The sequence below is a fragment of the Manduca sexta genome, chromosome 19 (genome assembly GCF_014839805.1).
Source record: "Manduca sexta isolate Smith_Timp_Sample1 chromosome 19, JHU_Msex_v1.0, whole genome shotgun sequence".
Taxonomy (NCBI): Eukaryota; Metazoa; Arthropoda; class Insecta; order Lepidoptera; family Sphingidae; genus Manduca; species Manduca sexta.
The window spans coordinates 1,662,895-2,179,272 of record NC_051133.1 but is presented as its reverse complement, the minus strand read 5'-3'; the positions used below and the strand labels follow the sequence as shown (position 1 = coordinate 2,179,272).

At 35.6% G+C, this 516,378-nt stretch overlaps 10 protein-coding genes, 2 long non-coding RNA genes and 2 other non-coding genes across 16 annotated transcripts; 8 read left to right on the top strand and 6 right to left on the bottom strand.

Annotated features, from left to right (window-relative positions):
- Positions 1–8,569: 8,569 nt before the first annotated feature.
- LOC119189793 lies at positions 8,570–9,659 on the bottom strand. The gene is made up of 2 exons (XR_005112618.1): positions 9,384–9,659; positions 8,570–8,945 (listed from the first exon to the last, which is right to left on the bottom strand). It is a non-coding gene; the product is annotated as an uncharacterized LOC119189793 (long non-coding RNA).
- Positions 9,660–10,984: 1,325 nt separating this feature from the next.
- On the top strand, positions 10,985–17,201 carry LOC115440946. The gene is made up of 3 exons (XR_003938414.2): positions 10,985–11,147; positions 15,738–16,009; positions 16,496–17,201. It is a non-coding gene; the product is annotated as an uncharacterized LOC115440946 (long non-coding RNA).
- Positions 17,202–42,478: 25,277 nt separating this feature from the next.
- Positions 42,479–59,616, bottom strand: LOC115441320 (aminoacylase-1). Its single transcript, XM_030166066.2, has 9 exons — positions 59,499–59,616; positions 56,488–56,657; positions 52,131–52,299; positions 50,487–50,633; positions 49,831–49,901; positions 46,627–46,743; positions 45,579–45,674; positions 43,214–43,347; positions 42,479–42,883 (listed from the first exon to the last, which is right to left on the bottom strand). The coding sequence occupies exons 1-9, from the start codon at positions 59,584–59,586 to the stop codon at positions 42,676–42,678; spliced, it is 1,200 nt and encodes a 399-aa protein (XP_030021926.2). The 5' UTR covers positions 59,587–59,616; the 3' UTR covers positions 42,479–42,675.
- Positions 59,617–63,169: 3,553 nt separating this feature from the next.
- Trnal-cag lies at positions 63,170–63,253 on the top strand. The gene has a single exon. It is a non-coding gene; the product is annotated as a tRNA-Leu (tRNA).
- Positions 63,254–65,275: 2,022 nt separating this feature from the next.
- On the bottom strand, positions 65,276–65,359 carry Trnal-cag. Its single transcript has one exon. It is a non-coding gene; the product is annotated as a tRNA-Leu (tRNA).
- Positions 65,360–74,836: 9,477 nt separating this feature from the next.
- LOC115440855 lies at positions 74,837–129,497 on the top strand. 2 transcript variants are annotated; one of them, XM_037440330.1, is made up of 5 exons: positions 74,837–75,049; positions 122,030–122,360; positions 123,589–123,815; positions 124,259–124,771; positions 125,084–129,497. In XM_037440330.1, exons 2-5 carry the CDS (start codon positions 122,150–122,152, stop codon positions 125,354–125,356), a joined length of 1,224 nt encoding a protein of 407 aa, XP_037296227.1. In that variant the 5' UTR covers positions 74,837–75,049; positions 122,030–122,149; the 3' UTR covers positions 125,357–129,497. The 2 variants fall into 2 exon arrangements, with proteins under 2 accessions (XP_037296227.1, XP_030021215.1); XM_030165355.2 differs by lacking the exon at positions 74,837–75,049 and having other exon boundaries at positions 121,691–122,360.
- Positions 129,498–130,163: 666 nt separating this feature from the next.
- On the bottom strand, positions 130,164–132,430 carry LOC119189772 (cytochrome c oxidase assembly factor 5-like). Its single transcript, XM_037440331.1, has 3 exons — positions 132,213–132,430; positions 130,611–130,706; positions 130,164–130,305 (listed from the first exon to the last, which is right to left on the bottom strand). The coding sequence occupies exons 1-3, from the start codon at positions 132,318–132,320 to the stop codon at positions 130,264–130,266; spliced, it is 246 nt and encodes an 81-aa protein (XP_037296228.1). The 5' UTR covers positions 132,321–132,430; the 3' UTR covers positions 130,164–130,263.
- Positions 132,431–132,681: 251 nt separating this feature from the next.
- LOC115440445 (probable cysteine--tRNA ligase, mitochondrial) lies at positions 132,682–134,778 on the top strand. Its single transcript, XM_030164750.2, has one exon. It carries the CDS (start codon positions 132,768–132,770, stop codon positions 134,304–134,306), a length of 1,539 nt encoding a protein of 512 aa, XP_030020610.2. The 5' UTR covers positions 132,682–132,767; the 3' UTR covers positions 134,307–134,778.
- LOC119189771 (transmembrane protein 39A-like) lies at positions 134,775–140,483 on the bottom strand. Its single transcript, XM_037440329.1, is given in 9 exon segments — positions 134,775–135,828; positions 136,206–136,345; positions 136,859–137,024; positions 137,518–137,740; positions 137,995–138,093; positions 138,753–138,892; positions 139,165–139,440; positions 140,049–140,108; positions 140,110–140,483. Coding segments are annotated over 9 exon segments (1,536 nt in total). The 5' UTR covers positions 140,293–140,483; the 3' UTR covers positions 134,775–135,579.
- Positions 140,484–140,778: 295 nt separating this feature from the next.
- Positions 140,779–143,533, top strand: LOC115440458 (membrane-bound transcription factor site-2 protease). The gene is made up of 2 exons (XM_030164777.2): positions 140,779–140,976; positions 141,048–143,533. Exons 1-2 carry the CDS (start codon positions 140,902–140,904, stop codon positions 142,458–142,460), a joined length of 1,488 nt encoding a protein of 495 aa, XP_030020637.2. The 5' UTR covers positions 140,779–140,901; the 3' UTR covers positions 142,461–143,533.
- A 5,329-nt stretch (positions 143,534–148,862) lies between these two features.
- LOC115441293 (sine oculis-binding protein homolog) lies at positions 148,863–185,305 on the top strand. The gene is made up of 4 exons (XM_030166028.2): positions 148,863–149,101; positions 178,856–178,988; positions 183,359–183,537; positions 183,810–185,305. Exons 1-4 carry the CDS (start codon positions 149,030–149,032, stop codon positions 185,082–185,084), a joined length of 1,659 nt encoding a protein of 552 aa, XP_030021888.2. The 5' UTR covers positions 148,863–149,029; the 3' UTR covers positions 185,085–185,305.
- Positions 185,306–185,973: 668 nt separating this feature from the next.
- Positions 185,974–188,560, bottom strand: LOC115440988 (guanine nucleotide-binding protein subunit beta-like protein 1). Its single transcript, XM_030165542.2, has 2 exons — positions 188,260–188,560; positions 185,974–187,123 (listed from the first exon to the last, which is right to left on the bottom strand). The coding sequence occupies exons 1-2, from the start codon at positions 188,407–188,409 to the stop codon at positions 186,305–186,307; spliced, it is 969 nt and encodes a 322-aa protein (XP_030021402.1). The 5' UTR covers positions 188,410–188,560; the 3' UTR covers positions 185,974–186,304.
- Positions 188,561–189,682: 1,122 nt separating this feature from the next.
- LOC115440710 (exostosin-2) lies at positions 189,683–232,484 on the top strand. The gene is made up of 7 exons (XM_037440365.1): positions 189,683–190,361; positions 192,406–193,165; positions 198,528–198,711; positions 210,481–210,640; positions 218,848–218,968; positions 225,303–225,461; positions 226,428–232,484. Exons 1-7 carry the CDS (start codon positions 189,829–189,831, stop codon positions 226,647–226,649), a joined length of 2,139 nt encoding a protein of 712 aa, XP_037296262.1. The 5' UTR covers positions 189,683–189,828; the 3' UTR covers positions 226,650–232,484.
- Positions 232,485–248,449: 15,965 nt separating this feature from the next.
- Positions 248,450–511,138, top strand: LOC115441278 (serum response factor homolog). 2 transcript variants are annotated; one of them, XM_030166017.2, is made up of 7 exons: positions 248,450–249,002; positions 285,541–285,783; positions 343,763–343,798; positions 507,267–507,394; positions 508,690–508,937; positions 509,227–509,392; positions 509,835–511,138. In XM_030166017.2, the coding sequence occupies exons 1-6, from the start codon at positions 248,598–248,600 to the stop codon at positions 509,376–509,378; spliced, it is 1,212 nt and encodes a 403-aa protein (XP_030021877.2). In that variant the 5' UTR covers positions 248,450–248,597; the 3' UTR covers positions 509,379–509,392; positions 509,835–511,138. The 2 variants fall into 2 exon arrangements, with proteins under 2 accessions (XP_030021877.2, XP_030021887.2); XM_030166027.2 differs by lacking the exon at positions 343,763–343,798.
- The last annotated feature ends 5,240 nt before the right edge of the window (positions 511,139–516,378 follow it).

The window sequence follows — 516,378 nt, the reverse complement described above, 5'->3', positions numbered from 1 at the left end:
AGTCTGGAATTTGTGCCCGATATGGCGATAGGCTCGCCCCCTATCACTTCATGGGACGGAACATACTTGGCGAAAAGTGGGTGCCCTAGTTGCGCCTCTGCATACCCCTTCGGGGATGAATGCTTGATGTTATGTATGTATGTAGAAGTAATAATTATAAACATGGATGTAGGAGGTAACAGAAAATATTATGAAATTCATTTAATGGACATGATAATATGTTCATTTAGATTTTATACCAAAACTCTTTGTTAATGTTATATGTGTTACATTATAGTGTATGAATATGAAGCAATTTGACTAAATTAAAAGTAAATGGCGTTTTTGGGAAGTACTAGAAAACACTCAACATTATTTGGACTAATTTTCCTGTTTCCCACCGTATACTTTATAAAATGACATCTACATAAACAACGAAAATAATTCTATAGGTAAGATCCTTAATTGGTAAGTCCCCTGGTGCCGTATATTTCAAAAGAATATTTGTAATGGCATCAAGTGATTACCTGTTTAAAATTTAAATGGAACTCATTTTAATATTCTACGCAAAGAACCAGTCCTTTGCTTACACTGAAGATTAAAAAAATATTATGAAATAACTTATAATGCAATATGTAGGAAATGTAAAATTTTTAATCATATTTTCTTTTATTCTTGCGTTTCAGCCAAAATTTTATGACATTGATGGATTTCAATTCTTTTTTATCTTTTTTGTATATTAATTAATGTGATAAGCCTAAGATGTTTTTATTAAATAGATACGTTGTCTGGGCTCAATACTGGCAAGACGAAAGTAAGGTAATTGCCCGACTTAACAGCCAATGAGCGTGCCGTACTAACGTTGTTACGTTACTGTCGATGTATACTTATATATCCTTTTCTAACGAATGTGTGTTGCATCTTTTTATTCCTTCTTCGAGCCAATTTGTAATTATATGTACAGGTACGTGAATATAGCAAATAGTGCGCCGTTTTTATGTGCCATTTTGTTAGTGTATGACGTGTCTATTTGTAAAACGTCATTGTGATAAGCACATTTTCTGTCCTCTTGTTAATGCTGCCCCTATGACCCCCTGGAACCGGCTCACGTGCGCAGAAGCTGGCCATTGCAAGTTTTATTCGGTATGACGACATAAAATTGGTAGGGACCCGACCGAGAACCCATTAGATGACATCTGGGTCGGAAGGCCGGTGAGTCTAACATAACCATTCTTCCGCTCCCCAGGTTCAAAAATAGGATCTAAAACATGAATTTTTACTGAAAAATAAAAACACCTGCCAATGAACAGTAGAATTGCTAACCAGAAATGTAAATTGTCAAAGACTACATGCTTGATGTTTGGTATTGTCACTGGTCATTCTAAGACGTAATTTTGTATACAGGAGACTTTTTTAAGTATTACATGTACACAGATATCCATCTTACATCACGAAGCACAACCGTATGGTTTAGTTAGCAATGGCGGCAGCTTCGACCCCAAGTCCAACATATGCTGCAGCCAATGAGGTCAGGGAGGCGTTTAACAGCGATTTTCTGTAAAAACTACTCAACCTATATTTTATCATCGGCATTTCGGTTAGAAAGCGAACCTTTTGCCGAATTATTTTGATGTCCTGACACAAGAAATTTCTGACTGTAATTTGGAAGTTAATGGATTCAGTCATTCAAAATACGGACTTCGATCAGTTGACAAGCTGATTCGATATCTATACTATGGCAATAAAAATAAATTTATTCATGTTTATATTTTTTTCTTTATGTAGGCAGTTCGCGCTGACGTACACTTAACAAATAAAATTGTATACAGTTTATAATTCAGAGAACATTGAACGAGATTGTGACTAATACTTTTTTTGAGGATGTGGAGACGGTTCTTTCCGATACAAGATATTTTTTTTATTGCTGTGAATGACGAGACGAGGTTATTGTTCGCCTGATGGTAAGCGATACGACCGCCCATAAACAGTAGAAACACCATCCAGTACCTTGAAATACAAAGTATTTTTTGGTATTCTACTGCGCTCGCCATCCTGAGACATGAGATGTTAAGTCTTATTATATCCAGTACTTGCACTGGCTAGAATGTCCTTCAAACCGGAACACAACAGTGACTACACATTGCTGCTTAGTGGCAGAAATAGACATTGCGGTCTATTTAATAATATCAGCTATATATAAAACTGTTGTATTGCTAGGCACTTCTCCGCCCACTAAAGAGAATCTTTCACTTTATTGGTCTAATATGGGTTTCTATATTTCGTGATTAATACTAAATACTTAATAAATGACAATTATCAGTTTACCCCTTTCATTTCAAGGTCTGGATAAAAGGTCGTCTACTGAGGGAACGTTACTTACATCTTTGTCTCTTTCTTTGAAATTTTACAACCGTATCATAATACATAGTATTTTGTTTGCAGGATTTTTCTCAGCATCAACAGTGTTGCTGCTAGAATTTTTGTATATTCGAAGAAAACGACGCATGGAAGAGGTTGTCATCAAGCCTTATATCAATTAATCACATTATAATAAAGTTGATAAGCAAAATGGATCCACAATATATTATGTATGCTGGAAACGTTATTTGCCTTGGAGTAGTCTTGCTTCTTTACAGAACTGGTTATTATACTATACTTCCAACTTATATTTGTGTTCGTTTTGTCAACTTCGTTATAACAATGTGGTAAACCAGTATAAGGTTTTGTAAAGTGACTTTGATGTCAATATGTAGCCTTGTTTATATCACGCTGTAAAATTTAAAATTGAGTAAAATTGAAAAAGCACTAATAAGATTATAAATTAAAATATAATTATCAGAAAAATGTTTATTTATTTTACCTAATAACATCGAATCTATATTGTTTTCTAGTTTATGTAGTCAAACAAAAAATATTCCTTCCTTTTATCTCAATTCACCCTGATCTTAAACTCCAGAGAGGTTCTTAAAAATGCATCGTCAAAAACAAAGATTCCAGTTTCTACAAACGACGAGAAGTCATTCAAAGCTTTGTTCCTTTGGGACAGCAAGTTTATGGCCTGAGGATAGCGTGAATATTGTAAGATGGCATTGCGCCTACACGGAGAAAAAAATTGAAGTCCCTCGTAGAATTTTTAATGATTTCAAGGCTTTAGAAATATTGAATTGCCGAATGTTAAAAAAGGCACATACAAAAGTAAGAGAAAACAAAGCGTTTGTAAGTTTTAACTACAGAAATAAAGTTGTGTGTCAAATTATTTTACACTATACTTGTTTCTAAGACACCAGTAGCTATTCGTGTAGTGGTACTTTAATTATTTTACACCTTAACTATATATAGCCGTACTGTTTATAGATTTCCATATGAGTTCATCATTTAGAGAAACGCATCTACATTGACAATGTTAAAAAAGTAAATAGGGGGAAAGGGTGCTGCATCTCTGTGTTATATGTTCAGATATGTGATATACAGGTGTGTACTTTTCATATGGGTTAATATTTATGTTTGATATTCCAGAGTTTGTTGGGTTAATTGAATTTAGCAGAAATCCTTTACGTAACACGTATCCGTAGATTCATGATGGATCCATCTTTGGACTTAGCCATAAACCTGTAGCACGGGACTTGTATAAATTATCGAGGAACAGTTTCCAGGATTACGTCAACTAATCTATTCGGAATACATTATGTACCAAGCTAACACGGACTAGTATGGAAATGCGGATCAAACTACGAGTTGCAAACGTGATAGACCTCACGGTACGAGTGACATTATAATTTTAAAAACAAAAGAATTAATATTTTATTATAATTTTGTTTACAGAAACGGCAAACCCCGGGTCAGTTTCGTTTTTATTACTTTAAATTTTTTCCTTATAATATTAATTGTAAAATGGAAAATACATCGTCGTTATCTTGGCTTCCCGTTTGTATAGGGGTCGTGGTAAACACTTACAATCATGTGATAACTGATATTATAAACTAAGTTTTGCTCGCGACTCCATCTGCGTGAAAAAGTTTTCCTGGGATAAATTTTACAAGCTATTGGCTTGTGTTACTATAATAAAGAGCCTCCATATTAGTTATTCCATAATATCTTTAATGTACATACATTGGCCTGTTACAATTTTATTATATACTAGCTTTTGCCCGCGGCTCCGCCCGCGTTATAAAGTTTTTCAGGCTAAAGTTTTCCGTTATAAAAGTAGTAGTTTCCCGGGAGCCTATGTTCTTCCCAGGGTCTCAAACTGTCTCCATACCAAATTTCATCTTAATACGTTGGGTAGTTTTTGAGTTTAACACGTTCAGACAGACAGATGCAGCGGGGGACTTTTGTTTTATAGTATATTTTTAGAACTTTTAAGTGGAACGATCCCGTCATACATCATTGTTGCATAACTTTAACCGTTTACGCAGCGCAGGCAACGGAAGCTCTCAAAACTAATAATTTTCCCCATTTTTGCAACATGTTTCATTACTGCTCCGCTCCTATTGGTCATAGCGTGATGATAAATAGCTTATAGCGGTCCACAAATAAAGGGCTATCCAACACAAAAAGATTTTTTCAGTTCAAACCGGTAATTCCTGAGATTAGCCATTACTGCTCCGCTCCTATTAGTCATAGCGTGATGATATATAGCTTATAGCGGTCCACAAATAAAGGGCTATCCAACACAAAACGAATTTTTTTGTTGAAACCGGTAGTTCCTGAGATTAGCCATTACTGCTCCGCTCCTATTGGTCATAGCGTGATGATATATGACTTTGAGCACTCCACAAATAAAGGACTATACAACACAAAAATAGTTTTTCAGTTTGGACCGGTAGTTCCTGAGATTAGCCATTACTGCTCCGCTCCTATTGGGTATAGCGTGATGATATATAGCTTATAGCACTCCACGAACAAAGAGCTATCCAACGCAAAAATATTTTTTCAGTTTGGACCGGTAGTTCCTGAGATTAGCCATTACTGCTCCGCTCCTATTGGGTATAGCGTGATGATATATAGCCTATAGCACTCCACAAACAAAGAGCTATCCAACGCAAAAAGAATTTTTCAGTTTGGACCGGTAGTTCCTGAGATTAGCTATTACTGCTCCGCTCCTATTGGGTATAGCGTAATGATATATAGCCTATAGCACTCCACGAACAAAGGGCTATCCAACGCAAAAAGAATTTTTCAGTTTGGACCGGTAGTTCCTGAGATTAGCCATTACTGCTCCGCTCATATTGGGTATAGCGTGATGATATATAGCCTATAGCACTCCACGAACAAAGGGCTATCCAACGCAATAATTTTTCGGTTTAGACTGGTAGTTCCTGAGATTAGCGCGTTCAAACAAACAAACAAACTCTTCAGCTTTATATAATAGTATAGATGTAAGATATGGCAATGTTTGTACTTATTTTCACGAAAGAACTATTTTCTGGACTAATTAATAGACAACATTTATCCTGGTAATTTGCTCCTGTGGGAAACAATTTGAATTTTTTAATCTGATTTTTAAATAGATGACATCGGCTTCGTGTAGGTAACATTATGGAGTGCTACAGGATTTAGGGATTTTGCAGCTGGAAAGGCGCGGGTGAAGCTGCGACCAACACCTACTTGAATATAAATTCTAATTCCTGCGATGAATGACAGGGGCGGCCAGGGGACAAGGGGGGCGACCTCACAAACTTGAGATTAAGCTTCTATTGACTCCCCCACATGTTCTAAAAATAAAATTGGTTCCTCTAAAAAATACAAAGCTCATGTAACATTTCAATGGGCTAATTGTTTTTAGCTTAAGGTTCCATTTTTTTCCTTCGAGTAACTATGCTCAAGTGTTTAATGAGTAAAAAAGCAACAACCATAACTACAGACGCATGTTATAACATTAGTACATCAATCTTTTAGCTTTTGCTTTAGCCGAAGTTTCAGCGTTGTTACGTTTCCTTTTCTTGCCTAGAAATAGCTTCACTTCCCATTGTGTCTGAAACATAATAATATAATAATAATTTATAGTAACTACTAAAATTATTGTCAATCATTAAAGAAAAAATTTTACTTACTAAAGTACTAAGATGTGGCAATCACTGTATACACGTGACTATTTTTTCTACGCACAGCAAAGTCCAACTGGAGTCTCGCCGGAGCGACGAGCGATACGTCCTCTCTCTAGAAAGCCTCAAGGCGGACTAATTTGAAACGATTTGCGCGTTGCGTTTTATAGTGGTATTTAAAATATTTATAGAAAAATAACAGAACTAATTTTGTAGAATTTTTAAATTGTATGTTTTTAAGGAGATGTTCTTCTATTATAGTAATCCAATATTATATTCAATTAAGTCAGATATAGTGATAAAAAAAAAACATTTAAATGACCAACATTTCTGAAATTTTCGAATTCTTTTGAATTTTTATTTCTCATGAATTAAACATAAAAAAGATATTTTTTTCTCTACTAACTTTTTTTTTTCAGGATCTTTTAGTTAGATAAAAATAACATATTGTTATGTTCCTTAGTGGTTTAAGATATTTTGAGCTTCGAAATAGACGTTCGAAGCGCAAATTTGAAAACCTCTGTTCAGTAATCATTAAACAATTTACAAATACTCAATAAATCTAAAAATTTTCTCTACTAACTTTTTAGACAACAAAATTTTCTATAATAATTACTAATTCATATGTTTTTAAAATAATGTTTTGATGGATATTATCTCCTTCGAAAAGTGCTGTTTTTGAGACATATGGCGCGCGGCTGCGTAAACGCTCTTAATTGAAACTGTAGGAGGTGCCTTATTAACGCAGTTCTGCATACATTGAAATTGTATTATTGAAATGTTTTTAATTAGCTGAAACGTATTTAGGAAGGAAGATGTAACATTATGTTAATGTATCAGTAATAAAGACTTAAAGATATCACTGTCGTCGCCATTTCCTTTACGCCGCCATTGTTAATTTTGGTGCGTCATTTTCGATGTAATGGCTTTGTTTACAGTCATACATTGTTTAATATGCTGTTTTTTCATCCGTATAATTAATTAAAAAGTATTTTAAATTTTAAAGGATCGATAAAATACAACTAATAGTTTATATAATTTTAACAACACTATGATAAAAGGTTTGTGATGTTATTAGGAACAACAATTGGCTTTGGCTTTTGCTCCTAGATTAGTCAGAACTGAATCTATAACCATTGCTTCTAGTTTATTTAGTTTAGTTTTGAAATGAAACTTGTTTACGGATTTTACCATGGCTTTGAAACGTCCGGAGAAATATAAAATTAAAAATCGCTATAGAGATCAGTATATCTGTTTGTTGTCAGTCTTTCAATGAATTTCGGTGTCTTTTGGAATACACATAGATTAGGGCATCAGGATCCGGTGAAATACCGGATCCTGATAGCCTGTTGGGCCAGATAACGTACAACTTTTGGTTTTACAAGTAATGAACTGGAATATCTGGCAAAGAGTGTCTAGTAACCTAACACATTAATTTGTCAGATAGAGTTATTTGATATAAAGTTATTTCGAACTTTATCTGAAGCTGGTGAAATTGGTCTTAAGTGCTGGAAACATATTGTAGATAGTTTAGTGATATCTGCCGTGTATTAACACCGAAAATTCCAAATGAAACGTGGATGCGTTGGCAGCAGTCAAGGAAAATAATTATGATTAGGGAAGAGAAAACATGAATGCTTATTGTCGTGGTTAAGCCAATTCATTCATGTTATAACAACATGGTTTTAGAAATATGTATAAACGATCATGCAGTCCCGTACGACGTCTGCGTGATAGATTCTGTTAGAAACGAAATGGATGTAAACATATTTGTGTATCACGCTCGAGTTGTAAGGACACGCGTGATTTTAGAGGGCAACGAATTGCAAACATGTTGCTTGGTGAAACAGATGGTATGCAATCGACGTTTGATACTTAACATTTTAAGAGACGAAGAATCTTTCCAATAGTTTTTTACTCATTTTCTGTGACTAAGGGGATTATTTTATGGTAGAGAATACGGATGGCTATAAGCATTTTAATTGATTTTTTTGAAGCAACGGTAGACAACAACATAGAATGAATGACTAGGATTTCATTTTATGAAGTTCAACTTTGGTTTATCTGGATCATTAAGTACATTATTTTGACGAATAGCGTTTGCATATCCTATACAATAATTCTGTACGTTAGTAAAGTGCTTTTTGATTATATCAATCGTTACAAAACACATGCCAATTTTGAAAAGTGAGACATCTATATCACTATGATCCTATTTATTAATATCTGTTTTAATTATATATAATGGATCTGTATACTTTTATAATATAGTTTGTATTAGCGGAAATAAAACATTTCCTTATTTCAGATTTTCGAATACAACAGCATTTTCGTCTCAAGAATTTCAATTTTTGTTGTCTATTTCTCAGAATAAGTAGGTAATCGTATCACCAAATCGTTTGTTCTTAAAAAAATGATCTTTATGACGTAAGCGTTTATGTAAATTTCGATGGCTCCTACAAAATATAACTTACTAAACGGAACTCCAAATGAAATTTAAACCAGCATAGGTTAGACGTTTTGAAGAAAGTATATAATTAATCGAACCCGATAATTTAATAAGGCTTTATTTTGATAGGTATTACATAATATAGCAGTCTTGTATCTTTTATCATTTTTGAAGCCTGTTTTGTTTGTTCTTGATACCTATTGTGACTTGCACAAATAAGTAAAGTTGAACGAGCAAAATATGTCGCTTTTAAGATATAGCGTCCATGCAATAAACTAGATATACAGAAACGTTAAACAACATAGTAAGTTATAGAACTCTGGATACATATATCTGCTTATAAAACATAACTATCACTTAGAATCCAGGTTTTACCTCACATATAAGACCTTGAATAATGCATATTATATAATCTTCATATGACATTCATGTATGCAGGTTGCTGGGCACGCCCGCGAAGGTAATATAGCCATCTAGATAATCATAGGACATTAGTATGCATTATAAATTGCATTCAATAGTAATATATTAGACCTAAGGAATATTAATCGCGACACGTGTAAGATTTAACTAGAATCAGAATAATAAGAATACTGTAGCCCGAGTCCCAAAGCAGATTTTTGTTGCTTTTTCGTTTTTGTCAATACAAGAAATCAGTTCTACATTTTCACACAACATTACGCTAGCTTTTCTATTTTGGTTGACAGGCTATACACAAGTATTATTATCTTATGCTTTGACGGGGTCAAGTATAGATGACATTCAAATGTGTTTTAATGAATTTAAAATCACAAAATAGCTGTTTTAAATATTTGTTCGAGATTTTTATAAACAACTTTGTTATTGTAACCTTTAAAATCAGTCTCAACGCAAATTACTCGTATTTCGTAATATTATGTGTTATATCATACCTGACATTGCAATTGTGATGCACTTTATGTTTAAGATTTTTTTTCTGTCTCGGTGACGTTTAGCTGTCCAGTCGTGCTCGCGGCACGGTTCGCGTTTTTCTGTTTAGTATCAGTCAGTCTGAATTTTGAGCCCAATTTGGCGATAGGCTCGCCCCTTATCATATCATGGGATGGATAGGCGAAAAGTAGGTGCCCTGGTTGCACTTCTGCGAACTCCCTCGGGGATACAGGCGTGATTGTGTGTTTTTTCCTGGCCTAAGTGATTAGGTTATTACATAAAAATATCAAAACACGTCGGCTTCGGCATAATTTTACGCATTTTGTAGAATTTGGTTGTTTATCCAGACGGTCGCCTAAATGACGTCATTGCCCTCTACAATACTAGGCAGTAGTGTGACCGAAAAGAACTTATTTGCTGCATTTGATGCGATGAGCAAACTGGATGATGTTTAAACCTACCTGTTCAGTTCTTTAGGTTATCTATGACGCCATAATTGTATTGAAATTATGGGTGTTTAGAGCATCAATGTTCACCTACCATTATTGCCTTGTATTAGTAATATCCGTCCCATCGGTCTTTTTCATTTTTATTTACATCAATAAGTATTTTAATTTAATAAAAAATTATTTTATTCATATAATATGAATTTGTTACGATGTATCTAATCTACGAATAAGCATTTTTGAAGATTGAAAAATAAGCCTTTAACCTTTACTTCGTTATTGTGATTAGCATGATAAAATATTATAATCTTCTGTATTCATTTTGAGAAGGAAGTTGGAACCCTACAGGGTCCGCACGTAGGCAGGTAGAATGTGGTGGACTATACTATAGATATAGTGGTCAACCTAAGTAATGCTATGCACTCAGCTTTTCTTGTGCAGTTTCTGGATATTGTTGATCTTGCTGCAAATTCGCATATGAGTACTTAAGAGAGGTGTGAATATTTCCTATAGATCAACAAAGAAATAATTTAACGTTGATAAATAATTGTGTGCCAAAGCTAAAGGTTTAGAAAAAGAAACATTACAAGCAAATTTTACATATAAGTACCGTTAATTATCATTTCGTATCCCTAGTATTAATATGCTAATAAATATATGTGTAAAACCGACAAAAATTTGGCAGATATTGTTCCGAATAAAGGGCAATACCGGAGGAGTAGATAACTGATAAACTAAACCACAAAATCTGCCGATAAAAATGATATCTTTTTATAGGTAAAGGCCAATATAGTCGTATACAGCTATGATTCCGATGAGACTTTCTGGATGCTTAATGATCATACAAACTACACCGTATGTTGTAGGCATCGTAAAGTAGAACAGGTCAACCCTAGTTATGATTTTCTTTTGATTATAAACCTATATAACAAAAAATAATCATACATTTCCCACGTGCTCGATGCACGAAACGTGAAAGGTCGTTGACGTGAGACGAATCACATTCACTGATGCTTAGACGTAACACTTCGAAATCCGTAAACTGGTCCACATTGTCTATCGGAAAAATCCACAAACAGATAATACACGCGACATCGTGTATCTACGTAAATGAATACCGTCAGAGAACCGGTGCGCCGACCTGCTACATAAATACTTGCAGGTTGGATCAAGCTCCAGTCGTTTTCCGTCCTTACGCCAATCGGCAGCGAAATTCTTCATTTTTCGAAGTGAAAATTTATTAAATCAAAATAATAATTTGTAGGTGTCAATGACAAAATCGAAGAGAAAATTCGCGATCACCGACAAATTTCTACCAAGGTCAGTGCTTTCATTATGATGGATCGTTTTGTGATTACGTGCTTTTCACCATGCCACCTGCCGTGTCATTCCTCATATTAGATTTTGTAACAAATTCCTAATGTTAATAACCTCAAGCTACTTTTAAGGTATTAGCATATCATTAGTTTCACAACACATGTCATTCTGGTGGTCCTGTCTTGCTTAGAATTTTGTGATTAGTTCCATTATGTTGATTATCTCTTTTTTGGTTATTGTATACTAGCTCTTCATTTATAACATTTGTTATATATAGTGTATAATCAACTAACTTTCTTCTAACCATTAATGCAACAAATGCATTTAGTGTTCCCAGTTTAGTAACGTGTCAATCGATATTTTAATCTATGCATGTTAATTTACGTCTCGGTTTAAACAATAATTTAAAATAACACACGCAACTAAAATATCTTCAACATTTCATTGTGTTTAAGTGTTTGTGAAATAACTTTTTAACACTCTCTGAGTTTGAACCAAATTGTTTACTAACAAAGTTTGAAGCACTTTTACTAATTGTTCCTTAATGTAACGCTCAAACGCAGTTTGGATACAATTAGTTCAATGGATTTTAGTTAATATTAAAGGAAACAGAATAATAATCAATTATGACCATTCTTGATATGTTTGTGTGTTTAAATGTGTCATTTTCGAATTATAATTACCTAATATCGTTTCCTATATTGGACAATCTAAAAATTATGCTGATTACTTAAGCCTTTTAATTTTATACATTTATAGGGTCGTATTTTGCAATTTAATATGTAGAGTGAACATTAGCAGTAGATCGTCTCAAAAAGATATCAAACCATGGTGTCGACTGGCCAGGGGTCTTTCGTCAGAAGACAAAATTTGAACTCTACTTCACTTAGTATAAGGTGCAGTGGAGTTGCTGCCGTGCACGTATTAAGAAACATACCTACTTATAAACAGTTACTGCCTAGTATATGGGCTGTGGAACCGGTTTTCTGGTATATGATGCAACTTGATCATGGTTGGGTCCTAATGTTTTATAAGTTAAAGTTATTTTAATACTTTTTACGATATCAATATAGATATCTCAGGGATTTTCTTTGGTTGTTTAACAAAAGAAGCCTAAATAGATGGATGAATTCAGTGCAGTTGAAATATATTATTCACGGTACTTCATGTCGCAATTGATTTGCCGGCCCAATGTAGATGTACCAATTGTCAATTATAGGTTACAAGTTTCAATAAGTTATTATTTTTGATAACTTCCCTACTGTGATGTTTGATTATTGGAATTGCACAGGGCATATCCAAATTAGCAGAAATATTAGATATAATTTTTTTGTTTTCATTAGTATTCATGAGTAGGTATTTATTAACTTTTAGCGTTTAGTTGGCCATGACCAAGTTAATGTTAAGTATAATAATTATTATTATGATATCATAAAAGTAATTAAACATGTATTAGAGAAATATAAGCGATAAGCTGCCTGTGTTATACGGCCAGGGTAAAATGACCCTACTTCAGAGAGAGTGTCAATTAACGAGAGATGATCTCTCGCCGGTCGACACAATTTTGCCGGCCTAAGCACGCACTTACGGGTGCCACTAGGACACCTAGTTCACGGTGGTAGTTAGCCAGATTGATATAAATATCTTACTTAATAAAGAAGAAGTGAAAAGAAATTTATGAATATGAGTCTATTGTAATTTATACTTTATTATCTGCCGTCAGTCGACATTGTATTGGAACCCACTCCACTCACAATGAGATGCTGTGGGGTCATATTGCTGTGCAAAAAAAAATCGTCCAAGAAATTATTGATAAATGTTTATAAGCGATCATTAAACTAACAAAGACTTTTGAAAGATAAATTTTATGACCCATTAATATTCGATAATGGTAACCTAGTAACACAATTTCGGTGATCATTTCCGGTTATAAATTCCAGTTTTGAATCAATGAGGGCTTAGTTTTATGTTTACTAGATGTCTTTTGAAATATGTTGATTGGACCATATAACAATATCTGTGATATCAAATTTTATAAAAATGCCCACAGCTTAAGAAATGTCTGAAGTTTTAATATCTAACATATCGTGGTTCTCTTGTAGCAGCAAGAACATCTAGTAGCCTTAATTTAAAAGGGGTTTTATCAATCAACCTATCACCTTCTACTGCTAAAGATGGTGATAGGCCTCTCTAATTGAGCTTCAACCATCTTCTACCTGCCACCGCTAAAGGAGGTTTTATGTTGGCAAAAGATTTAGAGCAACTGTTTTGAATTGCGCACGTATGTTTTCTTACAAATACACCGATAAAATGCTTTTTAATAAATAACTTGAAAATGCAAACTTTAGGTATAATGTAATCATCAGAAAACAACATCAACATATTATTTTTAAGATACAGATTCAAAATATTCGAATATAACAACTAGTTTAGAAAAACGTGATTACCGTCCACCAAAACATCATTTAGATCATAAAAGTTTAGGTAGATGGAGACACGAGACTTGGATAGAGTAACGTGATGGGATTACGGTCTTTCAACAAAGCAGTGGGACTCTGTCATGAAATAATAGTAAAAAAATAGATCATATAACCTTAGCAGTAAGAACACACCACGTTCTACAGCTTCCGTTCTCAATTCCCTATTTTGAAGATCAAGCAGATTTATCAGTTTAGCCTCAGGTCAGTATTGTATAACGAATTGTGGTAATGTCTTATATAAAACGCATTTCTGACAATTTTTCAATACTCTTTTTAACCAATCTGGTCCTGAGACGAAAGGCATCATCTTATAACCAAACATAAATCGATATTTCCAGTTATTACTTATCTTTATAGGTAAAATAAATTATGGTTATTTTACATTAATACCAGATGACGCACTTCTCTGACCCATACTTATATTATTATTCAAACGACAACGATTTTATTAAAAGAAATAAGTTCACATGATAAAAGTTATAGACCAATACCTCAAGTGTATTTCTTTCGCTTGTTCTAGTTTTCTTAATTTGTATACGTTTTCTCTCTAGTTACATAATGTATGCTTACGCTGTATTAGTCGTGGTAAATGATTATATGTTACTGTTAAATAAAAACTAAGAATGACACTATCGTCTTGGTATTTTATCAGTTACTGCAATTAAGAGAAAAAGAAATCAACTTTCCGGTCACTCCGGTGAGCGAGAATCCTTAGTATTCCGACTGATTCACGTAAGACCGGTTTTTGTTTGTATCGGTCCGTATGCTAAGCAGGTATCACGCAGCCAAGGAGTGATCGGCTCAACGGGGCTGGTATAACGTGTTCTCTACTATGTTTCGCTTGCGACTTTGTATTAAATATAGAGGGAAATTTGAATATCTATATGCATTAATGATGAATTTAGAAGTATAGAATGATTGTACAACGCAAGAATTCTGAGTCAAGAATATTTGGAAATGAATTTGACGTGAGTATTTTATTTACTACAAGCACAAGTATTTCATGTGTCAGTAGGGAAACCAAATATATTTAACTGCTAAATTAAATCTAAGTAATCGTGTTTCTTAAATTTAATTAGTATCTTGATCTGTAGATATTCTAGTTGTTTCATAACACAACAATTCTGTCACAAGATACAGTTGCTTTATCTTCAAATTCATTCTTTGTTTTTTCCTTTAGGTTGAAGTGATTTACATGTATCACTTTAAATTGTTTACCTAACAACCTTCGCCTTTAAACGAATAACCCGAATCAAGTCCTTGATCACCTTGTGGATCTCGTAAACAACAAACTCAATATCCTGAGATGTTGCATCATCTTTACTAGCCGGCAAAACAACTAAGATTACCATATTATGCAGATCGTCGTAAAATGCATTTGTAATGATCGAGACAGTTGCATTTGCACGAACCAGCTCCGTGATACGATTAACATTGTGTTTCTTATATTATGTGTAGTTTCAAGTTTCTATTGAATATGATTACTTCTATAATTTTCATACTTTAATTAGTTGCTAGTAAGAGTTATCGTAAATGTTCAGATTATTAAAAATCTTGAATTTCAATGTATTTAACTGGTGATCTAATCGTAATCATATTTGTATCGTATATTATTTGTAATATTTTAAACAAAACTTTATGCAACAACATATTATTATCATTTAAGACCATCATGATTTATGTGTAAATTATGCTAGACAAAAATAATATTGTGGATTCTGTTGTAAGGAGGGAAGATTTAATATTCAATAGGATGTACAGAAAACAAAATATAACAAAATAAGTTAAATATTTAATATGAATGATGAATTGAATATTATATAACAAAGACGGAAGATACGAGAAAGAGGTTTATAACGCAATACAAATATAAATTTCTAATTGAATTTTTTATAGCTTAGAGAACCATAGTATTGGCTAAGGCTATAATAGTAAACATACCCATGTTCGAATAAGTTAATATTTTGATCGCCTTGTTTACCAAATTCTAATGATTTTCACTAAGTACTAATCAAGAATCTATTTAGATGTCTGGAGTCCAGATTGCCACATTTTTTTATACTTTGATACCCGTGGGACCACAAATCTTATCGCGGATGTTTCTTATTTCCAGGCTCGCAAAGAACCTGTGCACCAGAAAAGGTAGTCGTCGGGCGAACACCGGCAACCGTCTGGAACACGCAGTACTTACCCATATCCAGCACGTGCCGTAGATTCTCTGCCTTCCAAACCCTTCTCATCATCGACCATCTCCTTCTAACCGGCGTCAGCTAACTACGTGTGAAAGAGATAGATGCTTGCAGTCATGGCCCGCGGAGACGAGTGCAAAACTGCCAGCAAGGCCAACTACGCGTGCAAGTCGTTCGACGTGTCTGCTCCTATGAAGTGAGTTTTCATCGAGAATTGGTAGTAGTGATTGTAGATTTTAAAGTGTAATTTTGATTGGCTATCTGACATCGTTACATTAAGTTATTATTTAAAATGTAGACTTTGTCACCGTTATGAAATGATAAGGCATCACGCAGATGAAGTAAATCTGCTGCATTAGATGCACGACACAAATAAAATAATGAAATTAAGTGCTAAAACAAACAGCTACACTGATTCATACTTAGTTGATTAGTATATAGTTGCTCAAGTATGGCTAGAGATGGTGTTTCTGGATTTAATATCCAAGTCGGACGACGAATTGTGTGTGAATTTCTAACACAATTTTTAAAATGATAAAAGCGTTTTATGCTGACTACACGTTGAAGTGAAAAAATGAAATATTAATAAATCTCAGAAAAAGAGTCAAATCTAAATTATATGATACTAAAAATTTTACATAGCAATAATTTTGTGTTTATTCAAAACACATTTTATTTTCAGGAAGCCTACATCGATTCCAGCATCGTATCAAGCCCCGAAGAAACAGGAGCAAAAGAAAGACTACGGAGCCTGGGGTCCTATTTACAAGGACAAGAAAACTTTCACCGAGATGCACTTCTGCTGAACGAACCACCGAGCCGGTCCATCATCATTGCTTATCATCGTCACGTCACAGATCACCGAAAATGTCATCAGTTTTTATATATAAAGTCCCTTAAAGTAACAAAGATTGTCATATTGATAAATCAATTAAACATAGTCAGAAAATGTCTTGTATCTGATTTATCGCCTCCGGGACTTCATGTATCGAAATTATTGTAAGCTACGACCAAAAATATTGTATTATACTGACAAATAAAAATGTCGTCAAAATTGCCAATGTGTTTGTGACGGACAGCTTTGTTTCTTAGGTGTAGGGTATCTTTTGTCGCGCACTAACTTTACCATGTATTCACATTAACCAATATTAAATTTCATCATCATTCGCATAAAAGGTTTTTTGTTGCGTGTCCTGAGAAATGTTTTTGTCTTCCAAATTTTATTTAAATAACTGGATGACCAAGACGGTTCCCTCGTACCAAATATTGTTTTGCGAAAAAAGATCGGCCATTTTGTTTTCTGTTTGCGACACTTCATTTTATGTTCTGTTTTATTTGACCTATTTGTATTCTCGAGCTTGTTTATTACTAAACATAAATATACCAAATATCTTAATTTAATGCGATTTAATTGAAATAAAACTATATGTATTAAGAATATGTTCAATTTATTACTTTTGTCTGATTAAAATAAAGTGTCGCATAGATGTTTCGGTGAAATTTTGAAAGTGAAATATAAATTAAAAATTGAGCTAATTAGCGAAAAAAATGATTCTTTAATATACCTTTTCCAAATTTATTAAAATAATTGAGTATCATGGAAACTAAAAGTAATCTAGTTCAGAACAATAATAAATTTTGAACTTTGTAAAAACTAAATTTTCGTACACTTTTTCATATTTCTGACTGCGCAACCGATTTACAAAATAAACTGATTATAAAGAAAAGTGCATTCAAGTTAAAATACTTACGATAAAACTCCGACAGATGCGATGGTCAGTCGCATTAACGATGCCGACGGGGTTGTAATGAAAACTTTTCATTGTTCTCAAGATTAAAGTTGCGCAATATCCTTACTACGCGTTTTCGACTTGAATAATTTAGGTATCGATGATAAATATTAAAATATAGGATTCTGAACATAACGAGGTAAGGCATTGAAATAGATGAATCCTATATTTCTTTCTAAGATAAGATAAAACTTGGCATACAGACCTACTTCTGAATTACCAGGTTATACCTCCAGTAGTAATGAATACGCCTTTAATTGCGGAAAATGTTCATTAAACAAATTCAATAGATGACATCTCATTCCAATAATACGATAATCTTTGCAGTTCCTGTTTCCACGCTCGGGTACTTTCCTTTGAAAGCGACCGTTACAACGATAGGCTTCCTGTAGATGGCTATTTCAACGACCGCAAAGCTAATGGCTTACTTGTTGGCATCTATGTGGTAGGGACTAGGTTTCATTTACTTAAATTTCGGTATACGAATGTTTAAGAAATCTGCTGTGGTAAAATATAGATGCATTAAGAAGATTATAGTTTTCCTATTTTAGTAAGTTTGGGTAAGTATTGCTTTCTTTATTCCTGCAGTCTAAAATCCTTCGACATCCGGCAGAACCTCGTTTGACTGTAAAATTGGATATGAAAGTATTAAAACCTATTCACTGGACCAATGCTTTGAATTGGTGGAAGGTTAAAAACTCTACCATGAGGAGAAACGGTAAGATAGATAGAAGTAGGTAAGAGGAAATGAGAAAGATTTTCACTTAAACAATAATCAGAACCCAAATAAACATTTGTGAATCACACCATTTTATGTCAATGGAGAAATCCACGGAATATTATGATCCCACAACAAAAGTCATTAAATAACCTGCAGTTATTAATATTAATTCTCTCATATGTAAAATAATAATCGTTAGGAAGTCATTCATGTTGTAAGCGGAGTGCTTATGAAGAATGAATTTACGCAAATTCCACGTATTATGCTATTCCGAGTACATTTTCAAATTACTCTGTATTCAAGTCAAAATTCCGCATAATATTTACAAAAAACCGGATGAATGACTGGTCTAGCGAACTTGTAGGTCTTATGCTTAATTGTGGTTTAACGTATCGTAATTTACGGCTGTTAACTTATAAAGAAACTGTTGTTGACGTCTTCACGGGTTTTGAAAGAATTTTTTTGTTTATTCAAGAACAAATACCAGAAATGGAGATTTTTTGTTCCCTCTCGTGATACCTATTTCGGCCGAACTCATAGCCAGGTATTACTAGATGAGTTGGATTCCAATTGGGTTTGTTAACGCATATGCTTAGATAGTACTAGTGTAAAACAAATTGGCAATGCTCGACATCTATGAAGTGTTTAGCATAACTAAAAAAATTGCAAAACGTGTGGATATTTTTCAGCGGAGTGATTTTCTAGCTTTTCAATGATTAGAAGTTGTTATATTTTAATTGCTTTGTCGCGTGGATTGGAGTAAATTCAACGGTTTGTTGTAAGTGTTGGTAAATTCTTATTTTTAATCAGAACGATTATGACCGCGCTACACAGGATAGTAAGTATAGACTTCTAAATGTAATCTTAACCTATAAGAGTTGTTAGCCGGCCTAAGTCAGCCCGCTTTACTTTCAAAGCTGCTTCTAATGCATCGACGAATGTTACCGTGAGGTTTTAGTCGGTACGCCGCTATGCATAGCATGCTGGTGATCCCAACATACCCGCCTTGGTTTCTTGAAATGACGCGGGATTTTAAAGTAATTTCCCCGCAAAAAAATCCGTTTTACTATGGCTTACTTGAAGTACGTCGGCGGCTCCCAGAACTTACTGTTAGGGCCTACTATGGAGGTTTGTGACCACGAGTACTGCAAGAACACATTGTAGTCTATAGAGACAGGTATACCTACATGAGTATTTTTGGGCAGTATTAAGTATATATTTTGTTATACCTGTTCAAGATTAGTGACACGGTCCAATGTTAGCTCGGACGATGCTATACTACCGAATTATTTTGGGTTCTAAAATCAGTGAAACCAACATAACTGTTCCAAATTCCAATCACCCCCGTGATGGTAGCGATAACGCGTTTTTCTCTGCGAAGAAATAGAATTTAGTTAAGTATAACCAGAGTCAAGAGTTGCCAGTTTTTGAAGTCGGAAATACAGAGTGAGCCCATTTAGTTGGTTATTTTGAAAACTTGAAAGGAACTCACGAGACGTGGAAGTAAAAACGCGGGTCTGATTTGAAAAAAATATTTTTACAACTTTAATTTTTGTTGTATAAGTCTCTTGATTTGTAATCAAATTGGGTTCTAACAAACCTGCAAACGGGACGTTCCGGTCACGCTGACCGATCCCGGCGCATAGTGCAGCGGTCCCGTGAATCCCGCGGGCTCGGACACGTGCTATCGACCGTAGTGCGGGACCGAGCTGCGGGAACCTCTGGCACGCGGATGTGCGCGCGCATTCGCGTTGCCGCGATTACTCGAAATTAATGTTATGTCCTCCGCGGTTGTAATGAGAAATATTATGGTCTTGGAGGCGTTTTAGGTGCAAAAATTGTTTTCTTGTAAAATTGATTTTATAATCATTTTATTGTAGACTTTAAATAAGTTCCACGATAAAATCATAGCTTGAGGAAAATAAGGAATGTTCAGAACAAATAAAACAAAAAAAAAACAATTTATTTGTAACAATTTCGCTTATGACCACAGAATCGTCTAATAAAAATCCGTTCAAGAATTTGAGAATCATAAATCAACTGTATTTCAAGCTCCAACAACATTGCGTGAAGTTATCAACGTGATTATAAAGTTGTGCGGCATTTAGGCGCTAAATTGAATCGGTGGTAAGTCGCAAGCGGCGCGGCGGCCGGCGGACTAGTGCCGGCGAGCACGTGCGGTGCGGCATTCGTGGCGTGCGTCGCGGCGGACCGCGGCAGACGTCGCATGGCCGAGCGCGGCAGGCATCGCGTCGCGCCCATCCCGGCGCCAACCAAGCGACAATACGCGTATGTGCCGTGCCCGCGCTCCGAGGAAGTCGGCACGGAGTTGGCTCTGCAGCTCCTCAGGAGCCACAGCCACGACGAGCCGGAGACCCCGCAGAAATCGCCGCCCGGTGAGTCATTGCTTGCTGTCAACTTTTTGGCGCGAAAAACTTTTGCAGTTTCTTAAATTACATTTTGTATGTGTATTTGACAGATTATGAACGTTATTAATGTATGTTTTAAGAAAACCCACGCTGTTACAAGAAAATTGTGGATCTCCGTTATAATTTATGCAGTCATGTTTATGTTTTAATACGATGTTGATGTTACTGTAGACAAAATAAAAACTATTTAGAAATAAACGGGATATTATGAAATTATTACGTCCCAGAGACGTTACCAGCGTTTCGTGAGCGTAAACATTTAACGCTATCGGGCTTTAAAATCGAAACAAATTTTGGAGGATTTGATAACATCGGATATTAAACGAATATAAAAGCAGTTAATTTAAGTTGTTTACTTTGGGCTAATATTATAAACTAATTAGATTCTATCTAAACATGATAATACTGACGTTTAATATAACTCCTATGATTTTGTAAATTTTGTTAAATTCGCATTTGCTTAACTTCCACACGGAGAATTTCGCGTTTTGTTTATTACAAAACTAAATGATTACCTATAAAAACGAATTATATATATATTTTAAATTTTCACTGAAACCCATTAATTTATTACATTACTGTTCAAATTTACACAGCGTCTAACACAGAATAATATTAATCGACCGCTCGCGTCATACAAACATTAATACCCAAAGTAATTTGTGTAATTTGAACAAATGAAACAGTTTCAACCAGCATAACAAATAGACACAGTTTCGAAGTGTCATTTGTTCTATATTTATTTTACTGACTTAATTACAAGTCTATTTCTGAATGAATGGATGCAGTCATTGATAAAGCGATGACGTTCGGAACGCTGTACCTGATATTAGACAGCACATAATATACTTGCAGCACACTTGGCACTCAGATGTGTTTCCTACATGCAAATGTGACAGGAGTATGTACTACGTATATCGGTGTTTGGAGATGCTAAATCGATGTGTACAGTGCATGGGCTTTGTTTGATGTTGCATTTGTCGATACGAGAGTTTGTTAAAACTTTGATATGATTTATTATTAGGTATACAGATAACCAGAACGAAGGAATGTATAGTAGAATATAATTATTTGTATAATATATTTACATTTTACGGGACCTAAATCAGCCAGAACATGGCTCAGACACAGCTTTAACGTCATTTATTTTATGCAATTGGACCCAAAATTAAAACGGTCAAGTCAATTTTCTCATGTTTGTAGGTGCTTGAGAAAATATGTCGGGACCTATTTGTACTTAATAAATATAACATCTAAACAATGCGAATAAACTTCATTGAAAGCCATTTTATTCACAATAAGTCCGTCGTATCAACCGTTTAAGTCAACATAAAGCCGGCTATTTAGCAACAAAGCCGAGAAGACTATACGTCCGCATTGCGCCTGGAGCTGGCCGGGACCTCACACATCCACCCGACGCTGCTTCCTTTGTTATGAAAACTGTAACAGCCGTCACTGAATGTTTAATCACTCAAGAGCTGTAAACACTGGATCCTTCCCTAAGCACTGTAACGACCACTCCAAATTAAACTCTATGTTGAAACATTATATATCAATGTTGCGAAAGTTGAGATTGTGAAAAGTAGGACGAGATTTTAGCAATAAATTAGGTAATAAATAAGGGTTTGCGCTTCGTCGGATCTTATACAATATTTTGCGATATTTATGTTTATAAGTTTTTGAAATGTCTTCGTAATGTAGGATGTTTCGAAATATAGGTAAGTAATTAACGGTATTGCAATGTTTATAGTTGAATTATCAGAAATTAAACAGTCAAATATATTACATATTAATATTACCAAACACTAATAACAATTTAAAATGATTTGCATTGTGATTACAAGATAATTTATAATAAATGAAATATGAATATTATATATAGGTATAATATTATGCTTCTTTATACTTAGAAGTTTCAGTTTCTGAATAGATGATCTTTAAAACAAAATTCTGAAAAAGGCAATTCTACACTTAATACTAATACGAAAAAAATAAACCAATATCGAATGGGAAGCAAAGTTAAAGTAATAAAAAAATATCCTCTAACCGAAAGCGGGCACAAACATCGTTTTATTTGCACGAAATTGCGGTTCGAAGGAAAACAACTAACGGAAACCCGGTATGTAGTTGAATAGAATGTAACTGTGCGCGGGCGCGATATGAGCGCCATCTATCATCGAGGACAAACAATTACCCGTTACCGGTATATAGGAATACCGCCCGCATTATTGTGTTATTAAAAAAATATTGGCCAGTTTAAAAATTTATAAAGAAGTAATATATTGAGATTTTCTAACTTTAAATTTTGTTATGAGGGTTATAACGTGTATGTTTTACAAAATAACGTGTTGTTATTTTAATCATCCTACTGAAATGAATTTCTGAGATTCATAGTTTTTTAAGTATTTGTAATTAAAATTCTTCGGGCACTTATTGATAAAAATTTTGATTAACGTTTCATAAATTTGAAGGTTGACAATTTACGCAATAGTTTGTAGGCTAGTACGTGCTGTGAATATTTGAATTCGTTTAATAACAATATTAATCCAGATTGAATAATAAAGGTTGCCCCTGTCCCCATTTAAATATGACCGCGTGACCGAATAATGTTATTGCCTTTGTTTTGGGGTGAAAAAAAAAATTTGCTCTCAAATGTCTGCGGAGTTTAACGAATATCTGCATGACACCGAATATAAACAGCGACATGTCCCACTAATGAATTGTTAGATATAACCATGCTGTGGGTTTCATGTTTTTGTAATGCGTTTTTTTGTTTGGATTCTGCAATATGTTACCACTCGCCGCGGAGAAGTGAGGTTCTTACTTATTGCTTTATGATGGATTGTCTGGTATAACACTTCTTGGAAATATTTATAGCATGTGTGTTATTAAATTGTTGATAGTCGTATGTTTTATTTATCTTAAATCATCGATATATCTGTACTACGTGCTAGATTTGGCGTTCCGAACATTCATTGTGTTCAACTGAATTCAACTGCAATCCATTCAAACTGACTTTACTATGGTCAATATTGACAGCTTGTGTTTGTTTATGGAGTGGCGCTGATGATATAAGAACTCGAGTTCAAGATTAACCAAGGATTTGAATAAAAAATATTAGTGAAATAAGTAAAATTATTTGTTGTTCAAGTGAATAAATAGGTTTTGGTTGCCATTTTAGTTCAGTTTTTAAACAAATAGTTTATATGTACGTTCGTGTCTATAGAATATACGTCAATGTTTTAATTTTTTTCCGCGTATGTGGTTGACTGGGTACTACTTACCGTTATTTATTTTATCGCCGCGAGGATTTTGTGTTCTGGTTTGTTAAAACATTATAGTCGGTGTGATCTGCAGGGAACGAACGTAGTGCAGACCTTTGTTATTGTCCGGGCGCCTTTTACTTTTATGAAGGGGTGTTTTACCATTAATCAAGTGGTTTGCTCATCCTATCATTCAAGTATATAAAAAATGGCCAAGTATTTACGTCGTTTAAGTTTTATTTTCATTTATTCAAGTATTTTTCAAAATAAATGTACACAACGAAATAGATTTTACGAAATTTTGTTACGTAATATTCTGTCTCATCAGTCTCTTTTTTTGTCTTGGTATATTATCAAATAATATACAGAATTAATGAATTGAACATTTCTCAAAAACTATTTCGTTACGCATTTATAAGAAATACTCATTTATCGAATTCATGTTGATACGTTTACATGTCACTACCAATAGATCGTCAAATAAGCGGCTAAATTGATTGTTATAAGTAACAGTCGCGGCCGCATCACTGCAGGGCAGCGGAACAGCGTCGGAAATTGCTTGTGTACACTCAGGAGTATCGCGGCGGTTTGTTTGACTTTAATGTTGTCACTTTCATTTGCTTTTTGTACCAATACTAGCTTTTTTCGCGCTTAGCTCTCGTGATGGAGTTTTTCGGGATAAAAGTACCGCTATGTATTTTCCCTAAAGTAGCCTATAACCTTTCCAGGTTCTAAACTATCTCCATACCAAATTTCATAAAAATCCGTTCAGTAGATATTGAGAAAAATGATAACACATAGACAGAAGAAGAGACTTTAATTTATAACATGTATAGATAATGAACGATTGTTATTTTTTTTAAATATGCAGTTCCACATTATTTTTAAATAATTTATTATTATAAGGTTGAATTGTCAATCTTAAGATAACTTTTAGGTAATGTGAACATTAACTTTGCAATCAATCGTTAGTCATGTTTCACCAAATTTGCTCTTTGAAATCTAAATAAACTCATAAATTGTAATTAAAATCTAGCCCTGAAATAAAGTGTGGCCTTACAATAAAGTACATTTCATTATGGATCGTAATTTGTAACAGCGGCTGAGGTTCTCTTCTGTTCATTGTCGCAGCTCTGCAAGGGGCCGCGACCTCTATTCACACGAGGCATTTTTGCTTCCTCAGACACATTTTAATTTATGCAAAGACGGGTTTGATTTTCAAAATGAGATAAAAATTACGTGTTGGCTTGGATAAAGGTAAAACTTGTAACTATCGTACAATATGTATTCATTAAATTAATACATAACTATTGTATTCATTTATTTATCCACTAAGTAACTTTAAAGCGGCTTTTTACATTAGATTTGTTTCTCGACGTTGCGAGCAGTGGCAGCCCTAAAGGACGCGATGCCCCAACCGAAACCAAAAACAAAAATGACGCGAAGCCCCGGACAAAGCAAAATTAGTTCCTCAGTTTTACCAGTTTCGACGGTAAGATCGTTAAAAATGGTCCTGTAAGGCACCAGGGAGGCACTTGTAAGCGCGTGGCCCCGGGCGGTTGCTTGGTTCGCCTCCCCCAAAGGCCGCATCTGGTTGCGAGGACTTTGCAGCCTTCATCGCGACGGGGCGGACTAACGTGGTTGTCGTCCAAAAAGTCTATGACAGTATCTTCATATATTTTACAATTATACAAAATAAAATGCTGATGACGATCTACACAGAATGAATTTACAGTTCTTTAGCTATCCAACTGTTTAGTTTTTATACTTATTTCTTTAAATGCTTTTGCAAATTGCTCTTTTTTGTTGTTATGGGTACAATGAGCCCAGTGTCACCGATTATTGAACGTGAAAAAAGCGCGCATTACAAGGGTTAAGGCGATACCTCAAGGTCCATTTTCATACATTTTGTTTCACCTTTAATCTGGGTAACTAAACAAGTATTGGCAAGTAAAGAATTTAAATTCACGTCTAGTTAGTGATTAGTTCTCGTAGTTGAAAGAAAAACGTAAAAATAATTAATAATCATGGATATTTCGGCCTTTAAAATTTAATATGACGAAATTTTAAAGGCAGAAATATCCATAATAGATTTTCTTTTTTTAAAAGTTTTATTTATTCTAGGGATTTCATTTATCCTTTTTTCAAAGCCGTTTTATATGACCTATGTCATAATCTTCATTCGGGATAATTTACATAATATCAGCCCTGTATATACTGTCCCATTGCTGAGCACTGGCCTCGCCACGCTGGCCTAGGCCTAGGATGTGTGAAGTCTACCTGATTGGTAGACTTCACACATCCTGTGATTGGTAGACTTCACACATCCTCAAAATTCTTATAGAGAACTTCTCAGGTATGTGGGTTTCCTCATATTATGATAAATCACAAAGAATACACATATAAGTTCAGAAAAGTTAGAAGTGCGCGCCTTTGGGTTTAGAACCTGCGGGTTTAAAACATTCGTCTCTCCCAACATGGTTGTCGATATTTCCTTAAAAAAATACTTCTTACTTTCATTAATCAAAAAAATAACATAAAATTTAAACCCCTTAAAAACTCAAGGTACTAGTTTTTTATCAGAAGTACTACAAAATTCATACACAACATAAAATATTTACAGATCACATATTTTTTGCGGAATTAGTGTCTGCCTCGTTGCGAGAATCGAATCCTCGGGCCCACATTTCACAACTACCTACCATTACAGTACGATGACTAACAGTTAAGTCTTTTTGTTGAAACAGCAGTGTTACACAGGAAACTCCCAAAAAGGTCGCTCCAGTTGCAGGTGACGTGACTGATTTACGCTCAGCTTTAGAAGATATATCGTGCCACGAAGCGATAATAGAAACACGATCTAAAAGTTTGATTAAATGGATAAAAGGGAATATATTTATGTTTCTCTCTTAATTTTGTACCTCGAAAACTGTTTAAAGTTCTTCAAATTAATCTGTACGATAAATACAAGTTAAAAATATGGTAAATTGGTTAATATTAAATACTAAGCTATTAATATAGTCCAGATAAGTTTGAATGAGTTATAAATTAAGCTAAAAAATCTTTATTTTTTACTCCATAAAACACGAAATTATTTGTCTTAAACTACTATTTTCATTTCTATTACATTCGATGCTGGCCTTAAGATAATTTTATTTTTTCAAAACACCCCGAAACAACGCTCGTTGCCATTTGCAATACATGCCAATGTCGATCCTGGCTTATTAAAATACCAGATTGTAGTGATATGTGACTAGAATAGGTTCTAACTAGAATAAAAAGTAACGTTATATTTGTTCATAATAGAACGGTTCGGTTGCTTGTTTCATCGCAACGTATTGTAGTGTTAGAGTCTATACTGTACTAAAATAATATACTGTTATTTATAGAAGTGCTCCGCGTAAGTTGAAAGTCTAAGGTGTCTAACACTGAAGTCCTGGCCCGAATGCAAAAGAGCACAAAGCTACTTAAAACTACGAAACAGCGTAAAGTTTCGCACTTAGGTCATATCCTGAGAAAATATGATAGGTGCTGCATTTGCTGAGAACAATCACAATGGGGAAAATAATTGGAAAAAGAGGTGTATGAATGAGGAGAAAGTCGTTGCAACGCAGTATACGGGATAAGACTAGGAATAAAAACGGTTTAGAGCTATTCTGACAAGGAGAGATTTAAGGAACTGATTGCTAACCATCAGTAATGGTGAGGCACCTGAGGAAGAAGAAGATTAATAGAAGTAGTCTTTAATAAAAAATTTATACCTAACCACCGAGGTCTTAACATAAGTCATCGACATCCCATTTCTCTCCTTCTTTTGTACGTATAGATTTTTTTTATACTAGCATACTTATACGTCTACACCACATTATGGGAAGTGCGATATTTTTAGCTGTTCTAAATTTTTAAAAGTTAAAATTTATTTTTTCTTTATTCAAATGTTAAGTATATTTTTAGCGTACTTACGTGGCAAACAAGCAAATGGCAACTTTCATGGAAATTGAAGTTCAGACTTTACAGAAGATAGTCGTCTGGGAATTCAAATCCCATTTAGAAATCTCAGCTAATTTGAAGTTGTATAAGAAAAGTGCCATCCAATCCGCTCAACACTGGCAATCCAATTATTATTATATTGAGCATAAAGTTAAACTTCCCAGTGTAGGCTAGTTCTCAAGTGCTGAAATGTCATTTAACAGTTTGATCCCTGAGCTGTTTTCTTTGGCACGGGGAATTCGAAATATTAAGACAATTATCTACTGGAAATATATTATTTTAAAATTGTGGGTTAATGAAGGTCTAGTGCATGGCTTATTCAAAACACTGGCTGTGTATCTGGCATTGCAAAGTCCATGGGCGTCAGATGCCGTTTACCATCAGGCAAACCGGTGGCCCGTTGGTCTACTAAGGCAATAATTAAAAAAATGTATTAGAAGTTTGATTCTCAGATAATCTAATTATGAGAAATCCACTGTTTCATCATTATAATAGCGAAAATCACAGAAACTACATCGCGTTTCAAGTAATGTCATATTTTTCTTTTATGTCCCGGTGAGAAGCCGCAAAACAGGTCAAACTAGCTCTATTGTCGGAATGTATCCCGAAACAGAACAATGCTACGAAATTAGTAACTATAGAGTACAATTTAATTTTATTTGACATACATGATTTGTGGAATGGACTGCCGAGACGAATGTCCGCAGGTTCAAATCCCAAGGGCACAAACCTCTGACTTTTCTAAAAAAATATGTGTGTATTCTTTGTGAATTATCGCTTACTTTAACGGCGAAGGAAAATATCGTAATGCATACCTGAGAAATTCTCTATTAGGAATTTTCGAGGGTGTGTGAAGTCTACCAACCTGCACTAGGCCAGCGTGGTGGACTAAAGCCTATATTCCCTCTCAGTAGTAGAGGAGGCCCGTGCCCAACAGCGGGACAGTATATAATACAGGCCTGATATTATTACCATTAATTTTAATGGATCACATGCAGTATTCAATAAAATGTAATTGTGAACGTATGACGTAACAAATAATAATTAAAATACTAAAATAATTATTAAAGACAGACTTAAAGTACTTTTACCTACAATGTGGATATATTTATAAATAAAATAGCGTATAAAGTTTCAGTTTACACATAGAATTATAATTATTATGAAAAACATGATGTGAAAGTACAAAAATTTAACCTAAGTTAGTTTTCAAATTAAGAACGTATTATTTTTACTTTTATAAACAAAAAATAGCATATATTTCAAGAACATGAACCTGCGCTGTCGTAATTAACTTGTTATACTCGTAATTGGTCGAAAAACAAGACTCTAGTTCTTTCATGTCGAAGGGCAATGCGGAGTGAAGCAATATTTTCCCACCGGGCGCGACTGGAATAAAAACATGTGCAACTTGACCTTCTCGAGCAATATGTCGCGAACACAACGCGAAGCAACCTTTGCAAATGTGCATTTCTTTTTCAAGATTTTTATAGGATTAGGTTTCAGAACGCCTCTTTTTGGAACATCGCGAAGAAACCTTTGCCAATGTTCATTTCTTTTTAAGCATTTAAAGAGATGAGGTTTCAGAACGCACCTTTTGAAGCTTTTATACTTTATTTTTTTCTGACCGGTAGTAATATTTTTGGTGAGTGATAACAGACTCGCCGCACAGAAAATAAGGCAAAAATTATTTTATTTACTGAAATAGTTGAAAGATGTTTAATTAAAAAAGTGTGTGTTTTATATAAATACTGTCCTCATACACACATCACGCATCTATCTCCGAAGGGGTATGTAGAGGCGCAACCAAGGTACACATTTTTCGTCAAGTTTTTTCCGTCCCATATCAGGCACAATTTGCAGACTCCGGGCTGATATTCAGTAGAAAACCCCAAATATCACTGCCCAACCCAGGATTCGAACCCAGGACCTCAGAGCGCTGCCGCACAGCGCATGCAGTATAACTACGCCACCGAGGCAGTCTTCTGTGCTCATCTAGGATTAATATAGACACCCAACGTAAAATACTGAAAAAGACTTAAGTGCGTAATTCTAGTTGAAGATAGTGTTCATGATCGTTCAATATCAACTATATGAGGGAAGATTTAACTTCACACGTTGTTAATATCTTACTCAAACTAACTCAAGCACTACACACCTGTATCTATTGTAATAACGGATTGTAATAAATGTTCTTATACATGATCGTATAAAATGAGTACTCTTGTACATTTATCGGTTTCGTAGGGGTTTTCTTGGGCCTAAAATGATTTATATCTCCACAGGGTCCTTCGACGTTTGCCCTCCTTGTTTATTACCTGTTTTGCATTGAAAACGATGGAATTCGTTTTGATGGGACGTAGGCTTTCATTGAGGGTCTCTAATATTGCTTGGAGTTTATAGCTGTATGTAGGTTAATACATGAATAGGCTTTTATGAATTATCGAGTATAAAAGTAGCATGTACCGTTGCGTAGTGGAAGACGGCTTTGCAAGTGATACGATTTTTTTAAAAGCGTATCGCAAATTTATTACAATAAAGGTGAATATTAATAATTACAGAAACGCTGGATTAATTATTTATTTATATTTATTCAAAGATTATTATAAATCAATAAAAATATTACAGCGGTTCATGGTGGTCACTGCACTAGACTCCAGGCCCGTATCGCAGTAAATTATTAAGTTAGAATGAAAGTTTCATGATTTTAGGTTGAACTTTAGTTATATTTTTTTTTTATTGTTCTGAATTAGTTTAGCACGTGGTTTGATCCGCGTGAGAGTTTTTCCGGGATACAATGTACCCTATGTCCTTCTTACAGTATCAAACTATCTCCATATCAAAATTGTTGAGTTGTTATCGTGATTAGACGCGGCCAGGGACTTTGTTTTATAATGTGTACAGAAGTTACATCAATCGATACCCTAATTGGGGAGAAAATAATAAATTAAATCTTTCAATATCTTATATGTAATCCACAAATTAGGCTCTAAAAGCAAACAATCAACAGTTTACCTTAAAAAGTAACGCAAAAGAAAATAACAAAACCTTAAAAAGACGATAAATCCTACGTCTCTTGCTCTCAGAAGACATAAAACACGTTTTTTAAACGTTGTCTAGCTAACTAGATTAAAGTAATAAAAAGTGCAATGCCGGAACGCGACCCAATAACTTCTTACTTAATAAACTCTCATCGGAATTGTCTATGGCAAAAACTTGGCCGTAATGCTTTCGTTACGGTGTAACTTTGATAACATGCGATCAAAATCTCGCGCAGTCGATAATATAGTTTTGGATTTTAGGTGTTTAACACAAACTACATGAATAAAAATACTTTTTATATCAATTTTTGTATCTTGAAAAGGGGCAAAATTGTTTTAACCTCTTTTTGTGTGAGAGTTGTTATAAATTAATGTAAAGAATAACTTTGTGTCTAATTCATTTTTAATTTAATAATAATTTATTAGTTTTACTAAGTTATTTCATAATCTGCATTATTTAAAAGCGCATTGCATATCGGTATTTTTTTTATAGCGAACTAGTGTCACGAATAAACTAAATTATACAGTCATTAAAGATATAATTGTTAAGAAATTTAGTTTCTCATCGGATCTGAAGTATAAATACTTACTAAAATTAAAATGTTTTTTATTACCCTTTACTATACTGAATACTGTATTAAATGAAATGTGTTTAGGAGTAGCATCTGTTCCTAAATAGAGATTTGCTATGAAAGAGCTTTTAGGTTCCATATTGCGTGCGTTACATTATTCGGGCGTAGTAAATTTATAGCGAATGTTAAATTTAAGTCAGGAGGACACGTTGTGACATTTGTGTCTACACGAAAACTGTTCGCAATCCAATTGATCTATCAATGTGTAAAATTGTGTAAATCGCGTATAAAATATTTCTTCTTGTTGTAATGTGAAAGACACACACACAACATCACGCATTTATCTCCGAAGGGGTATTCAGAGGCACGATCAGGTCTTCCACTCTTCGCCAAGTCTGTTCCGTCCCATGATGTGATAGGGGGCGAGCCTATCACAAAATCCAGACTCCGGGATGATACTGAGCAGAAAATCCCAAATATCACTTTGCTCGACCCGGGATTCGAACCCAGGACCTCAGAGCGCTGTCGTACCGCGCATGCAGTACAACTACGCCACCGAGGGAGTCATGTAAAAGAATAAAGTTCAGTGACGTGAATATTGGTAAAAATTTAATACCTCAGTAGCGCTGCTCGGTGGTGTAGTTGTATTATGGTATAATACAACTACACGCGATTTTGACGTTTTTTCGGCTGATTAGAACGTGATCCAGTATGAATGTTTGCATTATTGTGAAATTAACTCATGATACTGCATATTTCATGTAGTTATTAAGTCGATTATTGATCTGTTTCATTTTTTTACTATAGTTATATATTGTTATTATTAACATAATTAGTGTAATTGGTTTATCCGTTCTAATTGAAATAAATAAATAAATAAATAAGTGCAGTGCTAAGGTTCAATCCCCGAGTCTGGTAAAGAGATATTGGGTTTTTAAACTCAGTATCCGCCGAGACTGGAATTTGAGCCTGATATGGCGATAAACTCGGCTCACATCAGGAGACGGAATCATCGATAAACAATATGTTCGAAGGAATACACACGATGGAAAGTGGGTGGGTGGTTCTCCCCTTTCGAGGATAAAAGATGTATGTGTTAACATTTTAGAATTTTGATTATAATTAAGAATATTCGACAGACTATATAGTCCAGTCTCTGCCGTGCGCGTATATAAAAAAAGACCAACGGTGTCAGAATAGCCTTTTTCAAAGCTTGTGCATTTATGCTGTAATTTTCCCTCCTATTAAAGGTCATAAAGAAATATTATGCAGTTGCAGTTTTAGCCGCAAAATAAGAGACTATATTCCCTTTTGCTGCTATATGGAACCTTCCTCAAACCGTCTTTACAAGAGTAGGTACGAATTTAATTTATTTTAAAATCACAAAAAAATGTACTACACAGTTAAGGTTTGTGGAATTGTTGGGATGCTCTATAGATAAAAACACAGAAACTGCTATAAAGATTTGAATGAAATATAGCATACTAATAGACCATGGCCTGAAAGAATACAGTCACTTAATTACCAAGGTCTTTAAAACAAGCAGCGTCGCGAGCCACACCCAAAAGACAAAAAAATAAATTTATAATGGATTTTAATCCGAGCAAGAGATTTAAGGGGAGCGCATTCATTAGCAATATATTAAAAATATATTTCAGTGAAGAAGAGTCCATATAACACGATTCCTTCAGGCTTCTCTTTCGTAATTTATATAAAATCTAGTGATTATAAGAATAATTTGTAGTACCTATAATATGTTGCTTCGGGCTCTCTTTCGGAAAATTTTACTCTTAGCCACTGCTATCTTTATTCACTTCCGTATCATATCGTATTATATTTTATTTACATCCCGCTTCTCTGTTGAACTAACGAAGCACTCTGTTCAGAGTCGAGGCTTATCACCCTTGAACTGCCTTCCACATTTATTTCGGAGTGCTTGTGCTCGTCACCGCTCGGTGATGTCGTGAAAGCTATATACCTAATATAATTAAGTTGCACAAAAAATTGCTTTCATTCTTTCATAACAGATTTTCTTACGTAAATACTGCGGGACAAGGTTCTTTCAAATATATCGGATAGCCATCATTTTAAATATATGGGATAGCGATTTTTGTAAAATTAAGTTCACTTTTTTAATGGATGTTTTATAGAGCTTGAAACTGGTTAGAAGATTTTAATAATTACATATTTCAGTAAATTTTATTCTTTGTTTAGCTTTGAATATCTTGCGGTTGGTGATGATGGTAGTCTGCTCGTTAGCAGGCGTATTTACTTACCATCAGGTGACCCACTTGCTTAAACGCACAAGTTTATCAAAATCACCTTTCGATCACTACTTTTAGTTTAAAACACTACACTATTCTATTTCTCCTTAAACGCAGGTGTGCAAAGGAGTGTTCAATTCTATTTGATGGAAGTTCCGAGTTTCTTAGATGTATTTTGTATAAAGAGTCAAGACGCAGAAGCTTTAGGGCGTAAAGTTTATAGTAGGTCAAATATTTGGTTTATTTTCTGAAATTATTGGTGGAATATAGATGTTTGGAATCATACTATTTCTTAATAGTATTAGTAGGATATTTTTTGGATTTCTACAGACATCAGCTGTATTCATTTGCCGTGCCAGAAGATATAAAAAAATAACCTTTAATCTGTATAGCATAAGAATAGAAAAAAATGAGTGTATACCAAATCTACCTTTAATGTATGATGTATCGCCCCAACATCATGGCTGCAGTAAATTCTATAATTCTTGAATATCCGCTCCGACATCACGGAATCGGACTCGGTAATCACGGTTATTAATGAGAGCACTAGTAACACCTCTGCCTATCTCTTGAAATACGTGAACAAGTCAATGGGCAGTAGTATAAATTCATTTTACAGTAAAATTTGGCATGATTTATTTTCAAATCGCTATCTTCAATGAAATAGGCCGTATCGCACGGTACGCTGATCAACTCGAATTTAGATTTGAGAGATGGTTCCGTTTTGGGCCGTCATTCGTCAACATCCATTCGGATTTGACTGCAATGAAAATTAATTGATCCACAATCTATCCGCAATACATTGAGATATAATATAAATACTCGAAGTGATAGCGCATCTACTATAGAAATAAGAAGGGATACAATATTAATCTACCCAAATTTCAGCTACGGCGACGAATTTCAAAGGAGAAAAACCAGGTGCGGAGTAAATGTTTGAGTGCAGAGGTGTGTGCGCAATACATAAGTGCACTCTGTTATTTTTGGCTCGACCCGGGCGGGATTTGAACCTAGGACCTCAACGCGGTAGTCGGACTCGTAGCATATACGTATTACAACTACGCCACCAAGGCAGTCATCAGCCACCGTATACAATGTGTAAAACCTGCTATAGCAGCCGATGTATGTTGCGGTACTAAATTTACAAGTGGCTATTTTATTTTTAAACTTCACAGATAATGGCTATTGGTGATGCTAGGTCTTTTACCTTTAATAGGTAGTTTAAATTTCTGGGCTGCTAAAAATATGAAATTGTTAATCAGAACACGTAGTTTGAAAGGGAGCGGGTGGGGTAAAATTAAACAATGCTCAGGAACACCGTAAAACGAGAATATGCGAATCGTTGTAACGTCGCAGGTGTAAGACAGCTAATGTAGCTAGTTTTGCAGCAGGAATAGGTCAGTTTGATAAAGTTTATTCTTCACCTTTGAAAGAAATTGGAAGTAAAATTCTTGTTCGTTCGGAAGTAAGGTTCTTGTGTTTTGTGCAACAATATTCTTGAAGGCCGAAACTTTAGATGATATAGGAAATATTTTGACGGTATTTGTTACTGGACTGTACTGTAATATATATACCTGACATCAATCGTGTTTATTTTAATGGAACAAAACCCACGGCTAAGATCAGATAAGAATTAAGATCGTAAAACACAAAAATGTCACGACGATAAGATTATCTTTAGTTTAAACTACAAAAGCAGTCCTGCCGTTTCTTTTTGCTCCACCCCATCTAATCTCCGACCAATAAAACGTGTGCAGTGAAACAAAAAAGATGAATTTTACTTTAACACTGATCGGGGCTTTTATTTCGTTTTATGGATTTTATCATACTATCTATTTCCTTAATTAGCTATTTCACTCACTACTTTTACATCGTATTTCATTGTAATTAAGCATATTACTTTAATCGGAGTTTCTTAAATAACAATATGCCACACAACAATAATTCACGCGGTATTAAACCAGCGTCGGAAGAGGCCTCGGATATTAAGTGCGAGTAACAGATGCGTTGTAATGCGGTGCCGATGCGGGTGCTGGTTATACAGAGACACGCGCGTTTAATATTTACTGCTGGCTCGTCCACTTTATTGCTTCTAGCTTCGATAAAAAACTTCGTGAATTTTGACGGCAACTGTTTTTTGAAAGCTGGTTTAGTTTGTAGCCAATGTAGGATGTCTGACTGTGTTGGGTTCATGTGCTTCCTAGAGAAAGTTTTGTAAGGTAATTGCACTCAGTCAGAGCTAGATGGGTCATTTGAAGTCAATGAACGACTGCAGTTTAGAAACTTAATTTAAACGTCTTTACTGGGTAAGAACAAGTTTAGAGACTGAAATCTCAGATTCCTCCTATGTTCTATTTATTGGTAAAGTAAAAATTTTTTATAATTGTAAAATGAAGGTAAATATTGTAACTGACTTTTCGGATGACCAACACCTCAGTCCGCCTCGTGACCAAGAAGGCTGTAAAGTCTCCAAAACGTCTGGAGAAAATTAATAATAATAATAATAATATCAGCCCTGTATTATATACTTGCCCACTGCTGAGCACGGGCCTCCTCTACTACTGAGAGGGATTAGGCCTTAGTCCACCACGCTGGCCTAGTGCGGATTGGTAGACTTCACACACCTTCGAAAATCCAATAGAGAACTTCTCGGATGTGCAGGTTTCCTCACGATGTTTTCCTTCACCGTTAAAGCGAACGATAAATTCACAAAGAATACACACATGATTTTTTTAGAAAAGTCAGAGGTGTGTGCCCTTGGGATTTGAACCTGCGGACATTCGTCTTGGCAGACCGTTCCACACCCAACTAGGCTATCGCCGCTAGGCTGGAGAAAATTATAATAAGTATATTAAAAAACTGTGATAAAATCAGTAAAAATAGTTTTATTTTAACAGGTAGATCTTACTTTGTTTTCCGATTAATTGCTGCCGAAAATGCTGCCGAATATTTGGTATAACATGTGGTAGTGGATATTTTTCTATAATCTAACATAGCTTTTAGTAGGTACCAATTTAACAAGAACCAATAAAAGTTATAGAAACTTGTAAAATAAACTATAATAATAAAAAGGGAAATAAACTTTGCTTTCGTGAAACAATTCATTTGAGATGCTGTATTACTTCGTCTTGATATTATTAGTTTTGTATTGAGGCATTGTTTCTATTTTAGAAGGCATCTGTTAATTCATTGAGCCATCGTTCGTGATTGTCTCAGTAAATTCTAGTGAAAGATGTATATCTTGTTCTACAAATACAATGGCTTTATAAGGAAAATGGTTTGAAACTAAATTATAACATTGTTGTGCTTTCTCCTGCGTCAACAAACGAAGAGTAAAGAGCAAGCGTTCAGTCGCCCAAGGAAATCAGACGCTCTGTCTTTGTATCCTTTGTACGTACAACATATTAGAAACGCTTTGAATTATTTTCAATAAAACTATTTTCATTCCATTTTTAAATTGAAATATTCCGTATAATTCTTTGGGTGCTGGGTGAACAAATATAGCTTCAATACTGAGGCTTAAAAAAATTGTGTGTGATCTTCTAAGACAAATGTTTGTATTTGTTAATATTTGCTCTACGTCATCTTAGGGTGCATGATACGAGTCGGTGCATAGTATTATTTTTAGATAATATAGTTGTTTAGACTGCCTCGGTGGCATAGTTGTATCGTGTACGCAGTGCGATTATTGCTATGTCGTGGTGTCGAATCCCGGTTTGGGCAAAATTACATTGGGTTTTTCTGCTCTGTATCAATTCGAAGTCTAGAAATTGTGCCCAATACAGCGATAGGCTTGCCCCCTCTCACATTATGGGACGGAATACACGAAGCAAAAGTGGGTGTCCTCCTTCCACTATGCCTTCGATAACGGTGTGATGAGTGTGTTTTACTTGTATTATAAATTTCATTTAAATTGTTCGTTAATATTTTAACAACGAACATAATGCCACCGTCTTATTGGTTTACACAAATTTCAAATACAGAACGAAACTATAGCAGATATTAAATTAAATTTTTGTGGTATCACTGAAATACCCAATTTACGCCAATGCAGAGATATGAAAACCTTTGACTTGTTTCAAATATCAGCTGTGGCAAAAGTCGGAGTGGAGTTGAAAAGGCGAAATAACATCGATTGGGCAGATATTTTATTCAATGCCTCATTTATTGAATGTCATTTGGAAATGTCGTTTTCTAGATGGTTACAGGAATGAAATGGTTTTTCTTTTTTCGTTTTTGTTATTTATGTAGATACGTGTTTATCAAAAAACTATAAGTTGTGTACTTTATGAATAAAAGGAAGTATTAGATTTTGGCCATAGACCTTTGGCTATTTGAGGCCTTCATAATTTATAGTTTTTGTTGTCAAGTCATTAAATATGCAATATAAGAAGGTTCATCTGACTGTTACTTTGTGATCAGTTCCGCGTTTGAACAGCAACAGAAACGAAGTAATTGAAAAAGAAAGAATGGAGAATGGTTAGTTCTTGGTTTTGGCGATCTCCCAACATAAAGCACGTGGTTAAATAAGAGTAACATCATTATTAGAATTTAAGGCTCATATATGACGCTCCACTGCGCTCGGTAACTTGAAGTAGTTTGTGAAATCTCATAAGGTGTAACTACACTATTTAAAAGTCCTTCAAATAAAAAGACATCATCGCTTATACGCTGCTGTGTACCAGTAGAAATGTTTAAAGCAGTAGGGTATAGAAGAACACTTCTACATACGAAAGTATTCAAATAATACGTGCTCCTAAACATAACCGGACAATTTACAAAAAAATCTTAAAAACTTGTAACAATCTTCCAGTTGTTCCCAGGCGTTAAATGTTTGTATGAAAAATGATTTAGCGCCGGTGGTCCGTAAATTCCTTTAGATTTACAGCCTCGGTCCGTCCTAATAGCCTTCCCACCGCAAGGTCGTGAGGAATTGTTTAGATTAGTGCCCTCAACCTTTATAGATTACTGTAGTCCATCCTGCTGCTTTAATGTCTTGATTAATCTGTGGTGTGGTTTTTAATTTGTTATGTTTGTTAGTCTTTTCCTTTTCGTTGTGGAAGTTGCTGTTGCTGTTTATTGAAATTGATAATAGTCGCGATTATCTTGAATGTGTTGTATTTACAACTTTAGTATTTAACTTGTAGATTTTAATATATCCATTTGTATATTATCTCGACATACGTTTTTTTTCTAATACAAGGAAGTTAAAGTGTGAAGAATGTTCTATTTTACATAAAACTGCAACATATATTCTTGGGAACAAACAGCAGTCCTTTCAAAAACCACAAATGAACAAACAAGGAAAAACAAGCTCAAAAGAGAATGATAAGAATTTAATTGACACCACGATTGATTCTAATGAATATTTGAAGGGCATATCGTACTTCCGCGCCAGGCACGAGCCGCGCGGGAGGGACTGATTCATTAAATATACAAATTCACTGAACAAACTTTCTTTGTTTGCGCATTGCGCAAATAAGTGCAGAGCCCGCATTAGGCCTTATTAACAATTTAACCGAATGCGTCAGACATTGAGATGAGCTTCTATCGGGATTATTGGGGTCTCGGAGAAAATAATTTGGGTTTTAATCAACTGTAGTGTGGGGTAAATTCTGGTAATCCTGTTTTATTTGAGAATAATCTTCTATGCTTATCTATGTTTTTTTTATTTATTAAAATTAATTAATGTAAGTAGTATTTCTTTTTGTAATATCAAATAACGTTATGAGATATATACTGATAAGGTATTAACTAGACTGATACTGAAGCTTTTTTCTTAATATTAATTTATAAGGAAATATTGGTGAGCGCCACTAATGTCTAAAATAAATATCAAAGACTGAACTACAAATTGTGGCTGTGCGCTTTGTCTGTTTTTCTGCGATATGAAACCTCATTTAGCACCAAGTAATTTCACTGTTAGTCAAACTGGAACTTGATTAGCAGCAAAAATATGGGAACCTAACTAGGATCCTCCTATATTAAATGAGGCTTAAAAAAGGGTTCACCTCCCGGTAGGTAACGGCTTGGCTGTGCCTCTGGCATTGCTTCAGTCCATGGGCGCTGGTTGCTACTTACCATCAGGCGGACGGGTTACTCGTTTGCATACTAAAGCAATAAAAAAATGTCGATCAAGTTTCATAAAGTGCCAATCTACCCAATGTAGTGAAGCTATAAACTTCTCTTAATTTGCCGAAGTTGCCCATTAACATGGTGCTGTAAGTTTGCTATATAATTTGGCGTGACCTGTTGCATCCCACAGTTCAACTTTTCACATACATCTACTATATTTCCGAGATAAGCAACTGGTGCCTTAGGGTTTGGCAATGCTATGTGAATTAGCAATAAAATCTTGTACATTCTTTGTTCATGGGGACAATTTTCGTATTTTTTTTTGTTGATTAAAAGAATGAGTGGAATTATATAATTTATTTTAGGATATATTTAATGCACTCCGAATTATTTCTTTTAGAGGATTTAGTGCCCTATTAAAATAAAGATATATCTATCGAGATATGTTTACATTATATTATGTATCTTATATATTTTAACCGAAGTCATAAAGTTGATTGATAGCAATCAGCTTTCAATGGTATCTTACACTGATTTCCATTTCGATTTACAATAGCACACCAAAATAATAGTTGAGCGAAGAAAATATAGCTAGCTTAGATCGCAGTGGATTTGCATTCACAAATATTTGCTCAGAGTCGGTATGCTGTTTATCTAAGGTCTTTGTGGTTTCTGCTATCTAGAAGATCGGGAATATTTATGTATGGAATATCTATTTTGTTTCTAAATTGAACTATTATGCTTATAAAAGGGATCTATTGAATCTTAATTTCGTATTTGACAACATAATATATCTTATTTATTTTTATTATGTCCTGAGCTGTGTCTTCAATATGAATAAAGATGAAAGAAAACAACAGATTCGTTTAAATCTATACTTATAATAAATCTGTAGAGAGGTCAATTCTGTACATGAAATATATTTCCAAAATAACTATCAGGGGGTGATTAGGGATCGATACTGATGCCAAAAATGCAATTAGTAAAATTTTTGTCTGTCTGTCTGTCTGTCTGTCTGTCTGTCTGTCTGTATAACCGTTATAGAAACAAAAACTACTCGACGGATTTTAACGAAACTTGGTACAATTATTTTTCATACTCCTGTGCTGGTTATAGTATACTTTTCATCACGCTACAATTAATAGGAGCAGAGCAGTGAAGGGAAATGTTGGGAAAACGGGAGAAGTTACTCCATTTTTAAGCTCACTTCGCGTGTGCAACCTTAATGGTTAAAGCTACATAGAAATCATGTATGACGGAAATGTTCTCCTTAAAATTATGTAAAAATATCCCACGACAGCATATGTCTATCTTTTATGGTTGACTCACATTGACACGTGTAACTCCCGATAGCTTAGCAGTTCGAAGCTTTCTGATTATATTTGTTTACTAATCTTAGGAACTATCGGTCAAAACTGAATAATTCTGTTTGCGTTGGATAGCCCTTTATTTGTGGGGTGCTATAGGCTGTATATCATCACGCTATGACCAATAGGAGCGGAGCAGTAATGAAACATGTTACAAATACAGGGACAATTTATTAGTTTTGAGTGCTTCCGTTGCGTGCGCTGCGTAAACAGTTAAAGTTATGCAACAATGATGTATGACGGGATTATTCCTCTTAAAAAGTTCTAAAAAAATATATTATAAAACAAAATCCCCGCTGCATCCGTTTGCCTGAACGTCTTAAACTCAAAAACTACCCAACGTATTAAGATAAAATTTGGTATGGAGACAGTTTGAAACCCTGGGAAGAACATAGGCTCCCGGGAAACTACTACTTTTATAATGGAAAACTTTAGCCTGAAAAACTTTATAACGCGGGCGGAGCCGCGAGCAAAAGCTAGTCTTTAATAAAAGAACACAGGTCTGTAAGCAGAATTACTTCAACGAGGTAGAAATTACGTTCAAATAACGTGGCTGAGCTTAAAAAATAAGATTAATTAATACAAGTGTGTCATTAAATTGGGTTAGATTACGGGTGTAATTAAGGTTACGAGTTGGTCTGTAATTATAAATTTCAGGTCACGAAGCGTGGGTAACGTTTGGTTTCCAATTAGACTAAACACGGGTTATAGATGATCGCATTTTTTATTTTGCTTTGTATCTAGTATTTAAGCGTCTGCCTTCCTATTTAATATTCATGCTATTGAATTTAACAATTGACTTCAATATACTCTATGATGAGATACCAGATTGTTAAAGTTACGAATTCTTGCTCCAGTTGTATTATTTATTTATTTATTTTAGGTTCTCCAGCAGATTATATACTCTATTTACACAGGAGTAGTATAATAAAGGTCATATTCTGATGCATTACCAACTTAAAGGAGTACACAGCGTTCAATTATTAGGACTATAAATATGGTTATTTTGTAGCAGAAGGTTGAAAACGAGCAGAAGGGTCTTCTGACGGTAGATAGTCGCTATCAGCCATAACTGCCTATCAGAAGAGTGGATGCGTTGACGATTTTAAAGAAGGAATTGGAAAGTGGGAAGCAATCATTCAAATAAAGTGAATTTTAAATATAAGAATATATAGTTTATTAAAAAAAATAGGTTATCTAGATTGTGAAAAAATTGAGTATTCAGGTGGAAAGGTAAAATTATAAATACACAAACGCTGTTGATATTTGAAACAGTATATAAAACTAGTTAGACAAAATATTTAGGCTTTGACTTATAGACATATTTTATAGTCCGAATTTGCTATTTATTTAGCCAACATTAGCTACAGCGGGTATGAGGGATTCGTAGATGGTGATGCCGCGTAGGAAAGTCTCGATGCTGAGATGTTCGTCGTGCTCATGCAGACCAGGCGTCGTGTTAGACATGGGGGAGAAGCCCAGCGCTGGAATGCCGATGAAGCGAAGGTATCTGCTATCGGTCCCACCAGGGAACACTTGGGGTTTCAAGGATATATGCCTGTTGGAGGTGAATGTGGTTTTATCATGTGCTGTATTAAGTTTATATTTCAATGTAACGGGAGAGGTGGATGTTATTTTTAGCATAATATTAGTAGAAGACATACTTTGGTACAGTGATGAAACGAGTAAAGATAATTCTTACATTTGATATAAAATGCTTGCAATGGCAAATCGTTTTTAGTTCTAAGTATCTAGTGCACTAGCCACTAAACTTTTACTTCTATATGCCATATTATTACAACCAATCGATTTAAGTACTTCTCCACGTTGTTACAACGGAAGTATGAATGTTCAAAGTTGATGACTGTGATTGTACAGAAGTACTTACAGATTATCAGCGGCATTTTTAAAAGCGATCCAGAAAGGATTAGAGTCATCCAGTTTAGTAGACGGAGTGTAAGGATCTTTCTGACTAAAGGAATACGTGACTCCAGCACCGGCTTCCGTGCACCAACGCGCGATCTGAATATTGAAGTTATAATACAATATGTTAGAGATACTAATAGTTACCTACACAAGGTGTTAAATTCGCAATAGTGACCTACGTAAGTGTGTTGCATGACGGAATTAGTCTGTTAATAATATAATGTATTCAGTTATATGAAACTCTCCTCTCACATGTGGAATATTAAAAAAAACTATATTGAGCCCTCAAAATTGGAAGACTATGGCTATAGCAACGTACAAGTCACCCCATTTAAACATGTTCCAGATATAATGTGGCATATATTTACGAATAGCCACATGCATTTCTGAAATTTTTTGAAAATTCTTTCCCGTGCAAAATTTGATATAAAATTTGATACGAAGTGCCCGACCTAGAAATCAAACCCGAGACCTTCCAGAAATAGCCCAAACGTCACCTCAAGATTAAGGAAACGAGACACTTAAAAGATATTTTCTAACAGGTGTAAATATTTAGTACATGATATCTCTCATCCTCTGAGCTTATCTATCTTCCTTTACCGTCAACAGACTTTAGATTGTAAACTATCTATTTGATTGCCCTCTCTCGGAGAAGTGGCAGGCAATATACATGCGATTAAAACTTAAGGCCATCGTTAGTCTTGCAAAGTTCCAGTGTTCATAATGTTACCGCTTAGTTGAAGATTTGTCTGAGATAGCGACGCTGCTCCACACGACGGAAACATTTTGTTCAAATTTTGTACATTTAGTGTCTTGTGTAATTTCTTAAATGGAGTTGACATTAGAATTTCAACAGTAAAAAATTTGCTTGAATTTCCTTTTCCATATTAAATGTGTGGAGGTTAATAAAGATGTTTCGATATTATTTTTTGTTTCAAGTAGCATCTTCTGCTTCTAACCACGCCTATGGCCGATCAGTATAAATTGTTGATATTTGCTAAAATACGTCACAGACAGATATCCTGTAGATCTATATGCTTTTAATCACGATTTCATTTAGCGGCAAGCAAAAGCTAATTTTATAATGGGAATAAAATTCAGACTATATTATTGAAAAGGCGAAACTATAATAAGCAATATGAATTTAAATCAATCATTAATAATTTAATTGGAAGAAAAGAGATTTACCATTTAAAGAAACCGCGTTTAAAATACTTTAAAAAGATAATAAAGTAAAAGAAAGCTACAGAAAAATATGCATAAAAGCATAAAACTCTTCTTTTAAAATTATTCAACTAAGTTTCCGCAAAGTGTTGCAGAATGAACTCCCAACGGGCACCAACTAGTTTGTTTTGTAATTTTCTAGTTTCGCATTGTATTTTTCAGTGTTGGCAACATTGCTGAGCATTTAAATAATTGTTATGGAATTTACTTATTAATTGTGTACAAGTTTTGTTAAAGTACTGTAAGAAGATTATGTCCATTCCGATAGGGACCTACTAATCTTAAATTAATTATGAAGAATTAAACGGGAACTGTAATTTTTTTTTGTAATTTTAGTCCATACATACCGTAGTGATTTATATCTGGGGTTAAAGTAATAAATTAGGGGCATTATAGAACTGTTCTCGTTATCTTTGTTCCAGTTTAATATAATTAGGTAAGTTTCAGACAAAATTGTAGTTACTTATCTAGAAATTCTTTTTAGGTAGAATAATAATATCAAATAAGAAAAAACTTCAAGATACGAAATATTACTTGTTAAGTTCTACGTGGTATTACAAAACTTCTCGTTACGAAATATTATTAGTTCTACATGGTATTGCCAACAATAATAATATTATTTTCTTTATATTTAGGTTAACGGCTTAGTTTAAAATTACTGTCTTGTTCTTGCATCATTATGGGACATAGATAGTAGTAAATGTAGCCTTCTGGGAATACAGGAACTGCTTAGCATTAGCGTATACAAGGACTTAATAATATTTTTTTAAATCAATGATTAAACTTATCAATGTTTTGTCTTTTTATTCGTAAATTATAAGAGAGCGTCAAAACAACGTATTTATCTCTCTTTAGAGAGTACTATATTCTTTGGTATTTATTTACAGATGTTTTGTCATGCAACTGGAGTGAGCCCGCAAATATTTTGTTATATGTTATATTATATACTTAATTTATGTTGTAAATACGTATAGTATATAGTTGTATGTTTATGACTAGCCAGTTCGAATTGGGTATATCCTGTAATATCTTTGTGTTGAATAAAGAATAAATTAATATTTTATTAACTATGTTAGTAAGGGATTATAGTACAATAAACATACCATTTGTTCGAAGGCTTCCAAGTCTACGTTAAGTGCAAGTCGTAGATCAAAACTAGCGCTCATACTCTGTGGGATGACATTGTTCTGGATGCCGCCCTGCAAAATAATTGCAGTTTGTTACAAGCAATTAATTAAAAATACTGTCGTGAAACTCGAGTTATGTTATATTATTATAAATAAAATATATATCAAGCAATAAGTTATTCGTACTGTTTACTATTGAGTTATGATGCTTTGTTGTGTTCCAGAAATTCTGTTTTGAAATGGTATTTAGAATCTTTTTCCATTTGACTTTTTAGTCTTTTATCCACATACATTGTTACCCAAAAGGTTTTATTCTTTATTTATAAAAAACATATAGTTTTCTATCGTTTGTAAGTTACAACAAAATGTTAAGAGAAAATTAATTTAATCCATATTTTTAAAACAATATAAAATTAAATGTAATTTTAAAATACTTTGTAATACATCCAGCATCTCGATGTCGCTCGTTACTTACAAATCCTATCTCAAAACTTCACGTAGAGAAATAGCCTATATTTCCGTGCAAAATATTCAAATATTCTCACTGTTTTCTCGTATTCTTGTGGATAGACAGGCGGAGCCGCAGCAAGCGTCGGAAAGTCAATGTAAAATATTTTTGTTACGTTCATACTCCGAGCGACTAGTTCATATTACATGCATTCGTGACGGCGTGAGAATTGTACAATTCGACGCTTACCTACTTCCAATTTAAATATGTCTAATTTCCCTTTTTTTAAATACATATGCTTTGTTAATTATCACTTTAACGGTGAAGGAAAACATCGTGTAGAAACCTGCATACCTAAGAATTACTTTATAGGAATTTCGAAGGTGTGTGAAGTCTACCAATCTGCTTTAAGCCAGCGTGGTAGACTAAGGCTTAATCCCTCTCAGTAGTAGAGGAGGCCCGTGCCCAGCAGTAAGACAGTAAATACAGGACTGATATAATAAATAAATATGCGTCTAATTTAATCATTATGCACTGCCAGGATAAGATACTGTTTCCTTTGCTACTGTTACTTACAGATACCATGGTGAAGTTGATGCTGGTGACATCACCGATCGCCAAATCTGGGTTTTCGGCTAGTTTCTTCTTAGATTCTGCTCGCAAATCCATAAATTTGTCAATCATGTAACGTAACTGCAGACAAAGATTGTCTTTAAAATTACAACATTTTGTTTCCATGGCCGTGATTATTATAGTTTTATATTCCCTTAACTATGCAACTTATAATATTAAGGATCAAAACTCAACAAATGATCGTAGTAAATGTAGACAAGAAGGTATAGTTGAAAATCTATGAAAGAAAGGCATTCTAATTGTGATGCCAAGGAAAAGGGAAAAGCGTATGATCAGTTATGAAGTGAAAAAATATTGATAAAAAAAAATTACAAATTTCAATCCATAATAATAGTAAAGTAAATCAAATAATTTTAAAATTCTTGAAGTGGGAAGTAAACATGTTTTTGCCAAACTCATCTTCAGATAAAATATGTGTTTGCGTGAACTCGAAAGTGCAACTGAGCTAATTAATTTCGCTTCTTACGGTCAATACAAATACAGTTCAATTTTTAACTTGAAAAGTGATGCAATAGTTGGAGTATCGCAGTACAAAATCAAAATAAAATAAAATTGACAAGCACCAAAAATATTCCTGCTACACATCGATTGCTACCCGATACTTTTGCTATCTCTCACGTTATTGCCAATAACAGTTTCGTTTCAAATACGATAGTTGTGAAATGCCTCGACGGGCTTCTCATAAAGAACATTAAGTACCTACAATTGAACCGTCTTTTTTCAATATACGAATACTTTTTTAATCTATCGCAAAATTAGACCAATCAGCACAACTTTGTTTGACGTGCTCACACATGCTTTATTTTGATTGGTTTATTTTCAAGATCAGATCGAACATTGAGTGCAGAAACTAAATATAATGAGTTTGAAAGAAATAGCAATGTTTCGAAATTAATTTCGAAGTCCAATATTTTTAGCAGTCAATCAAAAGTTGGAATCAAAAGTTGAGCCTCTCAGCGGTGTAAAATAGTTTCACGCAAGTAACATCTATTTGTATAGGACATCACAAAATCTTCAATTCAAACAGGTTGATATAATTGTGACTAGCGAGAGATAATCATTTCCCTTAATCGATACTCTTGAAGGCATTCCACTTCCTTTACCATACTCAAGTGCATCAGTGTTTGTTTGTCATACTTGGATATAAAACTTCGGCAATAAAGTGAAAAAGATCCCTTAGTCAGTCAGATTAAATATGCTTTTCATTTAGCTACATTGTGGTAATAAATACGATGTTTCGTTGAAACATAGCGCTTCTCGTGGCATTTTTCTAGATTTATTTGTTACAATTCTGCTTTTGCCGCTTTTTACCTAAATTAATTTGGACTCCTTTCTAGGGATTACATTCCTTTCTGGATAAAATAAATAGCTGTAATATTAATTGTACGCATTTAATAGTAGGTTTAAGACTGATTCGAACGAACAGCGAATCTATTTATTAACTTTGATTCCAAGACATTTCTCCATTAATCGAAATCACTTATATATTTATTATCATTTTCTGGCGAAGAACGTTGTAGGAAGTGCATAAGTAAGTATTATCTGTAAGAATTTCGAAGCTATGAAAACTGTAACACCCATGAGCCACGAGAAGTCGCGTGGTTTCAATGCATTGGGCACGGAAGTATCCCTTATAAATTACGTATATTATATAAAGTTTAAATTCCCCAGGCAGGATCTTATTCGTTCTACTATGCTGTTATACAATCAATAAGCAAACCTATTGATAAATTTACCAAACATGCAAGTTACCGCGATGTTTGTTTAAAGTTTAGAATGATAAGTTCGCCACAAACATGACCATTTCACCGGAACATTATTGAGATCCTCTTGATTAAATAATTACAGTGCACAGGCTATTGGCACCCCGCCAATGTGACGTTGTTGCGGGCGATAAATTAACACCGCCACGGGCACTAACAATGTTAGGTAACTAGATAGTATCGGATTCTAATACGTCAGTAATTAGGATATGAATTAGTCATGCTAGATTTATACCTACTAAGTATAATGTGATTATTGATATTGTTATACACGTATACGTGCGTAAGCTATAGGTAGTAAGTACATATGTACAGCTGCGTTGAGACGCTGCGGCAATAATTCAGTGTGCTAATTTGGTGTGTAGTTGTTTGGTGGTAGGATATATTTTATATCCGCCCGGATAGCGATCACCGTTCATAAAGTGTTAAAACCCGCCACAGTAGCAGTTACAAGTTGCTTATATTGTAAAAATAACATTCAATTTGATACCATTTGTCTTCAAAAAAACTTATAGATAATATTTGAATTAAGTATATATCACAACATAAACATACAAACCGAAACAAGACATACCTACTAAATAATATAGAACAGTATCTAATTTGATATCAGTAAAAGAAACTCATGTTATTAATCGATCCAGAATAAAAAAGCAAATCCCACGTCACTGCAATGAATCAGTACTTTTTCAGTAATTGCTAAGCTACCACGGCGGCAAGGGAAACGATTTTTCCTCCTACCTATTCTTATTTACCATTTAAAGACATTATAACCGTTTTCTTACACATTTCTTTGCGATGAAAACTTAGATAATATTCCTTTGTTTACTTTTATATAGTTAAGTACTTTGTGTAAATGTAGAAACCACTTATTTTTTAAATAATTTCTTATGTTTACATGAATGTTAGACATTAAAATAATACTATTTTACGGATTTTATCGCGGTTTTTTATATTATAATTTTCTTCCGACGCTTCGAAGACTTTCCAGTCTTCGTGGTCGCGAGGTGGACTTATTTTAGTGTTGAGTTGTTACTGCATTTTGTTCTTTGATGGTCATTAGGAGTCTCCTTGAGGTAGACACAGGGGATGATTAAGGCATTCGATATAAATACGATTTAGCCTTTAGTATTGAGTGACTTAAATTCTTCTATGAATATTGGAAAGCTACTAAATTCAACAGGAACCTAAAAATTTTGCGTAATGTTTAGTCAAATATGTTTAGCGTCCTTTATCATTAAAACAAAACTAATTATATTTTGATTTCAAATTGCCGAATTTTTGAATACGCAATTTACTAGACTTGTAGCTCGAATAAGCTACATTAAAACTCCATTAAAAACAGTTTATCCTTCATTCTAATATAAATACCTAAGATACGTACCTTTTCGCCACAATTGTCCGGGAGTAGGAGCGATCCATGACCGGACTTGCCGGGACAAAAAATGTTCACATCTGCAAAGCATTCAAATCGGGGCACTATTAGTAAAGGTGTAGTGTTTATTTTTCAGTTACGTATAAAAATATATCAAGATTCATTGATATCATAATACCTACGTCTAGTTTCAGCAGTTATTTGGTTAAATGTAGCATTTTGGTCTCATTCACATTGTCTTTATGAAGAGTAATTACAACACCTCGCAGTGGCGAAGGCTGAAGTTTTCCTAAAGGGAACTTGACATAACATATAGGTACTAATATGCATAAATGCGGTCTGTAAATCGTTGTAATGATAATTAGATATTACATAAATTACGAAAGGGAAGCCGGCAGGAACCGGGTTATATAGTCCCTTCACTGGCACCTTGCAATATAACTTCAGACTTGCAAATTCTGTTAAAAAACCTGGTAGTTTAATTAAAATAAAAGTATTTTTCGGATTTTATCGCCAGAAGGCTGCCAAAAGACTGCAAAGTCTTCGAAACGTCGGGAAAAATTATAATATCAAAACCGCAATAAAATCCAAAACATAGTTTAATTTTAATATCTAACATTCGCGTAAACATAAGAAATCTGGTAGGTTAATGCTAATAGTCTTACGCCAAATAGTCCTCTCTCCATAGAAGACGAGGTAATCATCGGAGGCGCAAGCGATGCCCTCATCCAAGGCGAAACCAACGTTCAGATTTTTGAAAGCTTCAGTCTTCACGAACTCTTCCATGCCCAAGAGGCCGCCGATCTCTTCATCTGTTGAGTTGATACTTAATTTAATACATTTGATTTGGTTTAGGTCTTGGTGATCTTGTATGTTTATAATAATAGTATTGAAAGTACGTTTAGTATTTTAGTGTGAAAGAAACGTTTCAATAAATTTGTTTACATTGTGAATGGACCGACTTTGTATTTGCTTTTACTCGGTCGTGTTCAATATGTTCAATATTTCTATTGTTCTATATATTGGATTAATGCTTTTGATTTGTAAACTGTTGATTTTCCTAATAATATAAAAAATAAACTTTATTTTACGCTTCGTATGGTCACGCTCAGCTGGTGTTTTGCTCATTCACTTGCTAAATTGCCGTCGCTTAATCTTTTTTAACCATCTCGTAAGTTAGGTTTGTCAAAATATACAAAACAAATGAAATCAAACTTCATATCATATATGTTTAGAATGCATATGTCCATACCTTATTAATATTTGCAACAATATTCAACATTAAACAGCACGACTGAAAATGGCACGTAATTACTGTCCATTTACGATTCAAATTGAACTGCCTGGTTCAAGACAAATAAATCTGCAGGAGGTAAGCCATCAACCCCTCGAGGCACACTCGTCAGCATGCCGGAAAGTTTCAAGAGGTTTGGCTCAATTCCAAAAGAGCAAGAACTTGTGTTCCATTATCATCTAAATTGAAGAAAATATATCGTATTTAGAGATGGCTTATAGTAGTTAATCTATAGGGATGTAGTTTTTTGCATTAGTATCTTCTATAGGTATATAAACTTTTAAAAACAAAGTGCAGGTACAGAATTATTCGAAGATTTTCGTTTCCATATTACCTACATCCGATACAAATATTTGTATCATGTAAATATAAACTCGGATTTTAACTTTAGGTACTTCTTTCTGCTCTGCCTATTTGAGACGTTATTGAATTAGCCGTGACAGCGAAACAATCAAGGTCTTTAGCGATTACTTTGTACAACTCAATCGATTGCTCAAAGAAAACGTTTGCCATTTATAAAATCAATATAATTATAATTGAGTAAGCTATTGACTCAGTGGCACGTGGATGTAGGATTATAGATTGTATAATGTCAATGTCACAGAATACTGGAACGATGACTATAATTTTTTTTATATTATGTTCCGGGCTTGCTACGGTTTGGGAAATGCAAAGATTAAGATTATGCCTAACTGTTTAATGTCTTTGGAGAAGTGGTATGTATTTTATTTGTATATATTTTGAGTATGGCTTGTATAAATAATGTTTAATAAAATAACTTTTATTTTCATTTTCCCAGAATTTATGAAACTTTAAAAAATAACCACGTTCTCTAAATAGTGTTTTATTATGGCTGCCCATTCACTCGCCAGTGAGTACCAGTGGCAGAGATAACACGTTTTGCCCGTGAAAAGGAGTGATTAAACTAACCCATGTTGGCCATTTGAAAACCTACCCGGCATTTTCAAATTCAACCCATCAAATTATCCTGTCAAGATTTATGGATCATTCTTACCCGGAACAAAAGACAAATGGATAGTTCTCTTCAGCTTGATGCCTTTACTCTTCAGTCTCCTCACGGCTTCGATGTACTGGATCGCGACTGACTTCATGTCCTGGACTCCGCGCCCGTAGATAGCGCCGTCTTGTATCTCCGCTGCGAATGGAGGATGAGTCCAGCTTGCCTGCAATTTGTTAATATGTCATCTCATCTTTAGAACATTTTTTTTTAACATTAGTTTAAAGTTATTTATAGGCCGTTGAAGCATTACGTAAGCAGAATTTTAATATTTTTATCTAATAAAAGCCTCTATCTTGCACACAAAAGATTTGAACATCATTTAATTAATCTTTGACATTGGTGGTGGAAAAAGATTCAGAGCAATTAATGTTCCAAAAAGGATTTTCAGTATAGTGGCTACTCATGTACTCACCGAGTTTATAATTGCATTGGTTGCAATAAATAAATTGAATATTTATATTTCTTAACATATATGGAAAATAAATATGTAAAAATACTATATAACTGATCGCAATCGATACGCAATCGTGATAACATTGAATTCATTCTTACCACACTTTAGAGTATTATCTAACAAAGCGCAGCATATTTGGCATAATTACGCGCAGATTTGGCATAATTAAAATTAATATAGAAAGTGCAGAAAAATAAAATGAATACATTACTTCGATGTTATTTAATTCGATGATCGAATTTAAACCACCAGACGACCACCAACGAGTACCTATAAGTATATCTAGATAATGTTTGTTCACTACTATTAAGGTGGGAATAAATTTTAAAGAAATTTGAGAGCTATCTCATAGACATTAATCGACCGCACGGACGTTTTCTCACGACCGCGTCCAAAGGCTCGCTGGAGATAAGCGGCCTTGCTTGGGTTCATAAATATTTTTCATACTTTTATCTCTTCCTTCATGATTTTTTGCACACTGCAGGGTAATGATTAATTATGACTAAAATCCTTGTATGCTTACGGTCTTATTTCTTATATTAGATCCCTTATAGTATTCAATTGCCATGCGATTTGCCAGTCCATCCAACATTTCTTTAAAAATTGGCGAAAAATCTTCGAAACTACTTACGAAGTCAAGTCTTTCTTGGCAACGAGATTCGCTGGTGTTGGTTCAATACCATCGTAAAAACTGTTCGAGATGTTTAATCTATAAATTCCTAATATTATAAGTATTGTGTATTTTCTGTTTATAGGTGGAGCTATTTCGTTTATATTTAGTGCATGAATGGATCGGTTCGACCGAGGCAGTGCCACAGTCTTTTTACTGTAATGTCAACAAAACCATAGACATTCAAAAAAATAACGTTGTAAACTTACAATTCCTTACATTGGCGGTAAAGATTATTTATCACTAGCTTTTGCCCGCGGCTCCGCCCGCGTTATAAAGTTTTTCAGGCTAAAGTTTTCCGTTATAAAAGTCACGCTATATATTTTCCCGGAAGCCTGTGTACTTCCCAGGGTCTCAAACTGTCTCCATACCAAATTTTATCCTAATACGTTGGGTAGTTTTTGAGTTTAACACGTTCAGGCAGACAAATTCAGCGGGGGACTTTGTTTTATAATAAATTTTTGTATAACTTTTTAAGAGGACCAATCCCGTTATACATCATTGTTGCATAACTTTAACCGTTTACGCAGCGCACGCAACAGAAGCTCTCAAAAATAATATATTTTCCCCGTTTTTGCAACATGTTGAAACTGTTACTGAACCGCTCTTATTGGGTATAACGTGATGATATACAGCACTCCACAAACAAAGGACTATCCAACACAAAAATAATTTTTCAGTTCGAACCGGTAGTTCCTGAGATTAGCCATTACTGCTCCGCTCCTATTGGGTATAGCGTGATGATATATAACCTATAGCACTCCACGAACAAAGGATTATCCAACACAAAAAGACTTTTTCAGTTCGAACCGGTAGTTCCTGAGATTAGAGCGTTCAAACAAACAAACTCTTCAGCTTTATATAATAGTATAGATGTCGCAGTAGTCAAAGTTGCGTTAATGATGAGATGTGTATTCGTCTGCCAAGTTTGAATTTCCCGCCCTCTATATTCGCCGCCCGGGGCACGGGCCCTGGCTTGTCGCCCCCTAGATCCGGGGCTGACTGAGAGTGTTATAAACGTAAGAGTAGACAAATATAATGAGAAAGCTTCGAACTGCTATGCTATCGGGAGCTACACGTGTTATTGTGAGTCAACCATAAAAGATAGACATATGCTGTCGTGGGATATTTTTTATATAATTTTAAGGCGAACATTTCCGTCATACATAATTTCTGTGTAGCTTTAACCATTAAGGTTGCACACGCGGCGGAAGGTTAAAAAATGGAGTAACTTCTCCCGTTTTCCCAACATTTCCCTTCACTGCTCTGCTCCTATTAATCGTAGCGCGATGAAAAGTATACTATAACCAGCACAGGAGTATGACAAATAATTGTACCAAGTTTCGTTAAAATCCGTCGAGTAGTTTTTGTTTCTATAACGGTTATACAGACAGACAGACAGACAGACAAAAATTTTACTAATTGCATTTTTGGCATCAGTATCGATCCCTAATCACCCCCCTGATAGTTATTTTGGAAATATATTTCATGTACAGAATTGACCTCTCTACAGATTTATTATAAGTATAGATAGATAGATTAGTTATTACAAGTCTTCGTAATGCTATCTTTTGCTCTGAAAATATTGGTAATATTGTTAACTTATAATTCAACATGAAATCCCGAATCACTCTGTATACATAAGCTTCCTTTTCCACACCTATTTGTAGAACTAATTAGAGAGTTTTCACCTGGTGGCGGATGTTGTCGTTTTTTAATTCTGGTTAAATAAAGTTAGAGGGACGACATTTTGCAGCCAATGTACGAACATTTTCATTAAACCACTTTGATACCCCAGGCTGTAGCGGTGCGAGGATAAATAACGTAAAGCATTATATTATTAAACTAGTTTTTGCTTACGGCTACGTCCGCGTGGAAGAGCTTTTCCCTTATAAAATGTACCTTATATTTTAAGTTAGACCTCTAGATAAACATCGGTGAAAACTGTATTCAATTCTATGCAGTAATTTTGGCTTCTGTTGCTCTAATAAATACTCCCAATATTAGTTTTTCTTCTATATCTATAATTTACAGACATCGGCCTGTTATAATTTTATTATATGTAAAGATGTATAATGCATACGTACGTACGCATAGATGTGCAGTTTGGAGTCGTTTAAAAGCTAAGACAATGAAATGAACAGTTTCTTAAAGCGCGCATCATTTATTTTTTAGGCCACATTTTTATCGTTTTTTATTTATGAATGTTATGGGCATTAAAACGGTTTAAATGGCTCCAATTAACTCTTAATTCCAAGTTTAACTAAATCGCTTAAGAATACTGCCTCGGTGGCGTAGTTGTATTGCATGCCCGGTACAATAGCGCTCTGAGGTCCTGGGTTCGAATCCCGGGTCGGGCAAAGTGATATTTGGGTTTTTCTGCTCAGTATCAGCCCGGAGTCTGGAATTTGTGCCCGATATGGCGATAGGCTCGCCCCCTATCACATCATGGGACGGAACATACTTGGCGAAAAGTGGGTGCCCTAGTTGCGCCTCTGCATACCCCTTCGGGGATAAATGCGTGATGTTATGTATGTATGTATGCTTAAGAATAAACATATACTTAGTTCTATCATGCACGGGGGATATCAACTTCATACAGTCTGAAACTAAAGCAAGACTTCTAAGATTGGAGTCGCGGGACTAGCAATTTGCATACGTCCCAGAAAATGATGCGAACTGCCGTTGTTACTCAATGCACCAAACATAACATCTTAATTACCGGTTAAGTTATATTATTTTATTTATTATTTCTCATCAATTACTTTGCTTCACACTTGCCAAATTAGACCAGCTTGGCGAACTGGTCTCCTCGAGACGACTGACCCCCATGTGTGTTTGTTGTCGGTTTTATTTGATTTCAAGCCATATTTTGTCCTGTGCTTAAATATATACTTGTTTAGTTCAGAATAGATTCAATTTGGCCCATATATATATTTTTATTTTTAAACGGGCATGGCAAAGTGTTTCCACTACACCTGATGGTAAGTGGAGTGGGGTTATATAGAACGTCGACTGACGAGAGATGATTACCCCTCGGCAGTCGATACAATTATGTAGGCCTGATGAAGCCGGATAAACACAGGCTGATCCCGGAACGCGAAACATAATTTTAAGAAAGTCAGAGGTGTGTGCCGTTTGTATTTGAACTTGCGGACGTTCGTCTCGGCAGTCCGTTTTACACGCGACTAAGCTATCGCCGCTAGTTACTGACGTTATAAACATACCTCAAACACTGGAACGACGTCCATGTGAGAATTTAACATGACGCTGGGCAGCGAGGGTTGCTCTCCAGTCCAGGTCATCACCAGGATCGGCTTCTTGGGCACACATTCAAATACCTGCACCGGGAGGTCCAGACTCTTGGCTTGGTTCTTGAGGTATTCAATACATTCATCTGAAAGAGAAATTTTATTTAATATTTGTTCGGCAGCAGGAAATAATTTTGTGTTTTTGAGCTTTAGAAAATTACAAATAAAATAATTATTTACAGTTATTATTACTTGAAATAAAACACACAGAATATTTATAATTAAGTTGATATTTAAAATCGGCACAACTTGGGCAGAATTAAAATTATTTTCACGTTTTATCCCTTACGTATAATACCGAAAACAAAATTGTTTTCTGTACAACATAAAAAACACTTAGTCCATTGAAAAGTTACATTTGGGGTTGCGTTTTTTAGAGGACGCAATTTTATTTTTTTGAAGTGTAGGGGGGGTCAGTGTAAAGCTAAAACCAAGTTTGTGGGGTCGCCACCCTTGTCCCATGGCCGCCATCTTGAAAATAGGGGTTGAAATGGTTTTACGATGCATCTCTTAAACTATTTATCTGACAAAAAATGTATAAACATTTTTTGTTGCAAATTAAATTCTCTACAACATTGGTCTAGTAACTTTTGTCGCAGAACTATAAATAAAAAATTTATAAGCGATAATGTTAAGAAATTAAATGTTAAGCAATGTCCATTGCAACGTCATCAGAACGTGTGTTTATAAGGTTCATAATACTTTTTGTACTCTCATTAATACCCAAATACCCAAGGGACCATTAGGGAACAAAAGAACATCTGCCTGCTATTATTATTATTATTTCTAACCTCTTATTGTAAGAATAGCTGATAATATTGTGTTGAAGTTGTCGTTCAACTTATATCTTTTAGATGTACTGTGCTTTAAAGACTTTTAAAAGTCAAAATGCTAATAAAAAAAAAGTAGTTTTCACTCAAGTTAAAATCGTGTCTAAAATCATTCGAAATCGTCTTCACAATTAAAAACAGAATAAAATACATCCGCACGTACAGAAATATGTAGCACAACTAAAAGATATAAGTTGAACGACAAATTCAACACAATATTATCAGCTATTCTTACAATAAGAGGTTAGAAATAATAATAATAATAGCAGGCAGATGTTCTTTTGTTCCCTAATGGTCCCTTGGGTATTTGGGTATTAATAAGAGTACAAAAAAAAGTATTATGAACCTTATAAACACACGTTCTGATGACGTTGCAATGGACATTGCTTAACATTGAATTTCTTAACATTTTCGCTTATAACTTTTTATTTATAGTTCTGCGACAAAAGTTACTAGACCAAAGTTGTAGAGAATTTAATTTGCAACAAAAATGTTTATACATTTTTTGTCAGATAAATAGTTTAAGAGATGCATCGTAAAACCATTTCAACCCCTATTTTCAAGATGGCGTGCGTGGGACAAGGGTGGCGACCCCACAAACTTGGTTTTAGCTTTACACTGACCCCCCCTACACTTCAAAAAAATAAAATTGCGTCCTCTAAAAAACGCAAGGTAAGGCCTAAAAAATGTAACATTTCAATGGACTAACTCCCGACATGGAAATAATTTCACGCAGATACTCTGTCTATGGGAGTTAATTTACAATTCTGTTTTACATCTGTAATTATTAAAGAGAAGATTTGTCCATAATTTTATCATTTTGAACAAGCTTGTTTAGTCTATTGATTTTTGGTTTTCTCGTTAAAGTAAAAACGAGTTAATTAATGATAGTAATAATATCAGCCCTGTATTATATACTGTCCCACTGTTGGGCACGGGCCTTCTCAACTACTGAGAGAGATTAGACCTTAGTCCACCACGCTGGCTTAGTGCGGATTGGTAGACTTCACACACCCTCGAAATTCCGATAGAGTATGTCTCAGGTATGCATGTTTCCTCACGATGTTTTCTTCACCGTTAAAACAAGCGATACACACAAAGAATACACACATATTTTTTTTAGAAAAATCAGAGGTGGATGCCGATGTGGATGCGTGCCCTTGGGATTTGAACCTGTGGACATTCGTCTCGGCAGTCCGTTCCACAACCAACTAGGCTATAGCCGCTTTAATTAATGATAATGAAATCATAAATATTATCTTCACACAACCATAATATACAGTCTCATTAAAATTAATGCTAATCCTTTCAATCGGCTGCCGAATTAGAGTCCCAAGTGTTATTGCGGAAAACCGATGTTTCTAAGCCTTGAGACATAAACGCGCATGTTCCGAACTGTGGCGAGACAGTGAGCTTGCAAAACCAAACATTATGAATATTATTTATATGAATTCGATCACATAGGCTCATTGGAGTTTCGGTGCCGTGGTACTAAAACTTACGTGAACAAGTTCATGTGTTCATACATTCAAAGCAAAAAAAAAAATCCAATATTGCACACGTAATAGAAGATATTTTGACAATCAATCAACGCTCATTGACTTCATGGGTTGAAGTTTGGAGTTAGGAAATGCTTTTGCTGAACACTGAACTTCTACGTCTAAGCCGTGGAATTGTTATGTACCTTCTACGTTAAGCAGGAAATACAATGTGGAATAAGTTTTAAAATATGTTATGCCTAATGATTTCTTATGTTTCCCCAAATGTTAGACATTGAAATAAAACTATCTCACTTATTTTATCGTGTTTTTTTATATTATAATTTTCTCCCGACGTTTCGAAAACTGCAGCCTTTACAGTCATGGGCGGACTGAAGTATTAGTCCTCCGAAAAGTGAAAGTTACAATATCTACGCAATTTTACAATTATAATTTTTAAAAATGTTTGCTGTTGACGATCCTATCAACGCAAAATAAACTCACAGTGTCTGAGAATAGTCAATAGTAGAAAAAAATACTTTATTCAAATATGTAATGCCTTTCATCGCGTTAAGTTTCCATTCTGAACCCATAATGTGACTTTATACAACGATGTTACCGTAATTAACGTTGGGATGTACGCTACGGATCCTCAGGTAATTTCGCAAATTGTCCACGGCGGGGTCGCTCGCTTGATCACCGGACATTTTGCAAAAATAACGTTCACTGCAACACAATGCTCTAACTACCTACCCGTAGAGTTTCAATTTATATTGAGTAATAACCGCAACGTTCCGTGGGAATTGGGGAGGTTGGGGCAGAATATATAATGGTAATAATTAATTGGAATTAGATTGTATAAATTACCAGGTAATAATTGAATGAGTTCGCAATAATTGATTTTATTTAATTCTCTTCGTTTTGTTGTATATTATTATTTATACTTAACAATGACAGGGTTACACTTTAAAACGATTATGAAAATATGCAAGTATATATTTTACTTTAGCTACTATGTAATATAAAAATAATGTCAGCGATATATTTAATTTTGTAATGTTTTTACCTTTCAAAACCACATAAACTCATATAATATTTGGTATAAATTGCGCAAAATAAATCAAAAAAGCATAACCTCATAATTACATTTCCAAGGACCTTTGAGTCTCATAACAGTTAATGTACATCAACAGCAATCTAGGTCCCAGGTTGCGAATTTGCGTGTGCCTATAAAACTCTCACACGGACATAAAAAGTTATTTTATCTGTTGTAAGAAGCCAAGTGAGTTATTTTTGCAATGTTTATATTCTTGTAAACAACTTTTTACTTGACTATATATGTCTATTTATGGGTAGGTTAATGCATTTTATGTTTGTATTCAACTTAACTATATGAGTTAATTTTATTCATATTTTTTTTTAGGATCTAGAGTTCGGTTCTCAGGTCAAGCAATTTACGTTCATTTTTATAAATTCGGAAAAATGCACGTGTAATTTTTTTTTACATTTTATAGTAATAGTCTGTTAAGATGTTGAGTAAAACACGTATATGTAAGGATTACTTTTCCCCAAACATATGGGGATACTAAATTAACCTAACTTTATTTAAAAAAAGAGGATACAATACACATAAAAATGTTGTCTCAAAATATGTTTTCAGTAACATTGGAACAGTAAAGTAAAAAGACGGAATTGTGCCTAAAGCCTAGTAATAGTATTTATCTAGACACACGAGTAGAGCGTGGCGTGGCTTTTGCTGCTTCGGTTGCCAAAATTTTAACAAATGTATGACCACTACGCTTCATCCGCGGGTTCATCTACATTCTGGATTTTAGCGTTAAAAGAATTTTGCTCACGTACGTGCATATTTTATATTCATAAAGGGAGTAAATGATGTAGACCATCCTGGGAAATTGAATTTTGAGCTTAATCTTGCTAGAGAAAAAAATAAATTCTAGATGATATTAATGTGGTAGGGAAAGAAATGAGACGTTTCATTAGGAAGAAGTAGATTTTCAAATACATATTACTTTATAGGTATTGATTGGATGAACCTGTTTCATAACTCGAATCACTAAGTAAGCGCATTAATAACGATTTGAACCATATGTCATTAGAAATCAATTGCATACAAAGGTACTCCAATCTCGAGACCGTGGAAGTTATTATAATTTTTTTTATTGCTTTGAATGATGAGACGAACTTGCCGTTTGCCGATGGTGAACGATACGACCGCAAAGTAGACACACCATCCAACACCTTGATTTACAAAGTATTGTTTGGTATTCCACTGCGCTCGTCATCCTGAGACGTGAGATGTTAAGTCTTATTATATCCAGTAGTTACACTAGCTACAACGTAAAAGTATAAGATAAGACGAAAAATCTGGAATGGTTAGATCCGAAAGACGTTTCAACTGGAAACATGTTAGAGACAAATGTATCTTAAAAACGTAAAATGTGTGAAATATAAAAGAATGCAGAAAAATAATGATTTTTAAAAGACTGTCGCACTTATCGTATACTTTGATCTCGTGCCAAGTTTTCTCGCTCAGTCTTTTCCACCTCTCGCAGAATATAGAGATTCTCCCACACCTTTATACACATAAACCATAATGAATAACCGAGATGAAACTTGATGGTTCATTAATTAAATAAAATAAAAAAGCCCGCCTCAATTAATATTTTAATTACAGTTATATAAAAAATAACACAAAACGTATCATATTATACCGTAATAGAAAAAAAATCACGTCCTCTTCTGACGCAGTGTTTGACACCTTTAAACACATATTTAAAATAAATAGAAACAAGTTATAGGTATTTGTTTATATTTTCATAAAAGGTTCAGTTAGGTCACAAGTTATTATTGAATTTAAAACGTATTTCACCCTAATCTATTTCTGGTGTCATGTGTTTAAAGGCGATTGTTGACATACGTTTAAAATATAATTTTATTTTTAAATTAACTTTTGCAAGCTTCGCCGGCGGATGTAATTATAAATCAATATTTAAAAAAGTATTAATTATTACTTATTTAGATTATGTATTTATTAATGTCGGATTATTATAAATCTAGGCAAGCCTGTGCCATAATTATATTGGTAAATATACAAGTGTGTTTAATTTATTGGAGCTTGGTTAATTATCTTCGATATTTAAAACATACTATTTCGCATGTTACAAAATAATAATCACACTATCTTATCTATATATATAAAAATTAATTGCTGTTCGTTAGTCTCGCTAAAACTCGAGAACGGCTGAACGGATTTATCTTATCTTGGTCTTGAATTATTCGTGGAGGTCTAGGAAGGTTTAAAAGGTGAGAAAAATTCGAATAATTGCCGGGAAAATCCTCAAAACAGCATTTTTCTATTTCCCATACAAACGTTTTCTAACTAATACGTAGAGTCAATTTGAGATTTATTGCTATGTTGTATAAAGTTCACTGTTGTTTAAGCAATGTAGGTGTGTTCCTAACATCAAAGCAGTGTGCGTTGGAGCACAGAATATAATAATGTAATGTCGCGTTCTGAAACTCAACAAAAGTGATATCGCGGACCCGACTAAATTGAACAGTCACAAAATTTAATATATCATTAGTTATTTGGTTGGCTTCACGATATTATTTCTTTTGTTTTACTTTAAAATGCATGTTTTCGTTATGGACAATTTTGAGCTACTTTTGCATATCTATACTTATAATAAATCTGTAGAGAGGTCAATTCTGTACATGAAATATATTTCCAAAATAACTGGGGGTGATTAGGGATCGATGCTGATGCCAAAATGCAATAAGTAAAATTTTTGTCTGTCTGTCTGTATAACCGTTATAGAAACAAAAACTACTCGACGGATTTTAACTTAACTTGGTACAATTATTTTTCATACTCCTGAGCTGGTTATAGTATACTTTTCATCACGCTACAATTAATAGGAGCATAGCAGTGATGGAAAATGTTGGGAAAACGGGAGAAGTTACTCCATTTTTTAAGTTTCCGTCATTTCGTGTGCAACCTTAATGGTTAAAAGTTCCTTCGATTTCACCAGGATCCCATCATCAGACCCTGACCGGACAATCGGACCACCTGCATACCACCATAAATTAAAAAAACATCCCGACAAATTGAGCACCTTCTCCATTTTTGAAACCCGAAATCCACGCGGGCGAAGCTGCGGGCGGAAGCTAGTTTATAATAAATTGTACGTTGAAATGTAAAATGAATGTCATAATATTCATTAAAGTAAATTCAATGATCCATATCTATTTTTCGTACACTTTGTGTAAGTCAGGATGGCCGAGCGGTCTAAGGCGCTGCGTTCAGGTCGCAGTCCACTTCTGTGGGCGTGGGTTCGAATCCCACTTCTGACAATACTTTTTTAAATGTTATTATCTTTTTAATGCTTTCGTTTGACCTTTATAACTCTACTATTGTAGATAAGTGATGGAATTACAATGTCATGTATGCTGATAATTATAATTGACATAATATCATTGTGTATTCATTTTGTGAGGTAGAAGACAATGATATGTAAAAGGTTGGGAATTTTTGTGATTCGCAAGCTTTCGATTTTTTATTTCTTTTCCGTCTTAGCCACTATTTATTTACTTGTATTTTGGTAATCGAGTTAAATCGGTCATATTATAGTCAATATTTAACAGACATTTATGAAAGTTCACAGTTTTAATTATATATTTTTTAATACTTTTACGAATAAATAAGGTGAATGTTTTGGTTGGAATTCCACCTGCCTTGTCACGGGTACAGCGTGCTTGTTATTAAAAATAGCACATGAATCGCCTCAAGATATACCAAACCTACCGTGTTCGCGTAGTTGTGGCCTTTTGATTTTTTATTCATTGATCACGCGGCCCCTCCCTACTCTTTCACACCGTTTCGTTAACCGCAATATATCGGCACACAGTATATAATAGGAAGCCGAGACCGCAAGTTGATATAATTATCTGTGGATGTAGTAAAAGTTATCTTAGAAAATATAGAGGGCATCTGATAAGAATGTTGACATAAAATGAAGCTGAACTTTAATTGTGTTTTTATAGTAACGTCAGGGCATTTTCACATGTATTTGCCCACAATAGGAATAGGCAGAGATGTAACTAGTGTATCTTTATAACATCAATATCTATACTATGTTTTTATATGTACAGTGGGTGCAACACACGTTTTCGAGATTATTGCAGAATTAATTTGGATTAGTTTTACCGGCATGCTGTTTTGGGTAAATGGTTTTAAAAAAATAAAAACAAAGTGACTGGAAACCTAAGCTATATACTTATTACTAGGATATGTCATTCCCATGTATTTTAGTTGCCTATTAACGTGAATAATTGTAGAATGGTGTCATGGCTACAGCCTCAGAACCTCAAAAACAAATTATAAATTGTGATGTAATATTTCTTACATGCGCTATATGTTTCACCGTTTCAAAGGTATGCAAAATATTATATACGTACCTACTTACCATTAGAGTAGGTTCTTTCTAAAGTTATTTTTAAAGTTGTTGTTCTTTATCTAATCTATCTATCTAATATAATTAGTCTATCATGCGATCTAAAGTCTGCATACAAGTATGAAAAATTATCTTGGTTATAAGAAACTACGCTAAACCAATTTACCTTAGTTCTTGTTTATAACTAACATTAGGCTAAAGGCTGGTAAAAAAATATTAAAGATCGTCGGATAATACGTATAACACAGCACTTTTTAATTGAAAACAGAACCATTATTTCCCGCTTCACTCTTTTCGTAAAATACTTATATTGTGTATTTTTATAGTAAAAGTGGAATGATGTTTCCATAAAGCAAGCAATCTTAGTCGCTACTAAATACAAAGTGCGTTGACATTTTTTAGTAATTGGCAAATTCAGAGTGATGATGTTGATTTTATATTACCACGAATATTTTTAGAAAAAAAACATTGAAGTATATAAATATCTATATATATCGAGGGAAATGAATATATTGTGCCTCTTGAATCTCTAAAACAAATTCAATCTTACTTATATACAATAAGAGGTGGTTAAGAATTGCTTAAATAGCTGTCAAAAACATCACCGGTTTCCTAGTTTAAATCTTATTAAGAGGCAAGATGGCGGGTTTTGACTCACAGCTGGGGCCTTATTCTCTATCCCGCACGTTATTTTGACAGTGCGTAACAAGCACGTAACACAACGCGTCATGTTAAGGACTATAGAAATTTGGCTTACAGAATACCATTCCACACACATTTCTCGAAGATAACATGACACGGCCGCGTTACGCGTTTACACTATCATACAGAATAAGGGCCCTGGTCGAGTAAATTTATGTTTAACTAAGCTCAGCTTTGGGAATTTTTTATAAGTAAGACTGTATATGTGTAAAAGATAATATGTCAGAAGTGGGATTCGAACCCACGCCCACAGAAGTGGACTGCGACCTGAACGCAGCGCCTTAGATCGCTCGGCCATCCTGACATCCGCAGGAGCGTCAAATATAAACTATACCAATTGGTAGACAAGATTTTAGGGTTAAATTTACTCGTACTTTACACTGACTCAATCAGTTTATTTAATAACCCCTTGTTATTTATTATACCATCATATAAATGTCTTATCATTATTCATAGTTTTATTTATCTAATTAGATGTAACAGTGGGTTTGTTTTTTATAAGTTAGTGTGACCGAAGAAAGCTCGGTTCCTAACAAGGCCCATCTTCCATGTATATAGTGATACGTCGCAATTTAATCAAAGAATTTTCATTATATTTACCCATGACACGATTTTATGAATATTTTGAAATTGAATGGGCTTTCAAGGGTTTCGTTACCTTACAGTAATTTAATTTGAATTTTCAATGTATATCAGCAAAGTCTCGTGCCTGCTTAGTGGTAGTCACGCAACACTCTATTGTATACTTGGTGATATTCCGCACTCATCATTCCTGTGGTAGCGTCGAGAATCAAAGTGCAGTTGTTTCTTTGTTTGCCTATTATAATTATGCTTTAAATATTATTGAATAGAAATTTAATTTTCAGTCACAGTAAAACCCTTAAAATAGTGACATCTCTCGGTATACTTCGGCACTACTTTTTATTCCTCATAATAATATCTAGACAAGTACCCTAGTAACAAGTAATTTATAAACTAAATACAAAAAGTATTATTTTCTCAATACATAGTAATAATTTAAAAATCAGAGCACGTTCGTGACCCTTGGGTTTTCGGCGAGCCAGCACGCGAGTTCAACTGTTAAACACTCGTAAATATAATGTTTAACAAAGTCTCGCTCATTGAATTATTACGGTCGCGTTAATGTTTTATTTATATTTTGTTAACCTTTTCTCACAGGGTTTGTTTTAAAAAATAAAGAAGCACGAATGTATTGTAATTCACACAATCATTAATAAAATTTCCTCGATACAGTCTTGCCTTCTGAAGAAATTGAAGGAAATAGTTCGTAGATACATTGTGATTAGCAAACACATTGTTCTACTGTTTTAAGGTTTAATTTTCTTTGTATGTCATGTTTTATGTGGTATGCCGTAATAAACTTATTTTTTAATCCGTTTTTTTTTCTAGAGGTATATGGACCAGGCATATTTCTAGAGAATAGAATTATTTTCGATTAGGATGGGTAAATGATGACGATACACTGTAATTTATATTGAAGTATAATCAACTTTCTAATTAATGGTCCAAAAATGAGTAAACCGCGTTGCAATTAGCAGCAGCTTTAGAGCTATACACAGGAGCGCGCATGAAATTCAGTCAAAGTAACGGTATTGTTTGATATGGCTATTTCCTAAATGAGGAATATACTAATTTAATATCACAATAAATACTGATTATTATAATATAATGAATAATTATGAGAACTTCGTAGTTCGCTATCGTGACTAACAGAATTGTGTAGACTTTAAAGTTCCATTGTTAGTAATAGTAATATAGTATGAAATATTTTTAAAATACCTCTGCGAATGTCTGTGACTAGGAGCTTATACACTTAACAAAACCGACGCACATCACGCATTCATCCCCGACGGGGAAGGTAGATTGGACAACAAAGGCCACCCGCTTGTTCCCAAGTGTATTCCGTCCATGAAATGACAGAGGGCGCGCCTATCGCCATATCCGGCACAAATTACCGACTCCGCGCTAATGGTGAACAAAAAACAATAATATCACTCTCCCCGAGACGGAATTTGAACCTGGGATCACAGCCGGTATCGTACTTCGCACGCAATACAACTCCGCAACCAAGGTAGTAAGTTTAAAATAGTTAAAACAATCATATACAATACAAATAATATATAACTTCATGTAGTCGCTTGACCTACATATTTCAATTTGTTTGTCTGTCTAGTAATGTTACAAGCAACTAGCAAGTGGCCAATAAGGCCAACAACCACGTCAACACCTGTGGAAGACAAGGAAACTAATCCAATGATCTAATACTCATAAAATGGTTTGACAGAGCACCTGTTCTAACTGCCAAGCCGTGAAACGATTTATGTGCTGAGCTCAGTTCCAGCGATCTAGTTTAAGAACTAAGATTAGAGTTAGATAATGAACGTTCCGCAAGATTTACCGTGCAATTTCAACAAGGGTGCCGAGTATTATTAATAGATGGCGCTGTTTGGCAGGTAAATAAATGTTTGCAGTATGTAAAGACTTGATTTGACTGTGATTTTATATTTTACAAGTGTTTTTCTGCTAGTGGAACGGTTTCACGGTTAGTAAGAGCATACGAAAGTGTAATTTAGTATTCTGTGTTTACGATTTTTTAAGTTTTACATATTTTATCTCTATTAGTATAATTTTAAGAGTCTAAAAGTTTCCATTAAGGTTATAGCTTAAGGTCCATTTTTCATACATTTTGTTTCACCTTTAACCTGGGTAACTAAACAAGTATTGACAAGTAACTAGACGTGAATTTAAATTCTTTACTTGTCAATACTTGTTTAGTTACCCAGATTAAAGGTGAAACAAAATGTATGAAAAATAGACCTTAAGCTATAACCTTAAGCTTTTTTATAGAGGCAGAAGCAAGATCAGTTCTATATTTAGTACTAGCACCACCTAACGGAAAGCAACGGCAACAACCACACGTACGTACCAACGGAAGTTAGAAATATCAAATAGAGCTTTCAGACCTACATTGGTATATTTGCGTGAATTTGCGATAGGTGACGCTGTACATATTTATATCTTTTTGTAGAAGTTTTGTTAAAGCTTTACATTGTTGTACTTTATAACAGATGGCATTAAAATGTCTTTCATAATATTTTTTTTAGTTATTACGAGAAATACTTGATAAGTACGTAAACTACACAAAAAAAAATCCTGGTGGTAGGATATATTTTGTCTACCCGGATAGCTACTACCGTACACATGGTGCTTAAACCGGTCATAGTGGCCCACGTGTGACGAGTCCCTGGATCAGCCTGTGTGTATCCAGTTCAAACAGGCCGGCATAATTATGTCGATTGTCTAGGAATAATCATCCCTTGTCAGTCGACATTCTATTGGTCTCTAGTCTCTACACACAATCAGGTGCAGTAGGGTTACTACCGTGAGCGTATAAAAAAATAAAATTAAAAAAAAAAATATTTTATTTAAATGAAGTATTAAGTATATTTGTATTTTTTTAATGACAATACTGACCGCGAAGTCTTTTGGACATAATTGTCAAACTTTTCATAGGTAATAAAACGTTAATGGCATTGTGAAAATAGTTTTATTAAGCTGTAAAACACTGAATGTGGGGTTTGACCCTTTTATTCAGATGTTTCATAATATTTTTTAAATTTATTCTCCTTCGTGTTGTGTAATATTTATAATTAAATGTCATATATTCCGGTGTGTTCGTAGTTCGTGTCCTATAATATCATGGGGCGGATAAAAGCTCCGCGAAATGTGAGAGTGTTTTGAGATTCTATCTAACCCTTCGGAAGTGAAAACGTCAACAAGTTATTTGTAAATAAAATATTTTTAACTCCAGGACTGATTTATCCAAGTTTCGTGTGTATCTATCTATTGCTCACTAACCGTTAATATCTATACATGATAGCTTTTTATTCGATCGCCAATACAGACCAATCAGAGTAAAGTATTATTTGACATGTTCACAAATTACTTACTTTTATTGGTTCATTCTCTGGTTCGGATCAAAGATAAAAAGTAGGATCGTTTATTTAAAACAGCCCTTAGCTCTAACAGACACATAATATATTGATTTTACTTTCACATTTAGAAATATGTGTTAAAATTGATTGCTTTTATGGAAATTGTTCATGCTAATGTATCCAAAAGTTATCCTTTCACCGAACTTCAACCAAATCTGTTTACAGTACGACGTGATTGAGTGACAAGTATTCTAACTTCTGTAATGAGAGTTTGCTTCCGATTTGTAATGGAAATTATGTCCTCTGAGATAACGAATTAATTCTACACAAAATTTAAGTAAATATATTCATAATTCACTAGGTTTTAGGTATATCTTGTACGTGAGAGACCGTCTGTGTAAGTATCGTTCTTCAGAATCAATATAACCAATTACATACACGTGTACGATTTTAATTGAAAATATCGATGTGTAGTAGAAGTATAATGTATTTTTCTCTTACATTTTCAGTTGCTATCAATTAAAAATTCTTCAGAAACTTGTTTGTCAAAACCATGATTTTCTTAAACTACTTGATATCATTAACCTATGACGTTTAAATATAACAAAAATATAGTGATATTTTTCGCAATTTCGAGGCCATTTACGTTATGTGTGCGGAAGAAGAAATATTAGACCAACAAAATATTGTGTAATGTTCCTAAGTGCGTGGTATGCGTGTAGCACGTACGAGGCGGTAATTTATTTAAAGCATTTTTAGAAGCCACTTTGCTTACCTGTGTGATATGTATATATTCTATGCCTTATTCACTCCACGAGGGATGAAATTTTTGACACTTATTCAATTTGACTTCGTAAAGAATATTCGGAGAAGGAATATCTAAATATCGAATACTAAATAGGTACAATGTGTTGTCTATTTCTTGTGCCAAGCAGAAATTTGCCTTCGCATGTTCTGTTGCGTTCCTAGTATCTGATGTTCGGATCTTTATATTTTTTTACTATCGAGTGGTTTTGGAAACAAAGGTGTTAGTCCGCTCAATCCGTCGATAAGTCATTTACAACCGTTTTCAATAAACGATCTCAATCTCAATCTTCAATCCAATTCCGAGATTGAACCAATCAAAATAACTCATTTGTAAGCTTGTCACAAAATACTTTGTTCTAATTGGCTCATTTTGAGATCGAAAAAAGCGATTGAGATCATTATTAGAAAATGGCGTATAATGAATTGAGTTGTTGTATATGCCATGCATACACAACGTATGTACAAGTAATATGTGCGTGTTATGCCATTACCAAATATTTTTATATTATCCACACACACTCATCACGCATTTATCCCCGACGGGGTATGCAGAGGCGCAACCAGGGCACCAACTTTTCGCCAAGTGTGTTCCGTCCCATGGTGTGATAGGGGTCGATCCTATCGCCATATCGGGCACATTCCAGACTCCGGGCTGATACTGAGTAGAAAAACCCAAATATAACTTAGCCCGACCTGGGATTCGAACCCAGGACCTCAGAGCGCTGTCGTACCGCGCATGCAGTCCAACTACGCCACCGAGGCATTTTATATTATCCGTTTTTCTTTAATCCATAAATGTAATGCAAAGGCAGTAATCCCAGTCCTATAGGTTATTTTAAAATCCATCATGATATTGGCGGCTGGTCTGAATAGGTATAACCAGCCCTTTTTGGTCCGTCTTAATAAACTAAAGCCGCGGATCCTTTCGTAATGTAATGTCATATCGTGATCTTACTATTCGTCTACACAGTACACGCTCTAGGTTAGTCTTTCCTAAAGTAAGCGATAACGCCCTCTTTTGGTCGCTGAAGGGTTTCAGAGGGGTGGCAAGGGTCTAGTGGAATTTGGGGCGACGAAGTAATAGTATTATTCGAAATAATAACCTAATGTGTTAGTTACGTGTCAGAAAAAGGATGAAACTCCTATGCAGGAGAGACTATCGCACCCTCATAACTACGACGGACTAGGTATATTTGACTAATATTGTAAATGTGAAAGTTTGATAATGTTTGGATGTTTGATAGAAGTAAACGTAGAAACAGGTGAACGCATTTAGATGAGATTCGGGACACAGATAGATCATGTCCTTGATTAACGCATAGACTACTTATCATCACGGTAGTTTGTCACCATGAGGAATAATTTTTTAATCAAATTTTTAAGTATATGGCGCAATTATTTTACAGGTGCCGCTATCATCAGTGTTTTAAGAAGCAGCAAAAGCTTTACACGCTGGAATAGCCCTGATAAGCTTAGTTTAATATAAAGTAATTTGGGGGGTACTAAAAAAAATCTCAAAGTAGGAATAGATGAATTACCTTTCCGGTAGGTTACCGCTTGGCTGGGTCTCGGGCATTGCAAAGTTTATGGGCGGCGGATGCTGCTTACCATTGGACCGCTTACTTGTTTGCTTACCAAGGCAATAAAAAAAGTTTGAGAACCTATGGTCTAGCAGTCTTGTTCGTACGAGTATTAGGGAATCTGTCCATAAGCGGAATGCGTAAATGGAACGAACATATTTTTGGGTAGGAGAAGGTAGCCAAAGCCTTTTGGTGTAGTGTTAATATTTGGGGTTCTTATACTGAGAAGGTTTTGACCTTAGTCTGCCACGATAGCCTAATGCGGGTCGGCAGACTTCACATATCTTAAATTCTTGAGGAGAATTTTCTAATAGTAAATATATTTTATTTAATCATCGTTTTTTCTGCATCAATGTGATTGATATGTTCAGAGTATTCCATATTATATGTTTTTGAGAGATGTTTTGTTTCTCGACAGCCAAAATTATGTCGTATGGTACAGAAATTGGCTGATCCCAAAATGGATAGTTTCCAAGCCAATGTAGTGGATTCTTTACCACATATGCGGAGGCCGCTATCCACCCCCCCCCCGGTATATCCCCATCAGAAATATTAATTTATTTCTGAAATAACCACGACCATATTTTATACTCACCAGTTCCAACCGCAGTAACAATTTATACTCTAGTTTATGTATCGATAAACATAAAATACTCGTAAAATATGAGCACACGTCTATTTGTGGTGACGCTTTTAACTAAAATATCTAGAAACATTGAATGATAGTACAGTCACTCAAAACATTCAAAATTTGAAATCGGAAAAATATTTTGCTCTCGCAACACTTTTTTCTTGACAATAAAGGGGTTACTGTACTTAACATAAAGAAAAATTGTTTCCATGAAACAAAACATGTATAGAAGATTTGTAGTTTTGAATTCGTTCAATTACTTATGTGGCTGACTGTACATAACGACGTATCGTATCGTTATATCGACACGGCCCGACTTTGACTCCGTTCGTTCCAATATAACATCGGATAAATATTAATTATTTAGTCTGACTACACTTTTTGGTTAAAAGGAGGTTAATCAACAATTCTTCGATATAAGTCCACGTACACTGACGGTAGGATTTATTTTATATCCGCCCGTGTAGTGACCACCGCAAACAAAACAACAACAACCGGGTGTTAAAACCCGCCATAGTGGCTCACGTAAGTGTGTCGCGTTTCGGGATTAACCTGGGTTTTTCGGTTCCAACAGGGCGGCATAATTGTGTCGACTGTCGAGGGATAATCATCTCTCGTCAGTCGACATTCTATTGCATTCCATTTACTATCAAGTGCAAAGGGATCACTTTGCCGCGCTGGTAAAAAAAAAACTGTTCCTCGATTCGTCGGATGTGGTAAACTAAGCCGGTCCATATTTTGATAAGATTAAATAATGAGGTTCCGTGCATTAGCTAATCTGCTTAATGGTGTGAATCTCGGACTTGACTTAGCAAGCAGGGAGCGGTTATTCTCACATGTTAAGAAATGGTCATTGAACTACGAGAGTCATTTTTTCAGTGACTGGTTAAAGATGAAATTTTCCGAAGGGAACAACATATTATAGGTATTTTATATATTTATTCTCAGTGTCATATTACCGTGATGAACCTACATAGATTATCTCAGCACTACCCTAAGGTTGACTGGTAGAGAATGCCTATGGCATGAAGTCTGCCTGTATACATTTGTATATTAAGTGCAATAAATAAATATTGATACTAATATGTAAAAATGCGGTCTGCAAGCGTTCTAATATTAATTAGATTCTTTATAAAAGGAAGCCGGTAGAATTTTATTATATGGGAGCCTTCCCCCACTGATATCTATATATAATCTAGTAGGTGAGAATAGGCAAGCGTGTTATCAGGACTTCATTTTGTCATCATTTACTGACTTGGTGGCGTAGTTTCTTTGCGTGGAATGATACCGTTTTAGGGTCGGATAATGATATAGGGTTTTTCTGCTCAGCATCATTCTGGTCTATAATTCGTGCTTGATACGGTAGGCTCGCTGTGTATGACAAAAGGGGGTAACCTTGTTACACCTTTGTCTACACCTTTGGGGATAGATGCGTGATGTGTTTGTTTTTAATTGGCTACCTGTTAGAAATTCGAGTTCTAACGATTGTAACATCTCACAGATTTATTTATTAATGTTTAAGTTATAAATGTACATCATATGTTATTTTAAGCTTAGACTAGTATCAACATGTTTGTCTATTTGCGAAATAATTATACCACACCGCACATGTGAATCCGTTTGATTGCTAAAAACAGGTCACGCCCTCGACCAAGCCTTTTCAGGAAAACGCTACGAATAATTCAATCATAAACATATTTCAACATAAACGTAATTATATAGGTTGCATGACATCAGCCTTAATAATTTAAAACATAAAGATTGTCCAATTATTTAGTTCTAAACAGGTTTGCACCTTTTCGTATCTTTAACAAAAGGTTTTAGTTTAATGTAAAGGCTAATTTAACAAAAAATCTGTGATTACAGTACTCAGAGAGTAAGTTAAGTTTACGGCGTATAAGCCATTTTAAATTTTTATTTCTTCAAAAGGTCAGTAAAAAGAGCGATGACACTTTTACAATTCGGCATGTATGCCGGTTTGATATTACAATATATCGTAATATGGTAAGTAATAAAGTTACTTTGAGGGAATAGTACCGCCTTACTTTAAGTTACTACTTATCTCATATCGCCAAAATTTCGCAAAAATGTTTACTGCGAATAGATTTGCATGAAATTGGTGCAAAGAGCGGCAAAGGTAGATCGTTAGTTGGGTAACATATCCCTTTTGTCCTGGACAAATTTATAATTTTTCTTGGTGCTATAAAAACTATATTACATGGACGAAACCATGAGCAAACGCTAGTGATTTATAATAAGAAAGAACAGATTTCAATTACGCGAACGGAATTCCGGAAGGAATGTCTTTAAGTAGATCAAAATAATAATTTGTTGTGATGGAAGGAGTATTAAAATTTCTCGTGAATATTGTAATATTAATATGTTAAAAAATTCCAAGAATTTTGTTTATTATTAGAAACATGTAACACCCTCGTATTAAGTACATCCAGTAGGCACTAATATTAATGTTTTTATAGACTGTTGATAAATAAGTATTTATATTTGCCCTTGAATAAAGCAGACAAAGTAGAAATTGTTACCTGGACAATGTTGGGCGACTAGGTTATTACCTTTTAACGATCACAAACAATAACCATAGACACATAAAACACTTACGTCTGACATGTTTATTGACCGTAAAAACTGCATATACAGCTTAAAGATTAATCACAGTTTAGCAAAATTCATCACCGATTCAAGTTAAACCCTGACCCCATTGCTACGATGCTTATCAAGATCGAAATCATCGATATCAGCCCAGTGACCAAGAAGTATATTCGCCGACCGCGCGGCAAAACTCCCTAGTCTTCAGTTGGTATGACGACCGCGCGCCGGTAACACTGTCGCGCGTGTCATCCCCAACAACACGACAATTTAAAAAATATGAATTAAACACTGGCCGAATGGAAACCAAAAAATGACATTGACGCATTCAGTGTTCTAAATTTGAAAGTTTACGCGCCAATCGAGATGCATTCGACGGAGCGCGAGTCCGCGGGATTGCGACGCGTTTGTTGACAGTTCGAAATTCAAATAACATTTAAATAGTTTTTAGTGTTTGTGTATTTCAGTGTTTTGTGTGCTCAATTTTTGTATTAAGTGTGGTAAGATAAATAGGACGAAGTGATTGGTTGTTTTTAACTATCCTGCATATATGTTGCGGTATGTTACTCTTCCAAAGTTTATTTGATAAAACACGCACGACGAACAATGTCACAGCGTATCGACCTATTTTAATTACTGTCCGTGACTTTGAAACTGAAAAATTCTATTAGGAGACTTCAAGGTTCCCATGTTATTTTTCAACGTAAAAACAAATTATTCTAGTTATAAAATAACACATTATAGTTTCTAAAACACTAGTATTTTTGATTAACGTTATATTGAATTAGGTACAGGTTTTTAACAAGATTTTGAAATAATTACCGCTATGCCTAATCTATCAACGACAATTTCTTAGAGTTTTTTCCTATACTATACAATTCTTATTCAAAGAAGTTATACTTGTTCAACCAGAATGAGTAGTAATCTATATTATTAACAAGTAGTTTATAACAACTTACTAAATATATTATATACATCTGTATTGACCAAAATAGATTATTTACACCGGTATTAACTAGATAAATGAATAGAAATAAAAATTTACTGTTTAATAACAAATTGAATCCTCTTTGGATCTTTTGCTCTTGCCGTTTGAAATTCCGATCGACAATTATAATAACGAAATAAATTGTGAAGCTCTTAGGCTAAAACAAAGAGCATTTCTAATAATACAGAAAGGTATTTTTATACGATCTGTAACGCAAATTAATTGAATATACAATCCGAATATAATTTCGCGTCAAATCGTAGTTACCATTTCTATATTTCAGGAGTTTATTTAAAAAAATATCTATCTATAAATTGTATAAAAAATATATTAGCTCTTTAAACAAGAAATAAACAGTACTTAATTCTTATTTAATCTGAGACACCATTTTGAAATTGTGCTTTTCCGTTTCATGTGTCAGATGTAATCCTCTGAAATATATTCTAGAATATCTTATGTGGTATTAAATCCCCTGGTCATCGTTTGATTTATATGTACGTCCAATATAAGCCGCACACCCACCCTTATTAATACTGTCTGGCCATAGTCTGCCGAGCCGACCAAATCTGGGCTAAAATAAATAAATAAATAAATAGTAATATCGTAACAGATCATAATGTATTTTCATTTTGACTGAACTAGGGTACGTATCGATACATCACAAAGAATGAAAACAATTAACCAAAATTTTACTAATATTAGTAATGGCTTTAAACATTTGGATGTTTAAAGCCATTACTAATATTAAAATTTAAAGCCATTCCTAATATCCAAATATTACCCTCCTGAACATTATATTTCTCTTAAAATTTACACGAAACGTAAATTGAAGATATATCTCTAGAATTTTGTTATACGTAAGGGTTTTATTGAAAATAACTTTTCATAATATATAGGTCTAACAAACATCTTACATTATATACGATACGGTTTTTTAAAAAATATAATAACAAGTGAACAATATATTATCCATACATATATAAAACCATATTGAACCAAAATCTATTAAATACTTTTTGATGTGCTTCATAGAGAGTGCGATCTGTAAAGAAAAGTAGAAAAGTAGAGTACAGGAGTTGTTGCGGCATAACAATTTACTCTCTTATTAATCTGGTCACGATTGTAATATCCTGTGTAATGTGCGTAGAATACGCGGCGGTGACTGCGGTGATGTAGCTAAATTTGAAAATAATAGTTTATAAACTGCTACAGGACGGATGATAAATAATAAGTTTTTTCCTACTCCCATTTCAATATAAATATATATTATAGGTATTAATAGCGATATAAACATTTTTTAACCCGAGTACGGCAATCACAGCAGTGAACAACGAACCTGATGGCAAACAGAGATGTGCTAATATAACGTTCAAAAACAGACCTTGTTGTTTTTATATATAATTTCCTCCGACTTTTCGAAGACTTTACTCTCTTCATTGTCACGGGGCGGACTGCATGAAGGCTGCAAAGTCCGACACGTAAGGAGAAAATTATAATATGAAAAACAGCGAAAAATGTTTCATTTCGATGTCTCACAATCGCGTAAACATAAGAAATCATTACAGATATATCTTTTTGCTCAACCGCTATCATTCTAGCATTACCAGGAATGCTTCCGTAATCTCTACTGACAAAATATTTATCGCAAGAAAACAAATTATAGACCGAAGTGTGGTTTTGTGTCCGATACTCTCCTCTCTCCATCTGGTATAAAAGGTGTGAGTATATGTGCGTGGAAATAAACTATAGGCAAAATAATGTCTTAACCTATATTTGCATTTTTTGCCCTTTTTCTCAAACGCTTCTTTGAGTCCAATACGTATAACTTGGGCAAGTTCTCCTCGTAAACTATTTGACTTTACTAACTTGTCCTTTATTTCATTGCTCCGATACCGAATCCTTAAATTCAATATCAATAGATATGTACGCAAAATTATTTTCGTAATACTAAGTAGTAGTATTAATAAACTTAATTATTAATTTTACGTTTGTGAATAAATATGTAAGCCGAAATAAACAATAAAATATATTAAATGCAACATAAAAATTTGAAGCGATATCGTTTATTGTATCTTACTCAGATTAATAAAATAAAATGTGTTTTCATTTGCATCTAATTAGAGTACAACATTTATGTATTTGAAATAAAAGAAAAAGCAATCTAAATCAACACGCGCTATAAAAAGTAAAACAACGTATTTAAAAATATATATTAACAAAAATAAAGACGTTTTTATCGCAGTTTTCTACAATCTGATGAAAGGCAGATGCGTTCTTAAAGTTTCCAGACTTTTTATTAGTTTCGAGATACCTATCTTTGTGAAAAGTTTGATTTTGCCGTAGGTAATGTATTTATTTGCATGTTTTCCAATTTAACTGAATATTAATTTATTTTTAACAAATATTTTCAATATAAATCCTTTGCCATCCATACCCAGGAACTGAAAGATTCATACTTAAATAAAATTATTAATTATAATAAAAACTTTTGCAAAATTATAGCGTGTGATGATTAAGATTGTTTTTTCTTGATTGGGAGTCCCAAGCGACTCGTCTCACACAGTACATGATAAAACATAGGAGAGAAATAAAAGCCTGTTACCACGTTCGACCACAAATTTCAGACTCCGGGCTGCTACTGAGTAGAAAAACAAAAAATCACTGTATCCCACCCGAGGATCGAACCCGAGACTTTAGTACTATGGTCGTACAACAACCTCAACGTCAATTGAAGCAGTCAAGCATACTGCTTTTAACTAAAAATAATTCCCTTTACATAATATTACCTTTTTACTGCCTATTAAAAGCGATCTAAATATACAATTGTAAATATGAGCCATATTTTATCAACGTACTGTCTATATTTCTGTACTAGCGGACATTAATAAGTATACTTTCTACACTCTGTACTAGTAGACATTAATTGATCGGAAGAAGCGTAAGTCAGACAAGTGGCTAATCAGATGGCGGTCTCGCAATTGCTCAGTTGTAGAACTATTTGTCTAACATTTGGTCTCGAAGGGAATAACTTAAAGCACGGGAAACTTTGTTTTGAACCGCGTTTATTCGCGTTTAGCAATATCATATTTATATATGAATACAATGTATTCCCTGTTGTCAGATTTGACCACAGTATGAATCAACTTGCTCAGGTGTTTTTTCCTCGTAGAAAATCATCATGAATGTGTACTGCTTTTGCATTTGAAATCTATCTCTAAAATAATCTTTTTCCTTTGAAGTCAATGAATTGAATTTATGTTGATGAACAAAAGAGTTAATCTTTTACTAAATATACGTTAATAACATAAAAATCCATGCCATTCAGAATATTTATTTATATGTATATAAATATATCAACAGAATAGCTCACTTGAGTTTATCGATCAAAAGGAAAACGAATTCATTTAGAGTTAAAACCCTCAAACCGCCAATTGACATTTACAAATACAGTAGCTTTATTTATAACCAAATTACAAACTGAGATCACAATGTCGTATCTGAATATTCTTGGAGGCATGATTATTTACGTCGTCGGGAAGTACAAACGATTTTCCCGACCGATTTACGTAAATAATTTGGAAACAAACGGCCAGTGACAACTGCTTGGCCGCCAACGTGTTTTCACCTCGATGATATTGCGTGGGCTGACGTACCCAGCTACATTTAATTTTATTGTTTTCTCAAAAAGATTTTCGCATGTCGGCCATACATCAAAATGGAGTGGCACAGTTTTTACGAGTGTTTATTTTCAGTCAATTGTTTAGAATCTTTTTGATATATCTAGATTTTAATATGTAAAGTTTTGCCTTCCACCAAACTTTTCTCAAGTTTGTCTTGGGAGTTTTCGATAAAACTACGAAATTTGGGGTTATTCAAATTTCCCTAGCCTCCTAATTTTTTATTTGAGTATTCGTTTTTTTGCACCTGATGGTAAGTGGAGCGGGGTCCAATAGAATATCGACTGACGAGAGATGATTCTCCTCGACGGTCGAAACAATTATGACGGCCTGTATGGAACCAGATGTACATAAGCTTATCCCGAAACGCGACACATGTACATGAGCCACTATGTTTAGTAGTAAAACTATCTCTTTCACCAAAATATCCGGAGTTTACTAGTCGTTCATAGCTTAAGTAATGGTAGAGTCCAATGGTAGAATAGCTCTACCTACTAGTCACTAGAGCTACAAAATGGTCTAAACTAAAGCTACGCCATTATATAAAACGGGTATGTTGGCCAGTCTTACATGCATCAGCACTACTTAAGGATTGATTGGATTTGTTCGCTCAGTGGAGAGATAATCTACATACGACTCTCTCTTCCCGGAATCATGCAAAACGCCCGGAGGATAGGCGATAAACTTCATTACGCCAACAAGCAGCATACGTACTTTGTTCTGTTACAGATTTTAGAAAATATTTTGTATTTTACGAAGCTAGGTTTACGTCACAATTTATGTGAGTCTGGAAACAGTTTTGTTCAAAATCTAACGTTCATAAAGAAGATAAACGGTTATCTCTCTCTCTGGGTGTTTGGACTGATTTTGTAGCACTGACCAAATGTAAATACATCTTGAAAACAGTTGAGTGTAGACGAAAATATTGCAACGTCTCCCACTTAACAATAAATCTTAAAACTATAACAGAGTATAAACGTCTGCTCAAAATCTATTTTTTTTTTAAATACCCCCTTGAAAGGCTAGCCAAGAGTTTCACGTCGGCGAAACTATGAGCAGAAGATAGTAGACAACTTGACATATTGTGAAAAATATATTTGCAATTGAACGACAAGACACAGCTTCGAAAAGCCACAAATAAATAAAATTATTCATGCGTGTTATAAAATGTTCACGCTTCAATAACCATCGGATATTTCAGACTAAACATTCCTCTAGTTACAGGAAAAACGATTACGATTAAAACATCCATCATCAGATGTTAATAGTATACTATTTACTCAAAATGACAATTTTATAATAAACAAATCATTCTATTTTATTTCTTCTAGCCACCACCACATTATATTTGGTTAAAAAAAATCTAATACGTAGTTTCATAATTAATACTAAGCGTTTTTTCGTAAACAATACCAACCCAAACAGCATTTATTCACCACTTAAGTCTAACATAAAGGGAAATATGTCAGAAAACAATGAACACTGACCTTCAGCTTTTTATATTTTAATGAAGTGATGACTAGGCAGTGGCCACAGGGAATAGCGAACATCCCTCGCCCTTAAATCGTTTGACGTAACATTTGATCTAGATTCTATTGTTACTAATGGCAGGTCTATGAACATGAATATTATTCATGGATATGAAAGCAGATAGTAGAAATTATTCTTATAACCTTTATCGTTTATTTGGTTTTGGTTTAAAGTTATGTATATTTGGAGTAGATGTACTGATGGTAAAATGTGTGTATCCGTCCAGATAGTGACCTCCATACACAAGGTATAAAACCCTTGATAAGTTTATTATTACACATTTTTGGAGTTAGTTATAATGTAATAACTTTGGTTGTCCCAATTATAAATAAGTAGTTGCCCACGCATGTTGCGTTCCAAGATCAACTTTTGTACATCTGGTTTCAAATAAGCCAACAAAATTTTGTCGACTGGCGAGGGTTTCCTACGTCAGGCGACGCTCTACTCTGTCCACTCCGCTTACTATGAGGTGCACTGAAATCACTTCGCTGTACCCGTATACGATTTAATCACCTTCAAAAACCAAAAAATAATTATATAACAGGTATATACTGGTTACTAATTTTGGAGTCTAGTATAATTAAAAAAGGTTAGGTAAACTAGTTACATAAATTAACAAATATATGAAGAAAATGTTTCATTCTAATTACTCACCGACTTCAAAATTGGTAATTAGTATATACCTGCTATGTTAAATTAATCTTTAGTCTTTAGTAGTATTTCAAGGCGGTAATTTTTTGTTAAAAGCTTTTTATTTTGTTTTTTGTTTTTGCAGTTACTTTCGGAAAGCGACTTGTCTAAATGAGCCAGTATAGTTTCTTACCATAACTTTTCTGGTCTATATATTCTGAAAATAAAATAGCAAATCCTACTATTCAAATATTATTAATAGCTAATAAACGGTACCAAGTTTTCGTGGTGTCATCGACTCTTTTATGGCTGGGATACTTCGGGAAGGTTATTCGAAAATACTTTAATCGACTAATTAATCCTAAATAAATTTTGGAATATATCCAAAGCATATAATGATGATAAAAAGACAAAGTATATTCAAAGTGAAATCGATAATTATCATGCCATTTTTTTTTATCTGTGCATTTTAAATTATAGTTAATACTGGGGCCTTATTTTCTATGGCAATGTAAACTCTTAACATGGTCATGTTACGTTATCTTCGTGAAGTTAGCGGGAAATGCTATTCTGTATGCCAATTTCAATTGTCAAACGCAATGAGGTGCATTCAGTACATATCCTTGTTGTTTCCATAAAATATCCGACACCCACCTGGCCTATATAATAATATCATTAAAATTCTATACAAATAGTAGACTGCTGTCTTCGAGAGCACTTGAATACTCAGCAAAACGATATATACCCTACGGGCTGACGGAAAACTGTGACGTCACACAAGTACAGTAAATCAACATCACGAAATCACTATATTAATAACTCGTACATAGACGCATGACATATTTCGATGTACAGAATTTCAAAGGAAACTACAAAGCAAACTATTAATTAAATAGTTGTGAACATTAATAAGTGTTTGGAGAATATTAATGTATTGTTTATTAATAGTACAGAGTTATGCATAATATTGAGAGTAACAAACTGAGCTAAGTTCATCAAATTATACTTTGAAAAGCGTCAATTTTTCGGTAACAGTGGTTTTTTAGTCATTACTGAGATGTAAAATCATAAGGTACCTACTAAGATTATTTTATGTCGAACTTTATGAAGTGTCAATAGACTGAATTTGTGAGATTATTTAAAAAAATGTCCAAGACTATATTCGACGTCAAAAAATAATTCTCATAACTCTCGTATTTCAATCGCAGTTTTTGTCACGTGGTTTTCATAAAAAACAATCAAATATCGGCCAGATTCCTACTAATTTCAGCATATCATAATGACGCCTTAACATTATGGATATTGCCGTTTCGGAGTCGGTAACAAATCCATTATGAGAACGGGGATTTTCGCAGAATTATAATGCTCTTGGGATTAGTAATTGAAGGCAATTTGTGTTTAAAAACCGTGCCCAATGATATCACGTAGGTACTAAAAATAACGCGGAAGGCAAAGTAAAGCATTTCCTGCCGAAAACGAACTGGTGAACTATATAGCACTATTGTGTTCAGGTTTTAAGGACACTTTAACTCGTAGGCATTATTATATGAAACATTAAAATATTAAATACTATTTAGATTCCGTAAATCTTTGAAACCAATTCAAAAAGCAATCTCCACCAAGGAAGAATAGCAAAGAAACTCCAGTGTTGCTCTTTTCAAAATGCGTTCAAAGGTATAAAGTCAAGTGCACAATAAAAAATTTACTTTATGTACTGTCTGTTGTCCTTGTGAATTTGGTGTTCATAAAAAACACTAACAGCTATTATTCATTGGCTCACTTCTACACCCAGCTCCAAACGCAGGCGCTCGTCTAAGTCCAATCGATTGACGGTTCCGATTTGACAGATTGACAGATACCCTCTCTACTGGCGTACGTGAGACAATGTGTAGTATCTATTAAATAGATTCAAACACTACACTTCATTTTGTGGAACTCAAAGGAAATATGTTTTTAATTTAAAGTCAATGTTTGTAGCTTAAATAGTAATTTACTAATAAATCTACTCCAACGCGAGTTAATAGGCAATCGATTTTGCGAAACAGAAGCAACGTATTTATAGTCGGTAGTTAATTTGAGATAAGCTTTAAATAACCTTTTTTTCGTATCGCACTATTTTTTTTATAGTATTTACATTCTTTACAGTACAGTATTACATTCTTTATTATGTATTAGTACATTAATTGACTTTTGGTATTATTTATTTAGAGTGAAGAGCGAGGTGCAATGCAACACAATGTGTTGTAACTAAAAAATTGGTTAGTGTTGCCTCGCTTTGTCATTCATTTTTTATAAAACACCTGTAATATTTTCATACTGGCCATCAATTAGAGAGGATTTTCTGAATCAAAGAAGATCCGTGCCTAGATTTTAAAGAAGCTATTCTAAAGCAGAATATGGGACAAAACGTATTACAATTGCCATTATGCATGATACTAAATACAGGGAACGCTATCAAATCTTTTGAGCGGAAACTGCTGCTGTGCACATTTCCGCATGGTTTCCGCGACGCGATTATATGGAAAGGCATGGTCTAGGCACGGATTTCGGGAGCTTAATTTTGAGACCGAGGTACCAAGTATTGTATGTAAAATGTAAGTACGAAAATGTTAATTTACTTTGAGTGAAAATATTTTGGTTTATTGAAGTAGCAGCAGGGGAGGTAAATTTGGACATATGCATGGTTCGATTCCCAGGTTGGTATATTAACTCAAAATCATTGTTACTTGGGAATTTCCGGCATTGCAAATTAAGCTTGCAGTCCGTAATGAAACAGAAATTTCGGTGAACTTTCTTCACAATTGCAGGTTTACCCTTCAGGGATACAAGCGTGAGCTTATTGTACAAAATATCTCTTGCTTTATTTTATACGTCTTATAGAAAATGTGCAATATTTTTAAGATACTTATCAGTTGAAGAACCTTCATAATTTCAGATAGAAAGTATTATATAATAAAATTTAATACATTGGGGTAAGATCTACTTTATGATTTTGGAGTAGATTTTTAGAAAGAATTCTCCGTAATCCTCTGAAATTTTCAATGAATCGTATCTTTGTAAATGTTTAACTAAATTTAAGAATATAAACGGTCTATTAGGTCTTTTAATAAAATTTCTCAATATTATATCAAATATTATGAACACAGCTTAACTATTTTTTTGTGATCTTTGTGTATTTTAGAAATACTTTAAAAAAATTACGTAGTGCGATACGAAAAAAAAAATATTTAGAGTTTATCTCGAATTAACTGCCGAGCTTTTTAAATATGTTGCGACCGTTTCGCAAAATCGATTACCAATTAATTCACAAAGAATACACACATAATAATTTTAGAAAAGTCAGAGGTGTGTGCCCTTGGGATTTGAATCTGCGGACATTCGTTTTGGCAGTCCCTTCCACAACCAACTAGGCTATCGCCGCTTAGTTTTAAGATTTATAATGATTTTGTGTAATTTGGTCATAACATAGCGATAAATATCAGGTAAGTCGGAAAAAAAAATATCCCGGATAACTCTTTACGCGGGCGAAGCTGCGAGCAAAAGCTTGTATATTATAACTCTCTTTGACTACAAATTTCATATTATGTTGTAAAGACTGTAAACCTTTGACTTTAATTTACCTCAAACGGCTGCAAAATGTCTGCGAAAATTCAATATACGAATCCCCAAAGGATTTCAACATTTGTAAAGCAGAATAGTCACTTCATTTGTGGAAGGAACCATCGATCGTTCTGCGGTTTCCACTAATTGACATTTTAACCGCACCGGCTCGTTCAAGAAAGGTTTGTAACCAACGCGGTTAGAACTTACAAATCAAACTTACACCGAAATGTTGCCGGGACTACTAATTCTATTAACTTTTGTGTGAGCTCAGTTACTTACTGGCACAGATAGTATTTGGATGAAAAAAAAAATAACTATTTTATCGGCAAGCAAGGCAATAAAAAGTTGATTTTTTTACGTAAAAATACAATCTTTATACTTTTCAAATTCTGTCTTATATTGCTCAGCACAATACGCTGTGCAGTTACAAAAACGAATACTTTACGTGTTTATTCAGAATCGATTATAATTAAAGTCCGAAACTATTAAAATAAACCAACATTAAAATTATTATTTAACAACAATCAATGGCGGTTCCCTGAGTGGCAGCCTTATGGAGAGGCGAACTGGGCAACCACCAGTGCCTTACGCTTACAGGGGCCTCACGCGGTATTATGGAGGACATTTTTAGTATTTTATGTACAAAACTGTTAAAATTGGAAAGCTTTTTTCCACTCCACCAGAGCCTTGCGTCATGTTTTTTTCCTCCGCACAAAGTGTCCTATTGGTTTCTTTTTTGCGTTTACCACCGCGTCGGTTTCGGCCGCCGCTGCCAACCTTCACTATCACACTTCATTTCATATTTATTGATTCGCATAGATAGTCTATAAAATGGGACTATTAAAACTTGAAATAAAACTATAACTAGCTACAGTCATAAATTCTAATATTAGTCGTGTATTAAATTGGTCTACGGGTAGCAAAGTGAGGAGTTAGATCTTACCGAGCAGACTTAATGCATGTAGGATTTTACATATCTTCGGGATTCTTGAAAATAACTGAATGCTCAAAATGCAATATTTTCCTTCATAAACGGTGGTGTTGATAGATTTGAAATATCTGCCAAATTCCTTTGCAGAATTCAAGTACGCTTCCGCGACATGTTCCCTCACGACAACTTCACTCATCGTTTAAACGAACTATAATTAAATATACATGTAACTATCTTCGAAGTCACAAGCCCTGGGGTAAACCACTCCTCCTTTATCATATTACATTTCAGCCATAAAGTGTCTTGGCGTAGAATTTAAATTCGCTAGATGCTATCAAAGAGATCAGATTTAATGTGTGCGTGTTGCTCCGCCATTTAAGTAATGCGGCCCTTACGTTAACCTCATATTCAATACTTGAAAGTCTAGCTTCGCGTTTTATTTAACGTAAATAAATTCAAAACGCATTAGTATAAAATTTAAATGAGGATATATTTTAAGTGTTTTATGCTGAGATTGCAAAGGAAATACCTTATAATGATGTATATATTAAGTACCGTGCAACCCAAATGAGATACCTAGTTTATGTAGTTTAATTGTTATTCTTCAATTTAAATGAAAATATAATATAAATAAATAATAATCAATAGTAACAAATATAGTAGTCAATGGTGTACATACTGATTAGATTTTTTTTGTCCAATTGCCAAATTTAACAGCTCGTTATTCAATTTTGCATCAAGTCTGATGCAACAAGTTGACTTCTACGTTACCCCTAAAATACGATAAGCTTTAAATACTTAAAAAGTATTCGACCGTGGTATATATTTTATAAAGCATAATAGTAATTTTACTTTGTACGTATATAAGTTTCCAATAGGTAAATCAGTAGGAACTGTATTATTGTTATTAATTGAGCTATTTGCTAATGTTGACTGACTGAGGCACTGACTGGTTTTTCTATGTAAATAGTGGCCGCTATCCACTCGAAACTAGGGTGCCCTCACACCAGCTGATTGGAATATGTATTTATAGAATGTTAACATTCAGCAGGTGATCTGGGCCTATAAATACAATGTTTTGAATAAAGCCGCATGACTCGTATCGTGGAACTAAAAACTCACTCGAAGCTGGTGTATCCACAATCTAAAAATGCATTCATGTTGAATACGAATTCGTTTTACCTGGATTTCTGTGTCGGATATAAAAATAATAAAAGTTGAGTGCAAAATTGGTATACAAAAAATTTGTTGGGATGCCAATATATAGTTTTGACTAGCAATAGGCAACTAGGTAAAGTTAACCTAGTTCTCACATAGAATACACAGCTCAGAACAGTGTAGGCCAAACCAGGATTTATGCTGTAAGACATAGCCGTGATATCATAATAGTAAGCGGCGATAGCTAAGTTGATTGTGGAACTGACTGCCGAGACGAATGTCTGCAGGTTCAAAACCCATTGACACACACCGTTGGCGTCTGTAAAACCATGTGTGTATTCTTTGTGAATTATGCTAGCTTTAATTGTCACGGAAAACATCGTGAGGAAATCTGCATACCTTAGAAGTCTTCTATAAGAATTTTGAGGATATGTAAAGTCAATCCGCTCTAGGCCAGCGTGGTGGATTAAGGCCTAAGCCCTTGCACTAGTAGAGGAGGCCTGTACCAAACAGAGGGCGGTATTTAATACAAGGCTGATATTATTTATATACATAACCGTGATGTATACAACTCATTACAACTATATACTACAAACTGAACTCACGATTAGGCTAATGACCAAGTCTAATCCGACTAGCAAAGACGTCTAAAAGTCAACAAACGTTGGTCCTTTTTGACTTTAGTCGAGTTAAGCCTGAATGTCCTTCATTGGTATTGTTTACGTGATTTATGTTCAGTCATTTTAATGTAACCTACAAAACTTTATGATAATCATTATATTATCATAGATGATAATCTGTCAGCGCTTTTTTCCGTTTGCTATTCTACCTCTATGTGGATTGGCACTACACATTATTTCACACATATCGCAAGAATATTTGCCTTAATTCTTATTGCTATATCTAATAATAAAGCCTCAACATGTCTTTATCCAAGAACTATATTCTAAAGGTGTTACTCGCGTGTCAAACATACATTATAAGCCAATAGGTACACGCCTCTATTCCAATTAATGTCTGAGCCTTGGTGCACTACAAGTCAACGGTCACATGTGATCGTAATCTGGACCTTGGAGATGGATTGGGGCTATTGTTATGTTCAATAGGTCACTGCTAGCCCATGAAAACAATAAGATTGCTGATAACTGTGACGTGAATGCTATGTTACGTCACTCAGAACTGATCTGGGCCATTGATGTCTTGTATTGGGTTGAGAAAATTGGGTTTTTAGAATTTCACCAAATTTTCAGATTCAGTTACGGTGTAGTACTATATTGCGTTAGACAGACCTATCACCATGGGACTGTTATACCGTTGACAAATAATGAGTTAATTTGACTATCCAGCTTCTTCATACAGCGATGGTGGTGTCGTTTATTATTCTTATATCTTTATGTTGTAACTCAATCCTTATTAGTCAATATAAGCTCGCAACTCTTCAACCAGATAAAATTAACTATCAAGGTCTTGAACTAGAAATGCACACAAACTTTTAGCTCCAAGTCGACATAAAATATTCAGATAGTTGAAAATACATCAAAGCAGAAGTTAGCTACCGAATGACATACAAGAAGCCGAGCCTTTTAAGTAATTTCCAGTTGAGAATCGGTCCACATTTACAGAGAAGATAAACATTACTTACGTAGCATTAAAGAGTAATGAATGCACATACTTTATATCGGTCATATTAGTCAATTGTCGCATATATAGGATGTGAATCGTGAGGCTTATGTTGGATTTTCTGGTAAGGGATAATATATTTTTGTGGATTTGACGATCCGAAAAAATGAGTTATCAGAATTTAGTGTCTGACATAACGATGAGTACGCCCTCTATCACAGTATGTGACGGATTAGTTTTTACATAATATGTGAGTCCGCCTGATAGCACCGCAATATCTATTTCTGCCGCCAAGCAGCAATAAGTAGTCACTGTTGTGTTTCGTTTTGAAGGACATTGTAGCCAGTGTAACTACTGGACATAATAGGACTTAACATCTCAGATCTCAGGATGGGCAGCACAGTGGAATACCAAACAATACTTTGTAATTCAAAGTGTTGGATGGAATTTCTACTATTTATGAGCGGTCGTATCGCTTACCATCAGGCGAACGGCAAGCTCATCTCGTCATTCAAAGCAATAAAAAAAATGTACCTAGGCGCGCTTGGCATGCTGTTTGCTCACGCCTATTGCCATGGGCAGCAAATTGAGTCCGTCTGAGGCAGCAAGAACCTACGCTACACATCTACATATTCGTAGGCTTAATTAAGAATATGTAAAATATGATTTTATAATACAAAGTTATCAACGATAGCTATAACTAAGTTTACTACGTCTAGCAAGAATGACCTTTCACGTCAATGAAATAAATCATAAACTCCAATAAACTCGATAAAAAGTTGTCTACAGACGAAAATTTACATAGAAACAATTTAGTTTAGGCACTTACATAATATAATCCGTGTGTTACTTTTCTCTGCTTTACCGAAAAAAAAAACTTAAGACGATGTAATAAGAAGTATCACAAAATTACAAGTTTTGAAAACAAATAATATTTCAATGCAACTTTTAGAAATCTAATAGTAAATTCTACGGCTAGAAATTGTGTCGTAGCGTAGAATTACTGCAAAAAGCACAACTAAGTGCGGCTCCAGCAGAAAATGGTAAATTTCCCATCGGGGGATTCTAAAGCCATCCCTAATACGGCAAAGAGGAACATCGAGGAGTTCTGATATGCCTCTATAAAGCGTATTTAGAGTTAAGTCAACGCTTCTCAATCTTTGTCCGACAAATTTTAAGTTTGTTTTTAAAACCCTGTGACTAATAACCGTCTGATTTATACACGTAATCTCATTTTATCTGCAAAAGAAAAGTGCTCAAAAAACTTATGTTTACACGACTACGTGACCTGAACTGTAAATAATGGCGATTTCATTTTATATCTCATTTTACACAAGCAATTGTTCGCGTTGTAAAATGATCCAAACTAAACCAGATCATTATTTCTTTATTGTTGGGACAAATTAAAAACTACGCTCCCGCTCAAGTTGGGAATTTAATAGTTTAGTTGATACGTGACTTGAAGATGGAAGAAATGTAACTTCTACAACTGGAACACATTTCAGAAAATGTATTTCTTGAACTCATATGAGTGGCGACAAGCGTTGAGTTAGTAATCTTGAAACTGCAATTATCTTCTTAATAAATAACATAATAGTTTGAGGTCAGTACAAGTTCAATAAACAATTTCTATTATATCAGTGTTAAATGAAGAAAATATCGGGAGGCAACCTGCATGCCTGAAAAATTCTCCATAGGAATTTTCGAGGGTGTGTGAAGTCTACCAATCCGCACTAGGCCAGCGTGGTGGACTAAGGCCTTATCCCTCTCAGTAGTAAAGGAAGCCCGTGCTCAATAGTGGGACAGTATTTAAGGGCTGATATTATTATTATTTTATTATCAGTGTTAAATGTTTTCATAGCAATACACATAAAAACTGCAACTGACCTCCAATAACTAAAAAAAAGTATAAACTCATTCATGTATCAAAATGAAAATCGAACAAAAGACGCTGGGTCAGGATTTATTATTTATGTAGATTAAAACATCGAAATGCCAGAGCCCCGAAGATACTTCTGTATTAATTTACAACGGTCCATAATACGATCTCGACTTAATATAAGGCCCGGTGGAATTTTAATCGTTGCGTCGAAGTAATTTGGTTTTATTTAGGTATTTGCCAGTTCCTAAGTATACAGTAAATGAGAACTTGAAGATTTTGTCAGTTCAGTGATCTAGTGACATAGTAAAGTTGTAAAATCGGTATATGCGTATTCTCTATATCGTTTGCTTGTTTTGAAAATCGCATGCATAAGTTTTATTAATTAAATGAATTGACAAATATCAATGACAAATATATTTCGATTTTTGTCAAAATAATCACTATCGTATAATATTCGCGAATTGTTTAGGTATCATCCTAATTAAAAATCAAACACACATCACACATTTATCCCCGAAGGGGTATGCAGAGGTGCAATCAGGGCACCCACTTTTCGCGAAGTGTGTTCCACTTTCGCCCCATGATCTGATAGGGGGCGAGTCTTTCGCCATATCAGGAGCAAATCCTATCCTAACTAAATATAAGCAAATGAATATTTCATCCTTTTCAATCATAAACTTAATTGGATTCTTGAGATATAGCTATAGATGTAGGTATAGGAAGTAATCATTGTTGGGAGTCAATCACTTTCTACTTCCCTTGTACACAGTCACGGCATGCTTTAGTTTTCGTAATTCTTTTATTGGGGTAAATTAACCTTTTCTTTCTAATATAAATCATATAGCTGTATTGTATTCATGTACAGTCAGCCACAAAAGTAGCTGAACAAATTCAAAATTTTAATCGCTTTTAAGATTTTGCGTCCGTGTGAACGTTCGTCTTTTCTACAATCAAACAACTTTAAAGGATTAACTTTATTTTAGATAACGAAAAAAGTTTATTTCCATTGAAGTTAATGTGTAGACGCGTTTTGAAATTTTAATTTATTCAGCTACTTTTGTGGCGTTGAGTTGAGATTAATGGGAATATAAAATTTAAAGTCTAAGTACTTACTCTGAAGAGCGCAGTGCAGTGCCAAGCAGCGTTACTGTTTATGAGCGCTCGAGACGCTTACCACCACGAAAGCGACATTATTATCTCGTTGTTTACTTGTTTAAAAATAAAAGTAGAAATAACGTGTTAATATGAGATACAAAAAGAACTGAAATTGTTAAAAGTTTGCTGATATCGAATTCAATTCACCAGTGATTAGAATTTCACCCAAATTATTTATTGGTAAAATTAATTAATTGTATCTAAACAGTATAGTTTTAATTAAAACTTTCACTACGTTGTAAATTACATTTTAATTTCAAAACATTACGGTATATTTTCTCTTTTTTTTTCAATCTAAAAACAATTAGCATTGTTGATGTCGGCCGTGTTGCGTGCAAACGTAATTTATCAAAACTCAGTTCTCATTTATACCCGACAGCCGTACAATGTAACTTTTGCTTAGCGTTTTTCTAGTTCGTATTATTTTAATTCTTCACGGGATCAGGTGAAACTTCAGATTAATATTAAAGAATCATCATTTTACAATATTAAAACCTTGAATTACAATGTCACAAGGTGAGGCTCAGAGCTCAAAGTTTTACAAGAGCGTGACCTTTCCACTAAACTCGCCTGGGGATCAGGAAAAATCACATATTTTTGAAATTAATATGAAGAATTCTCGATTTGTGTCCAACGTACTTTTTTCATCGTATAAGCAAGCGACTATTATTTGTTAATATACCTACATTGTACACTATAAATTCCGAATTGTCAGAGGTGCGTGACTTGATATATAAAATGAGACTTGGGTTTTGGCTGTTTCTTGTACTACTGCTATGCTATACGAGTTTAAATTTTAAAGAACTAGCGACCCCGCCAGACTTTGTCCTGCCATAAAAAGGAAGATCAAATCCTAGAACACAAGTACAGGGCCATCTACCTGGTCAAATTGTGTATCTAAACTATTCAGAGACCTACCCGAAAATACATAAAAATTCATCAAAATCGGCCCAACGGTCTAGGTGTACAGCGACATACACACGTACACAAGAATTATATATAATACGTTGAACCATCAAACGAGCGAAATTAAAATAGTCCTTAAGTTTTCTGAAATTTTCAATCATCTAAGAATTTGTATTAATTTTTCTTTCTGTAAGAAATTTTATATAATATTTTGTAAGTATTAGAAAACTTAACAAAAAGAAGACTGAAATCGGTTAAGTTGTTCTCAAGTACCGTGACCAAAGGAAATAGAGCTTTATTTTTGTATTTATAAAGCTCTATTTCCCGTAAATTAATCACCGTTGTATAATATTCGGATTATTTTTAACAGGTATCATCCCAACTAAACATTAGCAAAAGTTTCATGTCCCAGTTTTATTTCGCGTAAACTATAAACCCGTTTTAAATAGACTACTGAACTAGGTCTCATTCGACGACACTGCTTGTTGTTTACTAGCGACCGGCAAGGACATTCCGTCGCCGACAAATCTTGAAAACAAAGATATTTGCATAAACACAAGCTGGCTAATAGAACTGCGTTTCTTGTAGGGCTGCCAATATTTACTCAAACCAAATGAGGGCTTTTATGTATCTTTATTCAAGGAGTTTCTTCACGGAGTATATTTATTTATTTATCAAATTTACTAAAAATTCTATTTTCCATATGAACTAAGACAAATAACTCTTAGGTGGTAACATACTAATAATATTAAATTGAGGTCATAAGACAAAATCGGTCGGTCCCTACCCTAGGTACAGCCTGTATCGTAGGCGACTGATTTACATACCACGTTACACATTATAATAAAATAAAGTGCGAAACATCAATGCAAGGTTTTATAAATTTGGGTCTGAGTGTGTGAGTGTATAATATATACATTTGCTGTTTGTATGATCAATTGGTTCTTTAGAGTTAGACAAGAACTCTGTATTTCAGAACATTAGGCACTGTATGCCAAAGCCAAAACTTTCAAATGAATAAAGAGTAAAAATGTACAATATTTCTTTTCGTGTCGTAGAAGGCAACCTTACTTGGCAGTGTGCGTAAACTGACACTCTAATACATTTGTATTATCTTTTTTATATTTCTGTTCGCAAGTTTCCATGTATGTCAGGATTGCGTAGAATATATCATGCATTATGTATGTTATATGTATAGTTACGTATGTACTTACGTCAATGTGGTGTTGGCACAATATCTATGTTAAACGTCCAGACAACTCAATTTACCATTTAATGTTCTCTCTGTTCTATTGGTACGTTAGTCGACTATTGTATTCCTGCAAAAGATTTGTAATTATGTAGGTATCCGATTAACCCGAGAGCAAACCAATATTTGGGATAAATACAAGTTGACGAAAATTGGATGTTCTAGTTATTTCATTGTCTACCTCTTCGGGATTAAAGTCCCTTCGTCCCTTCATGATTGGTGGTGATTTTAATTGCTTCCCTAAGGCCGATACTGTATTTTTTTTTCTGATGGGTGTTTATGGATATTGGATAGTGAAGATGACTTAACAACAAATGATCCACTCAATTCATACAATCTCAGACACGCCCTTTTTCCCCGAATGGGTAGGCAGAGGTGCAACTGGTGCCTCTACTTTACAGCGTGTTCTCTCTCTCATGTTGTGATAGGGACGACACTCTCGCCATATCAGGCACAAATTTCAGACTCCAGACTGATACAGAGTAGAAAAACCCAATATTACTTTGCCCGACCTGTGTAACGAACCCGAGACCACTGTAGTCGAAACGGAATACAACTACGCCACCAAGGCCGTCAACTCATACAATCATGACAAATTCTCATCGCAGTTGCTCACTACTTCCATTGCGGCTAACTGTTCAAATTTTAATCAGTATTATGGCAGTTATTGTATACACGCTATGCACAAATACCTTAAAATAAATACTTAAAATATACTGATTGTTGTGCTGGCCTTTATAAAAATATTGCGTTCTTACTCGTTTGCCTACTTTCACCTATAAAAGGTGTTGCGTAATGTATAAGATTAGAAAAGTTATTTAAATATTGTAATTAAAGTTGAGGCTAATTTAAAATAAAATATTACATTGATAATATTCTATCGGCGTATAAAATTAATATTCATTTTATATACAGGCCGGCATAATTGTGTCACTGACGACAGGTTCTCACTTTTCTTGTTTGACGACAATACAACTGGATCCTACCTCACTTACGATCAGGTCAAGCGCAGTGAATTTACCATGCCCGCGTTAAAAAAAACTTTTATGTAAGTTTGCAGACAGGTTTTATATCTAAGCTAATACCTAGTCTTGCCATAAATATTGTAATAAAGAAAAAAGAAAATTGTTAACTGCAAATAACATTTATTACTTTTACAGTGTGTCAGTTTAATACATAAATATAAAACAATTAAAAATATAAAAGCTTATTCGAAGTGGTCTCCATTGGCTGCAATACAGTCCTTTAAACGATGAGGCCAGTTATCAATAGAAGCACGCACTCTTTCCATGGGAAAATTCTTCACTGCCAATCGTATAGATTGTTTTAGGGACTCCAAATTATCATGGCGTTTAGAGCAAGCTGTACTCTCTAAAACTGACCACAAATCATAATCCAGCGGATTAAGATCGGGACTAGACGACGGCCAGTCTTCAGCTCTGATGAAGTCCGAAACGTTCGATTCCAACCAAGACTGCGTGGACCGAGCTTTATGACCCGGCGCCGAGTCTTGCTGGAAGGACCATACTTGGTTATTGAACATGGTGATGTTAAGGGGCTTAACTACCTTCTCAAGAATGGTATCTTGATACACTTGTGCCGATGTTTTGATACCTTTTCACAAAAATATGGCTCAGTCACTCCTTCATAGCTAACACCCCACCAAACCATCACTGAAGTCGGATAATGTCCACGTTGCACTCTGTCGACTAATTGGGAAGCTTCCTTAGAGCTTTGAGCATAAATACGGTCATTTTGTTTGTTAAAATGTTGCTCAATTGTAAAAATTTTCTCATCCGTAAACAAAATTTTTCTGTGACCTCCCTTTGCGTACCGCTTCAGTAGTTGTTTCGTTTTTACCACCCTATTCTTCTTTAAATTATCAGTTAAGAAATGGCCAGTGCGTCTCTTATAGGCTGCAAGTCCTAAGTCATCTTTTAAAATACGCGACATGGTTCTAGGTGCTATCTTCATTTCCCGAGATAAAATCTTTTGCTTTCGGACAGGATTTCTTCGAATTCTTTCCCTTACTGCTTTGACCACCTTTTTCGTACGAACACTACGTGGACGGCCAGATCTTTTCTGTCACAAACAGAGGAGGTCTCATTGTACCTATTAATAGCCCGGTACACAAACATTTTACTAATACCAAGTGTATGGAGAGTTTTAAAAATTGCATTTGGCTCCATACCTACTTTGTGTAATGCTATCACAGCGATTCGGTTCTCTTTATCACCCCACACCATTTTAATATCGCAAAATATTTTACAATGTATTGGCGCCAAAATGAGAAAACACAATGAACAATCGTATAAAAATGACAGATTCGAAATTCAAATGTAATATTTTTTTATAATTAAGTGTAACAGTATTTATGGCCAGACTAAGTATATATCAAGTCATATTTAATGTTAAAATCTCTTATAGAAAGCGAGAATTTACGAAAAATAATCCCGAGATTACTACATGGAAACGGCTAAAATGTTACCAGTATTGCCCACTCAAACGAAATAAAACGCCTTTAAGCCTTTATAGCTTAGCGTCATTGCCCCAGTTCAATAGTTCTAACAACGTCTACTGGCACCTTTGAGGTCTGTAAATCAAATTAAACCTTATTCTGGCAAGACTGCCAAGATCACTCGCCAAGTATTCCGGTAAACCAAGGAGATATTAGATTCTAATAGCGATTCGAATAACTACAATATCAATTTGTGTGGCAGAACTTTAGTTGCTTTAATTTAAATTTGAAATCTTGATCTCCAAAATATGATTAAAAATATTACAACTGTCTCACAAGAACTATTACTACCAGTCCTTTAAACACCGCCCCACTGCTGGACAGCGGCCTCTACTACTGAGAGGATTAAGCCTTTAGGTAGTCCACAACGCTAGCCCAGTGCGCGTGGGCTGACTTTACATGCGGAGATTTCGTCAGAATGTTTTCCTTCTCCGATAAAAAACAACCACCACAACTGTCTCACAAAGACGACGTAAAATTTGCTTTTCCTGTCAGTATAGTGAAATATAAGCTGAATAATTCATTACATGTTTAGTAACTAGATAATTTCATCCACGAACACGCGCCCCACTCCTTTAAGTTTTCGTTTACAGTGTGCGTGAAGAGCATGAGTCCACACACACTACGATGAATAGCGATCAATCCCCATACCTCGCGACACCCCTCTTCAAAAAGTGGTGGGGCGCGCTTTTGTGGAGGAAATAACACATATATTCGTAACGTAAAAGGCGTCTTTATGGAACCGATTTTAGTTTACAATATACTGTATTTGGCGAAGATCAAACGAAGACCTTGACAAGTTAAACCTTTGTGCTAAACATTCTTGTTACACATCACATCGTGAATGATCAAACGGAACGTATTTAGGTATTTTGGTAGTCTGTAAATAAAACCTTTTGGGTAACAAGCGGAGGTCACTATTGCGTAATATTGATTAGTCTGGGTGGCGAATGCCAAGAATTACTTTACTGTATTTTATACGTTGAATTGAGAATTAAATTTGACATTTAAGGAAACGGCAACTGGGTTTAATTTAATTTAAATTACATATTGTTATGTTATATACGATTCGAAAAGGTGGAGGTGTTGGGTTTCATACCAATATGACATCATCTGTAGTAGTTTCTTGGTTCAGTGTTTTATCGGAAGCATTAATAGATAACTAGGCCATTGTATCACAAAGAAACCTATGTGAAGTAGTAGCTTTGATAAAGTTAACGAAATTCAATATCGTATAACATAATTATATAAGGTAAGGATTGTTATAATGTGTTATATAATGCCTAGTGGCTGTTAGTTGATTATTTAATCAAATAAAATAAGAGTACCATCTCAACCCTCATTTCTTTCCATAAAGGTCGTCAAACTAAACTGTCCCGCCGCAAATTTTTCAGTCTCTCTCTTACCATCAGATGATCATTTACAAACCTTATAAAAACACGTTCCTAAATTAACATAACCTTGATGTATAGTTTACCTCAATAAAAATTCAAATGTAGGTAATAGTGATATTGTTTAACCACGCGTTTCTAATGACTAATGAGCTTTGGACGCCCTTCGACCTTCACCTTACCAGACTTGCCTTGATAAGGAGCAGGCACTCCGCCAAGAGATCAGTAACGTAATGGGAACTTGTTTATCTTTCTTTCAGAATGTACAAGGCCATAACATAAGGATCCATCAGTTGACTTTAATCTATAAGTACATGTAATATACAGTAGAACACGGTTCTTTTGAACATTGAAAGAAAATGAGAAAAAAGAAAGGGAATGACTGAAGAAGGTTAATGGAATATTTATTTATATACTATTTATACACACTACATGTTTCAAATAATTTTATTTATAAGAGAAAATAAAGAAACCGTATCAATTTTTATAAAGTCAAAATCATTGAGTATTCTATGTCTGTTGTTAAAACTCTGTTGAGTAACATTTAGCAAAAATGTATGGACTTAATTATTTATTTTTTAGTACAGGAATAATTCATAACTATTATACATGTATTGATATCAAATATAACATAATATATGTAAGTAGTTAAACGAAAGTTCCAATATATGTTAAAACAACAGATATTTTAAAATGGGTCGGACAATTGTTCCCGTGAGATCGTTAACGACACTCATTGTTCTAGTTTAAAGCCCGCGAAATTGTTTTTGTTATTTTAATAAATAACTATTGACATGTTTAATCAGTGGTTTACATTTCTCTGTTTAAAATACTACTTCTGTTTATGTGTTATTTAAGTTATAATGACCTGTAAAACATAAATAAATTTATCTTAATTTCAATACGAGGAATTCAATACATCACCCTTATTAAAAACTTGGTTAAAGAGAAAAGCTAATAACAAGTAATGTGCGACATTGTCATTCCGACCTTTTGAAGTTTTGAGTGAAATTAGAGAAATCTGGGTGAAAGTTGACATGGTCACCTAGTTTTCACATCTAAGTAAACAATTATCTTGCTAGCTGTCCGCTTGGAAGTCTTAGTCCTGCGGGAACATAAATCAATTAAGCACATTATAGCATCAAAAAGATATAACTATCCAAAAAAATTCGTAAATTCAAGAACAATTACACAAATGCATTATAATAGGTACTTAGTTTAAATGGAAAATATTATAGAATTCTAGAGTTGAGTGATATGAAAATCTCATTTCGCTCTCAGAACTCATTCTGCCATCTCAGCTTAAACTGCTCCAGTAAATATTCTTAAGATGTTGAACAATATGGCCAAGTTATGGTTATTGGAACGTTATATCATTGCATTAAAACATTTTAGACACAAGATACGTAGGTTCGTATAAACGATGTCCAATTTGAAAAAAAAAATACTAATATTTCCCAATATGACCATACAGGGTCATTTTGATATTGCGTTACTTAATGAAACAACATAGTAATCGTATCGAAAATAACACTTTACAATAACTTATTCGAACCGTAAATGTAAAAAAAAGTGTCAATTTCGAACAAAATCATAATCAATAAATAATAATTTTAATTTTACACGCCCTAAGGCCACAACTACTACAGGATAAAAGTCCCGCCTTGTATTTCCCTGAGATAATCGAAGAATCGAACTATATCTTTCATTATCTGTTTTCGTGATTCTTCAATTTTATGTTTAATATCTATTAGTCCACGGAGCTGAATAATAAGCCATGTTAGCTTACATGTAATAATATTAGAAATATCTATAAACGTAGGAGGTGCAATATAAAGTCTATCTTTAATTATATCTTTGATTTGTTCCAATAATAAATACTCACACAGAAAATTCCAAAAACGCTAGTTTGCAAATATACTACAAGGATCTAACAGCCAATTTCGATAATAAATGGTCTATTTCTAATAGAGCAAGCGATTATCTCTAGTTAAATATACAACAAGGCAAGTATAACTTTTCACACGTACAATCTGTCGCGGCGTAACTGGCGTACGTCCAAAGACCGCTGGACATTAAATAATATATCCGCCTCATTGGAAATGTGTACAGGCTCGGCTGTCCTGAGTTCGAAACTCCTGCAATCACAATTTGTGTTTTTTTTATTCAAAATAACGAACATAGATTCGGTTTGATAACTGTTCGCCAGCAAACTAACGACTTAAGCGTTGCACCGATACCTACTTACATCTTAGAAAACACAAAACACCATATCCTGTTGATAAAACATATCCTTCTTTATTTTTACTTTTGTATACAAATAAATTATCATTGCTTTGAAGAATGCCGAAGACGGGAGGGCTTAGAAACTGCTCCGCGTCGACTCCGTCTAAACGTTTACAAAGAGACAAGACCTTCATCGATGAAAATACTATGCAGAAAAAAGAAGATTTATTTATTTAATAAAGTCCTGCAACAGCATACATATCCTTAAGTCTAGAAAACTTTGTATGTAAACAATTGGCTAATATGCATGGTAGTTACAGGCATACTGAATATTTGCAAAATAATTATCATAATAAGCATATTTATGAGTATGTATATAAAAACGAATGGAAATTACATTAGGCAACAGTGACGAAGGGTGGAATTTTACGGAAGAGAACCTGACACAAGTTATATGTACTAATAATATATATAAATGCGACTTGCAAATCGTTCTAATGATATTTAGATTTTACATCAATTACGAAAGGGAAGCCGGCAAGAATCGGCTTATATGGACCCTTCGCCACTGTTAGGCAAACATTTTTGAAAAAAAAAATGTATATGAAAGAAGTCCTCAACCAAGTTGGGCGTCCTGCATCAATCGTTGCTTACTAAATAGACCAACCTACATTCCTCCACTTACTCGATGTAATCTGTTATCGCTGGACTCAACAAGCTAATAGTGTCCCCGTGATGGATTGTGCTCGTAAATAAGGCGTGTCTAGATTTATTGTGGTTATTTGAGGAAAATTGGCTTCTGTTTAAAAGAAAATAGGGGCGGATGGAAAGGTTATTTATGTGTACATTGATGTTTGAAATTTAATGACATTTGTAGTGCCTACGGTGCCCATAACACAAGTTAATTCTTATCATGGGCAGGGGGGTTACTAATTGCTTTGTCCTGTTCTGTATGTCAATGTGGTCTTTATAGTGCATTACTTTACATGTATTTTGTTTTTGCGGAAATAAACTTATTATTATAGTATTATTATCTCTTTTTTCTACTTATAATGTAATATCTACTTACCAATACTTTGGTAAGTAGATATTTTGCTTTTTTATTTGGCTTTGTTACTTCATTAATATCATCTTTGTGATCTAAAAAAATAAAAATGCTTTATTCATCGCGTAGGCGAACATAGTTGCACTTATAAGTCAAGGTACATAAAATAAATGAAACAATATAAAGTCAACAAAAAGGCCAGGTCGGGCTGGCAGGAAAGAAGGAATAAAAAATAAAAAATTTACTTAGCATACGCTTATCCATGTGTTCAAAATAATAACAAGAAAGCCAGACAAGTTACGTACAAAATACGTCTTTTAGCTTTTTAAGTACATATTTATCAGATTTTTGATGTGCTATAAAACATTTCTTCTTTCCAAATTTCATGATTCTAGATCATTGGACGGTACCCTATAAGTTTTGATCTTATGAAATCGCAAAATATGCGACAAAAACTGCCACAACTTGTGATCGCGTTGACTTAAAAATAAGAAAGAGTTTTATAAAAAGCAGACATTGGAAAATGACGAAACACTTGGGTATGTTTTAAGCAATTTGAACTTTGCAATATGTTCCTCCCTCACTTGAAAGAAACATTACATATTATCGCCTTATGTTTTCTAAAAATAAAGATAGTCTTCCTCTTTGATGCAAATTTTAGCTCGTGTGGTTATTTTGTATCTAGCGTTGAGTCTTTGAACAAAGAAAAATACGTATTTTAATACTATCACGGTTTTACATAAATTTTGTATTAAAATTATTTTACAAAATATACTTTGAGTATAAATGAATGAAGCGGCGATAGCCTAGTTGGGTGTGGAACGGACTGCCAAGACGAATGTCCGCAGGTTCAAATCGCAAGGGCACATACCATTGACTTTTCTAAAATCATGTGTGTATTCTTTGTGAATTTATCGTTCGCTTTAACGGTGAAGGAAACCATCGTGAGGAAACCTGCACATCTGAGAAGTTCTCTATAGGAATTTCGAAGGTGTGTGAAGTCTAATCCGCACTAGGCCAGCGTGGTGGACTAAGGCCTAATCCCTCTCAGTAGTAGAGGAGGCCCGTGCTCAGCAGTGGGCAAGTATATAATACAGGGCTGATATTATTATTATTATTATTATAAATGAATATATATAAAAATGAATACATCATATAGTAAACCTATACCTAATAATATAATGGTGCATTTGTATACGCCGTTTCTCGTACGATAAAAAATAGTCAATCAAGTATAATAAACCCAACTCGTGGGTTTTGATTGAACGCGTTGATATTAGTATTTGGTCGTAATTGTATTGTTGTACAGCGACGCCATAGAATCCGACGCTGCATGCAATTGACATTATCATTTGCACGCGATCACTTCATACATAAATTTATGATTTTCGATTATGACGTATAGATGACCATGCCATATTAATAGTGACAAACGCATTTAATTGTCTTTTTGATGTACATACTCTAAAACTGCACGAGAAATACGCGAAAATTTCAAAATAGTAATCAACCTCCTGGGTTTGATTTAGTAATTTATTGACAAAATTTTGAGGCTTCATACATAATAAATAGACATTTTTGGTATTAATCACTCATGTAATACCATGTTAATTTTTTCCGTAACAAATACTAATATACTTCAATGTATATGTCATTTCCAAAGATTTACAATAAATTACGTGACAATCAATGCTATAAAATATTCATACAAAACACTTACAGTGAATTGACGGAGGGGCTACCGTCAGATCGATACGCTGGCAACATTTCCCGGTATCCGGTCGATAATTATGGCACGTTGTTAATTCCATTGTAGAGATATAAGTCTGTAGAATTACAGCTTTATTATCTGACTAATAGAGGGTATATTTGTTGTATGAATGTTTTACCGCGACGTTCCTTATATAAATATTTTTGAGTCAGGGAAGCAACAGTGATTAATTTTAGAATCTTTAGTGGTTAAACCCCAGTTATTTAATATTATTTAATTGATTTTGCTGTTTATTATTACAGATTTCCTTTTAATTTTTGTGTTTTCCTGTAAATATTTAAATGTAATGATTGAAGAAATCAACTCCAACCTATCTTATAGGGGTTTTAACAAATGTTTTGGAGTGAACGTATTGTCAGAAGCATTTTTACGAAAATTATCTACATAATCAGCAGTGACGAAGGGTCCATATAACTCGATTCCTGCCGGCTTCCCTTTTTATAATATTAAAGCAAACTATTAAAATAAAATATGTTATTAATGACAAACAAAAAGAAATTATAGCATAGAGGACTAAACTTACTTCGGTCAGCTTATCTTTTCAAAATTTCACTCTTCGCTACTGATATCCAGATGGATATAAATAACACATCTGAACAGGCCGTTATGTATATTGTTTTAATAACAGATCATAATATAATATAAAAACTTTTATATGCAAATTGTTCTAGTAATGTAAAGCTCTCAAATTAATACAAACTAGAACAAATGATGTTAAAATAATATACAACGAGCAATATTATTAACGAGTCTGAGTATTTGAAATGTAATACTTTTGTAATTTCTTTGAGTTAAATTAAAACTAATTACGCTGTATGTATTACTATGAATTTAAAATTTATTACAAAGTATATTACTAATTATTTTGAAAGCTTAGGTGAAGATAATTTTCATTTTTTTTGCAACAAGCAAAATTTTATTTTAACTGTAACGTGTGTCCGTCTGTGGTATCATAGTTCCCAAACGGGTGAAGTGATTTTGATTTTAGCATAATGTGTTGTAGTTTGCGCCACATCACATTGCATGCATCTTCTATATTGAAGGAGCCCGTCACATTTTTAATTGTAACAATGCTATAACATTGTTTTTATTATATGTCGTGTATCCTTCGTTGGTGGTCCTTAAATAAATAAATAAATCACAACATTATGCTAAGTGGTCACTTGCCAGTCAACGCCACGATGTAATTTTTTTAAATATTTGTTATTGCTGTTCATTATGTTTGTTTATGGTGCTTCTGTGATTAATAAATCGTTGTTCTTTCTTGCAACGTTTGTTACCGCCTGTTAAAATCTTAGATCATCTAGAAAGGACGCGTCACGTTATTACCTCGATTAAATTCTGACAATATTAGTTCAAGTAGTATATGGAAGCTGCAACTAACATACCGTTTTGTATCGTTTGGAATTCACACATAAATAAACCTTATACATATGGCTGTTTTACTACGCACACTACTATTGTATTTATAAATGTGTGCATATGCGTATGACCTTATACTTTTGCAGAAACGAAAGATAATACAAGGCACTTTTGTATATTGTCAATCCTTATTTTAAAAAAAGGGTGATAATATATATTTACTTATACTTTAAATACAGAGAAGTATATAGGAAGACTTAATGCCAGAGGCATAATAATAAATGTTACTAACCATCACACTCACTCTGTCCATAAAATGATCTTCAAAATGACTCTACCTTTCAAAAAGTTTATATATCTCAATTTTGGTATGTAACTAAATAATTTACACAGCCATTTCGGTTTAACTTGAAAACAATAGTAACACACAGTTAATAATAAGCCAAGACAGTTTATGTGATTTATTGCATTTGTGATCCCATAAAAACATTTAATACTGCTGGGAGCCTCACCCGTCACATCTAATCTCTTGGATGAAATAGTGCCGGCTGTGTGCAGGTATAACCTATCTGCGAAATATAATTTATATATTACTTATACAATTACTACTAATATTTATAACTTAATATGTTACAGATTCTTTAATTGAATTATGTGGTGCACTGCAGTGCCTAAATGAAATGCATTATAAATTTTAATAATTAATTGAAGCCATATTTATTGTAGCTACAAATATAAATAATAATACCAGCTCAGTATTATATACTGTCCCACTGTTGGACACCGGCCTCCTCTACTACTGAATGCGGTTAGGACTTAGTCTGCCACGCTGGCTTAGTGCGGATTGGCAAACTTCACATACCCTTTTCAAAATTCTTTATATAAGAATTTTGAAATATGTGATTACTTTATATTTAATTTACCCTTAAATATTACTCTATAGCCAATTCAAAAAGAGAGTCCCGTTTAAGAACAGACAGCAAGCTCTCAATAGGGTATTAATTTAATTAAAATAGACAGTAATTTTACAACATCAATAATTTGATTTAGAGTACCTAATATAATGTCCATTAAAAATAACTCCTCTAGTTTGCTCTACATAATTACACAAATATTTAAACCAGGTTAAACACATCTGGTTAAAGACGGACGCGACGTACATTTATTGTGTATGAAAATATCGTTACACACATTTGGCACCCCGGCTGTGAAAGTGTGAATATCAGAGTGTCATCGCAGTCACTAACCAGGCGGATAATTAGAAGTAGCTGGCATTTACACTCGTTTATAGGGTTCAAAATTCTAAAGATGCCAAATGAACTCTGTTACTAGGCCGTCTGTCCATTTGACCTTTAAAGGGCTCTATCTTTCGAACCGTGAAAGCCGTTGGAAGATTCGCAGAATATATTATGGTGAATATTTGAACAAATAATAAAATTAATATTCCAATTGTTTGTTATGTTTCTTCGAATTGCATTTAAATGTTTTTAATACTGCAGTTTATACGCTTGCTTTTTTAAGAATAAATTTGTTACAAATATTACTAAAAGACGCGTACTGATCAAATTTATTATGACACTATTCTGAAATAAAATTAAAGATTAATTATTTAAAATCTAGATGAAGGTTCTCGCATACAGGATCAACTTCTATTTTTATAAATCACGGCTAAGAACGATTCAAAAATATATGTTATCTATTCTTCCTTTCGATATAAACAATACTTTACGAATACCTATATATTTATTTATTCTAATATTCTTTGGTTTTTCTTCTTCAACTAAGTACTCCTCGTAATTACTCTGATATAAGTTATGATGAAGCAAAATAGCTTTATATACAATTTCTAGCACAAGATGTTGTTCTAACATGTACCAAAAAATTGTCTAAAACAAAGTATATTGCACGTAACTATAGGGAGGTAATTTCATGTGATTTCAACGCCATCTAACGAAAAAAAATCGCGACGGAGAGGGCTGAGGTTTAAAATTAATATTCTCTAATACACAGAAAGCTAATTAGAATAACATATTCCATTAGTTATTTCTCGCCAACAGTTTCTATTACCGAAGTTATTGAAATACGTTCACAGCGTCATCGCGCGTCCGTTGGACCAACTCCAACTCGTAAACTAACAACCAACAATACTTTTGTTAGGAAAATGTGATGTTCGGAATATAGGTATATATTCAGTTAATGAAGAATAATGTAGGTATACTCATGTTTAAAAGGGTAAGTAGGCCATATGCTTCTTTGAGATATCCGATCTCTGAAAATGTAAATAGATATTATATATACATTTTTATAATTTTTCTTTGCGATATGAAGAGATTCTTTTATTTTGTACACAACACTATTATATCATAAATAAATAAACGGCTTGTATGTAAAGTTTCTGTTTAAAAAACGCAAATAATCTTCAACCTGTTCGGAAATCGAACTTAGGTTCAGGTTTACATTTTATTTACGTTCTGGCTACACTATTAGAGCTATTGACAGTATAATGTAGTTAATAGAACGTTAATTATATGTGCGCCGCACTCTGACAGCTACAAATTACTTCGTCAAACAGCCGTAGCCGAATAACTTTGGTGTTCTAACTACACGCTGAAACATAATGTAATAACAAAATAATTATCACAAATATTTAGATATATACATATACGATTCACGTCCGGGTTGGGTAAAAAGTGATTTTTTAAGTTTTGTGATCAGTAGCAGCGTAGATTCATAGCAGGTGAAATGTGGATGACAAGTGTGACTCCTGCACTAACATAAACTTTATATCATGATTACTAGAAATAAAAACCGTATTGAAATGTTCATAACAACCTACTCAAATTAATCAAAAGAACACTTGTTTGTTGAGTACCAAGACGTAAGGGAAAACAATAAAAAACCATTACGTAATATACCTAGAGGTTGACCCGCTGCGAAAAACAATTTATGTTTCCACATTTGTTTGACTTTATTGTTTTTCTTGATTAATTATTATTGTTTCTGTATTATGTTGTAAATATTTCATATAGTAATGTAGGCATGTATACTGGTATTGTAGCATCGTGTAGGTTGCCGCCAATGTAGAGGAAAGAAGAAGAGAAACATAATGATTGAGTTCTATGGAAGGAGATGATCTCCGGTCAAGCAGATGTTGCGCCTGACCAGAGCCCCACACATCACATTGTGTTCACCATGTAATTATGGCATGGTATATAATGAGACACGAGATGATTTTTAGTCTGATTTATTCTATGTACAAATAGTGCTTATATACTAATGTGGTACGCGACGCACGTAACATGATTTATCTAAGTACGTGAAATTAGGGGCGACGTTACCGCTACTTTATTCAAATATGGACAGATCAAGGAGAATAAAGTAACCTTTTTTTCTTAGATTACTATATTATTACCTAGTGACTACCAGTTGTAATTAGCCGGTTTTTTGAAATAATATGCATGAATCGCCTCAGATTTGCCACTGATATGTCATGTACCTCTACGTGAAGGATATATGGAGGGGAAAGTCGAATTTTAGGTCACGGTCGATTAATGGCTTAGTAAAGGGTGAAAATGTCTTCTTTGTTACTTCAGTATCGGTGTTAGGGATATAGTTTAATTTTACCTCTAGGGTTTCTCTGGCTTTGAGTTTTCGTATATTTAAAAATGATTGTAAGGAAATTCATTTCCAAATAAAACGAATGTTTTTAGTTCATTATTGTTCATTTTAGTTTCGTGGCGTGCAATAATATTTAATTTCCAACTTTTACACCGTGATTATATTTTTTAAATTTTGTTTTATATTTCTTTTTATAAAACTATGTAAGTGCGGATTTACCAAAAGTTTTTAAAGCCATGCAAAAGATGAAATAAAGAAAGGAAGGTGTCACAATATTTTTTTTAATTTATTACCAAATATTTTTTTACGAATAAGTACAATTTGTTGGAGTGAGTTTCATAAATTCATCTAGCTTCATAGCTAGTTATCAATGCTTGTTACTCATCCTTATATCTGATAGTAGTAGCCGAGTGAACGTATCACTGGGTTTGCCCATTATGTCTAGGATTAAACACAAAGCGAAACAAGGTTGTTTGCAACTGGGACAAGGATATCTAAAATGTTGAACCTTGGCTTAAATTGTTGCTGGGTAAGATAAATAAATGGCGCTCCACAGCTATGTTTAGTCAAGTAATTATAAATATTTAGTTGCGAATTTTAGAAACTGCGTTCTGGAAAAATAAACCTTTCTTTCTTCTATAAAAATATTATATTAAATAAACACGTTACGCCTTTATTTCTAAATGGGTACATAGGTGCAAACAGGGCATATACTTATCACCCTTTGTAAAAAAAATATTAGTTTGCAATTAACAAAATGACTGCTCCAGTATGGTAATCGGTGACGAATCATTTGTAAAATTAAAGATCATAGGTTCAATCTCGACACTGAGACGAACGATTTGCAAATATTTGTTCAAAGTCTGAGTATAGTGAGGCCTAACATCCATTAAGTGAAATTAAACAAAAAATAAAATAGGATCACAAAAAGTTTTTAAGAAATTACGAGAAATAGTCACGTTACATTTTATGCCAACCTGTTCGGGTCATCCTTTCACTGGTACAAATTGAGGGCGACCTTTCAAGTCTCTTCTTAGAATATTGTAAGGAAACTCATCAGCAGCCTGTTTGGGTCCAGTGCTAGGGTTAGGGTAGTTAAACTAGCTCTAACTAAGCTCGGTTGGCTTTATACCAATTCTAGTTAGAGTTAAATGTGCTCTGGTTATATATTTATTACTTTAAATTTGTAATCAAAGTATTTCGTGTAAATACACAATCAACATATTGTTTTATAATTTAATAGCATATTTAAAACCCTTTAGGAACCTGCTGTCGGTTTTAAATTTGTCTTTCGCCTCTGTTCTGAAATCTGTAACTCTACATAATACTACTCTCTATACATACTACTCTACATACTACATACTACTACATACACTTTAATAACTTTTTACTCTACTCTACATACTACTACATACGCTTCAATAACTTTTAGAAGCACAGTAAAGCTATTTGTCTGTAAGTGTCCGAAGGCTGTGTAAGCGTCGGTCGCCGTCCTTATCTGCTTCCGCAAGATTAGTGTAGCGACAAACGGCACGCGGCCGGAAGTCCGACTAAGGACTAAGCTTGTTGTCAATAAGCTTGGCGATTTTTTTTCTAACCGTGGTATGAATGAAAACAATGTGTGTAATATTCAGTTCATATGTTTTCGTACCTTTTGATGTTTTTATATATCCAATAGAAATAAATTGGTGACGATGGTAAGCATTACAACAGCCTAAACAGTAGTTACAGACCCCCCCCCCGCCGCCGCGCTTCCCAACTTTAAACTACAAAACGTTGTATGGCACTGCACTGTTATTTTTACCCTACGAATTGCAGTCTCATAATGACATTTTCAATATTAAAAGCAGAACACAATTGCTTGTATCCTGCTGTTCAATAAGAGACTGATATGTCGCTTAATATATATTTAAATAACGCCCTCATTACATTTAATGAGTCATTGTAATTTATTAATAAAACTCCGAAAGTCCATAATTACATAAATTTGTCAAACACGCGGCCAAGTATAACAACGTTAGATACAAACGGCGATAACTGATGGAAATAAGGTCGTGGAACTCAACTTTACGGTCAGTAGGGCTTCCACCAAGGTCGCTCCGGGTTAGGGTTGCAAACCTTGCGAATTTTATAACATTATACGAATTTATATTTATCAAAGTCGTGTCATTCCAAATTTAAAAAAAATATCATTGAATCACGAATTGTTTTCGAAGTACACACACAAATTCGCGACTTATATCCCCGAAAGGATAGGCAGAGGCGCAACTACTGCATACACTTTTCGCTGTGGGTATTCCGTCCCATGATGCGATAGGGGGCGAGCTTATCGCCATTTCAGGCACAAATTCCAGACTCCGGGCTGATACTGAGTAGAAAATCTCAATATCATTGCCAACCCCGGCGATGGAACCCGAGCCCTCAGTCGGTCATGCCGTATTATAACTACACACTGAAACAGTGATATACTATATTTAAAAGAATAAGGAATTGTAAATGGCCATAATATTTTTAATTCTATTTATTTAGTAACAAAATCACGTATTTTTGTTACTTTAACTGAACACAATTCCAGTTTTTTAGAATATGATATAACAACATTAGCCCCACCCCCAAAAGGCGTTGGAGGTTACCCAGTCAAGGCTGTACACGATGCTATTCAAAATTGAGTGTACAATACACTCATAACTTTTATTATAATGGAAATAAAGTTTATAATCCAATACGATCCAATTATATATACTAAAACTTTTATCAAAATTTAATACGCATAACGTATTGATATAAAATATCATTAGTAGATCACTTTTATACGTAATAAAATTAAAGATAAATTAATGGTATTATTTATAAGCGTTCTTTTTATTAACTCTAATAAAATAAATCTTACGTGAAAAAACTCATTTTAATAAATCGAGCTTAAGGCGAAAATTCTGATACAACCCGATCTCAAGTCACCCCTGTAACCTTTTGTACGATAAAGTTCATTACAATTCCACAGCTTCCCTACGAACGATTTCGTAGCAAAGTAGAGCCTACGGTGCGTAACAGGCTACGCGTGTACGTGCTACGAATGTGCTATGTACGACGTAGTTTAAATGGAGTAGTTTTTCTATTGAGCTTTAAAGGCATTTTTGTCTGTATAATAAATATTTTATACTTTTTACTTTTATAACCTTAAACGTAGTTCTTTCGGTTATGTGAATCCGTAATCCAAGACGAGTAGTAATCGACTAGCGTACAAATATTAAAGCCACCTATTACAGTGGTATATAATTGCCAGGTATGAGGTGCCTTGTTACGCACTTTCCAATTTTAAGTTTTGGATAGCGTTACTGCTATTTATGGATATCGAACACGTGGCGATAACAGTTTGTCTATAATTAACGGATTGTAATATGAAAAGGTAGAACCAGGAAAAATATGATAATGATATTCTTTTTGTATTTTTATATACCATAGATCTTCACAATATTTTTTTACAATCAAACTAGTCTAGTAAGTAAAAAAAAATATGTTTGTCCTTTAAATTTATTATAAATACATAATAATATTTTGATGCAAACGTCGATGAGTCGAGGGACCTCTAAAGAGGTATTTTCATCCCCTCAGCCTGACGTTCGGCCCCCCAACAGTTAGGTTTTATAATTAGTGTGTTAACATTAATTATAATGACCATCACTGGTTAATTACTATACTTTAATATGTACTTTTATTAATATACAACACATAATTGGACAACACCGTTAAATAAAGGAAATTCATAATAATTTGGAAACAAACTCATATCTCGTTATAATTAATGGCCACCGCACATGCTAACCGAATATTAATGTGTCCAACGAATAAGGGCGTAACAGGCACTTCGCAACGTATTTAGTCACTACTTTCTATCAAGTAGAAAAGCGCTTGTGTTTCGGAATGAAGGACATTGCAGCCAGTGTAATTATTGGGCATTATGAGAATTAACATCTGTCTGAAATTAGCTAGTTTCAGTACCATTCAAAGCTTTGTTTTGCATGCATTTTGTAATGAAAAGCGTAAGTGACCGATGTTTACGTTTAGAAGTTTATTTTCTGATAATTCGTCTAAATTCTATACCAGGTTTAAGAATGTGCTATATACGTTAATATTATTTAGACTCGCAAGTAATTAAACAAAAGAGTCTATACACACACGCATGTCCAATATGCATTTTGCTACATTGCTTCATAACTGCGTGAGAATGAATTAATTGACGTTGTCCAACCCACGGGTCTAACCTAATCAATTCAACACTATCACAGCACACAATGAGACGTCGACATACGGTAATAGGGTTTGTTGGATGACATACACCTGTCAATAGACAATAACGTCGCACTGTGTGTTGACGTAAGCGACAACTAGCGACATCTACCGATCATGTTCCCACGACACAGCCTGGCGAGACGCCAACGTGCTGCCGATACGCCCTCCCGGCGCGATGTAATTGTGTTATCTATTGAGATTTAATTTTTATTTACTATATCAAGCCAACGGCAATTTCTACTTCCAATTTAGCTTCATGGTGAAGTACACCCAGTATTTAACGCCAAAGTGAATTGAAAACGTATTGCGTTTAAAAATGAATGAATTTAATTAAAATGCGCCGACGGCGTACATTTATTAATTATAAAAATGCAGAAAGTATTTTGCTCTCGGCGGAACGGAATGGGTTTTGAAACGCGTGCACCAGTTGTGTACACTTGTGTGCGTTAAATGTTTTCGTGTAGTTTTTTAAGTTTCAATCTTTTAGCAACATTTTCATGTAGAGCTTCCGGATCTAAATAGAGCTTAATTTTTTTAATAATGAAAATACAACCGCTAAACAACGACTATTAATTTTTACCACAATATAATTTCCTTACAACATTTCTAAAGCAGTATTGTCGAAACGAGATTCGAAGCTCGACGGAATGTGAATGCATTTGTAAAACTTGTTTGCCCCTTCGCGTATGATGCCTTAAGCTTATCGATGATCATCGACGATCACAACAAATATTTTTTACCAGAAACAAACATATTACATATTATGCACTTTAGACAACAAAATACTGAACTATCTAATAATCGGGACTTTATCTCTTAAAAAACTCTCTAATAGCTATTATTTTAGCTGTTATCGTTATTTTTTTAACTAAGACTAATAATAATTCTCGTTTGAAAAAAACCGCCATTTCACAAAAATGAGATATTTTCATGAAGGATAAATTTTCTTAGCAAGTACTAATCTCCAAGTATGAGAATCATCAGATCGTGAAAAAGCTTAAAATGCTGACGCTACACGACCTTGCTTCTAAGCATAATCGTCGTTTTTTAGGGAGAGATGTAGATTTTAATCTTGTTAGGATATTATCTACATGTAACGCTCTACAACACAATTTAAAAATAAAAATTAAGAATCGTATTAACAGCTTTAAAACTGTCCTAAGTTTTTAGACTATTTAAAAACGTCATTAGGTATTTTTATGCATAATTAATTATTTTGTGATTGTAGAAGAATGTTTCTTTGAAAATAGCATTAAATAAAATGATGACTACCTATAGAAATACTCTTGAACATTACATATACACATTGCAAAACATTTTTAAATAATAAAGATATATTAAGCCGCCGCGACAAAATCTGGATGAACGAAATCCAATTTCCTTTGCGTTTTATTTACCAAACAGGAAGCTCAATGTTCCTATGACATAGGATCTTGTTCTGCACGACTACTCTCAAAGTTGCTCAAATTCCGTTCCTCGACAAATATGTTCAGTGCCTTTAGTCTATTCATTAAGGTGAGTCGTTTACTTTGCCTCTGTTGACTCTGACGGATTCTGAAAAGTTCGGATTTCAGTACAATGCTTTTACGAAAGTAATGCTTTTTTTATGTAGTATTTTATAGTATATGTAAAATGTAAGTAGTAGTAGTAGGTATGAGACTATCTTCGTTTATATCTGAAATGGTATCAACTATTTAAAAAGCTGATGTAAACTTATGTAAAGCTAATTTTAGACTAGCAAGTTCTCTCAGCAATATATTGCTAATGAACTTCCAGATACGTCAATATAGCCTATCAATAATTGTATAAACATGACTAGCAGCAAGTCCTACAAGCTTCTAAATTTCCAGAAGTCAGCTAGTATCTGTTTCTGTTTTTTTTTCACTTTCTAATTTTCCGAAGTTTATCAAAAAGTGAAATCCACTTCAGTGAAATAAACTCGCGTCTAATACCCGTCATTTCACACCACGAATAGCTAAGCGTATTTATGTATGTCAACATTTAAATGCCAAGTATAAAAGGCTGTTTTTCTAACATAATGTGTAATTGGGCTAAATGCCACGTCGTCCTTTTGTCTGGCCAGCGGTGCGGAATGTGGCATCTTTATAGACTAATTCTGCGGTACTAGCACGGATTACGACTGGCTTGTTGTGGTGACGGCGTCGTAAACGTTTTGTTGTGTCTGCACTTGTTCTCTGAAGTATTACGGTTACGTGTAAGTTGTTTATGTGTTGTAATCTTATGAGATGTATCATGAGAATTGAGTGTTTTGTTTCATAAAATTTTAGTAATAATATTAAATGAACATGATTGAATTAATTGTGTATCTGTTTAGTAACATATTTTTAGTTTATATTTAATTTAGTCGTTACATTGGGTGCGGTGTATGAAGCTTGGTCTCAGGTTCAAATTCCGGGTCGAGATTTTCTGCTCAATATCAGTCCAAAGTCTGGAAATGTGACCGGTAAATGGCCCTTAAACTATTGCATGGGACCTAACTTAGTCAGTGAAATGTAGGTGTTATACTTCTGCCTACATATAAGTGAAGAAGACATTAAGCTATGTATGTTTGTAGTTAATTTGTTCATCAGTGTTTATATTGGAATTAAATACAACAATATAATGAAATTGTCAATTCGGTGGACTCAAGAGTTCCACAAAAGCCGACATACACTGAATAGAAGTTTATGACTTATGGACATCTATAAAACTGCACTTCGGCCTTCTCTTCAAGGATACAGGCGAAGATTTAAAAATAGAAAATAATTTAAAATGACATAACGACAGAGTTTAACCAACAAAGACTAGCTCTTCAAGTTCAACGCTCCATTACCCAAGAAAAATATGAACTTTCTATGAAATCTTAAGTGAATCTTCGGCTAAACATGTTGGCGGTGTCAGCCTAATTGCTTCTCAAGTGTTCGCTGCACTTTAACCCCAACTATAATGCCAATAACGTTAAGTGCATTTTACTTCGGCAAGACTGCCCAAGTTTGGTTCTCAACATAAACAGCGGGAGTAGAGAGCCTGAATATGTTATGAGATAAATGTATTTGGATAATAAAATATTATTATGTTTTTCAGTGAATTTTATGAGGAGATTAGGTGATATGTATAAGGCGAAACGGTTAGTGTAGAATAAAATAAAATAAATACATAATACTTACGTCTCGTATTCAGAACTATGAAAGATGTGTGCTCTCACGGACAAACGGAAAATGTTTTTTGTGGATTAATTATATACCATAGTCTCTGCCTCCCCCTATGGGATTGAGACGTGATATTATGTATGTAGTTATATATAAATTATGATACGTTTATTGAAAACTAAATACACATTTGTGTAACTAGTTGGACTAAGAAAAACTCTTATTTGGGCCTCATGAGAATTTGGATTTATGAAAAACTAGCATTTGTTCGCATTTCCGCATGCGTGAAAAGTTGTTCCAGGATAAAAATTTCGCTTTATACTTTCCTCAAATAAAATGTACCCTATAGAACTTAGGAGTAATGTAGATCCCTATTAGTGAAAAAATATCAAAATCAGTTTAGTAGTTCCTGAGATTAGTTCAAGCCAACTCTTCAGATTTATATATTGATATAGATTTAGTTATCCAAATGGAATTTCATAACATATCTTATTAAAGCCAAAACAGAATTATGTGATTATGTGATCGTATGAACACAAACGCTCTATGTTTGTAATTGAAATACCTAGTATTACAATTGGAATTGTCGTTATCTCTGTAGATGAGAAATTGTAGTTGCTCCATAATTCATTTCTGATTGCCTTTTGATGATCATGTGTTTATCAATTTTGCGTGTTATTTTGCGCGGAAAGATGGTTTAGATCACGTCGGAATTTTGGCACGAGTGGAAAATCTTGGCAACTATAAATAACCATTTTATGTTGATTTTGGAGATATTCCATGCGTAGCGCACCTATTTTCCTTTTTAGGAATAAGAATTATTAGCACAACCATATTACGCCATATTCATTAGATTAGTGAATTCAGTGCATGATAAAAAATATTGTATTTGTACCAATTTTATAGCTTTAAATAATCTTATATTACCTTCAGAAAGTTGTTTTAGTTCTTGCAAACTAAACCCAAACTTACATGTTATGAAAATTAGATAGACTATTTAAAAAAACTTTTGGATCGAAGACACGATACACCAAGTTTATTCGATAAACAAAGCCAAGGATACGTAGACATGCGTCCGGTATAAATCGTGTCCAGTTATCTGAGGATCGCACGCGAGCCTCCGTAACGAGTGGAGTACACGCGTCTCCGGTCTTGCAATATTAATATAGCTCATGGGAAACGTAAACACGTTGATGTACGTACGCAATTAGAAGGTATGGTAATGTCGTGGGCAGTAAATAGATGGCGCTGTTATGTAATTTGCTGATTAGGTTTTATAAATTCATCGGCTTTTGTCTGAATTCAGGGTAAATCCGTTCGGATAAGGAAGCTTGCTTTTCAACTTATCAAATTACACAAAAAGAAAAATGTACTATTACGGAAAGCAGGACACACTACTAAACATACATACACACACAGACATACACGCTTACCTTTCATCCCCAAAGGGGTAGGTAGCGGTGAAAGTGGTGCACCACTTTTCACCGTGCACATTTCGTCCCATGATTGGTTAGGGGGCGAACCTATTAAAATACCGGCACAAATTTTGGAGTCCGGGCTGATACTGAGTAGAAAAATCCAATAACACTGCCCGAACCGGCAATTGAGCCTGACACCTCAGCACTACAGTCGTACTGTGATGGAACTACGTCACCGAAGCAGTCGTTAATGAACACACTTTCGTATTTACAATAATAGTAAGGTTTCGTGAAAATGAAATAAAAACGATGACATGAACTTTATGGGTAAGCTTTATATCAATATATAATCACAGACTCGGCAATAATTTTATAGCATCTGTAACATCTGTTAGTTTTGGAGGACAAGATGGAAAAACAACTTAATGGTTTCCATTTTAGTTCTGATTCCGACTTGTAACTCATAAGGCGATGCAATGAAAACATTTGCTGCATATACAGTGAATAATATAAGAAGTTTTGTTAATAATTCAAATAAAATTATAACGTTACCATAATATTTGAAAATATAATAGTTTGTAAGTTTTTTTTACCAACTAATACTATTTTCAAGAACATTACCGCAATGCTGTGGTGTTACAATGGGTGACAATCTATTTACAGATTAGGGATATAATTCTTATTTAGTTTAATAAGATTACCCGTGCTGCTATCATTCTGAATTCAGTCAGAGAGCAATTGGATAACAACAATGGCAATTATAACAATGCGTCTCATAAATATTGCATCTTTAGATTCTACAATTTATCTTGCAGTACACAATTGAAATACACATTTACAAAAAAAGACATGGATTTTTAAGGAATAAACAGCTGTATCAATTTTGCCTCGCTACTTGAAAAACAAATAAAAATTAAAAGTTTCTAAAGAAATCAATTCCACTAATCGTATTACGTCATAACGAAGTCGGCCTCAATCATCGTTATCTTCGCGAGTTATGTTTGCCAAGTTTGTGGAAAACAAGTCGATATGTCGCGAGATATTACGCTGAGTACAAACAATTGAACTTTCAACAAATTACTTTATTGAATAATTAGAGGCTTCTAGATTTTCAACAGCCATAGTTCCATACTTATAAATGCAAAAATAATGATGTCTGCTATGCTTTTACGGATGACCCACTGAACCAATTTCGATAAAATTTGGTATGGGAATAGTTTCTATCCCAGAAAAATATATATCAGGACTTTTATCTCGAAATAACTTTGTCACGCGAGCGAGCCGCAAACAGAAGCTCGTACCGTATAAAACGATACAATCGTTCCATGGATGAAGAAAACAGCTTCTTTCCTAATCCGAATTGTAATTGACAGCAATTATGATATGTGCGCCAGGTATGGTCCGTGGCGGCCTCTTCGATTAGGTTTAAGAGTATTGTGTGTGTTTACAATTATGTTCAAATTTTATGAGAATTGTGACGACTATTTCAATTGTGTAATTAATTGAGAATAAAATTTTGATTTTCTTCACTGAGTCTTAAAATCAATAAGAAGGAAGAGTGAGAGAGACCAACCATAAAGCCAATACAGAAATTGTTTTGATCAGTTCATAATTGGACTAACATGAAAGAATTTTATTAAATTATATTGCCTAGTTTAAATAGGAAAGCTATGCCCATATCTCTTGGAGAAATATGTTATTTCCACTTCGCCATGACACGAGTACAGTAACAACAAATTACGATATAAATTATGTTTTACAATGTACCTGGGAGTTTGAGTTATATTTTACCGGTTTATATTTCGAAGTGTCTCGTTATTTTGAAGTGTTTCGTCCGCGTTTCACTTACATCACACGATACGAAGAAAAATCGAGACTATCCGGTAAACGGTGACCATTAAAGTTAGCTGCGCATCGTCAAGCGCTTTAAGCTGCGGCTAAGGTTCGTTGCCAAACGATTAAAGCTTGTCTATAGGGTTTTATTATTGTCGTTAGTTGAGAATGTTATAACAGATTGTTAAATAATAGTTATTGCTTGTTCCATGTGTGTTTTTTTTGTCGAGATAAAACTAACTATAAAACTCGGGAGTAATGTAGTTTCCTATTAGTGCAAAAAATTCAAAATCGATTTAGTACTTCCCGAGATTAGTGCGTTCCAACAAACAAACTCCTCAGCTCTATATAATAACTGCACTATACTTTTTATGGTGACTTTAGGTTGTTATCGCTGCTTAAGGTCAATGAATAAATCAAACAAACAAACAAGGCTAGAAATAACATAATTTCATTACAATTGACAATAATACGACAAACAGAACGCAGTTTTAATTTTTATATTTTGCGTTATTGTTCCCTAGTTTACATTCCTGCTTAGAATATTTCGATGCCTTATTTATATAACCTACAATAATTAAACTGAATAATTTAGTGTGGACCTTTCATAAAATTATCGATATTAAATAGATATGAAGAAACTTAGGATATGTAGGTCTAGCTAAAGGAGACGTTAATTCATTGAAAGACATTGTTAAATCATCTATATACATTGTAAATTTATCGTAGTGATATAGCATTTGACTTACTGTTCTTTCTACTGAACTTATATTGATTAAGGACTCACACTTATAATTTATACATACACGAAAATAACATCTTTATACCCCTTCTCTAGTACGGCAAAATACATTGGACCTAATAGTAATAATAGACTGTAATGTTATTCAAACAAGGTTGGTTTACGACAGATTTGTTTTCTTAGACACGGGCGTAGCTCCGCAACGACCTGATGGGTGATTTACGTGGTGTGGTTATCCAGTCAGATAGAAAATGTCACCGGAATCTTCTCACCACCACATTATTCTATCTCCGTGAAATATTTCTTTTCCATGACAATATATTCAACCCACTCCATAAAACGCAAACTTATCAGACGCACCCTACGCTATAAAAAGGGTTGTAAGGAATAAATAATTCTGATAGTGCCGCAATAAAACCTTTTTACAATGTAGAACTCCATACAATGATGGAAAATCTTGGGCACCTATATAGGCGGTGTATACCCAGTGATAACGCACTTCAAACGCAGGTAAAACGTACAGTAACGCTAAGTTGAGTAGTGTAGTGCAAAGTTCTTACAGCAATCGATTAGGCAAGGACTTCCGGATGCATTCACACTAGCAATAATATTTCGACTTTCTGTAAGTGCTGCAAACATCGAGATTTGTAGAAATCTGTTTTCAGTGGAGGTTTACATGATAAAAATTTGTTGCGAAAAGAACGTTGTCTATTTAACAACTCATGTTACCAACTCAGTGCTAAGCGAAGCGTCGACCGGCATTTTTTGTTTTTAGAATATTGTTCCTACGACTGTTTGATGCCAAAATTCATTGAAGCTTTCTTTTTTTTTTTGGTTTCGCGGATAAAGTGCCTTATGACTACCGCCCAGCCTTCATGGGGGCGACTAGGCGGTTATTTTGGGGTCACCGTGCCTTACGACACGGCGTTGAGCCGCGCGGATTTGATAATGACCTTCGGAAGTAAAACAACACACAATCAATATTTATTAACTCGTCAGACGTTCAACAAGTTACTTTAAGTCGAAGGTTAAGTTGCCCGAAACATCTAGCAGCGGTTATACCTTATTCGCCAGATTTAAACTGAAAGCCCGTACATTTATATACTTATTGATTATCCAAAGCATTCTGGCGACTGTTATGAGTTAACCTTTGCCTGTTTTACTTGGTGGATTGACGATTAATAAACTAGAGAGAATAATTTTCAAATGTTGAAGAAAGTGTTTCGAGGTATGAATATTGAGAACAATTTATATTATCGATATATGTATCTATTATTTAAGGTTTTTTAGTACTATAATTATAATTACTTCGACTTCTAGATTTCATTGATGTTATTCAATTTAGGACTAATACTTTGAATTGTGAGGTTTTTTAATTCAACTAGATAATTTTATGACTGTGTATATCAATTCGAAATAAACACGCCAAAATTTCTGGGAAGGGAATCTGTATTCATTTGCCTAACTGGAAATAAAAACGTTACGCTGATATTTTTCTCGGTAGTGGTCGAAAAACTCAGTTTGTTATTTAAAAATGCTTTAAAACAGTGTTTTACTTTTATCACAGATAAGAGCCGGTGGAAAAAATACAATAATACAATATCTTTACAAAAGAAAATAAAAACAGAACACGCCGTTACCCTCGAAGGGGTAGGCAGAGGCCACCTGGGGCACCTACTTTTCGCTGTGGTCATTCCACAGTCCCATTGAACTGTACAGTTTATCCTCACATTAGGCATAAATTCAAGACTTTGGTCTGATCCGGAGAAGAAAAAACCAAATATCAATTTGCCCGACCTAGGATCCAAATTCTTTATAGTTATAGGCTTACTCTCATAAACCAGAAGCACAACCTGCCGCATACGCCACTCAATCTGCACGACTTACAAGAAATATACAACTCAACGACATTTACCAACTCATCCATCCATGAGCTAATGGTATAATTTAATCAGCCCTCTGTATAGGTTAATATTAATTACCCATACCAATTTGATGCTCAATCAGCCGTAGCACCCTACGTAACTCTACCTTCGGGAAGGTCGCGCTAAACCAGTATTACCATATTTAGGTACAGAACAGGTATTACTTAATTTAGAATACTATATTAATGATCAATTAAACCAAAACACACACACTGTTTTTTCAAAATGTTGTATTTTTAGGTTCTGTTTAAAAATGGCAGGTCCTTAAACATTAGAGTTAGGCTTTTATATTTTCCCTGAACATGATAAAACTTATGATTTTTACTATGATTTTTTTAGCGTTGATCAAGTCGTTATGATTATAATAAAATCGGCGAACATACCAGATGCAACTCTGCTTATTCCTTCGAGAATAGAGATGGGAAATTTATATATTAAATAATAATTATTGATGTATATGACTTTGTAGACTCCAACCTTGGAAAGGGTATAGATAATATCAATTTTGTTAGAGTAGCGTAATAACTCTGGCTTTATTGATAAGTATATTGCCTTTACAATATAGGCATGGTGCGTAAAGTAGATTAAGCTGTAAACAAAAAAATTCTATTTCAAAAGATGATACTAAAATGAGACGGTTAATCCCTTTCTAGAACTAAATAATGATGATATTAACCTACATTATTGGTATTGCCACCGTTAAATAATTACCTTGAAACGAATGAAACAACCAATCACATCGATTTACCATCAAAACAAAATAAAAGTTTGTGAAATAGTTAAAACATCTGAACATAGCATAGATTACGAGCCAATGAACTAATTAGTTGACGTGTGAACGGTGTAACATATAAATATCGCACAAGTTCGAGTGAGAAGGAAGTGGGCAATTTTCCAACATGAATTTGATGTTTCGGAAGAACTTCAGCGGGGAGAAGACCCTGGTTAGCAGCGGGGGCGGGGGCAAGGCGCGCGGGGCGCTCGGGGCAGGGAGAAACGCCAAGCGGCGCGACCGAGAGAGATTCAACTGCATGGAAGAACACCATTACAAGACACATATTTTGTTCTCGGCGGTGCCCAGGACTAGCACACAGTACAACGATGGCTCAGGTATGAACATAGAAAGTGTCTTCTTCTTTCAACGCGTTCAGAATATTGCGCGGGAAAACAATGAATTTGCATTCAAGTCGCATCCTGATTGTCATGCCAAGTGCAGTATTATTGTGAAGATTACGATGTGTAATGAAGTGATGTTTACGCTAACTAACAGAGAATTTGGGAATCGCGCCGTCAATACGTCTATAAATAAACACCGTGACAAATTAACAGATCTAAAATACCGGCTTATTGGTAGTTCAATGTATTTCTTGTTTCCCGTAAAAACGCAATTTTAAATAGTGCATAAAATATTAAATTTTTATGTATATTTGTTGGCTTTTCATGTGTTTAGTATATATGTACCATAACCGGTGTAATCCGGTTCACACCGGTATAAAGTTTGGCTGTATGCGAGCGTCCGCAGTCCACACGAGGTTATGTAGTAAACAACTGCACGAAACATTCATTGCTATGTATCAGGTATTTATAATTTTAATATAGGGCACTGGGATAGTGTGCGTCGGGTTATATTCTGACGTTACGAAATGCAATAGCTCAGTTCTTAGAACAATAATGCTGAGTGAAATTGTTTTAATGGGTCTAACGGATACGTATACCATGAAATTGTGTTTATTGTTTTTATGTGAATGTATGCTAAAACTATCAATCTACCTTGTCTTTTTCTACATGAATAGGAAACCCTTTTTAAATACGAACATTTTTTGTACCGACTTGTTTGTAATGCAATCAAAAACATTATTATACTATCACGTAACTTTCTATTTATCGTAGAAAAGATGTTTAAATGTTGGGCTACAATGGGAATATGATTTTTAATTTGTCTCCAAAGGTTCAAAATATCAATAGATAAATAAGCCTCTCAATTTCAGTACTCGCTCTATGTAGAGCTAGACATGCAGATATCGAACCCAAATGAATAAGGTCATTTAATCCTCGTCGCCATTTTGCCCTACATTGTGTTCCTGTGGTAGGAAAAATTCAAAACAGTTAACTGCAACGCAGTTTTGTTATAAATATAATGTATCAAAAAGTTGAAGCGGGGTATAATATTACTGAAACATTTTACACGCCTGATAAATTTTACTCTCCATTGTTTCCACCAAATACCCTATAATTATAATTAGTGAAAATATTTATTTTTTTTTAAATCACAGACTTTTCTAAACATGGTATCCTTTATCAATATACATATAATGAGACTAGACTACTCTATCATCAGAAAGATGCGGGCCGGTGCTCAGCGGGGGCCTGGGTCCCGAGCCGGAGCCGCCGCAGCCGCTGGTGACGCGGGAGCCGTCGGTGTCGCTGCTGCGGTGGGAGCGCCCCGCCACCAACGCCAGCAGCGACCGCCGCCGCGCCCAGCCCGTGTCCCTCGCCACGCTAGAGAAAGACTGCTTCGTCATTCCGGCGCACGCGCTCGAGCGGTTCTTGCCTGATGGCGTGCCCGTGAGTATAATGAATAACAGCTATATTATTTACGCTGGATGAAGGTCGCTTCTAAGGTGTCGTTCAATCTTTAGAGGGGGCCTACGTTCAACTATGGAATTCCAAAGGCTAAACAAGAAGAAGAAAATATATATTACATGTAGGTATACCTATATACCAGCATTTGTTTATTTTCAAATATTGTCCTTTAGCGCCTTTTTAAATGCCATAAATCATAGCGATAATTAAACAATAGTCAAGATACATTTTTATCCTCCGTCAGATGTGGAATAATGTAAAAATTCTTGGTTTTAATATTTGCATACCACATTTTGGAAGCATCACTCACGTCTGCGTTAGAGGTCACACAGGTATTTTTATAACTATGTGCTTTATTCACCTAGACTTATATTACATAAATATAAATTTTGTACCTAATACATACATATTTTTATTCTTTCCAGCTCCCAGTACCACCACCGACACCAGAGAAAGGACTAACGACAAAGACTGGCCAAAACTCATTGAGCATACTAGAGATCGCTGACCCCAAACTGTGTATCCTGGCGCATCTGATGAGCCCACTGGAACCAATAGAGCCAATACTGGAATCTCCTCTCGCCAAACCTTTGATCAAACAGAAGACAGCAGCAAGCGAGCTGTTAAACGAGGTAGCTCAAGCAAACACTGCTGTTGGTGGAATGCTGTTGGCTAATATGGAGAAAAATGCAGAGTTCCCGTTTATATCATACTATGTTATAAATACGACGCAAACTGACCCTTTGTTGTTCTATAATAATATGCGATGTGCTTCGTTGTCGAAGTTTGACCCGAAGACGATAAGGTATTCGGCGGCGCATACCCTGGACCTGTACAGTGAGGTGGCCATGATCTGCCGGCCGCCCTTCAACGATCTTGCTGGTGGGCCCAAGAAGTCACACACACCCACTACGGGATTCATTATTAGTGTTTATAAGGTTTGTACTTTTAAAACTGAATTAAAACCAAATTATTTAAAAAAAGCAGCAATTCGATTTTTATAAGCTTAAAAATATTATTATACTTAATTAGAAGATAATCGTTTCGTTACTTTTAATCTACCGTTGATTTATTTCATCCATTCTTCTACAAACATTATTACTTCGCGAAGAACAAACTGGACCCTATAATCTTCTCTCTAATATCCACGATTTCCCCTTTGTCTCACGAACCAATAGAGGTTATCTCTTCGTCGATTCTTTTATTTTTACTGATCAATTAAGTAAGATATCTTTCGTCCCCATTTCCAGGTGTTCGAAGGCGATGACGGCGAGCGTTTCGAACGCAACTGGCTGTACTGGACTGGCGCCCGGATGCTGTACAGACATCTGCCCCACACAGTGGGCATGCGAAAGATAGCCCTACACAAATCCGTCGCGGCTCACGGGGACAAAATGTACCTTTTAGTTTGCGAGTGTGCCAACCTCATGGACGATTTGTCCGGCGCCGCCATGTTGGTGACAGCGTTAAGGGCGCGGCTGTGTGGCTACACGGGTCTATATCGACCCATACAGACTTTCTAGTAGAGGAACACCGGGCTAGTCGGCCTGGACTGTGTTGTTTTGTAAATGGCTTTTTAGGTTGTTTCATGTGATTTTTTGGATTGTAATAGATGAATGTAATCATGAATAAAGAAAAAATGTATAAAGGTTATTGAATAAACAGGTCATAAAAACGTTATTCAACGTAACATGGAACGTTTATAACCTTTTTCAATTTTTATTTAATTATATGCAACCTAAAAAGTCGTTTCAAAATGGTTACCAACACACGTCACAAACAAAAGGACCAAAACTTAAACGTTTAAGTATATCTATAGTGCGTTACAGTACGTATGAAACGTTTATTGACAAAGTGTTCTTTCGACATTAAGATAAAGTATTATGTAGTGGTCATTTCATTCAGTTCCATCACCAGCATACATGGCCATTGCTATTTACTGAGTATGAGATTATTATTTTGAACTTTTTATTAAATACAAGTATATGTATTGGATAAGCAAGCTAAAGTGGCAGTGGGCAGGGCACATAGCTCACAAAACGGATGGCCGATGGGGCAAGCTTTTGGAGTGGAAGCTACGAATTGGCCAGGCCATGCCAGGCCACAATTCACGGACGTCCATCACGAGGTGGATAAATGACCTCATAAAAGTCGCACGAGGTCACTGGATGCAGGCCGCTTCCTACAGGTCGATCTGCAAATCTTTGGCGGTGGCCCATGTTTAGCAGTGGAAATCCTGCGGCTGATGATGATGATATTTTTGAATAAATGTGATTAATAGATTTAATTTTGTTTGAATTGAATGCATTACTGTTCGATTTATAATTTCGAAGAGGAAGCTTATCCATGGTTACCACAAAAAATTGATTATCCAGTAGAACAAGGATAAATGTAATAACATTATTAGCCCTAAGTTACGTTGTCTCCATACTTCTATTTATGATTATATTAGCAATAAATAATAATGCAACGAATATAATGCAAATAATTACTATCATATTCATAACTGGTGATGGAACACAATTTTCTAATAATTATAAGCTAATAGGTAAATAAATTGATACCTAAAAAACTTACTTTTATCTCTTACTGCACAGTGTCAAATAAACTAACGAGTAGGTTACATCGGCGGTTTACCATTAATAAAAATGATCTAATAACAATTATAGATATGTGGAATGCATAGAATATGTCTTTTAAGGCCATGGCGTGAATGCGTTTTGTATTAAAAAAATATATATTATCAAAAAAATATCTATAGAACATTATTTTTATTATCGACATAACTTATTTTTCACTGAAGGCTTCGACAAAAAAGAAACTTTTATTACTTTAATGTAACATTACGCTGGCGACGAACACATTATAATTACAAAAAAAACTCACATACGGTAAAATGGATTGCAATAAAAATATTTTAGCAAGCAGTATTCCATCTTTAATATATTTTTTCAAGTTTCAAGTAACACATAACTCACACGCAATTTTTTTACTACGTTACATTTTTGCCTCATTTCCTTTTCTCTATTAGGTACAGTTTAGGAAGATATATAAAATATACTTATATGATTTTCCTCTGTGACTATTAAATAAAAAAGCACTTTTCTTACACAAATATACACGCACTTAGGTCTTGCAGCGAGATTTGTTGGGTTTATTGTAGTGATTCTAATAAGGTATTCAGAATTCAGAACGTAAGCATGTGTTGACATCACACGCACAACGTACACGTCAAAATATTGCTACGGTATACATACATATTAATTGAATTTTACGCTGCGTAATATGAAGTAATTTTACTTGTTCCACGACGCAAACCAAAATAAATCGACGCAACGAATTATAAGTTAAATAAATCCAAAATCTTCTCACTACGTATAACATTTGTCAGCTTAGTTACATTTTGAAATAAAACTCATGCCCATACTGCAACTTAGTTCGCGGTCGCCAAGACTCAAGATAGAGCAATTTTCTTGCGGCAAGTTTCATGAGGCGAGCCTCGTCTACGAATGCGTGCAAGAATTGCCTCGCCATTGTGTTTGAAGTTTTAGACACGACAAGTTTGTTACCTTTTAAGAATCGCACGTGTGAGGTGGAAATTGCTCCGTCGACTAGAGGCTTTACTTGGGAAATTTCTTGGAGATAACTTTTGTGTAAATGTTGTTTAATTTCACGGAATTCTGCATATCTCCCGTACATATCATAATGTATTCAAGATTTGAATGTAACTTGCAGATAATATTTAATTATAATTATTTCAAATGTATTTTATTTTTATGGCTCAAATATAAACTATGGAGTTTAATCTATAAAACTATTATTTACAAATACTTCTTATAATTTCGTAAATAGACAATATTTTCAAATATTCGCAATTTATTTGATATAATGTGTCTATTGTTGTAATGTTATCGATTATCGATTATAATTAATTGTCTTTTCTTACCTCTACATAATATTATTACCTATTTTACTAAACGGGATATGTATCATGATTCTTATCTGAAAAACATTTCTTTGTACTCAGATGTATCCGTTAAAATTATCAAATAACCAATATTTGCTTCATTCTAAAAAGGTAAAATAGAATTTATAGCTTTCTAAAATTACACTAGTACCATATTTCAACTTAAACTTAGTTCTTGCTATTTCAAATACGCACAAACACGAATGATTATTCAATCATTTTAGAAATAATATAGCATGTAAGTTTCACATTCAAAATAATTATTAGTAAAGGGATGTTAAGAACCAAAAATATTTTATGGTTATATGAATAGAATCAATTATTGAAAAATAATTGAGTTTGCATCAATGTGGGCAAAGACGAAAAGTGTTCTTTGACCGTTATAGTAGGGCGACCTAAGCAGCTCAAGGCTTAAGGGAACTGTCACCCAAGCGCAGATCGCTGGGAGGGGCCGCGGGAGTAGGTGGGGCGCTACGGACCCCAATTCGAAAATATAAAATAGCTTTAGAATAGTAGATATTATTGTGACCTAAAAAGGTCGCCGGGAATAATCGTTCGGAACGCCCAGGTACCTAAGGCTGGGGCTGGCCATAAGACTCTAAAGAACAAAAATACTCACAAAAAAAATATAATACTATAGATATTTGGTTCTCAATCAACTCAACTCTACGCGTAGGTACCTACAGTAATAAGTATTTATTTTGCTATGGTGCTAAATTAGTCAATTTGGAGTTAGGTATTAAAAATTGCTTGCAGTTCACGTTTTTAATCTTGCTTTAGTTTTAATATAAGCGAATTGAACATTGATACGTAAGTAAAACACCAACTAACATGATAATGAGGGCTGTTCTCAGAATATTGCCAGTTAAATATTAATACTTATAACGTACAACTATAATTTGTGTTCAATTGAAAGCAGTTCTTAGAGTAACATTAAGTATTTTAATCCATTCTATGCTAAATCGAAGTCCTGTGATTTTAAATCAGTATTTTTAATCTTATGCACAATAGGATAAAAAAAATCAATGCAGACAAATTTAAAGTTTTACAAGGATAAAATATTTCCGCTTTTAGCATAGAGAGGATTAAAAAAATAACACTTTTAAGTGTCAAATTGAGTCATGGCCGATTTTAACAACCTTTCCCAATCTCTTACTTCAGATTTAACATAAGAATAAACCAATTAAAATAAGACATTTGTAAGTACGTCAAACAAACTATAATCTGATTGGTCCATTTCTGCTATCGACTCAAAGACAGCGATTGGGATCGTTTATTAAAATCGGCTGTTATCGGGTTAAGTAATAGGATAATTATTAGTCAGTTACGAGAGTATGAAATCTAGAGTCAAAGATACCTATGCTTTGTTGTTATTAAAGTTTTTGAGATAGAGTAATGCTAGAGTGATATGCGAATTTAAATACGATTGCACAAAGTCCAAATTTATGTAAAATACAATAACATTTCTAAATTATTAGATAAGCTTGTGTAGAATAACGATTAATAAAATTCATGTTGGAAATATGGCAAATATCGAAACGAAACATTTGTATGACATGTTCTGGGTTACGAAAATGTAAAATATAACTTGTTCAGCTTGTGAAGCGAAATTTGGTTACGGGCTAAGCTCTCATAGTTTGTTTAGAATTGAATTTAATCGAATTTCAATTATTTTTATAATAAAATCTCGAATTTGATGTGTTGTTTTATTACATACTGAATTCTTTATTTATTATTTTAAACATCCTTATTCCCTGGTGACCTAGTTGGTCTAGAGGGACCATATTATATGGGTTGGGAACCCGGACATCCTGGTTTGATTCCCAGGTTGACCAACTCTTAGTGTGGGCTTTCAACTCAATTTAACACTGAATAAAGTTCCCTAGAAAGGGTTGATATCGGGTAGGCAGAAAGTTATAAAAAGTTTGCTAAATATACCTATGATACACAGCAACCACATATTGGATAAAGAAAGTAAGGTGAAATAAAAAATATATCCCTACACCAAGCAATATAATATATTGTGTTAGATAATAAGGTTAAAATAAATCGTATGAAACTCAGTTTTATTATTTTACCATATCTCAGAAACACAATCACATCACATGACCATATTGATTTCTAAGGGAAAACATAAAAAGAAATACATATAACAATATTTTAAATTACATCTAACTACCTATTGTTGCCAGTTTCATTTCCCACTCATAGCCCAACTGAGATAGTTTAAAATTTTATTTAATTGTTATGTCTGTAATGACAGATTGTGTCTACAAGTACTTAAATTTATTTTTAATTTAAGCCATAATCTAATAGGTCTTTGAAACAGGATTTGCAAATTGATATTCAAATAATAGAAATTATGTAAAACAATAAACTTTTAATAAACATAATTAATACCTTGTACATGTTTGGAAATTGTCACATCTCTAATTGTATAACTAAAATATTTAAATCCTCACATTAATAGCCCTTGTGACCTCGAAACCTTCTTCTGTTGTCAAGCTGAAAAGAAATAAAGAGATTGTTATAAAATCGCATCATTTTATACAAAAAATGATAATGTTATTTATATTTACCTAGAACAAATTCAATTATATTGGAGCTTATTTTGTAGATTATAAAACCTTAAATATACTTACTCTTTCATTTAGTATAAATAGCAGAAGTATTATGGTAATTATAATATGGTCAAGTGCTATGTTAATTACAGAAGTAAGCAAAAGATACCCTATCTACTGTTTTATTTCATGGAGGGGTTATTTTATTTACAATTATTGTAAGTAAAAAGAAGTCTATAAAATACTCACTAGAGACCGTTTACACTCAAAGAAACTCTGCCTCAGTTGTATACATTCTTCGGGCACAACCCCATTCTGCAAACATTCACGCGGCGTTTTTTTGTCCTAAAAGATACATTAAAATGCTATTAAAATCTATACTATTATATAAAGCTGAAGAGTTTGTTTGTTTGTTTGTTTGTTTGTTTGTTTGAACGCGCTAATCTCAGGAACTACCGGTCCAAACCGAAAAATTCTTTTTACGTTGGATAGCCCTTTGTTCGTGGAGTGCTATAGGCTATATATCATCACGCTATACCCAATAGGAGCGGGGCAGTAATGGCTAATCTCAGGAACTACCGGTCCAAACTGAAAAATTCTTTTTGCGTTGGATAGCCCTTTATTCGTGGAGTGCTATAGGCTTTATATCATCACGCTATACCCAATAGGAGCGGGGCAGTAATGGCTAATCTCAGGAACTACCGGTCCAAACTGAAAAATCTTTTTGCGTTGGATAGCCCTTTATTCGTGGAGTGCTATAGGCTATATATCATCACGCTATACCCAATAGGAGCGGGGCAGTAATGGCTAATCTCAGGAACTACCGGTCCAAACTGAAAAGTTCTTTTTGCGTTGGATAGCCCTTTGTTCGTGGAGAGCTATAGGCTATATATCATCACGCTATATTCAATAGGAGCGGAGCAGTATTGGCTAATCTCAGGAACTACCGGTTTGAACTGAAAAAATATTTTTGTGTTGAATAGTCCTTTGTTTGTGGAGTGCTCAAAGTTATATATCATCACGCTATGACCAATAGGAGCGGAGCAGTAATGGCTAATCTCAGGAACTACCGGTTTCAACTGAAAAATTCGTTTTGTGTTGGATAGCCCTTTATTTGTGGATCGCTATAAGCTATATATCATCACGCTATCACCAATAGGAGCGGAGCAGTAATGGCTAATCTCAGGAACTACCGGTTTGAACTGAAAAAATCTTTTTGTGTTGGATAGCCCTTTGTTCCTGGAGTGCTATAGGCTATATACCATCATGCTATGACCAATAGGAGCGGAGCAGTAATGAAACATGTTGCAAAAACGGGGAAAATTATGAGTTTTGAGAGCTTCCGTTGCCTGCGCTGCGTAAACGGTTAAAGTTATGCAACAATGATGTATGACGGGATTGTTTCACTTAAAGAGTTCTAAATAATATAACAAAGTCCCCCGCTACATCTGTCTGCCTTAACGTGTTAAACTCAAAAACTACCCAACGTATTAAGATGAAATTTGGTATGGAGATAGTTTGAGACCCTGGGAAGAACATAGGCTCCCGGGAAACTACTATTTTTATAACGGAAAACTTTAGCCTGAAAAACCTTATAACGCGGGCGGAGCCGCGAGCAAAAGCTAGTATTATATAAGCAGTCATTAACTAATCGGAAGCCGACTTACACTTTCTGGGTAATTTAATAAATCGGCAAGATATTACAATCACAAATTTAACTATATATTAATTAAATTATTTTACTTAATTATGCAATACTAGAAATTCAGTATCTCGTTGGTTACTCTAACAAATCAATTTAGTTTATTGACAGCCAAAATTATTCATGAAATATATATTTTGTAAACTAACCTTTACACAACAATCACTGTTCAGTAAACAAGTCTTTAGATCAGCTCGAATACCCGCGCATGGTGATTGATCTGCTAAGCCAACTTCATCTGGGCCGAAAGATACCATTCTAAATTCTGTTATTTCTTATTTTCTGAAGAAAAAAAATTAATTAGCAATATTTAATTCGCAAGGATTCTATTACTATTTGACAATATTGAATGTCAAATTAGCAATGTCAAAAGTCAACTAAATAACATGGCAGTAGCTGGTGTAACAAACAGCCATTCATACTTTCTATTCTATTAAAAAAAACTTAAACTTTTAATTATTATACCTCACAAAAATATCTAGTTACGATGTAAAAGTTACTATATTATACGTAAATAAGTGTATTTATATTTACATCAAATGTTTAGCCTTTCCCATAGATTATCCAGTTTATTTCTAAAGAATTAGTGGAAAGGAACGGAAACAGCTGATAAAAATGACAAATACCTAGTACCTAATAAATAATAATCCATACTTATCACTTTGTTTTGTTAATAAAGTGTTATCAATGTATTTTATGGAAAAATGAACACGTTGTTCACTGTATCTGTGAGAAGAATTTCGCACGTCTGTACTTTGAAGCCCTACAAGGAGACAAAATGGCTGATGCCCTACGGGAACCCAACCGGGATCTATGTTTACAATTGTGTGGCTAATCAGAGGGTTCCGGTGATTTTGAGCGATCCCCACATCGCAACATGGTATTCCTGCGGCCCCACTGTCTATGATTCGGCACATATTGGTCATGCGAGTTGCTACGTAAAACTAGACATCATTCAAAGGATATTAAAATCATTCTTTAATGTGAACCTGGTGACTGCAATGGGCATTACAGATATCGACGACAAAATCATAAAAAGGGGACTCGAGACGAATACTCACTTCACAAACATCGCTAAACAATATGAAAGCGAGTTCTGGCTCGACATGAACTCTTTGAACATAGAAAAACCACTAATAATTACGCGCGTCTCCGAGCAAATCGATTGTATCGCCAGCTTTGTGAAGAAACTCATTGATAATGAAGTGGCATATGTGTCGAAGACAGGTTCAGTATATTTTGATACTAGTAAATTTCCTTCATATGGAAAGTTAAGCAGAATGCAAGACGAAGGTGAGCCATCAGATGAGGAAAAGAAAAATAAAATGGACTTTGCTGTATGGAAAGGACACAAGCCAGGAGAACCCTACTGGGATGTCCCCTGGGGTTCTGGAAGACCTGGCTGGCATATAGAATGCTCTGCTATGGCGAGCAAGGTATTTGGTTCACAACTTGACTTCCACGCAGGAGGCATTGATCTGCGCTTCCCACATCATGAGAATGAAGAGGCACAGTCCTGTGCTTATCACAACAGTAGGCAGTGGGCCAATTATTGGATACATGTAGGCCATTTACAAGTTAAAGGTGATACTAAAATGTCCAAATCTTTGAAAAACACAATATCCATACCAGAATTATTAAAAACATACAGTGCAGATACGTTTAGGATGGCTTGCCTGATATCTAACTACAGATATTCCATGGAGTACACAGATGCAGCAATGGAAAATGCTGAAGAAGTTTTGAATAAGTTTAAATTCTTCCTTAAAGATGCCATTGTTTATATCAATAATAATACAGCAACACATCCATGTCAATATAAAGATTCAATTTTGAAAGAGTTGCAAAAAGTTCAAGATGGTAACATAGAAGCTTTGAAAACTGATTTTGATACAGCTACTTGTATAAATAATATGTTAAATTTAATTTCAAGCACAAATAAAATTATAAAAAATGACAGCAGTGGATACTATCCCGTGACTGTGACATTAATAGTGGAATATATAACAGGAGTTCTAACGAAATTTGGATTGAAACTACAAGATGGTTCTCAAGAGAATATTTTTTCCGATATGCTTATAGACACACTTGTTGAATTTAGACATACAGTCAGACTAAACGCTTTATCTAAGAAAGATAAAGAGTTATTAAAGGCATGTGATATTGTTAGAGATAAAATGAAGTCAATCAAAGTACAAATAAATGATAGCAACAAGACCCCATCATGGGTGTTAATAAAATAATTGATAACAATAAAATGATAACTTCTGTTAATTATTAACATACAGTGTGAAAACCCTGACAGTATATAAATGCATTTAATATTCATAAAACAAACAATATTTTGTTTGACTTAAAGTGGAGAACAACCCAAATAACATTGTTATAGTGACCTAGTATGTCATACATGGTATCTCCTTCAGCATATATATATGCCACCTCCTTCAGCATAGCTTTGATAAGATTAAAAAATTTCAGCTTAGGCATGATTTTTTTACAATCAAATGTATTATATTATGTGAATAATCCTTATAGAGTAGGAATTTACACTGCACTGATAAACTTAACACAAGTGGGTCTCTCACTCAGAAGTCATTGAATTACCAAGTGATATTCTTTGAATATATGCAATTTTACTTTAAGGGAGAGGTTAATCAATTACAAATTGAAAAGAATGTTAAACATGTTATTTAAAAATAAAAAATATTTGGTCCATTCATGTTTTTATTTTATAATTTACTTACATTCATGTCCGCTGACTAGACTATGAAACGAGATTTCAGGGTTTTAAAAAATAAAATAGTTGTAAATTAAAAAATAAACATTTACTTTGTGGCAAGTATTTTTTTTAATTAATTATTTACTTTTAAACTGCACATTTGTTTTAAGATGTTTTTTTACGGGTGATGTATATTCTCGCACAAACGGTTTGGGTAATGTCAGTCTTATAATTTTTTCACAATGCTTTGTTCAAATTTATCTTAACATAATATAAAGAGCGCAACAAATAATCCAATATTAAGTACAAACGGATCCATTGATAAATTTTGTATAAGCAGTTGTCCTACTGAATCATGTAGTACTGTGAATTGGTATTGATTATTATTATGGGACGAAGATGGCCTATGTGCAAACTATTATACAAACTTAACAAAAGGTCACCAAAAAAGCTTCTTAGCAAAACTTCACATCAGCTAATACTTTTGGAGTATTAGCTGATGTGAAGTTGAAGTGTGAAGAAGAAGCGGGCTAAGTGCGGAAAAAGGAGCCCATAACCATAACCATACTTTTGGAGTAAATTTTTCGGACTGTAGCCTTTTTACGAAACAAATGTGAACCATTTTCAACTTAACTGCTTGAGACAAGTTTGCCAATGTTTCATGTAGTGTTTTAGACCATTTTCATACTTATGTTATCTTTTATAATACCCAAACAAATCGCATTAATACTTCAAGACACAGTAAGACAAACGCATTACATAAGTTTTGTGCTAGCATTGAAACGGTTTCCACTATATCAGTTGGCCATACTTATTGGACAGTTTTTATCCTGTATCATACTCTCTGCTTTATATACTTTCCACGCTACCAAATAGTCCCGCACCATCTTGAATAGCGTGTAGTAGTTTATGAACAGTAGTATGACTATGGACAAAAAGTTGTGCCAAGGTATTGAGCTGAAGAGCAAGCACAGTTGGAGTACAATCAGCGACAGTTGCAGGCACAACAGTAGACACAGCAACATTGATGGATTTATGAACACCGCCTGTGAAGGAAACAATTATATGAGTTTGGATGTTGGTTTGTTTGATCCAAATATTGAAATAAAATATTATTATATATATATTTTCGCAGATTCAAATGTCAAGGCATACCTCTGACTTTTCTAAAAAAAATTGTGTGTATTCTTTCTGAATTATCGCTTGCTTTAACGGTGAAGGAAAACATCATGAGGAAACTTGCATACCTGAAAAATTCTTCATAGGAATTTTCGAAAGTGTGTGAAGTCTACCAATCCGCACTAGGCCAGCGTGGTGGACTAAGGCCTAATTTCTCTCAGTAGTAGAGGAGGCCCGTGCCCAACAGTGGGACAGTATATAATACAAGGCTGATATTATTAAAAATAAGAACCGCAATACTAACATAGAAGCGCACATGCGCAGCGCAGGCGGGCTCGGCGGCGACGGTGGGCGCGCTCGCCGCGTGCGCCGCGCCCGCGTGCCACGCGCGCTGCCCCAGCGCCCACGCGCGCGCGCCCGACCACGCCGGGACCTCCGACGCATCTGGAATTTATAATACACAGTAAAATAGGTAATTCCATATTATTGCGTGCATAGTTGCGTGTGCGTTACGATCACCGCTCTAAAGTCCTGGGTTCGATTCCTGGGTCAGACACAGTGATATTGGGTCTGCTGCTGTATGGTATTTATGCCCAATTTGACGATACGCTTGGCTTCTATCACATATTGGGACGGAAATTTGGTGACTAATTGCACCACTGTGGTCCCTTTGGGACGAAAATTTGATGTGTGTGATTTGTTTGCTCACATGCATGGGTGCAATTAATACAGGTGGTAGTGCTGATGATTATGAATACCAAAACGTTAATACAATCACAAAGAACTTACTAATAATGAAAAAAGGCAGGGGTTGAAAACCACAATCACACGTATTGCGTATCAAAAGCGTTGTATCATGTCATCATTACGTCCTCCTGATGTATAACTTACACAATAGAATCGAATCCGTGAACAAGCAGACTGAAATAAATTAAACTATATTTATTAGTAGCCGACCTGCAGGCGCCGTGTCGAGCTTCCACCGTCCGAGGTGCAGCGCGGCGCGGTGCGGCACGTCGCACAGCGCGCCCGACAGCAGCTGGCTCGCGTACCGCCCGAACAGTCCGCCCCACACGAACGCTACTTGCTGCGACGCGCCGTACACGTCGTAGTACAGGTACGACTGGAATGTCATATTAAGTTATTGTTTTTTTATTATTCTAGCACGATAAAAAGACTGCACCTGATGGTAAGCGCGATACCGTCTAGATAGTGCATTGAATGGTAGGAGATGGCTACCTCATGCCATTCGACACAATCAAAATATGGTCTATAGAAAGTAAGTAATTATCCTGATATAATAGTTGGTAAATCATCATTGTGGGGTATTTTTTAAACAAAACTCTAGCTGCCTTTGGAGTGGCTTTAGCCTGTACAAGTGGTTTGCCAGCTTTTAAACATGGTTGGAATATATGCATTTTAATATACATACATCAAATTATATCATAAAAGATTTGTTGGTTTTATTAAGCACCTCATAACACTATAGCATCACAGTTACTGTTGACTACAAAGAAAAATGAACCACAATCCATATAAGAGATAATGAATTCCCAGCAGAACCAATATACTGGTAAAAACATGTTAAAGAAGTTTTTACTGTACCAAATACAAACCTGTGCAAAACAACATGGTATGAAACTAGAGTAGTACGCTCCCACGACAGAGTTGAACAGGATCTTCTTGACTCTCATGTTGAAGTCCTGTCTCAGAGCGTTCACTTCGTCTCTAACTTGCTGCGGGTCGTGCGAGCAGCAATGCAGCGGAGGCGCGTCCGAATGATTTAGTTCCAGGAATGGACCAGAATGGAATCCGAATAGGAGGAAGTAGACTACCGCACTGGAATAATGATAAATAAAATAATTCAGTTGGTGTTTCCTTCAATCTTTTTTATTAATTTTAAGTAAGATATAGTGAGTAATAGAGCTTAGTGGTGGTGATATTTGTCTGGTGGCCAAATTCTGTCATAGGGCAATCTACAGTTGATCAGCTGACATAAGATATATATAGGGAAAATAATATTAAAATTTTGAACTGTAAAATTCATAAAAATAGCAATGTTTTGTTAACTGTTTTTATACAGAACTACTTACGGGTAACAGAGGTAGAATATCTTCACAAGTGGATATTTGAGCGCTATAAAGTATGTGCACCACGCTAGAGAACCCAACACCATGCCCAATATGAACATTCTGAAAATAATATACAACTCATTAAGTAATTAAAAAATAAACATACATTCCTATTGTAATATGGTATGAACATAATTTAAAATGAGATCTGTAGAAACTGTTTTAATTAATTTATTTTAAGATTTTGTGCACTGATTACGTCTTGAGTTCTTTATGATATGAAAAAAAAAATGTTATTGTTTCAGTTTTCTGATTGTTTAATAATTTTGTAGATTAGTGCGAATATGATGTGTGAATATATTTCCGACTGAAAGTTAGATGTTGCCATTGTTATGAATTTTTTATTTACACCTACAGTTTGAGTAACTTATTGTAGTGTTATTTTCAAAATTATAAGTATGTGGTTTCAGGTTAGAATGCAATGTGAAAAAGGCCCTGAATAAGTAATAAAGGTTTTTATCATTGTTACAATATATCTTTTAGTTCATAACTGTTGATAATAATATGGTTGTAGGAAGTTATATGAACCACAATAATGTTTATTGATCCAAGGTATTTTTTCCAAATACTTAGATAATTGTTTATCATACTTAAATAATATAAAATAAATTATACTCATGGAACAGATATTAAAAATTGAATGCAGACCAACAAAACACCTAATTAAACATCTTTTCCTGAATGTAATTTCTATATACCCTGTCAACACAAATATTTACCTGGCTGCTATAGTTGCATGAGGCATGAGTTTCGGTGCCAATATAGTCCTTAACAGTGCCAAACATATACTGAGCAATAGTCTTGTGAATATTATTGTCACTATAAACGCAACCAAATGTGGATCAATCAGATAGAAATTCTGAAACAATCATGCAATCATTATTGACCTTATCGTTCCATTAGGGATCCTACAGTAATAATAAATGGCTTTAAATATTTTTCTGTTTCACTGTAAAATAAATACTTATTACAAAACATGTTAGAGGCAATTTTTTAAATACTTTTTATTTTTAATAATTAAAACAAGACAATGGAATAAAAAAAATAGCACTAGTGATTATATTTTAGTGAAATTACAAATAAAATGTAGCAACTAAATGAAAATGATTATTAATAAAGGTACCAACTAACCATTGTCTGATTTGTGTATGAATGTGGTAACCACCAAGCAGTTCTATACAGATTCAGAAACTGCAGTCCAGTAGCGACTAGGGTAAAACAAATGTCATTGCCTCAAACAAAAACGCTCCATCCCGCGGGTATGTATGGGAACGGTATGTGCTTGGGAGGGACTGGTCCCTCTGCGAGTTTGACCTCTGATAGTAGTGGGGTGATGGTCGGCGCGAGGCGAGGACGGCCCACACGTTTGCCGCCATTCATTTCCTCCTCAGTGGTTGGAAATACTCCCTGCAATTGTTTTTTTTATTTCTTTATATATAAATTATGAGTTTGTAGATCTTAAAGGAAAGGCATAGAGTAAAGGAAGAGAGAGTATTTAGTGTTCTACACAAGCATGACTATTGTAAAAGTGTGAATAGACAGCTACATAATGGTCTAACTTTACATTCAACAATTTATTTCATATCATTGAAATAAAAAAAAAATATTTCAATCCTATATTTTTTTAATAAAAAACACAATTCTATTCTCCACTTGTTTCATTAGAGCATCCATGATTTGAACTTTAACATAAGCAATCAAGATCAATTGCTGAACAAATTTATTGATTGTTATATTGTATGCACACATAGTTAGACAAGAAGATAGACTAAACATATACTTAATATAAACCTGAAAGTGAAACGTCGACCACACACGACGCGACGTTGATAACATAGGGCTATTAAATAGGTTATACTTGTAAACAGGGTATAGAACTTGTTTATATTCATAATTAAATTAATCATTAATTTACAGAAATACATGATGTTGCGATGACAAAGCTGGTCTCGTAGAAAGTAATTAATGTGATATTCGGAGAGGTTTTAAAGGTGAAAGGTGAAGATGAATGTTACCTTCTTACTCACTCCAGCGGTTTTCTTTGATCCAGGCGGCATCATTTTACAGGCAATCGAGCGGCAAAGGCCGCTTAATAAGCGGATCCTTAATGATCTTTCGCCGTCTAGAGACGGCTGTCGAGGAAGTATTGCTAACTTGTGAGTTAGCCCAGCGTCTGGCCAAAAGTATGGTCAGGCAGCCGACAAGCGCTGGTAAGAAGAACACGACAAAAGGGCCACTTTCATTTTCCGTACAACTCATCACTCACATGTTAAAATGTTTTATTATGTATCACAATAATTATTTATTTCGATTTCGATTGACTTGACTCACTCACACACTTGCTTGACGAAATCAACAAATGTCACTTTGTTTTTTTAAATTATCAAGGAAATAGGAAGTGGGTAAACAGACAGCCTTGATCGCCACACAATTGGCTGTTAAGAGATTATTTGCTAATTGACAAATTGGGCTTTTGTGTGACTGCATCTGAAGAAAATAAAAATGAGGTTTTTTGATTAGTTATGGACACTCATTTGACTAGGATTTTAGCAATACTTAACCAGACGTAGGTTTATGCAATGCATTTTGGTTTTGCAAGTATCTTACTTATGTTATGACTTTTGTTTGCTTATTATTGCGTCAATTTACGTTACCATATGACTAAAATATTATGACGTATGACCATTACCAATGCTTAGACCTGGTACAAATTCATGCTATAAATGTTGTTCCACTGTCCATTGTAAACTCGGAATGCCAAATTGCAGCAGAATTTTGTCAATTTTCATGCCGGCTTTCAAAACTGATTGATTTTCTAAATAATGTCTACTAAATTCCCAATCGCAAATCTCAATAAATAAGAACAAAATGTCGTTCGCAATACTGTGCACATTTGTGTTGACATTTTATGTGGTGATATGGTTTTTTGATTCAGTTTTCAAGGTGCAGTTTATTATCTTGTTTATGTACAAAAATGTTATTGCCCATATTCTAACTAGTAAATCATTTTGCAGAGTTGCATGCACTACCCATACTACGCTTTTCTTGAAGGAACTGGCCTTAAAGTGGGAATTCTCAACTTTTCCTGGACTACGACAGCATTTAACCGGTTCATATACAGATGGAGCAAAAACTTAAATCGTGTCCTACGGAAATGGTTCACATGTGGATATCTGTTCACTATTTGGGTGTTCTTACCGTTTGCGATATGGACTCTCCTGACTTTCATATTCGAGCATTTCTATGAGACAATACAACTGAACCATGTGCCTGAAGTCAAAGCTATGTTGCCTGGTATTAATATTCCTGCTTCGGACTTTTGGGTGTATTTCTTAGCAATATCATTTAGCACCGTGTTTCATGAGCTTGGTCATGCCATGGCTGCAGCACAGGAAGATGTACAGCTATTGTCTGTAGGTGTTTATGTATTCACTATAATCCCTGTAGCATTCGTCCAAATAAACACTGAGCATTTGAATAGCTTAGCTGTTACCAAGAGACTGAAAATATACTGTGCAGGAGTCTGGCACAATATTGCTACGGCTTTAGTGGCCCTGTTATTATTCTTCTCTGCTCCAATACTATTTAATATAGCATATGAGACTGGTGTGGGTGTGAGGGTAGTTGATTTCACAGCTGATTCTCCTCTTAAAAGTGCAAGAGGTCTTGAAAAGGATGACATAATTACTTCAGTAAATGGGTGTGATATAAAATCCTCTAATGATTGGATGTACTGCCTTCATATGGCGCATGAACGTTTTGGTTTGTGTACTAGTGCAGAGTTTGTGGCACAGAATGATGAAATCATGATGGAGACAGTCAAGGAGAATGATGTTGTTGAATGTTGCAGAAAGGATGATCTTACCAGCTTTTGTTTTGAGTACATGGAGCCTAAAGTAGTTGCAGAGTCAGTACTCCCTGGTCAGTATTCATGTTTAAAACCTAGGGATATGGTGAAGGAACACACTATAAAATGCACAGAAGCTGGTGGCTACAGTTGCCCAAGAGCCATGCATTGTCTCAAACCTTCTTTGAACAACCATACATATTTCCTTATCATTGAACGGAAGGACAACAATGCTGTCCTATATTTAGGTGTGCCATATGACTTGCATAAAACTGTATTCATAGACCAATATTTTCCAAGACTCAAACTGTTCTCATTCTTCTCTCCTTCACAATTTGAAAAACTTCTTAGATACATATTTATATTTTCAATGGGTATAGGGTTTCTGAATGTAGTACCCTGTTATGGAATGGATGGACATCATATTACCAGGAACTTAATACAAATACTAGCAAAATATTTGAATAAGAATGGTGACTTTATAACATTCTTCACTGTGTTTACTATTGTAGTAGGAACTGGTGTTACTGGGCCTATATTAGTGTACTTGTTTTACAAAGCAATTTATTTCGATAATTAGGTGAACTATTTTAAATGGTAGTTTGTAAAAATGTTTTCTAAAGAAGTCTGACATACTGTTGTGTAGATATTTGGCTAAGTAAAAAAGCATTTTAAATCATTGATTAAAAATAATACTGAAAATAAGCAATGTTATCATATTGGTTGGTATTTTTGACTGATTGGTTATATATGAGGACAATGTAAATTGACAAATGTATCAGAAAATGTGCTTCCATGTCAAAAGTGCCCAATATTGGTTGTATTAGATTTAATAAAATAATTGGAGCTTTGAGCTTTTGTGTTTACACAAATTCACTCATCTAATATGATCACTATTGTATAGAGCATAGATCATAACACTTCTAATCGCACATTCCTAGTAGATGTAGTTTGATTTATTAGCTTTGAAGGAAATTGAAAATAGAACAATTTAATTTTGTCACTTTCATACATTTTTACGTCAACCTCAAATGTAATAAGTAGTTTGTTCCTGAATCAAACAATAGTGGAAATACTCTTGCGTACTAGTACTTTGCTGTGAATGATGATGACTCAATTAGCATTGTAATTTCATATTACTTATACTGATATCTGAGTAATGGGGCAATAAGCAGTTTCTACTTAATTTTACCATATTTAGTAGGGAATAATCTATATGAAACTAAAGTGAACCCAATTATAAAAACAAGACTTTACTAGCATCCATGAAATGATATAATTTAAAAGTGGGTTGATCTTTCCCAATATTTTTTTTTGGTAAATATGGTATAGTTGTGTGGTAGGTACAGCTAGAGGCATGGGTGGGTGGTAAACACCCTCAATATGTCTGCCCACCCTTGTAAACAATGGGCTTACAGGTGCCATGCGTCATGCAGGTCTTTCATTGTGTGGGAGTGTTTGCTCCGGTCAGCTGTGCTACTTACAGAAAATTTTACAGCAATGTGTTATGTTGATCCAGTATATTGTATGAATTGGTTTAGTCTTTGTACATAGTTACTATTAATGTTAGTATTTATTAACCTAGTCACTTAAGTATATAAGATATACTAACAAGTGTGAATCAATCTTATCAATAAACATTTGTACTGTGTATGTGTTTATTTTATTTTACTCCTTTTTCAATGGTCTACAATATCTTGGGTTATTGTTTATGTTAAATAAGTTTTGTTTGGAAAGTACCACATCCAAATACACAAGTTCTGGTGAACTACTGTTTTAAAAGCAGTTAAAAGGGAGAATAATAATACACATCATATTTAATAACATTCTACTTTTAAATTGTAATATACACAACTTTGTATGATTCCTAACTTTTGCTAAGAGCTAAAGAGTGTTGCAAATCTTTCAGTGATTTCTTTCCATAGTGCAGCATTGACTTGATGGCTGTCTGATCTGTATGGTGCATGTTGTTTCGGAAATCAGTTCTGGCCCATTGCTTTAGTTCTATACGTGTCGATTCATCTGGAACATGCCTTATTGTGCGGAATATTTCTCTGTATAATTTTAGTACTTGCTGTCTTAGGAGAAACTAAAAAAATAAAATTAGGTACTTATGTCAAATATTTATCCACGAGCATTTTTTTATTATATAATATCTCAAATTAATAAATAATGATATGGCAAGTAAGCACTATAGGAACTTAAAATTTTATTTCAAAGTAAGCTTCTCAAACAAGTCAATCGTGACATATTTACAAAATTATAACGCAAAAGAGAATCACCTGTTTGAGGTTAAGTGCAGACTTTGGTAATTTCGAAGACATTTCCCAGTATATTACTATTTTACAGTTTATAACAATTGCATTACGAACAACTACATAAAAATAATAAGGAATTCATGATAAATATTTTGTTGTTTTGTTAATCATGACGTTTCGGGTGAAGTTGACATCCACTGATCAGCTGTTTTTGGATGACATTTTAGATGTTTTTATAATAAAGATTTTACTTTCAAAGGATAACAAGTTCATACAGCCCATATTTCGTCTCTCTAGAAATACATAAATAAATATAATGCGACATAAACATAGCATGATTTTCTTGTTTTTAATGTGATATTAAACGGTGCCTTTTACGGTATTCTTTTAAGAATTATATCCAAACTATATCACGCGGTACATTTCACTGTCGCACACATATTAGACTTGAAACCAACAAGAAGTGTCCGGAATTCGCCGGTGTACACGCTACGACTGCATTGCATACCTACATTACGTTGCTGACGCGGCATCACATCCGCATGTGGTCGCCAATAGGTTTTTTTATACGGTCACGGCAAAGTAATGCTACTACACAAATATTAAATATTAGCTTTTGATCGCGGCTCCGCCCGCGTTATAAAGATTTTCGGGCTAAAGTTTTCCGTTATAAAAGTCACGCTATATATTTTCCCGGGAGCCTATGTTCTTCCCAGGGTCTCAAACTGTCTCCATACCAAATTTTATCCTAATACGTTGGGTAGTTTTTGAGTTTAACACGTTCAGGCAGACAGATGCAGCGGCGGACTTTGTTTTATAATATATTTTTGTAAAACTTTTGAAGAGGAACAATCCTGTCATACATTCTTGTTGCATATCTTTAACCGTTTATGCAGCGCACGCACCAGAAGCTCTCAAAAGTAATAAATTTTCCTCGTTTTTGCAACATGTTTCATTACTGCTCCGCTCCTATTGGTCATAGCGTGATGATATATAGCCTATAGCACTCCAGGAATAAAGGGCTATCCAACACAAAAATATTTTTTCAGTTCGAACCGATAGTTCTCTGAGATTAGCCATTACTGCTCCGCTCCTATTGGGTATAGCGTGATGATATATAGCCTATAGCACTCCACGAACAAAGGGCTATTCAACACTAAAATATTTTTTCAGTTCGAACCGGTAGTTCCTGAGATTAGCCTTTACTTCTCCGCTCCTATTGGGTATAGCGTGATGATATATAGCCTATACCACTCAACGAACAAAGGGCTATCCAACATAAAAATAATTTTTCAGCTCGAACCGGTAGTTCCTGAGATTAGCGCGTTCAAACAAACAAACAAACTCTTCAGCTTTATATAATACTAGCCTTTGCCCGCGGCTCCGCCCGCGTTATAAAGTTTTTCAGGCTAAAATTTTCTGTTATAAAAGTAGTAGTTTCCCGGGAGCCTATGTTCTTCCCAGGGTCTCAAACTGTCTCCATACCAAATTTCATCATAATACGTTGGGTAGTTTTTGAGTTTAACACGTTCAGGCAGACAGATGCAGCGGGGGACTTTGTTTTATAATATATTTTTTAGAACTTTTTAAGAGGAACAATCCCGTCATACATCATTGTTGCATAACTTTAACCGTTTACGCAGCGCAGGCAACGGAAGCTCTCAAAACTAATAATTTTTCCCCGTTTTTGCAACATATTTCATTACTGCTCCGCTCCTATTGGTCATAGCGTGATGATATATAGCCTATAGCACTCCAGGAACAAAGGGCTATCCAACACAAAAAGATTTTTTTAGTTCAAACCGGTAGTTCCTGAGATTAGCCATTACTGCTCTGCTCCTATTGGTCATAGCATGATGATATATAGCCTGTAGCGCTCCACAAATAAAGGGCTATCCAACACAAAACGAATTTTTCAGTTAAAACCGGTAGTTCCTGAGATTAGCCATTACTGCTCCGCTCCTATTGGTCATAGCGTGATGATATATAACTTTGAGCACTCCACAAATAAAGGACTATTCAACACAAAAATAATTTTTCAGTTCGAATCGGTAGTTCCTGAGATTAGCCATTACTGCTCCGCTCCTATTGGGTGTAGCGTGATGATACATAGCATATAGCACTTCACGAACAAAGGGCTATCCAAAGCAAAAATAATTTTTCAGTTTGGACCGGTAGTTTCTGAGTTTAGCCATTACTGCTCCGCTCCTATTGGGTATAGCATGATGATATATAGCCTATAGCACTCCACGAACAAAGGGCTATCCAAGGCAAAAAGAATTTTTCAGTTCGGACCGGTAATTCCTGAGATTAGCGCGTTCAAACAAATAAACTCTTCAGCTTTATATAATAGTATAGAAGTATAGATAGATGTACCTATATAATATAAAGTACTTACCTATACCTAAGAGCTCTAGCTGGAACGTCAACAGAGGCTATCTTCCGTCTGTCTGAGTCATATTTTAAAATATTTTTGGACATATAGCGCGACGAAAACCAGACAAGCTCGAAGGCAAGCGACCAAGAGGGCGTAATCCGAAGCGCTGGTCGGACCAGGTCGCCAACTCCCTGAATATGCCAATGAGCGTAGGGGTGCACCACGCCGAAGATCGCGCCTCGTGACGAAGACTACTAATTAGACGGAATCACGATTCCTAGTAATGAGGGGCCGACTGAAGAGAGAGGCTTACCTATACCTAATAGTTTAAAAGAAAGGAGACGTCGTACCGGCAATTGTAGCGTTGGACGTTGACATCCAAAAGGGACAGACGACATGGAGAATGTAGCAGGAACACGTTGGACGCATATCGCTTTTGACAGGTCCAACTGGAACTATTTAGGGGAGTCCTATTCTCAGACATGGACTTTATGTGGCTGATGATGATGATGACAAAAGTTAATACTTATTATATAGATAGTAATATATCAGACCTGCATAATGTGATATGCTGTCTCAATGCTGGATACCGGCCTCCTTTATTACTGAGAGGGATTAAGCCTTAGTGTCGATCACGCTCACCTAGTGCGCATTGGTAGACTTCACACACCTTAAAAATTCCTATAAAGAAATTCTCAATTATCCAGGTTTCCTCACGATGTTTTCTTTTACATTTTAAGCAAGCGATAATTTACAAAGTATTTTTATAATTTACACACAATATTTTAGAAAAGTCATAGGTGTGTGCCTTTGGGATGAGAATCTGCGGACATCCGTCTCGGCAGTCCGTTCCTCACCCAACTAGGCTATCGCCGCTTAATAAAGGATAAAAGTTTATCCGAGTCATATAAATATTATAAATGATATACTTAAATATTATATTATAATCTGCGGCTGACATGCATAATAGTAACTTTACGGCTTGTCAAATCCTACGGACCCCTTTACTCGCCACTTTCGATATTTTAATAAGGCTGCAATGTTGCTTTTGTTTTAAATATTCCTATAAACTTAGCTTTATTATAGCAATAACTGTGAAGGTTTTTATCAATTTAGGTTTTAATTCTGAGCCTTTTATTTCTTTTACTGAAAGCCTAGTTTTAATAAAAAAAAAAACAAAAGAAAAAAAAGCGATTTTAAAAATCATCCGTAAAAACGGTAGTCAAACACTAAAAAATGGAAAATCACCCATAGTTGGTATGAATTATGCGCGCTGTCCTCAGATGCTTAATGCGATTAAACACCGATTTGAATAACGACTCCATTAGCTTTATTCCATTATTGAAACAATTGACCAATCAAAATATAGTTTTTCGGCACAGATACTTATAAAATAATTTTATTGGTTTATTTACGGGATCAGATCCAAGGATAAGATTGGGATCCTTTACTGAAACGGCCGTAAGTGTTTAAAGTTCAATAGAATTTAATTTGACAGCTACCGTGGCACAGCGGATGTGCAGTGGACTATAAAACGTGCATTCGAGTCACGCCAAAATTTTTAGGTCTTACGGACGTAGGACAACCAAAAAAATGTCTCAATATTCACCCATGTCTATCATTTAAATGTATGGGCGAAATGCGCTTTTAAAATAAAAATTAGTTACAAAACCCATCCGAGAGGACGGTCCTTTCAGTAATTGACGTTATGGTCTCTATATTAATACACATAGATTCATTTTAGTTCACAAATTCAATTTAAAACGGTCATTCTCTTAGTTTTTATTCGTTATAATCCATTACAAACAAATGAATCTTCTAATTAATTGAGTCAGAAGATGATACATATATAGTATTTGTTTTATTAAATAATATACCTAATTATTGCCCAAGTTATGTAGAGTCAAAGCGTTTAATTATTAATTAAACGAATTAATTTTATTTTACATTAAGCGAATTAATTTTATTGTTGTTTGAGTTTTCTTGACCAAAATTTATAATAATGTCGTAAATTGATGAAAAAAAATATATTTACATTAATTATATTGTGTATCCATAATTTAAAATGTTTATAATACCTATACCTACTTTAGTATTCTGCCTTGTCTTATAAATACATCTTGTTACATTTCGACACACACGACTTCATTTACAAAGTTGCATTTTGTCATGGTGCGTGACAAAGTAATAAGAAAGTTATTTTGTAAACAAAATGATTCTAAGTTCCAGCAAAAGTTATCCGCCCATGCGTCACCCGTAAGCTCCGCCCAGAGCGGTATAGACGAGCGCGGGAAAATGAACTTTTTTCCCGCGAGCTACTGAAAGGACCAATCATGGCGGCCGGCAGTCGCGCTGCGAACGCCGCGCGAGTTGTGTGTGTTGTTTGATTAGTCGATGCCGATGCGCGCGTGCGAAATGTTTACGATATTAATAATAAAACTTTTCCCATTTCCATATTGAAACTATTGTGCAAGCGTTATAAAACTTTGAAACTAGTGTTATAATTCGTTGACCATGGACAATAAAACGAGCGCCAAATCGCCGCCGGGGGCTCCCGTGAAAAAAGAGAATGAAGAAGAAATCAAGGTAAGACAAATATTTGTAATTTTTTTTTTCTACAAATGACGCGAGTTTCCGTTGGAAAACCATTATCATGTTACAGTTTCGTGTTATTGGCAAGCAGCCTATGCAAGCGCGGTTCGTAACAGGAGATGTGGAATTGTATTTTTAAATTCGATATTCATGCCGATCCGCGAGGGGTCCTCGGCCAGACCGCGATTCGTGCCGGGATTGCGTTGAATAAATTATGCGGTGTACGATTACAATATTAATTACATTTCGCGATGTACAATAAAACCCGTGTAATATAACGTTTTCGAGGCCTTTTCCAGCCATTAAAGTGTGTAACGCGATACGCGAAGCGCGCTCGGATCGCTGTAACCAGAGTCGCTGGATGTTTTGATAATAGATATAGGCGGCTCGGCTGTGTGCGGTGTGTCGGAGTGTAGGGACGCGGCAGCGCGCAAGTGTGCGTGCCGGGTAATTTTAGACGTTCCTTTGCTCAAAACGTAACACGAGAACGTCCCAGGCCACAAGTCGACGCTTCAATTTATTGTTTTCATCTGTTTATCGTAATCGGCAATGTGTGGCGGTTGTCGCTCGCGAGTTGTGAGATTCGACCGCGGCAGGCGACACCGTTGTAGTTTCGCGCGCACATTTTGGCGCCACGCAAATAGTTTGACATGTCAATAACCCCATTGGCGTTGTCCACGCGCCGGTGACGTCACGGGACACCCGCGTAGATTTGTAAACGAAAATTTTGAGGTCGTTTTAATTTATGTTACCGCCAGGCTACTTGTCCTAGATATTGTTGGATATGTAATGGTTTTTATTTCGGGTGTTATAATGTTGTGGCGATATTTATGCGTATTATTTTACCTCGCTTGGCCGGCGCTGGGCACTCGGCACTCGCTACAGCTGACAAAATACTTATTTTTGATGTGAGCATGTCACAGGAAATAAAACTTACTTCTATGTCTATAAAAAAGTAACTAATTGTATTGGACAACAGCTTTTATTGTATAGTGACATATTTTATGTATTTGTATTGCTTGTTATCGACCTCACATTTCATGTCTTGAAATTGGGTTTCCACTATTTTCAATGATAGAATATACATGTATTTTTCATCTAAATTGTAGAAACATAAATATGTTTTAAACACTCAGAAAGTCACGCGCTCATACAACACGCAGTAAGACAAAGGAATAATCTGAAATTAGGAATATGTTAACAATATGATTTACCTATGATTACGGCACTCCCTTAAAATGTCATGTTTTTATTTTGAAAACTGCCTTGAATATACCATTAAGATATTTATATACTTCCAACACGAATTGCATCGACAATGAATAGTCAGACTTTAGTGCTTACTTTCTAGGTAAGTAAATCACTGCATGACTATTACTTGCGTAACACAAAATAATTTTATTCCGCAAGTGTATCGATGGCTTCATAACAAAGGGGAGCATAGATAAATAGACAAAAGGATAGTTTTACATGAGCGACAAAAATGTAAATTAAAAAAATAATTGATAGATATCAAAAAGGCGATAGGCATGGGGAATTATTATCCCGACAATATTTAAAAACATTTTTGAGAAAGTACTTTTATATTATAAATTAGTTAACGGACTGGTCAGTGACCTGAGTAGTTGTTTTCAATTCGCCCACGGCAACGCCATTAAAAACTTTACCGCCAACTTAACTGGCAAAGACGTTTCTTAACGATATATCTGTAATAAATTAAATATACTATCTGATAACCGCTCGGGCTGTTATTATGCGATCGTAAACACCGATATCCGCCATATTTCAATACGCCGTGGTATTAACTACCGTTTTATTATATTTTAGTTTTGACCGCGTCTTCGTCTGTTTTGAAGCGTCGTTTGTATGTTCATAAAATAGATATTATTTTTTTATTCTTCAAAGCTTATGATTATTTGGATTATTTTCTTTACCAATAAAGGTATACGAATAGGTGGATCTCAGGTATGCCTAGTGGTAAATGTACCTACGCTGTAGCGCCCATTTTAAACTCAGTGCTAGAGAAATGGTATCTGCGTTGATTGTATAAGAATATAATAATTATACCGAGCAAACATGTATACTATAGTATTTTGTAATGGTGAAAAAATTTGTTATAAGTTTTAAAGTATGGGTATGCATATAACATAATATCTATTATTAGTTCTTAATTATATAACTTTACTTCTCTTAAAATTTCGCCGTGTCCGAGAGGGTCCACGATTATGTCACGAATCTTTTAAAATCTAGCATCTTTTGTATAAAGTAATTGTGGAGTTATCTTTGAATTTGAATTAGAAATGAGGAATACGGAAGGGAAATATTCTAGTTGCATTGGTTAAACTGCAGTAACTTACTAATTTTCTGTAACACATTGGTACCGCCTGTTTATGCTGTAGACAAGCGTCTACAGGGTTGTTTTACCATTTACGTCTAATTCCAGTATCAATGGTCTGTGATCACAGGAAAATGTTTGTTTTTGCATGTGGCAGATATATTTGTAGTATCCGTTTCCTAAATAACAGACATTTCTGGTTTAAGGGATGCAATTAGAATGGTTACACGGTCAATTTGGAGTGATCTGCAAATCTAAAACGGACTTTTTGGAAATGGATGGATTATAATAGACAGTAACATTTTGATAAGTTAGGTTAGCTAATGTAGACGGAATGCAATTTTAATTTATAGTTCTCAATTACTCTACTCTTAACACTAACTGTATTAACCAATCTGATCATTGAGTAAAATTTGAAGTAAAAATGTAATGTATTGAACTATAAATATCAGGTAGACATTTATTGTATTATCTATTTAATGCATCAAGCTTAAGCTGTCACTTAAGACCTTCTACTCAGCAGAGTTGAATCTGTAAAATTAACAAAGCTCAGCTGTCTAAATCCATCAACTACTGTGACTTAAGACTTAGTTTGAGATGTTGGTAATATCTGTTTATTCAATAGCGATGACCTTAAGATCCCGACTTTAATTTGACAGCGTGTCAGCTGATGTCGCACTTTGGAGCGAAAGTGAGTTGCATCTATTAACACCGCCTTTAGAAATATAGCTTTTTAATTAGTCTAAACAGGCTATGGAAGTAAAATAATAAAGCCATTATATCCTCGCGTGTTCCCATCCATTTTATAACAAATCGATCATTTCCCATCGCGTACATACAGCTAATACGATTGCTTTCCGTACAACCATGATAGCACCGACTCGTCGCACAAACATTAGCATTTAGATCGAAAATATCTGGTATTTTAAATGAATATGTTCATGCAATATTGGTTTGTGTTTCTGTTGCGTCGGGTTATGATCTAATATTAGGTTTACTTTTTCGGTAGGGTTACCATGATTGGTTACCTAGAATTTATAATTCATATGTCATACGGTCAGTTGTTAATTGAAATGTTATCAAAACCAAACATAAGTACTACAAATAGTGTAGCTACCGTTATATTAAAAAAAAAGTCTTTCGCCACCCAATAATATGCTCAAATTATTATACTTTTCTTTTATTCTTTTTAGCATTTAAAACATATTGGTCCTGTATTACATGTCTTATTTTGAAATTCAATGATGATCCCTAGGTATTATGAAACCAAGTCTCAAGTTTCGCTTGATTACCCCAAGTGTTTTTATATGAGGGCTAATGTGTTTATCACTTCTTAAGATCTAGTAGAAAACATGATATGGGTCTCCAGTGAAGGGTTCAGGAGTAGCACAGCGGGTACCTACATAATTTATTTTGACTAATAAAGCCAATTAACGGTAATGTCACTGCTGGTTAAGTAGTGAACAGTTTGTTTTTATAAATTGTCAATATTATACGTATCGAATGTGTCGTGAGTATTGGCCATTATCATTTTAAAAATAGAATGTTAATTTTAAACTTTGTATTTTTTTTTAATAATGTTATGCTCTAAGAGCTACAGTCTAATGCAAAGGAATAACTAGATGCGTCCCTGTGAATCTGTTATGTCATAAGGCTGTGACCACATAGAAATATATATTTAAACCTATAAGTAAGGCGAGCTCCATTAGCCAAAGGTATTATAATTTCATAATTAGAACAAAAAAAAAACAAAATACGCGTGACATGCCCTAGAAACTGTTCCGCAAATCGCTTACGAAACTGCACTTGCAACTAATGCGCGCGCGCATTATTGGAGCAAGGTCGCCGCCACGCTACCAACAGATACACCTTTCTCAACCTTACACCCCGGTAATAAGATTTTGAATTCATTAACTCTTTAAACACACTGTGAATTATATATTTTCGGTTCTAAGTCTTGGTGTTAAGGTTTGGAATTGGATGAGGTGGTATCTTCAGCAATCCGTGTCGACGCATCTCATTATTCACATGCAGTTGGTGGCGTTGTGTCCCGGCGACCGTTGCGAGAGGTCAGCACTGGCATGGTCAAGGAGCTACTTTTGTCTTTTCGAAATGTGGCCATTAGTGACCGAATTAATCTAATGTATAGAATAATTTTGCTTGTGATATATTTGGGTCGTTATGTTTCAATTTGACTACCGTTAAAATATGCACGGTTGCTATATTTAGTGAAATCTAAATATTGGGTTGCTAAGTATTGGATATGATATTTTTTTTGTTATTTTAAAGTTTTGTTTAGCACACTACACAAAAATCGGTTCACCCACTCAAAAAATCTGTGGTACCAAACATAAAAAAATGCAGGCGAATTAAGAACCTACTCCTTTATCGAAGTCGGTTAACAAACAGAAAGAGGTAGACCACCAGCCTGATGATCAGATATCGCGAAGTGTGCCGGCAAGGAGTGTATGAGGCTCGCATACGGCCGGAAACCTATTTATTAAAAATGGGGGTAATTTTAATACGTAATAATCACACTAATTGCAAAACATAACAAGTAACGAAAAATTAAAAACATTGGTTTCAATTTCCCCTGGTCACTCACTACTCACGTCATAACACATTGCACGCCTACGCTAATATAATAATTACAACAATATAAGGTGACACGGGCAAACATAGAAAGTTGACACGGGTGTGATGGGGGTAACGCGATAGCGCGCTGTAACCGACACCGCGTGCGATGCCTCTGCAGTACATCTTCATGGAATGGCGGCTGGTATTGTGCCTAATAATGCCTTGCTTCTTGGAGGCTAGATTTTTACTTATGAAAGGTCAGTGCTATGACTAAGGTGTTTAAAATAAATTTTAAGTCACGATGTATTTATTAAATATTCTTTTCTTTGCTTACTTGGTCATTTTGATCAGACATTGTCGCGTGTTTTTAATTAAATTTAGTTACTTTATGGAATTTTCATTAGTCCTAATTTAAATTTAAAATCTTAACAAAACAAATGTTCTCACTTTGGCGTTTTACATAAATATATTTTTAACAATATAACATCATAACTATTCACCTTACAATTAATAACTTCATAAGGATTATTCACTTTTATCTTAGGTAAACTTAAATCGATAATTTTATTCTTTGGTAGAGTGTCGCATCTCAAAGTGGGCGCTCTGTGACGTCAGGGGGTGAATTAACACCACCTCGCAGCACCGGAGCTGTGCGTGAGCGTATCATGTCCGCACAACAACTTGTCTAACCCTTACGTCCAGGCAATAAGGTTCAAAATCCTCCAGCAACGATCAAACAAGGACGCAAACTCCTATAAATCTAGCTCGCAGCTTAGATTTCTGAATCTGTTTCATCTTTGTTTATTGTAGAAAGTTTTGTTTAGTTTCGTTTGTATGGCCAGTTTGGATGTTCGTTAGCGAATGTTCGTCGAAACTTATAATTTTAAGGTTTCACCTGTATACAAGGGTTTTGAAGTATTGATAAGTACTCAAAAGTTTCGTCACATATACAATATGTTATCGAAATCTTTGTCTGTAGAGTATATACGAAATGTTAAGATGATTTTCAATTTTTTTATAAAGTGAAAATCTCATTTACGAATACTTTAACACAACTGATCTTCATACATACCCTTTGTACATTTTGACGGCTTTTGTGGAAACATTTTAGCGTAATACAAGCCAGAAGGGCGTCAAACAAACTTCGACCTTAGCAACTAATGTTAATTTAATCAATTATAATTATTAGAGGGTCAATGATTCTTTACCATCCCAGATATACCCAAGGAAGCAATAAGGTGATATCTAGTATCCATCGAATATCAAATGACGTATGAAGCAACATACATAAAACCTTTCCCATTTATTATTAGCATTAATGTTATTCCAATATGTTTAGCTAGCGGATAAGTTACAAGTATCAATTTCTTGTGATTAATGTGTTATTTAAAACATAATTTATGACATTTCCGCAACGATGCAGCCTGGGTCTTCATGAGTCACGTTTAAGGTGTGGCTTTGGAGCAAGACATATATACCAGTGGCAAAGGACTGCCGACTTTCCTTTAATAATAATAATATCAGCCCTGTATTATATACTTGCCCACTGCTTGCCTTTGTAAGTATAGAATTTATGTGTAAACTTATAATCATTAGAACGATTTGTAGAACGCATTAATGCATATTAGTATCTATATGTTGTGTCGGGTTTCCTCTTGGAATATCTCACCCTTCGCCACTTAAACATGTACATATTTACGTACATAGATTTTTATTGTTTTGTATCTGCTATCGTTACTAGACATTGGCGAAATTACAATTAGATGTATGGTGGAAAATATAACATTAAAGAAGAATATATACCTGAATAGAAGATCATAAGATGATTGTGGCAAATTAATAGCAATATTATCTGTTTTCGAAAATAGTGAAGGTTGCTAGAAACTAAAAAAGATTATATGATGTGCGCATGAATACGTGGTTAATAACATAGTTTTCTGATTAGGTCACAGAGCTGTGCATCGTGTAACCGATTTTGACATTTCTTTTTTTTTATAAAATAAAATACTTTATTTACTTATCACGTAGGCGACCAAAGTTGCACTTATGATACGTCAAGGCAATTTATAAGAATAATTATTATTTCTGAATTACACTTAAGATCACTTACATAACTACGGACATTTTAAATATTGGATAGTCTTGCCCATTATGTAAGGACAGTATTCCGCCCGGAAAGCACCACCGTACACAAGGTGTTAAAACCCGCCATAGAGGCCCACGTTAGGCTGTCGCGGTCCGGGATCAGCCCGTGTATATCTGGTTCCAATAGGCCGGCATAATTGTGTCGACTACCGAGGGGTAATCATCTCTCGTCAGTCGACATTCAATTGGAATTACCATCAGGTGCGTATAAAAAAAAAATAGTGGAGGCGCTTACATTAAAGTGAACACGTTGCCAGTTGCCACACTTCTAAATTTACCAACATTTGTTATATTTATTATGTAAGTAAATTTCGTAAATAAACTTTAAAAAATATTGTACCCATCGCTCTTAACGTCATCCGACAAAACATTCAATTATTTTTACACCAATAAGCGTTTGTGATTAATTAAGATTGTAATATTGCATATAATATTTCGATAATAATATATCCTGTCAGAACGCATTATAGACACGTTGTAAATAACAAATGAAGCAATAAATAACATATGTAAAAATATTCATTTTAACTTGTTTACCTAATATAGTGTGACATAAAAAAACTGCGCCCGCATAGCATTACAATTATTCGAAACCGCTCACTGGTATAGGATGCTTTAAAAATAATTTAATGCATTAAACAGCTTCTTTATTTTTAATGAACCTTTTTGATAACTGGCCAGATGGGTTTAGTCATTAGATATAGAATGTGAGATAGACTGTCTGGAATGACTTGGTTAGAAGTTAATACCCATGGATGGTTTAGGCGGTTACCTTGCTTAAAGGAACGGATTGGTTCCGTCGCACACAATTTGAAGATGTCCATCGACTAGTCAACGGCTCTATTGGATGCCAATTGCAATCTAGTCCACGTACCGGCAAATCTGGCGTACACCTTTAAGGTAGACCAGCGTTTGGATTCCAATTGCAGTCTAGTATAACCCATGTACCAGCAAACCTAGCGTTGGACGTACACCTTAGGGTGGACAGACGGACAGACTCACTTTTGACAACCGTCTGGAAATCTTTACAGGAGGCATAGGTTCATCAGTGGACTCCATGCATCAGATGATGATGATTCCGCTAACCCGAATGCAAACTCATTTACTTCAATTGAGTTTGCAAAACCTAGGATTCGAACACAGGGTTTCACCAGCTTTACAAGCACTGTTGGCACTAATGAGGCAATCTAATTAACTCTAAAGCTCGTATTTTAATATTGAATTTATAGTTTTCCGGCATAAATGTAAGAGCTAATTAATGATAGGCGATACGGCATACAGGTAATGGAGCCACGAATACTCCGTATCCGGCCGATCCGGTAAATTTTACGGTCTCTGATATCTGGTCTTTAATAAAGGAAATATCTACCTGTTATTAACACACTGGAGTTTGTTAAAGTTTGTTTAAAATAAGATCGCAAAGAGCGGACGCGTCACATTTTTAATATTATTAGGTTGGTTAGTTAGGCAAGTTTTCCTCTGTTTTCCTATAAGTCCTTATTCACCGATTCTGCTGGTGTTTAACGCTCATGGAAATCAGCTAATATCTAGTAATCTAAGTTAAAAACTGTGGTGGTTTTTGCTGCATAACGTAGAACTGTGCTGAATGGTCAGCACATGTTTAGTTTAGTTGTACTCGGGCAGTTTTTATATAAAAAAATATTGTTTAGAATACACGGGCTTAATAAATTTACTGTCTTTTGTAATAACATGTTTGTTAGTTTGTGACATTTTTTATGAATCCATCCAGATGTCTACATTCTGTTGGTATGTGAATATAAATTTATAGATGTTTGTTAGCGTATCACACAAAAAACACTGAATAGATTTGGATGAAACTTGGCACACAAATAGATTAGGGCCTGGATTAGCATATAGGTTACGTGTTATATTGTGAAAATACATTTAATACGGCGAAGCTACAAGCAATTACTAGTATACTACATTTAATTCTTGTCAATATTCTCAGGGTATATATAATTTACCATCATATTCTCACGATTCAAAGCTCATTAAAATTTAAGAATCACCCTTTAATAAATTCCAAATATGCGTGTAACACAATCAGTTTGATGTATCTGCGTTTGGACGGGTCGCTTTTAGTGCGGTGTCGCGTTTCGATGTCTCGGGTTACAATCCGAACGTTCTCGGTCAATGAGGCCCTGCGTGGACTCGCCCGAGAATATCGGGCCGTTTGTGTTACAATTAAGGGTTAGGTGCGGTATTGATGTAACTCATATTTTATGCAGACAATTGCAGGGTTAAGTAAAAGTGTTAGGTTAATAAATCATTGAATTTAGTCATGATTTATGTAACGCTATCGTTTCTTCTGCCTTTCGTATTTTGAAGTCGTATAGAATTATTATTGTGACTGACACATGATCGCTGTTTATTACGTACCTATGCCGTAGGTATAAGGAAGTAACACAGCTATATTATAGCATTATATCATGGTACTAATCTTAACTTAATTTTTGTTAAGACTACGTACTAGTGGGGCCCTAAACAACGCGAGGCCCCAGGCGAAAGTTAACATAATGACGTGAGGTCTCAGGCGGAGCAAAGAAAAGTCTTTTCTCCCGATTTAAATAGTTTCGTCAGCAGGATAGGGGACCGGACTTATTTTTGTTCTTTATTATTATCAAATATTTACGTTATATAAATTATAATACAGAAAGAATTATTTAAATCCGGTAAAAAAATCAACAAGTTATAAGTCTTTTAATTTCGGTAGAAGGGGTAAGTAACAAGAAACAGAAAAGAGGCACAATACCCACGTGTGACGTCATCGGGCATTACGACGCGTGCGAAAGAAAGAGATGAAGCGATATCCCCACTTCACGCACACTTCGGCACGTAGTAATATTTGAAATATGAATTACTGGCTCATTTTTTAACCAATTTTAATACAGTTTTCGCAGGAGGGTTCCTTTTTCGTATTATCAACCATTACATATAGAATAATGTACAAAATCGAACACAGGCCGGTCCCCTATTGTAAAACAGTCCTACAAGGCACCGCGCGAGACCGCGCGCGTTTGCCCGGTTCGCCTCCCGCCCGCTTCTGCTACGTACTTATCATCAAAACATGAACTCTATTGTTTTTAATATTTATTAGATCATTTTATGCCTATATGTAATATAACCTAAGCTGTACACAAAATTAACTGGTTAAAAATATATTGGTTTTTAACAACGGAATCATACGGCAGCATAACATTTATTAGGTAGGAATAATAAGAAAAAGACTAATTAATCAGTTATTCTATTGATTAATAGCTTTAATCTAATATTTGTCATATTTCTTGATTGGACACACAAACACAATGGCGCAACTTGCAAGCTACAGCCGAACTTATTAGATACGGTTGGGGCATTTTCACATTTAGTACAGACCTTCTAGAATTTGCGAGTTATGTTTAATATAAAAATTAAAAAATGTTAAAATTACTTCAACTAAAAAAGATACATCTTCTAACTGGTATTCAACTCTGCACTGTGAAGTTGGTGATCTAAGTCATAGTTAGTCACGTTATTGTTTTAATGTTAGTATCTATGGGCCGTATTATATGGCCGTTAACTTATAGTTTTATAAAAAATATTCCTTCGACTAAACCCAATCCCAGCGATATAAGAAAACAGGGCTTCATTGACAACACACGTATATACAGCATTATACTTAATCAAAACTTAAGAGAATCCCTAGCAAATTTAATTTTCTCATAGACAACGTATTGTTTTTGCATGTAAAAAGCGGAGGCTGCGGCACACGCCGTGTCGGCTTACACTAAAATTAACGATAGGACGGCGCCGCGTCAGCGTCGGATGTCGGCTAGAACTTACAATAATTAAAACGCGATCGAATCCCACCGAACACCGGCGTTCTCAAATTATGTAATTAAAAATATTTTAATTACGCACCGGTATATAACGGTGCTAAAGATAGCGTTTAAGAAAATTATTCGGTTTATTTTTTAGGATTCCGTATCTCAAAAGGAATACTTAAAAGATCGCTTTATTGTCCGTTTGTTTGTCAAGACGTAGAGAATGCGTAGAGCTATTAAATTGAAATTTAATTCAAATATTGGCTCTACGCTCTACACTCTCTTTCAGATGCGAAAAAATCAAACTTGTTAGTCAACGCGAAAAAGATATGACCTATTATATTGCGATATGTGGCATATTATAATGCGATTTCACAAGGGTGTCAAAACCTATAGGGTAATTTCAGTTGACCTAGAATCACGAAATTTGGTAAGAAGTAATTTTTGTAAACCTGTAAATATACACTTAAATAATAAACCTCAGTGCACGAGTCCAACTCGCACTTGTTCGCCTTTTTCTAAAGTTCACTTGATGGCGATAGATCATGATTGATATATATTATTTAGTGCTGTCATTGACTCATAGATTTCTACAATTTGGCCATCTTCCGAATAGTATATAAAAATAGATCGACTGCCTCGATGGCGTAGTTGTAATGCGTACACGGTACGAGTACAACTATCGCGCTGAGGTCCTGGGTTCGAATCACGAGTAAAAAAAATTGTGACTGGATTTTCTCATCTTAAAAATTACTCAGATGCAGTTCGGAGTCAAGAACTTGGCGGGGTGAGGTATAAGGGAACGCTTGCCTGGGAAAGCACGTACAGCTGTTGGTCTTGATGCCTGATCTTTCTCCGGTCATGTCGAATTGCCGGCTCTCCGGACTATGAGAAGGAACAGAGAGTGCACCTGTATATTGCGCACACACTTGTGCACCATAATATCACCTGCGTACTCGGTTGATCTCAGTTGAGATTTGCCGTCGTGGCCGAAATTCGGTTAGGAATCAATGTAAAATAGATGAAGTTTATATTGATATCTAAAAAGATGTTGCTGGAAAAAGCTATAAAAGTACATTTTAGTGCTGGAAGGGGTCTCATTCGAATATTTTGTCTCGAGCCTTTACGGTATAATAACGCTATTATCCTTATATCATTTGCCTCCTACTATGGGGGGATGTGGAAACTATTTCCAACTCCTGTGAAAGCATTTGATTAATTTCGTTTTAGGTTGATGATGTTCCTGGCGTACAATTTTACATTACCTATAGTATAACAACTTCGTAAAATTATGGGACCTCTGAAGCCTCCGAATTTTGAGCATGCCCTCGTGGAATTTTGCCAATCATGCCACCTTATAGTTAAGTAATTGACCAAAGAGCACTAATCACTAACAATACCCGCATATATAAAATTATGAAACGTAAAAATAATAACAGTAGATGAACAAACTGATATCGGAACCGGGCGAACGCGATCCCTAATAATTAATGCTCGTCTCAACCGAGCCGGGCTGGCGTCACCCGACTCCATTTTGCGTCACAGCGCGCCCGTCAGGCTGACGTTAATTTTCGTGTAACACGAAACGTCTGGCTCTACTACTTTTTATTTACTATAATCTATGACAGGGTGCATTTAAGCTTTCCTTATGGTTTTGGTGGACAATGGGATACGGTGGGGTTTTTACCTCATTTCCTTAGGTCTGGTCATGTTTTTGGTCAAAGTGCTTGTTCATAGATATAACATGATAGTCGTGATTTTTTTGTGTTTATTTAATAATTCCTTTACTTACGCATTTGGACAATGGCTTTAGTTAGTTTTCTTTTCGTCAGAAGTTCGTTATTGTTAACTGTGTTTGTAATCTATATTCTAAATACTGGTCCATTGATATGGGTACCTAATAATAAAGCTCTTGACCTATGTGTTTATTTTCTTGTGCCTATTTTTATAATTCATCCATACAGAGAAAAAATATTTAATCATTTACATATTGATCGTAGACGAAAATCTTCAGTAATTAATCCTTTCACCTTGTTATAATCTCAGAATTACTAACCCCACATAAAGTAAATCAGCAAACACATCAACTTGCAACTTTACAGCAAAAAATGTATAAAACGTAGTGTCGCGGGCGTCGTGTGTAACGCGATACCGGGGCGGCGCGGCGTGCGCCTGCGCATACGAAACCCGCGCGTCACAGCTATATCGTGACATCTGACACGGGTGACGTTGAGCTTGCATCGTTTGTGGATCCTCGATCTTCCGCCGACTATTTCTTGGAGTCCTTGCATGACATAAACCTGATAAAGGATACAGTTTCGGAAAATGAGAATGGTCGCTTAATCGCTTGGATGTAGAGACTAAGAATTATGAGAGAAGTTGCTAGGATTATGCTTTAATATGAGTATGATTATATGATCAGCATGATTTTTATCATATATCTATATATATAAAAATGAATTGCTGTTCGTTAGTCTCGCTAAAACTCGAGAACGGCTGAACGGATTTATCATATCTTGGTCTTGAATTATTCGTGGAGGTCTAGGGAAGGTTTAAAAGGTGAGAAAAATTCGAATAATTGCCGGGAAAATCCTCAAAACAGCATTTTTCTATTTCCCACTACAAACGTTTTCTAACTAATACGTAGAGTAAATTTGAGCTTTATTGCTATTGTATAAAGTTCACTGTTGTCTAAGCAATGTAGGTGTGTTCCTAACATCAAAGCAGTGTACGTTGGAGCACAGAATATAATAATGTAATGTCGCGTTCTGAAACTCAACAAAAGTGATATCGCGGACCCGACTAAATTGAACAGTCACAAAATTTAATATATCATTAGTTATTTGGTTGGCTTCACGATATTATTTCTTTTGTTTTACTTTAAAATGCATGTTTTCGTTATGGACAATTTTTGAGTTACTTTTGCATATCTATACTTGTAATAAATCTGTAGAGAGGTCAATTCTGTACATGAAATATATTTCCAAAAATAACTGGGGGTGATTAGGGGATCGATACTGATGCCAAAAATGCAATTAGTAAAATTTTTGTCTGTCTGTCTGTATAACCGTTATAGAAACAAAAACTACTCGACGGATTTTAACTTAACTTGGTACAATTATTTTTCATACTCCTGAGCTGGTTATAGTATACTTTTCATCACGCTACAATTAATAGGAGCATAGCAGTGATGGAAAATGTTGGGAAAACGGGAGAAGTTACTCCATTTTTTTAAGCTTCCGTCATTTCGTGTGCAACCTTAATGGTTAAAAGTTCCTTCGATTTCACCAGGATCCCATCATCAGACCCTGACCGGACAATCGGACCACCTGCATACCACCATAAATTAAAAAAACATCCCGACAAATTGAGCACCTTCTCCATTTTTGAAACCCGAAATACACGCGGGCGAAGCTGCGGGCGGAAGCTAGTCATAAATATAATCAAGTTCGGTATAAAATGGTTACGCTCTTAACAACTGTTGCGTGTTAATTTACTTTTAATATCATAACGAACCCGCTCCAATGTGATGAGCAGTTAAGATGTATAATTTATAAATCAATTCCTGTCTAGGTACCCACCGTCCTCGGTACGATAACACTAAAAACGACTAGGAAGATCTGATTAAATCTACACTGATTACTTTTTTGACACTAATCATTCCGGTACCGTAATACCATATTAAGTCTAAAAGGTCTTCTCCTAAAAGCATCTGGCAGTGGCGAAAGGGGAATTTTTTGAAAAGGTAAAAAAAATTGTCTTCAGTTAACATATAATAAATTACTTATTGTGCGCAAATAATTGAAACATTCATAAAATCGAAAAATAAACGTTGATAACTCTCCTTCCATTAACCAAATAACTCGCCACTGGCATCAGGCATAAGGAATACAAGAAATTTCTATTGTTTCGCATTAATATTACCAGAATATGAATTTGAACAGATTTACTCCATTCTGAAGCAAAGTTGGCACGCGGGAACGAACAGCTCTTTATGTCTTGACTGACGTCTCCCGATCTTTTCATCTCACCTTTCAACATTACGGCCTGACCTTGAAATGTTTCTACATCCAAATTACTTTGAACGTTATAATTAATTTAAATAAATGTGTTACTAACTTTTAAATTAGTTTAAATGGTGTGGTAGATCTACTTGCGCGGTTAGTAGCTTGCTTGATTCTTTTTTCAAAAATCCCTCATTTTGAGTGTTTATTAATGTTATGGCCAGTAAGATTAGTGTAGTTCCTATAACAATCTTGAACAATTAAAAAAAGGTTTAATATAAAAGTTCCATCCGTTATAAAATTAAGTGTGTGCAAGTTGGACAACAGTAACAAGTACCATGTTTACACTGCCTCTAAGAGAGGATCTATAAGCATACATTTTGATTATTGAAGACACCGGACACTTTTAATTTCTGCATAAAATTTCAAATCATTTCACGAAATAAATTTGCGATACCAACATATTATACGAGATCGTTTCTTTTATAACTCCATGATCTGATGTAGTTATCCAAAATATAATACTGTAAGCGTAATACGATGGTAAAAAGATTGTAACGCTACACCGTCGGTAGCAATGAGCTGTATTTTTATCGCGCACCGGGCAGTGACACCTCGTCGGAAATCGCACGCCCTTGAACATTTTTTTTGTTGGCTCCATGTGGTACCTGAACGTAATTAAGTCTCTGGGAAGTCTGAGAGGTTTTTAAAACAGTAGCCGGAAAGTCACGGGATTTTGGGTTTCATGAATATTTCTAAAGTAGTTATAAGAGCGTTACCGATCTTGAAGGAGGAATGGGAAGAGATACAAAACAGTGGGAGAGCATTTATTGGACTACGAAGATGCTGTTATTTTTCTTTGGTCTAACCAATTTAAAGTCTTATCGGATATATTCAAAGTGTCACTTTGACGAATATTATTGCCATGTCGTAATATGTATTAAAAAAATCTGAGTGTTCACGAGACGGCATCGTTTACTCCAATAAAAAAATACCATGTATCGAATAAAAATCACTAGACAAAAAAAACTAAAATAATGAACGAAAATTTGGCTAGAGGAAACTACTGGACAAAACATTGTTTCTTGACTGGATTGCGACCAATGTACACATGGTAAAACTCTTGCCATTTGATGTTCATCCAGGGACAAAGGCCGGCATAATTTTGGCGATCTTCGAGCATCTTCCGATAAATAACATTTTACCATTATAATCATTTTAGATGATGAACACACATTTTAAAATGTTGATGGTCTAGTTGTAATCCTAGTGCCAAGCATAAAAATCCACAATAGTAAACGCCACAATAATTATTGGCTTAACGAGCGAGGCATTATTTTACAAAGGCGGTATCGGAGTGCAGGTCTAGTAGCGGGCCGGTGTTGCCAGCTCAAACAAGTCTTCCCCGAAAGTGAGGGCTTCTCGTATGACCAAAACAGTCGGGTGCCACAGGCTCAGGTTGCGCTGAGAGTAATGCACGGCAACCCGATACTCGCTTTGTTTCGTACTCAGACGTTATAATGAGAAACATGTGAAACATAACCGATCGCAGGATATCGGAGACGTAACAGTACGCCGCGGTTTTTGTTATGCGCTGTTCTCGTCTTTGTTTGGTATTGCTTTAAGGATTTATTTAAAATGTGGGAACGTTGGTGCTGGAGGGATTGTGATTGGGGATTTCGTATTTGTCTTTAAGTTATAACGGGTTGTTGATTTACTAGTTATATGAGTATTCTAAACGATGATAAAGTTGATTCATTAAATATAATTAAGTATAGTATTCGTGGGTATTTTGGTGCTTTTCTGTGTCTATTTTTGCATTAGAGTGCAAGAACAGGTGGTTTTGAAATAGATTGAAGCTATTGAAGTTTCTTGCTATATCAATGTCCAAAACATCAGGCTCATGAATGCAGTGCACGTCATATGCTTTATAATTAATTTATTTCCAATTGTGTATAGCTAATCGACGTAGTTACCGTCAAGCTAGCAATCTCTTCATTCAGTGGAATTTTGTTTAAAATATTGTGTCCTGATTTTACTCTGTATTAATGTAGCATACGTTCTATCATTATGGATTTATTATGACGGAGATATTAATTGGTGCCATAATTAGAAGTAATACTCAGACTTAATGATATTAATGTAATTTGTTGATAAAACATGATACAATTTTGCATAATCTATAGAATATACTTGTAATTTTATTACCTACGTAAGAAATTTCGATGCATTTTTCTTTAGGTAGGGTAGGATAGGTGAAAGTCCGGAAATGAGGAGTAAATTATTTTTCTTTGAAAATTTTATGACCTTTTTGTTCTTATGTTTGAACGCTCGCATTGCTCTTTTATAACAATAGTGTAACATCACTGCAAATTTTTTGGTATCCGAAAATTTTAACTACAACTAATATTCCGGCAAAGAGCTTTAATTCACGCGAAGCCGAGAACAAAACCTAGCAATAGAAAAAATACATGTCGAATTGAGAACCTCCTCCTTTTTTTAAGTGGATTAAAAATAAACAAATAAAAGTAATTTCGTACTCTATATTCCAGCATATAGTACTTCATGCGGGAATACAAATATATCTCATCTATGAACAGTTTCCAGGAAGGCACCCAGCCCATATTCAGTTCTGTTGCAACGCTAAAAGTATAGAACGAGGTGCCGGTTTGCGGCGCGATTGTCCTGTTTTACATACTCCAAACTACGTGGAAACTGCGCTTGCGTCGATAAACAACGCTTGCGTCATAGTGTTTTTGCGTGTTTTCGTAGGGATTTTATTTTTATTTTAATGGGTTAACATACAATTGTTACACTAAATCAAAATATATTTACACTTCAACTAAGTGCACGATTATAAAAAAGTGAGCACATCATGCAAATAAAGAGGTGAATGTGCCTAAAAATAAAAAGAAACAAGAAAAATTACAACAAAAAAAAACTTATGAACGTGGATAAAGGGATATCATTGACACTGTAGAACGAATTGTGGTTTACAAATGTTTTTTTTTCTGTCCAATTAACAGCAAAACAAAAGTAATAGATGTAATGACCAATTTTTCTTAGCATGGGTGTGCAGGAACCTTAAAAGACATCAGTCCCATAACAAGTAAATTCAAACGAAATTTTTGCAAATAACTTAATTCTATTGGTTCGGATTCAAACCCGGATTATTCATTTCGTAACAGATACGTGGCCCGCTACACCACAATCATTAATTTAATGCGTGTTTTGTAATTTACTGAGAAAAGCTACAAAAATTAAAAAAAACATATTACTGTTTAATTATAAGTGACAGTTATTAACTTCCGCAAATCATATAGGTGTCAAATACAACATAAATATTTTCCCAGGAATTTGCTAAGTAGCCTAAAACATAAAGGTGTCTTTGTTGACATAGAATCGAATTTAACGTGTCAACAAGAGACGGGACTTTACCGACATGCATGTACCGATTATTCTAGGAATTAAAACGTGAACTAGTATTTTTTTGGGTAGCGTTACTGCCGAATATTGTTTAATGTCCGCCTCGCATGTTGGAGCTATTATACAATAGAAAGAAGGTGCTTGAATTTTCGGCAACACATACAGTATAACGTGTTTTGACAAAATATATTTATTGTTGACACTTGATGATATTATTCCAAATTCAAAAAATAATCGTATTTTTTATTAGAAATCTAAAATAAAGTGGTAATTGTATTTTTTTCATTACGCACAATACTTTGTACCTTTTAAATTTATTTTGGCAACACTAGAGATACTCGCTCATTTTCGCCGTTGAAAACAGCTTCCCGAACTGGTTTATAAATATCGATAGAATCTAATCAATGTTTAACATTTCAGAGATTCAGATAAGTTATTTAATTTTATTCTCATCAAACATCACTACACAAACTTTATACACATACATAAACTTTAAAACTCGTACAAACCGGCATCAATGCAGACACATCCATATTTGCGAGGCACATTAGCAGAACGATCGTTTTATATGGCATTAGGCAAATTATAAGCTCCACTGGTCGACACCCGATATGTTTGCGTCGCCGGCTCCGCTCGCCCCCGTCCAATGCAGTAGCGCAATTAAACTCATTTGGATTGTTTCAAACGGTGTATTGTTACTTACCTAGTATTTTCGTATATTTAAATTATGATTTTATCATTAGTCTAGGTGAGACATAACTTTGCCTTCTCACACGAACTGTTCGATAATCTCGTGTTCCCCGCGAAATAATTCACGGCTTGAAGTTCTAGTTCCGTTGTTAGTTAAGGAACTCAAAATTCGTAAGGATTACGATTCGAAATACATATTAATTGGGATTCGTGGTTGATTCCGATAAATACGTCTCATAATACTTCTTCATGAGAAACTTGGCGATAAGTTGCATAGTTGCGTCTCTACATATCTCTTTTTCATTAAAAAGGCATGAGTGTGTTTGTAACTGAAAAAAATAAATTTCGTAAGTCTAAACTATGGAGCAGAAAATAAAGGCGTTTATACAATATATACAAAGTATAAACTAGTATATACAAAGAAACATATTAAAAATGAGGCGGATAGAAAATGTATATAAAATATGTTTGGTCCTGAGAAAACAATTTAATTTAAAGCTACAGTATATTACTCCTACGCTGCATGTTGACCTCAAAGGATATCGGATGGTTACAATAACGAAACTTTAACTAAGGATTAATACAGACGGCGTATTTTAACGCACCGCGGACGCGCGTTATTTTCACGTCCGTTTTCAACACACTTGTATATAAAACTATAAAGTTTTAGACTGCTTCGCGGTTAGTAGTGTTTACATCCATTTTCAGTCTACGATCCAATCTTAATTCCATTTTCCATTCGACACTGACAATAAACAAATTAAAAGAAATTATTTGTAAGCATGATAAAAACAATTCATTGGTCTATTTTCGCTATATAAGGTTTTAAGGTTTAAGAATCATTTATTTCTCATAAGATTATAAATAAATCACTTACTGAGAAAACTACTTAACATAGTTATTCTATACAGGCGAGCATTTTATAAAGATTGCATACTATCATAATGACAAGTAACAATTAACAACAATGATAACTAAATTTACAAATAATAATTTCATAGACATGAATGGTATGGTGGTGGTACATTTTGTTAAATCAATATCAACAATTATTCATAACACCCATCAATATAAATACACTACAAATATACCGAAAAAAGCGACCGGATCGTTTATTGTAAACGGCAGTTAGTTGCGATTGTCAGCTTGTTTACAAAACGTCGCATGCATCGAAACATAATGTTTGAGTAATAATTGATTTGAGAAAAAAAAGGATTTGCGTGATGGGTATCGTAATTTTATATACATATATTGAAAAGCTACTATAACTACAATGTATTGTATATAGTAATGTAATAGTATTTATCTATACTTCTATACTATTATATAAAGCTGAAGAGTTTGTTTGTTTGTTTGTTTGTTTGAACGCGCTAATCTCAGGAACTACCGGTCCAAACTGAAAAATTCTTTTTGCGTTGGATAGCCTTTTGTTCGTGGAGTGCTATAGGCTATATATCATCACGCTATACCCAATAGGAGCGGAGCAGTAATGGCTAATCTCAGGAACTACCGGTTCGAACTGAAAAATTCTTTTTGTGTTGAATAGCCCTATGTTTTTGGAGTGCTCTAAGTTATATATCATCACGCTATGACCAATAGGAGCGGAGCAGTAATGGCTAATCTCAGGAACTACCAGTTTAAACTGAAAAAAACGTTTTGTGTTGGATAGCCCTTTATTTGTGGAGTGCTATAGGCTATATATCATCACGCTATGACCAATAGGAGTGGAGCAGTAATGAAACATGTTGCAAACACGGGGACAATTTATTAGTTTTGAGAGCTTCCGTTGCGTGCGCTGCTTAACGGTTAAAGTTATGCAACAATGATGTATGACGGGATTGTTCCTCTTAAAAAGTTGTAAAAAATATATTATAAAACATAGTCCCCCGCTGCATCTGTCTGCCTGAACGTGTTAAACTCAAAAACTGCCCAACGTATTAAGATGAAATTTGGTATGGAGTCAGTTTGAGACCCTGGGAAGAACATAGGCTCCCGGGAAACCACAATTTTTATAACGGAAAACTTTAGCCCGAAAATCTTTATAACGCGGGCGGAGCCGCGGGCAAAAGCTAGTTGTATATAATTTAGGATTTTAATTCTGACTTAATAATGTTAATTAAAATCTGCACCACATTATACAATACCTATTAAATACCTAGAAAAAAATTACACAATTAATAATTTGAATGCAATGACTGCCCTGTGGCTTATATTGCAGGCGGGGTATGATCACAGCCCTGAGGTCTCGGCTTCGAATCCCGGGCCGGGCAAAGTAACATTTGGGTTTTTCTGCACAATACAGGCGTGGAGTTTGAAATTCGTATCTGATATAGCGATAGGGTTGCCGCCTATCACATCATGGGACGCAATATACTTGGTAAACAGTGAGTGCCCAGGTTGCACCTCTGTCTACTCCTTCAGGATAAAATCATGATGCGTGTTACAAATTAATAAATTCTCAATATCACGCAATTATTATAACATAAAACTGTGCGTACAGAACGCAATAAAAACACTGCATTTAATTAAGTGAAATACCATACTAGTGATATCAGTGTAGGTTTCAGCATGTAAATATAGCTTGGGCACGGTTTCAGAGTTATCAAGTACCTAACGTAATTATTATTGAATTTTCAAATAAATTGAATGTGATGAAACCGATCCATCTTATGTTACATAGTTTAGATAGCCTTTGTATGGTATTTACGTCGCCTAATATCGTTTTAATGGAAGACAAAACGAGCAAGTGACTCGTCTGATTGTAAGTTTGATGTGATGCGTTTGTCGTACTGTGAGTTGAGACATTAGATTTTAACTATTCTTTTTATGAGGAAAATAATATAATTAAACCTTTTTGAATTTGAATTTGGAATGCACTGGAATGGTGTTTACTGCACTGGACATAGAATAATTAATAAAAAAAAAAATTTTTTTCGTATACTTTTTGGTAAATTACCGATACTTTTATATAAACAAAAAACACAACTTCTACAGGTGATATGATTTTTATAATTTGTTTAGTAATTTTTGTGGCTAACTGCATGAAACTACGAAGTGGCTACAATTACTCAGATATACACCGTCTGCAATTTCTATGCAGAAAAACGCAAAGGTATTTTTCCTATCTCTAAATTTTCGCTTACAAAATACATACGACACCCTGTAATTATATATTATAGAGAGAGATTACAAAGTATTAACTAACTCTCCTAGGGGCGTACAGGACGCGAGTGACATACGCTCTCATTGTGGGCCGGAGACACCGGTCACTGGGTCAAGGAGCACAATACCCTTTATTATGGGTAATTATGTCTAATGGCGAACAGACGAGATGTCGATGTGTCAAAGGATAAAGAAATACTGCCTTCGAAAAGTTAGTATAGGGATATATAAACTTTTTTAATGTGACTGGCTAGCGAAAGTTTGAATATGGAACATGTGTCTTTTTATGTAATATTTGGCGTGTGGCTGGCTGCTGAGTGTTTGAATTTGGAATAAATCATATTTAAATTACACAAAGATAATATATTTTTTTAATTAGTGACGAATACTTAAAATAACATGGCGTGTAATAACGATGAAATTTGATGAAAGAAATCTTTACTAACCTGCTTGTTATTAACAATACATAATATTTTTAATCAATAAATCATCAAATCAGTGTTTAGTCACATATGAGTGTGCAATATTACGTTTATGGATTTAACTTGGTCAACATTATGTCTATTAGGGAACGACACGAAAATCACTCCCCTTACATGCAACGAGGATTGACACCGATGTTGTCGCTCAATAAATGTAGAAAAAAGTAAATAAAAGCTTAGTTTCTTTATTTATAAACAGTTGCATTACGCCGACGGTATTTCAGTAACTTAATATCTACGATATAATAATTAAGTTGTACTGCCATTTTATTTATAGCTTGCAGAGGTCTTATAACATACCAGCCAACCTGTTTTGGTAGAATAGTGGACTCAATAAAAATACATAATATAAGACACAATTGAAAACTCCAAAAACCTGAGAAAATATTAGTATTCATTATTCAACAAGCATTTCAAGTATCAAGATGAGCTGTACTGACTGTTTTTTAAGAAACATGTATTAATCTATTTTATGAAAAAAGAAGTCCGAATACACCAAATTAGTGTAAATTCTATTTTAAAGATATTTTTTTTATTTTTATTTTTAAATCAACCGTTAATAAAACACAGTGTATTTTTCTATAAATCAATTTCCAAGCAAAAATAAATGTAAACCGTTTTGGATCTTAACGTTTCAATTTTTCTCACTAGCAACACTGACGCTAACTGATCGCCGGTGTCGGATTACGAGCGCTCCTAAATTTACCTTGCCGAGCTACTGCCATTAAAAGCATTTATGTTATATTCGATATCGCAATATTATCGGGTTGGCTTACCACGTCTTTGTGATGGGGCAAGGTCGCTAATTCACACTTCGCACATGACAGACACGCCCTGTCGTGTTAAATGTTAACAGCAAACGATACGTGTGTATTATTTACTGTCAATGTAGGTTTGCTTACTTTTTTTTACAATGGCAAGAAAACTGAGCTTACTCTATTTTTCCCGACGTCTAGGAACAATTAGGGTACCACCAGTTGCGAAGTATACAACCCAATTATTACTGGCTTTCCTTTTAGGTATACTTATGTTTGTCTTAGTGTTTGTTTTTTGTGAAATTGGCCGCGATATGTTAATTAAAGTATTTTTTTTTTGCCTCGGGTTACCTCTTGAAAAATTTTACTCTTTGCAACAAGATACCAAAAGTAACTTTTACAATGCTTTATGTGGGTTGACACTAGCTGTTACTTTGAGACACTGGGTACCAAATCTTATACGGCCCAGTAAGTAGTAAACGCGCTGACTTCAATATCCTACAAATTGGAATTGAATAGTACTCACACAATGTGCCTGACGGTAGAAATAGATATTGCTGACCTGAAATTGTGTATAAGAATAATATTGGCGAATAAATTAATTAAACAGTTTTATATTAGAATGTAGAATAATCTGTGATATGATGTATGTTTGTGTCGAGAAAATTAGAGCGAATAAATCGTAGATACGACTCATTCTGAAAATAGTTTTTTTTATATGATCAGAACAAAATGATTTACAGCTTTTATTAGACTCAAACGGTCTAAAAGCAATATTACCTATTTTTTATTTATTTTTTTTATTTATTTATTTATTTAACACAAAACAGGTTACAACTAAAAATACACCAATTATTGATTACAAAATATGCTTACTTCTAATCGCAACCCAAAACTTGTGTATAAAGAAAAGTTAATTATAGCGGACGAGTTTACAATATTACAAAGTAGATAGAAATGTTACGTTATTATTATGAATATTAAAGTTATTTTAACTGTAGAAACTAAATGTAAGTAGTAGTAAATATTTTACCGACTAAAAAATGAGTAAGATGACATTAACCACCATGACAAGTGTTAATGTGACAAAACATCAATTAATTTATCAATTAATTAATTAATCAATAACAAAATTTGATATCCTAAGAAGGAATCCTATCGAGTTATTAGGGTTAAAAAATTTATTAGTAAGTGGTTATGTATATATAGATTTAAATGTTTCTATATCTTAAATATATCTGTATTTGCGTACAAATGCACGATAGCGTAATTGGGAATGAAACGGTCTGTCGCGACGGATATCCGCGGTTTTAAAAAATCAAGGTACAACACTCTGACCTTTTGAATTTATGTTTATCTATTATCTATTATAATGCGGTTTATGGTAAAGGAATAACATCGTGAGGTATACCACATACTTGAAAATTCTGTAAAAAGAATATCGAAGGTGTGTAAGGCAGTGGCGAGGGATGAAATTTTTCGAAAGGGACTCCACACAAATTTAGGTACAAATAATATGCATAAAGGTGGTAATTAGATATTATTACATTAATTACGAAGGGGAAGCCGGCAGGAATCGGCTTGTATGGACCCTTTGCCACTGGTGTGAGGTCTTCCAACCTGCACTAGGCCAATCTGGAGGATGGTGTCTAAAACCCTCTCAGTGAAGAGGAGGTCTGTGTTCAGCAGTGAGCAGTATATTATAATACAGGGGCCTTATTCTCTATCTCGCACGTTATTATAACAGTGCGTAACAAGCACGTAACACAACGCATCATGTTTAGGACTATAGAAATTTGGCTTACAGAATACCATTCCACGCACATTTCTCGAAGATAACATGACACGGCCGCGTTACGCGTTCACACTACCATACAGAATAAAGGCCAAGTATTGGTGTTGCTACTTGGCTACTTTGCAATCCTTTTAGAATCTTTTCAACAGTATATTCCGGCCAATATCCATAACTCATAAATCTAAACCTGAACTTCATACGATCAAAGCGTGTCCTACTGCTTCAGGGTTGCCATTTATACATAAAAATATTCTTTGACAGTTCATGATCGTTTGTTAAAAATAACGTGACACAGTTATGTTATTTTAAGATGTGAAAGATGGTCCAGCTGTTTGAGCTATACATAGGGTATTGATTAGATATTACAAGATCAACAAATGTAATGCCCGCTAACAGTTCGTTCACCCTGTCTGGTTTTTATTTTTAATGCGGCAAACACTGCTCGCTTAAAAAAGTGTTTACATTGTTTATGTTGTGGGAAAACGTTGGGTACGCCATCTTTCAATTTAATCGTGCGTTCTATAATCTTGCCAACATTCTAGTTTTTAAAATTCGATTTTTTTTAAATTTTGTGAATAACGAGGTCGCAAATTGTTGGTATAAACAATAACTATCGCTTTGAATCGAATGGACAAGTTTGGATACGCAAAATTAGCCCTAAAGTTACTACGCCTTGCCATGTCCGTACTAGAGTGTTGTCTGTTTATAATAATTTCTTAACATACGTACGTACTGTACTAAATGACACTTTAAAATAAAACTTTGCGTATGTTATGGCGGATTTTTATATTATAATTTTCTCCCGATGTTTCGAAGACTGCAGCCTTCGTGGTCACGGGCGGGTTGAGTTGTTGGTCATTCGAAAGGACAAAGTTACAATATCTACCTACATTTTAAAATGATGCATTTTTTTAGCTTTTGATGGACCGATCTGCGCAGACCGAGCTCACAGTGTCTTAACGTCACGTAAATGACACTTGAGAGAAATTAATGACGTAAACACTAATAAATTTTAGATTTTAAAATGAAAGCTGTTCCAGTACTGGTCAGAAACTTTCTTTTCCCTCGCTGTTATATTTAAAATAGTAAAACGTACATATAATTCGATAAATTTGCATGATTTCGCCGAAATCTGTATAATGGGGATCGTGTTAGCAGCTCGTTCCTTCCACACCGTGTGCGTGTATCGTGTGTTACACGGTGATAATTATTACGCAACGTAACACGGCAGTACGCTTGCCATGTAATTCACCACAACTAGGATAATCTACACAGTGCGTTTAGGGTTGCAATTAAAAAATACGTGGTGAATACTGTTACTTATTGTAATAATATTAAGGTTGTAAATTTCATTGTATACTTATTATTTATTTCTTGAAATGGGGAAACAAGTAGAGTGAGTGATAATGGTAGTTCAAATATTATTATATCTATCAGCAATAGGACTGTTCGGTATAACAGTATTTATGATGTATATTCGCTGACACTACGACTCGCTAAAACTAGCCAAAATGACAAATTTATATTTTTTTGTGTAGGCTACAATGACATTGAGTACAAAATATGTATTACGGAAATCCTCTCACCGGTAAAAGTATTTCTTTTGCACTTATTATAAGAGCTATTTGAGTACCACATAACCGTGATAATAAAAAATACGATTTTGAATTTGAATTTCGAACTGAAAAAGAACGCTTTATCCGTAAAGTTTCAAGTTTTGGATACAATGTCCGGCAAGCGCTGTGGCAAGTCGCGCTCGTGGAAAATTGAAACTTGAAAGCCCGAGCCCGCGGCGCCGCCGCCCGCCTCCTGCGGTCCCGTTACAAACTAAATTCATAAATGCAACATTGTTCTGTATATTACTAAATTGTGAAAATATTATGTGTCAATAAAATAGCTACAAACGGGTCTTTGTCTAACGCCTTAAAACTCATTGGAAGACTTTTTTTAGTGAGCTTATTTGGGGCAGAATTTTTTTATTAAACACCCTACGTAAGTAAATCAGCTTGAGTAGTTTGGTGCGGATTTCTAAAGAATTCAACCATAAACGTATTAAAAACTAGAGCGAAAGAGCTTTATTTTCAGGGGCTAGACACGAGTTCCAACTCATAGGAAGTCAAAATAATAAGTACTTTAGATAATTCGTAGCATTTTTTATCATGCGTATTATGATAAACTTCATTCTCATTCATTCATATACTTCCTTTGACTTTAAAAAATATTGTGACGATACATCCGCTTATATTTTTTTGGTACAAATTTATCATTACCCAGATTAGATACAATTTATTCCGAGCAAATATTTTTTTCGATTTATTATGAGGCCGAAGGCCGAATGTCGCATCGCTTCATAACACGAGACATATAAGGTATCTAATGGGATCATTCATGATCATTATAAATTCAAAAATATTAAACGTATATAAAATATTTATTTAATTTCGCTTTTTATTTGTAAAAAAACTACTCAAAAATATCCCACCTTACATCGTAGTGCTTTGAGTATATATTTTAATTTCAATACAAAACCAATGGAAACCAATGGAAATTCTTTGTAAAAACATATATTCAACCCATTACCACGAAAACGATACGTCGCACATAATCCAGCTAATTTTAATACGCTTTAAATAAAAGTTGGATTTATACAAAACGTATGGTGTCGTGAATGACCCCCTTACGGGTATTTATCGCCGACGCGAGCGCTAATAAATTGTGTAAACAACGTATTATGTCGCGTTCAACACCGCGGAACTCTACGTATTTGTGTCAAACAACTCATTCGGATCGGGTATTGTGTTTTTTAGTTTTTGGGTTCAGTAACAATTGTTTTTATACGGTGAGCGGGCCTGTTGCCTGATGGACTTTATGCAATGTGTATATTATAAAATCACACTGACAGTATAGAATGTTCAATGTTAATCTGTGTGATAAGTACCTTAATGTGTATTTAAGACAAGTTTGTTGCCAAAAGACACGAGGAAAAATAATTAAACATTAAAAAATATACAGGCACATACAACTTTGGCGATTCTTCTGTTGTCAATATGATTCCATCAGTCCTCCGTCAATCATGAGTCATGGAATTGAATGCTGGTTGAGTGAGTGTGTAATGGATGCTTACGACTATAGGTAAATCTATTGAACAGTTATGAAGGAAAATATACGTACATAGATAATGTTATCCCTAATAGCTTTTACGGAAATCTCCAAAATACACCTTTCGCTCATAAATCTCGATATTTTAACAAAATCACCAAAGACACGAAAGCCTTTACACCATCCCCAGTCTCATTTACATACATCAGTTCTTTCTGTAACCAGAGACCAATTATCTTAGCGCTTGGTCATCTTCTCTGAAATATAACCGGAGCCGCTCCTGTCTCCCGATTAATTAACACCATGTTTTGATAGCCGTGTGTCAAACGGATCCAATTACTCACATAATGAACTGAGCTCCGCAATATTTAGTTTACAACACTTTAACATTAATACGGTTGTTTAATACCTACTTGCTAGTGGCCCATTTCACTTATTATATCTAAGTAGTAATAGTAATTAGAATTTTAGATTATGAAATTATTTCATGATTCCTGAAAGGGTATGCACTCGAAAATAAAAATGTTGCATTTTGCAAATAAATAAATAAACTGGTCTAAGCAAAATAAAACTTATTGTAACTTTTTGTATTGTACACTATACCTACTTTATATCTTTGAATTGATTTTGAAAACAGTAACACTTGATTTTCTTGCTAGTACATAACTGGTGGGATAGCTTTCTAGACCGATGGTAATACGGACCGAGGTAAAAATTTGCGTATTCTAAAATTTATAATTTTTAATAGGTTTTTAATATGTTTTTAACATTCAACTGTGCACTGTGCAGTGCGAAATAAAATTCTAATATGAACCAGTTAATAAGTAAACAATAAGAAAAGCTGAAAAGTTTGTTTGAACGCGTTGATCTCAGGAACTACAAAATTGATTTTGTTTTTCTTTTACATTACTGCCGCGAACCGGGAGTAATAGCTATATAAAAATAAAATGAATATTTTGGTAAGGTTTTACATGCAGGTTACGTGGAATTGGACTCCGACAAACAATTTCTATAATTGTAGGTATGTTTCTACCAATCAAATGAATGTCCCGATAAGTTTATTGAAATCGTTGGCTACTTTTTACTTTTTGTAATTCTCATTATACTATATTGTATCATCATAATATAATTCCTGCTGTATATCATTTATCGGAAACGAAAGCGATTCGATTTTTTAATAAAAGGGGATATAATTTTCAAATTTCCTTAGTAGTTTATAGGTACCCAAAATTCTGGTAGATTCTTTATCGAAGATAAGACCCTAAATCTCTCATTTGTATATAAATAATAGAAGTATAGCCTTGTATTATATACCGCCCACAACGGGGCACGGACTTCCTCTAATACTAAGAGGTTTTAAACCTTAGAATTCATCTAGTATATAGCTGTATGCTAGCATACAGCGAGTTGGTTAAATCACATAGTTATATGTAAATATATTTTCGAATTTCCAGGACTTTGCGGAGACTGCAATGAACGAGCTATTAGGCTGGTACGGGTACGAGAGGCTGGAGCTGAGGCGGTGGGCGGCGTCCAGGGCCAGAGACGCGTCCAGTCCCGAACAGGCCAGCGAACAGAAGAACAAAGGTGGGTAATGTAGGTACCAACAATGAAATGGCGTCAAGTATTATTAGTTTCTAGACTTTGAATTAAAAGGTACTCTACCATGGAGTTAGATGATTTAATAGACTATCACAGGATGACTAATGTGTTCGATCTTCTCATTATTATAAATCCAGAGCTACCAACTTCTGTAAGTTGAGAAGTCTTTGAAATTACTAATTCGACTCTAAAGGTTTACTAATTAGAAGTTTATGCATTATTTCTGAATACCGCTGCAATGTTTTATATTAGAACGTAACTTTATCCTCAAACCGACTATAATGGGGGCGGACACGCAGGTGGAGAGTAAATATATGCTTAATAAGTACAAGAAAAATTGATATTTAACTCATAAACAATTTAATCCACTACTCCACCTTCAATCAGATCATAATTGAATATACAATTTATGAAACAATTCCGCGAAAGACACCCTTAATATCTACAGCTGCGATTCTATGAAGTCTGCCCCAACGATTCTCCTGCCTTCACACCCAAATTGAAACAGTGGGGCGTTGATACTATCTTAATGTTTAACGGCTTATTTTCTCAGAACTTCATAATGTTGAGTAGCTTTTAACACATTGTACTTGGAATTCTGACTGGGTAAATTGATCTGATGAATTATATTGATGTAGGGAGTAGTTATCTACCTTTGTGATTTTATTCTATATTTGTATCTTATGTTATAGCCAGGTCTCCCTCATGGTGGTTTTCAATCTACGTTACAATGACGATAGATTCAGGTCTTTGTGGCATTTAGAGGTTTACATCGAACACCGCAATAGCCTATATGGATACGCTTGCATCATTGGCAGTGGCAAAAAGTCTAATAACTAATTTAGGAACATTACGAAAATTTTGGTTTATGGATCTTGGTACCAGGAATATATTAATGGGTATGTTTGAATACTTGACCAAATAGCACTTTAAATTCCAATTTACAAATAATATGAATCGAAGCTACATATACGGGTATATGTGGAGTGGTTGGAAAATATAGTCCATTAGTAGAATTTGGTCCCGAAGTCTTACTGCAAATTGCTTATGTTAGCTGTTCTATATTTATTCGTAAGTTCAGAAATTAAAAAATTGTTGATACCTACTTTTATTAATTTTTTGACACATTTTCTCTACTTTTTTGTAGTCTTCTGCTAGACAGATTGATTTTTATGTTGTTTCTACAATTGGCTGTTTCCAATTAAAGAGAAGCACAAACATTAGTATTTGCAACTTTAAAATAGGTACTTTCCATGTCTTTAAAATCATAAGGCTTACGAAATATTTCCATAGCTTGCTTTCGCCATCATATCATAGAAAAATCACATAGGTTTCTGAATTAGTGAAATAAATAAAAATTAAAGCAGTTCCAGAGGTAAGTACTTACCTAACCATTTCAATAACAAACTACCTCCGTATATAAATGTCGAAGCTCAGACTAAACTGGAATAACAATAGGGAAAACTCATTAAGTACGTGAATATGAGTAAAGCAGTACCGTAACACAATACATAGGCGCGCGTTCGATTTGCGCACACTAACATTATTTACGAATTTGATACCGCTAAGCCGGTTTACTATTCCTAATGAACGCGCTGCGAATTTGCGTACTGAAAACCATGCTTCCAGTGAGTTTGCTACGATATATTGTGCTAAGCTATAATAGTGGTTATTAACTTTCCGTTAATGGGTATTGTTGAGTAATGAGAGAAGTGAAATCATTTCTTCTACCATATTGTCCTTATTCTTAAAAAGAAGAATTCCCCTGAGAAGATCGTAAACTGAAATATTAACCTGTTGTAATTCGGTCGGAGTAAAACGTTCGAATAACGACAAATCTATCATACTAGATTTAAGAAGCCAAATCCTAAGGCATTTAGGCGTAAAAACTTGGTAGGTTAAAAAAAACTGCTTCCTCCACTCAATTAAATCCTCATATCCTCAGGGATCATGAATGTCTTACGACTACTAGCATTGATCAGATCATAAATCAAAGTAGATTTCACATTAAATACGCTTCCAGAATATTTCCTGTTATCTCTATTTTTGTGGACAACATACCTTACTCTGGCATATAGGTGTGCGTCAAGTGAAAATTTGTTTAGCTCTTTGTATATGGTGATGATTAAAATTGTTTTACGTTACCGCCTTGTGTTTCACTGATTCTACACGGTGCCTGTGAGCGGCCCACTTTAGCAGTACTTTGCGAAAAACAATTTGTTCTCATAAATAAACCTATAGCTTTACTAATTTGCCTAGATAGGCATCACCAATATGTTTGTGTCGCGAAGCATCAGTGTACGGCCACTGCTGAGGCCTGCTAGCATTTGCATGTGGCTCCGCCCACGTGAAAACGTTTTTCCGAGACAAAAAGTAGCGTAGTATAACAGGAGGAATGTAGCTTTCTTATTAGTGAAAAAAAATCAAAATCGGTTTATTAGTTCCTAAGATTAGCGCGATCAAACAAACAGGCACCAATTCAGCTTTAAATAGTTGTATAGACTAAAAGACTTCTCATATAATATATTACTAAAATAATATCTAAGATAATTTTAGAATAGTTAGCGGAGCGTCGCGTCATTCAACTCTTTGTAAATTAAATATGGTGGTAATACAGCTACCGTTAACACGTGGTCGTCACACTTACCATCAAATGAGCAACCTGCACGTATCATCTTACTTCTTACTAATATTATAAATGCCAAAGTTTTTGAAAATGCATCAACAGTTGAACAGATTTACATTGAATTTGACTATGACCTCGATTAACACATAGACTATTTCATATCCCGGTCATTTTATCACATGGGAAAAAATGGGATTTATTCATCAATTTTTTTTTTATTAAATGGTGCTGCTGTCCTCCAGGTGACGTTATAAATCGATATAGATTCTTAGGTACATTCGTAGCAAGAAAGCAATAACATGCGGGCGAGACCGCGTGCAAAACCTAGTCGTTAATAATATAAAAAATCTAATTCAATTTTAATGTTATTAAAAACGGCCCGTCCCAAACGGTCAGAAATCACAATTATTTTTCGTTATTACAACGTTGCAAAAAACCGAATTAATAAAATTGGTAACGAGCTATCGTTTACCTCTATAGACCAAACAGTAATGAGAAAGTAAGTATTTTATTTCACTACGTTTTTTCCGTCCAAGTTCATTCGCAAATTAATTGGAGATGGTTATTTGAGAACGAAACTCAGTTCGATGTTATATTTTATTCAATTCAATATTCTTTTTCACATACATTGAGCGTAATAATTTCGGGAAACTAAAATTTGCATGTTGATTTTATCGTGAAAACCGCGACTATACCAATGTTTGCATCTTAAATGTAGGCGGGTTACTCGTGTTTGTACGATGGTGGAAATTCTATTAATTTGTAATTGGAAGATAACTTTAAAATGACGATTGCTAATGGTGGAGCAATTTATTTATTCTTATGTGTAATAGTACTTATCTATTTTACTCTCAAACTACCGCCTTTAGTTCGTATAAACAAATACACTTTGACGACAAACTTAATTCTCCTTTCCCTACCGATGGTTTTGGGTTTAGCGGCTGGATTTTGTGTAACAATTACTTGGGCCCTATGGAAATCTCAACCGACAAAGTACCGTCATGTTAACTTTTGTTTACGTTCCCAGATGTTGGTTGATGTGCTACCTTTAAGTTTTGTTTATATAATGATTTCTTATGTTTACGCGAATGTTAGACATTGAAATAAAAACTAAAAACTATTTAAACGGATTTTATCGCGGTTTTTTATATTATTATTTTCTCCCGACGTTTTGTTTTGTTTTGTTTATATTCTATATTGTGCGAAGGAAACTAAACACGAAAGGTGTCTTCTTACAGTACCTATTATGAACTGCAATATTGGATTTGTAATAAAACTATATTCTTACTCAAAAAATATACCTAAACCCTTAATTAAAAAAAACAATATACTGTATTATTACATCATGATAGTCGCTTCTGAAAAGCAATGATATGGGGCAAACTACAGGAAGGAGCAAATCTTTTGCGATTTAATATATTAATTATGTTTGGCAAAGATTGGGACCCACTTAAATGATTTGGTGTTTCCATTTTTCAACTCTGTAATAACTAACTTCTAAGGCCTTTAAACTTCAAAATGTCTCAAGAAATTTAAATGAAAATATAATGTTTTTCTTTTTAATTTAGGGGCACTTACGACTGCAGTCTTCGGCCTGCATTGTGGTATTCAGGCAAAACTAGATTTTTTTAACATTGTTTTCCCCAATCATCTTCCCCAAAATGTCTATTAACTCTCCGCCTACTACAGTTGCCAACAACTATTCACATCATTATTCTTCGCTTCACAGATGAGTGTTCGTGGTGCAATAAGAGTATTACAAGCGAGGGTGGTGCCCTGCAGCAGGCCGGCGCGACCTTCTGCTCGGAACTGTGCTTCAGTCAGTCCCGCCGCGCCAACTTCAAGCGGGCGAAGACTTGTGATTGGTGCCGGCATGTCAGGCATACTGTTGCTTATGTGGATTTTCAGGTGAGGTTATGAGTATTTTAATAAGTTGTTTCCGACTAATATAACTATGTTGTAAGAACAATTGGTCGTAAATTGTAAGCGTTTGTTAAATCCGGAAAAATACAAATAAGGTTTAATAATCTGAGTACTTTTGCGCCACCGACCAAAGTATCAAGTCTGCGAGGGATTAGTTGTTTATAACCACAAATATGATTGCTTATATGTTAAGGAATCTTTAATTACCTACTTTGATTATTAATAACATAACTTATTTATTATTTATAATGTTTCAGGACGGTGCCACACAGCTGCAATTTTGCTCAGACAAATGCCTCAATCAGTACAAGATGCACATATTTTGCCGAGAGACACAGGCGCACCTCGATCTCAACCCACACTTGGTTAGCGCCTCGTCCTCGTCCAATCTCATCACTCCAGACCTTTGGCTCAAGAACTGCAAGAGCCGGTCCGTCTCACCGGTTTCCGAGAGGTCTGGGTCACCACACCCTGAGAACATGGCCATCAAACCCAACCCAGAAAAGACAGATACACAAAAGACACAAAGGAAATCTCCACTACCGGTAATAACCATAGCTCCCACCGCCAAACTCATGAAGCAGAAACGTAATGAAGAAACCGTGACCGTTCAGAAATCGCCTGAAGCTAAAAAAGACGTTAGAACTAATAAAATGAATTTAAGGAAGCGAAGGACTTCAAAGTGTTCTGCGACAGTTACATCGCAGGTTGTGAGGCAGCGTACAACCACGCCCAAAGCACAGGATCTCCGCATGTGTAGTCCCTCCGAAGGGTCGTCACCAGCTTCGACAATCACAAACGCTATACATTCACCTCCACACCCGGTAAATCACCCACAACCACCGCCGCCGTACACGAATCCGATGTTTGGAATGCCACCACCAATGTTCATGGAAAATCACCACGAGCCACGCCATCCAAATATGTTCCCACCGAGGCTTAATTTCATGCCGAGGCCAGGGATGCCAATGCACCAGGAGCGACCGCGACTGCCCCCGCCAATGAATTTCCCGCAGCCTTTAGGACAAGCGCCACCGGTCACAGTTCTAGTACCATATCCCGTGGTACTCCCGATACCACTGCCAATACCGATTCCCATACCATTTACATCGTTCCTCCAAGCACATTATGCAAGCAAAGTAAAGACAGAACCCAGGCCCGAAGACACTGAAGGGCCTTTAGATTTTACTATGAATAATGACAGAAAAAGAAACGAAGAGTCTAATGTTAGTAATGAATTAAATACTGACCCTGTAGAGAATAACGCAAGCAGCGAAGCAAATAATGAGTTTAATGAGAGGATAGAAGATGAAGACAAAAATGAATGTGAAGGAAACGAAACTGGAAACCCAGAACAGACACTACCAAAATTTAAAATAACAAGACTGGGTAACAAAATGGCGAAGATTGTTGCAAAGACAAGGGAAACGAATGATTCAGCTAGGCCGTTACGGAAAAGACGGCGACTAGTTGAAGTTGTACCGGACGACGAAGCCCTCATTCCGAAAACAAGAAAAATAGTCCAAGTGTAACCAGTATATTAATCTCCATTTACCATTATATAACTCATCTATACATATCACAACGCATGATAATCCGAACAGAGTTCAACATTGTTTCACTAGTCTTAGTTTTAAGATACGTTTAACTTTTCATCGTAGATTTAATGTAGGGCGCACTGTAAATGTGATATTAGTAACTTATTGCAAATCTTCTACGTGATTAAATTTAAAAATATACGTATCTCTAAGTACACAGTTTTTTTTTATACCTTAATTTGTATTCATCGAATCATTTGAGAGATCGTTGCATCGATTAGTCTTGGGTATATACTTTACCTGGCGTGTTTTCTTCCTGTTTTGTGACTTGACAACCGGCACAATACTTTTTGTATACAGATTTTGCGATTAATAACAATAAATAACCAGCATAATTCCTTAAGACAGAAATAAATAAGAAATTTAGCATGATTATGGATTTTAAAAATATTTTCGATAATTAAGTCGATATTATAAGGACACCTGCGTAATAAGCCGGTACTAATAACTAACAGATAGGCGTTCAGATATGTACTGTATGCATTTATTAAGTTATATAGATGGGTCAAAAAAGTGATGTGATAAATAACCCTGTAAAAATAATTCCTATATGTACCTTTGATTCGTATACAGAGAATACCACTTATTCTAAAATATGCCATAATAGAGAAAAATATGTTCTTATCGCCATAAAATAAACACGCTACATTCCTTTACGCTAACCATTACGTGGCTCATTACAAATCGCAAAAAAATTCAATGAGTTCACTATGTCAATAAAGCAGTCTCAACTCCTATAAAAATAAAACTTGAGAAACACTTGTGCAACTAATGTGATGAAATCTGGGGAGCGTTTTACAATTTCATAAATAAAAAGAACACATAAAATTCATAGTATTTATTGTTTCGTTCGAAAATAATTAAAACTGTTTGAAAATATCAATTACTATCAACAACGATCTATCTTAATAGTAACAGCTTCGTCAAACAAGATGGATATGGCTCGTGAAGCTGTTCTTTAGAAATTTGTACATTACATTGAGATCTAAATTTCAATAGCACATCGCGTCACATTCAAATACTTTAAGTTTAAAGCATCTCTGATATACAACATTAAATGCAAGAGAGGCTGTCTGGAAGTATATTCTGAGAATTGCCATTTAATAATTTTAGCAGCAACTTATCACAACAGGGACTTTCATCCTAATACTAAGTTATTGCTTATTGTTGTACAAGTCCCACAGAGTTATAGCACCATCAAGTCCGCCAGCCGCCATTATATGAGCATTCCAGAGCGACACCTTTTCAGTAGAATAAGCAATGTCTTGTATAGCTTGTTTGTGCTCAGTGAGCACAACCAGTGGCCGCAGAGAAAACCAAGAGAATATGCGGATGTGGCCATCCCAACCTCCCGAAGCAAAGACTTTACCATCCTTACGAGTCTGAACTCTGTTGATGCCAGGGTTCTTAATTGTCACATCCATCTTGTGAGCCAAGCCTAAGTCTTTTTTCCCTAAACTAAATATCTGTATCACATTTGATGCATTGCCGATGATTCCCTTCTGTTGCTCGAGGAGGTAGTCCACGGACATGGGACACTCTTGTGTCTTCAGTTTACTGATGCATTGACTAGTGTTGAGATCCCACAGGAGGAGCCACCCTGCTTCATACCCGGCCAGTAGCACGGGTCTATCACAAGGAAACTCCACAAACTTCAAACACATTGGCTCTCCGAGCTTCAAGGTCTTATCATCCATCTCCAAACATCCAAGTTTCTCTCCAGAAAAATTATAAATGTGTATTTTCGAATCATTGTCAGGTACATATAGAGTTTCGAGTTTTGTGTTGGCTTCAAATCGGCAGAACCCAGGATAATCAATGTTGATGACAACATCTTCTTCATAGCCACGGTTTGTCAATTCAAATATTTTGTATTTGCCTCCTTTCTCTTGGGTGATGAGTTGGGTGTCAGTGTGAATTAGGTGCAAAATAGGAGCTTGACCAACTTGTATCTTCTGTTGCACTCTATTAGTCTGGAACACACAAGACAACAGGTCAGTTAATAGCTCAACATGTCCTAATATAACAACTATAAATATTTAACAAAGGCAAAATGTTCATCAATATTATGCTTTGTAACATACACTGGCAGTTTCCCAATTTGGGTTTAGATTGGAAAAACACTTGGTTGCTGTAGCATTGTTACTACAAAGTATAGACATTTGTTTATGATTCTAATGTAAATTTTCTATATATTAGGTTAACTTTAACACAACTGCACTCTTGCCCTTTATTTCTGAAGAGGTAGACAGAGGTGCGTACAAATTCTAGAACATGTATTCTGTTCAATGTGATATATGGTGAGCATATCGCCATATCAGCCTCAAACACAACCATGCTGCTGAGGCAGAAAATTAAAATAAATAAATTGTTTTAATATATTTAAACAATTTATTATTTACTACCCTCATTATGCAAAGGACAAAGAAAATTTTTTATTCTTGCCGAGGTAATTTATATACAATAAATTATAGCATAAAAATGATTAGATAATTCACATTCTGAAACATCAATGGAATTTTGGGCTAATATAATTAAAGTGCTAAGACTCAACTAATCCAACCCAAAAATATAACATGGATGCAGTTACTGACACTTGAAGTAACAAATAGTTATACCTATAGACACAATTTAATTAAATACATGTACATAATTTTAAAATATTACTTTTATTACAAATATATTCCTAAAGAAATCTGTGATGTGGGTATTTGTAATTTTAAATTAATTTTCTTTATATGGAAAAAAATGTTGACTAGTCATAGGCGGATGATGTTAAATACAGATTTATTTTGAAGCTCTGAACAATGAGAATGGAGTGTAAACACATTCAGACTAGTAAGTAGGACAAATTTTTCAGTCAACAAAAATAGAGTGTAGGTAGTTTTAAATGCGACGCTAGGATCATAACGAGGCATCAACTTGATAAACAGTTCGATATTATTTTGGTTTTGATTGGGCGGGCCAAGAGCGGGCGGTCTCGACCGCATTCTAGGTCACATAACAACAGTGGTAAACAGACGCGCAGTACCCCACATCATAGTGCGCAATAGCTCACATTCTGCGCACTTCCATAATATGTAAAATATTTCAAATAATATGATCTCACCTGAAGGTTGAATGCATAAACATAGCCATTTTTCGAGCCGGCTAGTAACCTCTCTAGACCCCCAGGCAAAAAGTTAAACGCCAACGAGTATACGGGCACGTTATCTACGTTTCTTATTGTGTACACAGGATCTGGAGGTAGTAGTGCCATCGTTGGTCAAGCTCAAACCGAAATATTACCTCGAAATTGGAAATTAAAATAAATAACAAAATTAATCAAGCCATCAGAAACACAACCACAACTACGCACAACACAAAACTGACAGAAAAACAAAAAAAACAACTGTCTCACGTCGTCACTAGTGACTAGGCACACGCAACAGTACTGCAACACGATTTGTTATTGAATGAAAACATTTCGATTGTCGACTATTTTTATTTTGATATTTTTGATTTGACACAAAAAACAAAATATGTTATGGCTATTAATAGGCACTGTTTAATCTGCTAAAGTATATTGTAAATCTAGAACTTAGAAATCGTATAATATACAGAATGGATTTTTGAGATACGGCAGTAAGGCCAACTTTTATAACTGTTGTTACTATTAAAAAACTGTCTTGCGTTATTGTTATGTCTTGCGTCTTACGGACATTATTTTAAAAGTTCAATAAAATGACTACTAAATTAATAAAGAAATGAGCACTTTACACAAAGGGTTTTTGTGATACCAATCAAACATAATGCTTATGAGAATCAAATACTCTTTGGGATTACCCGAAGTTTGAATATTTTAGAGATCAGGCTAAAAAATTTATACATTTTGTTGGAAATGAAACTCTTAATTTGAACCATCAAGAACTGATGGCGCAGCTGTACCATGTGCATAGTACGATACTGCTTTGAGGTCCCAGTTTTGTTTCACGGGTATGTGGAATTGTTTTTTCTGCTCAGTATCAAGCTAAAATTTGTGTCCGATAAGGCGATAAGCTCGCTCTTATTACATCATGAGACGGATCACATATGGCGAAAAAAGAACGCCTTTGTTGCATTTTATTGTTACAACATGATTCACATTTGCAGCCTTCATGGTCACGGGGGGGACTGAAGGCTGCAAAGTCTTCGAAACGTCGGGAGAAAATAAAAAACAAAAAACCGCGATAGAATCCGGAAAATTAGTTTAATTTCAATGTTTAACATTCGCCTAAACATAAGGAATCATTGCTCGTAAGAACATTCTTGATGTGCCACAAACATCGCTTATAATGAGATTAAAATTACCTACTCTTGTTTTTATAGGGCCATGTAAGATTTTAGAGCGCTCCATTTAAAAAATGCAATGAAAAAAATTCAAGTATGTCTCAGTTTTCTATATATTAATAATTTTGATATCCTAGTACACGAAGATAATCGACTAAACAGTATACAATTTTCACTGCTCTAGTGTCAACATAGTCGGCCTCTGTCATTGGTTCTGTGCGTGATCCGTCAGTGGATGCGTCAATTCCCCATCACAGTAGTATTATCGTGTTTTACAATTTATTAATTTTTTGAATGAGAATCATTTGTTTATATGAAAATGGGAGGCACAGGTAAAATGAGAATATTACATTAATCGTCGAAATCACAAATGGCTGCGGAGTCGCTCTTAAAAACTGCAAGGCACTCTAAATACACGTCGTATAGGAAAATTTTGTATCATAGATTTTTCGTGGGCCTACTTTTGTTTATAGTGGTGTCTCTAGTGTTTACTGTGGTGTTCAACGCGCTCAGTGGCAGCGCCCCGCGGACGAACGTGTTTTTGCCGGTGAATTTGGAATCCAGAAGCGAAGTACAGAGGTTGGAAGATGACGCGCCTTATACGCAACCTCGTCTCGGGAATTGTACATATTGGGAGTGCTTCGACGTGTACAAATGCGGCAGAGGAGGCCACGACAAGATAACCATTTATATATATCCATTGAAAAACTATCAGACTGCTAAAGGGAATTCTGTATCACATTTTTCTAGAGAATTTTATATGATATTAGATACAATAAAACATAGTAAATACTATACGCCGAACCCAGAGGAGGCGTGCCTACTAGTCCCCAGCATAGATTTGTTAAATCAAGCTAGTTTTTCTAGTAAACATGTGTCACAAGCACTCCAGTCACTTGAATAGTAAGTATTGCATTACACTATCCAATACTATGTTAATTATTTGAAAATTTAAAAAATTATAAGTAATTCTTATTGATTAATAATTAAATGTGTGATGAGAATGTCCAAGCAACAACTGACAGAAAATATTAACTTTTACAATTATAATATGTGCAAAACCTAATTCAAATGTATACATATTTCACAGTCATCAAATTATCAATTATGTTGAAATATATTCGTAATATTAAAATAAAATTTATGTAATTTTGAATGATGAAAGTCTAGAACTAAATATAGTTTAATAAGTCAAAATCACTTCTTTATAAAACATATGCAGTCTTAAAAATGCTTGCACCAACTCATAAAATAATAGTTAATGCACTGAGTCACAAGTATTGTATAATTTTTTTATATTCATACATGGCAAAGTGTCCCCTCTGTATTTGACGGTGACTATAGGGTCGACATAGATTGTCAACTGTGGAGGGATGATTATTCATATGAGGTTATCCATTTATAATCCACACCTGAGTTTGGAGTTAATTTTATGTCTGAATTCACAGAATCTTCATCTCCTTGGCGAAAAATGGGTGTAGTATTTGCGCTTTTGCCTACCTATTAATTGTGGTGTTTAAATGTATGGGTATATATTATTAGAAAATAATTTTTTTTTATTCTTATCTGGTCCAGCAATTCACCTCATTTTGATACTTGTTAAAATCTATTGAGGTCAATATAAATAGTTTTATCTAAATCCTATAAACCATTTTAGTTTCCTTGTAACAAACATTTGCTTGCATAAAACACACAGTTTCACGTAATCATACTCTTATTATAAATACATAAGTTTGTTTGAAAGAACTGCTGAAAATGCTAGATAGGACCTGTTCTGATTTAATACACACACCCGCCTTTTATCCCTAAAAGTATAGGTAGAGACAGAGCAAGTGTTCCCACTTTCCACTCATATTGCATCCTTTAATGTGACAAGGGGCGAGCCTATCGCCATTTTGGGCTTTAGACATCAGGCTGATATGTAAAATATGTACTATATATGCTACTTTCTATACTGGAGAGGTACATAGTGGAAATGATTTTCCCGGTATGGATCATTAAACAAGACGAACTATGCACTTAAGCCCAGTACTCTGTATAATTGAATATAACAATGGTCCTTCAACCACAAATCTATGCCTACTACTGTGTAATATACTAACATTATTACCATTATTAAATAACCATTTTCATTTTCCTTATTATTTGATCAGTATTTTGTTTTGATAAGGTAAACTATCAATTATTTGTTTAAACATATCCAACACTTAACAGTCACACAAATACTCCTGAAGGCAAACTAATATTCAAACCATGATTTTCACTTGCCATTGAACTAACAAAAGGTCTATTCAGAATCTGGGTTTTTGTATACATTCTCGTTAACAAACATATTATTAAGAAGAAGAGCATAAGACCAACTCTGGAAGGTCCTGAAATCAGGATGTGACCTCATTTCTGCCATCTATAGTTTGATAAAAAAAATATATATAATACCATCCTTACAGTAGGATTTTTGAAAATTCACTCATTACTGCATGTCCATTTTCAGTAACATTAAAAAAATATTTCGCGCTGGATAATGCCTTGTCTGTGCATCTGGCATTGCCTAAGGCGACGATGGTCACTACTCATCAAGTGGACACTTTATCTGTCTTCAAGGGCAATAAAAAAAAGCTAGTTGTATTTGGACATTCATTATTCTTTGAATTTAATTACAAGTTCAATAAATTTTCTTCTTGCTGATAAACCTGTTGAAATACTAAATTTTGTTCAGATGTATTTCTCAATTAGTTGTATGGATTAACACACAAACAATAATTATTATTTCTGATTACACTAATATTATTAATTAAAAAGCGATATGTTTCATATCATCCGTTCGTTGAATGGTTAACTGTAAGAAATATTTCTAATCTATATTATAATGAACATAAATTTTGAATTTTGCCAAATATAACTTCATAAACTTTTCCACCAAAAATAACGTAAAGAAATCGTCCAACAGTTGGAACAATGGCGAAAATCACCTAATCTTCAATATGGTGCCGGGAACAGCGCCAAATTACAACACCGTTATAGACCTCAACACATCCAAAGCCATTATAGCAGGAGCTGGCTTTAACACGTGGACATTTCGCTACGGATTTGATGTCTCAATACCAGTTTATAGTCGTGTCGCCGAGAATATAGACAGCACGCAACCGAAACAAAAGAATTACTTGATAATATCAGCGCAGTTGAACATACCGACGAACTATCTGGAGGATCTGCAGAGTATAGCTTCGTCGTCCAATGATCTCTTACTACTAGATAAGTGTAAAGATGATGTAAGAACAGATTATAGTAAACGATGCGAATATACTACTGGGAGAGAGTTCAAATATCCAGACGTGTTAAAGGAAGGTCTGTTTTGCTTGATGGTCCGAAGTGCAAGACTGACGCAAGCAATACTCATGGATATAATAGCATCGCAGTGTATTCCTATAGTGATCTCTGACTCCGTAGTGATGCCTTTCAACTCGCACGTGGACTGGCATCGAATAGCAATGGTGATACCAGAGGATAACATAAGAAATTTGTTGAAAATAGTCCATTCTGTTAGTAAAGAGAGACGGGGGGAGTTGTACTGGCAGTTGAGATGGGTGTATGAGAAATACTTCGCGAGTATAGAGAAGATCACACTGACCACGCTAGAGATCATTAATGAGAAGGTGTTTCCGCTGGTTGCGAGGATGTACGAGGATTGGAACATGCCTGAACATTTGGTAAGTGAAAATTTCATAATAGATTGTACTTTGGATCCTATGAGGAAAGTATACATAGTTTAGTAACGGGAATTTTATTTCGATACACTTATAGTTCAGTTAGATATATGTGATAAGATAAGCTGAAGATTAGACGTACCGAACACTTCGATGGGCTACAAACTTGTGGTATTTGTTGAATCATCCTATCAAATTCGTAAATTAGATCTATTTCTACGTGTCGCCTGGCGAGGCGTAACCATCTCGTCAGTCGAGACTATCTGGATTCCACTCCGCTTGCCATCAATATAAAAAAAGCCAATAGAGTCAATAAATGTACTCACACTGAATATAATTTTGCCTGTACCTTGAATGAGCGCGACTGGGTTAGTACTACACACCACTATTCAAATAACTAATGTTGAACGGCAGTGTTTCTGCTGCGTTTTGTTCGATTATTTAGATTGTGCCCAAGTACCCTGAAATGTCGGTAACACTTTGGATATGTTTCTATTCATGGATGTGATTACTCAATACCAGGTGACCTGCTTGCTCGTTTAGCTAGCAAAGCATAAAAAGTCTATATATACCTAAAAAATACTGTTCATTTCGCAACGTTTCTAGGTATTGTCTCGAGCGACATTAAGTTAATAAGCCCTCGTTACTTAACTATGAAAGTAAATATTTTCTCTTCAATATTATTATGATCCATTACAGAATTATGGAACGGCGGTTTGTTTACTAGACGGAGACTATAAAATATTTTTACTTTTATGAATATCTGTTGAGATTGCTACGGTTCGTATGAATATCGTTTAATGTTTTTGTAGTTTATGGCGGCTTTCAAAATATTATGTCGGGAGTAATATAGAAAAGTTGATGAAGAAGTAATACAAGTTTTTTGTGAATGTGTTGTGTGTCATGAAATAAATTCTAATACTAGGGTGTCATAGGGAGAAGATACATAAGAAATTCAGTTTTTTACATAGATCATTAATTATGTCATTTTTTGAATGCGTTAATGCTGTCCCCATTCTGAAAAATCTTTCACCACTAAAAAGCTACATTACTCCTAATTGATATAGGCTGCTTTTTTCCTAACATTGGAACTTTAATCAAGATGGCCGCGAGAAAAATCTAGCCACAAATAAACAGGATGTCAAATACTGGTTTCTCACAATTAGCAGTAGGTACCTATATAGCCAAAACTTTCTACTCTCTTGTAATCCCCTTTACGTTAACCCACTACAGTGGTAATTGCGTTACTCGTACATTTCGAGAATGGTGGAAAAGTGGAACAGAGGTCGCCGTCCACCGGTTAAACAGTATAATTGATACTACATTCGGCTCTTTGTTGAAAAATGCTGTTTTAATTATTACTTCACTAGTTTACCGTTCCATTGATGTGCTTGCAAATTAGTTTTTGATGCTAAATACTTTTATAAAAGGTGTGGTGGCTTTAGGTAACTGGAATTGATTTGCTAAGTAACAATCATTGTCGGAATGTCCCTTTCATCCGTACAAGTGCAGTTGTGTGAGGTTTGAAACATTGTAGCAAGTTGATGTAAATACAGGGTTACAAGCGCAGTACAATGGTACATAGTGCTTTGTGATTTAAAGTTCAGCCTCCTCAAAACATGACATAACACGATAGTCCGTATCGTTCCATTGTGATTGGTCGAGAGACTAACACGTGACTCACGCACTGGTTTCTCGGCCAATCACAATCATCACAAAAAAAACGACACGGCCCTTCGTGTCGTTTTTGTTGTGGCGCATTATAGAGAGGTATGTTGTGTTACCACTGTATTTGGGCACGTATATCGCTTACTATGAGAGGAGAGGGTTTTTCGTAAAAATTACACGTGTTTACTCTATAGGCATGCTACAGTGTTCTTCATACTAAAATACAAAACTTGTTGCGCGATGGTGCTTGGTGGCAAGTATGAGTGCTAATAGGGAGTAGCAGCAAATTGATTTTTATTTATTTCTAACCTCATTTTGATTGGCTTATTCTTACTATTAACGCTTAAAATTATCAGTTAGGACCCGTCCCTAAATATTACTATATACTTAGGTATTATAGGATCAAGCGGGTGCTTCATCATTCAAATTGTAAAGAGTAATTAATCTCAATTAGGCTCTGTATTTGAAACGAAAGCGATCCCGTCTTCAAGATTTAGTTCTGACATGTCTAGGCGGTAATTATCAGTAAGAAAATTCACAAGACCTGAGACCTCGACCCCGTTATAAAAGGTCAGTTTAGTTTGCGTTTTCTACCGTTTCTATCGGTAAATTACCTTTTTAAATTTAATTTGCCCATACACAATAACGTCAATCAAGAATTGATCAAATGTTGTGTTACTGATGTGTTGGTGGAAGCTTGGAAGGTAAGTACTGACTTTCCTTACACCAACATACCAACCAAAAGTACGCTGTTGACATTATCGGCTCGTTACTTGATTGACGACCTCAATTGTCCTTGCCCGTAAGAAACAGTATTACGATGGTTTCTGGCATATCACTTGTTATTATCTTTTATTTATAATCACATAAATTTAATGACGATAACTCCATGTAATCTTTTCGTAATGAAAACTACGAATGTCTACTATTCACATCATGTCTTAGATCGTCTAGTCGCAGCGTACGCCATAATCAGTTCCTTTGACGATAACATCCGTGTGCCGACGTCCTTAGCTTTTATGACTCAACACACGAACTCCGGTGCAATGTCTGCCCGCCCTTAAAAGGCACTAGTTTATTCAACCCGACGGAAAGTGAAACTTTCTGGTTATTGCCGCGACTGTGTTTGGTGATTTTACGGTTACATTGTAGGATTCATTAGTAAGAGACGGTTTTCGTGAATTAGTTTTATAAAGTATAATATATGCTAAGGTTCGGTGTTTTTAGACGCCCTTCTCAAGTCGGAAAATATGTTTGAGTTTTTACTCGGTAACCATGGATATGATTCCATCTTTGAAGTCATATGGTCGGTAGCAAATACTTAAGTAAAACGTTTCTGCAATATGATTGCGAACGTGTGCTGCGCCGACTCCACTTTGGAGTAATATAAGGGAACCTAGAATATGAAACGACGCTTGAAGAGTGCTCAACCCCCGGTAGGTTGACGGTGTCGGCGGAATTGGTACACTCTATATCTATGGGCGACGGATCGCTTGCAGTAAAAAAAATAATATACACTACCGTTTTGATAAGGGGGTACTTAAAAAAGTAACATAATTGCTATAAATTAGAAAGCGACTCTAGCGGGTTGCCCCACCCCGCACAGTTAGCCCTATCCAGACACCTTGGATAGTCGACTCTATGAATCTTTAAATTGTGGTAAAAATCCATTGTTTTATCACTGGGGTCCGCACTTGCGATGTCGTCGACCCCTTGCGTCTCGGGTCAAAGGTATCTCCTTTGAATAATATATACAAGACTTTGCGAGCGTCAAGGGACAATTGTCTTGTTCACAATGTAAGCATAGTAACTGTGGAAAAAATAATGAATCACAATGTTTTAAAACAAGGGAATGGGAGCGACATAAAATGTGTCTTGTAAGAAAATATAACGACTTGTTATGTTTGTATATTTTATACAAGTAATGGTCTCATTTCAGAAGTAGATTAATACGGTTTGAAATTGTGAAACGTGAAGTTTTGGTTTCGATATAATTTGGAGGTCAAAATTGAGTTTTTGATGCGGGAAAATATGTCTTGGTGCAAGTATAAATTTGGTTTTTCTTGTACTTTTGGGTATAAAGAAAGCTTGAAAATATCCGTTGATATAAAATCGTAAGCATGATAGGAAAAGTCCATCGGAGTATATAATCCCATTTAGTGTATTATTCGAAGCCTCAGTCGCGTAGTTGTATTGCGTGCGCTCCGAGGTCCCGGGTACAAATCTCCGGTCAAGCAGTCGTATAGGGTTTTTTGCTCATTAGCCTTAGCATACAGATCCAATATGCCGACAGGCTCGTCCTCTACTTCATGAGACAGAAAACAATTGACAAAAAGTGTATGCCATGGTTGCACTTCTGTCAGCCGTCTATACCTTTTCGGATAATGCGTGATATATATCTTTAATTTAGTATTTTATGGGGTGTTACTATTACTATTTGGTTCGATGTTCGTACCTACAGTGCGACTCGGTTTTTTTATTGCTGTGAATGACGAGACCAGTTTCCTATTCGTCTGATGGTAAGTGATACGACCGCCCATAAACAGTAGAAACACCATCTAACACCTTGAATTACAAAGTATAGTTCGGTATTCCAGTGCGCTCGGCATGAGATGTTAAGTCTTGTTATGTCCAGTAGTTACACCAGATACAATGTTCTTCAAACCGGAACACAACAGTGATTACACACTGCTGCTTGGCGGTAGAAATAGACATTGCGGTGGTACCTACCCATGCGGAGTCTCACATATGAGAGATCTACCACCAATTGTCTTTTTATTCATTAATATAAAAATAATACTAGCAATGGATTAGTTATTTAAATGTACGTTTATGACCGCAGCGTGTTGCAAATCACGGTAGCCATGCTTTTTGATAAGCTCGATAACCCAATAACTTATTGTAAATGTTATCACTGCATCGCTGATAAGCGACCGAGTCTGAGTCAGAAGCAAATATTAATATGGATTTAAATATTGAATTAGTTCATCCCCGTCTTAATGTTGAAAACAGGTTCTGTAGTAAAAAACTGCTAAATAAATTCAATATAAATAATCTACTTAAAAAAAATAATACTAGCTCAACTGATTGTGACGAAAGCCAAAAATCAGACTTTCTATTCAACCGCACACACCTCCCTGGAGATTGGAAGTAGTTTTCCACAAAATTCGGATCTTAATGAATCATTCATCTATACTGAACAAAGGAAAAAATACATGAATAATTTTCTTGCCGAAAACATTTTTCTAAAATCTCAAGGCTCAACTAAAAAAGAGCACGTGTTTTTTAGGAATCGACAAACTGGGTTAAATTTTTTATTGGTTTCAAAACTTCACGCGATACGGCCCATGTTCCCCATGCTTATACTCCACATACACCAACGAGGGGATGGACTGTAAAAAAATCAAAGACCATAGACTAAGTATGGATAAATAGTAGGTAATAAAAAGATATAATAATGAAACAAACTTGTAAATGAGTAGACTTTACTTCTCCCAAAAAAATGCAAACTGGTATTTTTATTTAACCGCACCACAATTTATAATATTATCCCCTCTCCTCTCCGCTGCCTGACCACTTCGCCCCGCCATCACACCTCTCCTTCCATGTTGTCATTGGTCGATATCACATCTATGGTCGATATCACGGTACTTGCGTTACATAGATGTACATAATAATGATGTCCCTTTGTTCTCAGTACGGGCCAGTGAATCCACTATTCCTGCCGGTGACTGCGTCAAAGTCTCCAGGCTTCACGGCAGTCATCCTCACGTACGACAGAGTCGAGAGCCTGTTCACGCTGATCCGCAAGCTGGTGCGAACGCCGAGTCTAGCCAAGATTCTCGTCGTGTGGAACAACCAGAGGAAGGCACCGCCGCCATGTGAGTACCAATTGGTCTATTTCCACTGCTCAATATAGGTGTTCATAAAGCGCCAAATAAGGTGTTAAAACCCGCCGTAACCCACGTAAGTATATCGCGTTCCGGGATCAGCCTGTGTTTATCTGGTTCAAACACGCCGGCATAATTGTGACGACTGGTGAGGGATAATCATCTCTCCTCAGTTCACACTTTATCACGTTATCAGTCCCTACTTCGCCCACGATTAAGTGAGTCACTTTGTCGTGTCCGTCTAAGAAAAAAACAACCTGGTCTTGAGCAGCCCGCATCCATCCATTACCCTGTTCTTTTCAAGTCGTTAGACCATTGTGCAGCAAGGCAGCCTAAATAAAGTATGTTACATTTGGGATTAAGATTGACAGCATCGTGGAAAAACAAGTTTTGCACTTGTTTCTTACTATAAACCTTCAAAACATTACACTCAAACTTATGGATGCATCGTAAGCGATCGCTGCAGGCGTTCTGTGGTTTCTATACAAACAAACTGCAAGCCTTCGCAGGCTAAGCCAAAAATATTAATTACAAGCCAGATAATGGGAGATATACTTATTATGTATCTATCATTATGTTACTGGATACATAGTAAATACCCGCCACAATGGCGCTCAACAGTGAGTCGCGATTTGAAGTCTCTCGGTGTACATACATTAAGGTAGGCAATAGTTCTCTCTTGATAATTAAGCGTCCTTTTAACTCCGAGGTCCTCATTGTTAATTCAATTAAGGCTGTCCTTAAGTCGTTTTATTGTATCACAGTAAAATTAAATTAACTGAACTAATATTACTTTTGCGTTACTTCAGATATTACGTGTGCTCCCACAGCGACCAGTCTGGGACAAGACATCGCAAACTTTGTAACAACTTCAAATTATTTAATTTTCTGTGTAAATGAATGAAGATGTTGAAATTTTCGCTTGTTCTGCTAATATGAAACGTGAACGAGCGAGGATTGTTCTTATTGCGTCTAGACATGTCTTCGAGTTAAAGCAGATTATTACGATACTAGAGTCCTTCTATCTTATCGCCTTAAGTTAATTTGTAAACATAATGTTAGGATACACAGTAGAAGTCTTCGGGTTTTTGTATCTGTATTTTTTTGTTTATATTTCGTTTGAAGGATTTTGACTCTTGTTTTATTATAGGGCATTAGTTTAGTCTCGTCTAGATATATCACTCACACCTAACGGTACAAATTATGTGCTGTTAGTATCGGGAACTACAAGCGAGTTTTGATGCAAAATATCTAGACACAAAACTATTTGTAAATTATAAAAACATTTATCTACGCAAAAACTCAATCCAGAATTTTCACATTTTTGTCGGTTCATCGCCACTCCGCGAAACGTATTTATTAAATAAACGTCGAGTTTCATGAATCCCGGATAGAGTTAATTTAATAACCCGTTTAACCAATTAGGAAAGCTTACAAACATTTTGTAAAATAGAATTTAAATCCGGAGTGTAATCAAATTAAGATGCTCCTCTTGAAATGTCAAAATGCTTGTAGATGAAATTAGCTTATTTCAATGGCTGTTGGCGAAATATGAGATCCGTTTCCATAGAATGTGGTACAAACACGATACGAAGATACGTGACGTTTGATCATGACGTTTGTGATTGGTCGAGAGACCAACACATGAGACACGTCAGTCTATCAACCAATCACGATATAACGTCACGGACTCTCGTGTCGTATTTTCGTATTCTATGGGGCTGAGTTGTTTATCTATATATTATAGTAATATATAAAGCTGAAGAATTTGTTTGAGCGTGCTAATCGTAGGAACTACCAAATCGGTTTTATTTTTTTTACTAATAGGAAGCTTCATTCCTCCCTACTGTTATAAATAAAATATTTATCCCAGAAAAACTTTTTCACGCGGATGGAGCCGCAGGCAAAAGCTAGTTTCATACAACCCAATGATGACTGCCAAGCTGCTCGTATTGGTGAGCGTCGCACCCGCTCATAAGCAAAAGAAACATCATGTACTACATAGGGTCTAAGAAGTTAGGAGCACGCGGCCAAGTGACTGATGACCAGTGAAACGCGAGGCTGCGTGTTTGATCCCTGCTTGGAGACAAATATCATGTGTATTATGCTAAATATTTGTTTCGTGTTTGAGTATGAGCGCTGGAATTTCTCGTAGTTCTTTCTCAACATGGTCCTTGATTTTTAAGGGTTGCGAGCGCTTCAAAGCGCTCATCCAAAAGTCCGGTGTGTTTCTGTAAGCCGGCCCTTGTCAGACTAACAAACGTAGGGTCATGTAAGAAAAAAAAAACGTCATTCTTAGTTATCGTCCTTTTTAATAGAAATAAGATATGTTTTTGTGTGTATAACATTACCAAATATTATAATAAAAGATCGTCGCATCAATCAGTCATAACTAGGGAATTAGCTATTGTAAGTTGTAATGCGGTTAATATAATTATTGTAGGTTTCATGTTCCAACGCATTGTTGTGGTTGATTATTATTATGGAAACAATTTATTGATAATATTACGCTTCGAACTATTTCAATATTCAAACTAATTAAGCTCCTCTTCGGTGTAGTTGTAGTGTATTTGGGTTGTCAGCCGTGACGTTCAGCGTTCGATTTCCAGTCGGGCACCTATTTGTGTTGAGTTTTGCTTGAGATCAATGATTATTCAAAGTATACACTATACCCAACAAAGGAAAAAAGTGTTCAAGACGCACACATACACATTCTAGACATTGACATACGTAGAGTAAAACCGTCACAATGTGGACAATTTCGCGTCTTCAGATTACGCGTATGAGTGCCATAGCTTATGCTTTATACTTGTGGAGGAACACACTCACCCAAAATCCAGGTTAAACCTAGTTTGAGTACCAGGACACCAGAACCTTGTAAAGTAAAAATATGTTTGGAAAAAAAAAATAACTCCTTTACTATATGGAATATTGCTGCCATTCATAGGCATTTGAGCTCTGTGGTTGGGTTACCATGTCATATCATCAAGGGATAAATATGAGCTTCAGATTACCTGTGGATAACAGCCGAGCTGTTTTATGGAACTAAAACACACTCGTTAAAGTTTTACCCTCGCAGCGAATTCCTAGGTCTTGTTATAATCATTAGGTCACGTGAAAGCCTAGATAAACCCCTTAGGGAAGGATTACGGAAAAATCCTTATTTAGCAGGTGTTCATAAACTATTTTAGAAGCTTGTAGGAAAAAAATATTGTAGGCTTTCTACGTCCTAAGATGTTGGAGTCTTGTTTCCATTTTTTCAAGAGTTAGGTTTGCAAATATAGAACCATTTTCCATTTATTTTGATATAAATAACTCTGCATTAGTACAATGTAAGGAAACATAGTTAAAAAGAAACAAATACAAAAGAGTGACTGAAGGAAATTATGTTTGTAATTACAGTGGTAATAACTTCTGAGAAATGAAAAAACTCTTTAGTAACAGTTAGTGCTGCGACGGCTTCAAGGCTTTGGAGAGGGCGGTTTCAGTTAACATGACGTCATTTATTGTAAAGTTATACAGAACTACTCTTGGCTCGCAATTCCGCCTGTGTGAAAAAGTTTTTCTATAATGATTTCTTATGTTTACGCGAATGTTAGACATTAAAATTAAACTACTTTTCGGATTCTTCAAGACACTGTGAGCTCATTCTGCGTAGATCGGATCACCAACAGCTAAAATTTTAAAAAGTTGTATAATTGTAAAATGTTGGTAGATATTGTAACTTTGACTTTGCGAATGAGCAACACCTCAGTCCCCCCGTGACCATGAAGGCTGCAAAGTCTTCGAAACGTCGGGAGAAAACTAAAATATAAAAAAAAACGAAGAGTAGTTTAATTTTAAAGTTTTTCTATGATAAAATTTTCGGTTTATATTTTATGAGGATGAAATGGAGCCTATGTTTTAACTTAGACTTCTCAATGGACCCATCAGAACAAAGTGTTTTAAACACGCTCACAAATTAGTTATTTTGATTGGTTCATTCGCGGAATCGGATTGAAGATTGAGATTGGGATTATTTATTTACAATGATAATCACAGTTTGTAACTTAATAGATAATATGGTTCAAATATATTTATTGTGGCTAGTGGATTGAATTGATCCGATAGTTTTTTATTCAAATTAATAGATAAACTACGTTATATTAGATTTTATGTATGGTGTATAGTATAACATATATTAAACACCGCTGCTTCTATTTTCTATAGGAAACTATACGCTTGAATTACCGATTAAGAAGAAAACATTGAAATTTTTGAAACCTAAATCTAGTTTTATATTGTCTTTTTTTTAGAACGTATCGTTTAATAGACATATGGTGCAGCCATTTGTTTATTGTTGTTTAATATGTTCATGCCGGTGACAGCCTACAAAGTAAACAACACTGCAATAATTATTTATTTCATGTAACAAATAGTAATGTATTTGTTGTTCATACGTGCACGAGGAAATAACCCCACTACACCTGATGGTAATTGGAGTGGAGTCCTATAGAATGTCGACTGACAAGAGGTGATTACCCCTGGGCAGTCGACACAATTATGCCGGCCTGTTGGAACCGGATATACACAGGCTGATCCCGGAACGCGACACTTACGTGGGCCACTATGGCGGGTTTTAACATCTGTGCATAATCTATACTATTATATAAAGCTGAAGAGTTTGTTTGTTTGTTTGTTTGAACGCGCTAATCTCAGGAACTACCGGTCCAAACTGAAAAATTCTTTTTGCGTTGGATAGCCCTTTGTTTGTGGAGTGCTATAGGCTATATATATATCATTACGCTATACCCAATAGGAGCGGAGCAGTAATGGCTAATCTCAGGAACTACCGGTTCGAACTGAAAAATTCTTTTTGCGTTGGATAGCCCTTTGTTCGTGGAGTGCTGTAGGCTATACATCATCACGCTATACCCAATAGGAGCGGAGCAGTAATGGCTAATCTCAGGAACTACCGATTCGAACTGAAAAAAACTTTTTGTGTGGAATAGCCCTTTGTTTGTAGAGTGCTCTAAGTTATATATCATCACGCTATGACTAATAGGAGCGGAGCAGTAATGAAACATGTTGCAAAAACGGGGACAATTTATTAGTTTTGAGAGCTTCCGTTGCGTGCGCTGCGTAAACGGTTAGAGTTATGCAACAATGATGTATGACGGGATTGTTCCTCTAAAAAAGTTCTATAAAATATATTATAAAACAAAGTCCCCCGCTGCATCTGTCTGCCTGAACGTGTTAAACTCAAAAACTACCTAACGTATTAAGATGAAATTTGGTATGGAGACAGTTTGAGACCCTGGGAAGAACATAGGCTCCCGGGAAACTACTACTTTTATAACGGAAAACTTTAGCCTGAAAAACTTTATAACGCGGGCGGAGCCGCGGGCAAAAGCTAGATTTTGTATATATATAAGGTCGCGAACGCACAGGTAGGCGGCTTGCTTGGCACCTAGAGGCTAGCGAATTACCTAGCGAGTAGCTTCGTAAAACGAACATTCTCGAACGTTCGCGACCGGCTCCATTTTTGAAGTCCGAAATCCACGCGGGCGAAGCTGCGAGCGGAAGCTAGTATAAAATATTTCCTAACACTAGGTAAAATGGAAATTGTATGCTGTATGTTTTGTTGATTGTGAAAGAAATAACTTATCTATTTATTATTTAAAATTGATCTTCATTACTCAAACTGTTGAAACATAAAATAGCAGATAACCATATTTGGCACTCGATGCAAACGAAATCCTTGTTTAGAGTCCACGATGTCTAGTATTGTCTGGTAAATGTTTCGTATATGGACACGATGATATTGTGTGATTTGACCCTAGAGATTATTTGTATGTGTGATTTACAGTCTCCTTTTGTTAAAAATATGATAGTTCTAAGCGTTTTGTGATCGTTTATTGAATTCTGTAAGCGTCGATAAAAAAATGTATCTGGATATTTACTTATTATGAAAAAAAAAATGACCCTGACCCATCTTGACTCTTGACTCATGGTAGAAAAAAAAAAAAATTATTGCTTTGAATGACGAGACGAGCTTGCCGTTCGCCTGATGGTAAACGATACGACCGCCCATATACAGCAGAAACACCAATTGCAAAGTATTGTTTGCGTAGTTCCCTATCACTTCGAGGGCTCAGATTCCATTTGGTATTTATTTGTAGGTATATATAAAATTGCAGGACAACTGGTCGGACAAAGTGAGGAACCGACCATCTTGGACAAGATTGGAGGAGGCCTTTACCCGAAAGGGGTTTTAACAGATTAACCAATTATCTTCCTATATGTAAAATTTATTATATATAGAAGTATGCTATTGCAGAAATATAAAAGGATTTATTAGTATATAAAAGTTTGTATGAAATATAATGTACATAATTTAAAATTTCAATATAATCTGTGCTCTAACTTTCTCTTCGTACGTAGTCGTTTAACATCTGTTCTAATTGCGTCATCTTTACATCGTGTGTTATAAACATGTACACTAAACGCTTGCATCGTCTATGGGGTAAGCAAAGATCCATCTACCGTAACGTTCATAGAGCTTATTTTCATGTTTTATGTTTTCATGATGTGACAGGGGCGTGCCTACGTTAATGAGTGTTCAATGTAATGCGAATTGTAAGTCATATTGGTATCTATAAAACCAATTTTGGATATTTCAAGTGTAATCTTTTTAAGCGACGATAGCCTAGTTGGGTATGGAACGGTCTGCCGAGACGAATGTCCGCAGGTTCAAATCCCAAGGGCACACACCTCTGACTTTTCTAAAAAATCATGTGTGTATTATTTGTGAATTTATCGTTCGCTTTAACGGTGAAGGAAAACATCGTGAGGAAAATCCTGCACATCTGAGAAGTTCTCTATAGGAATTTCGAAGGTGTGTGAAGTCTACCAATCCGCTCTAGGCCAGCGTGGTGAACTAAGGCCTAATCCCTCTCAGTAGTAGAGAGGGCCCGTGATCAGCAGTGGGCAAGTATATAATACAGGGCTGATATTATTATTGTTAATCTTTTTAAAAGCAAATACTTGCGTATAATTGTTGCTTGACCTGAGAATAGTTGGTACCTCACCTGTTTCACGAACTAAGTTTAACATCAAATTTAACACTTAACAAACTTTAACATTAATAATGGCTAGACCAACAAGGCGACAAGTTCGCTCAAGTTTAAATACAATTTATTTTAAATCAACATCTAAAACATTCATGTCTGAATATAATTAAAGATACATATTGATTTTGTTAATATTGTTACTTAATTCTCTATTAATAAAGTTCATTATTGCCACGCGAAAGCCGGTCTTACAGTTGATTAAATTATTATTCGATATTAATACGTGAGTATGCCGATCTCTATTCTTAGTTATCCCGAGTGGTCTGTAATGGCGAACGAGGATCTCTTGTTAGGTTGGTTACCACAATATTGATGGTATTTATAACTAATGGAGTATTTATTTATAGTTATATTTCTAGAATTTTTGACAACTGAGGCCCCGTGAGCCAAAGTGGTCTAAGTACGATTTTAATATTTTCGATTTTGATCATTTAAAAATTGGATTGTTTGTTTTTTTTTTATAATTTATTAAAATGCAAAATTAATTAAATACAATGACAAATATTAGAATAATTAATATAGACTCGAATTTTTCAGAAATTATACACTAAGGTGGCTCTGAAGGCTAAATTAATTAGATCACCCAAATAATACTCAATTGTACAAATTAGACCACTCTAGTTCATGTGTTTAATCAGCATTTCGATTTTAATTATATTATGGACGCATAAAGCAACATTGTTCCGAATAGAAAAATATATTCTAATGTAAAATCAAACATGAAAATCTGAATACAAGCGGCACATATCAATAAAAACCTTTGTTGAATATGCACACACGTGCAAATCGAGAAGATCAACCGGATTATCTAGAGGCACGCAACGCAATGGACCGTATACTGTATATCGCACTAAATTATCAACCTAACTCTATCATTATAGAGCACATTTTTCAATACTGCTTATGCCATTAATCGTGATAATGTAATAAAATGTTCATTTATACGAATTTGAGAGTTATTTGCTTTGCGTTAAAGGCAATTTTCGTGTGATATAACAATGTTTAATTAAAATCTATCGATGGAATGTATACGTATGTTTTCAAATGCGATAATAATTTTTCTTTTCACTTTTATGTGTAAACGAAATGACAGTTGTTATGCGCTAATTGTTGCATGTTTTTTTTTGTTTCGTGTACCGCGTTGACTATTGATGAACCGCGGGTTTGTTCACATTTTTTTTTTAATGATTTTTTTGTAAATAATCTGTGTAGTTTTGTCAGTTTTTTATGATTTCACAGTCAATTAGACAACAAATTAGGTTAATTCTCCTTCTTTGACTTATACTTATCTTGAGCAAAACTAGGTTTAAATACTTAATAATTATTTTAATATACTTAATACTTTTTTGAATATGTTGCGAATATTATTTATTTTAGTTTTTTTGGGGTTTAATACCGCAAATGATTTTAGAAACCCACAAAAGGTTTTATCCAGACTGGAAATCGAATCCAGAGCCATTAAACCATAGAACTGAATAGGTTAGTTACAGGAAAAAACACTGACACCATTACTTTCTAAAATTTCATATAAGATAGTATCACAGTAGCATAATTAAGTCAAGACTCGCTAGTCTACTTAAAGGAGCCCCCCCCCCCCCTCCTCTAAAAGCGGGGAGAGTTGTCTTCAATCTAACTAGGCCTGAGTGTGCAGAACTTTTACTTATCATTCCGGTCGTAAACGGATAAGTTACGCGGCTGGCGACTTGAGCCTATTTGTGTGTTCAGTTAGAGTAATATATACTTAGGGTTGCTAGTTATGTCGTTTTTGATTGTATTGTTAGGGATTTTATAACAGGAAAATTAAAATAATTTTTCGAATTAAAAAAATAACTTGAAATAAGGATATTTTTTTAATTATGAAAATATATTTTCGCTATGATTTAAACCTGTAAAAGAATAAAATAATTGCAATAATTATTAGTAAAATTAAATTCGAATCGCATTTGCATATTATTAAAAAGTTGACTTAAGTTATTTTAACTGTATTTTATTATTTGTTCTAAAATTTGGAAACCCTATAATATTTAATATGAGAAGTTGCTAGAGGTTGAGGTCGTGAATATTAAAGAAAAGAATTAAAACATTTATTTAAATAACTTTAAATCTTTTGGAAGGGGTTTAATATACGACTCATATTGCGAAGTCATTGTCATAATGGTGGGGTGTAGAGGGTAGCTTTTGCATTACTCACCCACTTGTGCACATATTATTAATTGAAATGTCAATTGCTGATTCATTTTGCAATTAACTTTGATGCTGTTTGTTTTGTTGTTTTAAAAAGGGCGTTCAAAATAAACACGATTATCCTGAAATAGATTATAGTATGTATAAAGTATGTAAATTTCAAAAACGGCTGGAGCGTTTTTAAGGATTTTTTTTTTAGATAAGCTTCAGATTAGTCCAACGGGTGATCCTGTGAAGTTTGGTAGCAATAGTACTACCACAGGTCATCTAGCTATAGATATATAATTACTAGTATTCGTGCGAAGTCAGAGCGCGTCGCTAGTATGGATAAAGTTCAAGATACGACTGCAAAAGCATTTGTAGGTTCGTAGAGTCGTAAAACGGAACATTCAGTTACTCTCACATTTATATGAATACTAGCTTTTGTCGGTGTGAAACTTTATTCCTGGTATAAAATTCCCAGTAAACGCGCGTATTTCCGGGATAAAAAACCTATATCCGGCGGCTCATAAACCATCCTAAGGACAAAAATATGTGGTTTTGTTGCTCTGAACAGGGAAATTATATTTTTATTGTGAACCAGCGACTGGATTACCTGACTATAGGTGTTTGTGTGTTGATGGAAGTTTCCAGCAACAGCTCAGTAACCCTTTGAGGAGATGAATTTTTAAAAATCTTTTCTTAGAGCTGGCCTTGCAAAATTTCATTTACTAAAACTACCGGTTCGCGCGTTCTCTGTCAAACTAGATGTAGTTTAACGTCTCGCGGCAATGTCGCATTAATTGGGACGAGAAGTGAATGTTGCTACGATTTTTATTTTAGATTCATAATGCAATTAGGCGTTAAAGACTTTTGATATTCAAAAAATACAGCAATTTCTCGTTCTAATACCGTTTGCAGACAAAAAGGTAAGTTAATTAAGCATATCTGAGTAAATAATACTTCATATAGCTACCTATATAGCTTAAGAAATATAGTTTGCGGTCTGCACACAAGTATAAAATAATCTTAAGTATGCGAGCGAGCCCAGTTGGGAGTGGAGAGTTGGCTCAAAACCCAAGGGCTCGCAGCTCTGACTTTTCTAAAGTAATTATGAATGAATAGTATATAAATGAATTATCGCTTGCTTTAAGGGTGAAGAAAAACATCGTGAGGAAACCTGCATACCCGAGAAATTTTCTATAGGAATTTTGAAAGTATGTGAAGTGCAAACCCGCACTAGACCAGCGTGGAGGATTAAGGCCTAAACTCTCTCTGTAGAAGAAGCGGCCTGCAACCAGCAGTGGGACAGTATAATTATTATGCGAGCTAAGTTGAACTAACCACCGTCTAGTCGGTTAGCAGTCGCCGTAATTATTGCGTTTACAATTATACATTAACTAAGGCCCTTGCATTAGTCAGTGTTAATAATTGTATTATGTACATGTTTATGCATAATGTTAATATCGCATGCAGATTACTGTCCAGCGACTTGCATTACCAGTGTCGGGTGCTGGACATTATCACGTAGGCGGGCGAGCTGCATACACAATAAACTTAGCGCCGTGGTAGGAATCTTGTTAGGAATCTAGATTTTTATAGCAAAGAGTGAGGCTATAATTTAAAAATATTATATAATAGTGCTCTGATATTAAAGACTATGGTAATTCAATTTGGAATGTCTGGAGTCTGGAATTATCTCTGGCAATAGGCTTGCTGCCTATTTCATGGGATCTAACATTGAAAGGAGGTCGAATGGAGAGCTAGCTAAGAATGACTCGGTTGCAGAATTTAGCTTTGGTCTAATAGAATATTTAGTCCCAGTTTTCCGCGAATTATGACTGCAATAAACAAGGAAAAGAATATTGGGTCGTCGGTAAAAATACTTTAGAGGAATGAGTGCTATTTTATTCGGCTGTTTTTAAATGATTGCCTCGTTGGTCATGTGACAGAGTTTTAAGGATGCGAGATCATATAGGTTCGATTTCAAGCAGTGTTAGCACACACACACATCACGCATTTATCCCCGAAGAGGTATGCAGAGGCGCCACCAGGGCACCAACATTTGGCTAAGTGTGGTCCGTCCCGTGATGTGATAGGGGGCCAGCCTTTCGTCATATTCAAAAAGTGTTAATTGTTTTTTAACTACTTAAAAATCTTAAAGATGTCCTAGCTCTCCCGGTAGGTGAGTATTTAGTACTAAGTATTAATAGAATGTCGATAGGAACAAAATACATAAGACGTAAATTCTCTAAAACGATTTCCGTAGAAATAGTCCGTTCCACAGGACTGCAATGAAACACCACGATTCTAAGAAGTTTCATCTATCTTGTAAATTTGAAGTAATATTTTAGTGAGTTAAGTGAAATTTTTTGGATGTTTCTTATCCCATTGCCATTTATTAGGTTAATTTCCAAACCGATTTCATACAGAGAAGAAAAACCCAAAATCACTGCCACATACTAATCAATCATTTTGTCACCAGCGTCGGAGTGGCCGGTGATTAACAAGCCGCTGAAGGTGATCCGGACCTCGGAGAACAAGCTCTCCAACAGATTCTATCCGTACGACGACATCGAGACAGAGTGCCAGCTGACCATAGACGACGACATCGTTATGCTCACGCCCGACGAGTTGGAGTTTGGGTGAGTCCAGTCTGACTTGTGTGGTGTTTGTAATATTGGGCGGGGCTGCATGAGGAGATTGATGAGAGTGGACGAGGTAAAAGAATTGTGTCGGAATCGGGATAATTGACGAGCTATAGTCCTGCTTATCCCTGTGAAATAGAGGCCTGATATTATGTATGTTTAGAAACCAGGTCTTTCGGAGCGGTGGATGATTTATTGTAACGTAGAAAGAAGGCAAAGGATAAGGTTGTGATTTGTGATCTGATGTTAAAAGAGGTTGGAGAGGAATTTTAGGAGCGTATTTATCTTCAGGCCTCCCTCAAGAATACCTTCAGCACTTACGTAAAAAAATTACGAATGAATGCCAAAACTCTTCATCACTCTTTTCTTTTTTGTAAAATTGGTTACAATACATTGAATCAAGTCGGCCTATAAACAGTGACATCATTTGATTGGCTTGATCATGGCACTTGGACAACAAATTGATTGTCTGTATAATAATGATTCTTGGTCGGAATGACAACAGTCTTTTTTTGACATGCTCACAAATGTCTTATTTTGATTGGTTTATTTCCCGGGAGCGGATTTCATTTTAAGTTGAAGAATCTTTTATTGAAAACCCATAGCCATGGCGATGACCACCAGGCGGGTTCCATACTCTGCATATGTACGTTGGAATTTCATTCACTGTTTCCCTGAATCATACATAGTCAGTAAATGATATAAAACAATACTGTAACGTTTAGACAGCGTAATATAAATAAAGAATGACAACAATCAGCGACGTCCATTGACGTATATTATATAGACACGAACGTCAATATAAACTATTCGTTCAAAATCTGAACTAAAATGGCAACCAAAACGTTACTGTTGTAGTCTATTTATTCACTTGAACAACAAATAATTTTACTTATTTGACTAATATTTGTTATTCACATCCAGGTTTGCACTTAGATTCGCGTTTTTGTATTATGAGCGCCACTCCGTAACAGCCACAAGCATCAATATTGACACCATGCTAAAATCAGTTTGAATGGATAAGTTCAATTCAGTTGAACACAGTGAATATTCGGATCGCCAAATCTAGTACGTAGTACATATACATCGATGGCGACGTCTATTTTGATGTAAAATTTTCTATCGCCATTTTTTTATTGTTGTTCGTATTTTGTATTGATTTATACTTGGTACAAGTATAAATTATCTCAAAGGATACTGTTTACTTTATGTAGAGACGACACACGCATGCATATGTGAGTTATTATGTAAATATGCGACACATGTAGAGCTCTGGCACAGCGTGCGAGCTGTACATCACAAATGGCCGGGCATTGTGATAAAACTACGAGGAATAGACTGTTTTAAGGGTTTGGAAAGATTATGCTGAGATATAAAGTTGCGTGCTGGTGGTAGGATATATTTTATATCTGCCCGGATAGCGACCACCATACACAAGGTGTTAAAACTCGTCATAGTGACCCACGTAAGGGTGGCGTTCCGGTATCAGCCTCTGTATATAGTTATAATAGGCCGGCATAATTGTGTCGACTGCCGAGGGGTAATCATATCTCGTCAGTCGACATTCTATAGGACTCCACTCCACTTACAGGTGCAGTGGCGTCACTTTACCGGTACAAAAAAAAATCTTATTTTAAAACTAAGTGTAGCCCTTGGCTCCACTCGTGCCAAAACCTGAAAGATTCACCGTGTAATTTCTATAATTATATATCTGTATATTTTTAATAACATTCATATATATTCACAAAATTTAAATCTAATAGACTGCCTCGGTGGCGTAGTTGTATTGCATGTCCGGTACAATAGCGCTCTGAGGTCCTGGGTTCGAATCCCGGGTCGGGCAAAGTGATATTTGGGTTTTTCTGCTCAGTATCAGCCCGGAGTCTGGAATTTGTGCCCGATATGGCGATAGGCTCGCCCCCTATCACATCATGGGACGGAACATACTTGGCGAAAAGTGGGTGCCTTAGTTGCGCCTCTGCATACCCCTTCGGGGATAAATGCGTGATGTTATGTATGTATGTATTAAATCTAATAGATAACGTAAACAGATAGGAAAACCACTGCTAGATTGGTTCTTCATATTTACTAAAAATATTGGAGGATCAGTAAACCTCTCCCAATTGCCATGCCTCTTTGAAGATTAGCGGCATACCTCCAAGTCTTTCAGCTGCATGGATCATGATCATGTATAATCCTATGACCCTTGTTCCCAGTACCTACTAGTACTACAAACTTCTATAAAAATATAAAACAGTATATAACAATATCTTCTACATGTACAGGGTGTTTATTTATCATAATATAACTACAGTATGTTTTTTAATTATAAAAACTACTTCCGAGAAAGCGCTAACTTTCTCACATATCAGTTAGAGTTAAAAACTGGGGTATATTTCATCTCGATGCGAATGAAGGCCGAGTTATAAAATCAGTTTTCACTTGCGCCGAGTGCTCAGCGATGCATTTAGAGTGCAAGCGTGAGTCCGGGGAATGCAGATGTTATTTATATTGTGATAATGTTTGCGTGTAATTATCACGCTTATATCCTCATAATGGTAGGCAGAGGTCCAACGTATACGTTTCTAGTATATGTGTTCAATGAACGTACTTATAGGGCACAAATTCTAGTCAAATTATGATTAATGAAATGTTTATGATTTAAAAATACCAAAATCTCCAATGTCGGTAATGTCGGACTTTCACTTACGAGATGACTTAATAAAAGTGGCAGGAGGTCGCTGGATACAGGCCGCTTCCGATAGGTCGATCTGAAAATCTTTGGGGGACGCCTATGTTCAGCAGTGGACATCCTGCAGCTGATGAGGATTATAACCGAATCTATATTACATGGACTAGGGTTTGAAGGCGGCACTTCATCAGCCTGAGTATGCTGAGCGAGGAACTCCCTTAACACTGCGATCTATTCATTATCTAGACCATTTCCTTCTGCGAGAAAAGACAGATTAGGGTGGACCAGACTCGCCGAGTGGCAACGGTTGTTGTCATAAAATGCGTGCCGTCGAACCAGTGGCTTGCAGGAGTTGTAGAGGGTGTGATGGCGGGATAGTTTGTAAAACCCTTCGCATAAATTAGATTTCTTTATAGAAATCACTCAGAAATGCACGAAGATAATCTCCAGTTGCGACTAAACAATCATATATCTATACTAATATTATAAAGAGGAAAAGTTTGTTTGTTCGTGAGGGCTAATATAGAATTGCTGAACCGATTTTAAAATTCGTTCACTAATAGAAAGTTACATTATTCCTGATTGCTATAGGTTTCTTTTTATTCCGGGATTATATTTATTTCGGAAAACTTTATCACGCGGACTGAGTCGGGGGCAATACTTAGTTTGATATAATTTAGTGATAAATATACTAAACTAGCTTTTGATATATATTTTCCCGAGATAGACAGCAGCCAATAACCTTCCCAGGGTCTCAAATTATCTCCATACCAAATTTCATAAAAATCCGTTCAGTAGAATTTGAGAAAATCGATAACATACAGACAGACAGAAAAGGTGACTTTGTTTTATAATATGTATAAATGTTGCTATCAGAAAATGAAGAACGAGTCAATATACCGAATTGAGACTGATATTTGTGGATCAAACAAAGTCAGAAAATCCCTTATATTAATTCGGCGGTACCTCAGTCGTAACTTCGCTTGTGGATTTTACTTGTTGCTCTTACCCACTTGTAGTTAAACAGAACGAGAGCAATCTTGCTCTCTTGACAATGCTCAAATAACGAGCCGAAATTAAAATTGTATTTCGTGTTTTGAAAACTTTTAATTAACGGTAAAGTTATTTTAATATATTAATTGCAAAATGTTTACGCGTTTATGCATTTCATGATTTTTTTGGAAGTTACGCTTCATGCTTCTTGATTTAGCAAACAGTACGAAAACTTGGAATTTATAAGCATTTGGTAGACTCTAGTTAAATATACGATAGCCTAGTTGGAAAGGTAATTCGGTCTATCGAGATGAATGTCCGAAGGTGTAAAACTCGCTATAGTGGCTCACGTAAGTGTGTCGCGTTCTGGGATCAGCCCTTGTATATCCAGTTCCAACAGGCCGGCATAATTGTGTCAACTGTCGATGGGTAATCATCTCTCGTCAGTCGACATTCTACTGGACCCCACTCCACTTACCATCAGGTGCAATGGTTACGTTGCCGTGTCCGTATATAAAAAGGTTCAATACTCGAGGGACATTTCGGACTTTTCGAAGTTACATCTTAGGTTGATTCCCTATGCCACTCGCGATAACACACTGTAAACGCGTGTTGTCAAAACAAGCTCTAAACACAAATGCGTTTCATACAGGCGCCATGATGTGTAATTGAAAAATAGGTATTCTGTATGTCATACGATAGGTTGTCTATGCTTAATATTTTTTATATTACGATGTGTTAATGCGTTCAGAAATCTTTCATCCCCTCGAATCGGCAAATATCGGTTTTTTTGAAATGGCTTTTTTTTTATTTGTATTCGTGATATTAAATTATGTAACTCGAATAAATCACTGCTAAACTTTATTTAATCCCATTTTTGTATATACTTAAATGTAAGAAACATGAAAGGAATATAAAAATATTTTAAAGAAATTTCTGTAGATTGTGATTATTTTCAAACGAAAAAATATAACTTCAAAATGATTGTCAAATGTCAATGTCATAGACTTATTTACTTGATTTGTTTACTAAAGCCACATTTTAAAAATTGAATTGAATTGATATATTGAATGCTACTGAAGATTTTTCACGAATGCTGTTATATGAATAATAGTAAATGCTGTTGTGCTTATGCAGTTTATATTTATATTCTTTTTTTTATTTAGTTAAATAATGTGACGAGGATGCCGTTTACCTGATGATAAGTGATACGACCGCCCATAAACAGTTATAATGCCATCCGGAACTTTGAATTGCAAAGCACTGTGTGACGTTCCACAGTAGGTTTTCAGAATGCGACAAAGATTTTAGGTCTTATAATGAAAAGTAATTACGCTAGTTACAATTTTCTCTAAACTGGTATACATCAGTGCATGGACACAGTTTAACTTGGCTATAGAAATAGACATTGCCGTAGACACCTTATAACTTTCAAGACAGACACTCATATATAACAGCCTTACCACCAATAATTAAAATAAGTGTATATTGCCTAATAAAAGTTATTTTTAAAAATTTATAGCTCTATTACCTAGTAACTTCTACATGCCGCTCAACCGGCATTAATCTTTTTTGAAATAAAAAGTACTCTATTCAATCCACAGCTCACTGTCTGAGTACCGTATTTCATACACATTCATTTAGTTATTAGGGTGAAACTGATTAATTAACAAACATTCAAACTCGTTTATAGAAATTTTACTTATGTTATCTAAGACTGAACAACAAATAACAAATAAAAAATAAAACAAAGATAATGTGTTGTTAAAACTAAGTATATTTTACTATTGTTTATTTGCAATATCTTGCATTACATTCACTATCCTGTAAAAGTAAATAATTTTATTATTACATTTGATATTATCAGTTTTGTTAACATTAGTATTCAATGTAAGATGCCTTTGGTCTGCTAAAATAAAAAAGGAAGTGTTCGTACAAACAATTTTAGATTGAACATGATTACATACTTTTGTATGTAATTGTGTAAAATTATTGGGATTACCTACATGAAATTTTTGCTTTGTTCCCCTGGATCGATATTCACATTTTGAAGATATATTGAATTGAAACCTGTCTAAGCCCTTGATTAATAACCTCTACCCATTACTTATAACAACAATAATGTATAACTAGTAAACATTTCTTCAATAATCTTTATTGTTATCAAACTTTATAGGTACAAAACTTTCACCACAAAACAAACTAAGTACATAGTATTAATTGTAATCTACATAATTAAGAAAACATATTGTTTAAAAAGATACCTTCATTAGTGTTTTATATTTGTTTGCCTATCTATTTATTAATAGAAATATTACATCGAAGTAATAAAAAATAAACTTGATTGACCTCAATTGTTGTCAAAAGTCGGGTTGCCAGGAGTAAAGTAACTTATTTTTCACCACTGAGTCCATAACACAAATTTGACTATCAAGAGACAAAAACATAAGTTTGAATATTTATTCGATCATTTAGGATTTATGTTTGTTTTTGTTTCTGCTAAGGTAGAATATTATATTTGAGTTTTCACGATGTAAAGAGGATACTATCGTCAATAGAAATTATACAGTCGTTGTATTTAAATAATTAATTTGTCTAAACGCGCATAGACGCGCTGGATTGCCGCACGTTATTTTGACAATTCGTAACATGCCCGTAAAACGGATGTGTCACACCTCGTCGTGTTCATGAAATGTCAAATTTGCATACAGAATACCCTTACACACTCATAACACGAAGTTAACAAAACACGCCGTGTTACGAGTTTGACATTGTCGTAGAGAATCACGCCCCTGGGGCCTTATTCTCTATCCCGCACGTTATTTTGACAGTGCGTAACAAGCACTTAACACAACGCATCATGTTTAGGACTATAGAAATTTTACTTACAGAATACCATTCCACGCACATTTCTCGAAGATAACATGACACGGCCGCGTTACGCGTTTACACTATCTTACAGAATAAGGGCCCTGTATTGTTTGTCAATGCTTTAACGTTAAAGGAAAACATCGTGAGGAAACCTATATATCTGAGAGTTTTTATGACTTCGAAAATATGTGACGACTGCCAAACCACACTAGGCCAGCGTTATGGTCTAAGAACGAAACGTTCTCAGCAGCGGAGGTCTGTGTAAAGCCGTTAGTAGTATATGATACGGGGTTGGTAAATAAACATAGACTTCAATTGCTATCATCACCTTAATCGGTTGTTAAGTCACAAAGCCCTGTAATTACAGCAACTCCCATGTCTAAATCACGCGTCATCGATTTTGTTGTTACATGAGAAACGAACCATCGACCTTGCATTGAGTTTACTCCTTGCTACTTAGTAACATTTTATTGACGGCTTCGGTGGCGCAATATCACTTTGAGGTTTGAGGTCTCGGCTTCGCATCCCGGGACCGTTTGTGATATTGGGTATATGGCGATAGACTCTCCCTCTATTACATCATTTGACGGAATACACTAAAAGTGGGTGATCTGCTTGCACCTCAGCCTACCCCTTCGAGGCTAATGGCGTGATGAGTAAGTGCGCAAAGGGACTTTAGTAATGTACTTTCACGCAGAAGTCACGAGCAGTCCTAGTAGTAAATAACAAGACGCGTTATCGTAATTGCATTTGAAAGTGCAATCGACGTCGGCCGGGGCAGACGCTGTCATGTCCGCAACTCGTACGAGATTTATGTCTCGCAACGGAACCAACTGGAAAGTGAAGATACGTTCAGTTGATATTTGTTGTATTGAAATCGAAATTTGTAGCGAATGAGCAGTGGTATATTGTTTTGAAAGGATTCTGGATTCGATGTTATTATTCTGACTGCTTTTTGGATGCTTATGGTCCTATCATTGAATCTTAGAAAATTTTAAAAGTAATGCATGTAGAATACTTCAAGTAACGTTGAATTAAGATAGATAGGAATAATTCGATGCGATTGACGAGGCAAGATATTTTTCTTGTCAATTGTCATTATTACATTGTATGGGGGCGGAGTTGTACTGCATGCACAGTACGGCAGCGCTCTGAGGTCCTGGGTTCGAATCACAGGTCGGGCGGAGTGATATTTGGATTTCTGCTCAGTATCAGCTTGGAGTCTGGAATTTGTGCCCGATATGGCGATAGGCTCGCCCCCTATCTCATCATGGGGCGGAACACATTTGGCGAAAAGGGAATAAATGCGTGATGTTGTGCGTGTGTAATTGTTATTATTTTTAATCTACACTACTATCATACTCGGTGGTCCGTTGTAGGTTAAAAACAATTATAAATAGTGTTCCTTATTAGGCGATTCCTTAGAGATGAGTTTAGCATATGTGCCTGATATCACTATAGGCTCAACCCCTATCATATTTTGGGAGAGAGCAGACACGGCTTAAGTGGGCGCACTACTTGCCTCTGTCTACCTTTTCAGGCATAGAGCGTGTGTGTGTCTTTAGCAAAAGGGTTGATTATATAAAAAAAAATATATAATATCTCCTAGAAGTTGTATATTCATGGAGTAACGGTGATGGTGTTACAGTTTCGACGTGTGGCGCGAATTTCCCGACCGCATAGTGGGGTTTCCGTCCAGACTGCACGTGTGGGACAACGTGACCAACTCGTGGCGGTACCACAGCGAGTGGACCAACCAGATATCTATGGTGAGTTATTGTAATTCTTCCCCATTATTGATTTTTCATTGCACGAGTTTTTTACCAGATGTAATGTTTACCGCCCTAAATGTTTTTTTTATATATGCATGGCATCCCACTGCATCTGATGGTAAGTAGAGTGGGTTCCAATAAAATGTCGACTGACGAGAGATGATTACCCCTCGACAGTCGACACAATTATGCCGGCCTGTTGTAAGCGGATATACACTTGCTGAACCCGGAACGCGACACACTTACTTGAGCCTCTGTGGCGGGTTCTAACAGCTTGCGTACGGTGGTCGCTATCCGGGCGGATATAGAATATGTCCTACCAACAACACTGGATGTGAATATAATATATACCCTTTCTTTTTACATAATCAATGAGCAGGTAATCATCAGATTGATCGGTAATCTCCAGCTGACATAAAAACCAATCAATCCAAATATGGATGCGTTGATTTTAAAGGAAAGGAATTGTGTTTAGAAAAATATGTGGTGTATTTTGCAACAGCGTCCTGGTTCACAACTGTTTTCTGTAAGAGTGGAGATACCCCAATTAAGTTGGTATATTCTTGCTAAAGAAAAGGATGTATGCAGTGTGCTCCTTCCATCTGAAAAAAAAAAATAGCTCTTGGCCATAAAGTCTGACAAGGTATCCACAATTTGGTGATTTTGGATGTCTATGAATATCAGTAGTTAATTAAATTATGATTAACTATCAAATCCTTTTACATATTTACTTAATTCTATAAAAAAATCTTCTTTTGTAGTCTTTGCATCGTACATAAAAAAGTGACATTGCTTTCATTGTAACTTTGTGAACTCAAGGTCTAGGAAATGATAGAACCGCTGCAGCGATAACCTTTATAGGTCGCAAAAAGTTATTGTGAGAATAAAACTTTTTGCTGATATTGCGCCTTATTGTATTTTTTATAAGTTTTTTTTGCGAGACTGCAGCTCTTGATCGAAGTCACTCCTACTATCTCGTGACATACGTTTTTTAATTCTGTTTTGGTTTAGGGTTTTATGAGTGGAAAGTCCTTAGAAATTTATTTTATTTGAATTTGAACTAAACTAGTTTGTAGTGTTATTAATGTAGACAGAACATATCAAAATTATTTAGTTTTTTTTTTTTAATTATGACCTCACAAGCAAACATCTTTGATGAGAATCGATCTTTTAACTAAACTTTCTAAATTTTTTATTGACATTTTGCTATGACACCCCAGTTCAAGCATACCCGCGCCCAAAAGCCAGTTAAGTCAATCTTAGTAAAACAAACTGACATGAGCCGTCCGAGGGCCATTAATTGTGACATTCAGTGTGGCGTGCCCGCATTTACGGCGCCGCAGATTGACTTCGATATAAACGATACACTGATACCCTCTCAACGGTCGTAGACTTCGATATAGCCAATACGACACGAGAGTCGGTGTTGCTTAATTTCGAGGCCTGTGATTGGTTGAGTAACTAACGCGTGAGTCACATGACATTTGTTGACCAATCACAATGGAACGACAAGGGTTCTCGTGTCGTGTTTTTGTCACATTCTGAGGGTGCTGGCTTATTTTATACTCCGTCTAGATCGATGTTTGTGGCGTGTTTAAGCGTCTATGAGCGTATTTGTCTACAGTTTTTATTATCATCAGAATGTGCCGTCTGCTTTATGTTGAGCTCAGACCCGTCGACCTAATGAAGTAGTCGAGACAGTTCTTACATAGCATTCAAAACATAATATTGTAAAAAAGCTTCTTGGCTACGCCTCTGTTTGGCCCTAATTATAACAAGTTATAACTAGACTACCAATCAATTTTAGTTGTTGCCTTAAAATAAATACTTGAAGGAACCCATAGTTGCCTACGTATGTCGCGTTCCATGATCAGCCTGTGTATACACGGTTCCAACAGGCCGGCACAATTGTGGCGACTGTCGAGGGGTAATCATCTTTCGTCAGTCGACATCCTATAGGAGCCCACTCCACATACTATCATGGTCACTATGCAATGCTCGTATAAAAAACATAATTCTAATTTATGTTTATGTAAATAATAACAGCAAACTGCATCGGAAACATTCACATCAAAATAGTCCGGAGTGCGACAGATATCACTTAGCGCTAAAGTGGAACACAAAGTTCCCTCGCACTTGTTCCGAGGAGGCGCTTTTGTTCCCACTTTAATGTTATCTCTAGTTTTACTGCCCGTTAGAGGAATAAAACATAACGCGAAGGTTTTTGAGTTATTTTTAGCAGTTTTTTAGGTCTATTCTTGCTTTATCAAGCGAATAGTTTGTCTGTTTGTTTCTTCGAGTATAAAGCGATGATTAAAAGCATAGGTTACAACAATAAGTTGACATATTTATAAATTGACACCGACGAATGATTTTATTTACAGTCATTGGCTTCATCTAATTATTTATTCAAAATACAACCCTAATGTAATCAAATAAGCACTATTGCCATCGAAATTGAGGCATTTACAGACCGATAAATAAGCAATCGCAGGCACAAGCCGTATTTGCATTGCATCTAATGTAGTTAATGATTACACGGAGCGTTGTCGGCGCGCCAGATTCCGCGCGAAATCAAATGTTGACACGCGCGTGATAATCTGATAAGCGGTGTTTGTGCGTGTTTTGTGCCGCCAATGTGGGTAATGTGACATTTAGTTTGTGTGAAAATTTGTTGTTAAATAATCGAAATTTTAGATATTAAGAATTATATAGAGACTAAAAGTTTTGTTAATGGGTATTTCTCAAAATAAATGTAAGTAACGAAATATTGTTATGAAATTTTGTCTCATGTCTTTTTTTGTTGGTCTTAGTACATTCCTTCTATTAAATAATATAATATATCTTGGATATTTATTATAATTAAGCCGAAATGTTGATGTTTATGCATGTTGTGTTCACATCAAGAAGGTTGATCACTCTATGAAAATAATTGAATTAATTATCTCTCGTAAGCTGTATTGTGTAGAACTAGTTTTGTTAATGTCATAAAAAATAAATAAAATTAATGTTAATATATTCTTTTATATATGTTTTATTCTAGATAAAGAAAAAAAGCATGAGAGAACATATCGTAATAAAACGATTTCGTTACGTAAGTATATTTATTTTGAGAAAAACTCAAATAAGAACCAGTATGCCTGCTATTTATAAGCCTTACGGTTCTGATTTCGCTGAACGTTCATTTTAGTTGAATAATTTAAGGTGCCTTTAAGGGAAAGTCAACGTTGGGTTACATTAACTTTCCACGAGCTGTTTTTCTTCATCGTTAAAACGAGCAAAAAATCAAATTAATACACATATAACATCTAAAAGTCAGGTGTGATTTGGAGGCGGAGTTCGAACCTGCAACCCATCGGCAGTTAGCTTTACTCGCTAGTACGCTAAATAGGTGTATAATGTAAATACATATATGACCTACAAAGAGATAAAAAATCTCTCCGTGCTATATTTAAGATGGCATAGAAATACTTTTGCGAATAACCGACCTACATATTTCTCATCGTTCATCCGTTATGTTTGTTTACATATATTCTGAGAAATCCAAGGACGCGATTTCGAATCCCAGAGAACTATTTTGTAATAGGTAAAAAATCACAATAATAGCTTTGTCTACAAAAACCTATTTTGTGTATAATGGAACCCTGATCATTCCATCTGTTTACATGTCAAAGTTCGTTGGCCCACATACAATCAGATGAACGTGGGGCCAGTAAACACCGGTCAATCATGATTTAAAATAGAGCGAATCGGCGAGGCGGCCTTCAGCCTAGCGTCCGACTAAACTGTTTCAATTGTTCCTGGACACGTGTCAAGGTTGGGGAGCGAGGATCAAGACATATATATCATCACGACTTTTTCCTATCAGGGGTGGGTAGAAATGTAACACGTCAACATTTCGTCAGTTTGTAATATGGGGTGAGTTTTCATTTATGAGACATTTTCGGCCTGATATTGAGCAAAAAATTCAATGTTTTATAAATTTGAAGAATAAAACCCGAGACCTCGTCGCGGCAGTCGTACCACAATATAACTGCACCAACGAAGCAATAAAGAAACATTTCTATATTATGTTTGAGTCATGCTATAAAAATATTTATTTACAGCATAGCTGTATGTATAGTATAGCTGACAAAAGGCAACAGTGACTTCCTGATGCGTTTATTACAAGTAAATATCGGAATCTAGAGGACCCCCGCTCTTCCCTGATCCCACTCTTTCCCCAAGAAGCCCTCGAAGAATGGTGGCGTTTCTGGACAGAATACATTACTCACGTCATAAAAATGCTTAGTAGGCACAAAGAATTCCGTAACAATAAACTTTGTGTTCATTAATTAATCCTCCAAAACAAGTTGACGTCAGCCAGACAGCCGGTTTTGTATATAACCGACTGAAGAGAACAAGCCGCTTTGATGATAAGTGATAGGATCGTTCAGAAATACTTACAAGCAATTTTGCCCAGATATTTGATTTACCTACGTGTGTAAAGTGCTATCACTTACACCATTATTTTAGATATACAGTTTTATTATGTTCAACCATCGATATATACGTACTACGTACTAGATCTGGCGTTCCGAATACTCACTGTGTTCAACTGAAGTGTACTGCAATCCGGTATTGGCATTTTACTTATTATCTATTGAAATCGCTTTAGTACTGCATGTTTAAAGTTTGGTTCGACGACGATAGATGTTTTAGCGCTGCAGCACACTTTAAAAAACTCAGAACCAACTCTTTCTAACTCCAGACTTTGAACAAAATAGTCAATATACGTCATATAGACTATACGTCAATGTGTTCAACAATTACGTGTTTTACAATATTTATCTAATCGGAACAATTTACATATCTATTGAGTCTTGCATACAAAAGACCCAGTACAATGTTTTTGAGATATACGTAAAAAATTGTAACGTCGACCTCACACTAAAGATTTGTTTACGTTCGGCTGCCTGCCGACGTCCAGATTTCGTAATGATGGCATTATGTGCTATAAGGTTGAAATTCGCGCGAAGATTAGGCAGATTTTTACACATTTCGGCACTATCAAGGAGAAAATAGACGGCTAAATAAGGCTTAACTAATGTTCAAACGCTGTGTTTTTGTCACATTTTTCGATAATCCAGTGATAAGACAGTGATCAGGCTAACAAAGGCGATAGGTCCATATTACCCGATTCTTGCTTCTCATTCGTGACTTATGTAAAATCTAATTATCATTAGAACGATTTACAGAACGCATTTATGCATATTATTAGTATCTATAAGTCGTGTTGGGTTTCGGAAAATATCACGATTCGTCAATGCAGGCTATTCCTTAAAAATGTTTAGTCCGGAGTGTTGCAGTCTCTGGTAGTCATGTCTATTATTGTTTCGTGAATCGTTAGTGCGTCATCTGAATGTTTTTCGCTGGGGCATGATGACTGATGCCGGTATTCAAACATGCAACATACCTGTATAAAATTTAAAAGTGTAAGCGCTGTAGTTGTTTTCTTTTGAAATAAAAGAAAGAAAGAAGAAAATGTTTTTCGATATGGTGTTACATTTGTTGGCCTGACAAGGGTCGGCTTATACAAACACTCTTGAATTTAGGATGAGCATTTAAGGCGCTCGCAACTCTGAAATTAAGTGACAATGCTGTGGGCTTCGCTGGACTTGTACAGTTTTTTTACAACATAGTTTAGTCGACCCATCCGCGTTGGTACCACAATCTCATAGAATATTGCGGGAAGTAATAGCTAATGTCAATAAATCGTTTTTCTTTCTTCCTCTTTCTTTCTTCTATGTTTTTCGTGCGGTTAACGAAATTCTCTGAATCATCAGTTATTATAACATCAACTTTGCCCCAGAGTTATGGATGGTGATGATCATTTAGAATGTTTATAATGTTCAGTCGATGATCAATCACACAGATGGTTCACGTGGCGGAAGGTGTTGAGATGTAATGTGGATACGATGTCGACCTTACTAACGTCGGAAGATGGAAATTGGTTAGTGGTGATGAGTGGTGATCTAGTCTTCGAATAAGATACGTAAAAACACACGTCGCGCCTTTATCAAAGGGGTAGGCACAGGTGCAACTAGGGCATCCACTTTTCGCCACGTGTGTTCCGTCTCATGATGTGATAGGTGGTGATTCTATCGCCATGGACGCAAATCCCAGACTCTGGGCTGATAATGAGTACAAAACCCCAATATCACTAGCCGACCTGGGTCTTCAGAGGTATTGTTCTATACGCGCAATACAACTATGCCACCTAAGCAATCCTTATACGACCAAGCAACCTACCTTTAGCCCCCTTTTTTATAAAAATTCTAATAATCCCCAGGTGCTGACTGGCGCCGCGTTCCACCACAAGATATGGTCGTGGTACTACACGCATCGCATGCCGGCGGCGGTGCGTCAGTGGGTCGACGACGCTTTCAACTGCGAGGACATTGCGATGAACTTCCTAGTCGCCAATGTCACCAGGAAACCGCCTATTAAGGTCTGTATGGCTTAAGGTATTGGTGAAAGGAGGGTAATTTTTTTCAGATCCCAACGATACAGAATTCTAGTGCGGCAAATTATACATAAGGAAACTATAGTTCAAGTATAAAAGCCCATAAAAGAGACGTATGAATCTTCTATAGTCGATAGAATAATGCCGGCTTGTTAAAACTATATAGTTTTGATAATTCTGTGAATTCTGTGCACACGCATACTTATAAAAATATCCATCAATATTTGTCCAGCATTCAATATGAAGGTACACATACCAAATAAAAAATAGTATCAAATATATGTCCGTAACTTAGAAGTCTAAACTGCATTGATAATGGTTTTCAACATGCACTGAATTTATCAAGAAAGCTATCGATAAAATGAAATATTTAGTATACCACTCGAGATAAGTATTGCCAAACACTAGACGCAAATATTTGTTTTAGACTTATAGGCACTGTCCTGAATGATAGATGGTTCGTCGCGTCCAAGGTGAAGCGAGCGGAGTGGTCACTTCACCCTCGGGCTGATATCATCTTAGATAAGGAACAGGGTCAAAGCTGAGCTTTATTCAATTTACAACTCAATTTATAGGTTAGGTTTAGATTTTTAGTGTTAGTGTATTTATTGTGATGTTTAGCGTGTTTTTTGTACAATTTGTACCCGATATGGGTAAATGTTCGCTCCTATCAGATTATGGGACGGAACACACAAAGGGGGACACTTGAGTGTCCTAATTACATCTCTCTCTACCCCTTCTGGCATAAATCCGTGATGTATGTTTTTTTTAACAAATATACCCTAATAGAAAAAAGTTTTCAGTATCACCTTATTAGTTAGATACCATAGTTGATTATAATTACAGCAAAATAAATTAATTTCGTTTTTTTACAAACTTTGCTTAATGCCGGGAACACAGTCCATTACATTGATACTTCACTTTAATATATATTTCATTCCTCATTTCCAGGTAACGCCGCGAAAAAAGTTCAAATGTCCGGAATGTACGAACACCGAGATGTTATCGGCGGACGCGCGCCACATGTCGCAGCGGTCGGCCTGCATCGACCGCTTCACCACAATATTCGGCCACATGGCGTTACAAGCCGTCGAATTCCGGGCGGACCCCCTCCAGTACCGGGAAACCGGTTCCGGAGTGCCGCACGCTTACCCGGACATTGGCGCGTTGTAATGGATTGGTTTGGGCTCTCTTATGATTAGGGTTTGAGTTCCGGAATTTTTGTACCGGAATATTAATTTCCGGTATAACGGCTCCCTATTGTAAACAATTATTTCTATTTCATAAGGTGGAAGACAGTACGTAATTATTGGGGCAATTAAAAAAATTTCCGTACCGGAAAAAAATATCGGAAAAATTAAGTCAATAATGATGCAGTGTTATTAGTATAAGAGGGCCCTTAACTATGGAACTGAGGTAAAGGTATGGACAATAACAATTTAGTATGAAGGCTGTAATAACGATGGGTATATCGTCCCCAATACCAGGGTATGTAGAATAAATGACATTGTTAATTATTTACAATACTGACAAATTGTGTGGATTTTTATGGTGGCCAATTTTATTCAATAATAATAGACATTGTTAGATGTGAATTTTGTATAGAATCCAATTTAAATGTTTTTTTTTTCCCGGCGGAATAGGCTAAGGTATCGTGAACTGTTCAGCCTCTTGTTTTTATGTTAATTTAGTTTCATATGTTATCAAATAAATCTACGCTTATTTTTTAAATTTTTACGAACAAATGAGAACAAAATGTAATGACAAAAAATACTTGTAAATTTTTTATAAACATTGCAGGCGTGAGTAAAAATGTAATTATGACATCATGTGCACTCGACAAATACTCTATTTATCATGAATTTATTACAATAACAAAAACATTGCTCAACAACACATTTCAAGTGTCGCTATTTTATTATCTATGACTTAATAATATACAAATATATTAAAGAGCAATTAGAATTTGAAGAAGTCGGTTAAATATTAACAAAAAAATATATGTACACCATCAAAGTTCCACACAATTTGCTCGATAAACGAAAATTCCGACATACGCCACAATTATTTGCCAACATCTTACAGTGACGGAAAATCCGTCAGCCTCTTGTAACTAGATCTCACTTTACTTAACTGTGCCATGTTATACACCCTCGATATAGTAATAGTCATTTAAAGCGGAATTTTCCGTCACTGTACGCTCACAATCAAAAGTGCTTACCCATAATGATATACCCACACTGGTTTTAATGTGAACAGTTTGTTTTTGAGCTTAAGAATGCCTTGGGGAATTATTTATAGATTTTTATACATAAGCATTCGTTTGTGAAACGCGATTGTTTGACTGAAGTTGCTCGATTGTACGCACTCACTATGTTAAGGATTTGTTCCAATGTTCGGTTATCCACTTCCAAATGTTTGACCCAAACATATCTGTTTTGCCTCTTCGGTGCGACATGATATTACTAGTGTGTTGGTAATTGCGTGGTGGTCGATGGTAACGTTGGAATATAAGCAAATAGAAAATATAATTGTTTTTGTAAGTAAATGACGGGTAAAGTGTATTGTATATGAGTGTAATAAGTCAATGAGGCATCGGTTTGCTGTTTTAAATCGATAGAATTCGATAGTTGGCGTATATGGCCGAAGAGGATTTTTAAAATCGATTAAACTGTGACAAATATCGTTTAGATTTAAAGTATCGCTAAATAGCTCAAATAATTTTAGATCGAGGCTTTCACATGACATAATAATTTTAAGTTATGTTATGCGTGGACTTTAAATCTAAACGTATGTAATTGTACTTGCCATTCCCACGACAGTAGAAACGTATCAGTTCTACGACAATAAGTTTCTAGTTTTATGGACCCTGATTACTTTCATGTCAATTCTTAAATCTAAAATTCGTCGTTGATTTTGGCAAAAAGTGTACATGAGCGTAACATTCCTATAACAGTATTTTAATAGATTTGCAATGTAAGCTTATGTCGCTTTTGAGCGTCAGATAATGGGTGTCTTAAAAATCTGTGACAGCGCATATCGGCATGCAAATATCTTCGTTATTATTTAAAAATTTAAATTAAATAAACAGGTAAAATAATATTTAAAAAAAATTATCGCATAAAGATTTTATATGCGATTGTACACTTTTTGTTTGTAAAATCAGAATGAATTTTTAAAAATATGTACCTAATGATAAAGATGCCATCTGTCCCTAGGTGTGTAAAGCAATGATATTCTAAAGTGTTAGTGAAGGTATATTAGTAAGTTTTAGTAAAATAAAGGCTCGCGCAGGATCTGCCGCGGCGGCGCGTGGACATGCTGACTATAACCCGACTTAACAAAGCGAGGTTTGGATTAGCAAGAAAAAAGTGTTAAAACCCGCCATAGTGGCTCACGTAAGTGTGTCGCAGTCCGGGATCAGCCTGTGTATATTCGGTTCCAACAGCCATAATTATGTCGACTGTCGAGGGGTAATCAGCTCTCGTCAGTCGACATTCTATTGAACACCACTTCACTTACAATCAGGTGGATTGAGGTCACTTTGGCGTGCACGTATAAAAAAAAACTATAAAATTAAAGGCAAACCTTTCGCTATAAATATTGGCAAGTCGACTAGGCCAGCGTATTCTAAGGTAAACCTTCTCAGTTGATGCCGGTGTCTAATAATAATGAATAAGATAGAATGGATACTTCTATCTTATTCATTATTTAAGATGCTGTATTGTGCATTATGAGATTAACAACGAATATTGTAATCTCAACTTGGTCTGTTGTTAATGTGGTTTACCAGGCAAGCGACTTGTTCTTTTGTCAATCAGTCGTAGATTTTTTTATTACCCATCTAACGATCGCTTTTAATAAACGATCCCAATCTCAATCTTCAATTCCGAGATTGAACCAATCAAAATTAATTTGTAAGCGTCAAACAAACTGTTCTGATTGGTCCATTTTTGAGATCGAAAAAAGCGATTGGGATCGTTCATTGTAAAAGGCGGTGAGTCAGCATATTTACGCGTCGGCTCGACGCAACGCGCCAGCTTATAGTCCATCACGACATATCGGTGCTTGAGCGAAGTTTGAAATTATTCCTAAATAAATATAACTTGTAGATATTTATTTTATTATGTATAGATGAACGCACCATTGCGACGTAGTGAGATATAGATATAGATCGATGTATTTAATGTTTTATCGTCTGAAGGAAAAATATTGAAGTGTTTTTTCTTAGCATTGAAGCACTAAAATTAGGGTATTAGCAAGGAATGCCAAAATACAATTTATTTAGTTGTAACTGTCTTTTAAAAAAAATCAAAACCTAATATAAAATAATGTTTTTTTATGTATTTTAATGATTTTTTTGTACTTTGTATCAAATTGTTCATTAATATCGGCCAAACCGCTCGTATCAACTTTCCTGTGAAATACTGAGTAGTCGTCAAAAGAGGTTCGTAAAAACACGTCCATATACATTTTCATGATATAAATATCAATTCAGTATTCTTTCTTTGGACGCTAGTTTAAATAGTAGATTGTAATCGCATTCGCCCGCGCCCAACCGATGGTCAATGAATGGACTTTTGTCTCAGTAGTTTAGGTGTAAAGTTCGCGTAATGGCGCGGGTGAGTGTGGTCTACGTTAAGTGTAATTTTTGTAAGGTTTCATTGCCCCATTGAAGGTATAGTTCACACATTGACCGTGCCCTCAATTTGCGATATCAAAAGATACATTTCAGTGGATTATTTTGGTGTAACTTTATTGTTACTACTCGACATAATGAGACTTAACATCTCATGTCTCAGGACGAGCGCCGTGGAATACCAAACAATACTTAGTATTTCAAGGTGTTGGATGGTGTTTCTACTGTTTATGGGTGGTCGTATCGCTTACAATCAGACGGGAAGCTCGTCTCATCAGTTAAAGCAATAAAAAAAAACAATTTAATTGATATATTCAGAATTATAGAGATGTGAATGATTTTTTTTTTGTTTAAAACTCTAAGGAACAAAATTCGCATATTCAAATATTTTTTTCTCGTATTTATATATAACATTTAAAATTTTAACATTTAAAAAATATTTATATAACATTTAAAAAAACGATGTCTAGGTATCGATTAGTGTGTGAATTAACTTTAGAAGTCTAGTGCCGATATTATTTCAGTTTTAATAGTACCAATGAATTGTACTTTTATACGTTTTTTTTTAATGAATTAAGTACACTTTTATAGGAAACGCAATGAAATATATTTATTTAAACTTATTGCACGATTCAAATCTATAATATTTTTGTTAAATTAGATATTAATAAATATTGTCCTTTACAATTATATTAAAATTTAGGTGTCGCTCTTATACTACCAAAAGTATTGTAAAAATACGATAACGAAAAAATTTTTTTTTTTTTGTAATCAATTTCTATTTCTATCAATTCAAAAAATATTTGACAATTCTTTTATCTAGTAACACTAACACACTACGTGGCGAAGTCGGGTGAACACTAATATTGTCTGTTGTCGTATTTTTATAATTATTCTCGTATCTTCAATTGCTTGTATCGGCTTCTTCAACTTTACTAAAGACTGTACCACGTTTATGTAAAAAGACCCATCTTTTACCAATAATTCTCAATTAGCGTTTTTTCTTTCATATATAAATTAATTTTAAAACTTATTTTTAAATGATGACAATAATGGACGTGTGCTTTATTTTAGTATTGCCAGCATTTTAGCGCGATTATACCATGGCCGTTAGTTTATTCAGTTTTTTATTATTAAAATAACGTTGTTTGGGTCACAACAGCGTATAGAACATTCTTATTTTATTAATGTATATTTTGTATTAGAACACTCTATAAAATCCAGTGTATATAGTAATAACAATTTTACAAAATTTACCGCCATTTAAAAAAAAAAACATTTTTAATCTGTCGCGAAAATAGACCAATCAGTAAAACGGTTTTTTGACATGCTCACAAATAATTTAATTTGATTGGTTCATTCTCAGAATCGGATTGAAGATTGAGATTGGGATCGTTTGGTGCAAACTTGATCTGTTTGCGATGGGATGCAATAGGTTAACCTAAACTATTTTATAATCCTTAGATTTTTGTTCATTGTGAGTATTATCCCTGATGAATGACGGTCGTGCGTTGTTTCTTGCCCTGTTGTTACACAAACAACGATTGTATATTTAAGTAAGTCGTAGCCAAAGACTCGAACGCCTAGTCTCGGTGATGTGTTTTATGAGTATATTTTATTCGCATTTAATTATATAATCTGTAAGGGACAGTTGTCGGACGAATGTTACCAAAACTATATCAGAATGCAGACTGACGTGTGCACGTTTTTAACATAGTTATTTTTGCTAGATTCTAGTTGTGCGGGACACGGGAAAGAAATTATTTTGGATGGAGTTTGTGTGTGAATGCCTTGTTGCGATTTTTATGTCGTTACTGAGTCATAAGATTTTATTTATAAATATAACTAAAAAAATATACCAAAATAATGGTTCTTATTAATTTTTTACTGTAAAATGAAATAGTAAAGTCAAATTCGACAAATTGTAATTTCGTAATGTGGATGAATTGTAAAAATGTTAAATTATAATATGACGTGTTAATTCGTCAACGTCCATGCTAATAATAAATGTATTGAAAAGTAGAGTCCGTGTAATTTCTATCGCGTGTCAAACTGTAGTGGTAGATCAAACCTGGCCTAGAATATGAACGAAAGGTTTCATGACGTCTCGCAGGTCACAAGTACAGTTCACCGCAATTATCATATTTAAGTCATTGAAGTGAACAATATAAAGCGTACATATTCCAATAATGTATGTACAATATGTGTTGTTTGTTGTTTAAATGTATTTTATACTAATTTTTTTTATGAATGTTTATAGATTTTTTTATATTTTATCATTTACCTGTGAGACTATGAGTATTACAGAGCAGCTGTTAATGTAATAACGATTTATTTGATGTTTACATTTTTAGTGAATAAATGTAATGTATAATTTCCGAATGTAATATTGTTTTGAACGTGGATTTACATTATGTGCACAAGCCCGCCAATGTTTGATATTGTGACGTGTTTTTACATCGCAATGTCTGATGCGGATACTGTTTTAATATTTCTATTCTAATTCCATTAGTTTCATCGTCGTATTTAAAATATAAATTATTATGAATCTGTTTATTTTGACCGGACTGCCTTGGTGGCGTAGTTGTACTGCATGCGCGGTACATCAGCGCTCTGAGGTCCTGGGTTCGAATCCCGGGACGGGTAAAGTGATATTTGGGTTTTTCTGCTCAGTATCAACCCGGAGTTTGAAATTTGTCCCCGATATGACGATAGGCTCGCCTTCTATCACATCATGGGACTGAACACACTTGGCGGAAAATGGGTGCCCTGGTTGCGCCTCAGCATACCTCTTCGGGGATAAATGCGTGATGTTGTGTGTGTATTTTATAAATTTATATTGTCGATGTCGTGAAGTGGCGAGGGGCGAGATTTCCGAAAAGGAACCAGCTTGTATAGGTACTAATATGCATGCATACGGTCTATAGATCGTTCTTATGAATTCCACATAAACTCAACATAAAGGGAAGGTGGAAGGAATCGCGTTATATGGACCCTTCTCCACTGATGTGTATTGTAGATGTCACAAAATTATTTAAAACAATATTAATATTTTACGAACTCTACTTAGGGGCCGTTCAAGTATTACGTGACGTAATTTGGAGGGGAAGGTAATTACGAGACGTTACAGGGGCGGGAGTGGGGTTTTGTATAACGCGTTATGTAACATTGTTTTTTTTTTTTTTTTTTTTTTTTTCTTAAAACAATAAAAACGGTATTTTAGCGACTTTCCGGCACTTTGCGTGACATAATTGTGAATATTAGAAAAAAAAAATGTCGCTTTAGAGTTGCGTAACTTTTGGAAGGGGGGGGGGGGGGGGAATCTTCAAAGATTGCGTTAGTAATACTTGTAGGGCCCCATATTAATACTCAGCATTAAATCCGTGACGTAATTTTTTCTATCTGCCATTCTATACACATTAATTTATAAATATAAAAACCTTTTCATCTACCCCCACTTTTAAAATATTGTGCACGTAATGTTTTTTTTATAAATGTCAGTTGGTGTTCGACGTGTGTTCGTTGTCCGTTTGTAATTATGTGTAGATAGATCTAGATGTTATATATAATGTAAGTACTTAATAGATATATGTTGCATTGTACAGCGTGTAAATAGTACACATATATTGTGAATAAAAGAAGACATATCAGTTTGTATGTTGTTGTTTTATTGTATTTGTAAGTTTTTGAACTTGGCTCATGTACAGGATGGATGTTTGTAGTAAGGGTCTGTCCTTAATCTCTGTGGCTACAAGTAAACTCTTAGGAGATCGGATATAGCGTTTCAAGATATCCACATTTGTATTCAAAAAATATATAGAGTTTGCAAAAAAAATTGGTAATTTATGCAAAAAAATCTTTGATGCTAATCCATCCTATCGCCGGACCATGATAGGTTTGAGTATGTTGAGGTCTAAAATTGCAAAAAACTTTCTTCATGCATTTTGTAGGTAATGCGGCTTGACAAAGTCGTCGGTGTACATGACGTCGGTATACGTATTCAAATAATAATGGCGACTTATCCGCCTTATTAAATCCGGAGAATAGATCGACACGAAGAATTAAAGCAAACTAAGTAGTAAAAGGAGAGTTTAAAATGGACATGTTTGTCGAAATAATAATATTTTCCAGAAGCTGTCAATCGGATGTTGGGTCAAAGAGTCAAAAGCAACATAAAGAAAGCAATACTAAAAAACCCTTGTATTCAAAGACCATAGTAAATTTTTTGGCATTATAAATAAGCCCATAGCTTCCTGCATACCTTTCGAACATGACAAAAAATGTCTAACAGTAAGAATCCGTATGGAGCTAAGATTGATGATGCGAAACAGTAGTTTAAATACATTATTAATTCACATAGATTCAAAGTGTTGGACTCGTTAGTAAAAAACAAAAAATTCTGACAGGTACTTACACAAAAATATTTTTTTTGTGCCTTTTTCGCTTTTTGTATTAATTTCATATGGTTTTATAGATTTATTGACTCGTTTTGTTATATTTAAAAGCGAATTGGAGTCGCAAAGAATCGAGAAGGACTTTAACAGCTTTTGCCCTTTTAAAAGTACTCGAACCTCCTTCGGTTCATATATTTAACAAGATCAATTGGCATAAAAAAAACTCCCCGTGCAGCAGCATAAAAGATCCCGATTTTATTAATTTCGTAGGTGATACCCAAGATGCCTTGGTAAATGGGGTGGTTAACTAAAAAAAGGTCCTCAATTAGACATCGCGCGAGATCCTTTGTCTAAGCGCAAGACGCCGGGCGGTGAAACGACCGCCTGCTTTAAAACATAGAGCAATTTAATTCTAACATAAACCGTACTTATTGATTGGTTATATGACGCACATAATATTTGAAATCAGTTTACTAGGTACGATTTACATAAACATATTATTTATCACTTATTAATTTTTTTGTTGCAAAACTTACAGCCTCACGCTCTTTGACGTGCAATGATTTACTAATAAATTAATGATTATTTAAATAAAAATATAGTTTGATTCACTTCCTAAACACGCTAATTCTGTCATGCGATTCTGCAAGGCCTATAGCCCAAGACTTTGTGTTCATTTTACATTTTTAATTGGTAATATAAAACACAAGCAAACAAATACCCAAACCATAACATATTTCAAGCACCCTTTTATTTGTAAAGATTTAGCGCTGTTGTAGCGTGCAATGAACACGGCCATTTTTGTCAGTAGCGACATGTTGCCTTGTCGCATGTCGCTACATATTGTGTCGCGCGACTTGCGGGTTCGCTCACCGTGTTCCGCGCATACCGCGAATGCACCACATTTTTATATAACATTTTAAATTAGAACGGTCTGTGTTAGCTTTGTTCGTAATTTGTAGACCTCTACACTAATATTTTAAAAGTAAAGTTTTCAAAGGAACTTGAATCTATAGAACTGCGTACTTATAAAAAAATGTTTTACTAATGCAAAGGTACGATCTTGCATTATAATTGATTTTGAAATTGTTAATTTTACTTCAGCACAGATAAACGCGGGTGTACTATTTATAAAAGCTAGGAAATAATACTGCCGTCATAAGGAAAAAAGTTGTTACATTAAAAAAAAATCAAAAGTTAAATACATATTCGTAATCAATCAAAAAAGGCAAATCATATAAATTTTTGTAGACAAGCGCTTTTTCCTTATGGCGGCGTAATAATAGTTAACTAAAAACTCAGTCTAGATTCCTAGACCCTTCCTTTTGTAAGATCAGGCTTGTTGACAAAATATGTTCGAAGGGTGTCGTAAAATTCTTAGAGGTTATAAAAGTTAATGTAGAACTTAAAATATGGAAATATTGTGTTATTCAAAATAAAAATAGTGATAAATATGTAGGTAATATTAATCAATCATAGTACTTAAGTATATGTTATAAATAGCGTTTGCAATAGATTCAGATAAATATAAAGGTGTGTGACTTCACAGCTCTGTCTTGACATATTGTCATCACTTTCTTAATCGCAATTGAATATGCAACATATTTAGGAGGAATTGCCACGCTACCCACGTCTCCCGTCACTGTACTATGTTACGGAAGTTATTAAGTGTTGTATATCCGGTAATGCACTCTTCATTATTTTATAAGGTTTAATGACCTGCGTATGCCTAAATTGATGATTCAATCAATAGCCGCCGGTGTGAACTACTGCATAAAAATTAAGACGTTTAAATTTTATTAAAATTAATTTGAGAAATTCTCTCTTGTATATTGGAGTCAAAATAGAGCACATTAATGAAACACTACTTGCATTTTTTGGGTGGATGAGAGTTCTAGACCATTGAGTCCAAGAATTATTAATCGTCATAGGATTTCGATTATCACGTATTAAATGAAGTGGAAGTATTATGCCGACATAATTCTAGTAAGTAATTTAAATATTACTTACTACGTATGTACTACATACGTAGTACCTAATGTGTGCTCGGCGCAACACACTTTTTCAAGCTTGTTACAGAAAAAAAAGCTTTGTTTATAAAATTGATAGACGTATACGATAAGTAAGATACTAAGTTGTTCCTTCCATACTCCTTTGTTTAAAGATTAAATCCTATCACGCAATTGCAGATTGCATCCATAATCACAAGACAATTTAGGAGCAACAATCAAAAGCGGCGCATTACCATACGTATTCTATTGGGCGGAAAAGATGCGATCTGCAGAAACAAAGCGTGGCGCGTCGGTGCGTTAGTTACGCTCGCACTTTGTCCCATCGCGTCGTATATTTAAAACCGCGGTGGTCGCAAATCGCACCACTTGCCTCTTTGTACCGCCGACAACGCGCGCATTGTAAGCCCGAGGTGTTAATGTCGCTCTCGCACAAATATGTAGCGTCGGCAAACAAAACAAAAACTTGCCAACAAGCGCCCGAGACCCGGCGGGATTTATTTCACGCTTACAGCCAAGAAACAATTTTAATTAGTACAGTTTCCATTATAATGAATAGAGACATAAACACCGGAGTCGGATTCCTGGCCGTGGACCGCCCTATTGCTGCGTTCTTCAATAATTGGATACTAGATGAGGATATTTGTGGCGCGTCCAGTATTCGGTCGGTCGTGCGATTGTCTCGCGTGTTTCATTATGCTCGTGCTGCCCTTGTATTGGAATTGCTGTTCCGGATTAGGGATAAGGTTTAGATAACTGTCTGCTTGTAATGTTGGTAATTGCGCAGGCGCGGGGTGTCTGTAAAGTAGAACTGGACCACACTCATTTCTGAAGTGTTATTCAATTCACCGGTGCCTATCAATTCGAACATAACTTGTTCTTTTAAAGGAATTATTTCTTAGTAAGGCAAGCCGTATTGTCTCCTTAAGGTCCAGTCATTCCTGAGGATGTTGAGAGAGTGGCTTCTAAATTCATGCTAAAACGGGATAGTTGAAATATTTCCATATAATCAATTGTCCTTCAATCAAAATCAAAAGTAATATAACCTTTAAACATGATAATATTAAGAAGCAAAATACACTGCAATTTACAATTTTGATATTCAGAAATGGTGTTCACGACTGAAAACATGAGGATAAAAACAATACATCAAACATATCGATGTTTAATTAATTCTCGGTAAGCATTAAATCAGATATTAGTCAACAATGGCTGATGACGCAAAAAGATTATTATAATACACGACACTGGGCCATATGGGGAACAGTATCAAAGTCCACGGGTCATCGACTTGCTTCTACGATTCTCTGGAGTATGGTCGCCATTTTGTCGCCTACTCGAGGATAGAACTTTTGGTCTGAAATTTATATTTCTGATCAACAGCAGTTGCAGTTAATAATAATGCAAACCTTACTTTTTTCTAGATTAGGTGCCTAGTATATTAGCAACATCATTTTTTTAACAATATACATAACATTAATAATGATCGCAACTGCCAGTTTTATTATAATGAAATACGATTTATTGACGGCTGATTGCCGCCATTTTGGGTTGTGCATGGTGTTTACAACGTCGCAGAGACGTCGTGTAGCGTTCAGTCGACAACGTTTGCGGAACGCCTTATTGGAAATCCGAATAAAGTAGTGGTCACATTCCACATGAACGCACACGTCAATAAAAATTAAGTTCATTCTCATCATTGCATAATTTATTTAACTGCAGATATAAATTGCTGACCACGACATATATTTTGTACTCAACTGATTAACAGCGTCTAGTAACATATGTATAAAATCCGCAATAACATCTTATTATAATTATTGGCGTTTGGAGATCAGATGGTGTACATTTAGTAAGGCATAATTGGGGTAACCGTCGATGCGACATAATTTAATGAAAATTATAAGATTACGCTTTCTGTAATCAGCATCAATCAACCTAGGAGTAAGACAAAGAGTTAACTTGCATACAAACATGTGAGCGAGATGTTTCGCTGCCAGAAATATTTTTATATTTAAATATTTTAATTTTATAATGCCATTTAAGACCAAAGAAGTATAATTTTAGGGTATTATAATATAAGGCTACAAAATATATTTATGCTATTAGAAAGGAGGAATACTAGAAAATATTGAATACATTTATTATTTATTTATTTAAGGACCTCTAACGAAGGATAATCCGACAAAATACATAAATGATTTAATACGAATTGCAATAGCCCATAGTACTGCCTAATGCCAGAGGGTGAATTAAAGGACAAGATAACGATCTGCTCTCACGGCTGCCGATACGTTTTTGGTTATTAAGTACTAAAATATTAACCACGCAAATATCTCTGTCGAGATGGAATAAGCATTATGATTTATTCCCTTGTATGTTATACTTAAGAGGTATGATGTTGTTTTTTTAAGAATATGTAAATAATAAATCTGCTAAGGTTGAGAGCCTGGGTTAAGACGACTGAAAGTATGCATTTTGGTCTACACATTGGCGTACAAACCTAAACTCTATTGATGATGTATCTCTCGTTGAGACATAATTTTAGTGGTAATAAACTGCTTAAAAATATTCTTTAGATTTATTGGAAATGCAAAAGTTACAGGAAAAGGCTAAATTGATAACAAAGATAATGAACAAACAAACTTATCTAATTATCTTCTTATGTGTTTAGGAGTTAGATGCTAATATCGTTTCTAAAGATAAGGAAAAATAACATTCATTGCCAAAAAACTATAGACAATGTCACGTTTCCTGGACAGGAACAATTACCTCTATCCTACCGGACATCCGACGTCACACCGCTTCGTGTATGGCATTGCAAATAATACAATGTATGACAATAACACGTAAGTAATTCACAGTTACTTACCTTTATAGTTTCTTATATGTGCACGGAATAGTGACCCTACCAGTGCACTTCAGTGGCGAAGGGTGATAATTATCAAAAGGTAACCCGAGGAAATATTTCAAGTTCACTTCCAATTTATATGAACTACCGATAACGATATTCCTTGAAGTATTGATTTAATTGAATAAGTATAAGAATACTTGTTTAAATATACTATTTTTATTCTAGTTATATTATTAGGTTTTCTTTTATTATTTTTAATTAATTTACAAAAGGTAACCCGGTAGGAATCGGCTTGTATGGACGCTTCGCCATTGCTGCACTTGATGCTAAGAGTGTGATCCAATGGAATGTCGACTACTGAGAGATGATTATCCCTCGGCAGTCAACTTAATATATGTATTAGGTCTTACACCACCACAGGGTGACCAGACACCAAAAGTTTATTAAATCTTGGTAAAGTCACATACTCAAATAAAACTTAAGTCACTTATCTGTGTCATATAAAATATATGCCTAGGGGCCATATTAGTATTTACGCTTCTCAGTCACGCTCTGCACTGCGATATCAGCCGACACGTCAAGTTATAGTCAGTATCACAATCGTCGCAATTCTATAAACAGATACTTAATAACAGTATCTCAAATGATATCTTAAGTCATAGCATATGACAGAATTTGAGTATTGTTTATTAGAACCGCGCTGCCACAGGTGACAACAGGCGCTTAAATTACCATTGAAGTTTCGTTTATTAAATAGTTCAATCTTAAATCTTTACTTAAGATGCTACACAAAGGTGAGATCTGTTTGCTAATACGGCTCTAGGTGTGTTTGATCTCAAAATACCTAATACTGTAAAAAATATAATTAGAATAGGAAAACATTTGTTTCACTGCAGGATCAGAGGAAGAGCGTTCGTTATTACATAAAAATACCGATGCTACGTCTAATCACATTGAATGAAGCGTACCCGGAAGGTATTACCCGCAGAAGGCAGTCGGAAGCGCATATTCCTCGAAGACAAATAATTTACCTTTAGCAAGTGGACGTTGTCCCGTTAATACTGCCACAATCATACGGGCCCCACCAAGTGTGGCATTGAATGGCATTGCGTCAACAGCCATCGGCGGCTGGCATCCGCCAGTTTTGGCAAGGTATGCGTCGCGGACTCGCGACTCGCGGCCGGACTCCTACATGAGATTATTTATTTAGAAAGCTAGACATGATCTGCTTATTGATTTTGTATTGATTAAATTAATTTACTATATGATGGGGATGAGTATTATTTTATTTTATTTTCTAATATTTTCTAAGTATTGGTTTACCTTGAAATGCTCTTTGGCACAAATACTGAGTGTGCTATCGTTATTCAAGTATAAGATGTAATCCAATATTGGATTGGACGTTTATATTGAATGGGCTGTGAAGCATCCCTTTTGTTGATCAAGTATAAACGTTGACAGTTGCAACACTCCCGAACCTTGACTTTTGACCGGATGTTTATTTGATATCTCGCGAACATAATTAGACTACTTATATTATATTGACAATTATATCTTCCTTTATAAATAATACCGATGTGTTTATGATGCGGCAGCAAACTGACGTTGGTTTGTTTATGTCTAACATAGCTTTCCGACTTTTTTGTGGATTTCTGTAATATAAGACCGTATTTCCCAGATCATGTTGTACGATTCTATTTGAGGTACTGTGCTAAGTGCTTCAGTTACCTGCACAATGCAGTTCATTGAATTAAATTTGGTATAGTCAAGGTCGCTATTTCAAAATATTTTTGATGATTTAGAAGACTACATAATATGTTGCGCCTCAATCTAAGTCTAATAGCTAGCACAGAACTTGAGCACGTTACAGCGAGGTAGAAGATTTCTTTAATACGTAAGCGAAGCTTTAACATCCTCCACTTCGCTGTTCTACTTAGTGTGTTAAAGTTGCTTGCCGTTTGTAATATTTAAACTTGTTTTTATACCACCCCGTTCTAATCTATCCTGTGTAAGATGGTAACCCGGTACTGAATCTTTTCTCCACCATGTTGCAAAGAATTTGTAACTCTGAAAGTATTTACTGATTGTAATCTGTTGTCGGCGGTTGCGTTGTGTAGAGTTAGAACTATATATCTTACCCCGAAATAGAGACCACAGTACGGTGACGTGCAATACTTTATAATTCAAACTTTGAATGATACTACGGTTTACGGACTGGCGTTTACTGTAAACCTAATGTTTGATCAATTGTACAAAACAAAATGGTCATGACTGTCCACTACCGCCCTCCAAGTTGAACGCACCGAACAACTATAAAATTTGCTGTAAATGGCGGCACAGTGGGCGGCACTGCACGAATTTCCTAGCTTCTACACAATAAAATGAACTATCGGTTTGTGTTGGCGTTAATTAGCGGGATTTGAATGTCAACGCGTTTTTGATATTTTTATATACCCGTTATATTGTCACTTTTGGTAATATCTAATGTTTTGGAACAGATGAGTAAGTTACTAGCTTGATGGTAAATGCCCGTAGAGAAAAAAGGTTGACTGCCTTCTATCATGTTAGAATTAATGGAGAGGCTTATAAATCAGACTGTGGTTAGGTTCATAATTTTCTCTTAATTAGGAATGCCTCTTACCTATTATACATATATACTTATAGTCATACATATACATAATTTAAATGCTTTACACACTGCAATTTTTAGACGTTACATGAAAATTCTTTATATTTATACTTGGCAGAAACATGATCCAAACTAACGTCTCTGTGTGAAGTATACTCGACAGTTTGGGATGTCATTTGAAAGGCTTAAGAATGTCCAAAACATTAATTATCATCGTAATATAGACAGCCTACCGCGGGCCACTGCTGTATGGGCCTTCAGAAGTGAGTGCAAATGATCCATGTCATGAGCAATGGCTTGCCTAATCATTGAAATCCGTTCTAAAACTAATTGACAAAATTTAATAACTTAAAATAAAAACGATAAGTATGTTATTTGCAAATCATTATTTATAGGATGCATTATTTTTTTGTAACGCAACAAAGGCTAAGACGTCATAGTGAGGTACTCAAAAGCTAAGTCCACGTGACACTAACTGTAAAGGAAAACAGGAAATCCGGCTGCTATAGGAATAATAATGTCCGCGCACTGCAGCGGTAGATTGTATCGCGTAGGGCGAAGTAGGCTGCGAAGAAACTATACTGTGGTAAACTATATATAAATAAATAATATTTTTAATAAATAAGATCCTGGTTGAGAACTGTTTATTCCACAAAAGGAGTCAATTAATCAACTGAGGCTCGAAAGGGAGGGAGGGGTTCGGAAATAACGAAATATCACCCGGAGGGGGGTGGTAATGAGATATCACGTGTATTTATTTATTTATTTATTTGAACAGCCAACAAAACATACACCTTACATAGTTTGTTTTTTAACAACTCCGTAAGTAATTGCTGCAGTGCTGTTTTAATTACAGGCTGTCACAGATTATTTTTCGTTGATCGCGGGATTTCTAAAATAAAACCTCACCACATTTCACCAGGGGGGGGGGGGGAGGGGATTAGAAAGTCACTTAAATACGTCACGTCATTAATGGACGATCCCTAACACAGTGGACATATTAAAAATGGGTTGAATCTCTATTATGTAATTATCCTTTCCTCGAATATAGTGATTTCTAATACTCGTTTTAAAGAGATTTTGTTTACCCTAGGGTCGGGTGCTCAGACTCCCAGCATTTTCAGAGTGCTGCCATCTGTTGGCTAATGGACGTTACTCTACTTAACTCTTTGGTATCCATAACTGGGCTTATAAAATATGTTCAAAGTGTTATACCATCGGTATTAAACTAGTATCGAAAAGTTTTAAAGTGTAATATGTAAGTATTAAGGAAGAATTTAGTATATTTTGCAATCTATTTTGGAAAGGTACAACAGATATTTCTGAGATCACCAGTATTGAACATATACAACCTATTTTCTGATGCTTTTATATCACAGGATAACACATTGATTAACCTCCATCTGAGTAAAATAGAACTAAATTCGACTTCTCCTCTCAGCTTGTCCTACTTTGACAGTGGCAAAATCATTATCTGTCATCGCTGGAGCTACAATATAAAAATTGTATTGAAGCAAACTCATTCAGAACTTTGAAATTCTAAATTCAAATCATTGCATAACGCTCGTCAGCACTTCATCCAGAGAGTTCCATTTTTTTTAACAGAATTGTTTAATGCTTAAGGCGATACCTCAAGGTCCATTTTCATACATTTTGTTTCGCTTTTAATCTGGGTAACTAAACAAGTATTGGCAAGTAAAGAATTTAAATTCACGTCTAGTTAGTGATTAGTTCTCGCAGTTGAAAGAAAAACGTAAAAATAATTAATAATCATGAATATTTCGGCCTTTAAAATTTAATATGACGAAATTAAATTCTTTACTTGCCAATACTTGTTTAGTTACCCAGATTAAAGCCGAAACAAAATGTATGAAAATGGACCTTGAGGTATCGCCTTAATATGGTAAAATAATTATGTTTATTATAAAATTTTATATCGACACATTCTACTTATTATTTTATTCCTAATAAAAAAAATACTTTACGGAAAGCATATTATGTATAGCAGTTGACTTATTGTGGCTGAGTGTGATGATGAAATTTGTGACTAATATCCATTACATCGGGACACAGTAGTGCTTAAACACTGCTATTGACGACAGATTTATTGATATCTTCCCAGACAGCCATTCGCTTATGAGAGATTTACTAAGTAACTTTGCTGGTAGGATATATTTTATATCCGCCCAGATAGCGACCACCGTACACAAGGTGTTACCCACCATAGTGGCCCACGTATGTATGTCGCGTTCTGAGATCAGTTTGTGTATATCCGGTTCCAACAGACGTGTAATTGTGTCGACTGCCGAGGCTAAACATCTCTCGTCAGTAGACATTGTATTGGACCCCACTTACCATCAGAGGTCACTTTGTCGAGAGCGTTTAAAAAATTGCAATACGTCGTTCTTTACATTTTTTCCATTTTATTGCACATTTTAAATTATACAAGTAAATTAAAGCAATGGAGTATGTTTAGTTATGACTAAAATTCATTTTCCTTCCTTCTTTTAGCAATTTATTTATGTAAGATTGCATGTACATCTAAAAGTAGAACTATAGGTATTAATTACATCTAAATTTCCTTATTTTATATTACATTCGACATATTTTTTTATTAAATTACTTTGGAAAAGCCATTTTTGTATTCGACCTGAATGTACTGTAAGTTTGATTATCCGCGATTTTTTTAAAAACTAAAGATCTGATCTGAATGGGGTTTTTTTAATTTAAATATATATTTTTTAGGGATTGAGTATATAAAATACTAAAACTTGATAAAGATCCTCAAAGATAGACAATGGAACTCTTCCATCATGAAATGAGCCGCGATCGTATATCTATGTATCGAAACTAACAAAAAAGCAATAAATAAAAACTGTCTACGGAGAAAAACGACTTTATTCTATAATAAACTAAACTAAATCTAAAATAAAAAACAAATTGTTAGTGAAAATATCTATTTAACATTATAGATGGGACAGTTAACATTTTTAGCACCTTGTTAAGGATATATATTGATAAATGTGAACTTTGATTTATATTCCTGCAAAGTCAATAGTTTCCGTAAACAATAAAAACGAAATTCATATAACTAATATCTATTCTTGTATGAGTCTTTACTTTGTCACTATATAAACTCTGTAATTATGTAAGTGACTTAATTGGAGTAATAATTAAATATTCTCATGTAACTCGACGTATTATAAGCACAACGATGTTCGCCTACGTGATGAATAGAGCGTTTTATTTTATTTATTAGTTTACAAGCAATAATATATTTTTTTATTACACTTACTTAATAAAAACATTTATTTTTTTATTATAAAGCGATTGTGGCACTTATTTTTTCCACGAATCATGTATAAAATGTAGAATTACATATTATGGGAACATAAAAAAGATCATGCCAATGACATTATTGTGAACTTCAATTATTCAAATGAGTTCTAAATTAGTAAAGATAAATTACGTATACGATTTATTTACTTTCGAGTTCAAAAGAATACGATGTAACATGAGTAATAAATTTTTATTGACTTAATAAATAATAATAATAATAATACCAGCCCTGTATTATATACTTGCCCACTGCTGAGCACGGGCCTCCTCTACTACTGAGAGGGATAAGGCCTTAGTCCACCACGCTGGCCTAGTGCGGATTGGTAGACTTCACACACCTTCGAAATTCCTATAGAGAACTTCTCGGATGTGCAGGTTTCCTCACGATGTTTTCCTTCACCGTTAAAGCGAACGATAAATTCACAAAGAATACACACATGATTTTTTTAGAAAAGTCAGAGGTGTGTGCCCTTGGGATTTGAACCTGCGGACATTCGTCTCGGCAGTCCGTTCCACACCCAACTAGGCTATCGCCGCTTTTATTGACTTACCTTATATTTTTTATTTATCTTTCTTTTTTAAAAGCATGGTCCCTAAATTGTTTAACGCCAAAGTAAAGTTATTAAAGCAACAATTGCTATTAAAATGACGTAGGTAAGTATGTAATATATAAATTATGAGCGTCACAAATGCCGTATTATTGTGGGAGCAGCGTGTGTCATATGTAACACGAAAATCCAAGTGAATTATCATAATAATAGGCACCGTAATATAAACCGCTATACTTTTAGGAACACGCTTTATATACTGACATTCTCTATTACATAGGTGTTACTTTTTTATTTTATCAATATCTATTTCTGCCGTCAAGCTGCAGTACGTAGTCACTGTTGTGTTGCGGTTTGAAGGACATTGCAGCCAGTGTAACTATTGGACATAATAAGACTTAAAATCTCATGTCTCAGGATGGCGAACGCAGTGGAATACCAAACAATACTTTGTAATTCAAGGTGTTGGATGTTTCTACTGTTTATGGGCGGTCGTATCATCAGGCGATCGGCGAGGTCGTCTCGTCAATAAAAGTTTAAAAAAAAACCATGGGAGCGGAGGAATGGTTATCCCGGACACATTGGCTTTCTGACCCAGATGTCACCCAAATAACTTCCAAGTCGGGTCACTACCAACTGAACTGGCATATGATTAAAAACTGTGGTGGCCTTCTGCGCACATGAGATTGTTCCGGTGGGTCGTGAATGCATCCGAATTCGCTGGACAAGTCCACCACACTGCCCCGGTGGGGGTTGGCATTTTACAAGAATTCTTAAGTACCTATGTTGATAGCCCAACAACATTTTTGTAATAATTTCGACATAATATTGACAAATTTAAACAAAATACTTTGTAAAAATACAAGGATCGACACTACGTACTTTAGCTATATCACGCTAAAAGTCTTATCACATCAAATCATTATTGCGGGCTTACAGTGTCTATTATTTGTCTAGCATGCCGACTTATTTTATATTTTTTAATGTTATGTAATAAAATGGTACCAAATAATATGAACCATGAATAATCCGATTCTACCACAATCGAGCGAAGCAGGAACTTTAATCTTGTGTCGCATTCGATCGACAATACTAGCGAAAACACAATCAACAAAAACGGCTCCGTGGGTTGGAGGCAATAGTCTCAATACCTCACCTAAACGTATCTAAGTTTATCCCTTATGAAACCTAAGCAACTTTCAGTAAGACTTCTTGCAGCTCATTTTCATAGCTTATTCTTTTTTAATATATAAGAGCTTCAGCAAAGAAATATAGAAACCAAAATGCTTAGCACAAAATTTAAACATATTACAAAAGTACATTGGGCTTACAAGTGCTCGAACGCATAAAATTTTTCAAGAAAACCTATTTTAATCAGTGCTTAGTTATATATTTAAATACATCAGTTTCTACAATAATAAATGGCATTTGGCTGGGTATGCGGTACTTATATTCGTCTGCATCGTAAAAACTACGGAAAAATATTTTATTTAAAATACCCTCATAAATTCTACCAATATTTCTTTTGATGTGTGAATTTAAAATCGAATTTATTTTTTTAACAAAGGAAATATTGTGTGTGTTGTATAAAAATGCATCCTTATTTAAAAATAGTAAGTATATTTTGCTTTTTTTTGGATATAAGTATAATCATTATTATCGAAAATCGCACAGCCCTAAATCTTCTGAAAATTATACCAATCCATTATCCATGCTTATTCTAGGGTGAGTAAAATGTCAAGATTATTATTAAACTTTTGGGCCTTCGTAACTGAATGTAAATATATATCGCAATAACCTTTTATTAATAAAATTATAAATAGCATGAGCTATTAACAATGTTATACTTAATTAAAGAAAAAGCTTCATACTGATGATATTTTTTCCATTTCGTACAATTTCGGTAAGTATATTATCTCTTTTGTTGACGTCATGTCAAGTGTGTAACATAACCATAAAACAGCGTGTTGCCAAGGTGACATGTACTGCTCTTATGAATGAATGAACGTGTTGTGTACAAAATATTGCATGTGATGAAAATTTGTGAGGAACTCTGAAACTACGACTGCGTCTGGACTTATCGTAAGTAGATAAGTGGACAGTGGCTAGTGGTACGGCTATGTACGTCTGAATTATGTAGGTACGTGTGGTACTCGAGGTGACGTGACAAAGTTTTTAATTATTAGACATGAAAATCGCCAGGTGCAGGTAGGAGGGATTTCAGTGGCCCCCATTTGACCGTCGCATGCCATATTTGGCACGGCTCGCGTCTAAATATGGCTCCGGTACTGCCCACCGCCCGCCGCGCCCGGCCCGCTCCACTTCCGACTCTATTATTTCTATTTACGAAATAAACTCAAAATAAAAGCTCTATTTTCATACGGATTTCGGGCACTGAAAACGCTCGCAGGCTCCCGGCGAACGCGGTGTTTTCCTACGGATGTGTCGGGTTACTTAGCGCGCGGTGGCGCGAGCGTGCGGCGGCCGTCTCTGTCGCGGGCGGCGCGAGGCGGCGCGCGCGAGCAGGACGGCTAGCGATAGAGGCGCGCGGGACGCAGCCGCGCGAAGTCAGTCGCGGTCCGAGCGGCCGAGCCGGCAGTCCCGCCCTCGGTGCTTTCGCGCGTTCGCTCAGTCTCCGTTCGACGTTCGGACGGTGAGGTGTGCCAGCGCGTGCGCGCACCGGTTACTGTGGCGTACTGCGAGGTGATCATGGACGCGCCCGGCGGAGCGCGGGAGCCCCGCTTCGGGTCGCCGTACAACATGGGCCTGTTGGGAGAGATGCCGGACATGTACGGCGCGGGGCGAGCCGGCGCGCTGGGTGCGGGCGCCGGCCCGCTGCGGCCGGGCATGCAGCCGTGTCCCATGCCGCGACAGGCGGTCAAGCGGCCCTCCGACCAGTGCTACGACGAGCGGCCCTCGCAGAGCGTGGCCTTGGACCACTGCCCCATGCCTGACATCGCCGACGACGGCTATGCTTCGTTGCAGCCCAAGAAGTCGCCCCCCTCAAACGGCAAGAAGACCAAGGGTCGCGTCAAGATCAAAATGGAGTACATAGACAACAAGCTGCGCCGGTACACCACCTTCTCCAAGAGGAAGACCGGCATTATGAAGAAGGTGGGTCGGCCAGACCGCTTTTGGCAATATTCCATATGGGTCGACTGACAAATTTGGCTGCATATGTGTCAAAGTGCATAAAATTTTCAAAGTTTATAACATTCATAAAGTGGAAATAGGTTTATTGGTGATGTTAAAGTTGTTGATGGCGAGGGAACATGTGATATAAAGTTTTAATACTATGTGCCGGCATCTTACTTCTCAACTCAATATTACTAAAAGTTAACAGCATCACATTCAATACTTTACTGAGCTTATGATACAATATTTTGTATCAGAGTACTACTACTGATAAAGTGGTCATTCCTTTTTAAATTCTTGGTTTTACATATAAAATTAGAAGTGCATGTTTTGAAGTACCATCATATAATGCACAATGTAATTTGTTTGTCATTCATTTATATGATGCCATAGCAAAACTTTAATATAATAGCTGTCCAAAAATATTTGCCTCTTTAAAATTATATGAATGCCTTAGGCATTTATAAATAGTACTCTGAAAATGTGCAAAGCAAAGATTGATTTGTAGAGATCAGTGTGCACTCAAAAATATAACAAAATTCAAGTGCCTTTGAAGAGAATAGTTGAAATGTGTGTTAAGTGTTCTTTAAACACATTATTTGACGAATATTTGGGTATAAATAGACCTAAAATGTTGGTTATGATGCGTTTGTAGGTTATGTTTTTGTGTTGAAACAAACCCAAAGGAATATTGCTAAAAACGAGTCGACATTTATTTTTTCTTCTAATATAATGTATTTTATCGTATGCTGAGGTCCCAAATATGTGTATTGCGTTTCTTTATCGTGTTTTTGTGAACATTTGTGACAAAAGTTTTGACAGCTGATGTCAGCTGTTGCGACGTTATTTTACGTGAGTATTTTATATTGTCTACGCCTCCAGCCGAGAAAGAAATCATTAGGAACCTCTAAAATAGTGATCAAATTATAGTATCTATTGCGTATAGTGTTAAATATTGGTTCTTTGCATATTTTATTCTCGTAAATAAAAGTGACAGCTGTCACCTTGTAATTTGGAATTGAGGCACTAGATGGCGCTAGGTGTTTTAGTGATATGTGTAATTTCTTCAAAATCGATTTTTTTTTATTTTGCTTGTAAGTTAAACTTTTGGAAGAATTCATTTAATTAAAATTATGATAAATAATCTAAATTTCATTAGATACATATCACATTATATTTTATCCAATACCTGTAGGGTAGGTATTTCCAACGTATTGTTTCCATCTATTCACATTATAGCTGGAATGGAAAAATCATTTGTTGTTGAGTAGGTATTTAATTTTTTTTAAACTTGCGACAAAATTTTATTACGCACTAAAAACCTACTTGGATAAATTCTACGCCGATTTTTTAGGTTCCCAGCCTATATTTTATATAATACCTAAATACTTGGTACACAGTCGGTTACACAGTTCATAAAAGATAAATCTTATTAGAAGAACATTTTGTTTGATGTTTAATTCTTATCTTTTTATAATACGCCATATCTTTAGAGACATCAAATACATATCAGTGTTTTCTTAGAATTAAAAATAATATTAATTTTGATATATTTTCTTCAACCGTATTAACGTTCCAAACAAACGTCGAAACGAGCACAATAATATATTCTTTATAATCTAGAATTATCAATTTAATACTTCCCGCATTCGACGAAACCGTTTCTGCAAACAAATTTTAACACATCAAACACACGTTATCTGCATATATTTTTAAGTATAATCCAATTACGATGCCGATTTTTATTTATTATTTAATAATTATTTGTATTTATGTTAATTTTTTCCAATTCAATTACGTTTCTCGGCGACGTTGGCTCATAACAGATGCCCCCCGTCGCGGGCTTGGATTAAACCTAGTCTACATGCACTGGCTATTGCCTAATTGCCCACTGTTCCGCCAATTGCAATAGCAGATACACTTAATAGAACCCTGGCGGTGCTTGTTTGCATATATATTGTTGTTTATGCATTGATTTTAGAACTAAACGAGATGAAACGGCCGGTGTTATGATTAAGTTCTATGACAAATGGACCTAATGAGGCATAGTGAAGGTTTTAACTTTATGCCTATTGGACGTAGTTGTACCTATTGAAACCAATTCGGCATTGCTTAATAAGAGGGTCTGAAGCCGTGTTAGGGGATTGATAAATTTTCTTGATGTTTAGGATAAACAATTCTAATTTACAAAGTTCCAACGATGTCTCAATTGTGAACCAAATATTCGTTCCTGGGTGACAATCATTTTATGATGTTTGATCTGCGGGTCGAGTGAGCCCGTGTCTTCGTTCAATGGTACTTTAATTATCTTATATTTATTTAGTTACGCCAACGCAACGTTAAAAAAAATAAATCTGTGTCTTTTTCAATGTAATGTTTATCAAACGGTGATACTTTAAACTGTAGATTTAATGTGTTACTGATATCACTTCTTCCATTGCTTAGTACGGAGATCATCTATTGGCGAGAAAGTAGCATTTTCGGCACCACGCCGTCTAACGTCTTAAACTTTTCATTCTAAAATTTTTTAAGTATACCGATTCCTCGTGACATTTTTCTCTTCGTTTCTTGCTTATCATCCAGTAAAATTTCTTCCGAATCTCGCATATTTGAAATCAGCAGGTTCTCTATCAACTCTATTTTTAACTTTAACATCAATCTAAATCTCTTGAATTACATTAAAATGTATTCTAAAACAATTTTTAGCGAAACAAATAAAAGTTACGAGTAATCGCTCACACACGAACGGCAAACTAAATCGCGTTACATATTTATGTACGCATTAACATTCAGCATCTGTGTCGGACATTTGCATATAGTTTGCAATATTAAAAATAACACCGATTTCCTGTGTATCTCAGGTAAATAGAGTACGTACGGTAGCTTCATTAACCGTGTGCGGACATTGTCAATCTATGCGTGTAGAAACGTCTGGGCGGCTCGTATGCGCGTGTCCGTCAAAACTAACCATTAAACGGCGATGCAAATTGCAAGAAGCGGCGAATGCGCGAGCGCATTTGCCTCGTGTAGGCTTTGTTTTCTGCTTAGGCTCTACATGCATGCATAACGACAATGATCGGGCATTTTATTAGATATCGTAACTAACGTAAGATTAAGTGTTTATATCGATAGGGTTTGAAACTATTTGTACTTATTAGGAGTACTCCTTTCCTTGTTTCAGAAATCAGAATTATAATTTCCGCTGTTTCGTATAAAACAATATGATTTTTGGGGTTATTGGAGATTAAGTTGGCGTTTATGATACTGAGTTGGATACACTTTTACAAAGAAAACAATGTTATTTTCCCTATCACACTACCACCATCATTAATAGAAATATGAAAGAACAGTCATTTTAGAAAAGTTTATTCAGCTTGTACTCTTAATTTGATTTTTAGGATGGTCTATAGCTAAAGGAATAACACGTGGAGCCCTGAAATATAGCACTCATCAACTGAACTAAGTATTTTAAAACGAAAACGGTAAATCACGAGAGGGCCAACGCGTTTTTAACGACACGTATTAATAAACTCAATTTATCTGCCTTAAATCTTTTGTTTTATAATCAGTTTGTTCCATTATGAGCTAATTGGGTTATTTGTTGGTTGGGTTGGTAACAGATCGCCTTAATCTTGCGCCACAGCGGCCGGGCGGCTGCGGGGTCTGGTGCGCAGGCGCAGTGTGCCCGGTGCTCACGCAAGCGGTCCTGTCGCGCAGCGGGTATCAAAGTCGCCGGCGTGCCCTGTTGTTACTTGTTAGCTGAACGGTTCGCGCATTCATCCCGGCTCGTTATGCCGCCGATGTAAACCATTTTTTACTCCTTTATCAGTGCTCGTAATTAATTGCAAAGTTTCCACTAAAATTTTAATGTTTTTTTGTCGAAATTCCTTTCCCATTTGGGTGTGGTTTTACACAAAAACTCTGTCGAACCGGTTTTGTTTCCGTTATCGCAAATCTATTGTCCGTGCATATTATCTTCCCAATGGTATCTAGAGCTCATCAGGCTGGTGGAGTGATCAGGCCGTGTGCCCGGCGCTTTAATTGCGACGCCGCAGGGGCCGTCGGGGCAACACGACGGCGTTCGTTGTCGGCGTGCCGGTGCATTGTGCCGACTTTGTCATGAAAATTGCCGACAATATGTTGTTTAGTTGGTTTACCGTTTTGTCTGATAGCGTAATGTTTCTAAATATTTGTATAGCGTTTGAATAAACATTGTATAGGTGATTCCCGCGGGGTTGTGTTTCTACTTGCATTGATTCAGGTTTATCATTTGAGTGTGAACTCTCAATTAGTTTGGAGGATTATAAAACCAATTGTTGGAGTTATGATCTTGATCCGTTATTAGTTAATTGCTTTGTACATCTACTGTTTAGAATAGACACCTACTGCCATAATATGGTTATTCATTTTCAATCATCTGTTATAAAGTATAAATACGAAATCTTTATTATTTGAAACTCTTAACTAAATATCTGCTTATAAAGCAATATTTCTGGTTATTAATTACATTAATTGTTTTTAATGATTATTAACATTAATTATGTATCTCAGAAAAAGCATAATTTTTGTACCCTAACACATTTTTTTCGGTATGACAGAATACAATAGCTATATTTCTTTAAAAATTTTCAAAATTCTTATTAATATTCCTAACCCGCCCAATTCGTATTGCTAAATAAAACAGTGCAAGGTATATCCTACGATATATAAATCCCTGGCCCACAGCGCATCCCCGTCAAAACAACTCGTTAGTAGTATTTTTTCCCGAAGATAGTCACTGGACGGCAGATTTATAAATCAAAACGTGCTCTTTTAGGAATGATAATAGCTCTCATTGTTTAGCGTTGGCGTCCGATGCAAGAATAAATTATACAGTCCGATATAGGCGTTCCGATATAGTCCTTAAGGAGGACATTTTAATAAATTTAAAATAACGATTATCGTTGTCTGGCGGAGTCGTGATTTCGTTAGGTTCGTGGTTAGGTCTCGGGCCGGAATAAGTCGTCACGAACGATTACTAAATTAATTAGGACCTAGCTCGGATGTAGATTGCGCCTGAGATTATTTTCCCACACGACCTGACGATGTTTAGATCTTTAGATTTTGTATTGTTTTATGTTAGTATGCTGCGGTGGACGTTTACCTCACACGTGAAACGAAACGTCATTAATTTACTTGTACTGTAAATTGAATGTAATTTATAACATCATTTTCTCTCAATATTAAACCACATAATTTAGTAAACATTTTCGTTTGAAAGACAATTTAAATTAACAAATTCGCGAACATTTCTCTAAACGTCTAGTGAAATGAGACAATTATACGTTGCGCGTGCGGTAATTATGGCGGTGCGAGCGCGGGCGAGCATCTGCGACCCATATCTCACGGCCCGCGGTTTTGTAACGTTAATGCGGCGTGGTGCGACCTGCCCGATGCTATTTTGTGTTTCGGTGGCTCTGGCTGCATCGACTACCGAGTACCGACACCTTGGGAACGTTCGCGTTTGAGCCAAATCTGTATCGTGAACTCGTTTCGAGATAATGGGGCTTCGGCTGAATTATAAACGAGTAATGATTGTGACATATGATGTTGTGTGAATATTTAAAAATGCTTGTATTTGTAGTTTTTCTGTGACCGTATGTAGATTGCCGTAGCTTTAGTGATATTTTTCTATGGCGTTTCGTAATAAATATTCCTAAAGATATTTTATTGCTTTTATTATTATTATGTACACCGAGCATTCTTCGTATAAAATTCAAGTGTCAGTCAATAGCAACCGCTTCAAACAGACATGTCAAATCAAACGTGCCAAATATGGTCCTGGTAGTACTAGGGCGGCAGTAAGCAGTAAGAGGTACGCGTTCCCGGTCCCGTGCCCTCTCGCGGTGGTATCACGAATTATTCGGCTACCGAAAATAATTCTAGTCTTGGGATAGGTGGCGCTACTTCGTACTGACAAAAAATAGGCGTGCAATTAGGAAGTTCAAACTTTCGGCCTTAAAGCACAGTGTCTATTGTCCCTTACGGGCAAAATTAATTTGGTGTAGAGCTTTAAAAGCTGTCACGCAAACAAACGCTACTTCTGATGGTTACGGTCCGCAGGACGGCGCTCGTTTACCAGGGCACCAGCTTTGCCCAAGAGTTCACGTCCAGTAAAGCAGATCCCTCCATGAATGCTTTGTTCCTCCCCGTTGGGTTAGAAAGTGTTAGCGCGCGGGGGACAGGGGAGGTCAGTGCTGCTGGGCGGTGGGAAGGGAATGTCTGGCGCGTCGGCCCGCCTCCCAGCGACACCTAACGTTAACGCCTCGTTGTTATGTGCGCCTGGTACACGGGTGCCATTACGAAGTGAAACGCGGCGCCACCGACTCTCCTACACAAAATATAAAATTATTTTAAATGAAAAAGAAAATTACTCCATAAAGTTATTTTGTGGTTATTTGAATGTGTGAGTAGTTCGTGTATAGAACGCTTCAAAAAGATCTTGTTACCGACAACAAAAGAAAACATGAATGATTAAAATCTCTGTCTAGACTAGACAGAGGGAGGGGTGAAATTTCTGTCTAGACTAACTTAGAGGGATACATAACAATGATCTTGGAGAGGTGAAAGAGATCTTTTGCGCCGAAACGTTTCTATATTCTTTCAAATATGTTTTAGTAGCTAATGAATTGTTTCAACTTTGTTACGAAATGACTATTTGCATAAAACTTATATTAGAAATATTTAATGCTTAAATAGAAAGCCAGTACTATCATTACCAAAGTACTTTTAGCGTTTAATATGTCGTAGCGATTCAAGATATTATAGAGCATAACTTCTATGTTATTTGTCGCCATAAGATATATTTCAGTGTAAAAAAATAAGTAATTACTAATGAGCAATGACGTACTTAATTAAAGCGTTCTAACTAGCCTCAGTAATAAATGTAGGACTAATTGCGACAAATTTGTGTTAACCCAAACATTTGTTATAAACGAGAATAAATCTGTAGCATCTCATTACGCTTCTGAATTTTCAATCTTCACAAATCCTTTCATTTTATATCATCCCAAGTCAGAGTTCTACGTATCACATGACACGAACTGACATATATTCGGACGGCGTCGGCAACATTCGTTGTTCTGTCGGCGCAACATCAAAAGGGTTTTCGGCCACGAGCGCGGCTCGATTTTCTCGAAAATCGTAAGTTATGCGCACGAATATGAGATGTGTTTATGTCGGTCATGATGTGGGACACGAACGGCCGTTGTCATGCGCAGGCCTGTAGGAAGTGAGGGATTGTGGGAGACAATGACCCACAATAGTCTATCACACTTTTGTCACTCAATTTTCATAGCTGAGTATCGTTAAAAAGCCATTCTTTACCAAGAAAAGCAATCTTGTAGGAGTTAACTTATGAGTAGGATTCAATGCATTTAAAATTCGAATCATACAAAATTAAACTTAAATATAAATTAGCGTTTAAAAGCATTCAATTCTCACTTTATAGATTTTTATCAAACGTTGAAAAGTGATTACAAATAAAATATACGATTAAAAAAAAAGCGTGAACAGCAAAGTGGTTAATAAAACGAATCGAAGTGTTGCATTTGAGCCGAATGAATAATTAATCGGACGAGCTACCTGTTTAAAATTAATAGAGTACCGAGCATGTGGGTGTACCACTGCCTTGAACCACTTGAGATAATTTAAAACTAGATTTAATGCTAAACGATTATAAAAACTATCGATTTTTAAACGGTCACGTAGGTGGTTTTTGTCGGTTCAATGCGGTTTTAACTATTCAAATGTACGTTTTAGCGTTACTGTGTCGGTTTTTTGTCTCTATTTTGACATTCGAAATTTAAATGTGTAGGATTACGAAAATTTATTTACATCCGCCGTTTTGCAATTTTTTTTACAGTAATAAATAGTCATTAAAATAGGTTATATTTGTTATCATTTTGTATGCGTAATGAAAGTAAAACTTAATGATAACTTACAAGTATATACTATACTAATAATAATACAGCTTGCATTTAAATTTTATAGCCATGTTTTATAGAAATATACAACAGTTCAAAGAATATATTATACACTATCAGATTATACATCTTACAAATTTGATATTAAAATTAATACGGAAAATTACCGAAAGTATTTGTGTAAAGAGCTCTTAATAGTAAAAAATCATTATGCCAAATAATAAAAATGGCAAGCACTCCAATTAAAACAAATTAATTGTGTTACACGTAGTAAATTTGATTCCTAATTCTGGTTAATTTTCCATCGGCTAGTTCATGTCTTCATCATTTTTCCGTTTTTGTACTACTGCCTTCACGTATTAACATAGTATTACATCAAACAATATAATGTGAATATAATCAATTTATATTGAACGTTTGTATACGTGTACGGGAAGAAGTCTTCATTGCACCTGATGGTAAGTGGAGTAGGGTCCAATAGAATGTATACTGATGAGTGATGATTACCCCTCGACAGTCGACACAATTATGCCGGCCTGTTCGAATCGCATATACACAGGCTGATTCCGGACCGCGACACACTTACGTTGGCTACTATGGCGGGTTTTAATACCTTATCTACGGTGATCGTTTTACGGGATATAAAATATTTTCTACCACGAGCAAGTTAGTGTTTGTTACATCCCTAGCTAATTGACCACACCACGCCAGCTTTCAAAGCAATATAGCCTTTATACCGAGCGTTATAGGTCAGCCGCCATTGTAAATTTATTATAATGTATCATTAACACCATGCATTATCAACTATATTGGCAATTATGAAAATAATGGCGGAATTTTATGCGTAATATCGCGCGTAATTTTTTTCATGTAAAAATTAATTTCCTCAGGATGTAATTAGGTAAATTTAATGAGTAATAAATAATAATTGTTATAAGCAATATAATAAGCCTTTCAGAATATACGTTATGTGAAAATCTAAACTACATAAATGTAGTAACTTACAATTAAGTTAAAGTATTAATGTTCAATCTAATTTGATTGACTGAAAAGCTTCAGTAAGGTACGTCTGAAGGACTGGGGACTTAGTAACATTTTATGAAATTAAAAGATAGAACAAGTGCATGCATATTGCAGTGATATTCGTAAATAATAACAATGGCTATATACTAACAATCGGAGGTAATGACTCGCGTGCTTCGGAAATGATCACAAGGTTTAACAGCGCCGAGCTGCTAACATCAATATATCATCAGTCCGTCGGGTTGCAGGGGTCTAGAAAAGTGATTGCATTGCAGCTGATGTTAAGTGCAGTGGCGTCCAAATACCATATCAACTGACGAGTGATTATCCCTCGCCCGTCGATACAATTATGCCGGCATGTTTGAAACCTTCCTGCTCGTATGACTACTGATATCACAAGCTGTGGTTTTTCGATTCTTACTATAGCCATCCTTTACTAAACACCTTCCACCAGATTTCATAAAAAAACAAAAGTAACGTAGATAACGCGCCTAGTTATTGTGGCCGGAGTAAGTGGCACACAATGCGTCCGTATCACATTACACTTGCAGATAGATCCACTCATTATCGCGTGTAATGAGCGGCCGCGGATAAACAAACTGTGCGTGAGTGAGAGGAGGCGGCGATTCTCAACTTTATGTTGTTGTTCGCAAGATCGTTAATTGTGTGCGAATTGTAAAATTTTATTTTTTGTGTATCAAATCAGTGCCTATCTTACGTAGCAGAGCAGAAATAATGAAAAAAATATTACAAACTTTGCCTGTGCGTATTTTGTAGGAATAAAATTGGTTTATGTTAGTCTAGGACAGTGTAGTTTTCTACGTTCTATATTATTCCTTGGTTTTAGCAAACGTGGGAATATTTAACACAATAGGATAAGTACATAAAACATACAATTATAGTGTAACATATTACGATATTTATTTCTGCACTCGGTTACCCATTTATTTGATAACAATCAAACTTAGTTCACCCACTTATGCGACTCCCACGCATTATTATGTCTGACTTATCTGTTCATTGTCAGATCACTTAGATGTAAATATAGTATGTACTACAAATATTTAGGCAGTAATCCGATTGAAAGCTATTTAATCGAGATCATATTTACAACATAAAACGATTTCGACTTATGGGCCGTTCAAGTATTGCGTAATCACTAAAGGAGGTTTATGGTTTGCTAAATTTCGATGACGTGGGGGACGGGGGATCATGGGGTCTAAACAATGATTAGGGCTCCTTAGTATTAACAAGGAATGGTACGGGATTTACCCAGATAAAAGATTGCATTTAAACCGGGGCTTGCAACACTGACTTTTTTTTGTTTTGTGTGTATATTAATAAATATAATGGTAATGTAAAAGGAATATATCTCAGGACAAGATAGCTTCTTTATACTTTGATATGTGAAAAGCAAATAGCAACATTTAATTAAAGAACTAAATACGTTTCGTGACTTACATGGAGTTTTTAAATATTATTATTCCCAAAATTAAATCGCTTTGTCCCGTCCCTTGCGTCAACCAGATGGTTATATTAAAGCGCGTGTAACCAAACCGGTTGCTGGACATAGGTCCCGTGGGATAGCCTATGTATAGCCCCGTTCCTTCTTAGTTTTATTGTTATACAGTCTATTTTCGCCGTTGAAGCGGTGGTAAACTTTGTCAAATTATGAAATATTTTGGTCGTGTTGTTATTTGAAACTTATATGGATTTAGACCTTATTGACTTATTAAAGGTCTGTATGAAAGCTCACAGTATATTAAAGTATTTTTGTTTTTGCACTGTTTGTTTTAAAATCGCCTGGACTCGGCCATCATTTCTAGTATTTTATCGTTTGTAAATTTATTACGAAACTATGGAATCAGTTGCCAACAGGAACATTTCTGGACAGATACGATCTGGTGACCTTCAAAAAAAGGGCGTATTACCACCTAAAAGGCAATATCTATGTCTCCTGGTCTTGCAGATGTTCATGGGCGATGGTGATCACTTACCATCAGGTGAACCGTATGCTCGTTTACATCTATAACATAAAAAAAATAAATTAAATCGATCGAATTAATTTTATTTATTAACTTTGGTTCTTCATGTGGTTTCTGATTATAATCTCTTTGCGTATTTCTAAATTATTAGTTTTTTTTGTAACACGGGATACTGTTAGTAGATATGAATGTTGCAAACGTTATGCTGAACGACTGAAGTAATGGGTCTAGTTTTATACTATACATAGATATTATGTTTGTGTTAGAACATTCTTTATTTTAAACACTTGTATGACTAATATTGTCGATTACAATTAATGACGCCAAAGATGTTTGATGAAGTTGTAACAGCAAAGTGACATTCAGTACTTTATTATGTAATTGAATTATAGAAAGAAATAAAGGTAAATTTAAATACAGGTCCTGTCATAATACTTTTATAACATTATGTTTTTTACGTTCATTTATTGCGTGTTTTATTTATTTATTTATATTTATTAAGGAAACAGAACAATATTACTGCGTATAACTAGATAAAATAGGTAACACACAATCCAATAATTTCCACAGACATTTCACACATAAAGAAGACAGCGGATACATAAGAAGGAAATGAAATAAATACTAAATAATATAATATTTAAATTAAAATAGGTGGTTTGTCGTGGCCGCCTAGGTCCCATGCTGGCTATTCGTCCCAAATCTAAGACGCAAAATTGTGATCTTTATTTTTAATATTCTTAGTCTCGTACGGTAGTAATTAAACTTGCGTAGAGTAACCGCACCAACTCCACACCACGTATCTACATCCGATCACAATTTATCTATCAAATGGGTTTATCATTTTAATGTGTACTTCCGAGGCAGCTGTATACTGGAATACTATAAATACTATATATACATTGTCTAACAACTCTAACACCCGTGAGGGTGGTCAATTAACAACTGTTGTGAGTGAGCATTTATTTCCATCTAATCGCACCTGCGTGGTTACTATGCGACTGGTTGGTATACCCAGGTGTCCTGGCTAAATTGTGGTTACAGTCAATTTGGTTAGGGTTTAAACTAAGATCAGTCAGTAACATAAGTAGATTAGCAAGGTTAGGGCCTATTTGTCCTCATCGGTGAGGATCGCGACGCGTATTTGAGATTATTTTATTAAAATAGGTATAGGTATATAATATCGCCTGTTCCTCTCAGCCCGAGATGGTTTTTTTTACATTATGCTTTTCTTTTTTAATTTTACCTCTAGCACTAAATGTTTGTAGATATAAAAATAACTCTTATTATCATGTATCCTGATACTATGACAGCCTACGTGATTCACAAATTATTTTAATTTAAATTATTTATTTTATTAACTGCTCAGTCGCTTTGACTGGATGGTATTTGCACTTTCCTCGCGATGAAAAAAGGGCTCGAACATCAACTTAGCTGAATCAAAAGGAGTATAAGCTATTCATTCTCAAGACAAAATTATAATATTGTCTATATCGTGCCTATCCGATTCATCATCATTTTTCACGATGAACATTGCCTAGCCTATATCAGTTGCTTTAGAAGCATTATTACAAGAAATTAGTTTTGTTTTTCTTTTTCATATTTTACATAATATATTAACGTCTCATCGAAATACAATATTCCTACATCCAGTTAATATTCTAAAAACATAATATTCAAAAATTAAATCTGTTAAACGCCTCCATTGATTACAATAGGCGTATAAAAATGGTTCCAGTAACAAGCTCAGTGAAGTTGTGAGTGTGGAGGGTAATAATTCCACGGCGTCCGACGTCGCGATATATCGTCGCGTCGGATCGTGTTAACGTCTTGTTGCGCTTCATTAACATTGTGTCACAGTGTCGGATGGGTTATGTTTGTGAAAATGGTGAAAATGCGAAATCTATGGCTTTAATCATGGACATTTTTAATGTGTTTAATTAAATTAGTTAAATTCTAGCAATTAAAGAGATACTATATCTGTAGTGTAGTGGAGGTACATCATCGTTCTATAATAAAGAAAAAAATAATATCAATGTACTGCTTCGGTGGCGTTGTCGTATTATTGTGGACTGCAGTGCTGAGGTCTCGGGTTCGATCCCCGGGTCGGGAAGTCATATTGGGTTTTTCTACTCAGTATCAATAGGGAGTCTGGGATTGTGCCCGATATGGCTATAGGCTTGCTCCCTATCAAATCAAGGTGACGCACATGGCGAAAAGTGGGTGCCTTGGTTACATCTCTGCCTACCTCTTTAGAGATAAAAGGCGTGAGTGTGTGTTTCAAAAATCGTAACTACTGTTAACTATTTATTGATTTTCCATTTTTTTACGTCAATTTTGTAAACCAGAACAACTAGATGATCGCTAAATGTTTGTAAAATTCTAACATTGAATTCAAATGTAGTCAGGTTAACATTTAACGTACACAATCACGCCTTCAAAACAGTAGTAGCAAATAGAGTTAGTGTGGCAAGTAATTCTGACCGTTGATGTAGCAATAACTTGAAGTCAGCACTGTTGTGTCGCACAGGTCATTAGTGCTTGTAGTGTTAATGTTATAACTTAGAATGTCTACGTGTGTCTTAAAGGACTAAACGACAGATTTATTTCTCCCGCCTGGTCGTTTTATATATAATAAACACTAGGGTTTGTGAGGCGTTGATTAATGAAATTTACAAATTTTGTTTTATGGTGTCAACAAGTACTGAAATTAAAAGCGGCGATAGCCTAATTGGGTGTGGAACGGACTGCCAAGACGAATGTCCGCAGGTTCGAATCCCAAGGGCACACACCTCTGACTTTTCTAAAATCATGTGTGTATTCTTTGTGAATTTATCGTTCGCTTTAACGGTGAAGGAAAACATCGTGAGGAAACCTGCACATCTGAGAAGTTCTCTATAGGAATTTCGAAGGTGTGTGAAGTCTATCAATCCGCACTAGGCCAGCGTGGTGGACTAAGGCCTAATCCCTCTCAGTAGTAGAGGGGGCCCGTGCTCAGCAGTGGGCAAGTATATAATACAGGGCTGATATTATAAGTACTGAAACATCACACTGTAATACATATTTCGTGAATCAAAGGTACGTTAACACTAATACGATGCTAGTGCAGTGTCATTGTAAGACATAGGTGCTGCAGTTTTTTTGATAATGCGCGTGTCCGCGTACCTGTGATTTCTATGATTAGGGTTGAGGGTGCGGTATTTCTGAGCGTACTTAAGCCTTAAAAAGCACTATAATCCAGAGGATGCGAGAGTTGTGGCAAACCTTTCTTACTTATACTGATTTTTGATACTGTTACAAATAAAACAGGACGTCATAATCTAAATGTTATTTACTTTGTAAGGCATTTTATTTAAGTGTCGTATATAAATTAGAGAAAGGTCCCATACTATGATAAACATGCGCATAATGAGTGTGACGCATCCGACATACAATCTCGGCTCCGCGTCCTTCCACCGACGTTTCCTTTACATTAATACATATAAATACCTTAAGCCGAGTAGATTTTCAGCCATTTCAATATGCAATGACGTCGGCAGATCTTATCTCGGAAGGGGAGACGCCAAAAAACGTCCGTGCCCGTACCATAGAGTTCTGATCAGCGGACTGTCAAAATATCTGAACGCGACCAGCGGGGCTCCATGCATAATGTATCATACTCGAGAAATTTCATACATAAAACATTAACTAGTAAGGTTTTTATTTGATTGCCATACGACAGGCCAATGGTGCGTTCAAAAAAACATATATTCCACTATTTCGCTCGGAAAATGCGACCATGGTGTCGAATAGGTTTTTATAGTAGACGTATGTTTTGTTGTGTGTCGTAAATATAATTTGTTCGGCCTCGCTTGTAAGCGGATTCAGATTTTGAAATGTATGAGGTGGTGGACAAGAGTCGGTCAAGAATAAAATGTATTTTTAAACCTTGTTTTTTCCCATTTGTGCGTTCGGATACTTGGTATAATGGAATTACACGTGTGTTTGTTTTCCTCGACGTGAGTCACGTAATACATTGTCGTGAGAATCTTCTTTACGCGTAAAACCACGTGTTGTTTAAAAATACCTTAATTTCGGCGACGTTGCTTTTAGATCGGGATTCGTCGGTGTAAGACTTTCCCAGATTCTGGTTGGATTTTGGAAGCGTAACGCGGCCCGATGTCCATTGGTCACGATGTGTGTCGAGTGGCAGTGAGCCGGCGGCCGCCCACGCGAGCGGTGGTGCGCGGCGTCACCGGAGAGTCACGTGCGCGCCCACGTCACGCCTTCGCATATAGTTGCGAAAAAAAACAAATCTCTCCACGTAGCTCCCGAGCCCGCACCAACCTTGAGATTTAATGCCTTCGTTAAATTGCCGCATGTGGGCTACCGCCAGCGCCGCTCATGAGTTCCTCTCAGATTCTTTTGTTCATTGTATACAATGGCACTTTAAATTTTCCTACATTCAATTGAATTGGATGAGGTTTTGCGACGATAATTGATATTGCCGTTCCCTAGGACGCATCCTACGAGAAAGAAAAATTTTAATTAATCGTAGAGCAGCGCGTCCAGGTCGAGCGCGCTGGGCTCGGATACGTCGCTCCCGTTCCCTCGGGACTATCTCAATAATTCGCGTGTCGGCTGTTAGTCGTTAATTAAGCTATTTGTCAGCGGCACGGACAATTTACATTTCTCCCGGAGTCGCGGGGATACTGCGCGGCTCGCGGCTCGGCAACGACGTATTATTATCCTTTTAGGGAGGGCGGCATCCTCACACGGCGGCCGAACCTTTTATTGGGACCACCTGTGTTTGTTCGCCGCGACGTATGAATTGTCCAGTAAATAAGGTTAGCGGAATAATCGCGTGTACTCTCTTAGCGCTATTTAGTGGCGCTGTCGCTCATTTGCATAGGAGCGGGGCATGGCGGGGAATTAGCATTGGACGCGGCCCCGCGCTACACGGCGATACTCCGCGCCAATCTACTGCTGATATTGTCACATATGTTATTGCAATTATCGTGATTTGAATGGAAACATTGGTTTGAATAGCCTGCACCTTATCATCCTCTCTACCAAGCGCTTGCTTCTTGTCTATGTAGCTTCCTCTTTGCTAACAAACGTCTTTATAAGACTACAAAAATATTACCCACCCTAGTTCATAGCGCTGTAATCGCATCCTGTCATGAACCCCCAACAGTGGTACGAGATAGGCCATTAAGACTACTGGCAAACCTGACCGTATAGCTCCAACAACAGGGATCGTATATTGGCCAAGCGATTACAAACATTATAAACATGTCCGGACAATCCATGGGAACAGGTCGCGCGCCATCAAGCGGCCAGTCCGCAGGTGAAGCATATTGACAACTGGTCTTCCTTGATGCGTATCAGCGTGATGGTATCACGCGGCGGCGCTTCAGTCGGCCCCTGTTGCATTGTGCCGATCGTAGATACCGCATGTTTATTTAGACTTAACTTATTCAGCCGTGATGCTATTAAAAAAATTTAATGATGGACAGGTTTGCGTTGGCATCATCGCTGTTCTGCGTGGGTTTGCCGGGGTTTGAGACAGGGAACTGTTTCAACTGAGGATGTTACATAAATATATTACTTTATCTTATGAATTAATCTTTACTCATATTGTAATTTAACAATGTGTTTGTTGGTTCGTCATAATTTCACCTATTTTCATAATTGGCATAGAGGTAGTGTGTGTAAAGAGTGAGATAAACTTCTTCTACCCAAGAATATTTATCGGCAGGTACATGTGCAACTTAATAAGCGGGCAAAGCCACTCTCAAAAACTAGTCATCTATAAATTAATGGATTGGTGACTATCAATTTTTATTGTATTTTTAATGTAGCGGAAAACGACATTCCTTTGTTATGTCCGCGGACTACTTAACAGTCTATTTCGGTGATATTTTCTATTTGAATAACTTAATCGACATCGATACAAACATTTATATAAACGGCGCGTGGCGCAGGTAATTTATTTACTTCAAATAAACTTGATAAACTTCATAATTATACGCACAACTATGTTGCATTTGCAAGGTTGCACGTTTCGATGGAAAGTCATATTTATCATCGTATCGACTGTAATTTTGTATCTGGAGTTTCGTGGTAGCGTATTTGTTTTGAAATGTAGAGAAATCAATAATTTCGATTAGCTTTTTAAATTTATAAACATGTGACTTGCCCGTGATATGCTAACGTATTTGAATGCTGGTGCAGTTTCTACGCCTCTGCTCTTACTTCTCGAGTCCTGCCTATAAAACGAAAGCTTATGCAAAAATCTAGTACTATTATGAGCATGATGACCGAGACCAGATGTACCCTATCACCAAACTGTACATGATCACACGGGAAATCATTCATAAGGCAATTAGAGTCAAAGATATACCTTGACCTGTTTCACTGTTTAGTGTTTAGTGCGTGCGTTTGTTAGTCATATTAAGAATCGCGTATCAACTTTAGACCCAATGGGATTTCGACGGAATACCGTATTTTTAACAGCAAATAAAGTCCATAAAGCCCCGTTCACTCCTTCCTTCCTCAAATAAACCCATTTTGAGCATGTCCGTAAAAGGCCCGCTATCCTTTACTAGGTTTAAGAGCTAACTTGTCATAAAAGGCGTTCTACCGTGTCGCCTATATAATTGGCCGTCATTATCCGTTGTTACACTTCAATCAATCAAGGTTATCAGCCGCTGGTCAGCCAGGAAACTTGCTGCGAGACAATAAATTGAGGAGTTGCGTCGGTCATTCATAATGCGTAGCTTGTTTATGAATGAGCTAGGGATGTGCTAGCAGATTGAAAGGGAATCGATTATGTGTTTCGATTTTTTATGTAGAATAATTTAACGGTGTATTAGATGATGAAAGATTTTTAATAATAGACCATATTATTTGTAGAAGTAGGTACTTAAAACCATTATGATCCTCGTTATATGTTCTGGAATTGATTGCGAGAAGTTGGTGTATCGGGTACTACCAGGCTCTCAGTTCTACGCCATCGAAAGGTGACACAAATATTTGTGTTGATGTAGGGATTATGCTGGCGTCCTCGTTTCACCATCGAGTGATCAGTGAGCACCCGCTGCGCTACAGTAGCTGTCGCATCGACAGCAAATAATTTACATTATTTTTTATAGCACTTGAAAGTTGGCTTTGGCTTGCGGGGTATTCACAAATTAATTATCTTCATTAACAAACTCATGGTAGCCGTGGAGGGACTTACGCATTTCTTTAGATAATAATATTTTTACTATCTTTAGATGGTTAGTGATCAGTGATTACTCTGAGAGGCTTACGCTCAGTTGTGGACGGCAATCTTATCAAATGTATTATGTAATATTGCAGTGCTAATATCGACATGGACGCATAACGTCCCTAGTCGAAGCGTATAATTACAGTGCGAGGCAGCCGGCGCCACATTTGCATCTCGTTTAATATCGCACCCGATATCGCTGTGATTGCCTATTGTTGCGCCCATTGGTCAGCGGTGCGCTTAATTCGCTTTATTCTGTATTGACTAAGCGCTTTAAGCGACGGACCACCTATGTTGTTAACGAACGAATAAATTAAGACTAAGGTTGTAGGATGAAAATGATGTGACGTGGTCCGACCTCCCCTCGCATTACGGTAGGAGGATTGTCGGTAATCCATCACGAGGGGAGTATGGGTTGGATGGACGTTAAGTATTTTGCATGTCGGAATTGTGACTTGGCTTAACAAAGCCTTATAATTAGGTACGTAAAAGCAGGTGCGTCGATGGTTCCTCTGGTATTGTGGTTGTTTGTAGCAGCGATCATTCGTGATCTGTTGACCTACTAGCCTATCATGTATCAATTAAGCTTCTTAAGGCGGTACCTCAAGGTCCATTTTCATACATTTTGTTTCGGCTTTAATCTGGGTAACTAAACAAGTATTGGCAAGTAAAGAATTTAAATTCACGTCTAGTTAGTGATTAGTTCTCGCAGTTGAAGAAAAATGTAAAAATAATTAATAATCATGGATATTTCGGCCTTTAAAATTTAATATGACGAAATTTTAAAGGCAGAAATATCCATGATTATTAATTATTTTTACATTTTTCTTCAACTGCGAGAACTAATCACTAACTAGACGTGAATTTAAATTCTTTACTTGCCAATACTTGTTTAGTTACCCAGATTAAAGCCGAAACAAAATGTATGAAAATGGACCTTGAGGTATCGCCTTAAGGCCCACTTATCCCATGGGTATTTTGCATATTTTCACGGTTTTAGTACACAACTGAAATAAAATAAATATTTTTTTTTACGTTGAGACTGCCTTATTATTGAAAGAATATATTTCGTAAATAATGTATTTAGGAAACTAACTGCGAGTAGGAACATAAATATCGGTGTACGGTATGTAAATTGTTAATGTTTTTAATATTTTGGTGAGGTTCGTGCCACAGATTTATAATATCACAACCGACACGGGTCCTTCGAAATATAGCTCTCGCCGTGCGGAATACCAAGTCATATTTAAACGGTGTAACGGTGCATTTGATGTTTGTTTTGAGAATATCTTTGGTACTGTGGTACAGGTAAATGGAGTGAATGGAATCACCAAAAAAGAATAAAGTTTAATATTTTTATAAACATACATGTAATGATTGTTTGACCCTATGCCATAAATCGACTGCATCATATTGTATTTAAATTTTAATAATTCTTTCTGATAATAAAATTCTGAAAGCCGCGATAGACTAGTTGGGAATGGAACGCACTGCCGAGACCAATGTCCGAGGCTCAAAACTCAATGGCACGCACCTCTGACTTTTCTAAAGTTATGTTCTTCGTGAATTATGGTTTGCTTTAATGGTGAAAGTTTTCTTTCACCATTAAAGCAAACCATAATTCATCGTGAGGAAACCTGCTTATCTAAGGAATTCTTTGTAATAATTTCGAGGGTTTGCGAAGTCTGCCAATCTGAACTACAGCGTGGTGGACTAAGATCTAATCCCTCTCAGTAGTAGAGGAGGCCCGTGCCCAACAGTGGGACAGTGTATAGAGGGCTTATATTATTACTGTTACTATAAACCTATCATCGTTACGGTATCTAAGGATACTTTCATACCCCTTATTCCCTATTTTATCCATTTTACCGTTGTTTATATATATTTTAATGTTGTTATTACTTTCGAGTAGTTGTATACTGTCTAATATGTCAATATTAATCCATTGATCACCGTCCCCTATTTTAAAAGGCGTACACATTCAAGGTTTGAGACGTAGACTTATATAGCATTCCGTTATCTCGCTTCTATTTATATTGACCGTAAGTTAAGCAAAAGCATTACAAAACATTAAGGCAGAAATATAACTTAATATTTATAAATTTGTATCTAATATTACCACTGTCTATCAAGGCTAACTCGATAGTTATCGTAATTATTCCGATTACTGTACCGCAAACGTGTGGTGTCCAAGAATTCGCGCGATGTCACGCGGGGGTGATAGTGTTACGTGTGAGGATAACTGCATTCGAGCTGCAGTGTTGCCAACATCAACTTAATGAACTGGTCTAGCAACATTCACTCGATAATTATCGTTATAAGTTTTCATTATCAGCCATTTTGAAGGCGTCCTTTCGCAATTCGCTCCCGTTTTGTTATGCATGAGCTTTTAATTTCATAATGTATTACGTACGTTCAATAAGCACCAGCTTGTATTAATGTATGATAATTATAATATAAATTATTTTATAAATACTCGGAATTGATTCGTTTATGTATTGTACTGTTTTATAGTGAATTAACTCGTTAGTGCTTGTATTTAGTGGCTTTAATTATAATTTTGCCTCATTAGGTGTATGCATGGACCTTGGTATCAACCATTCTATTGCATAAAACTTAAGAGTCTTCCGAACTGGATTTGTGGCTTACCATTATTAAGTTGGGCTTACATTATAGCTATAAGTTATAATATTCTTTTTATTGTAATAGTAGTTTTAAGTATGCTGAAAAAATTAATAAACAAATAAATTTAATTGTAAAATATATAGTAGAATTCCGACAATCCAATTCCAGCCACTACAACCAGAATCAATTTCAACCATCGACACAAAAACATTAAGTCGCAAATTGAACGGTACAAATGTTTTCAGCATCGTATCATCCCCGAAACGATTTACATATTGTCCCGCTATTCAAGAAAACACGTCGGGTTTCGCGGCCGAGTCATTATTGTTTTTTCGTATAATCAACTCCGGCTGAACGAATCGGACGAGCTTTCAAAACAAACACGTCGCGTATGCTTTATGGAATGGTTATTGAGTTGTGGAAGCCTGGGAACGTTTAGTTTTTGGGTATATGGAAGGTTTTGTACCGTAATTCTTCGGTTTGTCGGTGTGTGTGTTTGGTGTCGGTGTTGTATGATCTGTATGGGACTACGTCTTTATTCTCTATACTGGTTTGGTGGTCGTAGTGTGGATTAATAATATTGTAATAGGTACATATATAATTGTATTACTAGAAGTAAATGCTAATGCAATGCGAAGTATTATTTGTTTATGTGAGTATATAGGCGCTTAAAACAAAAAATATTTTAACAATAGCAAGCTACCGTTTTCTAAAAGGCATATACTACTATTCATTCGTTTTATTTCCGTTAAACTCAATAAAAGTAGCGAAGAAAAATGCTTAAAAATTTAGCAATATGATCGGCCTTTAAATTCACTTGATAATGGCGCCACTGTGCGATGTACTCGACACCACATACCCGCCTTAGGACATCTCATTCGAAAGTTATTCAATGTTAAGAATAATTTCGTCAAGTGGATGCAGCTTTAATTATCTTAAAGATTGTCGTACACTTATCGCGCAGGTAGGAAATTATCACAGCATTGGGGATGGATATTTTTAATTAGTAGTTACTCATTGAGGACTACATTGTAATTTAGAGGTTAATTTAATTAATAACATATATAAAATATGTAGCTAAGTTCGTTTTTGAACACTATTTTATTAGTATCGAGATGACAGCGGCGTTTATCGGTGTTTAGAATTTACAAGCTCATTTTTATAAGTATTGAGATGACTGCTGCGCTTATAGCTTTGACCTTTAGAATTTAAAAGCTCGTTTCTTCACGCCGGCACATCGGTGTCTACGCGCTCGCACGAGCCTATCTTAGTATATTCGGACTCCATTCGGATGTCGACGCGTGTACGCTCGTGCGATATCAAGACGTGGCTCATGTCGCCGTATCGCCAGCGTACGAGCAAAAACAAGCACGTTGTACACACGAGCCTGCCGCGAGTGTAAACGCGGTGTGTGCTTCCGATCGATTTGGATAATGAATGCTTTCACTTTTCGCTCATTACGCTCGCTGATGTCGCTTTATTAAGCGCTGTCGTCCCGCCGCTGGATTTTCATATTAACGCGCATAAAGTTAATATGCGCGACGTTCTTACCCTCTTTAAGTTTACTGTTAAAATGAGCGTTTTATTAAAATTTTCCTCGGTTTCTCTCGCAAACGTGCCTTGAATGTTGGTTCAATTTGGGAGTAGTTAGCGTTAATTATATTAATTTTCTATGATGAGATATTTAAGAATTGTGGTTTTGGAATAAATTTATTTTCTTTGCGTCTACTTTGCACAGATGGTAGGTAAAAATGTACGTGAAATGAAATATATTTCAAGTCTATTTGCCTCAATGTTCATAAAAATTTCGTATTACACTTTGACCCATTTCTGTTCAACCTTAGCACTAAAAAATAAGGAGTCACGACGCTTTCGTAAACTCGACAACCCTAGCCCTCTTGACCTATCGTAAAGAGTTAACGCGAACGTAAAAGTGTCGAGCGGGTACATTCAACCGCAATGTCATCGGCTGACGTTCTTATTATGAATATGTCGTGGATATCCATACGAGCGCACGTGGCGATGGACAGACGCCTTATACGATCCAGTCGGAACGCAAATATGGTGCGCGGTATCGTAACCTGTTTTCGGGGCTTCCTCTACCCCGGCACGTGCTGTGCTTCTCGTTTTGTTGCGGGTTGATTAACCCTTAAATGCTTAGTTCGATTTTGCGTAGTGTTGTCTAAATTAATCGCGGATCGGTGAGTTTGTTTCTTCTTGATATGGACGGCAAATTTATACGAATGTAGTGTCTTTAGTTAGTTAAGTTATTACATGCGTACTATCATCTAGACTTTGTTAATTCGTTCAGTTCAGGACCTTATAAGCGGATGGCCCTGTTTGTTGCTATGGATGGTTACATATCTCGGCACGTAAGTGGCTACCTTCTACTTGTAGGTACAATTCGATATAAATATAATGACAAAATAATATTGCATTTATTATACACATTATTCTATGTTACTCCAGCGTGTTTTGCCATGACGAGCCGATATGGTGGATTTAAGGTCGCATTTCCATATAATAAATCTATAATACTCCGTCTTAAATCGGAGTCTCTTTTAATTGATTTCTAATGCTCTACTTTACAGACATCCACGACGTAATATAATATCGGATAACCGGCGTGTACTGAAACCATTATGGATATAAGCGGACGGTTTAGCGCGAGACGTTCATTATCGTACGAATTGACGTCTAGCCATCGCGTCAACGTTGCGGCACTATGTGTCAGTGGCGGAACACGTGTTTTTAAGGGTTGAAGTTTCTGATTGACACAACTTTAACGGGTTGGAATTTGATTGAAATTATTGAATAAAACAAATAATTTAAACATGGTTAGGAAACCTGCCTGAGAAGTTCTCTGTAGGAATTTTGAGGGTGTGTGAAGTCTACCAATCCACAGAAGGCCGGTGGGGTGGACTGAGACCTATTCCCTCTCAATAGTAGATAAGGCCTGTGCCCAGCAGTGGGACAGTATATAATACAGGGCTGATATTATATTGAATAAATGGTCGATTGTTAGTTGGGAGAGCTGTTCAATATCCACACAAGTGTAGGGTCCCCTAATGTTTGTTTCGGATTTGGGTTTTGTGAAAATAAAGTCAGTGGTACTTTATGATATTTGCAATACATATGTCATAAACTATAATATAGAAGTGTTGGGTTAATGTATATAGCTGATTAGTGTTTATTTTGTATGTAATGATGAATAAAAATCCTTTCCAATTTTAAGGTACAAATAATTCAGATTTCTGAAAAAAGTACATAGATATTCAAGATTTTTTTAGAAAAATGATACCCAGCTTTATGTGACTCTGAGTTTTGTTCAAGTATGTAAATTATAAGATTTTCCATTTTTAAAATTTCTCACAATCGCAAGTTATGAATAAAAAATATATTCTTAACAAATATGTTAATAACATTATATTCTCAGCGTTAAGTTAATTGCTATTTTAAACCACACAATTAAATGGTTTTTTTATGTTTCGATTCCCTTTATTAGTATCGGATATGTATCTCAATTATTATTATAATTAAATAGGAATAGCGGTGTCGCGTTACTTTAATAATATAATATTGACTATTCTGTCCTCCGATGTCTATGTTTGAATTGATTTGACAATATTTTTTCAGGATTATCTTCGGATCCTGGTACAATAAAGCCATAAATTTGCTGGTGGTAGGATATTTTTTATATCTGCCTGGATATCGACCACTGTGCAAAAGGTGTTAAAACCCGCCATGGTGGTCAACGTAAGTGAGTTGCGTTCCGGGATCAGTCTTTGTATATCCGGTTCCAACAGGCCGGCATAATCGTGTCGATTGCCGATGGGTAATCATCTCTCGTCAGTCGACATTCTATTGGACCCCATTCTACTTACCATCAGGTGCAGTGGGGTCACTTTGACATGCCCTTATAAAAAACTAACTTTATAATATGATTATTATATGTAGAAATAGATCTAATAAAATGTTGTAAACAATAGATTAGAGATAACGTGTTACGCGCAACAAGCTATCGTGTAAGGATTTTCATTATATGTTTAGTAGTTCTCAAGTCAATGTACAAAATATATCTGGTACCCTAGTAACTTACTGTTCATGTTTAACGAAGCCACAGCGTCAATAGCAATCGTTATGCCGGACAAAGTACTCGCACAAGCTGATTATGTTCATATAGTCTACTGCATAATATAGTATCCAGTGCGCTGCTTTTAATTCAATTTGCATACGATTATGAACAAGGTTTTACGTGTGATTTTATCTCTCATTCTACGCATCGATCGAGTATATGTGAAGGAACCATATATAATAATAATAATAATAATAATATCAGCCCTGTATTATATACTTGTCCACTGCTGAGCACGGGCCTCCTCTACTACTGAGAGGGATTAGGCCTTAGTCCACCACGCTGGCCTAGTGCGGATTGGTAGACTTCACACACCTTCGAAATTCCTGTAGAGAGAACTTCTCAGATGTGCAGGTTTCCTCACGATGTTTTCCTTCACCGTTAAAGCGAGCGATAAATTCACAAAGAATACACACATGATTTTAGAAAAGTCAGAGGTGTGTGCCCTTGGGATTTGAACCTGCGGACATTCGTCTTGGCAGTCCGTTCCACACCCAACTAGGCTATCGCCGCTATATCAACCAGAACCATACTCGTGGTATTTTATCAAACTATTTGTTATCGTGTCATTTTCTATATATCTTGTACATGCCTTTATACTTTGAAGTGGGACCGCAATAGTATTTTCAGCATGGTTCGTCGAATGTGGGAACGCAATAGGTTTTTTCGAGTGTGTTTCATCCAATGTAGGAGCCGTGCAATGTCTTTTTCTGCCGCCAAGCAGAAGTATGTAGTCACTGTTGTGTTCCTGTTTGGAAAACTATGTAGCCAGCGTAACTACTGGCATAATAAGACTTAGTTATGTCTTAGGATGGCGAGCTCAGTGGAATACCAAACAATACTTTATAATTTTAGGTGTTGGATGGTGTTTCCACTGTTTGTGGGCGGTCGTATCGTTTACCATCAGGCGAGCGGCTAGCTCGTCTCGTCATTAAAAGCAATAAAAGAGAAAATACTTTTTCAAGTGCAAAAATGATTTTTCCGAGGCTGCTCTTTGGGTTGAATAACCTCAACCCATATACAGCATATACGCTCGCACTCACCCAAGGAAGAATATTGAATTATGAAAATAATTTATCATATCTTATAGTAAAAAAGTTAAAGGCAATACAAGAAACTAGAAAACCATAGAAAGGTGCAAATGACGCATCACCTCATCCATTAGGCCATTTTTTTTAAATCAATAAATGTTATAAAAACTCTAAAGTTCTATGAGAAGTATGACTAATTTAATTAGTAGGTAAAAAGTTGTTTACGATCTGTTCAAGAGTAATTTCATAAGCCTATTTATTGTATACTGATTAGGGTGGTTATTTTGAGCATTGAATCATTGACTTCAGACGTAGAAGTAGCTGAATTTTTTTTTAATTCAAATCGCCTACAATTTTTTCTTTTTTTTTCGGGTACGGCAAACGACTACACTTAATGGTAAGTGAAGTGGGGTTTATTAGAATGTCGACTGACGAGAGATGATTACCCTGCGGCAGTCATTATTATGCCGGCCCGTTGCTACCGGATATATACAGGCTGATCCCGGAACGCAAGACACGTGGGCCATTATGGGGAGTTTAAACACATATTGTAGGCTGGTCGCTATCTTGGCGGATATAAAATATATCCTACCACCAGCAAACTTTTGTGTTTTTACCAATATTTTCTTTACAAAAATAAAAAGAATTTACTTCACTTCACGAATAAATGTTTCAATTTACCTTACCGTTTATAGGCGATGTAAAGTTTTGAATTTGTTCAGTAATTTTTGTGGTGTACAATGTAGAGAAGCTTGAACCATAATATACTTCATACAAGAAACCGTGATACAAATTTTGCTATGAGTCGATTAAATTTAATTCCGTCCTTTCACGTTAATACTATTGTGATAGTTGTTCTTTACCACGTTTAGACGTCATTTAACATTTTCGAAATTCTTGACCAGTATTATGCTTAATTCGTAAAATGTTTATATCATTATTTCGAGCAGTTAAAACGTGAATATATATAATATTGTAATGGGAGACATAATTTTTTAATAAGGCATATGTATGCCTCCCATAAAAAAGGAACCGAAGTTAAAATTGTAGTTCCAAGACGATATTCAGTTCAAGTGCCATCGTTTGTGTTCACAACACACTATATTTACGTATACTTAAAAAGTATTAAAATACTATTATTTAACACCATTCCCTCATATTATCCTTAACAAGAGTCCAGCACCAAAGATCCACACAGACGTATGAAGTTATTAACTCCCAAATTGACCAATACGACACTAACCGATCGAATTAAAATGTCATTGTTGAAGTAAATCGACAAGTTAATCACAGGGTGCGTTTATAATGTAGCATTACCATGTTTATGTGATTTTTATGAGTTCTGTGCTCTTTGATTTCTCGGAACGTTGGTCGCGGAGTGACGCGCGGTCGTTTGACAAGGCTTGCAATTAAGGGCTCTTTACCGGGCATTAATTTTTGGCAATAAAAGAGGAGCATGTCTGAAATGTTGGGTGCGCGGGGCGGGTGCGGCGGGCGGGTCGGTCGGATGGGCCCGTGAGAAAAGCGGCCGCTTTGTGCTCCATTGTAGACGCAATTAGACTGGTTTTTTGTCCCGCGAACAGCACTTGTCGCATTAACTGCGTAATGTCCGAATGCTCTCCCGTTTAATTTGTGACACAACTTATTTTAAGTTTTTTTTTTTTGGAAAGGGACAAATTTTTACGCGATGACACGCCGGCGGCGGTTTTTCGCGTCCGTCGCGTGATGTGTCCACGGATGCAGTCTCCGCGTTTAATGTTGATTGCTTACTTGGTCTGAATACTTTAGAAAATCAATTTATATGCAATCTTATCATGTGTATATTGAATTTCATATCATTGAATTATTTACTGAACGCTAGTCGCATCGCGATTTCCCTGATAATTTTTATAAAACTATTCGATGTTTTTATCAGTCGTGAAAGTCGATTTCCCCAATCAAGCTACCGTCTTGATAACGCGTCATGTCCCCCGAAGCGTATCGATACAATATTTATACACGTGAGTTATTTACACACAAGTGTTTTTGCTCGTCTCGTCAGCGCCAATTATCGTGACGCACCAACAGTCGTTCCCAACTTTCATATAAAGTTTTTCGATGCGTTTAATAAATCGCCGACGAGGCGCACTGGCAGCGCTAACTAGCCGATTATCTTGTTTATAGAGCTATTAGTTGCCGTGTTATCGTATTCTGTATCTGATATCGACAAAAAGTGCCGTTTTCATCGCAGTGTTAGCGAGCGGGCGCAACACTAGCGCCGGGACGAGCTGCACTCGGCTAGGGCTGAACGTGACTATTTTTTTGGTTGGTTTTTTATTTGTTAATGGTGGATGATGCTTTGAATTTTTAATTGCTACTTCGGTCCGGCATAGGTTTTTAAAGTATTTGGAACGTTTAAGTTTTTTGGTGATCTTTCCGATCCGATCTGTTGTTAAATTATTAATTGCTAATTTTATGTTAACTTCTTATTCATCTAATAAGTAAGGGTTCGCGAAATGTACAGTCAAAACTGACATTCGTTCAATAAAATATTCCTCACTTCTTTCTAGTCTGATGAGGTTCCCACACTAATTCCCCTCTTCCTGTCCCTAACTAGACAACTTGTTTACAACACTTCCTTGTTATATTTTAACATATTTCAACAATGTTTCAAGCAATGTGAACTCAATATATTAATAAAATATAGTTCATTCTCTAAGAGAAAGTTCTTTTCGTTAATTTATGAAGTGACATATGTGAAATAAAACGTGTGGGTTAGTTTTCACCTTATGATATTTCAGGTGTTAAATGGTTAACGCAAAGCCTCCGTTATTATTATTTCAGTAAATTAATAGCCGATTTCATTATTTTTTCTCTGATTATGCATTGCATGATGCTCTGGTTGCTCACAAAATCAATTGATTCAGCAAATTAATTATCACTCAACACCCCTATTGATGTCTTTGTATGTACACAATTGATTAAACAATTTTTACGTTTTATGTACACTGACTAGATTCCATACTTTATTTACAAAAAACGCACGTGGCGCACATGTTTCGATGTGCAATGTCTTAATTTAAAATAAAAATATAAAACGTGCAGTGTTATGTATGCATGTTGAAAGTATTTTTTTATTATTATTTAAAGTATTCACAAACGTTACTTAACTAAGTACGAAGTAATGCTGTGATAAGTCTGTTTCTCAGTGCTTTTCGCATATCGGCTATCGCGGTGCGTAGGCATAGGGGCACTATGATTGGCTAATAATTAGATTCAACTTTACTTCAGTTGGATGTCAGATAAACAAAACTGAACAAGGTTAAAGAAAACTATGAAGTTGTCGACACTACGCGTTCAGGCGCGCTGTGAGTCTTTATAGTATTATTTTTGACATCGGGGGGAAGTGTCTTTGGTCGTAATGTGATTGTCGCATGAATATGCTGAGTACTTCGCGTCACAGTCGAGTTTCACTTTATGTAATATAAAATATGGTTGAGCCGTGATACTGGAGTGCATTATGGTTTATAACTTGTATGTCACGCCTATACATTCAATCGGATAAGCAGAAGTGCAACGTGTTCACGTGTAGTGATAGTGTGAAAATCTATTGCTAAATATGTAATATATAGTATAAAACTTATAGTGACTTGTATCGATGCGTTATGTTCCGGTGTTACCCTGACATCTGTAAAGTTGATCAACTGTTAGGCATGCAGTATTGATAAAAAACGGTATTTCCCTACTTGGTTACCAAATCCAGGACACTTTCCAGACCATGTAGTCTTAAGGATAAAGTCGTTATTCCCAGAAATTTGAAAGCCTGGCTACCAAACGACAGCCGAATGTCGAATATTTTGACAGAAACACAGCACAATACGACACAACATCGCAGCAAAACATTTTTTTAAATCACTGTCATGTATTTGGATTTCGGATGACGTTCCGTTCTTCGCTACAACTCGAACGTTTCAAACAAGTTCCATGTATTTACTTTGTACAATCACTTTTGATGTATCTGGAGCGGCTTGCAATTTGCGACATCCGTATCAAATATGTACGCGAGCTGTCAATCGCTTTTTTTTAATTTACAGCTCGTTGTTGCTTTTAATCCGCAGTTAATATTGGATTAGAGTGAAAGTTTTTGGTTCGTGGTGCCGATTTTTATTTCGAAAAATATCCCAATAATTGAACAATATTTTGTTAGTTTATCCGTGGTTATACTATCAAAGTATTTAGTAGTATAGTATATGAATAAGCAGGGCTTTTTGTGGGGGCACGCGGGGGTACGCATTACACCCAAAGGATATTTGGAAAATATCCAAAAGCTTGCTATCAAAAAGTACATGAAGACAGAGGGTACGACTTTCGAGGATAAGCGTGCCCTCAAAAAAAATAATAATAAGTAGATATGTCAGTTTGTACTGGAGTTGAGAATGGACAGTCTAAAACGACCGTCTCATTAATACGCTCCAACATCAATCATAACATTAAAAATGTACAAAGGTTGTTTCCATAACGTCCTGAGCACGCACTAGTTTCTTTTCTCTCACCTATTCTTTTCTGGACGAAACAGATTCATCACTGGCACTAGAGTATAAAGTAGTTTAAGTATAAAATTTTATTTAACGAACATTTAATTTAATGCTATCTAATTTTCGCAATTTCCCCGGTGTGGCAACCCTGCCCAGGTCGTGGAGTCAAGCGGAGGTTAGCCAATTGTTTGCTTCGGCTAATCATATTTTAAACTAAGCTATTGGTTTAACATCGACAATGTAATTTCACGGTTAACTGTAAACTGGACGTCGTATTATTTCGATGCGCTGTTCGGCCATATTTATCACACGGTATTCAAAAGGGCTGTGAGGTTAGGGCAATATAATATCAATGAAGTTTTCTCCTTTTATCAGATAAAACTGGGGCATTGATGTCACTTTGAGATGTTGGGATGAATGTATGGAAAGTAAAATAAATATTATTTAAAATTCTTATGTCTCCATTCATTACGTGCGTCGAATTTTTTTACAGTTAAAAATAAAAACTAGCCTGAAATGAATCTCTAAAAGGAGCTTTTAAATGTATGTTTTAAAATGGCAACCAATTAACAATATATGGCCTGAAATTATAACTCGAATATTTTAATTTATTCATAAGCGTTAAAATATTTACATTAAACACTGCGCCAATCGTCGACATTATTAAAACACGCGTTTTCAATTACATCTCGCGTTAAATAGTTAACTCAATTTAAATTATTTGAGTTATGGCACTTTGTTTACGGCTATCGCGCGATTATGTCAAGGTTTATAAAATAATATGAGTTCATAAATATTTTTTTGTAATAAACTTGATGTTTCCGCTCGCCGTCCATTCTGATTGCTCAATAAACCACTTTTACCTTATTATGTTATTGAAAATGTTGTTTTGTTGTAATAGTGATATATGTATTCTATTTGTATTAACTTATGAAATGAAATAGATGAATAGTAAAATGAACCGTAGATATCGGTCACAAAATTGGCTAACGTGTTATTAGAAACAAAACCCAAGTTTAGTTTGCTCGTGTGCCTTCGGAAGGAATAAAAACAATCGTATGATTTCAACATACGTTAGTATCATATAGACTACATCATAGAGTCTAAAATCAATTGACACGACCTAACGGTGGACGTTTGTTCGTAAAGGGAGTCTACGGAATGGTCTTATGAAGCCATAGTCAAGTGACTACAGTGGACCTAAATAAAATAGTGGCCAATGAGACTTGCATATCTCAATGGACGCGCGACAAGTAAGGGCCTAAATTGAATCAAAGCTGGTCATAAAAGAATTCGATTTAGATGTTAAGCCAGCACATTTTGTCTTTCGAACTGGAACACAGCGGCGCCCGCGCACTGCCGTTCGATGGTGAGTGTCTAGACACACACGACAGACCTACCACCTAATTAATCTCTTGTGATTAACATACGGTTAACAGTAATTGAGGTCAGTAAATCGCAATTACTTAATCGAAGCCAAGCATTATCGCGAAAGTATGAATACATCAATGCGAAAAAAATGCGAATTTAATTTAAAAAGACAGCGTGCACTGAACACCGAAGATTCGGCAGTATTGATTTCTTTATTAATATTAAATGTCCAATTTATTCCGTTGTTTCGTTGAATGCCGCGCCCGTGTCGTCTTCCATTTAACCTTTCCGCACGATTGTATCAATGCTTGTTTAATGACTATTTTTTTCGGATGTTTTTTAAAGAAAGTCCCCGCTCGGACCGTTTTTAAAAAGATAACATATGACCCTCGTTACTGCGCGAACACGACCGCCTTTTTCTTTATAGATTAACCTCGACGTCCAAAATTCCGAGACGAAAGTTTCGCTGGCTCATTAATCACGAAACAACAAACCTCATTAAAGGTGCATTTGTAATTGTCAATTTTTCAGACGGCAGAGGTGTCTGTGGTGCATGTTTTTATTATAATAACACTCTGTGGTAAGTTAACCCAATTCTGCACGTACCGGTGTCACTTAAGGAACGGGTTGTTGATAATTACACCATTATAATCAATCATATCAATGAATGGGAAAGGGGATTGGATGCTGTTGTAGTTGATGCGAATGATATTCGACCCTGTTGACGGTGTGTTGGGTCGATATTCCGTTGTTCCTGGAATCAATTAATTTCAGTAGTGATTCAAATGTCAGTGTTACTGTAAGACTATTATTGGCTGATTGTTCCACTCTATTGGTATTGAAAGGTTATATTGTGTGTAATACGCCTTCTCTTTATTATGTGAGTTGGATACATGCAATTTCTCTGAGCTACGGATATTTAAAATATGGGTATTACACTTTAGTTGCAAAACTGTTGTGCTTGAGAATATTTTATTTATTATTATGGTATAGAGCATAGTATCGCTTGGAGTTTTTGTATAACAATCATACGCTTATGCTCTCCAATTAGTATATATAGAACTTTTGCCGTTAGTAAAGCAAATTTACTTTCTTTGAACAAAAAATTGGGTTTAAAATTAGAGCAAATAATAAACGTTTTCTGAATGGAGAAAGATATGTTATTCTACAAGGGAATTGAGCTTAAAAACTCATAATTTCGAAAGCAAAAGCGATAAGATAGCAGACAGACGCGGGATTTCGAATCGCGGACTGTTCGTAGCACAGTCAAAGTTAAACAACGAACCGTCTTCAACTCAGGATATCCGGAGGAACAAACAAATTAAATTTATGTGAATACGCTGTGTTTGAGATTGTTAATTGTGTTGTTTTGGTTGTTTAATCGTATGGGAAAATAGAGGAGTGTGTTTGTTTTGGTTTGTTCTTTTATGAGTCTTTACCTTTAATGTTTTAGTTTTAATTTTGTTATACTTGCGTAATTGAATTGTTATTATATTTGATAGTACGAACAATATATATCAAATATAATGCCGATAGCTAGCTTATTATTATAAAATGCATTGAGCGTTGTCATGTCAGATATTTACAAACCTACTATATTTCTATAGAGAGTGAGTATTTTATGTAGTAGGCTGTTAAGTAATAAACACCAGCGGTGAAAGGTAAAATTTTCCGAAAGAGGACCCGACACAACATATAGGTACTAATATGTATCAAAGCGGGCTGCAAATCGTTCTAATGATAATAAGATTCTAAATAAAGGAAAGCTGGTAGGAATCGGGTACTCTGGTAGGACTCTTCGTCACTGAAAAACACTTACGTAAAGGATAAAGGCATTCTCTGCTCTCTGTAGGTTGGTCTTACTCATCAATCATTTAAATGACTAGAAAATTAATACGTACGTGTGATCCTTGACCGCTGGTCTCAAGTTAAAAGTATGAGTAAATATGATGGATTAATTAAATGCAGGTTTCTCTTGGAGTACGTCGGATATGTGCCATTTTATCACTGACACCGAGTAGCAAGTACTTTTGTGTTATAAACGCTGATTTTATAGTCGTTTTGGAATCCAATATGTGGTTACTTAGAACAATTTGTAGGACCAAAAAAATTGTGTTTGATAATTTTATATTCACTCGTTCGAATTTTTTAATGATAACGTCGCAACAATTATTCATAGTTATAATGTTTATAAAACGATATTTTTATTTGATTATGTTGGTATTTTTTTTAAACTCTTATTGATACAGAGTTTAAAATTTTCGCTTCCAAAACGACTATGAAATCATGGTGTTAACGTTGATTTCTTGGGGCTGGGATTGCAGTGGGAAGTTTTTTGATGTATACTGTTGTGCTATGCTTTGAAAAACTTGTGGCCATTATGATACTTAATGTTTTCGTGATATGCTCTGGGCAGATTTGTGGAATTACTGTGTGTTATAAAACTTATTACCAAAGTTGATGAGTGACGAGTCCAATTAACTATGTATCAGGTGTTTTGTAGGTAAAGGATTCTGTATGATATTTATGTAGTTTTCACCATTCAAGGGGTAAATCGTCACGTCATTTAATAAAAATACTTCCCAATGCTGATCGATTGACCCAATATCAAGTGAAATTTTCATAAGCATCTTGACATTTCTCGAAACAGTCAAAATTTACAATTGGCTTCGAACCGCAATCAAATCAATTGTGGTTAATTTCATTTGTAATGTGCGAAGGAAATTTTTATGGCTTTATTAAAGGAAACCGAACCGGCAATTGTTAACCTGCAGTTACACAGATTGGTCACGGACGTTCCAAGCGACGGAGATATTTGGGTTCTCCGTTACGTTTGTGCTTAATACTTAGGCTCACTATATTATGACGCCCCCTGTGGTTTTACATATGGCACAATAATTATTGTCAAATTGGCTTGTCAATATTGAAGAACTTCAATTAATATTGAAACGTTCCGGGATCAGCATGTGTATATACGGTTTCAACAGGCCGGCATAATTGTGTCGACTGCTCGTCAGTCGACATTCTGTTACTCCACTCCACTTACCATCAGGTCCAGTGGGGTCACTTGGCAGTGCATGAATAAAAAAAAAGCATTAACATTGTTTTACCTTTTCAAGTTACTAGACAATCGACAATGCGAAGAAAGTCGTATTTCCCTCGTAAATGACTAACACATGCCCAATAAAACGTTTTCAAAATATTTACATTAAAAATTATAGACCTAGGTCAACACATCATTTGAATTCCATTGCCGCGTAACGCTAGTAGGCGGCCAGTGAGAACAACGCACATCATTCATACATCGCTCGTTTAATAAGCGCGATCGTTTTTAACATCAATTTGCATCGTACACATAATGCGATGTACGTCGTATGTCGCTTAAGTGATCGGAATTGGTACGCGTGGACGGTAAATATTGGTGGTGGGCGGTAGTAAGGGCGCCAGCGGGCGGTGTGATAATTCGTCACGCACACAAACAGAAGTGCCGTGAGAAGTGACGTTCTAGGTTTACATAGTAGCGTGGGAGAAGCGATTGTAGTAACTAGATTACAAATATCAACTTTGAACCGTTGATGTAGTGGGAAATGACTGCCGAATATGCTTCAAAAGTAATTTGTAAGTGAGTAGTACATGTTTAAGTCGGAATAAGTCGGCTTGACTGAGGTGTTACTATTTTCACAGAATTTGTCGTGGCTTTTGTTGGCGTAACTCGATGTCGCTTAAGACTTAAAATTCCTAAAATCGCATTATTTTTATTAGTAGTCGGCAACGTAATCACGATTCCTTTGACTTTGTTTTTTGACTGGTAGATACAAGTATCCGTATTCCATAAAATAGGCTCTCATAAATAATTGATGTTTTTTAAACGGTCCCGGCAAAGTTACTACTGAACCTGATGTCGACTGACGACAGATGATTAGCCCTCGATTGTCGATACAATTATGCCGGCCTGTTGGAATCGGATATACACAGGTTGATCCCGTAATGTAATGGAAATCGGAATTATGAATATTTATACGCTAACATCTTTATGAGCTCACCGAATATAATGGACTATAAAAACTATTTTCGCGAATGCTCATAAAATGTACGCAAAAAAATATTTGAAATGTATTTACGAGCCGACGAAAATGAATATACACGCTAATGATACAATTAGTGTTGAGTAAATACCGATGAAATTAAATTTTATTCAAATTGCTAGAATTAGATATATAATTATATTTATTAAAATATGCTAAACGACATATCAAAATCAATTAACAATGCACGTGCAAGATTTAATTATAATTAAATATTTTATGTTCATTTAGACTGTATTAACTTATTCCAAGAATCATTTTACGTATCACATAAGTATTCGCAACCACTTTTTCTGTTATAAATAATTTACGTTTAGTGAAATTTCTTTCTGGATTTTATTGTCATACGTTTTAAAATTGAATTCCAGTTGTTAATCAAATGTTCACAAAAATACGACCGTATTTTTAATATAGCGTCGAAATATTTTTATGCGCTTCTTACAAATGCATCCTGGGACAATTCCAAACTAACCATCTAGATATATAGCGCAGGCCATATGAGAATATTAACATAAACAATATTGTATTGCAGGCATACGAGCTGTCGACGCTAACGGGCACACAAGTGATGTTACTGGTCGCGTCGGAGACGGGCCACGTGTACACGTTCGCCACGAGGAAACTGCAGCCGATGATCACGTCTGACTCGGGCAAGCGGCTCATCCAGACCTGCCTCAACTCGCCCGACCCGCCCACCACGAGCGAGCAGCGCATGGCGGCCACCGGCTTCGAGGAAACCGAGCTCACTTATAACGTAGTAGACGAGGATATGAAGGTGAGGCAATTGGCGTACGCTGGAACAGCCCAGTACCCCATAGAGCATCATCCAGGGTTGGCTCCGTCGCCGCTGCAGCAGTACCACCAGCACCCGCCGTGTCCGTCGCCCCTGCCCCTCGGCTCGCTGGGCCAGCCCTACTCCCACGCCCATCTATCACACCCCCACATGTCCCATCACCCGCAACGGTAGTCGGATGGCGCTTAGATATAATGGGAGAGATCCCTGTCACGACTGTTTCAATAGTCACGTTGTAGTTAAGCTTTTATTTAGTATAAGAGAAAGAATAATATACAAATGCTAAAATATTTTGTTAATATATTTTTGTATATATACTTAGATTTTTTTTCATTCGTAATTTTGGTTTTCGAGAGTTTGATTTTGTCATATTTAGTTACGTTTGGCATAATAGATCTGATATCAAGCCACATATACACATATATTATTTAGTCAAAATCATAATCTTATTACATTATAGTACATATTTTTCAACATTTTCACAATCTCATTCATGACTATCCTTTTCTCATAATGTAAAATTTTTGTACATCGCCTTGTATTTCCACATTTTAATTATATTCCTGTGTACCGTTAAGGGGTATCTTTTGAAAGTTGCCATTTACGTAATTTTTTACGCTGTCGATTGAAACAGAGTCCGAAAAACCGATCGCAAATCGAGATTGACGGACCCTTTCAGATGGTCGGAGATACCGCGTCGCGTTCTTAATAAATTACGTGTCAAAATTTCACGCTTCCGTTGTCGAAAGGTTATGTTAAAGTTTATTAAATTATTCCTTATAATCTATAACCAATTCATAATTGTGAAGTGCGAGTGCTTCGTATTTCACTGTCAATATACATTTATTTTTAAATGCACAATTTATATCTACGATTCGTTTGTATCTAGTTGATTCATTTCGTTGCTGGATTGGTGCTTCTGATTATTGCCGAAGTTCATTGCTCAGTCTCCTTACATGAGTGCAACTGTTGATCCTGATTAACTAGAGTTACAGTGGCAGATGTAAGGACATTCTAATCTAGATACATCAGATGAATTTGTTAGATTTTTGCGAGCATTTATTTCTAAGGAAACAAATAAATGCATGCAAAAATCTCAAAAAAAAATTCGTCTCAATATTTTTGTGTGCATTTATTTGTTTCCTAAATTTCCATTATCTAACCTTATGACATAATCCATATTACATTATCTGGTATTACCGCATAACACTGTTTATACATAACTAAATTTCTTATCTAATTTGATTTGGAATGCTTCTTAGGAAGGAATGCCGTTGCAGAATTATATCAGATAATTTTGATTTTCCTGTTTACATATATTGTCGATTATCTTTCATATCTGAAGTTTTGGCTTCAATACCTACTGACATACAAGATAACCATTTGTTGCGTTCATTATTTATAGCTATCTATTGTAGGCATAGATATACTTAATAAAAAAAGGATGTCTTGACCACTATATAGATTTAATACGATCCAGTACCACAATACCTTCGTAATTCTTCTAAAGTTTACTCTTCAAGTATGCAGCTGACTATTAATTCAAGCCATAATAAAGCATAAACATCTCAAAAGTCGAATGCGTGTGTCCTAGAATTGCACTTAAGACCTTTGTCACTACAGTCCATTCCACAATCGACAGTGACACCAATGCCTGGAGCTTACGATACACTATTCCAAATTCGTGTCACTGTACCTGTCAGAAACAATTTCTCCCGCGGCTTATCATAATCACCTTAGTAAAAAAAATCTATGATATTGATGAGATGTCGCAACACAGTTGGTTGGTAGCGAAATAATCAGATTTAAGTCCATGTTGTAATTAACGCTAAAGACCGGTTGTCTTCGGAAGTCTTAGCGGTGTAAATGAGCCTGAATAAAACATTCAATAAATAAAGGATCTAGTACGATTATAGGAGTCTAATCTGGTGACTTTCATACTTGTATCGAGTGATGAGACGAGCATGCTCACCTGATGCAAGCCTCACTACGCCCAACAAATTCTTTATAGATTATGTCGGTCTTAGCCTGGAGTCTGGAATTTGTACCTGATATGACGATAGGCTCGCCCCCTATCACATCATGGGACGAAACACACTTGGCGAAAAGTGGGTGCCTTTGTTGCGCCTCTGTATACACCTTCGGGAATAAATGCGTGGTGTTGTGTTTGTGTGTGTTAATATTCCTCATCCTTCATAAGGCGTTTATCATCAAACCTCAAGAATCAATTTAAACTTTGCCCCACCTTAATCGACGTACGAGACAAAACAAAACGCAGGTGTAACATCCAATTATGAAGGGAGCTGTCGCCCATCTCCCGGTGATCCGGATTATCGAGAAACTTAATTGAAATTACTTTCGGCGCGGAGTGCGATCATTAAATCCTGTCAAACTGGCAGCGATGCGGCCCGTTGTTGGGAAAATCAATTGGTGTAACTTCAGTAGCTTTCTAGTTTACCGCTGACGGTACGCGAGCGTTAGTTGGTAATTGAATTTTGGTACGTAATTTATATATCATCTGATTTATGGACACGTGTGGCAGATGAGATGGATTTATGTAATGGGTGTCGAAATTGCCGTCATCTGCCTGTGTCAGGACGTAGACTTCAACCAAAACAAGTCATTAAGGTTGATCCACGAGTCTTCTTAAAAAATATAAAGACTGCTTAGTTTTCCCGAGGGATTCTTTATTTAAAGTTTTGAAAACGGAACATTCTAACGCATAGTAATTCCAATGGTCGGTGCATACTATTCTTACTCTATATTCCATTATACTCTATACAAATAATTACAAATTTAATTAAATAAAAAATTCACAGTAGTGAGGCTGGTGGAATTCAATTGTATTAAATCAACAATTAAACACTACCGCGTTTGCTCGATCAAAAACCTCAGATCGAAGCCGAATATGGCGTGACGAAACCGCTTCATTGACTCGTAGATTCGATTCAGTAACACAGAACATCTTTCGGTAATCGGATATCGAAGATTAATTATCGACTGCGGTTTCTTATTAAATAATCTCTATTGCTAAAGATAATATCATAATATTTAACAGATATATTTAGAAGTATTTTAGTGACCTAGCTAGATACTGGCAAAATTAAGGCTGAAAAGTGTTTTTTTATGTTCACTATAGCCGTCGTAAAATATGTTTGACAGTCGGTTGGAATCGTTATGGCTTAATGTAAAAATTATGAATATAAACACACACACTACATAGTGGAGTAGTTCCGTAGCCGGTAGCGGTCGTCGTCGCCTCGGTCGCGTCCGACGATTAATTCCCCTCCCTAATTTGCATATCGTTTTAATTTCGAGCCCATCCGGCCGCGGCGTCTTCGGCCCCAAATCGATTACGGCCACCGTCGATAAGTGTTCGCGTGGGACGTCACTGCCGAGGACGAAATTCGATACAATGTACGTAGTAACGAAATTGGGCGCGTGCTAAAATTTTATGTAGCGCTGTCAGGGCCTTTTACCTCAAAGGTGTAAAATATTGCGATGCCTTTACATACCATCCTACACGTGTGACGAAATCTCATTTTTGTGCTCAATTTTGATGTGAAAATTCGTCGAACATCAATCTTTGGTGGGAGAGTACACGATATGTTATGTACATGACTAGATCACTATCTATCTATCGTACGGCGATCACTATCGCCGTACGAATGTTGAAAACATCTAGTTAGAAATGCTGTCATATTTCTAACGTCTGGCGATGGACGCACCATCTCTCGTTGATTTACTAGTACACTGTTCTTACAAGTGCTACGTTTTTATTTTGCCGCACCAAAAAATGTGCCACCATCATGTGTCACCGGGCATCATTGTGCGCGCGTCGATAGCTCGATTGATATTTTCACGCGGTAATTAAGATCGGCGCGATGGGCGCCCGTCCGCGTCCCGATACAGATCTCCGCATTGTGCTCTCGTGTCGTCTCGCGCCTTAACATTCTGAGGCGGCGTTTTTTCTCTCTAGGAAACGTTTCTCCTGTCATCGCGCTGATGTCGTTTACATAAATATAATGCTTTACGTATTCTGACCGCGTGCTCAGTGTCGACTGGGACGTAGTTAGAACCGAGATAGACGGGTTTAAAACATCGTTTTGACGGAAATTGTCAGAATAGAGAAGTAAAAGTTTAGTTACGAGTGCAGTTGGGTATTGTTGGCTTATGTAATGTCCTACTTCTGGGGAAAGAACTCCCTTTTTAGATCACCATTCGTTATTGTACAACGCGTCGTTTCGCTTGTAAATGTATGCAATTCCTAGTAGATATATACCTATATGCTATGCACCTTTTGTATATTTGTCTTTGACATATACTTAGTTATTGTTTTTCTTGCTAGCTTGTACTTTCTTTTGTTATTTGAACAATTCACTATCTCATTCATAGTTTCTATAGGTTCTTGGTGGTTTCTGGGCCTCGTCATCCAAACCAAGCCCCGACTCGCCTCTCGCATTTCAGTCTCGTGAATATAATCAGCGTGAAAGCCGCACCGCGGCGCCGTAGCTGCAGATGCTCTGATGCTCTTGCGCATGAATTAGCGGTGTAAATGTGGATGTCGGTCAGTGCCCCCGCGTATCCCTTAATCGCGCGCCCGTTTCGTAATGCGCACTCGAGATTTCCCTTTCCGTCTCGGTTGCATTCCTTGGATTCTTTTGGCCAAAATGTTTAGGTATATATTCACGGCTTATATCTTCGAGTAGGTGATGCGTCTTTATTCTATCGAGTTCGTATGCCATGTAATAGTGGCGAGTTAAGGCTATGGAAATCGAAACTCTAGGCAACTAGGGTGTTGCATCAATTCGATAATGTTAGGTACCAATTCCCTCTGAAGTGTGTTTTTAGTACGCATTGTGTTAATTGCAAAATGACTAAGGTGATAAAGTTATTTTTCCTTATGAATTAATTCAAATGGGGAATTTTTGTCTGTCCTGCTTACGACGATTACGTAAAAACCCTATACATACAATATATACTCACGGGCCTCCTTTACTACTGAAAGGGGTTAGCCATTAGTCCACCACGCCTAGTGCGAATTGGTAGACTTTACACACCCTCAAAATTCCTACAGGGAACTTCTCTAGTATGCAGGTTTCCTCGCGATGTTTTCCTTCACCGTTATTGATCACCCTAGTCACCATTCAACGCAAGCTCCACATTCTTAATCTACATCCCTATTTGTTGACATGAGTCACCTCCGTGTCTCGAGCCTTGAGTCTCGCACGCATCTTTATTAACTTATCAATTGTTTTGATAACCGTCGCAATTTGCTGACTCACGGCATTGTGCCCCGTAATGTTCCCACATAATTGTCCGTCTGTAAGCCGCTCTTGTGCAACTGCCAACAATAAAGCTAATTTGACTAATAGGTGACTTGTAATCGTCGCCGCGTGTGGCTGCAGGATTAGTGACTCTATACTGATTCCTAATGAACTGTTGTTCTATTGTTTACGTATTGTATTGAGACGTCGATTAACTAACACGTTACTTATCATTTTTGAGATGTTTTTTTCTCTGTCTACTGTCGGAGGCTTATCTAGTTGCTTAATTTATCCCTTCCATGGACACATGATTCTTGTACTCTGACTTTATAAGGTGACCTACTGCCTCTAAATTTGCTACAAGATCTAATCTCGAATGTGTCTACACAAATCTACTTACGAACGGCTATATATCAACTCTGGCTAAAATATACAGAATAATTTCACGTTTATTAAGGCATAAGTCATATGTGACCGATATTCGCGCGATTGCCGCCTCCGTTAATTTATTATTCCGCACGTGAACGCACTGTCGATTCGATGGTTTTAAAAATTATTTAATGTTTGCAAAATTTTTAAACGATCGCCCCTCGGTGGTAATTAAGTTTGGCGACCACCCAGCGCATGGTGGTGCGGTCTGGGACAAACGGTGCGTCTGTGGTCCTCAATGTTTGGATATAACCGTTCAGTGCCAAGGCAGTGTCGATGCCGTGCGATCGGAAATTCGGTGTTTTATAGTCCTGGCTCCGATAAACTACTTACTGATGGAAAGTAGAATGGAGTCAGTATGTAGACGCGTGGCATTACTAGATGCAAATTGACTGGCCCTTCCACTAGCATTTGAAACGTAGGCCATCACTCAAAAACTCCATTGACACGAAAACAACACGGAACGGGCGTCACACGGGCCCTGCCCGCTTGCGTGTGGTCAGTCTTTCGGTGTCGCGCTGGCAGACAAATGAAGAGATTCCAGCATCGGCTACGGCAATTTGGCGAAATTTCCGCGTGACCAATTGCCGTAATAAATTTATTTCTCACCGACTCTTCGGCAATATTAATTAAAGGGTTACTTGTTTTGGCATGGTCAAGTTGTGTGAATCTTCGGTGGTCAAATGCTGCTCAGACCGCTTTTGTCAACCATTACTTTTATAAAGGTCAATACGCGGGCTTAATAATTCCAAAACTAGTCTTTCATGCCTGCAGACAGGCTGTTGCACCGCCAGCTCTTTCTCGGCAACCAGCTATTGCGTCACGAAACAAAGAGTTGTACACGACGCGTCACCCGCAGCGTGGAGTGGTTGCGGGCGCGGTCTGCAGAGGCGTCGGTATCTCCGACGTTGGTATTATTTTAGGCGTTGCGTCCACCGCGCTATTACAGCAGGCCCGCGGCTCGCTGTTGCATAATTCAGACGCGAGCCCCGCCGTTTGCATTCCGATACTTGATATGTGCTTTCACATGTATTTATGGACAAGATTTTGTGTCTCCGTAATGTTTGGCAAATAAATAAATCGTGTTTGAGGCATAAATACAATGGGCGAGACGGCGGCGCCCCTCGTTACGTCGGCGAGAGTAAAGCGCGCTGGCTTCTTGTGCTGTCGCCGTGTCAGCGCTGAGATATTTGAGCGCTCGCTGCCCGCCTATATTGTTTAGGAGGTTCGTTACGCGCCAGTTTATGTAGCGCGTACAAATTGGCGCGTGCGGCGCGCGCGGCGGCCGGTCCGGAGAGACCGGCGTGTGCATCACCCGTCGCGTCGCTTGTCTCTTGTCAAATTGCTATTCCCGCACTGGCGGCGCACGCATCCCATCAGCGAGCGCATTACGCTGTCATTAACCGTCTCTCAACGTGGAGCCGGTCTTGTCCCGGTGACATGTTCCCTGGCTGACCCTAAAGCCTGAAAATGCATCCTAGAGCGTTGTGCCAACTAATCCTCAGCAAACGTGATTATCTTCAGCGGGCATCTCGGCTAACAATTCCGCTCACATCTCACTTACCGCAATCGTAATGATTTGCGGCGGAGGTCCGTCTTTGTATGCGGTGGCCACGTCGATTCGTATGCGCGGTGCCCACTAGCCACTATCCCTGGCTGCATCGAAGCTTCCGCGACCGGACTGCTCTAATTGAAATTTATTCGCTTTTACACAACATTGTTGGCTGGCTGTGGTGATTGTTCAGTGTATTGTTTCAATGTGATTAATAATCTATGGCATGTAAATCTCTCAATTATTTATACCTAGGTACGTCATTTAGAGAACAGTCAAGTTTTGTCAAGTATTTTAGTAAAATTCAAATAACAAACACACACCACTCCATCCCTTCCATATTTATCAATACCCTTAGAACAATCTAAATTCAGCAGCGGACGTATAACCGCAACACAACTAGGAATATAAACTGTTTAATACATTAATGTATCGTTTAGTTATGCATGCGGTCTATGTGATCCCGTCAGTCGGGATGATGGCTCATCCTTTATAGATCCAGTGCATCATCGGTCGCCGCGTCCTCTAGATAATTGGTCCGACTGACCACGTGTGCAGCGTCATGGTTAATTCTGTTGCCAATTAAGTGTTAATATGTTTGTCGGCTTTGGTTTTTGTATTCACTTCCTTTGGAGGATGTTGATGCAAATTTAGTTCCTATGTATTTTTTTAGTGCTAAAATTTAGGGTTAAAAAGCTGAGAATTGGATATCGATATCACTTTAAATTCAGTATAGGTACAAAATTGAGTATAAAAGTAAAATATAATAAAAATAACATACAGTTGAAATTGACCATCGATACGCAACACAATGGTAGTAAAATAAGAAAAATGCGCGGTAAAGTTCAACAAAAACATGGCACTGCTTTCGAAAATGTGGAAAAATAAAAAATGTTTGTTGCCTTAAAATATTTGTTTACATAATAAAATTGGAATGAACAGTCCAGATATTGCGAATATTGACTTTGATTTACCTGCCCACTCTCATAACCAGAGCATAACCAATACTATTAACGTAAATACATCCCAAACGTGACAGCGTAGTCAATAAGCGTACAGTTTTGATCCGACGAAATCGTGTCGGCCCACTTCCTAAAACTAGACTGGGAGACGCACATGGTTAAAATTAGGCCCGCGCCGAGAATAGCGTAAACTGCGAGCTAGCCGCGTCACCACGCATCGCCGTTCACATATTGTGTTACACTACATCTAATACTACACTCTGTGTTTATTTTCACACCATATTTACTGTACTGTATGATTCATAAATCAATATAACTCGTTCGTTCGAAATATTTCGCCTCGTCCCGCATTGTATCTCGGATATTCGATGATATTAATATTTCTATGGCTCATAATAATTTTGCTTTGTTATTAAACTGTGTGTTGATATTAAAATTAATATTCTATCTGATTCAGTTCCATGTTTAGTTAGCGATTCTGTTACTTTATTTTGTACGATGTTTAAGCTTTCTCACGATGCTTAGCAGTAACTGTAACGCGATAAATATTAAGATTGTCATCGAAGCATATATAAACATAACGGTGGCCACGAAGCACCACAAATATGAGGACGTTATCACAATCAAAATAGCCAACTTTATCTCGATGATTTGTTGGAGTCAATCTCGGCGGAATCACAAAAGCCGTGAGACACAATTTCGCAACGGCCGTAGAACATGACTGCGTGTTTTTACAACTCAAACAATGTTTTCTCGTGTTATTGAAAGGAACTTATCGATGGTGGTTTTATCGGGGATCAGCGCGGCGGACGCGCGGGCGGCGCTCGGCCCTGGTCATTTGTTCCGAGTTCATCAACGGTTTGTTGGGCAACATCTTCACTAGTGCGGCATCGAGCGCGCTTTGGTTGTCGCTCTGCTCTTTATTTCCGCGTCCATAAATTCAAACTAGCGTCTCTCGTCCGACCGTTACCGCGTGGGAAATGATTGGGCCGCGAGTATGTCGGCGGGCTTTGTTAGAGGATTGTCCACTACAGTATAGATGGCACGATAGCCGGTGCGTAGTGCGCCCGTGACAGCTACGTGGGAACCAGCGGGATTGTGTGTAAACGCGCTCTATTTGGTTGCTATTGTCATTTTCGTTGGTACGCTTATTGATAGTAACAATTTGTGTCGCATTAGAGGCTAAGCGACGCGCCGCGGCCGAGCAAACAGTCCCGATGCGCCGCCATTGTCGCCGCGCTAACGAACGTTGACTTTGACACACTTGTCAATTGCACCTCAAATGGTATGAGTTAATTTACTAAAGGTTGCGTTTTGAAAGACATCAATGATATAAATAATGCTCGTATACATTGTATTGCAACTTTTCCACCGCGTCGGAGCCGCTCGGCTCACTTATGATAATGTATTCAACACGCGTCCGTCGCTAACTCAAAGGCAGGCTCGCTCTGAAAACAAATCCTTTTGTGACCGCGTCGATCCATCACACTTTTTCCATTGACAGATCAACGAGCTTACAAACAGACCGTTTTCACATGCTAATACAGGGTACGTGAGGCGGATTAGTTCCGCACCGGACACGTATACGTGGGAAATTTTGCCTTTTAAACGTACGTGATCGGTTTTGAACATTAACCTTATAAGGCCACCTACATAAACGGTGATATAATCGCCGCGTCGGCCCGTGATTGCATTAGAATGAAGCGTGGGCGACGTCCTTCTGCGTCGAGCGCCGGCCGTGCAATGCGCCCGGAGCCGCGCGCTCGACGCGACGCGTGCGCAGCTCTCGATTCTCCACTCCCGCGCATGATTTATGTATGACCGGTATACCTCGTGCCGGTTCATTTAACTAGATGTATTCCAGAATTATTGCGCTCACCGTACGGCTCTCGTATCGTTGCGATCGTGTCGTGAATCTCAACGTCCAGTTGTGTCACACTGTCTTACGGCGGGCACCCTCCCGCCCTGCCACTGCACACTCTTCATGCTTTACACGCGTGCTCTCTCGTGTCATGTACCCTTTAATGCGTAATCGATGCCTGTCACCGTCTCTTTATTAGTCCAGTTACCAAAATTGCCTTCATTAACAAAGCGGGCCTTTCTTTTGAGTAAAAAACTGTAACGACCGGTTTTGTTTTTTCTCTATAATCGAATGTCCCTTTCAAAACTGTAGCAAAGTAAATTGGCCGGGCGGACGGAAAGTAGTGGAACCGGAATCTCTCGCGAGGGAAACCCATACGTTTTGATGTTAAAAGAGTTATACGCGACAGTAATTACACATTGGGTTTAATTGAGAGTCCCATAGTAGTAAATACATTGGCTAGGAAGTCTCGGATTCCTGACATAACACGCCGTGGCCCGGGATCAGGCTCGCCGCCCTGCAGATTGGCTCGTAAACTTGTGGCTATACACGCGTCGCACGAACACACTATGTCCACCCCAAGCTACAGGAGAATGCGAGTTTCATAACAATATTGTCACGTCAGTCCATCAAACTAGCGAATATGTTGACGTGACATTTAGTGGTTTATTATAACATTGACTGATTTGTCTCATGTTGCGAAAGGATTACGAAACATTCTATTTACATCGATGACTGGTGGATTGCAATTTCCGGATCTAATTGCAAATTTAAAAGTGCAATTCGCATTTACAAATGCCAGCAGTTGACACATGACATGGCCGCTGAATATGCAGTAGTGATTCTAATTACATTTTGGCAAGAGACTTTTAATGAACAGCATTATGACGTCTCACTACAGGTTATTAGTTCAAAATAATACAATTTTTTTTTGTGGAAACATTGTGTTCATTGACTAGGAAGGCATCCAGAGCAATTTTAATAATTAAAATTATAGATTTTAGACCTCACAAAGCCAATTCAATTAGTTTGGCACGGTATCCTCTCAAGTAAAAATAAATTGTTTGCAGGCTTTTGTTTGGTGTCATATACCGGCACAGCGGCGGCACCAAATAAACAGAACAGCCGTATAAGAGACATTTACCCTCGTTAACTGAAATTTCCCTTTATCGTCACGTTACCTACATTCCGAAGAAAATATCAACAGATTCATCAAAACATGCCCATAATGTTCTATGAATTCCGCCTGTCGCTTGTAACTTTCACCGCCTACAGACAGAAGATAAACCTATGAGATCGCATTAGAGGCACGCACGCACATTTTGACACAAAGCAGACAAGTCCGGCGACTATTTTATTGCCTCGTCGCAGCCTTTTGTCCGTGCGTCACCAGTGTCAACGGTTAACCGTAAAACGCGATAAATAGCTTTCGCTTGTGACTTATTACCTATCTGATATGCAGAAAATTGGCGATCGAATTGATATTTGTTAAATTGGTTTTAAATATTTGTTATGTATTTGTAGATATCAAGTATTTGTATGTGCAAGTATGTTTTGTATATTTCTGTCGTCTAGCACCATTTTTTTATTTGGAAGGATGTAGTTAGTGTAATTACTGGCCATTATGGAACTTAACGTTTATTATCACAGGACGACTAAGTCTGCGTAGTGCCTTTAGTAAATCTATGTGGTATGTTACTTTTTTTATGCAATCGTAGTAGTTTTACATCAAACGAGCAAGGTGTTAGTCTCGTCAGTTAGCCATTTAAAAATGTATAAAATTTCTAATCTCAACGGACATTCAATTGTGAGGTTATTATATGTGAGAGAGAAATGATATACGAGTATTGAGATTGGTCATGTTTTTATCAAATGTCCGTAGTACTTGATTCAAATATCTAGAATATTAATGTAATTATTAGTCACATTTTGACTCCTTTGATCTAGTCCAAACGGGTTTTTTTTCTTCATTTCCGTGCATTAACAACGTCGTATAGGTGTTTTTTATTAGTGTTTCCAAGTCTAATGTTAATTAGATATTACTTGCGACTGCAGCCTTTCCGGAATATGATTTTATATGTCATTAAAGTTGATATTTAAATTTAGGTATAAAGTGTTTGATCTTGTTAGTGAAAGTGTCATAAAATTGGTCTAGATTGATTACTATGAGTATGAATTTACAGTTAGTGCGACTCGTTCATTCAATTCACTTGCTTTCTTAGATAATCTTTTAATTTTCACTTATTATAATGGATACTTCCAGGATTTGAATCTAATGTATAACAATAATAGTGTCAACTAAGATAGTATCATGTCATATGACCATAATGTAAACTGGCGTATACAGTTCAAGTTTTAAAGAAATAAAATTATTATAAATACATAATTGGGTCCAAACATCACGTCCGATAATTCGTGTATATGAAACCGATATTTATAGTAAATATTGTGCTACGTGAGGGGAATATTGCGCTCTCGGACGTCAATATTTTGTGAACGAAAGGCGCTGGCACAGTTGCATCACATAAACCGAAAGTGGTCGTAAAGCCTTGGCACTCGTGTTCTGTGATCTGTGACATTGCAGAATTACTACACCTGTCCCGCTTCCTCCCATGTTCTTGATTTGTGTTAGACAAGGATGCCGCCACCGGCTCTCACTTCCGCCCGCCCACGCGCTGCCTACGCCCGAATGAGTTTTTAAAACTACACTCGTGTCGCGAAAATTGTTTTTTTGACCGCAACTAAATCCTCGATATGGTATTGTTGCTTGTTTAGTTCGGTTTTGTTAAACGCGGTCTGAGTAGGTAATGAAATTCCATGCCTCACTTTTATATTGTAGGTGTGGTAAATATTATTTATTATGTGCATATCTATTGCAGTTGTTCTAAGTTGGTGTACCGCACACCTGTTTCACCGCGGTTGCTGTTTATAAATGACATCATCTCTTGGGCTTGCATCTTGCACTTCGATTGACTCTACATGCCTATTTAGTAATATTTATCTCAAGTTCCAATGTCTATGTCACAACGTTCGAGGGAGTGCGTGACGTCACCACGTAGGCTTTCCAATAAAATGTCCGCGATATCTCTGCTTGCACAACGTTGCGAAGTCGTCTTCTTTTTTTAAATTATGACTTAATTCCGAACGCCCCCTCTGTACTTTATATTGTGGCGCAACAACGGTACTGGACATTGTTGTTCGGAACATCATCGCGAAATTGTGCTTTTTTATGTGAGCTGTAAAGTTCTATTTGGCAGCTTTAAGGTGATTTTTTTGCGAAATGCGAAAGAGTGACAAGTTAAAGGTTTTTTTTCTGGGAAATGCATCCTGGTTGGGATTTTTTTCATTGTTAATCTTTAGAATCATTAATTATTACTAGTTATTTACTTAATTTGTTGATATTTATAATGCATCGTCTGTATATACAGCATGAGGTTTTATGAAGGTATTCAACCGTCCAAATCGATCATGTTCTCGAAAACCAAAATGTTATAATAACAGAAAACGTCATGAAAATGTAGATGCATAGACGAAGGCGAGACAAACAAACGAACACGTGACTCGATTTACCAAATCATGTGAGACGCGAGGCTTAGCATAATAAACGTTTAATCGCTGTGTACATTTTGTTTATACTTTCGCGTTATACAGGGTGGTGTTTAAATTGCGGTATTCTTGTCGTAAAATGCACACTGCATCATATTCTAGACTATTATCGTATTTATTAAGAACTTCCATAACATTATAAATATTAAATATTTGCAGTATGTGCTTTATGTATCAGTATAATGCAATTCAAACATCAACCGTACGTGTAATACTTTAAGGTTTATACTCTAATGCATTTTATTCATAAATTCTCAGGCCATTAATCGAGTGCCATCCTCTTCATAGTTTTGTAAGCGCAACGATAATCTCTACTCGTCTTATCTGATAGGATTTAAGATTTCCCCATGTCAACTTCCCATTGGTGCTATGTTGGTGCTGCTGCAGTGAAAATGGATTCATTCTTAGGTGATCTCTATTTATAAATAATAATATATATGTTTTTTTTTATATTGTGTCGTTTTTTTATGTGGGAATTAAATAGTGACGTCACTATACTGATTTCATTTCGTATAATTTTATATAGAATTCAATGCAGCATTTATTTTATTCTGAATGTAATGGAACTGCATTTTTATAATCGACGACGAATTAATTTAAATTGATGTTCTATTTTTGAAAACGTTTTTGTAACATAACCTCAAAATACCCAATTAGAGTCGCTATTTAATCCCCACCCTGTACGTTAAGTGTGGTACACACAAGTCCGGACGGGACATAGTCCTGTTATTGATACCTGTATGATATCGTAACATTCCAGTGTGAGCTTCAGTGTACGTTAACATTTTGTGAAGTTTGTGATCCATCCATTGTAACGAGTGTACTTAGTTTAAGGCATGATGTGTGTTCCGGCCCTTATCACTCACTGACGCTCTGTTGATTTGGGCATGCTTCGGGTTTGTGGGGTGTAAGTCAGAATTTATTGCTATCGTGTGAAAATTTAAAGTTGTTAAAGATTTGATTTTCTTCATGACTGTACCTCAGTACGTTGTTTAAAGCGGAAGAAGTTTATTTTTTATAAAAAAAATATTGTGTAATATTTTTTGAAAGACGTTTAAGTTTAATAGAGCGCCAGTTGATTGATAGTTCAATTTTACTAGTTGAAGAAAAATTATATTTAGTTGTAGCGAAAAAGTGCTAGTAAAATTGGATCTCGGTATTTTGACGTTTAAAATATAATAATAATTATTAATAAATTAATATAAAAGAAGTGAACTAAGAGATGCAATATGTGAACCTATCGAGTGCCTTGAAAGTAAAGAAAAACATATTTTGTTAGAAATTGAAATTTATTAAGATTAAGATTATGAAGATATATTGTGTCTTTCAGTTTACAAGTGTAAGTGTTAAGTAACGAATGTGTCCTAACAAACGATGCGGTCGTATAATATTTTGAATAATTGCATTCGCGTTTCAATAAAAAAAAAATGAGAAACGTAAATGCATTTTGGAGTTCGGCCGCACTCATGAAGACTTATCGAAAGTGTCTTATTTAGTGCCTTACGAACTAAGCGATAGCCGAAGATTGTACTTAAATTCAAAAGTGACTGTTTTTCAGTATTATTTTACGGTTGCAAGGCAATGGTAGATTTTTTTTTGGTACTTAATTGATCTTCTAGTAATTAATAGAGAGGATATTTCAAAGAAATTAAAGTTAACCAGTACGGCGGGATTTGACAAGGGTTTGGAAAAATAAAGTCTTGGTGACAAATATAGCGTTAGTGAAAGTTGTGTGATTCACAAAACAAAACACACTGGGTCACTAAAACTATATGTTGAAATGTCACCCACATTCTGTAAATTAACATTTGGTTACACACTTAAGAATTCCTTTGAGATGACATGATAATACATAGTCGAAGTGTAAAAATATTAGCAAACTAAAATACTCGTAAAGTAATGTCATCATAAAAAACATAAGTATGTTTACTACTCATTCGATATTACATCCTGCATAATAAATAGCATTCAAATTTGTTTTTTTTTCTTGATCAAAGTACTTTCGAAGCCATTTGTGCGAGAGAGTCGTCAATCCCGTCGAATTAGAGCCGCCGACGCAAACATTAAGCGGACGCCGCGCGTGCAACCAAACAAAAACGTCGAAAACATATATTTAAATATGAAATTAAGTTTTTCGACGGCCACTCATTGCCTTTGAGGCGATTACTCATGTATGGCTGATAAATGTGCGACGTGCAATAATTCCATTCTCGTTTAAAAGCTGGCCGGTGTCGGTCTCTGCACACGCGCACCGCAGCTATCTCGTATGTATATTTTTGTAAAAAATATTAAACTCCTCGTAATATTTATGGCGGCGTGTGTGCGTAGACTGGTTCCCATCGGAACTTGTAGAGCGTTAGATATTTTTTAAATGTCAAAATGGAAAATTTACGAGTTACCCCGGTGTGCAAGTCGCGCCCTCTGCAGAAGGTTGGTGAGTCGTGGATTTTCCGTTTTGAACGTAGACAGGCTGTTTCGACAACTGTAATTTATTCTAAAACAATTAGTGTTGTGAACGTGTTAACAAATCTGAATATGGTTGTGAAATGGCCGATAAGGAGCGATGACGTCACATGTCGGGATAACGCGGCGGCCGGCACGCGTGTGACACAACACGAAGGCAATGTGATAGAAACAATACCTAAAGATGCTAGATCATTGTTACTGTAAAATACATTTTGTAAATATGTACTATAAACATAACTAAGCGAGAGTAATTCTTTAATACTAGATGCAATGTTGTACAACTTTTTTTCTATTTAAATATTTTTTTTGAAAGATTTAATCTACTCTATTTTTAATAATGACTTATTTTATCGTTTCGAATAATTTATATGTGTTTGTACAATGTCGTAGATGGAAAAGGAGGAGACATTAAAAAAATATAAAAAAATAAAACGTTAAAAAATTTGATCAGGTTTTGTATTGTGATTACATTATACCTACCTTCACCCACCATCGGACCGATCCCGGGAACGTGGTCCCGAGTGAGTCCATTGCCGGGACTGGAGACTCAATCACTAAATCTCGATTGCTTACATGTCAAGTTAAATTCAATTTTAATTAAATTACATTGGTTATAAATTGAGTTTTCATTCCGGGCACGTTTTAACAATGTGGTTAGGGGCGGTGACCAAGGGGCCCCGTCGAGTCGCACCACTATTTCATCGATATTTGCCACATGACTTAAAGGCCTAAAGTGATGTGTTCGAAATCGATGGAATTCTGTGGCGCTTCGACACTGGTCGCCGTCAAACGGACGACAGGGATCATGCTCCCGTCAGTCATAAAAATTAAAATCGATTAAATAATCGATTATTTACAATATCGAAAACACCGATGTATCGGATTTCAAAGGGGTGTGTCCGATGGTGTTTCGTTATATAACCCGGCCGCGTTGAAATGCGCTTTCGAATGTAATTTGTTATTACTGAAGGTGCACTTTTCGCGGTCGGTTAACACGAAGCCTTCGATGCTAAAAGTAGCGTGTCCCATACTTTCGCCTGAACGTAAACATGCGTATAATTGATCCACCCACGGGTCCAAGCTTTCTTTTGGCATCGACGGCTGTAGTTTTTAAGATTGGCCAATCTTTTACGCTGTGAACTGAAGACAGAAGACACGAAACGAAGACCGGCGCCAAAGGTACGTGCTTCCATATTATTCTGGGTGGGTTAACTCTTAACAATTAACATGTGCATTTGTGTGTTTTCGATGTGATGTTCCAGGTGTTTTGTACAGGTATCAATATCGACGTGCGTTTTACTGTGTTTTTTTTTTTATACGTGAAATCCTTATTTATATTTTTTTATACAGCCTGTAGATCCTTTGAATGTGAAAAAAAAAATTTCTCAATTTGAAGACATATTTATATTTAGTGTATTTGATCATCAATAACATATCAATTTTCATATTCCGAATATATCTTTTTAAACCCTTTCAAAATGAACCATCGTAAATATAAAACGTGACTCGAACGATCATAACTTTAAACAAATACGTAATGACCGTTGTTAAACGATAAATTAAGTTCGACATCATTATCAACTCTTCACAACTCAATATGTTTGGAATATAATGACTTTACACGAACTACGTGACTTGGTGACTTAAGGTTTAGTCACATATGTCTCTGCAGGCTAATATGATCATTATTACCTCATTATAATCTATATTCGCACTTTTTTGTCACATTCGTATCATGTCATATTATATTTGACTTTTAAGACTGTGTTTTTTATAGGTTATATTTATGGAGCGTGTATTTTTTCTTAGCGGTAATTGTTTCGATGGAAAAAGGATAACAATTTACGGAGAATCAATATAGGGGATGCATATTTAACCAGCAGACAGAAAATATTCATAAGCTGGTATAAAATGAAATAACAGTAGCATTACCGAAACATATATCCATATGTATTATTTATTTGGTGAATGATTGTAATTTTGCGTAGAAAAATTTTACGCGTAAGGCAATTCCTCACTAAAGATTTCTGTGCGCGTATTCAGAAGTAAATAATCACAATGTCCTTGCACCATGTACTGAGCTTTATAAAGCTCACGCGCTTCTGTAATTAAGGTAGTGGTTAAATGACAATTGGTGTGTTGTCTGCCGCAATTCATATCTTTTATCTCGCCTCCGTTGTTTATTATGGTGAGTTTGAGAATTTAATGAACCATGTAGTAAATAAAATTAGTTTTCGGACACACTTTGACCAGACTTCGCTGTCTTGAATTGTACTATATGTAACACATAATTCTATAACTTTTTTTAGTAAGAAATACAATAAGCCGAAAGATAAATAAAGAAGGGACCTATGATTCATTGTCTTTTCTAATTTTTACCAATATATATTTTTTTTTATATTTTTTTTCGACGTAAGTAAAATTTAAAATAGGACTTTTTAATAGTGAGCTAGCGAAATGTCATTAAACATAGCAAAACAAAACATTGAATAACTATTTCAGACGTGTACAATATTTATTAGTAAAGTGGTAAGGTGTACAGGAAACCATTGTCAACCAATTTCAAAAGCCTAACCAATGGCACTTATCCTCAGTCAAATAGTTGTGCGCGATTTGCGTGTACTGAGTATTTCACTTACCCCGTCAGTGTGACGGTCAGTTGAATGGGTCATGTTTATTGCGCAGGCGCAGGTTGCTGAGTGCCGACTATATTCCGCCGATTCGTTGTGATTGTAATATGGTGATTAAGCCGCTATAATGGTACAATCGGGAATTGAATGTTGTTTAGGTGTAATGTGTAGATTATTGTTTACTGTTTAGTACGAAATTGATATTTTGTAGGATTTTTTTATGGCGGAATATAGGCGAAGAACTATAGTAGGTTAGCCATCTGATGGTGCCATCAGCTATAGCCTTTGCCAAAGTAATTGTAAGTGTAATGCTATAAAGGGAGCAGCTGTAAGTTAAAGGTAGGGGAGTGAGTTTGTTGAGTTTCCTGGAATAATGTGCAGGAAAATCAGTACCGCGAAGTTGCTGCGCACTGATTTTGAATGCGGCAGTAATATTGTTTCGGTAGAGTCAGTGTATTTATGCTGTAGATAAGGTAAATAGGAATAACTTTACAATTTGTCGTAATTATACTTTATTTGAATGGAAAACCACTACACCGCTCCTGTGATCGTTATCAAATTAAAACATATTATAATCTTAGATTATTGAGGAATAATCCAGTTTCTTGTTAATGAAATCAGTAGTATAGTTCCACGTATTACGTATCAACTTTACGTCTTCATAAAATCTATATAACAATATCAGATATTACATACTAAAATAAACACTAATTCAAAAGCAAAAGTTTGATATTTCCGTGAAGGCTAGCAAATATAATCAAACTGCGAACTGTGGATCCCATAAGGCGCGGAAGGATAGAGTTCCCGAAACTTATACGGGAGCTGATGGATTCCCAATGAATACTGAGTAGCCGGGATAAGTTATTACGCTGGGGGTTCCTGGTTCAGCTATTTTGAGAAAATCTATACTATCCGACTATATTTTGCAACGAAGTAGTTTAAGAAAATATTGTAGATTTCTGGGGCGGTGTTCTACTTGTATTGTAAACAAATACGTGTATACAATATGCGAATAAAGTTATCAACTACGTCTAGTAATAGCTTAATACTTACACCTTTATGATCGAGAAGGTAGGAGGTACCGCACTTCCTTGCTATGCCTTTTCATGATGTTATTTCTTATCGCCAAATCGGTTCTGTGTTCTAAATATGATTGAGGGGTTGTTTTTTGAATTGACTACCTCGGTGGCGTAGTTGTACAGCTTGAGCGGTACAGCAGCCCTCTGAGCTCCTGGGTTCGAATCCCGGGTCGGGCATAGTGATATTTGGATTTTTCTGCTCAGTATCAGTCCGGAGTCTGGAATTTGTGCCCGATATGATGAGGCTCGTCCCTTATTACTTCATGGAACAGAACACACTTTGCGAAAAGTGAGTGTCCTGGTTGCGTTTCTGTATACCCCTTCGGGGATAAATGCGCGATGTGTGTGTGTTTTTTGAATTGACGATCACCAATTATTTTGATCTACCTAGAAATTGAACCTGGTTCTCTATACCACAGCCTAACCATGCTTCCATTAAACCTAAGAGTCGATTCTTCGTAGTCGACAGTGATTGTTGAAGCAATGTATAATAGTCACATTATGTAGATGCGAGCGAGAGTGGACAGCGGTGCGATCAACCGCATTCACTCAATGAAACTGTGTAATTTGTGTGCTATGTACGCAAAAACTGCAGTTTCTATGTTTCGACGGGATTCTTGTGTGTAACGCATGAGTTTATACTCATACATTGTCCTGAACGCACACTGATGTAAGTTTTATGCCGTATTACGGACTAAAACTGGGCTGAAAGTGTGCACGCCTTAGATACTGAAGGAAACACGAGTGGTGACGTAACATTGTGTATGATTTGGTGATGACAATGCTCGTACTACATAAATAAATGTAATATAACTTAGTTAACACGGACGAACGAATTTCAAATCTTAATAGAATTTTAAAATAACGAAAGAATTGAGTAAGGACTTCTTGTAATCAGTTAAGAAAAAACTGCACGCATAAAAACAAGGCAAGCTTCTGGATTTACGCATTGTATCACGCAAAAGTATACCCCGAAAACAAATACACAAGATTAATGCCCGAATCCACTTACGGCCAATTTAACGGGGCGCATGTCAAATTTTTTATTGTGCCCCATATCGGCGCGACACATTGTGGCGGCGAGCGACGTGAGCGCATACATTTCGCGAAACTTTATACGAGTATACCACTTTGTCAAGTGTAAAAGCTTGTACGATTTAATTTGACAAATACCGCATACGACTGAGTGTGAGTAACTCAAGGATAATAATTGGTAATGCCATAGTGTCATATATTACATTGCGCAATATTTTTAGAAATGTTATGTTACTAGGTAAAAAGCTATTTCCATCATGCGGTTAACTGTTTTTGAACGATAACAACTAAGCCGGTATAATTGTGTCAAATGGCGAAAAACAATCAATATCAGGTGGAATGGAGTCACTTGGCTGTACATGATTGCACTCATTTACACCGTCATATTTATGCAAAAACAAACGTTAAATTAAGGACAGAGGATTATATTTAGTGAATCATAACATATTAATTTGGAAAATCAATACACAAAGAAACTATCACACAACATGCCAAAGTAAATATTTTATTTGCTTGTAGTTAGCAGGTTATGTCTTCATATCGATTGATTATTCGAGGACATAGCTCAGGGTTGATATAACTATCATAGTGTTTAACGCAATTGCCAACATCTGACGGTGTTTGTGGGCATATGCAGGTGTTACTTTATGCCATAGGCTGAGGTGGAGGTAAGCTCTCAATCATTAAGACCTTATCGATTGCGAGGGCAATTGAAAATGTAAGAGATTATATTTTAACATGTGTTTCATTTTTGTATTAAGTCAATATTTATTATTATATTATAAGTGACAGTCTCTGGACGACATATATTATTGAAAACAACTTTATAATGAAATTATGTTTTCTTGCTTGTGTCAATTCAAGTCGATAATAATGTTCGTTGTCGATAAACCTTTCGGTAGTAATATAATAATTTTATATTATGATAATCCGTGAGTGTATTTATTATGTGAGTATAACTTGTTGATTTATTGAAAATGTAGTAAATTTTTGCGGGTAAAATACAGTACGATGCATTAAAATTTAAACCCACTTTGATTTGTTATATTGCTGAAACTGTTAAGACAGAAGGAGTAATTATTTCGTCTACCGTGGCCTAATGCAAATACCTTCAAAACCTTAAAACTACCATGTATAAATTCTAATATAAAAGTATCACCTTGGCCAACACTGCACCGTTAAAATCCAAACTTTTAATCAAGCTGTCATAACTATTGAAACTAGTTTGTGTAAGTTTTGGCTCGTCGTTAATATATGAACCACGGTCTTGCGAGAAGCCGCGGCTGTCGATAACCGGGTTCATAATAATGCAAATTGCACCGCGCGGACGGTCAGTTATCGGGAGTTTTATGGCGGCCAACAAAAATGTATAAAGAGGTCGGTTTACATGTCGTCCGTGTTTTGTTTTTGGATTGCGTTGATTTTAATGTGTTACGGTGAGAACAAATAATTTTTTATTCAATAGTTTAGGATGGTCATAATGTGGCTTGCTCCCTGATTTCTGTTTTTTGCAAACTGAACATGTCTGTTTAATATTTTTATCAATTATTTTTGACGCATGCCCACTGGCAAACTGGTTCTCATTGATCACTCTATGTTTAATGCTAAGAGACGATTAAGTTGTCGACGATCTACAATAGATGTACCCTGATTGACTTCGAAGCTATGCGTAAACGGATCTTCGTTTTTGTATCAAGTATTCAGGGTGATATGACATGAACATATTTAGTAATATGCACATAATATACTTCTTTTCCTTTCCTCTTATATCATCCTGATGACTGCCTGATCTGTTTCGTTGTAAACTAAGTACATTTAAGTTTCTGGAATAAATGACTTATAGTGATAAAATCGCCATTTGTACTTACTTGTGTAAGCCTAGCTTTTGCTGCCAATTTTCTTATACGCTTAAGATGTACTAAGCAGCGTTAATAAATAAATAAATCTGGTAAACTACTACGTTGAATGTGACAATCTATACGAAAAATAACTGAATAATAATTAGGGTCCGTTTGAATTGTTTGCGGATTCTAAATAAAATTAGCACTCAATGTCCACCTTATTATTGTATTTCGATTTCATTGACAAAGAAACGGCAAACGTTCTTTCCAAATTCTTGCAATTGGAGCTTATCCAAATTCATTTTATAAGTATCTCGTATATTTTTTATTGAGATAACTCGTAGAAGACGAAGGTCCGCAGGTTCCAAGGCATACATGCCTAACTTTCTGAAGTTACCAGAATATTGTTTATGATTAACCAGTGAAGGGAAACATCGTGAAGAGGTCTACAGACCTAAGAATTCACCATGGAGTGCCACGCAATGCTTTATCACAACTTATGCCTTTTATTGCTACTGTTTTGATGTATTAATCATTTAGGCAAATACTTGTTTTTTTCAGTAATATAATAAACTGTTGACTTTAGTACTCATAAGTCTAAATTCTTATTTGTCGGTTAGCAGTTATGCATAAATTCCGTCAGTTCATTATAGGGAGGGCTATGAGTTACAATCGACCTGGAACTTATTTACAAAGAAACATAAAATACTTTCCCCTAAAAGGATATACAATATAATATATTTCAGTAAATAATATTCATAAATATATAAATACAATTAAATTATAGTTCATAATTATTGTATCATATATTCCTATCGATTTCGCGAGCGTCGATCAAGATTTCCGGAACTTTGCGTTCGAAATTACAAATAACAGCCTTCTTATAAAATTCAATGTAAGATATTTTATATAATTATAGAATGTAATATTTATTAACCTTTACACGGAGTCGTGTTTCTGCTATAAACACCTAGTAATTTTGGAAAGTTTTTGAACAAAACCAATACTTTTGCGTTTACACATTCAATTATCTTTTTGGGACTTTATTTCAATTATAAGTCCGGTAATTGTTGGTCGCGGTCCATCATTTACGCGATAATTTTGGGTTTGCATCGTGCTCGTTCGTATTTACTTAGCTCCTCATTCTTGGGCGATCGTCTTTATGTCGAGCGGTGTCGACTTATCTCTATTATGTAGACGATAAATATTAATTTCGTATGTAGGGAAAATGCTTTAGTGTTTGAACATTATGGGTTAGGATTTTATATTTTTTTGATAAGTATCTGTGGTATAGCTAGGGCGCCTAAAATATAATTTGTTAAGTTTATCATGAATAGCTGTCAATAGCAATTTATTTAAGCGGCTCATTACCTAGCGCAGTGTTATTACGAAGCCTAAATTAAAATTTTGCTTGCATCACTGGGTTTTAAAATCTGAAACTTAACAATTCTCAACGCTACATCTGGGTCAATTAATTCATCCTCAATTATATTTTGTCTAATAGTATCAGAATTGAACTATAAGCACACAGTTCTCGACCAGCATCATCGATAAAGCTGTCAGGAACAATGTTATACGGTAGTAGTTAGACTTTGTACAGGTGCTTAGTTAGAGGAAGTTTGGAAGCCAGCGCTTCGGAAGAGAAAGCTGAACGATCCCGATTGTCAAACTTAGCAATTTAATTAATTCGCTGTTACAATGTTAAGGCATTTCGTGGGTAGGTATAGATATTAGTTAAATATTACTGTAGTACAATTTTTTTAAATTTGAAAATCATTTTGGAATTTCTATCCGATATGGTGATAGGTTCGAATCACAAATATAGCGAAAAGTGGGTGCCCTAGGTGCACCTCTGCCCACACCTTGGGGGTAAAGAGTATTGATGTAGATTTTTCGTTAAACTAAGATGTGTTAGATTGCTTATGAGGCGTGAGGACGCCACCGAATTAATTACAGAGTAGAAACATGATCAAACAACTTACAAGTACTGATCTTAAAAATGATAAACTTTAATTGCTTTAGTCTATTTTTGATCCGATGGTAAAAATCATTGAAATATGACAATACATTGCTGTCTACGACTGTCGTTCAAATTATATTATTTCTACGTTTGTTATTTAAGCAAGAGTACTTATTTACACTGACTGTATATTATTTTACATTTTCCTTTTTTTTATTTGCTTAATCGATCGTGTGTTTGCATCCGGTATTAGCATTTAATCTATCACTTTAAGGAAGATTCTCGACCCTTGAAGTACAGGTTTTAATATCCATGCAATTTCTGACTAGGCTATAATTTATGTCCTGTGGTCCATAAGTATCTGTCAATTTAAAAATATATTTGTAAGTTACATACAAAATTAATTGTTGATTTCTAAGTATTAATTAGTGTGAAGTGTTTTTCTATTAAATTAGCCTGTAATATAGCTTCGTACAGTGCATAACATTTTAGTGAGTAGGTATTTATTTCACATTATTGTTCTAGTGTTTTTGTATTTTCCACGTGTATGAAAAAATATATAACTACCTATTTGGGACATTTTGTGTTTAAAAGGCCATTTAATTATAAATTACTTGTTATTTTTACCAAATATTGGATTAAATATGTAGAAATCATTCAATAGGTATCAAAATTCCAACTACTTCACTATTGAAGCAAATCCTCCCTTCTTGTAACACCCTGTAGCTGTATTAAGTTGGTTGGTTAACACCCTGTAGCTGTAATAAATTATATTTTTACCGTGGCACCACTTAACAGCATACACCTGTCATATTTTAACAATATTAACATAAATTAATTTTATTTTATTTGATTAACTGCCAGACGAAATTAAATTAAAGTTACCAGTTACTTAGACTCTGCATTTATTACATTGCACTCTGCATAATAAATTGCAACATTTTATTGAATACAATAAAATAAAAATGTGTTTTATTATATAACGGACATAATATTTAGGGACTTATTTTCTATACAAAATAATGTGTTCTCTAAATAAAGCACCCTGTATTGTATGTATGAACCTACTCATACAAAATAAAAAGCTTTATTATGATTTGTATAACCGATACAACTACCTTCGCTGTGTATGCGGATGGCGTAATCGTTATAACTCGATAACCAATGTCGATCGGTCGAGAATCACGTCTTTTATGCGCGGGCGCAAGCGCGAAATCGTTCGAATGTGACTGAAAATGGCGTCCGTATCATAAATTATCATTTTCGTATGCTCATGAAAGTTTCTGACAGTTAAAATTGTGCAAATTGTGCGAGATGGTGGGTGGCTAATGATTGACTGTGAGAATTTATGCACGCGTTATATTGTCGAGAAGCTGTTTGTGAAAAGTAAAACCCATTTGAGGCGAAACACGTTTCATTTAATGGTATACGTTAATTTCAATACTAATGCATCTAGGATCAGAATTTACAAGAAATTTAAAGAGTTACCGTAGAAATATTTGTGGTTATTATGTTGTTGAAAATTTCTTGTAATATCCGTGACGCAGCGTACGGTTTTTAAGAGTATTATAAGTTGACCCGTCGCTGATCACAAACGTCACCGAGCAGTTAGAATTACGACTGTGTAGCATTATATTATGCTCGTACTGAGTAGTTTCAAGCACGTAAAGCCGTTGGTCCTGCGCCTGATCTCTCTCCGGTCATGTCGGATTGTCCCACCGGACTATGAGAGTGTAGGAACAGAGAGTGCTGGGTATTGCGCACACACTATAATATCTCCTGTGTATTTGGCTGATCTTCGTTGTGATCAATCAAGTTTAGAAGTTATTTAGAGGTCTCCTAATGCCTAGGAAATACGTTAGATACAAACTAACAAAACAGACACAGCGTGATAAGAGTGTTAAAACGAAATGATTCCTTATTTCTGTTCTTTCCTTGTTGACTTCAAAACTCTTTGACATTTGACCCTCAAACGAAATGAATTAGTCAAATCCAGTATAAGAAACGAATTGTTAGCGAAATGCTTAATTAATAAAAATCTACCTACACGCGTTGCAAAAAAATAATTTACGAAATCAAAGTGGTTTTTTGCTATTCCATTTTATAACCAATTGACGCCCACGTGGTCACTGGATGTTGTTTTGCGATCCACATATTAATGAAGATATAATCGAACGATCTTTATGGATATTGTTTACTTTCACTGAATGTTTTTATTGTTAATTTATATGTGTAATAAGTATAGTTCATTCAGTAGTCGTTCACAAAATTATCTATTGACTTTGACTATTTTTCGAAATCGGTTAGTCTTTCTAGCAAGAATACAACTATGTGTGTTGGACTGAATACAGTTAGGTTCTATTGAAATACGCCATAGAGTTACATAACTTAAGGAATTGAACTCATTACAATAGTTTTTATATGTATTTGTTTACATTTCTGTAACTGCTTGCCTTTAACTTGATAGTAACTGCTTATAAATAACAGTTATAATAGTAAATCTCTATCAGCCAATAATAATCTCAGAAAAGTCAGTGTGCGAATGAGATAAAAGATTTTGTTATCGATTTTCTCGAAATCTACTGAACGGATTTTTATGAAATTTGGCACGGAGATAGTTTAAGACCCCGGGAATGTTAGAAGCTAATTTCTATTCCGGGAAAATATATAGCGGGACCTTTATCCCGGAAAACTCTTTCACGTGGGTGAAGCCGCGAGCAAAAGATAGTTTCCGATAAATTAATCATCGATTAAAAAAATATTATTGGGAACCAACTTTTTAATCCGCAAAATTGTTCCACCCTTTCGTTCTGATTATCGCTTAACAAAAACAAGTCTTAATCAAAGACTTTCTATAATTACTTTTATACAGCAACATTAAACGTTGATTTAACGAAAGAGAAATTTATATCGGCTTCATAACATGCATTTTGTGTTGACCAATAAATCGACGAGAGGGTCATGATATTCGCTAAATCAGTACGTTGGGCTGAGTTGTTACAAATGATTTGTTATTTTAAAATGTTTATTTAAGCAAATAAGTTTTCGTTTTATTTGTTGTAAAACAGAAAAATTTATATATTTAAGAACTAACAAATATTGAGTTTAATTTATTAATAAGCTAACTAATGAATAGTCGTTGTGAAATATTTTTTTATGTTCACGCGAATGTTAAACATTTAAATAAAAGTATATAACATTTCTATGTTATAAATTTCTCCCGACGTTTTTCTCTAGACATTGAGCTCATTCTGCGTAGATCGGACCGTCAATAGCTAAAATAATAAAAAATATATATTTTTGTAAAATGTAGGTAGATATTGTAAATTTGACTTTTCGAACGACCAAAACTTCAGTTTTCTTCATAACTATGAAGGCTGCAAAATCTTCGTAACGTTGGGAGAAAATTATAATAAAAAATCACGATAAAATTTTAAAAATATTATTTTTTCAGTCTTAGTGACCCAACCAGAGATCAAATTAGGTTACAGGGGGGTCTCTAATTCTTCTGTTTCCTACAGTACTGACCTGCTCTATACCTAGCGTAGTATTGACAGGTCAGTATTGATAAACTTACCGTCCTAAATATTCGACTTCTATATGAAAAGCATGATTTTTTTTTTGCACAACAAAGTTACCACCATTGCCATTGATGTATACAGAGCCGTTCAAGTAAATGAAATTTATACTCTATACTTATTCTCATTACCAAATCGCGACACATAATAATGAGTCATTGGCAGGTTTTTACCATGCGTACCGCAGTCACTAGGCAAAGGTATCCATAATCAAAAGTTTAACCATTACTCATCGAACTCGGTAGCGCGTTGCCTAACTTGTATCATTGCAAGTATTTTAGATAAAGTCAGTTAAACGTCAATGAATTTCTAATGCAGATATGGTCAACATTTTACTGGTAACGAAGAATTAATTAAACATTTTAGCTGTTCTAAAGCAAATAAAAGCTAAATGAAACTCTTGACATAATCATAAAATAAAGACAAGTCTTATTAGGTACTAAGTTCTTCATAACATTGTTTTTAATTTTCAATTATGCGCGATATTTTTAATCATGTACCATATCAGGCACGTGCCAATTGTTTACTATCCCTGCACCACTCGTGCAACACCTGGCCGCGGCTGCGTAGGCGAGTTACGACTATTTGTATTTAGTCCTTACAAGGAGACTTATTAACTAAATAACTGTTGCCTAACTTAATTGTCCGTTTATGATCTTGATTGGATTATTATGAAATTATACTTATTTGTTTTAATAATTTGATTACACTATTTCCTGTTATCCGGGGTTTCGTTTGTCAGTCTTACACTAGGTAATAGATGACCTTGTTTTTTATAATTATGATTGCTAACGGTTTTATAATCGGTATTTTCTGAAGCAATATTTCTTTAATGAATTAAATTTAATACGAAATTAATCGTTACAATAGTTTCCAGTAAAAATAACCTGTTTTAATATAGATCCCGTTGTACTCCCATGCAATTCGGCCCTGGCGCGACAGCGTCAACGCGAGCGTGCCAGCGATCGTGGATTTATTGAAATAATTAAGGTGCGCGGGCGCATTGTGCTCGCGACGCGTTCGCATGCTAAACGCCTAAACGTCGATAATTTACATTACCATCAATCGTACAGGGACGCACCCAGTTGCGTTGACGTGGGCATTTTGATGGATTTATTGATTTAGATGGATAATGTATGGAATAGGATATCGTTGGTAACCAGGAATAGTTATCGGTTTAGAATGACGAATACTTTTTTGTTTATAAATGTTTTATATTACAAAAAAATAGGCACCAGTTTGATGCATTGTTTTTTATTACTTTGAATGACGAGACGAGCTTGCCGTTCGCTTGATGGTAAGTAATACGACCGCCCATAAACCATGGAACACTATCCAAAACCTTGAATTACATAGTATTGTTGGTATTGCACTGCTCTCGCCATTTTGAGACATGAGATGTTAAGTCTTATTATTCCCAATCGTTACACCGGCACAATGTTCTTCAAAGCGTAAAACAACAGTGATTACACACTGCTGCTTGGCGGCAGAAATAGACATTATGGTGGTATCTACCCAGGCGGACTCCAACATATGAGGGAAATACCACCAGTTGTTAGCCAAACTTGTAGTTTTATTTCATATTTTCTAAATCCCTAAATACTATATTACTCCTCACTACATGTCTATGGGCCCATAAATTCAACGTGTTCTGAAACTGTTTGAGGAGTGATGGCAGACAGTTGCTCGTCCGTCTTGCGGATAATGCCGGGCACTTTGATGTCATTAAAACTAGGGTCAAGTGATTGACCCAGGGAAATTTGCTTGACGGGAAGCATTGAATTCGTGTCTGCGTTTCAGGACTTTGAAGTTTTAGTTATAATTTTAATGATGGTTTATTTTTATTAGGAAAACAAAATGGACGTTACGTGTATAGTACAGGAAGGGCTTTTTATTATAAAAGATGGTATACATTTCGGGATGGTTTTATCTTGTATGTAATCATTGACAAATCTAAATTGTCTTAGTTGTAGTAGGAAAAGGTAGTGAGAAGAAATAAAAATATATACAACAGTTTTTCATTTATTGGTTACAACGATGCAAAGATATTTCAACACAGGATTAGTGGATGTGACATAGCAACTCATAATGCATTGCTTTCCAACGTTCAGGGTTGCCACACTTGTGTAGTAGGGACTTAACATAGTCTTATTTCTGACTTTTAATCAACTTTAGAATATAATGTTTGATAGTTTTTGAGTTAGGTCAGGTGTTTTGAATCGTTATGAACAAATTAATTTGGATTTTTCATGCTAAGGTATTGATAGAAAACCTTTTAAAGTTGCAGCCTTGTCAGTAGTTACAAATTTAAACACTGTGTAGAAAGAGGCAAAGCGAAGGATCGGCCAATACCTACTTATTTCTATTTCGCACACTAGACAAAGCCAATTATTGACATTTGTTTCATCTCTCACAATAGAGTCAACGTTTACTTACAGCTGTTTAGGGCAGAGTCCATTCTCCATGTCTACACGATATAATTACGCAGTAACATTTGACAGCATTGTTTGCATTTAAACTGTCTCACAGCTTAACCGAGTTTTCTATTAAAAATGAATCAACCCCACATAATTGCTAGGCCGTGGCAAACTATTATGTTTCATTTAACCACCGTTTCACTTATTCATCATCCGGACAATCAACTTGTCCGGATGATCGAAGTCCAAGGCAGGTGGCACCCAGTGCTGGCCGACACAATTATCGATACCGACGATTATCGATAAGATATTTTAAATTAAATTACCGGCTGCTGATGCGAAATGTCCGTTGACAAATTTATAATTTCAAAGTGACTTTGCTGTGACTAATGGGTTTTTGTTTCGTTAATAAATCAATTAACGTCGATGGACAGGTGATGTGTAGTAATATGTTGTATGTGATGCGTTCTGGCATTTGCTTGTTTGTTTGCGTGGGTTTATGAATTAATAGTCCGGTTGTATCGGCGCCGTTCACTTTTCAATAATTTGAGGCGCCAGTAATTAAGTAAACATTACTTGTTTAAATTGTTTGTGATAACATTTGCGGTGTGTTCGTGGCATGCGGAGGCGCCTATGTCAATAAATGTTGGAATACCAGTTTAAATTAAGTCATTATTATATTGAATTGGTTTTAAGATTTTTTTTGTATTTGGTGTTCATAGTTTTCCATTATATTTTTTTATGTTTTTGATGAATTTTTCATTTAGTAATAATATGTATTTGAACCGTTAACTTGCAAATTATTTTAAAATGATAATAAAAAGTAAAGTTAGAGTATAAAATAATCTAAAAATGCTATCGATATTTGGACGTCGTGACAATTTATCGACCTTACTCCTAACCCATTTAAATCATCTAAATAACAAGACTGCACTACATCGAAAGTAGGCTTTACATTGTTTGGCATCTTTATAGTTATTATAGTCCTCAACTCTCTGACTGATTGCATTTTTTCCCCTTTTGACATTTAATTTGGAAGCGGTTTTGATACCATCTGCTGCAAGCATTGTGACCCTTATGTTAAAGCATATAAGGTCGCCGGTAATCTCATTGTGTGTCGCCGTTCGAGAGACCTTTCATCGTTATTACTGTAATTGTTGGAATTGTCGATGTTTTTTAAGGTGGATGAATTTAACGCAACTCGATTGTTTGGTTGAGTACTTTCGGAGGTCAAGTATATGCATTCATACGCACAATTACCTTTGTTCCTAGATCGATTGCAGAATACAGATTTTAGAGATACCCATGGGATAGAGATACCCATGGGGATACCCGCGCCTTCAGGGTAGGCACCAGCGTCGAAGAATGAAATCTTTCGAAAGGGAACCCAATACAACATGTAGGTACTAATATGCATAAATGCGGTCTACAAATCGTTGTAATAATTATAATTAGATTTTTATATAAAATATGAAAAGGAAGCCGGCAAGAATCGGGTTATAAGGACCCTGCGCTACTGTTAGGTTCCATCGTAATGTCTATTTCTACCGCCATGCAGCGGTGTGCGCACTGTTGCGTTCCGGTTTGAAGAACTTTGTAGCCAGTGTAATTACTGGCCATTATCAGACATAACATGTTATGTCTCAGTAGTGAAGTGGAGCGTCATGCACTATATAATTCACAGTTCTGTAAGGTTTTACATACTGTTTATATGCGGTGGTTTTAATCGTCAATCGAGCGACATGCTCGTCTCGTCATTCTACTGTAATAGAAGAATACTAAATATTAAATATTCTTCTAAAATTGATATATGTAAAGTCCATGTTATTTTGTTTTAATTTCCTTGCCTATTTTCGCCTTATGAGGACAATATAGTTGGAGAAAAAGAGATTTCTCAGAGGGTTTGGATGTTAGGCGGGCAGACGTAAAAACTAAGGTAAATCGCTTTAGCAACAAGCGAGGAAAAATTGGGATATATTTACATCATAGTATTGTAATGGCAGGTGGAATAAACTATTATAAGGGGTTGTCTATTATTAATTCAGACACTATTTTATATCCACGTAACTAACGAAAACGTTTTACAAGTCAAAAAATTCATGAAAATATCTCTTGTTCTGCCTTAGGTTCGAATCCAAGACTGTCATAGCCTAAATAAATATGTAAATTGACTTCCACTGCATCAACTAAAACATTAAGTAAATTTAAAAAGCCCATCAAAACTTAAAAAGTGTAGTAATTTTAATTTAGTTTCTTAATAGAATTAAAACTATAAAAAATACTGTTATTGTGTCCGAGTGTTTATGGTCATTTGATTGAAGAAATGTGGAAATCTTGATTTACAGTGTTATGACGTCTAAATCCGTCCAAAAACGAACACTGTGTAGGTAAACGGCATATCACGTCATTTATAATCCGTGTAACATGATCGACACGTCATAAGTTTTAGGCGTAGGCGATTCACTTAATTGACGAATGGTGTTATGTGGTGCAAGTTATATACTTTTAGCGAGTTTTTAATTTTTTTGCGATTTTTATGCAAAATTTTGTGGTTCGGATATTTTTAGTCATATTCAAATATTTATTTAAATGATTACTACATAATTAAAAAAAAAGGTATTCATTATCATATTTAAATCATTCCGCCTACGGATCAAAAATACTAGTCTAAGCATTTTAAATTTGTTTATTTAGAATTATTTATTAAAACATTTTTTGGTGATAAAAAGGGTAGAAAAGAAACAAATAAACTTCTTTTTCTTTTCTACATAATAAAAAAAAATCGCTGACTATAAATATGCCCCATAGAATAGAGCAGTTATCATTAAATTCGTAAGCCGCTACCGTCTAAGCCTTGCATATTAAATTCAGTGGGCGATCCGAACAAACAGAATGACAAATATTGTTGTTCCAACAATTTCACCAACCGTCTCATTTGGACTAACTAATTATTTTCACAAGATATAGACGTCGTCGGCAACGTTTTTATTGTTTCATAGATTTATTTCGCACACCGCATATAGGCGGTGTTAATGAGAATTAAGATGTAAGTGTCGGTTATTTATTTTTGTTTGATTTTGAATGCTATATTTGCTTAATCGGCCTGTTATGTTAGCGTTTTTTTTATATGCAAAGTGACGCCACTGCACCTGATGGTAAGTGTAGTGGGGTCCAATAGAATGTCGATTGACGAGAGATGATTACCCCTCGGCAGTCGATATAATTATGCCGGCGTGTTGGTACTAGATATACAGGCTGATCCGGGGACGCGACTCTTACGTGAGCCACTATGGCGGGTTTTAACATTTTGTGTACGGTGGTCGCTATCCGGATGCATATAGAATATATCCCACTACCAGCAAAATGGTTTGTGAACAAGTTATTATCTTTAGGTTTTTGAATCGTTTCGATTTAGAAAAAATAGTTTGGAGTTTGTAGACATATCACAATGCGGAAATATTCTGCAAATCGTAGGTGCACAGAGAAATAAATGCATTTTTGAACACCCATTCCGGCAGTTATATTTTATATGAAAAATTTCAATGGAAAATTGGTATGAACACTCCACAGTCGTATAAATAGGCTTAATTTTTTCTACGTAACTTGTTTTCGAGTGTCGCGTTGCGTCAGTGTCCATCTCTTGCAGGCAGGTCGTAGGAATTATGAATGATGGAAAATTTTATGTTTTGATTGCTTGTAAAATACGTACATAATGACAGCAATCCATTATAATCCGGTAGTTTGTAAACGATACTTATACGTGGTAAATAAATATCCGCCAGCGGTCTGTTTTCGCTCTCCGCCTCGAATTGGGTAAGATGGTGGCAAAAGTCGAAAATATTTACGTTACATATTATCGAATTTCTCTTTGAGATTACGTGTGATACAAACATGATTTCGAAACTATTATTTACAGAATGTAATCGCGGTCGGGGATCAAATATCGGACGCGTCCGTTGAATCTTCGCAGTGCTCATTTGATGCATTTTTTTAATTTCAACGCCTCGTCTCGCGCACGTCAGGTTTGAAGGAAACCGAATATAATCTTATCGGCATCGCGATCTCCCATCGCCCGCGCCTCTACAATAAATACGTCAACACACAGACAATCAAATAAAGCGGGCTCGAGAGAGACAATGGCATAATTTGACGGCTCATATCAGATCCACTCATATCTGGACGGGGATTCTGAACCGCATTTAATAAAGATCTAAGAAAACCTCCCATGGACCGATGCGAGATAACCCGCCGCAGATTATCACCGCAGATAAAGACGGTGTATTTGAAAGTATAAAGTGTTTGGACAGTCTTCGTACGGAATCTTTCACGTCTACGAACGCATCGATGACGCGTTACCACATGTTACTCAAACTCGAAACTAAATCGATAACGCAACGGTATAAAGTTGATATTCGAACGCGTCTGTCAACTGTGATATAAAACGGCGCCCTTACACGCCGCGCGATGCGAAGTGTGTCGTAAATTGTGCAGGGGAAAGTCGAAATTCCCCGCGGCGGCCGACTATCGAGCGTCCATCGCGAGTTTCGCACGATTGATCGATAGTATTTTTTGCTGTTGCTTTATTTATAAAACAATCGAACGTCTCCGATGCGATAAATGTGAGCGTACCAATGGTCGCAGTGACATTTTCGCGCAAAAAAAGTTTTTCCAATAAAAAAGAATGAAAAAATTAAATGCGAAATTACAGTTGGCTATATTCTTTGATGTTTTTGTTTGTGTCTTGATTGTTTTTATGTGATATGCAATTCTGAATTGAATTTGTGATAATCGTGGGGCACTTTATTGTTAACGTAATAAGGATATATTATTTCTTTGTAGCTATGTTATGTTGTCATTGCCGCGTGGTTTGTTTTTAGTATGCTATTTAACATTTATTATTTGCGGCCTATCTTAGAATTAGAATCGTGTTGCAGTTTATTAAAAATATGACATCACGCCTTAATAATTCTACAATAATTATGAAACAACTACCTTTTATACCCGTCGAAACGGCGACTAAATATAATAAATTTGCGAGATTATTGAGGTAGCCTTTCCAAAGGCAACAATGATATACCATCGTAAACAAAGAGTGAAACTGCAGTACAGTTTGTCGCGTTTCGTAAGCCACCAAGAATCCGGCGTCCCGTCGTAGTAATTGTCATTTCATTATAAAAGTATTCGCGCATGTTGCCGCGCGGGTATTTCGGTCGGCTTTTTGACTCGCCACGAAATTACCTATAATCGAAGCTGTCGATTTGCGATCGATTTTATTGTGAGTCGAGTTATCGTGTTATTTTTGTTTTCAACATTGTAGACGTGTGGTAGTGGCATTTTGTGTTTCTCGTTATAAGAAATTGTTTTGTTTTTTCTTTTATAAATCATATAGTATAAGTATATCTTTGTGTCGACGGCATCGGTGGCGTCGCTGTGTTACGGTACGTCTGCAGTGCTAAAGTGCCGGGTTCAATTCCCGGGGTGGGAAAAGGGATATTACTGACGATAGGTTCGCCCCCTATGACATTACGGGACGGAATACACATGTTGGAAAATGGGTGCACCGGTTGCGCTTCTGCTTACCCCTTCGAGAATAAAAGGCGTGACTGCGTGTGTGATCTTTGTATCGTGATTCTATATCGGATATTTTTGCCTTATACTATTCGTTATGAACATTTTCCAATACATGTAATTGTATTAACATGAAATACATTAGTAATATTTTTTACGACTCACTTCAATAGATGAGACTTTGTAAAGTGATAATTTTTACAAAGGGAACTATTAGGTTTTTATATACGCCCCATATGTTCTATAAATTCATAATGGTCAAGTAGGGCTATTAAAAAAAACAACTTGATAATAGACTAGCATTTTTTACTATCGGGACATAATGTTAGTGGTCATTTATTGAAAATGATTGTTTTGTTTCATGTAAAGTTTTTAAGGAAATTAATAAACAAAACTCGTATTTCCTATATTTTCACTAATAAATTTCTTATAACTGGACTAAAAAAAAAAAATTGGCGAATTGAATACCTAAAATACACAACCCTCGGACCTACATCGCATCGACATCGATTTATTACACATTAATATAAAATTTAAATCGATATCAACAATGAACAATATTTTTTTCACCTGGCAACTTTCTATAACGCTAGCGGGTAACATCGTTCAATCATCGGACCAATAAATATTTCGCCTCATGTATGGGTAATGAACGTCACATTTCACCGACAGCAACATTATGACATGACCATAGCAATAAAAACTCTTAATCGATGGACATTGAGCGGTGCCGGTAGCCAATAGCGATGCAATGTTATCAGTCTTGAGACGTCTCGTGTACGAGCTTTGTTTACTATACTAACGTGATGACGGATAAAGACGTCATTGACGTATGTATCCGTCTATAGATTTACAATTAATGTGTACTTTAGTATTAATTGTAGGTTAAATCGCTGCACGACAGAATGTGTGTAGATAACTTGATAAACATATTAACGTGCAAGACGTGTATATCCGCTCAAAACTAGTAAAAAGCATCAAAATTTGTTTAATACGTTATTCTTTTAAGCACCACCGGCCCAGTTGCTTCACGACGGTCAATGACGTCTTGATATTTATAAAACTTTGCCACAATTTTGTAATGTTACAACACAATACCACATTGCCATTCAATAAATCAATTTAGGATTTTACAACTGGAAAATCCAACTAACGGAGTCAGTATTGTTTCACCTTGAATGAAACCTCAAGTATAAGTTCGCGTTAGTGTGACTGATTACGTAATTAGAGTATTTGTAAATGACTCGAGGTTATATTGTAGATCTGCTGCTATCAGCAAGGAAGGATAGCATTGAATATGACTACGTAGGATTCGGGAGCAGTCGAAGATATAATCATCTGGGTCCTGATTTTGATAGTTTATAACAAGCAAGTAACGCACCTCATCGCGTTTTTGTCAACGAAAGTTGCTACACAGGCCTACCACGCTTATTTTTCGAAGTAACAAGGTTGTGATATGAGTTTAAACTGACATAGAGGATATGAATCACATCTGATGGCTTAGGTCTATGAGGGTTGCTATTAGGTTTTTGATGGATTTTGAAAATCTGAGTTGACGAAACTAAAATAATTACCTAGTTATCAAATCCATACAGAACTTCTTAAAGCACAATTTCTGACTATAAAGATAAATGTAACGCATTACCTGTTTTACAAGTCACAACTAAGTAAACAGTACTTGATAGACTTGGTACAGTCCAAAGGTGATACAAAAATGAAAGAAGCGACGACGGCCATGATGCTGTGGAAAATATGAAGAGTTGGTCAAACACAAATCATTTCATTGTTTGGCAAACACGTCTCAAATGTTTTGACATTCCTTTTGTTTTAAAGACCTTGTCTGACAAAAATGTGGGCGTGACGACGTTTAGTCACAATGCTTTAACGCTTACTAGATGTTTGTAGCTATGCTCGTGTGAAATATATGGAATAATACTACTGCGTCTTTTTCCGGGGTAAAATATGTAAATTGGCATGGTTTGGGGGTACTAAATTTCATCACAACTCTTAAGCGGTTTCTTCGTTTACTTTTGCATATATAATACTAGTAACAAAGAAATGAGTTCTATCTGTTACATGTTTACGTTCCAAATCGTTTAAAAGACATGGAAATTAATATATGAGTAATAGCATTTATTATAGATAATATAATTCATGTAGAAAATGTAGTTTGATGGATTCGCGCAAAAGAATTGAAGATAAAATTACATGTATACATATGCAAGGACTTTTTATTTTCGAAAATAATTTATGCGGTCAATACCAACCGATTATAAAGGTCACAAATGATCAATATGTTTAAAATTACAGGAAATGATTCATTCAAACGCAGGATACCATTTTATGTTATGCTCATTATTTATAGTTATCGGAGGAGACAAACTGGCTTCAAGATAAATATTTATGTTTAAAAATAATAAAATTAGACAAATTTTATTCTAAAACTTGCTTGGATTCGTGAAACAGGTGCATTTTGAGATAAGAGTCCGTTAATAATAGATTTATTATTTAAGCGGATTCGATAAATTTTAAGAAGACGTTTAATGTAATGTAAAACAAGAAAGATATTAAAGTGAATCACCTGATAATTACAGGTCTTCACCCTCCGTAAACATCTAGAAAAATCATTGATACTCTACCGATCTTACATGAAAGTAATAGGGTTTAAATTATCATCTCACATTGCTTTACCGGGACAGTGGTATAACCATATTAAAGCGTTGGACCCCCCTCCATCAAGTTGTCTACGCATAATTTATGTTACACGTAGAAAAAAAAAAACAGATTTTTTTTTTACAATATGTTATTTTTACCTAGTTTTTTTTTATAATGTGAATATTGTTTCTTTTATTTTATAATGAATTCAAGATTCAGTGGATGTCCTCATAAAGTACTCTTTATTTTTATTTGCAATTAACACTATTAGACAGACAACTCAATAAGGAATATTTTAGTCATTAATTTTTTTAAAAAGACCTAAAACTTTTTTCGAGAATTTATTCTCAATCTGAATATTACCGCCCGTAACTCGTGCGCCGTAAAAGTATGGAACACATGCCCCAGGCCGTTGCTCGGGGGAGGGCATTAAGACAACACAATCATACAGTAGACATATACGTCTACAGAGTGACTAACACAATTAAATTCACTACTAGAGCCGTCAAGTGTCAACACAAGTTGTTCATTAACCATATCAATAATTCGACATGCAGATCCGGAGCGAGACTTGCAGCGGTTCTAATGATGTTGCTTGTTGGTATAATTCAATTTACTATGACTGATATACTGTCCTAGTTCTGTACTCGTTGTTTTGATAAGGTAATACACTGACAAATTGTAGCTTAAAATGTTTTTGGTGAAAAAATAATTCCATCTGGCAAAATCGGCTTGGATTCTTCAAAGATATGTTTTGGTCTTTAAAAAAATTCTATCATGTTTTTGTGGAACCAACTAACACAATAATTAGAGATCTTTACATTTAAAGGTCGATGTTGAAACGATTATTCCTCTAGTATTGAAGTTAGCTACTGTCTAAAATGACTTGCTATTAGGTCATTTATTTATTTTATATTTATTATTTGTGTTTGTTTGATTTCTTTTAAATTGGTAACTCAGTGCTAGTTGTAGACTTTCAGCTTTCTTACTTTTATGACTGCTTCTTTATTTGGTATTTTTAACTTAATTATTTAAAATTTTATTAGCAGTCTCACGTATTATACCCGAGTCCGTCACACACGAAACGGCGGTTTAAACAGATAGCCATAGTATCTCATTTCTATTATAAAAAGGTGGAAATTTCATTAAAAATAGGTGCTGGAGTAATTTTACGGGAATTATAAAGCGCTTACCGTGGTGCGTGTAAGTCAGCGATAGGTATCAATTACGGCGCCTGTGGCCGGCATAATAAATGCATTACTCAGTGCCACCACACACGCCGGGCTGGTGCGCCGCTCCTGTTGAGTTGGGTTTGATGGCAGTATGTGGTTATTTATAAATGACATCGTTCCTTAACAGATAGAAAATATAAGTATAAACTGTGGTATAGATTTTTTGAGATAGTAATATTAGCTTAGATAATGACAAAACTACAAACTTTTGCGTGCGCCATAGGCTGCGTAGCAGATCATTATTGAAGAAAAAGTATTAAATCGGTAGGGTCTAGCTTCCCTTTCCAGATCCAAATATTTAAATTTGTCGAATCGAAAACAAATATGTGAATTGCTCTAGATTAGAATTTGCCACTCTTGCTTGTCACATTTCAAATCTCACAGAAATCTACGCAAATCTGGACTGTTCAATTCCACCCCTACCTATCCCTGCTCGGATAAAGGTTGAAATCTTTTAAATAGAATACTAACATGCATTACGAATACAAAAAAAAACATTAGAACATACGTAACTGCCATTTAACATGCAACAAACGATTACAAGCAGCGATACTAATATCTTATAGCAACAATCAAACAGCAATTTTATTAAATCAACAATATGAAAGGGCGATTCGGTTCTTATCTGTGGTCAGCTTTCCGCTACCTTTCGATTTACGCCGTGTTCCCGATAAAATGGATTCAGGGATGTGTTGGGGGGCGATTTGAAATAAGATAATAATGTAAATAAAAATAAAATAAATTTGTTTCTGTTATTTTTTTTGGTGCCGGTGGTTTTTTGGCGTTATCTCATTAGTTTGTAATTATAAGTGTTTTTATTTGTGGTTTTAATAAATTCATTTAAAAGAAAAATATTTTGTTGGAGAAAAATGAATATGTAAACGGAGAGTCATATTAAATGTTAAGTGCTAAAATAGCTCGGGAATTAAATGTAGGCTTCGACCCCCAGCACCCATCTCTGAGTCCGCTCTTGGTGCCTGACCGGTGTAGACACAATAAACGGGAGCTACACGGGCGAGCACTACCAGACATTTTGCATTCAAGACACGGATGCGTCCAGAACCCTCCACCACGCTCATACAACATCCATTGCGCACCATGCATTGCCGCACCAACCCAGCACACGTACAACAATACCTCAACAAACCCAGCAATGGACGCGCAAATAATAATAGCCACGTGAAATTAGCTTGCCATTTCGCATGATAATTGTCGCGGCTGGCGGTACACTTATCGCCCTAGATAAGGGTCGGTTCCATCTCATTGTGTGCAAGATATCTCGGTGCACTCGGAATATTACTAATTAGGCCCTGTTTATGAGTCGGCCGGCCATTGTTGAAAGAATGAGATAGTTATCAGTTTGTTGTCTGCGAGTGAGATTTGCGATGCGACTTTGTCGGTTGGCGTCTGGTGTAGGGCCGCCATTATTGTTTTAGATGTGCATTTGTGTTGAGGAAAATGTTTTAGAGATAATCACGTGGCATTAGCATTTGCAAAAAAGCAGCGATAGCTTGACATGAATAGTTTGGATTACCGGAATTGCAGGCCAACATATCATGAGTACGAATTTAGATCATGTGCTCTGTCTTTATGAATTTACTGTGAATTTATAATAATGATACTCGTTTGTTTTAAAACTAGGTAAGAAAATTTTTGTAGTCACGAACTGTATATTTTAAAAGCATGTGAAATCCACCGCGCAAGTACATTACCATGGTGGACAAAGGACCTAACCCCTATACATCATATACAACGCACTAAGCAAAACTATTTTATAGCCTAACCAGGGAAATAAAAAACCTCGCCATGTGCTTAGAATATGGAATTAATTTCTTGTACTGACAACATTAACTTTAAAACGAAAAGGCGGCACCAATAAAGCTGTTTTTTTTTATAATACATTGAAAATGATGACGTCACAACATTAAATGCTCGCCAGCCCTACACCCGTTTGTACTGTAAATATAATCAGTGCGCGAGTGCAGTGGACATTCCCGGATAACGTTGTTTATGTTCCCTATCTGATGGGTAACAATTGTGTCCCGGGATTATTTTTACTACTACCAGACCCCGCTTCAGAACTGGTTGAAGATTTGGCGCCGAGTGATGCCTCTGGTTAAAGAGATTTATGTGTAAGAATTGTGGATATTACATAAAAATTTTAGGGTAGGGGGTTTAAAAAATTAGTAACATATTTTTTAATTATTTAACTATGGGCTTAGTTTGCAATCGATTTACTATAAATTATTTGGTTCGCATTATTTATTATAGAGAATCTGACCAAATATGGGCATGGATAAAAAATATATTATGATTGAAAAATATACCATTATTAGTCTATTTTTCATATGACAAAGTCCTACTGGATTTTACTAATTTATTTTCCACGAAGCGACGAAAGCCTAGTTGAAGCGGCGATAGCCTAGTTGGGTGTGGAACAGACTGCCAAGACGAATGTCCGCAGGTTCAAATCCCAAGGGCACACTCCTCTGACTTTTCTAAAATCATGTGTGTATTCTTTGTGAATTTATCGTTCGCTTTAACGGTGAAGGAAAACATCGTGAGGAAACCTGCACACCAGAGAAGTTCTTTATAGGGATTTCGTAGGTGTGTGAAGTCTACCAATCTGCACTGGGCCAGCGTGGTGGACTAAGGTCTAATCCCTCTCAGAAGTAGAGGAGGCCCGTGCCGAGCAGTGGGATAGTCTATAATACAGGGCTGATATTATTATTATTATTATATTTTCCACATGGCAATTGGCAAAGTCTTGGATTTCATAGCAGTCTATTATATTGACCAACGAAACAATTTCCGTCGACGAATCATGTCAGTTTGTTTTATTATAATCGAAAGTAATTAAATAACGAAGTCGATGTGGGCGTTGAATGTCGGATGATCCTTGATCTTTTGTTTGTGTTAAATATTGGAGTGGTCAGATAAATGATTTGATATTTGTGAGATGATAGTGCCAATATATTATAAAAATAAATTTGATGGAGTTGATTCTAAATAGAATTTAATGTCTATAGCAGAAGATAGGACGAAAAGTGGGTGTACTAGTTGTGTCTCTGCCTACCCTTTTACTCTTCACACGTATGTACAAACATAAGAATCGTTGATGTTGTTGGTTTCACAGGAATGAAGTGGGTTAGAAAGAGGGGCGGGGTGTTTTGGTTCCTTAGCATATGCAACTTCTTTTCGGGTTTTTTGTGAAACAGTGTTACTAACTCTGTCGATCTTGATAAAGCAAATATATCCATAGCGTGGCACTACCATTAGAGATATATATATATATTTTATTGTTGTTTATCAAAAGGAGCAACGACACAGTTTTCTACCTGTTTTCAATTAAAATCGCTCGCCTGGCGGCAATCGATGGAATCTAAAAACATTATGCACTTATTCGATGCTTTTTATATTTTAAGTGCGGGTTCACACATAAAACAGGCTGTTAGATGTATTCGAATAAAACAACTTGTTATCGATTGCATTTTTTATTCGCACCAGCATCGGCCTCTGCATCCCAAGTACCTGCGGACAAGAGAGCATAAAAATTCAATATACTCGTTATCACTGTGATATGAAGTCGAGTCGTTAAATTCAATTGTGGGTGGATGCCACCACTTTCAGTTGGCATGGGCCAATGTTTGTACAAATGTTGGGTGATGGTTGGAGATCATAGATCGTGTTCTATTATTAATTGTATTAGTCAGCCTCTCAGTTCTGTCCTATTTATTTTTCCAGCTCTTTTTAAAGTGAAAAGGTTTGTTATATCTAAAAGTAAGTTGGAGTGTCATTTCCAATTATTTTTGTAGGATTTCCAGAGCGTGTTCTTGTAGTTACATTTAATGTAAGCCTTTACTGTCTCATCACATAAATCCACCTTGTGTCGTGTGTGATACAAATAAATCTTATAAATTAATTGAATTAATAAATATACCAACGACTGCTCTATAAGGCGTTAAAACCGTTGCAAGTAATTATAGTACTTATTTTTAAATATAAATGAGTGTAAAATCTAATTAATGTGATAACACTTTAAGACAGATATGAGACATGGTAACACATGTGCCGGCCTCAGTGGCGTAGTTGTAGTGAGACTATCGTTCCGAGGTCCCGGCTTCTTTCCCAGGGGTAACGAGTGGCAACTCGTAGTCTATAGACCCTTAATCAAATCGTGGGACGGAATAGCCTTGGCGAAGAGTGGATGCACTAGGTGCGCAACTGCCTACCCCAAAGGATAAAGGGCTTGAGGGCATCTATGTTAACATACCGGCGCCTTCCGGACGGAACACGGTCGATGCTTAAACGATGTAACCAATTTGTCACTGTTCATTTATTTAAGTAGGTTTTTTTATCGTCAGTTGTGGTAAACGTTAAAACTGTTTGAAATGGGCGCGTGGGCTCCATTCCCGTAATCAAAAATGCTCGTAAATAGCTTTCGTGTAATATGCGTAAATAAAACATGAATTTTAGCATTATTTTCACTAAATTGAATACTCATATATCTTGCGTATTCTGTATTTGTTTACAATATTCGTTCTTTTGTATTCTTGCATTATTTAAAGTGTAATAATGGCATCATGTTTGTTATTCAATGAGAACGCATTTTCCCTAATTCCACGTATAGAATGATACCTAACATGCACAGCTCCATGCCGGATTTAAATCCACCAAAAAAACAGTGACCGTTGCCTTTGAACCACTCGAGTCAACAATTCGGATCAAACGCACCGATGTTGGCGCATTGGCACGCGGCGCTGTCGAAAAACGCGAGACAACTTTACGCAGCCATTCTGCCGCTAGATAAACATCGGTACTCTGTTTATTGCACAATGAATTGTACCTTTTTATGTTAATAACCGGCCATGTGGGTAGAATGTCGAAATACTGACTAATCTTGTCGTGGGTTGCCACGGAAAAAATGGCAATTTTAAATTATTCACGCTGCCTACACTGTATATGTGGTTTAATTTTAACATAGTATTTTAATTACTCAATCATTCATATTATGTGTTTACGCCTACGTTGTTTTTTTTGCAATTCTAATTTGCCGATCGTCGATGAATTGGTCAGATTTTTAGAGATCTGTGGTTTGTTGGGATAATTATGGTTAATTTTGTTTGCTAATTAATGTTGGGAGTATAGTATTTCCTTAAGAGACTAGCGCGTCAATCAGAATATGCTTTGTAATTGGAACATGCATAATGGAGGAATAGTTGGTGCAGTTTTTGAGAACGTGTATTTTATGTTCCTTAATACACATGAACATGGTTTTGTTAGATGGTAGTTGATTATCATAGAACATAGTTGGTTATAAACAATTCAAACTCCACGAGTAGTTTATGAGTCTCTAAAAGAATCTCTCTACCAGTGGCAAATGGAGGAATTTTCCGAAAAGGAACCTTACACAACATAATATAGCTACTAATATGCATAAGCGGTCTGCAAATCGTTCTTATGATAATTCGATTTTACATAAATTTCGAAAGGGAAGCAGGAATCGGGTTATATGGACTCTTCACCACTGCTGTTTACTATTAGAAATGCTAATTCATTTAATCATGGAATTAAATTTGAATAAGTCAGAAATTAATAATAATGGCGGAACTAAGTCCCTTTCACAATTAAAATAATATAATAAGGTAATAATATCAGCCCTGTATTATATAATGTCCCACTGTTGGGCACGAGCCTCCTCGACTACTGAGAGGGATTGGGCCTTAGTCCACCACGCTCTCGGCAGTCCAAGCCACACCCAACTAGGCTACCGCCTGTTCAATTTAATTTCATTTCCTTTCACAATAAAATGTAGTAACAAAGCATTCAAAGTCTTAATTTGACACAAACTAGATCTAATTGATGTGTTCTATATTTTGTTACCGTAAGCGGATGTAGAGTTTCACCTCGACCGCGAACATTGTACGTAGGCAGTGACTTTGAATTGTGGCAGACGAAATAATTAAGGCGTACGCCTTGTACAAGTGGCTTAAGATTTAGTATCGAATGGATCTTCTACTAATAGTCCTTAATATTGACAGACTACCATCGATATATGTACTACGTACTAGATTTGGCGTTCCGAACATTCACTATGATCAACTGAATTGAACTGTCATCCATTCAAACTATTTTAGTATGGTGACAATACTGATGCTTGTGGTTGCGTACGGAGTGCGCTCATAATATAAAAACGCGAATCTAAACGCAAACTTGGATGTGAATAAAAAATGTTAGGCAAATAAGTAAAAGTATTTATTGTTCTAGTGAATATATAAGTTATAACAGTGACGTTTTGGTTGCCATTTTAGTTCAGATGTTGAACAAATAGTTTATATGGACGTTCGTGTCTATAGAATGTACGTCAATGCAGACTACACATAGTTTAGAGCGTTCTTTATTTCATGATGATATGGTAACCCTCTTGCACCTGATGGTAAGTGGAGTAGGGTCCAGATAGTGTTGACTGGCAAGAGATGTTTACCCCTCGTCGGTCGTGACAATTATGCCGGCCTATTTAAATCTACTTGATCAAAAGCGTGAAATTTTACTCACGAGTTCCTATTAAGCATACTAACTCATAATTATAGCGTTGAGAAATGCTTTTCGGTAATTTCCTAAAATTCTAAATCCTCATCGGACGCTTATAGTTTTATACATTTTTAAGGATTTCTGTAATTTTTGGTAACATAAGGCTTTCTGTAAACTGTTCTAGAAATTACTGTATGAGGAATCCTAACTTAACATATAATAAATTAATTTCTATTAGACGGTATATTACATCTATTGTCTTAGTAAACGAGTATAAACAGCGCCGTGCAGTCATTGAAATCGAAGATTCGATTAGTGCCAAAAACATATCTTATTTTCTACGGAACCGTTTAGTAGATTCAGTATATTTTTGCCAATATTAATGATATAAAGATGGCACCCATTAACAGTTTGTATTTTCATAAATATTTCAGACTTCTGAATAATTTGTCAAATATAATAGTTGTTTTATACTTATGTTTCCTTTCAAATATACATCTATAAATTTAATGAGCTAATTATCATAATTTATGAACATTTGCGAGGTATTGTCATTTATGTTGTGTTATGTTATATGTTATTATTAATGTATGAATGAAAACTATTGTGTGTTCTTTAGGCAGCCAATAGGCATTATTTATTTTTAACTAGTGGTCTTCAAATTGCTTAGATTCTAAAGAATTTAATATATTTGTAACACATTCTAAAGTATTTTTTTCACGTATTAATCCTCTTCCCAGCCCCTATTTCTACTTAAAATGGGGCAACCAATTCTATAGTATACTTATTGTCATTTGAACCACATGTTTTATGCTTTATCGACCTCTGAAATTTCCCAATTACCCAACAAAGGCAGTAAAAAGATGATTCTTATTTTACGTCACAAACAGTTCTATGAAACCCAATTCTAAAATATTCCTCATCGTCAGTGCACTTATGATTTCTTAGACAAAGTAGAGGTTAACTGGCATTTGCTACTACTTTTGCTTATTTATAAAAACGTCTCCTACCCCTACACCTGGGACTTGCCAAGCCAAGTTCAGACAAACGTTTAAACACGTCCACTAATTAATACCCAATAAATGATACAACCCAGCGGGGTGCAGTCAGCTGAACGCATCACGGATACAGTTCGTAATTGTATTAACTTCTAAAGGTTAATAAAAAGTTCGATGATATTTGATAGGTTTTTGTTGAATTTAGTTTATGAAGAGCATTGCTGTACTATTAGGTGAAGGTTGCGTAGAAGGAAGAGGATTTTTTTTATCGGTCCCATTTTTTTTACCCATTTATGATCGGAATATTTGCCGGCAACCATGACAGCTACATGACATTACACGTGTCACGGGAATATAATCTTATTATTTACTATATAATAAGGTTATTTTACCGTGACACGCGTAATGTCATGTAACTGTCATGTTTGCCGGCAAACATTCCGATCATGAATGGGTCAATGCGAATGGGATACTAGAGTCCTCCGGCTTAGCGACTGCACGGTCTTGGAGGAAATTTAGGAGGGGATGTCTGGGCAAGGAAGTGTGGGGGAAGAAGGAACACTCTTAGGATAGGAAGAAGGCCATCAAATGTTCGCGAGCCCTCATACGCCTCAATGTGAATTGGCAAACATGAGGTATACACACTTAACTATGTGTCTAGCGCCGTGGCAAATGGGACATACATGGGCGTGTAAAGGAAAAGAATTGGATCTTATTCTAGTCAAACTTGCAGTAGACGGAAGCTGCTTATGACAGTGACAATTATTAAAAACGTGTTTGTCGGTAAGGGTTAAAAGTTATTGAGTATGCAGTGGATAATATTGTAGGCGGGTTCTCACGGCATCGCTTCATGGTAATGAGACTCCGCGAGTCGCGGCAGCCTCTACGAGAATCAATTAGATGCGTCACAATGTGCATCACATGGTGCGTACTACCGGGAATAGTATATAATAATATATTATATTTATACGTTTCATTTAACTACATAGACGTAAATGCAAGAAAATTGAGTTGAATTGTGTTTAGAAGTAAAAATGTTATTTTCCTAAGATGATTGTAATTTTTCGTGATTTATCGCTTGCTTTAACGGCGAAGGAAAACATCGCGAGGAAACCGGCATACCTGTGATTTTCTCTATAGGATTATTGAGTGTGTGTGAAGTCTACCAATCCGCACTAGGCCAGCATGCTGGACTAAGGCCTAATCCCTCTCAGAAGTAGAGGAGGCCCGTGCCGAGCAGTGGGACACTCTATAATACAGGGCTGATATTATATTATATATGTAAGGCGAATTTACAATCAGGTCATCTGATGCTAAGTTACGTACCTATAACACTCATAATATCAAGAGTATACGTACGTGTGTTATCGAGAAATCATATTACAGCTTGTGTAAGAGGAAGCTTTTAAGTAAATTACAAATATCTAATAGACGAGCCGCTAAAATAAAAAATAAACTTCCCAAAAATATTCACTACATAATTTTACCCAGAATTTTAATCATGCCAAGTGGAGTAGCAAAAAATTGCGGAGCACCCAATTTTATTTCGGGGTCTATTGAGAGCCTCTTTAATTAACGGAAGCACTCTAGAGCCATCCTGTATACTAATTAGTCATTGCGCAAGCGCTTTCAATATTTCATGGAAGTTAAATTTCACGGGTAATTATCACTTTGTTTTTTTCCCATGTTGGCAACACTATACGTGTCAACGCTATAACTCAGTGTTTTAATAACACGCCGGCGGTTCGGCAACATTATTTTTGCACGAAGATGCGCTTCGGTGCAATTTTTTACATGATGGTACGTTTTATGAGAGGTAGAGGGAGTGGATTGATGTCGACGAATTTGTCCTACAGGCCTCTTTTCAAACCTAATGTTATGTTCTGGTAACAGAGTACACTTTCCTACTTTTGCTTAAGCTTTTCACCCGGCCTTGCGCATTCTTAGTAAGACCATTGATTTTGATATCCAGTAATGCGTTTTGCAGTCGTCATCACACGTGACGTCAACATGTTTGGAATCGGCTACAGATACTCCTGATACAGCATGACATAGGTATACGCGACTGACGTACTTGTTATATATGCTGTATTCACTCCTATCTCGAGATCACCTTACAGATCAGCCAGTGCGTACACGCTGCCGCCTGTCCCTTACACCGCGACCTAACGGCGCAACCGTTCATTAACTTACGCATTTCGGATAATTACGTACTGATAAACCAAGCAAATTGTTCGCGAATTATCTGCGCTGGGCGTCGCCGTGATGAATATCATCTTTCGTCCCAAAAAATGCCTTCTTTTTTCTCCTCACTGACAAACTGTCAACGTAATTGCCTGCTGTTAATTACGCTACTCGTATTCTGAAAGTTTTTTTGCGTTCGTCGAATTTTAACATGTATCTTGATGATGTTAAAGGCTTAAATAGAGCGCGGATGAATTATTTATTTATCCTTATTAGCTATCAAAGGAATTTATGTTAAATTCGGATGTTTTTGAATTCGAATTCCTTTGGCTATAGTGCGACGCGCAAAGGTCTTAATTTAATCATGCGTGAAAATTTATGTTAATAAGTATGTATGAATTATGAATGTTCATACGAAGGTGTTTCAATGTGTCCTTTCTTGTTTGTAAATATTCGACGACTTTATTGAGTGTGTATGTCTGTTTACGATGTATTAAGTCCATCTATTGAGGATATTATTTTCTTAGAGAGAGTTTACATGTACAATGTGGTTTGAATCAAAAGTTTTTTTAAGGGTGTCAATGATTTATATTAAAGATTAGGTTTTACTCGCGGCTTCGCCTGCGTGAAGGAATTTTTCAGGTTAAAAGTCCCGCTTTATATTTTCCCGGGATAGAAAGTAGCTTTTAACGTTCCCAGGATGTTAAACCGGGTCCATTTAAATTTTTATAAAAATACTTTCAGTAGATTTTAAGAAAATTGATAACATATACACAGACAGAAATGGGGTCTTTGTTTAATAATATGCATGTATCGATTTGGGGGATGTCGCTAATTAATTAAAATATTAGGAATAAATCAGAAATATGTATTATAATTATCATTTATCGATTGTTAAACAATAATATCGAGAAATAAGAGAGAAATTCAATTGCATAACCGACGAGTTTATTAGGTTTTAGACCGAACGGGAGCTAAACGGTCACATTGAAAATTCAAATTGTTCGCCAAGCCACGTTTAGAAAGCGAAAAGTTATAATTGACTCGAACCAGCGTTCAACTCGATTTTCTTCCGAATTAATTCCTATATTTTAATTAAATTAATTCCTTGGAATTTGAGATTACTTTTTAAAATGCAATCACAAGAAAATTTCACAATGTCGGTGTAATTTGTAAGATATATAAACCGACATATAATATAATAACGTACGTAAAAGGTATGAAACCGCGAGACTGTGCCAAATTTACGCGTCAATCATCGATTACCCTCATCCAATTATAGTGACACGTTAAAACCGGGTCATTTCCAACAATACATAAGCTAATAGCGCCATTATTGCCACACTTTAAAGTTTAAAATACGTTGTGCCGTATTACAAATAGCCCCAAGTTGTATGCCCAAAAATCATCGGGTATGAAATTCTTACAGGCCTCTGTTTACTTTAAAACAATCACTGCTAATTATCGCATCCAATTTAATATCCTACGGTTGTCTCTTTCTAACGTTATGTGAGTAAAACGAGATGGCAAATAAAGTGATACAAATAAATCGTCCTTATAAAATTTTACGACATAATTTCGGTTCGCGCGTTCGACGCTTGCTGTGTGATATGAGTCGAGCTTTTTGCTTTCACGCGGGCATAGTATCATGAAATTATTAGTTGCGGTTTCTAAGAAAACTTTCAGACGGAGCTTAAAGCTGTAATTTAGTTCGGTGAACGTTTACGTTTATTTATTTACGCGAGTTTTAAGAGGAAACTTGCTCTATTAGCATTGGGATTTAGGGCGAAGTTTCTGTTTTAAACGAGTTGCGTTGTCTTCGCTTTGTTTTAATCAGGGTTGAGTTGATCTACGGACTGATTAAACGGGTACACTCGGTTGTCTTTCTGTTGATTGAAATTTAGAAAATGCTTGAAAGAAAAACTTTAAATATCTATCAGATTGTTATTGAAATAATAATTGAGATATCAATCGATTGCTCTTTACACTTTTCGTAACACAAATAATAGAAATTTCAAAGTTATAGCACTGGATACTGCATTGTGCTGCTCACCTTAACTCATTACGTATTACAACACTCGGTTATTATATTAGCTACACTGCCTATTAAAAAATAATACAACAGTGTATGAAATACATCACTTACAGCCGTTATAGACGATCCCAATCTCAATCTTCAATCCGATTCCGAGAACGAACCAATAAAAACAATTCAATTGTAAGCGTGTCAAAAAACTACTGATTGTCCACTTCTGATTGGTCCTTCTGATAGAATTAAATTGGGATTGTTTGAGAACTAGATAGCGCGTTATGTGAAAGACATAAAGCAGTGGAATTCCTGTCTAAATCTTCAAGTACGTCTCACCAATTCGAGTCCAACACGATTACCACGAAAATTGTTTTCCAAGCATCGTGTTACAGATAAGCACTCGGTAATATTTAGTGGATACAAATGGCCACCGGCCGGTCGGGGGTCATTGTTGTGTCGCGTCGCGCATTGTGGCTCTATGGCCGGCTTATGATGATAAATGCGTGCGGACCGTATTGTCAGTGTATGGTTAGCATGTTTGTTGTTAAAGGTGATTAGATTTTTCGTATGTTGTAAATTATTTTTTATGTTACTTAATTAAGAGATCATTTTCGCGTGTTGTTTTATGTCGTGGAGATTTACAGTAGGATAGAAACTCATTCGTTTCGTTATTTACTTGTAATAACGAATAATTAATAACTATTTTTTGGAGTTATGAGTTAAAACATACCTATTTAGCCATCGCTCTATATCGTTTTGCTCTCGAATTCTGGTATGATATTACTGCGATTTTGGACTTTTTGTCATCGGACTTACAAATCGTGTAATCGCTGCTGACTGTACACACGTGTGAATCGTTTTTAAAGAGCGAGCACAATGTTTTCGGCGGTGACCACACTTTGTCCAACACGCGTCCATCACGCTGTCTCCAGGACGGTGTCATGCAACATTCTATCAATATTTTACTGTCAATAATTTCTACTTTGACTGCCTAGGTGGCATTGTATTACGTGCGCGGTACGCTTGGGTCTTGTTATTATTTTTGTCTTATATCTGTTCAGTATTAGCCGGGATTCTAAATCTTGTGCTCGATATGGCCATCGATTCGCTATCACATCATAGGAAAAACTACACATGGCGTAAAGTGCTCTGTTACGCTTCTGCCTACCCCTTCGTGGATAAAAGACCTGAGTAAGTATTTGTGTAGTTTATACTTTCTACCTTAGAAGTCGGTAACGCATGACTTGATATGTATAACTGTTAGTCGCGTATATTTCTATAAATCGTAAACATCAGGTACTTATCTCATTCGCTGACCTCTTCCCTACTTTTATAGAAAAACACAACTTGGGAATGTGTATTGTTTGAAATATTTGATCCGGTACTGTTTTGTTTCATTCATAAAAGCTCTATTACTTTCTCTGTGAGTTGTATAGTATGTTCAGGCCTTGATTTCGGGCCAATGTTGTGATCCTTATATAAAAATACTAACAGTATCAATCAATGTACTATTTCAATTAATAATATTAATTATTTAAGAGACTAGCTGTTACGCTAAAACCATATTCAACGCGTTGACAATAAGTCAAGAAAAATAATCTTATCATTTAAATATAATGTCTCTCCTATATTATTATAGAACGTTGATTAAATAGTACCAAAGAATTACTTTACAAAACCTATTTATCGATACTTTGTATGCACAACTAATATGCTATTATCGTTAATAAAACCCTTACGCACCTGTCCGCTGCATCGATAGCGGTAAACAAAACGCCATTTTTAATAGATTTTATGCAGAAATATTTAAATGCACCGCGAATGAATTAACGGAGAATTAGCAAAACACGAGTCTAATAAACTGCTAAAGGCACGCCTTATGGAAAATACGTTTTGTGCCCGATCAGTGCTTGCGGTTCCGTTGTTTTACGACGTAATATTTCGTCACATTTTTACGAGTTGCACTATAAACTGTAAATCTGATATGTTTTTTATTCAACGTGACGTTACGTGAAGTTTTATGACTTGCACTTTTGCTTTTTAAGTTTCGAACTGTTTTTTTATAAAAACATTTTTAAATAATTTATGCCATTCGAATTTGTTTTACATAACAAAAAACATATTCATTTTGAAATTGGAATATCAAATTCTGCGTAATTGAAATTCGTAAACACGATTGCCGCCAATTTATGTATCACATGAATGCTCTAATTAAAAACTATGTATAAATATGTATGCTATAATGATGTATGTTTATTTGCAGGTCAGTTTGTGGCAGTAGTAAGGTCGGTCATGCATGCGTGTGTCTCGTGTGTTTTAATTGCATCTATTATACGTAGACTGATTTAATTGGCTAAGTCTTCGCGCAGTGTCCGTGTGAGAGAGATGATTGATTTATTTATGTTTGTTTTTTATTGTTAATTGTGATATGATACGGGTCGCCATATGTCTATAGGAAATTCAGTAGACTTGTTTTTAATTAATGCTTGTACGCTTGTTTGTTTGCTGTGAAATATGATTTTGATGTATTTGTGTGAAATTAGTTCCTGTAGTATATTTCAACTTGGTTATATTACTTATTTTGCCTTCAGCGTGATGTCCTGTACGTACGTGTTTATTATGACCAGCTCTGTGAATCAAGTTCACATAGTTTTGATGTATGATCATGTACATTTTCTTTCAGCATTCCTGATTTGATAAAGTGAGTATGACCTCGCTAAAACAACAGTTATACATATAGACTACGAACGTGTACTATAGTCAGATACAGTTATGGCCATAATAGAACTAAAGTTTGAATGAGGAGTGCAAGTGAGTTTATGTTTGTGGTCAAAAAATCTACAAATAGAATTAGGTACGACCTTTATTATAAGCAAATAGAGAAAACGTTCAGGTATTAGATATTTCAAACCATTATGTGTACTATGTTTTTATGATATTTAAATGGTTGGTTCCGTCCTACATAAACAGATGCTTGACACAATTTCTCCAGTTCAATTCACCGTCCCATCTGCCCACGTAGCGCGCGCGGCGCATGCGTATTGTGCCATGTTTATGTGCCCTGTACCGGACAATTGTTTTCATGTAATGCCCCCGCGAAGCTTTTATGAGTGTAATGTGCACGACATTCTGGAATCTTGTGTTATGTGGTTATTTTAAGAAGGTGGATTTGCGTACCTTTCTGTTTCAATCAGGAATGCGTAAATGATGAATTAATATTAAAGTTGTTTAAAGCAACAACCTGCTATCCTTAAAGTAGTAGTGTGCAACTGGTACAAGTTCAAGGCGTTGTTTTCATGATTTAGTGTATTTATTTATACAGTGTGAAATAATATAAAGGTTTCGTTCCATTTCTAGCCGTTAATTACAAACCTTTGTAATTGAAACATGTTTTTCCCAATTGATAAACAAATCGTGTTATATCGATTGTTGATTGGATCGAATAGTTTCTCATCGATTTCATAACTAAACACAGTTCTTTATCATTAAATCCGTCAATTATTTAAGTTAGTTGATCCTCAATAATCACTTGATTACGTTGTAACCACTCGAGTACAGCCATCGATAATAGAGTCGTTAATTACGTGACAACTAAATGAATCCTATGATTATAAAGGCAACTTATATAGTTTATAGTTTCAAATATATTCACGTGTAGGTTAGGTGAACAAATAAGTCATAAATAGAGTATATTTTTAGTAAAGTCCGTGATGCAAATAGTAATTTATACCTGTGAGAGGAGAGGTACTTTGCTCAATAAAACCACCATCATCAATCTGATATTCTTCTCTATTTTTTTTATTAAAATATAAAGTAATAGACTATTTGACTAATTTCTCTAAATTAAAAATATTGACTGATAATTTTTATAAATAAACACCAACAAATCGAGTGCTACGGAATATCAGGCGGCAGAGATGATCAGGGGTTGAGCTCTGGCGATGTAATGCCCACATGATAGCAACCAATCCTTTATAGGTCGAGAAAAGCAAATTTTAAATTAAGCTACCCTCGCATTTGCAAACAATTATAAAACTTAAATTCCTCCTTGCAAGTTGTCAGTAGGAAAACTTGCGCTTCTATCTACGAAAAAGAAATAGCAAATAGTATTCTTATTACAGAATTCTCTAGCTGTGCTCTGTGGGGTGATTGGAGGACCAAAACATCCTAAATCTTAATTTATTTTGCTTAACGGCCGGCAGGGGCCTCTTATAATTCCTTTGGTATTGTGGATGTTATGGTAGACAATTATCGCGTATATAGTCCATGCACATGAAAGTACTAAATCAATTTTCCTAAAGTTTTTCAATTAACTCATCATAGACTTAGGACGAAATGTAAACAACCTTAAATATTTTCGGAATGGACGTTGCGTTGTACATTTTTGTAATCTCTATCGGGCCCCCACAGTTTCCACCAATTAGGACGAAACCCGTCGGGGCTAGATGTTTAAAATGCGTCGCTAATGGCGGCGCCCGCGCACACCAAGGCTCCGCAATTACCACGCTATCTGGGTCGAGCGAACACTCGCACTTTATGCATTGCGATAGAAAAAAAATATACATAGTCATAGCAATGGGATGTTTTGAAACGTTAGATACCTGCTAGGGAAATGTTGTTTTTCACCGAAGACATACCGGACCTCCAACAATCATTGAAATTGCATTAAACGTAACAAGGTTATATGGATTTCGCGTCATATATTTTGGGACCGATACAATTTTACTAATTTAAAACTTGCGCTAAAGAAATCCATTAGCTTGTACGATCTAATACACACCAAATGAAATTTATTTATTTACTAACCTCTTCGTTATTTAAAATTTGGTTTTGCCTTCAACGTCTCACATTAGGCTAAGCCTGTATCGTAAGATGTTTTTACAAGAATATCTTATATTCAGTAAGTTAGCTTCAGGAATCTTCAGCAGAAATACTCAAAGTATGTAAAAGACATATTTACATTACATTCAATAAACTTAATGATTTATCAAGAAATTAAAATAATGGCTTGCATGAAGTTTAGTCCAGAATTCTAGGAGTTTACTAGAAGGAAGATTTGCCTACAGCGTCTATAAAATGTGAATACCACATTCCGAATACTAGAAACGTCGTTATGTTTTTCCTTTCACTAAACCATTTAAGATGTGATCTTCGTCACGCGCGCGCGTACTCGCTAATCTGATGGGTTTACTTCATTGTTTATTTACACTATAATTGATCTATAAAAGTGACAGGTTTTGTATCTTCAATATATGTTGCAAATATTTTAAACAACTATTTAAGTTTACTTTTGTTTGGAGCTGTTTGTAAACGTTAAGTTTTGTAAGAAGTGTTGGTTCATGAAATCTTTCATGAAGTTTCGCGTGTTTAGTGACACGAAACCAAAAATCTGTTTTTTTATTTGGACACTGTAAATTGACCCGACTGCATCTGATGGTAAGTGGAGTGGGGTCTAATAGAATATCAACTGACGAGCGATGATTACCCCTCGGCAGTCGACACATTATCCCAGCCAGTTTGAACCGGATATACGCAGGCTGATCCCGGAACGCGACGCACTTGCGTGAGCCACTATGGCGGGTTTTAACACCTTGTGTATGGTGGTCATTATCCGGGCAGTTGTAAAATATATCACCAGTTAATACAATTGAAGTTTCGTCAACTTATTTTACATTATAATGCATACTAACAATGTTCATCAATTCGCAATTAATTTATCGAATCACTTTAATATAATATAATCTATTATTAAGATTATTTCATTGCCAACGAGTCTTGTTTTCTCCTTACTGCATTTAATCACATACTTTAATATTTTAAAGACGTTTTCAGTCATAACAATGTTCACGTGATCACTATTTTGTCACTGTCTTTCTTATATTTAATGGTATAAAAGGGACAGAGACAAAACATTTTGTAATTTAAATTAGATTATTACAGTTCTAGACTGTGGTTCAGCTGACATCCATTACTGAGAATTTATACTTTCCTTAAAATTTACTAAAATGTATTAACTTTAACCCTAATAATGATTCGCAGTTCTATCATTACTAACACGCATTTTCTATTTGTCCCTCGCAGAAACTGGAATCGACGTTGCTAGCTAAAAGGAGAAAGGTATGTTCTTCCTTACTTCTATTGTCCGTTCGTTTGTTCTTTTGTTGTAGTTCTTTGGTATTGGTTGTTCGGCTTCGTTCTTAAATTCGATATCTTTGTTTTGTTATATGTTCGTTGTAGATGTTAGTTTATTTGTATGTATCGTTGTATTTTGTGTTTCAAATTAGTTATTGGATATTACTGGAAATATCTGGTAAGTACTTACTCTTATTGTTTTTATAATTCATACTCTTTTCTATTATTTGTGGTTGGTAAAAATCATCACGCAAAGAATCTTCATTTTTTAAATTGGTTAATCTTGCACGAAGACATTTTGCACATGTCCTAGTACAGATTTTGCATAGATTTTCTTCACTGCTAATTTCAAATCTTTCCAAATTCAAACTATGAACAAGAAAAGCGGTACAGTGTAGTCAAATAGAATCTTGGACTTCCCTCATATATTTAACTTGGATACCAATGAAAGCGAATTAACACGTAACTACAGTGGTAAAACCGTCCGCTACCAGTTAATGTACTATGATTTATGCGCCGAGCTGTCGGCCATTTAATTATCGCTGTTATTATGATATTATGTGCTGCGGGTAGCGACGCGTCGCGATTATATCTGCCTTTGATTTAGTTTTGTTTTGATTTAATAGTAAATGGTGAGTGGTTAGTTTGTGCTTGGTATGTTGTATTTAGTGTATGTATGTGGCGAATTGATGGTTTATACACACACACACACACACACACGCATTTTATCTTCGAAAGGGAAGGCAAAGGCGCAACTGATGAACCCATTTCAACGTGTGTATTTCGTCCCATGACGTATATCGGGTACAAACTCCAGTCTCCAAGCTGATAATAGAAAAACCGAATATTACTTTGCCCGATCTGGTGATCGAACCCAAGACCTTAGTACTGCAGTCGTACCGTAATGCAACTGCGCAATTGAGGCAGTGATGCTAGTTTTTAAGTATATCATTTATAATTTGATTAGAAAGGGTAACAAACGTACTAAATTATTCTTTCCATTTCATTGATTGATACGGTAGTAAAAATAACATGTTCAACGTCAAATAACCTCCTTTTTCACAACTCACATATTCTTAATAGCACAAATGATCACGCTACATGTATATCTGTGAGCACTTACGTTAATTCAAAACAGCGCGTGCTCAAAGCGTATTCTTTCCCGTGTTTAACTAAATGAAGTGATATGCGCCAAGGCGGGTGCTCCAACTGTTTTAACAAATATGTAGTATGGCTTTGGGATCAGCGAGTTGGATTTTAAATCTGAATTTTTAGATGTGTCTTTGTTCGTTTGTGGTTAAGTGCCACTGGTAATAGTACTCAGAATTTATTTCGAAGCATAGCGTTGCACTAAACGGCGTCCAACAACATTATAGTATAACACTGAACTGCGCTTGTGAGGAATATTATAAAAAAATAGGAGATAAATACAGTAGGTATAATGATAAGCTCATTTTATTTATATTCAATTATAAACGTTAATTCTTGATGTTAATCTTTATTTCAACAGTAACGACATTTAAAACGTATACACTTGTATTATATACAAAAGATCTGAGATTTTTATTTACATTTTTTAAAACCAGTAATAATAAATATTTTCGTTTATTACTTTACTGTTTCAAATGTTCATAGTTAGTTACACTGACTGTAATGGAATAAAAAAGTGCATATACTCTATTGTTTTTAGCAGAAAACATTACGTTGAGTTCTACACGGACTGGAGTTTATAAGAATCCCTAAATTTTATGTTTCCTTTTACCGGATTGCACTAACTCCAGATGTTATGTAGGAGATAGCAGTGGTTTAGGGTCCACCTTACCCGATTCCTGCCGGATTGCCTTTATATAGAATTTATGTAGTATCTAATTATCATTAGAACGATTTTCCAACCGCATTTTATTAGTACCTATAAGTTGTGTTGGGTTCTCTTTCGAAAAATTTTACCATGCGCCACTGGGATATAGATGCCTTCTCAAATCGCTACATCTCGTCGTTCGTTGTCAATAGCCGCTGTTTCCGTGGCTTCGTCTGAATTTCTCTTATCGGCAGAGTGTGTGACGTTACATCATTTGGACAATTTACGAGTGCGTTACCGTTGTTTGTGTGGTGTTGTTCACGTTGACGGGATATCACCTATTTATGACATAAAATATAGAAGACTAAGATCATGCAATTTGGTGAAAGGGTGATCAAAATAAAACAAACAAAACTGAACAAGCATAGCTATTGTTATATATGGTAGCCATTTTCTGTTGTTATCTATGTTCTAAGTGGGCATGTTTTGAAGATTAGTCTAGTTAATGCAGTCTAGTGATTAACTAATATTTAGTGACAACTGGACAATCAAAGTATGTGTGAGTTTTTCAATTTGAGAAACACGCGTTATTCGCAATTACAGAGTACTGGAATGTCAATATTTTGGTGAATATTCCATCTTACAACACAAACGATATCCTACTCTATGATATGGACCTTGTATTTAATCATGAATCAAGAAGGATAGTTGTGGTTGTCTTTCTACGTATTTCACATGAAGCCTAACATACTTAAGTTATGTAATTCTCGAACCTAGTAACTTACACTGTTCTAAAATTTTCTAAAACTTAGGTTCAGTTTCGGAATCTAGCGCTCATAGGTCACGACGTACGTCGGTGTCACGAGAAATATAATCTGAGACATGTCCCATCTGATAGCGGAGGTCTCCCGGCCTCTCTGATCTCCAGTGGATCACCGGTGGATCACCCGCGACCATCTAAACTGGTTCGCGCTCATTCATCACACCGCCGTTTGGAATGATATTAGGGAATTATGTTGGGTGTATCCGGCTCGAAGGACCAATTTAGATTTTGGCGATGAGTGATTTGTATTTAGTCCACAGTTCATATTTTGATTTTGTATGTATTCATAATTCTTATAGCGAATGGTGGACCATAGGAATTGTATTGCATGGATGGTTATGTAATGAAAGAGATAAGCCTAATTTAAAGTGACTTTTTGAATAAAAAACGAGTATTTTAGAGATCACATCTTTAGAGGATATAAGTCGGATAAAAGCTCAATTGCGAGCTGAACATAACGAACTAACAAATAAAACACAAAGTTATAAAATTTATAGCACTTCTGTTAAGCAAACTTACCATGTCTTGTCTAAACTTTGAAATTCACATTAAAAATATTGCAAAACAACAAAGGTTGGCCAAAGTGACCCACATTACGAAACCTCGACGATTTCATAGAATAAAATTAATTAGCGTTAAACAACATATCTTTGCAAAAAGCATTTATTTTATTACGCGTGTCGCGGCGACCGTTACGCGCAACCCGTCTGTCAACACTCTAGATGCATCTATATAATTAATTCAAGCGTTATCATATAAAAACGAGAAAAACAAAGAATTATTTACATTAAAAATCACGCGAAAATGAACTTTATTACCTAGGTCATACATGCAAACGAGTCCATCGTTTAGCAATCTGCCAGAAAGTTTTATTGCAATGCTCTTAAAGTCCAAATTCGTTGCATTATTTTAGTAATTTCATAGATTATGAAGATAGGGGTGTCATAATTTAAATCGTTTTTGTTTGATAAATATTATTTAATTTTACGCATGCGCCGCCAAAGATGTGCGGATTTCGTTAAAGTGATAGGAATCTGAGTTTTTTTTTGTAAATACTCAGCAGATAAAGAGGATATATGGGGTCTCGTTGGCAGAAGCTGTCGTCGAGTCGGTCGCATATTTCTTGTATGTAAACAATAAATCTCATAAATATCGGTACTGTGAAATAGTTCTACTATATTTCCTAGAAGAATTTCGTTGTTTTCCCACGGATTTACAAAATTATGATTTTTTAGTTTAGGCGGACATTACTATAAAACCATATATACGTACAATGGGACAAATAGATCGCTTCAGTATCAGAAAAAATTGACTCCAATCGAGATACGACGGTCTAGCTCAGTGTCTTTCAAATAGGGTTGTTTTCCGATGTTTGCTTTAGTTTATTATTTTATATGTAACAGAAAATAATATGAAAAAGAAATTCTATGAAATTAGTATCCAAATTGATTGAAAAATAAAGTAGTTAATTATATTTCAAATATTGTTGTGAACAAAAGTGGTGGCATGGTGGGGTTATTGTGCTGTCCTTTTCTCACTCACGCAGTGTTATGACCGGTTGCGCTGGGTGACGTCACATTTCACTATTACTGTATTTGATAGCTTCCCTTTCCACTAATTTCAAAGCTTTATAACTTATTTATTATTGCATGGATTTTGAAAATTATTTTATCGATAGATTTTGTATGAAATACAATTTTAATAAATGTATTTGAATAAAATCATCAACTACCCTATTACACTCATAAGTTTTCTTCACGATCGACTATTGCCGTAATAGACTCAGTCTTCCAACATTGGCTATCATTATCATTATCATATATTATCATTGGCATCACTCAGTGATTGACCTCTTTCCATCGGCCATCATCAGGTGTCACTTGTCTACACGTTGCTTACCAGCTGATCAATTATTATATTACCACACAATAACCATTGAATTATGTTTTAATTTTCACATATCAGCACGCGCCTATTTACCTTTATTACTGATTGGCGTACGATTATCTCAATTAGCTTAATTACATTATGATACAATACACTAAGATACTGGCATTTGCGAAAGACATTATTAGGGAACAATAAAATGAGCAAAGCTGGTGCTTAAGAACATGAAGTTGTTGACTTCCGATGAAGGCGTGATGGTATGAGGTATCTTTAACTGTTTTTCTGTCGTGTTGATGGACCGGAACGATTCTTAGGTTCGTGCGAGATATTAGTGGCAGGTGTTCTCTTTGTGTTTAGTGATAAATAGGTGGGTTAATGAATTATGAGAATTAAGAGACAATGTATGAGATATGTTATGTATTTTTACAGTTGTAAGTGGCAAGTAATGTTATTTAAATGCTTTTCAGTTGAGAAAAAGCTTTTATTGGGTTTCTGATTTGATAGGGGATGAACCTAATTACGTATTACAAATAATCTTCAATCCTGGGTTTTTCAACACAAACTCTGTCAAACCGGCCTCTATTTCAAAACCTCCAATACTAACCTAATAACGTTTGCATCTTATATTCTTGAATCTCGAAACTAAAAGCGATATGTCTAACATTGTTTACGGTCTCTAATGTCAGGTGTATTTAGAATAAGAGCCCCGGGGGATGCGTGCGCGCACTAATTTGCGTCTATATCGTAAAGTATATCGTTTAACTTGCGCCCGCGCCTTTGCTTAGATCGTAAGTGCGGCGACAGAAATGTCGACACATTATAGCGGCGCTAACGAGCCGACTGGACGCTAGTGATGGGTTGAATATCGATGTATATGTTTTTTTTTTATATTTTTATATTTGTAGTAATTAGGAGATTTATTGAGGGTATTTGAGTGGCAGTGATATTTATTAAAGGTCTCCCTATCACTTGGCGAATTAAATTTTAATTTATACATCGACTACAGCGCAATGGTAGGACAATCACTTAAAAAAGTGTAGCTAAATTTATTAGTTTATACCTGCGTTACTAAAAAATCATTGATCTTGTAGTGTTTTTTTCGTTACTAAAATTAATAGATTACAATCATTTTATCCATTATAAGTTCTCTCAACTTACCCACAATAGTTACTAAACATAAAGTGACACATTAATGTTTTTGCTTTCCTTTTGCCACATAATAAAAAGTACTTTATACTAAAGTGGGTTTTTAGTTTAATTACTTTATTTGTGTAAAACTTTAATCTTAATCCAAAACACAATCAACTGAGCGATAAATAAACTTAATATGCATTTAAAATAATTAGAATTAGCATGGTATTTAAAGGTGATTCTAATTCGTATCATTTACCTGTTTCCATAGCAGATGGTCGCTGTTAGACCAGATGAACGATAAACACTCGTTTATTAATAAATATTTTTAACTTGTCAAGTAAGTTATATTTACGTTGGTGCCTTGTTGGAAACGTTTATTTATTCAATAATTTATCCGACATCAACGGTAAATGGCGCGCATCACATTATCATATTTTGTAATTTAATACGTAGAGTAAAACAACATTAAATTGTGCCGACATTGAATCAAAAAATTCACACTTCGGCCCGATTAAAAAACGTATAAAAATAAACAAAGGCCGTGCTCCCGGCCGGGCTACAAATTGGATCGTTATCAACCGATCGGCGGCAATAAGTCGTCGCGTCATGTCGATAAATATGACGATATTTATCGACAACGCTACCGTGGCGTTGTCGACACGCGAGCGGCACTAACCGCGGTGACAACTCGCTAGTGAGCGATCGCACGGTTATTCTTGATTTACTACGCACCGTACTTACGTTTGCTTAAGTGGTGTAATCAATTTTTAGATGCAGAAAAAATGTTTTATGCGACGTTTTAGCGGGGAATTTTGTTAACATTACACAGGAGTTATTACGTTGGGTTGGTGGTATTGAGGACCAACACGTTTTATAGTGGAGGCCTTACACATCAATGTCTAAGGATGATGAGCAAGTGAGGTTGTCGTTGTATTATAGTAGGATAAAGTTAGTAGAGCGACAACAAAATAATTTAATATACTTTAACGGATATAAATAATTTTAATGAATATTTTGCTATGATTTTTAGTTAGTACTCTCATATGTTATATGAGGGTGTCCACCGCTATGTATTTTTATGCATTTTCATTTTTATTTTCTCTGTCCACCCCCCACACAGCATGCCGTGAAGTGCATCGTCGTTTACCTTGGCTCGTATGACGGGAATGTTCTCATTTAAATGTCGTAAAACGAGCGCGATTCTGATGGCGGACGCATCAAACGGAATTTCAAATGTAATTTGACTAGAAGCATTTAGTTTGATAATCTCGTGATGTCATTTCTAGGTATTTTGTTAGGTTTGTTACGATTATTCCGAGATATCGTGTAGTTGAGTGGCATAATTGGTTTATTTAAATTATTCTAGTAACATAAAAGCTTAAGGTCTTGTTTTTGTTTCCCAGCGCTAATTTCTGGAACTACTTTGAATATGAAAATTCTTTCACTAATATTTATTTAAATTTAGTGTTTTTTTTTATTAACTTTGATTTGTGTTTGACATGGCTTATATGGACTAAAATATTGTTAGAACAAGGGCTCCTAGTCCAAATCTGGCCATAAATTACTTTATTTTGTATTAAACTGCCTATCAATATAGATATTAATCTAAGCAACGTGACAATGTCAATGGGACACATCTGTAGTGAGATCATCTATTTGGTGTCGACTCCCGAGTTTTAGGAGACGGAAACGTCACAAAATTTTTGTGAGCTAGGCGGCTACTTACGAGCAATTGGTAGGATACGATTACGAAAGAAAGAAAGAAAGAAAATTTTCTTTCTTTCTTCTTTCCTTCTTTCTTATTTATACGAGTACGAAACTTCAAGTCGCTTATCAGTAGACCTGTGGGGGAATCACCTTAGTGAACAGGTAGGAGTTTATGTATTACTATAATATATGCTTATGACTTCATCCTTGAAGGTAGGCAAAAGATCATCAAGTTCACTTACGGTACGATTTTCATTCATGACGTGGCAGATAGTAAACGAATCGCTATATCCGTTGTTTGTATTTGAAATGTATCTCTAAGGTTTTGATCTTCTTAGTAACAATATAACTAATTATGTATTTTTTTCTGCACCATGTTCAGCAGTGGACATCATGCGACTGATAATGATGATGATTATGTAATGTTTCAATATCGAAATAAAACTAGTTTACGGATTTTATCGCGTTATTTTATTATATATTATAACTCCCGAAGTTTACGAAGACTTTGCAGCCTTCATGGGACGAACTGAGGTGTAGGTCGTCCGAAATGTCAACGGAACAATTTCTTCCTACATATTTTTAAAATGAATGAGCTCACAGTATCTTCAAGCATAGCAGCTGATGGTTCGCGTAAACAAGATATTATAACGACGTTTGAAAGGCAATAATATCTAAGCGACAAACATACCTAAAATTAATTATATATATATTTTGAATTGCTATTTTTTTTCTGCATCATTTGTAGTCGTTGTTTTGTAGGTCGAGAACAATTTTAACAACATTAGACCGTATTTTATTAAATAAAAAGTTGGATTGTTATGAATTTTCATATTAAAATCAAAACTTTAATGCACTCTACTCAAATATTTACTGATTATCGCTTAGATATTATTGCCTTTCAAGCGTCGATAATGTTCCAATAGTTAAAATGGCTAGAAAAATAATAATTTCTTCACAACCAGAATCACCCAAATGCAACCTTAATTCCCTAGAAATTAAACCATATAAATCATACGAACATGTAGAATATACTAGTCTGCAGGCCACAATTACTGGCTTACGTCATCGACAGAGACGGATTTACGTAACCCACGCGAGAGAGAAAGGGACGGAGCACCGTGAAAAACAAGATACCAAATACGGAGATCACATGTGTCTAAATATCGGTATAGAATGCGTTATGTTGCAGTTATAGGGACGAAAATGATCGCAAACCGTGATTTTTCCGGCAGGTTTTCTTTGTGAATGTTTTTTTTATTAGTTTTTTGTATGGGGGTGGGTTGTATGGCCAGTTTTGGTCACATATGGTGCGCTTGCGCCGACCCGTTAGGTGGCGTCGTGTAGTGAAACTGATCGTTTCTAGCGGTTTTTGAGTTGACAGATTGTTGGAGTTTTGTTGCGGTTTGGGTCTTGTCGGGGAATATTTTAAGACTTGAATGAGTAAAGTGTTTGATGTCAAAAGTATCGTTGATTTATGTATAAATTATATCATGTTTTTCAATAAGTTTGTTTAGGAAATGTAATTACAATATTTTGGAAATATAATTACAGTCTGTCAAAGAAAGTGTTTAAAAAATATTTAAGTACACGTTGTTGGCTAGTTAGTCCCAGATCCATATTTGTTAGTGTCATTTGATTTTTTTAAAAACCGTTACGCCAGTGAATAATATGCTCTACAGTCCTAAAAACATAGTTCTACACAATAAATAATATTAGTAACAAATATTATTATTTTTGCCGCTGTACTAATATATAAATTTGCATGCTGTGGTCTCCTATAATTGAAGAGGCACGTCACATTGTTAATTGTACCAATATTACGACATTATATTTATTATAAGCCGTGTATCCTTTGTTGTAGGTCCTTAAATAAATAAAAATAAAAAATAAAAATAAAAAAATAAACCCCGACATATATTATTTGGGTATACTGTCACTTATGGCTAGCCAAAATTTAATTACCCATACGGTTATGGAACAATATATATAACAGAGGAGCCCTAAAGAAACAGAGGCACATGTTAATCTACCAGAACAGTCCGCACGGTGGCTAGCTAACTGCTTATCACTAAGTGTTATCTAACTTAATACTAATAAATTGAGATTTAAACTTCGAGCTGGTAGTGTAGTGGGAGATATGACGTCATAAAAATATTATTGTGTTTTATTGTTCATTTGTGTGTTTAAGTTTGAATATTGTTCGGGGTTTAAAATATCGTATTTTCGTTTTATCTATGCTTCTATACTAATATTATTAATACGTAAGTCTGAATATTTGAACGGAAGTCGGAGAATGGCTGAAAATCTGGATGAATTTCGTACAGATAGGTTATAGTCTGGTATAGTAGATAGCATACTTTTTATCCCGCTAAAATATAAAGCGGGAATCATATCCCAGATTTTTTTCCACGTGTGTGGAGGCGCGAACTGAAGCGAGTTTAATAAATAGCCATAGGTTAGATAAACGGTAGTTCTATTGTAATAATGGTATACCGTTATTGTAATAACGGTAGTTCTATGTAATAAATACTTTAATATTTAAGTAATTTAATTGAGAATAGTTAAACTGTATTTCTGTGTGATTTACTTCTAAGCTTATTACGGTATTCTGGGATAATTGAAAAGACTTGCAAACATAAATCATAACACTAATATGAATATTATTATTTAATTACACTATAGAACAGTGCTAAGTATGCCCACAACCTAACACCCACACAACCTTAGCAACCGTATCTCAAAATCAGATAACGCGCTTAGATTTCACTTTACACTCATTTTATTGGACAAATGCTGACTTTGTATAAATTATGCGTGTTTAATACTTTATAGAATATGATTAGAAAGATTAAATGTTTAGTTTAGTCAGTTTCTGTCGTGCAAATGTCAGGTTTGGCCTCAAAATCTGCATGTGTAAAAGCTCTTGAAAAATTTAAATTTATTTCCTGTACGTATGATAATAAAATCTTATAATAGCTTTATTTATGTCTGTGTGAGTGAAAATCTTTTCTGGGTTTAAAACCTACGACTAAATTATAACTCTACTCGGGGAAAGTTGTCTTATAAAATAAAAAGAATTATATCTCTTAGTGAAGGTAATTGGAGTCATTAAACTAATGGCTCAATTTTTTTTAATTACTTCCTAGCGTGGAAGGCAAGCTTGACCTTTGTTTATAATATTAAGTTCTGAAGTGGTGCCACTGTTTATTAGCTATCGTAGGTATTTACTATCAGGTCTTATTAAGTATGTACTGGACTTGTACTGCACGCGCGGTACGGCAGCGCTCTGGGGTCTTGGGTTCGAATCCCGGGTCGGGCAAAGTGATATTTGGGTTTTTCCGCTCAGTATCAGTCCGGAATCTGGAATTGGTGCTCGATATGGCGATAGGCTCGCCCCCTATCACATCATGGGACGGAACATACTTGGCGAAAAGTAGGTCTCTAGTTGCGCCTCTGCATACCCCTTCGGGGATGAATACGTGATGTGTGCCTATTAATTATGGTTTCTTGTCATGCAGTCAAAATTAACTCTTAATGTCATCACCTACACAACAACTCGATCATTTTTCAAGTCTATCCACCTACAGCGAAGGCGTGAACATGCCAAGGATACAAACCCGTTGGTTATCGTTCAATCTCGAATATTAACATGTAACGTGAACTAATTCAGAGCTAAGTGTTCGATTCAAAGTTCCAACGTTGACGATTTATTTGTTGCCTTTGTGAATGTGGTTTACAAATTCAATGAGTTGACTTTATGGGCTCAGTGGTTTAGTGGCTGCTTGTATGTGCGATTTGGAAGGTCGTAAGTTCGATTTTCAGCTCTGGAAATATTTTATATGAGTTTTTATCAAACTAACAAAGGATTAACATCATATTCCTAGAAGCCGGGATAAACTTAGCTGTATCGCTTTTACAACAATTATATTGTCGGATTCAAACAGGCCGACATAATTGTGGCCACTGGCGAGGGGCAATCATCTGTCGTCATTCAACATCCAGCACAGTGGAGTCACTTTGCTTTAACCGTATAAATATGTACTGATACCAAATTATGAGGGATACGGGTAGTTAAAGACTATTCAACCATTAAATTTAAGCACATCCAAATATTGTAACAATCAAGTTTCATTTTAAGTCTGTATCGCTTATCATTATGTGATCTTGGGACACGTAAACACGATAGCAAATAGAACAGATTTGGTAACGGTATTATAACCAATAGTTAAATTTTTATAGTATTATGACTATTGTACTCAGAATATGGTAGAGCACAACATATTGGTTGGTTCCGGTGAGTTCCATTCTTGGTTCACCTTGGTTTTAGTATTATTTCCAATACGGTACTGATTTGTCTTGTTGATTTAAGATATATTTGCATTGATTTCTACTCCCCACAAATTGTTACTCTTGCTTTTCTCTTGTTTTGAGGTTGTTTACTCTTTACCTATAGCCGACGGTAATGTTTTACCACACATGACTAATTGCTAATTTGCTCCCTATAGTATAAAGTATTGTGTAGTCACACTGCGGTATCAGAACAAAAGAAAGCGCGATTTGAATTTCTATTGAAATTAACTTTTAAAACTACAAGCAATTACATTGGTTATTTTGAGAAACACAATCGCTGCAACTATTCTCCTTCTGTTATAAGGCTTTATCGCTATCATTGCATGTTATACGAATGTAGCTTTCAAAGTGTCTCTCGCGGCCCGGGCCGGGCGGAAACATGACAATAAATGGAGCAAGCGCGCGGCCGAGATAACGCGCGGGCGGACGGACGGACGGGCCGGTCGTGATGTCACTTCCTTGTCGGCGCGTGCGCCGCTCCACTAACGGCGGTGTGCGGGATAGGCGGTGGAGGTTTGAGTTTCGAATAAACGGTGTTCTCAGGTGGCCTTTGTTGATGAACTCAGTGTGATGAGCCCAATACAGTGTTTAGCAATTCAGTATGCGGGTGGTATTGTATTTAGCTGTTGTTACGATTACCATGAGGTAAGCCCCGTGCTAGTCTTGTCGCTCAGATGTATATTTATTTATTTAAGGACCTCGAACGAAGGATACACGACATATAATAAAAATAATGTTGTAGCATTTATACAATTAACAATGTGACAATAGTAAAAAAATATATAAAAAGTACTAGAGTTAGAGAGAGATTTTTGATAGAATTATTGCATGTATTATTTATCTATTGTCGTAAAAAATATATAAATTTAATTTTCTTTATTAAGGAAAATCATATAGGTAACACTTTCTTACAACTTGGACCAAACCACAACTCTAGGCCGCGCCGCTTCCGTCATACTCCCAATTTGATTGCGGTTCCCGTGAACTCTAAGCTCGGGCAATAAGATTGATTTCTGAATGACTAGAAATCGACAAGATCTTGTTACTTTTTCATCGGCCGACGTTCAAAAGAGTTCAACGGGGTGCGCCTTAAGATGCCCTCGTTTGTTCATATCACTATAATATAGATATTTTATTGTATACGACTTCGTATCAAAATGTCGTTCTTGGGACTTATAATCATTTGATTAAAAGACTTTAGCAATGTTTAAAAGAGTTGAATTTAGAATGTTTCGAAATAATTAGATTATGTTACTAGAATCAAACTTCAATCTAGCACGATGCAGTATATTTTAATTAAAGTTCTGACATGTTAGGTTGTCATTGCGCTTAGCATCTAGCAAGCTTTCCCCCATTCAGTTCTAGAAAAAAAAATACCGCTCAAATTATTATTTCTCATCGTACAAATACAATAGATATAAGTTAGTATAAACGCGAACACGTGTAAATCCGAGAGGGCAACACGGCGCATCACAGCGATCGGATCACGACTTCTCAGAATCCTGATGACAGTTCAGATCGTCCTGATATATCATCGGCGCAGGCGCACACAACATTTTTTGTTGTCATACTAAAATTTTTGCAAGCTCATCGTTACTGTAAGCTTTATATGAATATTTAGACATGTAAATGCGTAATTTTTTTTATTTATAATGTATTTTTTTTATATCTAATGAGAATTGAAAATAATTGGCAGGATGGTAAGAAGCATGATTCCAAAAAAAATCAAACATTACCAACACCTTTAAAAATCTATGTACGGCCTCTGCTTTCGTTATCCTGAAACATTAAATGTCGCGTAATGAACTAATTTACAATATAATACTATGAGATGACTAATATTCAATACGCATTATATTTTATAGATTTTTTCGCCAATTTCTCCACAATATTTATTTACTTCAACATGTTTTACTCATCTATTCGGTATTAATAAGCAAACATCGTTGTTAAGACATAACGCATATGTACGCGTGGGCTATGTTTGGCGCGAGAATCGATCGACAGCTGAAAGACACACATTCGAATCAAAGAGAACAGTGCTGAACATTTTCAACTATTTTTACAAATGTCTAGGATATGGAAAAAAATTGGGGTGATTGTTTTCGTTTCTTGTGTTTTTGATTTGTTATTCTGTGGTATTAATATGTTTCGTTTGGATGCATAAGTTATTTTCAAGCGATCGTGCTACGTTTTCTGAAGAATTTGTAAGAATTATCTAAACAATCACGATTCAAAAGGTTTAAAAGTTACCTAAAAATAATTAAATAGCAAAATTTAGAATTCAGGAATTTATTTTTTAATGTCAATTTACTTTTGATGAAAGACACAATTGAGAATTTTATTATTTATTTTTTTAATTTAACATTTACATTCGCTGTGATCCAAATGTTGACGATCGGGGTATGCTTGCGAGCAAATCGCGGCCGCATCGGATCGTATTACAATCAACGATCATTATTTTAAATATTTACTCTGACAGGTCAAAGTACGTATGTTGCACTCTCGAGAAAATTTTATATGCATCGACGTAATATGGTAAGCCATCGTAGAATATTTATAACAATAGGTTTTGTAAACTACAAAATACAAATTGAAGTTTTACTTACTAGTTTTAGGTTCATCGATTTTTATACTGTTATGATTTTTGAGGAATATGAAATAAATATATCCATAATAAAAAGTCTCTCTCTGATTGATAATCACACGACCTGCACTTAGCCTCAGAAGCATCGTAGTCACCATCCTTAAAACAAAATTTATAACTGAAGATGGTCAAATGATTGCGCACAATTTGTACGTTACATTGTACAGTTACGAATAAAAATGACATTTCTCGCGACCTCAGCGACCCGCGGCTTTGCGCCGCCAATAATTGCGAGGTTTAATTAAAAGTGAATTAACAATTCATGAGCCCCGGGACGTCGGTGTCACGCTGCGTGTGTTTATTGTGCGTCCGACTGTACTGTTAGAGTTGACGGTAAGGATGCGGTTCTGAAAGTGACGATTCCAGTGATGCGGATAGTTATTCTAAATAATTCTAAAAATTGACTTATGTACTGTAGTTACTTGACGTGACTTTGACTGTCTCAGTGGCGTTGTTGTATTACGGTAAGACTGCAGAGCTGATGTCTCGGGTTCGATCCCCGGGTTTCGGGTTTTCAGGAAAAGTGATATTGGGTTTTTTTACTCAGTACTAGCCTGGAGTCTAGAGTTGTGCCCGATATAGCGATAGGCACGACCCCTACGACGCATTATACACAGCGGAAAGTGGGTACAACAGTATAGTCTCTACTTACCCCTTCGGGAATAGTAGGAGTGAGTGTGTGTAATATAGTTAGACCTACTTACTTACTACAATACTATGGGTTAAGGAATGGTTCCAATAATTCGATAAGCACGGATATTTTTTTATTGACGTAAACCGACAAAAAATACGTTTAGTTATGGATTCATTGTTAGGTATATTTGGAGACATAGTGTAGTAGGATAACGCCACTCTGTATTTCAGATGATTTTAAATACGGCGTTATAACTCAAGTCTATAGTCCAAAACAAATTATTTAATGTTTAACATGGTCCAACAATGCCGTCGAGTTTGAACTCGTACCTTAACTGCAAAAATGTGTCAGCTGTGAATGAAAAATGTTTGTATAGACTTAGGAAATACTCCAGCCTTTTTTCCAGACTTGATAAATGACTTCCACTAGTCCTGGTGGAGCTTAGTCCAAGCAATAAAGAAGTACAGGATGAGGCAAATCTTATATCTATTGTAATCTGTGTATATCCAGCTCCGACAGGCCGGCATAATTGTGTCGACTGTCGAGGGGTAATCATCTCTCGTCAGTCGACATTCTATTGGACCCCACTCCACTTGCCATCAGGAGCAGTGAGGTGACGTTCTCGTGCCCGTATAAAAAAAACCACTAAGATTTACTAGACGCCAAAATTGAAATAACACCTAGCTTTTATGCACTGTCGTATTTTGATTTTTTCTTAAAGAAAAGTTGTAAATCGATATTTCGTGTCACCTGATGTTGAGTAATCTTCACTGCCTAATACGAAAAGAATCATGGATGTATTTGCGGCATTAACGCACAGTAATAAGGATTGTAATAAGGATTATTATTATAGAAGCGGCGATAGCCTAGTTGGGTATGGAACGGACTGCGAAGACGAATGTCCGCAGGTTCAAATCCCAAGGGCACACACCTCTGATTTTTCTAAAATCATGTATGTATTCTTTGTGAATTTATCGTTCGCTTTAACGTTGAAGGAAAACATTGTGAGGAAACCTGCACATCTGAGAAGTTCTCTATAGGAATTTCGAAGGTGTGTGAAGTCTACCAGTCCGCACTAGGCTAGCGTGGTGGACTAAGGCCTAATCCCTCTCAGTAGTAGAGGAGGCCGTGCTCAGCAGTGGGCAAGTATATAATACAGGGCTGATATTATTAATAAGGATTATAGATGGGAAGAATGGTTGGAGCATCGGAAATCTCACTCACTAACAAAAATGAACAATTAATATTTCCAACTCCCTATCTTTCTATAGGATTAATTTCGTTGTGGGATAATGACATATTAGTTTTCCCTGAGACTCGCCAAGCTTCACTGCTCTGTTTAATAAAATGCGTGCCACTGCTGAGGTTTACAAGAGTTGTAGTGGTCAGTGTGAGGGCGGGAAAGTCTCGCTTACAAAGAGCAACCTCAAGCTATCACATATTATTTAATTAAATGATGATATCTTACTCAGTTCATGTTTGCCTTTTGACCTTTGGTTGTTTATGACTCCGAGCACTGCCACATTAGCCGCCGATGTTATCTGGATGTTATTAACTTGTATAATATTATTTATGATTTATTTTGACTATTTAGCAGTGATTTAATGTTGTTAATTTGGGATTGTGTGGTGAATGATTTTGTCATGACGAAGCAGCCTGTTTGGAAACAGAGTTTATTTAAATATATTGTTGATTACTGAATAGTCTCATAGAGACAGTCTCGGAGGAGCAAGTCTTTTTGGCGTCGTCAGAATTGTGCCTGCCCGTTTTACTCAATATGGATTGACTGAAACTCGAAACGCAATTCGTGGGGAGTTTTTCATTGTGTTTGTGTAAAACAGTTTTCCGTGATAAAAATATATCTTAAAATTAAATACATATATAGCATCATGCCTTTCACCCTTTTCAAGGGTATAAACCGATGTTGTCATACTCTAATATTGCCAGCTATGTTAAATACCCAATATCAAGTTATCTGATACCAAATCTAAGACCTCAGCAAGGTAGTCATATCCAAGTATAATTACGCTACGGAGTCAATTAAAAATTAAATGCAAAAATCATACTTTTATCCCCAAATATTAGGCAGGAGTGTGTTCCGTCCCACGATGTGACTTGGGACGAGCCTGTCAGCATATCGGGCACAAATTCTAGACACCGAGCTTATACTGAGCAAAAATACCAATTATCACAGACTGACGCGGGATTCGAGCCCGGGACTTCAGAGCGGTATCGTACCATGCACGGAATACAACCTCTCCACGAAGTCAGATATAGAAATAATCATTTTCATGAAACTAAACATGAACCAAAGTTTTCAGCGCTTTTCACTTCGTCTGATTTATAACCCAATCAATATTCATAGCGATGAACGGAGCGCCATTCAAGATCCTCGTTAGCCTCTGCACGAATTTAGATTGATTGATAAAACAGCAACAGACTAATGGAGAGAGATTTTCTCTATTGCTCTTGCATTCAGTCATTTTCCGTATAATGATTTTACACCGAAGTCTAATATTTTTTGAACACGAGTAAAGTGAAACCACTGTAGGTACCTAATGGTAAGCGGAGTGGGGTAGAACGTCGTTTGACGAGTTGCTTACCCCTCGCCAGTCGTCACAATTATGCCGGCCTATTTCAACTGGATATATACAGGTGATACCGAAGCGCGACAAATCTATGTGGGCCGTAAGGTGTTGTAAACATCGTACGGTGGTCGTTATCCAGGCGGATACAAAATGTATCCTACCACCAGAATTTTAAATTTAAAGTTTTATCATTGTTAATATTATATTTCCTACATTTTCAATGCATGCTTCGGCATCTGTAGGTAATTATGTCATATTTTCAATTATTTATTCTATACAATTAAGTTTGAATGTAATTATTACTCATTGTCCTAAAACAATAAATAAAATCATTTCGAAGTAGATGATAATAGAGGGCTCAGTTTTGTAATCTATATACCATATTCATTGTTTTTATCAAACTATGTAGTGTTAATTCTAATGTTTACCTCACGATAAAAAATCAGTCCTTACTCCATTATTGTATCAAATTGCCAAGATGTCTACCATCATTCAATAAACAAATTGTTTTCGCAAATTGCCAATAATGACGCACAAACATTCGGTCCGTCCGTTCGTGCATTGACAAGTTTGCACATAAACAGCAAATGACAGCGTGCCTTATAATTTGTGAGCGGTGACGATTGGACGCTAATAAAAATAAATTTTCATCTGCACCTGTGTGTTTTTATCGAGCTTTAAGGTTCCTTATATATTTGATTAAACTTTTATTTTCTATGTGTCATTTGTTTAGTTTTTATAAATATAGTTAATGCTAGCATTTATGAAAATATTTTTAGAGTGAAGTCACAAATAAAGGCTAGAATTAATTTACCACAAAATTTAAAAAAAAATCTTATTTGGAATTAATAATGAAGAAGTAATCAAAATATATTGAGCAATACTCAGTCGTATAAAAGAAATATTTTAAGCCAAAAATAAATAGATAATGATCAAGTTATCTATAGAATGCTAAATTGAACCAGGGTCTACATTTTGCATGACAGATATTCACTGCTTGCGTTTATATTGTACGGAACTGTATTCGTGAAACCCGTTTCAGGCTTGATAAGTTTTTGCATTGAACAATTTACGCTGATGTTAGTAATTCAAAAACGCCATTTATTTTGATGTTCACTATTTATAACACATTAGTTTATATATAGATAATAATTGAACTTTGTTGCTTGTTTTGAATTTTTTTTGAACACGTTTTACTGGTCAGTATTTAATTGATTGTTTTGAAAATAGTAACGGCTTTTTTAATTGATTATTTTTGAACGTGTTCCTTTTTCAAAATATTAATGTGTTCCTTTTTAAATGTTCTATCTCTGAGTACCTTGAAACATGGCATAACATGATTTTTTATTACGCGCTGATTGTCTTTTCATCACAGAACAGGTCCAGGACCGTTACTGTGCAGTATCCAGCATCTCGCACTGCACACTCGTCTCACAATCTTATCGATTCATTTTCAGGGCAACGGTGCGACCACTGTTGTCCGATGGACTCGCTCACAGTGCATGTGTCAGTGAGTAAATATTTAAAATCCGGAGTAAATAGGATCTGTTTGGCGAAATCAAAGCTTTAACGAATTTGTTATCGAATGCATAGACCCAGAAAAAGTTGGAGGAATAATTCAATCTTATTGTGTTGATCCCAACTCTATTGAAATTGAATAATATAGGTCGAAAATCCTTATTATCCCTGAAAACTGAATCCATGTTGACTAACTGCACAGGTTTTTAAAAATTTCAATTAAATAGCTCATTCCTTAAAGGTCGGTAGCGCATCTGTAATTTTTTTTTATTGTTGATGACCACTTACCATTTATCGACCCGTTTGCGCGTTTGTCCGCGCAATTAAGTAAAAAAATCAACTAAGCATAGTCTTGCTCCCTTTCACCACAGATTGAATTTTCTTTATCAAACATATTCATATCTTTCAGAATTTACTTTTAAATGTTTTCCGCATTTAATATAAATTGATACTACTGTCCACATTGCACTGCGTGCGCAGGCGTTAATAAACGAATCTGTCAGCGGGTGAAAGTTCCCAGATTTATTCGCCGATGCGCCGCGCGAATGTCTTATGTAACGATGACATTCGTATAGTGGTTTATACTAGTCTTTACCCCCGGAACCGACTGTAAATTAAACATATGTTACAATGTGCGCCTGCGCAGTGTTTCACTGGTCAGTTTTTATTTTTCAGCTATTCATAAAGCCAATGATAGATATAGTTTCTATTTGATGTTTTTGTAGTTTTTATATTATTATGAGTTATTGAATTTGATATGAAAATACTTTTGTATGTAATCATTGTGCTTGTTTTTCGTGTTATAGTAGGAACTCTGAAGTAAACAATAAGTTATGTGAATACTTTTTTTATGTAATTATTGTATTTCTTTTTCATATTGTACAAACATTTGTACAAAAGAATAAATGATGTGGCCCACCTATTATATATTTCACCGATTTAATATCACAAACATAATAAATCATGTCTCCCTTTTCATAATTTCCTCACTATGTAATATAGTTCAGAGCAAACATGCTGTTTGAAACAGCGAGTTCCGCGTTCGATTCCCAGTCGTTATCAGTTTGTTACTATACCTATCCTTATGATTTATGACAAATCACTAGCTATCGAAACGTGATCCGTATGTAAATATTGTATGAATCAGTGCATTCCAGCGTATTGCTGGTGTCATGTTACTGAATGTTATTGTTCATTTGTCCGCACCGAGGGTCATTTGCTCGCCTGGATTAGATTATATCGAGATGTATTAGCTCAAGGTTTTTATTTGCAGGTATAATATAAATAATATTAGCCCTGTATTATATACTGTCCCACTGTTTGGGCACGGGCCTCCTCTACTACTGAGAGGGATTAGGCCGCAGTCCACCACGCTGGCCTAGAGCGGATTGGTAGACTTCACTCACTTTCGAAATCCCTATAGAGAACTTCTTAGGTATGCAGGTTTTCTCATGATGTTTTCCTTCACCATTTAAGCAAGCGAAAATTCACAAAGAATACACACATTGTATTTAGATTACATTTAGAAAAGTCAATGGTGTGTGCCCTTGGATTTCGAACCAGCAGACATTCGTCTCGGCAGTCCGTTCCACAACCAACTAGGCTATCGCCGTATTTTTCGCTGAAATATAATAATTTCTCATTTGCAGGTAAGTGAGAAATTATTGCGTCCATGGTCAGTTTCCGTCAAAAGTGAGCCTATAGAAGTCTAAGCTACAAATTGTTATTCTAAAAATCTCGCATCTGTTTCAAAGGCTTAATCTTTCATATTTACCAAATAATAATTTGCATCCATTTGCCGGTCACATATTACATAATCTTCATATAAAAAAAAACTATTTTTTTTTAATTCTCCTTTACGATAAAATTTTCTGATTAGAATTCGTACAGTTATACTGTAAACTATTCGTCCTAAAACTCAACCAGAACTTTTTCACAGAACCACTAATAATAAGCTAAAGGTTAACAAAAGCTCCGGGAGGTTTATCGCGGTCGTGTCGTTGCGCCTGCGCAGTGATTCACCGGTCATCGGTCAAGGGTAGCGATGTCATGCGCGCTTTATTACTTTGTATACTATGTATATATTCAGGTAGTCTTTTATTCAAAAGTTTTGGTAGGTACTATCTATCTATTTCTGCCGTTAAGCAAGCGAAAGCGGTAATGCTTTTCATTTTTGAGGAAGTTGTAGTCATTGTAATTATTGGTTTAGATTGGTAACATCGCAGGTTAAATATAATTCAATACTATATATATTTATCGTTCGCTTTAACGGTGAAGGAAAACATCGTGAGGAAACCTGCACATCTGAGAAGTTCTCTATAGGAATTTCGAAGGTGTGTGAAGTCTACCAATCCGCACTAGGCCAGCGTGGTGGACTAAGGCCTAATCCCTCTCAGTAGTAGAGGAGGCCCGTGCTCAGCAGTGGGCAAGTATATAATACAGGGCTGATATTATTATTATTATACTATATACGGTGCAATTAATTCACTGTTTTCCATCACATACGTAGTTAGTAAATATATAGAACAATACTGAAGCAATTAGTAGGCAAAATAAAAATAAAAAATTACAACAATCACCGAAGACTTTTCAGATGTAAAATTTACTTCACGATACTATTTCCTTTTTTCATATGTTCCTTTGTAGATTAATTGTATACGACTGAGTTACGTTAAACATGCAGTTAAATCCACGTATAAAGTTATTTTAAAGTTCTGTGTACAATAGCTGTTAAAATAAAACTATTTTTCGGATTTTATCCCGGTTTTTATATTATTAATTTCTCCCGACGTTTCGAAGACTTTGCAGCCTTCATGGTCATGGGGCGGACTGAAATGTTGGTCATCCGAAAGTCAAAGTTACAATATCTATCTACATTTTACTATTATACAATTTTGTTTTTTAAATTAGCTATTCACCGTCTGATCTACACTGAATGAGCTCACAGTGTCTTGAAGTCTTGCAGCCCGCCTTTTAGTTTCCGATTTAATTAAATTCAGGACAAGATCGGAGACTAATATCCGTAAAAAAGTTTTATTTTAATGTCTAAGATTTATGTAAACATAGGAAATCATTAGAATAGCTGTTGTTTATAATGCTTACCATCAACCGCACGTCTTGCTCAACACAACAACTTATCAAGGAAAGGCATACTGAAATTTCAGCAACAACTTAAAGGTGGGATATGGCATAAAAAAAACGGAAAATTAAATCCAGTCAAAGAAAAGCCAATCGGAAACGTAAATGGTTGAAGGCGCGGCGCCGAGGCGCTAAGTCGAAACGCAATCGTTTTAAAACACAAACAGCCCTCGTTGTGTGTTCATGTGTAAAACAATTACATCTCTCGTTTGCCACTTAGCTTGATTTATCCTTCAATTAGCGTATAACTCGCGCGTGTGGCGGGAGTTATGAGCGGTTGGATGTGGCGATCTTTGAGGTGTTTGTTACGTGTTTAAGTTGAGACATAATAGGTGAGTTCACTTTTTTATATTTTTTATTGCTTTATTGCTTTTGATTGACGAGACGTGCTTGCCGTTCGCCTGGTGATAAGCGATATGACCACCCATAAACAGTAGGAACACCATACTTGAATTACAAAGTATTGTTTGGTATTCTACTGTGCTCGCAATCCTGTGACATGAGATGTTACGTCTTATTATGTCCAATAGTTACACTGGCTACAATGTTCTTCAAACCGAAACACAACAGTGACTACACACTGCTGCTTGGCGACAGAAATAGAGAATGCGGTGGTACGTACGCAGACGGACTCTCACATATGGGAGACCTACCACGTTGTTTTGTCACGTGTTTAAGTTAAACAAAGAATTGTTTGGAAATATTTGAATTTTGTAGAAAATATATTATGAATAATTTTACATTGCATGCGATGTTCTCTTTAAATGTAATTTTGTTTGTAGTCACCGGTATTCCCAAATTAAAACATCATTCATACAAAAATGTCTCTATACAATCTTTTGAATTAGAGGAATCCCCTTTTTTTAATTTAAAACAACACCTTCCATGGTAAAACTTGTCGCATATTTTTTTTGTTACATCTATTTGCATTTCCAATGTAAAGATACACATGTTTGAGGCATTGGATGTCAAGCCATCTTCGATTTTGTATCTTCAGTGTTACCATCAAATCGCCATCTCCCCTAACCCAAACCGTGACAGAAGTCAGTTCAAACAGTGAGTGTGATGTTAGTTCCCATGCCCCGCCCACCGGCGAGTTACGTCGAGTTTAATTAACGTTAACCGAGCGCCGGCCAATCGGTTACTCTCGCTAATCAGTTATTGTTTAACTCAGCTCCATTGTTCTTTGTAGGTATTTGTGTAGTTGTGGACAACACAATGGTGGAGAAATGTGGTAATGTTGGATATAGGTTATTATGCTTACTTTTGTTTATTTTGGTAAAGTATGTGAGCTCTGAATAGGATTTATAATATCCAGAACTTTGGATGATAAAATTATCAATATCAGTGTTTTATTCCCATATTTCAATGTTAGATGCTAAGACTTACATAATTATAATAATATCAGCCCTGTATTATATATTGTCCCACTGCTGGGAATGGGCTTCATCTACTACTGAGAGGGATTTAATCCCTCCTTAACGCTTAAGTCCATCACGCTGACCTAGTGCCGATTGGCAGACTTTACAAACACTTAAATTTCTCGTAGGTTTTTCATGATATTTTCCTTTATCATTACAGCAAGCGATAATTTTCAAAAAATACTAACAAGAAAAATCAGAGGTGTCACCTTTGGGTTTTGAACTTGCGGATATTCTTCTTGACAGTCCGTTCTATTCCCAACTCTGCTATCTCCACTTATGATGACTGATGCTAAGACTTGCCCAACAGTAATTCCTGGGTATGACAAGTCTAACGCTCTCACTTCCCAGAATTATTTATTTCGAACTGTAAAACGATAGTTACATCTGCTTATCGTCAAGAATTGACAAAGCAGTAATAACCAGCTAGACCCACACCCTCACGCCTTTTATACCCGATGGGATAAGCAGAGACGTTGCTGGAGCATCCACTTTTCGCCATGTATATTCCATCCCATGATGTGATAGGGGACTAGCCCATCGCCATATCGGGCATTAATTCCTGGCTGGTACTGAATAGAAAAACCCAGTATCACTTTGCCCGACTCGGGGATCAAACCTAAGACCTCAACACTGTAGTCGTACCTTAAGCAAGTACTCCACCGGGACAAGCAAAAATTGAAGTCATAATTTTAAATAATGAAGTGTGTGGTCTATTGCAATTAACGATAAGTTTAAATGTTAACAATTAGTAAACATTTTAAATTACGTGTTAAGTGATATGCCCCGTTTAACTAAGCTCAGTCATAGCTTCAGCCATTACAACATACGACACCCACTGAGCTGATAGTATCGAGGAAAAAATAATAAGTTACATTCGGCTACTATACTATGCTATACGTGTCACGCGCTACAGAGAAAAGGTAGTAACTAACTTTACTGATCTATTCTGCCGTGCTAAGCGCAAAATGCGGTATGTCAGGGAAACCTTATTTCGAGATAATCGAAGTTTTGTAAATATAGTTTTATAGTTTTGTATGTAAGACTGAGGTAGAAAAACTCTTTTATGTTTTTTTTTTAACTAGTTCTAAACAAGATACCGTTATTTAGGTGAGTTCATTGGATGGGCATTTCTTTAAGCTATCTGATAACATAAACATCAAGATTTTGTTTTTTTTTTTGAGATACCGCTTTTGAGCTTGGCACGGCAGTATTGATAATAATGTTGAAGTAATAGTATTTGGACATGGTATCGTTATTCGTCATGGGTACAGCAGCGCTATGTCATCAACGACGAGCTAAGACGATTTCTTATTATAAATTCTATGTTACTGTTAATAATAGTTTATTAAGTAATATGTCTTTTATTTGTTGTCGTAGCATCGCCGGTATTCAAATAGCATATTTTACTATTTAAAAATAATTTTAGAATCGGATCAGTAACTTCAGGATAAAATAAAAATCTTTACACATACGTCTATACGCTTTTACACAATTAATATTTTTCTTTGATAGTCCTTGCATTTTGCATCGATTTTGTATAAAATATAAATCACTTTCTTCGCCTTAATATGTCTAAAAGTTTTATTCGATGCATGAAGTATGCAATAGATGAAAACTTATAGTTTAAATTTTTTATTCAATGCATTACGTATTTAAAGAAATGAAGTCTAATAGTATGGCAATCGATTTTATTTGACTTTGTTTTTTATTTACCACATGCACGAAATAGAAATACTAATTACAATTGAATCCACCTAGTAAAATCGTAGTAAAGTCTGTATGTGTGCGGAGAGCCGCCTACACGCGCGCGGTTAATACCTCTAATATGACGTTATTTATTAAAGCACAGTGTGCGCCGGCCTTATCTGGGTTAAGAACTTAAGCCATTGTTGCCGCACTTCGCTACGAATAAATAACAAGTTGAATTAGTTAATATGAAAGCTCGGAAAGACGGATTGGACCATTTTGAATGGGTCAATTGTTTGGACTCTAGAATGGTTACGTCCAGATGAATAATAACTAGTGATGTGCGCGGATGATTCTGATTCTAGTGTGTTGAGTGAAAGTTTGGTATTCGATTTATTTAGGTTTTTAACAACGATGTTTGTTTATGTTTCTGGCACTGGTTGGAAAATAGTTATCACTTTTTACATTTTCTTGTTAAGTTTAGGCATACTTTATTATGTTCGGGATTGAAATATTATTTTTATAATAAGAATCTTAAATTATTCTTTAAATTTAAAATTTTCTAGGATGACTGAAATCGTCATATAAGTTAAACATTTGTGTCATTAACCATACAATTTTACGTTTATCATAATTTCGTATTATGAAAAATACTTAATTTCGAAATGATGATTCTGATCACGATTCAACTACACGATCCCCTCACTACAAACACAATGACATTGTCCGCTGTATGTTAGCGCTTTATGATCGGAGGTAGGCAGATAATGTAGAACTAACCTGTTTGTTGTTTACCTTTGGCTCCGTTAGCGTCCTTAGGCACCGTCGCCTACGGACCGCGTCTAGCGCCGGGTTTTGTTTTCTAATTGAAATACATTCGAATTTGAACCTTAGGCCGTTATGATTGAACTTGTTTATATAACAAAGTATATTAATATGGTATTTAGCCAACTTAAATATACTCAATTGTCACATATTTTTCCACCCAGATAAACTTATCCTTGGGTATTAGAATACCATTAATTTTCATAATATTCAACGATAACCTGCAACTATTCGTTACAAAGAGACTTTATCAACAGCGGTGTCTTAGATGCTGTCAACATTACAGTTGTAGTCAAATTAAAGGTACCCAACAGGTAAAGGAAAACGAATTGTTCAAATAAAATAAATACATAAAGCCATCAGTCACACATTCCATCCAATCAGCCATCGCACCCAAAACCGGAACAAATATTTGCAAACGACAACCATTTGTCACAAACGCCAATGATAACCGCCATCTGTTATTTCCATTCTACAATCTATTATTAGATTTTTCTAAAAATTATACATTCTATGCAAAATAAGAACCACGCAAATTAACCGTGTGCAAAACCATGAAACCAGTTCTTTCTTGTTTTGTTAATATTGAGATTGTCGAGTGTCGTGGGTGTGGCGTGGGTGTGGCGAGCAAAAGGCACAACTTTTAAATTACTGTTTTTGCTATAAATCAAAAAATGTGACCCGCGCGGTGTTTTGTTCGAAATGTCCGTTTGTATGAATCAGATGGAAGTTGCGATATTTTTATGACTAAATTTAATAATGCAATACCCAACAATCACGCGGTCCCGACCCCAATTTATATGTCTTGTTGTAATGGGGAAATACAACAGACCTTCAGTATAGAATTGACTTCTCGGTATCCATATGTTAAATTATTCATTGTGGATTACAGTCTCTGTATAGGACTTGTCGTTATTTATCTATTGAACTTGTAAATTAAAATATAAATAATTTAGCTAAATATAATTGGGTATCGATAATAATACTCAATAGATAGTAAAATATGCGACAAAATAAAACTAAGGACAGCAAAACGCTAATTTGAATGATAATAAATAAAGCAGTGTGTATCTTTTTTTATTAAATGTCATCGCTGGACTTGATATATTAACAGTTGTAAACAATTTAGTGGTCTAAATTTTAATTTCGGTTAATATATAATCGACTTCAAAGATTTAATGTAAATTCGAATAACACTAATAAAATTAGCTTCATAAAATATAATTTAGAAAATAGAGCTGACAAGGAGAAATAATATGATACCCAGATCTTCTATAAGGCTTTTTATAAGAATGTCTTAGTGGTGTTGCTGCTGTTAATAGAGGGTGGTGGTGTTTACTACCACCTCGTTTTAGGGGTTGTCCAACGTACCAATTTTTAGCTGTCAATAGGGCTGAAATTGCAATAACATTCCGCGTTAATAACTCATCAGTACGACACACACTGCACCTCCACCACTGAAGCGACCAACAGGCGAGCATAAGCTCGTCTGTTATCCAATACACTTACAATACCAACAACAACCATATTAAACACATAAACTGATTTTACAACAATCCACATAAATCAAAAGTAAAACAAGCTAGCAAACAGACAATAAGCAAGATTGGGCGATATAAGCATGCTACATCTGCGATGGTATCGGATTGTCTCTGCTCACTCGTTACACGCGTACGGCTGTCGCCGACTCCGCCCGCTATTGTGCTGTCATAATAATTATGTATCGCGAAGCGTTAAATATCAGCGAGATTATTCAGTTGCCACTTTGTCCGCCGGGAGCCTCGTACCGATGTTAGTTTGTTATCCTTATGCAAGGTTGTATTTGATTTGTGTCGGACCGATTGTTTTTAATGTTTATGATTGTTTAACATCATCTAATTTGATTATTTAGTAACCTACTACGATATCTAGGAGTGGCCATGAAATTAAGTCTGCTTGTATTTGAGAACAAAAATATTTGAAATTATCGTATTCATATTCTCATGATTAAGTTGATTTTTAGATCTGAAATACGAGCAAATCGTTCGCGTTATAGTTAACGCCACGACTGCCTCCACTGGGATATCGTTGCGGAACAAAGACTTACCGTTCGGGCGAACTTCACTATATATATGTAGATACTGGCTTACGGGATTTACAGTGACTATCGAAGCGAGATGGCTCAATACATCATTACTTTAACTTACAAAATTCCACTTACAAGTCATGATTCCAATGAATTGTATGAGTTATCTACAGACGAAGTCGGCCGCGCGGCAAATATTTGACATCCGCGCTCTTCCCGCCGGGTTTCCTTTGTGTAATAACCTTAGTGCTTCATTTCGCTACGATGGAGGAATTATTAAACGTGTTTACTCAGGCTTGTACATTATGGAGTGACGCCGGTGTTGGTTAAGTGGTACGAACATTGGATCTAAGATCACGTTTAGTGTGTAGCTTTTGATAGCGGCTTTAATACGTTCTTGGGCTGTAAGTAGTCTACAGTAAAAAGTATCTTGTAGTTTTTTATTTGTGATTTTTATAATCAGAATTATGTTTTAAGTTGGAGTGACGAAAGGTCTCTGGTAAGAAATGGATGCGACAGGCCGAAAACAGGGTAAAATGGCGCATATTGGAGGAGGCCTATGTTCAGTAGTGGACAAAGATATAGGCTGATGATGATGATGATGATGATTGTGGTTTAAGAGGTTATCCCCAACATATTGATGTTGTTAAATATCGGTTTAGAAGCAAAATTAACATAATCGCCATGAAAAAACATTAAACTACATTCGTGACCATTTGTGTATAAGCATCCACCTTACATTCCAGCTGTTTACATTCCAACGTTACCATGCAAGTATGAACAGATTTACAATTGAGATTTACGAACTAACTATTTCCATGCCTTTTATTATCTAGTCTTCAAAACCTCGCTTTGATTAGTCCTCAGTCATGTACAAAGGCCTCAAATCTTAGCGCCAACTTTTTACCTGCACCCGTCTTTGTTTAAATATTCTGGACCTCAATGTAAGTAATAAGGTCCACGAATTTCCCTAGGCTAGTTGAAAAATGCACGTCACATAGATAGTGCACCCGGTTTATCTGAGTCGTGTGGCGCGATCGGCGATTGTGGGGCAAAGCGGCCGCGTTTGTGCCGAGTGGGGCTTTGTGCCGCGCCGCACCGCCTTTTTGATGGTGCTGTGGTTTATGTTTTTACGTGTTTTTTAAGTTTAGGATATGGAGTAACCCATGTTCTTAGTGTTTATTGAAGGTTGACTTAACATTCAAACTTCAGAGTTTGTAGTATGTACTTAATTTTATTATCAAAAATAACTGAAGGTTTCATAAGACTCATTGTTCTTTTAAATCCAACGTTAATGTATTATTGGAGATTATTTAAATACACGTGCATATATGTATCTAATTATGATATTATGCTAATTTACTGAATAAATAGTATTTTATTTATTTCTTTTTATTGAAACGTTTTACAGAACAAATGAATTATACTGACTTTTTTAACCCATATAAAAAGTAAGCCATTTTACCTCCCGAATCATTATCCCCTTGCTTAAAAGTCAACGCACCTGTATCCCTATAACATGAGTATTGAAGTGTTCACTCGCCATCAGCTGACTTAATTCCCCCATATTCAAAAACAATCATAATCCGAAATTCGTCACAAACATCCTTTCCGACCGAACATTGCACAGGATCCCGCGGGCAACGAAATTAATAATAATTAATCCAATAACAAAACCACACACAGAGTCCCGCATTGGGCACAGTCCATTCGCCACCCCGGATGGCTACCGCGTGGCCCATTTATAAGGCGCTCCGTGGGTTCGCCCACCCGTTCGCAGAGAATCGAACCCATTCCCGCAATTAAATGACGCCCGGGGACCTCTCGGCCGATACTATCTGTTTGACCTTAGCCGCCTGCGGTGATGCGCTTTAAGCGGGCTTTACACGGGTTGAAATTTATAAAATGTTTTTGTTACATCCATAAATATGTGTGAGTTGACGCTGTTTGGCAAGTTGTTATTAACCCGTGAGGTAGCTGAATGTTTGCCGGCAAACATTGACAGCTACGCGTGTGACGGAAAAATAACCTTATTATGTAGTATATATGTAGTATATAAGGTTATAATCCCGTGACACACGCAAATGTCATGTAGCTGTCTTGGCTCGCCGGCGATTCACGAGAGACCAAGAGTTAAAGACAACGCACATGGACAAAAAAGACACAACACAAATAATGAGGTTTTAAAGTATTTTGCTGCAATTAAATTCCGTTTATCGTGTTGATAATATGTTTGTCACTATCTGAAAAAAAAATGCTGTGATTATTCTTACCATGATGTAATAACTAGATTACAAACAGTACGTCAAGTTTATTTCCGCCCTGTGATCTGATAAGGCAGTCTCATATCGCACGAATGATAATCTTGGAAAACAACGTGAGAATTAACGAATCGAAAACACAAACAGATATCCGCTATTGACCACAAGACTTTATTAGCTGCTCCTAGAGACTCGACACTGTCAAACAGTCTTACTTATAAACTTGTTTTATAATAATAGTTGTCAAAAATATATATTAATAGTTGTCAAAAACGTCACTGGTTTCCTAGTTTAAACCTTATGAAGAGGCAAGATGGCGGGTTTTGACTTACAGCTGATCGAGTAAGTTTGTGTTTTAACTAAGCATAGCTTTGCGAAATTTTTATAAGACTGAAAATGCATGTTTTAGCCGATCCTGGCTTGCAGTTGGTGTTGTTTGTGAGGTCTTGTACCTGACCGTTATATCTCGCAATCCAAATACGTTACCACTAGTGCTAGGCTTATATGGTGGTAAATCTGTAATTTTCATGGTATCGTCTTAAGGTACAGTTCTGCCCAAAACTATTTGGTATACATTTATCGATATGATTTTGTTTTTACTTAGTTATAAAACTATCATAAATAATGAACATTGATAAACAAACATGACTAATTAATATTATTTGTAAATTTTGTTGATGATCTTACTTAAAAAGTCACAATGACTTTTTGTACGAGCACGGTAAAGTGACGCCACTGCACCTGATGTAAGTCCAATGGAATGTCGACTGACGAGAGATGATTACCCCTCAGTGGTCGACACAATTATGTCGGCCTGTTGGAACCGGATGTACAAGCTGATCCCGAAACGCGACACTTACGTAGGCTACTATGGCGGGTTTTAACACCTTGTGTACAGTGGTCGATATTCGGGCGGATATAAAATATATCCCACCACCAGTAAACAGCGCAGAAAATATCTATACCGCCACAAATTAATTTAACAAATCCTCAATAAGAAATCAAGTATCTACCACTGTGGCTGTACATTCCATACTTTACGCCAACGTTCGTCGAATTCACATAATTTTATCTGTGTAACCAGATACGCTCTTAGCGCGATATGAGTCGCCTAACGGAGTTTAACTAGAAAATCACATTTTCGCGACATCAATGGAGCTACTGTGTTATTCGAACTATCTTAGGGCTGGTCGTTTCATGCTATTTGGATATTTCTTTTTGTGGTAATCAAGTATTGGTATAAAAGTAGGTGCAAAAATAGCTTTGAAAATATACTACGAATTGGTAAATTTGTGTCGAATGTCATATAAAACATTATTCGGCGTTTTGTGCTTATAATAATAAGATAATAATATCAGCCCTGTATTATATACTGTCCTACTACTGGGCACGGGTCTCCTCTCCTACTGAGAGGGATTTATGCGTTTGCTGCTGTCAAATATCTAACCGTATTTACTATCGTATTCATAAAGATGTAATGACAATGCACATAACATTGATAACGTAATTATTCCCGAAGACCAAGTTAGGTGCGTAACTCATCTCTTCACAATTCGCCAAACTTATATTTCAAGGAATGAGAACCAAGAAATCATATAATTTTTTGTCAATATTGGAATTTTAATTTAGATCTAATCGGCTAATTACACTGTTACTAGCCTAGTAACAATGTGATGATAAATATAAATAGAACAATATCTAAAGTCGATACAACCCTAGCTAATATGTATAACTGAAGCTATCTAGTTGACCTCACCGCGCTCAGGTAACTTACCTCTGAAATATGGAGCCAAAGAAATTGGTTTGCGCGACGGACAATTCCGAATGCTCGGCCTTTGTGACTCATAGCTCGTGTAGCTCTATGTTCCCGTTGGATTGTCGTGTAGTTAAAGCCGTCTATTAACGTTATGTACGATTTTGTGTTGCATTCGATTTCGGAGACTTTGGGATATTTCTTCACGCTAGCTTGGACTGAATTTATTATATTTAACAAATAGAACCAATAATTTCTTACACGGTATAGAGGAAGATTGACGATTTTCAACTGAATTGCATGTCACTATCAGTAGGATTAATATCAGTAAGCTATAAGCAGAAATATAAGAGAAACCAGAATATACGTGAGATTGATGCAAGTAGACTAAACAAAAGTGTTAAGTCAAGAGATCATGCATTGGAAAATTTTTCTTTCTCTACCTAACTATAGAATATAAATGTTCTTGCGTTTAGGTTTTGATTGATTTTAGCGATAGGTATAAAAAAGAAAGCACTGCATATAATAACTTTAAATATTACACTTATGTCATGCATTGAAACTTCAAATGATATCGCGATTACGTAATGTAATTCCAGGTCAGTGTTTAATAAAGTAATTCAAAGAACCATAATCATATTCAATGATATTAATTTACAATAACACAAACATACAAGCTAATCACATTAATTATGAAACAATAGATATGTTTTCATATGCATCCCATTTCTTAAGCCAAATGACTCATCTGCTAAGCAGGCTTTTCTATAAAACTCGAGTGTAAAGCTTTTAAGAAAATTATACCATGTACGAAAATCGTCTTTAAAACAATTGAGATAAAAATCAAAATTACACACTCCAAATATTTCACCTACGACATTGTATTCCATAGTATACGTTCAAGCCAGTGATCTGGCATACCTGTAGAAATATCAACATAATTTATACTTTATAACGTAGCATTAAAGTCGCAAGTTGCGTGGCACGGTCAGTCGGTTTGGTTAATGCACTGGTACAAACAGCTAGTTTTGACTCCCGGGGTGGCTTGTACAATGTACGCGCGCGTGACACCGCTCTATTTACGACGGTCGACGGAGCGTCGCTCGGGCCCATAAACGTATGATGGGGTACCGGGAGAACGGCATAGGATCTTTTAAATATTCTCTTCATTTAATATAGATTTATCTCTATCATATCATGGGACGAATAAGATCGGAGAAGTGTTGCATTGGTTAAAACTCTAACTAACACTTAGAGGATGAAGACGGAAACACAACAATTGATTGAGTTATTCATATAACACTAAATAACCTAATGAGGATAAAGACGGAAACATGATAATTAATTTAATTATTCACTTTTATTTTTACATAACTATCAAAATGTGGTGTGATTTGATGGGTCATGGTTTTGCGACACAGAAATTTATAGGTACAAGGATGTGTCCATCCATGGAACTGCAAATAGAATTGTCTGCACGGTGGCTTTATGACTTGTAGAATATTAAATATGATAGTTAAGGCTTTGATAGTATTCTAATACTGAATTTCGGACTTGCGTACAAAAAGCTGTAGAAGGATGTTTTCAGTTAGTTCTTGACCCAAGTCTATCAAATATAAGAGTCTTGTAATCAAATATAAATATAATCTATCCTACGTCAAAACAGTAAAAACTATTAGTAAAACATTTTTCGAAATTGGATCAGAAGTTTCAATGATTTGACTTTACTAATACATTGAAATAGAAACGAACAAAATTATAATAAAATGTTGAAATCTCAAACTCCCGTACCGCGTCACATTTGAATTTAACTCATAACATGGTCGCACAGTAGTATTGTATGCCATGTCGACACTATTAACGGGCCGATTTATATGCCCATGTAGTGAGCACCCAGCGCTGGATTTTGAATAATTATAAAGGGATGCGCCCGCGCACCGATTTATGCAGTCGCTGCTGAAGGCTGTTTTATTGGACGATTTGAATGTCCGTTCTGTTTGAATTTCGAATTGTTTTGATTCGATTGATGAAAGGAGTCTGTTAGAGAAAAAGAAGTATAATTATGTAGATGAGTAAAATATGTTGAGAATAAATCGTTAGAAGGAAAAGTCATGTGTAAGTACCGTCCACTAATAGTCTTTTGTTTCGATTTCAAAAGTATTGTTGTTCAATGATTTGTCTAGGGTAGAATTTTCTACTTGATATGACAACGTATAGTATATAATTTTAAGATATGGTAATAAACTTAGCTGCATCCGTTGTGGCTCTGTACACCCCTCGCTGGTTAGACATGCCATTAAGCCAGTATAATTCATTTGATTTTGTCTAGCTTGTAAACTGAAAAATTAGTCCAAAATTTTTATCACCACCAAAAGAAATACTATTGTCATATGTGTCCAAATAATTCTTGATAGTAAATTTTCATATAATAATTCCGCATATAAATATAAATAATTTATGAAGCGACACAATTTATTATTTTTTCCGTAAATTTACAGTAAAAATAAAACGAACATAATTTTCATTATAAAAAATCAATTTTACCAATTACAAGTTACAACGAACATTGCGTTATAATACGTTTATAATTTCATCCCGAAACACAAATTAAATGTACATTAATTTTGTCTTTTCATACATACATTAGCCTTAAGGGCTATGTGACCTGTACAAGTTAATTTAAACTTTATTACGAAGTAATAACTTGTATTATTTAATGCTGATATATTTTTTTATCAAAGAAATTTCGCTGGTGGTCCGTAACTTGCTTGTAGTAAAGCTGTAGTCAGTAAAACAATTATGTCGGTAGTTCTATTTTTAGAAGAGTTATTTACTGTAAATTCAATCAATTGTCACGTCAGTTATAGGGATTTCAAATATTACCTACCGACTTTTATATAAGAACGACAGGCTTTTGCCGTTGATTTGAATACAGGCCATCCTGATTATAAAAGTCATACTATTATTATAAATTAGTTTAAATTATGTGCATGTTGAGTTTTCCTAACTTGGGCTTATATTATAGCTATAAGTTATAATATTTAAATTATTGTAATCGTAGTGTTAAGTCTGCTGGAAAACCTAATAAATAAATAAATACACTTTACAGGTAGTCTAGTCAGTAATGAGTCGCAAAGTTCTTTCTTTAAATAAATAGCTCTTAGGCAGATCAACGCTAAATTCATTGCTTTTGTAGCGGAGGATGGTATAACTAGTTACTCGAATATCTGTATATTATACGTGTGTCGTTTCAGCGCTAACTAAATGAATGTCTGAACTCTCGTAGAGAACTGTAATTGACTTGCTGAATAAAGTTTTACTGTAGTCACTTTACTCATTACGTAACATGTAAATCGCTGGCATTTAAAGGCGCTCTGATATTTTTTCTTGCGCGAATATACAATTTATCTTTAAGTAAAAGTTAGGTTTAAAAGTCTAGATAAGTTTTCGTAGTGTAAATTTCTTTATATATTCTTTATTCCTTCACTCATATCCAAACTTATTGTCTATTTGTTTTTGTTATAAGCAACTTAAGATTAATACATTCAAAACGGACTTCCAGTCTCTGTTAGTACTGTTTTATTATTGTTTGACAATCATTGTTGACTGTTATGGTTGCTTGGCATTACGGGATTCAAAATATGTTCATGTATTGGATGACGAACGTAAGTACAATGTACAGTGCAAGGATATGTACATTTTCTACGCGTAAGAATTTTACATGCGACGCGCGGCCAATACACGATCAATATATCAGTTCGCATTGAATCATCAACACACACGGACCCATTAATCAATTATTTATAAAAGTTATATGATAATTGACTGCACATCAATCAAATTTTAAGTGTACGGAATCATACCGTACATACAATGCTTTATAATTCAAAGTGTTGATGATGTTGGTACTGTTTGTAGAGAGGTGGTGCTCTCAGACCACCGATTAAGTGTTTTTCAGTATTAGGCAGTAATGGCAGCTGCTTTCGTTGTAAAATCTTTGAATACTGGTTTTTGGTTGGTGTCTTTTAAAACTAAGGTAAATTATTTTCATTTGCTATAGAGGTTACAAGAGGATGTAGTGCCCCATTTTAGAAATCCACGCTGCATTGCTGTTTTATTGAGGGGCTATATCAGGAGAAAATTTTAATACATAATAAGATTCTGTAATGTGAAACTAAAATCAACTTAATATTAGGACCGACCTAGTCATGAAGTGAAGTAAACTCTGCAATGCTGTATAAAAATGAAATACAATTCAAAGCGTCCAAAAATTTAAATCGTTCGTATTCATAGCTCGTTGACAGTAAATCGTTTCAGTAGTTTACGTTTAAATTGAAGTGTGGCTAGTCTTAATCGAAGTAGCAGCATTGATCAGCGCATTACCGCGTTTTACAGTCGCCGCCCGGCTCCGACAAAGCGTCTATATAATTCGAATTTAACGTGCGCCAATCCGCCATTTTGAATTGACAGCTTCCGCCATTTTGTTTTACGATACGCGTTAGAATGTTAATTTAGTGAATATTTTAAGAATAATTCACGAGTGTGGTCTTTCGTCGTGTTTTCACTGTTCTTTGATTAAAGTGGCTCGTTAGTCGAGTGGCAGGGGGTCGTAAAATGTTTGTTCGATTCCCCAGACAGGCTCTGTGCGAGTTATTTGATCGGAGAATATGACCGGTTCCGGAAGCGAATCATGTTAAATGCGAATAGTGTGATTTTTTGTTTAAAATTAGAATTCTGGGAGCTGTTGCGATCTAATTTAGTGTAATAGAGGTGTTCTGGATACATATTCAGAACACCTCTATTACACTACCATTACCATTATCACATGATAATGGTAGTTTTAGAATTATTAGCTAAATTTATTAAAAAGAGTCTACGATAGAAAAGGCATAGCTGTGTGGGCATGTACAGTTAGCCCCAAAAGTAACTGAACGAATTTTAAACTTCAAATTCAAATTTTAATTTGTGAAGTAAAAAAAAAATTGGTAAGGAAATAAAAGTGTACAGGCGATTTCAAGTTTTGAATTAGTTGAGCTACTTATATTGGTGTCTGTACATCAATACATGCCGATGCAAACTTATAATGCGCAATAATATGCCACCTTAAAACAAACACTGCAACAATGTTGCCACAGTAAAAACAAACAATTCAAACGATTAGCCGTTCGATATAAATTTGGACGGTTTTTGCAAAAAGTCGTTTTTAACTTCACACCTGAAGCGTCGCGCACCAAGCTTGAAATCCGAGAAATTTTACGGCCTATTCATTCGGATGAAGATGTTGTCGAAAAAGCCATCGGTAAGTGGCCGGTGACACTATTGTGGCCGTCACAATGGGCTCTTAGCGCTAACGGCCATCGGCAACTTGGCCTTTAATTGGAAACTTGCGTTATGTAAAAACTCGCCGCTGAAGGTGCGGAATGGGTTTAGTTGGGATGGTGTTGGATCATGGGTTTGGATTTTTATTGAGGGAAAGTGTGCAGTTAATTCGAATTTCTTTTTTTAGTTTGGAAATTTCACTGCATCTCTTAGAGTTTATAAAGATACAATACGCAGCAGTATTGCATATTGGCTTAAACAAAAATTGCGTCGGATTTGTAGAACCTCTTTAACACTCACATTTACGCGACATATTGTCGTGGGCTCTATCATTTCCGTAGCTCGATGTGTAATATTTACTGCCGAGTAATATAAAGTACGTAAGGTTCTAAATCGGTATCGATTTATGTTTTAATCTTCGTCGGTTACCAGATGCTGGATGTACCACGTATAACTCCAAAACATCGAAAAAGAAATCTCTAATGTTTCATTTACATGGTGATCGCTGTTCAGACAAATGAGAGACTTGTAAGAGCCATGAACAACTCTAGTCCGAAAGACATTTATACTGCACTCCTACTTATAACTCTACCATATTAACGGCAGCTGAATAATCGTATACTAAAATAGAACAATTCGATTGATTACTTGGTAAAAAGCCGTCGATCCGTCCGGCACCGCGTTGTCACGACGGTTCAACAAAAAGGAGCCAATACGTGCGACTTTGCGCATTTCACGCAATGAACCAAAAATAAAGTAAAATTGGAATTGCTAGTGCGTTTGTGTTGGTTTTATTGACTAGCTTAAGCCTGAGGCTTGGATTGATTGTGATGCTGTTTATAAGCATGAGAGGCGATTACCACCGCCCGAGAGATCCGCGTGTTATTCGGTTGAGTGAAAATAATAACGCATAAACTGAGTTAAGTTTGTTTGTTGTACATATGTTTCAAAATATGTGAGCAATGTTTTGTAAAACTTTCCGAAATTCCTGGTACAAAATTAATCTGTAGGGGTTTAATCTTCTTCATATAATTCCAGGTTAAAGGTTTAATTAGTCTGTTTTGATTTGGGAACACTGTCCATATTCATTTTATTCATTTTTCATGATACCTTATTTTCCGAACAGAGTGGCTGTAAGTATAAATCGGCATGAAATCATATTTGTGTTGATATGAAACAAACAACCAAATTAAGAACAAATCGCGTTTCCTAGTTGAAATAGCAAATTGTGAAGCGACAAAAAGCGTTGTCGCTGGGTAACGAATCGTCCACGCGTCGCGTTATCGATCACATGGCCGCTGCGGTCCCACGCTGTCGCGCGACAAAAACCCGCCCTTATTATAATGCAGCGCGCGACACGTTGCGCCCGCGCCGCGCCCGCACCCTGCCCGCGCCCTGCCCGCGACGCCGCGCGCCACGTTGGCTTTTTGACCGGCTCTTTTTCAGATTTTATGCGCTCGTTTGGGGCCGGTCGGTGCAATTGTATATCGGAATATTTTACAAATTAGAAATGTTTGTGTGTTGTCATGTTTGATGAAGTGAATAATTATTGATATATTAATTTTCTTATGCACTTTTCATTTGGGATTTTGTTTCATATTTTTCTCAATTAATTTAGAATGTTTATTGCAGTATTTTAAATTTGATAAACGAGAGAGCACAGAATTTCGTCAGATAGGTGCATTCAAAGCTTTATAGACGTAATTTGACCTGCAAAGTTGCATTATAATTTTGTTATTATCGTATTTGATAAACCATTATGAGTTTTATAATGAAAGGAACTGAAATTCTTATAACCATCAAGATGTGCAAGGGTTACAAAGTTAACGATCTCTGTTAGAAGTTCGCCGACGCGACGCTATCAACTCGGTGTGATACGACTGTGATAGAGGGTATATCCGTTTTTTATAACATTTCACGTAAGGTGAGGCGGGTTGTGGCTATGTTGTAGTAAAATGTTTAGCGTTAGGCGTTTGATGAAATATCCTATATTTTACTATAGGGTATTATGTTGCATGGAAAGGAAGGTTTATTTTTCAGTTCAGTTTCTATAAAATCTTTTAGACTTGTTTATTATCAGTTTGAATTTCAACCAGTGGACCGTGGAAAAGTTAAAATAGCGTATGATGTGTTGAGTTGATGTTATTCCATTTGTATGTCCACATAAATCCTAGTAAAACCCTATAAATATTTAACTTTGACATAATAATCAGTTTTCAAATGTCCACTTCATACGTTTTGGGGTTTTGTCTATATTGTTCTACATTTAAATTCTCACTTAGATACAGCTTGGTTTTATGACCTAAGCCTTTCGGAAAACACCTAATTACACACATTTCCGCGACACAAGCATGGCGTGTCAGTGGTCCACGTCCGGCAGCGGTAATGGAGCCAGACCTCAGGGCGCCGCGCTTCGTGGAACCCACACACATCCTATTAGAAATTTTTATGGGAACAAAGTTTATGGGGCGCGGGAAACTGCGCCGCCACTGCGTCAGACTTAACGGAAATCTAGAGGTCACGTGCAACTAGCTTGTGATTGATGTGGGACAGAAATTATTTACACTTATTTACACCTTTAATATTTAAAGATATATTTATATTCATTACTGTGTCCTCATCTACATGGATCAATAGATTGCGAAGAAATAAAAGACAAAATACTTAAAACGTAAAATACTAATTAGATTATTAATTATTTGATATTTATTAATTATCATCTGCCTCAACGATGAAGGAAAATACTGTGAGAAAACATTACGATGCCTACTAAACGATGATTTTTTGATGGTAATGTATTTTAATAGAATAATATGTGTTGTATGTGTTGAATTGTTCGCATATTACTTAAACAGCTGAACAGATTTTGATGCCTTTCATACTTATATGTTTAACAACTCATCAGTAATAAAAACTCTACCAGGCTATAGAATCACCAAATATAATGTATGAAATAATCCATATAAAATTCCACGCAGTCAGAATCGCTGGCACAGCTAGTCTCTAATATTTATTAACTGCTCCTTACTTTATTGACGCTGCAATAAAATTTACTGTCGTTCGGCGTAAGAGAAGCAAACATCGATCCGAGTTCACCGGTAAAGGGCAAAAAATATACACAAATAAATAACAGCAGACCTTTTAATTGGCATCCAGAAATCCGTAACGAACAGTTAAAAGATTTAATTAGCGAAATCAAAAACCTATAATTTCAAATGTCCACTTCAATGTGAGAAATAGGGGACTATTCTGAGTATGATCAAAGAATTTATTAGTAGATGAGACGTTTGTTTTATGATTGTCTCGCATAGTTAAGAGATTAATACAGCGCTGTGGTATCAGAATGGTCCTGCAGCAAGAAGCTGAATGAGGGTTCCCTGTGTCGGCACAATAGGTATAATTAATTTTTCTATTTTATGTTTTAGTTCTCTTTTTGTTACTATTTGCACGTTATACTGTTTGTGTGCAATAATAAATCTTTCTTTTTTTGTTTCTATTAAGGATTAAACTAGTCGATTTGGAAGTGGATACTGTCTATAGTAATGTGGAGGCTAGATAGATTTTTAATGACACTGTACAGGCTCGCTATATTCATTTTCTGGGCCAAGTTGTCCACTCGGTAAAGCAGGCTTGCTAATTTCCACGAATGCAACGTCTTTAGTTGGTTACAATCATAACCGAACTGTATTATACTAACTATTAGGTAACAATTTCCCTGTACTGGTTAGTCGCAATCATAACCGAACTGTATTGTACTAACCATAAGGTAACAATTCCCTTGTGCTGGCTATCGTGTGTCTCTCAGAGACACAATACTCTCACCCACAGTTTACCCACTTATCCACTCTTCTCTCATCTAGCAATTCATTGTCTCACTGACGGCCCGTGAATGCCAGCGCGTGCAACTTTTTGCCTCGCCCGCGAACCGCACCGATGAGTCAAAACAGTTGGTCCATTACCCACCTACTCGCGAATCCGCAGAATTTATTGGGTTCTAATGATAGCAATCATTGCCCTATTCTGTTAGATGAGATGTGGTTGTGTCGTTCATCGTTTCATTTACTCATTTAGACATTTTTGTACTGATAGATACTTGACATATTGGTTAGACATCATGGCGAGTAATGTAGATATTGTGAAACAGCTTTTAAATTCAGGGGTGTAAGGTTCAGCATCACACATTTTTTAGTTTGTTTTTATAATGATATGGTAAAGAACAATATTTAATACAATTATTCGTCAGTTTATGGAAGATAACTTACAACTATAAACGTTAATGATTTAATGATTATTGCTGATTGATAATTGCTTGTTGTGCGCACACGTGGCTTGTAGCTCAGCGGCACGCGAGTTGAAACTATGACCGATGTTAGCGGTAAATGCGTAAAATTCTGTGAGGGAAATTTTGTACAGTTATACCATACACAAGGGTTTTTGGACTCCTCAGTGTTTACTGAGGAGTACCCCGGTAAACACCGGGGAACCTGCGAATGGGATACTGGAATCCTCCGGCTTAGCGACTGCAGGGATCTGGAGAGCATAGCTGGGAAGGAAGTATGAGGGAGGGATAAGGAAACTTTTTAGGATCAGAGGAGGGCAGAAGGCCAGTATTAAAATTGAGACGGGGAACATTCTTGAAACTTATGCCGTTAATAAATTTACCAATGTTCGTACCAACATTCTTAAAATATGGTTAATTGAAACTTATAACTGATTTAACTGTCTTACATAAACCACACTGATTAAAAATGTTAAACTTAACCAAACAAGAAACGTTATAAATTAACTTTGAACAAAATAAACATGACAAGCTTCCAAAATTGAATCCGCAAACATTACAATTGTTTCGGAGGTTCAAACACGCGTTTAATCAAAATTCAACAAATGTACCAAAAGCAAAAGAACAGTATGTCGGACAATAATGTAATCAGGGGTTTTGGACACACGAGCGGCGGCGGAGGCGTGCGCGGGCGCGGAGGCGGCAGCGTGCGCGGGCGCAGGCGCGGGAGCGTGTGCGGGTCGCCTTCGTGCGCATTGTTATGATGGTTTTTTGTTGGACGGCATCTTTTTATTCCGTGAATTTACCGAGTAATGATTATGTACCGTGTAACGTTGGGATATTCAATATTGGTATTTATGATATTTGACATAATATGGCAAGGGAATATCGAACTAAGTTGTCTTCTTCAAAAGGCATCAAATGCTTGTCAACTTCAAAATTATTACGTATTTTTGATATTAAATTTACTTGATAACCTACAGTGTAGTCCCCAAGAGATAAAAATATTAAGAGTAGTTAGATTTTTTTTAAATTCATGCACTAAGCTAGTACCACAAATCACTATATTAAACATCACATAACTCTAGACGTGCTTTCAAACAGACACGTTCTACCATAGCATTGATTAAAAGAATTGAACTACAAAATTAAAATTAATTAACCTATTTTCCTCAAAGCTAATACCAAATACAATATATTTTGTCTGTCTGTACAAATTAATTAATACAGTACTTACGTGAGTCCGTTCTGTCGTGTTTAAAGATCCTGACCCGCCCCGCTGAAGCAGCGCCCGCGCACGCCTTAAGGCCAAACCCTCCTAAGCACACGATAGCATTCCCCAATTATTATAATAAAGCGCTTAGTCATGTTTTATTCGTTTTCATTGTATGTAAGGAGAGGGGTAATTATTGATTATTTTATAAAAACTTATACGCAAGAGTATAAAATGTTTGGGCATCGTGTACATTTCGTCGAGTTAGTCCTTCCTAAGTGATAAGAGGAGTTTACCATATGGAACAAAACAAAATCAATTTAGCGCACAATAATTCCTTTAAAAATGCCAAAACACGACACGATTGTCCGTGTCGCTTTATTCTGATTGGTCGAAAGTCTAACACGTGACTCACGAGTAGATCTCTCGACCAATCAGATTCATCACAATTAAACGACACGGACCTTCGTGTCGCATTTGTTATGCTACATTCTGGAGAACCTGGTTGTTTTTATTGACTCAAATAATTATAATTTACCCCACCTAGGATTAAAACCCTTTAACAGATCATGCTGATTACAATTAGACCAATGAGACGACATCAGTCCAACCCTTTTAATCTAAATAAACCTTTTTGCTACAAGTTTTGCATATAAAAAAGTCATGCAAACTCGAATTATTTTAATTGTACTGGACGTATCAAACAAAAGCAATTAAATTGCAACATTTCTTACAACAGCAGCAGTTATCGGTAAACATCTACAGCTGAACTTGTTCTACAAGTCTAATGGAATTTAGACAATTCCAACATTAACGATCATCCGTTGTGGAATTGTTTTCAATTATTATTATAGTGCTGATATGTTGCTCTTTGAGGTAAAATCTTTGTGTTGGAAGGATTCTCGTTTGGATATTCAAAGAGAAATTTTGGATAGTGTTGGGCTGTTGGGTCTTTTGGTTTGGATTAGTTTATTTTATTTATTGTCATATTTCTGTTATTAATTTATTAAACTGTCGGGGGCAATATTTATCTAGTTATTGTATAGTTTATTTCTAGTGTACATTTGAGTAAACCTTCTTTATATAATAAATATTGAACTTAGAAAATTAGAGCTAGTCAACAAAAATATAATTTGTATGATATATATTTTTTTATCCACTTTCCTTAAATTTTATAAAATCCGTACTCTATATTATAATCAACTCAATTCTTGTCCAGATAATTCCAGGGTTTATAAAAATAAAGATCATTTTTTACAAATGACTTAGTGTCTTATTTTTATTTCTTTATTATTAACGGATTGCTAACAACGTTTACTATTCAATTTAAATCCACATATGTATATTATGTATAGTTAATAGGCATATAAATGGTTAATAAGGCAAATGTAGAGCAAAGAGACTCTCCCTTAACAAATATGAGAGCTATCGAGGCGGTGCCCGTACAGATGTTGAATATTAATAAAAAGATCGTGATCTGTATTATCCGCGCACAATGCCCGCTGCTATTGACGATACCTTAATTTTTGAATGTTGAACACGAACTATACTCATACATTTTGTATGAAATATAACGTCTATTTGGCTGTTATGAAATCGTATTCAGTATTATGAATAAGCTAGGGACTTGTTAACATGAGTACTGGTTTAAAAGATGTAACTGTATTGTGTAACGAAAAACTTATATAAAAAATATACTCGAAAATCATGTTAACCATTCTAAAAATCAATAAAGTATTTACACATCTAAATATTATTAGAACGTAAATTACTAACACTAAAAAAAAGTTCTATGTGCTTCATATAAAAGACATCAACGCGTACCGCGCTCGCAAAATATACCTTGATAACTCGATTCCGTACATAAACGCATGTAAATGATCACGTAATCGATAAACAAACTGTCTGCTGTAGACAACTGATGTAAGTTGCGCAATACACGTCAGTTTGTGAATAAACATCAATTACCCAACTTAATATTGTTGTTCGTTGTACTGACAGCTTGTGGTACACGGGATAAGAGGATGGAGATTAATGTTTGGTACCGTTTTGAGTACCGTTTATAGTTTGGAAAGATTGGCTGAAGATATGTGGAGAGGAGGAAGGTCTTTGTCCTCCAATAGAACATGATTATGCACATTTTTAAGTAAATTAATGTAGTGGTTTCGAAATATGATAGGTGGCTTGCTCCAAACTATAAAGATAAACTGGCAACTTAGAAATGATGTAGAAGAACTAATAGTGCAGACTTGCAAGCGCACATTATCAATAACGTAATGACAAGAATGTTATATGTAGGTATCTCATAATTTAATAAAATATTGGCGTTATTTAAATAACACACACTAAATTAATACTTCGCCATTTAAACTTAACATAATAGATAATGTTTTACAAAACACCGCTAACTCTCACAACATGGACCAAACATCGTCGGTAGAATGTCAGTTCAAAAGCGACGTTTTGTTACAATTAATGACATTTAATTAAATAAAAATGAAATGAGAGTATGGGAGCGGCTAATTAATGACGTTCAGACGTGTCGGTTGCTATTCGCGAGACTTGTTAAACGCCTTTCCAAGTTCATTTTTATAATAGTGAGAGAAAACCGTTGAGAAGGAATTGTTAATGACAGAATATTGTAGGAAGAATTAAGGAACCTTTCAGACTAAGCTTGAAGAGTTTGTTGGGTTTATATAATAGATACTTTTAAATAGTATCTTTATACTAATTGAAACACGAATCCTGTTCATAAGCGCGGTGGTAGACGGGTAGTTTGGAGTAGAGAGTAGTTTACGGTAGGTTAAATAGCGAACCCGTACACATGGTGTTAAAACCCGCCACAATGCCATACATAAATGTGTCTATTGTGTTTATTGTGATTGCTGTGTGATTATCACTCCAGTTGTGTCACTGCATCGATCCTCTTGCAGTTCCGACGATGTTGACAAGATGGCGGTGTATGCATCGATTGTACCGCCACATCGCGTTCCGGGATAAGCTTTTATATATCCGTATAATTCCTTTCTTCCTGTGTGTATTTCAACAGGCCGGCATAATTGTGTCGACTGTCGAGAGATAATCGTCTCTCGTCAGTCGACATTCTATTGGATCCCACTCCACTTACCATCAGGTGCAGTGGAGTCAGATTGCCGTGCTCGTGAAAAAAAAAAAAAAGCAGGATTAATTTTGTAGTGTCTGTGTCAAAATATTTTTATGACAAATTCTAAATCCAATAGAAAAGTCCATACTAGAATCAAACTCGTGTCATAATAGCTTCTTATGTTTGTTCTGTGGTCTTCGTCCACATCGCTCAAATTTCGTAATCCCGTAATGTATTCAGCCAAAAGTTATTTTTGCGACATTGGTTTTGATTCGTTGTGTTGATAACAGAATCGTGACAATTACTGATAACCTTTGATATTAGGGGATGGCGTAACCGACCGCGCGCTGAATATTTAGTATTCAGGCCGGTGGAAAGTTTTCAAATGTAAAGTTGATTTATTATCGAGCTTTAAGTTTGGAACTTTCATGTTCGAGTGAGAGACTTTCTGTAGTGAAATTGATACCATATTTTTTTGTATTAATTGTACCTTGTTTTAAACTATCAATTCCACTGCCATATTATATTAAATTAAATATTTATTTAATTTTTTTATTGGACTACGCTAAAAGTCGCTAGTCATTTAAATGTGTTTATCAACCGGGAGCGGCGTATTAAATTTGTACCCTCCTAAAAAAAACCTTAGTAAATATAATGTTCAAACTATCATATTTGAAAAGTTCAAAATACTTTTTCATGATAAAAACACAATAGAGCGTTCATTTTCTACAAACAACAGTTAATACAAATAGACTCAACAGATGCAATCGTAGCTTCATCTCGTAGCGGGAATCGAACCGGCTATCTGAGTTAGTACCGAGAATAATTCGGTTAGTGTCGGGGGTCACGGTGGATTTTTAGCGGACCGATAACGCGCGTGGTTGCCACAGGCGGCGTAGTGATGGGACACGTGACGATTACTATCGATATCGGTGATTATTTTATGAATAAAAAAATATTCATATTTTTTAGAGAAGTGTAAATAAATGTCCAAAACAGAAAAAGGTATTTAAATACGATAGTCACTGTGACCTATTGGGTAGAAAGGACATATTATTATAATTTATAAATACAGAATGAATAAATACATGCACTCAATACGTAGTTGTGATCCGATAGTAAGATACGAGTCTTGGGTAGTACTTATATACATTACCTAAGCTATTAAGGTGGTTTGTTCCTACACAACCATTCACAACTGTTTGGATATTACATATGTATACCTTTTTTTCCATAACAGGCTCAGACCGCGGTCTCTAGTGTCAAAACCAAATCATCACCCGCTGTGTCGAACGCTGTCAATGCTTGTTACTATGGCATAAGAAAATTATATAGAAAATAAAGAACATTGCCCCTCATTAACTCTATCGCCTAACAATACATCTTAGTAGTCGATTATTTATCGATATTAAATCTCATCCCTCACGGTGGAGCGCGCGTAAATCGGTGCGCGTGCGCGCCGTGGGGCGACGCGGCCGCTCATAATTCGCGCCCGCCCTCCCCAACCCGCTTTTTACTAATGCCTATACACGATAATCTCTACATTCGTGGTGGCTTAATGAGTCACTCAAGAGATATAATAGGTGAGGATCTTTCCTAAGACAACTTGCAGTGCTTACTTTGTGAAAATGCGCAATGAATCAAAATGTTGAATGCATGTAACTCCGCATCGTTGACTTCACAATTTTTATAATAAAATAACGAAAACATTATTTTGAATAAAAATTATTATTCCAAATAAGCCAACAACTGTTCTTTTTAAAGAAAATTTGCATAAACATTGTCTTAAAGAACTAGGATAAATAAATGTGAGAAAAAATTGCTTAGATGTTTTTGTAACAAAAAATATCTATCATATCCTAACTCAATGGTAAATGCCACTCCTGCCTATAAATAGTAACAGCTACCTAGAACTTTGAATAACAGTACTACATGGCATCGCACTACGCTCGTTATTCTGAGTGTAAAGTTCATTTCATGTTATGTCAATGTGCAGTAACCCTCGTTACAATGAAGTTATAATTAAATTAATTGCATTTATAAAGATTTTTATACTTACTATTTGATGTCATTTAATATCACCTGCAACAAAATAAATTAATTAATTTTACACAAAAAATATCAGAATAGAAAAATCCATACGTGCCTACTAAATGGAATCTTTAAAAAAAAAACTTATAAATATTAATAAGAATTTCATTTAACTTAGTATTTCGCGACGCTCATTGTCCGTGGTACGGTCAGCACGAAAAACAAAAAAACCCGCATATGATTATGGCGAGCAATATCCGAAAAGATAGCGATCTTATCCAGCCATCGGACATGAGGTGCATCTGCCTTTCCACTCTACGACTTTCCGACACGACCTCTCGTAAAGTTCATGCGAATGTAACGTTTGAGATACAGTGTGGCAATGTGAGTGATGTGAGAGCAGTGTCATTTGCGTAATATGAGGTTAAAGGTCTAAGGATGATATTTGACTCTACCGGTCTTGTTAGCAAAGAATTGACCAATTAGATATCAGTCACCTCACAGTTAATACGATATAACACAATCGTCTCGTAAAAGCAAAATGTTCTTTATTGCGTTAATGATTAAATTACAAAATGAATGTCAAAATAATATCACTACTCCAAAACCTTTTTATATTATGCTTTGTATGATAAAATTACAAAAGGAACGTTAAAATAATGTCACTATTGGAATAACTTTTTATATTTTTAAACATTGTCCGATATATTCGTTAACATGGTAGAATCGTGACCGGATCGTCGTCGTGTCGTCACCGCGCCTTGTAAAGGGCACCTTATTAATGCGGCCCGCTGTAATCTGTCTTGTGAAATCCCGCATTGTGTCCACTTTCCGAACGTTTTCGAAACGACCCTTTCGGCGGGAATTGTTCTGTATTTAACCGAAAAAATAAAATGTATTCACGAAAAACTTCGGGTAATGTCCCTTTGACGTTTGGAAGTTTAATTGTCAAACGAAATTTAATGACGGCCAGGCCTTTTGTAGTCATGAATAAGGATTGAGTGTTGGCGATATAATAAGCTTTGAATATTTAAGTTTTCTATAGCGGACAAAGCTTTTAAAGTTGAACTGGAAGTGGTAAAATATGACGACTATTATTTAATATTCCTATTATTATTATTATTAATATTAAATATATTCCTATTATATTAAGAGTACATAACGGATACGCAATACGTTGTATGTTTTTATAATGCTACTTTTCATGTAACAGTCTCTACATCATCCATTGACTGACCAAAATTAATAACAAACATTCATACCATTTAATAAAAAAAATTATAGACAACAAAGTAAATTTTACATGTTGTTAATGTAATATACTACGAAATCAAGGCCCTAAAATACTTCTACTATTGACTATACAGGAAAATTCTCTATTTATTTAAAACTGTGATATAAATAGTTAATAAAAACATTTCCCAACGTAGTTATCTATCGCGAGCGCACCTCTATGTATTTTTAAACCATTACCGATAGCAAACGCCGCAAAAACTTTAACAATATTGTCGCCGCTCAATTAAGGCGCATCCGAGAGAGATATTCAGCGAATTTCGCGCGAGTCGCGGACTCTCGTCTTGTCAATAAGTCCCTTATAAATTGCCTTAACCACGTTGAATTTGAATATAATAGGGCCCCATCCTATGCGTCGTTTTACCCCCTCGCCGGTCGGTCGGCGCACAATCTTTGTAAAATTATATTGTAAGCAAATTATCTGCTTGGATCTGGCAAGTCGATTGAAGGCCCTTGCTTTGTTTGATATATTATTTTATGTTTGTTTGCGTGTCCGCTGTATACATTGTGCGTTTATAAATTTAAGTGAGTTCATAAATAGGTTCTGTTTTGCTTTAGTAGTACGGGAATGAGGTTCTTGTAAATATCGCTGTTAAAGGTGAAAATTGTGACTGAAGGATCGTTAATCACAAAAAAAATATATAATGTCTCACTTAACAAACAATGTATGCTACATTTTCTTTGCCTTAATTATAGGCCAGCTCTTAAAGTAATATCATTTTTTTTTTGTTTAAAATCTTTAGTTAATAATTATAATAAACCATTATTAAATGTACTGTAACACATAAGTTTGTATAGGAAATGCGTCTTAATTAAACGTGTAAGCCGCGATTGTGGTATAACATATGTATAAATGAATGAGATGGATGCTGCCACAATACGCAATTTATCCTCCATTTTGGCAGAAGTTGTGCAGTCGATGAACGCAGCGTCAAAATAACCGCCGACCCGCGTCGGTTAACCAAATCATAAATATTTATATAACATACACTAGGTGTGTGCTGAATTGGCGTCTAATAAAATGTTATATTCATAATTTGTCTATGTGTCACGGAACCTTGTATATGCAAAATCTTTCTAGACAGTTTAGTAAATATTTATTTTATAGGTTAAAAATATACAAAGGTATATAATGTTATTAAATTGGCACAATTGAACCTCATTACGTCAGTGCTACAATGATACAATTCCTATACGCAATCGTCAGCAAAGCAATGAGACTGCCTCACACAAAAAAAAATGTTAGGCTACTTAATGTTAGAGTTAAGAGTTTCTTATGTGAGTACGAAAATTAATTTAGGATCATGGATTGGCAATCATCCAAGCTAGAAGTAAATTAGGAAACAGAAATAATTTTAGTCGTTAAGATCTAAAATAACTTTGCAACTCTGATAACAAGATAATATTACAAAAAAATATTCGCTCGTACCCTTGAAGAACAAAAATTTACTCCAACACCCTTCTAAAAATAACACTAAGACAATCTAAACCGAAGCGACTTCCCTGCAAAACGAACGTGAAACCGAGCGAGATAGTCGCCACGCGTCGCGAACTGACACCAGTTTTCGAAATCGCATAAAATTATTCGCATGCGAAATTACAAGGAAATTAAATTGGACGCACCGACAGCCGAGACGAGTGAGTGTCGTGCGTGAATTACACGCGCGACGTGGGTAAACGTTTCGTTTGAACGTCATTTCGCTTTCGTGTGTCACGGGTCAATTCAATTCGGGTGTACTGTTTATTGATTGTTGTTATTTTTTACGATTTTAATATTAATATACTATGACGGGCTTTTGGTATTGGTACTACAAAGATTAGGATTAGGAAAGGAGGTGTATGAGGTATGGTGGTGATCACAGTTTTCATTGTAGAATCTGTAGGTATAACTGATTTTTTAAAGTTATGTACGTCTATCCTAGTGTTCTATGAACGTAACTTCCGCATTCAGGGGTTATCCTAATAAGTTGAAAGTAATGGGTTAAACAATTTTTCCTCTGATACTAGGGATAGTTCATCAGTTTTATACAGACTTCAGACTTTATATTCCAATTAAGTTATACATATATTTTATTATTTATTTCAGAGAGCAAGTTTAAAAGTCAAACTATTTATTGTAAACGACTGCTCAAAATACAATAGATCCTAATTGAAAAAAGTAACAGAATGAAAAACTCAAAACCACCCATTTCTTATTTCTCTTTCATTTTAGATTACTTGGGGTTTTTCATTAAAACATTTTTATAGCTTGTAGGAGCAAGGTCATGCCTTTTTATTACACTTTAAATTGTATTTTGATTTAAAAATGTGTCTGTTCACAACACAACTAGTAAGTTTGGCATATCGGGGGATGAGTGGGATATGAAATAAAAATCCTTGAATTCAATTCCCACGCCAACATCAATTGTGATCTGTCACTATTATTTTCAAGTATTTCTAAAGATCTTGGTCGGTAGTAGTTGTGAATTACCGCTTGCTTTAAAGAAAATTTTGAATTGGTTTGAAGAAACCTACATACCTGAGAAGGTCTCTATAAGAATTTTGAGGGTGTGTGAATTCTACTAATCCGCACTAGGCCAGCTTGGTGGACTGTTAAATCCCTCTTTATAGTAGAAGAGGAGGGCTGGTATTATTATTATTATACGGACTATGGGTTTTTTTACTGTTGTAAATGTTGATTTTATTATAATTCTTGTGAAATAACATTTTAGTTGCGAGTTATACGGTAATTAAAACAGTCGACTGTTATTTTAATGACAAATAAAAATTTTAAAGGCTCGTTTTACACCGTATATTATTATTTTATATTCATTATAATACTGATATTGAATTAAGTGCATTTAAATTGTTTTCGTTTTTAAGGGAAGTATTTTTATCGGTGAAAAATAAGGCATATGTCCTGAGACTTTAGCGATTTTTTACGATGACCTTCGAGGTATATATATATATATATATATATATGTTAATAGTTACTTAATATAACAGGTCAATATACTGTTAATTACAATATAGTCGATCAATGATATCTTCTTAAAACATTTCATAAGACATTATTAAAAGTTTTTATTAAAGCACAATGAAATTAAAATTCTAAGTAACATGATTAAATTACGGTAATCGTAATTTTCGTGCGTGAAAAATAATTTTTAATTTTTCACATTAAAGATAAGCAATATAATCGACAATTTACGATAATCGAAAGCGAATATGGATTGATTTAAGTGTTCCGAGAGAAAATTTTTATTCGTGCGGCCAATTAATGTTTTTTTTTTAATGTTCAATTAAAACGGTAGCATTTTTTGAAGGTTTCGCGAGAGTTCGCGTAATTAACGGACAAATTTACGCAACGCGATCGTGTATGATAACAGATAATGGTTGTGGAGGAAGCGATAGCATGCAGCGATTTATAGCAAACTAGCTTTTACTTGTGGCCCTGGTCGCGCAAATTATTCTCGGAATAAAAGTGATTTATCTTTTTCGCAATGAAAAACGGCTTATATGTTCATCCGAGACTTGTTCTGTGTGCCAAAATTTGTCAAAATCATTGCAGTGGTTTGAATAGATTGAGTTAACTTCTGACAAATATCTTAAAAAACTTTCCTATTTGCAATAATATTTGGAGAAAAGAAATTAAGTGGAAAATAGATACTAAATTCTATCATTAACTAACTTAAGTTAACTTTTAGTATAAACTTTTAGTATTTCTTTTTATGAATATAACTGATAATTAATATCTTTAAGAGGCTTCGTAAAGTTTATTTTAGATTGATAAATAATTATTACCGAATCGCTGGCGCTTATCACATAATGCAGGTTCGTACCGCAGTATCAAAAGCATCATTTTTGTTATTTACTACCGTCTTCACCCCACCGTTTAATTAGTTGTATGTTGTAAAATAAATATTTTCGAAAATTATCCGTGAAGGCGCAATCGCGCGGGTCGTCTCAAGAAAACTTATGGCAACGCCTAGGAGGTAGGTGTTGTATGTGAGGCTGATTAGGAACTTTTTTATTGCTTTGAATGACGAGACGAGCTTGCCGATCGCCTGATGGTAATACGAGCGCCCATACACATTAGAAGCACTATCCAACACCTTGAATTACAAAGTATTATTTGGTATTTCACTGCGCTCGCCATTCTGAGACGTGAGGTGTTAAGTCTTATTATGTCCAGTAGTTACACTGGCTATAATGTCCTTCCAATCGAAACACAACAGTGACTACAAACTGCTGCTTAACGGCAGAAATAAACATTGCGGTGGTACCTACCCAGGTGAACTCTAATGAATAAGAGACCTACCACCAGTAATTTAAAATAAGGAACTACCGCAATGTCTATTTCTACCATTCTGTGCTAGGTCTAGGAACATTGTGGCCAGTGTAATTTGGGCTTTATTGAATCCACTAACCTAGTATACCCGCTCTTTTTTTAAAGATCATAATTGCTTGAGGCGTTTTCTTAGGGTTTTTAACTTGCAGATCTTCACTCGACAGTCCGTTTCATTTAACCTAACAAGGCTATCGCAGCATTTATTTATTGAATTCCAGTAAATACGTAATAGTTTTGTTTTTGTTTAACACCAAGACATTTATATAACAAAGTCTTCGCGATTCTAAAATAATTTCTATATGTTTGCAATGTCGGCGGATGAATGGTCGCCACGGGGCGCGGACCACACCGGACGCCGGGATCCCGGGACTCCGGGACACCGGGATACCGGGACAACGGCCGACTAATGTCCCGCCTATAAATTAGCTCAATGATCACTACAATCCTTTACTCGCCACTTAATATTGTTTTCATATTTATTTCATTCAGTACAGGCCGTTTGTTTCAAGTCGTGATGTTTTAAGTTCTAGATCAGCTGATAAACAGATCAACGCAACAATAAACTTAGGCTTTTTTAAACCTGTTGTATTGCGTTATTAATACATTACAGTCCGAATATCCTTTTATATTTTATTAGATTTTTCAGGAAATGATTAAACGAAGATGTTACTTTCCTGATAGCATAAAACTATTCCAAATTCAGCAAATCCAAAACATTGAACTAAAACCAACTGTATTGAGCTGAAAAAGTCGTTCCTTATCGAAACGTATATGTACGAAACGTATATCCTACATCAAACCCAATTCATTGGACGTATTTAGTTAATAACTTCCTCGTAAAATCGGCGTGCAATTATCGCGTGTTACATAAATAAATAAAACCGCGCGCCCCGAGCAGGCTCAAATTTAAATAACCAATTACTCTGTACATTGGGTTTGTTGATTTATCGATCAATTTTACTTTGGCGCTGATTGTGCTGGGATATTAAAAATGTTGCGCGCGCGCTTTATTTCGCCGCCTTTGACTGATCTTCATATGACAAGGATGCATATTGTAGCCGGTTATTACTGCCGATTTAGCGGCTGTTCCACTATGTATGTCCCGGTGGCGTAGTTGTACGCGTTGCGTCTGTCCTGCTGAGATCTCGGGTTCGATGCTCGGGTGAGGTATCATTTTTGTTCTGCCCCGTATCAGCACAGAAGCTGGTATTGCGCTTGATATGTAACAATAGTAGTGCCGAAGAGTAAAATTTTCCGAAAGGTAACCCGACACAAAATTAAAGTATTAATAATATGCATAAATGCCGTCTGCTAATCGTTCTAATGATTATAATTAGATTTTATATAAATTACGAAAGGGAAGCCGACAGGAACCGGGTAATATGGACCCTTCGCTCTTGGACAATAGGTTTGCTCCCTATTACATGGGATTCGACACAGGTGATATTTGAAAAGAGAAAAAGGCGCGATAATGTATGTGATATTAATACTCATTGTAATTTTATTGTGATAAAATAAATTTTACTCGTTCGAACTGTACAATATTTTTTATTTCTTTAACGCTTAGTTGGACGTCTCGAACTTAACAATGTGAAGAATATTCTGAATATTATACCATGTGTATATCACTATGTTTACGTTTCATATGAGAAAATCTTCATTTTTTGAAAGTCGATTCAAAATTTCTATTAATATAGATATAACCATTATAGAGGGAGGTTCGGGTTTCGTCATCGAATAAAAAAAATTATAATATGATTCCCACGATGCAGATATTGTACCTAGACGTAAATGTATGCAATAAAGTGCTGCGTAAAGCTAATTATTACTTAATAATTAACTTCGCACCTTCCGTGTTCCGAAGAATGCAACAAAGGATGATAAAATATCTGTTCAGTTAGTAATGAGTGACGCATTAGTGCTTAGACGTGATATTTATAGAGCAATTTGAAGTCCTGCTTAAGCTTTAGCAATAAACATATTTATACGGTGATTAATCTAATCATTGTTTTATCTTCGACTCTTAGACGAAGTGAGGAAAGTGACTAAACATTATGTGATCAATGACTTATAAAATGTATTATTGTAGAATGTTATTGTTCTTCGCTGACTGCCTCGGTGGCATAGTTGTACTGCATGCGCGGTACGACAGCGCTCTGAGGTCCTGGGTTCGAATCCCGGGTCGGGCAAAGTGATATTTGGGTTTTTCTGCTCAATATCAGCCTGGAGTCTGGGATTTGTGCCCGATATGGCGATAGGCTCGCCCCCTAACATAATGGGACGGAACACAGTTAGCGAAAAGTGGGTGTCTTGGTTGCGCCTCTGCCTACCTTTTCGGAGACAAATGCGTGTTGTGTGTGTGTAATATTGTTCACACTCTTCGAACAAACCGTTTATGTTTTTATGTTAACGTTTTGCAAACATTCAATTACCATTAGTTGACCACTTGTTAAAGACATTCAGTTCTATAAAATTAAAATGATTTTTGATTGAAATAACGCCGCGTGCGTTAGACCGGCTGCCAGACTTCAAGACACTGTGAGCTCAGCTCTGCGTAGATCGGACCAGCAACAGCAAAAAATAAAAAATAAATGTATAATTGTAAAATGTACCGGTAGATATTGTAGTTATGAATTGTCGGATGATCAACACCATAGTATGTACCGTGACCACGAAGGCTACAATGACTTCGAAACGTCGGGATAAAATTAAAATATAAAAAACCCGATAAAATCCGGAAAAAAAAAAAATTTCAATGTTCTATAAAATAATCCAAATTAATCGATGGTTAATAAAATGTACTGAATATTATACGATCGAATTATTTGTTTTGGCGAAATTATGCCCAATATATTTCAAGTAACATTATTGCTGACTAGTAACTAACTAGTAACTTTATAACTTCATTCTACACTACATACTTTAAATGTTGCTATTTTATATCATACTGTATTTTAATCATTACATATTTTACATTCAATTTTATACTAATTGGAGAACTCAAAATGCACAAACAATTAGACTCTACAATTCCGATATTAGCATCAACAACGAAGCTATCGAAAAACAACATCGACGTCCACCAATTAGAATGATAGACAGACAGACATTGAAACGTATACGCAATTAGCTAGATTATAGATAGCGATTGTAATAACAGATATAGAATACATTCGGTGCAGTATGATGTCACCGCAGTGGCCCTGTGGCACTGTTCCGATGCCTGTTTTTAGTGTTTCACAATACATTTATTCTATGAGACGAGTGTGATGCTCGCCTGGTGATAGACCGCTTATAAACAGGGGCCTTATTCTCTATCCCGCGCGTTATTTTGACAGTGCGTAACAAGCACGTAACACAACGCATCATGTTTAGGACTATAGAAATTTGGCTTACAGAATACCATTCCACGCACATTTTTCGAAGATAACATGACACGGCCGCGTTACGCGTTTACACTATCTTACAGAATAAGGGCCCAGTAGTAATAACTTATGAAATTTTAATTACGAAGTACTGGATCTGTGATGCTCATAATGTCCAATACTTATTACACTGCAATTTCCTTCATACCGAAACACAACAAAGCTTGCATGCTGCTGCTTGGTGGTGACAAATATCCGCCCGGATAGCGACCACCGTACACAAGGTGTTGAAACCCGCCATAGTGGCCCACGTACGTGTGTCGCGTTCCGGGATTAACCTGAGTATATCAAGTTCCAACAGGCCGGCATAATTATGTCGACTTTCAAAGGGTAATCATCTCTCGTCAGCCGACATTCTATTGGACCGCACTCCACTTACCATCAGGTCCAGTGAGGTCACTTTGTCATGCATGTATAACATAATAATAATAATCCGAGGGGTTATAGAGAATTCCTTGGCATACCACGCAACCCATAAAACGTGATTATCAACTGACGAATTTATTTAATTTAAAATCGAAGAAATATAAAAGCCATTTTATTGCTCGGACAATATAAAACGAAATACGTTTTTCGAAATTCGACGGAATTATGCGTAAAATTTCACACATCATAAAATCGCTTTTCGTTATTTATAAACTTTTGTATAAAATTTTACGGTAAGAGGAAAATTGGATATTAAAGGTTATTTTAATAGTAGCTAAAGTTATTACAATATTGAAACCGACATTTGCTTGTATATATTAAGGCCTTGGTTCTATTTTTTTATGAAAATGTAGACATTACGAAAGCAATGAAACATATTTTTTTTAAATAAATAAAAAATATAAAAAAAGAAAAGTCAATTCCAAGTTTTCACATGTAAAATTCAGTAAAAGTTAAAAGTATATGCATATTCGGCGATCCTAGCTACATACAATTGAGATACCTAAATATTTTATTAAAATATACGTCAAAATACAATGCACATAGTTTTTCTTTTATTTAATGCAGTCGTTGTTAAAAACGTCAACGTCAGAGGAAACATCATTTAACGATTTTCAGGCTCTAAATAAGTATATATTCCCGATAGACTGAGTTAACGAATGGTACAAGACTTGAGATTTTTTAACCATAGTATGAGATTTTCCCAGTACAATCTAACTTTAACTAAGTAACGTGAATATTAGCGTAAGTCTAGTTTCCAAACACGACTCATTCTAGATTGGAGCCCTCTCAAAAGATCAAACACTACCGTTTGAGCACTAAAACACTCCGGCGCACCTTAATTCTTGTTTTTACGAAATGCTCAGCAAATAATTGCAAATATGAGGACATTGGTTAGGGAAATAATGTGTGATGTATCATTTATTCCGCAAGCGTACGCTTTAAGCCTTGCTTGTAGACCACCAAGCGAGTTGGCTGCTTATTCTGAGAAACTTTTACGAAGAGAAATTCGGACTTTGTCGTTTTTGTTGATGATTTTCTTTTAGTTATTTTTAATAGAGACTGTGTTGTTTGTATATATGTGCGAGTATATTTCAAAGTTTTGAATGTAAAGTAAACTGTGAATGACTTGGATACTGTTTAAACTTCGGATAAGTTATTTTTAAATTTATATCTGCTAGACGATGTCAACACGGGTGCATGTTGTTTGTGTGCAAAAGCAATGGGGTTAATTAATGTATACGTACTCAGCGTTAGATTTTGGAGAAATTGAATTTGTAATAAGTTTTATAACTTGTGTGCCTCTTCTTGAGATACAGTGACATCACTGAAATTATTAATATCATCTTACATATTATAAAATAATTACATATAAGTTGTCCTGTAACAAGTTTTGTGTGATTCATTTATTAACAACAACGTATCAATTTTTCGCTTTACTACAAATATTTCCCAACAATATAATTATCGAAACGATATCGAACCGCCCCAACAGAATAGCGTCGCGTGAGCACTCGCAGCAGGGGTTTGAGCATGTTATGTGTAATTCATTTTAGATTTTTTGCGTGGAAATATAGCAGAAACACACGGCCGGCGGGTTTTTTACCTAAATTTCATTAGTTAAACATTACATGTGTACCGATTATATTTTATATTATACACTAGTTTTTAGCGCGGTGTCTTTCGCATTCGTGTCGCGCGGACCTGCTTTATGTTAGAATTATCATTTTAATTGGGATATACAGACGATGAAGTGCATCTAGTTGTCTTATATAGGCATGACGCGAAGTAACTTTGAAAAGTTATGGAAAAGCCTTGAAAATACAATCTTTTTATCTTTGTAATGTACGTGCGTACACTCTTGTTTATGTAAAAGCATACGTACGCAGTCCTGTCCAAGTAATATATGGACTAACGATCTCTCTTTTTATCTTTAGATGGCTTTCAAATATACAATGCAAAACTACATCTCTTTTCACTAATATTATGAATGAATGAGGATGAAATTTGGCATACGGATAGACAATATTCGGGATTAATAGATATGTTTTTTATCGCAGTTTGCTATCGTAATTTGCTCCATGGGAAATAATTGAATTTTTTACTAAGATTTTTTGAACCCGCGAGCGTCACCTAGTTTACATATAATCTAACACTTATCCAATATCAAATTTATTTGATAAAGTTTCAAAACAATTTATTGTTTCTTTTATCTTTATATACAAAATAATCTTTTTTACATTAATTTAGTTTTATCACAACGAAAATTAATTAATCAGTTTAATTAATTACGATACTAATATAAACAGTTAACTTAAAACGTAATCATTCCAAACCCAATCAATTATAAATTAATATCTAAATCTCCACGAAATAGTTAATTACTTCCGATGCAAAATCTATATAAGTAACGCCCTATAGTGACGTCGCGATACATTTCCTAAAAGTGTCGATAAAATCATGGAATCGGTGCCGATCGCTAGCTAATCGCACCCAATTAATCTAAAGGCCGCTCACTTCTCCCCAGAACGGTAATAGTCGTGTTATTATTAATTTTAACGCTGTGGCTCGTGATCGATAATTATGTTTCAAATTGTATCCAACACTATTCATTGTGTAAAGGATAAAATAGATTATCTACGAACCTCAAGGGCTAATTAGAAGTGGAACTAGTTCACGTCCATTTCGAGTTTATATATGTCCCTTGTATGAGGAGTTTTTTGGATGATTTTTCTAATCGCAAAACATGTTCTACCTGGGAATTGAAGCTACTGCCAGCTCAAATATGCTGCCACTAAACCAATGAAGTAATTAAAATAAAACTATTTTTCGCATTTTGTCGCGGTTTTTATATTATAATTTCCTCTCGACGTTTCGAAGACTGTAGCTTTCGTGGTCACAGAGCGGACTCATCAACCACCACTTTACTTAGTGAACGGTCTACGAAGGCTACAAAGTTTTCGAAACATCGGGAGAAAATTATAATATAAAAATATCGATATAATCCACAAAATATTTTTAATGTCTAACATTCGCGTAAACATAAGAAACCAATTAAGTGATTAATTACGAAAGTAAGTAGCCGCCGCACTTGCGCTGTAAACATTTATGCTTTACTTTATGTATATCAGATTACACTCTTACTATTTCTCATTCGTATTTCATTAATTTTAACAAAAATAATTCAGTATAATCGTAATCTGAGTATCGTTTGTAGTAGCCCTGTAAGTACTTTATCATTCACGGCAAATAATTTGAGAGATTAAATAGTAATTGAATTAATAGCTGATTAAAAACTTCGACGATAAGTCCCGCAATAATTACATACATCGATTGTATGTTTTAGAATGATATTCTTATCGATAAAAAAAATTAAACGATTGGGTTTTTCTCTTGATTTGCGTTTCCGTTCATAATGTTAGGTGTGAAATTTTTTATCGCTCACTAATATGAAGATTAAACGCTGTGTATGGCCACGAAACTGGAATATTATATGATCTAGGATTTTATACATAAAAGAGTTTAAATACGATGGTATATTTTGGTGATCGGTTTTAGTGTATAGTCAGGGAGTCCCTATTTTGTTAAGAGGGCGTATCCGTCTATTGACAATTATAATATCAACCCTGTATTATATACTGTCCCACTGTTGGGCACGGGCTTCCTCTACTACTGAGAGGGATTTGGCCTTACTCTACCACGCTGGTCTAGTGCGGATTGGTAGACTTCACACGCCCTATAGACAATTTCCTATAGACAATTTCTCAGGTATGCAGGTTTCCTCACAATGTTTTCTTTCACCGTTAAAGCAAGCGATATTGCACAAAGAATACACACATCATTTTTAAAAACCTCAGAGGTGTGTGCCCTTGGGATTTGAACCTGCGGACATTCGTCTCGGCAGTCCGTTCCACAACCAACTAGTCTATCGCTGCTTGACAATTACGAGTGTTTTATTCGAAGTACAGCTTTCACATTCATATAAGTAAAAGAGTTAAAAAGCTCCTATTTACTTAATGGCTACCAAATCTGTCCTTCGATTAAAACGCCCGTAATTGCAAAAGGCGAATTCACCCCCTTAGACGGAATAGCCCCCCCCCCCCCTCTAATCATCCCTGACTGTATAGAAAATAAGGTGTTTCATAGCTACATGTATATGTTATTCATTATATTTTGTTTATATGTATGCGATTTTTGTTTTTCAATTGATTATAAGCTATAAATCGTTAAGTTCTTGGAGTTATAAAAACACCTCTCTACATCACCTGTATAAATATTAAAAGTACGCCATTCTTGTAATACAATGTGACTAGTGATTAATATCTCACATGCGACATTTCTCGATCGTCCGCCAACGCGAGGGCCGCCACATGATATATTTACTCATTACCTCGTCAAAATGCATGGCGAAGGGAAAATGACAGAATTTACGAGCTTTAACACGGTGCCACAACAAAAACTCAATTGCAGACAAACTGCATACACTTGTACGATAGTGCCACATACGTCATTTTTAGTTTACGGTTTTTGTTAATAGATGTCGTTGATTGTAATGTTTATAGATTGTCTTGTTTTGAATATATCAAGTAAACCGATGGTTCCTAAGTAAAATATCGTATCGGAAAAAAATTGGCATTTACACTTTTTTTTATAGTTTTGGTAGGAAATAGTATGTATATAATAAATGCTAAAAAACGTGAAAATTACAATATTTTAGATACGATAGTTTACTTAGGTGGAGGAGAAATATTATTAAGGATTAGTGAATAGCATAGCGATGCAGTTAGGGGATATATCAAGGGTAAATGCAGTAAATAATCGATTTCTTGCGTCGTCAGATCAAGCAATTACATCAATCAATTCAGATCAATTCCATCATTGAAAGGAATCGAACTGGCACCCATCTCAGCACTCGCTGCGACAGACGTTGCGAAACAATTTAAGCAATAAACAAAAAGCACTTTTCGTGAAATATTAAGACTTCGTGCGTAACGACATATTCCCTCGCGGGCTGTTATTTAGAAGGGTGAAATATTGTGTTCATACGGGCGTTATTTGGTACGTTTTCACGTTTTCATAACGTTTGTGAAAAACAAATGTAGAAATATTTTGTCGGATCGAGAGAAATACGAATTTTTTTTCTAGTGGAGTCGATAAAATACAATGTGGAAAAAGCTTTGAATATCGATAGTAGTTAGATTACGCTGGATTTATTGATCGTATCTACCGATGACATATTGTATTTTAAATGTGTAGGATTGTCAATACATTGCGCAATTTGCTGGTGCTAGTATATATTTTATATCCGCCCGGATAGCGAACATCGGACACAACGTGCTAAACCGCAATAATGGTCCACGTTAGTCTGTCGCGTACAGACATCAATCTGTGTATATTCGGTTCCAACAGGCCGGCATAATTGTGTCGACTGCCGAGGGGTAATCATCTCTCGTCAGTCGATATTCTACTGGACCCGTTTCCACTTACCATCAGGTACAGTGAGATCATTTTGACGTGCCTGTGCAAAAAAATACACAGACCCAAAATAAATTGTGGATAGCTATATTGTAACTAACATTTATTCCTATTACAATAATCGAACCCATGAGATTTAGTTTCACAATTCATAACCAACATCGGTGATACATAACATTACATTAATAATTCCTCTGAGAAAATATCAAAATCAAAAAGAATAATCTATAGAAATCAATCGACACATTTATAATGAGGTAAGTGTTAAGTGTAACAAGTCACGGGCGGTAGCGGGGGCGGGGCGCGGGCAGCATCACGCGCCGATCAACGAAGTGGATAATTATCATCGATACAGATCAAATCTCGCACTATCTATACTCTCAAACCAATTACTCTAATGATCGCTTGGTGTGCAATCATCGTTTCTTATTTGTCATTCATAGAAATTGTGGGTGTGGTGTAAGTTACAAAAGGCAGAGAGAATGGCAAACATAATCCATTATATGTTAAGAAAATGCTAAGCATTTATTTATTTGTGTAAAATAAACGTATATAGTGTGTCATAATTATAATAATTACTTTTGCTATGATATTCATTACACACTCTAAATAAGAACATAAATGGCACACAAAATGTAAGAAATTACACATAATATTTTCCTTTAATATAATCATTTCCATCTGAGACCCAAATGCTCGCTATACCTATCCATTAAAAAAAATAATTTATAATAAACCAACATTTGTAATAAAAAACAATTCATAAAATCTTCACCATTCTTGTAATAGCACAGATACATCACCCGCTAACATATTTTAAATTGCATCAACCACTAACAGTAACCCGGTCGGCATCATAATAGATTTAAACAAACATTCATATTACTGACTGTTGGTTACCGGTTACTAAGCTCGGAAGCACAAAAAACATCATTACTCAGATGAAGCTGTTACGGACGATAATTTGTCTAATGACGGTGTTTAGCGATACTCGATGATAGGTGCTTCCTATCCAATGTTTAGGGGTCTGTTATACGTGGATTATAATATCAGCCCTGTATTGTATACTGTCCCATTGCTGGGCACGGGCCTTCTCTACTACTGAAAGGGATTAGGCTTTAGTCCACCACGCTGGCCCAGTGCGGATTGATAGACTTCACACACCCTAAAAATTCCGAAAGACAACTTCTCAGGTATGCAGGTTGCCTCACGATTCCTTTACTATTTAAGCATGCGTTAATTCACAAAGAATACACACCTAATTTTGGAAAGTCAGAGTTGTGTGTCCTTGGGATTTGAACCTGGACATTCGTCTTGGCAGTCCGTTTCACACTCAATTAGGTTATTACGTGGCTTAAGGTCGATTATTGGAAGTCAATGGAGTAGATGTTATAAAAAGGCGATGTAAGTTTGCCGGTAAACATGTTTCCTACTACCCCTTGTATTAATTTTAACAGAGTATGAAATAGACTGGAAGGCATGCCTGTAATGATCTCCGATATATACAACGCCTCTCTTCAGTCAAATTTTTGTCCATCAAGCTTAGCTTAATAATTTCGCCTATGTGGAAAAAAATTTACTCAAAATATAAACAAATTTTTTTGGTTCCCAAAATTCAATATCATTAACATTTTTTTTAAAAGTAACCGTTCAATATCAGGTTGATTGAAAAAATATATTTTATGTAATTTGTGACGAAATGGTACGGTTACATCACGTGTCAACTGGCAGTGTACGATATGATGAACGAGCGCGACGGATTGTGTGACCGCCCCTTTACGCAACTGAAGAGTATGATTTACAACATGAAAAAATAGCATGTAAAAAATTAAGCAGGTTTTTTTGTAATTACCTGTAACTTAATTACATAGTAATACGCTGTGCTCGTAAGAAATGTTTTTGTTTTCAAAATGTCATTGCAGTAATGTTCAAAATATTAAAACAATGAAAAATACCCAAATACCCATAGTAGGTCAATAATCGCAGTGTTTAATATTTTTCAATATTTCTTGACAGCTTTTTATTATTATTCGAATGAACTATAACAAATGAAATAAACACCAATATTAATTAACCCTATACTGAACCCAAAACCGTTTCCAAACCCACTGCTAACCCAATTTTTACCGGTCCTTTACTTTCTCGCAGACGTTCCTAAAAGAAAGTTCAACATTGAAAAAAGTAGAATTACAATTTACGCCCGCGGGGTATTGGATGCGTCTCGGAAACAAAATGTACAATTCATAATTATCGACCTGTAATGATAGGGATGCGCTTACATCGATAAAAAGACGTCAATTTGACGTGGGTGTTGAAAATGCTGATAATGTAAGTGATTGAGTTGTGTTTAAGGCTATCTGTGTCGTAGTGTTAAGGAAATATGGTTGTTATTTGTTTTGTATAATTTTAGTTGAACGGTAAAATAATTGCAGTTGATGTTTAGCGGGATAACTGCTTATTCGTATCTAAAGATGGGTTTTAAGCTTTATGATAGGATACTATCTTCTAGACTGTAAGATTAAAAACCTCACGGCTAATATTGATTCATCAACACATAAAGTTCACCGCCTAATAGTATAGGTGCTTCATCAAATACAACACACATAATAATCATATATCTTTCACATAAATGTATAATTTTGATTGACGATTATAAAGTAACCCATTGACGTATATTCTACCGATAAACATGAACGTCCATAAAAACTATTTCTTCAAAATCTGAAGTTAGAACTAAAGTTCGCTGCAGCGCTAAAACATTAACCGTACGTTTAACGAAACTCTTTAAACATGCAGTGCTAAAGCGCTTTAAATAGAGTAAAATGGGAATCAAAGCCGGATTTCAGTACACTTCAGTTAAACATAGTGATTCTTCGGAACGCCAAATCTAGTAAGTAATACATATATATCGATGATATAACCATTTTTATCGATATCTGTATAAGTGCCGATGTCCCCCACTAGCGGTCGCAATTACCGTCGCGCTGTGCATCGCGTTTACTTTGCGCGCGGACATCAAACGCGCCGCCCCGGGCCCGCGTTATTCGCGCCCAAATTTCCCTTAATCGACCGCCACGCACGGCCGCCGCGCCGCGTCGTGTCGTCGGCACAAATCTTCATTCGCTTTATTGTTTGTTTGTAATTGTCGACTTTTTATATTGATAAAGAATAATAATTTATATACTTCAATATAAACGTTGAAATTGACGGCTGTACCTTATATTCTTGCCTTCACCATTGGTGCGACACCTAACGGCGCATTTTTTTTTTTTATTATTTGTTCAGTGTTATTATTCGATGATGTTTTCCAGGTAATAGCTTCTGAAAACCATTCATGTAAAAACAAATGGAATTTCGTCACTTAACCCACTCATTCGACTACAGGCGATACTGCTACCTAAAAATAAATATGTAATTACTCTCTCCAAGTTACATTCTTTGAATTGAGTATCGAAATAATGCTTCAGTCAAAGTCAGATACGAAAATATAGTTGACTCATATCATCTTTTTAAGTAAAAACCCAGGTTATCAGATAAATTACCAAGTATTATTCCTAAATGTTATTCTTCCATTTATATAGTAATTAATTTGAAATAAAATTCTCATAAAATATTTTTGATTTCAGGTATGTTCCAAAGTTACATAACCAGGTACAGGTAAGCTCTCTTAGCAATTATAAATTGTTTAAAAAGTAATTAATACACGCGCGATACTGAAATGGTACAACGGGTGGCGCGGGAGCGGGAGCGTGCGCGGGCGCGGGCGCGTTCGTTAGCGGCACGCATGCGCGGTGTCGACATGCCGCGATTTATCGCTGCCGCGCCTCGCCGCGACAAAGTAATCGACATCGACGCGTTATCACCGCTGTATGGTGCGCATCACTAGCGCTTGCTCAAGGAATGCTTGAGTTCATAGCGATATACGTTACTAGATGTTTGTTTTTCTATCTGTACATAGTATGACTGGTAAGAGTCGCATTTGACGATGGCTTTGCTAGCCTGTGGATGATGTGGATGTATGGTAAAACCAGTAGTGTAAGACTGTTTTTGTACAATTCACGTTTGCCAACCATTTGCTGCTGAAGTTAATTTGGGTTCTGAAATAGTTTGTGGGACTTCTTAATATACCCAACATATAAATATGCGCATAATATTGCGGTGTGATTACTATAATTTCCCGTCTTTCACAATCTAATCATCTAAAGTTTCTAAATAACAATTTGTAGATAGAGCATATATCTTTAAGTCGAACACCGGTTGAATATACTTTACATTGATTTTATGTTTACGGTTAATCTGTCTTAGTTGAGATAATGAACAAATCACTACCGTAATACGAGTAATATTGACAACTTTTAAAATTCCTTGTTAAATATTAAAATTAGCAACACGTATCATACAAATAAATTCAACGTCGTTGATGTTGAATATAAAAATCATTTTTCTTCTATCCGTACAAAAATCTTTATGGGTCATTCATACATAGGCGCCATGCGCGGACGGCCTTTCTTTTATTTTAAAATAATAAGTAATGAAAAACCTTGCGACCTTTGTGTAGAGTTCATTTTTAAACGCAACCTTTGTATTCCGTGACTGCAAAGAATAATGCCGGCGTTACTTTGCATCGCAATGATATTTTTAAAAAGGAAATTTTGGGAATTTTAAATCTTATTCAGCGCAATATAAGAACTATTTTGTGTACGAAGTTTTGCTTTAAAAATTGAGCACTTTAATTCAACATACTTTCGATGTTTATGCTATTTTGTTTTGACTCCGCAGAGGACGGTAAGCCGAAGGTAGTTTCGATTAACTGTACCTCATTATAAATATCATGTTTACAGTATTAAATAATTACGGGAAATCAATAATATTTGTTGAGCTTTAAACGAGCTTTCATCCGGTTCGAAGGATCGAAATACTCCCAAATGTAAAATTTGATGCTTGATTTTCAATACATTATCAAAATGAGTATTAATTATGTACTTTGGACCTTCGAATGTTATTTTCTCTTATTCTCTTCTTGTATTGTCTTCTTTACTTCAAATCTTTACTCAAGACGGTTTGAGAAGGCTCTCACATATAAAGCCAGTATATAATAGATTATCTTCTGTGAGGCAGAAGATCAATAAACCAGCAAATGAGTCATTTGATGTCGAGATCACAACCAGCAAACAGCAACAAAGGAATACTTCTAACTTTCAAAGAACACATACTTTAGGCCCTCAGCAATATCACTGAAATATAAAGCTGGTAACTAGCTACACCGAAGCCTTCAAACTGACCACAACAATCCACAAACCAATATTCCCGGAAACAATTAACAGAGTACAATTAACGTACCGCCGCTATCACTTTGATAATGCGAATGCAAGGGCAAACAGAAATATTGTCTTTAGAGGCGATCGGCGCGGGCGGCGCGTATGCATCGCGTGGCAAAGACGCCGCTAGATACAGCCCAAGCCGATTAGATCCGCACCACAAAGATTTACAGTCCACAACGCACTATCGCGCACTATAAATTAGAAATTCGTTAGATACAGACGTTCGCGTACGGATTCCAATTATTCTATCTTACAATGCGTTTGTTTTGGTATGTCGGTGGATGTGTTTAAGTTTCTATGTATTCTTTGCTGTGCTGGCTCGTTGGTTTGGTGGGTAGGGTCTGGGTTTGATTCCTGGGGGGTCCATATTTGTATGTTATAGGTTTGGCACTAGTGTCTCCACTGAGGATAGAACATTTGGCACACGGTGGTGGTAATAAATACAACTCTTTCTATGGCTTTCAGAAATGAAGATGTGAATATTTATATCTGCTGTTGTATTTGCTCACCTCAACAAATTTCTTTGATGCACCTACGTTATCCATCTTTTCTCCATCCTAAGGTTGACTGGGAGAGAATGCCTACGGCATTAAGTCCGCCTATGTACAATTTTTGTGTATATGAAGTGCAAATAAATAAATTTGACCATTTTTATATGAAATTAGATCTAACGTGGTTATACAACACACAGAATAAATAAATCCAACTAAAACCTTTTGAACACTTCGAATTATAAACTATCAAATAGCGATAGTAAACTATTACAAAAAAGACGTTACGTTAATAACGTAGAAATAACTGTAATGGCAAAAAACCGCCGTCCGAGCCGGGATTCGAACCCGAGACAATCGCGGTGCGCTCAAAAACACATCTCTCATTATCACTAATTGACGTCCCGAACAATGTAGGCTGGACTAGTGCGCAGGCGCGGGAAAAAACTTATGCCAACTCCTGGACACGTTCCGGCGGGTTCTGTATTAGAAATTATATGTTATAGTTTTTGTAAGAGTTACAGTTCATTAAATAAATAAACTCAGATGCTTTTTATTTATTTTTGGTTAATCTACTAGTGTCTCACGGTGACGAGCGTAGTGTAGTGCAACGAAGTGCTTTATTCAAAGTTAGGAACATATTGCTACTGTTTACGAGTAATGAAAACTTACGTCTAATCTTTGTATATAAAAATGATTCTCTATTTCCCTTGGTCATCACATCAAGCGTAATGGATGGAACAACTTCGCTATTTTTTTTGGTTATGCTCATTATTGTCTTGAGAAGGTTCTTATGAAAGAAAAACTTAAGGAAGTTGAGCGTAATATTAGAAAATTTTATGACAATATAAATTTTTCATAACTATCAGTTGTTTGAAATAACTGTCAGCGATTGATAAAATGCGTGTATCATAGAGCAGTGCAATAATAAACACAATGTTTTTGAATAATATATATATTTTTTAATTATACCAATTCGAATTTTAATATTCATAGTTAAGACAGAACAACGTCTGTCAGGACAGCTAGTTATATATTTGTAATACATATTGTACATACATTTTATTTATCTGCACTTCTCTGTATGAACTTTTTTACGCTAAATCCCTCACTGGTCGCAATGTGCTTAAAAAGGGTACAAAGTTATCTGCACGTTTATATAAGCACATCTGAGGAATGCTAAAGTTTCACGAGGTTTGAAATTTTGACTGCAGCATGAATAGGATGGCTGAACTGGGTAATATTGTAATTTTTTATTTATTTTATTATACTTTATACATAAAGAGTATAAAGACGGATTAAATGCCGAGGGCATTTTCTACTAGTCAACCTTTACGTGGTGCAGACATTAAAGAAGGAAGGTATTCACAATGAGAGATAGTAGTGAACAGAACATTAACAAAAAAGACTAATATAATTTATAAATATAAAATATACGTAATATAAGTACAGATATAATATACGTACCTTCATACATATATTATTTATTTTAAGTAACTACATTTTTGTCTCGGTACGTTTAGTATTTGGGTTAAGTAAAAGCAGGATGAAGTGACACTTCTGGGGCCTTATTCTCTATCCCGCACGTTATTGTAACAGTGCGTAACAAGCACGTTACACAACGTATCATGTTTAGGACTATAGAAATTTGGCTTACAGAATACCATTCCACGCACATTTATCGAAGATAACATGACGCGGCCGCGTTACGCGTTTACACTATAATACAGAATAAGGGCCCTGAATGCATAATTTAAACTTAAATAAAATTTTCGATTCATAATAACGACATTGTAACTAGAAAAGATATGAAAATAACAGAAAAAGAATGAATACACAAAATTCATGTTTAAAGAAGATAATTATTACATTAACATTAGGCTAAAAATAAAATAACGACTAGGTATTGAAACGTCTATTAACCGCTGTTATTATTACGCCGGTCTAATTAATTGTTGCTTCACGCTCGGTTACAAGAAATCTTAGAACCAACTAGTTGTGCATATCTCGTGTTTAAGAAAGTGTTAAATTACACAAAATCAATTAATATTTACAATTAGGACTCAATATAACAATGGATGATTTTTTAGTTCATTTTATTAACTCGAAATATAGTTTGCACTGTGTGTTTTGACCTTATTTCTTCCATTTTTAGTAAATTATACTAATTCGCTTTGTTTTCTTATGTTTATAAAAAAGGAATATCAAATGCCTCAGTTGCTAGTAAACGTTATAATAAATAAAAAACCTACTATTTGCGAAGTTATCAGTAGCTTAAAATCAAAAAGGGTTACAATCTATTATTTTCTGTGATGAAATGGTATTACCGTTTTCAATCCAGCTTATTTACGCTAGACCACATTAGTTTCCAACTACCACTTATTTCGGTATACTAAGAACATCTTCCTTTTTAGGCAATATATTTAGAATAGATTGTGGTATTAATAAAAGAAATGAATGGCGAGTATTTGCACGCCTAGTAATAAACACCACGATAGCCCGTATAACATCTGCTGGTGGTAGGATATATTTTACCGTACACAAGGTGTTACAACCCGCCATAGTAGTCTATGCAAGTGTGTCGCGTTCCGGGATCAGCCTGTGTATATCCGGTTCCAACAGGCCGACAATTGTGTCGCCGAGGTAATCATCTTCCGTCAGTCGACATTCTATTGGACAACATCCTACTTACCATCAGGCGCTGTAGGGTCACTTTAGCTTGCACGTATAAGAAAACTTAATACAAGTAAAAATAGCTAAAACACCTGAATTTCAAAGCAATGCATTAGAATCAACTACGCCCACCCTAACATTAGTATTAATTCTCGTAATGCCCAGTATACTAAAATATTCTTTAAGAACATCCATCCTCTACGCAACATGACTTCCTTAGCGGCAGCATTCGGTTTGTTTTCAGCTGTCTTTCTACCGTGCACGTGCAAACTTTGGTATGGACTTTCTGCGTCGGTGTTTTCCGAGTACTAAGACTTGTCCTTCCTTGGAGGCTTAAAAACAACCACATCGCGGTAGGCAACGGCTTGACTGTATATCTGGCATTGCTCAACTCAATGGGCGGTGGATGTTGCTTACCATCAGGCGGAACGCTTGCTCGTTTGTCTACTAAAGCAAAAAAAGCATTAGAAAATCGACTCTGGAATGGTTAATACTATTATCCAGTGATATCTTTAAAAACAACTCCGTTGAACCCAGAGAAGCGATGGTATACCATTTGTAAAGTTTTCTATTCAACCTCGCCTAACCCTAAAAAGTGATGTATTGATTCACTCATAGCTCGTCTTGTTTTTTGCTGGTCAACGCATTGCAATGACGATTATCAAATTGTATAGTTATTAAACACATGATTTATCTGTAAAATTACGTTTAGTATTATTCAATCTATATAAATACGAAAGTAACTTTGTCTGTCTGTTTAATACATTTTTCGACTAAATTTGGTACGGAGTGAGCTAGATGTATTATATACTACTTTTATTTTTTGTCACAAATAGAAATCGAAGTAGGAAAAGCCGTGGAACTAACTGGTCCTAATAATAAATAAAAAAATCTGTAAAATGTATTTTCTATGCACATTGTTGTCAACCGACATGCAACATGTCGCCACACGTCTCGACATTTCGTTTTAAATTCCAAAGGATATGCTAAGGAATCCTGATCATACAGCCCAATTAAAAGAAGGCTAGACAGTGGCTGTCATTTTGTTATTAATTACGATCGTATTGCAGGGAATTTAAAATCCAATCGAAGCAAATTACAAAACTTTATTTTTATCAATATTTATTGTATTTGACATGCTCCGTGTTGTAGTGAGTTAAAGGAGACTATGAGACGATAATACGAAGGTTCAAAGGTTAGTGTAGCACGCGAATCTGTTCCAGGTTTCAAACTATAGAGGTTAAAATTAGTGGTTGCCCGATAGTCGCCCTTTAACCGCAAATAATTATTGCTATTAACCGCAATTCGTATTTCTTATACAACGGCAACAATAATGGTATCACTTAATTTGATTTAGTACAATTGCTTTTCCACTTACCATTTATCTTCCTTACATGAAATTATAATCAGATATGTATATGTTGTGAGTTTTGGTATACCATTTTCGATTAATAATATCAGCCCTAAATTATATACTCTCCCACAGCTGGGCACGGACTTCATCTACTACAGAAAGGAATTAGGTATTAGTCCAGCACGCTGGCCTAGTGCGGATTGGTAGACTTCACACACCCTCAAAATTCCTATAGAGAACTTCTCAGATATGCAGTTTTCCCCACGATGTTTTCCTTCACCGTTAAAGCAAGCGATAATTCACAAAGAATACACAGATAAGAAAAATCAGCTGTGTGTACCCTTGGGATTTGAACCTGCGAACATTCGTCGGCAGTCCGTTCCAAACCCAACTAGGCTATCGACGTATTTTCGCTTAATTGAATATACTTTAAGTAAATCGGCAGATTAAAGCCTTTAGTGCTATTAGGACCTACAAGACGGTCTCAATTGAATCAAATATTTGCAAACTATCCAATACATCTTAGTATAAGCAAATCTAGGTCTAATCGTATCACAAAATTATCTATTATATTTTATTCCAACGTGTTCTGACATCCATGTAACATGAATTTATTAATCGGCAATTTCATAATTACTATTGACGTTTGCTAGTTTTTTTTTGTATTTTTACTGTAACCACAGAGTCAATGATCCGAAGCGAAGGCTTTATTTTTATACGCATTTCACTCCGCGAATAGAGTGTTGAATTAATCATGAACAACGAATAGTATAAGGAAAGGTCATTCAACTTGTATAGACGTTTACTTGCATATATTTGAAAATCATGATTATTAACATGAATTTTAAAGGTAGAATCGATCATAGAGTTTTTGTTTTTTATTCTTAAAGTGCGTATAGAAATAGAATAAAAAATATCATTTAACTTATATAGATGGTTACTTGTGCATATATTTAAAAATCATGATCATAGACAACAATTTTAAAGGTAGAGTTGATCATAGAGGTTTTGTTTTTTATTAAAGTGCCTATTATTAAAATGTGATTTAGATAATACGGGTGATATGTTTAACTATGTATTACGTAAACTTTACTACAAATTATTAGAATAAACATTAACTTTTTATATTCATGACGTAATTTCATGACAATATAATACACATTGTTAATGGTTTTGAGTCTGCTTTATTTTCCTCGTTTAGAATTGAAGTATATTTATTATCTTGTTGTGATAATAATGCAAGTGGACCGTATTTTATCGTATACTATGTATTTTACATCAAATACAACCAAACAGTATTTAATCGAAGTAAACATCAATGGCAATTATCTATATATTTTTGCATAATTGCTTAGTTCTAAGGCAAGTTTTTTATCTACTGTATATCTATGAATATATTGTAGAAGCAATTATATAATTAATATTATTGTAGATATGGTCTATGCACCCATACATAAAGCATTATTGTTTGTGCAATCCTTGTTTTATTTCACCTCATTTAACCAAAATAAATACTGGCAACTAACAATAAACAAAATTACGTAATGTCAACTTACGAAAAAAGTTCGTATTCGAAATTTAAATGGTACAAACATCGCGAGCGCCTCACGCGGCGCAGAGTGACGCGAGAGCTCACTCAAAGCGGCGGTGCGCCGCACTGAGTCGTCACACCCCGCCCCGCCCCCGGCCCGCCCACCGATGTGGCCATGTGGCCAACTTCACGCCGGTCCGGGAAAGTGGGAAACTCACTAGTGGGGCTAACGTGCGATGGTGGACGACCGTGGTGGGGTATGGCGAGCGGACGTCATTTGTCAACATAGATCGATCGCTCGTGGCTACGTGAATTTTTTATGACTTTCAGGTGACAAATTGTCTTCATTTATATTAGTATGCAAGACTGCAGAGGTAACAAGCATTCTGAAATTACTGTAATTATGAGTAAAAAATATACCTTACAGAAATTGTTCTAAAAACACACATAGTTCAATTATGTCTGCCAATACGAGCATTGAATGCGTAAGTAACAGCAATTTTGTTAAAACAATACAATTTTCAATTTAAATGCTGTTTAAAATTAACATAAACTTTTTGAGTTGCCTGAAGTAAATAATATAATGTAAATATAGTAACAGCGAATAATGTAGCAATAGCTCTTGTAAAAATAAACCTCGCTGGATTTCATTATCAATAAATCATTTAAGAAAATGGTAAATGAATATTCAAACATTGATTAAATGTTTCAAGACTTTCATTGCCAATAAATCATTTGCCGAAAACGGAAAATAAACATAAAAATTTATTAACATTTTGACACAAATATCGGCCAAATTAACTCGCGTCGAGTGAGCGACGAAATCAACCATTACAAATGCTTAGCAATTAGATTTTGCTCTAAAATCTAGAAGTTATACGCCCAGTTTTTAAGCAGTGAATTAAAGCAGAGGTTTTTACAATGTAAATTCCCGTTCTCTCGTTACATTTAATGCACCATGCTCCAAATGAATTACAAATTCGCACTTTTATAATAACTCGTTCCTTCGTTCTATTTGATTTGTTGGATACTCTTAAATGTATACATCTGTTCACAATACAATAACCGTGTATATTATACGCTAGAGTTCAGACTCCCATATAACAACAAAACTCCACAATATTTCCAAGAAAGAAAATTAATGGTAAAAATTTGTTTTTTTGGTAATTCTTTTGTTCGCATCTATTAATTACATCGACTACAATATGATTAAAAAGTGGGCACATATTTGCTTTTTTTTTAATATAGTACGGAAAGGAAAGATTTCCTTTCATTCAAAGCGACACATTCATAATCCTTCTGGTGTTATTCTTTATGGGCATTGGATATTACAACACAATCATCTGCCGAGCGACTGTAAATTCGAAGAATCAAACTCAAAATCATAAACATTCCAGACAAGCCACAAAATACATACACAGTTTTAACAGCGCGTTTCCTATTTCGCCTATTTCTCCAGAAAGGAACTATCACTCTCGGGATAGCGTGCAAGTAATGCAAGGGAAATCCAGTATGACGTAAGTGTAGTTCGTATGCACTCGAAGATTTCCCCCGGGCGCTACGGGAGGCGCAACTTTTTACGATACGTGCATGGAGCTGTGTTTTTATTCTTTGAGGAAAGTGTTACGTGAAGGATGGAGTTTGCTGAGTGGTGTATCGTGGGTGTGGTTTTGTGAATATTTACCGTTATTATGTAGCAGTGTGCACTCTCCTTGGGTAGATGATAATAAAGGTCACAAGGGTATGTTGGACGCAGATCGCTTTTGTTAAGTTCCAAAACTAAGTGAAATTAAACTAAATTAACTAAACGAAATTATATTAAGCACAATGTATTGTTTATGGTGTACAATGAAGTTATGAAATAAATAAATAAATAAAATAGTTCCCAAAGCGTCTACACATTAAGTTTAATTAAAAAAAATCTTTAAACTGTATGAAGTTTATTTTGGTAAAGAAAGACCGATTATTAATTAAAATATTTTTAATATGTTCAGTCAGCTACTTTTGTGGCTAAAAGTACATTTCGGTGCAAAATTAGCTTCATCTGTGCACAAAATTTCAACAAAATCTTATTATTCAGCGATTTCTACGTTTACTTCAAGCGTCTAAAACATTGAAACTTCCACATTTATAATAATAGGACTTGAATACTGTCTCAGAAAATCTAGTTCAGAGCGGTTTATCCACCATTATACTACATAGTTGTTCGTCATTCCCCGAAACCGCCAGTGGTTGTTACAAGGTTATAGGTTACAATGTGTCCGTGAAACCGATAAACGAGATTAGCCGGGAGATGTTGTATTGGTTATCACGATAGCCTATAGTGGCGAAGGGTTCATAACCGGATTCCTGCCGGCTTCTCTTTTGTAACTTATCTATGATTTCTTATGTTTATGCGAATGTTAGACATTGAAATTAAGCTAATTTTCGGATTTTATCGCGTGAACATGAAGGCTGCAAAGTCTTCGAAACGTCGGGAGAAAACTAAAATATAAAAACCGCGATAGAATCAGAAAATTAGTTTAATTTCAATTATCTATACACATTACAAAACAAACTTCCCTTTTCTGTCTTGCTGTATGTTATTGATTTTCTCAAAATCTGAACGGATTTTTATGAAATTTGGTATGGAGATAGTTTGGAACTCTGGGAAGGTTATAGGCTACTTTTAGCCCGGGAAAATGTATAACGGGCTTTTATCCCGGGAAACTCCGTACGTGGGCGAAGTCGCGAGCAAAAGCTAGTGTAAAATATAATAATTGGATTGATTTGCGAACAGCATTTATGCATATTATTAGTATCAATTAGTACACAAAACTAATTGTATTAAGTAGCAGAAGCATGGTAAATCATGTAAGGATATAAAATTCTTTACAAATATTGAATTCAAATATTGGGTGTGGTGTTCATTGATGTACTAATTGAGTTCTATACATAGCAAGGGTGCGAAGGGTGAAATTTTTCAAAAGATAACTCGAGGTAAAAAATGTCTTAGTTAACATATCGCAGCCAATTTAACAGAAAATTAAAATTAAGACAAAGTAAATCTAAAAGGGAAGCCGGTAGTAATCGGATGAACGCTTATAGATATATAGGTAATATAAGCATTTGTTGTGATGTAATTTTCAATAAAAAAGAAAACAACATGTTGTGTTGGATCCCCTTTTAGAAAATCGTCACCCTTCGCCACTCATAGCCTACAATAGAAAATAATGTTACTTTATTTTTTTATTTTATTCAAAAGGAACAGAAAACAGTTACACATTAAATAAGTAAAGGGTAAAATTACACATGTACTGCATTAATAAACATGTAACCAACAACACTGTTCACAGTTTTAACAACATTGTTAATTGTAGCTGGGTACATGCTCGCCTCTATGGAGTATTAGATTGACGGTGCTAATATCTATGTCACCAGTCGTCGACGTTACCTTAATTAATGTAGTGCTTATTAAATAGTCTTATATCTATTGCACTAAGGTTTCAAATAACAAAGCAAACGCATTGTGGCCAATCTGAAGCGAAACATTACATTATACATCTATTCAAACAAATAATTAACAAATATTTTTCATCACAATGATAACATTATATACATATATATTAATGTAAAAATAATTTATTTATTTATGTTTAGATATTTATAATATTACTTCGATATTTATTATTAAGTGTCTTATTTACTTTTATGTATGTTTATTTGTATATTTATATATTGAGGGACCTTGATGCACCTACCCACCTTATTTATTTTGTACTACCCTAAGGTTGACTGATAGAACATGTCTGGCACTAACTGCCGTTTCAATAAACGATTTCAAGCCCTTTTTTCGATATATCTCAAAAATTGACCAATCAGATCAACGTTTTTTTGACATGCGCACGAATGAGTTACTGTGATTGGTTCATTTTGAAAATCGAATTGAAGATTGAGATTTGGTTCGTTTGGGACTGCCGATATACATTTATATATAAAGTGCAAATAAATAAACATTGCTAATTGTTAACTCCCTTCCGCATCTAGTTGTGAGTCGGCGAGTGCGCCTCGTTCCCGGATTTCCTTGCAGATGGTCGGATAAAGGGAGCGCGCGGGTGGCCGACGGGACACACTGTCCGCTTACCCGTCATAATTAAACGCATGCGCCCTTTGTCACCTACCGTCATGACACATAGCATCAAGCCTTTTCAAGGGTAGACAGCGATGTATTAGCCATATTTCGTCAATTATGTTTAAGCGAGCTTATGCCATTTACCAGGCACAATTCCACATTTTGAGCTGATATTATGAACAAAAACCCAACACTGCCTAATCCGGGGAACGAATCCGAGATCTCAGCGCGGAATTAGTAGTGCAATCCGTCACCAAGTTAGTCTTCATGACTTGTATTTCTTTCGTGCAGTGATACTGGTAAACACAAAACAACCTAATCTTAAATGATGCATTTCTGGACGTTCGCAAGAATTATACCAAATTATTTTATAGCCATTACATTATATAGCTGATCATATCAAAGCTTTAGAAATTCATTAAACAGAGACACTGACTGGGTTAGATTTATTGATTACAAAAAATGGTTTATCCTACGTCTTCTTTTAATTCGTAATTTACATTCGAAAATATCACCATTCAATCAATCAAATCCTACTACTAACCTACCACCCTTACCACCAGGGCTCAGGCCGTCAGTCACCCACTTTATGACGGATGTCATTGCCCTCGCATGTAAACAAAACAAGTCCATTTGCGACGGTTATGGTGCCCGTGCCGGTGTTTGATCGGAGCGGCGTTAAAATCAGTGTATGGCGTGTGGGCGGCTGACTCAGTGTACCGTATTTGGCCATTTTGTCTCCTAGCGCAGTGGTGTTCAAACATTTTTCGGAAAAATTGTCCGGTGTTTGAATTTGGAATTCGTTTTTGGTTTAGGGACCGTTACGATATTCCATTTTCAAATAGCGCCGTTCGGTGTATAATCGATGATTTGAGTGATAGTGAGGTGCTCGTTTGTTTTCTCATATATTCAAAAAATAGTTGTTCATAATTTAACCTATTTATGATCGGAATGTTTGCCGGCAAACATGACAGCTACGTGACAGTTACATGACATTACGCGTGTCGCGGAAAAATAACCTTATTATGTAGTAAATAAATGGGTTAATAGCCTTTGAAAAATAGGCGTGTTTACAAATAAGTAAAACCAAGTCATGAAAAGCGTAATTTTCAAAGCTCTATCTATTAAAATCCACCATAATTAAATTTAATATATTTTTCATTACTCTAAATAATCTACTGTAACTGCTTGCGGTATATTTAACCACCAGTTCAAAGTTTAACAGCCGCTGTTTCAAACCAAATTTGGACATTGACAATTAAACGGGCCTTTTTGTCCAAATCTACACGATGCTACCATTTTTGGTGAACGCTACCGTGTCCCAGCGGGCCGGAGACTCATTTCAATTCTGCCGTGACTAGATGGATCTGTCGTGATGATTATAGTCATTGTCTTGATTTTTAACTGTTGTACACGGTTATGAGTGTTATAATGAGTTGACGGGAGCCAACTTTTTTTATTTGGATATGATTACAGTGGAATTATATGGAGAGATAGAGCTATAGTGGGGCACAGAAGTACAGATGTCAGTGGAATTGTTAGACCTATAGTGGCACAGTTAGGTAAAAACGTTTACCAGAAGATTTTGTAGGATAGAAGAAGAAGAGAAAGGATATAACAACTTAAAATTCAGGGTTTCGAAAAAAAAAATATTGTTTAATTATTTCTGTTTTCTAAATACTTGGAAAGATAAAAGTAGGCAAAATATATTTTTTAATTTTCATAAACCGCAATGTAAATTTACCTATATCAAATGAATTGTTGAATATGCGTCATTTTAATAAAGTGAAGAGAATCAATAAATCACTAAAGCTGCTAGGAGAAAATATAAAAGATGGATGGTGTGTTATTTAAATTTAACAGAAAACAACGAAGTAAAGAAAAATATATCTGTAGTCAGCGGCTCGCCTGTACTCGTGGAATAATGATGGCCAATAGACAAAAATTATTAATCAAGCTATACAAAAATTAACTCAGTAATGTATAAGTATTCAAATTAATCAGTATTTTATCTTACCATTGTGAACAAAGGTACTAACGTGCTGCGTTAATATTAGCACTTAAACTAGTAGATTCAAGATAAATTTTATAGTTCTAATAAAATGGTCAAGTTAAAACATACAATTGTGTTCATATTTTTGCCAAGGCGAGTAGGTACGTAGGCGGCACGTGTCGACACTAGTGTAACCACTCGCACGATAATGAATGGACATTCTCATACAAACATTCAACACCCAATTACGAACATTGAAAACATAGCAAAATACACATCAATCACGAAGACGAATTTAATCGTCCATTCATGCCATTTTGAGCTCTGTGATATCATAATTATTAATTCCTATCATGTTAAAAATAACCTAACCGTTTTGTTTTAAAGTTCGAAATTGTTTGACGGTTATCGTTTTTTCGGAAATGTAATAAATTTTATTGATTAACAAATGATGTAATTAATCAACTACAAATAAGGTACTAGGCAGATTACAACTTAATTTATTGAATACTAATGTTTAATTTTGATAAACATGTTTGAAATGCTTTATACATCCCCAAAATTGATGAATATTAATTCATAAAGACTTCTTTAACCCAATGAATTAAAGATTCATATCCATTGACAAAAATCGTCCCAAATCTAATTTAAAGTTTCTCTTGTTAAAATAAGTTAAAGCAAGCCGTCTGCGTTGAGTTAGAGTTGAAATTTATTTGGCAAGGTGAACACAATTCGAAATCGCTACTAAAATCCGCTTATATGGTGTTCAGGTCCTTGCTGGCGTCATCGGCGCCTGCGCATCCTACACACGTGGCCGTATTCGACACAGTGAAAAGAAAAAAATGTTTATGTTTTTGCCAGTCATAAAAACTATTGTTTGCCACCTGTTAATTCTTAACTTATAGATCTATTTAAAACATATGCAGATGTATAGTTTGAAATATAATCTACTATAGAATATATATTTTAGCTGGTTGTGGGATATATTTTATATCCATCCGGATAGCGACCATTGTACACAAAGTTTCAAAAAACGCCACGATGGCCCACGTAATTGTTCCAGAATCAGCCTTTATAATTTATATATCTGGTTCCAACGGCCGGCATAATTGTGTCGACTGCCGAGGCGTAATCATTTCTCGTCAGTCGACATTCTATTTGACGCCACTCCACTTATCATCAGGTGCACTGGGGTCACTTTACCTTGGACGAATAAAAAGTTGTGGCTGTCAAACTACCTTAGTTTTCTACATAGCTGTATCAATCGCTAATTTAAATGATAATATTATGTATATCAAATCTGAATGCCTACAAGAAAAACACACAAACATGCTGTTTATTTCCGTAGGAGTAAGAGGCGGACCTAGTGCACTCATTTGCGATGTGTATTCCATCCCATGATATTAGAAAAAGGGGTACAAATTGCAGGTGAAAAACATCTAGAAGTACATGAAACATCTATGAATCAAATGTATCTTAGTTTTTGAAATACATCGCCATCTAATCCAGACATCAGTAAGTCCTTGACGTCATCACACACGCATTACCCCACAACGGTCTTCATTCACGCATAGAAGATTCGTTGATATGGAAATTTGATAATCTCACAATGAATAGAATTCTTTAATCCAATTATGTTATTGGGATTCAGTTCACGGTCGTGTTCTATTTTTGAATCTATGATTTGTTTTGACAGGATGCTGTAAGACGTTTTTTTAATAATGAGTCTGCCTTATGTAATGAATACCATCCTGACCTTCGTTTACAAAGTTTTAATATTAGTTGGGTTTGTGAAATGTACATACTATGTGATATAAAGATTAGTTTGGCTTTATTATTAACAAATTGACAGGACAGGGGACTTGATAAAGGTTGCAGGAACACATTGGATGCAAGCCGCTTTCGACAGGTCCGTTCGGAAATCTTTAGCGGAGGCCTGTGTGCAGTGGACTTTATGTGGCTCATGATGATTAACAAATGTAGTAATGTTTCTTTCGTTTAAGACATTGCGTCTTTATCTAATGTTTTGAGAGTGAAGCAACCAGGGTTTCATTGCTAGATCAGGAAATACTTATCAGCTATCAGTTAGATCAAATCTGCCAGGTTTGCCTACAAAATAAAACTATTTTACGGATTTTATCGCGGCTTTTTATATTATAATTTTCTCCCGACGTTTCGAAGACTGCAGCCTTAGTGGCCACGGAGCGGACTGAGGTTTTGTTCATCCGCAAAGTCTAAGGTACAATACATACATTTTACAATTATACAACTTTTTAAATTTTAGCTGTTGGTAGTACGATCTACGCAGAATAAGCTCACAGGGTTGCCTTCTAAATCTTCTTCAGACACTACTAGATAACTTGGGTAATATATTTGGTATTTTATTGCAAACACCTAAAAGAAGTATTACTGTTCTTTAAACCCCATCAGAAATCTTAGGAAATTTATAAAAAGCCTACTGGCGTCAACATCGACACTTTCAAACAAAAAGGCCGAACGGAAAAGTCAACGACCCGCTCGTAAAACTTAGCATCCTGGCGAATGGTGCCGAAATAGATATTTAAAAAAAAATGCACAATGTACACTTCCCGGGTTCCGCGCAGACGGCCCTTCCTGTTACGTAAGGTTCGGTGACACCGCCGAAAATATTACACATTCATGACAATGCCCAATTATTTTGATAATGGTGATGTACAGTGACCATGTGTTGGTGGTTTTGTGGGATAATTCCTGATTGTTGTGTTAGATTTGGTTTTGTGGGATAATTCCTGATTGTTGTGTAAGATTTGGTTTGAAAGACGGTGGCAATAATTATGCCTAAAACTACATAAATTCAGAAGTCGACCAAAAATATCTCTTCCAAAGAATAATACTGCTTAGAGTTTCTTAAATTTAAAACTATAAAAGTATTTTTTGTATCATAATGCGTGAACCAAACCGCAATTACTGGTTTCTCAGGCGATTTCACTTGCTTTATCCCGGACGTTGTTCCAAGGTTACAATAAAGGAAAAATAAAAATATGTCTGTTATTCCATTATTACAAAAATACTTAACGCAGTTACGCTTTTCGGCTTGTATTATAGAATTTTGATAAACACTTCCAAATCACTCATAGAGAAAATTCCACAATCACCATATAACAGAGACACCCAAATGTGTCCGAAACTAACCGGAAACGGTCGAACGTGATCCGAACACTTCCGAGTCTACGACACGTCACAACCGCCGCGGGACATACTTATGAACCTGTTAACATTGTGGTCACACCAGTTTATGTGTTTTGTTTTTAATCGCCGATTATGAGCTGCTTATTGATTACGGATTCGGGAATGATTTGTGGCTTTGACTGTTTATTAGTAAATAGCATTTTACTTGCGGCTTTTTTATTACGTTGAATGACGAGACGGGCTTGCCGTTCGTCTTATGGTAAGCGATACGACCGCCCATAAACGGTAGAAACACCATCCGACCTCTTGAAATACAAAATATTGTTTGGTAATCCACTGCGCTCGCCATCCTGAGACGTAAGATGTTAAGTCTCATTATGTTCAGTAGTTACACTGGCTACAATGTTCTTCAAACCGGAACAAAACAATGATTAAACACTGTTGCTTGGCGGCGGAAATAGACTATGCAGAAATAAAAGTAGAATAGGTTGTATCTACCCAGGCGGACTCTCACATATGAGACCTACCGCCAGTAAGCGTCTCTAATATCCTTTTGCACAGGCGCCACTGCTGCAGCAACTTTCCGCCGTGCGTATTCCGTCCTATGATATGATAGGGGGCGAGCTTATAGCCATATTGGGCACAAATTCCAGACTCCGTACAATACAATACTAGTCCTAATACTCAGTACAAAAACCCAATATCACTACCCGACACGGGAATCGAACCCGAGAACTTAGCAATCGTATACTATACCACCGACGCAATTTTTAGTATTTAAGGCTTTTTGCGGTATACAAATCATTTGTGTACTGAAGTAAAAATGTTAAAATTGGCACTTGAGTTGACCATGTCTTGGAATAACAATCGGTTAATTTTTATGCCGATATTTTGCTCCCGTGGGAAATAATGAGATTTTAAAATATTTTTTCTGGCGTCCTGTAGGTGGCGCTATAAATCACTAAAGTGCTTTAAGAACTTTTGTAACAGGAAAGCCTTTTTACACGGGCAAAGCCACAAACAACACCATAAAAATGTTATGTTTATAAAAGACTTTTAATATAAGATTTATTTCCGTCAAAAGTTTCCATAATCCGCCGGCGCCGCATCCTGCGTATTAATTTACCCGGGCAGATAAATGAAACTTTATATCCGGTGGAGAAAATTATTTTCCTTCAGCAATATCGGGTTTCTGGAAACAAAGGATATTCGATATTTTTGTTTTGCTTCTTCGAGACGGTGAAATGGCTACGTTCAGATTAGGTAGACCTGGACATTGTAGAGCCAGGCTATAGAGTTTTCTATACTATGGAGTGGCAAAGAGCACGCTAAAAGCACCCCTATTGATAGGTCCGTTTGGTAATATTCAGGGGAGGCCTTTGTTCTTTGCTTCTATGGAAATGATGATGGAGTGGCTCGGTCGTGGCAGTACCATTCTTCCAGAAGGCTAAACATTCCCCTTCTGCAACGTCGGCAGAGATGTGATTCTTCTGGTATTGCAGCAGTTTATAGTGGGGATCATTTAACTTCCCCGCTTGACACCTTATGCTATAAAAGAGCATTCTAAAAACAACAGCAATCTAAAAAAAACAATAATTGCAACAGTTTTTAAACAATTTTTGTATGTTCAAGTCTATATTCTCTACCACTGCACGCCTAGCTTATTCAGTGTGTAATACAAAGTTTAAAAAATTTGTATGTTCAAGTCTTTATTCTCTATCACTGCACGCCTAGCTTATTTCCGTTCTGTAATGTTGAGGCGAGCCAACGCCATGTTGGAAAGAAATTCCAATCTCTGGCAAATTGCACGGATTTTTTAAATTGAACATCTCAGTTTTCAATGCATTTCGTCGAATCCAACTGTGCACAAAAATGCTTGAAAAATACGATTTTAATATTGTAGTCGTTGTTTTCAGAGATAGTCTTGTTCGTGTTTTACGAAAACTCTCGATTTAATGTTTAATTTTATTGTTAAAACTATAAGCCCTACTTGTACACCAATATATGACTGAATGTGGAGCACTTAACGTAAGTAAGGGCTGATGACTTCACAATAATAGCAGGCACCCACTGGATGCGAATCGCAGAGGATAGAGATCGGTGGTCATCTCTGAAGGAGGCCTTTACCGTCCGTTGAGAGGGGTTCTTGCACTCTTACTTTTAAACCCAAATTACCTGTTAAAACTTAACTTTAAAAGTATGATTTAATTTAAACTATTTCTTTATACAAAACGAATTGCTATTTAAAACAATTGTTAGTCATACTAATTTTATACTTGCTTTATATCTTAAATATCTTATTGTCAAACATTACTCATAGCAAGAAATAAAAGGCTTTTATATTTTTTTATTTTTTATTTTATTTATTTATTTAACGTAAGTATTACTTCAACCAAATATTTATCGCAAAATGCTTGATTACATAAACCATTCAATCAAAAATGCATTTAACAAAGACTGTCCCTGATGCAGTAGGATCATAATTCCTGTCAATGACGAGTCAGTGTTGCTCGTCACGTAGGCAGCATGCTCCTAATTGTCCCTGCATCGGGAATGACAAACGCATACGTCGTTGTCGCTTCCTGGCGCCAATGATTTATTGCCAGATGCATTATTCGGGTATTGATTAGATGGAAACATCCTTTTTAGTATAGCACAATAATTTTTTCAATGTCTTATGTTAATTTTAGATTTTGCTATCAATTCCGATTGCGTGGAATTGCTTTTCCAAAATATGTGAAATGTGTACTGTTTTCGAATAAAACGTAGCTAATACGTAAATTTACGATTAACAGCTGTTTTCAATAAATGAACCCACTCTTAATCCCCAATCCGATTCCTAGAATGAACCAATCATAATTAATTATTTGTAAGCATCTCAAAAAAAATATTGTTCTGAATGGTCCATTTTTGACAAAGATCGAAAAAAACGACTAGGGTCGTTTATTAAAAATTGTGGCTGATGTCAATTTGGCAAATTATAAAATTCAGTGGTTTTAGCGTTTATTTTTAGCAACTTTCCTCTTCCTCTCTCCCTTTTCTTCACGAACTTTCGAATTTGTATGAAACGAAGGATAGATATAGGACCCAAAGACGGAGATATCTAATATTTTTATTACACGAACCAGCTGTTGCCACCCAAACTCGCTCAAGGAAGTCATAACATATGCATCTCAGATATTTTTTATTTCTGTCTGATACCAAACTGCAGACAATTGTCTTATACCAGTATTTATTATTCTATCGCAGTCGCCATCAATATTTCCTATACTTTACAATACTAGTTTGGTAAATTCTAGACAAAGGGCATGTTTATTATTCTATGAGAGATTTCGGCGACAATGTCCCATTTGCTTTGAAACGCGCCGCGGTCGTAAAAACCCTGCAAACAATTGTCAGATGCAGATTGCGTTTTGTCATATATTGTATTAGTTCGATTGTTTCCGCTCGGTTTTGTTCGCGTTTGAGGATTTAGTTCAATAGTTGCTGTTTTGTTTTTATAAAACGGATTGGTTTGCGGGTGTACTTTATCGGTTTTATTATTTAATCAATCAATCAGCCTATCGCCATCCTCTGCTGAACGTAGGCCTCCCCAAGTGAGCGCCAATATTATTACATGATTACTACTATTTTATGCAGAAGTTTGTGGCAATATTCGGTAAATATACGGATAATCATGACCGCAAGCAAAATTTTGGTATGAATGATTCCAAACTCACAAGAAAAGAGGATATCCTTCTTTAAAAACCAGTAACGCAACCACAATACCTCTGGGGCTTTACACAAGATACCTTTTTATAATCGTTAATGCTTATAGAAAAAAACTAGGTACTTACGCGATCTGATGGGCCTTTTCCGGAGGTATGATATACTTTTGAATAAAAAAATAATTTTCCTAATCGGTTCATAAATGACCAAGTACTGAGGTAACAAACATACGACGTCGAATTGATAACCTCCTTTTTGGAAGTCGGTTAAAAATAATATATAAGGATGACATGTCCTATCGCTACGATTGTAAAGACATTTCATCTACAACTCCTGATATTGAGAATGTTTATGTATAGTTGTCACTTACCATCAGGTGACCCACTTGCACGTATACCATGTCTCTTTATAGGAAGAAATATTCTTATTCCATTGAAATACATACAAACATCCGTATTCTCAATATCAATAAAGATTAAAATTACAATTTCGGGCACGCGCCACGATTAGTATGTGTTTGAGGCGTCGTCTTCTTCCCATACTTAAATTTAATTTTCCATCATACTTAGACCTTCCCGAAAATTATAGACATCCTTATCATCATTGTAGTAAGGGTTAAAGTCCAACTAAAATTGATATTTCATGGTTCTAAAAACGCGGTGTCTTAGAAAGTTCACACGACGCATCCTGATCGTTTTGTATGCGGTGGTGATTGGCAATCAGGAAGTAAGTTTATTTTTGACAGTTTTGAATAATGTACTTATTAATTTACGGTCATTGACATTTTTCATATGTGTTGCCAAAATTTTAATAAGACCAGATAGCGTCGATCTTTTTGGATGGCTTAAGAAGAAAGGCTTTTTGGAAGAATACATCTGTCGGTGCAATTTCTGTTATATAGAATCGACAGATGCATTTTATGACACCGGACATTGAAGCTTGGCAATTCGGAAAAGTAGAGAAGAAATGGAAAAAAATATTTATTTAAAGAGTTCTAACGAAGGATAATAGTATATCAATCAATGTAATCTAATATATCGTAATACATATCGACGGTTGAATGGGTAATTGACCTAAATGTCATTTTTTTTCGAAAAATTTTAACTCATTTAAAAGAACATAGAATAAGTGCTGATTTTAAATATGTATGAAACTTAGGCAAAGAAATGTCGCTTAAATCAATAACCTTTTAACCGTCGATATATAAAAAGAATGGTGTAGCATTTTCACAATTAACAGTGTGACGTAGTTCCTCAATTATAGGAGACCACAGCATACAAATTTCTATATTATTTACATTATTTGTGGATGGCTTGAAGTCACGCCATCTACAGCTCTTGTAATCTTTGCTTCATAAACATAAGATACGACTCTTAACAATAACTAATATGACTAATCATAAAATAACTCTCTACTTCTTGCAACTAGTGAATAAAATCAGGGCGGTAATCCCCATGACGTGACATTTATATTGTATCCGACATATTATGTCGAAAGAAAAAGGCTTGTGCAGCATATAAACATTTTTCCTTAACCTCAGCATATTATGAGACGTTTGTCAATTATAATAATAATATGATAATAACGGCCCTATATTATATACTACCCCATGTAGCCCACAAGCTTGAAATTCGGCGCGACCACACTGTTTTATCCCCACCATATACAAATACAGAAATCCGCTGCCAAGATTGCGGTCGTACCTTTAAGGCTAGAATCGGTCTGATAGGTCACCAGAGTGGGTATCATCCCTCGCATCTTCAACGAACGCTTCCTAATCATCTCACGTACATGTAAATTGCCATTGACCTATTGCTGGGCACGGGCCTCCTCTACTACCGAGAGGGATTAGGCCGCAGTCCACCACGCTGATCTAGTACAGCTGTCAAACTTCACATACCTTCAAATTCTAATGGAAAATTCTTAAAAATGTCGTTTTCTTCACGATGGTTTCCTTTACCGTTAAAAAGAATAATAGTTGATAAACAATATACAAATAACTTCGTAAAAGTCAGAAATGTGTGCCTTAAGTTTTGAACCTCCGGACCATCGTCTTCACAGACCCTTTCCCAACTAAGCTATCATCGCTTTTTTAGAGTATACCCAGTGAATTAAATTTAATATAGGGGGCAGTAAAACATCGCAACTAGCACTGGTTACTGCGTAACTAAAAGAGCCTAATTGAGAATGGTACATACAGAGTAAATATCGATACATTCAGTTTTAATTGTGCCCTGGAGAAAAATGATACTTACGCGGTCATTTATTAGGAGCCAACAGAAAACAAAACATGTTTAGGAATAACGTTTCACGTTTAAAAAAAACTGAAAGTCAATGTTAGTATTAGGATTAACTCGACGTATTGTTATAATCTTTCAATGTGAAGAGTATTTAAATATGTAGTTTGTTGTAGTATTACTGTTAATAAATTGTATTTATAATTAGACGAGCTTGTTTTTTATTATTATTTATAAATGTTTACAAACATTTGTTAAGTCTTGACTACTTACAACAATCAAACATACAAAAGGAATTAAATGCAACAATTACAGGTAAACTCCACATTTTCCACATGTCCATAGCTTCTAACTCATAACATCATTTGATTTTCCATCAGCACGCATCGCGGTAACAACTAGACCATTACTACGTAAATTGCACATATACGTTATATTTCGGGTGTGAATGGACTATAAAGGTTTTAGCGGACGATAATCCCACTTCCGATGGGGACGTTGGCACCGGAAATGACACCGACGGACCATGTGCCGAATATTATTGGTTAATAAATTTAGAAGGAAATGTTGTACGTTTAAGTGTATTTAGAGAATTTTGCTGCGGTGGCCTTGCGTGTCCTGAGGGTGTCCTGAGTTACTGCAAGTTATGATTGCACTATACGAATGCGCAGTCTAGCCATCTCTTAGATGGACTTTATTATTTTCTGACATTCCAGGCACCTTTACTGAGATTTTAGTGCTGGACCAAAATATGGGCAGCAAACTATAAATGTATTTTCTGCTGTAATTTAGGATTACTTATGATACTTCCAATATTCTTTCAATAATTGATGAGCCGTTAACCGAGTGAAAAATAAGATAATGTATAATTATGATTAGATTACAGTTATTCAAGGAAAGTAGATACTATCATGCGGGCGAAAACGCGAACTAAATTAGTAAATTCCTTTCATATGAAGAAAGTTAAAAAATAGGTCACGGCTTAAAATAGGTTTTATTAAACATTCTATAAGTAGATACAATTCAACTAGCCACTGACTTTTCTCTATGAAAACTAAATATCAAATTAATTAGTTTTACGTCGGGTAATACTTTTGCCGGTGTTGCCAAAGATAACGATACTAATTTCCATAAACAAAAAGCTATATTTATTAAATTAATCAAAAATTAATTCACTGCATAATAATTTGAATTTGGAATTCAATGTATTCTACTTTTTTGCCAATTAGTGAAAGGAAACGTATTTTGTACAGCCTGGTTTAATTACTACGTGTTCGTTTGATTTTTTAATAAGTATATGTTATAGTATTATACATGGGAAACTATTATATATAATTTTAAAAAATAGTATAATCTTATAACCGAAAAAAAAGATACTAAACATAAAAATGTGACATAAAGTCAGTAATATTTAAATGTCCTAGGGCCTAATCGCTTGCTACGTAGGATTCATATCAGAAACAACGAGATACTATCCATTTGATTCTATTATTTGTAACATTGCGACTATAGAACTTGGAGAATCCTGTCACATACTCTTATTACCTTCCTTCCTACTACATACAGATAAAACACACTCTTCTAAGTAAATAACCACATACAATCATCCGCTCGCGCCAAAACGAGGACATATGTAATTTAAAATTAACGCTTAATGAAATTCACATTACCCGTTTAGGCGGCTGCATATGTGAGGTTTCTTTGCTCTGTCTAATTACATGTGTTTATGCACCGTTTGATGTACTATAAGATTTTTTATGTTTCAGTATTAATTTAGCACATTTACGTACATAGCCATAGCTTATAAGGTGTAAAATAGACTGTTGAAATGAATGTCCGCAGGTTCAAAACCCAGTGGCAAACACTTCTGACATTTTTAAAATTATGTGTGTATCGTAATTGGGTGTGAAATGGACTGTCGAGACGAATGTCCGCAGGTTCAAAAGCCAGGGGCACACACATCTGACATTTCTAAAATGATATGTGTATTCTTTGTGAATTATGGCTCGCTCTAACGGTGAAGGAAAATATCGTGAGGAAACCTGCATACCTAAGAAGTTCTCAATAGCAATTTGGAGTTTCAGTTTCAGCCGTGATAGCGTAACAGAATTACTTTCGCATTTTCAAGTATGGATTAGCCGTGTCTTAAAGAAAGGAATAGGAATAAGGAAAGAATGGAGCACGTTTGCTATTGAATATCGTGTACGAAAGCAAACAAAGTTGACATCGCTGACCAATATTTAACATGGCGTTAACAAACATCACAAGAGTATATACCGTTGGCAAAACTCGTTATCTTAGACACGAGTTAACTTTAACTGGACAGTTAAATCAGCGCACTTACGGTTTACGAGCGTAACTCATTACAACTGACCATTAAAAACGATAATTGTTTCGCGGATTTATTAAACTCGTCATTTTTATGACATTAAGTACCGGAATAAATTTACACCTTGTGAGCGCGTGTTACGGACGCTCGTGACAAAATAATGTAACTCATTTTTGTAATTTTTTTTGTGAGGATTGTTGCCTGCATTTTACAGGTTCTTTACTTGATTCAAATTGACGTATCACTTGGCTAACCGAATTCATATTATATACTGTAGGCGGATAGCACCATGGGTAGTATAAATTTGTAACTTATATTATTTAATAATAATAAAAGGAGATTCCTCACTTTGAATCCCTAACCGCCGGTGGCTTGGATCTTGAGCTTCGCCATCGGGGGGTCATTATTTTTTTTATATTCTTATATGCATGTTTCTTATTAAAGAATATATATGTAAAAAAGAAAAAAAGGCTTTAAAATAAAGAGAATGAACACATAATAATAAAATCATTAATTGCACACAACACACTAAAAATACAATTTCACAAGAAAACATAAAAAGAAACATAGAACAACCTAAAATAAATACCAAACACAAGATGACAAAATATTTATATATTCTCTAGTTATCAAAATGTAATAAATTATTTTGTCCAAAATACAATTTTTAAAAGTTCACATCCACAATTCCGATAACCTTTATAGATAGACGAACATAGGCAGTAGTTATCACTTACCATCGAATAAGAAATTGCTCGGTGACTTGGACACTGTTCTAGTAAAAGAACAGCCGTAAATTAATTAAATAAAAAACGATAAAAACATTTCATTGCCACAGTTTCCTCAGAACGTAAAATTTTAATTCCAAAATATTTCCCAAAAATAAAACGTCAAGCATGCATGTTACGCAACCATCAACATACCGTCAAGCCATTAAAATCATTTCACGGCGGATCAAGTGTTTAAGCCATTGTTCAAGCAGGCTTGAGATTATTTATTACCCTGATTAAGCAATTAAACGAACGGGTGCCTTTAAACATTGTTTTAACGACTGTTGACGTTGGGCTATACACGGTCAGTTTGGCTTGAAGTGGAGCTTGATGCGATTGTTTCTCGGATTTGGATTATGGCTAAGTGTTTGCGTTGAATCGTTTTGTGTTGTTTGTCTGAGATACGGATAACAAACGGTCAAGCAACTATTCTATACCGAGGTGGTCAAAATACATGAAATAATCCGAGCGATACAGCTTTCTGGCTGAATTTAACTGCTAGTGCATGCCATCGATATATAATATGTACTACGTACTAGATTTGGCGTCCCGAACATTCACTTAGTTCAACTAAATTGAACTGCAATCCATTTAAACTGACTAGTATGGTCAATATTGACAGCTTGTGGTTGTGTACGGAGTGGCGCTCATGATATAAGAACTCGAGTCTAAGTGTAAACCTGCATTTGAATAAAAATATTAGTTAAATAAGTAACATTATTTGATGTTCAAGTAAATAAATAGGTTATACTGTGACGTTTTGGTTGCCATTTTAGTTCAGATTTTGAACAAGTAGTTTATATTTATAGTTCATGTCTATAGAATATACGTCAGTGGTGCATGCAGTGATACGTTGGCATGATGTACTCATAACTTATTTGGAATTTACTTCCGTGTTACTTATGCCTGCACTAACGTATGGCCTTCGAGCTGGATATGATATCTTCAAATAATTCCAACATTTCTAAATAAGAAACTACACATTTTTGGGAGTGTATGCAATAAGGTCTATTTCTCCCCTAATATTCACAATTATTAAAAGATCAGCAATGCGCTTACCATTCCTTTGACATTATAAATACAGAACCTATTGTATAAAATGAATTGTACTTATCAAAGGAAGATTTCGTTGACCTTATTTTCACGTCAGTCCAACAAACAAAATATATTGACACAATGACGTACGTTATCTACTCTAAAACATTTCATATGACTCATAAGACGATTTAGTCATGTAACCGATACATTACGCGTAGGTATTATATAATATTAAAACAATGTTGAATCATCCAAAACTTGCTTGATTTATTACTGCGGTTTTGAATTTGATGGTAATGTGACTTAAGTTAAATATATTTCTCAGTCTAACATCTGCGGATTTGTAGTATCAAGTATATAACAAGCGGTATATAGGTTATTGCCAGATCTTAAGATACGAGTATGTATAATTAAAGTGTGATGAAAAATATGTAAAAAACATAGATGATATTGCGTTCTAGTATAATAATTACTTCTTACTTATTAGATATATTCTGAACTTAGGGATAAATGAATAACCACTGAAAACGGCCTTTTGATTATCTTGATTTAACTAAAAAAGAAACGACACTTAATCACGTAGCTTCAAAATTCATTATAAACCAAGCCAAGAGAAAGTGAAAAAATCATAATTATTAATATTCACACAACTACTACGATGAATTATTACTGAAAAATGCGACTAATATTACAAATAAACTGACGTCAGTCTAACCTCAGGTTTGAACGTGTGAATAAACCCATTGTATGACAATAATTATTTACATGCAGACATTTCTCGAATAGCATTACCTCAGCATGAGGCGTTTCGGCTGTTTTCATTGTTTGTTAAAATAACTAGCGTTTTGTGTCTTCATTAACTTTTAATTTAACAGTTTCAAGAGTCGATTCCAACGTTTAACGACTTTAATCTAATTCTTTTGTTTTTGATAGTCTTTTTTTTCTTTTTTTACGATGACCAAAGAAATGTGTTTCAGTACTACTTCTTGATTACTTTTGGAAGCTTTTGAAAGTTCAGTTTTAGGTCCATCTTTGAAATTTTGAAGCTTATATGCTGTAGCTGTTGTATAATCTACCATTTTGAATTTGTCTACATTTTTATGGAAATTAAAGTCTTCAATCAATATGTGAAGTAAAATAAACTACAAACGGTACATTGATACAGTCCGTAACGGAAGTACTAAAGATATCTTCTATGTCTGAATTAGATAATATAAATAGATAATAATAATTATTTTGTTTGATATTCTCAGTAGCTTAGCCCAGTGGGCCGAGGATCAGCAGTAGAACCAAAGACCGCAGATTGTATTGATCCTACTACAAATTTGTGTTTATCGATTAAATAACTACTCGTAAAAACAATGTTGAAATACCAAGCAACAAGTTCATCTGTACGATATATTTAGTACTAACCGACCTCGATTTATTCACACAAGCAATTTCGCCGCAGATTATACAAATTTATCGACACATTGTATATCATAGACAATTGATTAAACATAATGCGACGTAAATGTAGTTGTTTATGTGTGCCGTCGCGTGCCAATATCGGCTGCCTACGTGACTATAATGCAGACGTACAAAAACACGTCACTCGTGCGACAATGAGGCTTTGTTCGTATACAGACGAGCAGGGCCAGGGCGGTGACGGTTCTGAACTATCTTAGTGCAACAAGTTACCCTGTGGCCTGGGGCGGTGAAGAAAGCCACTGCGGGTTTTGACTGGTAGCCAGTGTGAGGTATACAGGAGTAGGGGACTCGGCCCAATGCTCGCTCGGGTGATGCTATACTTTAGAGTGTCGACTTTGGGCCGTAAGACCGGTGAAAGCAACATAACTGTTCCACTAACTCCCCAAATTTTGGTACCAAGGGCCAGTACGGTGACAAGGCCGTGTGTCACACTTAACAGTTTAATGCATCTTTGCCTGGGAAATATACAAGTCTTGTGATTAGGCTATGGATGATTTCTATTTTTTCCTTTGCCTGATCTTATTTTACTCTATTATGCGTAAAACAGTTTTTTATAGTCATCACACGGATCTGACACTGCACGGGAATATGCGAAGCCTTATGCTCACTTTACAAAAACACGTTACTCACACCGCAAGTATCAAGGTTGAAATCACGGGATGCAATGGTTCCACGAAACATTCAATTGGTATGTTTTTAAGAGAGTTTGTTGAGGAAAAGGTTAATGGGACATAGTGGAAGACAGAAGGAAATGCAAAGGACTAGATAGGAATTAGTATAGTAAGTAGTTTGGTATATTATAGTAGAACTTATAGTTTTTCAGTGAAAGAACATGTGGTTGATAGCGGTCTTGTAATAACGGAGACACTAGAAGAGGTATGAAATTGTGAGGCAAAATTACCTTGATAAAAAACAATTGATGAGTAGTCAAATGTGTAAGAAGCTATTCCAATACGTCGTCGAATATTGTTACACCTGAACATTTTGCAGCTAGATCCCTTTATCTTTATCATTTGGATAATTTGGTGAATTTTAATATAATAAAATGTGTTTATCCAAATCTTTCACAAAATATTTCACTCTCAAACCTTCTAAAATGTTCACATACTTAATATTATCATCATATATATGTTAATATTTAATAAGTAGTCCATTCAATAATATTAACAAGCATAAAATTTATAACCATGTAAAATATAACATCTCATACGGAGCATGTGAAACGTATCATGTAATATCTTAAGCAATTTTAAAACCTTAAAAACACATTTTAACCATTTCAAACGGCTTCATTACTATAATTTACTTGTCATAATCAGCGTTGGCGGTTGCACACGGTACGATTATTTAATTAACAAACGATATTACACCGTATAACACGATACGATACAGTATAATTTACAACGGAGACTTCAATATAAAATCCTTTCTGCCCGCTCCTTTTAAGGACGCAACGAAATTGAGGTTACATTTACGTCTATAAATGTCGTCATCTCTGTCTATCTTTTGAATAGATTGTATGTCTATCTCGTTCGCTCTTATCAATAAAATATTAATTTATTGATTATATTAAATTGTCGTTAATTACGTAGTTTTTTTTCTGCTATGTTCATTTGCCATTTAAGGTTTCTGGTGTGATGTAGAAACTCCTGTAGTTTGATTGTTTTTTGTTTGACCCAGTTTGAGCAGTGAATGATTGTTTATGTTTTTGTGCATGTTATGTTCATTACGATCATGAAGTATTTAATATAGTAGAATAGCATCTTTTTCATATTCAACAACTGCAACTACTTCGAGGGAGGCGATTCTGGTAACTTGAAATGGTCAGCCTGTACTCGCCCTTTTTGACCATGTTTTTAAGATTACATTTCTTTCCGAAGAGCTAAAAGTCGGCATTAAGCTCCCTTTAATTATAAGAGCTTAGTCTTATGAGTGTTTTGGCATGAGCATTCCTTAGCTTGAAGTCTGGTATGGTTGAATGAATGGAAGGCTGGTTTGCTTACGCCGTTTAAGTCGTGCATTAGTCGCTTCAATGTTCATACTACTGTGTTTAATGATGCCGTCACGATCAGCTTCCTAGAAATTAAAGCCTGTAGCTTCTTTAGCAATTTTCATATACTAAGTATTTTTTATTTTATTAATTACCGCCCGTGACGCAAAAGTTGTTTAATATTTTGATAAATATGGGGCCATAGCTCGAATCGACGACTTCGCAGATTTTAGGTAGAACAAAGTACCACTGTGCTGGTAGGTATTTAGTCATTGTTGATACATTAAACTGTATTATTAGCGATTTCAGAATTCGAATAAGCAACCAGGAATAAGTCGTAGTTTCTTCTATTACAAGCTGCGCATCCCAATAAATTCTTTTGTAACACAAACAAACCTACTAGTTCATAAGCAGGTGAAAACAGAATACAATCATAGACAGGCGGTTATGGTTTCTTTTTAATCAATTTGTCGGTATGCTAGTTCGATTCCGGTCCATTACAATGGGGGTATAATTATGTGGGCGCGGCATATCATCACGGCAGCACTTACGGGGGCTGACCTTGTTCAAAACTTTATTATATCGTTCGTTTCTTGTTCTATTTTCACTCACTACTGGCTTAGGATGTAGACATAGTGTAAAGGTTTTGTTTATTTCTTCAATAGTCAAACTCTGTGTAAACTTAGTTTTAGATTCACAGAAAGTGATGATGGAAAGTGACGTGTTTTGTTGCGTAAATTTTCACTAATGTGACTCTTTGTTATATTTTAATCATCCATTTCGAAACATGTATCGTATGGAATCAAAGATTTGTCACAAAGGTACCCTGAAATAAAATTATTTTTGGAATTTATTCATGAGTCAGTCTTGAGACCGAAGCTGCAGCCTTCGAAACGTCGGGGCAACATTATAACATAAAAATCCGCGATAAAATTTGAAAAATTGTTTTATTTCAATGTCTAATATTCGCGTAAAATTCAGAAATCTTTACCTACAAACCTGTAAAATCTCGATAAGCATTTCAAAGGTATGTGAAGTTTGCCTGACGTAGGCTACAGTCACCACTGTAGTAGTACTATGTGACTAAGACCTAAAATTTAGGTGCTAAGCCCTCTCAGCAGAGGAGGCCCGTGCCTAACAGTGTGACAAAATATAATACCCAATATAAAATTGGATTCTAGAACTAATTTAACGTATAGCTGAAAAGACATTTCAGTATTTCAGAAGCATACTGAATATATTTCATAATAGCATACACCTAAACACATTTTCGTTTTATGATCACGCCCCAACACAATTAAGGGACGCCACGTGTGAAATTATTATAATGAGCCGTTGCGCTCTTCACACCTCGTTCATTCACTCATTCAGTCATTCACTCGTTCATTAGTGAATGGTTAATGAACTCGTCCGGATATGTTAGAGCCACTCTGGGTGTCTAGTCGGAGTAATAACAGCTTTTGTTTATTTGTTTTTGAGTGAAATGAATCTCGGGAAATGTTTTTGAAATTGTTTTAGATAGATGATTTGGTTATGTGGGTTTAATAATAAAGCTTTTGGTAGTCGTATACGGAAGTCTGTGTAGGTGCCACTTTTCTATTTTTGCCGTCAAGCTGCAGTACAAGACTCAGCATTTAGGGCCTATTTCACAACTTTTGAATAAATGCAATTCGTCACATGAATTTATAGGCCGACCAAATACAAAAGTCATACTGTAATCTGTGCTCCCAAGTAAATGTTTATAAAATGTGTACTATCTATATATATTTTTTATTTCTTTGACTGACGAGAAGAGCTTGCCATTCGCCAGATGGTAAGCGACACGACCGCACATAAACAGTAGAAACACCATCCAACACCTTCAATTACAAAGTATTGTTTGGTATTCCACTGCGCTCGCCATCCTAAGACATGAGGTGTTAAGTCTTATTATGTCCATTAGTTACACTGGCTACAATGTCATTCAAACCGGAACACAACAGTGACTACACTCTGCTGCTTAGCGGCAGAAATAGACTTTGCGGTGGTACCTACCTAACTTGCTCATCTCGTGATATAATATAGAAATATAGAAAAGATAATATTGCATTTATCGGGCTCTAGGTTAGCGTGGTGGATTAGTCTAAACTCTTAGTAGTGAAGTTTTCTGTCCAGCAGTGGGTCAATACAATACAGGGCTGGCATTTTTAAACTAATTCATCGTCTTTCTGAGAATCTCTTGAATTCCAATGTTTACCAGAAATTAAAGAGTTTATCCATTATTCTTTAGCTTTTTATATCATTATACTTGGAACGCGCATAGCCGTCCGAATATAAGGGCTTTAATACTGACATTGTCAGAGTGGACGCACAAACCGACGGACGGATAAAAAGGGCATTTAGAACAAATACATTATACAGGCCCGGGATACTCAAATGCTCGCGACATCGGATGTTTTAAATTGTATTAATTTTGCATTAGAAGAGTATTCTCGTTCATTCGATATTGGTGGTCGACATTTTTAGTGAAATATTTTAACACGATGAGAAATGAACTGACTGATTTTTAATTTAGGTGCGAATTGCATGTATGTTATAGTTTTTCTATGTCACAACTTTGGTATTTAAGTAGTGACTGTGGCTTCAAATGTAAATAATCAGTAGTAAATGATAAGTGTCGTGTGACAAGAATAAAGACTACAAAGATTCTCAATTCCTTACACAGTGAAGACATCACAATGGGCCATATAATACTGCCCTAATTTTCATTCAACCATAAATGATGGTAAACAAAGGAAAAAAGCCATTTATGGAACAATATTAGAAAAACGTTAAAACCATACATTATATTGCTTTAGTACGACTACTTATACGGTTTGGTTACAGTAGTGGATTGCAGTGTCAAAGCCGAACTAAGGAATTGATTTATTCATAAATACATACTTAGTAAACTATAGCTTCCTGAAATTCTACGTCTGAAACAAAATATCAAACAATGCACCAACGTCATCTTATAGGGAAAAACATTTATTACAATTAATTTTATTTCATCAAAGGCATGCGAAGGCACCACAGAAGCAGAATATAGACATACAACAATCCTTACTGTCTGTATTAGGCACATTATGTTATAAATACGGATTACAAACGAGATTACAAGAACCACGCTGATAGATTACGTTAACCAAATACAGAAATAAAATGATTTGTTACTTGTTTAGATTACAAGATTACAATGTATAGGAAATTGTTGTTGATGTTACAGTTATAGGTTGACCAGGAAGAGTATATAGGTATTTATAAAAACAGATATTGTTGTATTTATATAATTAAATGATGAGACGAACAATTGCTTGCAACGTCATCTAATAAATTGGAATGTTATGCATTGTATTGAACTGCACTCATCATCTTGAGTCATTAAATGTGAATTTTCATAACGCCCAATAATTATCCTACATCCAAAGAGTTTTAAAATGATGTACGATGTAAGCGTAGCGTAGGACGACCTCCGACCCGCTGGTCCAACGATATTCGTAGGATCGCCGGTGGACGCTGGATGAGGAGAGCGGAGCACCGAACAGCGTGGCGCGCTTTAAGGGAGGCCTATGTTCAGCAGTGGACAGCTGTAGGCTGATGATGATGATGCACGGCGGGCATTGGGAAGATTGTCATGCAAACATTTTACGACATGCGATGGTTACTCAGTCGACGGTGAAATAGCAAAACACCAATATAAAATACTTCAAATTTTCCCATATCGTAATTTGCACGTTTTTAATATTAGCATATAATTTTGTAAATATGTTATTTTTGTATTAATATCTAAAAACGTTAGGACATCTCGTCACACGGACATTTCAAATAACACAACGACTTATTACCAATTACCAATTAGTAATAGCTTTTGGAGCACTAATCTGGCCCTGATGTCCAGTTGTTAATTAACTATACTTTTTAATGCCTTTGCCTATATCCAATGCCCTTCCGACCAAAACACAACAGCGCTTACAAAATTGTGATTGGCAGAAGAAATAAGCAAAGGTCGAATCTACTTCCGCAAAAACTATAAATAATTATATTTCTTCACGTATAATACAAACGTAACGCAATTATGAAAATCATTTGTCATCACTAACCACTAAACGGTACGCATAAAATATATAATACCAGCCCTACATTATACAGGGTAATCATCATCCATGAATAGCGAATATTTTCACCAAAAATCTCGGCTTTACTGTTCTGATTTTTAAATCTTTTTTTAGTTTAGTGCGAATATGATATGAGCGAGTTTATTTCTGACTAAAAGCGTGATGTTGCTGCTGCGTATTTACTTAGGGTAGTAATGGAATTAGAGCGTGTAAAATTATACTTTTGTTGTTGATATTTGTTATGTTCCAAACTTACACTATTTTAGTTTACATCTGCGGTTTCTGGTTATTTATTATAGTGTAAGCGGCGATAGCCTAGTTGGGTGTGGAACGGATTGCCAGACGAATGTCCGCAGGTTCAAATCCCAAGGGCACACACCTCTGACTTTTCTTAAAAAAAAAATCATGTGTGTATTCTTTGTGAATTTATCGTTCGCTTTAACGGTGAAGGAAAACATCGTGAGGAAACCTGCACATATGAGAAGTTCTCTATAGGAATTTCGAAGGTGTGTGAAGTCTACCAATCCGCACTAGGCCAGCGTGGTGGACTATAGGCCTAATCCCTCTCAGTAGTAGAGGAGGCCCGTGCTCAACAGTGGGCAAGTATATAATACAGGGCTGATATTACTATATTATTATTATTATAGTGTTATTTTTTGAATAGATAAGTAACGCAATGTCAAAATGTACCAGTATACTGCCTACTGCGGAACACAGGTCTTGTTCTAATACTAAAAGGGTTTCGTGGCTTAGTCCACCGACCGATAGACATACCACAAGCCAATCTCGCACGCGTCCAGACTAAAACTGTCACTTAAGATTCGTGCATAAAGAGACACGCTCGGGCACGTCAACAAAAAGCACCGGACAAGCCCAGCGGCCGTGTCAGAGACGTGTTCGGATATTTTTTGCAAGTCTTGTTAACTTGTGTTTCGGATGTTCCGTACATACTTCTATGTTTCGATTTGACATTCCTGTTTTGATGGTTCGGTATTTGATAGTGGGTTTCGCGTGTCTGTTTGCATTCTATTGGTGTGTTGGCGGGATCTGTGTACGCTTTGAGGGTTTTAGAGAGCCTTTTCGTACGTTAAAATTAACGCTTTGATGTATCCAATTACTTCTGATGTAAGGGATTTCAGAAATGAGCGGTGGATCATTTAAAGTTATTTATTTACTAGCTTCCGCCCGCAGCTTCGCCCGCGTGGATTTCGGACTTCAAAAATGGAGCCAGTCGCGAACGTTCGAGAATGTTCGCTTTAGGAAGCTACTGGCTAGGTGATTCGCTAGCCTCTAGGTGCCAAGCAAGCCGCCTGCCTGTGCGTTCGCGACCTTATATATATAAAAAAATAATCCTTATAGCATGATTCAGTATTCACGCGTGATGGCTTATTATTAGGGTATTTCACGTATAACTTTGGTGTTTCTATACCGATTTCTATGATTCTTTTTTCATAATTTAATAATGTTAACTTTTTTAATTAGGGATGACTGAGAGTGTTATAAACGTAAGAGTAGACAAATATAATGAGAAAACTTCGAACTGCTAAGCTATCGGGAGTTACACGTGTTATTGTGAGTCAACCATAAAAGATAGACATATGCTGTCGTGGGATATTTTTACATAATTTTAAGGAGAACATTTTCGTCATACATGATTTCTGTGTAGCTTTAACCATTAAGGTTGCACACGCGACGGAAGCTTAAAAAATGGAGTAACTTCTCCCGTTTTCCCAACATTTCCCTTCACTGCTCTGCTCCTATTAATTGTAGCGTGATGAAAAGTATACTATAACCACCACAGGAGTATGACAAATAATTGTACCAAGTTTCGATAAAATCCGTCGAGTAGTTTTTGTTTCTATAACGGTTATACAGACAGACAGACAGACAGACAGACAAAAATTTTACTAATTGCATTTTTGGCATCAGTATCGATCCCTAATCACCCCCTGATAGTTATTTTGGAAATATATTTCATGTACAGAATTGACCTCTCTACAGATTTATTATAAGTATATAGATATATAGATTAATTTATTTTAGGGTCAAAACCGATATGGAAATCGATTATTATTAGATTAAATTAATATAATATAATAGCAATCATAGCAAGTTAGGATATGATAAGATTAAAATATGAATGATGAAATGAGCCTCAAGTCGTTTGCCCTCCACTCTTTTAATATCCTAGTTCTGACCTTTCCTGACATTACAGGGTCTAGGCACGCTCGGATCCAGGTCTTTTAATGTAAAGTTAAATGTCTCGAAATGTTGAATTGCAAAATACTGAATGCAAACACAACTCGTCGCTCTAAGACTTCAGATATGTTAGTGCATCGTAATTCATAGTTTTGCGAGTTCTACCTACCTGGTATTTATGGCGTGGTATTACTTACTATCAAATATTTATTTATTTAGTATTTCAGAAACAAAAAGAACAATTACAACTGAACATACACAAAAAAAAAAATAACAAAATCCAGCAAAGTTTCCACCAAAAGTTATATGCTAGAAGAAATTGAACAGAAACAAATAATAATGAATACAAGATAACAAAACAAACTTACTGATCACTATTAAATTAAATATGTTAGTATCACATTCATATATAGGTAAAACTCGTCGTATAAAATGCTATATTTTGGTAATATTTTCGTGTTAAACATCCTAAGTGAGTTTTGGCCACCATTTAGCCGTAAATATGCCACCTAATGGCACATTTCGCACCTAAGTGACATTGACACACAATTACTCAGACCATAGCAATTATTATTCCGAAGACATACGCGCTGTGTCACTGTATTTGTTATAAGTATATGTCATATTTATAGGTATGTATATGTCGGTGTTGAATATAAATTAAATCTAATTTACTCAAGTATTTTCCTTCCTTAATTACTGATGGAGATTCTAATCGTGATTATGCGTAAAGTATTTAAAATCCTTATTTATTATTACTTAGCAGACTAATTAGTGAGACGGATTAAAAATATATCTTTTATGGCACACTTTAATTTGATAAATAATTGTGTAATTTAGATTTTGCTCCCCACTAATAAGGATCGTATTTCAATATAGCTTTTGAAATATTATTGAGGTACTTTCAAAGCGTCTATATGCAACAGTAATTAACCATACTGTTCATCGCGAAGATACTTGAGGTATTTGCAAATCTCCTGCAGGGAACATCGCTGGATCCATCCATAATGGAGACCACCAGAGCGTTCGCCATCGCAAATCCTTGCAAATTAAATCGTTAAGTAGCTAAAAACCATGTTACGGCCAACAAAAACTGACTGCCGTCCACGGACCGCCGTCACCCCTGCGGCGACGCACCAGGGAGGTCCCCCTATTTCGCCAAACGCCAAATTTATCTGTCCCCAAAACTCTTTTTTACCAACCATCGATCAATTAATCGGCCTATCGACGAAATCATTCCCTCTGACAGATCCAACGGCAATTATGTATGTTTTTTGCAAACGTCACGACAAGGTTTCCGGTACTGACGCGTCGATGTATGCCGAAACGATTAAGGTTGATATTTACGTGGCTGTGTACGCGGGTAAGTTGGTTTTTGAAAAAAGCGAATCAGTATGTTTTTGTGACGGGTTGGGACCACACAGGTCGGTGTTCAAGACTGTCGTGGGCTAAAAACTATGAGCGAGGCACGAGGTAGAGGTTGCGTTGGTGTGCCTAAATTGTGACGCGAATGACATCAGAGAGTAAGTGACCATCGTACACATGATGTAAGGTTTCTTCCAAAGAATTGGTGAAGACCTCAAACCAAAACTCACTAATGTTTGCATAATATTGTTTTATACCAGCAAAACTGAAATTAAAAATCATCCTAATTTCAATTGGGAAAATGGTTGGAAGCTTGCATAAGCCTGGGTTCCAGTTCTAAATTTAATTAAATTGGAACTCAAAATACCGGCTACCAGACTTCAAGACACTGTGAGCTCATTCTGCGTAGATCGGACCACTAAAAGCTAAAATTTAAAAAAATATATAATTTTAAAATATAGATAGATATTGTAACTTTGCCTTTACGAATGACCAACACTTCAGTCCCCCCCGTGACCACGAAGGCTGCAAAGTCTTCGAAACGTCGGCAAATCATTATGCATACCAGCAAAACTACATGAAACGATAGTACCTACTTATATACCTAAACATGCTGACTTTTATATTCAAAACAATACGAATAAACGAATGACGTAACATGAATGACAAATTTCTAGTTGTGGCTTATAATTAAAACTCTATCTCACAATACAAAGAATCCTGATTATAATAGCGTCAAAGCAAGTAACATTTACATCGCCACCGCGCTGTCTCAGTGGGTACTCCTTGATGAAAAGTATAATTAAAAGTTTTTTGCCCCCACCGGCGAGCATAAAAGGGGGGAAATATGAAAATTCAAACAGACGTCAGCCTGTCTGCGGAATGAAATCGCTGTTGTTAGTTAACGTTCATGCATTAAACGTGGATAAATCAGTGTTTAACGAATCGTGTTGTTATTTTCCGTCAATGAATTTTAGAGCCTATTAGGTTTGATTTTTGGTTTTGATTAGATTAACCATTTTTGTATCGGGTGTTTGTAACTCATTTTGCACGGAACTCGATTCCTCAGGTTTGATGGCAGGCAGGCCCCTGACGAAACATTGGAATGGAAAATAGCAAGCGAAAAGTTAAACCATGTATAGCAAAGGTGCGAAGGAGTAAGTCACTTATAAAGGGTTTAAAGAAAGAAAAATATTTATTGGCCATAGGTTTGTTGGTAAACATTATTTACAATAAATATAACTACTGATAAGGTAGGGAAAAAAATATACATTTGTAGTGAGATGGGTATCTAGACGTAAGTAATTACTCAGATACTCACCCAGTGTGGTTGGTATATGTCCCACCACAACAGTGCCAATAGGATATAGATCAGCATATGCTAAACAACAAAATCTTGACGCTGTTCGCCCCTGCATATCGTTAACCTCAAGTAGATGTTCCGCGAATAATAATATCAGCCCTGTATTATATACTGTTCCACTGCTGGGCACGGGCCTCCTCTACTACTGAGAGGGATTAGGCCTTAGTCCACCACGCTGGCCTAGTGCCGGTTGGTAGACTTCACACCAGTGGCGAAGGGTGAAATTTTACAAAAGGTAACCCGAGGCAAAAAGAAATTAGCCGTAGTTAACATATCGCGGCCAATTTATCAGAAAACAAAAAATAGGCAATCGGAAATAAACCTAAAGGGATGCCGGTAGGAATCGAGTTGTATGGACGCTTCGCCACTGCTTCACACACACAAAAAAATATATTATAGAGAGCTTTTGAGGTATACAGATTTCTTTACGATGCTTCCCTTCACCCTTAAAGCAAGTGATAATTCACAAAGATTACACACATAACTTGACAAAAGTCAGAGGTACAACCCCTTGAGTTTTGAACCTGCAAATATTCGCCTCGCCAGTCCTATCCACTCCCAACTAGGCTATCACCGCTAATTTCAATTGCTACTATTTCTGCTAAGTCCTGGCATTTACCAAGCTAAGAACTGTCTCGTCTTACCATCCTGTTATATATAAAAAACGATAACCAATACATTGTTAATATCGCTTCGACTTTCACAAAAACCGATTACTGAAATTTAATTAAATCCAGGGATAACACAATCGACTCGGATACCCATTACCATTAAAACTGGCGCGAATTTACTCGCAAAAACGATCGCCGGCCTAAAACATTAGGCCCATATCAAAACATTACGTGCCGGTTGGTGCAAACCTTTAATCGTTAGTTTTTAATTGATTTACTATATTTTTAAACGAGAACGGCAAAGTTATTACACTGCACCTGATGGTAAGTGGAGTAGGGTCCAGATAGTGTCGAATGACGAGAGATGATTATCCTTCGCCAGTTGACAAAATTATGCTGGTTGTTTAAGTTGGATATACTCAGGCTAAACCAAGAACGCGATACATTTTTATGGGTCACTATAGTAGGTATTACATATTGTGTACAGTGATCGCTATCTGGGTGGATACAAATGTCGCTATCACCTTCAAGATTTTTTATGGGTTGTATCTTCTTTCTGCCTACCATAATCTCTATTCTTTTCTAGTTCATTTCAATTCTTTCAAACTTATTTTTATCCTACTCTAATACGGTGTTAAAGTATATTTCCATGTATACTGCTGAAGGGTTTTGGCTTAGTTCGGCAACTGGTAGGCCTTACATCCGTATCCTTACTAAAATATGTATATTTTGTAGTAGGCATTAACAATATGCCTTACCAATTATATAACGCCTCCAATTGGTTTTTAGTAATCGAGCCTTAACCAACGTTTACGAACATTCGCAACAACCCGACCATATGTATTACTTGTAAAACTTTATACAGACGTATTTATAATGGACTTTGATTTATCGCGATATTTAACCGGCTTGCGTGAATTTAAACAACAAAATATGACAATACAATACAATGATGTTTCCCCCAAATGGTTTTTACGTTTCCAAATAATGTCTTAATGAGACAGAATGATGTGTGACCATCGGCTTACGATGCGCAGTACGAAATCACGATGCGAAAAAACTCAATATCTTTGTGTATATAAATCAATTTAACTTGGTGACGTCGGTTATGAATCGTTTTGGTTGAGTATGCGCATATCGTATGGAGTTTTTACTATTCTTATTTATCGTGTTACTAAGTTTTGACCGTGTGTTCGATTTCAGTTTTTTGTACGAGATGGTTGGATGGTTGGTAGGCGCCGCTCGTGACCATAAACAGTCGTAACGCGATTTAGAATGGTGAATTTTAATATACTATGTGACTATAGAGCGGCGATAGCCTAGGCGGGTGTGGAACGGACTGCCGAGACGAGTGTGCACAAGCTCAAATCCCAATCTCTGGCTTTTCTAAAATTATTTGTGTATTATTAATTAATTATCGCTTGCTTTAACGGTAAAGTAAAAAATCGTGAGGAAACCTGCACATCTGAGAAGTTCTCTATAGGAATTTCGAAGGTGTGTGAAGTCTACCAATCCGCACTAGGCCAGCGTGGTGGACTAAGGCCTAATCCCTCTCAGTAGTAGAGGAGGCCCGTGCTCAGCAGTGGACAAGTATATAATACAGGGCTGATATTATTATTATTATAGTCGAAATATAGTTTGAGTACTTTATTGTAATAATAAAAATTTTCATTCAATCAATAAGTTTTGAAGTCCAAATGTCAAACACCCATCAGTATATATTGAACAAGGCTTATAAGCTTAAAACTCAAATACTCTAACCTTTAAAAAGGCTTAAAAACTCCATCTAACAAGTGCATAACATGCTCCCGGTGACACAAACTTGTACTAAACATCGAAAATATTTATGTTTCGCATTCATTGCTGCGTCTGTTCTTCTATATTCTTATATGGGTAGTGCATACTGTTCGTTAGACAGCGATCAATGCGATAATATTGATGGTATGTGTGCCGCTAAGTTTTATGGCTGCCAGGTTACGCCGCAGGACACAATGGCATTCGAAAAACAAGAGCTACGAGTCGAGTGGCAATGTGTTTGGAAATAGACGGATATCGAATTAGTGGCGTGTGGGGATTCTGTCGTGTTTTAGAAGTGCCGTTGATCAATACTGGTGGAAATATTGACTATATTATAGATTTTTTTTTGTTAATACGGCAAAAAAGTTAATTACGACTAAATATAATTGGCATTCTTGCTACTGGAGACTTTTTACGGATTATTGGAGTATGAAGTCAGGAAAATGATAAAGGATCGGAAGCTATACTGTGCATGCAGCCATACCCACTTATTCATAGACTTTTTTTATCTAAGGACGGAGTATTGCTGTGATAACAAGTCCATTTCTCATCTTTGTTTATTTGACAGCTTGCTGTTTGTTCAGCGTTATTTATCTGATAGCCAACTAGATTCAAGTTGTATCTCAATATTAGCCAATCACAACGGCCCTATGTCTACGCACTGCGAAGGCTGCCATGCCGTCAGCACTGAGAAACAGACTTGTTATCACAGGAATACTCCGTCCTTAGATAAAAAACGTCTATGAATAAGGGGGTTAGGATCTAAGTATGGTTTTAAATACTTTTTTATTGCCTTAATAAGCAAACGAGCAAGCAGTCCGCCTGATGGTAAGTAGCATACGCCCATGGACTTTGTAATGCCAGAGACACAACCAAGCCATTGCCTACTGGTTTACATTATATTTGATTACTTCTTTCTTTAATGTACAAAACGCAAGGCTATATCTCGAAATGACAAAGAGACTTTACTAATCAACTTTTAACCAATTATTCGCAGCATTCATTTATTAAACGATTTTCAAATTCACATGATTGTAATTACGTTGATTTTTTCTCTAACTTACAGTGATTGATAAATGTCAAAAATATTGTTATCGATTCCCCAATATTTCCGAAGGATGGTGGCCCTAAAGGTCTGGAGGTGAAATCGGTAGCAGAGATGATACGAGGCGATAGCGGGCCGTGGTAAAGGTCGCGGCTCCCGTATTGAGGACCATTGTCAAACGTGTACCTCGGGTACTATACCCTATATCTAAGAAAAATAGTTTAAACGTACCGGTTTAGCTTGATATAAGAAAAATAATGTTTATTTATTTATTTATTCAATAACACACCAGTGACACATGCTTCTAAAAATCACAAATAATAAAATTCTGATACATATGACTATTAAAGGTATGCACAGCATTCTCACACAAATAACATCAAGATAGAATTACAAAATAAAATAAAACCAGAAAATACTATAACAAACATAACAGAGCCTCGTTTCGGGATTAAAAGGAGTAGGTACAAAACAAAAACAAAATTTGAAAATAGTAACAATAAAAATTAACTTAACTTAAATGTTACTTAATAAGCGAAAGAGTTGGGACAAATGTTGGACATGGACAAATATCTGTGGAATATGAGAATAATTGTCAAAATAGTGTAGGATTGTTTGCGAATATTGATGATTTGGTAAACACTACTGGAACTGATACTGATTGTGTATTATTTAATTATGTGAAAAAGAGTCCATTTATCATAAGGTAACACTAATAAATTTTGCAAAAACAATTGCATTTCAAAACAACACAATTTTGAACATTTCCAACCTTCACAAATACGAAATAAATTTAACAAAATATGTTTTCGCAAAAAATAATCGTATCTCGTAAAATTTTCAACAATAACTTCTACTAATAAAAAGCACGCCGATTATACGTCCGTGTATCATTAGGAAATATTTATATAAATAATGCGACATCGGACGAATTCAAAATTTGATATGATCTCGAGTGGAAATATTCCCGCGAGCGGAATGGTGAAATGTTATGACACACGATAGTTTTTGTAGGCGCTACAATAACTCTGAATAATGTTATATTTATTGAATGTGCAGTTCGTCTGTCCGTGGCAACATTTGTTGATTTTGTAAAGTTTGATATGTTCGTCTCTGTTTTGGTAAGAATTTATTACCATTAAATACAGACAGGTATAGACGGATGGAACATACTTGGTTAATATTGGGTACCTTGTTTTCTCTGCCTACCCCTTCAACGATAAAGCCGTGTTGTGAATGCCACGATAACACTCTTCTGTGTACATATAAACTTTATGAAAAAAACATGAAATGAATCTATAATTGTGAAAGCGAAAACTTAGGCCCCGTAAGCTAAAAGATTTGTGAGTTAGGTTCGAACAATACTAAGCTATTAACTTCTGTCTATACAATTGTTTCATTCTTTATTTTGGCCCAAAACCCAGCTATAGAAAGTAACACCAGACCTATAGCCTAGTCTAATCCAAACAAACGCATCACAAAAATATCAATCTTTTATCTGTTCCGATCGAAATCATATATTGCAAAACATGTCGGTTCTATCAAAAATAAATTATTTATAACTCACAGAATCGATTCACGTATTAATTCGAATTCTCGATACGTGTCATCAATCATAAAAGTTCTGATGCGCCGATTTTATCTCGTACCGCGGAGTTTCTTGCGGCACCACAATTTACTATTGTTAAAGGATTGCGAAGGACCGCGGATGAGGTACGTTTATGGGATATAATAAGAAATTGTGGATCGAATTTATAAATTATTCAGAAAAATTATTCCGTAAGGGATAAGTCGTGAAATTTACCGTTGCTAATAATGTGTTTCGTTCCGGTGTTTTGTTCCGGGGTCAAATGATGCGAGAAAAAAGCAGAGAGGCGACATAGTTCTGGTGACTATCAAAGAACACAGATTTCGCGGTTGAAACAAATGAATCGCTCATTGTTTAAAATTTTGATTACAATCTGTATTAATCATGGTATGGTGGCATACTACATACATAATAACTCTTTACGAGTTATTCTATAATTGTGATCGGTGGTGTGTCTCGTGGTGTGTTTATAGCATATTAGACCCTGGATAAGGATATGTCTTCTTTTAGCCCGTAAAATTACCTAGTCTGACTCGATTTCAAGCCCCAAGCTAAATCTAGTAGGTAAGTATGTTTATAAGAAGCTGATCCATTGATACCTCTGAATGAATGAATCCTTTCTAGCCGAATTTCGGCCACGGCGGAAATCTCAGCAGAGATCGACCAGGTACGCAAGAGATATTATAGTGCACAAGTGTGAAATACATAGGTGCACTCTCAGTTCCTTCACACTTATAGTTCGGTGAGACGGCAGTCGGAAATGACCGGAGAGAGATCAGGCGTGGGACCAATGGATTTACATGATTTAGAGATATCACACCGCCAACTTCCTGGCTCCGAGCTGCGGCGAAGTAAATTTTAAGATGGCAAAACCTAGTCATAATTATTTTTGGCCCACCCCGGGATTCGAACCCAGGATCTCTGCGCCACCACTACGTCACCGAGGCAGTCAATACCCAATATATGTTATGGGTGTAAGCAGCAATTAATTTCTATACCATAAAAAAACATTTGCTACGAAAAAGAACATTTTACTATGAGATAATAGAATTCACATTGCTTGACATTTTTCTATCTCAACCGGTCAAACATTTCACTATTGAAATCTAACGCACATAAATAAGCTCCAATACATTCGGCCTGTCACATTAGGGTCCATTATGACCCCCGAGATATTCGGACGGGCTCGCCGACGCAAAACACGATGCCCCAAATCATATATGATGGGTAGTATGCCTGGTGTTGTATCACCATACAATTGTGCTATGTCGGTCGGTAGCTGTTTTTGTTCGGTCCCGAATAGATTTTTGTATGTGACGGATCGTTTGCAGTATATGGTAAATTGTTAAATGAAATTAATATCAGCCCTGTATTATATTGTCCCACTGTTGGGCTCGGGCCTCCTCTACTACTGAGAGGGATTAGGCCTTAGTCCACCACGTTGGCCTAGTGCGGATTGGTAGACTTCACACACCCTCGAAAATTCCTATAGAGAATTTTTCAGGTATGCAGGTTTCCTTACGACGTTTCCTTCACCGTTAAAGCAAGCGATAATTCACAAAGAATACACACATAATTTTTTTGAAAAGTCAGAGGTGTGTGCTCTTGGGATTTGAACCTGCGGACATTCGTCTCGGCAGTCCGTTCCACAACCAACTAGGCTATCGCCGCTTTAAATGAAATTAACGAGTATAAAAGCAGCCAGAGTGGCTCATATAATTGTGTCTGTCACGTCTATAAGGTTTTGAATAAACAATTGTGTTTGCTGGCAAGGGACTTTCATCTCGTAAGTTCATACTCCATCTGAAAGCCATTCCGCTTACCATCACAATATGCACTTTCCCGTGCTTGGATCAAAAAATTATCTACACTTAGAAGCAGACAACTTCTTTTACTAGGAAGAAATAGTTACATCCTAATTTCAATAGGGAAGATGGTTGGAAGCTTGCACAAGCATGGGATCCAGTTCTACATTTAATTAAATCGGAACCCAAAAGACCGGCTGCCAGACTTCAAGACACTGTGAGCTCATTCTGCGTAGATCGGACCACAAACAGCTAAAAATTTTAAAAAGTTGTATAATTGTAAAATGTAGGTAGATATTGTAACTTTGACTTTACGGATGAACAACACCTCAGTCCCCCCCGTGACCATGAAGGCTGCAAAGTCTTCGAAACGTCGGGAGAAAATAAAACACTAATTACCGCGATAGAATCCGAAAATTAGTTTAATTTCAATGTCTAACATTCGCGTAAACATAAGAAATCATTAAGAAATAGTTGTCGTCATTTTAAGTAAGGTCAAGAATAAATAATATTTACCACTGTGGTATTTACGATTCATAAGATACCGTGAAGAAATATATACACCTAAAAGCTCTATATTAAAATTTTGAAGGTATGTCTCTGCCAACCTGCCAAGGCTAGCATGGTGGATTAAAGTATCAACCTTCTCACTAATAGAAGAATCTGTAACACAGTAATGGGACAATATAAAATAATTATAGAGCTGATAAATATATCATAATATATTCACAATGCAGTCCTTCTTTTACTTTGATCCTAAAGCCGATCGTCGCATTCTGGAATTGTATCATATACTACTCTATAATTCCTAAGGCATCGCATTAAAACGCATTTATGTTATGATTTTTTGCCAAAGTACACGGTCCAAGGCGCCGGTCGCACTCGGAATGTGTCCGTTAATTTAATAACTATTTCATATTGTACTTTTTGTGCCGGCCGACATCCAAATGGCCACATAAATATGACATTATTCCCACCGGTCAATTAGTTTTTTAGATGCATGAATATTGTATTAATCTCGGATTTGAACTAGGCTTTGTTCAGATGGGATTAGGCTGAATATTTTAACTTTTTTGTTCGTTTATGCAGCTGTCATTTATTGAATTAAGTATCAGTTATTGGTATAAATAATATTAATATTATTATTATTTAAATATATATATATTAAAGCACACAAACCTTTATCTTACATGAGTAAGCAGGGAGATTATTATTACTTTTATTACATAAGTAATCCGTAATGTCCCTTTAAAATTCCTATACTTATATATATAACGAATTAATATGAATTAACTAACACATATAACTTAATCTTGTCTTATGTTTACGCGAATGTAAGACATTGAAATAAAACTATTTCACGGAATTTATCCTGTTTTTTTTTTGTATTATAATTTTCCCACCACTCTTCGAAGACTTTGCAGCGTTCGTGGTCACGGGGCGCACTGAGGTGTTGGTCATCCAAAAAATCAAAGTTACAATATCTACCTACATTTTGCAATTTAAAGTTTTAGCTGTTGACGATCCGGTCTACATAACTTATCAAATACTTTATAATCTTTGTCGTGTTGACAATAATTATAAGCAATGTAATATTCGCATTCAATTGTATAAATTCTATCAAAGTCATACGTCTAAATTTATGTATTTGTTTGTTTCAGGTAAGACATATTTCTACGCCGATGAATGAACCAAATTAAATCTTAATTGACAGGTAACCTAGTTTAACAAATAGCCCTAAAATATCAATGGACTTAAAGAATTGACACAACAAGCGAGTTTTGTTTCTATTAGGGACCTATTTGACGGACTACGTTTTACTATTACGAAATAACGATCATAATGAGAAGGTCATAGATACGATTTCCATGTCAGACATTGCTGTGTTTGTGAAACGATGTGAGCGTGATTAGATATCTTAGGGAAGGGTGGACAAAGTTTAATAAAATAAACTAATTTTATAACACGTTTGAAATACTGATAATTTAAAGTGGTATAGTCACACTTAAATTGTTAGTTATACTTTATAATGTAATTATCTAGAGAATGAATTTTTTGGCATAAGTTGATAATATCACTGACTCATTAGAACATATATAAATAATAATCTTTTGAATAGGATCTCAAGTGGACATTTAACATATTTAATAAACAAAACTTAAATTGTCATTTGAGAGCTTAAATCAGCTGAGTAGGCGTTGTTTAATAAACAAGACTTGGGTCTCCAAATCCATCAAATGCTGTGATTTTAGATAGCATTTGAGATGTCAATATTTGTTTATTAAATAGCGACGAGCTTAAGATGCTGATTTTAATTTGACAGCGTCTCAGCTGATATCGCGCTTGAGAGCGCAAATAAGTTGCATCTAAAAATACGGGCCTTAGAGCCTAACGTGACAGCTTATTGTTGCATTTTATATCCGGTAATATTTGGGAAAGCCCAAACATCGCTACTTTATTTTCTCTCAGTTGCTGGTTTTCTTAACTGTGCACCACTTTATCCTGGCTTAGAGAAGTTTCAGTGGCGAGTTTGAGTACGGAAATATATCGTTATCCCTACATACATTATAAAACAAAGTCCCCCGTCGCGTCTGAACGCGATAAACACACAGAATAGATTTTAATTTTCACCAGTGGAAGGAGTGATTCAAGAGAAAGTTTATATGTATAATTCATTAATGTTTTGTACAACACATTTTTGAGTATATATTATTCTTGCGAAACCGTGGTGGAACGTTAGCGCTATAATAAAAATGCTAAAGTGTTGCTCATCACTAATATTTTAGATGTTAAGCCGCATAAAGCTCTTTAGTCAGTACGAACAGTGAATCTCGCCGCCTTGCGATCATTTACCACCGGTAACATTGCGGGAATATCAGTGATAAGGCGGACGTTAATACGAGCCGAACTGTTACTTTAAATGTTTTGCTCAATGCCCCACGTGGTTAAAGCTACGCGATAGATTTTTCGGATTAAACAAATTTAGAATGCAAATTTATTAAGGTACATATGCTTGATATGCGTCTATCGTGTTCTATAGCATTATTGGTAATAAGGTACTGTATTTTTTATGAGTTTTCAATTTGAATTGAGTACCTGTACTCCGTACGATACTAACGTACAGAAATAGAGAAGGGGAGTAGGAAACATATACGTAATAATGGTACCTTACTATTGGAATTCAGGCATAGGCATACATTATAATAGCTTTTGCTCGCGTTCCGCATGTTTAAATCTCTTCGTAGAACAAAAAACTATAAATTATTTCCAAACAAGCGCTATCAATCATTTGGAATATATACCCATACACAACGTAGCTTCGTATAGCATAGCTCCGTATAGCGAACATAAAGCCGCGTGCCCACTATCCGGGCGTATTTTTCGTCCGTTATCATCGAATCTCCGCGCGAATAACGTAACAAGTGTGATTAATACGCGCACTGATCTTTAACCGACCCATCTGCCTTCGGGCGTGCGATTTTTAAATTTACCGTTCGGCGACGCGTTTATTTGCACGTTTTATTTTTCGGTTATCGCAACGTTTTTAACATGTATTGTGTACACTTTATTAAGTAGATAGTACGTTTTACGTGTAGGTTCAATGGGGCCATGTATAGGGTGTTTATTAAAGCTGGTTACTTGTCAAGTCATCTATATTGCTTTTATGCAGGTACAAAAAAAAATCGGTAGTAAGACAACAATAGTAGAGAAGGCCAGTGGCCAGCAGTGGGACTGTATGTAATACAAGGCTGATATTATTATTATACGAAAAAATGATCCCACTGCACCAGATGGTAAGCGAAGTGGGGTCCAGAGAGAATATCAACTGACAAGAGATGATTACCCCTCGACAGTCACTATTATGCCGGCCTGTTTGAACCGACTATATACACAGGCTGATTCAAAACAGTAACGCACTTACTTGGACGATTATGGCGGTATAATTAATTGCTATAAGAAAATGCGTAGATCGTAAGATCAGCCTATTATATTTTTTTACTACTCGTAGTGGATCTTTACTTTAGAAATGGTCTGAGTTGTTACGTAGTCTGCACAAATATATATTTTTACAGTGAATACATAATATTCTTCTTATATACTGTGTCCTGTGGTAATGTATATTTCAGTTCATAAGGTAGTTGTGTTCGGATTTTTGATATACTACCACAACGCAATGACATTTTTGATTTTAAAGCGTTAAAGTCTAACTGCAATACGACAGACCTTAATTGCTGCAGCAATTTCATTACTAATATTTACGTACTATCAGTGAGCTGCAGTGGCTATGGGTGTAATTTTCAGAAAGGCAACCCGACACAACACATAGGTACTAATATGCATAAATGCGGTCTACAAATCGTTTTAATGATAATAAGATTCTACATCAATTCTATATTAAGGGAACTTTGCAGAAATCGGGTTATATGGACCCTTCGACCCTTTTTGTGAAATAATGTATCTGACATTCGCGTCGTTTACGTCACAGTCGTGATATAGGTATTACTACTAATATTAAAGCGTCTAAAGACATTTTTAATAAAATATTCTCTTAGAATATTCTGACCTTTCGCAAGTAAAGAATAAAACTCTTTGTAAAATTAAAGACATTGTGTACTGCCCTCGCGTATAAATTAATAAAAATTCATGAAAAAAATTTACATACTTTTACTGAATATATTAATATACATGGTTTTAGTTACATTAGAATATTATAAACGTTAAATTTTAATAGAAGACAAGTAAATTATGATTTAGAAATGCGTCCTGTGATATAAGGATCGGTATTTTTGACACGGGTAACCTCGGATATCTCATACGAAATGCAAATGCAATGCGGGTTCCGCAAGTCTGTGGTATTACCTCGGTCGAGATGTTCAAGCTCTACACAATTACGTGTACAATGTGGCTCTACTTTGAAAAGCATAATTACTTTTCTTCACCGCGAAGCGCGGTTTATATTACTAAGAAAACTTGCAGAAGTAGACGTCTTCAAGCGTTTTTTTCGCAGTGCAAACAATTATGGCAAGCTATCTTTTGCAAACTTTGAAGCTTGCAGGACTTGCGGCGAGTCGCATATGTATACAATTATTGAAATATTGCCGATAGAGTAAGCGTTTCTCGAAGTTCTTGAAATGAAATGATATACTTTATTTGAACCTGTTAATTGTTATACAATTTTTAATCCGTCAATAGTAACTCCACCAGTTCGGAAAGTAATTCGCACCAGAGAAGCACTGACAAGAAACTCTGGTGTTTCTCTTTTTAAATTGAGTTTAAGGTATAATCTACAGTACATAATACAGAGAAAAAAATACCAATTGGTTTATTTTAGTATTGTTTAGAGCATTTCATTAATTTGTGAACAATATATGCGATATCAATAATATATTTTGTTTATTAACGTGCACGATAAAGTGACTCCACTACACTTGATGACAAGAAGAACGAGAACTTTTACTCTAAACTTACGACTACAAATCCCAGTTCGCACAATATCTACACCTAATATAAACCTGTCAATTTCCGCAAACAAAAATCGAACGCCGGACCACAATAACTAACCACTGCCACCATAAACCCATCGCACGGTCCCGATACATTAACTTATCGTCAAAAAGCAACAATCTGCTTACAATTCAACACAATTCAGATCGGCGCGCGTTCGGTACCCGACTCGCTTGTAAATATCTCATTGTGTAGTGGGCTCGTCAGTCCGTCTGTCTGTCTTGTTGATTTGCTGCCTGCTCCCGTATTGTAATAGTGTTGCATAGATGTTGATGTGGTGATGGTTTTAATTGGTATTGATATTTCCACGTTCTAAAACTGAATCAGAAGAGTATTATTTATGGAGTCCTAAAATAATCAAATTTTTGTTTTGTTTGATTTTTTTTGTATTCTTTCCTTTTTGTCAATTGCATTATATGCTTTATCCGTCAGCAATCAATGTTTCATCATTGTCCATATTTTTGCGGAGCATTCACAAAGACTTCGCAGCCCTCACTGCTGAACAAATATTAATCTTAAAACAAAGAAGGGAAGGTTTTGAACGTCGAGACGAGCTTGCCGTTCGCCTAATAGTAAGCGATATGACCGCCCATAAACAGTAGAAACACCATCCAACACCTTGAATTACAAATTATTGTTTGATATTCCACTGCGCTCGCCATCCTGAGACTTGCGATGTTAAATCTTATTATGTCTAGTTGATACACTGGCTACAATGTCCTTCAAACTGAAACACAACAGTCACTGCTAACTACACACTGCTACTTGGCAGCAGCAATAGACCCTCCCAGGCTCTCTCTCATATGAGAGACCTACAACTAATATTAACGTGTACGGGCTGTATTTACTTTTAAAACGTCACAAACATTTGAAACTATCACAAAGCTTCCAAATCACCCGAGTTCACATAATGTCCCAAATGACCGACAAATGTCACTATCCTTGACCAAAATCGATCAAAATCAGTTCGAATGACATGCCGTCAGCCGCATAAAGCATCATTACACGCGTCCAATGCTGTATTGTTGTACTATCAAAGGTTAGGTTACTAATGATTCGGATCAGAAAAATGTCGATCTTTAAAAACATACATCACTACTTTTATCGCGGAAGGGGTAGACAGAGACGAAAGAGGTGAACCCACTTTCCAAAGTCTATATTACATCCCCTGATGTGATAGGGTGCGAGCCTATCGCCGTCTCGGGCATAAAATCCAGACTCCGGCTGATGTTGAGTAGAAATCCCAAAATCGCTGCCCGGCCCGGGGATCAAACCTGAACCTAACGTAATACAACTATGCCACCGTGGCAACTTATAAATGCTTTCACTAGAAACGCAAAATCAAAATTGCGCTGTATAATATGGCGCGATAATTTGCACTATAGGATTGTAATTACTGATTATTGACATTTAACATCTAATGTCTCAGGTATTGAGCGTAATTCCGTTCCCTCCAGTGCCTTCTAATTCAAGGTTCCAGGTGACTCATGAAGTCATAAAAGTATAATAAGATTGCTGGTGGTAGGATATATTTTATATTCGCCCGGATAGTGACACGAGGTGTTAAAACCCGTCATAGTGGCTCAAGTACATAAGTGTGCCGCGTTCCGGGATCAGCCTGTGTATGTCCGGTTCCAACCGGCCGGCATAACAGTGTCGACTGTCGAAGGGTAATCATCTTTCATCAATCGACATTCTAATGATCCCCACTCCCCCTCTCACTCCCCATAAAAAGATAATAAAAAAATATTACTTACTGTCTCACAGTTCAAAGAGCATCTAATGCCGTTATTAGCATTGTTCTTGTTGTTGTGCTGTTACCAAGTTCCATATTTTCTCAAACTCCGTTCTTTTAAGGACAAATGCTGCGAATAAAACATTATTCAAGTATGTATTCATCATGACCCAAAGGCAATTTCGCTGCATAAATGTCGTTTCAAACAATTTCCATGTAATTTGTTTCGCTAAACAGCAAGTGCAATATGCACCCCAAGTCACGTCACAACGTGGAATTGTTAATGATGCTCCAATTCAAACGAATCGTGTCCGCGGCATGCGAGGAATCCGTCGACCACCGAACCACCCGCTCAGCCGCCACTCCGCGCCGTAATGGTATTGAAATTGATGTTTTAATAGCTCCCGAGTCTATATTGTAGCCATCGTTAAAGCTTATTATTCCGTGACCGATCGTTAATAGGTTGACAATGTAATTCCTCCGCGCTACAATTAAGTCTACTTCATCCACTTGTTTTGTTGTTTCGAAAATGCGTTTTAGACCTTAGGATTGAGGTTCGATATCGCTTGTGGAGTCGATAGCGTTTAAGATGTTATGGTTTGCGTCGCCCGTGGTAGGTAGCCGCGGTCTGGTAGCGGGCCGATCCGAAGTGCTGCAACCTTTTAAGGCGGTCGCGCGCCCAACGCGTGGCCACGTTACTTCTTCAAAGCTTCCAAAAGGTTAATTGCAACCGAAAAACTGCCTGAGCCGCCCGAGGAATCCCACTCGGTAAGGCCACCTCCAAGGTTTTCTGAGTACGCCATGAATATTGATACGAGTGAAAATAGTTTAGATTTTCTTGCTTTTTGACATTACAGCGTGTGGGTGTCCCTGTTTTTTAGTTGCGCATGCGTTTATTAGATTGAATTTGATTTGTTTCATGCGCCTTTGTTCGTAATGCGACCGGTTTCAATTGATCGCTTCGCATTTTTTTTTTAATGATGACCATATTGGAAACAAGGAAGGTTTCGTTTCAAATACTTTACCTGTTTGTTATTTTTCTTTTGTATACTATGTTAATGCGATGACTTTGTTCGTGATTGAATTAAACCTGCAATCAGAGGATATTGTTGCCGAATTTATTTTCTAAGATTGTATTGTACTTTCCAGACACATGATGGCGTTATGTTGACCCTAAATAGTTGTCACAATGTGAGCGACCAATTTAGTTAATATTATCATAGATTATGAACTTAAGTGACTTGGCATGAGTAGGAAATAGAGATAAAAAATACATATAAAATACGAACACTTCTTTCTCTTCATTTATAATTTCGGCCAGGTTTTTACGTATCGCAAGCAATTTGAAAATTTTTATATACATTTGTGACGGACAAACATAACTATTTTCATACAAAGCTAGTTATAATTTACATAAGGTAGTGAATATGTAAGCGATGCAAAAAATTATCATTATAGCCTCCTAACCTTCCGGGCTTTTAATGCACCTAAGCTATGAATACACGGTAACAATTAATATGCTCTTTTCGACGTTATAACAAGGTGTTTAATGCTCTCCTTGACGTTCTGTGGGTGCGTTCAGGATATGAAACCTTTAAATTCTGTTGCCCTTGTGTAGATATACATTTTTACCGACTTAAAAAAGTAGGTTCTCAATTCGACTATTTTTTTCTTTTTTTTTTACTTTGGTCACTTTGTTAATATTTTAACTTTGTTGCAAAATGATGGCTTGTAACATTAAATAACGTATTTTCTTGTATTGAAATAAGTATTTGTTTCGGGTTTGTGCCTTGTGCTAATGAAAATATTACCTCCAAACTCCTGAGGGTAATATATTACTGCAAATTCTCTTTGTATAATGAATGTAAAGCATTTTTATTATATTCTAACATATAGCAATACTGCTATCTGCAGCATGGGAGGACTTGGGCTAGGTTTTTACCTAACATTAAAGCATTATAATACAATGCAAAATTAGCCTAATACCTTCAGTATTAGCGTCTCTTATCTTTAGAAGACGACCATCACGAGGTTGGAATATTCCCGCCGAAGAAGTTGACCGGCAAACCTGACACGCGCTTCGGCTGCCCTCACAATCTCCCTGATGGGCATCAGTTTGAGCAATAAACTCACCTGCCACCTACCTTCGATAAAAAGTTAAATAAATGAGTAAGTAAAGCAGTCGGTGGGCGGGGCCCTGTGCGCAATAATTGTCCGCCATTGGTTTCGGTGCGTGCGCGCAACAAACGGTGCGAGAACGCCCTTCTAGTTAAATAAATACTGTCTAGGTGGTAGATCTTGCGCGTCATGAGTCCGTCTGGGTAGGTAGGTAGCATCGAATGATCCAGTAAGTCAGGAGTCGAGAGGAAGTATTCAATGTAGGGTCATCACAAAACACGGTTCCACCAGTTCAGAAAAAAAAAATGGTTTAGTTGTGTGGCCATTTTTAAAACATGAACTGCCAGTAGAGCCCTCCTATGGGTTTTAGAATTTCACAGAGGGCAGTGAGAGCCACGCAAAACATAATATAACGTTGTGTTGTTATTGTTTATGCGTAGCTTTTGTCATCAGGTGAATAAGCAATACATTGTGTTCTGATTTCTGATGTTTACGCGAATGTTAGACATCGGAATAATACCAGTTTTCAGTTTTTTTGTATTTTAATTTTGTCCCGACGTTTCAAAGACTGCAGACTACAATTTTGTATAATTGTAAGATGTAGGAATATTAATATTGTTTCATCGGACGGTCAACATCTCAGTCCGCCCCGTGTCCGGCTGCAGTCTTCGAAACGTTGGAATAAAATTAAAATGCAAAAGACCGCGATAAATCCGAAAACTAATTTTATTTCGATACCCTGCATTCGTCACAATGACACATAAGATGTTAAGTCTTATAATTATTAGGAATGACCCTGGCTACAATATCCTTCAAAGCGGTACACAAGATAGCATAGACCACATTGTTCGTGGTAGGATATATTTTATATCCGCTCGGATATTGACCGCAGTACACAAGGTGTTAAAACCCGCCATAGTGGCCCATGTAAGTGTGTCACGTTCCGGGATCAGTCTGTATATCCGGTTCCAACAGGCCGGCATAAATGTGTTGACTGTCGAAGGGTAATCATCTCTCGTCAGTTGACATTCTATTGGACCCCATTCCATTTACCTTTTTTTTATATTGGCACGGCAAAGCGGCTCTACTGCTCCTGATGATAAGTAGAGTGGAAGAGTAGAGAGCGACATTAGATCTAACTCATTAAAGATATTCAGTTTCTTAACTCATAGTATGTTCTCACCTTAATTACTAATAGTAATAAATACGTTTTTTCCTTCATTACAGCAGGGCGCCATCTCCTAACGCGTTGACTAATTACTTGTGTTTGTTATTTATATTATTGTAGTTGAATTGATTAATTATTGTTAGTGTTTATAAGGGAATACGTTTTAAATTGTACTAGTTGTACCATGTGACCCTGATTTAGGCTATATGCATTATCATGGCGGTGTTAATTGATTTCCTAGTTTTTATTAATGTATATTTTTTTCATTTAATGCTAAATAGTTTATAACAGATACGGAAAAGATGCGGAATAATCACGTAATGATGCTATTCTACGTAATAATTAAAATAATGGTATCTTTACTTCTCTACGAATATTATAGTGAAGGTTTGTTAAGAAGTAAATAAGTTTGGATGTTTGTCCGGCGAAAGAATAGATAATGCTAAATGGTTTTGCATACAATTTACCTTTCTGATAGATATGTATGTACTATATTACTGGACAGAATATTATTCATTATTTTACGTACAACTTACAAGTAACCTTTTCAAGAAAGTGATTAATTTTGCTTCTGAGATCAACAAACATTTCCGGAAACATGAACTTCTTTAACAAAGAATGAAAAATAATATGTATTACCTAATGGTATTGGACCCAATGATTTTTCACATAATTGGATATGATTTATTACTCCAATTTATTTTGCATACTTGAATTCCTGTATTACTAATACGAACGTGATAATTTCAATACTGTTATGGCCATTTGATTTTAATCATATATTGATAACAGGAAATGTGAAATAACTATACATTAAGAGCCGGTCTGTTTGTTGGTGCATCATCTTCCTACGGGTCTTAACTCTTAGTATAAAAAAAAGTTCAATTTTGTTTGAAACATCTGCCTATGTGGTATACTTTGTCATAGTAATTTTATTACTACGTATCATTGGGTTAGGATTTTTCATATTTTTTTGTTTATTGTCCTAACTGCTCGTAAAACATTGAAATAAACTTATTTTACGAATTTTATCACGGTTTTTTAAATTATAATTCTCTCCCGATGTTCCGAAGACTTTACAGCCTTCGTGGTCTCTATTCTGCGTAGATCATTGTAAATATTGCTCCTCATTGCCTACGTGACTAATGAACTAATTTTCCTTCTTTTAACAAATTTCACATTAAAACAGCTGAAATATTTAACAATTATTTTTATTTCCATTCAGTTACAATCCATGTCTATTATTTAATTAAAAAAATATTGGCATAAAATTCACCAACTACGTTTGGCAGAGGCAGGATACATTTAAAACTGTACACAGACGTAGCCACCTACACAACTAGTCTAGTAATTATCATGTCATTTTAACCATGATTGATAACTATGAAATAAATATCTCATTAGACTGACCGTAGAATTCCTTCAAGTTCGATAATTGGAATGAAACGTTTGCAATTAAATTCTAATACTAGTGAACAAACGAACAATTATCAATGTTGGGTTAGTGATTATAATTCTACTGTATCAACTATCGACGTATACAATTTGACAATTCTAAACATGTTGGAAAAGAATAATATCGTGAGGAAACTTGTATATCCGAGAAAATGTATGGGAATTTTGTGGGTGTGTGTAGTCTACCAATCCGCACTAGGCCAGAGTGGTGGACTAAAGCTCAATCCCTCTCAGTAGTAGAGTAGGCCCGTGATCACCACTTTTGCCTAGTGCTGATTTTCAGACTTCACAAAGCCTCGAACATTTTATAAAGAAATCCGATATGAAGATTTCCTCACGATGTTTCCATTCACCATTAAAGCAAACGATAATTCACAAAGCATAATCTCATAATTTTAGAAAAGAAAGTGGTCTTTGCAGCTTGCGGACATTCGTCTCGACAGCATATCTAAATCCATTCAAATATTGACAATTTGTATTTAACAATAAATAAAACGTATTTAATTTTGAAATACTAAATAAAATTCCAATTGAATCTATTAAATTTCCAAGAAATTATATTAAATTCGGACAATCAGCCTAAACGATTCTAGATTCGTGAATTTCCCAAGCGGAGTCCCAACTGAAATATTTTGTTCTAGTTCTGAAATAGATATATTCTAAAATATTTGGCTTAGTTATTCTATAGGCATTTGATTTAATCCCTTTCTTGTTAGAATTAAAGACTAATATCTAAAACGTTCTATAGCATGAGGATAGTCGTGCCATCTTTTTAGAATAGAGTGAATAGGGCGTTCTTCGGAAGTGTTAAGTTCCTTACAGCGACTACACGCGCTTATACGCAGTGGGCTTCCAGTAATGCTATTACGTTATCGGGGAATTTTCTCATGTTATTTTGGAGTCATTTAATATCTGTGGATTTTCTCAAGGTATTTTAAAGTCATCTTGTAAATAAGAATGTAACTGATGTATTCTAATTTATTGCTAACTAGGTGACCCAACGACGTTGTTCTGTCTTAGCTATGAATATCGAATTCGAATTGGTATAATTAATTTTAAAATATATAATTTAAAAACAGTGTTTATTATTGTAGTGCACTATAATACACAACATTCTTCATTTTATTTCTGACAACTATGTCAAACAACTAACAGTCATGTAAAATTCATTTTGTCGTTTTCTTCAATTTTCTGATGTTCCGCTTCACTTCCTTAACTTTTTCTTTCATAATAATTTCCTAATAATAATGAACACAACAAAAAAAGAATTAGCGAAATTGTTCCATCCGTGCACACGTGATACGACGACCAAAGAAATAGAGATCATTTTTATATATACGAGTATAGATATTTATGCTTCAAAGTGGAATTGTTATTCCTTTTAAGAGCGAATTATAAGTTCTCAGTAATCCTCCAACAATATATTAAGCACTCTACCTACACCCTTATTATGATCTTTATCTCAGTGGGGTGGCCCTATATTACCGGAAAGGAAGGAGTAGATTTCTACACTGGCAACCCTCACGCAGCTGGTATCCCCACTCGTACGCACTCGTAGCGTAGTTTTTTGCTGCGCGCGCGCCTGCCTGCGCATACAAACGGCCCGTGAGCTTCCCCTGCCATATATGGATGTCTCCTTACGCCAGGATTCCTCCAAGGGACGTGTTCGCCTAGCAAAAACTCTTATATTTATTTATCGGGAATACGTTATAGTGGTCTGAAGGTGTGTTTGTACGTTGCTTTCAATTATATCGGTATTCGTTTTATAATTTTAACTCATGCCTAATTTGTTCAGTTTCTGTGTTAATGGTTGGTTGTAATATATTCCCACGTTTAAAACAAGGGCTGTGATAAGCAATTCTTACCGCCTTATGTTCCTTCGGGGGTACTTATGTCAAACTATTGTATTCTTAAACTAAAGCTCTCAGGATCCCCTATTTTTAATATTCAAATAACCTCAATCAAGCCAGATAAAATTTTATTTTAACACAATGTCTTCCCACCGTTTCATAACGTCACCTCGAGCGAAGCAGGGCGCATAACCTAGTCATATAAAGTGGCGTTGCGCCGCCCGTTCCCCGAACACGTTTAATTTTAGCTTTTGTTGCGTACGAGTGTTGGTTTGAAGTTTTTCATCCGATACATTATCTCGATTCCTTGACGAATACGTCACTTTGTTATTAGATATTTTTCTCCTGCACGGAATTAACGATTGATATCTCAGATAGCAATCTTATAATGTTGGCTCTTAGAATTCTATATGGCATGGGCTAACGTTTATAATGGACGCAATCATCGGTTTAGTGGTTCTTGCATGTTGTTTGATTTGTAAATGTTTGGTAGGCCTTGATAGTGTTTAATGCCTAGGTTTCTAACCTGGGGGTAATTACCCACGCGGGGGTAACAAAGAACCTAATTATAGGATCGTAAAATAAAAAAAAGTTGCAGATCTGACGCAATTGTAAGGCTGTTGTGCAATTTATGATTAATGTTTGTATTTGCTTGTTTTGTTAATTTTGGTAACAGTTGAAGGCGGGCTAAAATTAGTTTTCCATATAGATCACAGGGGTAACCAAATTGAAAAGGTTAGGAACTAATGGTCTAATGGAACTAAATTGTAAAGTGACTGTCGTGCGGAAGCGATATGGATCTGGTGCTCGGGTTAAATTATATTATAATGATTATCCTATTAACCCTACTGATATTATAAATGCGAAAGTTTGTGAAGATGGATGTATGTTTGTTCCACTTTCACGAAAAAACTACGGAACGGATTTGGATGAATCTTTTCAGTAATATTGGTTATACATCAGAATAACACGCAGGCCACAATTTATAATGATTTTATGTAATTTGGTCATAATATAACGATACATATCAAGTAAGTCGGAAAAAGAAATTACCCCAGAAAACCCATTCACGCGTTCGAAGCCGCATGCAAAAGCTAGTAATGATATATATGTGTACAAATGTTTTTAGTCTTACCTATATTTTATATTTAATTGTTATTTATTACGAGATGGAATCTATATTGGGTTTAGGTGTAATTCTGTGCTTCAGTTCACTGTAGTATTGTAGCATTAATCTAACCTCGATCGATTTTGGTTTTCGTGTGTGCCTTTCTTATTTGTGTATTAAGGTGGTTTAAATTTCGTTCTTGTTATTTATTTATTTTATTTTTTATATCGTTACTAAAACCAAATAAAATATTTCTTTTTAATTGTGTTTGTATTTGTCAATGCTGTTAAAGTTATGAAGCATTTAAGGGTAATGTTATTCTATTGCAGCGCACTCTCTATATTGTACTAATATAACACCAAGATTCTTGAAAAACTTTGTCTGGTTCAAGACCAATGTGGTACCGACTATTATAACCTGGAGATTTCTTCATATAAGGTCCTCAATGTCTCCGAGGCAGACAGGCTGTCGACCCAACACGTCAATAATATTTTACGACATGTCGAGACGAATCTAAACTCTACGTTTGCTTTTTTCTATATTTTTTGTGTAATAAAAGTTCATTATTTTAATGGAAAATAAATTCAATAATGGTGGCAAAATCTGTAAAGATTGAACCCTCTATAAAAAAATAAAAAGAAAAAAATAGTTTTTTTTTGTTATTTTTTTTCTTTTTGTTATTCTAGTTTATAGTTATCAAATTTAAATTTCCTTACTCTATAATTACTAGCAAATATGAAAACCTGGCATACACGTATAATTTACCTACAAGACCAACTTCAGCCAGAAATACTTCAATCTAGTGCAAGAAGTCTCATAACTGGTATACAGAGGAGAATTTTCTACAACCATAACTATATTTATACATTTCTGCTGTCAGCAACTGCCGAGACCGCGCGTCTAATCCGCACGGCGAGGTATTCCAAATATGATAATTAGTATCTTGTCTGTCCACTCCCCGTGCGGTGAGTCGCGATGGATATCGTTATGAAACGATATTCAATGCTGTTCATACATTATTTAGATGATGACTTTAAAACTATAGTTGGCGTGCGTGATTGGACTTACAGAATGTTGGATGGGGATTGGATCAAATGTTTGGTGATAGTTATGCCGTTCCATAAAATAAATAGATAAAAAATAAAATACCTTATGTATCACGTAGGCGAACAAACTTTCAGTTATGATACGTCAAAACAATGTATAAAAATAATAATTATTATTTATAAATAACAATCAAAACTACTTATACAACTATGGACATTCTAATTTAGGGATATAATTTATAATGAATACAAGGTACAAACCGAAGTAGCCAGCTCGGGCTGGCAGGTAGGGTGAAATAAAAGGGTAACGCATTGCGATCCTCACCGGCGTGGACATGAGCCCTGGCCTAGCCAACCTACCAGCTTTGTACCATAATCGTTGATTACTCATCCTTTTCTAGTGACCGTCTGGGCCGAGGTTCATAACCCGTGTTGCCCTCAGCATGGTCGCTTAATTTTCAAGGGTTGCGAGCGCCTAAAGCGCTACCCCGAAAGTCCGGAGTGTAAGCCGGCCTTTGCCAGGCTGACAAACGAATAATAATAATATCAGCCCTGTATTATATGCTGCCCCGCTGTTGGCCACAGGCCTCATCTACTACTGAGAGGGATTGGGCCTTAGTCCACCACGCTGGCCTAGTGCGGATTGATAGACTTCACACACCCTCGAAATTACTATAGAAAAGTTCTCAGATGTGCAGGTTTCCTCACGATGTTTTCCTTCACTGTTAAAGTAAGAAATAATTCACAAAGAATACACTAATATTTTTTTAGAAAAATCAGAGGTGTATGCCCTTGGGATTTGAACCTGCGGACATTCGTCTTGGCAGTCCGTTCCACACCCAACTAGGCTATCGCCGCTTTTGTATGACCATTGATATAAGTAACTGATGAATACGACTAAATATCCGTTTCCATCGATATCGGGACCAATGTTTGTATGTTGGTTCCAAGTTTGTCCAATATTGGACTTAGATAAACAAAGAATTATTAGTAGTTTAAAGAATTAAAAACTTATATTTTTCTATATATAAAGTTCGTTGTTGATTAACAAAGTGCTAGTAATAAATAATAATATAAAATCATAAAAAACCAAATCTATATCACCACACGTTAAAACAACTCAATAAAAAAAGCAAAAACAATTACAAAAAAAAACAAAAACATTTACTACGAAAAACAAATCTACGCTAGACTTAGATAATGTCCAACACATAAACACAGGCCATCCGTGGCGGTCGCAAAAAGCGCGTGCGGTGCGCGTAGTGAGGTGCGTACCGTTCCCTGTTCCCAGGTCAGCCGTGTTCCGCGTTTTATTCCCGGTAGCACGTGGGAAAATCGTGTCTATAAATCAACGCTTAATATTTTCTTACTTCAGAGCTGCCTGTCACATCGGACGCTATTGGATATGCGATGTTTTGAAGAGTGTGTGTAGAGGATATTGTTAAAATTTTTTATGAAAATGTGTATCAAATATTTTTTTATTAAAGTCATGAGGGAAATATATTAATATTGTAATATAAAGAAAAATTATTCGACTTCTTTGCATTAGTGTTGGAAACAATGCCTTTAAACATAAATAAAAAATAAATACATATATTGAAATATAATTTTTAAGTACTCCATTATTGTTAAATAAAAAATATTTTGAATTTTATTCGATTAATGACAAAAATAACGCATGTTACTTACTACTTTAACGGACTACATTTAAAAACTATTTATTACTCATTATAAATAAAAAAAAAACAACACGAATTAGATCAGGCCATATCTTTACGCTCACACTCCGCCATTGCCCTTACAATGATCGACAGTGCGCAGGAGTTATTAGTTGTAGCGTTTTTTCTGCAACCACTACCAGTCGCTGTGTATTGATTACTGAGTAATATTTAGCCGTTGGATGGTACGAATAGCTCCTTGTTTACCGTCCTGATGAGATGGATTGATAAATATTTATCGCTTTCGCAAATTACAATAAAGTTAATTGGCGCGAGGCCTCGACGGATTGTTTTGATTGATTCGTGAAACGTTTTACGATAGGTTAAGCCGTTTAATATTCAAAGCTACTTATAAATTTTATTAGTATTACACACTAACGTAGGCTGAACGAATTCAAAACTGAAAATTGTATGTACTTTTTTTATTGCTTTGAATGACGAGACGAGCTTGCCGTTCGCTTGATGGTAAGCGATACGACCGCCCATAAACAGTAGAAACATCATTCAACACCTTGAATTACAAAGTATTGTTTGGTATTCCACTGCGCTCGCCATCCTGAGACATGAGGTGTTAAGTCTCATTATGTCCAGTATTTAAATCAATAACATAAATAACTGAACAACTTCAAAATTTAATTCAACATACACTTTTATGTTCAATTTTTTTTTCATAAATAAAATAATAGTGACTTACATCACACAAATAATGTTTCAATTAAACTTGTGTATAGTTGATTTGTAATTTAATTTTGTTAAGCTATGTTTGTATCTGGCTGCATATTAAATGCCATGCGTATTTCGAAGATTAAAAAATAAATAAAAAATAATAGTACAATTCTTTTTTTAAATGTTAATTAGTTGGCTAAGGAAATAGACATAATGAACACAAAATGAAGTTATTATCTAAATGCGTTATTCACACGTCGGAAGCTATTTTAAATTGTTTCGTAAACACAATCAAAGTTCGATAAGGACGGTGTAAATCAATAAAGGACCAGCCGCGGCGTGTTTGTTTAATGGATCGCATTATCCGATACGTCGGATCAGTTAGTGCGCTGCGCCGCCGTTCTAAATTTAATATGCACAGAGGCGTGGTGCTGACGTCGCAACTTACTGTGGACGTGTTTATGCAGTAGCCGTTGATGAAAATGATCGTGGAGTAATAGCGAGTTTAATTAATTTATTAATTAAAAAATAATTTGTAATGCATTGTTTTCATTATCACACTTTATGTGATTTACGTTCGTGATGTATATTTCGCAAGAAAGGCATAATCTTTGCAAATTTTTGTAGACGCAAACCCGTTCGTCTTTAGTTTATTTGCACTACATTGTGCTCTCTTTCAAAACAAATATAGACTCCTCGAAGCAAGGATAAAAAAAAAATATTTTCCTGAGATTTCGCATTTAACTTGTTGACCTAAACAAAAATAATAATTTCATAAAGAGATTAATTTGATTTTCGCTTCTTCTATTATACAATGAAAACTTATTACTAGTCATAAAAACTATAAGAGAAATACAAATAAAAATCCCACTAAAACATTATTATTCTGTAATAATACCTTCTTCATTAAAAATTATGTTGACCGAATTAAAATCTCTTAAAATTCCCCTGGCTACTCGAAAGTCGGTTCGCTAACAGTACCCGCGCGGGTGTTGCCGATCGCTAATCTATATGCAAATGCTACAATAACCATCACAGTATCGTCGACTTTTTGTGTTTATCGACTGGTAGATGGGTTAGTGACTCAGGTTTGTAAATAAATAGAAAGGAGATAATATATTGGCTATTCTTTTTATACATAGGTTGGGTTATATATGTTTTATAGATATATTTTCTTGCTTGTACTATCAATAAATTTATCATTCTCTCGCAATACGCAAAGGGGCAGGTAGGGTAACTAATTCAAACATGCTTTGTTGTATATCCAACTCATGTGATAGCGGTAAATCTTGCTATATGAAAAACAATTTCTTATCTCGGTTAATACATATTGTGTTTATAGAATCGCCGGACAAACAAATTTTTATTATCCTTTGAAGAAGTGAAACCGAGGCCCATATTAGGCCAATAAAACTTCAACGTTGCAAGAAATTGATAAATAAATCCTTTCGGAATCTATAGTTTCGTGCGATCAATGTACATCTTTATCTTACTATCTTTCTCAACGCTGTTAGAAATCTCGCGTACACATCATACAATCGCCACGACCCATCACACACACTGAAAGCGTTCGCGTCAAACAAAATCCAATACTTCCTGCCAATCGTACTGACACACGTCAAAAATAACGAGCGAAGATATTTCCGAACTGTTTCAATTTAATGATAACGACAATAATGTCGCCATTATTGGCCGTGAAGTGCGCTAATCACGATCGGTACCGGGAACCGTGAGATTAACGATTCGGCCACACACGACGCCCGAAATGCGACGCCGCCGAAAAAGTCGGTCACGTATTGTGCACTAACCGCACTGGTCGACCTTCGGGCTTAATTAATTTATTCGATTATAATTTTGGTGCATTTTTGTATAATTCAGTTATTATGTTATTTATTTGTTGGCATATTTTATTGAGTTATTTTATGTAATAATTACGCAATTTAAATATTTCTGCAATTTTATTATCGTTCTTAATCTATTTATATTATTATGTACGATATATTTGGCCATAAAGCTAAAAATAAAATTTATTTTTTTATTGGCTTGTTTTATAGACAGACTAGCTTCCGCCCGCAGCTTTGCCCGCGTGGATTTCGGGTTTCAAAAATGGAGAAGGTGCTCAATTTGTCGGGATGTTTTTTTTAATTTATGGTGGTATGCAGGTGGTCCGATTGTCCGGTTAGGGTCTGATGATGGGATCCTGGTGAAATCGAAGGAACTTTTAACCATTAAGGTTGCACACGAAATGACGGAAGCTTAAAAATGGAGTAACTTCTCCCGTTTTCCCAACATTTTCCATCACTGCTATGCTCCTATTAATTGTAGCGTGATGAAAAGTATACTATAACCAGCTCAGGAGTATGAAAAATAATTGTACCAAGTTAAGTTAAAATCCGTCGAGTAGTTTTTGTTTCTATAACGGTTATACAGACAGACAGACAAAAATTTTACTAATTGCATTTTTAGCATCAGTATCGATCCCTAATCACCCCCAGTTATTTTGGAAATATATTTCATGTACAGAATTGACCTCTCTACAGATTTATTATAAGTATAGATATACAAAAGTAGCTCAAAAATTGTCCATAACGAAAACATGCATTTTAAAGTAAAACAAAAGATATAATATCGTGAAGCCAACCAAATAACTAATGATATATTAAATTTTGTGACTGTTCAATTTAGTCGGGTCCGCGATATCACTTTTGTTGAGTTTCAGAACGCGACGTTACATTATTATATTCTGTGCTCCAACGCACACTGCTTTGATGTTAGGAACACACCTACATTGCTTAGACAACAGTGAACTTTATACAATAGCAATAAAGCTCAAATTGACTCTACGTATTAGTTAGAAAACGTTTGTATGGGAAATAGAAAAATGCTGTTTTGAGGATTTTCCCGGCAATTATTCGAATTTTTCTCACCTTTTAAATCTTCCCTAGACCTCCACGAATAATTCAAGACCAAGATAAGATAAATCCGTTCAGCCGTTCTCGAGTTTTAGCGAGACTAACGAACAGCAATTCATTTTTATATATATAGATTACGAGACTAAATACCGATTTCACAATGTTAAGTAAACACTACTCGAATATAAGACGACTAAATACAAATGTCATGCACCCAAATCAATGAAAACAAGGGTCCATTTAACATTAACCGTCTTATAAATTAACTGACGGATAACATTCACTCGAACATTGTTAAACGTGCCTTCACTATTGTAATGTAATAAGGGTCTCATTACCTACGCCATACGATATTTTGTCAATGTGTAACGAGAACGTAACGCATCGCGTCGCGTTTAAGACAATATAAATTGACATACAGACTCCCATTCCACCCTAATTTCACGAAGATAACGTAACACGGCCGCGTTACTAGTTTGACTGCCTCGATGGCGTAGTTGCGTACACGGTAGAAGTACGATTACCGCGCTGAGGTCCTGGGTTAGAATCCCAGGTCGTGCCAAAAATAAATGTGACTGGGTTTTACCATCTTAAAAGTTACTCAGTCACAGCGCGGAATCAAGTAGTTAGCGGTGTGAGGCGGTCCTGCGCCTGATCTCTCTCCGGACATGTCGGATTGCCGTCTCACCAGACTATGAGAGTGAAGGAACAGAGAGTGCACCTGTGTAGTGCGCACACATTTGTGCACTATAATATATCCTGTGTACCTGGCTGATTTTCACTTCGATTGGCCGCCGTGGCAGAAGTTCAACTACGAGGGATTCATTACACTGTCATAGAGAATTATACGGCCTTCCTAAACGAAAATTATTGAATGTTATGTTCAGCATGCCATTCCATAGTTTTAGATAAAAACCCTACTATCAAAAGACAAATCACTTTAAAAGTGATATTATGACAACCACATTAACGGCATCTGCGTGCTCCCAACAAGAGGTTACTTACTAAGTGCACACACAAACTTTATACTTGTATAAGAGCTCTGCTGAGCCAACATTCACGAAGCTCGGTGTTGATTTAAAACCCGAGTTGGCGCCCGCGGCGGCCCGGCTAGCACGAGCTGGCTGTTAGACAAATTAATGTGATTTTTTGCATTGTTGATGAATTAGGGCATAGAAATTAAGTTTTGAGATTACGGTAATTCTTGCTGGTGGTAGGATATATTTTATATCCGCCCGAATAGCGACCACCGTGCACAAGGTCATCAAAGTACAATAATATATGTATAGGTATTAAGTTTTTGATAATGATTTTACATTTAGTTAAGAAATAATGATATCCTTTGTTTTATAGTGTTTAAATTTGTTAAAATTGTATGTTTTCAATTTTTATTAATGAGAATGTAAGTGTTTTGGTGTTAGTGCTGTCAACTGACGTTGAATTTGTGATAAATAAATAAATAAATAAATCTGTCAGAGAACCAAAGTCATCGATATAGCACAAATGATTAGCAAACTGCAGTGGCAGTGGGCAGGGCATATCTGTCGAAAAACCGATAACCGATAGGGTAAACGAGTTCTTGAGTGGAGACCACGGCTCGGCAAACGTAGTGTAGGACGTCCAGCTAGGTGGACGATCTGCGAAAGGTCGCTGGCAAGAGCTGGATGCGATAGGCCGAAGACAGGGTAAAATGGCGCATATTGGAGAAGGCCTATATCTAGCAATGGACAAACATGTAGGCTGATGATGATGTACACAAGGTTTTAAAACCTGCCATAGAGGCCCACGTTAGTGTTACGGAAGCAGCCTGTGTATATCCGACTCCAACAGGCCGGCATAATTGCGTCGACTGTCGAGGGGTAATCGTCTCTCGTCAGTCGACATTCTAATGGACGCCACTCCATTTAATAGTAGATGCAATGATTTGATTTTCCAGTGCCCGTATAAAAGAAAAGTTGATACAAATAATGATTAAAGTTTTAATTAGAGAGTAGCGCGTTCGGTTGTACATTCAGGGAAGATGCGATATTATGTCTGCTTTGATTAATTATGAATAGTTTTTAATAACTTTTATACCAATAAATTAGAACTCCTATCATTCAGTGTGTACTAATAATCAGAATTCTCAACTTAAAAGTTTGAACATTGCTGAACAAACTATGACACTTTATCTCCCCGAATTTCTACACGACGTCATCGATTATTTTTTTTTAACCGCCCCGGTAATCCACCGTCCTCTCCCAATTACATCCCGTTTGACACGACCTGTCACATTTGACATGTCCACGTGATTTATCGTGTCGTCCAATCGGCGACTATTTTTCACGTCGCGTGTCGAAAAAGGCGCGCCGCGGCGATATGTCATTCGGTTTGGTCATCGTTTGACGTGTTTGTGTTAGTTTTGATTGTATTTTTTTTTTTGTAAATTTTCGGGTGTCACCTTGATTACAATAAGTTGGGTCAATTTATGTTGATTTTTCGATTATGTTAGTATGTACTTTTGTGCTTCGGTGGTGCAGTTGTGTTACGTTACGACTGCAGTGCTGAGGTCTCGGGTTCGATTCCCGGGTCTTGCAAATTGATATTGAGTTTTCTACTCATTGTTAGCCCGGAGTTTGGAATGTTTAAGTACGGGGGAACTGAAGTGATGAAGGCTGCAAAGTCTTCAAAACGTCGCAAAAAAATAAAAATATATAAAAAACCGCGACAAAATCCGATAAATAGTTTTATTTCAATGTCTAACATTCGCGTAAACATAAGAAATCATTATCTTGTCCTTACGTTTAACTTTTTCATCTGTCTGTTACTATGCGGTAAAACTTAGTAAAAGTATGTTTTTATGTGGGCTTTGTCGAGTGACTTTTCTTGTACGAATAGGAAAGGTCTTGGGATGCTAATTTCCTGTTAGGTACATAAGTCGCATCTTATCTATCTTATATATATAAAAATGAATCCCTATTTCCCTTGTTCACGCCATCACGCGTGAACGGCTGGACCGATTAAACTCTTTTTTTTATTGTGTTTGTTATTGTCAGGAGAAGGTTCTTATGAAAGAAAAATTTCAAAGAATTGCGCGGAAAATTAGAAAATTTAAGAAAACTTAACTGTCAAACAAATGACTGCCCGTCCCCAACATCGAACTTAGAACCTCACAATTCTCGCCTACTGCACTACCAACGAGGCGCTAATCATTCAATTACAGTTTCAAATATGCAAAGTAACAATCCGAGGCTCGAAGCTTCTCCTGCCTCCCCCAGGCGGCGTGGTACCGTACGCTAGTGTGAGCCGTTTATCCAGGGCGTAACGTTTCATTTGCACTGTATAGTTTAGACAGATACGTGCAGAGGCAGGGACGTGAACGAAATGTTTAGGAACAAGGAAATTATCACACATGATGATTGATCTTTGTGAATTGTACCTTGATTTAACGGTGAAGGAAAACATCGTGAGGAAACCTGCATATCCGAGAAGTTCTCTATAGGAATTTCGAAGGTGTGTGAAGTCTAATAATCTGCACTAGGCCAGCGTGGTGGACTAAGGTCTAATCATTCATTCATTCATAATCTTACCAGTGATGTTTGACATTTATTTCGTGTGGCTTTTCTGGCGTGGCTTAAGACGTATTCGATAACAGTCGGCTTATTCAGGTAGACGAGTCTTTCGGGTAAACGTTTAGCCGCTTGAACCCTTTGTGTGGTTAAACCGGGCTTTATACTTGAGTTTTACTTCGTAACATGGCTACAAAACAACGTCTTGTTTGTGCAATTTACGTAAAGAATTCTATAAAAGTTATAATTAATCTATGTACAGTCTACCGACCACTATCCATGGTTTTTTTTTAAAAGACATAATTTCGAAATGAGCCTCTATCTCTGGAATTTTGTTAGTACACGTTCTAAAGTAATTGTAAAATTTATATCGATACCCATAATATATTTTTAGACCCTGACACTGCCCTGTCCCTGCACGTGTACGTACGCTCGGACCTTTAATTCGCGCCGGCTCGCCACCGCACTAACTCACTCTCCATTGCCGGTTTTTGCTCTCAGTGTTCCCGTATTTTTTCGTTTATGCCAGAAAATTTAGTTTTGGCTAAAATTTAGTTTATATTTTGATTTGCGGGTTTTATCAATTTTTCTGGATTTTCTTTGGCTTTTACAGAAACGTGACAAATGGAGCTAAAATAGAAAATCTTAGAGATTTTGTTTCGGTTCCATTCAGTTTAATTTAAATTGTAATAGTATATAAAGAGTGCTACTAAAATTAAAAACTGATCGATATGCGGATCAATGGCAGAAATAAACCGATTACATTAGAATTTGATCCCAACGCTCACGGATTAATCCAGAGATAGCTATAGGGATTGTTTTTTAATCTCATCCGTATGATAGCAGTACCGGCAAATGTTTCGCTGCAGTGGATATCCCGTGTATATAGTGTACACACTGCAGTAGACAAAATAAGGATTAATGGATGAATGGATGTATATTTTCCATTTATTTATAGAAGGGCAGCAAAGCGTTGGCCGTCCGCCGGCAAAATAAATGTCGAATCTCTTTTAGCTAACTCTTAGAGACCAGGCTTGCAGCGGCCGCGAGAGATAGTCTCAAAATGTCTTTTTACGGTTAAGGTAAAGTTAGACATTGAAATGAAAATAGTTTACGTTTTTTTCTTGATTATTTTTATAATTCGAATTTGCAGCCTATACGAGAGCGGACGGTGTTAATCGGTATTATGTCAAGAAATAGTCTCGTAGCCAAATATTCGGCGGATAAAGCAGCATGTACACCGCGCAAGCTAACTCGCGTACAGCCGCGCCCGCGGGCGGCACGACGCACCGATCGCGAGCCATCGCCACCGACCGTGATTTGCGCTTTATTCGATGTTTGAGCTGAATCGATTCGAATTCGTCACGTTTCTAGACGCAGCGTCGACGGCGCGGCAAATTTGCGAGGCGTTGCCGGCAACGAACCGGTGTGAATCCGCCATGAAGTGCTCGATACGGCACTTTGGTTTGTGTACAGGGTGCTTTATTTTAAGTTTATTGTTTATAATTATTTTTTTTTCATTAAGATTTGAAAGCAGTCTGTTGATTATTTTTTTTGTGTTTGTAATATCTGCAGTTTGTAATTCGTTTTTTAAATGTATGCGGTAATTTTGTAATAAGCAATTGGGATTGGCGAGTCTTTAATAACCCTCGTTTTTAGTAGGTTATAATAATCAATATTCGGTAGCGTAGTACGGAAAAATTTGTAAAAAAAAAATTCTTTAGAGATGATTAATAACAAAATATACAGATGATAGGGGCTGAATTAATTCAGATATCATTATTTCGACTCTTACATTTAGATGCATCAGCGTTGATTTAACCAAATTACAAAAAAAAGCTCACACTCGCCAATAATCCAGTAAAATGCCTGATTTCAATTTGCTTAGAAAATGTAAAGGGTCTTATTTTCGCCAATGTATTTATTTACCCGGCGTTGGAGATATCCCCACTCTCCCCTCTCACCTCACGACCCCCTCACAAAGCCTACTCAGCTAAATGGATCCTCGCAAATCGTCTTAAACGTTTGCCCTCCTTTGTACAGTATCGCAGAGGGCCTTTAAATTACTATATCTTATTTAGGGTTCCTTGAATTTACAAAAGTTTTGCGAAGATAAAAAAACGTTTTGCGCGACGAATTTTAAATTAAATTAGGAAGTTTTGAATTTTTTTTGGAACAAACTAGTTATTTTTTCTTCTCATCGTGTACATTCCTGGGATAGAAAGTAGAGTAGTTAAGAGATAATGTAGCCTCCTATTAGTTAAAGAATTGTAATTTTTTGTATCACCCTGTATAGTCTGGGCTGACCGAAAGGATAACCCCGGTATCACCCACGATACAACTCAATAATGTTTATATTTCTCATAACAATTGTATAGTGTGAAACACATAGGCAGTTTATGTATTAGATATATACTTTCAGGTATACCTACGTGTGCTATAATGTATTTTGCTGGTAAGTACGTACGTATACGATAATATTATATTGTGTATACTGGATATCTAATATATTATAAAAAAATAAGTCCAAATAGTGAAACCCTGGACTACATAGAGGTTTAAAAAAATGCTCCATACTGCCACATAAGATCTACAATCGCCATATAAGATCAGCGAGTCAAAAATTGAAACACTAGTTGTGAATCTCTTAACAACTAAGCTCAAATAAACACAAAAATCATCATCATCATCATCATCAGTCGCAGGATGTCAACTGCTGAACATAGGCCTCCACCAAAGATTTCCATATCGACCTATTGGAAGCGGCCCGTATCCAGCGACCTCCTGCTACTTTTATGAGGTCATGTGTCCACCTCATCATCTGTCCACGCTGCGCTTGTCATTTCGTAGCCTCCACTCCAGACAGAAATGCAAGACGTGAATAAAATATTTAATTCCCACAAAGTTTTCTTAACAATTAAAAAAGGTATTGTGGTCAATCCCTCATTATGCGGGCAAATATCACAGTCCCCGCGGGACCCATGAATCCCACCGAATGTGGTGTGCGCAATAAATAAATCCCATAACAATGGCTATAGGGAACCACAGGGACGCATCCGTCAATTATGCTGGGGTCCTTTATAATAAAATAATATCAGCCTTGTATTATATACTGTCCCACTTCTGGGCACGATGGCAATGATGATGATGATCTACATGAGATATCTACACCGTTCTAGATAAATATTATATGTTTTCTTAAGATGAAAAAGGTAAATTAAATGTCTCTGCGACTTTTTCCAATTTATGAATAGCGATATTATAGTAGACTTCGATAATATATTTTCAATTTGGATAGCAAATCCATATCCTAGCCAGTTGCGAGAAAACCAAGTCAGTAATATTATCAGTAAAATTTAAATCAGTCCTCAACAAAATCTAATTTATTCACCAATTCATCAAAGAAAATATCTCCGAAATTTAATTTTACGCCTCATAACCATACTTTTATTCAAACACCCAGAAGAAATTATGGGGTCACGGCCCCTACCTCAATCCCTGATTACAGCCCCTCTCCAGGGCCACCATTAGCGGCTATTACGTCACGCATATTAAATGCACTTTCATCTAGCCGCCTATTGTGCGCTCTCAGGACTTCCGTGTGCCTTGTAGGACCGACGCGCCGTGCCAGACAGGCATAAGTCCATTTCTTATAATTTATATTGTTTTGTATTTAAATGTTGAAAGTTTCGTTTGGTGGTTACGTTGTTTTAATTGTTGATGCAAGTTAAGTTTGCGTAAAGAATTAGTTGGATGTGGGTTTTGTAAGGGAAATCACAGGCCGGAGCGTAATGTCGAATGTTTTTTTTATTAGGTGAGCTGTCTTTACTAACGCTAAGCTTTTTTTAAAGAACGAAATTAATCAAATAGAAAAGTTAATTGGAATTTTAAATAAAGTAGGTCACTGATACTGAGGGCGCCCTGACTTCTCGGCTCCGGTGCACCTCACCCCCTAACCCTAAGATAGCTACGCGCCTGCGTCTCCCATAATCAAAATATAATTAGAACCGAATCATCCGACGGTCATAGAATTATGGCTGCTTCATCTACGAGATTATTTTTTTATTTTTTATATTTTTATTATTTAACAAAGGGCTTAACACAGAACACAATCATTATAAAGAATACTTAAGCACTAAATTACATTAAGACTAGATTGTATTCTTTAAAAGTATGCCCTAAATGAAATTATACTACGGAAACAACACTACAAAAAACAATTAACAAAAAAAAAACGATGTATACCCTGGCTGACCCCGGAACGCAACTTGCCAGAAAGATGTACATCACCATGAACACAATATAGATTAAACTTAGAACCTCCTACACACAGCCAGTTTATGCTACCACTTCCCCAAGGGCCTACTGTACCTAACCTCACTCACCAAGGAGTCTTGTTACAGGCCTTTTCGAGCTGTACCGAGTATCGTCAAAGGACTTGCCTCATTATAAAACTGTAATCAATCAGGCGATAAACGACACGCCAATAAACTGCAATTTGACTGTAACTATTGTCTAGCACGCGCCGGCAACAGAACAAAGGCTGTTCAGCCGTACGCCCGAAACGCACGCATCGCTGGCTTTTAAAATATTTTTAACTGATGAATTTTCAGTGGAATTTTAAATAAGTTTTTAAACTTGTTAGCGTAGCTTATTATCATTTAGTTTTGTCTTATCTCGTTGTTTTAGGCTTAACCTTTAATCATATTATTTCAGTATGTAAATAATAAATGTTCATAATGCGCTAAAAGTTGTTTTTATCGGGATAAACTCTGACTTAGTATAAACACAATATTGTGTGTTGCTGACGATGATGACCTCTTGTGAATCAGCCGATCTTGGGTTCGATATCCAGGTCAGGCAACACTGTGCTGATTTTAACATATCAGCCCGGAGTCTAGAACTTCTGCCCGATATGTCGATAGGCTCACCCCTTATTACAACATGGAACTAAACATACAGGCGAAAAGTGGGAGTCCTGGTTGCACCTCTACTTTCCCCTTCAGAGGTAAAAGCGTGATGTGTGTGTATTCCTTACTATCATTTAGTTCTGGTTGCACCTCCGCCTGCCCCTTCTGAATTTAAGGCGCGATGCGCGGGTATGCTTTATTATTACTTACCTACTCAAAATACCCCTAATTAGCCTTACATCACTCTCCACAGAGCCCCCCACGACAGTTGGTGGTCGAGTTTCGGACCAAATAGGTATCGCCTTGTTATTATGTTATTAACATTAGAAATTACGACATCTCATTGTGTTCCAATCGGTGCTCTGTACCAACGTTGCATTAAACTTGCCATTATTTATTTGTCGGCTTTGTGTAGTTGCATGCTTTCATATGCTCACGCTTGTCGCTGAAGGAGTAGATGGAGATGTAAGGTACGGTTCGGGTTTTATCTTTTCCGTATAGCACAAAATTGACCGCTCAGGAATTTATACGACGTGATTCTTTAGATAAAAATAACTGCACTTACATGTTCTGATTACCCGATCTGAAGGATCGGCATAATAAAAGTGTCGATTTATATATCCCCCGAAATAAAATGGAGGATATTTTAATTTAAACCTTTAACGGTTCATCTGTGAACACTGCATTTAATAAATAGTATTTTTGTGATGTGTGTACAAATATTCAGACAGACAGACGTATTAGTCTTTATTTTGTTAATGTTTTGTCCACTACCTTATTTAGTCTCTGCACCATCTTAAAATTTATTAGTAAAAAATGCCTTCGGCTTTAAGTCCGCCTTTGTAGGTTCTAAAGTTTAATAAATAAATAAAATAAGCCACTCTGCAACGTTTCTTCATGTATAAGAAAATTAGGAAAACATATAAAATTCTTCCTACTAACCTCCAATGCTTTCTTTAAAGATATGAGCCATCGGATCGTCAGGAATAATGTAGGTACTCTTGCTAGTGACCCATTTAGTCGACAGTAAAAACAAATAAAAATCACTAATAAAATATATTTTGTCTAATAGAGCGTAACGTCAACATACCGCATTAAACCAACCTCGGTGGTAAGTAATTGGCACCTCTCTCACCTAGTTTGAAATTCAGCTGTCGCGTCAGCGTTATCGGCGTCGGGGCTCGGACTCCGGTACAATGGACACGCGTCAACACGTCCTGGGGAACATCGCCGGCGCGGGTTCGGATGCGTACGCGCAGACTCCGTTTGCTACTTTTTGAATTAAGAAGTAAATGGTGTTGCTACTTTTTAAGGGATCATATAAAGTGACCTTTTCAATTAGGGGCTGGTAATATGTGATAACGTATATAAAAAACAGTCTTAAAGCAAAAATACAACTGGTTATCATGTCCCAATTCAAACGGAAAACAGGATTCGTATGAGTTTATTAATAAAAAACCACAAATTCATCCTCAAAGGGGTGTGAAATGAAGTGTAACAAAACGAAATGAAATGAACCGAGTTACATGAAACCAATCCTTGGAACAACGCAACGTTTTACCTCAGAAAAGAGGAAAATGAGCATTTTATTCCGTAAACATTTTCAGGCGGACGAGTCATTAAAATGTAATAGCAAATTACAAAAATTCTTTAACTTTAAAATCCGTTCGATTGAGGAACCGTGAGGCGCGTGTAAGAGGAGCCCTACCTTATCACATCGATCGATATCGGCGACCCGCTCGGAGTTCAGGCCCCGCGCCGAGCACACAGCGATGCCTCACATAATTATATCTAACACGATACTATTTTCATAAGAATACAAAGGTAAATTAAACTGAAACTAAACTAATAAATTAAAACAATATTGACAAAAAAAATGTTTGTGTAAAAAAATGTTTAAGAATTTTGTGGTGTTTTTTTTCGTGAACGGCAAACTGACCCCGCGGCACCTGATAGTAATTGGATTGGGGTCCAATAGAATCTTGACTAACGAGAGATTCGACAACGTAACAGTCGACACAATTATGCCGGCCTGTTGAAACCGGTGTATGTTATTTTTCGTAAATCGATTAAAAATAGTATATTTATTATTTGCACAGTCTAAAATTTCTGTGTTTAAAAATTATTGAGAGATTTAAAAGAATGTTACGAAAAATAGACCGTGCCTTGGTATCAGCCTAAGTAAGGCAATCAAATAAAGGAGAAAAAAAATATTTTATGGGCACTTTTTTGCATTAATTTTGGGTAATCAGCCATTACTATCTGATGTATTTTAGTCAAACATAGATAAACGGATGCTCTTTGAATATCACGTGCCACTTTTCAAAGCGCATTCGATAAACAATTGCTTGCATATTAAAATAATGAAAGTTGGACATTCATGCCGGCAGTTAGTAACCGCCCACGCGCTCGTCCCGGCAGCGAAACGACCAGTTAAGGGTTAGAATTCACCAACATTTTGATACGAGAGATTCAACATATCCTCCATTTATGTTAGTTTATTGTAAAATTAAATAATGTCAAGTAACGCATTCCAGTTGTAATTTGTCACCCATAAACTCTGACAGCACTCACAACTTTGAGTTTCAAAGTATGGCACTTTACTTCGTTCGTCTCTAACTTATGTCTTTGAGTCTGAATGCCTGGTAATAACACGATGCTATTTAATGCCAAAAATATGTGTTAGTTACACAGATCGAATCGCACATATGAGTTTTTCATAGTATGTTCATGCGGAGAAGCCATCTTGCCTTGTCTACGGGCAAAGAAAAAAAATCCTAATAAAAATTGATTTATCATCAATACATTTAAATTTAATAATTATTATTTTTTAAATCAAAATCTTTAAGTACTATGTAAGATTTAATTTTAAAATTCTATAAAATCCAATCTAAAGGGTAGAATATCCACGTCTCATACTGACACCGAAATACCGCTCAGTGCGGCACTTTCGCAAAGTGCTCTAGAACGCCAATATTTGGCGCGTACTCATAGAGCGCTGGGTGACTAGTCGGGTAGTTACATTCCGTTCACTCAGAACGAATGGTTTTTAAGATAGAGCTCGTATAAAGAATTTGAAATTGGAATTTCTTTTGTTGTATATTACATTTTTAATTTATGAGTAGAAAGATCTGGTCGACCGAAATGGTCCGATGTCTTTTGCATAAGTAGTTACTCCATCTATAATGTTCTTTAAATCCTTCATTTTACGACAAAAATATCCACTTTGAAGGTCTGTAGCAGATCGATATCTCTCGTAATGTAGATGGTCGACAATTACTATTAGTTAACCATCATAGTCGTTTATCCCTTCTCCCACATAAAAAGCGACCCATCTGCAATATACTTCTCGTATACCAACACAGTTTCCACACAAGTACGCTAGAGAACATATTTCCAATAGAATACATCCAAAACCGACACTAAATGGAATATTTCCAATAAGTGCTGATATTTCTCATGTCACAGAATACTGGTGCGGGAGGCGAAATGAATTTTTCCAGAAATTAAATTGAATTTTTGAAGCCCTCGCAACTCTTATACGCGTGTGGCGCACAAAAGTACATGTAAAGTGTTATTGGTACTTTAAAGGACATTCAATTTACAAAATGTGAAGCACAAATTCCGCCAGAGTCAGTCACAGAATGAAATTGATTTTACGCAAAACCTTATTCGAAATGTGTTTTTGCTAATTGCAACACAAAAAAAAAATAGCTGCAATAAATTATACAAGTGCGATATACGTTACAATTAACAAAACTTATTCAGTATTAAGCATCCTTATTAACATATTTAAAGAAAATAAAACATATTAAGATAGATTTGATTGTATTAAAAAAAACCTAGGCCATCAGTAGGTACTTTTCCAATTAAAAAATACATATCAAAAATATTTATTATCACCAAAATATAATTAATCAGTAACCAATATTTAAAGGCCTTATCAATTTAATTGTAAGTAATTAATATCGAAAATCCGAGCCCCCCCCCCCCCAACCCTACAACGGATGTGGCCTTAATATACGCACACGGGTGCAATTGTGGCCGGCATTAGCACGATTGACAGGAACACGGTCCTTGTTACCGCCGCGCCGAGATGCGTATCGTACCCCTTTGGCTACTGTTTTCGTATCTCTGTCCTGGATGTTGAATAAATGGATTTGCCAGGATCAGCGGATTTTAACTATATAAACACTTTTTGACTTGTGTATTCCGTTCTATGACTTGATAGGGAGCGATCGTATGGCCATATTAGGTATAAATTATGAACTCCAGGCTAATATATTTATTTATTTATTATTTACTTCAGGTAACAAAGGACCCATAACGAAAGATATAGGTCAGGAAAACATAAATATAACTGCACCTGATAGGGGATTCTAAAACGAGACTTCAAAACGGTGTCGTCCGGCACACGTAATACAACTACGTCACAAAGGTAGTCGCAGTAGATTTCAATTGCAAATAAAAAATTTACAATTAAATATTAATAATTTTAATGCTAATTTAATTTTCGATTGAATTATTGATTGAAAGGTAGAGCAACACCGTAGGTAGACCAGTCTACAATAAGGTTGCCACGGAATCCACTACAACGACTGCCTACCTACTAAAACTAACGTGCTGTGGGGAACTGCTGTAGCGTTTTGTAAGTGACATTTCTGGAAGCTAAAACATATTCCTTTCTTAATCCTATCCTTTAAGGTCCACAATGTATCCGTAATTCTAGTATTGTAAGTTTATTAGCATTATAGATAATTTAATACAATTGATCCAGTTGCCATCACCAGTCTAAGCTGTAAAAGGCGGCCATCCTCTGACAGTACCATCAAAGTTACTTTTCATAAAATTATGTTTATATTATGGCACTCTTATGTCGTTTATGTTAGATATTACTTTTGCACACCAAGAAACTGTCCGTAAGAACAATAAATAACATAATGATTGGTCGCATCCAGCGTTTGTATATCATCACGCTGCTCTCTCGGGTGTAAATGGGTGCATAATAAGCAACCATTCAAAATCAAGCCGATGCATTCCGTACAGCGCTGTATAATAGGAATTCTTCACGGTACACGTGTTTGTTTGTATGTAAGTGTATGTGTGTGCCGACATTTGTATGGGCCGCGTTGAATAATGATTTACAATGTTCCGAATGTTTATTTTCACGTTTCGGCGGGGTGTTTCGCGTTGATCTATTTTAAATTGATTTATGTGTTTTCGGTTTCCCTTATCGATCTAATACAAATTGCTGCGATCGATTTGGTTGAGTGTTGTATTGATAAGGTTTGATATCTTGATCGTTTTGGATTATATTAACTGTCTATAACTTCTGCTAATATTAGCATGAGCACTATCACAAAAAATATTTTTGAAGCAAACAAAACATTTGGTTTTCGAAAATTCATTTTATAACCCCCTATCTATCGAATTAAATTTTCTATAGTCTACACGAAGAACCATTGCTCTAATAAGCGATGATTCTCTGCATAAAATATTTTTAATTATACATATACTTATACATAACATCACGCTATTTATCCTCTTTCAAGGGTAAGCACACCTGACACACCTACATGTCGAATGGATTCAAATTCGAGACCTCAACCCGATAATCGAACCGCAATAAAACTTCGCCAACGAGGCAGGCATTTTTAATGAGTATAATTTCATAAAAAAATCAATTCTTTGTATATCAAGGAGTAAAAAATATGCGCTAAAGGTCGATTTGAATGCTCTTTCGAGATTTGTTCGTGGTAGGTACCTAGATTTACTTTTTTTTTTATATAGAAACAACATCTAAATAATATATACTTATATACCTTAAACTGATTTTGAAAAGAGCAATACCAGAGTTTCTTGTCCGTTCTTCTCTAGTGAGAACTGCTTTCCGAACTGGTGGCAAAGTTTTGACGGACTCTAAATAAAGTATAGGTAACATTTTACGGGTTCAATTAATCATTTTATTTCATAAATTCTTTGTGTATGTTATATCAGTTAAACCGCGGCCAATCGTGTTCAGTTCCAACTCAACTATTTTGTTCTTTGTATATTTATCTCTTCGGCACTGAAAATCGGTTGTAAACACATTTTCTTTTTAATACATAGTTTGATAAAAAATTACTTTATGTTGTCAAAACAAATAAAAAAAATAAAAAGATTTTGGTTCGAGACAGTTTCAATTCAACTAACATTCAATTCTCTGTGGATTATCTACTTCCTACATTGTGAAAACAATTGCAAACGTAACAAAAACATTTTTGTATCGCATGTCGCAGCGTGGCGAACCATGCCGACCTCAGGGAGGTTAGGGCCGCGCTCTCAATAGATTAATATACTGATATTAAATACCAGGGTTTACTTGTGTCTGCTCTTGTGAAATGTATAAAACTAGGTTTAGGTTTTGGTCGCTGTATAATTTGTAGATAAGTCTATCTTCGAAAATAAAATGCTTTTGTATTGTTTCAATATTGTTTAAACGAAATATCAAATCATGCAATAAATACACTCTGTCATATCCTGCAAAAAGGTTGATTAAAACCTGCATTAAGGAGACTAATTTATTTTTAAACAACACTTAAATTATTGTTCATGATGTTGCAATGTGCAGAACTTCGAAATACAATAACTGCAAGGAATTATAAGCCGTATTTGTTATATGAGCACAACAAAGTGACCCCTCTGCACCTGATGTTAAGTGGAGTGGGTCAAAGAGAATATCGACTGACCAGAGACAATTACCACTCGACAGTCCACACAATTATGCCGGCCTGTTGGCACTGGATATACGCAGGCTGATCCCGGAACGCGACACTTACGTGGGCCACTATGGCGGGTTTTAACACCTTGTGTACGGTGGTCGCTATCTGGACGGATATAAAATATTTCCTACCACACACATTGTATCATTTCTGCATCACCCAAAGGTCGACTGGTAGCGCATACCTCAGACATTAAGTCCATCTATATACATTTATTGTATACTAGTTGACCCGACAGACGTTGTCCTGTGTTAACTATGTATGCACGCGCGCATTCTGTCGATCGCTGACAGTCATTTCAAACCATTGACAGTGTATGTAAAATTAATATTGTCGTTAAGTTTTCTTAAATTTTCTAATTTTCTGCGCTATTTTTTCTTTCATAAGAACCTTCTGACAATAACAAACACAAGAAGAAAAGAATTAGCGAAATTGTTCCACCCATTCACGCGTGATGCGATGACCAAGGGAAATAGAGGTTCATTTTTATTAGATAAAGTTTAAATAAATAAAAATTCTTTCACTGTCCCAAAATAGTTACATAACTTCAAACATTAATTATCGTGTGAAGCATAACCGGTCAAAACATAATTAACCCCCACCAAAGAACGAAACCAAGACCCCAATAAATTATACCACGCGTCATTTTCATAGTGAATTCAAAGGTCCACAATAGTCGGACAAAGAAATATGGTTTCATTTTGCCCGATATTTATGGTGGCGCATTGTGCAAGAGTTTTGTTGGGGTCCGGGCTTCGTTAGCGACCTTCTCAGTACAATCGGTCTTAATGTTAACTAACCTGCGTTTAAGTTAATTTGTTTGTGTTTCGTGGATTTTTACCGTTCTCTACCTAGATAGGAAGTAGTTTTTTTGTCTGTCTTATACTATTGACGAATATTCTATAGACACGTTCGTCCATGTAAACTATTTGTTTAAAATCTGGAGTTAGTACTAAAGTGCGCTGCAGCGCTAAAATATCTATCGGTAATAACCAAACTTTAAACATGCAGTGTTAAAGTGATTTAAATAGAATATAATTAAAATAGTAACCAATACCGGATTGCGGTACACTTATTATATTAGCGAGAAGCCTGGAATTCGTGTCCGATATGGCGATAGGCTCGCACCCTATCACAGCATGGGACGGAATACACTGCAAAAGTGTGTACATATGTTGCCCCTCTGCCTACCCTTTTGGGTATAAAAGGCGTGAGTGTATGTGTATCATTAACAAAACAGCATTAATTTCCAGCGAAACCTTAACACAGATGCAATTCTACTTACCCCATCAGAGAAAAGCGTGAACATACAAGTAAATTTACAACACGTTCCCACACATACATTAAAAATATTAATTGCCTCAACCGAGCACAATCATTACTGATATACGATCTCTCGGAACGATATCGGACGCGATCTCCGATACGATCTCAATTGTTCTAGACTGGACAGAACGAACGGGACTGGACTTCTGAAAATTTGTTCCATGTATTTATAAGAAACTAGCTTTTGTTCGCTGCTTTCCCCGCGTGAATGTGTTTTCCGGGATAAAAGTCCGGCTATATATTTTCCCGGGATAGTAGCCTACAACCTTCCCAGAGTCTTAAACTATCTCCATACCAAATTTCGTTTTGTTATACCACATTGTATGTCACGTCCCGTTCCTATGGGAACAGGATAAAAAGTATTTTATGTCCGCCTCCTGGTCCTAAGCTACCTTTCCACCAATTTTCAAGCCAAATCGGTTCAGCCGTTATTAAGTTATAAATAGTGTAACTAACACAACTTTCTTTTATATACCTAGTCTTGCCATAAATATTGTAATAAAGAAAAAAGAAAATTGTTAACTGCAAATAACATTTATTACTTTTACAGTGTGTCAGTTTAATACATAAATATAAAACAATTAAAAATATAAAAAGCTTATTCGAAGTGGTCTCCATTGGCTGCAATACAGTCCTTTAAACGATGAGGCCAGTTATCAATAGAAGCACGCACTCTTTCCATGGGAAAATTCTTCACTGCCAATCGTATAGATTGTTTTAGGGACTCCAAATTATCATGGCTTTTAGAGCAAGCTGTACTCTCTAAAACTGACCACAAATCATAATCCAGCGGATTAAGATCGGGACTAGACGACGGCCAGTCTTCAGCTCTGATGAAGTCCGAAACGTTCGATTCCAACCAAGACTGCGTGGACCGAGCTTTATGACCCGGCGCCGAGTCTTGCTGGAAGGACCATACTTGGTTATTGAACATGGTGATGTTAAGGGGCTTAACTACCTTCTCAAGAATGGTATCTTGATACACTTGTGCCGATGTTTTGATACCTTTTTCACAAAAATATGGCTCAGTCACTCCTTCATAGCTAACACCCCACCAAACCATCACTGAAGTCGGATAATGTCCACGTTGCACTCTGTCGACTAATTGGGAAGCTTCCTTAGAGCTTTGAGCATAAATACGGTCATTTTGTTTGTTAAAATGTTGCTCAATTGTAAAAATTTTCTCATCCGTAAACAAAATTTTTCTGTGACCTCCCTTTGCGTACCGCTTCAGTAGTTGTTTCGATTTTACCACCCTATTCTTCTTTAAATTATCAGTTAAGAAATGGCCAGTGCGTCTCTTATAGGCTGCAAGTCCTAAGTCATCTTTTAAAATACGCGACATGGTTCTAGGTGCTATCTTCATTTCCCGAGATAAAATCTTTTGCTTTCGGACAGGATTTCTTCGAATTCTTTCCCTTACTGCTTTGACCACCTTTTTCGTACGAACACTACGTGGACGGCCAGATCTTTTTCTGTCACAAACAGAGGAGGTCTCATTGTACCTATTAATAGCCCGGTACACAAACATTTTACTAATACCAAGTGTATGGAGAGTTTTAAAAATTGCATTTGGCTCCATACCTACTTTGTGTAATGCTATCACAGCGATTCGGTTCTCTTTATCACCCCACACCATTTTAATATCGCAAAATATTTTACAATGTATTGGCGCCAAAATGAGAAAACACAATGAACAATCGTATAAAAATGACAGATTCGAAATTCAAATGTAATATTTTTTTATAATTAAGTGTAACAGTATTTATGGCCAGACTAAGTATATATGTCGGAGAAGCGTTATTCCCGTCGACATCATCATAGGGGTTGCGGACTTAGTGGGCGTTATCAGGGTAAAATGCGAGCACAAAACACAATGATCACAGATATTTTTATATTCGAATTCAAATTAAACAATATTTGTCACTTTACAATAATGAAGATAGAAAAGTGGACAATTAAGACCGAGCAGCGGGTTCAGGGCACCGATCTTACTTTAACCAACAAATATTCTCAACGATCCAACTCGATCAACTCGACCAGTCACTATCATGATTCCTCCAACGAATGTCCAAAGCACTCATGGCCTACCTGAATAGTAAAGATGGCGCCTCGACCCCGCTCGAGGCACGTGGCTCTGATTGGTCGTTTCGTAAATTATAATTTTTAAATAAACTTCTATTACATTATGGCTAATGCGTAAGGTTTTAAGTAATAGAAAAATGTAACAAATCAAATATAATTAGATTAACAATTATTGTGCGTTATGCACGCAAACAACAATCAACCGGACACATAGGTTCCTCCGACACGGCCGTCCTGACATGTTACACGCCCTCGTGTAATGTTGAAGGCCGCGCATCATAGTTTCCTGCAGAAAAGAGAGTAATATAATAGTATAGTTCGGCCACTCCTGACCAAGGAAATCGTGTACATTTTGTCTTCTGCGCGACAACTTTCTTTAAGGTATTTTCACAAAATAGATGCGCTATCATAGTAAAAAGGCTTTCCGTATCCAATCTGAATCTCAATAGACTCCACATTACATACTGAATTAAGTCCGCAGTATCGAAACAGTCACCTCGTCGTCTATCGCGTTTCACGTTTTTTATTATTAACAATGGCCACCTCGCCTCTTACACTACTTTTCTAGAGCCACCTCGCCTCTTATACACTTATCAAGGGCCACCTCGCCTCTTATACACTTATCAGGGCCACCTCGCCTCTCATTCTACTGATTCTGCTTTTTAATGGCCTAACAAATTGGCATTTCAAAGCTTAACGAAACCATAACCACCACCACGCCTGCCAGGCTACCTTATGAAGAAAATTTATCTCTTGTGAAATCCTTTAGTAACAGAGGATATGAAAATATTTAGTCATATTGCTACTGGAGCTGATAATCTCGCACTACAAGAGGACCTTACTCGTTTTACAAATAACGGTAGATTAAACAAATTAGATTTAAAGATTTAAACGTCTCTAAATGCTATATCTGTACCTTTACACGAAAGCCAAACCCCGTTGAATTTACATACTCAATTGATGAAACTCCTTAACCAGTGTCAACTCTATTAAAGACTTAGAAGTAACGTTCGACTCGAAAATTTAGTTTGATATCCACATTTTCATCATCAAGGCTGCATCTAAACCTTAAGGTTTCGTAATGAGAATATCATCTGACTTCAACAATATAAAAACAATTAATGTTTTATACTGTACTCTCGTGCATAGCCATCTCGAATATTATTCACAAGTATGGAATCCAAATTACAATAGTCATCATATCGACAGAATTGAAAGCATTCCAAGAAAGTTTGTGAGATATTTACACTATCGCTCCCATAAATATCTTCCAAACTACATTATCCACTACAAAAAAAATCACATTCATCCCTTAGAGGAACGAAGGCGCATAGCTGACTTAAGCGTATCTCTTTTACATTCCGAATAGTTCTGTGGACTGTCCTGATGTACGGACAAAAATAGGATTACATATCCATACTAGCCATATAAGAAAACCAAGCCTATTACATGTACGCACTGCGAAGTAAGTTTATCATCAAAGCTCCTATATAACCAGAGTCAGTAGAATATTTAATTCATTGGAAGTGTCTCGAAACTAAGAAAAGTCTTGGCTGAAGCTTTCTTTTTATAATACGTGTCACTTCTCTACATTTTAATTTTTATTTAGGTAATGTGATCTCTGTAATCTTAGCTGCCTGTTATTACTTCTAACATAAACTCACACATATCTGTGAAAACTTTAAATTGGCCTTCAGTTATATAATTGTTCAAACTATATCTGTTTTAGCTGATAGTTTTCTGTAAAAATAAAAATAAAATAGTAAACTGTCTGCTAGAATGAAAACATATTCCTTTCATCATTTTGCCACTGAACTTACTTGTGGCGCCGATGTGGACTGTAAGCTAAGGAATATCAGCTTTCAGTATGGACCGTTACACTATCGGTTGTTTTCCACTTCGTAACTTAGCTATTCGATATGTTATGCAATTTTATGATATATCTTGAAATACTGGGAAGCCAGTAATGTTGATAACATGCCATCTCTTAAGTTTTATCCCAACCCAAGGGAAAAATTTACTCATGAATACCACTAATAATTGACTAATGAAAAACTGTACATTTTTCGCAGGTTTCACTAAATTATCCATGTAGACAATTGTGGAAGATTGCGCTAAGTCACATAGAGCCATTGATGTATATTCTATAGACACGAATGTCCATAATATAAACTATTTGTTCAAAATCTTAACCAAAATGACAACAAAAACGTTACTATTAAACCCATTCATTCACTTGAACAACAAATAATTTCACTTATTTGATCAACATTTTTTTTTTATTCACATCCAGGCTTGCACCCAGACTCGAGCTCCCTTATAAACGCTCATTAGAGCGTCACTCCACACACAACCACACGCTATCAATGTTGAAATTCATACTAAAGTCAGGTGTACGGATCGCAGTACAATTGAGTCGAACACAATGATTGTACGGAACACCAGATCCAGCACGTAGTACATATACATCGATGCCTAGAGCAGTATTAATAACTCTCTGGTACATAGAGGTTGCATTTCGTAGGCCAAAATACATTACAGTAAACTCATAATGAGAGTTCTGAATAATAAATGCGGTTTTTTGTATCGAATTTGCCTCTACATCTACAGGAATTTAATTAAATCCATTAGCCATGACGACACTTATTTAATCGCACGACGGATAATCTTTGAACTTGATCACCGATTAGAGTATTAGAGTTTAATTCTCGGTTTTCTATGCACATTCGATGTGTGCCATCGCGCTGCTTCACTAAGAGTATTGGGTTAGAGAAGAGCGAGTTGATTAGTGTAATAAATCCAGCAGATATCACTTACTCTTCAGGACTCAATGACATGGTTGCCGTTGCACGATTTTTCTAGGATCTACTAAAGTCATTTGTAACTCACCTCTTTTTATTCTACTAGTAGGCGTGCCTTCAACAAATGGGTTCTTGAAGCTGCTAAGAAGTTCTATTAGTTGTGTTTAAAATCATCAGGTATATCGGTATCCAAGCCAAGAAAATCAGCCACTACGTTTACTTACGTTGCAAATATTAACTAGAGAGGGCCTCGCAATTATATTAAGTTTATTGCTCGATATGTGTATACTAATAAACCTAAGGCTAACAAATTGCGTCTAATCAAAATATCACATAATACATCGCATTTTCTTATACCAATCAAAGTAACAATTGCACGCTACAATGTACCAACAAGCTTAAGAGAGACGCTCTTTCTTAATTAGAGAACAGTCAGCACCGGAATCAAAACAAAATGAGAACTGCTCACCAAATTACGTAATTATCCCAGTGATAGGTTTCATACCACATACGTCCACTCGCTTCACAACGCTCGGTACGGTGGCAGATTGTGCGCTACTGCTCGCAATTGGCCATATTTTAGAGCACCGCCACGCCACATGACCCTCAACACTACTCTTGTAACAAGTAACAGGAGTCTGTGTAGCAACGGCGGTGTTTCGGGGCTCAGAGATCGGGGTTATCTTCTGCATGTTATGTAGTCGAATAGTCACGTTGTCCGAGCTCAATATTGGCAAGACAAAAGCAAGGCAATTGCCCGACATTCAATTAGTTGACTTCCAACGCTGTCGCGGCTAGTTGGCCCACAAGGTTTTTGTATTTTAATAAATAAAACGCCTTCCTGTATTTTTAAACGACGTACAAATTATACTCCAACTGTGAATGAAAAAAAAAAAACGTTTCATTCCATACGTTAGTAATAAGCATACACTATTCAAGTCATTTTTAACCATTAAATACATTACATTCGACTGTCATGGCTGGTCATGGCGACCAGAGACCAATAAACTAGATGGCCACGGTGGTCGACGCTCGGGCCATATCAATGTGAGCTGCAAGGGCTGTACAAGTATATGACTATAGTAAATAGTACGCTGCTCCTTTGTGCAATTTTGCTAGTCCATGTCACGTCTATTTGTAAAACGTCATTGGTCACTGCACATGTTTTTTTTAACGTATCGAAACGAGAAATAACAATTTCCTTAAATTTATTCACTACATATTAGGAAAAACTATCTGAGAAAACCATGTTGCGGGCAAGCCTTTCATTGCCTTACTAAGTATGAGAATTAATTTACTTCCCTCTATATCACAATCCGATAAGCAGATTGCCTGCCGTTGACAGCCAAGCCTGGGCATCAGTGTTTGTATGTGCCAGTTGGAATTTAGGTAGCGTGATGCCCTTATCCGAGATATTCGGTGAGTTGGTTAGCGCCTCCAAGAGTAGCTTCATATTGGTTCCAATGTGCTTCGAATAACGTGCACCATCCGTCATTTGCCGCCATCCATCCACTCACGTTTTGTGCCTGCACCGATCCCACTTCTGATGTCGGAGAAGCGTTATTCCCGTCGACATCATCATAGGGGTTGCGGACTTAGTGGGCGTTATCAGGGTAAAATGCGAGCACAAAACACAATGATCACAGATATTTTTATATTCGAATTCAAATTAAACAATATTTGTCACTTTACAATAATGAAGATAGAAAAGTGGACAATTAAGACCGAGCAGCGGGTTCAGGGCACCGATCTTACTTTAACCAACAAATATTCTCAACGATCCAACTCGATCAACTCGACCAGTCACTATCATGATTCCTCCAACGAATGTCCAAAGCACTCATGGCCTACCTGAATAGTAAAGATGGCGCCTCGACCCCGCTCGAGGCACGTGCCTGCTCTGATTGGTCGTTTCGTAAATTATAATTTTTAAATAAACTTCTATTACATTATGGCTAATGCGTAAGGTTTTAAGTAATAGAAAAATGTAACAAATCAAATATAATTAGATTAACAATTATTGTGCGTTATGCACGCAAACAACAATCAACCGGACACATAGGTTCCTCCGACATATAGATATGCGTTGAATATTATTTCCTTTTTTCGAGCTCAGAAACTATTTTTTCACAATAGATCGAGTAACCATCGCATGAACGCAACATTTTTGTATGGCAATCTTACCAATGTCCGCTCCACATAATCTTAGGACTCTTTGTCTGAGATAGTATTTGTATACTTTAAAAGATGCGAATAAATCGGAGTGCGGCAAGGAGCGTCATAACCAATATTGAAGACATGGTTTTACGAAGTCCTTACTACTAAAATATAATATATTTAGAACAATCAACACAATATATCGCAATGACTCATTTACCAAAAAAAAAGGTTCTTTCGCCAAAAAACGGTAGGCACTGTTTTAATTACCACAGAATTCTCACAATGTCCACGGTCAAATTAACTCGAGCGGTAACAAGACATGGTTGCGCGTGCGCACCTGTGTTCACGTAATGGTGGGATTTTCGATGCGCCCCCCAAATTCCACCGGTGATTTATGTCTTGTTTCCTGCTTTTGAATAAGGATGCCTCGCGTGCCTTATATTCGAATAGGGTGCGAAGTATATGTATCGATGTTCGATACTTAATACAAAATATTTCAAATCAGTAAATCGATTATCAATGTGCAAAGTCTGATATTTTTATACTCGGAATCGAAACATCGATTATACCTGTATTTAAGTCTACTGAATATCGACGTAACATAAAATTAATGACATTTATACGTAGACGGTTTTTGAATTTTTACGTATCTATGGAAATGAATACGTTGTGGAAAATGATAAGAAACTTTAAAATGCTTAATAGTGGAGAAGGGTCCATATATTCCTGCCGGCTTCCCTTCCTTATTTATTATCATTACAAAGATCTGCAGAACGCATTTATTAGTATTTATATATTGTATCGGGTTTCCTTTAAGAAAATTTTACACTTCACCACTGATGCTTAAAAATATTGGGTACCTATATCTTAACATTTAAATGTTCGTTTATCGACAATCAATACCAAAAGTTAGCGAAGCGGCCATAGCCTAGTTGGGTGTGGAACGGGCTGCCTAGACGAATGTCCGCAGGTTTAAATCCCCAAGGGCACACACCTCTGACTTTTCTAAAAATCATGTGTGTATATCTTTGTGAATTTTTCGTTCGCTTTAACGGTGAAGGAAAACATCGTGAGAAAACCTGTTCATCTGAGAAATTCTCTATAGTAATTTCGAAGGTGTGTGAAGTCTACCAATCCGCATTAGGCCAGCGTGGTGGACTAAGGCCTAATCCCTCTCAGTAGTACAGGAGGCCCGTGCTCAGCAGTGGGCAAGTATATAATACAGGGCTGATATTATTATTATTATAATACCAAAAGTATCGATAATACACTCGACACTCTAAATCCGACGCTTTAGTTTAAATATCGTAAAATTCGCGACGATTACCGCCACGTCTCGAAATCTTTATAATTACGTCAAGAGTGCGTGCGCACATTTTTTTAATATCTATTTATAATATCGGTCAGTGTCGTACACGTCGAGCGCTTGCACTTTGCAACAAAACTCATCATCAATTATATTTGAATTTAGAATTCTATTCCAAATAAAAAGTTTTTAATCTTTTTTCAGTCAAAAAGAATAACTTTAGATAGTAATATGCTTGTATTGTTTTATACATAGTGGTACAGGGTGGGAGTCGCAACGTGTTACGGGGTCGCATTCCACATGAGTCAAAGGGTGCATAACCCACGCCCAGCTGCTTCAGTCAAACGGACAATGTATTTTCTATTCCTATTTTTTACCAAGACACGCCCGATATAGCGCAAAGCTCGCCCCTATCACGTTATAACGGAACACACGGCAAAAAGTTTATGCACTAGTTGCGATTCTACCCACCCCTTCAGGATAAAGGTGTAATAAAAAAATTGGGGGATTTTCATTTCGTATATTGATAGTATTTGTTCTAGTGTAGTTGCTCACAGATATATAGATATGGACAAAATCATTTATTTGTCCGATCAATCAAGCTATTTCCTTTTCGCGTAGGAATTACTTTAAATTCTTGATGGAAGTCAAGAATCCTTGTTATATATCTTCTACAGCGGCGTACCGACACAACATTGGAGGATACTGTATATCTTACCAATATCAACCAACGGGAACCAACACTACGTCACAGCACAAGGACCAATTCGATCTAGGATTCCAAGAATCTTATAACCGACGCTGCTGACCACATGGTCACCTGGACTCAAGTTCTAAGAATCGTGTATCTTTTAAAATAACAATCATAGATAAAAGCTGGTAAAGTAAAGTGGGGCACAAACTAACGTTGTGGCATAATGAGCGGGCATTGTGACGTCACGGCTCAAAGCAAACTGCGACTGCCAAAAACGGGCGCGCCGTCTGTTGACTCGCCGAACGGTACCGTCGGCAAATAAAGTGGCTAATGAATTGTTGTAGGTGGAATTTGCAAGGGGATTTGTGTGTTGTTTTGTTCATTCGTACAGCTTTGTTATATATTATTCAGAAGAGAGTCTGGAATTACGATCTGCAGGATCAAAGTTAGATCGGACGTGGCACATATTAAAAATCTATAGATTCTACATGTTAGGTTGAACAGTGCCTTTTCAGATCTTTTTGTAAGCCACGCTGACGTTACGTCACATGTTTAATAAATTTGGTTCATTAAAATGTTTTTCGATTTGCATTTTCCTGCAGGTCAAAAAATAACTTTTATAATTTTTGCACAAATTTAGTTGAAATTTTAATTGCAACTATATTTATCCTAGAATACTATATCTCCCAGAAAAGTACACATTTATTTTTGCAAAGCGTTTCACACGGGTGAAGCCACGTGCAACACCAAATTTTTAACATATTTACGGAAAGCCACTTTTTATTGTAAACGTCATGCGCAAATAAATTGTTATGCAAAACGATGTTTTTGTATGCTCACCGTATTAGCGAGCGCCTTATCAGATGCACAGAAGAAAGCGCAGTGCGTTAAACGGTAGTTAGTTAAGCACAATTATTATTATTTAGTGCGTCGGCGAATAAAGGACACGCCCACGCGCCAGCTCATAGAAACCGCGAATGAATGTTGTGGACATGACTTATGAATTCTATTATTGCGCGTGCGCAGGTTTTTATAAAAATCAAATATGCAATATGTTAACAATAATAATGATTTTCATAACAAAGTAAATTAAAAACCACTGTGTTGAGACGTTCATTTGCTTGTCCTACGATTATATTTAAAAGGGGAAATTTCCATACATCAATAATATATATTATATTAATGCTAGCAAATATGAAACCAACACAGTTAAATGCCTTTTTGTGTTACAAAAGCCTCGAAATATTATATATATTAAAATTCGGAAACTAGTAAATAAAAAGATAACTCAATCGAGTTTCTCATCTTACAATGTAATAGTCCACGAAGCTATTTTCTTCCTTCATACATACAAATATTAAACCTCCATCCACACAATCCCATCCTACCGTACCGATATGATCTGCGCGCGCGCAACAATCGGTCGCCGCGAGATCATCCTCGTAGGTATTTATTAACAATTGTCCCGCGATGTCTGCAGATACCGCCTAATTACATGGCTTATTTATTATTTACTTTGTTATGTTATTGTGCCTTTGTTCGAGACCATCTATACTCAGACTGCACTGTTCTTACCTGGTTCAATGTATTTTACCGTGGCTAAAATATCATAATTTTATCATGAGAATAATATAAGTATCAGCGTTCCAGGATAAATAAATAATCAAATTATATTTGTAAGTAAATATTATAATTTACTTACTACATTAGTTTTGCTTTAAATGACGAGACGCGCTTTCCGTTCGCCTGATGGTAAGCGATTCGACCTCCCATAAAAAGGGGAAACAGCATCCAACACCTTAAATTACAAAGTATTGTTTAGTATTCCACTGCGCTCGGCATCCTGAGACATGAGATGTTAATTCTTATTATGTCCACTAGTTACACTGGCTACAATTTCCTTCAAACGGGAACACAACGGTGATTACACACTGCTGCTCGGTGGCAGAAACAGACACTGCGGTGGTACCTACCCAGGCGAACTCTCACATATGAGAGACCTATCACCAGTAAAATTATTACTTAACCTTAAAAAACCCAACAAAGTTAACCTACATGCCTTTTAAAAGACCAAATAAAGTCTTACAAACGACAGACCTTTATTAGCACAATTTTTCACACATTTATCGAGAATGAGCTACAAAATACGGCGACGACGTATAGTGCACTCACGCGAGGCTTTTTAAGGCGTTGTTTAGACACCGTAATTTATTCGCGTAACACCCTTTTTATTTATAGAGCGTGTCCATACTAATATACATGCGACGGTAGTTTCGTCTGTCTGTATTTCACGTATAAACACTTGGGATAATTTTGATAAGTATTGGCTTAAAAATATAATAATTTTAATTAAAGGGGACGTCTGTGTTGAATTTTTATAATATTCACTTTAGGTGGTTATCATTTTAGATTAAATATTCAGCTTCTATTGCCTTTGGAAGTCAATTGTATGCAGACCGCTTCCAACAGATTGGTCTGGAAATATTTAGGGGTAGCCTATGTCCATCAGAAATTGTTTTTGGGAATTCTTTTTACGCCTATGAGGAATACAATTTATCTGACTATATAATATAAGCTATTATAAGCCTGATAGATAAATACACACTACGAAATATTGTAGAAAACTCATTTACGGGGTCGTATAGTACCTACAAATTTTGAAAATTAACATGACAAATCGGCTTTAAATCGAAATTTCTTTCTATCATATGTTCCTCTCTTTCATGGGAGAAACTTTAATATAAACCATGTCTAATATCAATGCACCTGTAAAAAAATATATTCCAAAAATCCACATACATTCTAATGTTACAAGCAAACCAGCAGGACAAAGTGGTGTTGTATAAAACGCACCTGTTCCTAACTCGGCCGAGCCGGTAAGTGCTTCTGGATGGGGCGATATTTTTTACCTTATAAGCTCTGAAACTCTGCCCGAAATCCGGCGACACCTGCGCCCTGAAGCATTGCTATCGAGCGTGAATCGTCTAGTGAAGATTGTTCTTAGTTACGGTTGAATTCATTTTGGTTAATATATAGTGTGACTGTTCGTATATCTCTTTTATTTTTGCAAAGCTATTAAATATAAAATGGGTAAATGCTATAAACAATAAAAACGCCCTATGAAACCTTAATTTAAAAACAACTTCAAAGCAATGCAGTATGTTATAGAATCTAATTAGATGAATTTTCGTTCGATTTCAAACCTTTTTGTAACGCAAAAAGAATCGTATTACCTATCAAATTTTACAAAACATTTATCACCCAAAACAAAACATATTTGAAAGTCCCTCTTAACATCCAATATCTAGAAACCATAGCCAATTAAATCAGGACTACGAATTTCTTTTTCGCTTCAGGACGAGCCAGCGTCATCAGGCGACAGCGGGGACGAGAGCGGCAGCGAGCCCGAGTCCCCTAGCGAAAAACTCATGCAAGTCCACAAGCAGGAGTGGGCCTGCAACGACGACAGAGGAGAAGCTAAGAGGCAAGTAAAACTATAAATACTCATTTACTTATACTCCTTTGTGTTGTTAAGATTTTTATTGTTGGGAATGTAACTACGTGTGGACCATAATAAGAGACTTTCCCGCCCCCACACCCACCACTACAACTCCTGTAAGGCAGGATCAGCAGTGGCACGTATAGGAAACCGAGCAGTGAAGCTCGGCGAGTCTCAGGGAAAACTAATATGTCATTATCCCGCAACGAAATTAATCAAATAGGAAGATAGGGAGGAGTTAGAAATATTAATTGTCCACTTCCCTCCATAGCAATGCGGGTGACAAAATCATGGTCTAAGGAGGCGTTTTAACCTCAAAGATAGGGACGTTTACAACTAGATAAGCTAGGTGGACCATAATGTGTTAAATACATAAATCCTAATTTCTTAACATAAAATGTCTTAAAACGAAAAATATAATATTCTGTAGCTTCGCCCAAATCATATCGAACCCAAGCTTGATAGTCAAAGTGTCCAACAGACCGATCGAGCTATTTTTACGTCCTGAACTTTAACTTGTAGCTTTGTATAAGTGATTTATCATAACAAAAACCACACGAGTTCGTATAATTGGCATGAAAAACAGCCAAAATTATAAATCGAGGTTTGTGGGTGCTAGATATCATCCAAATCTATTCATCAGTTTACGCTTGGTTGACTTACAAATGTCCAAACATAAATCCACAATTTATATTAACCGGATTATCGGACTTATCTCGAACCTTCAATATCAAGAGCAAATGTAAAAAAAAATCAACCTTATCACAAAATGCTTAGTAATGAATTTAATTAACAATACATTATTCGTTTAATGGGCATTATAGTTCTCGTTGCGAACAAGCATTTTGATCTCAATTTCAGATTTTATTCCGAGCACGTACCTGATCGTTGATAAGACGAAGGCCGGGGCAAAAAAGTTGTGACCATTGCAAAAATTTTAACAGAAATAATTAGAACGGTTACTGCTTTGTGTTGCTCTACTTTTGATTAAATAATGTCAATATGTTTGTGGTTTAGACCTGAAAAAAATGACCTTTTAATCCATCTTTGAATTATAGCGTATTCTTAGACAGTGAGCTAAGTTTTATTCCTAACATGGACAGTAGAAATTTGTCTCTAACTGGAGGGAACATAAACGAACTGCCTGTAATTTGAATTTGTGCTAATAAGCCGAAGCCTTCAAGGAACGGAATAAACAAAAGCCGTAGCACCGTAGGCACTACAAAGACATGAATTTAAGTTGTATTCCACAAAATTCCAGAACTCATTTACATTTCCAGAGAAGTCCAACCAGATCCGGCGGCGTCCACCTCCGCGACCACCCAAGAAGCCGACAGCAGTAAGCCAGGCCAGCCGGCCATGCCGAAGCTCTTGTCCAAACTCGGCTTGCCCGGAGGAGCTATGCTGTACCACTCCGGAATGCTCGCCGGGCTGGACGGCATCGGGAATAATCTAGGAATGGGCAACCTGGCGATGGGATATCCACACAGCTTTATACTGGGACTTGCTAATCAGGGGCAGGAAGGTGGTACGTATGGTAGTAAAGTATTGACATAGAACAAGCAGCTTTATTGATGGTAAGCATGACGACTGCCACACTGATGTCTCGGGTTCGAATCCTGGGTTGGGCAATTGTGCCTGATATGGCCATAGCTGTACCCACTAAATGTCATGGGACGAAACACACGCGACGAAAGTTGCGTACCCAAGTTGTACCTCTGCCTACACCCCCGAAGATAAGGGTGTGATGTGCGTTTGTTTTTTTTTTATGATTATCGGCTAACCCATTTGCTATATTAAACCCTCATTACCCACAGCTTCATCATCAACCCAGCCCCAGTTCATCACCATCCCGCTGACGATGGCAATGGCCGCGGGGGGTCAGGGTCCCGCAGCAAACGGGTGTCCCGTCAGCGCGTCCAGTGACGACAGCAGTGAGCTCCAGGACCTCAGCACTGGGAGAAAGTGACCTTTGAACTCATGGTGAGTTTATATCAGCCCTGTATTATATACTGCCCACTGCTGGACATGGGTTCTACTCAGAAGATTTAGGCCTTTGTCCACCATGTAGCATAGTGCAGTGCGTCAGACTTCAAATACCTTGGATTTATTTCTTTAGAGAATTCTAAGGTTTGATGATGGTTCCTTATATATCCAAAGGAATACTTGACATTGCTGGATGTCTAAATAAATTAATTACTTCTAAAAATAGTTGAAGTAGTGCGTTTATTTGTAGGAAATAAACTCCCATTATAATATATCAATTAATGACTCGATATAAGAAGTAATCCCTGGCAATAGCAATTGATCTGATTTTGAAAAATATTTTATAATAAAAGGACGCGGACACCATGAACAAAAACTTGTCTTATTATAAATAGGTACTAGAAATCGTAAACAATAACATGTTTTTCGTTTGTTACAGAAACCGTGTGAAGGCTGCGAAATTAATCATATCTTATGATCATTTATAACTCTTATAATTTACGTACCAAAGTTACTCTCAATTGATAAACGCGTACTATTAACGACGTACAACGTAGATATAAACGTATGGACGTAAAGACGGAGTCATGATACTAGCGAGTAGCGAGTGATTTTTATGTTGGAGATAAATGGCGGAAACATATGCGTAATTTAGAAAATTTTGTATTATGGTTGTCAAATTAATTTAATAAAAGTAAATTAAATAATTAAGCGAATGGGAAATAATGGCCAGTATTGCCAAAAGTAATTAAAATGCAATTATATAAAAGCAAAAGCTCTTATCGCACTACGACAATAATAGGTAGATAATGTTTTATTTCATAATATTTGTATAAAAGTTAAAAAAAATCACTCGCTACTTAAATATTGATTTCCTAAAGATATTTAATAAACTGTTATCACCTTACATTGTTAGACTCAGTATAGTTCATACAACATTATGCTTTATGCTTGCCGAGTAAGTTTGTAATTCGTTAGTAAATTACATTTCACTATGCTAGCGAGAGAAATACTAAATTTGTAAAAAGCGGTATTCTTATTTATTATATATGTAAGTAGACGTTATTGTTTGTATCGAAAATAACAATATATAGCGTATTTTTGTACGAAACAAATTAATATTCACCAGTGAGCTGTTATTGCTTAGTTTTTAGATTGTAATATCAATTAAACACTTGTTTTAAGTGCATTTTATGTTACAGGTTCCCTTTTTTTCTAGATTACGTTCACCTAAGGTAATATTTCATTTTTAGTTTTAATTATCTACCTTATCATGTGTGGTGTAAGAAACGGATTTACGCGGTTGGTTGAATGTTGTCACTGATCTTTCTCGAAGGTTCTCCCATAGATAATTTATGTAGATGTGTCTTTTATCAGTTTGTAATGAAAGTTATCGCGAATTGAGATAATGGCCAAACATATCCCAAGACAAACGTGAAGGAACGTTAGAAATCATATCAATAAGAAACATCCCTGTACTTAACGTCAACAGCCTTCGAAAAAGAGTATCAACAACATAATCGCTCCGCTCGTGCGCTCCCGCTGCCCGCTGCCAGCATGACCGCACCCTTACGCCACACTCGGACGTTACGACAACGCATTTATTGTCTCTATTGTCAGTATTTCGTTATCTTAGTACATTTCCTAGCGTTCGAACATGTGTAACATTATGTTTTTGTCTTACTATAATAAAATGTTCCTTTTTCGTTTAATTTCTTTTTCATAATAAAATTATAATAAATAGTTATGTGTTTTATTTATTAACTCACTATAAATGTTGTTAGATGTTTTCAATTCCGCTTTAGTTTGCTCCTCTGTGTATTTTTTATAGAATAGTGTAGACGGTGGAATAATATAATAATATACGCCCTATATTATATACCGTCCCACTGCTGGGCTCGGGTCTCCTCTGCTACTGAAAAGGGAGCCTCAGTAATTTTTAAGTATTAAAAGGTTTAATGAACCATGCGGTGTTAAGTGACAAAATGTTTTGGTAGTATTGATGTTTACAAGCATACTAGAATAATATCGATCCTGCGAAATCCCTTTTATCAATCCTCCACTAAGCTATAGTTACTTATTTTGTACTGAATGTTCAATTAAAAATTATCTTTAGTAACCAAGCAAGCTATAAATAGATTACTGTAAAACATCGAGCGGACATACCAGCTCATTAAAAAACCTAGTCAACAAAAACAATCCGCCATTGAACCAAAAAGAATATGGACTAGCAAAAACAATAGCCGACCAGACAGATTGATCTCTGCACAGAATAAATTTCAATAAAACTGAACGTCAACAAAAAATAACCATATAGTTGCGCGGCTCTCATTATTTTGGCCTCGATTTGACGTGACGTTTGCTATTTGACAGTTAACATTATGAGTGCCGGCGCGCTATTGGTCGCCCATCAACCAATGACACATCGATTGATTGGTACGAAAAGTGTACGCGCGAAACTGTGGAGTCGAAAAAAATATCGTTTTATTTTAATATTGCTTTGTGGGAGGACCGTGTGGCCTGTTTAACTAGTTCTGGAGCTGTTTCCATACTGCAACTGTATGATTGCACAGGCTGGCAAAATTGTGCCGACTACCGATTTCTTGTACTATCTCCTTTGTCTGGGTGTGTAACATCGCATTGTATTAGGCCACCAAAAAACATTTTAATAAGTTTTGTGTTGTATAAAGGGTTCCGTATCAAGTGTGACTACTAAGTGCGTCAGCTGATGTTTCAGTAAAAAAGTGACTTATAATTAAAAGTTTTCGGAAGGAGTGTCATACGCTATTATTTTGTTCAACTAATTCGCTTTTATCGGCAATGCAGCTTTAAAAAACCTTTCTTCAAATCTTTGTACTATTCATAGGAAACTCTTACACTAACAAATACTCTAGTATTTTGGACGTTTATAAGGGACAGAGATCCCTTTATCAAAATTCACTCATAATTGCTCTTTTCTATGTATTCTCCTTTGAAACAAAGTCACATGTGGAACCAATGAAAAATATTTAACGTATTCAACAATTCCTCATCTATCGTCGGCGATTTTGAGCGCTGAAACGTTCACTTACAAAGCGTCTATTACTCCTTGAATTTAAAATAACGTGATACGATTTAAAGTATCAGACTTTTTACCATTAACTGGTACATACACCCTTAATCAACACGCCTTTATTTCATGCAATCATTGGTCGGCCATTTTTTCACGTCAATTCCGAGACAAATTAGTTTCGTCTCGACCTTTATCTTGTACATCTAAAGTCTACAATTACTCCCTGTCTACGCCCAACCGTTGCTGGCGATATGTCAGGGTAAAATAAAACTGCCTTGTTATTAAAATGGTATTAATTTGTAAGTTTATGGTTGGAAATGTAACACCTTTAGATTGTTGGTAATTAGTTTTTAATTTCTGTAAAATACTAGACTGGCAAGCTTGCTTGATGAGTCCACGACTACGTACAGGAACACATTAACAACTGTGAATTACAATGCATATAGCAACACACATCCTGAGATATCAGATCTGAGTACACTGGTTCTAAAATCCTTCAAAGGGGAAGAATGTTTTCGTACTGCTGGTTAGCATTAAGAATGATCCTGTTGGAGTATCCAGAAGGACTAGCGATATTTTAAATACTGTTCACCAGAAACAAACGATGGTATCCAGGCTGCAATAGTGTAGATATAATTAAAATCTAGACAACTATAATAATTTATAACATCTCTTGTAATCTGGGTATAACATATCATTTTCAATGCTAAATCAAAACGCTGTTTCTTCTCTGTTACCGGATTCCGATACCATATTTTACAAGAGGTGGGACCAAGTCGATCAAGTAATATTCCCACGTGAGTGATTGGGCTCTAATTCCTGAATGATGACAAATGTAAACTAAAAACTAGCCAACCTTTGAAGCAACAGTCGTGTAACTTTGTACTTCAAAAAACTTAGCCCTGCAAATAACTAAGGTATCTCCACGTCATTTGTACTCATTTGAAGTGCCCAATAAGGTGGTGCATTACATATGCCGTCCTACCGCTCGGACTTGCCTACTTCACGCTCTCTTGAAGGGTAGACAGATACAGTTAATATACGCGCTAAATTAATAGTTTCGTTTTAAATTATTCGCTGGCATTTTTTATTGGAACTGAGAAATGTTGAAGATTATGTAGTGTTAATCTTGGAAAGGATGATTGTAATTTATAATTAAGAGATGAGCCAGTTACTGACCTGGTAAGCTACACGACCGAAAGTACATTTACATTAAAAAAATAGCCTAGACAGCACAACGAGGTGACTGGCATTTGGTATATGCTTTTTATTATATGCTTTCTTTGCAATTATGAAACACTAGATTTTCAGTAATAAAACAGACAACAAAGTCTAACTGCAATACAAAGTGCTTGTATATAGCTGCTTGGTGATAAAAATATCGAATTGCTTTTTATTGACTTATGCTTGGTATATTTAAACATTTAGAACGATAACTAAATTTAGAAGATTTTTTTAAAAACGGCTATTTGTAGTTCAAGCCTCCCACAAAAAAATAAGGTTAATAAATCTCAAATTAACACAATATTTTGTTTTGCCTCATTCCTCTTCCCGATGTAACATATTCATTAACAACTTATATCCATTACGGCTCATTTCTCGTATTGTAGGAAATAATATAAGCCAAACTCATTCCCTACGTCGATCTTGGATCTTGGTCGTTCTTGGATCTACACATATTCATTATATCGAGCACAAAGAAACCTTCGAAATGATATCGTAGATTAAGTGTATGGGACTTTTACCTCGAGAACACTTTTATGTTCAAGAGATTCAGTTAGTTTCTGCATACTATTATAACAATATCAGCTCTGTATTATATACTGGCCTACTGCTGGGCACGGGCCTATACCACTGAGAGGAATTCGGCCTTAGTCTACCACATTAACCTAGAGCGGATTTGGTAGACTTTATACTATCAAAATACTTGAGAAAACTTCTCACGTATGCAGGTTTCCTCGTGATGTTCTCCTTCCCCGTTAAAGCAAGCGATAATTCCCAAAGAATACACATAACTCTAGAAAACTCAGGTGCGTGCCCTTAGGATATGAATCTGCAGATATTCGTTTTAGTAGTCCGTTCCATTCTTATCGCTATGGCCGCTTTTTAATATCGTACTGACTGTCAAAATACTACATACTAAAGTGACTAAGTTATTATGCCCATGATAGAGTCTAGCCTATCCTCAGAGACTACAACTCAACACTCACTCAAATAGAAATCATTTTCTTTATTATGCCAGTTGCTGACGAGCTGGCGGCCTGCCTGATGGCAAGCGACCACCACTGCTCATGGACTCGGCGGTGCCAGGAACAACACAAGCCCCTGCCTACCGTAAATTTTTGGCATAAGTAAAAACCTCAATGTTTTCGGGACGGCATATTTCTTTCCTGTCTATAAACAACAGCACGCGCGGCCTTCAAGACTAGTAATTACATTTACTGACAGATGACTTGAGAACGTGTACTGTGTTTCGAAGTATTGTTTTCTAATAACTTCTAGAAGGTCAGTGTAAGGCATTTAGCAAATAGCTTTTAGCGGTTGACTCAGGCGTATTAATTAATTTCTAAAAACGTCGAAATGGAGTATAATAACTAAATATTTGCATTTCCCCGAATTGTTACGTAACTCGCCCTTTAACTTTTTTGTCAAAGTAATAAATGTTATCTATGTGGCATTATCAACCCTTCCAAAACACTGAGAGGATATTTACGTTATCTCCTAGCGTTCCACTCTCCACCAAATTTTAAAAACAAAACATAATTAAGAAATAAATTCCCTGTTTCCAGAAGTAAATACTAAGTGAAGATTATAAAAAATTACCACAATCTAAATTTAACAACATCCCATGCCTTTCTTAAATACAAAACGCAGTTACACTTTCACTTCTTTTTATTGCCTTGAATGACGAGACGAGCTTGCCGTTCGCCTGATGATAAGCGATACGACCGCCCATAAACAGTAGAACCAAACTAAAATCTAAATATTACGACACTAATCATTCACCTTAGAGACTTAACACCTATCCGATGTTCAGGCACCATCAGAGATGTCATGTAAATCCAAGTCACGGAATCTCTGCGGCAGGCACAAGACAGGGTAGGATGAAAGCAGTTGATCAGCGCCACCACCAAGGCTTAACAAAGCAAACCTTCAGTCATGAAGAAAACGACTTAGAAGAAGAATTATTCAACTTAACTCAGCGAAACACAAGCCAACCGATCCTAACAAACTTGTACAACATATACACGATAATAAAAACAATTTAAATCTAAAAACAATACATTAAATCGTCGGAACAAAGTGCGCCGTTTTGTCAGCGGCCGGTGGAAAGCAACACGCATCCGATACGGCTATCTACCATCGGTCGTCACTCCGTCACGCCGTCTGTGGGCTAGTTTGCAAACCTAATTCCTGCGCATAATACATACAAGTGGGCATTAGTAATTTATTAGGCAGGGAGGGAGTGAGGAATGGCGTGGGAGGCTATTTTGCCACGTTAGATGATACGTACTGATGTAAAAGTAAAGGTTAACGAAAGACTAGCATTCTTCGGCAGTTAAAATATATGATAATGCTGGTATTATAGTATGGAATATAGTGTGTTCCACAATGTGTGAAAAGGAAGCATATGTTCTTAAAAAAAGTCACGCAAACTAATACGAAGGTAATTTTATGGTATGCAATCTTCACGGTCAATAAAACTACAGGAATCCTAAATTGACTAGCATTATGGAAAGAAATGTATAGTTTTTTGTTTTTTTCATACCGTCTTTTTTACTATTCCAATATTGCAATGAGTTCTGCTACTACTCGAAGGGCTTGTTCATTTATTAGGCTTTAGTCAACCATACTGGCCTAATTCGTGTAAGCCGGCTTCTAAATTCAAAATTCCTACTCAAAACTATTTAAAAGTAATAAATCTATATTA

What these genes read in the sequence shown, in the direction of transcription:
- LOC115441320 (XM_030166066.2), bottom strand. Translation starts at nt 59,586, where the DNA reads ATGTCCGGTGATCAAGCGAGCGACCCCGCCGTGGACAATTTGCGAAAT. An exon ending in CGGACAATTGTGGCGAAAAG is followed by an intron (nt 46,744 to 49,830) that starts GTACGTATCTTA and finishes CTTTGTCTGCAG; the next exon opens with TTACGTTACATGATTGACAA. An exon ending in TGGAAGCCTTCGAACAAATG is followed by an intron (nt 43,348 to 45,578) that starts GTATGTTTATTG and finishes TTCAATATTCAG; the next exon opens with ATCGCGCGTTGGTGCACGGA.
- LOC115440855 (XM_037440330.1), top strand. Translation starts at nt 122,150, where the DNA reads ATGAATTTGATGTTTCGGAAGAACTTCAGCGGGGAGAAGACCCTGGTT. An exon ending in ACAGTACAACGATGGCTCAG is followed by an intron (nt 122,361 to 123,588) that starts GTATGAACATAG and finishes CTCTATCATCAG; the next exon opens with AAAGATGCGGGCCGGTGCTC. An exon ending in TCTTGCCTGATGGCGTGCCC is followed by an intron (nt 123,816 to 124,258) that starts GTGAGTATAATG and finishes TATTCTTTCCAG; the next exon opens with CTCCCAGTACCACCACCGAC.
- LOC119189772 (XM_037440331.1), bottom strand. Translation starts at nt 132,320, where the DNA reads ATGGTATCTTTCGGCCCAGATGAAGTTGGCTTAGCAGATCAATCACCA. An exon ending in ACAGTGATTGTTGTGTAAAG is followed by an intron (nt 130,707 to 132,212) that starts GTTAGTTTACAA and finishes TGTATCTTTTAG; the next exon opens with GACAAAAAAACGCCGCGTGA. An exon ending in TTGAGTGTAAACGGTCTCTA is followed by an intron (nt 130,306 to 130,610) that starts GTGAGTATTTTA and finishes ATTTCTTTTCAG; the next exon opens with CTTGACAACAGAAGAAGGTT.
- LOC115440445 (XM_030164750.2), top strand. Translation starts at nt 132,768, where the DNA reads ATGAACACGTTGTTCACTGTATCTGTGAGAAGAATTTCGCACGTCTGT.
- LOC115440458 (XM_030164777.2), top strand. Translation starts at nt 140,902, where the DNA reads ATGTCGTTCGCAATACTGTGCACATTTGTGTTGACATTTTATGTGGTG. An exon ending in TTTTTGATTCAGTTTTCAAG is followed by an intron (nt 140,977 to 141,047) that starts GTGCAGTTTATT and finishes ATCATTTTGCAG; the next exon opens with AGTTGCATGCACTACCCATA.
- LOC115441293 (XM_030166028.2), top strand. Translation starts at nt 149,030, where the DNA reads ATGGACAATAAAACGAGCGCCAAATCGCCGCCGGGGGCTCCCGTGAAA. An exon ending in AGAATGAAGAAGAAATCAAG is followed by an intron (nt 149,102 to 178,855) that starts GTAAGACAAATA and finishes TCGAATTTCCAG; the next exon opens with GACTTTGCGGAGACTGCAAT. An exon ending in CAGCGAACAGAAGAACAAAG is followed by an intron (nt 178,989 to 183,358) that starts GTGGGTAATGTA and finishes TTCGCTTCACAG; the next exon opens with ATGAGTGTTCGTGGTGCAAT.
- LOC115440988 (XM_030165542.2), bottom strand. Translation starts at nt 188,409, where the DNA reads ATGGCACTACTACCTCCAGATCCTGTGTACACAATAAGAAACGTAGAT. An exon ending in TTTATGCATTCAACCTTCAG is followed by an intron (nt 187,124 to 188,259) that starts GTGAGATCATAT and finishes TGTGTGTTCCAG; the next exon opens with ACTAATAGAGTGCAACAGAA.
- LOC115440710 (XM_037440365.1), top strand. Translation starts at nt 189,829, where the DNA reads ATGGCTGCGGAGTCGCTCTTAAAAACTGCAAGGCACTCTAAATACACG. An exon ending in GAGGAAGGCACCGCCGCCAT is followed by an intron (nt 198,712 to 210,480) that starts GTGAGTACCAAT and finishes TTTTGTCACCAG; the next exon opens with CGTCGGAGTGGCCGGTGATT. An exon ending in CCCGACGAGTTGGAGTTTGG is followed by an intron (nt 210,641 to 218,847) that starts GTGAGTCCAGTC and finishes ATGGTGTTACAG; the next exon opens with TTTCGACGTGTGGCGCGAAT.
- LOC115441278 (XM_030166017.2), top strand. Translation starts at nt 248,598, where the DNA reads ATGGACGCGCCCGGCGGAGCGCGGGAGCCCCGCTTCGGGTCGCCGTAC. An exon ending in TAGTAGACGAGGATATGAAG is followed by an intron (nt 285,784 to 343,762) that starts GTGAGGCAATTG and finishes TGTCCCTCGCAG; the next exon opens with AAACTGGAATCGACGTTGCT. An exon ending in TGCTAGCTAAAAGGAGAAAG is followed by an intron (nt 343,799 to 507,266) that starts GTATGTTCTTCC and finishes TTTTCGCTTCAG; the next exon opens with GACGAGCCAGCGTCATCAGG.